At 39.6% G+C, this 576,716-nt stretch overlaps 15 protein-coding genes, 1 non-coding gene and 1 pseudogene across 42 annotated transcripts; 12 read left to right on the forward strand and 5 right to left on the reverse strand.

Annotated features, from left to right (window-relative positions):
- The first annotated feature begins 7,425 nt into the window (after positions 1 to 7,425).
- LOC127637053 (NF-kappa-B inhibitor alpha-like) lies at positions 7,426 to 12,101 on the forward strand. Its single transcript, XM_052117909.1, has 6 exons — positions 7,426 to 8,268; positions 8,398 to 8,515; positions 8,968 to 9,172; positions 9,299 to 9,387; positions 9,537 to 9,770; positions 9,860 to 12,101. Exons 1-6 carry the CDS (start codon positions 7,805 to 7,807, stop codon positions 9,902 to 9,904), a joined length of 1,155 nt encoding a protein of 384 aa, XP_051973869.1. The 5' UTR covers positions 7,426 to 7,804; the 3' UTR covers positions 9,905 to 12,101.
- Positions 12,102 to 14,736: 2,635 nt separating this feature from the next.
- LOC127641113 (stonustoxin subunit beta-like) lies at positions 14,737 to 16,732 on the reverse strand (annotated as a pseudogene).
- A 2,729-nt stretch (positions 16,733 to 19,461) lies between these two features.
- LOC127637075 (tubulin polymerization-promoting protein family member 3-like) lies at positions 19,462 to 23,824 on the forward strand. Of its 2 annotated transcripts, none has more exons than XM_052117974.1 (4): positions 19,462 to 19,634; positions 20,948 to 21,145; positions 22,839 to 22,992; positions 23,108 to 23,824. In XM_052117974.1, the coding sequence occupies exons 2-4, from the start codon at positions 20,949 to 20,951 to the stop codon at positions 23,300 to 23,302; spliced, it is 546 nt and encodes a 181-aa protein (XP_051973934.1). In that variant the 5' UTR covers positions 19,462 to 19,634; position 20,948; the 3' UTR covers positions 23,303 to 23,824. The 2 variants fall into 2 exon arrangements, with proteins under 2 accessions (XP_051973934.1, XP_051973923.1); XM_052117963.1 differs by having other exon boundaries at positions 19,465 to 19,634; positions 20,944 to 21,145; positions 23,108 to 23,819.
- A 336-nt stretch (positions 23,825 to 24,160) lies between these two features.
- Positions 24,161 to 28,539, forward strand: LOC127637070 (complement C1q-like protein 4). Its single transcript, XM_052117932.1, has 4 exons — positions 24,161 to 24,308; positions 24,781 to 24,882; positions 25,314 to 25,454; positions 27,333 to 28,539. Exons 1-4 carry the CDS (start codon positions 24,302 to 24,304, stop codon positions 27,761 to 27,763), a joined length of 681 nt encoding a protein of 226 aa, XP_051973892.1. The 5' UTR covers positions 24,161 to 24,301; the 3' UTR covers positions 27,764 to 28,539.
- An 8,720-nt stretch (positions 28,540 to 37,259) lies between these two features.
- On the forward strand, positions 37,260 to 41,933 carry LOC127637072 (transgelin-3-like). The gene is made up of 5 exons (XM_052117948.1): positions 37,260 to 37,441; positions 39,795 to 39,979; positions 40,109 to 40,280; positions 40,553 to 40,655; positions 41,275 to 41,933. Exons 2-5 carry the CDS (start codon positions 39,800 to 39,802, stop codon positions 41,423 to 41,425), a joined length of 606 nt encoding a protein of 201 aa, XP_051973908.1. The 5' UTR covers positions 37,260 to 37,441; positions 39,795 to 39,799; the 3' UTR covers positions 41,426 to 41,933.
- A 21,680-nt stretch (positions 41,934 to 63,613) lies between these two features.
- LOC127640200 (interleukin-13 receptor subunit alpha-2-like) lies at positions 63,614 to 80,570 on the reverse strand. Of its 3 annotated transcripts, none has more exons than XM_052122660.1 (10): positions 80,102 to 80,570; positions 78,552 to 78,667; positions 73,464 to 73,615; positions 71,086 to 71,239; positions 67,804 to 67,924; positions 66,826 to 67,010; positions 66,517 to 66,668; positions 66,002 to 66,146; positions 65,479 to 65,593; positions 63,614 to 65,380 (listed from the first exon to the last, which is right to left on the reverse strand). In XM_052122660.1, the coding sequence occupies exons 2-10, from the start codon at positions 78,655 to 78,657 to the stop codon at positions 65,281 to 65,283; spliced, it is 1,230 nt and encodes a 409-aa protein (XP_051978620.1). In that variant the 5' UTR covers positions 78,658 to 78,667; positions 80,102 to 80,570; the 3' UTR covers positions 63,614 to 65,280. The 3 variants fall into 3 exon arrangements, with proteins under 3 accessions (XP_051978620.1, XP_051978624.1, XP_051978609.1); XM_052122664.1 differs by lacking the exon at positions 80,102 to 80,570 and adding an exon at positions 79,474 to 79,921 and having other exon boundaries at positions 66,002 to 66,143; XM_052122649.1 differs by lacking the exon at positions 80,102 to 80,570 and adding an exon at positions 79,474 to 79,916.
- A 993-nt stretch (positions 80,571 to 81,563) lies between these two features.
- LOC127639143 (leucine-rich repeat and calponin homology domain-containing protein 2-like) lies at positions 81,564 to 208,721 on the reverse strand. Of its 4 annotated transcripts, XM_052121035.1 has the most exons (24): positions 208,679 to 208,721; positions 208,220 to 208,253; positions 178,231 to 178,293; positions 169,447 to 169,591; positions 163,974 to 164,100; positions 163,773 to 163,878; positions 163,173 to 163,309; positions 159,791 to 159,921; positions 159,273 to 159,360; positions 158,246 to 158,342; positions 154,755 to 154,855; positions 153,554 to 153,618; positions 143,983 to 144,087; positions 131,755 to 131,823; positions 130,261 to 130,320; positions 123,242 to 123,290; positions 122,080 to 122,118; positions 121,819 to 121,947; positions 94,677 to 94,730; positions 94,299 to 94,362; positions 91,414 to 91,526; positions 85,365 to 85,502; positions 84,753 to 84,830; positions 81,564 to 84,577 (listed from the first exon to the last, which is right to left on the reverse strand). In XM_052121035.1, the coding sequence occupies exons 4-24, from the start codon at positions 169,545 to 169,547 to the stop codon at positions 84,458 to 84,460; spliced, it is 1,971 nt and encodes a 656-aa protein (XP_051976995.1). In that variant the 5' UTR covers positions 169,548 to 169,591; positions 178,231 to 178,293; positions 208,220 to 208,253; positions 208,679 to 208,721; the 3' UTR covers positions 81,564 to 84,457. The 4 variants fall into 4 exon arrangements, 3 of the variants coding, with proteins under 3 accessions (XP_051976995.1, XP_051976979.1, XP_051976987.1); XM_052121019.1 differs by lacking the exons at positions 178,231 to 178,293; positions 208,220 to 208,253; positions 208,679 to 208,721 and adding an exon at positions 207,389 to 207,628; XM_052121027.1 differs by lacking the exons at positions 122,080 to 122,118; positions 178,231 to 178,293; positions 208,220 to 208,253; positions 208,679 to 208,721 and adding an exon at positions 207,389 to 207,628.
- Positions 208,722 to 210,484: 1,763 nt separating this feature from the next.
- On the forward strand, positions 210,485 to 213,757 carry LOC127643119 (uncharacterized). The gene is made up of 7 exons (XM_052125696.1): positions 210,485 to 210,511; positions 211,316 to 211,467; positions 211,574 to 211,710; positions 211,812 to 211,905; positions 212,061 to 212,228; positions 212,331 to 212,452; positions 213,472 to 213,757. The coding sequence occupies exons 2-7, from the start codon at positions 211,423 to 211,425 to the stop codon at positions 213,617 to 213,619; spliced, it is 714 nt and encodes a 237-aa protein (XP_051981656.1). The 5' UTR covers positions 210,485 to 210,511; positions 211,316 to 211,422; the 3' UTR covers positions 213,620 to 213,757.
- A 1,753-nt stretch (positions 213,758 to 215,510) lies between these two features.
- Positions 215,511 to 227,192, forward strand: si:dkey-17o15.2 (probable H/ACA ribonucleoprotein complex subunit 1-like protein). Of its 2 annotated transcripts, none has more exons than XM_052117800.1 (9): positions 215,511 to 215,825; positions 216,726 to 216,842; positions 217,281 to 217,378; positions 217,532 to 217,623; positions 219,957 to 220,026; positions 220,130 to 220,182; positions 220,324 to 220,395; positions 220,484 to 220,607; positions 226,382 to 227,192. In XM_052117800.1, the coding sequence occupies exons 1-9, from the start codon at positions 215,738 to 215,740 to the stop codon at positions 226,835 to 226,837; spliced, it is 1,170 nt and encodes a 389-aa protein (XP_051973760.1). In that variant the 5' UTR covers positions 215,511 to 215,737; the 3' UTR covers positions 226,838 to 227,192. The 2 variants fall into 2 exon arrangements, with proteins under 2 accessions (XP_051973760.1, XP_051973769.1); XM_052117809.1 differs by lacking the exon at positions 226,382 to 227,192 and adding an exon at positions 222,699 to 224,293.
- A 703-nt stretch (positions 227,193 to 227,895) lies between these two features.
- zgc:163098 (uncharacterized protein LOC100037380 homolog) lies at positions 227,896 to 251,313 on the forward strand. 2 transcript variants are annotated; one of them, XM_052117769.1, is made up of 24 exons: positions 227,896 to 227,965; positions 228,772 to 228,858; positions 229,562 to 229,673; positions 229,860 to 229,966; positions 230,348 to 230,415; positions 230,535 to 230,629; positions 230,714 to 230,778; positions 232,482 to 232,647; positions 232,723 to 232,928; positions 235,106 to 235,149; positions 235,796 to 235,900; positions 236,028 to 236,094; positions 237,003 to 237,169; positions 239,774 to 239,936; positions 240,070 to 240,149; positions 240,992 to 241,079; positions 241,183 to 241,311; positions 247,178 to 247,373; positions 247,594 to 247,671; positions 248,155 to 248,188; positions 249,382 to 249,529; positions 249,658 to 249,768; positions 250,249 to 250,439; positions 250,825 to 251,313. In XM_052117769.1, the coding sequence occupies exons 1-24, from the start codon at positions 227,957 to 227,959 to the stop codon at positions 250,949 to 250,951; spliced, it is 2,643 nt and encodes an 880-aa protein (XP_051973729.1). In that variant the 5' UTR covers positions 227,896 to 227,956; the 3' UTR covers positions 250,952 to 251,313. The 2 variants fall into 2 exon arrangements, with proteins under 2 accessions (XP_051973729.1, XP_051973737.1); XM_052117777.1 differs by having other exon boundaries at positions 249,385 to 249,529.
- A 172-nt stretch (positions 251,314 to 251,485) lies between these two features.
- On the reverse strand, positions 251,486 to 270,155 carry wdr44 (WD repeat domain 44). Its single transcript, XM_052117790.1, has 20 exons — positions 269,906 to 270,155; positions 269,662 to 269,797; positions 266,144 to 266,177; positions 261,863 to 261,940; positions 260,961 to 261,567; positions 260,597 to 260,730; positions 260,402 to 260,494; positions 260,117 to 260,253; positions 257,696 to 257,779; positions 257,069 to 257,327; positions 256,813 to 256,951; positions 255,864 to 255,928; positions 255,626 to 255,742; positions 255,065 to 255,187; positions 254,790 to 254,981; positions 253,533 to 253,634; positions 253,225 to 253,340; positions 252,908 to 253,035; positions 252,310 to 252,444; positions 251,486 to 252,199 (listed from the first exon to the last, which is right to left on the reverse strand). Exons 2-20 carry the CDS (start codon positions 269,736 to 269,738, stop codon positions 252,111 to 252,113), a joined length of 2,709 nt encoding a protein of 902 aa, XP_051973750.1. The 5' UTR covers positions 269,739 to 269,797; positions 269,906 to 270,155; the 3' UTR covers positions 251,486 to 252,110.
- Positions 270,156 to 276,082: 5,927 nt separating this feature from the next.
- Positions 276,083 to 341,958, forward strand: klhl13 (kelch-like family member 13). 8 transcript variants are annotated; one of them, XM_052121253.1, is made up of 10 exons: positions 276,127 to 276,158; positions 290,215 to 290,294; positions 292,386 to 292,460; positions 319,652 to 319,723; positions 322,268 to 322,412; positions 326,624 to 326,756; positions 328,950 to 329,146; positions 329,252 to 330,047; positions 334,437 to 334,550; positions 339,476 to 341,957. In XM_052121253.1, exons 3-10 carry the CDS (start codon positions 292,453 to 292,455, stop codon positions 339,967 to 339,969), a joined length of 1,959 nt encoding a protein of 652 aa, XP_051977213.1. In that variant the 5' UTR covers positions 276,127 to 276,158; positions 290,215 to 290,294; positions 292,386 to 292,452; the 3' UTR covers positions 339,970 to 341,957. The 8 variants fall into 8 exon arrangements, with proteins under 8 accessions (XP_051977219.1, XP_051977231.1, XP_051977213.1 ...); XM_052121291.1 differs by lacking the exon at positions 319,652 to 319,723 and having other exon boundaries at positions 276,129 to 276,158; XM_052121259.1 differs by lacking the exons at positions 292,386 to 292,460; positions 319,652 to 319,723 and having other exon boundaries at positions 276,083 to 276,158; positions 290,215 to 290,306.
- A 94,134-nt stretch (positions 341,959 to 436,092) lies between these two features.
- LOC127636540 (leucine-rich repeat neuronal protein 4-like) lies at positions 436,093 to 443,583 on the forward strand. The gene is made up of 2 exons (XM_052117136.1): positions 436,093 to 436,256; positions 439,786 to 443,583. The coding sequence occupies exon 2, from the start codon at positions 439,791 to 439,793 to the stop codon at positions 440,526 to 440,528; it is 738 nt and encodes a 245-aa protein (XP_051973096.1). The 5' UTR covers positions 436,093 to 436,256; positions 439,786 to 439,790; the 3' UTR covers positions 440,529 to 443,583.
- A 19,213-nt stretch (positions 443,584 to 462,796) lies between these two features.
- On the forward strand, positions 462,797 to 471,081 carry LOC127636529 (zinc finger protein 37-like). The gene is made up of 2 exons (XM_052117091.1): positions 462,797 to 463,862; positions 466,995 to 471,081. Exons 1-2 carry the CDS (start codon positions 463,157 to 463,159, stop codon positions 467,972 to 467,974), a joined length of 1,686 nt encoding a protein of 561 aa, XP_051973051.1. The 5' UTR covers positions 462,797 to 463,156; the 3' UTR covers positions 467,975 to 471,081.
- Positions 471,082 to 477,210: 6,129 nt separating this feature from the next.
- On the forward strand, positions 477,211 to 547,941 carry LOC127636498 (latent-transforming growth factor beta-binding protein 3-like). Of its 10 annotated transcripts, none has more exons than XM_052117057.1 (31): positions 477,211 to 477,297; positions 477,388 to 477,457; positions 519,844 to 519,992; positions 521,119 to 521,218; positions 521,336 to 521,502; positions 521,605 to 521,710; positions 522,657 to 522,743; positions 526,299 to 526,418; positions 527,074 to 527,229; positions 529,281 to 529,397; positions 529,488 to 529,501; positions 529,614 to 529,683; positions 530,126 to 530,212; positions 530,454 to 530,579; positions 532,954 to 533,079; positions 533,288 to 533,416; positions 533,577 to 533,696; positions 533,992 to 534,114; positions 534,678 to 534,800; positions 535,890 to 536,009; positions 536,158 to 536,286; positions 536,597 to 536,767; positions 536,876 to 536,959; positions 537,051 to 537,179; positions 537,789 to 537,926; positions 540,120 to 540,260; positions 540,575 to 540,733; positions 542,174 to 542,335; positions 546,473 to 546,562; positions 546,676 to 546,807; positions 547,129 to 547,941. In XM_052117057.1, exons 3-31 carry the CDS (start codon positions 519,864 to 519,866, stop codon positions 547,278 to 547,280), a joined length of 3,507 nt encoding a protein of 1,168 aa, XP_051973017.1. In that variant the 5' UTR covers positions 477,211 to 477,297; positions 477,388 to 477,457; positions 519,844 to 519,863; the 3' UTR covers positions 547,281 to 547,941. The 10 variants fall into 10 exon arrangements, with proteins under 10 accessions (XP_051973017.1, XP_051973036.1, XP_051972954.1 ...); XM_052117076.1 differs by having other exon boundaries at positions 521,119 to 521,161; positions 521,452 to 521,502; XM_052116994.1 differs by lacking the exons at positions 477,211 to 477,297; positions 477,388 to 477,457 and adding an exon at positions 477,515 to 478,357.
- Positions 483,442 to 485,705, forward strand: LOC127636530 (uncharacterized). Of its 3 annotated transcripts, none has more exons than XM_052117117.1 (2): positions 483,442 to 483,747; positions 483,889 to 485,705. In XM_052117117.1, exons 1-2 carry the CDS (start codon positions 483,549 to 483,551, stop codon positions 485,280 to 485,282), a joined length of 1,593 nt encoding a protein of 530 aa, XP_051973077.1. In that variant the 5' UTR covers positions 483,442 to 483,548; the 3' UTR covers positions 485,283 to 485,705. The 3 variants fall into 3 exon arrangements, with proteins under 3 accessions (XP_051973077.1, XP_051973085.1, XP_051973067.1); XM_052117125.1 differs by having other exon boundaries at positions 483,442 to 483,669; XM_052117107.1 differs by having other exon boundaries at positions 483,442 to 483,606; positions 483,670 to 485,705.
- Positions 547,942 to 549,601: 1,660 nt separating the features above from the next.
- trnam-cau (transfer RNA methionine (anticodon CAU)) lies at positions 549,602 to 549,674 on the reverse strand. Its single transcript has one exon. It is a non-coding gene; the product is annotated as a tRNA-Met (tRNA).
- Positions 549,675 to 576,716: the final 27,042 nt, after the last annotated feature.

Genomic DNA, 576,716 nt, shown 5'->3' on the forward strand with positions numbered 1-576,716 from the left:
AACCTACATCGGTCGCCCACTGGTTATAACAGCCATTCTGTTTGGTATTGAAGTAAGCACTTACAAGTTTTGAAGTACTAAGTAGCCAAATTACCTTGTCTGTGGACATATTTTGTTGTACTGGTTGCACATGCGCAACTCAGCTGAATTATACTGGCCACGTTATTTGACCCGTCCATCTAAAATAAAGTTATATTTTGTAAATATAACTTGTGTAAATATTTTGCTAACTTCTGTCTCAGTACTTTCTGAATGATGCAAAACCTTGGTTGTTGAGAGTGTATTATCTCCCTTGTAGCTTAACTGCCATGTTGATATAAAACAAGACTGAAGTTACATGATACAAATTGATTTTGTATTTTGTTCTCTAGGTCTGGACAGGCCTGTAGAGTGTTCTTTCAGTCATTTGGACATCTGGTGAACTTTATACTGTGATTTTAGGTGACTTTTAGGTGATTTACCTTTATGTGTGACATGTATGTGATATTTGAGTGTAATATTGTGGAATAAATGTTCTGTTTACAAAAAGGCCTCAATTGTAAAAAAAAAAACACAAAATAATTTGTTTAAAACTTGTAATAGATTTAAGTTAGTTATTCTATCTCTGTAAGTTAAAATGTGCTTACTGTGGTTAGTTCTATGGTAAGGACACTAGTATATTGTATAATGCAAACTGTACAGCTAATATACTGTATTTTAATGTACATCATACAAATAACAACTGTAATTAATTTTACTGTACAGCACATACTGTAAATCATTATACAATATGCTGTAAACTACTGTAGATTTACATTAATTTTACTATGGTATGGAATACAGCCGCTTGCTGGCTATTTCTTGCCAATAAGTTACTGTTGATTTTACATTACCTTTTTTACAGTGTGGTGATTGCAGCATACAAAGAGCGTGTTAATCACAGCGGAATTATTTCTTTAGCTACACATTGAGAGTTCACTGAAGTACTGTGATGGAATCTGTCTGTGCTGTGTGCTAATATTCCTCTCCTCATTATTTAAAGACCAGAGGCTTTTTTTATGCCTTAAACATATTGATTCAAATATGATTTAGAAACAAGCCCTTTAGTGAATTCTACACACTATTCTCTAGTTAGAAGTGAAAGGCATGCACTTATGTAAGTAGACTTTATTTTTCTGGTGTGTGAGAGAATGTTAATTCAGTACAGTAATCTGCAATGCAGGTTCAGAGTTAATACATTACAGAGAGTGTTATTAGGAGACTCTTTATAGTGAGGGTGTGTGTGTGTCTTGAGGAATGACCAGGGAAAAGTGCAGTGGCAGCAGAACTCAGCTGCAGAAACTCAGCACCCCCCTTCTCAACCTCCCATCCTGTCAAACCCCAACCCCACCCCTTGAGAGGGATTCTCTTTAATCTCCATCCTCCCTTTTTAATAATCAGTTAGACTTCAACAAGACAGGACAATACCTGTACCACCCAACCCCTCCATCTCTCTCTCTCTCTCTTCATCTTTTTTCCACACATTTCCCTACAACACACATCCTTGAATGGTATGCAGTCAGGTTAGGAATTAAAGATGTTTGAACACAAATACTTCCACACATTTACACACTGAATACTGATAAATACCCAGATATTATGTGGATTTTCTTTCATATTCAGATGCTCTTTCAACCTGTCATGCTTTTCTCTGAATACCTGAGGCACACAGTGCCATACTGAGATCATTAGGTGGTCTCTGTATAGGCTGCATAAATTAAGTGCAAGGCTAATCTTATTTCTTAATTGCTCTAGACAGAGGCTGCAAAAATACAACATAGTACAGTCCACAGCACAAAGGACTGCACAGAGAACACTGCAAACTAAAAGAGATCACAGTACAGCACAGAGAGGAGACAGCCCAGGGATCACAGGCAGCATGACACAAGCAATGAGCAATTGACAGAGCAGTAGAACAAAGCACATGGGTATCTGAATATGGGTGGGGAGAACAGATATTAAATCAAAGTTAAAAACTTGGGATGAATCTCTCAGAACCAGACAAGAACATGTCCAGGTCATATTTCACCCTAAAATCTAAAGAAAGAAATAAGAATTTTTTGTTTACACAAAGCTTATTATAAAGGCCATTAATATTATAATTATGACAATCAAACATTTCCCCCTTGTGTCATTATTGTAATATAAAAAAAATTAAAAAAACAACAACAACGACAACAACTGATTATTCTAACAGGGGAAATAATTAAGCAGGATGTATTTTTCAGTAAAATATTTATACATTATGGTATTATACTGAAGGCTGCCATAATTTATTTACATTTACATGTATGCATTTGGAAGACGCTTTTATACAAAAGTGGTATACAATATATATATATATTCTTTTCACTATGTGTGCAAAAAAATAGGCTTCATTTCCTTCATGAAAATGTTAATTTCTTATATTCTGATTATGCGGTGAAATGTGTCCTGGACATGTTTTTGTCAGATTTAACCATAATTTGTTTTTTACACTCATACTCTCTCTCCTTAAAGAGATGAATGGCTATGGGAGCGGGTTTCTTATAAGGCGTAAGGAATCATTCCTGCTGAACAAAAAACAGCAATGCAGATATACAATATACACAGAAAGCTATAGAAAGAGATAGATTGTGGGAGAGAGAAGAAATTTATTAAGCTCCTCTCTGTCAACAATCCATTCAAATCCCAATAAGACCACACACTAACCTTCAAAACACCTCTCCTTTATACATCCAATGACTCTTTCCTGCATCACTCCTTTTAGCTGCAGTCACTCTGAATCATCCCTCACTCGATGTACAGTGGAACTCGTGACTTATGATTAAAACATTTTAACGCAGGACAGAAAAAAATATGTCCTTGCCTCAAACTATTTTTTTCAGTTCACTTCTTGATTAGGAACCTACACACATTCTGAGAGCCACATTTAAGTGTATAAGATACTTTCAACAATTGCAAGTATCTTATAGACTTAAATGTAAATGTAAGTGTCTAAAGCAAATTTTATTGATTTAAAGTAAATATAAAAATGTACTTTATTTATATACAAGTGAGCCCACACGCTTGTGAAGCTTCGTCAGTGTGGCTTCAGGACTCTGCTGCTGATTATTCATCCGATGAATGTCCGCTCCCTCACCAACAAAACGGACGAAAAATAAACAAATAAGGACTTTTCAAACTCCGCTGCTCTGTGTTTCATGGAAACCTGGCTGAATGAAGCCATTCCGGACTGCACGTTACATCTGCCGGTCTTTCAGCTGTTCAGAGCAGATAGAGTCGGAATTATCCGGGAAAATGAGAGGCGGTGGAACATGCTTTTACGTCAACGAATGTTGGTGTACAGATGTAACAGCATGGAAGAATATGTGCTATCCTAATTTAGAAGCACACTTCATCAACTGCAAGCCTTTCTACTCACCCTGAGAGTTTTCCAGTTTATTCTGGTGAGTGTTTATATCCCGCCACAAGCATGCCTGAATGCAGCATTGCAATAGCTGCCTAATCACATCACAGACACGGAGCAACAACAGCCGGACTCTCTAATAATTATTCTGGGAGATTTTAATAACGCTAACCTCACCCGTGAACTGCCAAAATACAAACAACACATCACATGCCCCACAAGTATTCAGTCCCCTGACCAATTATCTCATATTACTGAATTACAAATGGTACACTGAAATTGTATTCTGATTTATATTTTATTTTAAATAAAACTAAAACTCAAAATCAATACATGTTGACATTGTATTTTTGTTGGGAAATATTTTTATGAAAAATAAAAAACTGAAATATCTTGCTTGCCAATGTATTCAACCCCCACACTTTAATATTTGGTTGAGCCAACTTTTGCTGCAATAAATGCTTTAAGTATTTTGGTGTACATATGTACCAGCCTTGCACACAGAGATGAAGAGATTTTGGCCCATTCCTCTCGGCAGATTTTCTCCAGGTTGTTCAGGTTGGTTGGGTGATGCTTGTGGACTGCAATTTTCAAATAGTCCCACAGATTCTCAACAGGATTGAGATCAGGACTTTGACTGGGCCACTGTAGGACATTTATCTTTTGTTCTTGAGCCACTCCAATGTTGCTTTGGCCTTGTGCTTGGGATCATTGTCCTGCTGAAAGGTGAATTTCCTCCTAAGCTTCAGTTTTTTTGCAGACTGAAGGACCTCTTGCGGTATTTCCCTATATTTTGGTCCATCCATTCTTCCTGCAATTCTAACAAGATGCCCAGTCCCTGCTGATGAGAAGCATCTCCATGGCATGATGCTTCCACAACCATAGGGATGGTGTGTCTTGAGAAATAAGAAGTGTTATGTTTGCACCACACACAGCGCTTTGAGTTTTGGCCAATAAGCTCTATCATGGTCTCATCTGACAACAAAACCTTCTCCCACATCGCAGCTGGGTCACTCACATGCTTTCTGGCAAACTCCAGAAGTGCTTTTAGATGGTACTTTTTAAGTAACGGCTTCTTTCTTGTCACCCTCCCATACAGGCCAGCGTTATGCAGTGCTCTTGGTATGGTTGCACCATTACTCCACTCCCAGCCACTGAACTCTGTAGCTCCTTCAAAGTGATTGTTGGTGTCTCCTTTTTGTTGGAGAGCTGAGTTTTGAGGGACGGCCTTTTCTTGGCTGTGCATGGATGGTCTGGTGCAGCTTCTACTTCCTGATTATTGATCCAACTGTGCTCACTGGGCTATCCAAACATTTGGATATTATACCCTTTCCCTAATTTATGCATTTGTATTTCTTTATCTCTAACTTCTGTGGAACGCTCTTTTGTCCTTATTTTCCTTCAGATTCACAGCCTGACCAATGATCTTTCAACAATGTGATTGCAACTTTAATGATTCACAGGTGGACGCCAATGGTAAAGTAACTGTGTCCTTGTTAGGGCAATTTCTTTCATTGGTGTTACTTGACAGCATTCACAGCTCAGGGGTTGAATACTTATGCAAGCAAGATATTCCATTTTTTTTAAATATAAAACCAATGTCACTTAACGATTATTGATTTTGAGTTCCAGAGTTAAATATCAACAAAATGAAATTTCATTGCACATTTGTAATTCAGTAATATGAGATAATTTGGTCAGGGGTCTGAATACTTTTGTAAGACACTGTATGTATATACACATACACATACCAATGAATGAACACTTAATACAGATTTTTGTGTAGATTACATGATCAAAGTCATGAACAATGACATCACCTTGACAATTGGTGAGGATTCATTTCTTTGTTTACCAGAGAGAACAAAGATAAGAAAAGAAAATATACACTGCCATCTGGTGTCTGATTAAAATGCCACTCACTTTCTTTGCACAGCTGCATCTATGAAAAAAGCTAGGACTGACTCAGCCCGAAGAGGGAATTTACCTTTCAAAGTAGTAAACGATAAAAGATGTCAGCAATGTTAAATCTAGATATTAAGTGGTAACTCCTCAATCAAACACGCCCAAACAGTAAATCAATCATGCAAAAAATGAAATCAGTGTTGCAGGCGCGTCGTTAGACATGGGCATCCGGGGCTTCAGCCCCGGATGTTTTTTTTATAGCCCCGGATCTCAAAAAATTTAATTTATTGATAATTATTATTATTTTTTAATAATTTTGTATTTATTTAAAAAAATGTACCGGGTCTTTTAATCTATCCTTCGGAATCATGTATTAAAGACGATTAAAATGTGTTCAAGCAGATCAAAGTTACTATGGTTACAGAATGCTTGTATTTAGAGTGCGCACCAGAGGAGAGAGCCTGAAAGAGTCATCGGTTAACTTACAGCTTTAGGGCTTGACTGTCATTGTTGTTTGTGGCTTCTGGTGGTAGCTATTATGGACATTAGACACTTTTTAAAAAGTAAAATAAGGAGTCCTGAACGATACGAGGGAGGCAAGAAGAGTTATCTACTGGCGCCGTTCCCTCATCATTAAGCTCATCGGTGAAGGCTCTTAAGCAAACCCTGGTCTAACTTACTAGCCCTGTAAGTTACTCACTGTGGTATTAATGCAGAACATGTACTGTATATATAAAGTACGTGGGACCTTACTATTTCGCCTATAGCTAATCCATTTTGTGAGCCATAATCCGTTTCTCGTGAGGAATGTAGATGAAGTAGCCTATACATCTGATTTGGCGATTGAAACACGATGTGTTAACGTTATTCAGGGATGTAGTGGAGGCTAAACAGAATTAACAACAACTCATTCATTGTTTCATTCCTATCATTGAACTTCAAGTCAGATGACTATGCTGCGTTCATACCGGAAGCGAATAGCGCGTCAGGCGCGATTGCTTTCTATGTTAAGTCAATGCAAAGACGCATTACGAGCGTAAAAAATTCCTGCGGCGCGAATGAGGTGTAGAGCGCGGCTTTGCATTGACTTAACATTGAAATCACTCGCGCCTGACGCGCTATTCGCGTCCGGTGTGAACGCACAGTCACCGTTAGGTCCACCAAACCTCCTGGAGCAAATGGTGAAACTCCTGAAACCCTCCGGAGGGTCTGGTGGATCCACACCCTTATGCTCCCCCAACAACACACACATCCCGAGGAATGGACGCTCCCCGAAACCGACGCTGGACACATTGCACCTTTCCCCGAAACCCCAGTTCCCTACTCCCAGAGGAATGGAAGCTGGATACAGTGCCCCTCTTCCCTATTATTTATGTTTATAGCTATGTTATTTAAATGTATATAGTTCTCTTTACAAACCTATACAGAGTGCCTGTGTTTACTGTCTGTTGAATGCCCTCTTTACTGGACCTGCACTATCTATAGTTCCTTTTCCAGACTTATACAAGCAGACTGTTGGAGTGATTTATGTGTTTGTGTGTGTGTGTGTGTGTGTGTGTGTGTATAGATAGATAGATAAATAGATATAGATAAATATAGAAAGATAAATATCTATATACACATTATACAGACCCCCCATTTATATTATTATTGCTTATTATTATGTGCCTATGAGTACAAGAAGTAGTTACCAAAAGCGGGCGGGCGGTGGGGACTGGGCTAAGCCCCCAATGTATCAAGATCCTAGCAACGCCCCTGCAGTGTTGTAACAAAAGGCAATGCTGTTTCTGCGCCTCGTTTTGATGACAGCTGATAATGAAAAAAAAAAAAACAGATATCAAATGATTTCAAATTCCCCAAAAGACCTACAGGGTGGAATTACCAAAGAAACAAAGTGCAGGGCACTTCGATGGGACAACAACATATAGCATGCTTTAGAATTGTTCCGGAAATAATTTCCAATAAAAATGACAAAAGGATGAGTTAATAGTTAATAGATATTTGAGCACAACGACCTCAGTAATGGCCATATGGCCACAGGATGTCAGGCACGATCAAGCGCGCATAACGCATGCGCATCTGCCCTTTGGAAACTGTGATCCGAACGCATGCGCAGTGCGTGTGTACTCCATGGTGTCTGGTTACAAGAGTGGCTTTGGGAATTCCCCAGGAAAACACCTACGCAGCCACACGTCCTTTTCTGGGCAAAGTGGACTACATCAAGCCGCTCACAAAGTGAGCAATTTGCACTCGTATAATGCTCCGGACATGGAGGGAATCTGAGGCTTGTGCAGCAGCGCGTGCCGCTGTTGTTTTGGAATTCGTCCAGAAAAAGCTCATCTTCTTCCCCTGAAAACATCAACAGTGTAACACCGAATTCTTCTGGATAGAAGCGAAATCGGTGCACTGTCGTGTCGATAAAAAGTTGTTTGTTAGCAAAGGCAGTTTCTCTCTTTACGGGTGACATCATTACAACGGCTGTTTCAGACATAAATGGAGGGGTCGCAAGATCTTCACGACGAATCTCGGAGACAGAATGCACGGCCTGGACCGAACTCCGCGATGGAGAAACAGGGGGGCATGGACGCTGTCCCGGATGACTGGTGTGACAGCGGGCTGGACTCTTTCAGCGGAGTCGGATTCGGTTTTGAGGGTCCCTTTGCTACTTACGCCGAGGCCGAGCAGATATGGACACCTGCTCCGTCAGGTGAACTCGAAATCAAGACATCTGCAGGCTGTTTTTTAATTGGCGGCGGAGAGAGGCTCGATTCAGCCCTTGGGGACTCGATTAATGACGATGTGGTCGTTGGAAGCCTCTCAGACGGGATCGGTACAATGATCCTGAGCGAGCTTGCAGGTACAGATAGACTGGAAGTGTCAAACTCTGAGGAGGGTCGGCAGCGGAGGGAAGAAGAGCTCTTCAAAACGCGCAACTTTCTGTCAGAGGATGGTGACACGTAAGTCTCTGCAGTTTTTCTGGTCACCTGGACAGGTATTACTTGAATGCATGTACTTTTGTGCCAGTTTCAACTGGAAGGCCATTGGGTTTTCCTGGACTGGCTGTTTAGGCTCTAATTGTTTCTCAGTGTTCTCCATTTGGCGCTGATTCACGAGCAATGGGGCTTTGTTCAGTACCTGCTTGAAGAAATTAAGTTGGACAATAGCTGGACTCCATACCTGGACATTCAAAACGAACTGGGGCAGGTAAATGGCACACACCAAGTCTGTATGTGTTACCTATCCATCCATTCATTTTTTTTTAAAGAGATAGTCCACCTGAAAATGAAAATTCTCTCATAATTTACTCCCATTCATGCCATCCTAGATGTTTATGACTTACTTTCTTCTGCAGAACACAAATATTTTAGAAGAATATCTCTGCTCTGATCAGATTATAAAGTTTCTGAAGACATGGATTTAACCACTGGAGTTGTATGGCATACTTTTATGTTGCATTGATGTGCTTTTTAGAGCTTCAAAATGTTGGTACCCATTCACTTGCATTGTATGGACCTACAGAGCTGAGATATTCTCCTTAAAGTATTTGTTTGTATTCTGTAGAAGAATACACATCTGGGATGGCATGAGGGTGACTAAATTATGAGAGAGTTTTCATTTTTGGTCACTTTAAACGTCATTCTAATTTCTTCGGCCAGACACCGCTACATTTAGCAGTCATTGTAGACCGGAGTGAGTGTGTTCGGGCGCTTTTATGGAGTGGGGCAAGTGCAGAGCTCCAAGAGAGGGGCGGTAACACACCTTTACACCTGGCTGTAAGAGAGCTTCGCACAGCCTGTGTGAGAGAGTTGACCAGCTGCCCACTGACCCCTCTAGTGCACTTGAATGTCACTAATTATGCAGGTACAAACCCAAATATACTCCAAAATAGTTTTGGCTCTCTTTGTTTATATTGTTTATCTCATCATCTTTAGCAGTATTCCTTTCTCTCTTTTCTAATGACTACTACACTCTCCATCTCTCTTTAAGGTGTGAGTGCACTGCACCTGGCCGTGTTGAAGGGCGATTGTGACATCATCAGAATGCTGCTGGAGGCAGGGGCAGATGCCAATCAGCCGGTTAGAGGCGGATACATTACACTAAATATAAAGCCACTTTTTATAACAGAATACAATTTCTCACTTTAGTCATATGATAACTTATTAATAGTTCAGATTTTGTTTTTTTATCTTGGTTAATCAGTAATTCTCTTTGATTTTATTCGTAGGATCTAGGGTCAGGTCGGTCTCCATTGCACTGGGCGGTAGAAGGTCAGAGGTCCGCAGTTGTGGAGTTACTATTGAGTGCTGGTGCAGTGGTGAATCAGCGCTCTTATGCAGGCCACACCCCACTCTATTGTGCCCTCTACAGACCTAACAAAGAGGTGCAGGCCCTACTTAGAGCCAACGGGGCCATATACACACAGGAGGATGAAGAGGATGAGTACAGAGAGAGTGAGGAGGTTAGAGACAAATCAACACATTCACCAACATTCCACCACTGTAAAAAGGTTTTTCTTCTGTGCTCATTGATTCTCTGTACTGTTCACAGGAGGAGTTTGATGATGTCATAATTAATGGACAGCGGGTTCTGTAGCTATATCGGACGCTACTCTGGCTTTAGAGGCTTTCAACTCCAGCTGAAACATTGTGGTGTCGGAGTATATGCGGTGGAGGCTGCTGTGTTTGTGTGTGATCATATGTAATTTGTTTTACGGTACAATATGATTTCAGAATGCAGGTTTGGGTTCAAGCTGATGGAGTTCATAGAGATTTAGTTAAGGTGGATCCAGGTTATATGAGCTTTTATTTAAAAGTGTCTAAAAACAATACAAATGGAGGCAGCTTTTCATTTAGTAAAACCTCTCCTTCCACCGTGTATATGCTACACACGAGTGGCACAACTGTGATTCTCTGATTAGTGGGTAGATTCATTATGATCCACCTGATTATCACAGTGGCTTCATTCTTTATTTTTAAAACAAAATTATTAGCTGATTTTAAATGAGGAAATTAAGTGAAAATGAATGGTTTTTAATAAACTGGCTATTGCTTGTTGTTACTTATGTACCAAAAATTGGATGTTTATTGAGTGCAGTGTAACTGTCTCTATGGTGATGACCCTTCTAACTATTCATTGTGTATATTTACAGGGGGTAGCTTTTTTTTCTTATTATAATTTAGTAGCCATGAGAGGTGGATATGTTGGACGGACTGTAGACCAGACATGGATGAAAGTGTTCTTTTTATGCATAACAAAGCAGATGTCAATGTGTTTAGTGCACTTTCAGAGGGATAGTCACCTTAACAGCAGCACTGAATCCCACAATACACTAAGCCATTTTACAACAACAAATTCAGAACTCGAACGCACAGAAATCGAATCAGACTTAAATTCCAGATCTAGGGTTGTTCATATCTGAGATTTGACCAACAGTGAGATTATCATATTGTTTGAATTGTAATGCATCTAACAAACATTCTAAATAACCAGTGGTCAACCAATATCGCAGAGGCTGGTAAATCGGCCGATATTTGGTATTTTAAATAATCGGCTATTAAATTATTTTTACATTTTCCTGTCTGGCCGATTAGTTTCTTAAGCTGCAACGACACAGAGAATCGCCTGCTTGCACGCTAAGGAGTGTCTGAGACATGTAAATGACCAATCACAGTTTTTGTTGTAACATGCCATCGTGTTACAATAAAAATATGCCGGTGTGTAAACCTGCAGTATAATTAAATGTCATACTGACTGCACTGTATATTCAAGTTTGATTCGATCTTCTTTTGAAATAATCTGATTACTAATGTGCACATACTGTCTGTGTTTGCTTGGGGTTATTGCCTTCTTCCGATTGTATTACAGTTTCTTTATGTGCAAACCATTAATAAAATGGGAAGAATAAACAGAAATCAAGAGAAACTGCTATCTACCGTCCATAGTGCATAATTTTAGTTTTTAACCATTTTTAATTCTTCAAGTTTGAGTAAGCATAATGCTTAATAAAAGTAGTTTTTTTTTTGCCAATTTATTTATATGTAATTTACTTTTATATTAAATCATGTGATATATTGACAATATATCGACCTATTGGACACCATTCTCTTTGGATATCAACATCGACCATTAAAAAACCCATATCGGTCGACTTCTAGAAATTACATTACTGAACAGTTTTTTTTTTTTTTTTGGCTCATTACATAATTTAAAATATTTGAAAGGTATTTTTGCAATTTATATAAAAGTAGTGAATGGTGATCTGTGTGATGGCATGATGGTTTTGGACATTTCCTGTCACCTATTAGAAGGTCTGTTTAAGATTTTCTGTTTTCTTTGGGCAGGAAAGTATATTTTTAGCTGATAATGATTGGTGCCCTCTGTTGGTGATATTGTGTCTCCTGCTTTTTTAAATTGGTACAGATATTCTAAATCAGGGCTCCTGATCTACCTTTAATTGTCCTCTGTGAGTTGACTGTATACTGTTGACAGAATAAGTGTAGTCCTATTTTAAATTACAAGATTAATGAGAATATATTATTAAAGAAGGTCAGGCTTGACCTTGTTCTCTAGGAAACCAGGTCAGCTTAACAGGCAGGGAAAGACAGAAAAAACTGAGATTTGCAGTTGATTTTGGGGGCACCTGGATTTTCCTTTGAAAGCATCTAATCTATGTATAAAGAAAAAGGCTACAAAGTGACAGATGTTTCTCTCCTGTACGTATTTCTCTTTACTTGGTGATGGGTGATGTGATTTATAAACCTCTTAAAACTATTCAAATGGACAATAAACAGACAAGTTTATATAAGAAGATTTGAATCAATTTGTTTTTTCAATGCACTTGTTCAGTATCACTTACAAAATACAGTTGAAGTCATAAGATTACATACAGCTTAGCCAACTACATTTAAACTCAATTTTCACAATTCCTGACATTTAATCTTAGAAAACATTCCTTGTTTTAGAATGTGAAATGTCAGAATAATGGTAGAGAATGATTTATTTTGGCTTTTATTTCTTTCATCATATTCCCAGTGTGTCAGAAGTTTACGATCACTTTGTATTTAGTAGCATTGCCTTTAAATTGTTTAACTGGGGTCAAATGTTTTGAGTAACATTCTACAAGCTTCTCACAATAATCCATCCATCCATCTTCAACCGCTTATCCGAAGTTGGTTTGCAAAAAGTTCTCACAGTAAGTTATTGGAATTTTGTCCCATTCCTCCGGAGAGAACTGGTATAACGGTGTCAGGTCTGAAGACCTCCTTGCTCACACACGCTTTTTCAGTTCTGCCCACAAATGTCCTATCGGATTGAGGTCAGGGCTTTGTGATGGTCACTCCAATACCTTGACTTTGTTGCCCTTAAGCCATTTTGCCACAATTTTGGAGGTATGCTTGGGGTCATTATCCATTTGGAAGACCCATTTGTGACTGAGCTTTAACTTCCTGGCTGATGTCTTGAGATGTTGCTTCAATATATCCATATAATTTTCCTTTCTCATGATGCGATCTATTTTGTGAAGTGCACCACTGCAGCAAAGCACCCCCACAACATGATGCTGCCACCCCCATGCTTAACAGCTGGGATGGTGTTCTTTGTCTTGCAAGCCTCACCCTTTTTCCTCCAAACATAACAATGGTCATTATGGCCAAACAGTTACAAAAATATTTTATAAGACAAGAGGACATTTCTCCAAAAAGTTATATCTGAGTAGCTGAGTCCTCAGTAGCCTTTCAGGTTATGTCGATATAGGACTCGTTTTACTGTGGATATAGATACTTGTGTACCTGTTTCCTCCAGCATTTTTACAAGGTCCTTTGCTGTTGTTCTGGGATTGATTTTCACTTTTCGCACCAAACTACACTCATCTCTATGAGACAGAATATGTCTCTTTCCTGAGTGGTATGATGGCTGCGTTGTCCTGTGGTGTTTATACTTGCATACTATTGTTTGTTCAGATGAATGTGGTACCTTCATGCATTTGTAAACTGCACCCAAGAATGAACCAGTCTTTTGGAAATCCACAATTGCTTTTATGAGGTCTTGACTGATTTCTTTTGATTTTCACATGATGTCAAGCAAAGAGGCACTGAGTTTGAAGGTAGGCTTTAAAAGACATCCACAGGTACACCTCCAATTCAGTACACCTCCTATCAGAGGCTAATTGTCTAAAGGCTTGACATAATTATCTGGAATATTCCAAACTGCTTAAAGGCACAGTTAACTTAGTGTATGTAAATTTCTGACCCACTGGAATTGTGATACAGTCAATTAAAAGTGAAATAATCTGTCTGTACACAATTGTTGGAAAAATTACTTGTGTCATGCACAAAGTAGATGTCCTAAACTACTTGCCAAAACTAGTTTGCTAATATTAAATCTGTGGGTGGTTAAAAAATTTGTTTTAATGACTTTAACCTAAGCGTATATAAACTTCTGACTTCAACTGTACACAGACCCCTCTTGATGCGGATGCATTTTCTGTCTTCTCTGAACACAAAGCTTCAGATAGCAGACTAAATTAAATGTGACTGACTGCAGTTTTTGCACTATACTCTGAGCTTCATTCAAAAGAGACCACACTGAATAGATTAGCCTATGGTGATGTTTAAACCAGTCTGGCCTCTTTTATACACACATGCAGTTCTTATGTGGTAAATTATAAATGAATTGATCTTGTTTGATTAACAAAGTAAGCCACAAGGTATAGTGCACCCAAAACTGAAAATCTTGTCATCATTTACACTTATGTTGTTTCAAACCCATATGACTTTCTTCTGTAGAACACAAAACCAGAACATGTTATGGAGACTGGGACTGACAGCCTCAGTCACACTTTCATTACATGGGAAAAAAGATTCAATGAAAGTGAATAGTGATTGAGGCTGTCATTCTGCCTAATATCTCCTTTTGTGTTCCACAAAGGAAAATAAGTCATATTGGAACTACATGATGGTGAGAAAATGACAGATTTAACATTTTATTCAAGACTTTCCATAAAATTGATCAAATAAAAATGCAGAACAGAGTCTGTAAAGAAAAAAAAATGTTTGAATTATGGGCTTTTTAATGTCTTTTAAGGACATTACAAATTGAGAGGAATAGGAAACCATTGGGGAAAGAGATGAGGAATGCAGTCAGGATAAGATTCAAACCTGTATCTGTTCAATGGTTCTTTATGTGTTGTGGGCACTTGCATTACCCACTCTGCCACAGTTCTAACATGATGAGAATTTTAAGAATAGAATACCAAGATCAGTTCATTTAAGTGACCCCCTCCACTTGCCCCACTGATAAAGTGTGTTCATAAATGCAATATGATTTTTCATTTTTATTAAATACAGATAGACAAAAATATAGATTAAAATACTGCCTAGGTCTGTTGAACCTTCCAGCAGGGTCTGGGTTAAAGGGCAGGTCAGAATTCAGTGGTATGTTCGGTAGTTCTTCTCCAGCATACACAGAGTTACAGATGATCCAACACCAAACCCAGCATAAAGATGTTCTGAGAACTTAGTCTGGAATTTGTGGATGAGCTCCATTGTCTCAGACACAGCATAAAAGGACACAGAACCTCCAGCGTAATCCAGGTAAACACCAATCCGTGAGGCATGAACTGCACCTGGCAGATCTTTTTTTCATCTTATTGTGCCACACAGAGTATCCAGATTCTGAGCACAGGGGGCTCCAGGATTTATCATTGCATCCCAGGAGGCTGTCCAAGTTCTTACCTTTGTGACTGATGCTCTTGTAGGCAACTTCGATGGAAAATTCTCCACTCCACTCTGCCTAATAGTAATGTTGCAATTCACTTAGTGGTTCCTTGCACAGGATCTGGCAAAACCCATCAAACCACTCCAGGTGATTTGGGTAGAGCTGAGTTTTTTTTTACGGATCACCCTGGCGATTCCCCTCTGATTGTCCGATTGAAGGCGGCATGCGTCATTTTGTGCTGTATCTTTATTTTCATAGAGTATTTTCTTCCTTTGTGATCTCTCTAGTTTAACTTGGATCTTCGTAAATACCATATCGCAAGTAGAGCACTTGTTTCATCGTGTTACCTGAACCCTTTTAACGTCTGATAATTTTGTGGGCTTTTTATTGTTTTAGAACGAAGAAGTACTCCTTGCTTGCTGCCTTTTCTAAAAATGTGAAATGTGCGGAACAGTTAGAGAATTTGCACAGGGCCAGGAACCCAAACCATGTAGTTGGAAAAGGGCTATGAAAGGACTAGCTCTTTATAGGCTGTGTTGGGATCAAATGTCAGTTTACAAGAATCTATCAAATAAAAAAAAATAAAAAAGACTCATTAAGGGGGTCTGGGTATTGACGCTGACTACCACCCCAGCCAGGTCTCTTAAGCAAACAAATTGGCCCAGTTGCTAGGCAGGGTAGGGTCACATGGGGTAACTTCTTCGTGGTCGCGATTAGTGGTTCTCGCTCTCAATGGGGCGAATGGTAAGTTGTGTGTGGATCGCTGATAGTAGCATGAGCCTCCACATGCTTTGAGTCTCTGCGGTGTCATGCACAGCAAGCCATGTGATAAGATGCAAAGATTGACAAATTGCAAAGATCTGTCTCAGAAGTGGAAGCAACTGAGACTTTTCCTCAGTATAATACAGTATAAGCAATACATAATTGACCACAGCTTTTTCTGTTGCACACGTGTATTCAACTCAGAATACTATATTCTATTCTAATGTAAAGGAAATTCTTCTTACCATTCAAACAAAAAAAATGAAAATTTGTATGTCTTTTCCTCTGTCTCTCAGTGGTTAAAATCTGTAGTAGGTACTGAGGTTGTTAGTTTTAAAGTTACCTTGGAGATGTTCCCCAGTTCTTTTTTGCAGATGTTTCATGTCAGAGACAGTCTTGGTAATCTCACTGAAGGAAAACTTTATGAGCACTTTGGGTACCATGGGCTCCAGTGCAACAAACAGTGTGGGGAAATTCCACTTAAATAAGACACACACACACAAAAACTGATGTTTGTTGATAATATTTTATCTCATCATTTTCATCACCAGACAATGGTCCAGAATTTAAATATCCAGTCAGGCAAGCCTTTTGATTTCAACTTTCTAAATGATGGAAATTCAGAAAGATAATGATAATCATTAACATAATCCAAATAATGGATAATTATACAACTAATACGTTTAATTAAGGCTACATAAACTCAGTGTAATGACATGGACAGTGGTGGAGGCTACAGAACCAGACCATAGACACACATAGGAAAGACCATTTGTGGTTCTTTCTGAGCCCTTTTTTTCTATATTCATTCATTTGATTTATTATGTAAACTGTATATTGTAATGATTGCTATATATCTTTATATTTCTTTACCTGCAGAAGATGAATGGTGTCCTCTGTGTCAAGTATGTGACGTAGTTCAGCATCTCTCTTCTGAAGCTCCATGATCTCTTGTTCAAGTCTCTCTATGTAACCTTGAGCCTGTAGGTAAATTAAAGATACATTATGTAAAGTATGAGCTAAAGCAATTGTTACGTCCAAAGACGTATTGGGTTTGTTGTTTCTTTTTCTTTTCTTTCTTCCCGTTTCTCTCTCTCTCTCTCTCCCTCTCTGTACCATAAGCAGGAAGTAATGGCTGCCACCTGACTCCAATGATTGGTAAGCTGATGTGATTGGAGGAGGAGGAGGAGAGGAAGCTGTGGGGATTTAAGCAGCATGATTCCATAGACCTGTGTGTGTGTGTGTGTGTGGAGGCTGCATCGTGTGGTTCCAAATCTCAACCCCGAAGTTCTATTGAAATGTTCTTTTTAATTATATTTAGTTGATTGATTCTTTTCAGTGTCATCTTGTTGAACACTCTTGTGGTAATTGGTGCCTACAACAAGAGGTTCTTGTTCTGTTGTAAGTTATTATTTACAAATATGTTTCTGTGTTAAAGTCTTTATTATTAGTATTACTATGTTAAGTCTTTGGGTAAAGGATTGGTAGAGAGGTGGGTGTTTTTTTTTTCTTTCTCTTTATTGTATCTTGTTTTCTCCTGGTTAAGTTAGTCAGGGAGTTAGAGTATTTATTGTATTTTTCCTTTTCTTTTCTTGTGTAGCCTAGTTAGTTTTTCCCCCTTAATAGTTAGAGGGTTTATGTTTGTTATTTTTCCTTTTCCCCCTCTTGAAGCCTTGAAATCCTCCATCACTCATAAGAATAAAACCCCTTATTTGCTTTTGAGTTTGTCTTGGGTTATCCTTGTTAAAGTATTGGGGTTGGGAGCTGAACTTTGCTGCCTCCACACATCACATCATTTATTTCTTTGATTTTATTCTGTTACACGTTCCTTCAACCCTAGACTAAATAGGGACGTAACAGCAATACATTGATAAAGTGGGGATAAAAAAAACATACACACTGTACTTATCGGTTTAAATTAGGATTTGGCTCTACTTTACATTGAAATTAATATTGGAGTCTGGGCTATAACAAACAATTATTGTCAGCTGTTTGGTTACTTTGAACTTGTGACAATGCCAGTTACATCATGTTGATACTTTGATGTACTTTGGAGTATGCCATGTCCTTCCAGGGTTTAGACTGACACAGCAATTCTACAGACTGCTAAACTGTTGCATTTACCTACATATTATCCATAATATTTGGTCAATACCAAGGATGTAACCAAATATACAATACTGATCAATACATCAATATTTTGTAAAATTCCAAAGTTGTTATTACCCTGGCCAATACTGGGATTTAAATTTTGGGTCCAGGTTGGGTTTGGTTTGTAATTTAGGATGTTTTCGAAAAATGAGAATTATAGTGTTGTAATTACACCTATATTACACAAAAGTGAGAAATAATACTCAAACTGGGTAGTGTTTACTCTCAATAACAGTCTTACATCAGAGTTTTTTTTACAGTTTGATAGTGTGACGGATACATTGGGTATGGTACATCTAAGAATGGGGCAAGGAGTGAAGTTTGTCTGGCACTGCGGAAAACTGTGCACACCAAGGTGGTTCAGATAGTCCCAGTAGATCTTAATCCAGGAAGAAGGTGTCTCCACAGGGTATGATCACAGGGTCTCATTGGGTGTCTGCAGAGAGGGGGCTGTTGTAGTCAAGGTAGTCTGATTCTGCCATATTCCAAAAGAAAGAGGTGAGAAAGACAAGTGAATTGAAAAAGCAACTGTGGCAGAAACACAACCAGTATTTATAGATTAGAACAGTAGGGGGGAGGTTGGGGCTCTTTGGTGCTGAAATGTAGTGATCATGTTTTGCTTATTGCAGTATTGCTTATAAAGATCACAGTAGGAGCTTTCTGTATAAGGAGGTCACTCAGCACACAAGTGCAGATTTTTTTTAACATACTGTATATTTATTTGATTTTACATGGCATAAGTATTTATTATCTATTTGTATTTAGAGTTTACTGTAAACATGCAATACCACAGTGACCAAGTATCATACACGTAGACAGTGCCTGAACACACACACACACACACACACACACACATACAATACATGCTGCGTCTGAGGAAGGACGAATGTCAATGTAAAACTGTCCCAATGGTCCCTCCATTAAGTATGGGTCTGAATACTTGTTGATGGAGATAAAGACATAACTGGAAACCTCTGTTATGACCAGTTCAGAGTGGACAGCAAAAAGAAAGAAAGAGGGAGGGAGAAAGAATGATATTTCTTTAATAATTGGTGTTATGAGAACTACCCACAGGGCCTTTACATCTTTAGATATGTGGTTGTGTTGTCAGTTAGAGGTGAGCTGCCATGAGTGTGTGTGTTGGGTGAAGACACTGTCTGAATCCTCCTCTCTATTGCTGCTCGATGCCATTAGAAAGAGATGTACAGTCTCACTAGAGCCATCAGAACAAATAACACTCCAGAACACTCCAGAGCATCACAGTCCTTCACTCTGTAACATCTGAATGCTGCTGTTCAGAGACTGATGGGAAAGGGCGTGGCAGCAGAGAGAGATGAAAACAAAGAAAGAGGGAGAAATGAAGAAGGAAAACAAGGCTGAAAGTCAAGGACAGTCTAGGCAGCAAAGTAAAAGATGGGACAGGGAAAAAGAGGACCGAATGGACACGGAAAATTAAAATAGAGGAGAGAGAGAGAGAGAGAGAGTGATGTCATCATTGTGCTGGGCTGTGCTCTCTCCTCCCCTCTGTCTCGTGACATTGTAGAGACACACAGGAAGGAGCAAAACAGGGTGGACACACATACATACATACATAGGAGAACCAAAGAGGAAGACGGAGAAGCACACACACCCACATTCAGCATCCTTTCGGTGGCAGTTTAGCATCAGTACCAAAGACTGTCCACCCCTCTGTCAGGTAGGCTAGATCTCTCCTACTTTCTCTCTCTATCTCTTAAATACACCCATCCATAAGTATTTATGTTATGTATGTAAGGCCAAGGCAGCAGGGAATATTGCATGAGACATTATTAGCTTATTTTTATGGTAATACATAATACTGCATACATAGGTAATGCATTGCACATTTAAATGCCGTCTTTGAAAACACATTTAGCACAGATATTTGTATTGAATAATGTGTAAACATGGGATATAGGCAGCATGTTTACCAGAGCTTTTTAATTTCATTACATTATTCAAAGACATGCATTAATGAGTATTTGTATTTAATGTAACTGTATTAACTATTCTGTCTATAAAGGCAAATGCAGTGCTCCATTCTGTTGTACATTATGCTTTCAGTGATTAAAAATACCCTAATAGGAGGGAGGAACAGTGTGACAGAGATAGAGGGGGGAAGGGGGCAAGGGAGGGAGGGAAGTGGTAAAGTGGACTTCATTGAATTAAAGCTTTTAGTGTGAGTAATATACATTTGTGTCTGTGTGAGTGTGTGCATTTTGGGAATGTAAAATTTATTGTGATGCTTGCATGTTGGGGTGGACATTTCAGTCCTCCTAATGGAGTCAATTAGTAGATATTTGTAAGCATGGAAGATTATGGAAAAGTGAGGGAGAGTGTAAATGGGTGGAACCATCAGACAGCAAGTAGAACATTACAGCTTTCACTACAAATAACCATCAAACATTATTGCAATCATTTAGCAATATCACACGAGAATAGTGCTGTTGAGATGAATATAGTTAATTACAGCTGTACCGATATTCATTACCAGTTACCACAGCACGCTTGCTTATGTAATATTGCTTTTATCCAACAGTTTTATAAACAAGAAGTTAATATCGAGTAATGAACTGTTACTTTAGCTAATGGAATTAACTGTTATATTAAACAAAACATAAATTCCAGAAGCAACATCCTTATAACCTTTGGTTGGATTTTACAGTATGTGTATTTTCTGTATACTTAGAGTGTACTTACCCAAGAAAAGTAATATTACCAAAGTAATATTATGTAACTACATGTACTTAAAATGGTTAAGTTTAAGGTTGGAGTTAGGTTTAGGGTTAGTACCTATAGTAATTACTGTAGTTGATTTAATTATATAGTACATAAATGTAGAAAAGTACTGTCAATTAAAGTGCTACCAAACTCTTTCTCTCTCTCTCTCTCTCTCTCTCTCTCTCTCTCTCTCTCTCTCTCTCTCTCTCTCTCTCTCTCTCTCTCTCCCATCTTTTATGGATTCCTATTTCTCCCTCTTATGCTAGACAGTATGGCTGAGGGTTCAGGCGAGGTTTCACTAGCAGAGGTTGAGACTGCATTTCGTAAATTTGCAATTCATGGAGACACCAAGGCAACAGGGAAGGAGATGAATGGGAAAAACTTTGTTAAGCTGTGTAAGGACTGCAAGGTCATCGACGGGAAAAATGTAACCAGCACGGATGTGGACATTATCTTCAGCAAAGTCAAGTACGATTATGCTCACTTCGACTGACAGTCACTACCTGAAAATGTAATTGCTCAGAGGTTGCTCTTTCATAACTCAGGAGACATATTGGAGATGTCAGCTATGTTTTATTTAAGTATCAAAATAAAATACACTCAAATGAGACAGTTGTTGACATATGATAATAAAGCAAACAAATTAATGTTCATAGCACAGCTGAGAAAGTTCATATTAAAATCTCTGACTTTGTTATCTTGGCAAATCTGTGCACAGTCTAAGATCTCTTCTGAAAATTCAGTGGAGACACGTGCAATAACTGGGATTTTATTTTTCCTCAGAAGAAGCATCTGATAAACAGGAGACTTAAACCAAAGCTGATATTTGGTCTCCATTTAATCTCATTGCTGTCAAGGAGAAACAATGAGGATATTCAATCTCTAGATCTAATTTGTGATATATATTTTTTCCTGTCGGTAGGCTTCAGTTATTTGTTGAAAGCTGAAGTGTGTAACTTCTTTAGTTAAAATACTTTCATGTATCCCAGCTTAATATGCAGAGACAACAGTAAGTAAACAATTCATAGGTACATTTAAAAAAAAAATTTAAACACCGTGTATTTGTGGCGCCAAAAAGTTCTGCCGTTTGTTAGAGCGACCAGACAGCCTGACACAACAACATTGACTCAACCAATGGCATGAGCTGGGGGCAGGACTGTTTGTTTGATCAACGGCACACTGTAAAAAAAATTTAAATGCTGAACATTAATTGGTTAACAGTAGTTATCTTAACATATACTGTAAAAAGTTATTAATAATATATTTAACAAAACAATACATTATACATTTATATACATTTTTGTAGATTCAAAAGTATATTTTAAAGCATAGCTAACTGTAAGAAATGTATGTTATATTTAACAAGAGAATACATGTACTTTTACGGTAAAATATTGTTAAAATTACAATAAAAAAACAACAATAATCGGGCATTCCCAGAAGTCCCTGTATGACCTATCACATTTTATTATATTTTATGCAAATAGTTTCCTCTTTTAAAAAATAAAAAATAATAAAAAATTATATTGGGGTGTTCTATGTTATATATAATGTAGTTTAGTTAATGTTAGTAATTGCATTATTTTAGTGTCACAACTTTGCACTGTCTCTACATGGGTATTAATTATTGCTCTTTAAAGGAGCACTCTTGATGAACTTAAAGTCATCATGATGTCTTTTGTAGTTACTAAGGTGATTAACAATACATTTTAAAGTGAAAAGCAGACTTTAAAGTTCCAGAAGATTAGTATATAAGATTATAATTTAATAAATGTTAGTTTATAATAAAAAATATAAAGGCATCAAAATTACTGTACATCCCATAAAGTCTGAAACATGGTCACCTTGCATTTTTACCATAAATTTAACAGATTTTTTTTAACAGTGCAAACAGGGAGTCGTATTCAGTAGGCTTTTTGAAAACAATGTTTTTTTTTTTTTTTTTTGGCAATTCTGTTTGGTGTTGATAGTGGCACAGAAATTACACACTTCAGCTTTAACTTTTGTATTAAAGCATTTTCCATCCTGTGCACTGCAATGGATTGTGTGTGTGTGTTTGTGCATGCATGCATCAAAACAGTATACAGTACAGTATATGCATAAATACAGTATGCATGACATGGCCTAAAGGTTTGTGTTTGTGTCTTTTTATGCATTTTAGGGCTAAGACAGCACGTGTGGTCACGTTTGAGCAATTCACTCAAGCCATGTCTGAGTTAGCTCCCAAACGTTTTAAAGGGAAAAGCCAGGAGGAGGCAGTACAGCTTCTCTATGGTCTTATTGCTGGCAAAGAACCCACCAACATTGGTGTCACTGTGAGATTCAGCCAATCATAACAGTCTCTTTTTATAGACAAAGCAATTACTAAATGTTTCTCTCAGTACAATAGCCTATCAGACATGTATAACCCCCCAACCTTTCTGTCAACAGAAAGTTGCTAAAGCCTCAGCTGTGGACAGGCTAACGGACAGCAGTAAGTATACTGGATCTCACAAGGAGCGCTTTGATGCATCAGGAAAAGGAAAAGGCCGTGTGGGGAGGGAAGATATCCCGGATACTAGTGGATACGTCTCAGCATACAAAGGCCAAGACACATATGATAGCAAAGTTAAAGAGGACGAATGAGAGAGAAATGGATAAAAAGAGAAAAGTGCTTTATGCATGACATAATATGTATTTCTGAAGTCTTCCTGATTTCGTTTTAGCAGCTAGCTCTTCTCTAAAAACAAATCTCTTGCAAAATCCTTGCATGAAAACCTGTCTCACAAACTTGTGTTTGCATCAAATTGCACCTTTATCTTCATGTGGTAACAAGCACTTTTGCCTTTGACACATTTGCCTTTCTTAAAATTAATATATCATTACTTTTCTTTATCTAATTAAAGGTTAATATATTTGCTGGCTAGATGAGCTTTATTGTGAAGTCTTTGTGCTTCTTAGCTCTGTTCAACTGAGATCTCTATTACCGGTAGTCTATAAACACTGGAATGGAGTCGACTCAAATAAAGTATATACAAAGAAATGTCTCGTGGGAATACTTGATTTCTATTACAACACACGTTATGTGATGCTTTGCACAATTTTTGACTTTGTTAGGTTTTATTGTGGGCAGAGGTGTGGTGTGTTCCTTTGAATATGTGTTTTGGGGCTTAAATCAATAAGAGGCAAGAGACAGATAGCAATCCTTTACTGGGAAAGGATTGCTTGGAATAGATAACAGTTCTTCCTTAGAGATTCATTTTTGCGGTCAGCTTCATCATGCTACATGTCATGGCTTTGATTGAGCGTTTCATTGTGTTGATGTGTTGAGCTGTATTGTAGTGTAAAGCTCAGTGGGGTATTGTATTTCAGTGTGTCTGAAGTAGGTCACAGTTACAGGACCTGATTTCCACCTTGACTAAGGGGAAAAGAATAATGGCCTTCTTCTTATTCATATTAATGGTGTAAAGCTCCCCTTTACAAACAATTACTCTCTCTCTCTCTCTCTCTCTCTCTCTCTCGCTCTCTCTCTCTCTCACACACACACACACACACACAAATCTCCTCCATAAATAAACACAGAGGAAGGTGGAGTGCTGAGGCTATAAAGCAGAGCACAACACACAGCAGAAACAGCCTTCAGACATGAAAGGTAAGAAAATTCCTTTTCTGAACAAAAAGAGAAGAATCCTATTATTTTTAAAACTTGCCAGTTGATTGCACCTGTTAAACATGCAGTATAGGAAGATTTCTTAGCACATTTCAAAATAAATTAAACTATTTTAACTTAAAGTGTAGGTATTTGTTTTAATCAAGGATATATATATATATATATATATATATATATATATATATATATATATATATATATATATTTTTTTTTTTTTTTTTTTTAAAAGAAATATATAATAAATGTAAAAGAATAAGCTTCTTTAATATTTAGGAGGCAGTAGCACAATATTTAAAATATATTTACATTTTGTTAGTTATTAGCGACAGATTTGTCAACCTTTGATCTCATAACTCTTTGTTCCTGTTCATATCTGTCTTCTCTGAGCAGTTGTACAGGTGGTATAGTTGTTTTATCAGAAATATGACATTGCCATGAATTTAATCATGAAAAGGTGTAGCTGTGCTATTCTGTGTGTTGCCATTGGTGCTGGGGCAGGGACAGATCTACTCCTGGGATGAACCAGGACAAACTCCTGCTCCAGATCTCATCAACCGTAAGAGTTATTACAGGTTTCCTTCTAGTAGCTTCTAAATAAATTACAACTATTGACAAAATATATACAGAATTTTAGAAGTGGGTGGATATTATATTAATTAAAGCTGAAGTGTGTAACTTTTTCAGTCTTAAAATAGGCTACTTAATCAAGACTCTGTACTAAAAAAAAAGTACAGAGTCGACTAGAAATAAGCCATTTATACGTTAAATGTATTAAAAACTGTAAACACAATGTGGCACAATACAAATGTGTCTGTTTGATTTGTGCAGCCCATCCAGCCCAACAAAACATTGGCTTGAGTTGGGGGTGAGGCCATCTGTTTGTTTGATCAGCAAAAGAGAGCAGGGCATTTTCAAAAGGCTGTTTAAAAATATGTATATATTTATTTAGTTAATATGGGACTAATATTACAATTTCTCTCTCACTAGCATGTCTGGCTGACCAGAACTCATGTGGTTGTTGTGTGATGCAAAGACAAAAATGGCAGTTAGAGCAGTACTTAAACTCTAGTCTGAATTCACTGGAGGACCTGCTGACACGAGCACAGACTACACTCACGAACATCAGAGGTACTGTACTCCAAAGCACAATCTCTGACTCACACTGAACAAACTTACTATCTCGGAGCACAGACATCCTCTCAAAGGGCACTAACTCTTGAATCTCAATGGACATTTTAAAGAGTGCTGTGATTGTTTTGAATAGTTTAGTGCTGGGTAAAATAAAACTACCAGAAGCTTTAGTTTAATGTATTTTGGCACTTATTTATCACATGAAGGGCACAAATGGAACTCAAATGTCACTATACAATAGAAATCTGAGGTGTCAGTTATGCTTATAAGTATCTTACAACCCAATTCCGATTAGTTGGACAGTAAGAAAAATATGAAGAAAAACAAAAAGGAATGATTTGTAAATTATATTCAGCCTTTGCTATATTGAAAGCACTACAATTACACATATGATGTTTTACCTAGTGATTTTTTTTTATTTATTGTTTTGAAAATGTACAGTAATTTCAAATCAGTTGACTGCAACATACTCCAAAAACGTTGAGACAGGGGCAATTTAAGACCAATAACAATATGACGTGTTGAAACAGGAGATGTTAAACAGGTGAGGCAATCGTGTCATAGTCCTCTGTACTGTATTAGCAGCCTCCAAAAACAGCCTAGTCCTTTAAGAGAAAGGATGTCAATCAACATGTCAATTTGAAAACAGTTGTTTCAGCAAATAATCCAACACTTTGAGAACAATGTTCCCCAAAGACATATTGGAAGGATTTTGGGCATTTCACTCTCTGCAGTGCACAATATATTTAAAAGATTCAAGGATTCTTGTCAAATCTTGGTGCGTTAAGGGCAAGATGAAAGACACTGCTGAATGCGCATCACTGTCTTAAAAAACGTCATTCATCTGTAATGGATATCATGAACATGGGCTTGGGATAACTTAAGTAAACCTATTTTAGTCAACACCATTCTTCACTGCATCCACAGATACAAGTTAAGACTTTACTATGCAAAGCAGAAGCCCTACATCAACACTGTCCAGAAGCACTGCCGACTTCTCTGGGCTCAGTCTCATCTTAGATGGAAAGTAGAACAGTAGAACTGTGTTTTTTGGTCCGAAGAGTCCACATTTCAAAACATTTTTGAAAAACACAGCTGTCGTGTTATCCGGGCCAAACAGGAAAAGGACCATCCAAGCTGTTATTAGTGTCAGGTCCAAAAGCCTGGTATGGGCCAGGGGTGTGTCAATGCCCATAGCATGGGTAACTCGCACATCTGTGAGAACAGAGTGAATGCAGACAGATATGTAAACATTTTGGAGCAACATATACTACCATCCAGCACCATCTTTTCCAGGGACATTCCTGCATTTTCCAGCAGGACAACTACAAATCACATACTGGCCAGATTTCAAGTGCAGATTTCAAGACCCCGTACAATTGTGCAGCTAAATACCTACATAATGGAGGAATGGGGGAAAATTCCACTCTCTAAACTTAACAAACTTGTGTCATTAGTGCCTAAATGCTTAATAAGCGTTATTAGAACAAATGGTGATATTTCGCATTAGAAAACACCTGGCTGTCTCAACTTTTTTGGAGCGTGTTGCAATCATTTGATTTGAAATAAATTTTAGATACAAATGAAATTCATGGATTAAAATATCATATAATGTGTCGTTGTAGTGCTTTCAATATAGCAAAGGGTGAATATAATTTACAAATCACAAATTTATTAACATTTTTCATAGTGTCACAGCTTTTTCATATTGGGGTTGTATATGAATCTGTTTTTATAGCATACAGTATAGAAAAAGAAACCATGTCATGTTGCCTCTCTTTATAACAACACAGTCACATATTTTGAGGACCAAAACTAGCTGTTGTATAAAGTGTTATATTTTTTAAATGTCTTACATACTCTTTGTTACTCTAGAGAATCGGGTGGCATTTTCTGTGGGTCTAACCAACAAGAGACATTGTGTTGGTCCAGTAAAGACAACGGCAATAAATGTGGTGTATCAGAGCATCTTTATCAACATTGGAGAAGCCTATAACTCTACCACTGGTGTGATTACGGTGCCACGGTCAGGCGTGTATAACCTGGCTTTAACTGTGTTCAGCGATGCAGGCTCACCAGGCTCACCACTGGCGGTCTGCACTAGTATCAGACGAAATGGTGTGGCACTAGCAGCACTTAGGGAGATATATGATCAAGACCAGGAAGATCAGGCCACAGCAGTCATTCTCGTGGAGCTTCGTGTCGGGGACCGTGTTTCTGTCAGTCTCCAACCCGGCTGCTGGCTGTGTGATGATCAGAATCATTATAACACATTTAGTGGATTTTTGCTGTATGCTACTGATTAGGGCACGCACACAGGCTCACACACACACACACACACAAGTTCTTACACATACATACATCTCACAAGACCGTGCTTATGACAAGTTACAAGAAAGTATTGGAGTACAAAATGTAATGCATGGTTTATGTGATACAACATGGTTTGAACACACATATGGTTTTGAATAATACACTGTCTTGTAAGACAATTGGATTTATGAAAACACATCTATCAATACTGAAGATCGGTACACAAAAAAATGTTGTGTGCTGTATAAATATAAAGATCCTGAACTTATATTTTATTCTTTTTTTTTTTACAGAAATGTTAGGTATTTCAACCAGGTAGTTATTCATATTTACCAATATGTTATGAAGATCAAAGCTTAGATTTCTGTATGTGTATACGTGTTGGATAAACGAGTAGAACATTTTGTGGGATTTGTTAGTTGGTGGGGTATTTTTTGGTGAAGAAACATTTCATCTTTAAATTTGTGTCAAACTATATTAATGTACAATTGTATCATCTGTTATCAATAATAATCAACAAATCTCTCTTTTTCTTCTATACAAAATTCCTCTGATTTGTTTCTTTTTCTCTGAGAAAATTCGTTTCTCTGCAAACGAATCTAACTCAAAATCCAAGCGCCACAAAATCCCATTCACGCTATTCATTTCCTTTCTGCAAATTTTCTGCAGAGATTTAAGAAACATTTGAATGGATTATATATTTTAACATTACATAGAAACTGTTGCAGGATTACAGCACTGGGATGAACTACACTACACCACACAAACACACCCATTCAGTCTCACAAATGTATAAATCATTAGTGACCTACTGATAATGATGTAAATACATCCAGAAGTGATCAAATAAACAGGTCTTCTTCACCCACATACAAATGTGCAACCAGGGCCAGATGACCAACTGATGCTCTTGTCCTCCTGTTTTATCAGTTCTGAATCACCACAAACCATATACACAACCAGTTCACTCCAATGGGAGACATGAGAGATTGATTTGTAGTTCTTTGGGATGTGCAAAAACAGGGGTTTCAAATACATATACAGATGCAGACTGTGGTGCTCTCAGCAATGTTTGAAGACAGATGGGGTGGGACAACCCTCTGTGCCTGACATAAACATAATTATCAACTAATTAATAGAACAGATACTTAGGTAATCTTTATATGCTTAAAAAGATAGTTAATCCAAAAATTAAAATGTTGTCATCATTCACTCACCTTCTTGTTCTTCTAAACCTGTAGGATTTTCTCTCTTCCGTGGAACACAAAAGGAGATATTAGGCATAATGTTTAGCCTTTAGCCACTATTCACTGTCATTGTACGGTAAAAAGGTGCAATGAAAGTTAATTGCAACTGATGCTGAAGTTTTTGACCCCATTAACACCTTGTATTAAGATGTGTTTCAGGTGATCTGATGACAAGAGGACAGCACTAAACACAGATGTAAAAGGCATTCAAATTTTTTGTAATCAGATCACAAAAACCACATACGGAGGTAGTCAAAGGCCACATTGCATTTGAGATGTAACAGATGTAAACAGACAGCAGTGAAGCACTACCCAAAGCACCACCCACTTACTAACAAGAGTTTTAGACATTATAAGTCTTTGAAATAACCATACAATTTGAAAATTTGAAGAAGCGCATACACTATCACAATTAAATTCACAGAACGTCTTCAGTGTGCCTGATTTCAACATGCAAAACACACAGATGAGAAACACGCACATGTGAAGCTCAGTAATACACGTAGTATGTAGTAACACACTGACATAGTGATTAATGTAGGTCATCATGAAATCAGAGACCCTTCCCTTTAAGATCTGTTGTCACAGGAGATACATTTGAGCACTCCCTTGTCCACTTGTGATTCAGAAAACCCTATATGTATCTTAATACTAGATGTAAACAGGTCACATGTGTTTGTAAAAACATGAGGATGAGAAATGGTGACAGAATCTCTTTAAAGCCAGTTTGAATATTATACAGAGGAGCAGTCTCAAAAGCATTGTGAGTGCCTCGTTTCTGTGAACTTGAAGGAGGATCTGAAAAAACAAAACACCAACAAAAATAACAAAGCTGGTTGGAGAAAAAGGTTAAAGAAGAGAGAAAAAAAAGTGAGTTTTCAGAAGAAAACATTTTTTGCAAACTAAAAGATTTATTTTTTAGCAGGTGATTTCCCATCATAATATCTCATAAGACCAGCTGAAAGGGTCTCAAACTGTGTTTTTTATTTTTGTTGTTTTGTGCTGTTTTTGTTGTCCGAGAAAAACCTAATTCAGTTACATCTGTCAGGTAATAGGGGCTCATAAGTACATTTTCAGCATGTAATGCAGCAAAAAATGCTTATAGCATCTTTATCTAATAGTACTGGAATATGTTACAATTTTACACATGATTCTGTTGGTTAAATTGCTTATTTTTCATGTTCACTCTTTTGCATTATATTGTAGCTGGCGGGAGTATTGCGTTTAAACATCTTCGTGTTTGCTTTACCTCACCTAGGACTAAGACAGCACCATATGTGACAGCTCAATATGGATGCAAACAAAGACAAAAACACACATTCTGTGCAGTACACAAAGACAGACATATTATCATGTAATATTAAACATATTAAAAAAACAAATTTATGGCTTATGTTGCTCTCTTACATGCGCACACTGTAAAAAGTGAAAAAGTGCAGTTGTTAACTTTTGATATATTTCTGCCAGAGCAAAATTTCTCTTGTTGGTTTTGATTCAATCATATTAAATAATATTTTGACTTGAATAAAACTAGTTAATAGAAAAAAAAACATGATCCAGAGTAGTAGATAACTACAGACCGGTCTCTCTTCTACCTATTCTGGCTAAAACTCTTGAAAGGGTTGTATTTATTCATTTGTCATTTTTCACAGACCTACTCGACAGACATCAATCTGGCTTCAAAAAAGGACAGTCAGTGAAGACTGCCCTGTCATTAGCTGAAACCCGACGACGGGTGAAAGCCTACTTCAAATCATTTGTCCTCATTCACCTTGCAGCAGCGCTATGACTGGGACTCCAACAGGTAAGGTTGAAGTTTAGTAAACAAACAAACAAACAAAATCGGCTAACTTGTAGTAGTACATGCTTGTGTACTTGTTAAATGAATGTTTTTGTGCGCAGAAAGAGCGAACAGTGATTTAAAAATGTGTTTTTACTGGTAAGGCTCAAGAGGTTTACTCCACTCTGCCCTTATCAGAGAGTGAACATTACACAATGGATAAAGAAGCTGTTCTAAAAGCTTATGATCTGGTACAAGAAGCATACCACCAAAAGTTTAGAACTTTGTCCAAAGGGATGAATGAAGCTCAAGTTGAGTTTGTCAGAGAGCTCTTCACCCTGTTCAATCATTGGTGTGTTGTATCTGAGGTACAAGCGTTTGAGGAATTGTGTGATTTAATTGTGCTTAAACAATTCAAAAATGTACTACTTATATAAGTCAGCATAAAGTTAATACCACTGTGGAAGCTTCTGTGCTCACTGATGAGTATGTTTTGACTCATAGGCTTAGTTTTGGTGTGTCTCATAAAAAAAAAAAAAGGAGCTGTCTGGTCTTAAAAACTGATCGTATGACACCTAAGAATACTGATTTGCTTTGTAACTACTGCTGTGGTAAAGGACATTGGAAAAACAACTGTCCTGTGATTTTTCTAAGTCTAAAGGTCCAAGTCTAAATGTAAATATTAAAATACTTCTATGTGCGTTAAGCCTGCTGTGCTTGTGGTGCCCGTAAATATTAGTTCTGTTAAGTCTACCAGTGAAGAACAGTCTAATGCTGTGAATGCTGTTAAAGACTTGGATTATGCTCCATTTATTACAAGTGTCTTTTATTGGAAGTGACGAAAAGTATCCAGTCAAAATGTTTAGCGTTACGGGGGCTTCAGAGTCTTTTGTCTTACAGTCTGTACTGCCATTTTCCTGGGTAAGTGACACTGGGGATCCAGGGAACTGGGAACTGTGTCTTTGTCTGTTCCTTTACACAAAGTAGTGTTATCTTCTGATCTGGTGAATGGGGAAGTCTTGGTTGGCATGCGTCCCTAATTGCCAGTTGAACAGGTTGACGTAATCCTGGGAAACAACTTGGTAGCTACCTGAGTCTCTTTCTGTGACCTGCCCTGACATGATAGCTGAAAAGCAAGCTGATTCTACTCTCACAGAACTGTTTGATTATGTTTTACCTTTTGATCAAATCAGAGATGTTGTTCATGGCTATTTTTTGCAGGATGGAATGTTGATGAGTGTGACGAGGAGGAGGGTGTGAATCATCCTAATCAGCCGGGAAGGGGATAGGGACGAGCCGGAGATGTCAGTTAGAGAGAGACAGATGTACAAAGCTGTGTGTGTGCATCTTTGTTTGTTTTGCAGTTTATTTTATGTTTGAGTTCAGTTTTATGTTGACTGTTCAGCTGGTTCCCACCTCCATGCCCATTTTAAGAACCTCGTTACAAGGAGAATATAGATTCTTTGTGGCAGCAGTTTTGCAGGTGACGCTATTGTGCAAGTGGTGGTTCCAACCAAGTTCTGTTCTTTAGTACTGCAGATTTCCCAGTAGCTTATGAATAGAGTGGTTTCTGGGTTAGAGGGAGCGGCTGATTATTTGAATTATGTCATCGTTGTAAGTGACTCCTGGGAACAGCACTTGAGTCGCATTGCAGCTCTGTTCAGCCTTCTGGAGTAGACTCATTTTACTGTCGACATGGTCAAATGTGAGTTTGCTAAGGCGACAGTGACATAACTTGGAAAGGTGGTTGGTCAGGGGAGTGTGAGACCTTTGCATGCCAAGGTTGATGCTATTGATGATTTTCCCTCTCCGACAATCAAGAAAGAGTTAATGCGTATTTTAGGACTGCTAGGCTACTCTCTTTGTTTTTGTAAGAACTTCTCCACTGTAGTGGCCCCTCTTACTGATTTGCTCAAGGCTAAGGCTGCGTTCAACTAGACACCTGTCTGTCAGCAAGCTTTTGAGGTGGCTAAATCGCTTCTCTCATCTGCCCCTGTGTTGGCGGAACCACAGATTGATAAACCTCTCAAGTTGTGTGTGGATGCCAGCAACGTGGGTGCAGGAGCGGTATTTCTTCAGGCTGATGATGAGGGTGTTGATCTGTCAATACGTCCTGTCAGTTACTTTTAAAAATATATATACTTTAATCAGCTGAACTACCCCGTGGTTTAGAAGGAAGCATTGGCTTTAATTTGGGCCCTTTAACATTTTGAGGTTTATGTTGGATCAGTAGTTGTTCCATTGGTGGTGTACACGGACCACAACTCCCTCACATATTTACATTCATTGAGGTGTTCAAATCAACCCCTCACAAGATGGTGTCTGTTTTTACAGTCCTATGCACTGGGCATTAAATGCTCGGATAACAGGTTGGTTGACACCTTATTTAGAGTCTTTTTGCCCTAAGTCTTTGTAATCGCCCTTGTTGGGTTGCCCTACTGTCTACCCTGCTCCTCTTGTCTTCTTAATTTGCTTCTGTGTGGCCCGTGGTTGCTGAAGGCTGGAGTTGACAGGGTGTACATGTTGGGCTTGACTGTTTTTTTTTAAGGTCTCCTTTGGTTCCCTTCTTTTTATGGGGGAGAGTGTTAAGGCCCTTTGGGCTGTATTGGTTTTCTTTTTGTGTTTCGATTTTGTTTTACAGATTGGCAGTGGCAGAGTTAAGAATTGATGAGTCCAGTGATTAGACCTGACAGGATTCACCTGTGCTGAGGGTTTCCTTGACTTTAAAACTGGCTCTCTGCCAGTCTGCAAGTGCCTATCCCCGATCCAGACCTGTGTTGTTTTGGCCTTATTCATGTTTTGTTATTATTTCATTACCTGAATATATTATTTTTTTAATAAATTATATTCTTTGAGCTTGATATCTAACGTGTAGTCTCCCTCATTGTTGCGGCTTACGAGCCATCCATGACAATATGCTGCGCATCTCCTGGTCCAAGCTCCAGTGATATCAAAACTGGACTACTGTTGGCAGGCCTCCCAGTTAGTCTCCCAGTTAGCGCGATTAAGCCACTGTAGAGGTTCCACAACGCAGTAGCTCACTGGTCTTCCATCAACCAAAGAATTCTCATGTCACCCCCCTCTTGATTTTAATTCCACTGTCTACCTGTAGCTTTGACTCTGGTCTTAAAGGGACCTATTATGCAAAATTCACTTTTACATGGAGTTTGAACATAAATGTGTGTTGGCAGTGTGTGTATACACAACCACCCTATAATGATAAAAATCCACCCATTCCTTTTTTTATCCCCATTAATCATAAGCACGGTTTCAGAACAAGCCGTTAGCAGATTCTTTATAAAGTGACGTCACTTTGTACAGGCCCTGCATACAACTGTTGATGGACACTGCTGGTGGACATGTTTGTTTGTGTGTGTTGTTTCATTATAGCGAATAGTGAACATTGTAACAGTATTTGTGTGTATGTGTGTTGCTCATCCATCGTTGCAAAACTGCTGAAAAATCTCTACAACAAATAAATCAAATAACCATTCAGAAACTTCCTGGTTCATTCTCAAAGTTGTTACTTCTGACGGAGTCTCTCCCTCATCAGTGTCTGACTCCGGTTCAAACATATAGGGCTGAACACTATTTTCGCTGTCAGTCATATTGCTTATTATTATGTCTAGTTATCTGAAGCAGAGATGTCAAAACTCCGCCCTATTCTGGATATGGGGCAGGGAGCACCAGCTCATTTGCATTTAAAGACTCTTATGCAAAAACAGCTCGTTTTTATTCCCACCCAAAATTGGCATTTTCAACATGATATAATAAATGATCTGTAGGGTATTTTGAGCTGATATTTCACAGACACATTCTGGGGGCACCAAAGGTTTAAATGACATCTTGTAAAAAAAGGGGCATAATAGTTGCCCTTTAAGGACAGCCAATGTAACAGCTTTCTCTTCCTTCAATTAACTCCTCCATGTCTATGTCCTCACCCACTCTCAGCGGTCCAATCACAAAGAGGCACAAAGTCCATTTAACGATCGTTCACTTTAACTGTTCCTCTGTGGTGGAATGAGCTTTAGCCTGATCTGCTGAAACCATCTCAACATTCAGAATATTGGTGAAACCACACCTCTTCTGTGAGCATTTAACCAGTCCACACTACTTACACTTACTATTTATTTCAATTATGTTCCTTATTTGTGAGTTGGTTTGGATAGTGTCTGCAAACCACATGAAGCCCATTTGTTAATTACTTGACAAAAATGTTTCTCACAGTTGCAGTTCCTTATTTAAGGGAGGACTATTTCACCTTTGTCCCATCCTCTCAGAAAGTGAGAGAGTGGGGAATCCCATCCCTAGCCCCTAGCTATTTTGTTATCTCATCTTAGTAAAAACACACCCCATGTGTTGCCTCTACAACTGATGAATAACAACAAGAGCGAGAACAGGCTATGCTGAGCCCTGATTTAGTTTTGTGGGTAATACATATGACATACAAAGATTATATATTTTTTTAAATCCAAGTAAAAGTTACTTGATTTCTTACATCAGACATGTGTCTATCAATAATAAAAAAGTGCATAAATACCACAATATATTATACTGTACTATTTTACAAGGAATAACAACTTTCATTTATTGAATGATAGCATAGGTAATATCCAGGACATTGGGAACTAAAGATGTGACAATATATTTGGATGTTTAGATATTTAAACTCACCACGCACCCCACAGAGAGAGAGAACCACATTATAGCGACCACGAGCAGGTTACCCCATATGACTCTACCCTCCCTAGCAACCGGGCCAATTTGGTTGCTTAGGAGACCTGGCTGGAGTCACAGAGCACACCCTGGATTCTAATTTGTGACTCCAGGGGTGGTAGTCAGTGTCTTTACTCGCTGAGCTACCCAGGCCCCCGGCACATAGCCTTTTCTGAGTTTGACAGTGGTTTTTGAAAGACCAGTGCCAAACTCCAGACAAGAATTGTCAATTGACAGTGCATGCAATTCTCCGACCCGTTTCACTGAGGCCAGAGCCAGCAGTAGTGTGGTCTTACTGGAGAGCATGCATAAATCAACAGAGTCCAAAGGCTCGAAGGGGGGCCCTGCAAAGACTTTTAGGGCTAAAGTGGCAGAAAGAAAGGTCTTGAAGGAACAAATTCTGAGTAAATGGTGTTTGTGCACCCGTTGAAGACAGCTTCACGCCAAAACAGGAAGGGCTTTAACATCATAGCCAATATTACAATACTGGCATTATTGTAGAGAGGTTTCAACTATTTAGTGTGAGAAGGCACTACCCAAAATGCGTTAATAAATGCGTGTGTAATCATTTCAAGTGTACTGAGTGTAAGGAAATTGTAAGTTTCATTGCGATGAGGGTCGGATGAAGTGTAGCAGGCAGCACATTTGATGCATATTTTATGTGCATTGCTGTACCTGTTTGCAGCTGTACAATACCATTTCTGATGAGACATGTCTCTCCAATGGCCTGTCGACTACTGAATGTGGCCAGAATGTGGTCTTATAGCTAGTATCCATTTTACTGAAACTGAGCTATTTCACATCAGTCAGAGTCAAGTGCATATCACATTACAGATATCACTTTATTCAAATTCTGTATTATCTCAGTACACGATTGTAATAGAAAAGAAAATATCTCAAACAAAGAAATCTTTGCTGTCATTTTTCGTTACTGTATGTTCCTTCTCTGTGTTGACATGGAAAGTTCTCCACACGCAGCACATCCCAAACCAATATTTCCCTTTTACAGCTAATATTTGAATGCCTTTTCAATTAGTTACATAAAAATAATATAACCTACTATTGGCTTGATAATGATTACTTCTGTGCTTAACCACATACTTTTTTATTCTAAATGTGAATTAAATGTAAATCACAGTTTATAATCAGTCTGTTCAGTTCATTATTTGTCCAGCTGGAGTTGTTAATTCACAAACACCAGTAAAAGAGTATGTTCGCACAGTCAAGAGTGCCAGGCTGGGGTGGGGCGCACATATTAACGCCTATAAGGTTAAACCTTATAAATCACGATATGTTCATGGGAAAATGCTTACGCACATTTCAATTCCCATTTTGTGCGTACACATTCTTTTCTCTGTCAGCTGACATATTTGCATGCATTTACTCTGTAACTTCCTGTTTCATCAAACCTTGTAATCAGTAGCCCACTCCTCGTCAGAAAATGCAAACACATTTTCTCATTCATGCCCCTGTCATTCCTCTCTCCCTCTTTCCTCTGTTCAGGGTGGAGTGAAAGAGAAGGCATGTGAAGAAATTCCTTGCTCTGTCCAGACCGCTTCTTTTTCCTATCCCAAATAAGGCTGTACATTGCAATACAGGAAAACGAGAGAGGAAGGGAGATTCAGAAAACAAGAAAAGAGAGAGAGAGAGAGAGAGAGAGACTCTGAAAAAAGTAATGACCTTTTATGGATGTTGTTACCTCCTCTTTTTTTACTTTATTGCTCTATCCATCACTCCCTTTATCTCATTCTCTGTTGCTTTCTCACTCTGTGCTATTGGTGAAGTCATTTCCACATAAGGGTGGCACTCCCTGAACTCTGTCATAAAGGGGAAGAGACTGTCTTTCTCACATACACACAGTTTGCACACAACCAAGAATACGCACTCCCATACCAAGACTACTGAGCAAGCTTTCTTCGCATAAACTGGTAAGTACATATAAAATGACTTGCGTATTAAGTTAAGATGGTTTAGTAAGAATATATGTAATATGCACAAATACAGAGGGAGTGAGCGTGTACATACTGAATTTGGCTGAAAATAATGGTTAAATTTCACTCTGTGGAAATTTCATAGCTGTACTTATGTCATGCCTCTGCCTGTTTTTACATGTTCGGAGAGTTACAGACTGTGTATGTTTGTGTGTGTGTGTGTGTGTGTGTGTGTGTGTCTGTGCGCGAGCATGTAGGCCTGTAAACTTTATTTGTTGGCAGCATCTAATATGTTGCAAGATTTCAATCTTCTCCTCCCTGCTTTCTCTCTCTCGCTCTCTCTCTCGCTCGCTCTCTCTCTCTCTCTCTCTCTCTCTCTCTATCACACACACTATTTGCCTAAATAAATGACAAAAATTGAGGGCTGTTTTTTTTCCTCCTGTGTGACTCTATTTTCTTCTAATTCAGTTTCAATACAGTATGTGTGTGTATAATGTGAATAGTGACTATCGGAGACTATCAGATCTCATTCAAATGAATGGTTGTGAACTGAAACCAACTACACTAATGGCTTCTGGTTTCCTGTTCTTGAGGACTCAGTGGGCATGGTGGTTAAAGACCACCAAGCAATGCTTAGACGCTTTGACTATTTCATTTGACAACAGCAACCAGTATTGAACGATGTAAAGCAAAACAAAGGATAACGTTAACACTCTCTTACATAATTCGAGACAGGAGAATTATTTTTTTTTACATTTTTTGTGTGTTTTTACATCTGTGTGTGTGTTTATTTGTACATTACCTAACAGGAGGAGTTCTCTTGCTTGCAAGCACAGGAAATGCTTAGCGGATGTAAGCTGATGATATCCACAGTTATATTAATCAAGGCACACACACACAAAACTAAACATGTTTCATTTTTATGTATTGTTTTTTATGTGGTGGGGACTTTCCATCGACCTCTATTGTTCAACAGTGAGCTAATGATATTTCCTGTCCTCTAACACAAACCTTGCATTTTAAGATTTTCATTAAGACGTGATTTAATGTTTTTTAAGTCCTTTTTACATGGGGAATGTTGGCTTGTCTCCACAATGTAGGTGATTTCAGATTTTACTATCCTTTTACTATCCTTTACTAAACTTTCCACATAATGTAGGCAAAACCTGACCCCCACACAAACTTGCACCCTTCCTCCAGGTGGTTACTTGTCATTTTGGATATAACACCAAGAGGATTGATGCTATTCCCTGCACCTCAGTTCCTCATTTTAAAGGACTAATTCCACCTGCGTGTGGTTTTATAAGTTTAAGTGTATCTGTGAGTGAAAGTTTTGTGAATGTCTAGTATCGTAACATAATTTTAACGATTTGCTGAATAATGCCAATGTTCACTGTGAATTCTCAGTGCTCAAAACTGGAGCACAATGAAAAAGGGGTGTATTCTGTGTGTTTTGATACTGCACAAAATGAGTTGAAATTTAAAACAGCACTCAGAAATTCTAAAGATACAAATTCAACTGGCTAGTGAACAAATTTCTTTGGGTGCAAGTCAGGGCAGTGTCCCATTCCTGTGTTTTACTGATTGTTGGAACATTGACAAATCTATCTTAGAGTTAAAATATTAGTGCCATAGAAGTTTTAGTTTGTTTAGGCCTCTTGTTTAAGCTTGTACCATCTTGTCTCTCACACACGACCTCTTTCTCTGATCTGTATTGTGTTTGCATTGGAGTTCTTGAAATGAATACTGAAACAGTTATGAATTCAAATTATGGCCTGATAATTCATGTGAATTTACAGCCCTTTTATGATAAGAACATGGTGACACAAAGCATTTGGACACGCACACACGCACGCACATGCACAAAGCACACTCCGATTGATTCAGGTTGAAACCATTGTTTGTCCAATATTTGCATCAAAGTCTGTCTAGAGATGCAAGTGATTTGCATAACAGTCATCACAGTTAGATATTCCTAACTTAGCTAAATATTGTGCCTAAACTGATTCAGGCTTTTCAACAATAAGGCCAAACTTGTCCAAACAGTCCATGCTAAATAGTAAGGCAGCTTAAAAATAAATAAATACATAAATAAATTAGAAAAAGATGGGTATATTTATCCCTGCTTTTGCTGCCAAAAATAAATAAATACATAAATAAAACCAGCAAACGTTTGGCTGGTTCAAGGTGGCATTAGCTGGTCTCTCAACTAGAAGTCTGACCAATCTGGGCAATCAGTTGACACCAGGCAACTGGCTGGTTTTATCTGTGTTTTATTCTTTTAGCAGGGATTTTGTACAGGAATGCTTCTAAATAAACTTGCTTCTGTTCTGCTTGTATGTTTGCTCAGTCATAATGGCAAATAAAGGTCCATCCTATGGTCTGAGCCGTGAGGTGCAGAGTAAGATTGACAAGAAATATGATCCTGAGCTGGAGGAGCGACTGGTGCAGTGGATCATTGCTCAGTGTGGGGATTCAGTAGGAACACCTCAACCTGGAAAACAAGGCTTCCAGCAGTGGCTTAAGGATGGATGTGTAAGTCATCAGGGTCAATATCTCTGTGAATAAAATCTAATTTAAATTTCTAAATCTAAAATAAATAAAGATATGACATTTTTATGCATATTGAGCTAATTCAGCTAATCTCTCATCCTCTCTTTGTAGATTTTATGTGAGCTGATTAACAGTCTCTATAAGGATTCAAAGCCAGTGAAAAAGATTGCAAGTTCTGGAATGGCTTTTAAACAGATGGAGCAGATCTCACAGTTCCTCGGTGCAGCTGAACGCTACGGAGTCACCAAGTCTGACATGTTCCAAACAGTGGACCTCTGGGAGGGTGAGTGCCCAGTTTCCCATCATTCTTCATATGGCATGTTGAAACCATGTGATTGTAATGCTTTCAGATTTATGGAAGATGATGAACATATCCCACCGTTATTCTATCATTAAATATGGAACCAGAACATGAACAAATAATAAAATGAACATTCAAAAGAGAAAAGAGGATCTACATTTACATAATTTTGTCACTGACGGTCCTCATTTTTAGGTGAACAGTCTTTTAATGAGTGATGGCGGCCCATTAAAACATCTGTATGGTCCGTTTAGGTAAGGACCTTGCTGCTGTGCAGATGACCCTGATGTGTTTGGGGAGTCTGGCTGTTACTAAGAGTGATGATTGTTACCGTGGTGACCCCAGTTGGTTTCACAAGTGAGTATTGTAATTTCCTCTTCCTGTACCCAAAATAAACCATAGCAACCATAGCAACCAGATAACAAAAACAAGCCACTGTACTGAAAGTTTCCAAGTTGTGGTTTATAGTCATAGCAACATGATTACAAACATGGCCAGACATTGTATAATGTGTTCAGCAAGGGATCAGCAAATTCAGATTTGTGTGTTGGGGAGGAGGGGGGGTTGGTGGTTGGCATACAAGGACTTTTTATTATTATTTAGTAATTACAAGGGTATAAAGCTATAAATGTGGTTTATGAGCACATTTCTAGTGTCCCCATAATTCAATTAACTTAAAAAAAAAAAACATACTAAACAATGTTTTATTGAAAATGTAAAAATGCAGAACGTTTTTTGTGAGGGTTAGGTTTAGGGATAGGGTTAGGGGATAGAATCTATAGTTCATACAGTATAAAAATCATTATATTTATGGAGAGTGCTCATAAGGATAGCTGCACCAACATGTTTGTGTGTGTGTGTGTGTGTGTGTGTGTGTGTGTGTGTGTGTGTGTGTGTGTGTGTGTGTGTGTGTGTGTGTGTGTGTGTGTGTGTGATACATGAAAATTGGATTCATATTTTCTCATCTTTACATCAGGAAATCGCAAGAGAACAAGAGGGACTTTTCTGACGAACAGCTGAAAGAGGGTCAAAGTGTAATTGGCCTACAGATGGGCACTAACAAAGGGGCATCGCAGACAGGCATGACTGGTTATGGTCGACCTCGGCAGATCTTAAACAATAAATAAAGGCCTGATGACCTGTGATCTGTCTGTATTGGCCCATCACCAGGGTGGACCAGGCACACAGTCTCATTTAAACCTTCAGCAAAGCCCAGCTGGACAATCAGTGAACAGAATACACACAGCATTTGACCAAGGTTTATAGTAGTTTACAAATCATTTATACATCACATGAAAAATGCAGTGTGATTCCAACCTGAAAAATTGCTCCAGGAACCATCATTTCCCATAAATGGGCTGGCATTGTATTCTTCAACATTCCATTAGAATTTAATCTGCTTTGAGGAAACAGAAATTCATTTCATTATTCTATTACATACGTACATTCCAAAGAAATGGCTTTTTCAGCACTCCATGGAAACAAAATGCCTGTAGAGTAAAATTGTATCCCTGCACAGTCAGGTATTTGTCTTAGTCTTATGTTTCTGTGGATTTCAAGAGCTCAATATGTTTATACATTGTACATGAGTAACTAATAATTGATTTTGCTAATAAATTCAGTTAAATTTAGAAATGTTATTGTGTTCAGTTCTGTTCCAGCATTAATACATTTCACTTCCAATAATGAAGCTGGCAGTTACAGATGCCAGATTACAGTTTCTCTCGCTTTTTTCTCCTTGCTTTTCTCTCTCCCCATTCTTACCACCATAGTTATTTCCCTTTTTCCCATTATCTCTTCTCTCTTTCTCCTTCATATGACAAAAATCATTCCTGAAACAAAGAAAAAATCCACACAAGGAAAAGGGTATTAGAGAGAGACAGATCTTAAAGTGCTAATGTGGTAGGGATGAGCGGATCGATACTAAATTATTGATACTTCTGATACTGATGTGGTATCAAGAATATCGATTCTGAAATAGTTTTTTTAACTAGTGATCTTATTACTTGGATTACATTAATATTAATACATCTCATAAGCTTTGAAGTGGAAAAAAAGAATTCTACTAGCGAATAGCTGCATGGCACCAGAACAATTTTTTCTTCCGCTCATCTTGCCTCGCAGAAATGCTATCAGTCAGACAGCGCTCACCCTTTCAGTCACAGCGCTCATTCAAATAGGGAGCACTGTTTTTTTGAGGTAATGACAGAAAAACAGCATCTGGAGTTATTCACACCAAGTAATGACAAATCTAGACGTGACGTATTATAATGGGCTTGTGTGACCATTTTTACTGGTTTATTTAAATTTATAGTTGTTAAAACATTGATATTGATCTTTAATCCTCTTTAATAAATGATACCTTATGAAAACTAACCATGACTGTAGTAACCATGTCTTTTCTTTTCTTTTCTTTTTGGTAGTAACCAAGGTTTTGACACAATTAAACATGGTTTTACTACAGCATTACAGTAGTATCCATATGTAACTTGGTTTTACTAATTCATGTTTTAAAAAGTAAGCAAAGCAGCAAAATGATCTTCTGTTTAGGCCCATAAATATATAAAAATGTAAGTAATAATAAAGTTACTAATTATCCAAATAATTCGTAAAAATTCTGTTTAATAGAGGTATCGGTATTGGTATCGATATAGGTGATATTGGCCTAAAAGTACTTGGTATCGGATCGAAAAGACAATAAGCAATATTGCCCACCCCTATAATGTGGAAAAACTTTTAAACATGGAGAAAAAGGAAGATGGAGTCTGTGGGTGGAGCCTATTTTTCCTTTGTACTGTAATAATTTTTTTCTCACTTAATCACAACCACAGTATCATAGCAATAATCTGTGTGCAAAATAAATCTACCATTGAACATGACCTGTCAAACAATCCCCCACTGCTTTTCCACTTCACACTCATGGGCTGTGTCTCGTTTCGAAGGCTGCATGCTAGGTAGGATGCGTCCTTTGTAGGCTGCAGTATACCGAGTGTCCTCCTTTAAACAAGCCTCATTTAAATGAGACTGCCTTCTAGAACAAATGGAAACTGAATGTAACATGGTTACTATGACAGCACGCCACTCTTTAACAAGCACTTTAAGTGAGAAGGGAACAAAGTCCCTCTGGAAGGGAATGTATGCGTTAAATTTTAGGAGAGTTATAATGATGTAAAGAGAAAAGAAAATAGATTTTACAGGTGTACTTTTAGTCTAATACTTCATTTTAATTATATATTCATATAATTATACACATTATATACTCTGCACCCATCTACTGAGGTACTTCAACTTGGGAATTAACATTCTTTGTGTATGAACATCATATTTACTGGCAATTTGGCGTACATTTCTGTTGAAGCAAAGAATTGTGGGTTGTGAGAGCCCACTAAGGATACACATCAAGTCAAGTCAAGTCAAGTCAAGTGGTTTTTATTGTTGTTTCAACCATATACAGTTAGTACAGTACACAGCAAAACGAGACAACGTTCCTCCAGGACCATGGTGCTACATAAAAACAACAAAGGACCAACACAGGACCACATGAGACTACACAACAAAATAAAATACCTATATAAAATACCTATATATACCTATATAAAGTGCAAGTGCAAACATGTGCAAAGTACGGGACAGTACAACAAATGTCTGACAATGAACAGGACAATAGACACAGTGCAGCGCCGACCAGTACACAGTAGTGCAAAAAGATGACAGTTTCTAAAAACGTAAACATAACATACTATGAGATAGTGTTCTTTGCACATAGCAGTTATTGAGGTAGCAGACAGTTATAAAGTGACAGTAATTAAAGTGCAACTCAGGACACGTGTGTGTGTGTGTGTGTGTCAAACCAGTCTCTGAGTATTGAGGAGTCTGATGGCTTGGGGGAAGAAGCTGTTACACAGTCTGGCCGTGAGGGCCCGAATGATTCGGTAACTCTTGCCAGACGGCAGGAGGGTAAAGAGTTTGTGTGAGGGGTGTGTGGGGTCATCCACAATGCTGGTTGCTTTGCAGATACAGTGTTTTTTGTAAATGTCTTTGATGGAGGGAAGAGAGACCCCAATGATCTTCTCAGCTGTCCTCACTATCCTCTGCAGGGCTTTGCGGTCCAAAACGGTGCAAGTCCCAAACCAGACAGTGATGCAGCTGCTCAGGATGCTCTCAATAGTCCCTCTATAGAATGTAGTGAGGATGGGGGGTGGGAGATGCACATCATGCATCCTCCGAATTCCCGTGAAAGAAGTTCACATTCGAAGGCTGCATTTGTGTCCTACTCGCTAAACGAGAGAACCTCGATGACGTATGCGGCCGACAAATGCGACCTCCGGAGGTCGCAGCCTTCCAAACGAGAACACATTCTTAAAGAACAACTGCTAACATGGTTGACATTGTAAACAATGAGAATTACAAGATGGCCGTCAAATTTCGTGCCATCTCCGGCTGTCTACAAAACTCCGGTGGGTGTCTTCATGGAAAACACTAACAAAGGTTGCACTCGGTGGACTGTCATTTGTAACAACAAATCTCTGCAATAATAATAAAATCATTCCATTGTCGAATAGTCGCTTGATGTCATTTAACATAACTTGACATCATAGAAAACTATAATGATGATGAGAGGAGCACTGCAGCTTGAGTGTCTGATAGAAACACAGATCACAGCTTGGCGATATATCTTTATTTCATCCTTAATTAAGGTTCAAATAATATGAGAGCGTGACATGTAAATAAGCACAAACTCCAAAACTGTCATTATATATATATTTATATTGGTTTTGGATAGACAAGATTGACAAATGCTTACCAATAATACTCTTATGGCTAAAATGTTTATAGTGTCAATATGACTAACTGTTACTAAAATATGACTAAAATGTCAACAGTTTTCATTGACTTAAACTATATTAAAAAGCCCAGACTTTGTTAACTAAAACTTGACAAAAAAAGAAAAATAGGATAAGGTTGACTAAATATGATAAAAACTAAAAAGGACATTTGACACAGGATTAAGAATAAGACTAAATAAAAAAAAAAGCTGACAAAATTAACACTATTATTCAGTTGCAAGATCATTAGGAGTGTATTAATGCAAAGCCAATGTTTCCGTGTTTTTAACGTCACTTTTTTCATCAGTATTGTACCACCTCCGCCTAATTTTGATCCTGGAAAAACCCTGGAGTCTCTGCCCATCACTTCAACTGAGAAAAATCTGCATGTCAATAAAATTTTGTATAAATGCAATACATATGTTTTATATAGAATAGGACTGAATGCATGCATCAAGTTGCTTACAGTCATTTTGATCCTGAGTACTCTGACTGGATGGGTTTATTAAGCAGGTGCGTGGACAGGGGGGCTACTGGGAACATTGTCCAAGGCCCTGAGATGAGAGGGTCTGTGTTAACTCATTTTGCAAATAATGACAGGTTTTCTTTCATTAAAGCACTTTCACAAGATGCTTTGTGAAATAATCATGATCTTGCAAGAGAATTATCATAATCATTGGGTTTTGCACCAATTTTTCACTCAAACCGTCATGCTGTTATCCTTCCCTGGAGGGGAAAGGGGCATCAGCACAGCCATTGACCAGGAAAATAAAAGGTTTCTGACCCCTGCCATATAGCTTACTTATTGGCCTCAGGCCCAGTGAAACTTATCGACAGCCCTTGGTTTATGTCTGAAAATTATTGTATTGTTAGGGTGGTGCAGGAAAAGTGTTAAGAATTTGCTAGTGCAGAACAACATTACTCTCAGAAGCTCAGGGAATGTCACCACTATGTCTGCAAGCCTACCATAACTCCTCCCACCATAACTGACATCTCTTTGTCCTCCCTTCCTTCCCTCTCTTCATTCTTCCTTCACTCCTCTTTCCTGATCTGTCTGTTTCATATGTCTCTGGTGGCTCGATAACCAGAATTTTACATAACAGGAATCCCAATGGCATCACGGTTTAAAACAACAACAACAACAACAACAAAAACAACAGTTCCATCAAGAACCACAAAAACAAACTACAGCCTTAGAACAGCGACTATTTAGCAGAGATGGGAAACTTCTATTAAAATGAATGGGAGAAATTGGAACACCGTACCAAGGAGCTCTAGCGCACAATGGTCAACGTATGTAGAAATAAGTCCCATCTTACAGGCAAAAGAGCCAATCACCTTTTAGATACAGACATCGTCTGTCAATCATCTCGAGAAGGTGCATGTGTATTAGCTAAACAAGCCAGGAAAATTGCGTTTTCAGCGTAATATGAAGTATAGAAGCACAATTTATGATACCAGAGTTGTCCGCCATTTCACTGCTGATTTGCATTATGTTGATCGTAATCTTTTTTGTTTAGTTTTTTCCCTTTTTCTCCCAATTTGGAATGCCCAATTCCCAATGTGCTTTTAAGTCCTCGTGGATGCATAGTGATTCACCTCAATACGGGTGGCAGAGGACGAATCCTAGCTGCCTCCGCGTCTGAGGACGTCAACCCGTGCATCTTCTCACGTGGCTTGTTGAGCACGTTGCCACAGAGTCATAGCACGTGTGGAGGCTTCAAGCCATCCACCGCGGCATCCACGCTCTACTTACCACACTCCCCACCGAGAACGAACCATTTTATAGTGACCACGAGGAGGTTACCCCATGTGACTACCGTCCCTAGCAACCGGGCCAATTTGGTTGCTTAGGAGACCTGGCTGGAGTCACTCAGCATGCCCTGGGATTCGAACTAGCGAACTCCAGGGTTGATAGCCAGCATCTTTAACAATTAGCTACCCAGGCCCCCATTGATCGTAATCTTGACCAACCATTTTTGAGATTGCAGTGTTCCCCCATTCAAGTAGATAATAGCTGCACTTTAATGACTGGAAATAGCCTCCCGAGAGGGTTCCAAAATGGCTGACAGTTGACAGACTTGCTTGAAAGACTTTGTTAAGAAGAAATATAAAAAGAAAACATGATTATTAATTACTAATTAACCAGACCACAAGAATGTTTGACCATGAAACAAGCATGTAGAAATGATCTGTCCTATCCTGCCCTCTGGTGTCAACCTCAAACTGATGGCATGTTCCATACCACCACTAAACCAGCAAAAGATTTGACTCATTGATATTGATAGGTCCTTGGAGCATTCAGAATGGTTTGTGTTAGGCTATTAAATTAATTATTATAATTAATACAAACAACATTGTATTTGCTTGAATCTGCAAGCACATACATTTGTACAACCTCATATATTCAACAGAGAGTAGAAGTGGTGAAATAACAGGCCTACCCTTTTAGTTGTTCGATCACATGCTGTCAAGTCCATTTGATCTTCAATGTGAAAAAAAAACAATCATAAGAAGATAGATATAGCAAGATATGTATAGATAAATAAGAACCAGTCAAGAAATGCATGCACATTACTAAAACTGATGTTGTTATCAAACAAGTATGGATAAACTCCACCTCAGCAATTACGGTTATGTCTCACAATACACTGTCGAGTTATACTGTATCATGTTCTTGCATGTTTTAATGATGCACCCTAGCGGGTGGATCCTGCCTCCCTCATTATTCTGCATGGATTCCCAAAAAGTCATAAAAATAGGTATGGTCCATTGACACATGCAGCACTGTATGTCCCATAACAAATGGGATTGTATTGACTGAAACACTTATTATTCAGGGGGGGTATTATCTAGGCAGGACCATTTGTACACCTCTGCCTGGATTCTACCTCCCTCAATATTCTGCATGTATGCTCAAAACATCATAAAAATAGGTACAGTGCATTGACCCAAGTAGCACTGTTTGTCCTATAACAAATTAGATTTTCTTGACTTAAACACCAATATTATTCAGGGGGGTATTATCTAGGCAGGACCATTTGTACACCTCTGCCTGGATTCTACCTCTCTTTTTATTCTGCATGGATACTCAAAATGCCATAAAAATAGGTATGTTGCATTATCATAAGAAGCATTATATGTCTCATAACTCATTTGATTGTTTTGACTTAAACACTTACTATTCAGGGGGGTATTATCTAGGCAGGGCCATTTTGACACCTCTGCCTGGATTCTATCTCCCTTATTATTCTGCATGGATGCTCAAAAAGCCATAAAAATAGGTATGTTGCATTATCATAAGAAGCATTATATGTCTCGTAACTATTTTGATTTATTTGACATAGTATTATTGTTCAGGGGTACAAACAGGAAAACAATAAAGTATATTCAGTTAAATTCAATTTCCACCTTATCTGGACTCTAACTCTCTGTTCAGGTAGGGTAATTTTTCTGATCTCAACATAATCAGTGCAATCACCAACCCCTCAGCAACATCAGTGCCATCGCCCACCACCTCAACATCATCAGTGCCATCATCCAACACCACATCATCATCAGTGCCATCACCCACCACCACAGCATTATCAGTGCCATCACCCACCACCACAGCATTATCAGTGCCATCACCCACCACCTCTGACATGGTTGCAATATCTTTCACCACAGCTGCATCTGTGTCATTCTCTACCAACTCTGCAGCATCTGCAACACCTTCAGTTGCAACCATACCATCACCCACCATCTTTGCCAAAAAACGATCACCTATAACCTGAGCAAAATCTGTGTCTTCTCCCTTCAGCTTAACAGCAGTTGTGGTATCAACCACCACAGCAAAAGCAGTACAGCACAACCTCTACAGCAGTACCTCAACAACAGGATTAACAGTTGTAAACCAAAGGAAGTTAGAAATCTTATTTGATCACATATGTTAACTGATAGTGCTTTGAAAAGTTTACTTATAACATCCATCATTACATATATCCAAGTGGCTTGGTCAGGATACATTTCTATGTGTTGCTGTCTAGAAGTGGACCATACAAAATCTTCTTTGCAGACATTAATAAAACTGCTCCAAATAATGAGCTTGAAAGTGAGGTAAATGTTTTAAAAAATGTCAGTGATTTAAATCATAGACAAGTGTTTTCATCATAAATCATAGACTTTAACTGTAAATCCCTCATTGTCTTGCTTAAGGTCACAAATGCATACATGTCTCTTCTTGTAAAGAGATTCAATACACATTCAAAAGAACAAGCATTCCAAATTGACTCATTCGAAATTACAAACATCTGGAATGGAAAAAGATCTAAATGTTATAATACTCTTTTCTGAATTTCAGGTTGATCCCACAATGTACAAATATCTCATTGGCATTGTGAATGACCATCACCACTGGACAGTTTTGGTAAAAAACAAAACATTTAACTTTACATGTAAATAAGACACTTGCACGATTTCGTAGTACAATACAGATATTTAATTATTAATAAGATTGTGTAAACTTTTATAGTGATTTTTCTAAAACCTTGTGATGTACATTGGATTTACTTAATGATGAATCGTAAAGTATCCTTATCTCCTACATTTTTTATTTTCTACACTTAAAAACTTAAAAGATTATGCTGCCATCCCAAAGGAGGGCTTTGTTCCTTGATCCCATGGGAGAAATTTCTACAAATCTGAAAAAGTGTCAGAATCTAACAAGGTACCAGAAGGTGTTCAACTACAAAATGTGCTTTTAATGTTCTAATATTTAGTAAAATCACTACAAAAGTAAAATCAGTTGTGTTTCAGTGTCAAAATAATGATGATTTTTATTTGTTAAGGGCTTTTTTGCGGCACAAGGGATGCAATGTGTCAAGGTGGTCTTGCAGAACGCTGTTTATGCAGCTGTATAACACATAGGTATAACCTAAAGAAGAGTCAGACATGCAAGTGCAGCTCTACAACCCCCTTTACAAATATGAACTAAAGAATCCCCTTCTAAAATAAGAAGTAAATAAGAACAAAATACTATATAAACTTTAGGCAACATAACCTTTAAAGCAACTGCAATAAATTTCAAATTAGGCACTAATGCCATGACTATAGAGTCCTTGTTACATTAACTGTTCTTTTCCTTTCCAAAACTGCCACAGCAGCATTTCTAACTTATTACAAATCAAGCCTCTTGGGTGGCTTGGACAATCGGCCAGCCCTAGTGTAAGTGCGAACATCTGATGATGAGGGTTTGACAGGGCCAAGTGAAGCCTGTGGCGTGGCCTTCGCAGGAGGTGAGTCAGCAGATGAAAGGGACTCTGCAACACTCCCTTCCAGCATAAGAGGCAATTTGGGTACAGTACTGTCCAATGCTTGTGTGGTGGTTGACTCTGCCGTTCTTAGGTGCACTTGGTTTTGTCTATATAGGGATCCACCCACATTCACAAGATAAGAGCGTGGTGCCACTTTCTGAAGGCAGGTGCCGACCCTCCATAGCGCAGGGTTTTCCCCTGGAAGGGGCTTCATGCGGATCCTCTCTCCAATGTTTAGCTCTGGCAGATCACGACCTGACCTATCATAATAGGATTTTGCCAACTGCTTTCGGTGGTGAAGCCGCTCCACAACCCCAGTTACAACACATGGCTCTAGAAGCTTGTTTGTTACTGAAGAGACGTTTTCAGTCTCTGCGACATTAACCTTTGTGCAGGGCTACTGTCCATGTCTTCAGCAGGGGTGTTTCTCCAATGAAGGATTGCTTTCCAAGGGTCAGTTCTGTCATGCATAGCTTTGCGCAGAAGGTTCTTAGCAATCTTGATGGCTGACTCAGCCTTTCCATTTGATTTAGGATGTCTTGGTGAAGAAGTGACATGCTCAAATTCCCAGCTGGAGGCAAAACGCTTAAACAGAGCACCAAACTGAGGGCCATTATCTGTGATCACTCTATCTGGCTGACCATGTCGAGCAAACTGAGCCTTGCAACGCTTAATGACCGTTTCAGCAGATAGATCAGTAAGCAGTTCAATCTCCCAAAAATCTGAGTAATGATCCACAATTAGAAGATAGTCATTTTGCCGGTGACTAAACAAGTCCATGCTGATGATCTGCCATGGTCTACCGGGGATGGCATGAGATAGCATGGTTTCCTTCTGTTGGTTGTGCGCAAATTCCTTGCAAGTCGAGCAATTGCTCACAAAGTCTTTGATTTCTGCTTGCATACTAGGCCAATACAGTGTGTCACGGGCTTGACGATAACATGCGTCACCTCCTATATGGCTTGAATGTATGCGCTTGAGCATCTCTGGACGTAGTGACTTGGGGATAATAACTTTCTGTCCACGGTACAAAATACCGTCTTGCCCACTAATTTCATCTTGATAAGGCCAGAATTCTCGGATGATGCGTGTTGTTTTTTCTTTCTCATCAGGCCAGCCTGCAAGGACAGTGGCCTTAAGCGCCTGTAGTGCATCATCCCTTTCAGTATGCTCCCTGATTGTCTTCAGCCGCTGGTCCGTCACATTCAAGTATTTTGCTTGGTTGATGAGTTGTACATCCTCTTGCTCTTTCTGCAGATGGCATATGGCATGCCGCTGGTAAACTGCTCCCTTGCCTGTACAGTCAGCAGCTGCCCTGCTCAACATGTCACTGATGAAAATTTTAGACCCCGGCTTGTAGACAACCTTGAGACTGTAGTTTTGAAGTGTCATGAGCATGCTCTGAAGTCGCTTGGGTGCACTGAGAAGTGGTTTGCAGAATATAGTGATCAAGGGTTTGTGGTCAGTCTCTGCTGTGACCAACTCTCGGCCGTACAAGTAATGGTGAAATCTTTGGCAAGCGAAGACGATACTGAGACACTCTTTCTCGATTTGAGCGTAATTTTTTTCTGTGGGAGTGCGGGCTCTTGAAGCGAAGGCGACAGGCCGTCCTTCTTGCATAAGACAGCACCCAAGACCACTTTGGCTGGAGTCACTTTGTACTGTGATAGGCTTAGTAACATCATAAAAGCGCAGCACAGGCATCGATGTGGCCATGGATTTGAGCTTGCGAACTGCATCGTCATGTTTGGGTAGCCAGTGCCACGGTGTGTTTTTGTCAAGCAAACGCCGAAGTGGCTCGCAAACAGTCGACAAGTGGGGCATAAACTTGGCTAAATAATTAGCAAAGCCAATGAGACGCTGTACACCTTTGGCATCTGTGGGGTTGGGCATGTTCATGATAGCCCTCACCTTCTCTTGGTCGGGCTTCAAGCCTGTGAATGAAAGGATATGACCATGGAACTTCACTTCGGGGACCTTGAATTGCAATTTTTTTAAGCAAAGTCGTAGCTTGACCTCTCTGCAACGCTCCAACAGGGCCCGAAGCTTAAGATCATGATCACTTTCAGCTTGCTGGTCTGTGTCACCGCAGCCAACGACAAGAATATCGTCAGCGATGGGCTCAATTCCCTTTAAACCTGTTATCAGTTCATGCTGTTTCCGCTGATACACCTCAGGTGCCACTGAAACACCAAATGGGAGCTTTAGCCAACGTTTCCTGCCCCATGGGGTCCAGAATGTGGTCATGAAGCTGCTCTCTTGGTCCAGCTTGTACTGTAAGAATGCATGTTTGGCATCAACCAAGGTGAAGATCCTTGCTTTAGGCAGTTTGTATAGCACATCCTCCAGAGTTGGCATTATATAATGAGAGCGTTTCAGAGCTTTGTTCAGGAACTTTGGGTCCAAACAAATCCTCAGCTTGTCTGTTTTTTTTTACAATCACCATGTTGCTAATCCAATCTGTTGGCTCTGTAACATCTGCAATATGACCCTCTGCCTGATACGCATCCAGTTGGGCTTTGACGGCTGCTTTCATAGCGATTGGAACATTCCGGGGGGCACACTGTACTGGTGTAACACTGGTATCCAGCTCAAAGTGGACCTCACCGGGCAGAGATTCCACAGGCAAGTTGAACACATCACTGTATGTGTCAATTAACTGTTCCTCAGTCAGAGGGTAACACCGTTCATGTTCCATTTTGAGCACGTCATCTGGGATTGTGAACTGCATCAGGCCTAGCTGTTCACAAGTAGATCCTGAGAGAAGTGGACTTTGATTTGTTTGTACTATCTCAAATGACAGTTGGTATCTCTCTCCTTTGACCAAACATTCTGTGTCAAAAACACCCACAGAGTCCAGCGACTTGCCTGAGTACAGCCGTAATTTGATGTTACTGGGGTGGAGTGGTGTGTGCGGTGCCACCTTCACTTTATCCTTGTAGCTCATCACATTGCATGTTGCCCCTGAATCTAACTGACAACGCAATGACTTGCCATGTAATCGCAGGGAAACAAACCATTTCTTCCCTTTCATGTGCACCGTGCTAATGGACTCAACTGTGTAAATATCATCATCACTGTCCCCAACCGGCTCCTCCGTGGAATATTCAATGCAGTGGAGCTTCCCCTCTGTAGTTCTGCTTTTGCTTTTAAGACATACTTTCGCAAAGTGATTGTCAGTTCCACAGAGTCTGCATGTTTTGCCGTATGCTGGACAATGATCCCTGCCTCTTGAATGCACGTTACCACAGTATCGGCATGTCTTGCTTGTGTCTAAGAGTCTTGGTGAATTACTCTGCTTCTGCTGGTTAGGCTTGAAAGGTTTCCTAGCAACAGCGTGAACCGTTTCGGCTGGCGGCATGCACGCGGTATCCATCGCTCTCATATGCATATCGGTCTGTTCAGCTGTGCGACACATCTCAATGGCTGTGAGCAGTGTTAATTTTTTTTCACTTAACAACCTGCGTCTGGTCCCTTCATTTGTAATGCCCAGTACGATTTTGTCACGAATCATTTCATCCTTCAATCCACCATAATCACAAATTGCAGCTTTTTCTCTCAATCTGGTCACATAATTTTCTATGGATTCCCCTTCCTCCTGTTTACAACAGCCGAACACATACCTCTCATAAATGACATTTCTGGCAGGCTTGAAGTATCCGTCCAATGCATCTAGGATGGTTCTCTTTCATCATCTCGTGTTCGAGATCCACCTATGGGAAGGGCATCCGTACCTGACCTCTGCAGAAGCATCCAATTGCACCAAGTCTGGCTAGACAGACAGAAGCGCGTGTCCTATGCTCGGTAAGGTCCCGCCTCTTACCTAAGGGCATATAACAATCTGCACGCTGCTGCTCCTCAGTTGACATTCGCTCTCGCGACCTCTGTTTTGTACTCAGCTCGGTTGAAATTAGAGTTTTTCACTCACCCGCCTACAGGAGGATACATCGCACAGATCAGCCTCCGCCTGACGTGATTAACCTTTTTTCAGCCAACTTAGCTGTTTATTGTTTATTGCAAGTCGCCCAAGCTCGCTCTAAACTACCACCAGGCTGCCCGCTTTTCTCTCTCCTGCTCCACGCAAGGATTTTTCGGAGTTTTCGAACATTTATGGCATTTTCTAAGCCTCACGGCCTCCTCTGGGGCAGCCTATCGCGTGCCTGCCCGGCCGCGTGCGGTGCCCTCATCGCAGCCAAGGATTCCCATCCTTTATGTGTTGTGTGCATGGGTCTCAAACATGCGGAGGAGGCTCTAGAGTTTCCGGAAAACTGTAGCCACTGCCTGGCGCTGCCTAAAAACTCCGCCGGAGGCTCAAGGTCGCCGCTACCCAGTGCACCGACCTCGAACTCTCCGACTCGATGGGGGTAACGGTGATGACGACGCGCCCTGGTTTCCTCCCGGGCGCTGCCTCGCCAGCTGGGCTGATCAACACAACCCGAATTTCCTGAGGAGATTCTCTCAGTGGACCCCTCGCTCGCCAATGAGCCGGCTGGTTCTGGTGACTACGACGATGCGGGCCTTCTTGAAGGTTCGGAGGACGAGGATGCCATCCCGCCTTCTGTGACTCAGGCTAACGCTCCTGCAGCCCTCACCCAGTCTGTCCTCATCGAGGTTTGTGAGCGAGCGCCGCCACTCAATATCGAATGGCCAGCTTTACAAAGTGCCACTGACCAAGAGAGGGACGTGTATGACGGAAACTCCTGGGACCTCCTCCAGGCTCGAGAAAACAACTTCTCCCTGCCCTTCCTGCATGCTAAAGCATATGAGGTACTTTTGGGGGACCCGCTGGACCTAAAACACGGTCTCGCGGGCCTTGAAGTAAAGGACATGACGGCCCTTGGGATGGGTGACCCCCGCCATCGAGCCCTCTGTCGCCAGACACCTTAATCCATCTCAAGGTGGTCTACTTGCCCCCCAAACCTGTTCTCCTAACAAAATGGACCGGTTTTCTGCCTCTATACACCAGGCCTCTTACAAAGCCTCGGCCTTGGCCGCCAGAGCCCTCAATGTCTCCTCTCTTCTGTCTGCATACCAGGCTGAACTCCTGGTCGATATGGGGCAACAATTGGAAAAGGGACCCCCACACCCTCTCTGTGGAAGGAGATTGTTACGGTGAATGACCTTGTTCTCCGTGAATGCCCGCCAGGTCGTCCAGCCTCGCGGGCGCTCTATGGCGCTCTCAGTGGCTGGAGAACGTGCTCTTTGGCTTAACTTGTCGGGCCTCCCTGACAGTGAGAAACGGGCGATTGTGGGTGCTCCTGTAGAGCCTGGCCAGGCTCTATTTGGCCCTGCTGCCGCTTTAATGCAACAGCGCTATGACGACAAGAGGAAGGAGGATCGAGCGCTAAAATTATGCCTCCCGAGGAGAGCGGCACCGCGCCAGGCACCACCACGCGACCACCCAACCCTCCTGCTTCGGGCGCCCTTTCCATTACCCCGTAAGGCAAAGCCTCGAATAAGCCACCTCATCAGCAGGGTAACCCGCCTTCTGCTAAGCCTTGGGGTAGAATGTCTTTCACGCGGCTGCGCCAAGAAACCCCCACTCTACCCCTCCGATTCTAAACGGAAGCGGCCGGCCTGATCCATGGCCTCAGGGGCTTTGAGTCCACGCTCGGGCCACCAGCCCCCGACTCTTGTTCGACCCTCCAAGTTCTCAAGAAAAGGAGGGTTTCACTCGGTGGGGTCAGCCCCCTACCAGTGGGTGCCCACCCTGTGTGTTCGGTTCAGAACCATGTGTGTTCCCCTGTTCAGCCCATATCAGGGAACTTCCATGTGCTGGAAGTGTTTACAGTGAGAAACAGTATGAGAGCAGTGTCACCACACAGCCCCTATTACATCTCTCCCACACACTCAATAAAGGCTTCGGCCCAAGTGTTTCAAAAAAGAAAAAGAACACAAAAAATCACAAAAATCCAGCACAGAGAGAGAACATCTCTCCATCAACCCCTTATGTCGCCTCTATGTTGTCCACTAGATGGCGCCATTGTATTTCAAATGAGCAACTCGGGCATAAACGCAGCAATAAGCGCTTCCCCGCTCAGGTGGGCTCACTTGCGAGCCACACAACAGCTTGGCAGGCTGTGTCGGCTCCCGAGTGGGTGATTCGAACCATAACGAAAGGGTACAGGCTCCAGTTTGCCAGGAGACCTCCACCTTTCGGGCGGCTTATCTTTTCTCACACAGAAAAGAGCTGCACACATTCTGAAAGAAGAAATTTCCTCCCTCCTCGTGAAGGGGCTGATTCAAGTAGTACCCCGAGATCAATGCAATCAGGGGTTTTACTCCCGCTATTTCCTAGTTCCAAAGAAGGACGGCTCTCTCCGCCCTATTATGGATCTCAGAGTGTTAAACAAACATTTGAGGAAATACAATTTCAGAATGTTAACACACGGCACACTCACGCTCAATTCATCAGAACGACTGGTTCACATCAGTCGATCTGAAAGATGCCTTTTCCACATCAATATGTACGCTCAAGACAGGAAATTTCTTCGCTTTGCCTATCAGGGCATATGCTACTAATTCACAGTCCTCCCTTTCGCCTCTCGCTGAGTCCGAGGGTGTTCTGTCTATGTGCGGAAGCGGGCTTAGCCGCTGAGAATAACGGGTCTCAGGATCCTAACATACATAGACGCATTGGTTAATCATAGCCAATTCCAGGGAAGAGGTGGTGCAAGACACTGCCGTGTGCTCACGCACATCACATCACTCGGGTTCAGAGTGAATGTGAGCAAGAGCAATTTCACACCTGCCCAGAGTGTTATATTCCTGGGTCTGGAGCTGAATTCAATCTCAATGCGCTACGCTTTTCACAAGAACGCTGCTGCTTCTAATGAATTGTCTATCACAATTCAAGGAGGGGACGTAATGTGCCATATCGCAAGTGTCTCAGATTACAGGGTCTTATGGCATCAGCTATTCAAGTTTTGCCTTTGGGCCTTCTGATGTATGAGGGCATTCATGAAGTGGGTTTTATCCTCCACTTCAGCCCATTACGCCACCTCTGCCGCTCTGTCACAGTGACGCTGCGTGCACAGCAGCCTTGCGCCACTGGAGGAGTGCAGACATGTACGCGACATGGGACCCCTCTCGGGCTGTTATGTTGCGAAAAGTGGTAACGACAGACGCGCCCTTAACAGGCTGGGGAGCCACTCAGGAGGGCAGGACGGTGAACGGTTCAGTGGCCGAGCTGAACTTCGCTCAGCCCACATAAATTATCTGGAGCTCATGACCGTATGGAAAGCTCTGAATCATTTTCTTCCCCGCCTGCAGGGGCATCATGTGCTCGTTCGCTAGCGACAATACCACTGCAGTGGCACACATCAATCGCCAGGGCGGCATGCGCCGCCCAAGCTTCATGCCCTAGCTCACAGGCTTTTGGTGTGGAGCAGGCGGCACTTCCTGTCGCTACGCGCAACCCATGTTCCAGGTGTCCTGAACAGGGGCTGGACCTTCTGTCGAGGGGGAACCCGCTCTCACGGAGACTGGCTGACTCCACCCCCAGATAGTGGGCATGTTGTGGGAGAAATTCGAAGGCGTAACGTAGATCTCTTCGCCGCGCAAAACTCCCACTGTCTTATGTTCTTCTCGCTAAAGGATCGAGGACGCCACCGGGCGTGGACGCACTTGCCCACCCGTGGCCCAAAGTGCTGCTCTCACGCGCTTCCCCTGTGCCTGTTAATTCCTACCCTGGCCAGGGTGAGAGAGCAGGGCCTGTCCCTAATTTTGATAGCACCCAGGTGGCCCAAGGCACCATGGTTGGCAGAGATAATTCCTCTTCTGCATGCCCAACCGTGGCCCCTCCCTCTTCAGCACAGACCTGCTGTCTCAGGCTGAACGGGAAATATATCACCCACACCGGACAGGGTGGCTCTGTGGGCTTGGCCCGTGAGAGGACAAACTTAAGCTCGATGGGGCTCCCCCACGGGTGGTTGCAACTATACAGAACGCTAGGGCTTCCTCCACAAGGTCCCTATATGACTGTAAGTGGCAAGTGTTTGAAGGGTGGTGTGATGAGCGTGGTTCAACATCATATCAGTGTTCAGTCTCTGATATTTTATGTTTTTTACAAGACCTTATGGATAAAGGCAGGACTTTTTCCACTATTAAGGTCTACCTGGCAGCTATTTCCGCTTGTCATGTTGGGTTTGATGGCTTAACGGCAGGGCAGCACCCCTCATTCAGTAGATTTATGAAGGGTGCCCGCCGCTCTCTCCCAGTTACTAGAAGGACTGTCCCTGAATGGGACCTCTCCATGGTGCTGGAGGCTTTATGTCAGCCACCTTTTGAGCCCCTGGGAGGCGCTTCCCTGAAAATTCTGTCTTTTAAGACAGCGTTGCTCCTGGCCTTAGCATCAGCTAAACGTGTCAGTGACCTACATGCACTCTCTGTTCATTCCTCGTGCACTAAATTCTCTCTTAGTGGAGATAAGGTTTTTCTTAAGCCTAACCCGCCTTTATGCCGAAATGCTTCCCAGCATTCTCGTGTGAGGTAATGGAGCTTTCCGCTTTTCACCCTCCTCCTTTTTCATCTGAAGAGGATCAGAGGCTGAATGGTCTGTGTCCGGTCCGTGTCCCGCGGGCTTACTTGGATAGGACCAGTGCTTTTCGGAAGAGCAATCAGCTCTTTATCTCTTGGGCTCCTCCTCACTCGGGAATCCCATTTCTAAGCAACGCCTCTCACATTGGCTTGTGGAAGCTATAATTTTGGCTTATGAATCTTCAGGAGTGCTGCCTCCAGAAGGCATCAGAGCCCACTCAACGAGGGGCATGGCCGCCTCTTGGGCTCTGTTCAGGGGAGTTTCATTGCAGGACATCTGTTCTGCTGCCAGCTGGGCTTCTCCCCATACTTTTGTATGCTACTACCGACTGGATGTAACCAGGACCCCGGTAGCTCATTCTGTCCTGGGGTGGGTTCTTCATAGCCCTCCCCTGTTGGTTCCTTTTTCTTTATATATGTAATATATTTTATATATATATATATATATATACATATATGAAGTAGGGAAAAAGGGGTAATGGGCCGGTTGGCTGTACACATTCATGTCACCGAGCATGCATTAACATTCCTGCTGGGTGTTGTCTTTACTGGGTGCTGCTGGGCTGATATTTATGTTTGTGCCACTAACATGTTTCTTCAGCTCTGCCAGTACACAGTTCTCACTTGTGTGCTTCAGGGTTGCCATGTGTGTAATTACGGACGTGTCAAGCACCGCCTCCTTGGGGCTTAACCGCTCCCTTTTCTGGCTTGCAGGACCTCACTGTGAGTGTATTGGGCAATCGGGAGCTGTCCATGTCTCCCATAGGTGGATCTCGAACACGAGATGATGAAAGAGAACAATAGGTTACTCACGTAACCTCGGTTCTCTGAAACATCGAGTGGAGAGATCCACTAGCTTGCCCCGCTTGCTGCACGAGAAGCTTAATATTCTTACTGAGGAGCAGCAGCGTGCAGATTGTTATATGCCCTTAGGTAAGGGGCGGACCTTACCGAGCATAGGACACGCGCTTCTGTCTGTCTAGCCAGACTTGGTGCAATTGGATGCTTCTGCAGAGGTCAGGTACGGATGCCCTTCCCATAGGTGGATCTCTCCACTCGATGTTTCAGAGAACCGGGGTTACGTGAGTAACCTATTGTTTCAATGTCTCTCTGTTGCGCGTCTGTGAGATTCAAATTGTGCCGGTAAACATGTCTGCATTCGGATCCCATCACACTTCTCAACGTGGCAGCTTGGACCTCCCTGGTCTTGTCAGCCAGGCCTGTGACCAGCGCATAATCCTCAAACTCTGCTCTGAATAAGTCCCAGTTAGCGCTCCAGTCTCCGTTCATGTTCATCGGTGACGGCGGAGGTATGTTAGCCGCGATGTGGGCTGGTACGCCGCTAGACAGGCGAGGCGCGACCGCAGCATTATCAGCGTCCATAATCGAAGAAATGGTCGAAATCAGCAGTTACAGCGTGAACTCAAGAACGAACGCGCTAGGTATCTCCTGACACCATGTTTATGCAGCTGTATAACACATAGGTATAACCTAAAGAAGAGTCAGACATGCAAGTGCAGCTCTACAACTGTATTGTCAACAGAACAGCGCGAGGACAACAGCCAAAAGCAATCGACTGCCGATCGCATGATTCATTACATACCGTAACAAACGCTGCCTCACCCAAAGCATAAAGATGGCACATCATGTGGTGTCTTTGCTTTGAAAGTAAGTGATGTAAAAAAGCTTTTTATGCTATCCTCCTAAACTGACAATGTCCTCAATTATGATCTTGGAAAACACAATGAAGACAATTGTTTTTCTTAATACAGCAGAGGGAGTGGAAGAATTGAGGAAAGCAATAGCTGTCACTCTTCTACAAAACAGTGGTATGTTTAATGTAATTTATTTGCATAATATTTGATATCACGCTTTGAATTTCCAGTCTGCATAGGTTTGTTTAGAAAACATAACAAGCAAATTTTAATTTAAAATGCATTGTGTACATTGATTGAATTAGATCATTTGTGTTCTCACATTTTTTTTTTCTTAGATGACCTGAACCAGCTGTGCCATGCCTGTGGAGAAGAAAGTGGAGATTATAACTGGGTAAGTAGTTACAAACTGTTCAATGTTTATCTTTAGGTCTCAATCACTCAATTTTTGCTGAGATTATAATTTATTATTAACAGTATTATTGTTATTATTAGGGTTTATTATTATTATTATTATTATTATTATTATTATTATTATTCTTTTCACAGTTTTGGGTGCATTTAAAGCATTTAGCATACTTAAATTAAGAAAGTTGGCACACATATCTAGTTAACACATTGGTGTGTGTGTGTGGGGAGACTAGCGCCACATTTCAGCAACATTATGCCAAGACATTTTAGATGCTAAATTGTGAACAGATTTTTGATATATTGAAAAGGTGTTATGATGGTGAGGCAATATACCTTAATGGCATAAATATGACATAAATGTGGGTATGGTGGGTCATGTCAATAGTGCCTCCTGCTGATGAGACACTTCACATAGACTTTGAAAAAAAAAACAATCCCTCTTGTGTGTATATATATTTTATGTCACTCACAGTGTGTAGTGGGAGAGGCAAATTTCCTGGGCTCTGTTGGTCATGGTTCTCTAAATGGTGAACCTTTCTCTGCTGTACCATGGGTAATGTAGTTGTTTATCAGGAATTCCACTTTAAAACACGCTATGTAAACAATGAAGTTGAACTAATGCAGACAGGTGGCAACTGGAGAAACCATCCACTCCCAGGTCAATATCAAAATGAGTGAAAAAAATACCAATAAATAAATGAATAAACATGATATTACTATGACAAACATAATATAGCATGATATAAACATGATGAAGTTATAAAAACAAGTTGTGAGAGTTTTCGCCGAACTGGAGGAGTCATAATAAACACCATGGTAATGGCATACTAATTCCCTACTCTTATTTCTGCCATAGACAGGCATAGCAGATGTATTAAGCATTGTATATAAAGTATGCAATTGCGGACACAGCCCATGAAACACATGTAACCGTTGTCATGTTGTGAGTCTGGCCAATCGCTAATGAGCCGTGTCGTCATCAGAGCTTGTGCAGCTCCACTGGAGCAACTGCGGCTTTGTCTCGTTTCGAAGGCTGCGTTCTAGGTTGGAAGCATCTTTTGAAGGCTGCAGTATACTGAGCGTCCTCCTTAAAACAAGCCTTGTTTAAACAAGATGGCCTTCGTAGGACAAACGGAAACGTAATGTAACATGGTTGCTATGACAGCACAACACACTTTAACAATCGCTTTGAGTGAGAAGGGAACAAAATCCCTCTGGAAGGGAATGTATACGGTACATTTTAGGAGAGTTATAATGATGTAAAGAGAAAAGAAAATAGATTTTACAGGTGTACTTTTAGTCTAATACTTTATTTTAATTATATATTAATATAATTATACACATTATATACTCTGCACCCATCTACTGAGGTACTTCAACTTGGGAATTAACATTACTTGTGTTTGAACATCATATTTACTGGCAAATTGGCGTAATTTTTTTTTTAGACATTTCCGTTGAAGCAAAGAATTGTGGGTTGAGGATACACCTCATGGATCCTCAAAATTCTTGCGAAAGATGACTGCATTCGAAGTGTCCTACTCGCATTTCTGAAACAAGACATTCTTGATGACGTATGCGGCCGAAAGCTTGTTCGCTGTCCTTTACCGCATATCACAGCGCCGTTTTGTGGTCCATTCTTCTTTCTGCATTCTGCATTTTAGCTTCTCGCAGCCGACCCACCGGCCCGCTCGGTTCTCCCGACGCCCCTGTTCAGCCTCAAAGTGCGTCGGCCCACCAGGAAAATGCCCGGTATGCTAGATTACCAGTCCAGCCCTGAATGACACTGATTATGATTTTTTTTTTGTTGCTTCAAATCTTTGTCATTCACAGCAGCTTAAAGGTGTGCTTAATTTTTTTTGATCACCAGATGGCAGTAATTTGAACTGTATACAGTAGCTTTGAGTAAAGATACATTACATAATTTGTATGTAATATGTATATGACAAATGCAAGAAATGTTAAATCCCAAGTTGAAGTACCTCAGTAGATGGATGCAGAGTATATAATGTAAAATAAAGTATTAGACTAAAAGTACACCTGTAAAATCTATTTTCTTTTCTCTTTACATCATTATAACTCTCCTAAAATTTAAAGCATACATTCCCTTCCAGAGAGACTTTGTTCCCTTCTCACTCAGAGTGCTTTTTAAAGAGTGGCGTGCTGTCATAGTAACCATGTTACATTCTGTTTCCATTTGTTCTAGAAGGCAGTCTCATTTAAATGAGGCTTGTTTGAAGGAGGACACTAGCATGCAGCCTTCGAAACGAGACACAGCCCATGGACTAGAAGAGGAGGTGTGGTAAGGGCAAACTGTTTTGTTAGTAACTTAATTATTTGTCATGAAAAGGCATGGACGAATATCTATCAGCGATAAGCTCAATATTATTTTAGATTCTCTTTACAATATTATGTTATTAAGTGTTGTCAGTACGGCATATAGCCTATACTCAGTTCTGTTTGACAGGTTATATTAAGTGGCTGACTAAAGTTTGCATTTTAACTAGGCCACTGCCAGTATATCGGTGTCTGTATAAGCTTAATGCTTAAATTAATCCATATAATAAATGTTATTTTCTCTCTGGCAGCTTCAAAGTTTGGTGTTTATTTGTATTTTATCACCACAAAACAGCATATATATAACGTATCGAAATCGAACATTGCAAGATACATGAAGAATAGTTTTATTCTTGTCATCTCAAGTAAGTCATATTTTATAACAATATAGACAATGTGTTGAACATAATCCATATAATTCATTTTGGAAATACAAATACTAGCCTACACATTTTTCATTTGTACTTTTTGTTTTGTAAGGTTAAGAGACTAAAAATATCTATCTGTAATTGTATAATTATTATCTTGTCTTTTAGAGACTTTGTTTCATAGATTTATAGCAGTCATCTGCATGTAATAATCATTATGTATGAATCAAATAAAGGCTATATATTTCTCTCTCCCTCTGTGATATATGTGACAGAGTATAAGACATGTTATACTAAAACAAGGTTTTAATCCCAAATCAAACTTAAGAAGAAATAGGACTGTATATGTTCTCAATACTGAATCAAATGAATAAAAAAATTAATAGTCATCATCCATACCAAACAAATTCACTCCCAAATACTCAGCAACCTCTCATATTCTTTAAAAGACTAAAATCCCAGATGCTCAAAATATATAAGTGGGCTACTACTAATATAAAAAGCTTAAGGAAATACAATAATTATTTGTCCTAGAACAGCAAAGAGACTTAACGGTTTCTGTGTGCCATCCTGCTCCATGTAAAGGCTTTGAAAAACACCCTTTAGCTCCAAAATAGTCAAAGCTACCAATGTGGAAGTAAAACTTCAGGTCTGATTATTTATACATATATTTTCTTAATACTCCATCTAGTCTTCTTGTTCTCCGTTATTATTGGCTTCCCACTCACGATTTGCCAATTTCATTTATGCAATGGAAAATAATTTGTCACAGCAGGTAAAGGATTAGTTCACCCAAAAATGAAAATTCGCTCAGTATTCACTTATCCTGATGCCATCCCAGATGTGTATGCCTTTCGTTAGCAGAACACAAATTAGGATTTTTAGAAAACTGTTAAAGCTCTGTAGGTCCTTATAATGTAAGTAAACGGGTGCCATCAGGCTGCTGGCTATTTCATGGTCCAAAAGGCATATTTAGGCAGCATAAATGTAATCCACATTACTCCAGTCAGTAGTTGACGCATCAGTGATGTAAGCGCTATGGCGCGTTCATGTGAGAAGTCACTTGGAAGCACTCTGTCTCTGGCTAAATAGTCTATGAACACATTCTTTAAATTTATTTCTTCATTGTGCTGTGCAGTAAAATAATCTCAAATCATGTAAAGGTCATAAATCCAGTTAGAAAAACAGTAAAAAAAGTTGTAAGTAAAATAAAGGAAATGCAAAATTGGCAAGATCATTGGCATTAGAAAAATAAATAAGTAACTTTAAGTTTCACATACAGTATGTATGTAAACACAACAGGTAGTAGTAAAGTGGTTTGGTAAACATATAGTGATTAATACATTCAGTTGAATACTGTGGTGCATTTAAGTGCCCACCATTGTTTATCTACAACACTATTGGTCTATCAGCATCACTGCATACAGTATGTACTAAAATGTAAACTCTGCAATGTCTTTGAAATCTTACTCCCCTTTGCCTTTGAGTTTTTGCCTTTCAGTGCTATCTACCACAGGTGAATGATAATACAGTGTAGATGGTTACAGTGAGGATCACTGGAAAATGGGACTCAGGATTGTTGGCATGCTCTCGTTGACTTTTTGCTTGTATAATGTGTAGAGAGCATCTTTCTTGCTAGTCTTTTTCATGAAGCTGTAAGAAAATAAATGTTTTAAAACAAATCAATCCATGAAGAATAAACCAATGAAATCTGTATGATCTATTAATATATCAATAAACCATACACTCACATCTTCCTTAATATCCATAATGAAAGACAGAGGACAAGGACTAAAACAATGACGATAACCAGGAGGCCCACCAGAGTGAGACGATCCCATGCAGGTATGTATATCTCTTCTGAAGCTGATAGAAGCAAAATGTTTGATTTGTGAAATTGTTTTAAGAGCAAAAAAGCATTTTTTTTTCTCCTTTGACATTCTTAAAAATTGAATTGGATCTCAGATGTCAGGTACAGTGAGATCATTGTACAATAAGACATTTTGGTTATTATGCCCTTTTTCAAATAAATAAATAATTACATCGGTATGATTTGTTAATTAAGATGTAATCAGAAGAATAATTTTTGTGTATTACTCATAAGAACACATTTGTTCAAGATGCGATGACATTCTTTCAATCATCATAAATACACCTCAATTATTGGTTAAAAAAAAATTCTATGCAAAATACAGATTTTGCATCATTTTCTTAAATTACTGGATTAAGAGTCAGCATAATAAACAGCAAACACAAAGAACTGTTTAGTCTCACCTGTGCACTTTGTTTGGCTCCAGTCGCTCCAGAATCCTGCATCTGCACAATAAATGTTCACCTTTGACCTGACCCGAAAGCAGATTTTCTTACTTTCTACCTCTCTCAGGAAGTCAAAAGACATATTCTCAAGAACTTTCCTCTGCTGAGGGGGAAAGTAAAGGTAAAATGGATGGTTATGCTAGAGTGAATTTCTTTCCGGCTTTTCTAGTTTGATTTGGCACACTAAAACTTGTTCATGTAGACAAGTATCATTTACAAATTACTGGATGTTACAGAGCATTAAAAAGACTGATTGCCTTGTCATATTTTTTTTATGTGAGAATCCAAATTTAAATAAAAAATATTTATTCTGCAGTCATGTTTTCTCACAAACAGCACAAAACGTTGTATCAAGAAGTATAAATATGTAAATGGTATTTATAGAATTTAGTCTATATAAGGTCATGTTTTTTCCTGTTAGATTATTTATAGGTACACTATATAGAATAATGAGAAAATAAGTAGATAGATACCTGGTGATCGGTGCCATCTGCCATCATAGTGCTGCTTTCCACCTCATAATCCAAACAGTGTTCTGGCACCAAGCCACTGGGTGGCGTCCAATCGAACTTCACAAGCCTTTTAATTTCTGAAACTTGGAGAGAGGAGATGACTTCTGGTTTCACTGCACAGACAAAGAAATTTAGAAGAGAGAATGAAGAATAACTTTAGCCATTGCTTCAGATCAGGTGCCCAAGCATTCTGTATATACCCCTGGTTAGCTATGTTTACAGTATCTAGACATAATGCAAGATTTTCTTAGTCTGGGTTAAGATAGTTACCATGGTTTTGGACCTCCAAAGAGAAAAAGGCTGTTCTTAGAATTCCTGCTGGAGAGGATCCATTTACACACACATTAAACTTTGCGAACTCTATGAGAGATTCTCTAGGAAACCTGCATCCTCTCCGAACTTTAGATATCACAATGTATTCTGGACATTCCATTGTCTCATCCATTTCACTGTGCCTGCAAAATGGAGATGCATATACTAATTTAGTCTGTAATAAAGTATTTACTTTGGTCAATTGAAAAAGTGGGATATCAATATAAGAGTTAATAAACAAAGGTTCGGCAGGTGCTCAATTCAAGCCTCATCCTCGAGCCCATCTTTTGTGGACAGCAAGCCACACATTTAACTACATAACTTAAAGATTATATGAGCAGGCGAACTCGTGAAACGTATTTGTATTTTGTGCATTATTCAAAATATTCAAAGATAATTAAGTAGAGTAGAAAAATTATGGGCGACACTAATATTAGCTACAAATCATGAAAATTATTAAAGTATGAAAAAATTTAAGATTCTGTTGTGTTTTGTTGTGATCTGTTACTTAACTGAAGAAGAAAAACTAATCGGAGGAACCGAGGCACTGGCTGATTAGAGTATTAGAGTAAGAATGAAGGAGCAGTCGTATAATACAGTCTAAGAGTAGTTCTGTCCTGACCTGTCGAGCAGTGGAATCTAATCCTGATCAAAATCTGATCGGCTTGTGTTGAACACCAAGCGCATGTTACTCTATTGAACATGTCACTTTATTGTCGTATTTCGCAGAACAGAACAAAACACCTGAATCATCTAAATAAATAAGAACCATTTGCATTTGAACACTGTGATCAATGTTATATAAGGAAGTTGCACTTCAACCTGTCCTCTCTTCCCCCTGAGGCACAGTGCCACAGCTCTTAATGCATCTGTGAGTGTTTGAAATGTTATGCTGGAGTTTGAGATGGAGAGTGGAGCATTCACATGGAGCCTCACCAGTAATAGAGGTGGAGCTGTGAATTTGGAGGCTCAGCAGGTCCTGACTCCCAGGTGCAATCCATGTACTCATTACCATAGAAAACACAGTGAAATTCTCTTATTCTTGATCCTTCCAGACCTGAGACAAAATTACATTGTTCAATGAGTATAATCAAAATAGAAATAAAAAATATATAAAAAGAAATAGATTCCCTAACATCTTTTATTTAGCCATTTGCAGCAAGGGTGTTGCCAGGAAATGACTTTTGGGTGGGCCTCAATAAAAATGGAAGGGCACCTTTTTGGCCAATTTTCCATTTTTACAAAATTTTCCTTCATAACAGAAATGCAGCACATTCAAACTGTTCTTTCACACTTTCAGAAAATCAGAATGTATGCATTTTTAAACTATTTTATTAATATATATTTGAAGTCAAACAATAATCTGTAACATTCTAGGTGGCCCTGGGTCTAATTTGGGTGGATCCAGGCCCACACCGGCCCACCCTTGGCAACACCACTGTTTTGCAGAATGTGGAGCAGAGGGGGGCGGGGCTGGGCTGGGTCGGAATATCGCGCGCCCGGTCCCCAATCGGCCTGATGAGGTGCGCGAGGGATAAAGGCGGCCGGTGACGATGGTTCGAGACTCTCTCTCGAATTTACACGTAATGCTGTATTTCTCTCTCTTTATGTATATATATATATATATATATATATATATATATATATATATATATATATATATATATAAACACATACATATATACACACACACACACACACATGAAATATAGCATATGTAAACTTACTTAATTTGTAAATTCTGCAAATATATATACACCAATCAGCCACAACATTAAAACCACCTGCTTAATATTGTGTAGGTCCCCCTTTTTCCACCACAACAGCGCCAACCCGCATCTCCGAATAGCATTTAGAGATGATATTCTTATACCACAATTGAAAAGAGCTGTTATCTGAGTTACCATAGAAATTGTCAGTTTGAACCAGTCTGGCCATTCTCTGTGGAACTCTTTCATCAACAAGGCATTTCTGTCCACAGAACTGCCACTCACTGTAAGTTTTTGGCACCATTCTGATTCTGAAGACTGTTGTGCATGAAAATCCCAGGAGATCAGCAGTTACAGAAATTATCAAGACACCATTCCATCTTGCACCAACAATCATGCCACAGTCCAAATCACTGAGATCACATTTTTCCCCATTCTGATGGTTGATGTGAACATTAAATGAAGCTCCTGACCCATATCTGAATGACTTTGCACTGCTGCCACACGATTGGCTGAGTAGATAATCACATGGATGATTGTTGGTGCCAGACGGGCCTGGTTGAGTATTTATGTAACTGCTGATCTGGGATTTTCACACACAACAGTCTCTAGAATTTACTCTGAATGGTGCCAAAAACAAAAAACATCCAGTGAGCGGAAGTTCTGTGGATGGAAATGCCTTGTTGATGAGAGAGGTCAACAGATTTGTGGTGAGAAGAATATCATCTCAGAATGCTATTCTGAGATGTGGGTTGGTGCTCTTTTGGTGGCACAAGGGGGACAACACAATATTAGGCAGGTGGTTTTAATGTTGTGGCTGATTGGTGTTTATATAGTGTATGGCAATCCTGCTTAAAAATATGTAATGCATCCTGGTTTCCTCAAAGTCAATACATAAAACAAGCAGTTATTAAAAAAAGTAAGATAACATGTTTTGCAAACCCAACACAGAATTATATAATGAAAAGTAAAGAATTCTATCGGTTTCTTACAAAGCCTTAAGTAGTGTAGCAGCTGTTTCATCCCTCAAAATATGTTCCTTCTACAGAACACAGAACCTTAATATTACGAAACACTTTTGTATAACTGAGGCCAGGAGGAGTTTACTTGTTACATGTTTTTGAAAAGCTCCTTTTACTAATGCCAAGAAAAATGTATGCAATCAAGGGCAGATTACAAGGGCTGGGAAAACGCAGGAATTATTCACCCATGTTAGGTCAGGTCATTTGTAAATATTTATGTTTCAAGATCTGTTGACAAAAAATGTATACAACTGAAAGTACGAAGAATGATTTCACACTTTACTTTGCATCACGCTGATGACTGTTGTGTATTATGATAATTCGATGCCTCATTTACGATTAACGTTGCAACCTTCATTTTTTCTATTTGTTATTTTCTCTCTTATTTCTCTGTCGCTAATAAAAGGATATTCCAGATATTCGTCCAAAATATGAGCACCACACAGAATCAAGTAATCGAGATTTGATATGACACTAATGAACAAGGGTTTAGCTTAAGGGGAAGGTGATTCAAATTAAGATTAGCAACAAAAACGATATTAATACAAGTATTTAAAAAATATAGAATCAGTTTACATCACAGATTTTATAACATTCTGATTGGTACAAACAAGTAAAAGCTACAATAATATGTACAATTAGGGTTTTTTCTATGAAAGAATTCTTAGTCCTAGGTTTATTCACAAGCAACATGAATACACAAAAAAGTGTCAAAAAGTGCTTGTCTAAACATACTACAATAAGGCATAACAATTAAATAATCTTTTTCAAATGAATTATTAAACTTGAGCATATAACGATTATAGAGTCATCAGCGCATATCTATTCTCTGGATAAAGGCGAGCAAATCGAGTAAACACTGTTACTGCACTCCTGACATGGGTCAGACCCAGGAGTCTCTTCTCAGATATGAAATAACCTCATTGCTTGTGATGATATAATACTGTAACAAGATAAAAGAGAAAGGAGGATGACAACATAGAGAACCGTCTTGACAACATAAATAAAGTTTAATGATAAACTTAAACAAAAACACACAATCATAAAACACATACAGGGCAGCTGCCTGTAATTCTCTCTATCTCGAGCTGCCACCTCTGGTCACCTTTATCCCTATCGGGCTTGATCAGGTGTGCAGCATAACGGCCCGGCCCGGCCCCGCCCTCCGCTCTGCCACAAACACATTAATGTATGTAGCTTGAAATAAAAAAACAGTCATGATAATGATTGTTGGTAAATTTGTAAACTCATCCTGAACCACAGAGAAAAACAATCAATTTAATGGGTGAGTATCTTAAATCCACCCCCTCAAACGTGTTGTGCATCTCTGATATGCTCTTGTTTGTCTGCTCACTTTGCTCCATTCACCAAAGGTTTCCTGTCTCATTCCAAATATCTTTGTTTATTAGTTACATTTTTACACAATTATTTTAAAAGTAGCATTTAAGAGGACATCAGAAGAACAGAATATGGATGCAAAGTTTTACCTGGAAGTTCAGGTGTGTACACCCTCTCTGTCTCCTCCCCTTGGACCTCTGTCCCATTGGTGCAGGTGCACTTTAACAGAGTGAGTATTTTCACTTTGACTGGCTTCTCAAGGTCAAACTGGGCAGTATAGTTCAGCTTGACAGTTCGGACACTCTGAACATTACAGAGAGAGAGAGAGAGAGAGAGAGAGAGAGAGAGAGAGAGAGAGAGAGAGAGAGAGAGAGAGAAAGAACAGCCAAACAAACAAAGGTATACTGTCATTATATGAATCTCTGGTAACACTTTACAATAAGATAACATTTGTTAATATTAGTTAACATAATTAGTTAACATGAACAATACTTTTACAGCACTTATTAATTTTGGTTAATGTTAATTTAAACATATAGTAATATATTTAGAAATTCAAAAGCATTTGTTAACATTAGTTAATGCACTACGAACTTACATTAACAATGAGCAATTGTATATTTATTAACTAACATTAACAAATATTAATAAATGCTGTAAAAAATAAACTATTTGTTCATGAAACCAAATGCATTAACTAATGTTAACGAAAGGAACCTTTTGTAATAAGTAGCCTTGTGTGTTGTATGTGTTGTATTTTCAGAGGGGCTCCATTAAAACAAATAAAGATATTCTTTTGGCAATAGTTCCAAGGGCTTAGCAGCCACGGGGGATGTAGGGGACACGTCCCACGCACACTTTAAAAAGGTGATTTCTGTCCCCCGCACTTTTCCAAGCCAAACCCATGTTTTTTATCGGCACTGATGTTATCTAAATGAATAATCCAGAAATGAGGAACAGACAAAAGAGATGTATTTATCAGCATATCATTATTGATTGGCAGCATTACTTGAAATGCACTGCAGAAAAAACTTGAACTTCTTTTAAGCTCACATTGCAAGCAGAGTTTATATCAGTGCATGAGTCTTCAGTAAGTTATGCTTTTTACATTATGTTTGTGAGGTAATAGTTTAATTGGTTGTTTTTGACAATTTAAGTAGATTACTAGATCTGTGTTAAATATATAAAGCTATTTTTCACATCAGCTCCTGTTTTTTTTACCTCTATGTTGGTGTGCAGTCGACATACTAGGACAAAAAATAGATCTGCTGTGTTTATAGAACACTTATGCATTTTAGTGAAGTCAATATATATCTAGAAACTTTTTTATATGAAAACATACAGATGTTATTCAAACTCATAATTATTATAAGACTATTTTTGTTGTCTTTTGATAAAAGTCATGCTCAGCAGCTCACAAACTGTAAGGAAATGATAGATTTGCTTTGTTCTTATAATGCTTAAACTCTCTACTAAAGTCTCTCTGTAGGTCTGTAGACATACACATTTGAAAGTACTAAAATTGTCTTTTGATCATTAAATCAAAAGACAATTTCACACAAGACAGTCATTTGCCACCACCTTATGGCATCACCAGAAATAGTAATTGAATCATTAAATGGATCTGAATGAAATTTGTTGAATGTAGTCAAAACACTTGAGCCACTTGGATACATTTAAATCCTACAATGCACAAGCACAGAGTAAAATAAAATGTGTTTGCCGTTATTGTAATTGATTAAATAATTTATTCAGGACCAGCTTGTACTCAGTCTTTTATTGTCATGTGTGAAACAGAAGCAAGTGCTCCACACGATGCCCTTTATTTTTGCAGCCAATTTTGTTACGTTTCACAATTATTTAGCAATAATTGAAACTTTAAATACTACAAATATTAAAAGTAAATACTTTGCATATTTTAATATACTACTTATATCATGATTATATATTAATATATACTGTAATATATTACAGTACTAATGTATAATACTGCACTGTAAGAGTTGGGTCAGTGCGAGCCACCTACTGACAGCTGTGTTCCCCCCACTTTTAAAATGTCTGCTACTTTTCAGGTTGAATCAAATCTTAAAGAGTTCCATGGAACACCGAGCTCAGTTCATCTGTGGTGTTCCAACCTCAACATTTTGAACAAATGTTTGCTGAACTTCGATTTATAAATAGACACATATGTCGTTACTGAGCTGGCTCTGAAACTAGTGTGGCACTTATTGTTGTCCAAGCTTTTGTAAAATAGATTATATAAGTTCTTGGTTTTGAGTAAAAATAATGATAAAATTGTTCCTCTTTTATATCTATCATGCTTCTGCTGTACTGAGATAATAATGTGGTCTCACTATCAGTTCTGTAAATCCTAAACAATCCCCAGAAATATTTGGGTATATATGAGTGAAGCGTTCAAATATACTAATCAGTAGATAAGCTTGACCTTATATTGTGGTGGCATTAAATGCTGTTGTAGAGAGGAAAATAAAGGATTGCATGTGTATGTTTTGTGGGGGATGCGTACCCTCCACCGTTCCTCATAGGTATCATAGTATCGGAGTTGGTATCGTACTGTGCAGTCTGTAAGGTTCTGTAGGCTGACTGATTGAGTCCAGTGGATAATAAGGTGACCCAGGTGACCAGGATCCGTTATCTCAATATTGGTAGGTGGATCCACTATGAGAAATGGACATAGAACAGTAAGAAAGCTACTTTACAAATGTGGTTATTAAAAACATACTGTATAGGTCTATGAAAGATAAATTACTATTTGGTATTATGCTTGCATCCATAATTAAAATGTTTGGATAATACCGTAAATAACAAATTATGCAGAATTATGCAAGATTGCATCCTTAAAATCAATTTTATTTAGGTCCCAAGGTCAACAAAACCTACCAAAAACAAATGCTCAGATGTAGTTCTAGAATTTCAAGCTGAATGTATTACATAGACATATATTACATCTCATTTTTAAACTAAGTGGGAAAAACTGAACATGAGTCAAACCGTTGAGTGGGCACAGGGACAGCAGTTGTGAAATCCAGGTGAATTCAGTCAAAATTATCAATGATCTGTGATGCACCATAAAAGGTCTAGGTTACGAATGTAACCTCCGTTCCCTGATGGAGGGAACGAGACGTTGTGTCGGAGAAGCGACACTAGGGGTCTCTCTTGAGCACCAAATATACCTCTGATCTATGAAAAAAGGCCAATGAGAAGTTGGCAGCTAGTATTTGCATACCCCCCCCCGGACATACGGGTATAAAGGCGAGGAAATACTAGAGTTCAATGGTCCGGCCACTACAGCGGTTCGGCTCAGCGACGTGGCCGGGAAGACACAACGTCTCGTTCCCTCCATCAGGGAACGGAGGTTACATTCGTAACCTAGACGTTCCACGTCTGTCGCTCTCTTCGACATTGTGTTGGAGAAGCGACACTAGGGGTCCAATTTAAATCATGCCATGCGCTGACCCGTGTACGTGTTCTGCTGACACAGGAGCGGGCAGGTGTTTTACGTGCCAAGACGACCGGCTGTATCAGACTGCACGTACCCTTCCTCAATGCCCCAAAAAAGTCATCGGAGTCCTTCTGGTTACCCTAGACAGGGGAACAAGGAGACGCTTGCCAACCTGGGAACGGGCCAAGCCTGGCTGGGCCTCTTTTCTCTCTATGTTTCTCGCATAGAGCCGGGGCCCTTACATGCATTGAGAGAAGGGGGTCTTACCCAATTTCCTATTATTTCAGGGGGAAAAGACCCTGCAGAGACCACACCAACCCGGCGGAGGGGTAAAGTGGTGAACACATCACATGTGTTTTTAGGCGACATGTGGGAGTGGCGCGGTGGTAGATCCAGCCTCAGCGAGGGGAAGTTGCTATAACACGGCGACCGGAGGGCAGCCAGAACTGCCTAAGGAAAATGCAGGTCCACTTCGTAAAGGGACCGTATCGCAGAGAATACACATAGGGGGAGTCCGAGTAGGAGTCCTCACCCTGTTGAGCACCTATTCCAGTACAGGGTAGATTGAGTACCCGCAGTGGATTGGGTCGGCAAGTTCCTCCGCTGAACTGCGGACACATGAGGGCTAGGGAGGAATCGACCAGGGATTCGATGAGTGGATTTTCAATTTTACCTCAACCGAGGGAAAGGGCCCTATTTGCAAGCGATTCATCCGAGTTTTTACCGAGTTCTACTGGCTCGGACCTGAGAAAACACGGGATGAAACTGACTCAACCCTGAGATTGTAATATCTCGTAAGGTGTTGGGTGTCGCCCAACCCGCTGCTCTACAAATGTCTGCCAGGGAGGTACCCCTGGCCAGTGCCCACGAGGACGCAACACTCCTTGTTGAGCTCGGACCCACAAGGGGGGGGGGGTGCACAGCCTAGGAAACTTGGGCACGTAGCCCGGTTGCGGTCTTAGGATCACATATCTAAGGATCACATATTTAACCTCCGGGCGCCTCTTAGGAACCTAATGATTAAGTCGTGCTTACCCAAGAACTTGTCTGTCTACTGCGTCGTGGTGGGCTGCGATAGCAGCGACATACACCTTTAGGGTGGAAGGGGACAACCCTCCAGCCTCTCTTGCAGGAATAAGAGCACTGACCTAACTGCGCACCTCTGTGGGTCTTCGGCCCGGAAGAACACCGATTTGCGAACAAGCACCAATTTAGGGCGTAGAGATGCCTGGTAGAAGGGGCTCTGGCTTGGTTGATCGTGTCTACGACGGTAGGTGGTAGACCAGCTAGATCTTCCACGCTCCGTTCAGGGGCCAGACGTGGAGGTTCCAAGGGTCTGGGTGCGGATGCCAGAGCTTCTTCCTTAGCCAGGGAGGGGCTGTTGCGAGGAGTACGAGGTCCGAGAACCAGACCCGGGTGGGCCAATAGCGAGCCACTAGTGTGACTTGTTTCTCGTCCTCCCCGGCCTTGCACAGCACCTATGCAAGAAGGCTCACTGGGGGAATGCGTACTTGCGCAGCCCCGTGGGCCAGCTGTGTGCCAGTGCGTCTGCCCTGATGGAAGCCTCTATTTCGGCATACCAGAGTGGGCAGTGGGAGGTCTCTCAGGAGGCAAGCAGATCTATCTGGACCTTGCCGAATCGTTCCCAATCAGCTGGACAAAGTCAGCAACTCTAGGCAATTGATGTGCCAGCGCAGTGGGGCCCCTCTCCAATGGCCCGCAGCTGCATGCCTGTTGCACAAGGCGCCCCAACCCAGTCTGGAGGCGTCGGCTGTGACCAGACACCTGCTGCAAGGGTCCTTATGTCCGTAGAAAGCAGAGCTCTGTGCAGGGTTTTAAGGTTTGGCGGCAGGCGGGGGTGATGATGCTTGTCTCGTGACTCAAGTCTGGGGCCAGTGTTGAAGTGGTCTCATATGCATCAACCCCAGCGGTGCGACTGATGTGGAGGATGTCATATGCCCCAGGAGCTTGGAAAGGTTTTAAAGGGACCGCCGTGCCGGCCTGAAGGCGGCGAGGCATCTCAGCACCGACTGCGTGCGCTGGTTGGCGAGGCGAGCTGACATTGAGACTGAGTCTAACTCCATGCTGGGAAAAGAGATGCTCTGAACCGGGCGAGCTTGTGCTTTTCCCAGTTGACCTGAAGCCCCAGATGCCTGAGCACCTGGTCTCTGTGAGCGCATATGAAAACATGAGGGGACGGAGACATGCCGAAGGGGAAGACTTTGTACTGGAACGCATGGCCGTCGAACGCAAACCGTAGAAAGGGTCGGTGTTGAGGCAGAATTGAGACATGGAGGTACGTGTCCTTCAGGTCTACCGCTGCGAACCAATCTAGCTGCCGAACGCAAGTTGTAAATGTGTTCTTGCGTGAGCATTTTTTGAAAGGGAGTTTGTGCAACGCCTGGTTGAAAACTCATAAGTTCAAGATCGGTCGTAAGCCGCCGCGCTTCCTTGGGTATGATGACGTAAGGGCTGTAGGGACCCCTCTTCATCTCGGTTGGAGGGACAGGCTCTATCGCGTCTTTAAGTAACAGACGATTCCACACGCAGAGATTTGGCGTATTTGCCGTGTACTGCGGTAAAGCGGACCTGGCAAACTGAATTGCGTAACCGAGTCGGATGGTCCTGGCCAGCCAGCATGATGGATTGGGGAGAGAAAGACACGCATCCAAGCTCCGTGCTGGGGGCACTAAGGGGACGATAACTTTTGACGTACCTGGCGGGGCTTCGCAGCGGGGTGGAGCAGGTAGTACAGCATAGGGAGGCGAGGACGCGTCCCAAGGCTCTAGTGCTGAGAAAGGACTCGAAGCACTTACCTTGCTCCGCAAACCCAGCAGGGGGTGGTTTAGTGACTGAGGAGGAGGTCCTGTAGCGGCATCCTCTGGACTCGTCAGGGCCGGCCGGGGAACAGTCGCGGGGGTGAGGGCGGAGTGTCCACGTCCAGCATGCAGGGACTGTTGAGGTGTGGCGGCAGAGTGCAGTGAGAACAGCATCTGCGGGCAAGGTGACCCAGAAAGCGGAAATAGCTCTGTTAGTAAAAAACGTGCAAAAAGATTTTCCGGTCCAGCCTCACGCTCGCGGTACCTGGGAAAGCATAGCGAACCTCTGTGCATCAGGCTCAGACTGGGCGCACAGACCCCAAGGTGGCGGTGCAGACAAGTTATCAACATCAGACGCGGCTGTAACGCTCTCCTATGCAGCGGTGATTATCGTCATCCAATTCCGGGAGCTCAAGGGACCGACAGGCCGGCCGTGAAGCGGGCCGCACTCATCCCGAGCTCAGATGGGAGCAAGCAAGCTTGCCGGGGAGGCGGGTGGTTCGCGGGGATTTACCCGGCGAACACAGCCCGTCATTTTCCCGAAATCGCCTCCATCGCCTGCCGCAATCCCGTAGGACAGAGGCGAGGCGCGGGGGGCGGCTGAAATGGCTTTCTCTCTTGACAAAAGAAAGCCGCGACCGCAATGATGAAACAACTATGTTCTCGCACTGAGAATATAACCCATTGGAGAGAAATCGCTCATCCCGAGCTCGGACGGAAGCCAGCAAGCGTGCCGGGGAGGCGGGTGGTTCGCGGGGATTTACCCACCGAACACAGCCCAGTCATTGTCCCCAAATCGCCTTCATCGCCCGCAGTGCCTGCCCCAATCCCGTGGGAAAGAGGTGAGGCGCGGCTGAAGTGGCTTTCTCTCATGACAAAAGAAAGCCGCGACCGCAATGCTGACATGACTATGTTCTCGCACTGAAAACATTCATAAAAACGCTGCCTGCGTGTAATCGCAGCCCAGGAACGCCAGGCAGCTTTTATGACCGTCAGAGGTGGGGAGAAATCAACCGCATCCAGAAACTACACAGAGGCGGAAACACGTCTTTAAAAAGACGCGTCCTGAAAAGGACGTTCAACGCCGCTGTGTATTGCTCTTTTAAAGAAAAGATTTAAAATGTTTGATTTTGTACTGTAAACTTGTTTGACATTCATCAGCATTTTGCCTGTATCTTCTAGAGCTTTGCTAAATGGCATGATATGGCAAATACTGAATGTTTGTCTTGAATGTTAAATTTTAGATGGCTATCTTTGTATAGAAAGAGTAGAACTCTTGGTTTGTGTTTTTCCCCCTCTTTATCATTTCATTGGAATCAGACAGGAAGCTTACCAGACACTTCACAGGCCATGACTGAAGATGTGCAGACAGGGTGTTGAGTCCACATAAGCAGTGTGAAAGAAGAGATCCATGCAGAAATCTTATTCAGCAGCAACATATTCTTCTGCCTAGAGGGGGAAAAGTCACCACACGGACCCTTAAATAAGTAATCTCTATTCACATGTTGTTTTGCTGCTTTTAAAGATATGGAACTTGTCCATGATTTGCATCACACACTTTTAACCTTTTCACATTTGGTTTTAAAATTGATAGTTATTCTCAAACATTAATTGCTCAAGCAGGGGGTGTGCCCCATTCATTCCCCCAGGCTGGTTTGTCTCTGTTCGAATCCTCACTGTGTATTTGATTAGTTTTTAGTCTAAGATGTTAAAGCATGCTTACATCTGATTTATCTACAGTAAATAACAATAACCGTACACTTAGATACAGTACAATACTAAATATGGTACATATGGAGTAAGCAGATTGTGAATCATATTAAGCAAACAGAGTATAATTTGTATATACATTTAAATACATTATTATAGGTTGTTAGTTAAAAATTTGTTTACTAATGATATTTTGTTAGAACATATGTACAGTATAATTTTCAGCTATTTTCACTGTGACCTTTTTATGTCCCTGATGGTTATAGCATGTTCTCTTAAGTTTTTAAGGTTTATTTTATAATATTAATAAAAATTATATGTACACACACACACACACACACACACACACACACACACACACACACACACACACACACACAGAGAGAGATAGTTCTTATTCACTTCTAAATGTGAAAACTGTTCATCTTATTCTCATTCAGAAGAGAATAAAAACAATCCACATATATCCACATATAATAAACACAAAAAGCTATTTTTTTTTTTTTGTTACAGGGCAAAACAAAAGAGTGAACAAGTATACTCACTGTGCCTATTGTGTAATAGAATGCTCCTGATCTAATCAAGTTGCCTGAAGATGGTCTGAGTGAAGTTGCCTTATGGTTCTCAGATTTTGTATGTTAGGAAGATTGACAGAACACCCTCTAGTGCTGAATTCATTGTGTGCGCCCACGCGAGTTTTTTTTCTTCTTTTTCTTGGACAGCATACAATTCGCACTGCCAGCATTTGAATGGCGTGGCCTAATTTAATCAAATAGATTATATAGGCTACTTGCGGTTTTCTCATTTATGCTATTATTTGTAACAGCATTTCAGGTGAAAATATTATTAAAATAATTATTTGGCATTGTTGCTGCAAGTGCATTCACACAGGGCATTTTTTATTCAATTGCGGTTTATGTAAAAATGTTTTAAAGAATAAAAGCTAGGCCATAATAGTGCATGATTTTTTGTTTTTTGCATTGAATAGAAGATGCTGTTAGTTTTCCTTGTGACTGTAAATCTCTGAAGTTTCAGTGATTCAATGCGTCAAACATAGTTAAGTCTATTCGCAGGAGGAATGTAAATGTTGAAATATGTGCAATGGATATCAGCTCTCTTTGAGCTCACAAAGAACAGTTTTTTTATTTTCTGCTTTACATTCTGCAACAATACCTTTTGTTGAGAAACAGGTCTGTGGTAGTGGGGGCGTTGTTGAGCGCCGGCGTGTGAATAGAGAGCGAGATCGGAGATAAGGATCGTCACCAGGCAATGTTTGTCTCTAACAGCTGTTTGTCATTGCAATGAAAGTGGAGGAGGGTTTAAGAGCGAGCCAGACGCCCTGTGTCTCGTTTTGAAGGCTAGGTGTTAGGTAGGACGCGTCCTTTGAAGGCTGCAGTATGCTGAGCGTCCTCCTTTAAAAAAATAAAAATCCCGTTTAAACGAGACGGCCTTCGTAGGACAAACGGAAAAGGAACGTAACATGGTTGCTATGACAGCACGCCACACTTTAACAAGCGATATGAGTGAGAAGGGAACAAAGTCAATCTGGAAGGAAATGTATGCGTTCAATTTTAGCCTCATGCATCCTCCTTTCACGGGAATTTGGTCGCATTCGGAGAGTCCTACTCGCTTTTCTGAAACGAAACCGCCTCGATCTCGTGTGCGGCCGACAAATGACCTCCGTAGTATGCAGCCTTCCAAACGAGACAGTCAGTGACGTCGGAGAAAGCTACCCCCACGCGCGCACACCCAGGAAGAGTGTATCAGTTTTTGTGTTGTAAAATAAATTACCTTTGAGTTGAATTTCGACATCTCTCGCTTCCTCCTTGCACTCCATTACGAACTTTGTTACAATGGCCTATTAGAAAAAAAATGTAAAACCTGATCAAATGCACATTTTAGTTTACACTGAAATATATTAAATGTAAAAAGACCGCTAAGACTAATGTTTAGCATAGACCAATAAACTCATCTTCAGGCTTGCAATCTCTCCCCACCCCTAATCTAAATTAATTTAACACAGGCAAAATTCACTCAAGATTGTTCAAAAAATTCTGCTAAAAGGTTTTGTCTTCTATAAATAAAAATATTGTTCAAATGTGTCATTAACTTCTCGTTTGTTCATTGATTATAAATGTTGTTTGCCACCACTGGCTCATGAATTATTCTTTAACATTAAACAACACTATTGCAAAACAATGTTAAGTTGACCGTGTCTGTTAACTTTTGGTCATGAGTGCAACTGCAGAACCACAACACTTCCTTTCTGAACAAATGTGTTCACAGATGGAAATCATCCCATTTTCTTTGGAAAAGATACAAATGCTTTCCTCGGAAATTAGGAACTTTCCTAATTCATTAATCATGTAGATAATGGACACTGACAGATGATGAAATCTTCACACGGTGTTAAAGTAATTGCTTATTTGATCATATGAATAGCCTTGTTCCCATTAGTTTGTTTTAAGTGTCTATTAATATTATTTCACTTTGTTGTGAAGATACATCGCGGGCTGATGTTTTGCAGTACCCCAGGCACTGACCCTTGAAGCAATGGTTATGTGATGTGTTGTACTGCGAAGTAGATGGAGATCAAACCAATGCAAAATGACACAGAGACACTAGAAAAGGTTGTTTTATTCCAGTATTCTGACATTTCAAACTTTTTGTTTTCCTTTTAAAGAAACATCCTAATGTGTTTATACAGAGATTATGTACATGAATGATGGTTTGATGCAGGCATGCGATTTCAGTCGTCATAAAAAAAAACACCTATACATACAGTATTATGTGTGCACTGCATAGGAGGTGCCTCCTGTCTATTCATTACATTTTAATCAATGTTTCTTTATACAAACTGAACATTTTCAGATAATATTTCAAAGCATTGCCAGTATGAAGTTTGATGGGAAGATTCAAATAAATATTGTACCACAAGAATGGTTGTGCTTTCACACAACTTCATTAAATTTGACAGAAATTTGGAACGCAGCACACAGTAATAACAGTATGCAGATTGTCATACTGTAATAATCAAGAACTGTTTCCCACAGTGCAATATGATTGTCATGAAACTTCAGTTTCAGTATTTCTGCAACTGGATATGCTGTAGGTTTTAGATCATATGACAATGATTGGCTACAATTTGAATCATTACTGTAGCAGACTTTGTAGTTTTGCATACATTTCAAAATGTAGCATGCAGTATGTAGTCTATACCAGTTGTTCTCAACCAGGGGGGGCTCTGCAAATTTCCAAGGGGCCCCAAGATAACTTAAAATAATTTTTTCATAAATTATATTAGAATAATATAAAAATGAAAGTGCTAAAACTTCTAAAAATCAAGATGTATGTATACAATATATAATGGCATTATATTTCTAACTCTGATTAAAATCAGATTGCTTACAATGATTTTGCATGATCATGCTTAATGGAGGTCCTGTTATTGCAAAGTAGACCAATACTGTAGAGCGTACAACCTTGGAAAACAAATGCATGGAATTGTAAATAGTTTTTTGTAGTTGGGGTACGCTGTAACGCAGTGTTACAACGTGCTCCGTCGGCGCAACTGGGATTTAAACCTGGGAATTAAAAGACTATGCAAAATGCTAGCTAACAGATTGGAGATTACAATTATACCAAGTTTGCCTCATTTTAAATAAACAGTTTACAACTAGCCACACGTTAGTTTGTGCCCCACTCTCCCCTACTTACATCTGGAAAATGTATTCTTTATGTTGCTTGCTCACCTGCAATACATCTATGTCAATACGTATGTCTCGGATGTCAATAAAAGACATTCAGTAGATGTCTTTGAGACGTTTATGATTTCGATTGTTTGTAAATTTGATCTTTTTAAGATGTTTAGCAGATGTCAATTACATTGTGTTATCTGGGCCCTTGAAACTGTTGATTTCATTCAATAAATTACGCATTTTGAACTGGATTCCAATAAAACATAAATGGGGAAGGGGCGACTGCCAATTTGGGGGGGCCTTAGTGTCAAAAAAGTTAAGAACTACTGGTCTATTGTTCAGATGGTTTCCTCAATTTTCATGTCTGTCTCTGTGTGCAATATATAAAACACTTTCTCAAATTCTACTGGCATTGCAAATTGTTTTTATGAAAAAGTAAATACGATTCAACAAATAAATATAAGTAAATGTAAGGTAAATAAATAAATGAATACACAATTTTAAAATTGTGTTCCCCAATTAACACATCTTCACAGTTTACGGTGGTGAACAAAATTTCCTGCATCAAATAATTTACAACTTGAATATTCCAAGCATCAAAGACTCCTTTGACTTGTTTTTCCACAAGATATTTAAAAAAAAAAAAAATCTTTAACTTAAGTGATTGAGTGTTTCAATCATTACAAACTATTGTGTATTAATTACTAATGGACTGTTCCAACTGTATGGAAATAATATTCAGCTTTGCAGGAACATTTAACAGACCTATTCTTAGTGCTGCAATTATGCATACCTGCACATCACACAATAAAAGTGATTTTTTTATGTAAGCACACTGCATTTACACAGGCACAAGGGCAAAAACGTTTCCAATTGATGCAGGGAATGCCTAAAGCAGGCATCGATTGTTCATGAGAATTGAAGTATTAAATAAATCTCCCTGGAAATAACAGAGAAAACAATAATGAAAAAAGATAAAACATTGGAAAACACTGGCAGGCGGGTAAAAGCATACACGTGAGACTTTGTCTTGTACAGGCATGTAACCACATCCATCCAGACTTGTAGACTAAAAGTGAATACTTTATAGTGCAAAGCCCATTGTCACAGCAATGAGTCAACAGTTGTTTCCTTGGGACACACTGTTTACTACAACCAATTTTCCGGATTTCCTCTGTGCTTGTCTGGTTAAGATTTACATGAACATTTTTCTGTTCTATTATTCTTCCTCATGTAGCAAGGGAGTGACAGAATGTGAGGTGATATAGGGTGCAGTTAAACAGCTCTTATTGACTTCATACAGGTGAGGGTTGGTCTGGCATTTAAGTAACACCTTCCCTCTTGTCCATAATCAGACAGACAGCTGTGTACTTTTCTCCAGTCCTCACCAGTAAGGCTCACCGGTCCAAGAGAAGAGACAACAAGAGAGATGAGCAGATAAAAAAGAAGGTTTACCTGCCTCATGGAATAAAAACAGATATTTAGAGTTTATCCATGAAAAGGTGAATTCAGTAATATGGTACTAGTCTACTGCATTTAGCTGGCCCAAATGGTGTCTGTAGCCCACTTTGGTTTTAGTCTGCTTACCCGTTCTCCCTCTGAATTAAATGTGTGGTTTTCAACTAGAGTAGGCTTAATATGTCTAGTCCCTTTCATTGGGAGTTAAAAGAGATAGGGGATGTCGGACTTGTCACTGTAGTTGAGCTAGGGTGAAGAGTCATGATCAAGATCAAAGTTCGGTATTGAGAGGTTATCTGGGGTAGAGGATGTGAGTATGAGGTGGTAAGGCAGGGTAAATGGATGCCAGTGGTCATCCCATGATCAAGCAATGCTACATGGTGGAGAGTTGGTTGGGTTTTGTTGATGGAAGATCCAGCAAAGCCTGTACAGTGACACCAACTTTTACCAGACCTCGCTCCTCCAGGATGTGATGTGGCAAACACAATTTGTCCTATGATACACAAACACATAAGAAAAGTTCATCAAAAAACTATGAGACAGTCGTTCACAGTTGCTCACGTGTTTTGGTTTGTTTTTATCAGGGTAAATTATCATTTTGGGGTAAATTATTCCCTTAATAAAAATAGAAGTAATGTACAGCTGCTGATAATGGAGCTTAATCCTACCTGTGGCACTCCAAGCTTTTTACAAGCATCCAAGAAATTCTCAACATTCCGCCGGCACTTGGCCATGGTCAGCTTTGGCTATAGGAGAGATACAGAGAGACAGAAGACACGCACTCATGTCAATTTGTATCTGACACGTAACCTTCACATCTGGCAGTCCAAACCAGACGTGACTTTTCCAGCAACAAGCAATTTGTCCACACTGAATGCGAAAATGTTGCACTACAAATTCCTGTCCTCAGGGTTTACATGGAGCAGATAGATTTTAATGTTTGTTGCTTTATTGCCTTACACCTGGTTAGGCATATCCATTGTACTTTACAAACACAACCTCAAACAATGTACTGTATTCTACATTTGAACTGTATTGCAGTCTTCAGTGTTCTGCATTTCTGTCTTCAGTATATTTGCACTGCAATCTTCAGTTTTCCATTGCACATGTTGTACAAAGTTGTTTAGGTTCTCAGTATGTCTTAATTCAAATGCTCAATATGGAACAATGAATGGTAAAGTGCTCAGAATTTGGAAACACTGTTCATTAATGGTTTCCAGTAAAGTGGATCAAAGAAAGTCTGAAGCAAGCCAGAAAGAAAGGTGTGAGATGGAACTTACCACTGCAGGGGAGGGCACATGAATGCTGGCCACTGAACGAGGACAGATATGATTGGCCAGATGGCATAAAACAACACCATCCATTAAAGCAACACCCACATCATCTGGCAATAAAACCTTTAACCTGCACTCGAGATTCTGTAAACACACACAACCAATGGTTACTTGATTCAGAGTTCCTACACCTTTTAATACATTTTCATTAATTTTCCATGTCTTTTCCAGGCATTCATGATTACTAGATAAGAATTTGTGAAAGTAATTTGATAGCAATTACACTAACAAAGAGCAACGTATAGCCAATCAAATATTTTACAGTGGTGCATAACTCAAAAAATGTACCGGTATATTCACGATAAAATATTCCAAGCTCTTAAGACATTTTTTTAAATTATTTTTTTAGGGTTGATTTTAAGATTTTATTAATGACATATAAAGCATTACATCATGGGTTGGCATCAGATTATTTAGCAGCTACTTTAAAAAAAAAAATTTCATACTAACACAACATAACATTTTTTAATTAATTATTTGCATTACCCTACCACCACAAAAATTTACTACTGTGGTCACCAACAATTAGATCATCCAAATAAAAAATAAAAAATAAAAAATACAAGATATACATTCAAACAAAATCAGTAAAACACAAACCCAACTAAACTACAAATCCATCATTCCCAAAATGAGGGTGCCCCAGCCGATTTCCATCCCCTGAGGATGATTTTGTTTTTACCAATCATGACTCCGGTTAGGACCCAACTTTTTAAATATCTGTCCCCAATGTCCAGAGTCATCCCATCACCCAGGATACAGAGTCTGGTGCTAAATGAAAGTTCAGTGTTCAACACTTCACTCATAAAGTTCTGAACCCTCAAGCAAAATTCTTGGATCTTTACATCCCCAAAATACATGTATTGTGTCCCCATCTTATTGGCACCGCCAGCAGATGGGTGTCTCTTTAAGACCCAACCTAAACAATCTAGAGGGGGTCCAGTAGAACCTATGCAAAATCTTAAATTGCATCAGACGGACCCTTGTATCTCAAGATGCAGACTTGATGCTTTTTAGGATCCTAGCCCACACTCCCTCCTCCAATACCATATTTAAATCCTTCTTCCAATATCTCTTGAGAGAATTTGAAGCTCACTTCCCAGACTCTGAACGAACAGGGGGTAATACACTGATGCTTCATGACCTTTCCCAAAAGCAGTAATCTCCATTTCCAGAGTATCTGCCACTTTAGGGTACAAAAATACTCCAAACTCCAGCCAACAGGAGGCATAAGCACAAAGAACGATCAGATTCATCCACAACAGTCCCAAAAGCAGTGTTATTCCACAAAACAAACTCCAGCCGCTAGGCAGAACCAGCACAAAAGAAACAAAACAGGCTTCCTATTTCCTCGGATGATCAAGAGTCAAATTCACTCAGAGGCTGTTTAAAAAATAAAAATAAAATAAATAATAATAATAAAAACACCCTGACTTACTCAGTCAGATAACTTAATAAAAGACATCTTTTATGTGAGCATGTAGATATTTTGCAGTCATCTATGGTGTCCATTCTCAATCTGGCCTCAAGTATCAGTGCAAAAGCGATATTCCGTTGATGTAAGAGTTTCTTACGTTCCTTGAACTGATTGCGTTTCACTCTTGTCAAATTCTCAAACACAAGATCACAAGATCTGTAACACAAGATATACAGTCAGAACCATAAATATTGGGACATTGACACAATTCTAATCTTTTTGGCTCTATACACCACCACAATGGATGTGAAATGAAACGAACAAGATGTGCTTTAACTGCAGACTTTCAGCTTTAATTTGAGGGTATTTACATCCAAATCAGGTGAACGGTGTAGGAATTACAAAAGTTTGTATATGTGCCTCCCACTTTTTAAGGGACCAAAAGTAATGGGACAATTGGCTGCTCAGCTGTTCCATGGCCAGGTGTGTGTTATTCCCTCATTATCCCATTTACAAGGAGCAGATAAAAGGTCCAGAGTTCATTTCAGAGTGTGCTATTTGCATTTGGAATCTGTTGCTGTCAACTCTCAATATGAGATCCAAAGAGCTGTCACTATCAGTGAAGCAAGCCATCATTAGGCTGAAAAATCAAAACAAACCCATCAGAGTGATAGCAAAAACATTAGGTGTGGCCAAATCAACTGTTTGGAATATTCTTAAAAAGAAAGAACACACCGGTGAGCTCAGCAACACCAAAAGACCCGGAAGACCACGGAAAACAACTGTGGTGGATGACCAAAGAATTCTTTCCCTGGTGAAGAAAACACCCTTCACAACAGTTGGCCAGATCAAGAACACAGGTAGGTGTATGTGTGTCAAAGTCAACAATCAAGAGAAGACTTCACCAGAGTGAATACAGAGGGTTCACCACAAGATGTAAACCATTGGTGAGCCTCAAAAACAGGAAGGCCAGATTAGAGTTTGCCAAACAACATCTAAAAAAGCCTTCACAGTTCTGGAACAACATCCTATGGACAGATGAGACAAAGATCAACTTGTACCAGAGTGATGGGAAGAGAGGTGTATGGAGAAGGAAAGGAACTGCTCATGATCCAAAGCATACCACCTCATCAGTGAAGCATGGTGGTGGTAGTGTCATGGCGTGGGCATGTATGGCTGCCAATGGAACTGGTTCTCTTGTATTTATTGATGATGTGACTGCTGACAAAAGCAGCAGGATGAATTCTGAAGTGTTTCGGGCAATATTATCTGCTCATATTCAGCCAAATGCTTCAGAACTCATTGGACGGCGCTTCACAGTACAGTTGGACAATGACCCGAAGCATACTGCGAAAGCAACCAAAGAGTTTTTTAAGGGAAAGAAGTGGAATGTTATGCAATGGCCAAGTCAATCACCTGACCTGAATCTGATTGAGCAAGCATTTCACTTGCTGAAGACAAAACTGAAGGGAAAATGCCCCAAGAACAAGCAGGAACTGAAGACAGTTGCAGTAGAGGCCTGGCAGAGCATCACCAGGGATGAAACCCAGCGTCTGGTGATGTCTATGCGTTCCAGACTTCAGGCTGTAATTGACTGCAAAGGATTTGCAACCAAGTATTAAAAAGTGAAAGTTTGATTTATGATTGTTAATCTGTCGCATTACTTTTGGTCCCTTAAAAAGTGGGAGGCACATATACAAACTGTTGTAATTCTTACACCGTTCACCTGATTTGGATGTTAATTAAATTAAAGCTGAAAGTCTGCAGTTAAAGCACATCTTGTTCATTTCATTTCAAATCCATTGTGGTGGTGTATAGAGCCAAAAAGATTAGAATTGTGTCGATGTCCCAATATTTATGGACCTGACAGTATATCGGATGATCTCATTAATTTGGCCAGAATTGAGCAGAACCTTTCTCCCTAAGCAGATCTCCGAGCCGGGACTCTGTGAGCTCGCTCGATTTCCAGTTTATGGTCTGTTATGTCGAGCTCATCCAAGAATTTCACAATATCTCTACCCTCTACATCCTCAGGAATTCCAACAATCCTTATATTGTTCCTTCGATTCCTATTTTCAAGATCGTCCAGTTTTTCCAAAATGAAAACAAAGAGACGCGGGCAGATTAACAGATAATTCCCTTTCTGATGACTCCAGATAATTGATCCATTTCTCATCATCTGCCACTCTTGTGACCAACTCAGAGAATTTTGTTTCCTTCACCATAATCGATCGCCACATTACAGCGAGATCCTCCAAGTCAGCACAACCTTCGTCAGCATCACCGAAATGTTGGACAGTTGACGCTGGATTTCTTCTCCCGTCGTGGCCTCCAAATTGAGTCCCCGATTCGCAGGGCTGCCAGAGGTTTCAGCTTGAGCACGTCTTTTAATGTCTCCAGAGTCTGAGGATTTTGACTTCTTTACTATGTTTACCTCAAAAAGCAAATATGTAACTGGGTGTATTGAATCTCACCTAATTATAACATGAAAATAATAAAAAAAAATAGCAAAGTGCACAGAGCTAGTAGCTCCTACATCTGTTTCTTGCATGGCGTCACTCTTTTTAAGACATTTTAATATTTAATATATTTCATTACCTTTCCAGGCCTGGAAATCACAATTTTGTAAATTACCAGATATTTCCAGGTTTACCATGAACCTTCCAGGAATTTGAAAATTTGCAGTGATTTCTAGGCCTGTAAAAAAATATTTGATTAAAAATAAGGAAAACATTTTAATTCTATGAAAATGTTTCATGTGCTGAAACGTCACCGTAAGACCCCTGTGCACAGTTCATCTATTCTGGTTCATCACAGGTAGCCCTTCAGCACCAAGGACAGCACTGAAGATGTGGAAGCTGTGAATTGGACATGGAATTGAACAAGACTTGATGCATTGCCATAAATGTAACAATATGTTTCTGTTAATGGGATCTGACTAAATGGCTGGCTAACTAGTTGTAATATTGACAGAAATGTTCTGTTTTGATGCTAGGTGTGAGCACATGAATATGTATTATCTCAATTACTGTAAAAAAAATGCAATCCATTGGACAGATGATGAAACAAAAGAGCTCCTCTTCATCTAAATGTTAACAACTGATATTCTAATGGAACTACTACAGTTCAGGTGCAGCTGGTTAAAGGTTATATCCAGAGACTTTTGAGTTTCAACAACATTTTAGTGGTGGTGTGTGAATGATAGCAAAATGCATTAACGTGGAACGTTATTGCTTTTGTAAATAACAGATGTGTTAAATTTACAGAAAAGCGAGTCAGTTCAGCAATTTTAAAGCAATTCAATGGGCTTCATGTGTAAAAATAGCTACACACTTAATTTGAACCCTTAACCCGTATTAATATTAATCTTCATTCTTATCTGAACATTCCTTTCCTCACTTAAAGTAAACTTTTGTTGCAGAAGGGGAGCCCGGGGGCAATTGTAACACTAATAAGCACATACTCAGTCATTTTCTCTCTCTGCCGCAGAAAAAGTAGCATCATTTCCTAAGGATTTTTCAATAATAACTTTTTTATTTGGATGTCTGCTGTGTACAGGTTTTATGTCTTTAAATTTAAACATTTATCCACTTTATCTCTAAGTTTTTGGTTAATAGTTAACATGAATGACAGATGCCTAGCTGTCGCTAATAGCCACCATACAGAATTTTATCATGGATACGCAGTCCGGGGAAACACTAGCTTTGAATTAAAAATGTAATGACTGATTTAAAATTTGTATCTTTATAATAGGTAATTGTGGAGGTGAGGGCTTGGTCCAGCGCTCATCTGGGGAGAGAAAAAGCGGTAAGGACATCCACCTGAGATTAATTGCTATTAATGACCATTTCTATGTTCGCAGTAAGAGGGGAGAGATAAAAGGAGACCCAGTCCACATAGAGAGGAGAGAGATTTGCACACCAGAGACTGTGTTTTTGTATTATAGAATGTTGTGCTGAAAAGCTGACCTGTCTTTCCCTTTTATGCTGCAAAGCAGACTTTTGTTTTGAGTGTGAGTTGTAAAGCCATTCCTGTTATTCACATGGAACATGGAAACCGGGTCCCACTTCCTCTTTATCTGCCCAAGAAATTAACCTTTGTTACAGTAATTAATGTTATTTCATTAAAGTACATAGCTGAAGACTGTCAATTAAGTTGTAATTTGTTTTTTAATGCAACAATTGCCTCCGGTCTCCCCCCACTGTCCGGTTAAAAGGTACCAATTACTGTCTGAAATAAACTAGAACAAGAAAGACACTAGAGTCAACAAGAACAACACTCATGATGACAAGTAGAAACGTGCTGTGTGATTAATACAGAAGACTCAAAAATGAAGCATAACAAGGTGACTGTTTTTACATGTGCACCAAGACACTGTGTTAATGAAGAATTTTGAAAGAATGCTCATTATTACAAACCTCAAGCTAAAATCTTCAAAGACAGATTATATATTAGAGCAATATAACGTGTTTCTGTGTATTATTAATATTTGGCTAACACTAGAAATATGAATCAATCATTTTGCTAATAATTTTGCAATTTGTTAAATAACCCAGAGGTATTAAGGTGGAATGTGACCTGCCGCAGGAGTCCGATCTGCTCCATCTCTTCCCTGAGGTGCTCCATCTTTCTCCTCATGGTGAAGGTTGGGTCTGTGGAGCTGAAGTCTTGTCGACTGCAATGGGAGAGGACTGAGTAACAGATACACAGATTGAGAGCCTGTTCAGACGTGAGCTTTGGACAAAAGTACACAACATTCTGCTTTGTCCATTGGCTTTTTCCACAGTCAAATGAAACATCACCTCAATGTCTGCTTTCCTTTGGTCAATAAAACCATGTGCAATATTCAATCCATCCATTCCTACTTATATCAAAACATACCAAATCAGGATGTATCTTGGATGCTTCTACTTGCTGAGATCGGAAAATGTATGACTTCTTTACATAAATACATGCGAGAAAGTTATTCTACCTTTCCATTTAACCACAGTTTTCACACCTCAATAGGTCATAATGACCTGACCTGACACCTTGAACTATTGCTCAACATTGTGCAGAATTTCTGCACCTAAAAAGGAAGTGCTTTCTGGCACAATCTCAAGAAGGTATAAAGACCTTTGGATGGCAGACTAACATCTCTGTTGTCTAGCTCTTTGCATCTTATTCCAACTTTGAGACCTCATTCTGTACTTAACTTTTTCTCATCTACTTACTTAGTTCATTAGATAAAGACAAGGCTTTTATTGTTAGGTTTGTTCCAAGACTTAGACCTTGGGTATATCCTTAGGTTATATTCACTCAACATTTATAATCAAGCATTTCTTAACTGTATTATCGAATTAATTCAGAATTTACTATTTCACTATTTATTCATTAATTTTCACAAATTAAAGTTGTTATTCCTTCTACAAATCATCTGATTTTTTGAAGTTATTTCCATCTGCTGGATCACTCTGCACCATTATTGCTCCGTTGTATATCTTATTTTCTTATTTTTATGACACGTTATGTAAATATATTTAAATGCATTTGTTTGTATGTATGTATACATGGTTGCATTCTCTTTGCACTGCAAGATTCTGTCACCATGACAAATTCCTTATGTGTGTAAGCAAACTTGGCAATAAAGTTCATTCTGATTCTAATGTCTACTATACTGGATTCTCTATATTCTTCTGATAGTCTTCTAAAGATTTGTGACACACATTCCGTCGAACATTTATTAAAAACATGACTTATGCATTGAAAACACTTTGATACAAAACACACTAACAACATCAGATGTTGACCTAAAATATTTAAACCCCCAACTGTTTTAGCGTCTCTTTTTGTTCAAGCCACACAATCTAATTTCTGGGTGAAGTGACACTGACTCTTCTCTTTTTCTGTCTGTTTGGCAACACTTTGCAGTTTATATAGTAAATGTATTTATCATTGCTCTGAGGACTATAAATAAACAGAAGAAAAATTCGACATTATAGGGACCACAAGGAGGTTAACCCAACATGACTTTACCCATCCTAGCAACCAGGCAAATTGGTTGCTTATGAACTGGCATTAAAGGTAAACTCAGTAACTTTTTCTCCTGTCATCTTGGACTTATGACACCACTAGTGACACCTAGTGGTGTGGATGCAGCATCATTCAAAATCAATTGTTTTCAGTTACAGGTGCCATTGTAGAAATTCACTATTCAAAATCAGTCAGGATTAATTAAACCCAAGAAAGAAAGTGTCTATTAACAAGACTGAGATTAAGCAAGTAGTTTTCAGATGGTCATGTGAATCTAAAATGACAGCCCTCATGAGGATGCCTTTCCCATGTAAAATAAAACAGCTTTTATAAGGTTACTGATATGACTAGAGCCTTCACCTCATGTGAGTAGTCACGATTTTATCCACATGTTTCAAAATTACTACTCATTTCTTTAGGACTAAAACCTTTTTATTAGGGAAAAAATTACTGAGTGCAACTTTAAACCACCTGAAAAAAATAACAGGGAATAGACTGACGATTATGTGTATCAGCAGACAAATGCATGTAAGGCATGTATGTATCACCAGTCAAACTTTAGCATAAAACATATAGAAAAGCATGATTTATTTATATTTCTACTACTGTATTATGCCACTAAGATATTCTGAAGTAAACATCAACACATTTTAAACAATTTATTGACTGTTTTTTAGAAGCACTACCTCTAAAACCTTTGGTGAGAACAAGAAACAGAGCTGAATCTTTTCTAAAAATATGACTGGTTTAAATTATAAAAGGGAAGCATTGGAGAGAATGATAAGCTTGCAAAACAAGCAGTTCTGATACTTCACATTTATTAATTGTATTTTTGTGAGACGGGAAGTACAGGTCTTCCTCATCCTGTCCACTGAATTGCAAAGTTGTAAAAAGAAGATAATAAACAATAGCACTTATTTGTGCAAAACTCTATTGCTATATTTCAAAACCTACAGACTGTTATCTTGAGATAGTTTTCCAAAGAAATGCTCTTGCTGAAATTCCTGTTAAACTAAGGCCAATTATTGCCTATACAATTATTACCTTGTTTATGAAATAACAGAGGTCAAAATTCTGTCTAGAAAAAAAAATGTGTGAGAACACTGCTTATCAGCACATCACATGAAGTATGCTTCTCAGAGTTTCACAGCTTACATCTGATTTCAGACATCATGCTTGCATGTTTCAAGTGCAATCAATAGAAAAGCTAAAATAGATTTGAACAATTCAGCTGATTTTGACCATGCTTCATGCATGAATGCTAGAATTTCTTTTGAGGGGAAAATCCTTATTGTTAACGCAGCCATCTAAATTTCAGTTGACATAAGCATTGGATAGAATTCTTTTTTCACAGGAGCCACAATACATGTAAGAGGCTTAAATGTCAGTGTCTTTGGAAGACTTGTGATGAATAGACATGAAACAGAAGAGGAGAGAAAGATTTACTCTACCTGATCTAGGTTTCAGGCCAAAGACGGTGAGGGTTGTGGTAGAATCATTAGAACACATTCCCTCCTGCAATAAGAAAGACATGATTCTCTGTGAAAACACTGGAAATGTACATTTATAAAACAATCTTTTATAAAGCCTCTTGAAAGCAGGACTACCGTTGACCTGAAATGTACCATCACTGGTGTAGAAGTTCTGTAATAGATTCATGTAATTTTGATGGTCCAGTATTGCATGTGTGAATGTTTCCCTCCTTAAAATGCATTGTGAATGTAGTGTTTTATTGTACTTTTGTACTACTGGGCAGTGAAACAAAAGTATTATACCAAGAGAGACACATGCAGAGGGAGAGTCACAGAGATACTGACATAAGGTCTCACCTCACAATCATTGTCATGGCCACTGGAGTGTCTTCGAGCACTTTGGCACTTGTACTGAAATAGGAAACCGAGAGAGACACAGGGCACACGATTAGATTGTAGCACATTTCAAAAACATCTGTGATCAGGGTTCCCACACAAGCATTCCACTCATTTGTGATTATTGAATAAAGATATTTAAAAATCATTTAATAGTGTTTTTTGAGGTGGATTTTCACTAGTATGTTAGGTTCCAGTCCTTTTCAAATGAACAGATATTAACAATTACACTTTTTAGTTTAAAAATATCTCCAATAATATTTTCTGGTTCCTGTAGCTTATCTGGCAGAGCATGGCACCAGCAATGCCAAGGTCTTGGTTCTTGGGTAAAATCTATATGCACTGTAAGTCACTTTAGATGAAAGCGTCTGCAAAATGCATAACTGCAATAAGACATATATATATATATATACATACATATACACATTGGCAGCCAAAAGTTTGGAATAATGTACAGATGTTGCTGTTTCAGAAGGAAATTGGTACTTTAATTCACCAAAATGGCATTCACGTGATCACAAAGTATAGTCAGGACTAGAGGTCGACCGATTAATCGCCCTATTTTTAGCCTTTTTTAAAATAATCGGCATCGGCCAATATCCAAGTATATCAAGCCGATTATTAGGCAGGCGCATCTGTGGACGGCCTAGTGTTGTTGTGGAACACATGTTTGACGCACGCTGCCCCTAGAGTCATTTTCCAGCAGAGTGATCAGACCTCATCCAGTGCCTAAGGAAGGAGCTAAGTTCCTTGGAGAAAACAGTAAGGATTAAATTTGTATAAGTTATTTATATTTAATTAAAAACTTTTGATATGTTACTGCCAACTTTGAGAAAAATGCGACGTTCGGCTACTTTGGATATTGATAGCGTAGTTGAAGTTGCATTATCACAGCAGAAGGGTTGCTATCATGTCACAATAATTAAGCAAGAATATTAGCAATTACAGACAGTGAATCTGAGACTTGTATTTGTTCTGTTTGTGTATCTTATATTTGAGAGGGTTGTCACTCAATGCAGAGAAATAAGTAATAAAAAAGATACCAACGCACTATAGGCTATTGAAGGACTGGCTTTGGTAAGCTCGGACGTTATCACTTCTGCTGTCAGTACTGGAGAAATTAAGAAAATACATTTATTATTGCTATAAAGAGAAACTTATTTTATCTCGCCAGCCATTTCTATGTATAATAATATGAAACCATTTGTCTGTGATGCAATTTAGCTATTCGCAGTAAGAGAGAGAGAGAGATCTCGCTCACACGGTGCCACAGCGAGCACAACGCGAGCCCTGCTTAATGAGTGACAGAACTAAACATTCAAACATAGTCTGGTTACACTTTAGATCTGTGATATTAGTCTGATTTTATTTTAGATTTCGCCTTCCAAAGATTATAAAAAGAATATTTATACATAAGCCACATTCTGTCTAGCACAACTCCCTTCCCTTCACAGCGGTGCACTGACATTTCTCCCTAAAACTCAAACTTAATGTCAGATTCAGCACGATCGGTGATTGTTGTAAAATATAGTCTAGCTACTGTTGCTAAATTGCGGGACGCGTTTAATAATAAAAAGAGCGCAAGATATACCGTTCCCAAGGCGGCGCGCACTCCGAAACAGACCACAATGAGACAAGCAAAGTATAGGCTACTTTGGGTTTCATGTGCGCGTCTAAACGATGAACTATACACAAAAATATGTCAAAACGACCGGCTTGGAGATTCACTTAAACACAGTTTATGTCTTAAATGGACGTAGTTATGGAAATAGTTGGGAGAAAATATGGTGCATCAGGAGCCTATTAGACTCGGTCTTAAAGGGGAAGCAGTCTAATAAACATGCTGACGATTGAGCCATTACTGCAAATCAAACAAAAAAAAAAGGCAAAGAGAAAATCACTTACAGCTCTTGAATGAATAACTTCTGCATTAATAGGCATTAATCTATCTATGATAAACTATGCAGTGTTATTTTACAATTGATTCCTTTATTACATTTCTTTTTAGACCACACCTGAACAGTAATGTTAGTAGACCATCCTGAAATTAAATCACTGTGCCTATATAACATTTATCTTTGTTATATATATATTATAACAAATAGAACCGTTAAGAATACCGTTAAAGTACCGGATCGATAAGCAGGATCGGTAATAGTAGTAATACCATTAAAACCTTAACGATACCCATCCCTAGTTATGCCTGTGCTTCTCTTGGATGCTCTGAATATTGGATTACGTGTCTGGATTGCCCCTTCATTAAAGCTGCATTTGGATCTCAACCTTCCTGTCTCGGAGCAGTTCATAACACCTGCTTTGTTTATTTAATATATTTGTTACACATTATTTATACAATATGTTTTTACATTAAACATTTCTAATTTAAGTGTACAAGTGCAGATTGGTCAAGTGTTCAATAAATGTATTTGTTGAGAAATGTTGTCTCTCTTAAGTAATTATTTGTGTTACATTTTATCTTTCAAATAAAAGGTTTAAATAAGAGGTTAAAAACAAGCACATATCGGCCAAAATAAATCGGCAGCATTAATCGACCATCGGCCGACCCGGATTTCAAAAGATCGGCATCGGCCTGGAAAAAAAAACAATATCGGTCGACCTCTAGTCAGGACATTACTGATGTAAAAAAATAGGAATAACTTTAATGTAAAGTGCACGTAAACCAAGTCAAGAGGTCTAAAAAAAAAAGAGGCACACTGCCCTAAAGATATATTCACATTGTACAGTATATTTCACAGCATGTACACTTATAGGCTTTCATCATTACTGGGGAGCCGGAGGCCCATCAAGTACACAATCTGCTGTATTATGTTGTTGTAGGGGGGTTTAAAATTATACATTTTATTTATTAATTTTTGCAAAAACAGCACCAAAGCATTCATATCTGGTGATTATAGGAGCATAATTTTCTTTAGTAACCTATATATATATATATAGTAGACTATATACAGTAGATTGTGTACCATTAATTTCACATTATAAAGCACAAGATGGTTTATCAAAGTTACCTTACTCAAAAGCCCACTGTGGCAGAATCATGGTGAAGTATGTTAAAACCTTGTTATTACAATAGGCCTATATCATGGTATTTATATGGAAGGCTACTCCAAAGAACGTGCCCAAAAAACATTTTAAGTACTTTTAAGTGCTTTCATGTAATGTGCTTTGATTCACTTTTTTTTAGAAAGTATCTTTACCTGCAGTAGACAATCATTCACAGGCTGCACATGATCCTCATCACTGTCAAACGATTGAATACAGCTGCAGGTTTTGTTTCAGTGAATGTAAATTGTATTTCACGATGTTCATGTAGTTCATGGTGCTTTAGTACACTTTTGAATAGTTCACTTTCTACCAAATGACACACGTTTGTTGCCCAGCTCTTTGCACATGACAATAAAATGTGTGAAAGAAAAGGATGCAATTTCTTTTTGCTATGCATTCCCAATAGCACGTCTTTAACAAACAACCAAACATAACAGATACAGCGGACTCTTGGGAGTATTATTGAAAAATATCTGTGTATTTAAAAGCTTCAGTTTGATTGGCTGTGAAAATGCAAGTAGGTATAGCTGCAGGCCGGAGATCTCCAAATGGGGGCAGAATCTCCAAAAGAGGGAGGGGTTACTCCAAAAGGGAGGCGGGTTCTTATAAAAGGGGATGGCGCAAACCCCAAAAGGGGCATCACTTCCACTAGCGGTTAAGGTTAGGGAAAGGGTTAGGTAAGGGGCTCCCTATTTCTTTAATGGCGGTTTAGAGCGACCGCCTCCTTTTGGAGCACTGCCTGCAGCTATACCCTTCTCTGAAAATGGGGTGTGACAGTAAAGCGGTCAAAGGCAGTCATTAAGTGTGACACCTTCCCTACGTTTTTTTCCCCAATTTGGCATGTCCAATTCCCAATGCGCTCTAGGTCCTCGTGGTGGCGTAGTGACTCGCCTCAATCCGGGTGGAGGAGGAGGAATCTTAGTTGCCTCCGCATCTGTGACAGTCAGTCCACGCATCTTATCACGTGGCTTGTTGAGCACATTACAGCGGAGACATAGCTTGTGTGGAGGCTCACGCTATTCTCCGCGGCATCAATGCAAAACTCACCATGCGCTGCACCGCGAGCGAGATCCACATTATAGGGACCACAAGGAGGTTAACCCAACATGACTTTACCCATCCTAGCAACCGGGCCAATTGGTTGCTTAGGAACTAGAGTCACTCAGCACTCCCTGGATTCGAACTTGCGACTCCAGGTGTGGTACTCGGTGTGGTAAGTGTGACAGGCACACTGACTAGGAGTGTAAGATCAGCGAAAACAGTTAACGTTTAATTAACAGTTAACAATGTTAACGTTTCCTAATATTTCTAGATTTTGCATAAGTAAAAATATTTCAACTAGTATTCAATATATACATTATACATATATATCAGTGGTCTTCAAGGTCAACAGTGGATCTCCTCACTGACAACCCCCCCAAACTTTAAAAAAAAATCTGTGCTTCAAAAATCTGTATATGTTGATGTTCTAAATCTGCCCACACACAGTTTCTTGCCAAATGCTCTGATTAGGTGCGTCATTAAGTTTCCTACAGAACATCACTGAACAAAACTATTACAACTTCTATCAATCTTTCTCTGATTCCTTCCAAATTCATTTCAAAACTCTCAACACTCCCTCTCTCTCTCTCCCTTTCTCTCTCTCTATACATGACTTATGTTAACCAGGGTGTTCACAACATCTCAACTTGGATGGCTAATCTTTTTTTAAGTGCAACCTTGAGCAAGATCTCACCTTCCACTGAGCCAAAACATTCCTTATAAAGTCTATATTCTAAAATTGCACAGTTTCTGCTTCTGGAAACTGTCCTGGATGACCATCTTTCCTTTTTCCAACCACATTGTTCTAACTTCCCCGTTCTGTTGCCACATCATAAGGAAAACCAGTTAAGCCCTACTTTAAACAGATCCTCTAGATTTCTCAGAACAGATCACTAAAAATCACTCAAAACAAATCTGCCAACATCTAATCCACAAATAATCCAACATTATAAAACATGACATGTGGAATGCAGTGTTTGCGAAAGATGTCTGAAATCCTGGAATTAGTACAATCGCCTGTCATACAGTGTCATTCAGTTCACATTTAATATCTGCGATTCAAAATCGAATTAAATCTAGGAAATAAACAAATCATTTTAAAATTGTTTTGAATTTGATTTTTTTTTATTTGTGTCATACACTGAATATAAGAAATATAAGAAAGAAAGATTTTGTATTTACAGATAACTAATCAAATAACCAAATTTGTGACTACGACTATGTTAACACCATTGTAAGTAAAGTTTTATTTATATAGCACCTTTTAAAACAGTGTTTACAATGTGCTTTACAGATGTTCACATATATAGAATAGATCCACAAAAATAAAAATATAGAAATAAGAGAATAACATAAAAAAAAAAAATCCTCCTATTCTGATCAAGAAGGGCCACTTAGTTTGTTGTTCGCAGTAATTTTTGACCGGACAGTGCATAACATTTTTCTTTTTTTAAAGAAAGTATACGTTGCAAATTTTTTGGGATTATATGTTTTTTTTAGATCTTATTTACATATACATTCTCTCTCATAAACCCCGTTGGTTGTTATCTCCATAAATAAAAGAATCTCTGGTTAAACTCACCGCTGATGGCTTGCACATATAAAGGCTGAGTTCTGCGCAGAGAGCACTCTGGTATTTCAGAGGCAAAAAAAAAAAAAAAAGATGATCTTTAAAAGAAATGTGAAAAGGCCTGCACGTTCCCACTATGGGATTCACAGAATGATGACATCAGATGAACTTTGCATCAGTTTCATGAAAGTCCTGCCTGTGCGAGTGTGCATGCATGTTTGGATGGGTGGTTGAGTAGGTGTGTTGCTGGGTGTGTATGGGAATTCTATTGTGCAAAAACATTCCAATTTCTTTTTTTTTAAATGTCAGCCCCTCATTATTTTCAGTATATAGCACTGCTGGAAAAAGCCATAAATGTAGACATAAACATTACATGTAAATGGTGAGTTGACATGATATTTGAAGCAGTGACAGCTGTGTTTTGCAGTTTGATGTACTGTAATTATCTAAAAATACTTTAAACTACATAATTCTAATACCGGAGTAACAATTTTTTTTACATGCACTTTTTATGACTCATATTAATTGAGCGACTACATGGAATACTTTAGTTTTTAAAAATGATATGGTCACACTCCAGGAGTATTTAAATGAACCGCAAAACAGCTAAAAGATTATAAAAATGGTGAAAAGACTTGTTGTCATAATATAGATACAATTTTAAGTCAAAAGTCAAATTATACAAATGTGTTTTTGTCTAAATAACTAGTCTAAAACCCTCTTAAAGCAGAGTAATTTTTGTGAAATGTACCCCACCCTGAAAATAAATTTTACCATTCATGGCAAAAAAAAGTGAACATAATCAAAACAAACTGGTGCACATTACGGCAAACAATATTACGAAAGCTGATTTTTACCGAACGTTTAAAATATGTTCTTGGGACAAAGGTAATTATTTCATTATAATGATGTGCTTTCGAGCATTTTAAATGTCATAAATATAAACAATATATTAAATACAATATTTGTGCCAAAACAATATTTTTGTACATTACCGTTACCATTTCTTTGTTTAAGGAATTGTTTTTTTTTTTTGTTTCATAATTGTTTTACTTAAAAATTTGGTTGAAAAGCTTATAATACGCTGTTCTAATGCAGGTGTAGATTTAAAGAGAGGTGTAGATCTTGTTTTGGTGATGATGAGGACAAGTTCCCCCATCACCCTCTTATGTTTACATGACACCTTCACCACTGGTTTAGTAGAAGTTTCCAGTGAGACAACTCATATGGTGTGACAATCTGGCCTGCTGTTGGGGCATGTTGTCACAACAGCTCAGTGTGTGTTAAATGACTAGAATCTTTTTTTCTTTCTTTCTGGGCAACAATGGTGAAACTGTTCATAGCATTTTTGTAGCCAAGGCTTCAAGGTATGTGGCTGTGCAGAAATGGACTTAAATAAATATAATAATTATAATGAATGATATTTACAGTATATTGATACCTAATACCTAATACAACCTCTCTCTTTCTCTGAGAAATAAACAAATAAATAAATATACACGTCCCAACACTCCTCCCTTTACCCTCATTTCCACTCAATTGTAATTCAGTACTGTAACAATGCTGTTCTTGTGAATTAATTATGGCCCCAAACTAGGCTTGACCAAGGTTTCACTGTTTTTACACTTCCAGGAAACCTGACTGAAAAATGCACGTTTGTGAAAGGCGGCTGTGTAACTTTGTGTTACTGTATTTCCCTTGACAAACAATAAAGGGAAATTCCATCACAGACAATGGTCTGGTGTGGCCTATGTATTTCTATGCGTATGTATCCTGCATAACATTAAACCCAAAAATAATGAGAAGCCAACTCATGTTTTTTCTGCTTGGGACAACATTCTTTGCTTAAGGTAAAATTCCAGTTCAACAGTCATGGAACTAAAATCCCAAACTGAAATCTGAGTATCTGAAGTGGAATGACTCCAGTAGGATGAGAAAGTGTCACTGCTGTGCCAATATTCAAATGCTGTTACCAGTTCTGAGTGAATCTAAAGTGGAATCTGCAAGGTACAGAACGAAATGAGACCTCACATAATATTCCACAGATATGCTTGCAAACAGGGATGGCAACAACACTGGATTTCTGCTGTCCACTTCAATGTGCAAAACTGAGCCCAAATGTGTGCGTGTACAAGATCACGAGCCAAGAATGAAGGATTTATGCACAAGAGACTGATACTAATCTTTCCATAAAACATCTCCTCCAGAGCACCTAAACCAAAATATGTTTCCCACATCCTGAACGGCTGAGATTTAGATAAGGACAGAAGGAGACTGCAAGGAATCAGTTCACATTATGATTCACTTAAAGATCATAAGTGTACAGTAGTTTCTGAAGCCATATGATAGATTTAAGTGAAGAATAGATTTAATTTTAAATAATTATTAACAAAAATAAACAAATAAATAAAAATCATCCAAATCATGATTAAATAAATAATAAACAAATAACTCTTTAAAAAAATAAAATAAAAAAACTATTTTTGCGTTTCACAGAAAAGTAGAAATCATATGGGTTTCGAACAAAAAATAATTTTAATGTTGCTAGCTGGTTTTACAGGGTTTCCAACAGGAACAAGCTCATTAGATGGTCTGAGCTGGTTTAGGCTTTTGACCAGCTGAACTATCAGCTGGTGGGGACCTGGAAGTGCTTGAAGGCCCTTTTTGACCAGCAAAAAATCAGCTCATATATTCTAAAAACCATCTTGACCACCTGAAGCTGGTATGACTTGTTCATGTTTTCTAGCAGGGATGTCAAGAATGCATGATTGATGTTCAATAATTTTTCATAATATATCAATTAATTTGCTCTTAAATATTAGCTTTTAACTTTATGCATACTGATAAAATGCCTTCAGAAGACTTAAAATACAGTGCACAAGTTATACATACCACTTTTATGGTGCTTTTGATTACTTTTTGAAGCGTTTTGAAGCTTCAGACACAATTAACATTAATTGCATGGAAAAGGGCAACCAGGACATATTTCAGAATTTATTATTTAGTGTTTCACGTAAGAAGTCATTCAGGGTTTGCAATTACATGAGGGCGAGTAAATTAAGAATGTTCATAACCTGCAATTTCATAACATTATTTCTGCAATTGTAATATCTGTGCAAATGTACACCTCAGTATATGCAGTATATGCAACTTCAGATGCAGCTTCTGACTTTGCGGTGTAAAGATGGCATTATACAAAATTATATTAAACTTAATAAAATGAACTTAACTTAAAATTAGCAACAAAACAACAAATAATAAAAATGGGGAGTGACGTGACACCATGCGAGGTTCGGACGTGTGAATGGCGAGCTCTGTGTACTTTGCTAGTTTTAGGAAGACAATGTGTCAAAGAATTCAAAATCTTCAGGCTCTGGAGACATTAAAAGACATTTAATTGCTCAAGCTAACACCTCAGAGCAGCAGGCTACAAGCCATGGAGCCGATTTGTCTGTAGGAGTGAGTGAAATTTGGAAATCATGTTGGATGAACATGTCGGCAATGCTGACAAAGGTCGTTGCTGACTTGGAAGATCTTGCTGTAATATGTCGATCAATCACTGCCATGGAGACAAAATTCACTGAGGTGGTTACAAGAGTGGGGGATGTCGAGAAATGTATTGATTATCTGGAGTCATCGGAGAGGGAATTAGTTGGATTTGGAGCACGTCTGGGAGAAGTTGGAGGACTTGGAGAATCGTAACAGGTGGAATAATGTCCGAATTGTTTGAATTCCTGAGGACAAAGAAGGTCGGGACATTGTGAAATTCCTTCCCGAGTCTGCTCGACATAACAGGCCATAAGCTGGAAATTGAGCGAGCTCAAAGGGTTCCGGCTCGGCAATCCGCTGAGAGGCCCTGATCGATTCTGACCAAATATTTGAGATCATCCGATAAAGATCACATGTTGTGTGAGGCGAGGAGTAAAGGAAGGCTTTCTTAGGAGAACCACAGCATTTTCTAGTTCCCACACTATACGAATTGAATAGGAGAGAAACGTGGTCGATTCAAGGAATGCAAGAAACTCTTACATCAACGGAAAGTCACTTTTGCACTGATGTTGCTGGCCAAACTGAGAATAGATGCAAAGGATGACAGCAAAATATTTACATGCCCACAGCAAGCGATGTCCTTCATAAAGTCAATGACAGAGTAAGTTATTTTGTGTTACTCATGTTGCAGCCAAGTGGACCGACCACTGAACATTCACTTGTTAATGTGGACGTTTTTTATTTTTCTGTTTATTTTGTTTAGGGGGGAAGTTTGGGGTTTGCTTGTTGCACTAATGTTGGAATGTGGCCTTTATAATTGTATTTTTGACACACAAACTATTTTTTCTATAATGGCAAAATGTCAAATGTTAGTATAAGTGGATTGTCTCTCTCTCCGCATGGAATGTGAATGGGTTAGGGCACCCCATAAAAAGAAGGAAGGTTATTTCTCTTCTTAAACGTAACAAATATGATATAGTGTTTCTTCAAGAAATGCATCTTTCCCTGCAGGAAGCTGAACATTTTGGGAAGATATGAGGTGGACATGTTGTCTTTAGTGCTGGCTCAAGTAAGAGCAAGGTAGTCATTACATTGGTAAGTAAGCATCTACAATTAAAATGTCTCAAAATCACCCCGGAGCAACCTGGAGTTAAGTGCCTTGCTCAAGAACACAATGGTGGTGACTGTGGGGATTGAACCAGCAACCTTCTGCTTAACTGTTTAGTGCTTTAGTCCACTACGCCACCAACACTCCGATATTTACGCACCTAACGCTGATGATCAGGGATTTTTTTTAAATCTTGAAGGGATGTTGCAAGCTGATGGCACCCCTCATGATATAATATTGGGAGGAGACTTTAATCTTTTGATGGACTCAGTCCTTGATCATAGTGAAAGCAAAAGTGTGCAAGCCTCCTAGAGCAACAATGATGCTTCAAAGGATGTGTAAAAATCTTACCGATATTTGGAGACATTTGAACCCATCTGGTAGGGACTATAAGTAGTGATTAATTCTAGAATAGATTTTTTTTTATATCTAAGTCCCTCATTTCATCTGTTGTTGATTGCTCAATTGGAAACATCTTAGTCTCAGATCATGCCCTGGAGTGTTTAGAGGTGTTGCCACATACAGAGAAAAACAAATCATATAGTTGGTGTTTTAATGAATCCCTTTTGCAAAATCCTGAATTCCAACAAATGGTAAAGGCTGAAATCAATGTTTATATGGAGACCAACTGGTCCTCAGTATCTTTTGTGGGAGTGGCATAGGAGGCATTTAAGGCGGTTCTTAGGAGTCGAATCATACAGTATGCCTCATTCAACAAACAATTCAAAGCACGAGAACTTGTGGAGTTGGAAGGGAATATTAAATGTGCAGAGGCAGAGCTGAAGCGCCGAAAGTCATCTGATGGCCTTAGAGAACTGACCTGACTGAAATACAGATACTATTTTGTCACAGAAGATGGAGTTTTGGCTATTCAAGACAGTCATGCTTTGAGTCGGGGGATAAAGCAGGGAAGCTTTTGGCTAGATACATAAAGCAGAGAGAGTCTTTTTCTACCTTTCCTTCAGTGAAACTTACCTCGGCCACTGATATTAATAATGCCTTTAAAGAATTCTCTCTTAATCTCTATAGTTCCACATCTTCATCTACTGCTAAAGATATTAGAAACTTTGTAGAACCATTAGAACTTCGTAAACTGAAGACTGAGCAAAACATTTCTCTTCATTCTGAGATACATTTTTTCTGAGATAAATTCTTTACAGGAAAGCTCAGACAGCTTCACCATGCCAAAGAGGATGCTTACAGAGATGGGGATAAAGTCTTGTATAATCAGGCCAGGAACACACTGAATAAGGAAATCAGAGTGGCAAAAATAAATTACTCTGAGAAGCTGAAAAACAAGTTTTCAGCTAATGACCCTGCATCAGTGTGGAGTGGCCTGAAACAACTTAATCATTACAGGACTCCTACCCCCAACCCTGTGGCGGACCAACAACTGGCTGATGACCTGAATGTGATTTACTGTAGATTTGAAAGGCCCAATCTCACACCCCACACCCATTCTGACCTTCACTACACACACAAACATCAACACCTCCTGCAACCCCCCTCCACCCATCTCTTACTAATCTGTACTCAAGATCTGTGAAGATGATGTGTGGCACGTCTTTCGGAAGCAAAAGATGAGGAAGGCTTCAGGCCCAGATGGCGTCTCTCCAGCGTGCCTCCGATCCTGTGCTGACCAACTGGCCCCCATCTTCACTCAGATCTTCAATAGATCACTAGAGCAGTGTGAAGTCCCATGCCGCTTCAAATGCTCAATCATTATACCTGTCCCTAAGAAACCAAAAATCACAGGACTTAATGACTACAGACCTGTCGCCCTGACGTCTGTGGTCATGAAGTCATTTGACAGACTGGTGTTGGCCCACCTGAAGGACATCACTGGACCCTTTCTGGATCCCCTTCAATTTTATCGTGCAAACAGGTCTGTGGGTGATGCAGTCAACATGGGATTGCATCATATCCTGGAACATCTGGACAGACAGGGGACATAAGCAAGGATCCTTTTTGTGGACTTCAGCTCGGCTTTCAACACCATCATCCCAGCTATACTCCAGACTAAGTTAAACCAACTCCCTGTTCCTGTATCTATCTGTCAGTGGATTACCAGCTTTCTGACGGACAGACAGCAAATTCACTTCCAGCACCTGTACAGTCAGCACTGGTGCCCCACAGGGATGTGTGCTCTCCCCACTACTCTTCTCCCTCTACACCAATGATTGCACCACCAAGGACCACTTGGTCAAGCTCCTGAAGTTTGCAGATGACACCACTGTCATCGGCCTCAGCAGAGATGACAATGAGTCTGCAAACAGAAAGGAGGTTGAACGGCTGGCTCGTTGGTGCAGTCATAACAACCTGGAGCTGAACATGCTCAAAACGTTGGAGATGATTGTGGACTTTAGGAGGAACACCCCAACACTGACTCCCCTCACCATTCTAAACAGCACTGTGGCAGCAGTGGAGGGTTCCTGGGCACTACCATATCACAGGACCTGAAGTGGGAGACACACATTGACTCCATTGTGAAAAAGGCCCATCAGAGGTTGTACTTCCTTCACCAGCTGAGGAAGTTCAACCTGCCACAGGCACTATTGATACAGTTCTACTCGGCAGTCATTGAGCCTGTCCTCTGCACTTCAATAACTGTCTGGTTTGGGGCAGCTACGAAATAAGACATTAAAAGACTACAAAAGGACAGTTCGGAGTGCTGAGCGGATTATTGGTTGCCCCCCCCCCCCTTCAAGAACTGTACACTTCCAGAGTGAGGAAAAAGGCTGTAAAAATCACTCTGGACCCCACTCACCCAGCCCACTACCTTTTTGAACTGTTGCCTTCTGGCCGACGCTTCAGAGCTATGAGCACCAGAACCTTCAGTCACAGGAACAGTTTTTTTCCCTCAGGCTTTCCATCTCATGAACAGTTAAAGTCACCCCATTGAGCAATAATTATGTGCAATACACAGTTTAAGTCTATTTATATTATCTAACGTATCATCTTCTGCCATTACATACAAAGGAAAAAAAAAAAAAAAACTTTTTGCACTGTACATAACATACTGTATTTTTGTACTTTATAGAACGGATTTGTTTTAGATTTGCACTACGTATGTGTGTGTATGTATGAAGGTGTGTTTCTGTGTGTATGTACGTATATGTATAATTATATATATTTTATTATCTATGTCTTGCTGCTGTTTTTGTATTGTTTTTTTGTATTGTTGTGCACTGGAAGCTCCTGTCACGTGTAAGCATACTTGGCAATAAAGCTGATTCTGATTCTGATAACCTTGGAGGAGGTGGCGAGGGAATTACTGCCGTGCTTACAGGCAAGTCTCCAGGGCCAGATGGCTTTGCCGCTGAATTTGTTTAGATCTTATGCTACAGACCTGGCTCCACTTTTGTTAGAAGTTTATACAGAATCATTATAGAATGGAAAGCTTCCACCAACCATGACACAAGGACACAGATCCAAGTGAGTGTGTTACAGTCCAATTTCCCTAATCCAGCTAGAAGTAAAAATATTGTCAAAAAGTTTGGTTAACTGACTAAGTACAGTTATGACATCTCTTATACATATAGATCAGGTGGGGTTTATTTGAGAATGCAGCTCTTCTTATTACATTAGGCATCTCATCAATATCATGTGGTCAGTGGTCAGTGGCCAGATCAGACTCTGCCATCAATTGCTGCCATCTCACTTGACGACAAAAAGGCGTTTGATATGGTAGAATGGGATTATCCATTTTTGGAATTTGGAAATATATGGGCTCGTGAATACTTACATTGGATAGATTAAGTTACTTTATAGACACCCGGTGGCGGCGGTAAAAACAATAGGGGCACCCAGCAGGGTTGCCCTCTTTCCCCATTATTGTTCTGTCTTGCCCTGGAACCATTAGCAGCCACAATAAGAAAGGAAGATGATTTTCCATAGGTGGTGTATAAGCTGTATAAGCTTTTGCTTTATACAGATTGTATTTTATTTTTCGTCTCCAACCTCACCAGATCTATGCCATGCCTCCACCAAATTATTAATTCCTTTTCCAAATTCTCGGTATATAGAGTCAGTTGGTCTCAATCTGAACCTTTGGCTCTGACAGTATACTGCCCAGTAACGGCTTTTCATCCAGGTGCCTTCCAGTGGCCCAAGCAGGGTATTAAGTATTCTGACAATTTATTCCCAGCAAATTTGTGTGATTTAGTTAAGTTAATTTTGACCTCTTAATAAAAAGATTTTAAAGCGATGTGGGTAGGTGGGGACATTACCTATGATTGGGATGGTTAATTTTATTAAAATTCAACTACCTGCTATAATCTCTCCCTGTAGATGTCCCCCTCTCTTATTTCAAGCAATTTGATAGCATAGTGAATTCCTTCATTTGGAATGGTAAGCATACCAGATTACATTTCAATAAGTTACATAGGTCGATTGACAAAGATGGGCTAGGCCTTCCCAATAATATTTTTTATTATTATGCATTCGGTCTCAGACATTTGGCTCATTAGTCACTTCCACCTAAGAGAGCCCCTCCTTAGTTTTGTATTGAACAGGAAGTTCTTGCCCCTATTTCGCCATTGCAAAGCCTTTCTATCAAACTAATCAAAGAATTACACCCCATTATCTCGCGTTTGCACTCGGTGTGGACAAAAGTGTCCAGAGTGTTTAATTTGGACATTTATTTAAAGTTGCCTCGAGCATATAGCTGAACCCAAAATGATATATTAATAAGTCCCCTTTCTGCTGGTCAGAGTAAATTGTGGACACGGAGATGGGGAGGGAGGCAGCTTTCGAGGAGTTGTCATATATAAGGCTGGGGATCTGGGATGCGTTTTTCCACCTTTAATGTGACGTATAACGTGAACAATTGAAAAACAAACTGAAATCTTTGAGGGAGAAAAACAAAAACTACAAAAACTCACAATAACCTGGTTGCATAAGTGTGCACACCCTTAAACTAATACTATGTTGAAGCACCTTTTGATTTTATTACAGCAATCAGTCTTTTTGGGTAGGAGTCTATTAGCATGGCACATCTTGATGTGGCGATATTTGCCCACTCTTCTTTGCAAAAGTGCTCCAAATCTGTCAGATTGTGACATCTGTGCACAGCCCTCTTCAGATCACCCCACAGATGTTCAATTGGATTCAGGTCTGGGCTCTGGCTGGGCCATTCCAAAACTTTAATCTTCTTCTGGTGAAGCCATGCTTTTGTGGATTTGGATGTGTGCTTTGGGTCGTTATCGTGCTGAAAGGTGAACTTCCTCTTCATCTTCAGCTTTCTAACGGACACCTGAAGGTTTTGTGCCAAAATTGCCTGGTATTTTGGAACTGTTCATAATTCCCTCCACCCTGACTAAGGTCCCAAATCATGATACTGCCACCACCATGCTTCACTGTGGGTATGGTGTTCTTTGGGTGATGTGCAGTGTTGTTTTTGTGCCAAACATACCTTTTGGAATTTTGACCAAAAAGTTAAACCTTGGTTTCATCAGACCATAACACATTTTCCCACGTGATTTTGGGATACTTGATGTTTGTTTTTGCAAACTTCAGCCGGGCTTGGATGTTTTTCTTTGTAAGAAAAGGCTTCCGTCTTGCCACCCTACCCCATAGCCCATTCATACGGGAGATTTTTGTCACATGTAGCAGTTAGTACTTGCCAGAAGTACTTTCTCTGTTGTGCCATATTTTCTCCACTTGTTCCATGGTCTATCTAATTGTTACATCCCTATGCATGTATGTGTATGCATGCTTGTTTTGTGTTCTCTTCTCTCTTTTTACACACTCTGATTAGGTTGCTGTTATTGGTTATCTGGGCTGCCAATCTCAATTACCCTGATGACATCATCTCCACTCTCCACCAATGGATGGTCCTTCCTTCATTTTAAAAGCTGTTTGAATCCATGTGTCTTTTTCATTTGATGACAGCTTTACTTGTTAGCTGCTGATTTTGTGTATTGTCTCTGGTTCTTTGTGACCTTGTACATTCTTTATGTATACTGACAAAGTCACTCGTTACCCATTCGTGGTTATGTGACTTTTCATCATCATCATAATTATTTATATAACTCTCTGCTCATCAAACCAGAGTGGAAAAGTGGACAGGTAAGAAGTCACGTGACATACACCTTGCACCACGTAGACTGATTTTTGTATTAGACACCTTAGGTTAGGAGCGAGTGCCAGACATTGGCGTTTCCAACGCTGATGACCCGTTTTATTTTCTTTCTTGTGTTTTGTTTGAACTAACAATTTATGGAGTTTAAAGGGCTATAAAAATAAGTTAGAATTGTTTTGTTTTGATTGTTTATTTTCTTTGGCTCCACTTGTGACCTTTTTCCCTCTGGTTTCGTTATTAGTATGTTCTTTGCACAACCTGTAAACACCCTATTCAGTTATCTTTGACTTATCGTTACGTTGATACAACTCGGAATAAATTACCTTTATATTCCGTTTACTTCCCTGTTTGCTTTTTGTCATTTGCCAACCCATCATACACCTTAAATCCATTTTCAATTAAAATGTTACCCCCTCATACCCTTGGACAACCCTAGGGGTCGTAACACTAATGCTTTGGAAATTCTTTTGTACCCTTCTCCTGACTGATATCTTTCAACAATGAGATCCCTCTGATGCTTTGGAAGCTCTCTGTGGACCATGACTTTTGCTCTGAGATGCAACTAAGAACATGTCAGGAAAATCCTACTAGAACAGCTGAACTTTGCTTGTGATTAATCAGTCACTTTAAATGATGGCAGGTGTGTAATGACTTCTATTTAACATGAGTTTGAATGTGATTGGTTAATTCTGAACATAGCCGCATCCCCAGTTATAAGAGGGTGTGCACGCTTATGCAACCAGGTTATTGTAAGGTTTTTCATTTTCATTTTCCCCCACGAAGATTTCAGTTTGTTTTTCAATTGAATTGTTCACATTATAGGTCACATTAAAAGTGGGAAAAGTTCTGACATGATTTATCTTTGGGTTGTGTAAACTTTTTATATCCACTGTATTTTTTTTATATATATATATATATATATTCACACTACTAGTCAAAAGTTTTGAAACAGTTATTCTTTATTATATTTTTTCAAGTGGTTTTTAACCATATACAGTTAGTACAGTACAAAGTGAAACGAGACAACGTTCCTCCAGGACCATGGTGCTACATAAAACAACAGTGCAAACACAGAACCCCATGAGACTAAAAAGACAAAATAACATACCTATATAAAGTGCACGTGCAAAAAGTTCGGGACAGTACAATAAAATGACAAAAAATTAACAGGACAATAGGCACAGTGAGAGACAGTGCAGCGCCGACCAGTACACAGTAGTGCAAAAAGCTGACAGTTTCTAAAAATGCCAAACGTAAACATAACATACTATGAGATAATGTTCTATGGACATAGCAGTTATTGAGGTAGCAGCCAGGTGTAAAGTGACAATAAATAAAGTGCAACTCAGGACACATATGTGTGCGTGTGTGTGTCAGTCCAGTCTCTGAGTATTGAGGAGTCTGATGGCTTGGGGGAAGAAGCTGTTACACAGTCTGGCCGTGAGGGCCCGAATGCTTCGGTACCTCTTGCCAGACGGCAGGAGGGTGTTGAGTTTGTGTGAGGGGTGTGTGGGGTCATACACAATGCTGGTTGCTTTGCGGATGCAACGTTTTGTGTAAATGTCTTTGATGGAGGGAAGAGAGACCCCGATGATCTTCGCAGCTGTCCTCACTATCCTCTGTAGGGCTTTGCAAAACTTAACCGAAATGGTGCAAATCCCAAACCAGGCAGTGATGCAGCTGCTCAGGATGCTCTCAATAGTCCCTCTATAGAATTTAGTGAGGATGGGGGGTGGGAGATGTGCTTTCCTCAGCCTTCGAAGAAAGTAGAGACGCTGCTGGGCTTTCTTGGTAATAGAGCTGGTGTTGAGGGACCAGGTGAGGTTCTCCGCCAGGTGAACACCAAGGAATTTGGTGCTCTTGACGATCTCCACAGAGGAGCCGTTGATGTTCAGTTCACTCTGTGCTCTTCTAAAGTCAACATCCATCTCTTTTTGTCCACATTCAGAGACAGGTTGTTGGCTCTACACCAGTCCATTAGCCGCTGCACCTCCTCTCTGTATGCTGACTCGTCATTCGTGCTGATGAGACCCACCACGGTTGTGTCATCTGCGAACTTGATGATGTGGTTCGAGCTGTGCATTGCTGCACAGTCGTGAGTCAGCAGAGTGAACAGCAGTGGACTGAGCACACAGCCCTGTGGGACCCCAGTGCTCAGTGTGGTGGAGATGCTGTTCCCGATCCGGACTGACTGAGGTCTCCCAGTCAGGAAGTCCAGGATCCAGCTGCAGAGGGAGGTTTCCAGGCCCAGTAGGTTCAGCTTTCCAATCAGGTGCTGAGGAATGATTGTGTTGAATGCTGAGCTGAAGTCTATGAACAGCATTCATACGTATGTGTCCTTTTTATCGAGGTGGGTGAGGGCCAGATGGAGGGTGGTGGCGATGGCAGCGTCTGTTGTACAGTTGGGACGATACGCAAACTGCAGTGGGTCTAGTGAGGGGGCTGCTGGGTCTTAATGTGCCTCACAACAAGCCTCTCGAAGCACTTCATGATGATGGGTGTGAGTGCGACGGGACGGTAGTCGTTGAGGCAGGACTTTGAAGACTTATTTGGAATGGGGACGATGGTGGTGGCCTTGAAGCACGTTGGAACAACGGCGCTGCTCAGAGAGATGTAGAAGATGTCGGTAAGAACATCTCCCAGTTGGTCTGCACATCCTCTGAGCACTCTGCCAGTAATATTGTCTGGTCCAGCAGCCTTCCGTGGGTTGACTCTATGTAGAATTTTCCTCACATCAGCCGTGGTTAGACAGAGCACCTGGTCGTTGGGAGGAGGGGTGGTCTTCCTCGCCACCACGTTGTTCTGTGCTTCAAACCTAGCGTAGAAGTCATTCAGCGTATCTGGAAGGGAGGCATCTTTGTCACAGGCAATTGATGTTGTCCTGTAGTTGGTGATGGCCTGGATGCCCTGCCTGATGCACCGCGTGTCGCCACTGTCCTGGAAGTGACTGTGGATTCTCTGGGCGTGTGTGCGCTTTGCCTCTCTGATGGCCCGGGACAGTTTGGCCCTCGCTGTTCTTAGGGCAGCCATGTCACCCGCTCTGAAGGCGGAGTCTCGGGTTCTCAGCAGCGCACGCACTTCCGCAGTCATCCACGGCTTCTAGTTGGAGTGTTTGGTGATGGTCTTGGTAACAGAGATGTGGTCTGAGTAGCCGAGGTGGGGGTGGGGCTCCGCCCGGTACACGCCTGGAATGTTTGTGTAAACAAGATCAAGCGTGTTCACCCCTCTCGTTGCAAAGTTCACATACTGATGGAATTTAGGGAGCACTGTCTTGAGATTCGCATGTTTGACATCTCCGGCGACAATAAACTGTCCGTCAGGGTGAGTGTAAAACAGTTAAAGGATGGGAAAGGAGGAGGCGAGAACCGGCTTGACGATATAAATCATAGTTTAATGGAAAACTTAAAAGACAACACAAACACACATGACGGACATGTCCGCTAACGATCTCTCTCTCCCGCACAGCCCTCTGCAGTCGACCTTTAAACCTCACGGAGGCATAATTAGCCTAATACGGGACCGGGTGTGTAGGATCACGACCCGGCCCTGCCCTCCGCCCTGCCACAGTGAGCATTCTGCAGTTCACTAATAGCCCCATACAGTTCACTGAGTGCTTCCTTAGCGTTAGCGCTGGGGGGAATGTAAACTCCGGTTATAATAACAGTGGTGAATACCCGTGGTAAATAAAAAGGTCTGCGTCTAATAGTCTCCAGCTCCACCAGCGATGAGCAGTAACTAGAGTCTAGCATAGAATTATTGAACCATTCCGTGTTGATGTAAACACACAAGCCACCACAGCGAGTCTTACCGCACAGAGCTGCATTTCTATGGGCACGAAACAAGGCGATACCGTCTAGCTGAATGGCGGCATCTGGAACTCTGTTGCTGAGCCACGTCTCCGTGAAAACAAAGCTCACGCTGCATAGTCTGCTGGAGTCGGATGTAGTCCAGTTTATTGTCCAGGGAGCAAACATTTGAGAGCAGGATAGACGGGAGAGCCGGACGGCTAGGGTTTGTTTTTAGCCTAGCATGGACCCCCGCTCTCTTGCCGCGCTTTTGCTTCCTCGCACACCACTTACGATGTCCCCTCCCTCGGCATCAGGCAACGCCGAGGACTGGAGGCCTGGTCTCCGCAGCAAGCCGAGTTCGCGTAGCTTCTCCTGAAGATCATCATGCAGCTTGGTTGTTGCATGAATCTTATATTTTAGCAGTGTCTGGCGTTGGAAGACATGAACACCGGTTTCTCCGATGTCCATGTGTCCATGGGCTAAGTGACAAAAATAGCACCATTTTGGATCAGGAGTGGTCGCTGCGTGCTACCACGCCGCAATCTTGGATCATATTTTAGAATAATACAAAACTATGGAATAACATAATCTGAATTACAGGAATTATGTTGTGACTAAAAAAAATCCAAAATAACTCAAAACTGTGTTATATTTTATCACCTTCAAAGTTGTCCCTCTTTGCCAAGAATTGCAGACATTTTCTCAACCAACTTCTTGAGGTATCACCCTGGGATGCTATTTAAACAGTATTAAAAGAGTTCCCATCTATGTTGGACACTTTTTGGCTACTTTTCTTTATTATTTATACCAAGTCATCAATTTAAATATATATATTTTTTTTTATAAAATTTTAGTTTTATAATGAAATGAAATAATATGGTGGCACAATTATATTTTTGGCTACAAAACTAATTTCAAACATTTAATAGTAGTGTAGTGTATAATATATATATATATATATATATATATATATATATATATATATATAATTTTTTTTGTGTGTGTGTATACTTATATGTGACCACAGGGATGGTCGTTGAGTGTCAGGGTGTGGTTGTTGAATGGGGAAAGGGAGGGGTAATAATGGAGGTTAAATGTTGATTCAGTGTATATACGTTTTGTTTTTCTTGTTATATGTACGAATCAATAACAAAATATTAATTAAAACAATAAAAACAATATTTATTTGTTGTAATTTTTGCATATAACCTGGTGACACTGCATACTGTTAGTGGTAAATGTACCACAGTTTAGGAAGCCCTTACATAAAGTAATTAAATCTGAGAGAGAGAGAGAGAGAGAGAGAGAGAGAGAGAGAGAGAGAGAGAGAGAGAGAGAGAGAGAGAGAGAGAGAGAGAGAGAGAGAGATTTTTCAAAACCCTTTTTATTACAATTTACACAACTATTATTACAAACTGCTAAACAACGTCATTAATTTAAGACCAATAAAAAAGATAGAAAACAGCAACTCTTCTTCAACAATTTCACCAAGGACCTTATTTAAACACCATCTTACCTCAAAAGATAAAAAATCATGCATTAATCTATAATAATGATAATCAATCAAAATCCTAGATTTGACTAATTTTACAAAAATTGCTACCAAACTGTTGCAAACATTTTGCTAAATATTTTCTTTTCTTGTGGTATAAATCGCCATTTTTGCCTGACCTAACAAGAAATTCAACAATTGACACCTATGACGAAATTTTTTCACATATTTAAATCCACAAATAAACACTTTCATTGAAAAAAACTCATCAAAAGAATCAAAAAGTTCTCTCAAAATATCAAATAAATGTTTTAACCTCACACAGTGCATAAAAGCATGAAAAATTGTCTCTTTTTCCAAACAAAAAGGGCAGCCTTCAGTCACTTCAGAATTTATCAAGGAGACGAATGCATTTACTACAATAGCTCCATGTAACACTCTCCACTGTAAATCCCCAGTTTTTTTGACTAATGGTGACTTGTACAAGGCTCTCCATTCTGGCTTTTCATCGACAGCAAGATTAAGTATATTTCGGCATGGTGTATCACACTTGTTATCTAAAGATTTCTTATTAAAAGCTTTTACACAAACCTTGTACAATTCTTTTCCAAGTACAACATTTGAACCCACAATCATTATTTCTTTACAATCTAAAAACATGCTGTTGTGTTCTCCCAAAATGGGAGAAATACCCAACTTAGGAAAAGGGTCTTTACAGTCTGGGTTTATTAACCCCTGTGAGTAATGATCCAACAGTTCTGTCTCTTCCTCAGTGAGGGCCGATCTCCACTTTTCCAGTGCTTTTGCTACTATACGGCATGATTTGAGTCCTAAAAGCTCAGCAATCGCGGTCACATTCCTAAAAGCAGGTCCTGCTATTTGATGTAGATGATCAATTTCTGTCAACTTGGCGTTACACAAAATCCTTTCTGGTATGGCAAAAGAAGACTCACGTGATAAGTCCAAACGTGAGCCACAGACCAAAGGTTCTCGAAGTAACCAAAACAGAGAAGCAACATTGCTTTCCTTACTTTTCTTAAACAGAGACCAGACTTTAAATAAATTACGATAAAAAACTGGAGAATTAGACAGTTTTAATGTTTGAGAGTCCAACCAGAATAAAGTTTTGTCCAATCGTAGCCCTTCGATATTCCGGAGGATCGCACAGGCAGCCGCCATCCAAATGGACTCTGAAGAGCACTTTAAAAGTCTCTGTACGTATTGCAGACGAAATGCAGCCGTTCTGCTCTGCAAGTGTATCAAACCAAGTCCTCCATCTTTTGATAGATACAAGACACTTTTTGATACCCAGTGCATTCTGTCCCAGAAGAAATCGATTAACATTGACTGGATTTTCATCAGTACATCCACTGGGGGATCTATACAGGCTAAGCGGTGCAAAAGTGTAGAGGCAACTAGATTGTTTATGATCAAAATTCTACCTTTATAAGAAATTTTAGGGAGTAAAAACCTCCACTTATCCAGTCGCCCTTTGACCTTTTCAACAGTGCCTTCACAATTCTTTTTTACAACATTTTCATTTCCTACAAAGACTCCTAGATATTTAAAACCATCCCTTGTCCAGTTTAGTCCATCAGGAACTCTTGGTTCACCTTTTGGCCATTTTCCAACTAATATGGCTTCACTTTTTCCCCAGTTAACCTTTGCTGAAGAAAGAGATTTAAAATCATCTAAAATCTTCAACATCACATTGACATCATTGGGTTCACTGATTATGACAATGACATCATCAGCGTATGCTGATAAATTAAACGCATTAGCACAATTTGGCATACACAGACCACACACATCAGATCTTAGCTTGTTTAACAGGGGTTCTATGGCTAAGGTGTATAACATGCCTGACAGCGCACAGCCTTGTCTGACACCCCTGTACACACTAAACGGAGAGCATAAGTCACCATTAATCTTGAAAATACTCTCAACGCCACAATACATCATTTTAATCATATCAATAAACTCTGAACTAAAACCAAAGGTTTTTAAAACACTCCATAAATAAATATGCTCGACTCTGTCGAAAGCCTTCTCTTGATCGATTGATATCATACCAAAATCGACGTCAAAGATTTTTCCACAGTCAAAAATGTCTCTGATAAAAGAAACATTATCAAAGATTCTCCTTCCTGGTACGCAATATGACTGATCTGGATGAACAATCGATTCAGTTACTTCTCCCAATCTGATTGCCAAAGCTTTAGACAATATTTTGTAGTCGTTACATAATAAACTTACTGGTCTCCAATTTTTGATGTCGTTTAAATCTCCTTTTTTAGGCAATAAAGTAATAATTGCTCTCCGGCAGCTTCTTGGCAGTTGTCCATTTGCCAGACTCTCATTAAAATCTATTACCAATTCTGGACCCATTTCTACCCAAAAAGATTTATAAAATTCAGTTGTAATGCCATCAATACCTGGTGCTTTTCCATTTTCCATTTTTTTAAGGGCATTTTCGAGCTCAACTAAACTCAAAGTTTTACTAACTTCCTCATTTGCATTTTTAGTTATCTGAGGTAAATTTTCAAAAAAATCCAAATTACCATCTTGCTCTTCGGAAATTTCACTTTTGTACAACTCTTTATAAAAATGTACAGCTCTCTTCCTAATATCTGAGGGATTTGTCAACAAAATCCCTTCTTCAGACTGCAAGGCATGAATGAACTTTTTCTGACCGTTCTTTTTTTCTAGACTGAAAAAGAATTTTGAAGGAGCATCCATTAATTCTGCACTTTGGAAACGGGATCTAATGACAGCACCTTGTGTTGTACAACCTAACATATCAGATAACAAAGTCTTTTTCTTTTTTATGTGCTCTATATAGGTGGCATCTTTAGTGGACTCAGCAAGCTCCTGTAGCTTCATCAACTCTTCTTCTAACACACTCATTGAGCTATTTATGTCTCTTGTGGCGTTGTGAGTATATTGTTGACACAATTGTTTGATTTGTATTTTTACAAAATCCCACCACTGCTGCAATGTTAAGAAGGACGATTTCATAGCTTTAGCATTTGTCCAAAACTCTTTAAAAACTTCTCTAAAAAAAGTATCAGATAATAAATTATTGTTAAAATGCCAATAAGCACTTTTTGATTTGACAAAACTTTTTGCTACAACACATTTTATCAAGCTGTGATCAGAAAAACAAACCGGACTTATTGAACATTCTCTAAACATACTTAATTGATGCTTAAAACCATAGAATCTATCAAGCCTTGCCAGCGATAATTGACTATCATGAGCGTGAGCCCAAGTGTACTGTCTCTGTATACCATGGAAATTCCTCCATATATCAATTATTCTATGAGACTTTTTCATTTGAATTAGCCTCTTTCTAGATTGCATGTTTGGTTCAACATGATTTTGATCTATGACATTTTCAGTACAATTAAAATCCCCTCCTAACATTAAAAAATCATCATTGTTACACTCATTTAAAACATCATCCAAAGTGTTCAAAAATATCATTCTTTCCAAAGCCATAGTTGGAGCGTATACACAGACAAAAACAAAATAACTATTTTCAAATACAGCTTTAATCTTCAGCAACCTTCCTTTAATTTTTTCCTCTGCACTATAGGAATATGGAGTAAATTCTTTAGAAAATAACACCGCAACTCCACCACTCAATGAGGTATGATGGCTTAAAATCACTAATCCATCAAATTCTTTAACCCATTCTACAGCATTTGATACATCAGTATGGGTCTCTTGTACAAACAACACATCAATTTTCTTATATTTCATTAATTCAAATACTTCAGCTCTCTTCTTAAAATCTCTTGCTCCGTTAACATTCAAGGAAGCAAAATTTATTTCCCCCATAAAGGATAAAAAAAGAGAGCAAAAGAAATAAAGCCATAAAAGATGCATAAATTTACCCATTCTGGCTGTTTTCACTGGGCCCGCCTGACTGACTACTTAATTTCGTAATAATTTTCTTAAGACAGTAAACCTCTTGATTAGTGAAACAACTTTCACTTCTAAAAAACTTTACCTTCTCAATGAACTGTGTTATGTCTGGAAAATACTCCTCTAGTTTGACTTTTTTCATATTTTTCGTCATTTTCAAAAATGACTTAATATCCACAACAGTGTACGTTCGGCTAGAGAAACCACTTTGGGGCAGACTAGCAGTGACACTACATTCTGAAATGTCACTTTCGCTCTCAGTGTCAGTCTGGCTCATGTGGATGCCATCTATTCTTTTTGCTTCTTTTTCAGCAGGGCATTCCAACAACTTCCTTTTTTGGGGGATTTTAAAAAAAACATTCTTCATCTCCCAACACAGAATCACCATCTTCTGGATTTACCATAGCCTCGTCTTCACTGTTACTGCCATCATCTGAATCACAAACTGCTTGTTCTATCCTCTTGGAACGTATAACCTCTTCCTCCCCAGCTGCAGCTACACTGACTTTTCCAACAATTTCTGAATTTCCCAAACTCTCAGAAACCTTCTCTACCATTTTTGGAGCAACCGAAGCCCTACTTGGACCCGGCATCTCCTCAGCAACTGTAGCGATTTCCTCCTGCACTTCAATTACACTTTCTGAAGCAACAGTTGATGCAGTTTTATTAACGTTTTCCTCTCTTTTTGGACAACCACGAATAAGGTGTCCATTTTCACCGCAACCAAAGCACCTCATTGTATTAGTTGTAGCACATATCACGTAATTAAATTGTTCATGTCGAAAATTTTGAGTCAGATCAAGTTCCTCAACGTTATCTTTCAGTACCATATAAACATAACGCCTAAAAGACACCACATGTTTCAACAACGATGACTTACTTCCAATTAAAATCATCTTAATGGGAGAGACCAGTTTCCCATACCTCGAGAGCATTCCAACTAGAACTTCGTTCTTGATGAACGGCGGCACATTAGATAACGTTACTCTCTTAGACGGCGTAGAAAGAGGTAGCACTGAGGTAAAAATACCACCAATCTCTACACCACTCTCCACCAACAAATTCGCCAATTTGATCGTCTTAACGAACAAAACAATCGCGTTGTTCATTCGTGACGCCGATAAAACATTCTCATGACCAACTACTGCACTCACCGCTAAACTACACTCCTCTATACTTGCAGTAACATCGATTTTCACACCGTGACGCCTCGTTAGAAACTCCAAACTTTCCGCACCGGGAGCTGCCATTCTCCCAGTACACCGACTGGGAGTCAAACTCGCCCAAAAACCACCTTAAATATTCCCTAAAACCCCAATATAAATACTAAAAATAATTACCAAAGATAGAAAAGGGTACAAAAAGTTTTTCAAACACTCGTACCTTACACCGCCGTCACACACTCTCCATCCACGCACCTCACTCACTCAACGCATGCAGAGAGAGAGAGAGAGAGAGAGAGAGAGAGAGAGATATGTATGGGAAGAAAAAAATATGCAAGCGTGAAAAATATTGAATGCATGTGTGTGGGGGGCTTCACCTTCAGATAGTCTTTCCTCAGGTACTTGTTTCTTCTGCGATCCTCATTCTGGTTGAGTACAGGAGGAACCTCTGGCCATCTTGGTTCCGAATCACTGCTCAAACTTCCATCAAACGAGCAAGAAGAAGGCTGAGGGACAAATCACAATATTACACTGGATGATTGTGTGTTTACTGTGCAAACACTTCTTAATGGTTAAAATGATGCAGGGATAGAGAAATGAATAAGAATGAAGAAAAATTTGATAAAATGAAGAGTGACCTCAGAGAAAGCTGCATCTTCGTCAGTGAGATCAGTCTCCTTCAGAAATAGAGAAAAATAAAATATAAAAGAACAAAATGAGAGTAATAATGGAGTTCAGAGAAAACACAAACAACAAATCAGAAACCAGACAACACACTGAGAAATGGACAAAAGAAGGTGGATGTTTGGTATATGAGGTTTCACTTGGGCTACAGGCAGGTGCGTCCCCAGGTTGACAAAACCCCAGCGACCGTGGCCTGTGCAAGGCCCAAGACCAAAAAGGAGGTGAGATATTTTCTGGGGCTGGTTACTATCGAAGGTTTGTGCCTAGTTACTCTGACATCACCAGCCCACTGACTGAACTTACAAGAATGGGGGCCCCCTATCCGGTCCAATAGACAGAGATGTGCAAACAGGCTTTCCTAAAAATATAGTCTGCGCTTTGTGGGGGGCCAAATTCTCTCTCCCGTTCATTTTGCAGATGGATGCATCGGACAGGGGACTGGGGCAGTGCTCTTGCAGGAGTTGGAGTGGGAGGAGTGACCGGTGTGGTACATTAGTCGTAAGCTCTCACTGAGAGAGACTAAGTACAGCACTGTGGAGGAGTGTCTGGTGATCAAGTGGGTCATCATCAACCTCTGCTACTACCTGGTGGAGCGGGCCTTCACCCTCTTTTCAGATCATGCCCAACTCCAAGGGCTCCACAGCATGAAGGATACCAACGTGCGGATAACCCGTTGGTACTTGGTACTTCAGTTAGCAGGCTGGATGCTGCCCTGGCCTGAATCGGGCGGTGGGGATATGTGGGGATGGGGGCATGGTCATGTGTCTGTCTACAGGAGAGAGAGAAAGAGCGGTAAGGCCTGTCACCTGGGTTGTAATTATCTCTAACACCTGTCTCTTGTTATAGTAAAGGCGGAGGGAGACGTAAAGGCCACCAGCTCACCAGAGAAGAGGAGAGAGGGAGAGAGAGTATGAGCTTAACATTTACTAATGATCTCACTGTGTGTTCCAGAAGAAGAGTATTTTTGTTATCTGATTGAGTGTTAAGACTGCATTAAGTTACCCTGAACCTTAGGCGAAAGGAAATAAAAACCTTGCCTGCACTGCTTCGTTGCCTCATGTCCATTGCTCAAAAGAACTTGTTACAATTATGAACACATTTTTTGTATCTTTGTACCTGTCCACTCAGGGCAGAGGCTGAGCTGCTTCCCTCATCTAGTGATGCACTGTGAAGAAGATCAGAAAATAACATTGAGTCACACAGACCCCCAAAACATACACAATACACACCAACAGTATATATGTGAGGACCTTCAATTGATTTCTTTTGTTTGTTTTTTAATTTACCACTCACAAGCATTGCAAAACTTGCGCACGCACGCATGCTCACACACACACACACACACACACACACACACACACACACACACAAAAAGTTTGTTTTTCGATCACACTGTGAACTTTCCATAGATGTCAATTGTATTTATACTGAGCTAATGTGATAGTCTTTCCAAATTTTTATAAAAGACATTATTTAGTATGCTTACATCTACATTTACAGCTACCACAATGTAAGTGACTTTATTTTTACTACTATATCCCCACAATGAGCCAAAAAGGCTAGACCTAACATAATCCACACTACATCCACACTACACTCAGCAATAGCCAACTTATGATGAGTATGGCCCTTCACAGACATACACACTAAGATTACGGTTGAATCTTGCAACTGCAGTCTCCTTGCCGATTATGATTTGAAACTTAATTACACTTCCTCCCTTGCTTCATGCATGTGCACAACGCTATACACATGCTCTGTCAGAGATTCTTTTATATACTGAGACTAGAGTTGTCAAAAATACTGGTACCCCGGTACTCAAACAAAAAATGATTTACGATACCATCATTTCTGAAGATACCGGGGTACCGAGTACCGGGTCTACCCAGTACCCGTGCAGAGTCGGGAACTTTCGAACGCTCACAACAAGCAAAAGATGATGGCAAGCAAAGTAGCTGCTGCTGCGGAGTCTCAGCTGAATCTTGTTGAAAAGAAATGTGGAAAAAGCCAGGTTTGGAAATTATTTGCATTTGAGGCTGATGAAAAGGGAAACATCATAAATTAGCAAAAACCTATTTGTAAACGCTGCTTTCACAATTTTCTGACGAAAGGAGGAAACACATCAAACTTAATAAAGCACCTGAAAGACAGATTTATTCAAGCAAATAAAGCAGGTGAGTTTAAAAGCATATTATCATTTGCATTAGGGCTGAAACGTTTATTAGACATACTGTATCAACATCGTCAAAAATACAAAATTGATGAGAAAAATGTTCGTTGTCGAATAGCCGTTTGATCTCATTTAACGTAACATGAAACCACATTACATTTACATTTATGCATTTGGCAGACGCTTTTATCCAAAGCGACTTACAGTGCAATTATTACAGGGACAATTCCCCTGGAACAACCTGGAGTTAAGTGCCTTGCTCAAGGGTACAATAGTGGTGGCTGTGGGGTTCGAACCAATGACCTTCTGATTAACAGCCCTGTGCTTTAGCCACTACGCCACCACCACTCCTACATTAAACTGTAACGATATTCAGCAGCGTGTACCGTTGTGGAATAAGCGGAGGCGGAGCTCTTTAAAGGAAACATCCTGGCGTAACATCTTAAATGCAGTAAAATGACTTTATTAAAGTTCAAATAATACAGAAGCAGGTCATGTTAATAACTATAAACTCAGAAACTGGCATTTCTCTGTGTGGTTGGTGCCTCTTCTATGAGTTGCTTGAATGTCCCGATCTAAGGGGGACAGATTGAAACTGCACCCGGCTGAGAGAGACTCTGCCTCGGGGTCGCTCATCCCTCGAGCGCAGATGCTTAATGCAGCTAAATTAGAACGCGATTGCTCGCAACTTATTTAATCATAAGAATATGTGCATTTCTTATCATGAAGACAACTGGCAATATGCAGCTTTATTAATAAGAGACCACTTTGCACATTAATTTGGAAATTGTTTTTTATTAATTCTATTGTATGCTTGTTTATTTAGGCTTTTATTTTTAGTACTTGGTAAAAACTTAAATTAAAAGTTGCAAAAGTTGAAGCAAATCTTATTTAAGTGTTCAAAAATACTTTAAGCATACAGTTTTGTAATAATTAAAAAATAATATATTTAAATTAAAGTGTTGCTCAATGGCATATTTTTGTTCTTAGTTCTGCTGCTAATGTTTTGTAGACTTTGTTAATAAAAGAGTGTTGTTTAGTAACCTGTTTTTGCTTTGGTACCGAAAATGGTATCGAGTACTGTGAAATTTCACTGGTATTGGTACCGACTACTGAAATTTTGGTACCGTGACAACACTAACTGAGACACCAGCCTCTGTGACTCTACCATAGGAGAGAGCATAATGGTCAACTTAGATCACATGATTCTTCGAAGTCAATCACATAATGGCATTCTGGAATTCTTCTCACCCCAATTATACAGAGTGGTTATCTGAGTTACTATAGACTTTTTCACCAGTCTGGCCATTCTCTGTTGATCTCTTTCATCAACAATCATCCGATAAAAGACATTGTGTTAAGCTAGATTGTACAGGCTTGGTCTTAAAGACACACCCACCTGTTGGTTATGCCAGTCGGAGGATGGAGACATGGCCCATATTTTTTGGTGGTGTGTTGAGATCCAGGAATTTTGGTTGAAGGTTCAGAGTTTTGTGTGTGACATGTTGGGCACTCAGGTTTTGTTTTGCCCCCAGAATCTGTGTTTTGGGCGATAGGGTGGTCATCAATGTAGGGAATAGACATATTGAGAATTGTGTTCTGACCAGTGTGATGATTGCCAGGCAGATTATTTTAAGGGGTTGGAGGTAGGGTTCCAGAGGTATACTGGTTTCACGGTATACCACGGTAAGCAAATTAATAGTTTTCATACCATGTACATTTGCTTATCTAAGGTATTGAGAAAAAAGAATCTCACTTGCACGTGTGCATCTCCTTTCCTCCTCGACTGCCTTACAGACTCGTCAACTTGCGCCACACACACACATGAAGTGGAGATAATGTCAGAGAGAAGCAAGTTGAGGGGATCTGTGTGTGAGTGTGAGTTAAAGCAGTTTTTCAACTGGTGGGTCGCAGGTCTATTTAGACTGGTCGTGGACAGCAGGGAAAGAACCCCAACTCCCATTGAAGATATTTATTTCAGCAGCCTCCAAGTGATAGCCTATTTAGGACTGCCGAGGCAGATTTACTGGTAATCTCGCAATCACCTAAAGGCTTCTCATCTGCACTTTCGCATGAGTATAACGGAACCAGCTTGCGATCACAATCTGCTGTTCTCTCTCTGCTTCCCTTGATATTGCGGAGCGCAGACTTTAAAGTGTTTTTTCTAGTTTAAAGTGTTACGAAGGAAGACAAGTCAAACCTCTCAAATAGTAGGCAGCCCTGACATGCCAAACAGCACTGAGGAGGAAAAGAGCAACACTGTGTTATGCGCAAAAAAAAAAATTCATTATCCCATCACCTTTACAAAATTGTTTCAGGATTTTACATGAGTAAAAGTAACTGTTATATTTTGACATATTAAAGTTATAGTTTCACATGAAATAATCTAATGGTAGAATCTATTAGACCTCATTTTATATCAACAGTGACAGTTGTAGTTAAAGTTTCAAGATGTGTTTCAGCTAGTACTTATTTTTTCATAAATACTATAATTTGTTATTATTATTACTATTATTTAAGTCTAGCTACACTGACCTAAACAGGGTAATGAGGAGCCTTTCCTCCTGTGTAATATGTTTGTTCCGTTTGAATTATGTTTGAAATTAGGAAACAATAATAATATAATAAGCCCATAATAATGGGCTCATATAAGTAAATACGCTCTTTAATTTTTGAAAGTGGGGAGAGAAAATTTCATGTAGATTTTGTTGTTGACAACAACAAAAATAATGTCACTTGATGCATGTCCATCGTGCTTGGTCCACCAAAACCATGAACAAAACTATGCAACAAAAGGAAATGAAACCCGGGATACATTAAATACAGGTTAAGTTTTTACTATGGTGTGTCGCCACTTGATTTACAATGTAAAATCTGGGTCCTAAAGCAAAACCAATTGAGAACACCTGAGTTAAAGGTACAGACAGGAGAAGTCTGGCTGCGCTGTCGCACACCTACAGTACTGTATATGTTAATTGTTAATAATCATAGGACAATACTTTAAAAGCTCACACAGCTGATGTTATTTTTCATTTAGTAGTTAATTTAACATGTTATGCTAACATGCTTTAGTTATATAAGATGTTACAGTTACATTATTTTTTTTATCATGTTTACAATTCTGTTAGCTTTCTATTTCTATTTCTATTCTACTTATTTTCAAAAGGGAGACTTTTTTTTTTTACACATACTTTACACAAAAAAATGGTTTCAAGTTTCAATTATAATGAAGCTTTGAAAAACAAACAAACAAACAAACCTTCTGTTTTCACTCCTTTAAGGGTCATTGTAACTGTTAATAATAATTGTATAATTCCGTATACCGTGAAACCGTGGTGGGGAGAGGGGTGGAGGTATAAATCTGTGTGATTATTATATTTTTGGTATGTTTTGCTTTTCATTATTTAATGTAGGAATCAATAAAAAATTTATAAAAAAAGAAGTTCCAATCAACTGGAAATGTTAAGAATCGACCTGGAAGAGGACGCGTGTTGTCTATATTATCTCCAAGCATGGTGAGGAGGATGGTTCGAGTGTCCAAAACGTCTGCAAGGATCACAGGTGGAGAATTGCAAAAATTGTTAGGGTCAGAAAATCTCCAAAACTACAATCAGATGTTACTTACATCACAACAAGTTGTTAGGCAGTTTTTGAAGAAAAAAGCCACTGCTCTAATCCAACAACAAATTCAAGCATCTTCAGTTTGCAGACACTACTGGAACTAAAAAATGGGACTGGGTTCTATGGTCAGATAAAACAATAATAGAGCTTTTTGGCAGCTAACACCAGAGATGGGTTTGGAGCACACAGATAGGTAGACATGTGGAAAAGTACCTCATGACCATGGTTAAATACACTCACCTAAAGGATTATTAGGAACACCTGTTCAATTTCTCATTAATGCAATTATCTAATCAACAAATCACATGGCAGTTGCTTCAATGCATTTAGGGGTGTGGTCCTGGTCAAGACAATCTCCTGAACTCCAAACTGAATGTCAGAATGGGAAAGAAAGGTGATTTAAGCAATTTTGAGCGTGGCATGGTTGTTGGTGCCAGACGGGCCGGTCTGAGTATTTCACAATCTGCTCAGTTACTGGGATTTTCATGCACAATCATTTCTAGGGTTTACAAAGAATGGTGTGAAAAGGGAAAAACATCCAGTATGCGGCAGTCCTGTGGGCGAAAATGCCTTGTTGATGCTAGAGGTCAGAGGAGAATGGGCCGACTGATTCAAGCTGATAGAAGAGCAACTTTGACTGAAATAACCACTCATTACAACTGAGGTATGCAGCAAAGCATTTGTGAAGCCACAACACGCACAACCTTGAAGCGGATGGGCTACAACAGCAGAAGACCCCACCGGGTACCCATCCTCTGATGGCTACTTCCAGCAGGATAATGCACCATGTCACAAAGCTCGAATCATTTCAAATTGGTTTCTTGAACATGACAATGAGTTCACTGTACTAAAATGGCCCCCACAGTCACCAGATCTCAACCCAATAGAGCATCTTTGGGATGTGGTGGAACAGGAGCTTCGTGCCCTGGATGTGCATCCCACAAATCTCCATCAACTGCAAGATGCTATCCTATCAATATGGGCCAACATTTCTAAAGAATGCTTTCAGCACCTTGCTGAATCAATGCCACATAGAATTAAGGCAGTTCTGAATGTGAAAGGGGGTCAAACACAGTATTAGTATGGTGTTCCTAATAATCCTTTAGGTGAGTGTATGGTGGTGGGTGAATAAGGTACTGTACATCTTGTTCGGATACATGGCATCATGGACTCTATTATATACCAACAGATAAAAAATAAAAACCAGACTGCCTCAGCCAGAAAGCTGACAACAAAATCAAGGTTCTGCCATGGCCATCTCATTCTCCTGACCTGAACCCCATAGAAAACCTGTGGAGTGAACTGAAGAGGAGAGTCCACCATGTGGACCTTGGAATGTGAAGGATCTGGAGAGATTCTGTATATAGGAATGGTCTCAGATCCCTTAAAAAGATACTTTGGGTGCCAATAATTGTGCCACACATATATTTGACAAAAATATTAGTTTTTTGAAAAAAACTTATGTTATGTTTGCAATTGTTTGATAGGATATATTTTTGAGAACATGTTGAATGAAAGATCAGAAGGAAAAACAATAAAGACATTTTTCACAGCCTTCTTTGCTCATATTTACTGAGGGTGCCAATATTATTGGCCACCACTGTATGTGACTCCTAACCACACTATTATGCTTGCAGCCCTGTCTCTCAAGAAGAGACCTTCCTGCAATGCAAAGAATGCAGGACTAACATGACAGTTCAGACCACTTTTTAGTTTGTGAGATAAACTTTTCCAGTGAAGTCTGTAAAACTAATAAAAAGCCCATGCAAAAAAGACACTAAATATAATGAGTTCAATCAACAAAATTTCACTACTCACTTGCACATGTTGTGCACAATCAAATAGTTCACCCCAAAATTCTGTCATCATTTACTCACTCTCATGTTGCTACAAACCCAGACTTTCTTTCTTCAGTGGTGCACTAAAGCAAATAATTAAGCAGAACGTTAGTAACTAAAAGCCTCAGTCATCATTCATATTCATTGCATCTTTTATCCATAAAAAGAAAAAATGTCCTTTGGGCTTTTTCCTTACAATAAAAGTGAACTGTGACAGACTGTCAGTCCCTAATGTCTTCCTTTGTGTTTCATTGAAGAAAGTAAGTCATACTGGTTTGGAACAGCATGAGGGTGAGTTTTGGGTTGAACTATCTCTTAAATCTTATTAATGAAAATATTACAAAGCAGAACTATTATTATAGATTTGTTTGAGTGTGTGTGTGTGTGTGTGTGTGTGTGTGTGTGTGACAGAGAGAGAGAGAGAGAGAGAGAGAGAGAGAGAGAGACAGAGGGAGTCAAAGAAAAGGTGTTTATATAAATTTGTATGTGTGTATTCATCATATTACCTTCTGCCAGTCTGAGATGGGGATCTCTGTTTGCTGCTGCTTCCTGAATGACTGAGAAATCTGTAAGATCAGAACAACCATAAAATATTTAATAACATTTCACCTGGCACATCAACTAATTTATTCAACTGTCATTGTATCTGACTCTGCAGGAGACTATATAAGAGACCTGCATCTGCAGTCTTTTAAACAAGCAGGGCAGAGCAAGTTTTATTGTTTAACAAGGACAGATGCTTGAGAACACAACTTCTGGAACAGTTCCATCCTCGCAACAAAGGAATTTTGGGTCATGTTATTGCACCAGTGTACCGTAGTGTTCTGTTAAATGCTCACAACTATATGTAAACAAACAAACTGTGTCTCTCCTGGAAAGGCTCGAGATAGCACTATTTCTATCTTTTCAGTAAGGTTTTATTTGTTAACAGATACCATGAACCAACAATAAACAATATTTTTTGTACAGCATTTACTAATCCCTCAAGTGTAGGCACCCCATTCAGAATGTCCTGAATTCGGCCAAAGTACAGGAAATCCCTAGACAGCTGGCAACCCTATCCAAGGTAGCTACTAAGGTGTTTTGGGTGGATGCTTCCAGCCCCAAGTCAAAAGGGACCACACCCAAGTCTCTAATTTTCTGTCCTAGATAAGGTTCTGGTCCCTACTTCAATGCAAATCTATGGGATATTTTAACACATACATTCATACAGTAAATAGTAAATGATTTAATTGATTTCAGACAGGCTATGTACTGCAACCAGTTCTCAAGAATTGTATTTAATAAAAAACAAAAAAAAAAAAGAGAGAAAAAAAGAAAGTGTTTCATGAGTTAAAATCTAATTGAATTGGTTTCCCTCAAATGGAATGGGGGGTTAGATCATGTAGAAGTACATCCTCAAGGTAACAATTACAGGTTACCACTTTTTACAGTGTATGTCATTCCAGTGTATCGTTATAGATACACCGGATATTGACTATCCAGTTTGAACAACCGGTTCTAATTTCATCACTTGCAATTATGGATTTGAAAAACACTTTTTTTGGCCAGATGAAGCCGCTTCTGGCTTAGAATTTAAATAATTTTCCTAAGAAAGTAATTTACAGTATATTAAATCTGAGCCAAGACATCCAGAAGGAGGCCGTTTCCACACATGCACATAAATAGTCTTCGCCGAAATGAATGTGGGAAACTGTGGCATACTAATGGACAGCGTTCATGTAATATTGTCAAGACATCTACACATGCAATCTCATGCCATGCTTCTCTCAATATAGCAGAAGCTTTAAACATGGATTTAAAATTACAAGGCAACACAGCAAAATGCAACACACACTTGATTTCTATCAAAAAAGTAGCCAAATCTAGGTAAAAAGATATCATCAAAACATGCATTCTTACTAACACCCAACAGGCACATAAACACACATGACCATATAGATTGGACATGTATAGTCCAACTACAAAAAAGACACATAAGGACACACATCTCCTTCTACCTGTGAGCTCTCCCCGCTGCTCTTCTACGGTGTATTAGACTCTCTGCCCTGCAAATTAGGGACCGCCTCCTGAGAGTCATGTTTCATAAGTGTACCATTGAGATCCCAGGATTAGGTGGCAAAGCAGGAAGTGATGGAGAAGGAGATGGAAGGAAAAGACAGGGAGGAATATGGTGATTCAATTGTTAGTGAACGGAGAGGGTCTGATCCTAATATTAAATGGACCTGACACTCCTCTCTCTGTCTCAGAAGCACTGGTGAACAGACTGCATGTATGAGAAGAAAGAGATACAACTGCTACATCTGGTTTTCATCCAGAAACATGAGACAATACTAATGTAATAAATGGAGGTGAGAAAGAGAGGAGACTCATTTTAGGTTTTGGGAAGAGACCCAAGAGAAAAAAAAAAGTAGTGCAGAGGAGAAGAGAAGCTTTATTGGAAGTATACTTCTACATTTATAATATAGAGCCTGAAGAAGCATTGTCACAAATGCATTGTGAGTCTTTCTTAAACAATTTTGGATCAATATGTTTTATTATATTTATAATTCTGGTTATTGAGAAATATGAAATATGCATACATAAAAAAAAATGCTGGACAAAACCTTTGTGATACTGTAAATAAGTGGCAAGCAATGTTCAACATTGCACAAAAGCGCGCATCTGCAGTGCTATTTATACAAATTTCATACAGGCATACTTTTACCAGCACCAATTTCTTATTTACAATGACGTCATGCTAGTGTCCAATTTGTATTATGAGCAGGGATGGAAAGAGTACTGGAAAAATCATACTCAAGTAGAAGTACTGTTACTTCCCAAAAAAAATTTGTGTGAGTACAGTAAAAGTAGCTGTCCTAAAAACTACTCAAAGTAAGAGTAAAAGAGTAGCTCATTTAAAAGTACTCATGAGTAGTGAGTATTGAGTACCAAGTTGCAAAACCTATGCCCCATTATAATGAACACTGTATGCCAAATTTGAAAATGCATCACTTATCTATGATAAACACTACATGAATCTGATTCCAAAAAACAAAAGGGAGACATGATAACAGAAATGAAAAAATGAAAAAGGTATTTTCAATACACTGATCACCATTTTAAATCGTAATGTATGAAACAATTACATTAAAATCAGTTTATGTGTAGGGTCATAATTTCCATAAATTTATTTTTGTGCATAAAACATGTTCAAAAAATGCAAGGAATGCAAAAAGATGCTAAATAAGCAGAATGACTTGGCACGTCATGTCCTGCACAACAGAAGTAGAGCAGGCATGGGAAAAGTTGTTTGGAACAGTGGCTACATCATGCTTAAAAAGGAAAGATTCACCCAAAAGTTTAAATTCTCTCATCATTTACTCACCCTCATGCCATCCCGGATGTGTATGACTTTCTTCTGCAGAACACAAATTAAGATTTTTAGAAGAATATCTCTCTTGCTCTTTTGGTCCATACAATGAATGTGAATCGGTGCTAAAATATTGAAGCTCCACAAATCACATAAATCAGCATAAATGTAGTCTAATCCATCAAGCCTCCAGTGGTTTAATCCATGTCTTCAGAAGTGATATGATAGATGGGAAACAGATCAATATTTAATTCAATTTTTCTATTAATTCTTCTCGGTGCTCAGTCAATCTCCACTTTAAATTTCACTTCTTGTGTTTTTGGTGATTCACATTCATCAAACATATCACCACCTACTGGGCAGAGAGAAGAATTTCTAGCAAACATGGACTTAAATATTGATCTGTTTCTCACCCACACCTGTCATATCATTTCTGAAGTCATGGATTAAACCACTGGAGTTGTATGTATTACTTTTATGCTGCTTTTATGTGCTTTTTGGAGCATCAACATTTTGGCACACATTGAATTACATTAAATGGACCAACAGAGCTGAAATATTCTTGTAAAAATCTCTTAATTTGTGTTCTGAAGAAAGAAAGTCATAGACAGATGGCATGAGGGAGAGTAAATGATAAGAGAATTACAATTTTTGTGTGAATTATTTCTTTAAGTAGCACATGGGGGACCACATTGTCCTTCTTTTGAGATACAATGTTCCACAATGATTTAGTTCTTGTATCTTTTAAGCCCAGAAATAGTTGTCACATTCCCTGTTGTCTTTTGTTTTTGTGCTTTTATGTTGAAGTTCTTGTTTAGTTCCTGTTTCCTGTTATGTTTTTGTTGATTCATTTTATGATTGGTTTTCCCCTGATTGTTTCCCCATGTGTTCCTCGTTCCCTTGTTTGTTCTCTTGTGCATTTAAGCCCTTGTTTCCCCCAGTTTATTTGTCAGTTCTTGCATGTTTTGTTATGCTCTGTGCTAGGTTCCCTGTGTTTTTCTTTATTCTGAGTTTTCTTGTTTATTTTAATAAAGCTACACTTAGATCCTCATTCTTTGCCTGCCTCGTCACAGTTGTGTTCTCATTTTCATGCATGATGAACAATTTTCTGAGGTTTGTGACTGTGACTGGAATGTTCTGCTCTGCAAATGTTGATCTTTATAAAGGCTAAGCATAATTATCAATTATTTTATCATCTCTTCCTGGTAATTTATTATACCAATTAACACACTCTCTCTACATTAATTCTCATATTATTAAAAAAAAAAACAATATGTGTAAAACAAATATTATTATTAAAAATGGCACTGTTCACTATTACATTAATTATTTTAAAAGCTACTCAAGATATTCAGCCAAAATTAGTGAGTGGTTTTCTCATTTCCTTGGTAATGTTTTATTAATAGACTTTATATGACATAGTCTACTAGACAGTGCTCAATTTGGTTACAAAGTCCAACATTTTGATGCAAATACGCTATTTGTCCCACTGTTTAAATTCACTTTAGACATAAACGACTGCATTTACATTATAATTCCGCCAATGCCCGTCTTGTTGAGGCAATAAAGTGTATTTGATCATTTAGCACATTAGTGCTCAAACATTAGCCGCCTCTCAATCAAACAGCACACAGCTGTTTAATTTTTAAACTACTTAAAGTACAATTCTTGGGAAAAAGTAGTTAATTACAGTAACATGAGTATTTTTAATTCGTTACTTTACACCCCTACATTACGAGTGATGTAAACTGTATTTAGTCAGAAACTCGTAATCACAGTAATTCCAACACAGCACAAATGGACCATTAAAAAAATCTATAAAGCACGTAACCAGCCAGGAAAAGTAACATTTACAGTATACGAAAGTGCATATTTTATAATTAGTTTTTCATCATTATTATAAATCACATTTTAGCATTTTTTATGCATAAATTACACATTCTATCAATTTATATGATGTCATGAAATTGCATATATAATAATGATATCAGCTGCCATTGTGGAAAGTATTTGTACAATTTACAAATATTGTTAAGTTTACATTAATTTGTTTACCAGTTGCTAATTTTTTAACCTTTTTTAAGAAAAGTGGCAGTTCAGTGAGCATCCCAAACCTCAAAGTGACTCGGTTGAGTGCAAAGAGAGAAGTCTCACAGTTTCTGTATCACATTCGCATCTGAGCTATGTGTGATAACAGTTAATGTTTCTTTTTTCTTTTTCATCAAAAACTGATTCTTTTTCATTAAGAACAGAAAAGAATATTAAAGGGATATTCTGCCAAAAAAATGAAAATTCTCATTTAAAGAGAAAATTCATAATTTACTCACCCTCATTTCATCCCAGATGTGTATGACTTTCTTCTGCTGAACACAAACAAACATTTTAAGAAGGATATCTCAGCTTTGTTGGTTCATATAATGCAAGTGAATGGTGGCTAGAACTTTGAAAAAAGCATATAAAGCCAGCATAAAAGTAATCAATATGACTCCAGTGGTTAAATCCATGTCTTCAGAAATGATATGATAGGTGTGGGTATGGAAGCACACAAATATTTTGAGGGGCAGTTGCTTAAAAATTAATGACACTTTATAAATGGAGTAGGAAGGCTTAATTTTGTCTTAATAATTATTTTTTATTCATAATTATTTTCCAAAATATGCTAAAGATGAAAATATTAAAGGTGGGATAATTTGCACTATACAGGGGAGAATAAAAAAAGACACCTGGGTTTAGGTTGCATTCACTGGTTCAAAAACGTAATTGTGGATAAGAAATAAATGTGAGATGCATTGTGAACAGAAGAGTGCACAACTGTAAGAAGATTCAAAATCTTTTCCAAATATTGTTTAGTTTTATGGAGTAAAAAAAACATGCATTACTGTTGTTACACTAATTATTGAGGTAATGTATATAATGGATACCAGGGTTGCTGCAGAGTTTTTCAAGACCTGAACCGATAAAATTAATACTGTAACCCCATCCCAAAGCAAACCCACTAAAAACACAATCTAAAAAAGTTTCAAATACTCACACAGGGTTCTTACACCTTTTTCAAATTCAAGCACTTTCAAGCATTTTCAAGGTGAATTTTCAAGCTTTTCCAGCACCTTACAACTGTGGTAAATTATATGTTTACATCCATATACATACTTCATCACATTAAATCTGATGTTATTGTGCTATTAAAAAAAACATGATAGCATTTGTTATAGCATTCTACGGAAGGGTGACAAATTAAAAGGAAAACATGTTTCATGGCTCAAAATGTATCACCTGTCTAAGTAGACTTGGCATACTATATAACCTGGATGAGCCAATATAAAAAATCACTCATATAATCACAAGACAAATAACTTCAGTTTCAATAAATTCTTTCCTTTTCTTTTGCAGCTCTCGAAGGCCATTGGATTTTGAGATATTTTTACATGTTTTTACATGTTTTATTAATCATATTCATATTGAATAAATGGCTTACCGGTTGAGATGGGAATGCTAGATATGATATAACTGTTTAACTTGAAAACACCACCTCCATCGCGTCACGGTATGCAAGAGGAGCATTTGGTTGTGTCTGGAGCATTGTGGGTAAGTATATGTGCAATTGCACTGCTCAATCTCAAGGTGCTTTTTTATGTCACATTAGACACTGTTAGCACGTTTGAGCTTATTTGCTGAAAAATAAATCATGCAACAATGTGAAAACAGGTCTCTAGCGTGCAAGCAAATGTGAGTCGAAATTACTGTGTGTGAATGTAGAAAATTATTTGGTGGCACTAAATGTCTGACACCTGTCATCAAATGAACTTATGAACTTAAACCATCAGAATCAAAACTCCTTATGCATCTAACCTTAAATACAAATTATAAAATATAAATAAAAATTTCCAACATTCTTTTGAATGTCCATGAACTAAAATAATTGATGCCATGAGTGTGTCTTCATTTACTATTATTTTGAATGGCCATGGAAAATGAAGCAATGTGATAACAATTTTACCTGGTCGCAAAAAGTAGTCCCTTTTGCTGTCCCTTTATGCTTTACATTGCTAATGTGTGCTTCTAAATCACTTGCACCTTTATTAGCAACTGACACTTAAGTGCCAGGTTAACATGTCATGCTTTCTGCTTCCCACGGATCTCCACCTGGACGAAAGCATCGTAAACGTTCGTTTGGGCATCGTTTCCAATCAGCTTTAATTTGCTGCTGCCAAGCAACTGTTTGATGCTAAACACAACATTGCTTTGCGCATTCCCGGCGAGATTGACAGGCAGGAATTTGGCCAATAGTTGCTGCAAGCCTCTTATAATCGACCAACTGGTGTGCGAGAAGGCGGGACTTACAAAGAGGGGTTTAAGCTTTGTAAATAAGCGCACACACACACACACACACAATGAAGTATTAGACCTGATGCACATCATAATGCAACTTAAGTTGAATCCCGGACATTTTCGCAAATTTAGAAATACAGAAAGTGAGCAACGAACGTTCCCCATCACTGAAACGAAAGACTTCAGTCTAGCGCGAGCTAACTATGCACTCTCGCATAAACTTCCGTTATAATCACTGAATCTAACTGTCTAATCTGCTAAATTAATCTCTTTTTTACATCGTATCTGCACTTTGTTGTTTATGATGAGAGAATTCATGAGGGTGCAGAATTCAGTCAGTGAGTGCATGCACTGAACAAACTTTTTCACATCCCTCCGCCTCCCGAAAATCGACTATCATTAGCAAATTTGCCAGCAAGCTAAAACTTAATTGGCCTAATCGAAAATTCCCTACATCTTACCTTTCACATGTCTCGAAAGCGCAGACTCTCCCATAGTGAAAAGCTGCACATCATTTTTGCAGACTTTACAGGAGGCTACTCGAGGATTTGGTCCTTGTTTTAACCATCATTTGTATTTTTCGTTCTCAAGACAACACTCATTAAAGCGGCAACCTCCCGGCATGTTGACATCTCCCACTCTGTTCCATCAGAGGGCGCACATCAAAAAAGACTGGCAGATCACACTATAGCCACACACGCAGACTGGTGTGGAGTTGTTTTCGTTTTATGCAAAAGCAATTAGGCTTATTTTATCTAAAAAGTGAACTATTCAGTAAGATAGTGAATTATTATGAAAGCAATGCAATTACAATTTCAAGAGGTTTCAAGCACTTTATCCAAAATCCAAGCACTTTTCAAACACTACATTAAAATTCAAGAATTTTCAAGGATGTCCAGGATCTGTAGGAACCCTATCAGATGTTTTCCACAAATATATCACATTAAAATTGGTTTATGTACCATTTTATAAATAAATACAATATTGAGGTCAACCAATATTGGATTTTGCTGATAAGATGATGTGTTGAAAGAATGGCAATTATTCTACCAATAGTTTTTAAAACCGGTAGTCTACATTATGTTCTTCCATCCTGTTATGTGGAGGGCCAGACAGAAGCTACACAAGTCCAAATTGAATTAAATAAAGATAATGGAAATAAAAGATGCACTCCTACAATACACTACAACGTATTACAATATATGCAATTAAACTTAAAAATTGTCATATTTCCTCAACACTACATCATCATCATCAATAGCTGATCATTAGTGATCACTTGTCATAGATTTCCATTATGTCCTAATGATTATGAACTGCTCTGCAACAGCTGAAAATTATGGGTTACCTATTCTGTAACCCCAGTTCTCTGAAAAATTGAGTGGAGAGATCCTCCTATGGGAAGGGCATACGCCCCTGACCACTGCAGAAGCATCAAATTACACCAAGTCTGGCTTGAACAGACATGAGTGCATGTCCAATGCCACTATAAGGCCCCGCCCTTACCTGAGGACATAAAAGGATTTGTACACGCTACTTTCCTTAGTAAGCATATTCGCTTCTCATGAAGCAAGCGGGGCAAGCTTGGTAGATCTCTCCACTCGATGTTTCAGAGAACTGGGGTTACAAAATAGGTACAGAATTGTTCTCTTTCTTCATCTCCTGTTTGGAGCCCATTAGAACTATATGCCAAATATATCACTTCCACAAGCCAATGGGAAAGGTGTTGTTTTAATATAGGTTTACCCATGTGAGGGGAAGCCCATGAGACAAAGATCTGGTTGATCTTTCTGATATTCTCAGTGCTATGAGAATTACAATGGAGCGCACGAACAGTGCACAAAGCATTCAGCCTCTCATGTTCCAGAGAGGTGAAAGGAGGTGGGTGGAAAGCGCTGAGATCTAACACCTCCCCTGTGAATTTAGGGAAGAACTTATGCATAAAGGCTGGATAAACCTTCTCCATGCCTGGGGAAAATCTTGTACATAAAAAATGAACAGATAAGGCATGTAGATCACTGACATGCCCAGCTGATGCCAGCGCCAGGAGTAAAGCTGTTTCATAAGACAGCAACTTTAAAGGAATATTCTACAAGGGCTCGAAAGGCTGCTGTGACAGAGTCTCCAACACTATAGAGAGGTCCCACTCGTAACTGGCACAGAACGGCGAGCACCATTCCTGTATCTACGAATGACAGGGTGCTGTCAACTGTTGTGTCACTAAATCCAACGTGGCTAGCATAAATGGCTGCCAGGTAAACCTTGATGGTAGAAAAGGATTTGCCCTTGTCCAGAAGGTTTTGTAGAAAGCATAGTATGTCAGTGACTGAACACTGATATGACACCAATTGATGTGTATTACACCTTTTTTAAAACGCTTGCCACTTACAGACATACAAAGACCTCATGGATGAGGCCCTGGCATATTGTATGGTGGCAACGACCCTGGGGGGAAGTTCTAATGTGTTCAGGTCGGACCTCTCACAGGCCAGGCCCATAATGCCACCCTGTCTGTGTGAGGGTGGTATATTTCGCAGTTCGCCTGAGACAAGATGTCTGTGCGTAACGGGAGCGGGCATGGCTGGGTGTAAAGCAAGAATTGTCTCTGCCTGCCACGGAGCTTTTGGCCATCTGTGCGCTATGAGAATTAGTGTCAAGCTCTGCTCCCTTACTCTGGCTAGAGTGGAAAAAATCAAGCTGAGTGGGAAAGGCATAGAGCAGCACATTGGGCCATGGGTGTGCTAGTGCGTCTACACCGAGGGGTGTAAGAGTCCTTGTCCTTTAGCGAGAAGAACGTAGGACAATGGGCATTTCGCACAAGGCAAAGAGATCGACGAAAGCCTGACCGAACCTATCCTATATCAGGTACACTATTTGAGGGTGGAGTTGGAGAGGTGGAGAGGTTTTCCCCTCAATAGGAGATCCACACCCAAGATTAAAACACAGAGAACATGAGTTGCACGTAAGGACAGGAAGTGCTGACTGCTCCATACAAACATTTTGAGGGCTAGGCAGTGAAGCTGAGGGGAGCAAATCCCTCCTTGGCGATTGATGTGCGCTACGGCTGTAGTATTGTCGCAACGTACTAGAACATGATGCCCTTAAAGGCGGGACAGAAAGTGTCTTAGAGCCTTCCAAAGTGTGAGGAGCTCCAGATAATTTATGTGAGCTAAGTGTAGTTCGGTCGGCCACGTCCCATTCACTGTCCTTCCCTCCTGGGTGGCACCCTAGGAGGGAATTTCAACCTAAGCTATTGAAGTTAAAATTCAGGAAAAAAATTGGACTTACGTGGACTGCACCACTGACTCCCGACTCCCACGTCCTCCATTCCCCCGATCACTGATGAACGTTACAGGCACAATCTGGATTGCTGATGCCATAAGGCCCTGTAGTCTGAGGGAAATGCAATACTGCACACTCACTCCCTCTTTTAACTGTGAGATACAATTAATTTGAGATAGAATGCTCTCTTCTGACAGACGAGTGCGCATAGCAGTGGAATTCAGCACCAGTCCCAGAAAAGTTACATTCTGGGACAGAATGAAATTGCTCTTGCTCAAATTAATTCTGAAACCCAGAGAGATGCGAGAGCACTAGGTGTGTGTCTTGCAATACTTTCTCCCTTGAATTGGCTATGATTAACCAATCATCTATATATGTCAGGATTTTCAGCCTTGCTAGGCGTAACGATGCTAATCCTGCTTCCACACACAGACAAAAGGCAGGACCATGAATTTGTAACAAATGGTGTGATATAATTGCCGGCAATACAAATACGTTTTCAGTGTGGGGATTAAAAGCTGATAAAACTAAAAGATATCTTTCAGAACGACTGATATGAACCAATCATTCTGATGTTTTGAACGAGAGAGACATTTGAGAATATACATTTTCAAGATGTTAACATACAAAACTCTGTTTAATAGTCTGAGGTAATTGACTGTAATGATTTCCTTCCACAACGTGGGCGAAGGAGCGCCCTTCTCTAAATGCTTACCCATATCAACAATTACATTATTTTGCTAACGAGCACAATTATGAAAATTGAGACAGAAATCCAAACTAAACCCTATTAATTGAAAGAGTGATATTGTTTTCTCAGTCACTTGCTCCACATCTGTTACGAGAGAGCGCAAGTTATCTGAGATGGCCTTATTGGGTACACATTGAGTATTATTATTATAGTCATTATACTGTATGCTAGGTCTAAAGAAATTTTAGAAATTATGAGGAAAAATTTGATTGAAATACATCAGTCTGGGAAGATATACAAAGCTATTTCAAAGGCTCTGGGACTCCAAAGTTCCACAGTGAAATCCATTGTCTCCAAATGGAGAAAAGTTGGCACAGTAGTGAACCTTCCCAGAAGTGGCTGACCTTCCAAAATTGCTCCAAGAGTACAGCAAAGACTCATCCAGGAAGTCACAAAAAAGCCAAGGACAACATCCATGTAACTGCAGGCCTCACTTGCATCAATAAAGGTCACTATTCATGACTCCACTATCTGAAAGACACTGACCAAAAATGACATCCAAGGAAGAGTGGCGAGATGAAAAACCACTGCTAACCCAGAGGAACATAAAGGCTCGTCTGAATTTTGTCAAAACACACCCTGATGATCCTCAAACCTTTTGGGAGAATTTTCTGTGGACTGACAAGTCGAAAGTGGAAGACAGGGATCCCGTTTCATCTGGCGTAAATCAAACACAGAATTCCACAAAAAGAACATCATACCAATGGTCAAGCATGGTGGTGGTAGTGTGATGGTGTGGGGATGCTTTACTGCTTCAGTGACTAGCAATAATTGAGGGAAACATGAATACTGTGCTCTACCAGAAAATCCTAAAGAGAATGTCCGGTCATCAGTCCGTGAGTTGAAGTTCAAGCTCAACTGGATTATGCAGCAAGACAATGATTCAAAGCATAGGAGTAAGTCCACCTCTGAATGGCTCAAAAGAAGCTAAATTTAAGTTTTGGAGAGGCCTAGTCAAAGTACTTACTTGATTGAGATGCTGTGGCAGAACCTTAAACAGGCAGTTCATACTCAAAAACCCTCCAATGTGGCTGAACTAAAGCAGTTCTGCAAAGAAGAGTGGGCCAAAATTCCACCACAACGTTGTGAAAGACTGATCGGAAGTTATCGGAAGCATTTGGTTGCAGTTGTTGCTGCTAAAGGTGGCATGACTAGCAATTAAGTTTAAGGGGGCAATTCGTTTTTAACATGGGTGATACAGGTTTTGGATAACATTGTTGCTTCAATAAAAATTATATATATATTAAAACTACCTAACATATCACTTCTGAAGACATGGATTTAACCCCGGAGACGTATAGATAACTTTTATTCTGCCTTAATATGCTTTTTGGAAAGTTCTGCCCACCATTCACTTGCATTTAATGGACCAAAAAAGCTGAGATATTCTTTAAAAATCTTTGTTTGTGTTCTGCAGTAGAAAGTCACACACACATCTGGGACAGCATGAGGAATGAGAAATGATGAGAGAATTTTCATTTTGGGAACTATCCCTTTAAAATAGACATTATTCAATGAAAATGGGGTGAGCTTTTCATGCCGATCAAATAGCCACTTCCAATTTACAGCGATGTCTGTGCTCTGTGTATGGGGGATATTATGATTATCATCAAATATGTGTGAAAAGTCAGTTGTTTCTCAGAAATGCTAACTGCAATGTTTCTTTTTAATTTAAAGCACTTTTAAGCACTTTCAACAAAACAAGCCGATTTTCCAGGTATTTCTAAAAGCTATATTCATGCACTTTAAGCACTTCAAGGACCTTGTGTGAAACCTGCTTATAACATGCATTTACACAGTGCAAACAAACATGTGTGGGAACTTTAAGATCAGTTTAACCACAAGGGACAAGAAGGCTGCACAAGTCTATTTCACAGCATCTTAAAGAAAACAACCAACTAAGTTCTGCATCATTACTTCTATAATTAAAGCGAATAAATGTATTAACAAAGGAATCACAATAATGGGACACAATTTATCACATGCAGAAAACCAAATAGGAGGGAGCTAAACAACAAAATTTAAGGTCAATCTGACGTGCCATTTACACAGAAAAAAGAAGCAGAGCTGCCTCTGATTATAAGTTATTTTACCCCTTAATTCTGTTTCTATTGGTGGTTCTGAACAGACAAATGTTTAAAACAGTTTTAATGCAGACACTTGCCACCAAATTTGGCATTGAGCCACTTTAAAGGGTGTTCACCCATTAATGAAAATAATGTTTACTCACCCTCATGTCAGTCCTAACCCGTATGACATTATTTCTTCCGTAGAACACAAATGGACACGTTAGACATATGTTGGAAGTGACGGAACAAAATGAGTGCGAGTATACAGTTCAGTATGATGACAGAATTTTTATTTTGGGATAAACTAGCCCTATAGCTTGCCAATGATTTACGCCTCTACACTGGTCCTGAAAAACTGAAGACAGTGAGCCTTTATCTGCACATACACAATATTTTGGACATGCTTTATGGACTATGATTATGAGTGATTTTGCATGCATATCACCTGTTCTGTTGTTCTTGTTGTAGCAGCTGTACTGCGATCTTCCTCAGATCCAACACTTCCTTCAAGTCATCTTCCTCTTCTTCAGCTAACTGCTCTTTCTCTGAGCTGAAAAAAAGGAGAGAGACGGAGTGAGTGAGATAAAGGAGACAAAAAGAGTAAAAAAGGACAGCATGAATGGTGGTCCAAGCTGTTTTTTTCTGATTAGTACTGGTTTGGTGCTGGTATGACCAAGGGAGGCTTGCTGGTTAAGAAGTCTGGTGGGGACACGAGCACACTAGTATCCAAAACACAAAACAAGCTGGTGACCAGCAATGGTCTTTTCAACAAGGGAGAAAAAGAGACAAATGTAGATTGTTTTTAAATTCTTAACCTAGTGTAATGCAATATTTCATTTTTGAAGGGAATGAAAACAAGGCTGTAAGGGATAGATTTACAGTCTATTTAATCGCATAAAGTTTATGAAGGTTCTGTAGATCAAATCAAAGATCAAAACTTGTTTTATAATTTTTAAAGTACTGAACCTTTTTTTTTTTTTTTTAAAGATTTCTTGCATTGTTTCATCAGCGGAATGATTAAAAACAATTTAAACAACAGTACCACCTACTGAAGAAAAAAAATATATGGAACTACTCCAAGTAAGGTCCATCCTTACACACTCTTATCAAATAGTTGTATAAAATGTTTACAGTAAACAGTTCATCCAGCAGTTCCTAATTTTCTGTCGTGTTAGTGCGCACTTTACACAACTGATCAAAGACTAGATAAACTCAGCAGAAAAAGAAACTTCCTTTTTCAGGACACTGTAAAGATAATTTTGTAAAAATCTAAATAACTTTACAGATCTTTATTGTAAATGGTTTAAACAATGATTTCCATGGTTGTTCAATAAACGACAAACAATTAATGAACATGCACCTGTGGAACGGTCATTAAGACACTAACATCTTACAGACGGTAGGCAAATATGGTCACAGTTATAAAAACTTAGGACACTAAAGAGTCCTTTCTACTGACTCTGAAAAACACCAAAAGAAAGTTGCCCAGGGTCCCTGCTCATCTGTGTGAAAGTGCCTTAAGGATGCTGCATGGAGGCATGAGGACTGCAGATGTGGCCAGGGCAATAGATTGCAATGTCCATACTGTGAGACACCTAATACAGCACTACAAGGTGACAGGAAGGAGAGCTGATCATCCTCACAGTGGCAGACCATGTGTAACAACACCTGCACAGGATTGGTACATCCGAATATCACACCTGCAGGACATGTACAGGATGGCATCAACAACTGCCCTAGTTACACCAGGAACGCACAATTCCTTCATCAGTGCTCAGACTGTCCGCTATAGGCTGAGAGAGGCTGGACTGAGGGCTTGTAGGCCTGTTGTAAGGCAGGTCCTTACCAGACACCACCAGCAACAATGTCGCCTACGAGCACAAACCCACCTACGCTGGACCAGACAGGACTGGCAAAAAGTGCTCTTCACTGATGAGTCGTGGTTTTGTCTCACCAGGCTCGGACTCGCGTTTATCGTCGAAGGAATGAGCGTTACACTGAGGCCTGTACTCTGGAGTGGGATCGATTTGGAGGACATTTATTTTTTTGCTGAGTTTACATAAATTATTAAAGGAGGAAAAAAGCAATGCTTTTGTCATGAAACAACATGATGGTAGGCCTTGAAGTAGTTTTTTGCAGTGATTTGCAAAAACTGAAGAAAAAGAACAATGCAAGATGAAAATGATTGGTAACACTTTACAATAATGTTCTTTTTGTTAACATTAGCTAAAAATGAACAACTGTATTTTAAAAACTAATATAAACATAAATTTACAAATTCTGTAAAAATATATTGTTCATTGTTAGTTCATGATACCTAATGCATTTACTAATGTTAACAAATAGAGCATTATTGTAAAGTATTACAAAAATACTATTATAAAAAAATATGAATTGAAAAATGAATGAAAAATATTTTTTGGGCTACTTCTTTCTACTAACTCACTTTCAGACATATTCTGTGTCTCGCAATTGCATTGGCTGTTGCTCACTGCCACTCTCTCGGTCGTCAGGACAGTGCGCAAGCCTGACAGCTGGTCAACGGATTTTAAAACCCAAAATCTGTTGTAGTGTTTGTGACTAGTTGGAGTCACAAGTTTGCACACTAACATAGCTTTAAGTGTACATGTGCTCCTGGTTGGATAGGATCTAGGGCTTTTTGTAACTGGCTTAAACATCAAAGGGTGGCAAAAAGCCTTGCGGTATGTGCTTGGCTTTAAAAAAACAAATTCTTGCACAATGTTACTTGCCAAATTAAGATGTGAAGTACTGTAAAGGTTAAAAGTGTACAACAAATAGTTCATTATTTAGAAATACTACATGGAATCATAATCAACAGGGCAAGAAATGTCCCTGCAATCTGCATGAAAGCATCCATCTAATTTGATCTGGACAATTACTGGTTTTTATTTGGAACAAAGACATGCCAGTCTTTGCTAGCAGCCCTGCATTGATCGCCTTCAGTCACATGTGTCTGCATGACCAACTGCACATAGGCAGGAATAGGACTAAAATGAGGCCTTCACAGTGATGTGATGCATTGATTTAGCAAAGGAGATACACCTTTATATTTGATTGCTTAGTGAGTGAAAGAATGGGGTAATCTAACTACTTACATCACTATAGTGGATCACAAGGGCTATATGTCAGCAACTATAAGGTTCTGGGGCAAAAGCCCAATTACACAAATGTCTGTTTTCTCTACCAGTAGTTTTGTATATTGATTTCAAACACTTAGTTCAAAACCCTCTTAAATTAGATTAATTCTTGTTCATTCTGTCCTTCAAACTAAAATATTAGCATTCATTAGGAGACTATCACTTTTACCATACACTAACAGCTGTTCCCGCTGTTAAAATCCAGGGCTTCAAAAAAAAAAAAATATTTTTACAGATGAATTTCTATGACCTTTACAGTTGTTGATGATGATTACTGGATAAGGATGTTTTTCACTAAATGCAATTGCTGTGCCCATAATACTTAATAGTGTACATACTGTATGTCTCCAATTATATCCTCAACAGAAAGACACTTGTGGACATTTTTTGTCCTATATCTAGCCTATACATGTATTTTAGAGCAGAGCGGAGTGTAAAATACAATATGTTAAATTCAAAAAATTTATTCACTACAAACATTATTTCCATTAAACTTTTACAAAGAAAAAAATAGTAACAGTAAGAGTATTTTTGAAAAATCGGTTTAAAATGATGTACACTAGATATGTCAGTTATTAGAAAAAGCTGCTTTACTTACAGCGCTGAGCCCACAATCAGGAGAACAGCCATGTTGAGATCATATGACCAGTCGAATATTCCTCGGTTTATCCGAATAATCCCTTGCAATTGGATCCTTACAATCCTATCAATTTAGAACAATTTTGGGATGGGAGTAAAACAGAACAAAAAGTGTATATGGACAGTGAACTAATGTGGAAAAAAGAAGATTTCTGGGGAAGAATTTTCCTAAATAAATAATTATCTTATTGATGTGGCTGGTAAGGACCAACAAATTACACAAATCACATATCATCCATCCTTTGACTCCACCCTTTTTACAATAAGAAATGTAATCTTTCCATTGACTAACCAAAAAGACAAAGACATATCAGGCACCCACAGAGACACACACCTAGACTCACAGAAGCACCACAACACTGCAATTAACGCTTTTAACTCTGAATGCATTAAATGATTCATGTATTTGTATTTGGTAGCACATCTGGGTACTTGGAAAATCTGGGAAACATTTTAGGTAATTTCTTATATGTATAATATGAAATCAAATTATTGTGGCTCACCAGTGTCACAAAAAATAAAACAAGCAAACCACCATCCTTTGGCTCAAAACTTTTTTTATATATATATACGTTTAGGAAACTGGATCTTAATATTAGTGATCTGTCTGGCCACCAACTAATCTTAACGCTGATGCATTGCCAGTACAGATGAATCTACATTTGCATTTAGTGCAAGGGTGAGGTGTGTCTTTATGCTGAGTACTGGAATTTCGACATCTGGATAGCATAACATCACTTCCTCCTTATTGTTTGTGTTCTTCTCTGGAATAACAAGAAAAAAAGAATTCCAGCACATAACACAGATGACATGCCAAAAAACATAATTGCTGTGGAATGACATTTGGCTTTCATTGTCACTGGCACAGCCCTTGCCACATAAGATGTAATCGGTGGGTGTAATAGTCCAGTTGCAAGGAAAAAAAGCTAATTGAAGAGTTAAACCAACAAGCATCTCAAGTTTTAAAATACTCGTGCCCTGCAGACTTCTTCAGCCTTGTCATCCTTTTTAACTCTTGTGTGTCAGACCAATTACAAAGTCTCTATCAGAAAATAAATTACTTGCTGACAGAAATTAACTGCAGAAGATTTAACTAGACTTAAGTTTGTTGTATTCATTACTCCTGTATCTTTCTCTATTGCTGTTCGATTACATGATAGAAAGTCTAAGGCCTTCAAAAGCCGTACAGCAAACCCATCTAATCTGGTGCCTATTACATGCCAAACTAAGATTGGTATGGGGACAAAAACTGTTAAGTTAGCACTTTTAAACATCTGCTCACTTAAAAATAAATCACTTTTAGTCAACGACTTAATAAGCACATACAACCTGGATTTTATGTTTCTAAATGAAACTTGGCTAGAAGACAGCTGTAGTGCAACATTCCTTAATGAAACATCCCCTCCTAACTTTAATTTTTTGAGTGTCTGCAGAGAAGGTAGATGAGGTGGGGGTTTAGCTGCTCTCTTTAAAGATGTCTATCAATGTAAGCAAATATCATTTGGGAATTACCCGTCTTTCGAATATCTGGGTAGTGTGTTAAAAGGTGCTCCACGCATTTTACTTATCATTATTTACAGGCCTCCAAAATACTCTCCAGCCTTCGCTGAGGACTTTACAGAACTGTTATCAACAATTACCTCAGAGTTTGACTGTTTTGCCATTGCTGGAGACTTTAACATTCACATAGATAATGCAGAAACCAATATGACAAAAGAAATCAAAACTGTTTTAAAAACTTTTGATCTGACTCAGCATGTATATGGACCCACACACAATCATGGACACACTCTAGATTTACTTATCAGTAAGGGTCTAAACATTTCATCGATTGTTATTAAGGATGTAGCACTGTCTGATCATTTCTGTATTTTCTTTGATATATTGATCTCTCCTGCCACTGAAGCTAGATCTGTGTCTGTCAAGAAGAGATGCTTAAATGAGAACACTAGTGTACTATTTATGAAGGCTATATCTTTAACACCAAGTATATCTGCTGACTCTGTTGATTTTCTCCTTGATTCTTTTAACTCAAAAGTTAAAAGTGTAATTGATGATATTGCTCCTGTGAAAGTCAGGAAGAAGAGTGGCAGACAAAAAGCACCTTGGAGAAACTCAACAGCAGTGCAAAATATGAAAAGACAATGCAGAAAAGCAGAAGCATGTGGTGGAAGACAAAACTTGTAGTCAATTATAACATCTATAAAGACAGCATCCATGCTTTTAATATGGAACTAGGCAAAGCTAGACAGACTTTCTTCTCGAATATTTTAAACAGCAACTTAAAGGACACACGCACTCTTTTTACGACTGTAGAGAGACTGACAAACCCCCCAAGCCAGATTCCCAGTGAAATGCTCTCAGACAGCAAGTGCAGTGAGTTTGCTTATTTCTTCTCTGAAAAAATCAATAATATCAGAAAGGTGATCAGCACATCCTTGAGTTGTGCTGGGGTCAAACAAATCAAACCACAACCTGAGAAAGTAGTTACTATGTCTGATTTCAAAGAAATTGATGGCAAAATTTTGGAAGAAACCGTACAGCACCTTAAAACATCAACCTGTGCCCTTGATGCACTTCCCACATCTTTTTTCAAAAGTGTGTTCAACTGTTTAGAAGCAGATCTCCTAGAAGTGATAAACTCTTCACTTCTCTCTGGGAGTTTTCCAAACTCCCTGAAAACTGCAGTTGTCAAGCCTTGAAAAAGAGCAATCTGGATAAGACCATATTAAGCAACTATAGACCGATCTCAAATCTTCCTTTCATAGGCAAGATCATTGAAAAAGTTGTCTTCAATCAGCTGAACAAATTCTTGAACTCAAATGGATACTTTGACAATTTTCAATCTGGTTTCCGATCGCATCACAGCACAGAGACAGCGCTCATAAAGATAATAAACAATATTCGCTTAAATACTGATACAATACTGATACTGATACATACTGATACTGATACAAATTATCAGTACTGGTACTACTCGACCTCAGTGCTGCATTTGACACTGTCGATCACAACATACTTCTTGACAGGCTGGAAAACTGGGTGGGGCTTTCTGGGATGGTCCTAAAATGGTTCAGGTCATACTTAGAAGGGAGAGGTTATTATGTGAGTATAGGAGACCATAAGTCTGAGTGGACGTCCATGACATGCAGAGTCCCTCAAGGCTCAATTCTTGTGCCACTCCTGTTCAACCTGTATATGCTCCCAATGAGCCAAATAATGAGAAAGAACCAAATTGCTTACCACAGCTATGCAGACGACACACAGATCTACTTAGCCCTATCACCTAATGATTACAGCCCCATTGACTCCCTGTGCCAATGCATTGATGAATTAAACAGTTGGATGTGCCAAAACTTTCTTCAGTTAAACAAAGACAAAACTGAAGTCATTGTCTTTGGAAACAAAGATGACGTTCTCAAGGTGAATGCATACCTTGACGCTAGGGGTCAAACAACTAAAAATCAAGTCAGGAATCTTGGTGTGTCTCTAGAGTCAGACCTTAGTTTCAGTAGTCATGTCAAAGCAATAACTAAATCAGCATACTATCATCTGAAAAATATTGATAGAATTAGATGCTTTGTTTCCAGTCAAGACCTAGAGAAACTTGTGCATGCTTTCATCACCAGCAGGGTGGATTATTGTAATGGACTCCTCACTGGCCTTCCCAAAAAGACCATAAGACAGTTGCAGCTCATACAGAACGCTGCTGCCAGGATTCTGAGCAGAACCAGGAAATATGAACATATCAGACCAGTCCTCAGGTCTTTACACTGGCTCCCAGTTACATTTAGGATTGATTTTAAAGTATTATTACTGGTATATAAATCACTCAATGGGCTAGGACCTCAATATATTGCAGATATGCTCACTGAATATAAACCCAACAGATCACTCAGATCATTAGGATCACATCAGCTAGAAATACCAAGGGTTCACTCTAAGCAAGGAGAGTCTGCTTTTAGCCGCAGCTGGAACCAGCTTTCAGAAGAGATCAGATGTGCTCCTACAGTAGTCACATTCAAATTCAGACTCAAAACACATCTGTTTAGCTGTGCATTTACTGAATGAGCACTGTGCCACTGTGTGTCCGACTGTTTGTACTGTATTTTATTTTATTTTATTCTAAACTGTTTCAATTATTCTTATTTTTTTTTATTCTTATTTTAATCTCTTCTATGTAAAGCACTTTGAATTACCATTGTGTATGAAATGTGCTATATAAATAAACTTGCCTTGCCTTGCCTTGCCTTACTATAAAATATTATGTCATAGTAAATTATGTAATCAGTGCTTATGGTTTGTTGACCATAGAAGACATGTAGTGATGTTAGTCAGGGAAAATTTGCCACACCTGTTCTAAGCAATTTAACAAAAATGTTTATCACTTTCTCCTTTTGTCACAAATACTGTTTTTGACCACCAACGTTTTAGCGCAGTGGATGGACTTTTCAGATCTTTTCAGGTCTCTTACGCACCTTAAGGGAACATACAACGAACCTCAAACTACCCCGCTTATAATTAATGGTCTGCCCACAAAAAAGCCTCTTTAATAAAAGCCAAAAAAGGAGAATGGATGGTAAGAGCCCCATACAATGCAGGTCAAGATAATCAAACCACAAAATAGATGTATCATACCTCTTTGTCTTTGATTTGTCTGATTGTTTAGTCTATTTTGATATTAACAGAATTATAACAGATGGGGGGTGACAAAGATAATATTAAAATAAAATGGCTAATATTAACAGTTCGTTTTTGTTACAATTCGTTATCTGTCCTCTCAGCACAGAAGGGTAGGAAGTCAAAGGCATATTTCAAAGTTAATTTCAGATATACAAGGATATTGTTGTTCAAAGGCATCCAAAATATGCTTTAAAAGACCTTTACATTTAGAAAGGAAAGATCCTGACGGCTGTCACCGGTGGTTTCAATCAATAAAAAGGAGGAATCATAAAAATTGAATTTTTTATTTTATTTAGTACTGCCCAAAGAAGCTATTTGACATAACACATCCTCACATATATTCCACACGACAAAATAGTAACTGAATTTTTACACATCAAATCAAATCACTTTATTGTCACACTACTGTGTACACAAGTGCAACAGTAGGTGAAAGTCTTGTGTGCAGTTCCGAATAACATAGCAGTACCAATTAAATGATCCTGTTAGGAAGTTTACATTACCCTGGTTTCTAATATGGTGTGTTGCTTTCAAAATACAAAATACAACCCCCACATCTGAACATCTAAGTGCTTGCACTATGTAAAAAGTGCAGTGTAGCTGTCTAAATGTGACATTGTCTGATTTACATCCGTTCTTGCGGGAAATGAACATTACAGAAAAATATTCACATGCTGCACGAAGAAATGGATCGGCCTCTTTTCAGCTCGAAAAACAAAATTTATGTTGCATTTCTACTTGTGCTGAATGACAGGATGACAAAGAGTGTGCGCCAAGCATATGATGTCATTGACATGGTATCCAGATACATTTCAGCAGATTTGCAGAAAGACTAGAATGAAAGTATCGTCAAATCAACATGCAACGCTTCGAAATTGCTTCTCTTCTCTGCAAACGATACCAAAGACAATAGCGAGAAGGAAAATTAGTACATCAAATGTAAGTAGAAAAAAAATCAGTGAGACTACCAGCTAAAACAGGACATAATTACAAGGTTTAGAGAATTGTCAGGACACACCTCTTCAAAAACCCCAGCTTGGTGGACTCCGTGTCAGCGGCCAAAATGCTTCACCAATAGGGTACAAAGTTCTCTTCCCTTTACGGTGCAGAAAGATAGAACTGATTTTGTAAGTAGGAACTGCTTTATCTTTGAGGGATGGAGTTCAAAAAGTCCTTGTCCTTGAATACAATGAGCAGGATTTTATGATTAGAAACTCTGAGTGAGAGCTCCCTGTGAATGGAATTAGATTTATAGGCAGAAACTCAGGCTGAAAATGTGACATCATTCATTGCAATGGAAATACACTAGAAGCCCAAAAGTATATGGACACTCGAACATCACACCCATGTGCTTGTTGAACAATTAATTTCAAAACCAAAAGCATTAGTCCCCCTGTTTGCTGCTTTTACAACATCAACTCTTCTTGGAAAGCTTTCCACGGCTGCTGGGATTTGTTCCCATTCAGACACAAGAGCATAAGTGAGGTCAGACACTGAGTTGTTCAGGCACACATACCCTAAACGAGACAGACTTACCCAGACTCCTCTTTACAGTTCTCTTTGTCTTTGCTTTGGTGTGTTTTTAAAACCCTCTCCAACTCCTGAGGACGAGAGAAGGGAAGCTCTCATCAGTTCAAATCTACTACTGTTGAGTGCCCTGTTGAGTGCCCTGCTGAAAAGACCAGCTTAGACCAGCATTAATTTCCATACTGATCCAAGTTGGTTTGTTCTTTCTGATGAAGCTGGTTGACCATGGGAGGCTTTCTGGTTAGGCTAGTTAAGAAGTCTACCCTATGAATCATGTCTGCAATGTTAACAGTAAAAGACTGTAAAAATGCTACAGTAAAAAAAAATGTATTGGTTAACGTATAGTTACCTTAAAATATACATAATTTTATGGTAAAATGTTGTAAAAAATATTTTTTTACCATACAATTAACATTAAGAATGTAAATTATGTTTAACAAGAGAGTGCATGTACTTTTAACAGTAAATTATTGTTAAAATTACAGTAAAAAAAATAATCGGCATTCTCAGAAATCCCTATGTGACCCATTACATTTCATTATAATTTATGGGAATAGCTATGTGTCTTCTTATTTTTAATCTCAGTTATCTACATTGGGGTGTTCTGTGTTGTATTTGATGTAGTTTAGTTAATGTTTATTGCATTATTTCACATGTGTTATCCTGATGGTGTTTATTATTTGTGTGAGTGACACTGAGCACTGTCTCTACATGTTTATTGGTCATTGCTCCTGGAAGGGCCACTATTGATGAACTTCATGCCAACATGTGCCCATCTGTAATTACTAATGTGATTAACAATACTGTACATTATAAAGTGAAAAGCAGATTTGTACAGTTTCAGAAGGTTAATGTATCAAATTATATAATTTATTAATATAAATGTATGCACCATCAGATATACAGGCATCAAAATTACATCCCGTTAAGCCTGAATTTTTATTTTTTTCACCATATTTTTTACGGTTAAAAAAAAGCTGCTGGTAATTTAACGTACATTTTACTGAATTGTTTTTATAGTGTGGTAGGGACACCAAAATACCAGCATCCAAAATACAGCATATCTTTGTGACCGGGAATGCTGGTCTTTTCAACAGGGTGTGTGTGTGTGTGTGTGTGTGTGTGTGTAGACGTGCACGGTACTAAAGTGTATGACCTATTTATTGGTAGGATAGATAAGGATTGAGGAAGCATGTGCATATGGGTGTACCTTTATACATGACACGTTGGGTGCATTGTGTTGTATATCTCCCTCAGAAAGTGCAGCTTCTTCATCTGGATTTGGCTCAATAAAGTCATATGGGTCCTGATCTGCACATACATTACAAAATACTTAAGATGAGAACACCAAGACAAGATATTTACTAGGGGTCTAATGATTATTTAGAGTAGAACAGTACTTAAATATTGATCTATTTTCACACCAAAGGTGATCGTACCACTTTCAAAGTCATTAATTTAACCACTGGAGTCGTATCGATGAAGTAAACGGTCTGTGATTTTTGGAGCTTCAAAAGTCAGATCACCATTCACTTGCATTTTAGGACCTATTGAGCGAAGATATTTTTCTTTCATTTTTTTTAAATGTGTCTTAGTGAAGAAAGAAAGTTATAAACACCTGGGATATCATGAGAGTGAGTAATTAATGAGAGACTTTTCATTTTTGGGTGAACAATCCCTTTAATATGCAGAGACAATTATAAGTTCTATAAGCCATTAATAGGTTTCAGACGTTTCAACTATAACACATTTATATATTAATTTTCTTAAAAAATTTAAACACTGTGTATCTGTGGAGCTATGAAAATAACTTTTGTTTGTTTTAAGCGACCCATCTCAAGAGAGACAATAACAGTAAAAAAAATGTCTTGGTTAACGTATAATTACCTTAAAATATACGTAATATTATGGTAAAATGTTGTAAAAAAATATTTTTTTACCATATAATTAACATTAAGAATGTAAATTATGTTTAACAAGAGAGTGCATGTACTTTTAACAGTAAATTATTGTTAAAATTACAGTAAAAAAAAAAAAAAAAAACAATCGGGCATTCTCAGAAATCCCTATGTGACCCATTACATTTCATTATATTTTATGGGAACAGTTTGGGGCGGGACTATCTGTTTGTTTGATCAAGGGAGATGGGGGCATTTTGAAAACAATGTATTTTTGCAATTCCATTTGGTGGTGCAGAAATCACATGCTTAATTTCACTTATATTAAATTATCTAAAAAAGACACACCAAACTATGTCTCAGCGAAAGAATTTCTCTGTTATTGTTGTCTCCAGGTAAGCTGTATGCCATGATTGAGATTAACAAGGATTTGTTTGTCCAAAACTGAAAAAATTATGTCATAATTTACTGTTTACCCTCATTTCTTTCCAAACTCGACTTTATTTCTTCTGCGGAACACAAAAGGAGAACTGTACTCACTTTTCCAAACAATCATTAGCACCATGGGGGCTGGGATGCAAAAACACCATTTAAGTATTATTAAAGTGGTCCATATGATTTGTGCGCTTTACTCCAAGTCTTTTGAATTCAATAGCTTTGTTCGAGGAACATACTGAAATTTAAGTCGTAATTCGCTGATATTCAGTATTGGGGGTACCACGTTACAAGTAACACACATTACGTAATCAGATTACTTTTAGTAACGAGTAAAGTAACAACATTTTTTTATTTTAGACCATAATATCGGAGCTTTTGTACACCTCTACTTTCCCTGTATTGCAAGAAATCAGGAGTAAAAGTGTGCAAATTTCAGGGAGGAGATGTAGTGCATGATGGGCATTGTAGTTCTATAGAGTGTGAGGCCAGAGACTATTTAGCAGATATGGGTCACTTCTATTTAAAAGAATGGGAGAAACTGGAATGCCCAACCAAGAAGCTCTAGAACCCAACAGTCAATGGATGTAGAAAGAGAGTTGCACCTTGCAGGTAAAAGAGCCAATCATCTTTTAGATACAGATTAGATACTAAAATTGTGTGTTTTAGCGTAATATGAGGTCAACATTCGGTTGAGTGAAATGCGATTGACTACACACTACATTAAAAAAAATTAAAAATCAGTAAACGCGTTTAGGCAGAGGGATTATAAGACTAATCTTCCACTGGCCACGGCATGATACACAGGGTGAAACACTTGCTGAATTCACTGGCTTATGCAGCCAAACTGCTCTGTGTTACAGCTCCCCGTAACTGGGGGAATGGGATGAGAAACCCTGACGCTGGATCAGTGGCTCCGAGCAACATTCTACAATGATTGTGTATGCAGAGAAAACTTATTCGTTTCTAAAAAGACCAACATTTTTGTTTTATAATAAACAAGTAATTTGATTAATGAAACAAACAGTTTTAAAATTATTTAAAAATGATTCCAATCATTGCACCTTTGAATTTGGAATGGAATTGAAGTATGCGATCAACTAGTAGCATCTGTATGCACCATGGATCAACTCAAAACAAGCGTGCACTTAGATGACTTAAGTGAAAAATATTTGTTTATTCATCAGACTTATTCCTTGAACATGTAAGACTGGTATTCCCCACTGAATTTTATCCTGACTTTTGAAAAACATCTTAAATGGACTGATATTGTTGATGAGCACATCACATGATGACATAGTATATGATGCAGGTTCAATTGTTGGACTTTGCTGCTTTAGGTAAGACAGTGGTTATACTTCATTATTCATATTGGCTGTCATGTTGATTGAAAAACAAATCATGCATATTCATTTTATTGATTCTTTATTATAAATATGATGTGAAGACCTACTTTCTAAATATCTGTTTGTTTACTATGTTGTTTTGACATAAGTGTGGTCCAGTAACTAGCATGACCAGTAATCTTTCTTGTATGCAATGCATGGCTTATTTGTATGGAATGCATAACATAGCAGAAGAGAAAGTGGCTGTGAGAAAAAAGTAACACAAAAATAACAAAAAAGTAACATAACGCTTTGCTTTCCATAAAAATGTACTTTATAATTATTTAACTTTTTAAGGAGTAAAATGCAATATTCTAAGGAATTACTTTTAAAATTAATGTTAACCAACACTGCTAATAATCCTCCCCTTCAGTGAGCTGTTAACCATTATGACTGGATCATTGAGTTAATGAACTGAACTCAGGAACTGGATGAGTCCGATTCACGAACAAATCAGACCAATTTTATGAACTGGTTGTATGAACCATTTTTCAGAGGTTTAAAAGCCTCGGTCCCCATCCATTGTAAGTGCACAGAAATGAGCAACCAGTACAATTCTTAAAAATGGCTCCTTTTCTGTTCCACGGAAGAAAGTCATACATTTTTGGAATGAGTCATGAGGGTTAGTAAATAATGACAGTATATTCTTTTTTGGGTAAATTAATCCTTTTACAAGTCTGGACTTTCTGACTTGTGGGTATTATTGTGGCTTATTAGCAATTATGGGTAATTTCCTTTTGCTTTATTTGGGGAGATCCAATTACTGGCAGTTACTGTCTTGTATAATAAGCGCAAAAAAGTAGTGTTGGCCTCAACATGTTCAAATTAGGTGTCTATATATTGTATCTGAATATAGTTTAAAAATGTCAATATTTCTTGAGGGGAGGTAATAATATAAATTCAAATTCTAAATAATCAGTGATTAGTCAATATTTAAAAAAGTAATCATCTGTGGCAAATACCAAAACTGAACACACACAAACCTTTGTTTGAGTCCAGCTTTGTGAGAAGTATGTGTGCATCAACCCGCGCTGTCTCAGACACTTGAGAGTGGAGACTAACAGTGTCATCGTCTGATGGCTATGAGACCACAATGAGAGGGGGAGAGAGAGAACAAGGATAAGGGAAGGAAAAGCTGTTCTGCTGAACTGTCTTGTGGCGAGACAGTGGTCATTTTTTGCATGCTTGACTTTTCTGAATGTAGTTGTGTTTGTAGCTCCACTATTGCTGGTGTCCTCTCAGCTGGGTCAGGCTGATCTGTTTGCTGTTTTAAAAGGGCTATTGGGACCTTGTCAGCTGGTCAGGCTGGCCAACCAACTAACCCAGCCTAGCACCATCCTGACCATAAAGGGAGACCAGCAAGACCTTATTAAACCAGCTTAGACCAATCAAACCATCTTAGGCTGGTATAGGCTGTTGTTTCAACAGGTATGGTTGTTTTTTGAGCCTCCAGGTTATCGTTGTTTCCTAAGCTCACTGGTTCTTTACTTCCTCTAAATGACAAACTAAGAGTTTGTTTGATAGTTCATTTGTTTAAGGTGTTTAACCAAACACTGTGTCAATAAACTGGCTTTATATGCAGTCTGACAGCAGAGCATTCCTTATTTTTTACCAACTATACCTCCTAGGCTTCGATTTTGACCTGTGTCATCCATGCATCTGAACCAGGTCTATTCTGCTGTTGCTAGGAGTGCGTTGACTACAATGGGGGACAATGTTGATTTTGTCTTTGTTTGTAAATGAAGAGGTGTTCCAGGTCAGGCCCGATAGAAAAAGTACCATTTCACGCTCAGTCTGAGAATTCATAGACACTTTCATTAACAAAAATGCCAGATTAACATGTCTGGCCAAGGTGTTAAATTTTTTATGCACTCAAGTAGGTATCAGTTATTGTTGACAAAGACTTTGAAGTGCAGGATGTGGTGATCTGTGTTGAAAAAAAATGGGGCTTGATGCCCAACTCCCAACTTGTGTGTGTGTGTGTGTGTGTGTGTGTGTGTGTGTGTTTACCTCCGTAGTCGACAGCCTTTTGTCGCCGTTGTCACTGCCAATACCTGAGTCAGGGCCATGGTTTTTACTGGGATAGAAATCTTCCATACTACACAAAACACACACAACATAATTGCTCTGCACACTAAACTGAGTGTTAGTTACATAAGATACAGTCTGACCTGTGTTTCTCATATAGCTCCTGTTTGTGTCATCACCACCAATAATTCTGAAACTTTTATTATTGTTACTATTCTAATGCATTATTTTACTTTAATTTTATTTTACTTTAAACAAATGATTGTGGACAAAAAAAACACACAAAATCTTAAACTTCAAAAGTCCAGTGAATAAATGTGATGAAAAACACGGTAAAAGAAGTTGTAAAGTGTACAGTGACCCACACAATTTGTTTATGCTATTATATGTGAATCACTAATGCAGCATACCTGATCAGTTAAAAACTTAGTAAAAAATGTTTTATGGGATACTGAAAGTGCTGTTATTCATAGTTGATATATTGTAAGGAATCTGTGTACCTATCTGTCAGCTGCTGTGGTAAGCAACGTTTTCCCAGAGAGGGCAGTTCAAGCATGTCTGGTTTTTTATCCAGGCGACATGCCTGAATGTTTAAATACTTGAAGATGTGAATCTTCCCCTTTAAACAGATCTGAAAGCAAAGAGGACAAAGAATTATAAAAACAGTGAAGATGATTTTCAACATAAAAATAAACCCTGCATTTCATATTATAGTGCCTATTAAGTATTTACCCTCGTTTAAATGTTTTACATTTTGTTGTTTTGATTACAACCAATGTGTGTGTTACTGTGTGTGTCTGTGTGTTTTTGCCCAAGAACACAAAGTGTTTGACGTCATTAACAAGTCATATACTTTTTTTTTGTTTTTGCAAAAATCAAAAAACCTCAATCCTCAAAAAACCATTCAAAAGATGTAATAAACTCCCTTTTCAAAGATATATAATAACTTGGTTGGAGTCCACCTGTGATGCAGATTCATCTTGGAACATCGCCCAAGTGGATTTCCAAGGAATAACTACACAAAGACCAAGGGACATTCCAAGCAAATATGAAAAAAGGTTCATGTCAGTCAAAGGAAAAATAAAGGAAGAACTGGCTTTACCCCAAAACTGCGTGTTTGGGCAAGAGGAGTCATAGAAAGAAAAAACAAAGTGGATTCTGAGTTCTCAGCTAGTTTTACAGAACACCTGGATATTTTACGTCATAGTTTTCATCTGCAAAATTAAGAAAAAAAAAACTCTTGCAAATCTCAGTATCTCACAAGTCTGTTGTACTTTCCCAAAAATGTGACAGACTCAACAATGTGGAGGAGATTATGGTTGGACGAGAACAGATCTGAACATTCAGGTCACATTGTTATGGCTCATGATTCAAACGTAATTCAGCAATAATCACATGTAAAAGTGCTGTTGTACTAAACTGCTAATACTACGGACCTGAGAATATGGTTATCTCATGATTCAGCTCAATATGCGATATTATGTTCTCGATTCGATATTATAACACAAATAAAATACACATGATAATTTCTAATCAAAATAAAGTTCTTTAATACACAGTATACTGTAAATGCTCAATGTAAAACAATACAAGTTTTTCCATATACCTTTCTCTATATGGAAAGATCACAAACAAATAAGCCTTCTGACTTCACTGAACAGAACCTCTCCCGAAAAAGTATGTAAAAGCGTTTTTCAACATTATTATAATTACATTTTAACTTTTTAAAAATATAAACTATATAAATATAAAATATAAAACTGTTTGAAATAATGTGTACATTTTATAAGTTATAACATAGATTTTTATATTCATTTGTACAATAAGCGCTTAAAGGTACAGTCACTTTAAAAGTTTAACGTGACTCACACAGCTGTTCCATTTTATTAAAGAGAGAAGTCTCAGGAGACCTGGGTAGCTCAGTGAGTATTGACACAGACTACCACCCCTGGTATCGCAAGTTTGAATCCAGGGTGTGCTGAGTGACTCCAGCCAGATCTCCAACATAATTGTTCCGGTTGCTAGGGAGCTTAGAGTCACATGGGGACACATGAGTCTCTGCGGTGTCAAGATGCGTGGATTGACTATCTCAGAAGCGGAGGCAACTGGGATTTGTCCTCTACCACCCGGATTGAGGTGAGTAACCGCGCCACCACGAGGACATAGTAAGTGTTGGGAATTGGGCCTTCCAAATTGGGGAGAAAAAGGGATAAAATAAAAAAAATTCAAATGTAAAATTTAAAAAATAAAAAGAAGTCTCTCATTTTCTTTATCGCATGTGTGCTGTGTGAATAAAATGTATATTCTATTACATTTTTATCTGACTGTAAAAAACAAAAAGGATAGTAAAATACATTATTCAATGAAAGTGGAGGGCAGGATCTCATTTTTGATGGACACACACATAACACGAAAAAATGCTGTTTTAATCTCAATAATTTTTCAACAAAACAAAGCAATATTCTAGGTATTCCAGTACTTACATTTCTAAAAGCTTATTTCATGTACTTTAAGCACTTAAAGGACCTTCTGTGAACCCTGTAAACATTGTAGAATAAAAGCGCAGTAAAGGTAAAATCAAGCGATAGAGACATTATATTATTTTATGGGTCATTTCAGATATTAGCACATGGACAGAAAACAATGTTGAAAATTTAGAAATATCAAGTTGTGCCTCGATATGGTTCGTAATTTATTTGATTCGCAATATTTATTGAAATTCAATATATCGTTCCATCCCTAATAAAGCATGATTTTAAGTTGGATCTCGTTTGCAGAACTGTTGTATAAAAGCATTAAGTTAATATCGAATGACTTACATTTGAGACAAAATATGGAAAGTTATTTTGTCTACTTCTGCTCCACTAACTAAAATAGTTCTACATAAAAACAAAAAAGATCAATCGTTGCATGTCACCAGTCAACTCACAGACTGAGAGTCTGTCTGGGAGGCTAACAAGTGGAATGATACACAGAGTGAAGAGTCCAAGTGCTGTTATATACTAAATATCAGCACTTTTGAAACTCAGCTTGTCAAATTATATTAAAGGACTAAAACTAACTGTGGCATAACACTGCATATCACACCACAGAACAACGAACCAGCTGTGAAACAAGAATCTTTCCATATTTACAATATTTTTTTGCCATACAACAAGGTCTGGGAGTCTTAATTTCAATCAAATTCAAGCAATATCACCATAGATTGGCACAATGAATTGATTACAGGGAGAGTACACCCTAGCACTTGAATATAGCACACAAGTTATGACACTAATGTATGGACACTAATATGATACTTTTATGGTGCTTTTATATCCTTTTTGAAGTTCAAAGGCTCATGTCCATTTACTGTAATTGCATGAAAACACCAACCAATTTTAAAAATATTTCCTTTTGTGTTCCACAGAAAAAAGAAAATAATTTGGGTTTGGAACGATATGATGGTGAGTGAATGATGACTTTCAGTGAATTTCAGTTTTGGTTAAACTATCGCTTTAAGAGTCTTGCTTAAGGACATAATGTCTCGTGGCTTAGTCCATACAGGGATCAAACCAGTTACTAGCCCTGAGTCTAAATCACTGCACTACTCTACAGCACCCCCTGTAACATGGTTTGCTGATTGCTTCAGAAAACTAGAAAACTTACAAAGATTGAAAGGAAATGTGCATAAGTAGAGAAAAATCCCAAAGAAAAAACAAACAGCAGTCCTCAGTAGGCATAAAGGTGTTCCTGTGAAGGGGTAAATTGTGTTCATTTCTGATTTCTATTCCTATTTTGTGGAAAAAAACTGCATGCATACCTTTATAAAGACTTCAGAACTTTATATTCCATGCATGTGGAATAAAATGTGAAACACATAAGTAACAAATATTGACACACCTGCGCGGGTGGAGACTGCATAGGGTTGTTGTCAAGAACAATGTGTTCTAACTGCTTGAGTTTGCAGTAAGATTGGGGAATCTCTGTAATCTTATTACAAGAGAAATCCAACCTTATCAATGGCAGAACAGACAACTCTGTTAAGGAAAAAGGAAAAAAGAAAGAGGAGGAATGTCAGAATTTCTGAAGTTCATCACTTTACAAGAAGCAATTAGCAGGGTTCCCACACTTTCTGACATCTTTGCATGATTTTGCCAGTAATTTGCTGCCTGTCAATCAAACACCAAATAAGGATTTCACTGTCAAAGAAAACTTTAGAGCTGAGCATAACTAAAACATTTTATTTTCACTGTCGAAATTTTCATGGAATTTTAAGATTTAAAAAATTACCATTTCAACTATTTCAATATTCCTCGACATTTGACTTCGTTTTTCATGACCATGGGAACCCCGAATAAGAAATAGCATTACATGAAGTACATGCACACTGAATCTCGAAAAGTGTTAAATGTGTGAATCCAATGGACCTTTTGAATTTTCATCTGATCGATGTTTGTGTTTGTTGAAGTGTGCGTGTGTGTGTACTATGTTTGTCTGTACCATCTGGTAGAACTTGAAGGCAGTTTCTTCGTATGTTGAGTTCTCGTAATACGAGGAGTTTTCCCATCTGAGTTGGAAGCACCTGGATCTCATTACAGCTAATGTCCTGAATAGAGAAAAGGCAAATATCAACAAACAGCATGGGAATATGAACATAAATAAATATCTCACACAATCACACATGTCTGCAAACACACTGACCAGCTCCATAAGGTCTTTGGCCTTGCCGATTTCCTCAGGAACAGACAGGAGTTTATTGTTGCTCACCACCAGCACTTTCAGAGGAAGATTGAAGAGAGTCTTGGGGAGCACGGACAGTTGATTTCGACTGAAAACATCAAGATTACCTTCAATTCTCAATAAACATTGTTCTCTTTCTTTCTCTCTTTTTCTTTCTATAATGAGGGAAAACACACAAAGACTGAAGTTAATTTAACTTCATAATAACAGGTAGCCTGCTATTAGCGGAGTAGTGCCGCAGCATGGCTGGTCAACGCCAGTGTGCTGGTGTTCCCACCAGGCTTCGTAATTATCAAGACTTCCTTGGTCAACCAGCTTCATCAGGAAGACCATGCTAGTCAACCAGCTTCGAGGGCTATGGCAGTGCCCACCCAAAAGTGTCATCTGCCAACCCAAATCAAAATTATTAAAATTTAAGCATTAGTTTGCAATGGCTTGTTATTTAATTTTCTCCAAATAAATTTGGCAAATTAACTGCTGCACGCAGAAAAGCCTTGATACCCAATCACCTTGTACAATGCAGACTCTTTTTCACTCAAACTAATGCAGACAATTGATTGAGCAATTATGCCCAAAACACTTTATGAAAGCTTTTCTTCTGTTGTTTCTAATACATGGGAATAGTCGAGCAGTTTTCAGTTCATTATTATTATGCATTACAATTAGTGGCGATGTCTTTGCTGGAGTTTTTAATGTTTTGCTATGGTTGTTATCAGTAGCAGATCCTGTTAAAGAGCAGTATTGTTTCTTCCTGCACAGCTCTCATCCACATCAACTACTACTTTTATAAGGTTTCTTAATGACTTAATAAATTAAAGTTAATTTGTAATTAATAATTCATAAATTATTATTTTGTCAGCTTCAAATGTTTTATTCCATCGCAAGACAACTTGCTGGAGCTCATTTTTATTACAAAATGGATAGTTCCATCTTTAAATTCTAATTGAATGAGCCGCATTGTAAAGTGCAAATAAATGCACATCTGTGATGGCACATTCTATATTAATGTTTTAGGTTGAAATGTTGCTTGGCAACTGTAAACAGCCTACAATTAGACTAATGAAAAGTTGTACTGTACTTCATGGAAGTATTCATTTATTCAGATTATTAGTATTAATATATCTAAATATTTAAGGAACATTGATGTCTTATTTCTTATTGCTGTTGCCATCGTTTTATTAAAGCAATAAGCCACTTTTTTGTTGTCTGTTACAGTGATTTTACTTCTTATTTTTACTGCTTAGCCTTAATACACACTTAACCATAGTAAAAATCCCAGTAGCGAATTACTTCACATGATTTATTATTGATTTATCCTACAACTGGTATTTGACACCCTACTCAACGATGAAAGTATTCAGAAAATCGTTCTGTAGGGACAGTTTCCCAGAAATGTAATGTTGTCCAAGACCAATAAGGAATTTAATTGGAGAATCGCTACTGAAATTATAGCTCAACTCAGGACTTTTTACGTACCTAGAAAACTGCTCCAAGTAAAGTTATAGTAAGTAATATAGTTAGTAGGTTCAGATAAGTAGACATTAAAAAAGATACAATGGTGTAAATGTAAACTTTCATGAAGCTGTGTGCTTGTTAACAAAAGCACCCTGTAATATATTAAAGAGAAATTAAAGTATACTACCACCAGGGATAGAAAGAGTACTGAAAAATCATACTCAAGTAGAAGTACTGTTACTTCCCCCCAAAAATAGTGTGAGTACAGTAAAAGTAGCTGTCCTAAAAACTACTCAAAGTAAGAGTAAAAGAGTAGCTCATTTAAAAGTACTCATGAGTAGTGAGTATTGAGTACCAAGTTGCAAAACCTATGCCCCATTATAATGAACACTGTATGCCAAATTTGAAAATGCATCACTTATCTATGATAAACACTACATGAATCTGATTCCAAAAAATAACATGATAATACTAATGAATAACAGAAATGAATAATGAGACATGATAATAGAAATTAAAAGATTAAAATGTTATTTTCAATACACTGATCACCATTTTAAATCGTAATGTATAAAACAATTACATTAAAATCAGTTTATGTGTAGGGTCATAATTTCCATAAATTTATTGTTGTGCATAAAACATGTTCAAACAATGCAAGGAATGCAAAAAGATGCTAAATAAGCAGAATGACTTGGCACGTCATGTCCTGCACAACAGAAGTAGAGCAGGCATGGGAAAAGTTGTTTGGAACAGTGGCTACATCATGCTTAAAAATGAATAATTCACCCAAAAGTTTAAATTCTCTCATCATTTACTCACCCTCATGCCATCCCGGATGTGTATGACTTTCTTCTGCAGAACACAAATTAAGATTTTTAGAAGAATATCTCTCTTGCTCTTTTGGTCCATACAATGAATGTGAATCGGTGCTAAAATATTGAAGCTCCACAAATCACATAAATCAGCATAAAAGTAGTCTAATCCATCAAGCCTCCAGTGGTTTAATCCATGTCTTCAGAAGCGATATGATAGATGGGAAACAGATCAATATTTAATTCAATTTTTACTTTAACTTTATTTTTAATTTTATTTTAAATAATTCTCCTCCCTGCTCAGTCATTCTCCACTTTAAATTTCACTTCTTGTGTTTTTGGTGATTCACATTCATCAAACATATCACCACCTACTGGGCAGAGAGAAGAATTTCTAGCAAACGTGGAATTAAATATTGATCTGTTTCTCACCAACACCTGTCATATCATTTCTGAAGTCATGGATTAAACCACTGGAGTTGTATGTATTACTTTTATGCTGCTTTTATGTGCTTTTTGGAGCATCAACATTTTGGCACACATTCAATTACATTAAATGGACCAACAGAGCTGAAATATTCTTGTAAAAATCTCTTAATTTGTGTTCTGAAGAAAGAAAGTCATAGACAGATGGCATGAGGGAGAGTAAATGATAAGAGAATTACAATTTTTGTGTGAATTATTTCTTTAAGTAGCACATGGGGGACCACATTGTCCTTCTTTTGAGATACAATGTTCCACAATGATTTAGTTCTTGTATCTTTTAAGCCCAGAAATAGTTGTGTTCTTATTTTCATGCATGATGAACAATTTTCTGAAGTTTGTGACTGTGACTGGAATGTTCTGCTCTGCAAATGTTGATCTTTATAAAGGCTAAGCATAATTATCAATTATTTTATCATCTCTTCCTGGTAATTTATTATACCAGTTAACACACTCTCTACATCAAGGGTCGGTATTATTAAAAAACAAACAATATTTAAAAAAAAAATTATTATTATTGAAAATGTCACTGTTTTATTCTATTACATTAATACTTTTAAAGCTACTCAAGATATGCGGCCAAAAGTAGTGAGTGGTTTTCTCATTTCCTTGTTAATGTTCTTTAATTAATAGACTTTATATGACATAGTCTACTAGACATTGCTCAATTTAGTTACATGTACACTTCAAGTCCAACTGTTACGTTCCCGTGTTGTCTGCCCTGTGTTTTCTGTTTCACTCGTCACTGATCATATTGCATGTCACGTTTTGCTTGTTGTCTGCCCCGTGTTTCACTTGTCTGTCTAAAAACTACACTTTCCACAATTCCCTGATCTCATCACTGCCATCATTGCATCATTGTTCTCACCTGTGTCTCGTTTAGTCTTCATTGTGTCTGTGTATTTAAACCCTGTTGTTTTCCTTTTCCCTTGTTGTTCGTTGTATGGTTTCTTGTCGTGCCTTTGGCCTTGTTACTTGCCCTTCGTGTTTGTTCTTGCAGCCGTGTGTTCTTTTTGTGTTAAAGTTAGTTTTTCCCATTGTGGACTTTTCTTTGTGTTTACTCAGTTATTATTTTTTTGTCAATAAAAGCCGCGATTGGATCCGCACCTCCCGCCTGCCTTCTCCTCCTTCCCACACATCCATAACACCAACATTTTGATGCAAATACGCATTTTGTCCCACTGTTTAAGTTCACTTTAGACATAAACGACTGCGTTTACATTAAATGGGCATTGGCAGAATTAAGTGTATTTGATCGTTTAGCGCATTAGCGCTCAAAAATTAGCTGCCTGTCAATCAAACAGCATGCAGCAACAGACGTCAAGAAATAAAAAAAATCTATCTTTTATATTTCATCTAGATCAACCAACCAGTGGTGCTCTTACTATTGCGATTTATGTAATGAACACCCCTGTTCTAGATGTAGAACATAAATATGCACGTAGAATACATATTTACATATTAAGATGTAGAATAGCTAAATATAGAAAACTAAAAAAAAAATTGATCAAGGACATCTCTCTTTTTTCTGATAAACATCTAGATAATTTTATTGCCCAGCCCTTTTGAAAACATTGCATTAATCTCTCACAGCAGCCAAATAATCTCAGTGATAGATAGTTCAATTACAGGCTACATTATAGACACATATAATCTAGTAATCAGAAATATGAAATTTACCACAATATGTTTCTTCAAATTAGAGGCAGAATTAATGCTGATATCTGGCTTGAGCAAGTTAAACTCACATGACACGATCAAGCAATTGGCCTTTTTCACTATGAAAAGCCCTTTCAGGTGCGGCTGAGATGTTCAGCTGTAAACTGTGCTTGAGGTATTCTCACAGTTGGCGCCAGATCTGCAGCTGCTGTCGTGGAAAATAGCGATGAATCTCTCTAAGTTGTAAGAAAACTCTCGGAGGCTTGAGTTCCAGATGCCAGAGTTGTAGTTTATTGAACACCAACAAACATGAGACCAGTCAGCTGTCCGTTCTGACTCATTATCCTAAGTTCTCAGTTATATACCTTTTTGTTATCTTGTTACCCACTATCTCTGACTAACGAGGTCACTGCCTTGTTTCTTTCCCTCGCCCATCTATTAAAAAGAAACATATATCCTTGCCTCTCTATTGAAAAGAAACATATATCTTTGGTAGCCTCTCATATCTTGACCTCATGTTACAGTTCATGGACAGAGTACATCAACTCCTAGAAACATCTGCGTAAACAGCCATGTCCCCATCAAATACTTTTTATCTTTGTCCTACATTTCAGTGCATCCCCACAATGAGGCTGCCTTCTTTGCTCATACACATTATCATTTGACTAATGAAAGAAAACACCAGCTGCAAAGATATCATACATTCAGCTTATTAGAACAAGACACCATTCATACAATAACTGATTAAAAGTATCTTTGCAAAGATACGTGCCAGCACAAAGGAAACACACCAAGGACTCACATCAGAATACTATTAATTAACAGAAACACATTTTGTTTTTGAAGAAATACACCTGTTTTTCAAGGTTATACACCATACTGCCATTTAAGTTTCTTACAAGTGATTTGATTTGAAGGGAGTCACGAGACTCTCCCTAGCCAATCATGTTGATAGACAAAAACCAAATCAGGACAGGGAAGTTTTTCTGAATCAACAGAAAAAGAGATCATGATGGTTTTACCTGATGTTCAGGTAGGTGAGCATCTGTAAGTTGATAATGGCCTCTGGAAGGACTTTTATGCAGTTGTGATAAAGGTTTAATGACTCCAGAGGTGCAAACATACAGACTTCTGGAGGGATTTCACAGAAACGGTTTCTTGACAAGTCTGTCCAGAAAAAATAAAAAATAAAAATAAAAATCATGTTAGTTAAAGGCAACAAAAAAGTTTTCCCACTGAAAGATGCACACAGAGATATAGAAAAATACAATATAATTCACATAAATACCATAACATTTTACACGTATATATACACTAAATGTAATGTATATACAAACAAACTGAAAGTGTGAAGCTCAGGACTGATTTACAGTGAAAAGCATTGATAATGTGTCTACAGTAAGTGATTGATTAGTCAGATCTATTAAGGAGTTAAACACACATGCACAAAAATGTAAGCACACACACACATTTGTTGTTCTATCCTGGTGAGGACTTTCCATTGACTACTCTTTTCTTGTATTTTATACCGAACTAGTGATTTATTTTTTTGTCCTCACCCTACCCTTAAACTTAATCCTTACACACCCTTTCTGCATTATTAGATTTTCATTATGACTATTTAGTATGTTTATTAACCCATTTTTCTTGTGGGGACTATTGGTTGGTCCCAAGAATGTAGGTGATTTCAGGTTTTACTATGCTTGTTGTGGCATTTTTGGTCCCCACAATGTAGGAAAAACCAGACCACATGCACAGACAGGCACAGGAAGAACACAAAAGAGAAAGAAAAAGAGGGAGACATAGATTATTGAGTTGTCAAGTCATTTTCCTTTGTATATCGCCTTTCACAACACACATAGTTTCAAAGCAGCTTTACAGAAGATCAGGCATTATCAGAAGATAAAACTGTAATATCTAGGAGTCATCATGGTGTAATTAGATAAAATACGATTGTGAATTGTGTTTAAAAATAATTAATTAATAACCCCAGTGAGCAAGCCGAAGGCGACTGTGGCAAGGAACACAAAACTCCATTAGATGGTTAAGGCATTACAAATTCGGGATGTAGTGAAAAGACTGCTCTGTCACTACATCCTGTTATGACATTATGTCATAACAGGATGTAGTATAATGTCATAACAGGATGTAGTAACAGAGCAGTCTTTTCACTATATCCAATGGCTATAGCGTTGCACCATTGGCCAGAACAGGATAAGGAGATGTGTGGCCCTTACTTTAATAAAGAGATATGAAAGGGTACACACTTCACTGCATGCCCCAGGTACTGTGTATTTTAGTAACATTACATTTATGCATTTGGCAGACACTTTTATCCAAAGCGACTGACAGTGCACTTATTACAGGGACAATCCCCCCAGAGCAACCTGTTAAGTGCCTTGCTCAAGGACACAATGGTGGTGGCTGTGAGGATCACACCACCAACCTTCTGATTACCAGTTCACCAGTTATGTGCATAAGACCACTACACCACCATCACTCCAACTCCAACTCCAATATTAACATTAAATGGTGTTAAAGTCAAAGTTTGAAAACTAGAAGGAAATGTTCAAGGGAAGAAGACATCAGTTCTTGAAATGGGGCAGCTGAGGCTCAGTTGGTAGAGCAGGTCAGCGACTAATCGGAGGGTTGGTGGTTTGAATCCCGGCCCACACGACTCCACATGCCAAAGTGTCCTTGGGCAAGACACTGAACCCCAAGTTGCTCCCAATGGCAGGCTAGCACCTTGCATGTCAGCTCTGCCGCCATTGGTGTGAATGGGTGTGTGAATGAGTCACAGTGTAAAGCGCTTTGAATTAAGGTTAAAAAGGCGCTATATAAGTGCAGACCATTTAAAAAAACTTGATGATTTAGAACTTCTTGGTTTAACCAGACTGCAATAACCTTGCAAGTTAAAATTGTATTACACAATTACAGTACTACTATTGAATAATAAAAATAAATATAATATTATTATAATATAATATTCAATTTTACTGGTTTCCAAAAAATAATTATGAATAGTGGGCTGAAAATCACAAAGTGGACAATAACATGTACACATTGGGCAGGTACAATGTGCATATGAAGAGGATTTATTTGTTTGTGATAAAGGTCTGAGTTTGGCTATTTTTAAGAGGACTCAAGAGTGAACCCTTAAAGAGCAGCCTAAGACTATTTATTGGCAGTAGAACATGACCAAATTTTTTTAAAAAGGAAACACTTGCTAGTTTTTTGTTTATCATTTTGCAGTTCAAATCCCAATAGAATTGATCAAAGGATTTTTTGGTGAAAAAAAGGTTTAGCGTATCAAAATGTTTATCGATATAGCTGACGGAAACCCAAATTAATGATAAAAAGTGTCAACGTATAATTTTAGAGATTTTTGCATAAATTCAACACTGTCACGTGACAGAACTATGTTTTTAATACACATGTCCCCCAGGAACCTGTGTAGCTCAGCGAGTAAAGACGCTGACTACCACCCCTGGAGTCATGAGTTTGAATCCAGGGTGTGCTAAGTGACCCCAGTCAGGTCTCCTAAGCAACCAATTGGCCTGGTTGCTAGGGAGGGGAGAGCCACATGGGGGTAACCTCCTTGTGGTCACTATAATGTGGTTCACTCTAGGTGGAGGGTGTGGTGAGTTGTGCATGGATGCCGTGGAGAATAGCGTGAAGCCTCCACACACGCTATGTCTCCATGGTAATGCACTCAAAAACCATGTGATAAGATGTGTGGATTGATGGTCTCAGACACAGAGGCAACTAACTGATTAGTGTCTGAGGAAACAGCCTTGCTACCAAATTGGTTGTAATATACAGTAGGTAGAGATTAGGCGTAATCTGTGAATTAAAATTTTTTATATAACATGAAATCAGACAAGACCAACCCTGACTGATATACAAAGAACAAAAACTAAAATACCTGTATGGTCCAGAAATGAGACATGTAACAGGTGTTTTATGAGGATGATATGAAGTAGACTGTTTCAAATATTCATCTTCACCCTGCAGCTGAACAACTCTGATAATAATAGCATAATAGCCAAAGTGATCTTGCTTCTTTTCATATCAAATGGCATTGTCATGTCGAATTAATATTTACGTTTTGAAATATTACCTAATTAAATGTATACTTACATTTTGGATATTGAGCAGCTTGTGATTTCCAGACACGTGTATAACTGTAACTTGGGCTTTATCGCTAAAGACTAATTAATTGATTAATTTGTTTTTTTTTACAGTGGGAATACAACTAGCGCTCTGTCCCTTTACGAGAGCACATGCATGTTAAAAAGACTATGTTGCACAGAGAGAGATGATGATGATGATGATGATGATGAGACATATGCATGGAGAGACATGGATTTTCAGTCCTATAGAAAGAAACTTGATTTCTTGTGTTCCAATGTCTACTAATTTTAACCAACATGCAAAAACAAAACATGTGGGGAATTCATGCACTGTGAACACGGAATGTGCAGGGATTTTATTTACAGAAAACAAAAACACTCGCTTTATAGCTCAAACTTAATGAACATCACAGTCTCAGGGTTTTCCTGGTAGCTCTCTCTCCTGGTCTGCTGGCTATGTGGCTCTTTTATGCCGCTCTCCCTGTGTTCACTGTAATCAGAAACAGGTGTTAGCTCAGGTGCAAACGCCCATACCGTTCTCCCTCTCTCCGGACGGACACTTGACCACGCCCCCGCTGCCACATATACCCACCGCCCGACTCAGGCCGGGGAAACATCCGGACTGCCTACCATTCCCCCCATTTCTGGAAAGAAAATCGCCGGCCACCATCTGCGCTCCCGGTCTGTGGACCACCTTGAACTTACGGGTAATCCACGCGTTGGTGTCTTTCCTGCGGTGGAGTGGGGCGTGATCCGAACAGAGGGTGAAGGCCCGCCTCAACAGGTAGTATCGGATGAAATGAGAGCTTGCGGCTAATGTACAGAACCGGGCGCTCCTCTCCCTCCACCACCTGCGAGAGCACGGCCCCCAGCCCTCTGTCTGTAACACAAAAGGGAGAGAGAAATCGGGTGAATGTAAAAGCGGTCCCCCGCAAAGTGCGGCTTTAACTTGCATGAATGCTGACAATGCTCCGTCAACTGGACCGGGTCTGGAGCTCCCTTTTTAGTGAGATCAGTCAGCGGGCTGGTGATGTCCGAATAATTGGTACGAATCTTCTATAATAGCCAGCCAGCCCCAGAAACTGTCTCACCCTCTTGGGCCTCGGAAAGGTCGCAAACGCCGCCGTCTTATCAATTTGGGGACGCACCAGACCGTGACCCAAGTGGAACCCCAGATACCGTACCTCCACCCGCCAAATCGCGCACTTCTTTGTGTTTGCTGTGAGTCCCGCCCATCGCAGCAATCTCAGAACCGCCCTCAGATGCTGCATATGCCGCTGCCAATCATTACTGATGTCACCTAAATAGGCAGCGGCGTAGGCTGTATGCGGTCTGAGGATCCAGTCCATGAGACGCTGAAACGTAGTCGGGGCCTCAAACAAACCGAATGGAACTGTTACAAATATCGTAATTGTAATCAAACGGTATGGAGAAGGAGTTTTTTTAAGGGAAATTGGTGACAAGGGGATCTGCCAATAACCCTTCGTCAAATCCAATGTTGAATAAAATCGAGCAGTGCCCAACCAATCGAGCAACTCATCAACACGAGGCATTGGGTATGCGTCAAACTTAGACACCGTGTTGACTTTCCTATAATCCACATAGAACCGCACCGACCCGTCGCTCTTAGGCACTAGAACAACAGGGCTGGACCAATTGCTGTGGGATTCCTCTATTACCCCCATATCGAGCATTGCATCTAATTCCCAACGAACAATTTTCTTTTTATGCTCTGGCAACCGGTAGGGGCAGCTACGTATCACAACCCCCGACTCGGTCTCAATGTGGTGTTGAATGAGGTTCGTACGACCCGGTAGAGGGGAGAACACATCCGAAAACTCACGTTGTAACCCGGAGACCTCTGCGAGTTGGTACGGTGAAAGGTGTTCTCTGCAAGTGACTGGGATGAACTGTTTAAATTTTGAAACTACCTCAGGTCCGAGCTCCGCCCTCTCCAGAACTACCGTAGCCAACGTCAGGGGCCGCCTCCCGCCACAATTTAAGGGGGTTTAGGTGATATATTTGACGTGCACCCCCTCTATCGGTTCGTTTGACCTCATAATCGAGATCCCCCACTCGTCGTGTGACCTCAAAGGGTCCTTGTCACTTGGCGAGTAATTTGGAGTTCGATGTGGGGACAAATATGAGTACTTTATCTCCCGGTGCAAATTCCCTTAGCCGAGTGCCCCTGTCATACAGTCGGTGCTGATGCTCTTGGGCTCGGAGCAAATTCTCCTGTGTTAGTTTCCCCAAAGTGTGGTGTTTTGCTCTGAGATCAAGGACGTATTGAATTTCATTCTTAATATTTGAAGGCCCCTCCTACCAGGCTTCGTGCAAGTCAAGTACACTGTGTGGGCGCCGCCCATACAGCAGCTCAAATGGGGAGAAGCCAGTGGAGGCTTGCGGGACCTCTCGCACTGCGAACAACAGGGGGTCGAGCCATTTATCCCAATTTCTAGCACCCTCGTGCACAAACTTACGAATCATATTTTTGAGGGTTTTATTAAATCGCTCTACTAGGCCATAATCCACTAGGTCTAATACAAAGTGATGTCTGCATGCTGTCTGCTCTAATGGCCCGACGAGGTCCATCCCAATTCTCTGGAAGGGGACCTCGATCAGTGGAAGGGGGCACAATGACGCTTTTGGGGTGGCCGTTGGATTTATCAGCTGACATTCGTGGCATGCCGCACACCACCTGTGGACATCGCCGCCAATGCCCGGCCAATAAAAAACGGGCTATTAGATGGTGTAGTGTCTTCCTTTCTCCTAAGTGACCCGCCATGGGATTATAATGAGCCGTCTGGAACACCATTTACCGACGGCTCCGTGGTATCAAAAGCGGAGTTGTATTTTCTTCTGTTTTAGCGTCCTGCTTCACTCTGTACAACTGCTCATTTATAATGGCAAAATAGGGATATGAAAGAGCGATGTCCAGCTGGAGTTGTTGACCATCGATTACTCTCACTTGGTCGAAGGTGTGCTTAAGGGTTTCGTCCCGCGACTGCTCCAAAGGGAAGTCCCTCTCAGGGAGTTCCCTGAGAAGGGGAGGGGCTGTAGCCTCTCCCCTTCTCTCGTCATTCTGACATGGAGCTGTCGAGGATGGCCCGGGCTCCAACTCCTCTGCAAGAGCATCGCACATCTCACTATTTTAGTGCAGGACCCATCCGTGCATATCCCTTTAATACATTTCTAAAATCCGGCCAATCAGTCCCCAAAATCAGCGGATGGGCGAGGCGGGAACTAACCGCGGCCCCACTCTGTTTTTTTCCCCGTAATTTGATCACAAGGGTCACCATAGGATACTTGTGAATATCCCCATGCACACACTTCACCCTCACCAGTTTAGCTGTGCCCAAAGCCTCGGGTTGAACAAAGCGTTGGTGGATGGTGGTTTGATTACAACCTGTATCCACCAACGCTTGGTGAGTACCCCCCTTGACACTTACCGGTATCCAGTACACTCTGGCCCGATCGGGGGCAGCCTGCTGGATATCGGAGACCCGCACCACCGTCCCCAGTTCCATCAAAGGGCACTGATCCCGGAAGATTCCGGGTCTCCGCACCTCCAACACGCTGGCCCAGGCACTACGCCCGTACTTGTGTCGGTGGGCAGCCTCACCTGAGGGGGAGGGCGGCTGAAGATCAGGGTCAGGGAATGTGTCGCCTCCCACGGCCGGGGAACTGGCCTCAGGAATCCTCCTCCCCTGCGCGGGGCATGAACGGGCCCTGGAGACAGAGTAGAGCGAGAGGGTAGAGGGGATGGGGATGAAACAGGGGAAATTACAGGGGGAGGAGAGAGAGAGTAGGAGGGCTCCTCCACCCTCAGGATGGTCCTCCGCAAGCCGGGTGGCTTCCTCCAGCGACACCGGGCGGTGGCACTGGACCCACTCCACTGTTCTTTTTGGAAGACGTTGTATGAACTGCTCCAGTACCACCTGGTTGACCAGTCCCTTGTTGTCGCGGTTCTTCTCTAGCAGCCATCTCCGGCAGGCGTCTCGGAGCCGTTAGGCGAAGGCGAATGGGCGGTCGGATTTCTCCAACTTCAGGCTCCGGAAGAGTCTCCGACCAACCTGTTGTAGGATGGCCTTTTTCAAGTCTGCATAAGCCAGGAGGCTCGTTGCCAGCAGTTGTTGAGCCGCGAGCTGGGCTTCCCCAGACAACAGTGGGATGAGACGGCCAGCGCCCCGCGGCCAGCCCCAAATCTCGGCGGTGTGCTCAAATAAGTCTAGAAACGCTTCTGGATTGTCCGCCACCCCCATCTTCTGTAACGCGGGCGGGGGCAAAGGGGAGCTGGTGTCCGCTCTGGATTGCATGTCCTCTGCTTGAGCCCGTAGGATCTCGAAAAAGCGGCGATCTTGGTCTTGTCGGAGCGCAAGCAGGGTCTGATGGTGGTTCTGATGTAAACCAGCAAGGGACTGGAGGACCTCCGCCAACTGTGAGTACTCTACAGGGCGACTTCCTTCCATCATCCTGGATAATCTCCCGGGTTTTGGCACCAGTGTGAAGGTTCCCCAAGGACAATACCAGTCAACAGGGTCCTTCAACTTAAGTGGTTGGTTGGTTGGCTAACTTTATTGTCCACGTTGTGGAAAATTGTCTCTGGCTTCACCATACAATACATCACAAACAATATATAAATATACATATACATAAAAAATGGCATACAAAACAAGACAGAAGTCATCGATCCCTTGCATTTCATATTTTAACAGCATTGGGCACAAAAGATAACTCATAAACTTTCTTCATTGCACGTGGTTGTCTATAACATCTCACTGATGGAACAGGTGAAACTCACCATGAAGAGGGTGAGACAAATCCCCTACTATCACTAAAGGCTTTTGCTTGACTTTACCTGTATATAGATCATTCAGATGTGTGTCTTGCCGATTATCTTACTGGTTTCATTTACAATCTTGGTCATCTTGACCCTGTTTTTAACACTCAAATTACCATACCACAAGGTCATGTTAAAAGTTAAAATACTTTCAACAAAATTTTTATAGACCATTTCAATTATGTTCTTACTCACACCAAAGTGATTTAACCTCCTGATCAAATACAACCTTTGTTGATCTTTCTTACAGATGCTGTCACTATTCTCTATAAAACTAAGTGGAGCATCTATGTGTGTCTCCAAATACTTAAAATTGCAAACAAATTCAATTGAATTCCCACAAAGTATTACAGGTTCCAACTTCAAAATATTCTACTTATCTCCAGTAATTACCACTTCTTTTGTTTTATCCACATTTACCACAATTGCACTCAGCTGACACCACTCAAAAAGGCTTTTATGTGCTCTTGGTATGTGCGAGTCCTACCTATCTCTCCTACTTGCAAAAGACCCACAAGAAAAAATTTAATTCTTATATTCAAGTTTAGCACTTTTAATTTTCCCCCTAAGTTCTCTATTCTTCTCTCTAACTAATTCCTTATCACCCTTCATAAAGGCCACCCGTTTCTCATTAAGGCATATTTTAAGATCTTTAGTGAGCCACTTATTATTATTTGGGTAAATACGTACTGTTTTGGTTTGAACACAATTGTTCTCACAAACATTTTAATAAGACGCAAAAAATAAATAAAAGTGAGTACGTTTATTTACATAAAACAAAAACACTCGCTCCACAGCTCAAACTTAATGAACACCACAGTCTCAGGGTGTACCTGGTAGCTCTCTTTCCTGGTCTGCTGGCTATGTGGCTCTTTTATGCCGCTCTCCCGTGTTCACTGTAATCAGAAACAGGTGTTAGGCATAATTTAGCTCAGGTGCAAGCGCCCTTACCGCTCTCCCTTGTTATGTTTGGATGAAAAATAGTGAGACTTGCAAGCTGAAGAACACCATCCCAACTATGAAGCATGGGGGTGGCAGCATAATGTTGTGGGGGTCCTTTGCTGCAGGAGGGACTGGTGCACTTCACAAAATAGTAGGGATGCACCAATACCACTTTTTCTCTTCCGATTTGATTCCGATACCGGAAATCTCAGTATCGGTCGATACCGATCCGATACCAGTGTTGTTTTTTGCATATTCAGTTTCGAATATCTTTACATTATTGTGTGAAACTAATTGGGAGAACTCTTTAATATGTAAAGAAACACAAACCTCTTACTACATATTATTTCAGTATAACTGTTTAGCTTATTAAGAACACTTTATTATTAACTAGTACACTGGATAATGTAGCAGCAAAATTAACAGTAATTCCAGTCTTCAAGTCCAGGGCTCCATGCTAACTTTTTTGCCAAGGAGTACATGCGCTCCTAAATCAAAAAATGTAGGAGCACACAAAGAAATTTAGGAGCACAGTGAAAAATGTAATACAGAGTTTTTTAACAAACAATGTATTACATACATATTTATCAAAGGATATCAGTTGTCCAGCTGCTTTTGTATGTTAAATGTCTGTCATACTTAGAGGTCAGCCAGCAATCTCTCATTATGTCAGCAATTTGACCGATCATCTCCACACATCTTACATCATTGTTGTATGTGGGATTAATGTAAACTCAGTTTTTGTGGTGGAGTCTGATAAGTGGCCCAATTTTGATGAAAGGTTATTCATCTTTCACAATGAAGCATGCAATGTTTATCTTTATTTTCAGCTGCCACCTCTTTCTCCTCCTCAGACTGCAGCACTAGCCTCCTCAAGGCAGCTGACACCGAGCCTGATGGTTTCTCCTGTCTCATCCTCTACACTATCTACGCTATCTCTTTTCAGATTAGTGAGCCGTCTCGTTTGGCTAAGCTCACCAAAAAGACTGCCTCTTTTGGCTCCCAAATGGCTCTTTTTTGACTGCTTTCGGGTCCTCGAATCAAATCAATCAAATCAAATCACTTTATTGTCACGTATAGCGAATAACGTAGAGCGAGCAAGGGCAGCCGGTGGTGAGTTGAGCTCCCCTTGTGAGTTGGTGCCCTACGCAAACTGTGTAGTAAGCATGTAGGTAGTGCCAGTACTGATAATAGTACATTGCACTATATCAAAGAAAAATAAATAACATATTATAAATGGATTCTGATATGCGAGCTGGCTCCCAACGTTCACCTACAAGAGCCGTCTCGTTCACAAATGACCATCACTATATCAGATGCGGGTTTCCTGACACGAAGGATGAGTTGCCCACCTGTTTCTGCCCTCTACAATATTTGCAGAACATGACGTTGTTTTCAAACTCTAGCCATGGGAACATTTTGAGCCAATTAGCATTGAATCTATATGTTCTCCCTCCACCGGCTACAGTGGACATTTAAGTGACAGCTGGTGTAACGGTAGCTTCGCTAACGTTGTTCTCAGCATCCATAATGTTAGCCGTCTCAGATAAACCTTGTGAAGAGACTTCTTTAGTTGAACCTTGCGAACCCCCCTCGATAGATTCATCTTTCTCCTCATCTTATTTTCGCTTAAAATAAAATGTGATGTCTGCACGTTAACTTATTGCCTATACCAATACATTTCTCCATTGTTCAACTTTCTCTCTCTGACTGGACTGCGTCATCAAAGAAAACTCTACTGTGGTTGGCACAAGCCGTTTGTGGAATGTGGGTCTTGCAATTTTTAAGCAATTAGCAGCAGTGGGGGTGGGTTACGTTTGTAATCTTTAATCGCACACTGTGCTCGTAAATTATTTTTCCGGTTCACACATATCTATTTTTAGGGGCAAATGCGAGTGAAATACTCGCACTGTAGAGCCCTGAAGTCTTCAGTAGAAAAGTGTTTTATTTTTGCCTTTTTTCCCCAAAATTTTTCAACTTACATCTGAACTTTAAAGGATTCAGATTAAATTTAGTTGTAAGATATCAGTCTACTTTTCATTCACACAGTTATTTTTTGGAACCCATTCAATTTAAATATTGTTATAAATTGTAAACAAATACTAATGCTGACAATAATAATAATAATAATAATAATAATAATAATAAATAGTTATTATTATTATTATTGACTTTTAATTTTAAATTCAACAGTAATATATTTAAGTTGTGCACTTTTTAAACCCTCACGCTTTTATTTTGACATTCCATCCAAACTCTCCAGGAAGTCCTGTATGTGTTTGTAGGCAAGTTTACAATAGTTTAATTCGCTTCTTATTCAAATTCTGGTCAAATGCAACTCTGGTGCCATTATAAATGCATATTATAAGTGAACCGAACTATTGAGCATCTACATCTGAGATGATGTTTGTTAGTAGCGCTCAAATGTTGTGCAACTAAATGTAGTAAAGGCTAAATGTAGCCGCAAGTGTTAGTGTGTGTAAACAGAACAGCGCCATTCACTAAAGCGCTGGCGCTGCCCATACTATATATTTACTTATTACACAGCTTTTTGTGATTCATAGAGCTATTGCACATCTTCAAGTGGAAGTCATATGAACTGCTTTAATGGTGTTTTAATGGTTCTTTTATGTCATTTTTGGAGCTTGACAGTAATGAACATGACTAATAGACCGTATCAGATTTGGATCGGGCTCGTCGGACCAATACCCGATCCATCTAAAATCTTCAGTATCGGAGCCGATACCGATCCAGGAAAATTATGAGGATATATTGAAGCATCATCTCAAGACATCAGCCAGGAAGTTAAAGATCAGTCACAAATGGGTCTTCCAAATAGACAATGACCCCAAGCATGCCTCCAAATTTGTGGCAAAATGGCTTAAGGGCAATAAAGTCAAAGTATTGGAGTAGCCATCACAAAGCCCTGACCTCAATCCGATAGAAAAATTGTGGGCAGAACTGAAAAAGCATGTGTGAGCAACAAGGTCTACAAACATGACTCAGTTACACCACTTCTGTCTGGAGGAATGAGACAAAATTCCAGCAACTTACTGTGAGAAGTAGAGGTCGACCGATTTTTTGGCATTTTTTAACATAATCGGCATCGGCCAATATCCAAGTATATCAAGCCGATTATTAGGCAGGCGCATCTGTGGGCAGCCTAGTGTTGTTGTGGAACACGTGTTCGACGCACGCTGCCCCTAGAGTCATTTTCCAGCAGAGTGAGCAGACCTCATGCATTATTGCTATAAAGAGAAAGTTATTTTATCTCGCCAGCCATTTGTATGTATTGTAATTTCCGGACTATAAGCCGCAACTTTTTTCCCACGCTTTGAACCTTGCGGCTTAAACAACGACGCGGCTAATATATGGATTTTTCCCGCTTTAAATTTTATTTAAAAAAAAAAAAAAAAAAAACATTCTGTGACGTGCTCAGTTTTTTGGCGGCATGAAGCTTTCATTAGACCAATGAAATTGCAGAAGGGGTTAAGGTCAAACAACTTTTTTGTTTACTGTTTAGATTAAATCGAGCGCGCTCAAACTTCCCATCATTCTGATTACGGTAGTCATTTTGTCACCCTCAAGACACAGAGAAATGCATATGATGCAGCTTTCAAGTTGAAGGCGATTGATCTGGCTTTTGGAAAAGGAAATAGAGCTGCTGCACGGGAGACGTTGGAAACAGCAGCGTGATGAATTGACTCAGTGCAAAAAGACAACTAAAGCTGAGGCTGTTCAACTTTGACACCGAAGGAGTCAAAGCTGAACAAATTGTCTGTTATTACAATACAAAACTCTTATTACACTGACAGGGAAAATAAACACAGACACTTTACAATCTATTTACTAAACCTGCCCAGAGTATGACAAATGCCTTGTACACACTGCAGCTAAATTCGGTTGTCAATTCACCTTTTAATGCTTAATCCTGTTCTGTACACACAGTTCGGTAAAATAAGTGACAATCACATTCTACAACTGCATTAACCAATTAAAATTCAGGGTGTGACAACCGCATTTTCAAAAATTCCATGCAGTGTGTATGGAATGGAACTGAACAACTAGTTGTTAATGACGTGATTATTGGTGCATATGAGATGTCTTTGATAATATCTTTGCCCAAAAACAGCAAAAAAAAGGTTAAATTAGTGGCATTCAAGCTTCACAGGCGTGAGATGCTGCAGCATTGCTATGGTTAAACTTGTCAATCAATAGCAGGAGTCAGTCCTGTATTCCGTACACACATGGAACGATGATTTAGGGGATTCACTCCCGTATTTAAATGCGGTTGTTGCTCCCAAAACTTTGTAGTGTGTACGTGACCATACTTGAGTGACTAGTGTTGATATGGCAACACTTGTCAATCGTCACAATACCAGGAGTCAGTCCTGTATTCTGTACACACATGGAATACAGGACACATACAAACTTTGTACTGTGTACGTGGCCATACTTGATTGACTTTCTGACAGGACTTCTTAAGAAGGAGATGACTTCAGTGGTTTCATGTGCACAAGAGGAGGAAGATAGTGACCAATGACTTTCTTGCTAGGCTACTGTTTACTGCTATTTTTTTATTTTTTCTTACAAGCCGTGTGTGGCAGCGGGGGCGTGGTCAAGCGCCCGTCTGGCCGGGAGAGAAAAGCGGTAAGGGCTCTTACACCTGAGCTAATGTCTAACACTGGTGTCTAATTTCAGTAAGCGTGGGGAGAGCGGCATAAAAAGGCAGCAGAGAGCGTGTGAGAGAGAGAGAGAGTGAGTGACAGACAGACACACGTCAGTCTAGTGTTGGCGCATAGAAGAATTGAGCAACTTGAAAAATTGATTGTAAACATTGCTGTGGCCATTAAAAGCCTTACCTGGAACATCAAGTGTCCTGCTTCACGTGTCCTTCTTGGTAAAACTGTCACAGTTTTCAGCACTTGATGTAAGTGCCCTTACCGCTTTTCTCTCCCGGACGGGCGCTTGACCACGCCCCCGTTGCCACACCGTGTTTCGTTAAAGCCTATTTATTTTTGTTACAATCCGTGTTTCGTTAAAGCCTGTGTAAAGTTCATTTGTTTCAATGTACCGGTAGGCACCTGCAGCTTATAGACAGGTGCAGCTTTTTTACGTTCAAAATAATAATTTTTTTAAAATTCAGTGGGTGCGGCTTATATGCAGGTGCGCTCAATAGTCAGGAAATTACGGTATAATAATATGAAACCATTTGTCTGTGATGCAATTTAGCTATTCGCAGTCAGAGAGAGAGAGAGAGAGCCACAGCCAGCCCTACTTAATTAGTGACAGAACTAAACATTCAAACGTAGCCTGGTTTAGATCTGTGATATTAGTCTGATTTTATTTTAGATTTCACCTTCCAAAAATTATAAAAAGAATATTTATACATAAGCCGCATTCTGTCTAGCACAACTTCCTTCCCTTCACAGCGGTGCACTGACATTTCTCACTAAAACTCAAACTTAACGTCAGAATCAGCACGATCGGTGATTGTTGTAAAATGCTACTGTTGCTAAATTGCGGGACGCGTTTAATAATAAAAAGAGCGCAAGAGATACCGTTCCCAAGGCGGCGCGCGCTCCGAAACAGACCGCAACGAGACAAGCAAAGTATAGGCTACTTTGGGTTTCATGTGCGCGTGCGTCTAAACGATCAACTATACACAAAAATATGTCAAAACGACCGGCTTGGAGATTCACTGAAACACAGTTTATGTCTTAAATGGACATAGTTATGGAAATAGTTGGGAGAAAATATGGTGCATCAGGAGCCTATTAGACTCCTTTATATTGGATTACGTGTCTGGATTGCCCCTTCATTAAAGCTGCATTTGGATCTCAACCTTCGTGTCTCGGAGCAGTTCGTAACACCTGCTTCGTTTAATATATTTGTTATACATTATTTATACAATATGTTTTTACATGATACATTTTTAATTTAAGTGTACAAGTGCAGATTGGTCAAGTGTTCAATAAATGTATTTGTTGAGAAATCTTAAGTAATTATTTGTGTTACATATAAATCTTTCAAATAAACAGGTTCAAATAAGGGGTTATTAATACAATTATCATTTAATTATTTTTAAACACTATTAAAAATCGTATTTTATCTAAATTACTCAATGATGATTAATCGACTTTATAGACATTAGTTTTATCGTCTGTTAATGCCTGATTTTCTGTAAAGCTGCTTTGAAACAATGTGTGTTGTGAAAGGTGCTATACAAATAAAATTGACTTGACAAATAAGAGGTTAAAAACAAGCACATATCGGCCAAATATCGGCCAAAATAAATCGGCAGCATTAATCGACCATCGGCCGACCCGGATTGCAAAAGATCGGCATCAGCCTGAAAAAACCGATATCGTTCGACCTCTAGTGAGAAGCTTGTGGAAGGCCACCCAAAACGTTTGACCCCAGTTAAACAATTTAAAGGCAAGGCTACCAAATACTAAAAAAGTGTACATAAACTTCTGACCCACTGGGAATGCGATAAAATAAATAAAAGCGGAAATAAATAATTCTCACTACTATTATTCTGACATCTCACATACTTAAAATAAAGTAGTGATCCTAATGGTCCTAAACAGGGAATATTTTCTATGATTAAATGTCAGGAATTGTGAAAAACTGAGTATAAATGCATTTGGATAAGGTGTATGTAATCTTCTGACTTCAACTGTATTATACTGTATCTATATTTTTTGCTACATGTTTGTTGTTTATGTGCCTAATATGTACTTTTAAAAATATTTACAAAGATACATTGAACAAGTGCTCAAACGATACAGTCTCTTTAAGACCAGCGGTAGGGACTTTGACAGAAGTGTTTAGGTCGAACAGCTTCTTGACAGCATCCGTGCTATTTGTGATTAGAATTAAATGTTTCTTTTGTTGTTTTTGATCAATAACTGACTGTGCAGTACAGAAAGGATTTTAAAAAGAGACACTATTCACTGACAAATGGATTGCGTGGATCTCATCTTTGAATTCACATCACACGGAAAGAGCAAAACCATACTTTTACTCTCAACACATAGTGGAAATATCTTTGCTGAACTTCGCCACAACATTAATCAAACACTGGAGAGTGAATTCTGAAAAATTACCAGCATCGTCAATCATCTATTATCATTACTGATATTTTAACAGCATTGTAGAGGGTTGCGTATAGAATAAAAGAGCGACATTGGGATTTAAAAAAATCGACATCCGGATCATTCAAATGAAGATTGTTGTTCAGTTTTTCCTAGCCCCTTATAGAAGCATCTCTGACTGCACTGAGGAACAGCACTTTGAGTTTGCACTTATTTTGACAACCTGCTTTTTTATTGAAATTCTGGACATGAAATTAATTTACAAACAGTTGTGAATATAAATCTCTATATCTGTATAAATTCTCACTAAATCAGTTTAGTGAGAAAAAGTATTGCGATAAATCAAATATTGATATATTTGACACAGCCCTATAATCAGGATACAAAAAATTTTAACTTGTAGCTGCTGGACAGAATGACCCAGGAGCAGAGGTAACATATTTACCTCTATAACAGAGGTTCCAAAATATTTATTCACAAAGTCAGTAATGTGCCACCAAGCAGAGTAGAGAGTAGTGTGCAATTTAGTATAACAATATGCCAAATAAACAGAGAAACATGAGGGAATATGTAGGAAATTATATCAGGCTGGAACAGGTGTTGCTCGACAAGCTAATCAGTGGCATAATCGGTGCCGCCCTGAGAACAATGAACATTCTCATGGAAACACTGATTATGCCAGCCAAGCACGCCTGCAAAACTGTAATCCATTACAGTTACATAAAAACCCAGTGTAAAGGGATTAATGGAAAGGAGGAGGTGAGAACCGGCTTGACAATATAAATTATATTTAATTAAGAACTTAACCAAAAGACACAAACACACACATATGACGGCCAGCTGCCCGTAAACGCTCTCTCTCTGTCACACCACCTTCAGCAGTCGGCCTTTATCCCTCTCGGAGGCTTGATTAGCCTTATAAGGGACCGGGTGTGTAAAATCACGACCTGGCCCCGCCCTCCGCCCTGTCACACCCAACGTATTCAGATTAGATACATTTGGGAAAAATTGGGATAACTCAACAGGATAAAAAAAACATTTCATTTATAAAATAGAAACAAAAGGTCCCCCTGACATAACATTATATAGACTGCTGCTTGTTTTTAGAGTGGTACAGAAGGCATACTTTTGACCGCCCATGGTGACAAAGATGTTAAAGAGTGTTTGCTTGAGAAATAGTGAATACTGCAGGCTCAGTTTCACCTCTCCCTCCTCATGGAGCGTTTCTTACTGCACTAAGGAAGGGTGCTCAGAGTTTGCACATTAAGTAGACGACCTGCTAATTCTTTATTGAAATGCTGGAACTTGATATGAAAGCACAAATAGTAGAATATAAATACTGATACATGGATCTATAGTATCAATACAATAACGTGAGAAAAAGTATTGCAATTGTGACACCACGTCAGAGTTCGGGTGGGGAAATGAGGAGGCGGGGAGCAGTGACACACTTCAGTTATGGATTTATTCTCGTCACTTTTTGTTTCATTTCATTCAGTCAATAATACACTCAACATAAACATACATTTCTTCAGAACACTCATCAGATCATAAACACAGTAGATCACATGCCAACACCGTACACTCATTCCCTCTCTCAGGTGTTTTGGCCTCTTTTGAGGCCTCACCCCACTATCACTGTAACAATAAACAGCTGGGAGAAATCATATTGTTGAGCCACACCACTCCCTCTCTCCCACAAACAGACACATGACCACACCCCCATTACCACAGTAACATATCAATATTTGATTTTATTGACACAGCCCTAATTTGAACTGTAAATTGTCTGTTATTACAATACAAAACTCTTATTACACTGACAGGGAAAATAAACACAGACACTTTACAATCTATTTACTAAACCTGCCCAGAGTATGACAAATGCCTTGTACACACTGCAGCTAAATTCGGTTGTCAATTCACCTTTTAATGCTTAATCCTGTTCTGTACACACAGTTCGGTAAAATAAGTGACAATCACATTCTACAACTGCATTAACCAATTAAAATTCAGGGTGTGACAACCGCATTTTCAAAAATTCCATGCAGTGTGTATGGAACGGAACTGAACAACTAGTTGTTAATGACGTGATTATTGGTGCATATGAGATGTCTTCTCCTGATAATATCTTTGCCCAAAAACAGCAAAAAAAAAGGTTAAATTGGTGGCATTCAAGCTTCACAGGCGTGAGATGCTGCAGCATTGCTATGGTTAAACTTGTCAATCAATAGCAGGAGTCAGTCCTGTATTCCGTACACACATGGAACGATGATTTAGGGGATTCACTCCCGTATTTAAATGCGGTTGTTGCTCCCAAAACTTTGTATTGTGTACGTGACCATACTTGAGTGACTAGTGTTGATATGGCAACACTTGTCAATCGTCACAATACCAGGAGTCAGTCCTGTATTCTGTACACACATGGAACGATGATTTATAGGATTCACTCCCGCATTTAAAAGTGGTTGTCACTCACAAAACTTTGTACTGTGTACGTGGCCATACTTGATTGACTTTCTGACAGGACTTCTTAGGGCTGCAACAGTGCATGCATACATTAATCTATATTAATCAATTTCTAGCAAGCCAGATTCAAATCACAACAATTCCACAAAATAAAAAGCTATTTTCTGAACCAATTACATGCTCCAATCAAACTCTCTCCAAAACTTGTTCACTGTAGGCCTATGTACCTCATATTCACTATACCTGAGTAGGTGGAGTTCTGTTTCATTCCTACTGACCCCAGAGGCAGTGGAAACACTACTGGATTATTGCAGCACCAGCCAGATAGGTCGATAGAATATACCAACAAAGTCACATAGTGACGTATGCTGAGCCCTGGGGGTTATAAACCACATTCGCTCAGCAATCTGCCTCTTTCGCTTTCTCGCCTGGTTGAGATAGGTTGTTTTGGTTAAGTGATATATTGTACTGTCAAATGCAGCTTACAAGAGCAGTGAAATATCATCCTCACAAGCTTTGTCAGCATGCATCTACGCCACTTCAATGGATTTGAAGTGTTTTGGTGAGTTTCATTCCTTTTCGTCGGGAACACTCTGTGCCTCTCGGTGCTATCCAGTGGCTGGTGTTTTCCGCGCAATAAGTTAACGGTCTCCCGCTGACATTATCATCATCCATTCAGTAGTTCTGAACTTTTTTCTTTGAACTTATGTGACACTCTGTGACCCTCGGTTCAATCCATCGGCCATTTTAGATATATACATTTATCTTTTTCGTGAGATATTTCTTGATATTACCTGTCTGTTCACCTGGAGGAATCATATAATTATTATTTTCTTTTTTATTATTACAATATATTATTATGTCTTGTGCTTCATTACCATCATTCTGCTTGACTTAAACCTTATGGTTCTATCCGAAGGTGTTATTAGCGAGTAACTATGGCTCACAGCCCAATTGCCACTGGTTTCCCCACAGACTTGTAAGCTATGCCCTAATAATCTCTTCCCAGACGACAGCCATGACATCTGCCCATCGTGTTTGGGTGTTCAACATCTGTGAGAGGCTCTCAAGGACCAGTGTCTGCACTGCAGTCTTTTACCTATGTCGGAACGGAGGCTCCGTCTTGCTGAGTTAGACCCCAATTCAACGGTGAAACTCGGGCAGTTGGACGTAGCCCCTTCTTGCACTCAGAAGCGCAGGGCGTCTGAGGCAGCCAGCGCTCCCCTCCCATCTAAGAGGAGGGCCACATCGCGAAGTGATGACCATTTGCGTGTCAAGGAAAATTTATTTTTCTAAGACGGTTTCTGTGCTTTCTTCAGAGATGGCAGGGCTGGAATGCCAGCTTCACTCACTTCAGCCTGTCACATCTGCTACACCTGTGAAGATGACAGGAGGATGAGAATGTTCAGAATCGTGGAACTGGGGAAAAGTCTCTTGATTCCCCTCATTTATCACATCATTCTGACTTGAATGTGCTTTCTACGATCGCTTCGGATTCTTTTTTTTCATGATCATGGGAATGCTGTGGATGTTGCGGCACAACCATCACCTCAGGATGTTTTCACTGGTTTTCCAGTAGCGGAGGGGTCTAGTGGGGGGTCAGTTCAGTCATCTGGACAGGCCTAGCTCTCTTCTGATGATACTTGGCTGTGCTTCGAATGGCAATTGCTCGTCTAGGACTTGATGAATCACCCGTCCAATCTGTCTTTTTCAGGCAGGCCACAGCTGCGTCTTCTTTTGCCATGCCACAATGTAAATATTTTGTGGCTGAATTTTCAAATGCCCTCACAGGTTCTGGTTCGCTTAAATGCCATTCAAAGATTGCTCAGACGTTAGCATCTATGGCTGAAGCAGATTCCATCAGGGTGAGTCATGCTCCAGAAATAGAGCAGTCTGTTGCAGCTTTGGTGGTGTCTCCTGATGAGGCTCTACAAGGGAATATGCGATGTCCCAGTGCGCAATGTGGTCGCACAGATTCATTACTAAAAAAGACATACGAGTCTGTTGCCTACATAACTCGTGCAGAAAGCACAATCTGTCAGTTACTTCTTGCTGCTACCAGTACGCTAGAACCAGCAAATGTTGATCCCTCGGTTTCTACAAACGGCTCATTTGCCCTTGGGTCATGTAACCCACGAGCTGGGTAGTCTTGCAGCCACGCTTCTGGAAGCCCGCCGCCAAGTGTGGCTTGCTCAAGCATGGCTTGCTCAAGCATGGCTACCTGAGGACTGTAAGAAAACCTTGAGTGATCTTCCATTCGTTACCAGACATTTCTTTTGGCCCTAATGTTCCGGAACTGTTGGAAAAGAGTGTCTGAGGCCACTCGTCAACTGATGCAGGTGCAGCGCAACCCTACATTTAGGATGCCAGCAGTTCAGACCCGTTCAGATTGCTATGCCACAACGAAGCAATATTTCCGCCAGCACACTACACCTCAGTCACAGCCCCTTGTTCTCAAGGAACCTCATTCCTGTGGTTGTCAAAGATGCAGTTTGTTCAATGGCCCTCTCTCTGGAAATTCATTCACAGTTACAGAAGGGAGCCATAGAAAAAGTTCATCCCCTCGTTCAGGGAGATGGGTTCTAGTTAACATATTTTCTTGTTCCGAAGAAGGGCGGTGGTTTCCACCCAATTCTCGATTTGAGGCCTCTGAATTAGTTCCTGAAGGTCCTTCCTTTTCGAATGCTGCACACAGCTAACATTCTTCGGTCTGTGGCAGCAGACGATTGGTTTGTAAGTGTCGACCTGAAAGATGTATACTTTCACATCCCAATTGCTGTTCATCACAGAAAGTTTCTGCGTTTCAGTTTCCTGAATCAAGCCTACAAGTTCAAGGTTCTACCTTTCGGTCTCTCCCTTGCTCCTCGTGTCTTCACAAGGTGTGTGAGCACAGCTCTGTCTCCTCTTTGGATGAGAGATATGCGTATTATGCCTTACCTGGACGACTGGCTTCTTTGTGCCCCCACAAAACAGTGGACTGTGCAAGACTCCAGACTACTTCTGAGACATGTGCAGAAGTTGGGTTTTTCTACTTCTACGACTAATAGGGATGTTAACTGCTGCTACAATGGTGATTCCCCTGGGTTTACTCCACCTCAGACCACTTCAATTATGGAACAACAGTTTGCAACTAGATGCAAGTCCTGGCAGGCCGCCGTGTTCTCGTTCGGTCCGACAATACCCCAACAGTGTTCCATCTGAACCACCAGGGCAGCACGAAATCCTGCAGGTCTCTACAGCTTACTCACGAGATCCTGACATGGTGCCAGCCTCGACTAGCTTCACTGAGGGCAGCTCATATTTAAGGAGCATGCAACCAGACAGCGGATGCTCTTTCCAGGGATCAAGTACATCCAGGAGACTTTATCCAAATGTTGTGCAGGAGATCTGGCTACAATTTGGAAGAGCAGAGGTGGATTTTTTGCTTCAGGGATGACCACTCACTGTCATCTATGGTTTACAAGGACAGGGGTGTCCAGCCCCTTGGGCCAGGATGCACTGTCTCACGAATGGCCAAACTGCCTACTATATGCGTTCCCACCTATCCCTCTGTTATGGTAGGTGTTACACAGGATCTCCCTGTGCAAGCACAGAGTGCTACTCGTGGCACCACGATGGGCAGCCAGACCATGGTTTCCTTTGTTGCGGAGACTTCTGTCAGGATATCCATGGAAGCTTCCCCCAAGAAGGACCTCCTCTCCCAGCTGGAGGCTAGCGTCTGGCACCCGGATCCAGCTCGCCTGCAGCTTTGGGTCTGGCCATTGGGTTAAATCCTTCTCTGGAACATTGTAATCAGATTTCTGCATATCATGTTCCAATTGGGGGATCTTCTCTTGGATCTCACAGTCTTGTCTGCAGTTTTCTGTAGGGTGCCTGCTCGGAATCTTCACTTTCCTGTGTGCTTGCATTCCATTGCTCATCCCAGTTTGAGCCCTTGCAAAGCATTGACTTAAAACGGTTAACCTTGAAGACTGCCATTTGTTGGCTATTGCTTCTGTGAAACGAATCAGTGAGTTGCACGCGCAGTCTGTTAGCGAATTGTGCTTGCGTTGGTTGCCGATGACTCCGGGGTGGTCCTACGACCCAATCCTTTTTTTCTTCCAAAAGTCCTTCTTCCTTAGTTCATAAATCAGCGCAATGAACTGGCCTCTTTTCAGACTTCTTCAGGGTCTGATTCAAGCGCTCAACTTTTGTGTCCTGTTCGTGCCTTGAAGTGTTATGTGGACACAACTGCTCAATTTAGACATTCAGACCAGTTATTTGTCTGCTATGGTGGTGTGAAGAAAGGTGCTCCAGTGTCAAAGCAGAGGTCGTCAAAATGGATAGTGGAAACTATTACACTGTATATAACTATTACAGCAAGGCAACAATTGCCCTGGGGGCTAACTTTCGATTCCACTATGGCCATCTCATCTTCATGGGCTGTTTTAGAGGAGGTTTGTTGGTGGACATCTGCACTGCCGCTACCTGGGCTTCTCCATGCACATTTGCCAGGTTTTATAAGGTCAACGTTGCTGCTCATCATGCCATGAGTTCTGCAGTTCTTCAGGAGCGGCCTTAATTTTTCATTAGGTCAGTGGCATTCCTCATGACTATGTTGGTATGTGTCATCCAGTAGTGTTTACACTGCCTCTGGCAGGCATCCGAATTCACAGATCCACAGTTACACGTGTAACTAACATTTCCTGTGTGTATCAAAAAAAGCATGAGACTAACTGAATTCAAATTTTCATTTTATATATCAATGTGGTTTTAGTTTGAAATGAGCTTAGTTAAACACAAGCTAAAGTGCACACTCGATAGAAAGGGAGTATAGTAGTGCCTTTAAGACATCTTTCACGCCTTACAAAAAGCCTAGGCCTACATGTCAGATGAGTGTGTGCTTGTTATTAGAGGCTTGATACTTCTATGACTTTCCTCAGTCTCTGGAGAGTCATGTGTGTGTGTGTGTGTGTGTGTGTGTGTGTGTGTGTGTGTGTGTGTATTTGTGAGCGTGTATTTATCACTTTGTGGGGACCAAATGTCCCCAAAAGGATAGTAAAACCTGAAATTTTTGACCTTGTGGGGACATTTTGTCAGTCCCCATGAGGAAAACAGCTTATAAATCATACTAAATCATGTTTATTGAAAATGTAAAAATGCAGAAAGTTTTCTGTGAGGGTTAGGTTTAGGGGTAGGGTTATGTTTAGGGGATAGAATATAAAGTTTGTACAGTATAAAAACCATTATGTCTATGGAAAGTCCCCATAAAACATGGAAACCAAACGTGTGTGTGTGTGTGTGTGTGTGCGTGTGTGAAGGGCAGAGAGGTCTCCTGCCTACAGCTGAGGTCTGACTGTCTGTCATGAGATCTCAAGTCAAGTGCATGCATAATGTGAGGACATGGAAAGAAACTAAAGCAGCATTAACATCATTTGTTAGAGACACATAATACAATTATGCAGTTGATGCCTTTATCTTAAAATCTAATAACCCTTAAAGTATCCTCTTCAGGGTGAATATAGCCAACAGGTAATCCCTACATGTATGGAAGAGGGATGCTGAAAAAAATCTGAAAGTAGCTGTAATGAACTGTAGTGATCTGCAGCATAAGAACATACCTCTCAAAAATTCTTAATTTCTTTGAACCAATGACTTTCCCAAGACAATTTCAAAACAAGAGTCATTATTTTAGACAAAACTAAAAGCTATTTAAAAAAAAGTGTTAATGTAGATGCTGGAAACAACTATTTTCTCTCATAACTCAAAACTAGGGCTGCCCCTAACCAAAGATTTTCCTAGTCTACTAATAGGCATTAGTTTAAGCCATTAGTCGACTAGTCGCATTATGATATCAATTTAATTGCTAATATACATATATATATATATATATATATATATATATATATATATATATATATATATATATATGTAAATAAATCAAAATATATTGGGGGTTTGAGTTCCAGGGCCGAGAAATTTTATAAGTATCATTGTTTAAATGGTTCTACATTCCAGAGAAATACAAAACCGTAATAATTTAAAATATACTATAAAATGTTTCGGAAAAACCAGCAAGGAGACTATCTGAACAGACGATAATCTCGGGGATATATGATGGTCAGAGTGATTGCCAATAGTTGATGCATTTGGTAGATGGAAAGGTGGTTACTATATATAGTTATTTTGATCACTTCATTATTGACTTCATAATTGCTTTTCGTTTTGTTTGGAGTGTAATTTGAATTTAGACATTTATATGATTTAAGTTTTTTTAAATAAATAAATACAATTTTCAATTCAATATCACTAAAGCAAGAATATTCACCAATCCCTCGGCACAGGGGTTACTGATGTAATTGGATATTGTGATGTATATATACACCACCATTCAAAAGTTTAGGGTCACTTACGCATTCTTTCTTTCTCTTTTTTTTCTCCACATTTTAGAATAAAAGTAAAGTCATCACAACTATGGAATAATAGAAAAGGAAATATGGGAATTATATTGTGACTAGAAAATACAAAATAAATCAAAACTATGTTATATTTTAGCATCTTCAAAGTGGCCACACTGCCTAGATTTTGCAGAAATGTACTCTTGACATTTTTTCAACCAACTTCTTGAGATATCATCATGGGATGCTTTTTAAACAGTATTGAAGGAGTTCACATCTATTTACTGGGCACTTAGTGACTGCTTTTCTTAATTATTCAGTCCACTTTTTTTTTAATTAAAATTTTAGTTTTTTAATTAAATATATTAATATGGTGGCACAATTATATTTTTGTCAACAAAACTCACTTCAAATATTTAAGCATACTACCTCAGATGAAAAGGTTTTTAAGATCATGAGAAACTTTTCAGGCAAGTGATCCCAAAGTTTTGACTGGTAGTGTATATATATATATATATATATATATATATAAGGAGGAAACAATACAAATTTATTCACACACATGATGTATTCTCCCGGACTAAATACCTGACCGGTAGTGAATGCACAAAGAGAATGCAGCCATCTTTCAAAAGGTTGAGCATTACACATTTGAATTACACTTAATTGTTTTCCAGTTTTATTTAAAGTTTTTGGCTAAAATAAATAAAAAATAAAAGATCAAAATTGGAAATCAAGGTGTCTTGCTTTATTGTGTAGACTTCAGCCTAACCCTGCTGAATGAAAATGACCCCATAGTACCACCTAGTGTCCAACCAGCGCTAATACCAGTGTTCGTCATTTTTATGTGGAGTTTTTTTCTAGGACTAACTGATTTTCAAGATATGAATCTTAACACAAATATAGACATAATATTAGTGATGGGGACATAAAATGTTCCTACTGTTGACATTAGCCTATAAAGCGGGAAAGTAAAGAGACAAGCTCATACACTCATCATACTGCCACAGGTATAAATAGCCCTGGCTGGGACTTCCTGTATAAATATCACCACTTCATACTTTGACCACTTCCTCTAAAGAACTATAATATCATGAACCCAAAGGGTTCTGCCAAGAGACAGAGTGGATTCTGTGTCTGTTAAGACACTTCTGTAATTATTAAAATTTTCATGTAAAATTAATATCTGGCTTAAGTATTTTTTGTTTTTAGATTTTTCAGCATATTATTAAAAATGTCTAATTTTGTGTTCAACAGATTTAAGTAAAAATGTAAAATTTTGAATATGGATTTGGTATGACATAACAACAGAATTTTTTAAAGCAGGGATGGACTGGCCATCAGAAGCACCGGGACATTTCCCGGTGGACCGGTCGAGTAGTAGGTCGGTCGGTCGAGTAGAGGGCTGAAGCGAGTGCTGAGATTAAACACATGCCCCATTCTATTTTGTGCAGCACGCACCTGTGCTGCTCCTGTCAACAAGACAAATAAACAAATGTTTAGAACGTTTGCTTTGACATGATCAGTGTAGACAGCATTGTTGAAACCAGTTTAAACAGTCCTGACATTCTAAACAGCAGTGACATTCTTATTATATGAGGTTAGTAATATTAGAAACTATGGTGTTTTTGCAGAAATATTGTAAATATTGTATATATTGTAATGGTGGCAGCTCCCAGGAAACACAATTTAAATCAATAATTAATTAAATTGATCTAAATAAAATGTTTGGTTGCCAGACAGGAGTAAGCCTGTCAAAATACAAAATGATACCACAGATAAGCTCTAAAAGCCACCAATTACATACATATAAAATAACTTTTCCTATAACCTTTTAGCACTCTACACCAACATAACATAAAATAATAAGGAAAGAGAAAGAGGTTTCTAGTTAATTTTCAAGTTATATTTTCACAACAAAAATCTACATATTACATGTACCTTTTTATGTACCTTGACTCAACACTTGAGGAAAAGGGAAAACAAAAACAAACAACAAAAAAATCAATACATATAAATAGTGATATGGCCGTGGATCCGCTCTAATCATGCATTTAGATTCAAGAGTCCAGTTCTCATCGAATAACCATGTTTTAAATAAAATGAAAAGGGAAAATACAAACAATATTAAAGTCAAGAATTTTTCACTCCAAAAGAAACGAAAAGAAAAAAGAATATACTCACACAACTTTGGAAGAGGTGCATGAATGAATGCGTGGACGAAAGGGACGTCGATGTTTGTGTGTGTGTGTGTGTGTGTGTGTGTGTGTGTGTGTGTGTGTGAAGCAAGCCGTACAGCCGAACTGCTACACTTGACAGCTAGGGGAAACAGCTTTGAACGGGAAAATCGTATGCTACGATTTCCAGTGGGGAATGAAGATACCCGGACTGAAACACACTTCAGCTCTTGAGTCCACACCTGCGCTATGCTGGAATTTGACTCTCTTGAGCACAATTCTTCGGAACACTCCCGAAATCACTCCAATAATAAACAGTGTGTGCCCAGCTGATGAGACTGCGTCTTTAAATTCAATTTCTCCACTAAGGTACTATAGTATATTTTCAATATTCTAGTATGTTTTTATATATCAAAATACATATCCAGGCCTTTGTGTGACCCAGGAGAGAGCATGTGAGGTCACTAAAAGTGTTGATGCTGCAGAGAACACAAAGAATGGTATATAACCTTGAAAAACAGGTGTATGATCTAACAAAAACAAAATATGAATGGTGTCTTGTATGATATCTTGCAGCTGGTGTTTTTCTGCCATGATGTTTTTCTTGCTGCCATGATGTTTTTTTCTTGATGAGCTAAAAACCTGTGGAGCTTGCATTTTCTTTCATGATAATGTGAAGGAACAAACAAAGCCGCGAAACAAACAAGGCCGCCTTACTGTAAGGGTTCCCATGAACTATGACATATGTCCAAGGTATGTGAAGTTACCAGCTGATGTATGTTTTCTTTTTAATAGATAGGCGGGGGATTTTCCACCAATATTTAATTAATGAAGGAGATAAAACATATTGGTGGCGAGGGAGAGAGACAAGGGCAATAATCCCATTGGTCAGAGATAGTGGGTAAAAGATAGCAAAAAGGTATATAACTGAGAACTTAGGAGGATAATGTCAGAGCGGACAGCTGGCCGGTCTCATGTTTGTTGGTGTTCAATAAACTACAACTTTGGCATCTGGAACTCAAGACTCCGAGAGTTTTCTTACAACTTAGAGAGATTCATCGCGATATTCCACGACAGTACTCACTTTGCTCTCGATCTCCTTCTTACTTCCCACACCTTTTCCTTTGATGACTCCACCTTATATATACACACACGCACCATTACCTCACATCCGTTTAATTAAGTTCAGATTTTATCAGAGGGGCAGCAACAACAAAAGCTTGTTTGTTTTGTTTTCTCCAGCTCCGCCACAATATTTATAATAAATGTTTCTATTATTATAATTATATTAAATATATCATATTAGGGGAATATAAGTCACTTTTATGGCAGTTTCGTTTTCATTTTAGAAACCATAATTACATCTGGTAAGGAGCATGCTTTTACACGTGAATATCATAATCTTACAAATACCGCAATTAATCTCTGGACACTATGCAATAACTGTGGTATATTTTAATAGGAGCAAGTAAAGGGGAATTTAACTAAAAGGCTTTAAAGCATGGACACCCATACATTAAGGGCGAAGCTATGCGTTTTTCCTCCTCTGAAATAGGGCTGCACAATTAATCGGAATAAAATCGAAACCGCGATATGACCTTGTGCGATTATTAAATTGCAAAGGGCTGCGATTTAATTCAATAAATAAATAGTCTGCTCCATTCAAATTCTACATTAAATTAGCGCATTGTTACAGTGTTTTCAGAGTGGTTCTGTGCTCCATAACTCCCTCTCATGCTTAGAGTAACAGAAGTGCTCCGAGTTCGGTTCCATTTGCTAACGTGCGCTAAACGCTTTATTTACAAAAAACTGATTACTGATTAAATGATTACTGAGCAAACAGCATTAAAGGGTAACTAAACCCCTGCTCAGAGTCTGACACCACCCACTAGCAATATTTGAAAAATGCTCGAAAAGTGGGCAGACCCCAGCGGGGATAGAGGGGACGAACCGAGGGGGGGGCGTGCACCTGAGACCCGTAGAGACAGATTAATTGACAGCTGCTGTCAGACTCTAAAATGGAGAGTGACTGGAGTGATGCAAGCAGCTTTGCCACGGAGCGGTCTTTTGAAGTGGAGGAGGGTGAATTGTCTGTGGACACAGGGCCGGAGCCATATCAATTCGAGCCGCTGGCTCAAACTGCGGTTTTAACTCCCTGTTGAGCATCCGAGTGCGCATTCACCTTCACTCGCGTGCAGGAAAAACAAACGAAACGCTGTTCAGTGATGTTTATCCTTTCAGCAGGATTTTTATTTAGCAAGCTTCACTTGAACATAACATCAGTTAGCTGTTCTCTCAACGTGACGTAAAGCGTAACGTCATCATGTACAAAACCGTATACCTCCAAATAAAACTATACAGGTAGTCAATACCGTAATACAATGTATAAGGGTGCAATACGTTTAACACTCCCGCATCGCGAACGCGCGTTTGTCTACCCCAGAGGATTAACTTTAGCCTAACCATAAATTGTGATTCAAATATATATGATCACTCACCTCAAGACGCCGCTGCGGTGGTGGAGTCCATGCAGGAGGAGCAGCGTTTGGCACTGCGTCGCTTTTCAGCGCGAGCTGTTTGGAGAAGCCCATTTCCACCTCCATTGCGTTGGAGAAGCAATCCCGCGTAAAATGCAGTTTGCACACTCCTCCAGCTCTAGGCGGGAACTCGCGGTCTTCCAGAACAAGGACGTGCAACCCCTGAGCCTAATTTCCAAGTCTGCTGGAAAGCTATACAGTCCAGCAGTGCTGTTGCAACCAGCAACACTACACCTACGTACCATCCTGACCACTGTACTAAATACAGATAATCTACGCTAACTTGAAGCTATCCTAACTGACGCAATACTATGCTACTAACTAACTATGCTTCTAACAATACTACACTAACAAATATGCTAATTAACTATCTAGGCTACACGAAATAATCTAAATAACTATATAAATGCTATGCTAAATAGATGCTAAAATACTCTATCCTGATCGTTTTCAATACTCGCAATTCCAACTCCTGACTCGCTACAGTGGTTTTGACGAAACGAGATGGTTTTTATACTGCCATGGGCGTGGTAGCTCGTACCAAGGGCGTGGTGAGCTGGAACCTGCTTACGTCAGCTGTCACCGGTTACGTCACGAAGTACCGCAAACAGCCAATAGGAAAATTCAACTGCAGTAGCCACCGTTCAACCTGAAGAGGGCAGCACTCAGACGTTTTTACACCATATATTGTAGAATTAAAACACTTTATACACAAATGTCAAAAAAATTACTTGAATCAATGACCAGTACTAATAAAGCCCCATTCTTACAGATCATTAACTAAAAAAAGTTGGTTTAGGGTTTAGTTACCCTTTAACAGTAACACCTGTAGAGTCCTCTTCTGCTGTCATTTGTTTACCTCACGAGAGAGCATGTCGCTCTTAAACAAGTGAAAGCGGAACTAATATTTCCAACATCCAACAAAATGAAAAGGAAGGAACGTACATATAATAAATCTATATCACATAGTTAGTTACTATAATATAATGCATTGCTAAATTTAGTAAAATAAAATAATGAATAAAAATAATTACATTAAATGGTGACAAACTATCCAAAATGTACACTTTAAAATGAATTACACCAATGGGTTATCAGTTCAACTTCAGTTTGACATTACGCCTCATTCTTTAGGACTATCTTATATACAGTAAAGAATAGTTTGTATAGGCCTTCTAGTTTTTAAGCCCTAAAATAAGGAATAAAATATATATTTTAAAATGATATGTTGTGTATACTGAATTATTTAATCAACCAACATTATTTTTGACAGCAAAAACTAGGCAACAACTATGGTTTTAACAACAGGGAAATGTAGTTAACAGTGACATTGAGCAGAAAGCTTGCATATAAATAGAGATGCACCAATTGCAATTTTCTTGGCCGATTTCGATTTCCAATTTTTTGCAAGTGTGACCTGCCGATACCGATTTTTTCCGATTTTCTTTCTAAGAACTATTATTGACCGCATATACAAACAAAATCTACCTTTCTTCAATGCTAAATTTTATTTTCATAATAAAATAAATTATTAAACATTATAATTTCCCCCAAACTGCACTAAGATACAGTATCTTCTCTCACTTAAACAACTCTCAAAATAAAGTGCTCTGTGACTAGAAAGAGGTAGAAATACCAATTAACTGCAAATAAGTTGCTTTATATAACAGATGTCATTTTCCACTATTTTTATAAATGGACCTTTTTCTCTTTATTATTCGTCTAACAAAACAATTCCAAAGATCTGAAAAACTGAAGTGTCCAATACGCTCAACTTACGTTAGATGTCCAAATATCAGTTGTAAAACTGAGCACTGCTTCGGGAACGGCTTGTAACCATATCTGTCAACACTCCCGTTTTTCCCGGGAGTCTCCCGTTTTGTTATTTCTCCCAAAAAAACTCCTGTCATTTGTATGGCCCAAACCACGTTATATGAATAATCACATCAATATATTATTCCAAGGTGGTCCAGTTGCCAGATCTTGAATGAAACGCATCCTACTCACACAATCGACACATCATACAAATTACAAATCATTTGTGTCCTCAACCTGGCAACCTACAACCCATTTGCGCTGTTGATGTCTGCGCAGGCAGTAGACGCGGGATGTTAAATCAAGCATCACTGATAGATGGGAGGAGAAGACTCAGCTGGTGCTCCGGTGAAAAAAAACAGAATATACATGTAAATTTAACAACAGCTGGATGGAAGAATTTAATTTCATATCCCGAAGCCATATCGACAATGCCCACGCCTTTTGCAATGTGTGTCGCACTAATTTTAATATCGGACACGGTGGGAAAAATTACGTTACTCAGCACATTAAATCACAACGGCACAATTTGTATAGTATTTAGCCTGCCTCTGCCATCCAGCACCCCCCTTGCCCTCTCCCGGATTTGTGTACCCAAATGTTGACAGATAACAGGCTGCGTGTGTGACATGACATGAGATTAAACAACTCGGGCAACGCAACGTCGGAAAGTACCTCATACTCTGTATCTGAAGCCTCTGTCCTCAACTATGGAGAACAGCTGGTCATCCAGGGCCATGAATTCCATATTTTTCCTCGTAATTGCTTTGGTATTTTCGTTGCTCATACCAAGGAATGATAGAAGACGCTGCTGACTTGTGACTGGCTCTGAGCTCTGGCTAGCTTTAGCCGCTTTCACTTTTTAGCTTCTTTTTTAAAATGGGCATTTTCAGCTGGGTGATGGTGTTTTAAATGTCTAATTATGTTTGTTGATCCGAAAGTTATTGTGGTGGTTCCCCTACGGCATTACACATTTCGAACTTTAAGTATTCTTCACTCACAGTGAAGATCTCCCACGCCAATGACATGTTTAAGTGGGGCTGTGACCAGGGTTCCCACTCTTTTCAAAGCACATTTTTCCAGGACATTTTATGTGCCACACGGTTGCAATATTTAAACAAAAACAAGAGGTCATTAAAATTGTGGTTATTAGAGAGTTGTTTTAACAAAATTCCATATTCGACAGTTTCATAAAATTTCATCCACAAAATGGTGTCTAATCAAATTTAAATAAAACTATAATCAAATGAAAATACAATTATTTTAATAATTAATACAATTTTTAAAAATTTTATTATTTTTATCAAATTAATTTCTTTTCTACAAAATCCTCACAGCATAATCGGAAACAACACTGAAGATATTTATATAAAATAAAGTGCAGCACAACAGAACATCACAGATGTGAGATATTGCCTTAATACATGTTTATTATTATTATTTAATAACATTAAACATGATCTTTTTTTCCCCATTTCATGTGTTCATTTAAAACAAGCAGTTATTTTGGTGTTTCTGTGCGTTGCTACATGACTAAGTGTGATTATTAAACCCCAAAAAGCTTTGATTTCATTACAATAAACAAATAGTCTGTATGTGCTGCACGCTTCAGAGCGCTCTGCTACAAACACACACACACACACACGCACACACACACAGCACATGTGACGCTCATGATGAGGGGATTTCAGCGTACGAGCAGCCGTTTCACACATTCATTTTGAAGCATGCAGCACATGCAGATTATATATTTATTTAATTAAAAAGCATCCTTAGTGGTTTAATAATCACACCTGGACATATCGAGATTAACATTTCTTAATTTAATCATGCATTCAAAAATTCACTTTTGTCACAAATATGTCATATTCATTGACATTTCACATTTTATAGCTAATGCAACTTTTGAATTCAGCAATCCGTGTTTTCCACATTGCGGAAATCGTAGGGCCCTGCATGTGACGGCAGTGTAAGCACTTTTTATCTGCGTCTGACCGCCGTCGTTATCTAAAGTTTACAACTCAAATGTGTTTGTTGTTAACCCTCAGCAGTGTTGGAAGGAAAACATTCTGCACTATATCAGTATTTGAAAATGTTACAAAAACCTTGTCAGAATCATTATTTTCCAGGACATTTAGGTATTTTTCTAATTTTCCATGACATTTCCATGACTGGAAAACTGCATTGCAAAATTCCAGGTTTTCCAGGATTTCCAGGACGCGTGGGAACCCTGGTGACGTTATTGCCTGCGCCGCTGGCAACAAAACAGACCGGCTTGGAATCGGAAAGACATGAGGCTGACCAAACGATCACCGGTCCGGGCCGAGCATGTGGAAAATCGGCTAATTCCGGTCCCGGGCCGGTCGATCGGTGCATCTCTACATATAACCAGTTTTGACAGCTGCTGATAAAAAGTTAAATGATCAGCATCGATTGATGAGATGAAAAGGAAACTGGAGATCGGTATAGGATGTTAAAACCCTGATTGGAGCATCCCTAATATTCAAGTTGACTGTGTTTCAAAAACTAATGATGATGATTAGTGGGCTGAGATCCTGTCACAAAATGGACAAAAACAGGTAGGTACACAGTGGACGGTAACATTTGGATAGGATGAAGACTGTTTCACTGTTTATATATTTATTTGTTTGTGGTTGAACTGAAAAAAGGTTTCAGTTTGGTTCTTTTTAAGAGGGCTCAAGTGTGAAAATCCCAGTAGACATTTTGCAGTTGAACAAGTGGAAAACATTACCATCGTAATCGCAGTTCAAATATTACTTTTTGTCCAAATCGTGCAGCCCTACTCTGAAAATATGTTCAGTTCTAATTAACTTAAATGAGAAAATAAATACAAATAATCAACAATTAAGAGCCTGAAGAAAAACAAATATCAGTTAGGATGTCCAGAATGTTTGAACACAGCCCTGTAAATAATTAGGTGTTAATTAACTTTTTACAGATTTTATTATTGTTTATATCAGTAAATTCATAGCTGAATCCTAACTCAATGCTTCAGTGTCAAATGTGCATTTGTGATTTCTACATTGGACAGCAAAACGATTGTGGGGGAACTTTTATTTGCCCTAGTCCAGCTCTGTTTAAAAATTAACTATTCCTTTAGCACTCACACAGGCAGGAACTCATATGAAGCCCTGTTTTGAAGGGCTTTGCTTCATTCATTTCTCATTATAGTAAAATATCCTTGTCAACTTTCCCTCATTGGTAGGTGAAACGTTGTACACTTGAGGTTGATGTATCATATATGCACTGGCCTTTACTACAGGGATCTAAAAAGCCAACACCAAATGTGCACAATGGATACATACATAGTTCATGTCCATGCTTAGCCAAAAACAATCCTGTATAAGCTCTTTAATGAAAGACAACTTTGAACATGTATATTAGGTGGTGCAATAAATTCCCACTGATGCTTTACAATGGCACTGACATTAAACAATTATCTATCTACATTTATCTTATTTCCTTTGTGTATCTCTGTGTATAAAAGTCAGTTTGTAATTTACATTTTCATAGAGATTTTTGTATCACATCTGTGTCAGGATATCTTCATTCTGATTCATTTACGCAATACAACTTTTGGAATAGCCTAGATTTTAACATTTAACATAATGTAATAAACATAATAACATAAGTTAAAATTTTTCTAACTTGTGAAACCCAACCCACTCACTTCAGGGCAATCGCTGTTACATGAAGGCATCTAGTTCGGTGTCTCAAATATCTGTACTCAGAAAAGGGTTTTAACTATGCTTTCAGTCCTGATTTCTCCTATGGCCTTAATAGGCCTATACTCACTTAAACCATTACTGTTACTTTAAATCTCACTCTTTGAACATTTACCTTTAATGCATACCTCAGGTCTTTAGTGACCTCACTCCATCCCTGTACCTCATCATTTTTTTTTTTATAACTGCTTAATTACCCAAAAGTGTATAGGGTCATTAAAGACACTTGATGTGTAATAGTGTCACTTTTTTGTGCTTCCACAAATAATATTTATATGATTATTTAATATCTATATAAGTTTACTATCACAGGTTATAAATTTCTTTTTTATTTACAAGTCAAATGACTATCATGCTGATTTTCTGTGACAATGGTGAATTATCCGTGTTCCATATGCGTGTACAAATAACACTGATGTCTCACAGATTGACTTACATTTGCCATTGCTATTTGAAGCAATGTGGAAGTGAACTACAGCAAGTGTAACACATGAACAGTAGGACGTGGCTACTGTCATTAGGGTGTAATACTGAAATAATGTACGTTGTGCATCTATTTAGACTCAAAACGTGCCTGAGAAAATAAATAAGTATAGCTTTTGTATAGCTCAATATGTGTTTGACGGCCAGTTGATTATCATGACATTTCAGTGTGGAAGTAAGGAATCCTGTTCTATATTTTTTTCATCATCCCTTTGATACATGAAAAATAAAACCTCAACATGTATCAGAATATATCCTATTCTATTATTTTCTAATTGTCTTGAACAGGTTTTGAAAATGTGACACTATCTGGGCATTCTGTAGATCAATTTGTGATAGATATACAGTATAGGTCACTCAAGACCCAAGGTATGCAATAATAGTTGTCAAAACGCCTAAGTATTTAAGGGTTAAAGCATGTGTTGCATGCACGTGGTCTTTGAAACTAAGGCCAATGGTGGGGCACTGTACATTTACCCACAATGAATCTCATGTCAAAGCACAATTAAGCCCTATATTGTCAACAAAATATGGAGGGAGAAGGAGAGAGTTTCTTTTTTTCAATCTTTGTCACATTAACGTCAGAGATTTGGAGGCATCTTCATACACTAGTGTCATGTTTGTGGCCAAACACTATCCCCCATAGACAATGCTGAACCTTCAGGAAATAAATGCAAGGACTGCCAAGTGGGTCACTGGAGAACAGACACACACCACACACATGCTTACCATAGTATGTACACAAGCCTGGTCAAACTGTCAAACACACACAAAAACTATCATGTACACAAGCAATCTCTTTCTCTCCTTCCCAAAAATGTGAAAACAGATCGCAAGGATTCTCTTCCCCTTATGCAGAAACACACCATCACAAATCTCCTGTTGAGTCAGCGACACTCTAATTCTTTCTCATAAAGTCACTTCCTTTTTAAGACGGTATTAGGTGCTCAGTCTGGTGCGCATCCAACTATTTCCTCTTTCAACATACAAGTACACATGCATACAAACAAAAGCACACACAAAAGGAGCCCAAAAATATTATCAGGGTGCCATCTGCATGCAAACTACCCTGAAAAAAGTGAACATCCAGTGTTGTCTGCAACAACCATGGGCTTCTTTTCGCCAACAGGCTGTGAGACTTAACACAAGACCAGATATAAACAAACCCTTCATTATGCTAAAATGCTCACTAGGTTTTGAGACCCAGCCAAAGATTCACACTTAGGTGTATTCACTAGTGCAATTCAGTACAGTTGAATGGGAGTGTAGACATAATGCTGTGTGTAAGGTGCACATGAATGGACCGATTTGTGTCCTTCCTCCCACTGTCTGCTACACATCTGCAGCAAGACAACCATTACACACCAAAGACACTTCAGAAAGCAATGCAGCCATTAAATTCCAAGCACTATCTCTAGAAACTTGACTAATCAATTTAAGCTGTAATATCTAGAATAGTGCATATAATTTATACTACCAATGAGATTCAAATTTGTCTGATCCCAGATTACTACCAGGTAAAGAATGTACTCATATTACAGAAATGTCTGATTCCTAATAATGAACATTAGTTAAAAGGAGATCTATCTTATAATATCGGCTGCTGCTAGCACAATGTAGCGTTCTGTGTGATTAGGAGGATAAAGAAAGGCGCGTGATTCTAAGAACGGACGGCAGCATCTTTTGTCTGGCATTACAGGAGAGCGTATCTCCTTTCTGCATGTACGGTCCGTTTAAAAAGGCTTTTCACCATCGCTTTACACACCACCAAAAACTAGAATGATCCCATAATGCTCAACGAAACGGCATCATTGATTAAAATGGGAGCAGTCTAGTTTTGTCTCGTGCTTGCAGTATAGCTGGGGTACAATGTGGGTTATACACGAGTAATGTGTGCCATCGAAACGCGTGTGCGTTTAAAACCAGATTAAAGGTCCAAAGGTTAATGTAAATTTTACTGCAGTTGAAATGCTTTCTGCAGTTTCATTCATGCAGGGATTATGCTCTGACAAAAATGGGATGAGGAACCAAAACAACCAGTGACACAAGCACGTGAGCTGTTACATTAGGGGAAACATTTCTTAAAATGTTCCACTTAAGCCTGCTTGACAAGGCATGCAAGCCATGAGTAACACGAGGGATAAGACAGGATAACGGTTTCCCCTGTACCAGCCCCATGTGCAATTGTAACCAAAATGCACTGAGGATATGCACAAATACACCAACAGCTCTGCACCAAGATGCCGTAAATTTACGTACATATATTTTGTTCTCCTATAAAATTAAGCGGGAGAAGCGGGTCAGTACAGCACGCAAAGTGATTAGCCCATATCTGATGGACCCACCTGCTTGTGTAGTATCGGTCAGATCGTAGTTGAGCCCCGGGTAATCGCGCAATTTTCTGCCACTGATGTTGAACATCCCGGAGCAGAGGGCATCGTCCAGAGCGCGCTCCAAACTACGGGCGGTGTGCAGCGGATGCTGCTGTTGCATCACACCCGGGTTCCAGTGAGTGACATTCAGATAATGCTGGCTCTGAAGAGTCGCCGCAGCACCCATCCCTCCCTGACTCGCCGCCATTTTCGTAAGTGACATTATTCTGACAAAAATAATAGGGGGCTGCCTGACATACGCGCATGCTCAGATGACGCAGACGGGAGGGGATGGGCTACTGGAACGAGGCGGGGTGGTGGGTATAAATATGGAAAAACTAATCAATTCATTTACAGTATAGGCTTATTATCTCGTAACATTTAACTAATGTTAAACAAAAAAAAACATAAGACATTCTCATCTGATGCAAGAAGCAGGAGTAGATTTCATTTCAAGGCGAATTGTAATCCGGTACTGATTATAAAATACTTGACAAAATAAATGCAATCACCGTAATTTATCGTAAAAAAAAAATAAAAAAATGATTTGTGGGTAATCTAATCAGATTACATTTAGGATTACTTTCAGCCTAATTCTATTTTATTGTATGTCATATGCATTTTAGCAGGATAATCATTTTAACATAAAAGTACAAAGAGGAAGAATATGTTTCCCATTTTTATTACTAACAAAAAGAGCCTCACAAAAATACTTTTTTTTTAACTATTAAACATTACATCAATGAAATCAACATTAAAGGGATAGATCACCCAAAAATGAAAATTATCCCATTATTTACTCACCCTCATGATATACCAGGTGTGTATGACTTTCTTCCTTCACCAGAACACATTTGAAGAAAAACAGAAAAATATCTCAGCTCAGTATGTCCTTAAAATGCAAGTGAATGGAGATTTCTTTTTTGAAGCTTCAAAAATCACAGACGATCGTTTAACTTTTTATTTGTAATCTATTTATTGTCTCCTATAACAGTGATAGTGTTACATCTAAATATGGAGTTTACATTTTTTTAGAAGACAACATACTATGGTATAGACAATTATAATCTATAAAAGTAAACATAAGAATCAATCAATAGTCCAATCAATTGAGAGAGAAAAACTGCAGATGCTGGCTATGTTAGCGAGTATGGCTAATAAATCCACCGCTTTAACTGATCTCTAACTTCTTTGTCTGAAGCAAACGCTGTTAAAGCACATTTAATGCTAATTAAATAAAAGGAAACAATCAACTTTATATACCTGAGATCCACCTGCATGCCTGTGCTCAGCCATGATGTTTGATCCGTGTCTCAAGCTAATGACGTAACTTCCAGGGAGGCATCACTGAGCCCGTTGTACACGCCCCTATCCCCTGACACCACCCCCACGTCAAAACAGTGCCATAAAGTGAAACGCACAGAAAAGTGCACAGCAAAATATCCAGTGTAGTTTAGAGTTGTCTTTATGGTGTTAATTTATCCGAGTTACAAAGTGTTGATTTGAATGGCATCAACACTTGCAGAGTAAATCAGTGGTCGGAGTCAGCGTAATTACAGCGAGTTGACATAATTGACACTGGTGATGAGTTGACCCAATTTCCGGTCCTTGCACATTATTTCCTCTTTGATTAATGGCGGACGACCACGAGGAGAGGAGTGCTCAAACAGGTATAATATTTTATAACCACTTAAAAATGTTCATGTTTAGTTTACATTTCTGACCATTCAGAATAATATTAGTACGTTTCTCAACATTGCCTGAGTGCTAACATTATTTTCTTTCAGATAACACGACAGACCACCGATATGATCTCGAGGCCGTTTTGCTAGCACATTGAGGTAAGAGTTGCATATTTTAAGTTAGGCTAGTTAGCAGTTTTAATCTTACATTTTCTTATATTTTAGATTTTAACAGGGTTGTGATTTGTTTAACAAACTGTTTAATGAGTTAAATTAACGCAAATTATGCGGCATCCATATTCCCCTTCTTGGGGCTCACGTTATTTGTACTGCCAAATATCATTGTAATGCATTTTTATCTCCTATATTTTAGTATAACTGTGCATTGTTCCACAAATAATCTCTGACTGTTTAAGTGAGCAGCAGTAACGCGCAAATCTTTATTTATTTTTTACGTGGACCTTGAACGCGCAGCTTCGGATGATCAGGAATTTACAACTAACGTTATATATAGCGATTACTTGTCTGCAAGGTAAATGTCAGCGGAGATAAATTATCGGATAATCAAGCAGGAAATGTTTTGCGGAACTTTCTGCCAGCGTATGACTATGAACTAATGTTTGCTCATCATATGAGACATGTTTTTGACGTGCACGCGTCATATGCAATGTATACAATTAGTAGATACGAATTAATTTGCTGCAATTTCACTTTAATGTGAAATTTCACTTTAATGAGCTTCTTGCAACAGCGGCTCGCTGGAACTACTTTAATATTAACACTTAACAGCGTCATAATCTGCATTTTTCTTGACCAACAGCTTTCATCATGCTGGTTAAAGTTCAGTATCAAGGTGTAAAGAAATTTGTGAAATTGCTCAGCGATTGTACGTTCCAAGATTTTCTCAATGAAGGTAAGTTAAGAAGCTTGTGCTGCTACTTAGAAATGTACTTAGTCATATAGCAATATGCTTGAGGTATGAGCCCACTCAAGTCCACAGGGCCTGTGTATTGTTAACACTTATCAATAAGGTCTAATTTGTTAACATTAAATAACTTTAGTATTAGTTAATAGTAGAACTGTTTGTAATTTTAGTTCATAGTGCATTAATGTTAACAGATACAACTAATGATTTTTATAATGTATTATATGTTAAGATTAACATTAACAAATGCTGTAGAAGTTTTGTTCATTCTTAGTCCATGTTAACAAATTAAACTATTTATATATTTTTGATGCTATTGTTAAAATTACTTTTCAGTTAAGAGCAAATTAGGGTTGACAAGAACTGCAGCTCTTCAAGTCTTTGATGACACCGACACCAATGTGGAAGAGGACATCTTCCATGAATTGATCGAAAGCAGTCCACACTTGTGCCTAACTGTAAGATGTCTGGAAGAAAATATTTCTGCTGGTTTGTCTGAGGTTAAGTCTATAATAACACTTGAGACATACCTTCAAGGACTCCAGTGTAATTATCCTGGGGACAAAATTCATTTGAGTCAGATAAACACATTTACCTTTGGCAGACGCTAATACAACAAGGGATTCATCATGAGGTGGCAATACCATGAGAAGTGTTAATAATGCAAACATTGTCTAAAATAGTCCAGGCTACAGTATTAGCAGGATACAATTAAGTGCTCACTTATGAGTTTTTAGCAGTTTATTGAATATTGTCACAGATTTGTTTGGGTTAATAATGTCTAAAACGGGGAACTGGAGTTTGAATGAATGTCATTTTTCACCCTCTTGTCGTTCCAAACCCGTAAGACCTTCATTCATCTTCAGAACACAAATGAAGACATTTTTGATGAAATCTGAGAGCTTTCTGAACCATCCATAGGCAGCAATGTAATTACCACTTTCAAGGCCCAGAAAAGTAGTAAATACATTGTTAAAATAGTCCATGTGACTCCAATGGTTCAACTTTAATGTTATGAAGTGAAAGTTGCAATGATGTTGCTGCCTATGGATGGTTAAGAGAGCTCTGATTTCATCAAATATCTTAATCTGTCTTTCCAAAGATGAACGGAGGTCTTACGGGTTCGGAAGTAATGAGGGTGAGTAATGACACAATTAAAATTTGCTAAACTAACCCTTCGATTTGTGATGGAAAATTCTTGCTTCAGAAGTAAAGAACATTTAGACAAAGCCCTGTTTGATTTGATGCCTTTAGAGAAAACATTAAAATCATGTTTTGCTTTTCTCTGTCAAGAGTTTTCACCCACAAGATGCTCAACCCCCAGTACATGCACTGATACTCTTTCACACTCCTCAACTGACCGTGAAGAGACAGAGAGAGCAGTGCAAAATCAAACGGCAATGGTCAGCAACAGTTTTAACATAGATGCTGAAAAAGCAAAACGGGTATGTATGCATGTTTTTCCTTATGGTTAACTTGTCCATATAATAATTCTTTCACCATTTTAGTAGTCTTCATGTGTTCACCTGTGTTGTGGGCATGTTTAATCAGATTGTCCACGATGCACTGGAAAAAAAATCTGGTGGTGAGGAAGTGCTTGAAGAATACCAGACATCTAAAACTTTAAAGCACAGCACCAGACGTCAGATTGTTAATATTGTTGTCAGTCACGTGACCGATATTCATGGGTAAGACTTCAATGCACAGATGCAAGAAATACACACAGCTGTGTCAATTGATGTAGAAAACAAGGACAAGTTTACCATTAACCCTTTTTTTTACATTGCAGGAGGATCCCCACCCGCAAACAGCGGGAAACTTATGCCTTGGGCATTATTTCTCTTTTTCCTAGCCTGAGAGACCCGTTTTCAACAAATGGCTATGTAAGAATCTTTTGTATTGATGTACTTGAAATACAATCTAGTTTGACATGAAGTTATAAACTCATTTTTGTGGCATGTAATAGCAGTTTCTATTATCTATCTAACATAATGACTGTTCAGATTTTACAGAAAGTGTTCTGTTGTCTTTTTGACAGGAGCATTTCTACGATCCGGAAAAGGGAACAGGGTTCATCTCCTCCTCTTTCTTCAGAGGTGGGAGACGGCATTCAAGCAAAAGATCATCAACGAAGCCAAGTCTCTTACTTCAACAGCAGAAATTCGGTGTCTTCTCAATGCAGCAGGTGGACAAGGATCTGAAAATGGTTGGCAAGATTTGTGAGGAAGTCATAATTTCATATTTGCTCTGATTTCTTGTTGTTGTTAGCACTAAATCTTTGTGTCTTCCTAAACATCTACTCATTCAGATTGGGACAGTGACATGTCATCTGTCCTGCTGCTGTTGCATCTCCTGCCTCCTCCTCCAGGAAGGAAGAAGACTAAGATCAGTCCAACAGAGGCTGTTGACAGACTTGTGCAGTTTCATAAGGTAAAACTAACAATACTGTTGCAAAGTCATTGTGAACATTTAAATTAAGATTTGGGTTATAAACCCAAAAATGCAGTGGTTTTCATTCATGTTCCTTGGGACTGAACCCTCTGCACATTTTGTCTCTCTGACCTTAGACACTTAAGGATAGTTCACCCAAAAATTTCACCCTCAGGTTGTTCCAAACCTCTATACCTTTCTTTGTACTGCTGAACAAGAAGTTTGTTAACGGGCCACTTTGGGCAGCCATTGACTCTAATAGTATTTTCTACTATAGAAGTCAATGGCTGCCCAAAACAGCCTGTTTACAGACTTCTTCAAAATATCTTTGTGTTCAACAGTACAAAGAAATTTTCCAAACAGGTTTGGAACAACCTGAGGGTGTGTAAATGAAAGAATTTTCATTTTTGGGTGAACAAACCCTTTAGTTTAGTTCATAAAGCTTTTACCTAATGAGGTGAAGATCTGAAACAGGTTTGTTGAATAAGGTAGACATACAACATGCGCAGAGCCGTTGGTCCACAGGACCGGCATTGAAAATCGCTGGCATAATGTTACTGTCTAAATGTACCTTTTTAGAATCTCTAACTGATTGCATGCATTCACTTGCATTCCATTGACCTACAGCTCTTGGATTTCCATGTACAACTCTTTGTTTGTGTTCTAATGAAGTCAGTTACATTGCTTGGTTTGGCTGAGGGTGTATCAGCCCAAAAAAAAAATTCTGGTGGTTGGGGGGGGATTCCTTTTAATGATGTTTTCATTTCACTGTAATGCACAAAGCATGATACCAACTGGTTTTGTCTGGCACATATTGGTTTAAGGTGTGTCTCAGGTGTTTTGTTTTTTTTATTGTTGTTTTATCATAATTTTATTATTTTAATTCTATTTGTTTACTTAATTTGAATGAGCAAGTTACCACTACCAGCACCATGTTTAATGCGTTTATCATTTCACATTGTAATAAGTTTTTTTTTTTTTTTTTTCCCTGTTTAATTGAAGTTTTTTTTTCTTTTCAGTCCTGCACCAGTATTGAAGGCCATCTCAGTGGGAGGGATGGCCACCAGCCATTTCTACTGGGATCAGGAAGGATCAAGGGCAGGATCAACCACTTTTACATCGTTGTGGACAAGCGCCTTATCCCTTGCTCTGGAACCAGTTCCTTGAGTGCCTTTGAACTTTTCAAAGTTCACTATGTCTTCAACTTGTCCTACGAGGAAGCCCTGGTCAACTTCTTTACCTTCCTGCAGACCACAGTTTACAACATAGATGTTGGTCTTTCAAGTGAGTCTCCCAGAGTAAGGGAACTGCGTGCAAAGCTTTTAAATTAAATGTTAAATTGTTAATAATAAAAAAAAAATAAATAAAAAAAGCCAACAGCTTGAAGTTCTACAGGCCTTTTGATCTGCAGTGTTTATATGGGTCAGATGATGGTGAATATATTGTACCTTCTTTTGTGTAATTGTTACATCTGTTTTGAAAATAAATAGAATTTCAAACTGGTACAGCGTGTTGACTTATTTAACTGAATGCACATGTATTTTTAGTCAAATACCGATTACACAACCTTAATCAGGGTTTGTATTAACCCTATATTAGTGTGGAAATAAATCTCTTGGTGATAAGATATTGACACAACTAGTGTAGTTTCAACACTAACTTGGAGTAAATGAGAGGGGGGGGGGGGCACTAATGGTGTTAACAGTGAACACTTAGTGTTGTTTTTACACTAAGCAAGTGTAAAAAAAAATAACACTATTTTAAAGTGTAAGTTTAACTCTATTTAGTGTGGACCTATATAAACCCCGAAAAAGTGTTAGTTTAACACTTTCAAATTTGCTGTGACGTGCAAAGGCAAAACGGTATCACGAGCTCACATGTGATGGAAATGCAGATTAAAAGGAGCATTGCAAAATAATTAGTAGGCATTGCAAAGAAAAAGATGTGTGGCAAAATCATTGCTGCCTAAAAATCTTTTGAAGAGATAAAAAAGGATAAAAGTTCTTTAGTTTCTTTTACAACAGTCGTTGATTTTTGCAATTAATTATATCTTGGTTTTTGCTATATTTTATTTATATTTTGCAATTTATTTTTGTTTGAAAACTTTCTTTTTTTCTCTTGATACTTTATTTTACGTTTGTGATACTTAATTTTTGTTTTAAAAAAATTGTTTGCTCAATACTTTTTTTCTTTTGCAAAACTTTTTTATTTTGCAATACTTTATATTTTTGCAAATATATGTGGCATGGAATTGATTCCATAGGTATCTGGTTTGTGGTTGATGAGGCACACGGAACGAGCAAAGTGTTCTCAGCTCAGAGGTGTCCCCTGGTGAAAGAATTGAGCATTTACCACTAGCAACATGTTTGATCAGAAAGGGATAGTTCCCCCAAAAAATGAAAGTTCTCTCATCATTTACTTACCCTCATGTAATCCCAGATGTGTATAATTTTCTTTCTTCTGCTGTACACAAAGATTGTTCAGCTCTGTAGGTCCATGCAATGGTGAATGGTACCAGTGGGCATATCGCCACCTACTGGGTAGGGAGGAGAATTAATGGTAAAAAAATAAATTAAAAAAAGACACTTAAATAGTCCTGATTCTTACCCACACCAATCATATAGCTTCTGAAGATATGTATTTTTTTTTTTTTAGCACTGGAGTCGTATAGATTACCTTAATGCTTCCTTTATGTGCATTTTGGAGCTTCAAAATCACCATTCACTTGCATGGTGAGGATCCACAGTGTTGAAATATTCTTCTAAAAATCTTCCTCTGAATTCAGCACAAGACAGAAAGTCATACACACCTGGGATCGCATGAGGGTGAATACATTTTGGGGGGGGGATTCATTGGGTGAACAATTCCTTTAATTGCTTTGGCTGCCACAACAATATACAGAAGAGTACATGGCAAGGAAGAAAAAAAATGCAATTGAATAGTTGTTATGGTCGGTGATATCGTTTAATAAGTTATATACAACGGAATATGCATATCAGCTGTGATGAACACAGGAAGACATGCCTTCTTCAGACTTTGTGCTATTTCGGGCTGCTGTCACGCTTGTCGTCAGATTCAAGCGCTGCTGGGTGAGTCACACCAACCAGAACTCACCATTAACTTGATCGACATAAACACTCGTTCTAGGAAAGGGCCTTGAAACAGGATTACTTTTTGAAGTTTCACGGTCTATTTCGACATTGGCATTTCTGTTTTGGGATACGTTTTTAAGTTAGCAACTACGCCTGTGAAACGTTTGCGTGCGTTACTACTCTGGAAGAAGAAATGGTGGAGAATGAAGTGCAGATGGAGAGTACAGAGCAAATGCAGGACCCCAACACTTCCAGCTCGGACAAAATCGACTTGTCGTTGGGTTAGTAATTCCAAGGGTCACGTCACGTCAACTTTACATTTGTTTTCAAGTGATTATGATTTGGATGTGTTTGTAGGAGCCTTAGGTTTCGCTTCCGTGTTTAAGCAGTGGTCAGCTATCCGAAAGATTCAGCAGCTGTCAAACCAACGTGGTCATGCCCACAGATCAAACGTTTACTCTGAGTTTAGCTAAATAATAACACGACTGAAATTATAATGTGATTGAGAATGCTTACTAAAGTGAAAATAATCAAATACATCCTGGATTTACTCTATCGCCTACCATCTGTAGCCACAATAAAAGACTCGCACCTGTTAATGTCATTCAGACGAACACGCTAAAACAGACTTTCTGTTTTTCCAAAAGTGTGCCATTTGAAGAGCCAAGTATCAATAGTTATTTATAGTTTTTTACCGTACGCGCCCATTATTTCAATCCCGTCATTGAAAGTTTGGTAAATGACAGTAAATTATTGTAGTATCTCTTAGGCAGGTTTTAAAAAGTTGACTTGACAATGTTTTTAACTATTCATAATACACTTAGTTTGAGTCCAAACATATCCACAAAGAGCTATTAACTCTATCAACACAGTGAGTCTTGCAAAATAGTGTAAAATCAAAGGGACACAGCCCTGGACCACCAAAAGAGGAGCTTTCATGAATTAATGTCATAAGAGGGGTAACATCTTTATAGTCAGTCAAATCAACACATACTTAAGGGGCTTTGAAATACCAATTGTTTTCCCATTTTGCTCAAACAAGCAATGCAGCTAAATATATTGATTACATTTTCATCTAAATTCCAAACTACTTATTGAGACTGAATGCTGAGAGGAGAGGGGACAACAGAACTGAAGTTAGTGAACTAGAGCTGAATCACACTATTCCTTTCTTTCCACAGATGACATCATAAAGCTGAATAAAAAAGAGCAAAAAGCAAACAGAGCTAAAACTAAACGTGTTGCTAACAGGAACAATGTCTTGAAGAAACTAAATCGAGGGGCGCAGCAGGACCAAGGCAAGCATGTGATATGTGATAATAATGTTATAGAGCTGTAGTGAATGTGTATTTAATGAGTAAAACATATTTGTATTTTTTTTAAGAGAGTATATGAAATTGAAGGGAGTTGCTTTGGACATCCACTCTATCTATCTATCTATCTATCTGTCTATCTATCTGTCTGTCTGTCTGTCGTATCAATCTATCTATCTGTCTGTCTGTCATATCAATCAATCTATCTATCTATCTATCTATCTCTCTTTCTTCTGCCATCCCAGTGTCTTATCTATAATTTAAGACCTGTTTCTGCTGTATACATTTGGATCATGAACATTTGACTACAGCCAATTTTCAAGCTGGTCATATCTGTTTTAATAGAGAAATTTAATAGGGAGACTTAATTGAACAGACTGAGTATAAACACATGTAAGTTTCTTATAGAGGTTTGCACCACAGGGCCTGGCAGGATGAGAGGTTTTTGGAGACAAAGGGGATCAAGGAGGGGCATGGTGTGGAGAGGGGGTGCAATGACTAGAGCTGATGCCAGTGCCACGGTTTGTGCTATTGGAAAGATTCTGTATTTAACATTATAAGCTAATGCATCTTTAGTGACTTTCATTTTAATAGTCTTGTGTCCTGTCCCCAGTATCTTAATACAAACATTTAAAATAAAAATTCTTTCTTTGATTGCTCTCTCTTTGTTATAGACAGGTGGACAGTTTGATCAGACCACATTCACATCAAGGGGGGCATTCAGAGGGCGAGGGAGAGGTAGAGGAAGACGAGGCGGGCTGAGCAGGTTCAACAGTCTTTCCTGTGTTTAAATGGTTTAATCTTAACAAAATCTGACACACATTTTAATAACAGTGCCACACCTTTTAAGCACAAAAAATTTGGATATTAAAGAAGGGACAATTCATGAATATTGGTCTTGTGTTTTGTCCAAACTTATAGGACCAGTAAAATCAAAGAAACTGAGTTGCAATAAATCCAAATTATTTAAAAAATTTAAAAAAATTGGTACAGCTGTGTGGGTGGACACAGTTTCTCTTGATGAGAGCTAGTCTTTTAGTTTTCATTGGAAACCTGTCTTCCAACTAGGGCTGCACAATTAATAAAAAAACGAATCACGATTACGGCTGCCACGATTATGTAATCGTGAAAACTGACGATTACATCATTAAATTTAAGTCTGCTCCTGTTGCATCAATGGTTTCTATTTACAACATGTTTTTGCAGCGGTTGAGTATTCTAACCAATCACTAACATGTCCGTTGAGTAATGAAATGGCAATGGCCAATCAGAGCCGCTTAGATTAGTCCTCCGTCCTATCTGTAATGACAACTGATCCTAATGCGCACGTTTTAAACTGTCTGAATGCCCAGATGCTTGCTTTATGTTCTTGATCTGTTTGCACAGCACACAAAAATTAGTACTGCAGAAACTTCACCTGACATTTGAAAAGAAGCTGTAGAAGAGATATTTTGTAAATATCTGTAAATATTTTGGATTTATTGCATATTGCACCGCTCACTTTGAACGTAGACTTAAATATACTGAAAATGAGCAGCACGACAAAACTAAAACGATCCTGTTCTAATTGAGGCACAGACGCGTTGTAAATAATTGATTTATTATGCTGATTAGACAGCTTTGTTTGTAATGATAGCATTTGTGAGAGTGCAGAACTTTGTGTGGAGTGTCATGAGCTTGCGTCGAAATGCAGATCTCAAACAGTGTAAACCTACAGTGACAGCACTCATTGTAATGGGAGTTTGTCGCATTGCTCGATTTCTGTGTAGTTTATTAAAAATGTAATAACAGTTTTGTTTTGTCATGTTAATAAGTAGGCCAATGTGAATTTGATTTGAACAAAATAGCAATAAAATAATGAAGCTTAACTGTTCTAAGTGTGTTTTGGAAGTGTAGCCAACATAACGAATATGGCATGAATAGCATATGTCAGGAATCGCGTCTGCTCTTATAAGACCCATTTGCCACGCAGCTGGTATTGGTAGATTTAACATTTTCAAGAATCGCACAAACTCAGATCGCAAATGACTGTTTTTAATTTCCAAAGTGCAAATACTGAGGAGAAAAATTATCTAACGATGATCTTACATGAACAAGAGCACCATTGAAGATCTAACAGGATGAAAGGTCCCCTGTCTAGCCACCTAAGTGCTTAATGAACGCAGTAACTTGGTCGATTTAAATCAAATGTTAATAATTTGAATATTGAATATACCATATTATTTACTGTACGTTGACTAATAATTTAAGCAATAGTTCAATTTATACCATAGATATCAATTTACAATAATTTAAATTTGCCTTCCCTTAACAAACATTATTACAATATAAAATACAATACAATATAATGCTTAAAAGATGCTTAAAAGAATGCTTGAAATCTGCTACTCTAAGAACAACAGGTTGCTTACTTTGTGACGTCATGGTAAGAAAACATTTGAATGAACATTAATAATCACGATTACAATGTCAAGAGCAATAATCGAATATTATGCTTTTTGCTATAATCGTGCAGCCCTACTTCCAACCCTTTGGCCAATCACCACTCTTTGGTTTCTGGCATCTATCTGAACCAAAACATCTGTCTGATTGTAAACACTGAAATAAAATGTGAAGCAAAAGAAAGAAGCAACAAAAATATTTTCATATTTTTAGGCTTATATGCTCTATGTAGCTTCTCTCTCATCAAAAATAGAAGCACATGATGATGCACCACTTGGCAGATGCAGCTTATTTTCTCTAAGGAATTCAGACCTTGAAAAGGTGTAGAGATAAACAAAAGCAGAGATGCATGTACAAAATCTTTTTTTGTAAATCAGATGTACAGAAAAAATATTAAATACAGAAATATGAATAAATGCATGTGTTGGGTGAAATATGGTGATCTTTGAACTTCTTATTTGTCAGACTAACTGTAGACTTTATATGTTGATATTAGGCCTAGCACACCTGCAATGTACTGTATATGGGAAATGTCCAAGTATGTGACATATAGTATAATATAGTCATTTTCTTATACGAATAAGACAGTAAACTTAACACAGCACAGTCAAAAGTTACATTTAATGTAATTGTTTTATTGTTGTTGCTGTTTTTTAGGGGTGCTTTGTCATCAAGAGGACAGATTACTCCACAGAGGGGTGGAAGACCATTTGTATTAGACAGAGGGGTGAGAAGGACCATCTTTATTAATAAATATAATACATATAGGACAGGCTTGACCTCCCTAATATTTTTGAATGACAATTCTATGATTTTCTTTGTTTATTCAGTTTTCCGCTTCAAATAGCACTGAGAAGTTAGAAAAATATCAGAAAATAAAAAGGTGAGTTTATTTGTTAAATGACTCATATTGTACAGTATATTCCAAATGAAGCAATCTCAAAGTGAATATTATACTCTTATTCTTTGCCCATTTTTTTCCTCTCTCCGTTTTTCCTTTCTGTCTCACTCACACATACTTTAGTCGAAGAACAGCACAATCTGGCTCAACACTGAGAGTTTCCCTGCCAAATGCTAAATCTGCACCTGTTGATGTGTGAGTGAATGAGCCCAATCACTGATGTTTGATTCAGTTGTTGCAAGTCCCTCCTTGTTTCCCTTGTCCTTCTCTCTCTCTCTCTCAGAAAGAGATCTAATCAGACAAGGAGGGGTGAAGGAGTGTTAAGGGGCAGATCGTCAAGAGGAGCAAGTACTTCTTCACCTAAAGGCATTCCTCTGCGCTTTAACTACAAAGCAACAACTAACCAGGTGAGTTTAGTTTTCAACAAGGCTAGTTTACTTACGAGGATACAGAACCAGAAAACCCAGTAAAGTAGAAGAGTCAGACATTTATTTTATTTATTTGGCCTTATGTGTGCACAGGGCTGTTCACACAGGATGCAATCCTTTGTTCAAAATCAGTGTGACCCAGTGCTACAGAAGAGAAAGGATTGCAGGTGTCTTGATACGCGGTTTCCAAAAGTTGCACTACGGAAGGTTTTTTTGTTAAATAAATTAACAAAATTCTATTATTAAGCAAGTTTATAAAACAAAATCCATGTTCAAAACCCTGTCCTTACCCTGATTCACTATGGTAAGCCTGCAATAATGATTTCTATTTTGAGCTGTCTGGTCAGATTTGGTGCAAAATCACAGACTTACGTCATTCATCCTTGCGTCATGTCCGTGTAACGCAGTTCAATGGAAAGGAGGAGGCGAGAACCGGCTTGGCAATATAAGTTATATTTGAATTCTAAACTTAAACAAAAGACAACAACACACACATGACGGACATGTCCGTAAACTATCTCTCTCTCGTCGCACCACCGTCTGCCATCGGCCTTTATCCCTCTTGGATGCTTAATTAGCTTGATAAGGGACCGGGGTGTATAATCACAACCCGGCCCGCCATCCACCCTGCCACAGTCTGTAAGCACAGAAAAGAGGGGTCAGCTACTGTGTCTCATGTGTGTCTGCTGGGGAAGTTGCAGCTGTTTCAGCAGCATCAGCACAGCAGATTCCACATGGATGTTTAACTGTTTTCATTGCTTTAATGCTTAGATTTGTTTTCTGGTTGAGTTGTTGAAGATTGTATTGGTTGTCATGCTATAATTAATTGAACATTACTCAAGGGATATTGTTTTTACTGATCACAATGTGTTTATTATGCTACTGTACATTTTCCAGGGTAGTTACGGTAACATGTTGTAAGGCTGACATTAAGATGTCATAAAAGTCAAAGAACTCTGCGAGATACAATTCGTAAAAACTCTCACACAAAAGAACATTTTCACCTGAGTCAACATATCCTACTGAGCAAGGACAATAAAACACAAATCTCACATCTCACCTCAGGCCAATTTAGGCCTATTCTCCTAAAACTCACAAACATCTGCCCCCCCTCAACTCCTCCTTCCCCTTCAGCTCAGAATCACTTCAAACTCACCTAAGATCTGCATGCAACAAAATATCATGTCTGATGTATACAAATAATGTGACTAGTAGAGATGCACCAATTGACCGGCCAGGGACCGGAATTAGCCGATTTTCCGCATGCTCGGCCGGACCGGTGACCGGCCGGTCAGCCTCACGTCTTTCCGATTCCAAGCCAGTCCGTTTTGTTGCCAGCGGCGCAGGCAATAATGTCACAGCCGCACGTAAACATGTCATTGGCATGGAAGATCATCACTGTGTGAGTGAAGAATACATTAAGTTTGAAATGTGTAATAATTGTAAGGCCAATAACTTTCGGATCAACAAACCTAATTAGACATTTAAAGCACCATCACCCAGCTGAAAATGCCCATTTTAAAAAAGAAGCTAAAAAGGGAAAGCGGCTAAAGCTAGCCAGAGCTCAGAGACAGCCACAAGTCAGCAGCCTCTCCTATCATTCCTTGGTATGAGCAGCGAAAAGACCAAAGCAATTACGAGGAAAAATATGGAATTCATGGCCCTGGATGACCAGCTGTTCTCCATAGTTGAGGACAGAGGGATCAGAAATCGGATAAATTTCCTCGATACAGAGTAGGAGGTACTTTCCGACGTCGCGTTGCCGGAGTTGTTTAATCTCATGTCATGTCACACACGCAGCCTGTTATCTGTCAACATTTGGGTACACAAATCCGGGAGAGGGGAAGTGGGGTGCTGGATGGCAGAGGCAGGCTAAATACTATACAAATTGTGCCGATGTGATTTAATGTGCTGAGTAACGTAATTTTTCCCACCGTGTCCGATATTAAAATCAGTGTGACACACATTGCAAAAGGCGTGGGCATTGTCAATATGGCTTCGGGATATGAAATTAAATTCTTCCATCCAGCTGTTGCTAAATGTACATGTATATTTAATTTTTTTCACCAGAGCACCAGCTGATTCTTCTCCTCCCCTCTACCAGTGATGCTTGATTTAACATCCCGTGTCTACTGCCTGCGCAGACATCAACAGCGCAAATGGGTTGTAGGTTGCCAGGTTGAGGACACAAATGATTTGTAATTTGTATGATGTGTCGATTGTGTGAGTAGGATGCGTTTCATTCAAGATCTGGCAACTGGACCACCTTGGAATAATGTATTGATGTGATTATTCATATAGTGGTTTGGGCCATACAAATGACAGGAGTTTTTTTGGGAGAAATAACAAAACGGGAGACTGTCGGGAAAAACGGGAGTGTTGACAGATATGGTTACAAGCCGTTCCCGAAGCAGTGCTCAGTTTTACAACTGATATTTGGACATCTATACGTAAGTTGAGCGTATTGGACACTTCAGTTTTTCAGATCTTTGGAATTGTTTTGTTAGACGAGTAATAAAGAGAAAAAGGTCCATTTATAAAAATAGTGGAAAATGACATCTGTTATATAAAGCAACTTATTTGCAGTTAATTGTTATTTCTACCTCTTTCCAGTCACAGAGCACTTTATTTTGAGAGTTGTTTAAGTGAGAGAAGATCCTGTAACTTAGTGCCATTTGGGGGAAATTGTAATGTTTAATAATTTATTTTATTATGAAAATAAAATGTTGCATTGAAGAAAGGTAGATTTTGTTTGTATATGCGGTCAATAATAGTTCTTAGAAAGAAAATCGGAAAAAATCGGTATCGGCAGGTCACACTTGCAAAAAATCGGAAATCGGAATCGGCCAAGAAAATTGCAATTGGTGCATCTCTAGTGACTAGGCATGTTTGAATTTTTTTTAATTTCTCAGTGCGACTGGTATTTTGGTCCCTTTCCCATGTTGATAAAACTAAGGGTAACAAAGTTATAAGGTATTTGCCAAATGCTGTATAATTCTGGAGGTCTGTCCCCATCCCTGCCTGTATGTTAATGAGGTATGTCCCTAGGACTTCCAAAACTAACCACTCCCAAAATTCCCTTTGTTCATGGTTTGGGTACATTATTCATGGTGCTCTGTAGTCAGACGATCCCACACATTAATGTGTGTACTTTTAATAATAGAAATCTGTAATTCGGATCTCCAACATGGTTTACTTTGTGTAGTTTTCTATCAGGTAATGGTAATTGAAATTTGAATTGAAAGGTCTCTCTGCAACCAGATTGCCCCACAAAGACAAAGTGTGTAGCTTTTCTCTACCAGGTAATTGTAATTTGAATTTCTTATGTTTGGTATTATAATATTAATAATATTATTCATTGATGATTTTTTTGTTTGATTTATTATTTTAATTGGATTGTTTGAATGTATTACTATTACCTGGTAAAATAAACTGTTACCATTTAAATCATCCTGAAAGACTGTTTTTAGTATATTTCTTATTAACTACAAATCTATGGTCAGACTTGGCTTAATTAAGCTACTTCAGAAGAACCCAATTAGTTAAGTAAAAGGCTAAACGGCAAACCAAGAACCTATAACAGGATTTAGCTAAGTAGAATTAAATGGGAAAACTAAGAATAGGACCGAGAATCTGTAAAAACAGAACTTAATTGACTGGGGCTAAACAATGAGTCGAGAATCTATGATAGAACTTATAGATAGAATAAGACTAAACGGGTAAAACCGAGAACCTATAAGGACTTAGTCTAAAACTTACTAATATCTGAAACTGATGAGTTTGTAGTTAAAGGACCTGTGTTTGGTCGACACAGGACCCAAATAACATTGAAATAACAAATACGGTCTAGAAGAGAGAATTACTAAAAATAATATGATACAAAACATAAATTAAAAAGCATAGATACATCAACAAGGTTTTTTCATAAATGGAGTCAGATTAAATAAAGAAAACAATAAATGATAAGATTAATAAAACATGGAACTCAAATCAAATAATCAAAAGTATAATTTAATGCGCACGATAAGACAGATCACGCAGGAGACCTTCATCCACGCTATTGGATTCTGTCCTTGGGCCGATAGGTGGACCTTCCTTACAATGTTTACTTATATTCATGACTTCTGGGTATTTTATAACATGAAATAAGGTTCCCCAAGTGTGTGTGTGTGTATGCGCTCATTTTCTCATTTTTTGGACCCCAGTCACAGAAATGCACAAGTTTTATCACTTTCCATTGCACATTGAACAGATTCTGTTTAAAAGCCATTATAGGTATGAGGTATAGTTCTCCATTAATGTATACAGTACTTATCTCAAGGGGTTTAAAATGTACTTATTTCATTGCACAGTAACGTACATATTAATTTGTTAAGTGTGTAACCATCTTTCTATTATAATTTTACTGACAAAGAAATTATTTTATTTAATATCTGATTATAAAAAATATTTTCTTATCGGCGCAACGGCAGGTGCGATTGTAACAGGAGCCAGCTGGTACGTGATAGCTGTGCAGTGTGTAAACCTTACTTACCTGGCTCTAAATCTTTGTGCTAGTTATCTGACACCTGGCTAAGTGATTGTGTAAGCATACGTGTATACTGGCATGGAGCGGGAATAAAGCGCATTCAGAGCTGGAGAGAAATATTTTTCTCTGGAGCGAGAATAAAGTGCGTTCAGCACTGGAGAGAAATCTTTTTCCCCTCCACTTGAAAACCATTTTGGGCATGAACAATGAAGGGTCATAAGGCCTCCTGTGTCCCATACATACACATACACACACACACACACACACACACACACACAAAATAACTGTAATTCTGTCATTCAGCTTCAAATGCTGTTGATATTATCTTTTAATATTCATATCCAAGTGCCCTCGACTGATGAAGTCTTGATGAAATAGTTACATTTTTTTGGTAGAAAAGATCTCTCAGACTCAACTAATTTGGCTGTCTGTGGGCCCCCAATGTCCTCATCCCTGTCCAGTTTTGAAGAGACTATTTTGACAGTTTAGGAATATATACAGTATATATATTTTTACAAAGTACTATTGCTGCCAACGTGGCAAGTTATAAAAAGCTATTTAAAAAAAGATACAGTACATAATTTCCTAGCCATATATAACTACTGACACAATGTAAGCTACATATTATTATCCGGACCTTTGCTGGGAAGGAAATGTAGAGACCGGACCTCTTGGAACTTTAATCGAGTACCCCTTGTCTATATCTTCTTCTCTCATCCATCCAACAGACTTCGACACAACACCGGATCTGCAGGTGAATATCTCTGAGTGATAATCACAGGCAAAGTCCTGGTAACCTCAAACCATGAGATTCATCCCCACAGAAGAGCAGTACTGAAACACAACTGACATAAAATGTTCCTAAGCAAGTTATTTGCAATTTTAGGTCTCAACAACAGATGTCGCTAGAGAGAACCTAAAGTTTCACAATGCAGCTTAAAATTGACACTGCATCTTAAAAACATCCCGTTTCTTAAACAAGATGCTGAAAAAGCAGAGAGACAAGTCGCAACGGTTAAAGAAGTCCATCTAGCACACTTAGAAAAATATATTTTTTTAAAAACAGGTGAACGCAAGAACACATCCTGTTTGAACAGTCCCAAAGACAGTAAGGTAGTAGGGGAGTCATGGTTGATACATTTTTATATAAACTGTCCATCAGCAAAAGGTTTTTCGGAATTTAGAACCTCTGTTTTTACTTTTTAACTGTTTTATTATTTTGCAGACTGGACTATCCCTCAATGAACGTTTCACTGACCTGAGATTCAGAGGGTGGGGCCGGGGGAGAAGCAGAGGAAGAGGAGGCACTGTAGGTGGTGGAAGAGGCAGAGGAGACATTTTAAGGCGTGGAAGTGGCAGAGGAAGAGGAGGAATTGTAGGGGGTGGAAGAGGAAGAGAAAGAGGAGAAACTGTAGGGGGTGGAAGAGGAAGAGGAGGAACTGTAGGGGGTGGAAGAGGAAGAGGAGGAACTGTAGGGGGTGGAAGAGGAAGAGGAGGAACTGTAGGGAGTGGAAGAGGAAGAGAAAGAGGAGAAACTGTGGGGGGTGGAAGAGGAAGAGGAGGAATTGTAGGTGGTGGAAGAGGAAGAGGAGGGATAGGTGTGACAAGAGGAGGAAGAGGCTTCACAAGACGTGGAAGGGGAGGATCAAGAGTAGATGGTCGAACAGTAACTCTCCAGTGAAAAAAGACCCCCACTGATGCCAGGAGCAACCATTCACTTGAATTCATTATTCTGTGCTATTATTATATTTTTCAAAAGAATATTTTGAAGATGTTAGACAATGGGATATGGGGGTATTATTGCAATTTACAAAACAAGAGTTTTCAAATTTTAAGTCAATTGTAAATTACTTGTATGGTTTATGCTGAAGAATACCATAATTTTAGAAAAAGGGAGAATATGTATTTGAACAATACCTCGAAGGTAATAAAGTGTCTCAGTATTCATCTTTTTACACAGTGTAAATACTGTAATCTTTGTTTAACTGTTTTGCATTCTGACACTAGTAGAGTACATAATAAAAAAAAATTATATACACCAAACAATGGAGATTTTGGACTATTTGGCATTTTCTGTCTAGTCTAGTATATTTATGACTATATTAGACATGCAGTTGCAGGTTGGGTGATTGGGTCTGAGATTTATAAGGTTTTTTATTTTGAAGACATGATTACTCTTGAACATTGGCTAAATGAAGTATTAGTTTAAAGGCTTTAAGCTAAATGAACTATTAGAAAAAAAAAGTGTAAGAGAGAAATTGAGAGAATATTTGAAATTTAAATTCTACAATTCTAGAAAAAGTAACTTTCGAACATGGTTTGTTTTAATTATGTTTACCCAAATTTGCTTAGTAACAACAGTAAACTATCACGACCAAGAGGTGACTATTTTATTTTTGGAAGGGTCGTGAATCAAAACATCAAATAATATATTTCCATCAGTAAAGCACCCCTAGAGGGTTACTTACCACATCACATGATGGTTGTGTCAAGACATGACAGATTATTTTACACACATGTAGCTCTAATCGACCGGATTGTTTTATTCTTAAACCAGTGGTCACCAAGGCCATATTTAATCTCAAGTAGTGTAACAGTAGTGAACAAATCAGTGTTCAGGAACGAATCTTTTAAGTGGCGAGTCGTGATGGGAGGAATAACCGCCGCAATCGCAGAAAATTTTGGCGTTTTGAGCTCTGATAGGTGTTTGCCATCTGACGTCATTTTTCCGCTATTTCCATTTCTAGTGAGTTCAAAATGGCGGATTAACAACAAACGAACGGTTTCGTTTTTTCAGCGCATGAACTGTGTAAGTCGCTATGTTGATTGTTTACAAATGTGCAACTGGTTGCTGCTTCGCATAGGCGTTGCTTACACCCTCCTTCATTGTAAATGATGTTGACAGCAGATGGCTGGCTGGAGTTTGCAGGAGGCCATGAGCTCTAGGGATGTTAGCCCATACGCTAACTCACACATACGGAGTCTCCAAACCCAGTTAGCTGCCTACTTAGACACCTTTTGTGGGATTTATTGGCGCCTATTATGCCAAAAATGATGTCAGGGAGGCAGCTCGATAGGAAACACAGTTGCAGACTGAATGATGGGGGGCATTACCATTAACAGCAGATCTATGACTACTGAAAGTTCCTGTTAATACTTATAAAACAACTAGAAGCCACTGGGTGTAGTTTTCCCTTGTCACGAATCATGCACCAATTACAGGGAGATGTTTAGAACATATATGGTCCTCTGTCTTTTTGTTTAGTGAAACGGGGGCAAGAAAACCTGCATCCAGATGTTGTTAATTTTGATCAAAAGATCACTTGGATGAAATGGCCTTTCAACCAGTAAAGTTTTTATTTTTCATATGTATGTATGTATGTATGTATGTATATATGTATGTGTGTGTGTGTGTGTGTGTGTGTGTATATATATATATATATATATATATATATATATATATATATGAAAAATAATATCACATGTTAAGATTTGTGGTCTCCTTTTAAGTTGTTCATTCTTAAATTATTACATTTGATGCCCCAATCCAAAATATAGGGTTACATTCTTGCATGTTTCCCTCTCAGTGGTCCAGGTAACACATTTGTGTTTTAGAGAGTTGACATGGCAGACAAAAAAGGAAAATCTGTGGCGGTGAAGAGGACAATAACAAAGAGAGAGCAAGAGGAAATCAAGAAAAAGGTTGGTTTCTGTCATCAAACTTTCTGTGCCTGTCTAAAGCATCACAAATAGTTTGACATGACAAAATGTAAAACATTTTGTTCAAATGACTTTGCTAATATATATGTTAAGATTCAGATGGTCAGAGTGGTAGTGCTTGGTTATTAAGTACATTCAAATGATAAAACTAGACTGGTGCCTTAAAGATGCACTCCTAAAGAAATGAATTGTCATTTTGAAACTATAAAATCAGTATCAATAAAATGAGATGAAGACTCTAGTTATATCAGTAACCTTATAAAAGCAGTTTTATTCTACATGGGGAAGGGGTGTCCTCGTGGGGGCTGCCATTTTAGAAGCATATGACCAGCTAAATACTACTTGCCTAATCTTGTTAACCGTCTTGTTACTTTGACTCTTGAATTTATCTAATCATGGCTGATTGTGAATAATGAATTTCTACAATGGCACCTGTAACTGAATACTATTGATTTTGAATGATGCTGCATCTACACCACTAGGTGTCACCGGTCCAAGATGACACAAACAAAAAGTTACTGAGTGCACCTTTAAACATATAAGCATTGCATGACATAATTTATTAAAATCTAATTAATTATAAGTCAGATATAGTTGTTTAAGTCAGGCTATTGATTTCAGCAAATTAGTTATCTAACACATCCATTGTTTTTGTGTTAATTTTTCATTATCTCACTGTTTACAGGAGGAGGAGAAAGCTGCTGAAGTTTTTGAAGAATTTTTAGCTTCATTTGACACTAATGACAAGAGTGGTGTGAAGACATTTGTACGAGGTGGCATCGTAAATGCAACTAAAGGTGTGTTGTTGTGCTTTCTGATTGAAATTGGTTAGTTGGTTTAATCAGTTGGTCATCGGTTAGTTTGAATTATGAGCAAAGTCTAAAAACTATAAATCAAAACTGCACTGTTAGTTTAAATGGAAGAAGTCTGGAGCCACTGACCTGTAATGTGTTTTTGCTGTTCTTCATCTCTTTCTTTCTCAGAGGAAGAAGCTGCGGAAGTGAAAAAGAACAAACTCTACAGACCTGTCACTAAATTTACTTCTCCATCGCAGAATGCCTCACCTACCCAGCCTGAACATAAAAAAACTGTAAGTGACCTGTAGTCATATGAGCTCAATATCCTCAGAGTGAAGAAAGGTAAGATTGAGGAAGAAGGAAGTTATCCTAGATTAGAAAATCATCTTTGTGTAACACTGTAAACATTAGATTACACTATACATTTTTTGTTTAGGTTTTGTGTACAGTCGTAGCCAAAAGTTATAAAAATGCTTATTTATCAAATATATATTTTTTGAAGGAGTGTTGAATGACCATTTGTTCCACAAAAAGATTGATTGTAATAGTCTTTGAGAACATGTTCAACACAGTATCAGTAAGGAAAAGATTCTAAATGTTTGTGAACGTTTTGGCATAATGGTCTATAGCAACTGCTTAACGTTTGGATCTTAAATGTTGTTTTTCCTTTGTAGGCTGTTAAAAAGAAAGCAGATGAGAAGAAGAAGAGTAATCTGGAGCTTTTTAAAGAGGAATTAAAACAGTCAGTGTTTCTCTTTGGATTTATTGGATTGTTTTTGTCTTAATCAGCTCAAACAATAAACCAAGGACTCCTACTCTGTACTTGAAGAGTGTTCTGTCTTTATTCAATCTGTCATTCAGAATACAGGAAGAAAGGGAGGAGAGGTACAAAAGGAAGAAAGGTGATTCTGGAGGAGTATACCCTGATGTGGATTTACCTCTGACACGACGATCAAGTAAGTCTGACAAACACACACTACACACAATTAATTTTAAAGACCCACTGGAAGCTAAAATAACTTAATATATTGTGTTTGTAGTATTTGATGATGATCCTGCAGTGCCAAATACAACAAACCTGTACATTGGCTGCATCAACCCCAAGGTGAGAAGTATAGAACTATATCCTGCTGATTGAGTAACTTCACAAAGGGATCCTTAATCTGTATCTAAGGCTAGCACGAAAAGTCACATAGACCCCTTTTACACCTGGAATTAAGATCCATCTTGGGTTATCCGATCACTTGTGGTCAGGTGAGACACATCGCTGTTTACACCTGGTCACACAAATACATCTCCTGTGACCACTTGTGTCCGGATTTCATATCTTCATGTTTCATGAAGATAAACAACAATCATGACCATGTCAGTGGGTTACTTCATGACATTTAAGCACAACAAAGTCAGAAAAGAAAAAGAAAGCTTGGGGTGGGGAAATGGTGTCAAACTCCATTCCTGGAGGGCTGCAGCCCTGTAGAGTTTAGTTCCAGCCTTGCTCAAATACATCCTTGTAATCTTCAAGCACTCCTGAAAACCTTGATTAGCTATTTAAGGTATGTTTAATTAGGGTTGTAGCTAACCTCTGCTGGACTTTGACCCTCCAGGAACTGAGTTTGACACCCCTGTCCCAGATGCATCTGAAATTGAATCTAAGCACAAACACAACATTTAGAACAGAATTGTTACGTTGTGTTAGTGCAGGGTTGGGGAATGGGCCGTATAAGGCCCGCAAGAGCATTTTATGCTCTTTTATGCATTTATGCACATGAGGCCATTTGAGAAATTATTTGAAAAGCAAAAATTATTTAAAAAATATATGATTCCATATTGTGCCCCGGCCTTTCTGTGTGGAGTTTGCATGTTCTCCCCGTGTCTGCGTGGGTCCTCTCCGAGTACTCCGGCTTCCTCCCACCATCCAAAAGACATGCAGGCTAGGTTAATTGGTGTCTCCAAAAAAATTGCCCTAGGTGTGGATGTGGAGGTGAGTGTGAGTGTATGTCTGTCTATGTGTGGCCCTGCGATGGACTGGCGACCTGTCCAGGGTGTCCCCCGCCTTTCGCCCAATGTTAGCTGGGATAGGCTCCAGCCCCCCGCGACCCTGTACACAGGATAAGCGGTTGACGATGGATGGATGGATGGATGGATAGATGATTCCATATTGCAAAACATTGTATAATAGAAATACTTTTTTCTTGCTGTGTGAGCACTTAACGGATTGCGTGTGTTAATTTCAACTCAAGCAATTGTATTGTATGGCCTACAAATAATTTTGTACTCAAATGGCCCTCAAATAGGAATTAGGTTCCCCACCCCTGTTTTAGTGGATTACCTGTATTAACCTGAGCTGCAGTTGTTCGTGCTTCTCATAAGTGGCCGTGCATGTTGAGTTCAGACACACTGAAAAGATGAAGATGTGAAGTTCTGGTGTTTGTGTTTGAATCCACTTTTTAAATTTTTCAGACCGGATGTTTATTTCCTTTTAATCTGCTCGTAACAACACAGTTTAAACTCTTGTTTTAGCACAGCAGTTGATTGACAGGTGAGGGGTGGTGCTTCATTGCTGCCAGGACGCATACAGGACGGATTAGCATTTACTACTCAAATACAATGCGGTCACATGCGTTTTTGACCACATTTGTAAGTGGGTTTTGTGATCTGATCACAAAATATTTTAGACCCCATTGACACCTGTACTAACGCTAACCACATGTGATCGGATCACCAAAAATGCAGCTTAATACCAGGTGGAAACAGAGTCATAGTTTTGCTTTTGTGGACCAAGTTTTAACTTTGTCTATGTCCCATTAGATGACAGAAGAGATGCTTTGTAAGGAGTTTGGGAAATATGGTCCTCTGGCCAGTGTTAAGATCATGTGGCCTCGCACGGAGGAAGAGAGAACAAGAGTCACCAACCGTGGTTTTGTTGCTTTCATGACACGAAAAGATGCGGAGCGTGCCCTGGCTGCACTGGACGGTGAGAAATCCTTGCCATGGCCCTGTGCTCTTTATATGTTGTGGTAAACTGAGTTCTGGTCTCTTTGTTTTTCAGGAAAAACCATCATGGGTTTTGAAATGAAGCTGGGTTGGGGGAAGGCAGTACGTATTCCTCCACAACCTCTTTACACCCCTATTGGGGTGCTAAAGACCACTGCTCCCCCTCCACCCTCTGGACTGCCATTCAACGCCCAACCCAGAGACCGCTTCAGAAACGATTTTACCAAATCAAGGAACCGCTCAGAGGATGACTTTCACAAGGTAAACACAAACACTGTCTTCTGGTGTCTGGGTAGTAGAGTATGGTATGCCAGAGCTGAGACATTGAATGAAGGTTTGCAAGGGACTCTGAGAGCATAAAGCATTACAGAAAGAAGAAATAAAAGTATACCTTTTTTTCAAACTATAATAAAATAGGAGCTGAATGAAAATGAGAGATTGTCTCCAATAAAAACAATGTTTTCTGGTTGATACAAAAGATCAAAGCTTAGAATTCAAATTTAGGATTTAATAGTAATAAATTAGACTTATTTTGACCTAAGTTTTTGACCTACTGTAATAAAAGCTGCCCTGAGTTTAGTATTACTTATCTGTACACATCAGAGATTCATATATAGAGAAATATGATGAGTCAACCTTCAGCTGGGCACTGAAAATGGAAAAGTGTATTTTTTTTGGATAAAATTACATAATCTACTTTAAAACATTCCAATAATTATGTTGTGGAAATTGTGACTAATTTGAGTTAGTTAATTGATTCAACTTGCCTATGTATATTGTACCAAAGAAGGAATCACAAGCAGATTAAATCTGGAAACTCAGTCATCTAGATGTTTACTTTTAGCCTTTGAGGCATCCTGGGTAACAAGAGACACTCCATTCCTACCAACCAGTCTTGCTTCTTAGATTTTAAAATTCTGTACCGGTTTGCTGTTTCTCAGCTCCTTGATACTTTTTGATTTGTAAAACAGAGATGGATGAGTCACCAAATATGTAAAATCCAAACCCTCCAAGGCTTGCAGAGCATTTGCTAAATAATACTGTTTTGGGCAACGGCACATACAACATAACTTGGACATTGCTAGAAACCGAATAGTCAAAGCGCAAAATTGCTTCTGTAGTTTGGAGAAAGTAGTTTTATGTCATTTTCACACTAAGTTCATATGTTTGCCTTGAGTTTTGTATTGGTGTGCCAATACAATCACATATCAATATGTTGCAAATTTCTACTTCTCACATTATTGCATCGATGCTTTAATTCCCTGTATTGATTTTTCTCTTCATCTATTTGTGTATTCATTTCATGACCAACAGTTCAATAATAAAGAAGCAGGTTGTGTAAAAAATGCAAACTCTGAGAGCTGCGATTCTCAGTGAGGTCGGAACCGTTTCTATGAGACAAGAGAAAGTTTAAAACTGAACTTGCATCATTCACTCTCTCTCAAGGAAATGCTGCTTCTTTCTCACAGATTATGCATCATTTCAATCGTGATCCAATTATGATATTATTGTTATGTATTGGGATACGTATCCTGAGGTGGTAAGCAATACCAAGCCCTATTTGATGTTAAACCCAAATTTTACTGTCCCTTGCCAGTATGTTTTTAACATTTTCTCATCAATGTGGGTATCACCAGAAGCTGTTTATCACCACTGCCAGGCAACAAAGCTTGCAATCTAAAAGTTAGACATGGATAACAATGCTTGTCCCACACTTGGTGTGGGAGTTTCGGAAATATGGTCCTCTGGCCAGTGTTAAGATCATGGTCTAGAGCTTCGTCTAATTAAATGAACTAAACGGACTGGTCAGTAGAACTCAATCTGCACCAAAACCTCTAATGTGAAAACAACTTAGAGAAAAGAGCACTTTGACCATAGATTATTTGGCAAGTGTACCTTTGAGTTGACATTTAAAAATGTAGTAGTTGTTAAGGTGAAGTTTGTGATTTTGTCAATTTGAAACTGCTATAAGTAGTCCATTTGTAGGTTGATTTGTTTGAAAAGATTTAAGCGTCCCTACTAGCCCAAAACCGCAACATAAACTCAACCAATGGCCTCCGTTTGGGATGGGCACTATCTGTTTATCTGACTTAAGGAAGTGAAATCTGTCATTATTTTTGCAATTCTGTTTGGTGTTGCAAGAGGCAAAGAAATTATACACTTCACCTTTGAACTGGGAAGAAAATGAGCTCATGACTTCACAGTGTGGGTATCAATGAAGCCAGACAGGTTGGTGGTAAAAGAGTGTCTGAATGTACACAGAATGTCCCTCAGTCAGAGACAGAGGATACGGTGAGCTGACCTCATCTGTTTGCGAAGCATGTGTCAAGACGTTTAGCTGCTGCTAATAATATTAATCATGAATATGCTGCAGTTTGTTTAAATATAAACTCACTGTATTTTTGTATCTTCATCATTTGGTTTGACGTCATGAACAGACTCTGTCCGAGGCCGTAGTGACAGTGGTAATCCCCCCAGAAAGGTACACATTCTCTGTCCATTTATTAAAACACCAATGCCACTGAAACACACACAAACACTCTCACCTGTAGACTTTGACTCCTAAATCACAGTGGTTAGATCATCGGAAAGGTACTGTCTTACATCTGTGATCTTAGATTGCAACCAAGACAATCACTCATACACTTACAGTTACAAATTACATATACATGCTAAGAGAGATAGTAGATCAACTGATCAAAGAGACCCATCCTACCCATCTTTAGCAACACCAGCCTCTTCTTTATTCTGTTAATAAACTAGGGCTCTAAATAATATGCATATTTACACACCCAGTAATTGCTACTGTAAAAACATGATCAATCTTTACAGATTGCAAAAATCACTACACAGTGGCCTTTCTCTATAAATTAAGAATTATCATTATACTAAAACACACTCCCTAAAACGGTCTCGTAGGTTTATGGTAGCATTAGATTGCAGTCTGATTTTTACTCGAGAAAAAAATGTGAAATCCCAGTATCAAACTGACAGATAGTGAAAATGAGAGAGGAAATTATAGGACTGACATGGTAAGACTGTTGACTGTATGGAGTGATAGAGAAAAGTGGGGAGGTGAAAAGAGGGCCCTTGTTCATTCTCTCATCCATCTCTTTTGTGGCTGATAGAAACCTGCTGGGCTTGATACACAGAATGATTGAGTTTGTGGTGAGAGAAGGACCCATGTTTGAGGCCATCATCATGAGCCGGGAAAAAAACAACCCTGAATTCAGGTGTGTGTATTATTCTACTTTTTGTTGTCTTTGGTTATACTAGGATAGCTTGGCCACTTGCATTCTTTTTTGTGTACAGTATATTATATGTAGCCCTTTGTGTATCAAATGTTTGTTTATGTTGCAGGTTTTTGTTTGATAATAAGAGTCACGAGCATGTGTACTACAGATGGAAGCTTTACTCCATACTACAGGTAAATTAGCCATTGTCATGGCTACACACTGCAGGGCTCAACGGTAAGGATTTTTACTTGCCCTGCCAAAATTTTCTAATTTTATATATATATTTTATTTTTTTTAAGACAATTTCCTCCCAAAATATAGTACATTTATAATTAGTATGAAATGATTTATGCCTTATGTAACCCCATATCGGTGCTTTACTGATATAAATTCATCATATTAACTTCAGCTGTCCAAACATTTACACATGTGTTTTTAAGGGAATATTTCTGTGAAGCAAAGGATGGGTTTTTGGTCATGCTGTCAGCTTTTGACCATGTGTAGTGTTTTCACAAGCAGGATAAAAGATTTAGTCACTGAGTTAAAGATTTGATTATTGACTGAATAGAATAAAACATTCCTGAGAGAGGAGACCTTGCTAATATATCGGTTGTGATGTGAAATATACAGTAAGGTGGATATCAGGCCTAATCTATGGATGGATATAAAATGAGGCAACCAACACAAGTCCCAAGACTCCCGAGCATAGAAAGAAAATAATGTACCTGTAGGCTACAAAAAAATATCTTCAGGCTACAACTGAACATCTCTGAAAATAACAATAGCCATTGTGATCATGCTAATATTTTTCATATCAAACACCAATATCATGTCGAATTAATGATTACGTTTTGAAACATTACTTAATTAAATGTATTCTTACATTTTGAATACTGAGCAGCGCGTGATTTCCAGACACATTTATAAACAGGCTTTAACAATGTTATTCAGGTGTCATTCAGCACTTCATCTCTCTCAAACTGGCCCTGGGCCATTGGGAAGTCCTTATTGCTGAGCCCTGCACTGCAAGTTAGAACAGACTGTTAAAACTTTCTCCATCCATTCATATTCACCGTCTTTTTTTTTTTTTTTTTTTCAGGGAGAGAACCCAAATAATTGGAGGACTTCCACTTTCAGAATGTTTAGGAGTGGGTCCCTGTGGAAGCCTCCACTCCTCAACCCGTATCTCCATGGTGATGAAGAAGCAGAAGAAATCTCCTTCCCTACTCAAGAGGAAGAGCAAAAGAAAGGGCACATGAAGACAGAGTAAGCAGATTTTCCTCTCAGATATAAGTAGAGGTTTTAGGTCATAAGGACCAAAGTCAGTGTAGGTGCCATTTTTTTATTTTTCACAAGGCTGCGAGGGCTAGACTAAATGTCCAAAGTCATGTCTAATTATCACAACCCATGTTTTCCTGAAGGTATTAACAGCCTGTTCATCTATCCCTCACAACTTTGTTTTTGTGAAAATTTTAATATTGTGATTACATTGACTAAAGTCTTTTGAGAGGCTTATCTCCTTGGAGGTATGTATATTGTGGGATATGTGAGTTATGGTTGGGAGTATTTTACTTTTGTCATGATAGACCAATATATCGGCCAGGGGTGCATTTTCCTTACAACAGTGTAACTCACTGCTTAACCACCATCGTACGATGCATTGTTGGAGTAATTTAGTAGCTAGTCACAACTGTTTCCCGAACCGTAGGAGCTATGTCACACATCTGTCTTTCAAACCATATTGGTTCAACAATATAGAACTGTCATTTATGACGTTATGCAGTGGGAGGAGTAATAACTTTTGTGACTTTCAAATTATACAGTAATAGCTAATTTACACCAGAAAGCTATTAAATGTGTGAAAGCTACTGAAGACACAAAAATGGTGTGCACTGTGTGATGCTACAAATGCATTGCGCTGCAAAAGTGGGGCTTTCTCTTCATCAGACTTATGGGTTCCCCCAACGCACATGATCACATATGCATGACACTCTTCAAAAATGTATAAGATCACCTCTTATGTGTAAACATAGAGAAATAAGCCAAACTAAAAAGTTACTGTGTTCTAACCATAGGTGGAGACCTGTTGTTCCAACTACACAACTTTATGATGCTTCTTGTTAATTTTCGTTTGGACTACAGTTTAGGGAAACACCAAGTTGTTGAACTATGATGATAACAATGCAACTTACAACCATAGTTCACTAACTATACTTTTGGTATTTTTGTGATTATCGGCATTGACCATAATGGTGTTCCCTTGACTGATTAACAGAAGTGTTAACTTTCCCTAGTGTCAGTTTCAAAATGATAGATTTGTCAATGGATAGTCAACACTTTCTGTTTTCAAAGTTTTTCTTTTCAAGCGTATGCAAATTGGAGTAAATAGTGCCCAAAATAAGTGTTTGCTTCACTAAAGATATTTTGTGTACATCTGATTTGCTGCTGCTGCTGTTGTTGTATTATATTTATCAACATTTATATCAGCCATCCTGCTCTCTATTGGCATCGGCCATTAAGAAACCCATATCAGTTGCCCACAAATTTCTATATACAGGTGCTGGTCATATAATTAGACTATCATAAGTTGATTTATTTCAGTAATTCCATTCAAAAAGTGAAACTTGGATAATGTATACATTCATTCCACACAGACTGATATATTTCAAGTGTTCATTCCTTTTAATTTTGATGATTATAACAGACAACTAATGAAAAACCCTCTAATCTCAGAAAATTTGAATATTGTGAAAAGGTTCAATATTGAAGACACCGGGTGCCACACTCTAATCAGCTAATTAACTCAAAACACCTGCAAAGGCCTTTAAATGGTCTCTCAGTCTAGTTCTGTAGGCTACACAATCTGATTTTCATTATTACACACGATTTAGAAAATGTCCGTTTGCACAAAGAAATGTTCCTGAATGCATCCCACTTTATAAATTGCAATTCAACTTAAAAGCATGCACACATGGACTCCACCTACAGAACGCCCACAAATATCCTAATAGTGAGACGGAATACAATAAATGTGCATGCGCAAATTATTCACTCGTTCATTCATATGGAATGTTCTTGTGCGAGTCACCAAGGTTTTCTAAAAAAAGTGAGTGCAGTCTGCCCATATGCAGCATATTCAACTCATCAGTTATTTATGTTCATTATCAGTAAGTACAATCATTGACTGTGTTTTACTGTAAATCCACATAATTCTTTAATGTCAATGTTCTTGCTAAACCTTTGTTCCAAAAGAGGTTTACATGCTTGTTTACATATTATGAAATATGCATAGTCTAGCTACATTACAATTGTTATTTATAAACTACATGCATATTGGTTTCCCACTGTTCTCTTTTGTTCACTCTTGCCATTGATTATGCTGCATTTTAGTTAAATCATTTGTTTTTATTCATGTCCTCAACATCAGCAGACAAGAGGCTGAAGGATTATTTGAAAAAAAAAAAACATTTAGGTGAGTTTTAAATGAGTCTGTTGCTGAGCTTTTTACATCTGTAAACTGATTTAGCTATGTTTAACTGTCTCTCCTCTGCCTCCTCCTCGCTTCAAATATGTGCTGAACGTATTACATACCATATATTACACCTGCCTGTTACCTCGTATGTCTCAAAATTAATTTATTATGGAAACGTGCAGATAGGGCGAAATAAATAATCTGTTACAGTGGATTTCCAAAATCAATATTTCTATTATACATAATCTATAACACCACATTCTGAGTCATTTCAGAATATTCTTATACAAGTAAACGGGCTCACTCGTTTATTAATAAATTCAGTACGTCACTGATTCAGATTTGCATCATATGTATTGTAAAGTGTTCACATGTTGAATGTGTGTGTTATTTTTCAGACACAGAGAGAGGTTAGAGGCCCTGCTGAGAGGGCTGACTCCCCGCAGAGATGAGATTGGAGATGCAATGCTTTTCTGTTTAGAGAGAGCAGAGGCTGCTGAGGAGGTTGTCTCTTGCATCACTGAATCGCTGTCTATACCACACACACCACTGCAGAAGAAGGTACACACACTTTACAATCATATAGAGATGCAGCTGCAATGACAAATCACAATAAGGGTTGTTTATGTTACAAATTCCATTTGACACACTCTTTTGGCACTTTGTTTAGTCTGGTGTCTTGTGTATGTTGCAGATTGCCAGACTTTACCTGATATCTGACATCCTGTACAACTCTTGCGCCAAAGTTGCCAATGCTTCATATTACCGCAAATTGTGAGTCAGCTATGCAACTCCTATCATCTAGGGTGTTTGATTTATTTTGAAAAATTCTTAACTTACGTTCTTTATGATTCTTTTTGATGAATGTTGTGGTCGCTTTTTCCTCAATGTCTTTTGAAATTGCTCTACACCAGAAATGCATTTTTAGGATTAAAAATTAGGGCTGTCAATCGATTAAAAATTGTAATCGAATTAATTACATGGTGTCCCGATTAATTAATCGTGATTAATCGCATATACAAATATTTGCTGAGAATACAATGTATTGTTTACTACCATATTATTGATCATAAGTCAGTAATTGGGATACAGTTCAAAGCAATCCATTTCGCAAGTGAATTTGTCAGTCAGTTGGAGATTTATTATGAAGGCTTATTTAAGGACCTTCGTCAGACGTCTCGGGTGTGTTGCGTCATAAACATAAAATATTTAAGTCACTGTTTCAAGTTAAATATGGTTTAATACTCAATCTTTAAACACATCTTGAGATCCCTTAGTTTGCATTTGTGCTCCTTCAAGTATTTTGAACGCAAGAACGTAACGCATATTTGTGTTGTTCTGCCTACTGAAGTGTTTTTTTCACTGTATAAACTGCGCGTTGCTCATACAGCTGAAATTTCACTTACTGCCCTCTGGAGTAAACAGGTGGTACTACAAGCTTGCATTTCTCAGGATTCTTCCTTATTATGGTTCGGGGGCAGTGCGATTTAATTGTGTTATTTTTTGTCAAATTAATCCCACTGAATTAACGCGTTAAATTGACAACCCTATTAAAAATAAATGTATTTTTCACATCATCTTTATTGGACTTAGCATTTTGTCCTTCTGTGGAATAGTTTTGAGACAAAGCTGCCTCAGATATTTGGCGACATTAGTGAAGCATATCGGAACATCCAGGCCAGACTCCAGGCAGAGCAGTTTAAGGTAAACACAGCCTGTTTTAACACTTTATGTGTGTTCTGTATTCTTCCCCTGCAGAGAGCTCTGATCTTACTTTCTCTCTAAATATTCTCTTACCTCTCTGCAGCAAAGGATCATGGGATGTTTTCGTGCGTGGGAAGACTGGGCCGTTTATCCAGACTCCTTTCTGATTCAGCTGCAGAATATATTCCTGGGGATCATTAAACCTGGAGAGGAAGTGATTGAAAGGGCAGAGGTGAACAGTGGCCAATAGATTTTGAGCAAAGGTCAGATAAATAGGATAGAAATATAATTAAATTCTGGTCTTAAAGATATAGTTCACCCAAAAATGAAAATTCTCTCATGTACTCACCCTCATGCCATACCATTTATTTCTTCTGCTGAACACAAATTATGATTTTTAGAAGAATATTTCAGCTCTGTAGGTCCATACAATGCAAGTGAATGGTGGCCAGATCTTTGATGCTCCAAAAATCACATAAAGACACCGTAAAAGTAATCCAAACAACTCCAGTGGTTAATGCATAGCTGTGTCCGAAATCGCCCCTTAACCACTAGATGGTTCTCTATTTGGTCATGTCTAGAAGGGATCCCTCCCTTGTCAATCTCGTGAGATTCTTATGCGGCATTAATTTGAAGTTGCACAGCAACGAGGAGTGCTCGTAAAGGATTATTTTAATGAGTAGTCATTCTTGATGACCAATTCAATTTTTTTTTTATAGCATTCAGCTCTACATCTGCTACTGTCGGTCATGAGATATCGTTAGTCACTGGAGAAGTACATCAATCAGTTCTTCTGTTAAGCATCTGACTAGGTGGTCTAGTGGTAACTAATTTAATCGGATTTGGATTTTATCCATCTATATGGAATTTAATATTTTAATAAAACAAAGATTGCATCCTCTGCACCTCTGTGGACATATATCTTGAGTGGGGGTTCATTTGTTTGCATTTTTCTTTGCGATTCGACTGGAAAGGAGTGCAAGCTGCAGAACTCACAAGCAATGAGGAGCGCTCGCTGCCCGTTCTCATTTCCCCAAGTACATCACTGTGGCATATATGTTCCTATCTTCTTATTATAGTGTAATTAACGCATATTATTATTTTTTCTTAAATAAAAAGCAGTTCATGAGCATGCTGTAATTTTAGCTGGATCAAACCTTTCACTCAACTCTCTGACCTTCATCATGACCAAATCACTGTGAAGAAATCAAATTTCTATTAATGTTATTTATTATTATATAGTATTAAAGAAATTATTAAGAGTGAAGACGGGTAACAGGATGGAGAAAACTGGGTCAAAAGGCGAATTTGAACCCAAGTCGACCACATTGAAAAAAACACAGCTACACCATGCTTGCACCGAGCCATAGTGGTGATACTCATTAATGCAATTTATCTTTATTTTCCATTGATATTAATAATGATTTTAAAGAATTCTATCTTTATTGCTATAGTTCCACATCTTCATATACTGATGAAGATATTAGTAACTTTGTGGTACCATTAGAACTTCTAATCTGATGACTGAGCAAAACAATTATCTTAATTCTGAGATAAACTTGAAGGAGCTTGGTGAGGTAATTAAGGCCTTCCCTACAGTCAAGGCTCTGAGGCCAGATGGCTTTGCCACAGAATTTTTTAGATCTTATGCTACAGAATTGGCTCCACTTTTGCTAGAAGTTTATACAGAATCATTGAACAATGGCAAGCTTCCGCCAACCATGACGCAAGCCCAGATCAGTCTGATTCCTAAAAAGGACAAAGATCCAAGTGAGTGTAAGAGTTACCATCCAATTTCCCTGATCCAGCTAGACGTTAAAATATTGTATAAAAAAATTTGGCTAACCGATTAATTTATGACATCTTTTATAAATATAGATCAGGTGGGGTTTATTCGAGGCCTCCGCTCTTCTGATAACATTAGGCGTTTCATCAATATCATGTGGTCAGTGGTGAATGATCAGACTTCGGTCACTGCCATCTCTCTTGATGCTGAAAAGGCTTTTGATATAGTAGAATGGAATTATCTTTTAACATTTTAGAAATGTACGTGTTACTTTATATACACCCATTAGCGGCGGTAAAAACATAAACAAATAGTTAATTTCAGATTTATTTTATTTTGGGTAAGGGCACCTGTCAGGGTTGCTCTCTTTCCCCATTATTGTTCTGTCTTACCCTGGAAACATTAGTAGTCACGATAAGAAAGAAGGATGATTGTCCAGGGGTGATGGCAGGAGGTGTGGTGCATAAGCTTTTGCTTTACGCAGATTATATTTTATTATTCGTCTCCGACCCTACTAAGATCTATGCCGTGCCTCCACAGAATTGTTCATTCATTTTCTAAGTTCTCAGGATACAGAGTTAATTGGTCTAAATCCGAAGCTTTGGCTCTGACAGCGCATTGCCCGGTAACAGCTTTTCAGCTGGGCACCTTCCAGTGGCCCAAACAGGGCATTAAGTATTTTGGTATTTTATTCCCAGCAAATTTGTGTGATTTAGTTAGTTAATTTTGACCATTTAATAAAAAGGTTTTCGAGCGATGTGGCAGGTGGGCTTAATTACATTTATCTGCTTCATTTATTTATTTATTTATTTCTGATTGGGAAGGTTAATGTTATTAAAATGAATCCAGAATTAACTACCTGCTGCAGTCTCTCCCTGTAGATGTCCCCCTCTCTTATTTCAAACAATTTGATAGCATAGCAAAGTCCTTCATTTAAAATGGTAAACATCCCAGATTTCATTTTAGTAAGTTGAATAGGCCAATTAAAGGTGGGCTGGGCCTACCCAAGTTTTAGTTTTATTATTATGCATTCAGACTCAGACATTTGGCACATTGGACGCTTCCACCTGAGAGAGCCCCTCCCTGGTTTTGTAATGATCAGGAAGTTCTTGCCCCTGTTTTGCCATTGCAAAGCCTTTCTATCAAATGAGCTGGAGAGTTTAAGTCACACCCAGTTATCCCGCATTTGTATGTGGTATGGACAAAAGTGTCCTGAGTGTTTAATTCAGACATTTATTTAAATGTTGCTTTGAGCACATGGCTGAACCCAAAGTTACATTTTAATAAGTCCTCTTTCTGCTGGTCAGAGTGGATTGTGCGGGAGATTAATACGCTCAGTGACTTCTATGACTTATAAGTGGAGTGTTGAAATCCTTTGAAAATATGGTTCAACATTTTGGGATACACAGGTCTCAATTCTTTAGGTATTTACAGCTGTGCCAATTGCTTTGTACAATTTTTGGGAGTAGAATACACCCCCCTAAAGCGGCAGATACTTTGGAATTGGTGATTACTGCTTTTGGAAAAGGTCACAAGTCATCAGTTTATTACTTTCTGCAGAATCTGGGGAATGGAGCTTCAACTTCTCAAGAGATTATGGGAGATAGATTTAAACTTGGTATTGGAGGAGGGAGTGTGGGCTAGGATTCAAAAAAACATTAAGTTTACATCTAGAGATGCATGGGTGCACCTTATGCAATTTTACATTGATTCTATTGGACCCCCTCTAGATTGAATAGGCTGTCTGAAGACACATCCACCTGCTGGCGATGCCAATCAGAAGATGGGGCCACAACCCATATTTTTTGGTGGTGTGTTAAGATCCAAGACTTTTGGTTGAGGGTTCAGTTTTATTTGTGATGTATTGAACACTCAAATTTCATTTTACCCCAGACTCTGTATTTTAGGCGATGGGGCGGTCATTAATATAGGGCTATAAAAAGTCAGCTGGAGCGCCCTCATTTCAGGAGTGGTGCATGGAGATGGGCAAGGGGGTGGCATTCGAAGAAATTTAGTTATTTAATAAAAATTTAATATTGGGCAGCTATTTGGTGTTTTTGTAAGGCTCTCGGGGAGGGGAAGTGGACAGAGATGTGTAATTTTAAATGTGTATGGTTTTATATAATATAAATATAAATGTTCTCAAGTTGGACAGCAGGTATATTTGTTGGGGGTCAGAGTGGGGTTGGGAGGGCGAGGAGGAATAGTGGGTCACAGTATTCCTCTGATGGCATCCATTTCTTAGAGTTTGAGGCCTTGGAGCTTATCTGTATGTGCTTTATTCCATGCTCATGAGAGCACTGTGACTCTGGTCCTGCCCTGATAGTAAAACGAAGGGTAATTGGTTGAAGATAGAATGTGCTACAATTGGTCTAATAATGTGGCTGTTATCTAATTGGCTTGAGTAGATGATGGATGGATTCCACCTGTTTGTGGATTGCCTGCAGCTCTCACGCAAGAAATGTTTCAGAAGTCACAAATGAATGCTGGATAGAGTCGTGTTTGTGAGATGAAACGTATATTTGTACATCTTTTTGTTTTATTTGCTAATCTCATTTGTGAACCATTTATTTTTTTGTGGATATCTTTCCATTTGAATGTTAATTAGAAACTATTCTAACCCCATAGTTTACAGCGTCCTTCCTTCCTGCAATGCTTTATTTTCATTAGCTGTAGTGTTTTACTATTTGACACTTCAAAACTTGATTAAAAATAACAATAAAATATAGCGATCCAAAATCATGCAGATACATTGAACAATTTATAATTGATTTATACAGATGAAAATATATTAGAGATATTACATACATTTTAATGTTTTTTTAATTGTGCCATTATTGCTAAGTAATTAATTTTTTCACTGATTCACTGAGATGATATTATTGTTAACTCCGAAGACTGCGCACAGTGGGAATTATTCAAATATTCGGATATCACGTGTTTTTTAGTCTAATAATCAATTCATTTAATTTTATCAATCGAGGATAATTTTAGTACTGTATTGTAGCCCCATAAGGGCGCTATGCACAAGTTATCTCTTCTCAGCATTTAGATGCAGCCCAGTTTGGATGGGAGTGTCAATGCTATTAAATAATACATTTAAAAAAAATTGTGTACGGTTGTTTGAATGGTTTTATTCTTTTTACAAGTTTTTTATTATTATTTTACTCATTATGAAAATATATATTAAACATGATGAACAGAATGAAGATTTATTATTATTATTGTTGTTGTTGTTGTTGTTGTTTTGATTGTTATAATCCTACATGTAAAATTAAAGTACATATACATCAACGTCCGCATTCACTCATTCATTTAATTGACTCCTATAGAAAATAGTGAATGAGTGAACAAGTCAGCAATTTTGGACACCGCTCGTGTCTTCAGAAGCAATATTATAGGTGTGTGTGAAAAAGAAGATAAAATCTCCACTTTCACATTCTTCTTTTGTGTTGACTTGAATAGAGATCTGTTTCTCTCCAACACCTATCAAATTGCTTTAGAAAACATGGATTAAACCACTGGAGTCATATGGATTTATTTTATTCTGCCTTTATGTGCTTTTTGGAGGTATACATTTCCAGCCAACATTCACTTGCATTGTATGAACCTACAGAGCTGAAATGTTCTTTGTTTATGTTCAGCTGAAGAAAGAAAGTCAAACACATCTGGGTTGGCATGAGGGTGAGTAAATAATGAGAGAATCTTCATTTTTAGGTGAATTATCCCTTTAAGCTTTGGCAAATGAAAAAACGTTAACTAGGGATGCACCATTCTAGAGATTTTAGCCTATACTGATAATCAAAAAATATTTTTATGCTTTGCCCAATAACCAGTTTAAAGGCTGATCATATAAATCTCTACTGTATTTCTCTTATAAAAATTAAGCATTCACACTTAAGCTCTAGCAGTTGAACATTAACCTGTAATATAGCATTAAAACATAGTATTTTACAGTAGAAGATGGGTAACTGTTTAGAACTTTTGAAACCTAGCATAGAAAAAGAGTGTACTGTTTGAATTTGAGTGAGCCCTGATATTATCTGCTTCCAAATTCAGCCTAATCGCACAATGCTGATTTTATTTACAGTTAAAAAATATCAGCCTAATCAGACTTATGTGAATGCTAATATTGACCGATAACTATATTGTGCAGCCCTCAGTTACCACCTCCAAGTCACTTCTGCTGTGCTCTTGGCACAGCATATAAATAATATATTATGAAGCTTGAATTATAAAAATATAGCTCAGAATTATGTTGATTTGAGTGTGTTATGGGTATAAGTAGTTTATTTACCTACCTGTTCCCTAGCCTGAATCTCCAGATCTGGATGGGGCACCACTGGATGGTATATCACTAGACAGAAGTGAAATTGATGGTGCACCACTTGATGACCTTGATGGGTCACCCATGACCTGGGACCCATCCTCTATTGATGGTGAACCAGTTGACGACATTGACGGTGTTCCCCTTGGAAACACAGTAGATGATATTGATGGTGTGCCATGTAAGTTGTAGGCTGTTGAGGGCTCTTAAGATGTTGATCTTGTTTATTTTAACAATTAGATGTTTTTATTATAATGTTCCACTGTTTAATTGTATTTCCTTATTATGTTCTGAACACCTTGAAAGTATTGAGCACATACAATATTGTTTTTGCATATCATTGTACACTTTTAAGTTCTATACATTTCCTTTTTTGTGCTTGTTTTGTGTTTCTGATCCAGTGGATGAGGGCTCAGATAAGGCTTTACCCAGTATCGCATTGTCCAAATGGGAGAAGGTGGAGGATTCAGAATCCTCAGGTACAATAACAACACAAAGATGAATGTGTCCTCACTCTCAATATAACAATAAACTTGTGTGAAGAATGTGTCCAGGATTTTGCTACTGTCAGGGTTCAGGCAGTAGACATTGAAATATGATGCAAATCTCCAGATACAGTTGTTAAAGGAAATTTTTGGGTTCGATACAACTTAAGCTCTATAGACAGCATTTGTGGCAAAATGTCAGTTACCTGCAAGTATAACAGAGGCTGCTGAGCAAACACATAATCTGTAACTCATAACCAGAAGTTCTTCAGCCTAAAAAAGTATTGCCACCTCAAAAGTATGAATTAGACAATTTACACAACTTAAATTGAGCTGAAAAAAACAAAACCTGAGGGATGTCAAAATATTTTTTTGTGGTAATCAATAATATGCCACAAATGCGGTTATATCATATTGAATCCAAAGCATTCCTTTAAACTGTTATACCTTGTTAAACTCTTCTTATCATCCTTTCAGCAAAGAATGATTCAGACTCTGAGGTGAATTCAAGGTAAGTCAAACTGCCTCATCAAATTGCACTCTTGCATACTATTTTCTATCATGTCAACTCAATGTCATACACAAAGCATTCTGTTATTGTTATATTTAATCACAACCCCAAAGAACTTGTAATTATTTTGTAGAGCTGCCTGTACTTTCATAGTTATTACTATAGTAACTATTAATAGTACCATGTAATGTGTGTAACATGGACAATGTAAAATAAAGTGTTACTTAAGCAATATCACACAAGCAAGAGTGAGATATGGCCGTACATCAGCATTACTTTGATTGGGCCGCAGGCCGAGTGCCATAGGTAATTACAGCAGCGCTGATGTAGGGCCATATAGCACTAATGCAAATGTGCTTATATACAACAGTTCAATGAACAAGTACATTTTAAACAAATTAGGAAAAACTGAGTACAGTCATAAAAATGCATTTGTTTATGGAACTACTTTCTTACGTGAATCTGAATCTGCCGTTGCTGGTTCAAAACAAATTATGTGTCCAAGCCTCCGTTAGTAATTCAATATGTTCACTTCAGAAATAGTATCACAGCTTGTGCTGTTTCTAACAAGTCATTGGATGAACAAGGGTGTGTGTGTGAGTGTGTGAGTGAGTGAGAGAGATGGAGCGTCTTTTGATCACCTGTTGACACACCCAATCAAAGATTTTTAGCTTTCTGGAGGTCAGTTTTCTCAGTGGAATATAGACGTCCAATCGGGGTATTCCTCTCTATTTCAGGGTAGCTGGTGTGCAAATGTCATTCACTATAGAAACAGCGATGTCCTCTGCCATTTTAAACTATGTATCCAATGTGGAAACTCTCAGAGTGCTGTTCTATGTAAACAGTGACTAACGGATTCAATTTACGTCACCAACTGGCTCATATTACACAAAAAATTATCTTTTGCCACCACCTGCTGGCTAACATATTTCAATAATAATTTAAAAAATAAAGACTGTAACTCCTAACACATATGCACTACGCTTACACTTTAGTTTAGAACAGCACAAACACAAGCGGAGTGATACACACAGTGAAGCGTCTGAGTGCTGATGCTGTCACACCATCAGTGCTCATGGAACGTCTCTTCCAATCAGATTCGAGGACCGGAACTAACTGTGGTATATCAAAATATAAAAAAGAAAAAAAAATATTTGAAGACCTTTGATCTCATTGTTTCCTACCTTCTTAAGTAGTGGCCTAAAGGAAAACAATGGTGACTCCGATATCAGCAGTGATGATGCTGACAGCCCCAGCAGGTACGAGGGGGCAGAGTTTAAGAGTACTCTGAAAAACTTTGAGCTGTCTGAAAGCAAAAGGACGCGCCTCAGAGAACTGGAGGTAATTCACTTAAGCTCAGTATTTCATGGTCTTTCTCGGTCTTGCACTCACAGAAATAAAAAATAAATGTAGCAATCAAGCCAAATGTGTTGACGGGCATTATAAAAGAGTTTTTGTGCATTTTGCAGGTGAAGGTGATGAAGTTTCAGGATGAACTAGAGTCGGGTAAGAGACAGAGGAAGTCCAGTATCACACTCCAACAGCAAGTTCAGCATTACAGAAACAGGCTGCTGCAGAAGGTACACACTCTCATCCCTCGTCCACTTAGCATGAGCCTGACCCCTCTGCCCAACATCAGTGCCTGACCCCACTGATGATCTTATGTCTTAAAATGGAAACAAATCCCTGCAGCCATGTTCCAACATCTATCCTTACCAGATGAGTGGAAGCTGGTACAGCAGCAGCAAAGGGAGAGATTTATGCCCATGCCTTTTAACATTTTGAAATATTCAGCAAGACAAGAGAGCATGAGTGAGGTCAGACACTGATGTTGGGCAATAGGTTCTGACTCACTGTTGGTGGTCCAATTCATCCCATAGTGTAGCATTTCAGAAGGTAGTGGGAATTGGGCATTCCAAATTAGGAGAAAAAATTATGAGACCTATTATGGATACCTGCTGTCCATATAAGCACAGGATACTGGTAACTCTTAATGCGATGATACAACCATAAACACTCTCATTATCTCTTTCTGTTTCTTTCTATCCCTTCCTCTTTAGGAGTTTGACAAGGATGACCAAGAAAAGGGAGACAAATGGTCACAGAAGCAAAAAGAGAGGTCCAAAAAAGAAGAGCGGAGAGACAAAGGGGAGGACAAGAGTAAAACACGGGATAAAGAGAAAAGTAGAAAAAGTGAGGACAGTGAGAGGAGTAAAGGACGGAGTCGAGACAAAGAAGAGAGGAGAGAGAGGTATGCACTTATCCTACTTAAACACTGAGTGCAACCCACTTTTAATTGTGTCTACCAATTAAAATCAGTAATTAACAGTGACCTCACGGTCCACACTGAAAGCTAAAATTCTGCGTAAATCCACACACACTTAGCCAATCAGAACATACTGGATATTTAAAATGCAGTTAGGTGGAGTGGGAGTTTGGACCAATGAGATTTCACTGTAGGTGGGGTTACCCAGCTCAAAGCCGCAGAACTAGAAATCAAGTAACTATTAAAGTATGTTGTTGCGGCTGGTCAGGACAAAAACTCAGATAAACATGGAATAGTCTCATCATGCTGCCATATAAAGTATAGCTGGTTTTCACTACATATCCTTTTTTACTACTTGTCTTTCATGAAGAACAAGATCCCGATCACCACGGAAGTCGAAACGCTCTCAGTCACCATCACCACAGCACAAATCCTGGAGGTCTTTGTCCCGATCACCACATCGCTCCCATAAAAAAGCCAAGAAGAGTAAACACTGAACTCTGACCCTTTAAATCATATGATCTTCTCATAATGCAGCCTGATGGAGCTCAAGGACTGCTCTTGGTGTACACATAATGTGTTTTTATTCCACAGTGCTTTGAGGAAGAACTAGGCAATCCACAGCTGTTCATTTGTTTCCAGAACGGTCCTCATGTGGCTGTTGCAATCACAACCCTGGGCTTGGCTTTTTGGGCTTGAGTTTTCCCCAAGATGAAGTGTGGGTTGTACTTGTACATATCTTATTTTTGTTTTGTAAACTTAATTTTTTTCCTGTTTTGTTTTAAATCCAGTGTTTAAACAATTGCTGCACGATTTGCCCTTCCCCCAAACTTTATAATAAAAACATTGTGAAAGGACAGATGTTTTGGTGGAAATATTATGTAAGCACTTGTATTATAAACAGTCCTCAATATATTTAAAAGGCTTTAAAGCCTTTATAGTGATTGCTGATTAGAATAAAGCAGGAGACAACTGAATCGTTCATTTACACCTGTGAAAAACGTTTAATACATACATTGATTAAAACAACATGGAGAAAACTTTTTATTTCAGGAATCATACACATAAAAAATCAGGTTCAATTATTTTTACAACAAAATAACACTGATGAAGGGTTTTAAATGAAAATAAATTTAGTGCTTAAGTTGGAAATGTCTGGTATTGTGTTTGCCAGAAACAGTGACTTGGGTTAGGGTGTGCAGTGGAAAATGAAATGATTTGTGTGTGGGGGGATGACCACCTCTCTCATATCTTTTTTTTTCTCTAAACGGGCTTGCAGTTTCACTCATCCATTAAAATAGCATCATTGATCCGTGCAATTTAAAGCCCTTTTATGTACAATAACAATAAAGTAATTCCTTTCAAAATTTTATGAAAAAGGAAGGTAAAGGATAGCAATGCTCTCAGCCCATTACTTAACCGACTCCAACTTCCTGGGTCCCTGTTCTCTGTGAATAAGGTGGGGCTTAAAACCTCCACCTCTCAGAGCACTCTCCAGCAGCTGATTGGTCTGTGAATGGGGGCTCAGTTAGATGTAAAGTGACACTGCACTTTGTCTTTTGTCCTCCGTTTTTACTTCTGTCCAAAATCTGGAGATGTTTTTTTTAATCATTGTATTTATATACATTTACTGGGTGTAGTGTTCAGTACTAGCACTCAGTATTTCTTAACGTTGACAAACACTTTAATGGCTCCAGTGAAATCAGCAGAGAGCAAAACTTCAAAGTGGTCTGTTTTCAGCGCCCCTGAGGAAGAGAAAGAAAGGATGAATGGAGTCCTTTTATTCATAACTACTACTATAGACAATGTACTGTTGTGATTTCAAAATGCTGATCATCATGGCAATAGGCAGAACCTGATGGGATGGTCTCTGAATCATCCGTGCTGTCACTCTTACAGTCTGAGTCAGGCTTCTCTACCCCTGGCTCCTGAGGCACAATAAGATCCGGATGGGGAGCAAAAATGGCTGAAGTCACCACAGCATTATGGGCTACAAGGCAGAAAACAAAAGGGATGGGTTATGCTTACCCAAAAATGAAAATTCTTTCATCATTTACTCAAACTTATGTTTCAAACAAAGCAGATGATTTTAGGTGCCATTCACTTTCATTGAGTGTAAAATATGCAATGAAAGTGAATGATTTCAGGAGGCACACATTCTCCCTAACATCTCGTTTTATGTTCAAAGAAATAAGTCATACATATTTGAAACAAGAGAAAATTATAACAGAATTTGTATTTCTCTTTATTGTTTGTACCTTTAGGGTCTTAAAGTTTATTCTTTTTAGGTTCTGAACATAATGGTTGCATTCCAAAATTTCTCAATAATTTGACAGACCGCCAAAACAAATTCCTCAAATCTTTTCTTTTTACAGACCTCTGCGTAACTGCAGCTGCTCTCAGTATATGATCCATTTTTGTTTTCTGATCGCATCATACAGTATATTTATTACCTTTGATCCCTTCCCAGAAATCATTGCGGTCTCGCCGTACAGAGGTGAACTTGCTGAGGTCGTGGTATGTGCTCCATATGTACACATACTTGTCTTCTGAGCCGCTCACAATGAACGAGTAGTCATGGCTACAAGAAAAAGAAATTCTGTGATAAAGGGCAGTTAAAAATAAAGAAAATCACATGAAACATGATCAGAATGGGCCAAGATGAACACTATCATGTCTATGCCAGGAGAATCACTCATATTTTTCAACATGTTTTTTAGATCAGAGATGGAAATAACCGGGCTGTATGTCGGACTGTTGCTCTTCTCACCTGAAGCTGGCTTTGATCTGACTGCTGCCGTTCACGTAGCCTTTATACTTCATGGAAAGAGACAAATCTCTCAGGTCATACAAGCGAATACGAGAGTCATTCGATGTCACCAAGATCTGGAGAGCAAAGGAGATTATAACAATTTATAGATTTCAATCAGCTCTGTGAACTCAAGTTTTATCACCTTGAGATGAAAAATAAGTATATTCAGTTGAATACACAAGTAGAGGTCTAACTTCAGTTATCTGTTCAATTCTAGTCAACTGCTAATTTTCTTATTACCTAAATTTCCTGTTACATGAACCTACCTTGTTCTCTCCAGGCAGCGGCTCGATACCAGTAATTTTGCGGCCCACACGATTCCTGCCTCTTGTGGAGCGAACATGGATTTGGGTATGATACTTAAGACGCTGAGCAGAATATAATAAATGTAGTGATTAGGGTTGTGAACTGGGAACCGGTTCCATTCTTTTAAAAAAATACAGGAAATGTATGATCTTCGTGAATTTCGGTTCCGTTAAAGGTTCTCCAGTGTGCAATTTTCCACCAATGTGGCTGGAACACTGTCCTTAAATACCAGGACAATAATTAGTTTTTCCAGCAGCGTATCCTGCAGCAGCACTGCCCTCTACAGCGTAAAAACACACAGTTCTACCAGTGTATTTGATTCCTGATCGAACGAGTCTTAAGACGGCTCTTTTTACAGCGCAAAACATATGCGCTTCCAGTACGGTCCGATCTCGAAAGAACCATTCTAACGAGTCGATTCTTTTGAATCTACAGCGTGAAACATACAGCGCTTCCATTATACTAGTAATCTTATACTGATGTGATGAAATAAGAACGGTTGAAGTATTACAAGCCTAAAGCACAACAGATAGGCTACAAATCACAGTCTAAACTATCTCTGGAACTGTTACTGTTTATTTAATTATGATTTATGACTTGTGAATTATGACTTATGTCTATTATATCAAGCAGTCCAGTTACTGACTGGTTGTTCATGACACTGTTAATTAAAGATACAAAAGTTTTGTTGTAATAAGTGAAATTTTATACAAAAATTAATGAATTGGTGAAATATGCCATCACGTTTCGTGTTGGTTAATATTTCTTTCTTTAAAATAGAGTAAGGATCTATTATTGGATTGTATTTGTCTCTAATAAGTCAGCAAACACACCTTTTACAAGAACTGTATTACATTTATTTCTGATTTGTTATATCTGCTCTGCAGAAATCTGAAATTATCTAATTATTTGGTAACAGATAGCGGAGGGTAGTAAATGCAATAAGAATTGCATTTCTCATTTCTAAATAATTCTTTTAAAAAAAAAGTACTAAAAGTATTACTGGAACCGTTAAAGGAACCGGCATCATTAAGAGGAATCTGAACCGGAATTTTACAATTCCAACCCTAGTAGTGATTACAGATTTATGATCTGCATTTTCACAGATTGATTTGTACATTTACAGTATATATGGAAATCTTCATGTAAAAAGAAAATAAATTCTTATCCACTGATACAGGGATTTTCCCATCTAAAAGCTCATAATAACAACATACCTCTGTGTCATAAAAAATGCAGCGTCCATCGTAAGTGCCGATAACTGCATATTTTCCATTCTGGCAGAAGTTAGCCGCTGTAATAAGACGTGTCTGTCCATCTACCTCGTTCCACAGTGCCACCTTTTTATCTGGAATATTCCATAACCGCAACTTTCCGTCCAAAGAGCCACTCAAAAAATACCTGTCATCCTGAGAGAATGACAACCATCAAAACACACAAACCTAAACCATTATGTACAAGTTCACTCATGCTCACAAACATGCATACTCACCCTGGGATGAAATGCAATGGCTGTAACAAAGTCTATATGCTGAAAACAGCAGAGACACTCTCTTCTGGAGATGTGCCACAAACGGACCGTTTTATCCATAGATGATGACAGGAGGAAGTAGTTCTGGTCAGAAAAGAAATGTCATCATTACAATAAATAAGTCTAATTACTATTTGTTAAACTGAGAATGTCAAATGTTTTCAACACTATAATTATTTTCCATTACATGACCAAAAATATGTGGGCACCCCCTTCTAATTAATGTTTTTGTCAATTCCAGTCATTCCAGTGAAGACAAATCTTTGTCGTGGTATACAATGACATTTTAGAAAATTGTGTTCTTCCAGCTTTGGGGAGGGTCTTTTTCTGCCACAGCATGATAATGTGGAAGTCTGGTGTGGAAGAACTTGACTGTTCTGCACAAAGCCCAGACTTAATTGGAACACAGGCTACAACCCTGAAAGGGAATAAATCCCTGCAGCCATGTTCGAACATCTAGTAGAAAGCCTTCCCAGAGGAGTGGAAAATGTTACAGCACCACTGAAGGTTGTAACCTCTCACCTTCGACCAAGATAGATCCAGCAGGTCAGCAGTATGACCTTTGTACTTGCAGAATGGAACCTGTCGGAATGGCAAGTTTCTGTCCTCATTGTCCGTGTCTTCCACTGCAGCAACAAACTGAGCAAGATAGACAAAAGGCAGATATTTTAGAGCCCAAAAGAATGATTCATTGGTATGAACTCCAAAATAAAGAGTAGAAAGACAAAACAAACAATGAGAAACCTGACAAATGCCTTACCCCTCCCTCTGTATCTGATTTAGAGGAACATAGACTCTCCTGAGAGGGAGATGGGGATACACGTCCTGAGAGAAAGAAACCAAAAAGAGTCATTTTAAAATGGAAACAAAGTTTTGTTGAGATTGTTTTTTGGCTCATATGGGTATATTTCAGTCAAAATGTTATTTTTGCTTACATAGAGTATGAAAGAAATTCTCTTTTACAGGGGACCTTCTAACTAGGTACATTATGAAAATAGAAATTTTATTTATTACATTTTATACGTTTTTCATAATTTGTCACATTTTAGCAATCAATTCATTTATTATATTGCATAGGTTATATTTTGTTGCATGTTTATTGTTTAATATCATAATTTGTAAAAGTATTTCCATAGATTTGTTGAACATGTGCTAAAAACATCTGTAATATCCCTTTAAGAAAATCAGCAGTTCTGTAAAAACATCTGTAAATGAGAGCATATTGGCTTTATCTCATTCGTGCTACATACGATTAGAATTAAATGTTTATTTTTGATCAACAACTGACTATAAAGAACAGGAGGGGTTTTAAAAGAGACATTCTTCCATGAAAAATGGGATTGCCTTTGGACACACACGGAACAACTTTAAACTCTCAACATGCAGTGAAAGGATCTCCCTGCTGAATACTCCACCACTACACAATCACTGGTAAGTGAAATCTGAACATATACAGCCAGTTGTCCCCTCATTGTAGTAGAGGGTAGTGCATAGAGTAAAAGATTGATCTTTTAAGAATCAATATAGAGATCTTTTAAATGAAGATCACAATACATTGGAAAATCTATTTTTTTACCCGCCCCTTCTGAGCAGACAGCAGATATCTGATGTATTAAAAGTCGGCTTGTTTCATTAATTTAGTGTTAATGTTTATTTCCTAGACAAAGTTGAAGCTTAAACACTCAGCAGTGATCTGTTGTTTAAATTACCTTCTGTATTGTATTTTATTCTCATGTTGTTGAAATAGTCAAAGGCATTTTTTAGGACCCAGATCCGAACAACATTATCCTGCCCTGCTGTAGCCAGCAGCCTCCCACAATGAGAGAATTTCATTGTCCAGACAGCACCCTGAGAGAGAGAGAGAGAGACTAAATAAATATACCCAATATAGATAAATGTAACAAAATCCACATTACCATGGCTGAAAATCACATTAAAGGTCACACACACACACACACTCCTCACCATGTGCTCTCCACTCAGGTCCTGCACCACTTTGATTTGGTCAAAGTCAAAGGGCCCTTTGAAGCTGTGAGCCGCTTTAAACTTAACCGGTCTGGTGTACGGCATTCCCTCATCATCACTGGACGATGGGTCGTCCTGGTCTGTGTGGAAAACCTCGTCCCGAACGCTCTTGACTTTATTCACAGCTTTCTCTCCATATTCCTCTGCCAGGTGCTTCGCCCTCTTAACCGATTTACCCAGAAACTTCTTCAACTGTGTCCTTGGTGAAGGAGGCAGGGAGGGTTGCATTTAGATAAATAGCAGGCCAGTTCATTCGACGTGTTAATTTGGCAACAGATAACAATTTGGCAATTTTTTTATTATGTTATTATGTTATGTCAATTTAATGCTTTACTTGTCTGCCAAAATAATATATTGTCTTTGAATTATCTTCATATTTTTTCAACAAATATTGATATGCTGTTAATCTATTTATTCACAGTTTAATCTCACATCACATAATTAGTTAATCAGTATTTTATCAATTGACAACCGTAAGAAACAGATTTGTCTGAAAATCATACTTATGGACCCCTATACTTATACTTTAAATTATGACTATATTTTAAAGAAACTTCCATTTCTTACGTTCTCTGTTTGAGTTTCCCTCCATCGGTGTCTGTAAGGGCAGGCTGGGACTTATCATCATCATCCGACTGTGCTGCATCATTTCTGCCAAAGAAAGAGAAAGAGTGATATCCCACCCTAAAGCCTCCAGAACTGCTGGCTTTAAGACAGGAGTTTGCTTTAAACCTCTTTCTAAATGAAATCCTGATGTTCAATGGCAAATCATCTACTAACACTGATCCAGGACCGAACCAGCAACCCAAATGTTTTACCACAATGACAGAAACTACAAAACTATTTTCAGCTTAGCATTATGAAGCACCACATGCCAAAATGCCCCACTTGTGTTAGAGTGGTTTAGAATTCAAAGAGAAGAGATTACATTCCTTCTAGTAATTGGGTTTCATTCTGGCTGAAAAAACAAGTGTGGAGAATCGGATAACTGATAGGACTTGATCCTGCAGCCTGAGGGCCCCACAGCATTGGTAAAGCAGAGTGTCATAAGGAAAATTATACCTAATGCAATCTAATAATTTAAAGGAGACCTATTATGCCCCTTTTTTACAAGATGTAATATAAGTCTCAGGTGTCCCCAGAGTCTGTTTGAAGATTCAGCTCAAAATACCCCACGGATAATTTATTATACCATGTTGTAAATGTCTCTTTTTGGGTGGAATCAAAAACACGCTTATTTCATGTGTTTAAAGCACGTGCTTCGGATATTAAAACAACAACAAATCAGAACTAATATGACTGACAGCGTAAATGCCGGAGTTCAGCTAAATATGTATGAACCAGAGCCGGACACTGATGAAGGAGAGACTCTGGCAGAAATCACAACTGTGAGAATGAACCAGGATGTTTCTGAATGGTTAATTGACACTACACAGCTGTGGTGAGTCAGTCTGTCAACCAACATCCCTTATGGTACTGATATGTTGTGCAAATGAGCTGGCCTTTGCAAGTAAACATTCCACTTTTAGGACAACTCTCTTATGTTCACAGTCATTCAAAAAGACAATCACCTTACTGTATTGTGACTAATAAAGGTGCGGTTATGAATTATACAGACAGTAAAAACAACAGAGCTCTGGTGTCTGTGAATACAATTAGAGACAATGGTAACTTTAGTTTTAGCTGGAACATGAACAGTTGAGAATAAAATGTTTTGAAAATCCTGCTTTATATTGACACTCATTCACAAAGCAGTCCGATATGAAAAATTATTTGTACAAACATACATTCATTTTGGTATATTTTGGGGCACATTTCCCTCAAAAACAAAAATTGTCCACTGTGTCTTCAGTGGCTCTGATGCCGGGAGTACATGAAGACTCTTATGTTCACTTTTACAGCCAACAACAGGACACTTATGATGCTTAAGAAGCTGAGACATTATTGTTCTCACTGTATCTGCTCCAGCATGGAAAACAATGGCGGACTATGTGTAGATCACTGAGGGGAGGATCTATGATAACAGGGTGGAGTCCGTCACCAGTCGTGGGCGAGGCCTGCTCTAATTTGACATCACTTTAGAGCAGAAAAAAAAAAAGATTTATTTTGAAGCACTGTTTTTGATTATAGAAATATAAGAAAGAGGAGTGGGTGGACTTAACATTGTAGGGTGGTTGTGTACATACACTGCTGACTCACATTTATGTACATACACCATGTAAAAGTGAATTTTGCATAATAGGTCCCCTTTTAAAATAAAAACTGTAAACGAACAAGAAATGTGACAACATTTATATCAATACATGTGATATTTCATCAGTTAATTAATTATTTTATCAAATTCAGCTGATAACAACAAAACACATGTGTATCTTTAACTGCATATATAAACAGCCAGTTAGTAACTGTACTGCCTGATTGTCTCACAGGTCTGAAGTATATTAAATAAACACAGTAACAGTTCCAGAGACAGTTTAGACTGTGATATGATGTCTCATGTTGTACCTCATACTTGTGAGTAGGGCTGTAACTAACGATTATTTTGATAATCGACTAATCTAATGATTATTAAAACGATTATTCAACTATTCGTTCGATTATTGCAATGACTAATCATTAGCTCTTAACCAATTGTTCAGCTTGTGCCTGAGTTAAAAGGTTGTATTAAACGTGCTTACTAACAATAAAGAGTACAAAATCATCTTTAAAAATATCTCTAAATGACATTCATTGAATTAAAGGAAATACTTTTATCAAGTTTAATTCTGTAATAAATTCACTGAAAAAATCTTATTATCAAGTATTTTTGTCTAGTTTTCCATTTAAAAATATCTAAAAATCCTTAAAACATGATACATTTACTTTAGAAGCAGCATATAAGATATTTAGACTTGCTTTAAGAGAATGTATCTTTAATATACAGTAAGTGTATTTTGTATACAAGTGCCTTAAATTTGCAGTGTATTGTGGGAAATGTAGTTCTCTTACGAGATATACTCCTTAGTTCTCCTCATTATGTGCAGTGTGAGAGGGTTGATTCCAGTGGGTAGTTTCTCTTCTGCCTGGATCAATGGGATCTCCTCACCAGTGTCCAGATTCTTGATCATTACACTCGCAAGAATCTCCTATATAACACACAGATACAGATATCTGACTTTTCCAGATTTTGAGTGCAATCTACGAAGCACAGTTACACAGAAGAAGCATTATCTAGCAATGTTGGTTCAAGCTAATGCAAGATTGCACACTTGCACAGACAAGTAAACACACTACCTCATCAGTAAGTTCTCTGCCTGAGTTAGACCTTGGTCTCTGTGGTCCAGGTGTCTCACTGCTGCTAGGACAAGATGCTTGCTCATCGTTTTCCTACTCGTACATAAAGGAACATACACAATTGTCTGATGTAAATCTTCACTGTTTTCAATCTTCCATTTATATTATCTGATATGATTATATTCTTCTTTGAACCTGTGCAGTGACCACTTTTTCGCCACTAGTTGCACTAGCGAGATCCAAGGAGTGCTGGATTTCTTTTGTGATGCATCGCACTGAGGCATTTGGGCTGACCAATCCACACGGCTCATCTGCTTGCTCTACAGAGACTGATCAATCACAAAGAGCAACAATTGCATTATTCACCAACTGCTTGATGATTCACAACCTCAGAGTAAATTCTGACTAATAACAGGCCTTATAATTATCATGAATTGACAAAAAGTAGAACAATGAAAAGCAGACACCATAAAAATAGTCAAATATGGTACCTATAAAATAAGAATTCTTAATTTTTAAACCTGAGATACAATTGAATAGCTTGCCTCTGAAAATTTACCTTCTAGTCCTGTTGGTCGCATCTCTTCCTGGGACTTTTTACTAGCTGGGAAGTTGGGGCGTGTAGGGGGAGGCGGCCTAGGAGGTGGAGCCCCGCTGGGTGGGGGTGGTCTTGAGGGTGGTTGCTTCTTGGTACTAGCCACAATGTCAGGCTCCAATGTTAGATGTCTGGGAGGTTTGGAAGGGCCAGGGCCATCTGGTTCAGCCATAGGGACTTGTTCTAAAATGTCAGCTGTTTTATGAGTTTCAGCACAGGGCAGGGAGTTGGGTTGTGATGGCTGAACCAGAGTACTTGTTATGTCAGGAGGGGGTGGCATAGCTTGGTCCTGGCCCACTTGGGCGACACCAGCCACATCTGGTGCTCTTTCCTGAATGTCCTGTTGTCTCACATCAGGCAGCTGCTCAGTGTGGCCAGCTTCACGAGGTTTCATGTCAGAATCCTCCAGAGATACTGTTGCGGTCACAGGAACCTGACTTGCAACAACACTGTGGTCTTCTGCAATTGGGCTCTTTTCCTCTACAGATGAGGCTCCAGATCTCTCTTCTTCTCTCAGCAACTGATCTTTCACTCCATTTTTTTGACTCTCTTCTATAATACTGTCAATGATCTAGAAAGAGGGACATTAAAAATTGTGTTATAGCATGCATGCAGAGTGCAAAAGAACAGGCTGGACTTTTGTCATTTTAGTTTGTTTAACCAAAATGATGTGGGGGTGAAAGCTGTTTACTTAACTGGGTACAGTTGTTGTAGTTCCTACATAATCAATTATGACTTATGACCATGCCTATAAAGGTCTCAATTATTGACCAAGAGAGTCTGGCATCCTGCCAACATAAAAGTGGAGAAAGGCTAAAGAATGAAGTAGCAAGAATAAAGCAAAACTGCATCATGGGCACACCCACCTGAAGGGAATCATCATGGCGGGATTCTGGCTGAACCAATATGGCAGTGACTTCCTGTGCCACACTCTCTGCAAGACCCTGCAGCCAAACAAAAGCAACACATGAAAAATTATCCAATGAACAAACCACTAATGTCATATCTTTACAGATACCCGCATATTCCAACAAATTCAATTTAATATAATTTTTACAAATTCAATTTGTATATGTGAAGTGTTTAATAAATGGGGAATCTGCAAATTTGCTGTGAGAGTTTAGCTATTTTATTTGCAGTCATTTCATTAATCATCAATCATATTAAAAGGTATAAATAATAAATAAATGTTTTAAGATACCAATCGAATGACAAAATATTAACGTGACAGTCGTAAAAATAAACATCTGTCTTGGGGTGGCCAGGTGCTGCTGGAAAACGACTTTATGGCTCAACAGCTTGCGACTGCAGTGCTCTTTGAGAGCTTATATTTCTTTCAGTTGACAGACAATAAAAAAATAAGTTGTTGCATTGTTAGAAGTGCAAAATCTACATAACAGCTTTCAGTCTTGTTTTTCAATGTTAAAATAGCCAAATCTATCAGATATTTCTCCCCGTTTTCAGTAATATGAGTGTACGGGGCCTCCTTGCAGACTGTATCTATGGGAACAGAATGCCACAGCACCATAATACTGCTTGCTTACAATAAAAACAGTGAACCCATAGCCAGCCAAGAAAATAACAACACTGAAACAGAGTTTCAGATTTTCCCATGCCACATAGGCCTGCTTGATTGTCTCAGTGGTCTAATGGGTCACTCTCTGTTTAGAAATGGCTAGACCTTTTGTACATTGACCAAAAGAGACAAAAAATTGAACAGACTTACGAATATGATGCGTACAATCAAAATAACTTCTAAAGGCTCTGGCAATGACACAGTTTTGTTCACAGACAGGGCCTGTAAGTCTTCAATATGCTTCACTGGAGCAAGCACTAACAGCAACAGCATCCAGATGCTCCTTCGGAAAGTACTAAATACTTTGCACCTAGCAGCTAATTGGTCCTCATTGTGAGAAGCACAGCATGAGGCAAATAGATGCCACCTCGTAGAGGGAGCTTGAAAATGCAGAATGGTATCAATAATCAAAGTTATTCATAAATAATATTGTATGTTTCTTATGTTAAAAAAATAAATGGTGGTGTAGTGGGCTAAAGCACATAACTGTTAATCAGAAGATCACTGGTTCGAACCCCACGGCCACCACTAATGTGCCCGTTGCTCCGGGGGGATTATCCCTGTAATAAGTGCACTGTAAGTCGCTTTGGATAAAAGCATCTGCCAAATGCGTAAATGTATGTAAATGTAAATAAATATACATTTTTTGCCAAAAATCAAAAGATGGCGCTGCTGCAAATAAGGTCCATTGGCTGAGAGCAATCTCTCTTCTCACTGCGGCTTCAGAGACGTGGTCGCCATACTCTGGGCATGAGCCCGTGATGTAAGAGCATGTCGGCTCCACAATTCAGACAGCCTGGAATGTGCACTGCTTTAATAGAGGGCAGGTAACAATGCAACCACAGAAAGATGTGTCATGCCAGATTCAACATCATCTGAGAGCTCACTCCTCCTGGCGATTCAGATAGGTGACTGCTGTGGTGCAGTGCACTCTGGTCAGAATTAGAATGGCATTCTATTAATTGCTAGTTGCCTTGTTACCACTGTGCAGGCTGGTGGTGGTGGTATAATGGTGTGGGGAATGTTTTATTGGCACACTTTAGGCCCCTTAGTGCCAATTGGGCATCGTTTAAATGCCACAGCCTACCTGAGCATTGTTTCTGACCATGTCCATCCCTTTATGGCCACCATGTACTCATCCTCTGATGGCTACTTCCAGCAGGATAATGCACCATATCACAAAGCTCGAATCATTTCAAATTGGTTTCTTGAACATGACAATGAGTTCACTGTACTAAAATGGCCCCCACAGTCACCAGATCTCAACCCAATAGAGCATCTTTGGGATGTGGTGGAACAGGAGCTTCGTGCCCTGGATGTGCATCCCACAAATCTCCATCAACTGCAAGATGCTATCCTATCAATATGGGCCAACATTTCTAAAGAATGCTTTCAGCACCTTGTTGAATCAATGCCACGTAGAATTAAGGCAGTTCTGAAGGCGAAAGGGGGTCAAACACAGTATTAGTATGGTTTTCCTAATAATCCTTTAGGTGAGTGTATGTGTGTATATATTTATATAAAAATCCCCCCCAAAAAATATATATATATATATACAGTGGGTACGGAAAGTATTCAGACCCCCTTAAATTTTTCACTCTTTGTTATATTGCAGCCATTTGCATGCCTCATTATTGACAGAAAAACACTGAATTGTTGACATTTTTGCACATTTATTAAAAAAGAAAAACTGAAAAATGACATGGTCCTAAGTATTCAGACCCTTTGCTGTGACACTCATATATTTAACTCAGGTGCTGTCCATTTCTTCTGATCATCCTTGAGATGGTTCTACACCTTCAATTGAGTCCAGCTGTGTTTGATTATACTGATTGGACTTGATTAGGAAAGCCACACACCTGTCTATATAAGACCTTACAGCTCACAGTGCATGTCAGAGCAAATGAGAATCATGAGGTCAAAGGAACTGCCTGAACAGCTCAGAGACAGAATTGTGGCAAGGCACAGATCTGGCCAAGGTTACAAAAAAAACGTCTGCTGCCCACAAGGTCCATAAGAGCACAGTGGCCTCCATAATCCTTAAATGGAAGACGTTTGGGATGACCAGAACCCTTCCTAGAGCTGGCCGTCCGGCCAAACTGAGCTATCGGGGGAGAAGAGCCTTGGTGAGAGAGGTAAAGAAGAACCCAAAGATCACTGTGGCTGAGCTCCAGAGATGCAGTCGGGAGATGGGAGAAAGTTGTAGTAAGTCAACCATCACTGCAGCCATCCACCAGTCGGGGCTTTATGGCAGAGTGGCCCGACGGAAGCCTCTCCTCAGTGCAAGACACATGAAATCCCGCATGGAGTTTGCTAAAAAACACCTGAAGGACTCCAAGATGGTGATAAATAAGATTCTCTGGTCTGATGAGACCAAGATAGAACTTTTTGGCCTTAATTCTAAGCGGTATGTGTGGAGAAAACCAGGCACTGCTCATCACCTGTCCAATACAGTCTCAACAGTGAAGCATGGTGGTGGCAGCATCATGCTGTGGGGGTGTTTTTCAGCTGCAGGGACAGGACGACTGGTTGCAATAGAGGGAAAGATGAATGCTGCCAAGTACAGGGATATCCTGGACTGAAAACCTTCTCCAGAGTGCTCTGGACCTCAGACTGGGCCGAAGGTTCACCTTCCAACAAGACAATGACCCTAAGCACACCGCTAAAATAACGAAGGAGTGGCTTCACAACAACTCCGTGACTGTTCTTGAATGGCCCAGCCAGAGCCCTGACTTAAACCCAATTGAGCATCTCTGGAGAGACCTGAAAATGGCTGTCCACCAACGTTTACCATCCAACCTGACAGAACTGGAGAGGATCTGCAAGGAGGAATGGCAGAGGATACCCAAATGCAGATGTGAAAAACTTGTTGCATCTTTCCCAAAAAGACTCATGGCTGTATTAGATCAAAAGGGTGCTTCTACTAAATACTGAACAAAGGGTCTGAATACTTAGGACCATGTGATAGTTCAGTTTTTCTTTTTTAATAAATGTGCAAAAATGTCAACAATTCTGTGTTTTTCTGTCAATACGGGGTGCTGTGTGTACAATAATGAGGAAAAAAATGAACTTAAATGATTTTAGCAAATGGCTGCAATATAACAAAGAGTGAAAAATTTAAGGGGGTGTGAATACTTTCCGTACCCACTGTATTTACCTCAGAAGCAGCATATAAGATATTTACACTTGATTGTAGAGAATAGATCTTGAATATGAGTATAATTGACTTTACAGCACTCGTAACAATAGGATTTTTGCAGTGAATAAAAATGGAATGAAATCAATTAAACTTAATTAGTTAGACAGAAATGTCTTGTTGATGAGAGAGGTCAACAGAGAATGGCCAGACTGGTTCAAACTGACAAAGTCTACAGAAACTCAGATAACCACTCTGTACAATTGTGGTGAGAAGAATATCAGCTCAGAATGCTATTCTGAGATGCAGGTTGCCGCTGTTTTGGCAGAAAAAGGAGGACCTACACAATATTAGGCAGGTGGTTTAATGTTGTGGGGGAGGTTGTCCTGAACAGGTAGATAAAGGTGTATGTAAGTGACAACAGGAAACTCTTACCACAGGTTGGGAAATTTCAAATTCTGCAGGTGACCTAAAGGGAATAAAAACAAAACAAAGAATTGTGGATTGAGAACATAGCTCACCAAGGCTAGGCTTCATATATATATATATATATATATACACATAAGACTCATATCATGAGCTTCATTTTCCCATGTCATACACAGAGGTGCAAAACCTGTGTACAAATTTGAAATTTTAGCGACTATACCCTTCAGCCAGAAAGAGGCATACTATAGACTAATTAGTGAACATCAATGAGGTTCTCTGTGTACAAAAACACGACCAGTGGGCGTGAGGGCTCCTCCCAGCACTGAGTTCACAAAAAAGGTTTGTGCATAATTAAAAGTAGCTAGTGTGGCCTGCCTGATGCAGCATTCATGAACAGACAAGCCCTTCTATTTCATTCATAACACACCCTTTAACCAGCAACTCGAAATTAGCTTTCACTAAAACACTTAGATGTTTGTGCCCATCAGTGCAGCAACCAAACACAAACTTCCAAATCAACCTTCAGCCATCACTGAAGACATTTACATCTCCAAAACCAAAAGATTCCTCTCCACTCTCAAAAGTGCTCTCACACCACCTTTGACCCCTGACATGCCTTAATAACAAGAATATGTAGACTTGATCTTTTGTACTAGATAACAAAAGAGCAACTGATCCTGCAGTCTTCAAAGCTTTAATCACAGTTGATTAACACTCGGAATCTGAGTCATTGTGTTTTTGAGTCATCCAAGTGCTCTTTACTGAAAATAGCCATCATGTTTGTGACTCAAACACTCTAACTATCAAAACTATCCAACTATTTTTATGCACATTTTGAAATTGCACATAAGAAATCCTGAATGGAAAGGCATGATTTGTAAAAAAACAAATAAAATTGTAAGTTCGCTTACAGTTAATGCGCTAGGAGGAGGTGGAGTTTTGCATTAGTTAAAATTATTATAAAATTAGCATTAAGGTGATGGAAACGGTTTATTCGTATTTATACTTTATCAGTCATGATGAGGCAGCTCCCTCATAATGCACTATGGAAGCGCCAACAATTACAATTTTCTTAAGTCGAATTTTTAGAAATGTGCTTAAAAAATGAAAAAAACATTTTGGATGGAACTCAGCAATGATGCTTAATGGTACGCTAAACAAAAAGTTAAAATGTGACAAGACACATTGTAGTGTAGACAATCACACATCATGAGCCAGCAGCGCTTCACTTTCGGATAATCGCACAAGTAAACGTGCCTGCTTTGCTTCAGTCCGTGTGTGCGGATGACAGCCTACATTACGCGTTTCATTTGTTTCTTAATGCTTTCAGAACAACACATGATGTAATAAGGCTTACACATGATGTTTAACAGTGCAAAAACTGCACTGTTAATCCTCGAGATTTCCAACCCAGCATACAAGTACACCCTCCTTAAACCCTGGTCACACTCAAAATTACATTAAACGATTAAAAGAGAAAACATAAACCCACATTGTGTGGTCCAAAAATCTGAGTCTATTCAAAATATAAACTAAAGCTGGAAATAAAGTTTAAGGATTTTGCAGGTGCGATTCACCACAGTTTGGTAAGTATTTGCTCAGCGGTTCATCTCTAGTTTAATAACACATCTGGATCATAAAATTTGGCGAAGAAAAAAGTACCAAACAGACATGTGCAGTTGTAACTTCTGCTAATGCACCTGGATCTGTAGATGGACACACACCACCCATGTTTCACGTGGGTCAACTTTCTACAGAGAGAAGCTGTCCTATTATCTGTATGTTAAATCAGTTGATGACATCACAGATCTTCACGTGTTAGTTGGCAAAATGGCAAGCTGAAAAAACTAGCTGCAAGAGACAAGACCCTGCGTCATTCAAGTCTCCTGTCTGGGAACTTTTTCTTTATGCAGTCAATTACAACTGGGATGGTCAAAAAACCTTTACAAAACAGGCACTGTTATGCAGACATGGCTCGACGCGAGTGCCGTATACTGGTAATATCGATATTTGATTAGCTATTTATGCTGATTTGTGATACAAATCGAACCATGAGAAATTTGAACCGTTACACCCCTAGCAATTAGTAACAAGCCTACCTTTTAGCTGTGACTATTCATAATATGGCACATCCAGAGCCCTTCTATAAAGGTGAGCCTATGATGTTAGCAACAATATGTATAACATGGCGGTCCCATAGACATTTCAAGCGTGCTACACAGGCGAGGAGACCAGTTAATGGATTTCTATGGAGAAGATGCTTCAATGTGATGAATAAAATGCTTTTGTGACAAACAGCTCATTGCTTTATGAACTGACCACCTGTCTGCTAATATTCAACATGTTTTAAACTAAACAGTCCTTTTAGAATTAACTATGTGTGGAGTTTACTAGAATAAAATTGCTGTTTTATAAAAGACCATTCATTTGTATGGTGTCCGCAAACGAGAACTGTCAGTAACATGCTTCATGACCATTACGTGCTCTCCTATGGTTAAAAACACATCGTTAATTCAGTAATAAAAGCTCTCTGGCACAGCCTCGAGTACTTTATTGATTTGATAAACCCATTAACACATAATTAACACAAATGGTGAAGCTGACTACCACCCCTGGAGTCACGAGTTCAAATCCAGTGCATGATGAGTGACTCCAGCAGGTCTCCTAAGCAACCAAATTGGCCCGGTTGCTAGGTAGGGTAGAGTCACATGGGGTAACCTCCTTGTGGTCACGATGAGTGGTTCTCGCTCTCAGTGGGGCTTTTTCTGCATGGATTATAGCATGAGCCTTCAAATGCTACGAATCTTCACGTTGTTTTATTCAAATGCTATTTAAGTATTAATATTAAATGCCAAACGTAAACACAGAACCGTTCCTATGCATGGTGCTGCTGTGTGAAGCTCGCTGAAGAGTTCATAGCAGCACTTTATCGTGAATGATGCACGGCTATTTTCAATCAGCAAGCAGGACCATTACTGTCCGTTTTAGAGGAGAAAGTTGTGACAGTTACAGGGAAATCTCGCAAATCACTAGTATTTGACATTTCTAACATGACCCTATACAATTCTATACCAATTTCAATCAGGGTTCGTAAAAGCGTTTAAACGTTTTAACGGATGTAAAATAATTTGGTTCAAGTAATAACCCAGATACAATAATCAAAAACAACACAACACAGGCACAGCCACATCATCTCAACGCTACGTGTCACAGCAAGATCGTGCCTGTCTCAAATCCAGACAGCACATAGACTCAACTGAGGCGAAACGTGTATAAAATGCCCGACATAATACAGTCTAGGTAGGCAGTTACACAAGTGTTGACACATAGCCTTGAATGCTTGTGTAAAAGTCATATGATAAACATAAACGATATATGGCTGTGCAGAATCAGCTCAACTATAAACAGAAGGGATATAAACAGAAGGGGGGGGGCTGTTGACAGCTGCTGCTTGGACATGTATATCACACTGGCGTAAATGCAGAGAATAGTATGAATATTTTTATTTCGCATGTGAGACTCACGCAAGATATGTAGGAGTGAAGTTGACATCCTCCGCTGCATCGTAAAACTCCTCCGTGTCGCTGGTATCCGACGCCATTGAGCCCGGGCTACATGCAGTGTAGCCGCCACTAGTGTTTCAGCAAAAGAGGCAAACTCCTACCGGTATTAAATGAAGAGGCGAGAAAAGAAGTGTCAAGAATGTAACGGATTTCACATCTGAAGGGTGTCAATGGCATGAGTGCTGGGAGAGGCCGCTCCGCTCACCTGAATATGCACGATAATGCAGCCAGACACGGCCTAGATTACAAGATCTCTCAGACGGCGGAGTGTATAGTTATTTTATAGCAATATCTGTTGGATTTGTTCAATCTGATCAACGGGTAATGCAATGTCAAGGTCCGCACGAAGTCTCCCATGCGGACTGTCAGTGATCGTGGCATATGGGGAAGGTCCCCTACCGGGATATATGATCGAAAACAAACCGCAAGGAGGAAGAGAAACGGTGACAGGTCTTCTCGCGTCCATGGAAATCTCGCAGAAAACTATCGCGTGGTTTAGAAGCATGAACCATTGCACTGCTGATCTTGCGCTCTTCAGTGGTTAGTGTAATATGTGGGTCAATGACATGACGTATTTTTTGTGTCCAAATTCATTATTTTCCTAAAAAGAACTTGAATAAATACTTGTCGTATATCAAATGGATCTACAATATCTCCTTTATAAGAAACCCTTTTCATTTTATTGAAATTCAATAGATTTTTTGAGTTTTGGTGTTTGAAAGACCAAAAATGTCAGGTGGTGCGACCGTCCGAACGTACAAGCAGAGAACAAAACTGAGATATAAATGTTCATTTTCTCAATAAAATTCTTAATCAAATATTTTGGCATGATTTTATGTTAAATTCCTTATAAATGAGGGGAAATAGTGTATCGAACCTATTTCAAAACTATTCTATTACTTAAAAAACTTTTGTCTGAAAAATTGACTTCTACTAATGTCAGGGAGGGTGACCGACATAAAAATGCAATTTTATACAACGTTCCTTTAAGAAAACCATGTGACGGCATTTGACATCACACAGAAGACTCCAGAGGACCCCTTTGATGCAGTAACAAGATTAGTCACCCACCCATAAATATTAGATAATTTTACATTTTTGAGTAATGATGAGGTTGATTCAACTTATCATGTCAGGTGGTATGACCCCTGGAAAACTTTGAAAATGTGTTGTTATTATAAAAATGTGAATTTGATTTAAAAAATGTATGTATAACCTTGAGCACATGGTCAAACATTTGTATAGGCGTCCAAGTTAATGCCTGTTAGATTCTAATTGAGTTTGAAATGTCAGGTGGTGCGACCAATATGTCAGGTGTCGCGACCAGAGTTACAGTTAAACCAACTAAAAAAAGTAATGTTAATTCATGTTTTTGAATATATTAAATACATTTTAATAAATATATAAAGCTTTTAAGTTGTTTAAAGGTGAAATCTACATATGTATATATATTTTTTTATTTTATTATGGTATGTGTGACAATTTAAAGAGCACATTGTCCTTCTTAAAGTCCTTTACTTCAAGAATATAGGACTGTATAATCAACATTGATACTAAAACAATTGCATCTTTAAATTAATCTATTTTAATTTGTTTTTGTAGATGCAAAACATTGAGAATGAAAATATACTTATGCTTTCTCTATGAAGAACGCTTTCTATTTTTTGTCTGTATATAGTTACAATAAGTGAAGGTAGTGAAATATAAAACTATGACATACTCTCTGCAGAAAGAGTTATAAATTCACAAAAACTGCAGAAAATACTGATATGGTCCTTTCAAACCCTTTATAAACAGCTTGAAACACATCAGAATCAGAATCAGAAAAAGCTTTATTGCCAAGTACGTTTTTTACGCATACAAGGAATTTGTTATGGTGTTGTAGGTGCGTTCACACAGTCTCTAAATATATGAACAAGAATAAAAATATAAGCAATATAAATATAAATATAAATATGTCCACGCAGTATCAACTAAAAGTAAGTATAAAATAAAAAGAGCAGAGTAGTGCAGTGGCATGTGGAGTCAGAGGTTGAGTGTGGAGAGTGTCAGGGTGGGTACCGGGCATTGTTGATAAGGCAAGTGGCGGATGGGAAGAAACTGTTCTTGTGGCGTGAGGTTTTTGTCCTGATGGACCTCAGCCTTCTGCCAGAGGGGAGTGATTCAAAGAGATTGTGGCCAGGGTGGGAGAGATCAGCCACAATCTTTCCAGCATGCTTCAGGGTCCTGGAGCGGCGGCAGATTGCAGCCAATCACCTTCTTTGCAGACCGGATGACACGCTGCAGTCTGCCCTTGTCCTTGGCAGTAGTAGCAGTGTACCAGATAGTGATGGAGGAAGTGAGGATGGACTCGATGATGGCTATGTAGAAGTGCACCATCATTGACTTTGGCAGGTTGAATTTCTTCAGCTGCCGCAGGAAGTACATCCTCTGTTGTGCTTTCTTGATGAGGGCGCTGATGTTCAGCTCCCACTTGAGGTCCTGGGTTGATAGTTCACAGGAAGCAGAAAGACTCCACAGTGTCAATTGTGGAGTCGCAGAGGGTGATGGGGGCAGGTGCAGGTGAGGCTGAGTTCTTCCTGAAGTCCACAACCATCTCCACTGTCTTTAGAGCGTTGAGCTCTAGGTTGTTTTGGTTGCACCAGGTCACCAGGTGGTCGACCTCCCACCTGTAGGCAGACTCGTCACCATCAGAGATGAGTCCGATGAGGGAGGTGTCGTCCGCATACTTCAGAAGCTTGACGGACTGGTGACTGGAGGTGCAACTGTTAATGTACAGGGAGAAGAGCAGAGGAGAAAGAAGTCAGCCCTGAGGGGATCCAGTGCTAATGGACTGTGAGTCGAAGACGTGTTTCCCCAGACTCACATGCTGCTTCCTGTCAGACAGGAAGTCAGTGATCCACCTGCAGGTGGAGTCAGGCACACTTAGCTGGGAGAGCTTCTCCTGGAGCAGAGCCGGGATGATGGTGTTAAAGGCAGAGCTGAAATCAACAAACAGAATCCTGGCGTAGGTTCCTGCGGAGTCCAGGTGCTGGAGGATGTAGTGGAGGGCCAAGTTGACTGCATCGTCTACAGACCTGTTGGCTCTGTATGCAAACTGCAGGGGGTCCAGGAGGGGGTCGTGATGACTTTGAGGTGAGAAAGCACAAGGCGTTCAAAGGACTTCATCACCACAGAGGTCAGGGCGACGGGTCTGAAGTCGTTATGTCCTGTGGTCCTTGACTTCTTGGGAACAGGGATGATAGTTGAAGACTTGAAGCAAGCTGGCACGTGACATGTCTCCAGTGAGGTGTTGAAAATCTCTGTGAACACTGGAGACAGCTGATCAGCGCAGTGCTTCAAGCTGGATGGGGAGACATTACCTACAACTGGGTTGTTGTAACCCAGCAAAAAATTATCACTACCCATAAGATGTGTTAGACAATCAACCCATAGAGTTGGGTTGGTTGTACAACCCAACATGTTAGGTTAAAATAACCCACGGTTGGGTTTGTCCATATTTGACCCAGCCATGGGTTGCAAAACAACCCAAATTAGGTTATTTTCAACCCAAAATTTTTTAGTGTATATGTATTATGTATTACCAAGTTTTGTTTTTTGTATTGACATTTTATAAAAGATGTTCTCGTTTTTTAAATGTGTTCCCGGAGATGTTTTAAATTTCTAGATTTATAGAAGCGATGATCAAATGTTATCATAACATGCAGTATTGTTTTGCACTTTCTTGTTAATGAAATTTAATTATATGATTGAGATACAGTATAAATTGGTCAGATAATTCAAATAAAAAAGCCAATTGAAACCTGAATAAAATTCATTGACATATCTTTCTTTTTATTTTGTAAATATCAATCATTAATGATCACAATGTCAGGTGGTGTGACCGGTCATGGTCAGGTGGTGCAACCAGCAAATTTACTTTTAAATGTATCAATTCCCACTGCAATTGCAAAATTAAGTAAGACATATAACTGTGAACCTTTATATAACGTATACAAATAATTTTTACAGTTAAAAACAAAACATAAAAAGTCCTTATGGAAAAATGGGTGTTTGAACACACAGAAAAGCAGCCGTTTATATGATTTGGAATAAAAGGGCAATAAATAAAGAAATAGAAAGGGAATTTACCATGTGATATGCATTTTAAAATATTTTGTTTTCATGTTGAAAATCTTATTTGTGATTGACCCATGTACGGACTGAGGTTGGTTACTCTGGGTTGGTGCGATAACTGAAAGGAGACAATTTGTGATTTATTTAATTTGTGAAGTATATTTTCTTTTGTGTTAAAAACATAGTTAAAACATATTTTTATGAGCTTTGGTAATTATTCATACACATCGCACCTTGGTTTAATGTAATGGAAGCACATTTGATTTAGGTTACTTTTATATGAACAGGTTTCCAGGAAAGGCGGGAGACTGATAACGCATAACTTTATTATTATTTCACAGCTTTCCTAATGTTTAAGTCTAAACCTATAAAATTAATTAGTAAAAAAAAAAAAAAAAAAATGAATTTAAACAGATTTGAGCAGTTTCATGTTTTCCCAAGTGAAAACAGACTATGCAACAATCTGAACTGGCGTGAGCTTCACTTGTGATTTTGATTCAGATTCATGATTCACAAAACGAATCATTCAGAGTGCTTTTTGAATATTTTTGATCGGTTCAAAGAAATCACATTCAAAAGATTTGGCTCAAATGATTCTTTCGCGAATCAGACATCATTATCACCGAAATGCATGCATTTTTGCACATACAGCTTGCTATTTTTTGTGGTGTTCAGTCGCAAAAGTAACGATAGGGTCTGGGAAAATGTATAAGTGTAAACGTATTCATTTTCTCTTCAAAATGAGGTGAAGTAAAAGTAAAAGTCCAAAGAAATATTTATACTCAAGTAAAGTACAAATATTGAAAAACTGTACTTAAGTACAGTATTTGTACTTCGTCGTTACTATACACCTCTGATAGATAGATAGATAGATAGATAGATAGATAGATAGATAGATAGATAGATAGATAGATAGATAGATAGATAGATAGATAGATAGATAGATAGATAGATAGATAGATAGATAGATAAACAGATGGACGGATGGATTGGATGGAGCTGAAAGCTGAAGCTGCATCTCAAACCTTTGCATTTTAAACTAACACTGGACCACCATCAATTCATTATAGCTGTTTTTGTTGTTCTTTCTTTCATCCACTGGAGTGTGCAGTTTGCTTGAGTCAGTAGGTATCATTATAGGATTTAAAAAAAAAAAATCAGGTCAACGTTAATGTAGTAGTGTTCAGTGCTTTGTATGATACAAATATGAAGTAAGTCATGTTAGAGGCCAATGAATTGCTATGTTCTCTGAAAGTGTGAAATAAAAGTCAAACAAACAGAAAAGACTATTGGTAAGACAAAAAGCAAAACTTGTTCAGGTGGAATATTTTAGATCTCAGGAAATTAGATTGTATTGGTATATGGCCATTAATGTTTTGAAATGCTTTGTAAATGTTTAAAGAAATGCTATTATACTATACTGGGCATAAAAATTAATTTGTAAGCATGTACATATTTTTACACAAAGAAATTATAGCAAGACACATTCTAAAATACACAAACTCAAAATGATGGTGAAATACTTTGGAATTAAATCCATTCAATGTTCAGTTTATCATGGTAATAGCACAATGCACAATAAATATGAAATAGTACTTTGTAAAGTTTAAAGTATCACACTTCAGACAAAACTCATTCAACAGAATGAGAGGTCCTGAGAAGGCTCTTATGTCCTTTATGCTCAATGATGATGTCATGCCATACTATGCTCAATACACAATAATATTACATACATCTCACTAAAAAGGTATTTTGTCTGGAGAAACAAGGATATCTCGTACAAAAATAAATCTATCTACAATCATAGTCTTAAGCTAAGCCAATTTTTTTTTTAATGAGGATAAGTAATTTGGCACTTCTTTGGACGGTATTAGAAAACAAAATAGCAAAAAAGACCAACGAGGCACATTTGTTTAATTTATTGTAGCTTTAATTTGTAATATTACCCTTAGCATGAAATATAAATCTATTTATTATTTGTATTTTTTTATTTATTTACATTTTTGTGAGTTGCATATATTTTTATGCATCTTATATACGTAGGCCCTATATTAATAAAAATAAAAGTAATTTTACAAACAGCACTGTCCACTCTAATCACATCCAGACGCTTGTTAAATCAACCAATCGCTGCCATCATCCCTACGCCATGAACCTCTTTTGGGAACGGAAGTGTCGAGAATTGATTGGCATACAAATAGACCATTCGACAACGCGTACGGCGTCCATTCCCTTGAGGCTACAGCCAATGAAAAACAAAAGAGGAGGGGCTTAGTGATGTCCATGAGTAGAGTGAATTTGGTGGTTTAAGAGGAAAACAAGGGTGAATTCCAGTGGTTGTGGTAAGTAAATTTTGCTTTTAAAAGTTAATTTGTTGGGAACAATGCCCAGCAAACGGACATATCAGTGTCATATTCGTAAAGATAATATAATATAATTCAAAACGAAAAGTAGCTTGTTGTGAGCTGAAGCTAAATGTAGCTACAAAATCAGAGCTTCGATTGGGGAGCGTTGCTTCAGGTTTTCTTCCTTTCTTCAAAAGAGAGCTTTACAAGAAAGGACAGAACCTGAAACATGTCTCCGCGACCACAGCTCTGTTCCTGCGGCTACATTGGTGTCACAGCGCGTGTGAATGTCTTCATTTTCGTGTGTGGTCTGTGTTAGTTCCCACGTAAACATGGACCGACATGTAGCCTGAAGAGTCTCCTCCAGAACCTCAAACTCTGTGGCTGAACTAACTATAAGAACTACAAACACAACGCTCGTGACAAACGAAATACTGTTAACAAGCGCTCTGATTTAGTAGTCTTATTTCCATTCTTTCGAGACACCTGTTATCCAACTTTATTATCTGGTTGGCTTGGCTGAACCCCAGCTGTTCTTGAGGTTGGCAGTATTTGGGAACTTTGAGTTTGAGTTCTTCCTATTTTTTTTGTCTTTGCGTTGCTTTCTAAAACTAATTTATATTCGTGCTTTAGATTTATATATATTTTTTAAATCTACAAGAAAGGAAAGATGCCCATTTAGGTGATTCAGAAATCTGTTCAGTGACCAATCTACTGTCTAATTGTAAAAAGAATGAACATGGTATATATAGTAAATCATATGCTGCATTAGTCATATGTACTCAAGTTCATGTATTTTAGTCTTCACATCAGTTTCTGGGAATAACATGTGTGTAATATAGTGAGCAGCATTAACAAATAAGTACATCCTCACCAGTGAACTCTTGTTAGTTGTAATAAACACCCCACAGCTTGGTGGTTAGTGCCCTTTTATTATTTCTAAATTCACTTAATGACATCTGGACACTCAGCGGGCACTGGCTCCAGCTGTCAGAGTGTGACAAAAGTTAAGCTCAATTATTAAGATCCTGATTCGGAGCAGCTGGGGGCTGTAAGTGCCACCATGTGCATAAATGCCATGACAACAGTAACATAACACTGATGGCTAAAAACATGCCCTTCTACTAGGGGCCTCTGACTGAAACCTTATTTTAGCAGACGTACTGTGTTGTGTATTGTCATGGCAGTGTCATTTCTTGCTTTTTTTTTTTAGCTGGAAGGAAGCACATGGTTTGACAAGTCTAAAGGTGTTTTTGTTTTTAACTAAATCCCTACAGTGGAGTATATTGTTATGTCAACAATATATATATATATATACTATATATATATATATATATATATATATATATATATATATATATATACTAACAGAACTATGAATAGTCATTTATGGGTCCTGTGACTGTGGTTCCACCCTGCTTAATAGGAAGTGATTTTCAAACTAGGAACAGCACAAGCAATTTATCATACAATATATTCAATGTATATAAATTACTATATTTAATTGTTCCCCAAGAGGTAAATTTAGTACTGTAGGCACTTGTAGTGATTTCACAATCAAGCCGGAGACTAAAGAGATTTTTAAAAACATTACTTTACGGTGGGGCCCTGAGTAGCTCAGCGAGCATTGACACCATCCCTGGAGTTGCGAGTTCGAATCCAGGGTTTGCTGAGTGACTCCAGCCAGGTCTCCTAAGCAACCAAATTGGTCTGGTTGCTAGGGAGGGTAGTGTCACATGGGGTATCCTCCTCGTGGTCGCAATTAGTGGTTCTCGCTCTCAGTGGGGCGCGTGGTAAATTGTGTGTGGATCGCTGAGAGTAGCATGAGCCTCCACATGCTGTGAGTCTCCGCAGTGTCATGCACAATGAGTCACGTGATAAGCTGTGCAGATTGACAGTCTCAGAAGCGGAGGCAACTAGGATTTGTCCTCCACCACCCAGATTGAGGTGAGTAACCGCACCACCATGAGGACCTACTAAGTAGTGGGAATTGGGCATTCCAAATTGGGAGAAAAGGTGATAAAAACATTTTAGTTTACTATGTTTTTGTGGTAAAGAGCGGCTTCTCATTTTTGAACATGTCATGTTTTTCTCGGATCAGGCTGATATGTGGTGGCCTGTGGTTATGGGATCTGTGGTTTAACAGACATAGCTCAGAAGAAGAAACACAGCTTGGTGACAAACATTCTCGCAGTGCTTTACAAGATGCTTCAGCCAAGATCATTCTTCCCCTTTTAAAAAGTGCTTGACCTGTTAAAGGTTGTTTGCTCAACTTATGGTAGTGCATCAGTCATCTGGAATTGCTTTATCAGGTTCTGAATTGGCAGTTGGGTGTGTATTGGTTGTCATATGGAACCTAAAAAAGGGTCTGATGCCATGTGTAATACATCCCCACACTTCTGATTAATGCCAAATAAGGAAAGTATGACCAATAATCAGAGAAAAAGGGAAACTGCCTAAGTCATCAATTGAGTAAGATTCCTATACCTTTCTTATTATTTCACTTCTTGAACAGATAGATCTTTTCAGTGATGACAAACATTGTTATTGAATGTTTAATGGTTGTTCTTGTGTATGCACCTTAAAAGACAGTAAATGAGAGATGAAACTGCACATTTAAAGGAATATGACAGGTGAGCAGGTCTGTGGATCAACATTAAAGGTAATGATTTCCTCCCATAATTTTAAAAGGATGAATGCTTCAAAATTTAAGACCAAACATTTAGTTCTGAATATCTCCTAATGTTATATGGTTCAGGTAGTTTAGCACAGCTCATCCTTGTTCTTTCATGACCTCTGTCTGTTGCTAAGACACCGTGGTTGCCAAGGCAATGAGGAAAAATTCTGCAAGCCATTGAAGTGTGAATTTTTTTTCCGTGGCGAGGCACAGGTTGCTATGCTTTCAAAAGTGGTCATCCTCATGCCCCTATGCCCTATTGAATAGAAAGGGTTTCGTTGTTACACTGAAAGAGAGTTTCAAGATCACTGGTGATGCAGGAGTTTTCCAAACTACTGAAACCTGAGTTGATGGAAAAAGGGAGATGATGTTTCACAATGCTTTAAATTTTGAAGTGTGTCATTTCTGTGGCAAAAATGCCACAGAAGGAATTCCCAACAAAAGGAATTGCAAAAATAATAATTGTTTTCACACATATTTCCCCATGTCTGCCATTACCAACCAAACCAGGGTATGAAATTAACTTTTTCCCTCCAACAATAGTGGCGGGTAAATACCCATATTGTAGTCTATATACACCGATCAGCCACAACATTAAAACCACCTCCCTAATATTGTGTAGGTTCCCCTCGTGTCGCCAAAACAGCACCAACCCTAATCTCCGAATAGCATTCTGAGATGATATTCTTCTCACCACCATTTTACAGAGTGTTTATCAGAGTTACCATAGATTTGTCAGTTTGAACCAGTCTGGCTATTCGCTGTTGATCTCTCTCATCAACAAGGCATTTCCATCCTCAGAACTGCCCCTCACTAGATTTTTTCTAGTAAGGGGAAACTCTAGCGCTGTTGTAAATTCTAGCGACTGTTGTGCATGAAAATCCCAGGAGATCAGCAATTACAGAAATACTTAAACCAGTCCATCTGGCACCAACAATTATGCAATGCTGCATGATTTACTGCACTGCTGCCACATGATTGGCTGAGTAGATAATCGCATGAATGAGTGTTGGTGCCAGATGGGCTGGTTTGAGTATTTCTGTAACTTCTGATCTTCTGGGATTTTCACACACAACACTGATAAATACATTTGAAATTTTTATAGTTTGTTGATGCCATCCCTAACTGATTTTTGAAACACAGGCAACATTATAAATGATAATATATAGTCATATATTAAAATGTGACACTTTCTCCCGGTATTTACCATTAGGAACATCTTGTGATTGAAGGAAAAACAATGCGAAGACAAATTTATAACATTATGAAATAGGGTTGTGCCAATGGACGATATCATCGTCCATCGTGATGGCTGACCAACATCACGATGTAGAGCCACCATCGTGATGCCACGCCCCCTTTTGCGAGTCTTGCTAGTGTGACTCACTAATCCTAGTCTCTTCTAACCTAAAAACTTTGCAGGGATTGCTCTGTAAATTAAATTGAGAATATAACTAATGCATATATGCTATTTTAAATACTGTAGTATATGCCAGAGACGTGACGTGTTAGTCTGTGAAAATACCGTGTCAGGCAGGCTACACAATATTGATCTTGACATTGTTAGCTTCTTGTCTTTTTTTTACATGTCTTACTTACACTGTACATTTAGATTTAAAATATTTTATGTTGTAGGCTACAAGAAAATAGCCTTTATTAATTAATTATTAGTAGTTGTAGTGTCTCAGAAAATCTTGCTCATTGTCACATATAGGCCTGGGCGAAAAATCGATTCAATGAATTAATTCGAATTTTTTGTTGCGGGCGATTTAAAAAATAAGTAAATCGAGTTTTTGTGTAATGGCGCATTTTTGGCTCCCCGGAGCATCCGTGGCGTTAGTTTCACATAGCAGTATGGCAGCGACAACAACAACATCATAGCACACACGAAACGGCAACAGCATACAGCAAGCGACAACATGGCTACCGGTGAGAGTGGGAAGTTTGTTCCCAAGAAACTTCATCCCAGAAATGGGGGTTACATTTGTCTTGCTTTTGATTAAATAAAAGCAAAATTTGCTTTAAGTTGTCTGCCGTTTGTCGTATTGATTTCCTTAATAAGTAGATGGGAAAATCGGGAAAAAATCGTAAATCGAATTAAAAAAAATAAAATCGGAGATTTTATTTTTAGGCCATATTGCCCAGCCCTAGTCACATAGCTCTTGGCAGTTTAAGATAAACCCAGACCAGCGAACGTCAAATAACTTTTGTCTGGTTAATACTTTTAAAGAAAAATTTCCTTGGCCATAAATCCATAATGTCAAATCAAATGAAAGAAACAAGGTGAATATGAATAACACACATTTATTAAAACATAGAAGAACAAGAAATAAAGAACAAGAAAACGGGAACAACACTCAGACCGAAACTCGGCATTAACATTTCACTTATAATTAGCAGCACAATTAACTTCAGCACAGGCTACAAAATAAATTATGTTATTGAAATATTGTAAAGTGGTCATATGAACTACACAAATGAACGTTTAAAAAATAATAAGCGTTCAATACAAAATCGAATAGCTCCGCAACGGATGGCGAAAAATGCGTAAAAAGTCTACTATCTTTCACCATAGACCATGTTTAAATTTCGATGTTTCTGGCCAGAAATACCAACATATTGACTTTATCTGGTTTTAATAAGCTGCGGATTGGAGTAACTGTGCTGAAGACCCGCTCGGATGGAGTACTGGTAGCAGACAGATATTTCCGTGCTAATCTTGCAATGAACGGAAACCTTTTGTCGTTCGTTTTCAACCAAGTCAGCGGATCCTCTTCCCCATCAATGGCCATTTCCTGCAGGTACATGGTCATTTCTGCCTCGACCTTTTGCTCATCAGTGAGCGTGGCTGTGGCTGCTCTCTTCGCAAGAAGGCTGCCCAAAGATGACTTTTTTTTCTTATGCTGCGTTCACACCGGACGCGAATAGCGCGTCAGGCGCGAGTGATTTCAGTGTTAAGTCAATGCAAAGACGCGTTACGCGCGTAAAAAATTCCTGCTGCGCGAATGAGCGTAGAGCGCGGCGCGGTAGACGCGAATACGCCTCATTTGCGCGAATGGCGCGAATTGAGCGTCTGGCGTTCTGCAGCGAATGGTGCATTTTGTGCATTCATGCGTTTGACGCGAATTCGCGTCTGCCGCCCGAGTTGAAAAATCTGAACTTTGGCGTCAATTGCGCCGCGTTAATCAATCAGGAGCCTAGCTGCCTGCTGTCACTCAGGAGGTAAAGTGGCGTAAACTTTCATTATTATTGTAATGTAAAGACAACCAACATTAGTGTCTTGACAGTGTTGAATAAGGAAAAAACACAGGACAGGTTAATTACTTTTGGAGGCTGGCTCCATTTATCATCAAAACAAAAATAAATAAATAATTTAACCTGATATACTACCATGGAAAACCTGACATATTTAAAAAGTCTCAACTTAATAAATGTGCATGTTGTGGACCTGACATCCTGGAACTGGGGCTGACAACCTGGGAAAAAAATACAAAATATAATAATAATGGACTATTTTTAGATAGTTTAGCTCTTTATAGGTTTGTGGGTGGCTCTTAAAAGAGCCGTTGTGGGGAAGTCATGAGGAGGACTTCAAACGCTACTCCGTCGGCTGCCATGGTACTGCTCCCTCCGCCGAGAAGTGTGCCATGAAGACATCCCTCACCCGGAGTGCCTCTCTGGAGGAGTTGTTGGCCGCAACCCGACCCAGACCTGGCAGTGGTTCCTCTCCAGCATGTCCCGCCCCTGGCTGGTGGACCCAAGTACGGCGACGACGACCCATACGCCGCTGTTCTGCTCTCCAGAGCAAATACAGAGCGGTGACTCTCTCCACGAATGCTTTCGATCAACATCAGCCATCTTGTAAAAAGATGGCCGTCATCGGATTTCAGCCTCCGGCCAGCGTCACGCGCGTAAATTTTGCTTCAAACTTTTGTTTTTTACGGCGTCAATTTCGCTCTTGACGCGCGAATGGATTCAAAGTGGTCAAGCGTATAACTAGACGCGGTAGGCGCGAATTTGACGCGCTATTCGCGTCCGGTGTGAACGTAGCATTAGGTGCAATATATTAAAATAAGATTCTATCAATTGATAAAATCGATAATGGAAATCATCGACAACGAATTTCATTATCGATTAGTTGGATATTTGCAGTAAGCATTGAGAAGCCCCGTCAGTGACGTCACTTCACAGCCCAGTGAAAAATGTGTTGCATAAAACTCATCTGAAAAACAACAGAGACAAGTTGTAGCAGAAAAAACATGACCCATGTTGTCCAGCGCAAGAGCACTTTATAAACTCTTCATAGAATATCATTATAAGCACGTGGACAGGTTGCTACATCAGGTGCGTTTAGACCGTGAATGTGCTGTTTGATGTGCTGAAGAGTTGTTTCTCTCCAGCGCATTTCTTACATTTTACTGCTATTGTCTATGTTTATAAATATAAACATGGTATGAATTCAAAGTCAGCCGCGTATTTCGCAAAACTGTTTGTTCTTACACAAGCGAGTCTCTGATATGCCTCTGATATGCCTCCTACACACTACATGACTTTCAAAGACGTCGGATCGTGGTACCGTTCATATTACACATCTGTCTGTCTTGTCATGGAAGTCGTAGCGTTTTCAAATTACATGTGGAATCAGGGACAGGGGTGAACACCATGCATATTGCCAATGTTCTTAATGATAAGAAATGCAGAGTGAGGTATATTATGATTCACTAAGTCACAAGCTATCACGTTATAATCTAGTTGCAGCAAGCACGTGCATTCGAGGGATGAGCATCCCCGCAACATAGTGTACATCAGCTTAGATTGGGACATTCACGCAACTCCTAGAAGAGGTGCTGACTGCACAGAGAAATGGCAGTTGTGGAGTTTGTAGTTAATTACATGACCTGCTTCTGTATTATTTGAACTTTAATAAAGCTATAACGCATCTGGACTGTGATCTGTGTAATTCTTCCTCTTCTCAGTCAGACACGAGCTGCAGTGCTGCTCTCATGCATCAGCATTAGAGATTAATGTGATTTCATGATACGTTAAATGAGATCAAACGACTATTTGACAACGAAAAATGTTGTCAACATTTTTTTTATTATCGACGTTGTCGATAACGTTGACTAATCATTTCAGCCCTATTACCCCATTATAGGTCCTTATATGTCGATTATATTATTTTATTTCTTACAAACTAAAGCAAATATATTCCAAATCTGATTAAGAGATTTGAAGCTTTTTCAGGATATAAAATAAATCTGGCTAAATGTTCTATTTTGTTTCTTAATTGGGGAGTTAATCTTTATATGCAAACTTTTTATATCATCCATATGATAGGGGTGGCTTAAAACTAATTGGTCATCTCAATTAAGAGCGAACATGTATCATTTTCTGCTGATTCTTTTCCGAAATGGATAGAGACAATTCTCTATTAGACTCTGAACTTGTTTTCAATCTAAACGTTTATTCTGCCAAAACCAAAATTCTGAGAAAACGGATCAGTTCATTGTCACACAGTCCTACTGTACTGAATATGATAAATGTATGGGAGGGGGTATGTAAATATCTAGGGGAAAAATATTATCTATCAATATTTAGCTCAATATGGGGGAACGACAATTTTATTCCAGGCCGTAGAGACCCAGGCTTTCAGCTTTGGGCTAGGAAAAGATTACGGAAAATTAAAGACTTATACAGGGAGGGAATTTTAATGTAATTTGCGGATATAACCCAATTTTAAATAATAAAAAACAAAAAGTTTTTAAATACCTCTGTGGCAGGGCGGAGGGCGGGGCCAGGTCGTGATCCTACACACCCGGTCCCGTATTAGGCTAATTATGCCTCTGTGAGGTTTAAAGGCTGACGGACATGTCCGCTAACGATCTCTCTCTCCCGCATGGCCCTCTGCAGTCAGCCTTTAAACCTCACGGAGGCATAATTAGCCTAATACGGGACCGGGTGTGTAGGATCACGACCCGGCCCCGCCCTCCGCCCTGCCACAACCTCAAACTCAGGAGTTTCTTATATTCTACTCAAGGGCAGAACCTCACGGAACCAGAGCAAACTAAACTGGAAAAATGTATGTCTAGCCAATGTCAGGGTGAAGGTCACATTTCCATTCTGTATAACATGTTAATTTCAGGTTCAATAGAATCAGCTAGGTCTAGCTTAACATTGTAGAAACAAGACTTGGGTTTAGATATAGGTGATGGATGGAAACAAATGTGTTGAGGCCCAAACCCAGGTGGTTAATAGCCATCTGAAAGTATTGCAGTATAATTGGCTGATGGGAAGATACAGTTGAACTCAAAACTCGGAAAAATTAAGTTTACATACACCTTAGCCAAATACATTTAAACTCACAATTCCTGACATTTAATCATAGAAAACATTCCCTGTCATTGGTCAGTTATGATATCGACTTTATTTGAAGAATGTAAAATGTCAGAATAATAGTAGAGAGAATAATTTATTTCAGCTTTTATTTCTTTCATCACATTACCAGAGGGTCAGAAGTTTACATACACTTTGTTAGAATTTGGTAGCATTGCCTTGGTAGCATTGTTTAACTTGGATCAGACGTTTTGGGTAGCCTTCCACAATGTTCTCACAAGAAGTTGCTGGAATTTTGTCCCATTCCTCCAGACAGAACTGGTGTAACTGAGTCAGGTTTGTAGGCCTCCTTACTCGCACATGCTTTTTCAGTTCTTCCCACAAATTTTCTATTGAATTGAGGTCAGGGCTTTGTGATGGCCTCTCCAATACCTTGACTTTGTTGTCCTTAAGCCACTTTGCCACAACTTTGGGGGTATGCTTGGGGTCATTGTCTATTTGAAAGACCCATTTGTGACAGAGCTTTAACTTCCTGGTTGATATCATGAGATGTTGCTTCAATTTATCCAAATCATTTTTGCCATCTATTTTGAGAAGTACACCAGTCCTTCCTGCAGCAAAGCATCCCCACAACATGATGCTGCCACCCCCATGCTTCACGGTTGTGATGGTGTCCTTCGGCTTGCGAACTTCACTCGTTATCCTCCAAATATAATGATGGTCATTGTGGCCAAAAAGTTCAATTTTTGTTTTATCAGACCAGAGGACATTTCTCCAAAAAGATCCAAGTAAGATCTTTGTCTCCATGTGGACTTGCAAACTGCTTTTTTATGGCGGTTTTGGAACAGTGGCTTCCTTGCTGAGAAGCCTTTCAGGTTATGTCAATGTAGGACTCGCTTTACTGTGGATATAGATACTTGTGTACCTGTTTTCTCCAGCATCTTCACAAGGTCCTTTGCTGTTGTTCTGGGATTGATTACATCAATCCCAGAAAACTACTGCAAAAACAAATATGCCAAATACCACAGTCCTTTTTTATTAAAGTGCAAAGAGGTAGGCAGTTCACGTAAGAACAAAGTGCTTCTTATTATTTAACTGTAAAATAAAGGAAGAAATACATATAGCCTTTTCATTCAAAAATGAAACAACTCAAGGTAGGCAGTACATATATAAGAACAAAGTGCTTCTGCTTTTGGTTGGCACCAACTTTCGGCATTCACGGCAGTAGACATCTGTGTGCTGTTCATCCGACGCCATGAACGATGTTCATGCTTGCGCGGATTGCGCACAGGTATTTATATCTGCCCAACCACCAGCACAGAGAGCGAGAAGAGAGTTCAGTGCAGCATCTCATGTTCTTGAAGAGAAACCGGTGACTTGTACTTAAATAGAAAGCGGTCCAATTTGATGTGTATAGCAATTACATTACACTTGTTCTTCACTTGAGGATACATCTGTCGTTTACAGTTGAGGTTGGATTTAGTTCAATTACCGCTGTTTTGCACTGTTGTTTTGCACAATAATTTTCACTTAAAGTGTACATACGTTTACATAAACAGAATAGAGCACTGATCTATATATATAATTATATATTATAGTTATATATAGATCAGTGGAATAGAGGCCCTCTGCCATTCTGTGTTCTGCCTTTTGTTTTAATTAAAATTACTGTTGCGTATTTAAACTTTTTGAAAGATGTTAGCTAAGTTCATTACTTGACTGTTGTTTTGCATATAAAAACTGTTGTTTCTAAAACTTTACATTATTTGGATAATTGTTAATAAAATCTGTAAAATTAGATTTTTAGTAGTTTTTCAATAGGTAAAAAAAAAAAAACGGTATTTGGTTTTCAGCCAAGTGCATCCTGGAGTTTCGGTTTTGGCCCAGAATTTTAATTTCGGTGCATCCCTAGTAATATTCCATTTACTTGTGTCAAATGTAATTCTTCAAAAGGTAAACTAATCCATTGTATGTGGCAATATGAAAACATTTATGCGTTTGACAGACGCTTTTATCCAAAGCGACTTACAGTGCACTTATTACAGGTACCTTGCTCAAGGACACAATTGTGGTGGCAGTGGGGATCGAACCAGCGACCTTCTGATTTCCAGTTATGTGCTTTAGACTACTACGCCACCACCACACCAAAAATGCAAGAATTTTGGAAAGAAGTTAATCAAATGATTTCATTTATGGTTTCTGTTCCTGCCAGCAAACATAAACATCACAAATGACATAGATATGTTAATAAATATGTGTAGCTTTCAGGCTTAAAAAAAACGTGTTGATATTTTTGGGAAAAAATAAGTGGAAAGGCCCACAGTATCTCAATGGATAATGGAGATGTACTCTCGTATTGCAATGGAAAAGATAACTTGTATTCTTAAGGGCAAAGAAGCTAAATTTGTAAAGGTATAGAGCCCCATTCTATCATGTAGAAAAGATAAAAGTGTTAGATCAATGTATATTGTGCATTATTCAGTCATTTTAGAAATGGAGATGTCCATTGTGTGATGTCTAATTTGCTGTAACTTGTACACCTGATCTATGTTTATGTCTATGTAGCCCCCCCCCCCCATTTATTTATTTAGTTAGTATTAAGTTTTGTTTTCTTTCCCTCCTTTCGCTACATATACAGGTGCTGGTCATATAATTAGAATATCATCAAAAAGTTGATTTATTTCAGTAATTCCATTCAAAAAGTGAAACTTGGATATTATATTCATTCATTACACACAGACTGATATATTTCAAATGTTTATTTCATTTAATTGTGATGATTAAATCTGACAACTAATGTAAATCCCAAAAACAGTATCTCCTTTATGTGTGTGTGTGTATATATATATATATATATACCGTAATGCACCGTAAAATATCCAGGCATCAAAATTACATCCAGTGAAGCCTGAAACGTGGTTACTGTATTTTTCACTGTAAATTTCTGGCAACCACTGCTGCCGGTAATTCATGTAACTTTTATGGATTTGTTTTTTTTACTGTGTTGGGGAAAAAAGTTGTTAATTCCATACCCTTATGTGGTTGGCAATATGTACAGTATATTTTGAATAGGCTATTGGCACCAAAGCAATAAACCTGTGAACAAACAGCAAATCAGACATGTGCATCAACACCTTTTTTTCTGAATACAGTCGTTCTTCAAAATACAATCTAGTGTGCTCCTTCAAATGTACGTCTTTGTGTATAACAGCATTTTTTTCATTTGTCACTCAAAGATGTCTTACAGGTCGCCAGCCACAGTAGTGCCACATGAAATACCCGCATTCGGCAGGTGGCGGGTGTGAATATCATACCCTGGACCAAACAGATAGTCCCACCCCAAACTTATAACATTGGTTGAGCCAATGTTGCTATGATTTGGGATGTTCAAATTCAAATTTAACTGGAGAAAACATTTTGCTCCATATCTTTTTATATATAAAAGTTTTTAAGCTTATGGCCATTTTATTTTCAAGATACAGCATACACAGATTTACCAATTTGATTCTAATTTACAAACTCTTGTTTTGATTCATATTTTAGTTAAAATCTTTATTTTGCTTACAAATAAAGAAATTGTCTCACAGTGAACTGTAAATTATATTCACCCTTTTCTTCAACATGGAAGTGTTCCACGACCTGCAGAATGATTCATGATAACAGAAGCCTGTTTTCGCTTTCCCGTCTTTTGTGTTTTCACTTGCATTGGCATTTAAATTGTAACTGGATAATAGATAAATCTTTGGATTTTAATATTCCCTCTCTGCAATTTTCAGATGATCACAATTAATCAGAAAATCTTTATTTTTACTTGAGAAGGTCTGACTTGTTTCCAGTGTCTATATCCTGTGTATATACTCTCCTTTATCCGTATTTGATGAGAATTTTCTTCTGTTGCCCTCAGCTTGACTGGATGACACATTCTTACAGCTGTTTGGTTTTTGATCATTGTATGCTGACCCATTGTATTTCTGAGCTGCTCCAGCTTTTAAAAGAAAGCTATTAAACACTCAAGCTGGACATTCACAGTATCAAAGGGTGAGAAATGGTTCCAGCTTTAGTGGAAATAATTTTTTTATTTGAAACAGGGACAATGCACAAATAAACATTAAACTTGTTAAACAAGAGAATATGTCTTGGGCCAGGTTGTAGCAACAATTGCTAATTTCCACCTGTAGTCCCTGGGACTTAGTAAGTGTGTTCGTACATTCAGGGTCTGCTGGTAATAAAACTGATAGGAATAATGTATTAATTAGTTGGCTGATGATGATTAGGTCTATACTGTGTGATTATTTTTCTCTCTCTTCTCTCACTTAATAATTAGTTGCTGAGAAGGGGGTGGGGCAGGCAACGCCCCAAAATATGAGCAGCTAAATATTTATAGAAATGCCAGATGCTGTTCTGCCTACACAAATACACAGGGACAGAGAGGTTGCAAAGGCTACGAAAGAAATGCAACTAATCTGTTTTATGATACTTGGAGAGAGAGCAAAATAAAAAAAACTCTTCCAATAAACAAGTCTCTGCCTAAGCATTTTGTCAGCCAAAATGTGTTTCAGTGTGTAAGCCCAATCAGTTAATACGCTGAAAATAAAAGTCACCCAAGGGAGTTCACCCAATATTTAACGTTTTGTCATAATTTACTCACCCTCATGTCGTTCCAAACCTGTATGACTTTCTTCCCTTGACCACAAAAGGAGTAGGTTATTCTCAAGAAATCACTGGTCACTCTTTTTCCATGCAATTTCAATGAGCAGGGACTGCAGCTCTCAAGCTTCAAAAAGAAAGCTATAGCACCGTAAAAGGGGTCCTTTTGACTCTGGTGCTATATTCACTGTCTGCATTGAAAAGTAGGCCAGTGGGCTACATTCTTCAAAAGTTTCTCCTCGTGTATTCCATAAATATTAATCATACAGGTCTATAATGGCAATAGGATGACCGAATGTAAATTTTTGGGTGAACTATTCCTTTAAACCGGATTTCTTCCCACTTTTCATGATCCGCATAACTCATGATGTCGATCTATTTCTGCCAATGTTTCAGAGGTGTTCTGGGGTTGTGTGCCTGGGCATGGACCACCCTGTGCATAGAGGAGACACCATGTCCATCGGACTACACGACAGGTACTGTGCAATGTATGTCATCTCCTTTTACACACACACACAAATTCATACCTCAAGTATTTTCAATATGTTCTCCTGGTGTTGAGAGACATGTGTTCTCTTTTACCCTCTCTCTCCTGTCTAGACACTCCTCATAGTTTGCTTTGTGCATCTTGTACATCATGAACGCATGTCACACACACATACATGCCCAGATGTGTTTCTCAGTTTTTGTCCCTCACATACACTCATGCCTTCACCGGAGTTGTAATCACAGACTTTAAAAATATAGCAACTGTTACTCAAACCTTTGCTATTCATTGGATCCCAATCCAGGTTCTCTGTGATGTGAAATAATGGTACTAAACATGCTAATTGATGAACTTTATCTTTGCCCTTCATTTTTATAAATGCTTATTTACATGCACATACATACTGTGCATACAATAGAGGTGTAACTGTTTGGTTTGTGTCACTGTTCTGTGGTCATGGTTTCAGTTTGGTTCAGTAAGTAATCAGATTATCTCTATTAGAGATGCTACAATTATTATATTTATTATATAATTTATTTTTCAAAGAGACCCTTATTTATTTTACGTGCATTATAGGTGATGTAAGCCTTTTTTTGTGGATAAAATGTCCTTACCTGACAGATACATACCGTTCCAAAGTTTGGAATCTCAAAGACATTTTTGTTATTGAAAGAAATGTATGCTTCTGTTTCAAGGTGCATTAAATTGATCAAAATACTTGCAAAACATTAGCTATGTCAAAATGATTACTGTTTCAAATAGCTATTTTAAATTTGTATTACTTGAAAATAAAAATTTTGCCCATGATGGCAAAGTACTTATAAAAAGCTGACACTTAATCATTGAGAAATCATTCTAATGTGCTAGTCTGGTAATAAAGAAACTTTTCTTATTTTTACTAATAAATCCACAAAAAAACAGTTGAAAACTGTTGTGCTTTCTATGACATTTGAACATCACAATATAGTGTCTTTTTTCAGTTGCTGAAGTATTGAACTTGTATTTCCTGCAAGTCACTTTACAAATCTAAGTGAAATTTTGGTTTGAAAAACCCATCAGTTTATTGTTATTTAAAGAGATTAAGGTTATTGTATGCGCTACTGACTTGAAAGAAAAACGTAAATGAGATCTTACCAGAACATACAAAAGAAGTGGCGTTCCAGAACCACGACAACAATAGGACAAGTCCATCAGAGTCTCTCATTTGAGAAACTGACACAGCACAACTTCTATAGCCACTTTCCGCTCATGACAAGTACATGCCAAATACCAGTTTCATCTACAGTGAGGAGAAGACTCTGGGATGCTGCATGGCCTTTTAGGCAGGTTTCAAAAAAAGAAAAAGCCTTATCTGACACTGGCAAATAAGAATAAAAGTGTAGAATGGTCAAGTAAACTTAAAAACTGGATGTTAAATGATTAGAAATTAGTATTGTGGGTGGTTTGATGAGTTTGACGAGTCCAAGCTTGGTGTGTTGAGCTGCTATTTGAGTTGTCATCATAGCATAAGTATGAAAAGTGTCCTACAAACCCATTACATCTTAAGGAAGTGCCATAGAAATCATGGGATGAAATTTCACCTGCAAACCTTAAAATGACTGCTAGAAGATGTCATTGTTGCAGGTGGGGGATTCGTGGATAAACAAAGTTTGAAAAAGACTTTGAAAAAGCATCTTTTTAAATATCGAAATTGTCATTTGTAACATCATGAATGTCTTTACTATAACTCTTGATCAATTTAAAGTATCCTCTGTGAAGAAAGTCATAATTTCTTAAAAATAAATAATAGTGATTCCAAACTTTAAGTGTATCACTGATGGAAATGTCCTTAAGCCAATCATAATATAGCCAGAGCAAGAAATGCTCGCTGTCTATGTATAATTTCAGATTTCTATTTGCTGCTTTGTTTTGTTTAATCTATTGTTAATTTACAGTTTATTTCTTCCCTCTCGCACCAATTCATCAATACAGAGAACTAGTGCAAATACTGCTGAACAAACAAAACTGTTTATTTATTTATTTTCGGTTAATCCCTAACATACACTAATTATATTTGTATGCTCTCTCACTAACTACACAGACATTCTTCCTAACCCGCTGACTACCTCTCACGCACAGATGCCAGAAGCGTGTGCCTCTGCAAGCAGATGATCGTGTGAGTGAGAGATTTGTGTTATCTGCGCTCTACGTCAGGCCTGATTATCTGCCGCCTGTGATGTCTAAATCACAGTAGATTATTGCATGAGCTCTGATCACTATAAACACTAAACACTCATTTAACCAACAACGCTCCATCACAGCTCATAGTGAGCGCAGCAAAAGCATGGCTGGTGAATTGTTCTTTATTATGTTCAAATAGTTGAAAACCGAGGCATAAGTGAATACCACTGCACTGAGCCGACCTGCTGCAAGCTGAAATGCTACATGCACTGCTTTTGTTTTGTGTCTTCATATGCCAGGTTGGCACATAAGCACTGTGCATGTGGGCATGTAGATTTGTGTATGAAATGATGACTCAGACCCTTGAGATCATCTGATTAAAGACTCTGTCAGCTGGTTTGTGGGACAGTATTGACAGGGCTATTTCAGTGTTCTGTTGAAGAAAAAAAATATTTATGATTGATGTTGCAAAGAAACGGTCTCAGTTCTGGCTCTTTTTTGAGACTTATGTAAAGTGGCCCAGAAACTATTTGGTCACTTTAGCCACACTTAAACCAAGTGGCATTAGTTTTAAAGAGCCATAGCTTAAGCACATTTTTCAAGAATAATGCTTATCAAAAGAGAATTTTGTAAGGTTTTAAATGATTAAACAATTGATATACTAGTCACAATTAAAACAAATTTTGTACATGAAACTTAACACCAGTTTCATGTACAACAGTAAAGAGAAGACTCAGGAGTGCCGGCCATATGGGAAGAATTGCAAAAAAAAGCCACTTTTCAAACAGAAAAACAAAACGAAAAGGTTGGAGTGGGCAAAGAAACAGACATTGGACAACAGATAATTGGTAAAGAGTGTTATGGATCTGAACCCCATTGAGATTTGTGGGATCAGCTAGACTGTGAGGTGTGTGAGAAGTGCCCGACAAGACAGCCACATCTAGTAAGTGCTACTGGAAGTATCTTGACAAACTGACAGTTAGAATGCCAAGAATCTGCAAAGCTGTCATTGCTGCACATGGAGGATTTTTTGATGAGAACTCTTTGAAGTAGTTTAAGAAGTTCTGTAGTAAATTTCTTTCAAATTTTAATAGTAATTTTTTCACATTATTAATGTTCTGACTATACATTGTGATCAGTTGAATGCCACTTTGATTAATAAAAGTACCAATTTATTTCCATAAGAGCAAAATCTGTAAATTTATTCAAACTTTTGGCCACTGGTGTATTCACATATATGTATATATATATCTTCTGTAAATTAATGTTCATTTCTCTTTCTTTTTCAAACTTGAGAGCTGACACACTCCTGGAACTCAGCTCTTCCTTTTAAGCTGTTTTGAACCCTTATCCATCTGTTGCACACTTGTTGCCATAGCAACAGTTTCCTGTAGGAGAGTCTGAACAGAAAGTCGCTGATCTCACATTACTTTTGCACTTTCAGCTGTAATTGTAACGCAAGCATTTGAGAAATAATGTAAGCTGCACTTAAATTAGTATGAATATAAGATTATTAGTTCATGTCATGTCAATACTGATGGTATTGATGATTCAGATGAGATTATTAGTGAACTCACTCTTTGTTTCATTCTCTCAACCCATTTATCTGCTGTCATTGCCTTCTGTGACACTGATTTTTCATCCACTCACTCGTTTCTCCCATCCCTCATTTCTTCCTTTCCTTTTTTTCCAATTATTTGTCCTTTCCTGACCTGTCAGCAGTTTTGTTCTACACTCCCTTAAGTGCTTAGTCAAGTAAGTCTGTCTCTGTCTCTCTCTCTCTCTCTCTCTCTCTCTCTCTCTGTGTGGCCCTGCTCCTGAAATGCTTTGAAAATGACAAATGTGGATTAATTGTGGAAGAGCTTAATTTTTTTTTAAGCTCTTCCAAAAATACTTTCCTAGATCACACACATTCACCAAACGGTATAAGATCAAAATTTTCATGACATGCTGATCATCTAGTAGGCTTTTTCTCTTTTATTTTCAACTCTTACATGAAGACAATGCTCGTTTCAGATGTAAGCCTTGTTTTAGAATATTTTCCATACTTTCTGCATCATAATTGCTAAATGTAGAATGATGGTATAAGATTCAACAAAATTTTCATTTGAAAGAAACGTTTGATCTTCTTGTCTAGACTTGTCGACTGTTGTACTCTAAAAGACCAGATGATAAATAGTTGAATAGTTAAAGCTCTTTTGATAGTATAAAAAATAAATACCAAACCAAATTTAACCAAATTTAAAGTCAGCAGTCTGAAAATTCTCATGACCTTAAATTAAACGAGAGACATAATGGAATATTTGAATGTCATCTGAACAATGAAGCAGTATTTAAGTAAGCTGCTTTTAAAAGCAAGTGATTTTTTTTAAATGGGATGGGAAAACTTTTACAGCATCTACAAGATACACCCTTACTGTTACATTCATATACATTTTTATCTAAAACCTTGAATAGAGAAAATGTTATGTTCAGCTACCCATTAACCTTAGTTTTGGCAAGGGTAAATTTGCTCTCTTTTAGGAGATCTAACAATGGATTCAATGGAGTTGTAGTTTTATCTTATTTACTCCTTATTGACCTGCAGTATGTTCTTAGTAATGAACACATTCACAGCCTGAGCCCACACAGTTATTGAAACACTGTTTGGGTGTTTGGCACAGTGATGTAACATATAAAATATTTTTATGGTAACCATTGCTTCTGTGGCATACATTTTTTACATTCATTAATTTCAGCCAAGAGACCCTGCTCTTGTTCCTGGGAAATATATGTATTGTCTACCTGACAAACCAGACAAGATGCAAATACGAACTCAGAATTCAGAAAAGGTTTTTTTCTTTCTAATACAAATACAATGTATTTTGACAGGTATAATATGACTATTACAATTACAGTTGTGTCCTGACTTGGTTGAACCACTGAACCTTTTCACAGTCAAATAGTTTTCTTCCATCAGATGTGTCAAAGCAAACAAGCAACTTTTCTTTTAGATCAGATCATGGAATGATTCTGGGAATATAGTGTAAAGGTCTTTCCTAGTCAATTTACTAGAATTTTTTAATAATTCATCCTTTATTTCGGAGTATATGCAGCTTTCTGCACATGTTCCTATCGGATGTAATAGGTGAGTTGCGTGATGAAGTCATTGTAGGTAATATTTGGCTTCAGGCAGTGCAGGTGAGCTACAAGAGCTGCAGAACAGGAACTGCTTCCTAGAAAATAGTGAAGGTGTGTTCGCATTGATGCCACATTTACCACTTAACGCTCTTGTACAATACAATCATTTGAGCACAGGAATAATGGCAGAAACAGTGAGGTTTACAAAAGCATCTCTCTCTCTCTCAAATGCATACACACCCCTCTGTCCTCACCCACTTAATTAAGTGCTAAATGTGTGGTGAGGGTGAGCTGTGCCTATTCATAGAAATGTATTAATAGAGTGATTAAGGGGTAAGGAGGGCAGAGTGTGTGTAGGATGTAATAGGATGAAGAGCATTTGCTTTCTCATCAAATGATGAGAGGGGGAGAATGATAAGCAGAAACAAAGGCAGTGGAAGGTCTTTAACTACAGTGATATGTCATGTCTGATTGTTCAGGTCATCATTGTATGTATGTTGTTTACTACTATCTGAAATTGTCTACACTTTGCTTCCTCTCTACATGCAACTGCTCAAACACACACATACAATATAGGGCTATGTCATGAGATATTCATAGATATCATGCTCTAAAGTCAGACATGGGCTTGTTTGCACAAATGTCTAAGTAGTCTCTTGTGTGTGGCTGCATTATAGGACATAATTTGCTTTGATAAAAGAATAAGTTGGGATTTTCCCCTATTAATGGACTTGGCTGGTTTTCATGCCAATCAATCACTTTGGTGTCTGTGATGGAGAGAAATAGAAAGTGTGCAAACCACTGCAGTGTATTTAAACGTGTTATTGTGGTTTAATCATCTAAATATAACTCATTAATGCTATGTTTACCCAGAGATCGTCTTTACCAGAATTTGTGTTTGGATATCTTTGTCTTCTTGGATGTACCTGAGCCATACTGACTGATGTCCTTACTTGACTGAAATAAGTTTAATTTATTGACTTTGGGTTCATATGATCCTCTTGGAGCTCATGGAGATCTACATTTAAAGTGGCTACTGCCAGCCAGGGCCCTCCCTCACGCTTTCTCTCATCTGTAATGCACATTCACCCCCTGAGTTCACTGAAGCCCTCTTTTCTTCTCTCAGATACTGCCTGACAACTCCACAAACACACATTTCTCAACCAGATTAGAACAAATTTAAAATTGCTGTGTAATTTCCTGAAATGCAAATCAAGTTTAATTTGTGTCAGTTTCATTCTATTTGTTTTGGTTTTTGTTGAGGTCACATAACCCCAGATAAAATAAAAAAAATATTTTAATATGGACCAAATTAAAGAAAAAGCATAGCAAGAAAGAACAGGACATACCATGCTAAACATCACTGTTGTCTTTGGCTTACCCTCCTTAAAGCGGCAAATCGCTAGCCATTATCTGTAATTTCTTAATGGAGAATCCATAGTAGCCAGAGAGGCACTGAGTTAGAGGTAAAGTAAAGAAAAACATTGAATTTTAATTTGTGAGTGGTTAATTTGTTGTTGTGTCCATTAGCATGCCTCATGCCTACACTGATTACCTACTAATGAAAGCTTCTGTTAACAGATTTCCCTGTCCGGTTTATCACTTTAAACAGTGAAGCATCTGGTCTGAGCAGACAGCTTAGGCACTTAGAGGCTCGGTGACCACATTCACATGCACTTAAGAAAACTGTTTATTCAAGTGTTTTTGCAGAAAGCGGCATTCTGAAATGTCATGTAAACTAAAACTCTGATTTCCTTAAACTGCTTTTTCTTAATGCCTTAAACAGCGTAACACCTTGGTTTCTCTGAGAACGCGGCTTAATGTGGTCATGTAAACACATAAGCGCTGTTCTGATGGGTGTTTGAAGAGTGCGCATGCATGGAACAGACTGGAATAATAAACGTCATAGGACGGAGCCCAACAAGTCAACACAGCGGAAACAATTCCACATTTCTGGGGGTACAGAGGGAAAATCGCATACACTATAAAATATACCCATTTATATGCACCCATGTAAAATATCGACTGTCCCTCGCATTCGGGTACATGCATTGGGAGAATACCGTAATTTTACATAAGAGGGAAACCCCATGACTGCATCGCAATTCCGCTGCAGATCGCGATAGAAGTTAAGGCAACAACTCTGGAATATCTGGAAATAAAGAGTAGCAACTGAGAATAAAATAGCTTTGTGGAGAAATTACATTGCTGTGGAGAAAGCTGACCTAGCTGCATGTATACGGGACTAACTACGTTTACATGGACACCAGAAAGCGGCTTATTCCCGAAAGCAGTTTACTGTGAGAAAATAGCATTCCAGTTTACAAACACTGTATATGTGGCATACTTTTTACTCCTGTATTCATGTGGCTCGGTCAATAAGCAGCTTTCTCCACAGCAATGTAATTTTACCATCGATGCTTTTGTAAATACACACTTTTTACGCATGTGTACATGCGGCTCGGTCAGTAAGCAGCTTTCTCCACAGCAACGTAATTTCTCCATCGACACTTGTGTAAATAACATGTTTGTTATCTAGTCTGTTCCATGCACACGCACTCTTCAAACACTCATCAGAACATCATTTATGTATTTACATGACCACATTAAGCGGTGTTCTCCGAGAGAAACCTAGGTGTGTTAATCTGCTTTCTCTTAATCCCTAAAGTGACGTAAGTAAATCAGAGTTCTAGTTTACATGATGTTTCACAATGTCACTTTCTACAAAATCTTAAGTGCATGTAAACATGGTCAGTGTGTCCTTTTAAAATGTAATTTACTGTATATCTTCTCCATACACTGTTAAAGTAACTTAAGTCTAATACATAATAAGAGGGAAGGTATTGCCTCATTTTTGCTCACAGAACTTAAATAATTTCTGTTTCTAATGTCCCCTAAATCTGCACGGTGCGTTCACTTCAATTGAACGCATTTTACCAGATTTCCATTGTCTACATATTTATTTGTGAACAAAACATTTTCAACCTGTTCTCATATGCTCAAATGTGTGAGCTTAGAAGTTGTGTCACCTGATCAGTGCGATTGGGGCACCAGCAGAATTAACCTGTTGTTGGCCTCGGATGATCTTTCTATCTCAAAACCCAGTTTATAACAGGATCCATAGCAGGCCATATTAACTTTTAAACTGGTTGTCCTGGATGTGTTACTTCTCCTCTGTGTTTTCATAAACATATTTCAGTTTGTATTGCAATGCGAGTGTAAATGTGTGCAAACCCGGTTTTCAAACAGATCATGTTCAGAGAGGCTGCCAACAATGACAAAATACCATCAGTTTGGAAGAATATATGCAGCATCTGTGTCTATAAGCATGTGCACAGATAATGTTGCGGTCTCCAAACTTGTCATTATATTGCTAACCACCTGTCTGTAATTTAATTCCCTGATGAAATGTCATTTTAATCCTCTGTTACTTATGTGTCTTAAATGACAATAAACCACACTTAAGTTTTGGTTTGAATTAATGTTACACTTGTATAGTGCTTTTCTGACACTACACTCACAGTGCTTTATTTAAGGCACTTTTCCTCTACACTTTACGATTCGACTCTCCTCAACTTTGCTTTACTTTTCAGAGCTTGCATTTCCACTGCAGTTTAGTGCCCCTCAATTTGGGTGGGATTATAGGCTGATCGTCATAGTTGCACCACCTCTACTGCCGTGACATCATCTTAAACATGACACAAACTGACCAAAACAATAACACGACTGCTAACTGTTATTTACTAGTTCATTGTGCTGAATAAAGCAGTTGTCGCATGGCGATTTTACACAAGTATAGCAGTTAAATTGGCATGGTTGTTTTAGAAGCAAGCTTCCAGTAGCTGGTCAACTAAATAACGTTAAGCTTTCAAGCAGAGTATAGAGTTAACATAACAAAACATACCATCCTACATCATGGATCAACGCCCAGGACACTCTCCCTCCCATTGCTCGCCTGTTAAGATGGCGTCCATTTGGTCAAACCACTTCCACCTTTCCTTGATGGTTCTGTTGTCACTTTAGTATTTTTTACCATTTTCCTACACTGTTGGTAGGTCCGGTGGTCAGGCCAGCTGACAGTCTTGCCTGGGCCCGGGACAAGATAATCTTAGATGGGCCCCCCCATGCCCAGATCTCTCCTTTTCCCTTGCTCTTCCTCTCCTGTTCCTCTCCTCTGCTCTTCCTCTCCTGTTCCCCTCCTCTGCCCTTCCTCTCCTGTTCCCCTCCTCTGCTCTTCCTCTCCTGTTCCCCTCCTCTGCTCTTCCTCTCCTGTTCCTCTCCTCTGCTCTTCCTCTCCTGTTCCCCTCCTCTGCTCTTCCTCTCCTGTTCCCTTCCTCTCCTCTTCCTCTCTTGTTCTTCTCCTCTCCTGTTCCCCTCCTCTGCTCTTCCTCTCTTGTTCTTCTCCCCTCCTCTGCTCTTCCTCTCCTGTTCTCCTCCTCTGCTCTTCCTCTCCTGTTCCCCTCCTCTGCTCTTCCTCTCTTGTTCTTCTCCCCTCCTCTGCTCTTCCTCTCCTGTTCCCCTCCTCTGCTCTTAATCTCCTGTTCCCCTCCTCTGCTCTTCCTCTCTTGTTCTTCTCCCCTCCTCTGCTCTTCCTCTCCTGTTCTCCTCCTCTGCTCTTCCTCTCTTGTTCTTCTCCCCTCCTCTGCTCTTCCTCTCCTGTTCCCCTCCTCTGCTCTTAATCTCCTGTTCCCCTCCTCTGCTCTTCCTCTCTTGTTCTTCTCCCCTCCTCTGCTCTTCCTCTCCTGTTCTCCTCCTCTGCTCTTCCTCTCTTGTTCTTCTCCCCTCCTCTGCTCTTCCTCTCCTGTTCCCCTCCTCTGCTCTTCCTCTCCTGTTCCCCTCCTCTGCTATTCCTCTCCTGTTCCTCTCCCCTCCTCTGTTCTTCCTCTCTGACGGAGCTACCAAACTCAACTGTTTCTGTCAAAGATAACGCATCACTCTCTCTGTCACCTGACTGCAGCTGGATCTCTCTCCTCTCTGTCTCATCCTCTCTGACGGATCTACCAAACTCAACTGTTTCTGTCAAAGATAACGTGTTGTGTCAGGCTCTTATACTAGAGATGCACCAATTACAATTTTCTAGGCCAATTCTGATTTTAGCCGATTCCGTTGTTCTAACCACTTTACAGCAGACTTCCATTTTTTTATTTTTTATAAAACACCATATACTTTTACCCAAACTGAATAATAAAAACACGTTTAAATGGGTACATTTTCTATAAATGTTTTCATTTTTTTTCTGACATAGCCTACTGCAGTTCTTGTTAAAACATACTAGACATGCAAAATCTGTGCATTTTGGGCACTTTTTGTGTGAAATCATATTTATTTTTTGTCCATCAAAAGTGTGCTTTCACTTTTAATTAAGCATGAGCAGCGCAGCAAAAATAGACTCGGATCTGGCCCATTATCTGTTCACCGATGCCAACAGTGACGCATTTCAGCCGGCTTTTTATTTCTCATCTCCATAAATATATCTAGTAGTAAAGCTAATGCAAGGGCTAGAAATCAATGAATTCTTTGCTAATACTTCCTCGTCATCATGGAGAGCGCAGTTCGCACCGCTTTCTCCCTTCCACAAGCGCGTGCTCTCCGTGGCGTCTGTCGTTGCTATGCAACAATGAACTTGCGCGCCTGTAAAAACGAGCGCGCCGCGTCGCTATTATGAGCTAATATCCAAAATATTTCCATATGTGTCTCTTTCCTCCTTTCTTATCAACAAGTGGATTTACAGCCACCACATCAGCAGCACCGCCGGTCGCAATCTCTCAGCACTTTTATGAAGAGGACGCAACTGCACGCGCTTCGGGCATGCACGCGCATCAAGTACCGGGTTTGAAAACCTGGTACCGTGGCGTGACGTTTAAAACAAAATTAGTACCGACTTGGTACCGGGTCTTTGACAGCACTCATAAACGTTGGCTGCGCTGTTTCTTACCTTGCTCTACGTTGACTTTACTAACGTTAGTTCCAGCTTCTCCGTCACCACCTTTTTTAAAATATTTGTTTAGGACATCTCGAAGGCCTCTATTTTCTTCTTCCCTTCTTCTCTTTTCTTTTCTTTTCTGAGCACCAGACTTGTGACCGGACATTTTGATCGTAACGTTAGCCTACTGAACTTCAAATCAAATGACAACATCAAATTTTGATCAGTGGCCAAACCATTTTTGTTTTGGGGGTGGGCGGGGTTCTTGACCACTATTTCAAGGACAATTAGGAAGAAAACAAATAAAAAGCTTTCATGTAACTTAAATATTAGATATTTTTTCCACAAATATGCCTATTTTATTTATTTTTTAACAATTATTCCATAATTTAATGAGGGCCCAGTTCTGGGCCCCCCCCCCCTACCCTGGGCCCGGGACAACAGACCCGTTTGTCCCCCCCTGTCGGCGGGCCTGCCGGTGGTAGCCGTGTGTGGCCAATAGCTGAGACACTTCCTGAGAGGCTTTTTCGTTTTGCTCATCGCTAACGAGTGGACCGTCTGCACCTCGTTTATTGACCACGGTGTGGTTTTGCGTATAGCCATTTATTTTTTTCACAATTCGAAAGTCGCGTGAACAAACGATACTGTTATCGCTGTTGTTAACTTTAAAACTAGCCGATTAATGTCAAGTGTCGGAAATCCAGTGACGCTGGTAGTGACAATTCTCCCTGACCAATCAGTGATCTGCAAGATTTTGATGTCACATTTTGTATCAACTCAGCTCGCTTGGAACCTCGACCGAGGTGGTACTATCCACAGTAGTGCTGCACGATTAATCATATCACAAGCAATCGCGATGTCAGCCTGTGCGATTATATTATGGCAATTGCTGCAGTTTTATTAAATAAATAATTGGATGTGTGGACGTGACAGCCCATTCTCTCTGAGAACTGTTTTCCCATTTTCTACACTGCTAATAAAAAGATGACCAGTCAGTCTCCGTTTAGGGAGTGGCATTTGTGGTCATGTGAGTTTCCGGTGTTCAGCGTGGAAATCAGGTGAAGATTGATGCCGAGCAGACGGACACTGAACTGGTGGCCAGAAAAATAACACAAACCCAGATCACGGCTTGGTGCTTTGTCTTTATTTCATCAATAATTAAAGTTAATATAATACGGGGAGCGTGGCATGTAAATAAGTACAACTCCAAAACTGCCATTCTCTGTGCGGTCAGAGCTGCTTCAACCAGTCGCGGAAGAGACCCAATCAGAGCGGGAGTCGAGAACGGGAGAGATTTAAATTTCTGCCGGCTGATGCGCACTCTAAAGGTGCGTACACACTGCCAGCGACTTTATCGCTGCAGGTCGCCAGTGGCTGGCGGTGAAGTCGCTAGTGGGTGTTCCCACTACTGGTTGCCTAGTAACGTTTGTAAATGACATTCACGGATGTCATTCCATTGCTGTTGACAGCGAATCTCTTTTCTTGCCACTAAAAACAAACATTTTGGAGGGAAAAGACTAAATATAAATGGAATCAGTACATAAAATGCTTTATATCAAAGATGAATGAGAAACAAGGCGTGCTGTTTGCCAGAGCGGCTGTTTATCTGCGGCGAAAATGCAAATGCCGGTCTGTCTGGGTCCATAAAATCCCCGCGATCTCAGATACACCTTTCCACGCAGGATTTTTCTTAAAAATGTCCTTGTACGTGGGAAGAGACATATCATAGAGCACTGGAAAATTTCTAACAGCAAGAATTAGCCTTTCATCCATCTTTGCGTTACTGCAGGAGCTGAGAGTGAGAGAAGGATCACGTGATTTCTCCCGTCGTCTCTCCTATTGGCTGTCGCTTCCGTTAGTCGCTCCAAAGTTGAACTTTTCTCAACTTTGTCGCGTCGCTGGACACGCCCACATCTAGCGCCAACGGTCGCGACAGCTCGCGTCGCCGGAAGTCGCTGTGCTCGCATTGAAAATGAATGGTATTGAGTCGCTGTCGCGTGCGATGTCGCTGGCAGTGTGTACGCACCTTAACACGGAGACGCTCGTCTCTCACCCCCGCTGTCTGCAGCTCACAACGTCATCATCATGAGATCATCATGATAAGATCAATCTTATGTTTAAAATAACACTAAAATTACAACAACAATAAAACGTGTGCGTGTGTATATGTATATGTGTGTGTGTATATATATATATATACACACACAACAGCAACAGTTTGAGTGATACATCCTGTTACATCCTGCTTAAATGTCCCTGTTTGTTTGGACAATCTTATTTTCGTGAAAATGTGAATGTTCTTATTTATTGTTCTATTTTATTTAGGTGTAATACTGAGAAAATATAAAGTTTGCAGTAATGCAAAGATATTATTTAATTTTGTAAAAATATTTAAATTTGAAAAAACTGTGCATTTATAGTTGTTGATAGTTTGTATGTTTGAGTTGAAAATACACATTTCAGCATTATCAGTAATCTATTTGTGCATTTTCCTTGATAACCAAGCAAGTTGACTCATGATACCATGTGTTTATTATATCGCATTCGCATATCACAATATTAAACTCAATAATCGCAATATGACATTTTTCCCCAAATCGTGCAGCCCTAATCCACAGTGGAGAACCGCCCAAAAAGCGAGCAGAGTCAAGTTTAGTCAATTTGCACCATGCAGTGGAAAAGACCCATTAGTGAACATCCACAACCAGTGTGCAATGATGCAACGACAGAAATGGTGTGCCAGAACTCTCACCACACCAGCTATTGGTGGGGAGGAAAGAGTTGAGTGATAGAGCTAATTTATGGATTATTAGGATTATTATGAATTTGGCCAGGACACTGAGGTTACACCCCTACACTTTTTACAAGAAATGCCCTGGGATTTTTAATGACCACAGAGAGTCAGGACCTCAGTTTAAGGTCTCATCCGGAGGACAGTGGCTTTAATGTCCCCTATACTAAACTGGGGCATCAGGACCCTCACAGACTGCAGAGTGAGCACCCTCTGCAGGCCTCATTAACATATCTTCTAGCTGCAACCTTAGTTTTCCCCAGAAGGTCTCCCATCCAGGTACAGACCAGGCTCAACCCTGCTTAGCTTCAGTGGGCAACCAGTTTAGATTAGAGGTCTGCATCCTGACCCAGGCCTGATGGGACCTGAGAACTGAACGGGTTTCGGTCTGGGATTGGGTCAGTTTTTCAAATAGAACTTTGGGTTGGGTTTGGGTTTGTAATTAATGAAAAAATAAACGGGCTTACCAAACTTGTTAGGGGCTGTTCACACTGAATGTTTTGTTTCCCATTGTTTAAACACATGCTGGAAGAATGTCTTTGACTTCGCAACGTGGCTTGCTTATTCTTCAACATCTCGCGCAGGACCGGCATATTTTAAACACCATGTCAAAACACGGTTTAAACACAGTTGTCAAAGACACTTGAGACACCTGCGCTCCGTTTCATTCTTTGCGCTGCATCTAGATTGTTTTCAGCACAGTTGTCACAAAGATTCAACATTCTAAAAAAGGCTGCATAGAAGGGACTGTTGCATTTTTTCATATCATTCCAGATTTTTCTGCACTTGAAGTTTCAGCGCATAAACTGTAAGGCAATGCTTTATTCCCTTCTGCTCCAGTGTATTAAGGGGCTGCTGTGCCTTGTTAAAAGGATCCAGCCTTATAAAGAATGTAGTTCTCTGTCATTGAGCCACTTACTTGTATTTTTACTTTATCTCTTAAAATGGGTATTATATCAAGTGACCTTACAGTAGCTAAAATCATACAGCTGTTTAAATCGGGTGATACCAGCATATTTACTAACTATAATGCTATATTTTTTTTTACCATGCTTTTCTAAAGTTCTTGAAAAGCTAGTATATTCAAGAATAAAAAAACATATGGATGAGAGCAACATATACTGTATTGCCACAAATATGGATTTCGAAAAAAAATGTCAACTGAAATGGCTCTTTTGCAGCTTGTCCATCAAATCTCCACAGCTTTAGATAACAAAAAAACCTCTCTTGGCATATTTTTAGACTTGTCAAAGGCCTTTGACACTGTCGATCTCAACATCCTTATTACAAAACTGCAAATATATGGCTTTCATGATTTTGCTCTATAACGGCTGGTTGATTTTGTAAAGGACAGAGAACAGTATGTATCTATTAATAAGCATAACTCAAATATAGCTAAGCTGCTTTGCGGAGTCCTTGGAAATTTATTGTTTTTTATTTATATGAATGACCTACCTATAATGTACTTCCTCTTTTATTTGCTGATGACACGTCTTGATTTTTCACATGAAAATTGTATTACACTGATTCAAGAAGTAAATTAAGAGCTATTATCTGTCTCCAAATGGTTTCAGACAAACAAACTTTCTCTTAATTTAAAAAAAAAAATCTAATTGTATGATATTCTGTAATATAGATCAAATGTATTTAAAAGATTAAGCCAAATTATTCGTAGACCATATTGAAATACTGAAGTTCCTTATATCAAATTCATAGGAGTGATAGTAGATGATAAATTAACATGGAAATACTATATTGAACTGATGTGTATTTGAAGTGGAGTCTGTTCATCGATTAATCATTCTTGTATTTTGATTCTTTACTACAGCTTAATTTATCCATATATCATATATTATAATATTGTTTGGGCAGCTACAGTGCATCCGAAAAGTATTCACAGCGCTTCACTTTTTCCACATTTTGTTATGTTACAGCCTTTATCCAAAATTGATTAAATTCATTATTTTCCTCAAAAATCTACAAACAATACCCCATAATGACAACGTGAAAGAAGTTTGTTTGAAATCTTTGCACATTAAAAAAAAAAAAATGAAAAAAAAAAACACATGTACATACACTCACCTAAATGATTATTAGGAACACCTGTTCAATTTCTCATTAATGCAATTATCTAATCAACCAATCACATGGCAGTTGCTTCAATGCATTTAGGGGTGTGGTCCTGGTCAAGACAATCTCCTGAACTCCAAACTGAATGTCAGAAAGGGAATGAAAGGTGATTTAAGCAATTTTGAGCGTGGCATGGTTGTTGGTGCCAGACGGGCCGGTCTGAGTATTTCACAATCTGCTCAGTTACTGGGATTTTCACGCACAACCATTTCTAGGGTTTACAAAGAATGGTGTGAAAAGGAAAAACATCCAGTATGCGGCAGTCCTGTGGGTGAAAATGCCTTGTTGATGCTAGAGGTCAGAGGAGAATGGGCCGACTGATTCAAGCTGATAGAAGAGCAACTTTGCCTGAAATAACCACTCGTTACAACCGAGGTATGCAGCAAAGCATTTGTGAAGCCACAACATGCACAACTTTGAGGCGGATGGGCTACAACAGCAGAAGACCCCACCGGGTACCACTCATCTCCACTACAAATAGGAAAAAGAGGCTACAATTTGCAAGAGCTCACCAAAATTGGACCGTTGAAGACTGGAAAAATGTTGCCTGGTCTGATGAGTCTCGATTTCTGTTGAGACATTCAGATGGTACAGTCAGAATTTGGCGTAAACAGAATGAGAACATGGATCCATCATGCCTTGTTACCACTGTGCATGCTGGTGGTGGTGGTGTAATGGTGTGGGGGATGTTTTCTAGGCACACTTTAGGCCCCTTAGTGCCAACTGGGCATCGTTTAAATGCCACGGCCTACCTGAGCATTGTTTCTGACCATGTCCATCCCTTTATGGCCACCATGTACCCATCCTCTGATGGCTACTTCCAGCAGGATAATGCACCATGTCACAAAGCTCGAATCATTTCAAATTGGTTTCTTAAACATGACAATGAGTTCACTGTACTAAAATGGCCTCCACAGTCACCAGATCTCAACCCAATAGAGCATCTTTGGGATGTGGTGGAACGGGAGCTTCGTGCCCTGGATGTGCATCCCACAAATCTCCATCAACTGCAAGATGCTATCCTATCAATATGGGCCAACATTTCTAAAGAATGCTTTCAGCACCTTGTTGAATCAGTGCCACGTAGAATTAAGGCAGTTCTGAAGGCGAAAGGGGGTCAAACACAGTATTAGTATGGTGTTCCTAATAATCCTTTAGGTGAGTGTATGTATTCACAGCCTTTGCTCAATACTTTGTTGAAGCACTTTTGGCACAAGTTACAGCCTCAAGTCTTTTTGTGTATGATGCTACAAGCTTGGCACACCGATTTTTGGGCAGTTTCTCCCATTCTTCTTTGCAGGACCTCTCAAGCTCCATCAGGTTGGATGGGGAGTGTCGGTGCACAGCCATTTTCAGATCTCTCCAGAGATGTCAATCAGGTTCAAGTCTGTGCTCTGGCTGGGTCTCTCAAGGACATTCACAGAGTTGTCCCGTAGCCACTCCTTTGTTATCTTGGCTGTGTGCTAAGGGTCATTGTCCTGTTGGAAGATGAACCTTCACCCCAGTCTGAGGTACAGAGCGCTCTGGAGCAGGTTTTCATCAAGGATGTCTCTGTACATTGCTGCATTCATCTTTCCCTCGATCCCGACTAGTCTCCCAGTTCCTGTCGCTGAAAAACATCCCCACACCATGATACTGCCACCACCATGCTTCACTGTAGGGATGGTATTGGCCAGGTGATGAGCAGTGCCTGGTTTCCTCCACATGACATGACGCTTTCCATTCAGGCCAAAGAGATCAATATTTTTTTCATCAAACCAGAGAATTTTGTTTCTCATGGTCTGAGAGTCCTTCAGGTGCCTTTTGGCAAACTCCAGGCGGGCTGTCATGTGCCTTTTACTGAGGAGTGGCTTCCGTCTGGCCACTCTACCATACAGGCCTGATTGGTGGAATGCTGCACAGATGGTTGTTCTTCTGGAAGGTTCTCCTCTCTCCACAGAGAAACGCTGGAGCTCTGTCAGAGTGACCATCGGGTTCTTGGTCACCTCCCTGACTAAGGCCCTTCTCACCCGATCGCTCAGTTTGCCCGGGCGGCCAGCTCTAGGAAGAGTCCTGGTGGATCCAAACTTCTTCCATTTACGGATGATGGAGGCCACTGTGCACATTGGGACCTTCAATGCTGCAGACATTTTTCTGTGCCTCGATACAATCCTGTAAACATGCATTGTTAACTGTGGGACCTTATATAGACAGGTGTGTGCCTTTCCAAATCATGGCCAATCAACTGAATTTACCACAGGTGGACTCCAATCAAGTTATAGAAACATCTCAAGGATGATCAGTGGAAACTTGGTATACTTATGTACATGTGATTTTTATTTTTAATTTTATTTTGTTTTATAAATTTGCAAAGAGTTCAAACAAACTTCTTTCACGTTGTCATTATGGGGTATTGTTTGTAGAATTTTGAGGAAAATAATTAATTTAATCAATTTTGGATAAAAGCTGTAACATAACAAAATGTGGAAAAAGTGAAGCGCTGTACTTGCCTCAATAAGATTTTCCAAATCCAAAATACATTTTTGAGAATGATTAGTTTTGCCAGAAGATGCAACTCATCATGTACTCTATTCAGTAAATATAAACTACTATAAATGTTCTATGTGAATATATATACCAGACTTCTGTGTATATGTATAAATATGTAAAACTAATTCATGATTTGCCTAGTGTTTTTCAGAATTTTTTTAAGTTCTCCTCTGACAGTCACTTTTTTATTTCACAAGACACTAAGGACTTACATCTTCCGTTATGTCGGACTTCCCTAAATCAATATTCATTGATATACAGAGGACCTTCTTTTTGGAACAATCTATCCTCATCATTACAATCTGCATATACATTATCTGTATATAAAAAACATCTGAAAAGGACTCTTTAACAACATTTTAACTAATTAACAAAGATTTGTAACATTTTATGCATTTCATTATGTATTTCAATTTCTGAGATTTATTTTGTTTTATTGATACATTTCTACAAATGTATTTCTGCTTAGATCTCAAACTGAAATTCTTATGTAAATGGCACTTCTATCATCTTTGTATTGCAGCTTAGACTTGAAGCTGTGAAGATTCACATTTTTGTTTTTATTTTTTGTTGGTCTTTTGTTTTTGTTTTTTTTTTTATAGGGGAGGTATCTCTATAAGCCATTTTGGCTTCAAACCTCTCCTGCACAATGTTCTAATTATTTTTTTATTTTTATTATTTTTGTCTTTTGTTGTGTTGTGCAAATACAATAAATAAATACAAATGTGTATGTTTACGGTTTCAGTACTGTTACAAATGTTGCCTATATGCTTACATAAAATATAGCCTATTGCAACAGTAAAAATCTGATGGTATCGTTGGAGCCGGGCCACGCGGCCTCGTGAACAGGTCGGGTTCCAGTTTCATTTTAAGGCCCATGCAGACCTCTAGTCTAGATATGATGATTGCTGCTGCTGCTGATGATTAGAAATATTGACTTGCCTTGAAAAGCAATTTGATATCATGTCAGTCCACTCAGTGGCCATCTTTGGAACGCTTCTAGGCAGATATTTCCATGGATAAGTGGCATAAAAGTACAGCTTCTATCTACTTGAAAGGGGAAAGACCAAAATCTCAAACTATCGGTCAAGATTACGATATACAGTAACATATTTCAAAATCAGCAGTAAATTCTGAAAACAATGGCATTTATAAATTGTGCTTCTTTAGCTCAGATCAAGCTTAAAATTATTTTTTTTTCACACTGGTACAGCTGATACGCATACCCACTTTATTGTTGGCTGACCAGCGAAGTCTGTATCTAAAAGGTGATTGGCTCTTACATGTGAGGTGGGACTTCCATTTCTACTCCCATTTGCCTTTCCTGTTTCTTCTATTTATTTTAATACCAGTGGTCTGTTTCTTCTAAATGGTCTCTGTTGATATTTATTTGCTTCAGAGTATCTGTATTGATGAATGGAAAACATAACTGTGATATTAGCACATCTTTTGCTGTAATTCTATATGGCTCTCTACTGTGCAAATGTCTTGGGCACATTAGATGTTTCACAAAAACATTTATTTTAAGACTGCTTTTTTATATCTTCTGCTTTAGTGTGTCAACAGGAATTATGAATTTTAGATTGCAACATTCCATTTGAATAGAAAAAGACCAAGGAGCCCTGGTAACACCAAATAATGATTTGGTTTGTTTTACATTTTGCTTCACTTTGTATGACGTTAAATGACTAATAAAATCTGTTAATGTCATGAATATTTTTTATATCTCAATATTTTTATTATTAAATAACGTTATGCACAAGTTCCTAACGTTGCACAATAGCCTACTGTAACTAAGGGGCAAAGATTGGTCACTCAGCTCTTGCGTGGTGGATAGAACAAAAAAAAACGAGAACGCAAGTGCAGCGCGAGGTCACTTTCAAATATTGTTTCGCAGCCAGAATGTGATTGAGCTAGTGAAAAGGCATCTGTTCTGACATTTGTCAGTATTTTTAACGAAGACGGACGTAATCGCATAAACGAGCGCTTTAGCTTTCTTTCCCTCTGTGTCTCCTCATTGACATGTAGGCCTACTGTCACGGCAGCGGGTGAAGAGCCCCGCGGCGGTGTTAATGCCCTGCTCACGCCGCCTGGCTGGAGAAGTTATGAAAAGACTTGTCTTTGGACATCAGTGGCGAATACTTCACCACATATATATATATAATTATTTTTTCTTTTCTTTTTTTAAGAATAGCACTTTTATTTCCCCACCACCACCGGCCTTGCAGTCCTGTCGTATTTTATGCCAGCTCATTAAACTCGCGCGCTCCTCCTCTCTCTCTTCAGTCAGTCTGCACTATAGCTGAACATCTAGTGCCCCGACCGCGCATGCTCTTCTTCTGTGCACTGACCGGACGCGACGGTGCCTATTTTTTTTTTATACCCTCCCTTTTCCGTTCTGTCCATCATCATCATCCCTCTCTCTTTCTCAGGAGATGATGCTCCATGGTAAAGGCACACCTGCTTTTCATCTCTCGGCTTAGGCATAGTGCCATTTCTCTCGTCTTTCTGCCAGCGTTCGCTGAGGTATTCCAACAGAGCTGCCTCAAACCGCGAAGAGTTGCGTCGGAAGCAGCGCTGCCTCTTTAGCGGCTGATCCTCATCTTTATTCCTTTTCCTCCTCCCTGTTCTCGGTCAGAGCTGTCGGGGATGGAAGCGCGCGCTGGTCGCCTCTTCATGGACTCACTCTCTGCAATTATTACCGCTCACGCTGTCGCTCAAAGGTGCTGACTGGAAAAACATGCCGTTGAAATGGAAAAGCGGTTCGCCCGTGAGCTGGAAATTCCCTGTGCCCGTCCTTAAAACGTCCAGGTCCTCTCCACTGTCTCCTGCATACATGTAAGTAGCTGTATTATTAACGAAGATATTTTTTATTTAGTTTTTGTCATTGGTGGCGCGTGTGTGTTTATTTATTTTTGTCTTTATTCATTCACTAGGATGCTGTTTTAGGGTCGGTCTCTCTGTCGTCTCCCCTCTCTCCCGTTTCTCTGTAACTAATTGTTAACGTTTGCAGAGCTTGTTTGTAGACCTGAAGGCGAACAATGTTTAAGGTAGACCGTGCACCGTCCCATGTGCTGCATAAACTAGCGATATTTTCACGGCCCCCTCGTTTTATTTTCCTCATGCATTCTCTCTGTATCCGCCTCACGGATCTGTATATATGCTGTAGTGCCGGCAGGGGCCGAGATAACCGACTGAAGCAGTCTTTTGTCCTGACGTGTCGTGCGCCCTGGATTTGAGCGCTTGTATTGTGTTGGGTGGGGGCACGGTGGGCTGCTGAAGGATGCAGCACTGATGCTGGATGAGACATGACCGATAGCACTTCCACTCGGCTTATTTCTTATTCCGGCTAGAATTTACCGTGTAAAGGCAGGTTGTTTGGGTTGCATTTTGGACTAGGAAAGCCGCAGTTCCGTTTTTAACGAGCTATTATCTTTGTGTAGCAGAATATAAATTATATAAAATGTAAATAAAAGCTCACTCGAATGCTCTTCATCTGTCCATGGATCATCCAGCATACAATCGAATAAAACATATAAAGGAATATTCCAGGTTCAATACAAGTTTAGCTCAATCGAAAGCATTTGTGGCATAATGTTGATTACCACAAAAATCAATTCCTTTAGAAAAAAAAATCAAAACAAATCTAGGGTACAGTGAGGCACTTGCAATGGATCTGAATGGGGGCAATTTCTGAATGTTAAAATACTCGCGGTTTCATAAGTATAGCCACAAGACATGAACTGTGTTAACTGTTTTTAATCATGTTTAACATGATTTTAGTGTGAAAATCACTTTATAACTTTACACCGAAAAGTATTTTAATCAATATTACAAATTGGTTTCCATGACAATGTAATGTTGACAAACCCTTAACTGCTGAAGTGACTGTATAAATGACAATTTAAACAACTTTACATCTTAAATAATACACAAGTTTTAACAGAAGAATTAATGCAAGTGCATTTATAAAATTATAAGCATCACGTTTAAACACTTCAAAAATTGGCCACATTGACTTCCATTGTAAGTGCCTCACTTTAACCTCAAATATTTTTCATCATTTGTTTTTTTAAGAAAAGGATGAATGAGTCAAAGTAAATTATTGTGTTAGTCATGATCCCACAAATGCTGCTGATTAAGCTTAACTTGTATTGAACCCAGAACATTCCTTTAACTATGTCTAAGTATTAAGTGGAAAAAAAATAGATAATCTGATTTTCTAGCATGATCTAAAAACCCAAAATGATCGGGCCTGGTTAGCTCAGTGAGTAAAGGTGCTGACTACCACCCCTGGAGTTGCAAGTTCGAATCCAGGGCATGCTGAGTGACTCCAGCCAGGTCTCCTAAGCATCCAAATTGGCCCGTTTGCTAGGGAGGGTAGAGTCACATGGGGTAACCTCCTCGTGATCGCTAGAATGTGGTTCGCTCTTGGTGGGGCACGTGGTGAGATGCCGCAGAGAATAGCATGAAGCCTCCACACGCACTATGTCTCTGCAGTAACGTGCTTAAGCCACGTGATAAGATGCACGGATTGACCGTCTCAGATGTGGAGGCAACTGAGATTCGTCCTCCATCACCCGAGGCGAATCACTATGCCACCATGAGGACTACAGCACATTGGGAATTGGGCATTCGAAAAAGGGGAGAAATAATATTTAAACTAAAGTTATCTGCATTTTAGAATCTGCCTGTGATCTAATAATAAAATACTGCTGGTTATGTCACCTTTATTTATTTGAGATCTTAAAAATACAAAATCTCCTCTGGCAAAATTCTGCTGATTGAAATCCTTACAAAGTTTAAAACCGTGACCAACTTCCTCTAAGAGCAGTTTGAGAGTTAACTGTGAAGCAGGGAGTTTAAGGCTCTGTTCTCTCGTACTAATCATCAGTCTCCGTCTGAAAGTGGTTTTGCTAGTACAGTTCTAAGTCATAGGCAGAATCCAAAAAATGCCTTTGTTGGCTTTATTGTCGTGTTACTAGTTTCTTTCTCCCTCTGTCTTTCTTTATGGAGCTCTGGCCAGACCCATAACTCTAAATTTCCATTTGAGGATCAATAAAGGATCTGTCTAGCTATGTGTCTCTATCTTTTCAGATTTTTACAGTTTTGGGTTCCCAACCCTGCTGTAGCCCATCCCAGTAAAACCTTTAAAGTCTATTTGTACTTCTTTGGCTGTGTGTTTTGATTACAGGGTGAGATGTGGTCTTTATATTTCTCAATGGGAGGAGAGATGCCTTTTTTTTTGGTGGTCTATGTTTGGAATTGACTGAAAATATAAAATAACAGTATATTGTAGCCACCAGTTGTTAAAAAGTGTACCCTACATGTGTGATGGCAGCCTTTGTTAAAAACTGAACTAGTGTGAGTTAGGTGTTTGGAGTTGTGTACAGAGAATTGTACCTGGGGTTAATGCAAAAGTGTAGGAAAGCTGTGCAATCTAAATTAATATAGGTGTGTGTGTGTGTGTGTGTGTGTGTGTGTGTGTGTGTGTGTGTGTGTGTGTGTGTGTGTGTGTGTGTGTGTGTGTGTGCGTGTATGCGTGTATTTATCACTTTGTGGGGACCAAATGTCCCCATAAGGATAGTAAAACCCGAAATTTTTGACCTTGTGGGGACATTTTGTTGGTCCCCATGAGGAAAACAGCTTATAAATCATACTAAATTATGTTTTTTGAAAATGTAAAAATGCAGAAAGTTTTCTGTGAGGGTTAGGTTTAGGGGTAGGGTTAGGTTTAGGGGATAGAATATAAAGTTTGTACAGTATAAAAACCATTATGTCTATGGAAAGTCCCCATAAAACATGGAAACACAACTGTGTGTGTGTGTGTGTGTGTGTGTGTGTGTGTGTGTGTGTGTGTGTGTGTACTCCTAAAAGTATTACCTCACCCCTAAATGTATCTGCTACCTGTAAGGATATTTCGCTCTGTAGGGTGAGGGAGTCCTCCCTTAATACTCACTAAGATACACACAGGAAATGCGTGGACCGAGTGAGGTCAAACAAATGCACTTCACAGAACACACACACACACATCTATGGAGATGTTCAAACAACAAAACCTTAAAAATCCATTCTTGAATTAGTGAATTGAAGGATGAACTCCTGTTCTTGGGCTTCAGATTTAGAGTGATGAGGAGTGACAGCCGGAGAGCTTCTGCTGCAGGGGGGAGAGGATGATGCATACACATGTGTTTGTGTTGACACAGGTAGCGATGGTGCACAGTGATGGCAGATGACCTTGGCCTTATTTCATATTGTGCTTTCCCATGCCTGACATTTTTGAGACACTGTCCTCATCTATTTTCTCCAATTTTCTTTGTTTGTGTTATACAGAGCTGAAATTAATTATTTGTTTTGCTGCCAGTCGTTGTCTGTGTTTTAGTCTCCTGTGAAGACAAAAATTACAGCAAGAACATACTTTGTTCACCCTTTACATGTTCACCTTTCACATTGGATTCTTTCCATGCTCCAGCTATTCTGCTCTCTCTTGTGATCTCAGATGAAAGTAATGGGTGTGTTTGACCCCTTCGAGGGCTGTTTTATTAATTTTCTTTTTTTCTTTTTAAACCTTTTTTTCTTTTTTCAGATTTTTGTGCAGCAACTCCCAATCAATATTCAGTATGGAGGAAACAACTAGCTGTTTTCTAGAATGCTTTGCATCCGTCCAGCTATGATGGTTTTAGTCCATCATTGCTTTGGTCTTACGAACGTAAAGGGTTGGCATTTGTGAAGGGATCCTGTGAAATAATATCATCACATTACATGATATATTATGAATTTCAGTGCGCATACAAATTGCAATACAGTAAAAGTATTAATCTTTTATTAAAACTGCAGTAAGACATTTGTTTAAAATCAACCTTTTATTTTCACAACTGTTAAAACATCCTAAATCTACACTCTGTTCAAATGTATGTGCCTATCTAAGTAAATATTTGTATTGTTTAATGTGCCAGTTGCATGTTGTGATGAAATGGTTTACCAATATCTTACAGTTTCAACTACCCCACCTCTAATTTAAAGATCATTTTCTGACAATTTTACTATTTTGAAAATCAAGATTTGCTAACCTAATCAATTTTGCTTGATTTGTTCATGTCCTTTGTTGTGATCTATATTGAATTTAATAATACATGGTTACATTTCCACAGTATATTTATTACAAACAGCCTGTAGCTAGCAATCCTTATCAAGTGACCTCATCAGCCCCCTCTGTGCTACATGGTAACACAGTGTGGCATGTCAGCATATTCTAAAATTAACTTTTTGCCACACCTGCCAATGGCAAGTGAAAAATTACTGACCATAAATATTTATTCCTAATCATAGGTGCGTCCCAGACCGCACACTTCTGCACTATTGGATGTCATTTTGTAGTGTAAGTAGTGCAAGCAGTATGTTTACACTGAAAATGTAAAGTGTACTTTAAGTACCCGAATTATGCACTTTTTCAACTGTCAAATCTAAGTGTGGAATGTTGGACACTTTGTGCACTCAGAGCTTGCGGCTTGCCATCCATATCGGAAGGGGCAGTGTTTCCTGGCTTCTTTGCTGGTCTAACAAAACAGTTGTAAATAATGAAGAATGTAACAGCTATTGAAACATCTGTGAAGTCAGCACCTTACAAATGTTAGTTGAATGCTTAACATCACATCACGCTGTGTGAATATGTATGTTGTTTAAGATAAATGTGTTGAACGGAGGTCCACTAATGCGCTAAAGCTACCGGCAACAGATCACTTCATTTCCGTCAGCTCTTAAAAGACGAACTTCTGTGTAGTAATTATACACATTGGATTATATACAGGTAGACCTAACTTTTTTCTTTCCTTGAATATTTATCATAAATAGCTCAGGTCACACTCACACGCTGTCACACACAGCATCATAAAAGAGAAGAGACGGTCCCTGGTGAAACGGCACCTGCTGTAATAAAAACATGAAGACTGAGATTTTGATCCTCTTTTGTTTTTGTGGCTTAATGCAAGGAGTATTTAACACTTGTTGGAGAAAAAAAAAACTTTATGGATCCCATATTAACCTGGTGGTAATTTTTTAATTGAGGTGAAATTTGTTAGAAGACAAATTAATTATAACAAAAAAAAATTTGTAAATAGGTTGTATGTCTTTGATATGAATCACGCACATCTTTTACATCAGCGAGTCTCAGACAATCTTACATTGTATTTTAAGTAATAAAATCAGGGTCCAAAGTTAAAACAAAACCGCCAGTGGTCACTTTATTTGAAACTGCAAAATTACATGATTTAGGTCAAATTTTAAACGTTCTATATGTAAGATTGACAACAAGCATTTTAAGTGGGTACTGCAGTCCAAATTCAAAATATTGGAGAGTTGTCTGCCTCCGCCCAGACTCTAAGCCCATGCGGGTTGCCAGAATGAAGACTTGCAACAGGATCCGTTTGAAAGGATTTCTGGGCTTTAAGCTGACTCCATCTTCCAAAGGCATCTCCAGTATTTATCCTTGTTTTACTACGCCTCTGGTCATGATGGTTTTTAGATGGATGTCAAGGCTTTTTAGGTTGGGTGGAATATGTTATCTTTGATTTACTTCGTTTGCTGGCTTCTGTGACTGCAGCACGCTGTGTTGTTTGCCTGCAAACGTGTTCAAATCTGGCAACCTGGCAATGTCAAAATACTATTTGTCAGTGGGCAGTGGGCGGGATCACACAGGCCAAAACTTAAACAGAAATTCCAGCCAAAGTCTACTTCAAAGTAGAATATACTGGCTGTAGCATTGTTGTCGGAGAAGACAGGATTTCATCTTTGCATGTTTCCTAATTCTCTAATGACATATTATGGTCATTTTATGATTTAGTACAGTAAAAAAAATTACATATAGCACCTTAACTAATCATAACCTGATGATAATCAGAGGTTTTTCTAATAAGCCTAAAGATCCTTTTTCTCCAGAGAAATTGGCTAATATCTTGTTAAGAGTGACACCTGACCTGTAAATTTGCAGAAGTATTGTATGAAAGGGAAAAACAGCTAAATATTGTCATAGGGACAAAAAATGTTTTTTGTTGGAAATAATGCAAAATACATTTATGTTTGTTATTTATGTATTTAATATTTTTTCAATTTTCCTATAATTGGACATTGAGACAAAGTCAACATTGGACCCTGCATGTAAAGTGGCAGTAAAGTTATTGGCCAAACAGTTTTTACTCCCATTTGGCACTTGGCGAGTGTTCACTTTGGGCCCTACATGTAAGTGTGTGATAAAATGTATGTGATTATATTGAATAAGTCTGTACTGCAGCAATATAACAAGTCAACAATGCGCTTGCCAGTTAGAGATTTAATGTTTCCTTGTCAACGTAAGCTAAACTCACACACCTCTACTGCTGCCTCTGAGCATCATCTGAGAAATAGAAAAGAATTAAACCATGATACACACACACACACACACACACACACACACACACACACACACACACACACACACACCATACATTACCTTATCAAAACCATATACATCATGTAATTATGTATATCATCTAATACATTCCTCCAACATTAACCTGGCGGAAGAGGAAAAGAGGAGGGTGACAGCTGATTTGTCACACTTCCTCTTTCTGTCCTACCATCGCTTTTTTTTTTGTATATACATAAATTCTGTCGTGTATATGAGTTATGGTCTGTCATCTCTTGTCAAGTTGTCTTAATCAAGGCGATGCATTTCCACAACTCTACAATCATCATCATCTAATTTATCAGACTAATTGAAAGGCTTCAAAGACCAATCTAAACTGATGAGTGAATTCATTCTCTTGTGATCTTTCTCTGTCAGTTCTGTTCTTTTTGAGTGTTTCGATTGACATTTGTCACTTTATATTTCTTTATCAGACTGTGTGTCTGTTAGAGGTCTCCACAGGCTTTAAGTTGAAGCCCAAACCCAGCCTGTACCAGAGAACATCTGACCTGACCTGATCCGGCCAGTACTGTTGCCTACTCTTTTTATAATTTTTTTCTCCAAGCTAGTAAATTTGTTGCAATAGGCTGTATTTTATGTAAACCTCATAGAAAACATTCCAAACAAGTAACGATACAGACGGGCTGGTTTGAGTATTTCTGTAACTGCTGATCTCCTGGGATTTTCACACACAACGGTCTCTAGAATTCACTCCTAATAGTGCCAAAAACAAAAAACATCTAGTGAGGGGCAGTTCTGCGGACGGAAATGCCTTGCTGATGAGAGAGGTCAACAGAGAATGGCCAGACTGGTTCAAACTGACATAGTCTACAGTAACTCAAATAACCGCTCTGTACAATTGTGGTGAGAAGAATATTATCTAAGAATGCTATTCTGAGATGTGGGTTGGTGCTGTTTTGGCGGCACGTGGGGGACCTACACAACATTAAGCAGGTGGTTTTAATGTTGTGGCTGATTGGTGTGATATATATATATATATATATATATAATGATTGATAGATATTTTAATTATAATAATATTTTCGTTCATTACAAAACGGACCCGAACCTGGCCTGCAACCCAATGGTTTGTCAGGCCCTGTCAGGCTTAAGTTGGGTACCAGACCTCTTGTATCTGTCTGTGCACTTATAAGATTGCGCCTAAGCTTTTCTCCGTTTCGTGTGTGTGTTTGCATGTATTCTCAAAGTGCACGTGTGTTTAGTGATTTCTATATCTCTCATTGTTTTTGGCAGCCACCAGCACTCGTTTGTGGTGTGGACCACCCACTCTCTGCTTGCTGCATCTCCAACTTATCACCTGACAGGGTAATGCACCAATCAGCTATGTATCATGTGACTGTGACTCTGCCTGCCATTTTAGTCTCCTCCTTTTTTACCATAGAAGCTTCTCATTATCTGCTAGTGACTTCCTGACTAGCCTGTTCCTTCCATCTCAGCTCTGTAGGACTGGAATTGTCCAGGTTCCTTTGTTACGCTTTTTTTTTTTTTTTAAATACTTTGGTCATGATACAGAACATACTATTATTCTGTGTTGTGATAAACAGATTATTGTAACACATTGTCATGTATTTACAGTATGTTCTAATAATGTATTCATTAATATGACTGTAATAAAATCACAACAATAGCATCCTTATCTGTTAACATTATTGACATGCTTAGTCTGGATTCAGATGATGCACCTCAAATCTCAGCTGCAGCCTCCAAGATGACTATTCTCAAACTAGCATCTTAAATGCAGTATCTTATAATTTCAGAGGTAATGCATAACTGGCAGTGCCATGCATCAAAGATAAGTGGTGCCATTGTATCATTTCAATATCGTGACTAGTATCACATTACTATACAGTTGTTGTTGTTTTATCTTTTTTGTTTTTTTGTTCCTTCATTCCTCTGAGTTATGCTACAACAATCAATTATTGATCCCAAAACCCTTTGTGTTATGTAGCTCTTCATCCAAGTGGATTACTTTGTAAACATTTATGAATTATCTTTTTACTTTTTCAAACTAATAGAACTTGATGCTACTTGTCCTTCACTTCAGAACCATGAAATGGATTTGATTGTGCTGACCTAAGAGGTATTTCTCTTGTCCAGGGTTCTCATTCATAATATATCTGGAGTCGTTTTCTAAGGTTTGAGTATATACTAAAAATGAAGATTTATAAAACTGTACATACACCGTGTCCTGCACGATATTCTGTAATCCATCTAAAGTTATCTTTGCACACACAAAATTGAGGCACCATCCTTGTTTTGGCCCACAGTAACCATAAGAGCATGTTCTATCAATTTTTAATTAGTTTATAATTTTATTTGAATATAAACATGACCACATATCAGTAAATTCACTTGTAGAAACAATGGCGTAACAAAAGGAGAGGCTTTTAAAGACTTCAGTCAGGCTCAAAAATAGTCTCTCTCTCTCTCTCTCTCTCTCTCTCTCTCTCTCTCTCTGTGTGTGTGTGTTAAAAATAAAAAGAATGCAAGTTACAGCAGCTGTCTACAACGCTGCTTCACTGTACAGTCACGGCATTAAACACATCTTCATGTTGCGAACCGATAAGTTCTTGAAATACAGAATATTTTACAAGCTGTCAGTAACAACACAAAGTTTGAAATCCAAACTGAGTGCAAACGGAAGGGAATATTGCATGAATGAGGAGAGCTGACCATTTCTTTTACGTTTAAAATATATTGGCTGAATTGCAGCTGCATTGGCTACCACGTTGGGAGGGTCATTGCTCTGGGGTTAGTGGCCAAGTTGTAGAACCCCTTTTTGGGCAATGTTGTGCAGTACTGCAATGCTGAAAGGCTTTGTTGTACTGTACAGTATTCTACCTCCTAACGAACTGAAACATGGAATCATTACCCTGACAATGATTTTTATTAATCTTGATGTTTAGAAGTCCTTTCATAAGTGAGACCCTATCTGTTTGCTAGGTGGTTTTAGATGTAATTGTTGTTGTTTTTAAAGTAGTTGTCATTAATAGCCCCCTATTCTTTGAAGCACAGTTCCATTAAAGAAGAGTGGTAGAAAATATAAATATGTCTGAATAAAGACTGTTTTCTGTGCCTCTGTCATTTGGAATCATGGATAACCCTAATTTGTTCTGTCTTGTTTGCTCTTTTTCCATTAGGCTTGGAAAAAAGGTCCAAATATGGGCAACCTTAATAAGCCTGCCTGATGTTTATTTATTTTTTTATAGATGTGTCCTAAAAAGTCAGGTTTAAAAGAACTTTCTTCATAATCTTCCATCAAATACAACTTTCTTCACATCTGAAACAACTTTCCTTTTTAGCTGATGTCACCAGTCCCTCTTATTTTTCAACTCCTCTCCAACCACTATTATTTCACTCAAAAATATGTCACATTACAGAAATGATATGGTGGCGAATGCTGTTTCATGCTCCAGACAAGGTTTTCTGATAAATACTGATTAGGCTCTTTAAAATGAGTAGCCTCTGTAAAAATGACAAGACTTTGTTAAAAAAAGAAGTTATGATTTCTGAGAATCCTTAAAATGTATTTTACCTTATATCTGTTGTGTTAAACCTCTGTTTGAAAGTGGGGACAATAACATTCAAGATGTTGTGTTTTGAGATCCAAGTCTTGAACATTGTTTTGTTGCAATGTGTTTTCTGTTGTTGGAAAACACTTTTTTTCTTCTCAAGAGCACTGTACTCATGTTTTGAGTGAAGAATCGAACGGAAACACATCACATTAATCGATATTGCAGTGCTTTGTTTATACCCCTTTCAGACATGATCAAGTTTCATTCTGCATTTTAACCCTCTCTCTCTCGCTCTCTCTCTCTCTCTCTCTCTCTCTCTCGCTCTGATGGACAGATCACTGGTGGAGGATGATGACGCTCAGATGATTAAGGTGTCACTGGGATGCAGTGAAATGGGACTGTCCTCCCAATTGCAAGCCTCAAAAACGGGAAACACACGCTTCTTTACCAGCAACACACACAGCTCTGTGGTTCTACAGGTGAGTGTGTGTTTTGTGTGTTTGCGAACATATTTAATGTCATGATCAGCATGTGGGGCATCACCATCTGCCACTACGGCATCCTGCCACAGACGAGTGTTTGTAAGAAACTGTGAAGGTCATCACTGCTGTTACTGGCAGTCTGGCTTCAGCTCACACACATACATATCGTCATCGTTATCGGTGGTGGGCGGAGCCTGATGTTCAAGAGAAAATTCATTAGCACCTATCTGTAGGTCACTTGACATGTGTCAGCGTGTGCTTGTGTGAAACAAAAGTCAGAATTAAATTGGAATTTTCCAAGTGAGTTATTGCAAACAGATCAGTAAGTGTAGGTCAGCAGTAAGCTGTGGTTACTTTGCTAACTTGTGGGAAACTGACATCTGCTTACATTCACTAAAAATCACCTTGGGACCAAACATTTTTTTTAATCTAATGCATTGAAATTAAGGCATTTTTAAGTCTTGAGTGTTCAAATACTTTTTGGTAAATGTTCTTCACTTTTATAGTGCTTTTATAACCTTAGCCGTTTTCAAAACGCTTTACTCTGTGACTCATTCACACACACACTCACACACACCAATGACGGCAGAACTGCCATGCAAGGTGCTAGCCTGCCATTGGGAGCAACTTGGGGTTCAGTGTCTTGCCCAAGGACACTTCAGCATGTGGAGTCATGTGGGCCAGGAATCGAACGGTCAACCCTGCGATTAGTGTCCGACCCCCTCTACCACATGAGTCACAGCCGCCCCAGTTTTTTTTGGGTTGAATAAATGTATTTATTGTCCATTTTTTTGCATCTAGGTGTTGATTTGTTTGGCCTGTAGGAAATGTGTTTGTATGTGTTTGTTTCATGAGTTTTTAGTCATCTGCAGTGCAGAGACATCCTCTCTAGCATGCAAGGATGTTCACTCCCTGTTTACATGGGGGAGAAATAAAGAGGATGTCACGCACACAGACATGCATGATCTCTTGATGTCATTGGCAGTGACAGTTAACATTGCCACAATGAGGTCACACTATTGGTTTCCATCACAATGACATTAACAGCTGGCATCCATCACCTGATTGCGATCAGCATTTGGGATACAAATAGCTACTGCTGCAAGAGGAATACATTTTGTTTGTAAACTTCAATTAGATTTACAAGTAGATTTAATTTGTTTAGTAAATCAAAATATGAATAATGATCACTATCATTTAAACATATTGTGCATGTATCAGTATTGATGACATATGAAAATGTATAGATTAATTCCACAGCACACACTGCTGAGGTTACACAAACATTCTTCACAAAATGATAGCACATTTTACAAAAGTGGGTGTAAAATGTGCTATCATGTAGATACAAGCATACATAGTCTGGCGTTGGGGAGGAAGGCAGAACTGTTACCATGGTAGCTGGTTATCATGTCTGAGATGAAGCGGCTAAATTTCAGTTTAAATCTGTCACATTGCACATGTGTCCTAAAGCGCAGCAGCCCTTGTCCTCTCCAATATCACTAGCTGCTGGAAAGATGATTTGATTCAAGTGATTTAATTCAGAAAATGCACTCATTCATTTGAGTGGGTGTTTATTCTCAGGCACTTTGTGTCCTGAGAGTAACAGAACCTCACACACACTATATACACACACACACACACACACACACACACACACTGGCATGAGAATTTTAGCGGATGATGGGGGTTCAGTGTGTGTGTTCATCAGAGTCAGAAATTAACCAGTACTTGTGGCAAAAGGACACTGAAAGTGACAATGCCCCAGCTATTTAAAAAATGGGTCAAAACATTTCCCTGTTGTGAATTCCGTTTTCTTACCGGTTAACTAATTTAATTATTCTAGTTTAGGGGGTTTAGAATGTGTTTAGAGCATCCGCAGACACTGTAGTGACCTGTATCTGTCTAGATATCTGCATATCTGTTTTGACAGCTCTGACAACACAGACTGTAAAGAAACACTTTCATTAAAGGAATAGTTCATTCGATAATGAAAACTTTCTCAACATTTACTCAACCTCATGCGATCCCAGATGTGTATGACTTTATTCTGCTGAACACAAATTAACATTTTTAGAAGAATATCTGATCTCTGTAGGTCCATACAATGCAGGTGAAGGGGTGCCAACATTTTGAAGCTCAAAAAAGCACAAAGACAGCATAAAATGAATCCATACAACTCAATAATGCAAAACATTAGGTGTGTGTAAGAAGTAGATAAATATTGAAAAATATATTTTTTTTAAATGTTCGCTTCCAGTCAGCTGTGATTTGCATGGTAATGAGGGTGGAGTTCAAACAGCCTCTTGCGTGATGCAAGCACGTTTGCATGTCGATACTGTCAGATCCCTGAGCTGGTCTGAAATCGGCAGGGGAAAAATGTTCACTGCACACCCTCAGGTTTTTGAGTGATTCAATGGGTGTTTTGATGTCCCAGTGAACAGCGACCAGCCATAGCTTCAGTCGCTCAAGATCATTGATAGAAAATCTGTGAAAAGTTATTCTTTCATCTTGCGATGATATCTGCAGATGTAATCTTACATTTTTCAGTAGGTTGAGGCATCCAGGATAAGCGCACGCAAGCACCATCTTGGAAAAAGAAATGTTTACAAATACAAACCAATTCAGCGTCTTTGTAACATTCTTCCTCTGTTGTAAACAACACAGCACTTCCGTGTTTTACGTATTTCACACATCAGATCTGGCGTGAACCTTCCAATGCGCTTGCATCATGCGAGAGGCAGCATGTATTCGACCCTCGTGACCGAGCTGGAGCAAAGTTTCATAGTTAAAGTTTTAAATATTTATCTTTTTCTTACATCCTACATTGCTTCTGAATACGATTATGCTGATTATTTTATGAATTACTTTTATGATCGCAATATGTCCTTTTTGGAACTTCAAGATTTTGGCAGCCATTCACTATATTGTATGGACCTACAGAGCTTTTATATACATTAAAATGACCCTGACATTACAAAGTACAGTGCTGTATAATATTACATAGCTGGCAGATTTAAAATGTAACACCTGTGCAGTGTTTGTGTTATGATATTGTGCACATTATTAAAGATAATGTTTGTATTTGACATTGATTTGATTTTATAGGCACTAGTCATAATTTATAATTTATTTCAATCATTTGATTCAAGAATGTAACATTAGAAAAAGAATGCCCCCAAAGTCTTATACAAGCTGAACATATTTTTATCGCTTATAAAAGTTATAATGTAGTTGTATTTGTATTTATGAACAAGCTGCATAAATTTACAAACAATGTGAGCACAAAAATGTAATGTTTTCTTTGCCTTATTCATGTATGTGTTTATTTATTTTTAATTTTTCATGTTTTCCCAATTCCATAGTGAAAACCAATGTCTGTCAGGGCTAGACATACATCCCATCTGTTGTTCTCTTACATACCTGGTCATGAATCCTCACGTGACTCCTCAACACAAAGCGTTTTTACTGTGAGATCACACATTAGATGCAGCAAATGATAAGGGTCAACGTCTTGTCAAGTGTGTCAACGTCTTTAGTTGTAGATTTTGCATCCTCCGCTGATATAGTAAGGACGGTCATGACAGCCAGTTGGCATTACCACGTTTATCATGCGTAGGACAGTATTTGGACAGATAAAAAGCTTATGTGTAATTTTAGAAAGTGAATCAGTGATTAGATCGTGGCTTAATTCATGTCCCATCACATGTTTGGCCTTTGCCAGTGGTTTGAGTGGAGCAGACAGCAGCTCTGTGTGAGTGAGTGAGTGAGTGAGTGAGTGAGTGAGTGAGTGAGTGAGTGAGTGAGTGAGTGAGTGAGTGAGTGAGTGGACGGTGGCTTTGTCCTGTTAATTATGGCTCATCTCCACTGTGGGAGCCCATCTCTGCTGCAGTCCCCTCACACATCTGACCTCGTGTTCATTAATTAACCCCACAATCTTTTATTCCGAAATGGCGCTCATGGGACGAATGGAAATGATACTGCTCCTTAACATTCACACTCTGTTTTCATGAGCGGTAATAACAGATGCTGTAGTGTTTATTTTCTTCTTTCTTCTCAAGAGCTCTTTATTCATTCTTTTTTTCCCCCCTTCGCGCTGAATTCATTATGCACTACAGAAATGTTTGACAGCTCTTTCATTCTCTCTCCTCTGTGTTTTATTTCTCATTCTCTCTCTATTACTTTCCCTCTCTCTCGCTCACTCTCAGGGTTTTGACCAGTTGAGAATAGAAGGCCTGCTGTGTGATGTCACGTTGGTGGCAGGAGATGGGGATGAGACGTTTCCTGTTCATCGAGCCATGATGGCCTCCTCCAGCGACTACTTTAAAGCCATGTTTACAGGTGAGCGAGAGAACAAGGGAAGGAAGAGAGATTGGATAACAAAGAAATAGATGAGGTAAAGCCAAGTTTCCAGGTGTGGAATGAATAAAAGAAGGAAGAACGATGATGGAAGACAAGATTATGTACTATACTGTACCAAACTGTGTCCTTAAATCTTTTGTATATATTTTATTTGAATTCAGTCTGTTCCTCTTGTAAATATCAGTAGCATGTGCATGTCAGTCTCATTTAGTCACACCAGAGACTTTCCCTCAGAGCTCAGAATGTTCTACGTTTTTCTCTCTCTGTATCCTCTGTTCCTCAGGAAGATAAAACAAAGAGAGAGGTGGAAAAAAGATGAGAAAGCAAGGGATTTGCTTGGGGTTATTTGGAGAAGCCTGTTTAAAGATAATTTGTTTTATGGAAGTCTCATTATTTGAATTCAGCTCTGTTATTCCCTTAATAGTTATGCCATATAGTACTCTATACTAGGGTTGTGCCGATGGACGATATCATCGTCCATCGTGATGGCTGACCAACATCAGTCTTGCAAGTGTGACTCACTAATCCTAGTCTCTTCTATAGTTAACCTAAAAACTTTGCAGGGATTTTTGAAAATTATATGAAATTATATAATCCCCCCCGCCCCGCCCCACCGACGATATCATCGTCCATCATGATGTTTTACTGTCAACATCGTCAACTGCCAATTTAGGGGACATCGCCCAACCCTACTCTATACTATAAAACCCTGGATGAATATATGTATATGCATGCATTCAGACCCCATAATTTTTTTTTCTTCACATTTGGTTGTTGCAGCCTTATGCTTAAATGCTTTAAATTATTATTATTTTGATATGATTTTGAAGGAACGACACCTTCAGATCAAACCTTGCCACTATTCCAGCCACTGTGAGAACTTGGCGGTCCAATACTGTGGATGTTGTTAAACGTTTTTGACAAATTGCTTGCTATGTGTCTCATTTGCAAGTCAAATTGGATAAAAGCATCTGGTAAATGACAATGTAAATGTTATCAGATCAGATAATCTTGTTTCTCACTGTCTGAGAGACCCTTAGTTTTTTTTTTTACAAATTCCAAGTGGGCTTTATTGTGTCTTTCACTGAGGAGATGCTTCCGTCTGGCCACTCTGCCATAAAGCCCAGATCGGTGGAGTGTTGCAGTGATTGTTGTCCTTCTGCAAGTTTCTCCCATCTCCACACATGATCTCTGGAGCTCAACCAGAGTGACTATCGGGTTCTTGGTCACCTCTCTTACCAAGGCCCTTCTCCCCCGAATGCTCAGTTTGGCCAGGTGGCCAGTTCTAGGAAGAGTCCTGGTTGTTCCAAACTTCCATTAAAAAAAATTATGGAGGCCACTGTGCTCTTGGGAACCTTCAGTGCAGCCGAAATTCTTTTGTAGCCTTCCCCAGATCTGTGCCTTGACACAATCCTGTCTTTTAGCTCTGCAGGCAGTTCCTTTGACCTTATGGCTTATATATATAAAATCAGGGAATAAGGTAATGCAAGCTTTCGTGAAAGAGCACAATGTTACAATTATATGGGAGCAATGTGCATAGGGAATTTCTAACAATCTGTAGTTGATAAATGTGCTCTCTCTGTCTGTATTTCAACTAATCCGGTCCATCTTATAATAGATCAGCAATATTTGCCCAAATCAAGCTCTAAAACTTTTAAAGTCCTGCTTGCAGATGTGTGCCATGAGCTGTTCAGCACTGCAAGACTTCTAGAATTGCCATCTATTTTTCTTTCTTTTATCCTTTCTTGTGTTCCATTTATACTTTTGCTCTTTCTCCTTCTCCTTCTCTCTCTCTCTCTCTTTCTGAATAATTGAGCAATCACATCTGAATGAATGAAAGTGGTGTGATTTATTTCAAACGTGGTTCTTGAATAAATTACTCATTATCATGGTAAAGAGAATTGGTGATGGCTTGCAGTAAGACACACTTATCTTCTCTCTCTCTTCCTTTTTTTTTTCTCTTTGGTTCTGTCATTCTCTCCTCTGCATTTGATCTGCCCTTTTGTGATACACTTTGCGAATACTTCCCCTTTCTTCCTCTTTCTCTTCATCTGTCCGTTTTCCTATTTTATATCTATTTGTTGTGATATTTCTTTTCACTGATTTTTGGCTCTTTCGTCTCCTCCCTTCTGTCATCTCTTCCTCGCTTTTTCTTTGACATTTTTTCCGCAGGTGGAATGAAAGAGCAGGATTTGATGTGTATAAAGCTACATGGTGTGAATCGAATTGGGCTAAAGAAGATTATAGACTTCATTTACACCGCCAAACTCTCTCTCAACATGGAAAACCTACAGGACACCCTTGAGGCTGCTAGCTTTCTCCAGATTCTGCCTGTCCTCGACTTCTGCAAAGTCTTTCTCATTTCTGGAGTAAGACACTGATGAGATCAGCATGCTATTTCATAATTGTCTTTTAGACTTTATTGTTTGTATGTACTTTATAGTACCATCACACTGTTTCATCTCCCTTTATAGGTGTCATTGGATAACTGTGTGGAGATGGGGCGAATCGCCAACACCTACAACCTCACTGAGGTGGACAAATATGTCAACAACTTCATCCTCAAGAATTTTCCCTCATTGCTGGGCACCGGCGAGTTTGTCAAACTTCCATTTGATCGTCTAGCATTTGTGCTCACCTCTAACAGTCTAAAACACTGCAGCGAGCTTGACCTGTTTAAATCTGCTTGCCGCTGGTTACGTTTCGAAGAAGGCCGCATGGAATATGCCGCAAAGTTAATGCGCAATATCCGATTTCCACTCATGAGTCCAACAGAACTCATAAACCACGTACAGACTGTCGACTTCATGCGTACAGACAATACCTGTGTTAATCTTTTATTAGAAGCCAGCAACTACCAGATGATGCCATACATGCAGCCAGTGATGCAATCAGAACGAACTGCGATCCGTTCGGACCACACTCATTTAGTGACTCTAGGGGGTGTTTTACGGCAACAGCTAGTTGTAAGTAAAGAGTTAAGACTTTTTGACGAGAAAGCGCATGAATGGAAGGCACTGGCGCCAATGGACGCACCACGCTACCAACACGGAATTGCAGTGATTGGGAACTTTTTGTACGTGGTTGGTGGACAGAGTAACTATGACACGAAAGGTAAAACAGCTGTGGATACTGTATTCAGATATGACCCGAGGTACAACAAGTGGATTCAGGTGGCATGTTTGAATGAGAAGAGAACCTTCTTTCATCTAAGTGCACTCAAAGGACATCTATATGCTGTGGGAGGAAGAAATGCTGCTGGAGAGCTGGGTAAGGAAAACGATATCTATGGGACTCGCAGTTTCAGTTGTTGAAGTGTTGGATGTTTTGTAAAAACAATATTAAAGGAGTAGTTCACCCAAAAATTATTATTAAGTCATTAAAATTCTATCATCATTTAATCAATATGACTCCAGTGGTTAAATCAATGTCTCCAGAAGTGTGTGGGTAAAAAACAGATTCATATTTAAGTACATTTTTACCATAAATTCTCCTCCCTGCTCAGTCATGCTACACTTTCAAATTCTTCTTCTTGTGTTTTTGGTAGGTATGGGTGAATCGATCCTAAAGTATTGATACTTCCGATACTGATGTGGTATCAAGAATGTCGATCCTAAAGTTGTTTTTTTTTAACTAGTGATCTTATTAATTAATATTAATACATCTCATAAGCTTCGAAGTGGAAAAAATATTATATGAAGTAATAGCTGCATGGCACCAGAACAATTTTTTCTTCCGCTCATCGTGACATGCAGAGATGCTAAAATACACTATCAGTCAGACAGCGCTCACCCTTTCAGTCACAGCGCTCATTCAAAGAGGGATTTACTGTAGTGATATTGTATTAACCATGACTGTAGTAACCATGACAGTAGAAACAATGTTTCCTATTTGGCAGTAACCAAAGTTTTGATACAATTAAACATAATACAGCATTACTGTATTGTACATATGGTAAATTGTTTTAGTAATAGTAACCATATAATAATATCTATGGTTAATTTTTAGGTTTTATATGTGGCTTATACTAAATCATTTTTAAAGGGTAAACAAAGCAGCCTAATAATTTTCTTTTTAGGCCTACATATATATATATATATATATATATATATATATATAAGTTACTAAATGTATCCAAATAATTCATAAAAATTCTATTTAATAGAGGTATTGGTATCGATATCAGAGATATTGGCCTTAAAAGTACTTGCTATCGGACAAAAAGAAAATAAGCCTATCCCTAGTTTTTGGTGATTCACAGTCTTCATGCATACCGCCCCCTACTGGACAGGGAGAAGAATTTCAAGCGAAATTGGAATTAAATATTGATCTGTTTCACACCCACACCTATCATATCACTTCAGAGGATATGGATTTAAACACTGGAGTCATATGGATTACTTTTATGCTGCCTTTATTTAAAAAAATGTGGCACCCATTCACTTGTATTGTATAAACCTACAGAGCTTAAATATTCTTCTAAAAATCTTAATTTGTGTTCTGCAGAAGAAAGTCATAAATCATCTTGGATGGTATGAGAGTGAGTAAATGATGAGAAAGAAATAAGAATATTCCTTTAAAGGATTAGTTCACCCAACAATAAAAATTTAGTCATAATTTACTTACTAAATGTGTATAACATGCTTTATTATGTGGAACACAATAAGGTTGTGCGGTATACCGGTAGTAACTAAATATCAAAATGGCAAAACATTTTAAAACTGTACAATATTTTAATCTTGCTGATTTTGGTACTTTCCACAGAATGGTGCTATTAGCAAAATTGTACAGAATTAGAATTTTTTGGGGGGATGAAATAATGGTAATTTTAAATGGCCAAGTGGTAATCATTAAACTGCAAAAGTATGAAATATATATATTGATGCTCATGATGTGGTGTGTTCAGTGTAAGGGTGGCTGTTAACACTCTCCTTCAGTGCAGCTCTTAGATTTCAGCTCCCTAATATTTCAGCATTTCATTTGGAATGGAGAGCTTATTAAAAAACTACCATCAAAAACACACAGGGAAAACTTGGGAAGAACAAAATAAAAGTTGTCTGCCAAAATAAAAGCTTTATTCAACTGGAAGCATGAAATTGAAGATATTAAGATTGAAAAATATGACTACTGTATATCTAAGTAGCGATTTAGTAGTGAAATGGTGATCCCAGGGCTGGTATCACTGACGGCAAAGCCAAAATGTTGGTATCGAAGCATACCTAGGACACAAAAAGACATGTTAGACAGAATGTTTATGACCAGTCACTTTCATTGCATGAGACTGCTAGTCCCTAATATTCTGCCTAACATCTCCTCCTTTTGTGTTCCATAGAAGAAGATAGTCATACAGGTTTGGAACAACAGGAAAGTGGCTAAATGATTACAAAAATTAAATTTTTGGGTGATCTGTCCCTTTAGGGGGAGTTTCTTGCAGTTTAATATTAATACTGCTTCAATTTGGATAAATGATTAAAACTTTGAGCCTATTTTAGAGATGGTGAAAAGATTATGTTTTGCTTGGTCCAAATTATACAAAGATTTGACTTCATCCTAAAGAAGAATTTGTTTATATTTGATGTTTCCACCCCTACATTTTCTCCCTATTCTTTTTTGGGTCAAATTATTGCTATTATTTCAGAGTGGTCGTTTCTGGAGTTTTGAAAGGACTCAGTTCTAATATTAACCCATTAAAGCTTTTTGGACAGGAACTAATGGGGAATCATGACTAAACAATATGAAAAAGTGCATGCTTTTTGTTAAGTCAGTCAAACACTGAATCTAGACTTACACTTTTTTCACTTTTCCTGAAATGGTCATGTAACCATAGCAACTGGAATAATTACAGCCAAAGGTGGTGAAGAACCGTAAGAGATAGTTCTTGCAGGGTGAATGCCCCAATGGAACATTGAGAATTCAAATGCCAGCATAGCGCCAGATAGAAAAAGTGCCAGGAAATGGAAAGACAGACAGACACATAGATGTCCACATGTAATCACATGTGCACACGCAAACTAAAATAACACTTCCATCAAAGTATCCTATGTTCTTGTCAACTAAAATGAACACAACTCAACAGCTTCTTTATCTTTTACACAACAGACTGTACAAGGTCCTGACCAGCCAAGTAAAGCAGCCTGAGGTTACCCACAATAGACAGGAAGGACAAACGCACACACAGGAATCACTCTACAGAGTCTTGAATATGGAGTCACAAACATTTTCTCCCACAGACAGAGAGCAAGTACTTTGACTCACAGCCCTCAAGATACATGTTTAGAAGAATAATTAAGTACTTACCCCTCAGTTGCTCATGTTTTCAAGGTCTTCGTTTCCATAGCGACCACTGTCATTGCGGTTATGTCAAATGTATTGCTTTGAGTTGAATGTATTGTTTTTACCCCATACTATGTTTGAGAGCTCTGCCCACTGTCTAATATTACAGCCCAGTACCTGTGAATGTCAAACTCAATGCAAGCTGTGCTGGAACTCAACATTATGGGAGCTACAAATGCCAAAGTTTTGATTTCTAAAACTGCAGTCCCCAGATAATTGGTGAAGGAGACTCTTATAGAAAACCATTGGTGTTATTTAACTTCCATTTTTTTAATGAAAGATGTTGCATAAATGGAGAATAGCCTGTGCAAGTCTCATGCAATTAATTTTTATGTATACATATAAAAAAAAAGTTTAACAAGTTAATAAATATCTTTTAGGAAATTATAATTTATCCTCTAGACACAAAATACTGTGTGACATTTAAGGTCATTGTTTTTGGACAGACTTTCAATGGCACTGTCTATGTAATCAGAAGTATACAGTTTTTTGTTTTGTTTTTTAAAGCACTGAGTGTAGTATTTTTAGTTCTGTATCAGTCAGTTGGACAGATTCTCCTGAATTGTCAAGGCTATTAGTAGAACATTAGCTGCAGCATGTAGTTAACAATTTATTGTCTATTTATTATTTATTTTCATGTTTTCATTTGCTTTAATGAACAGAAATCTAGACTACTTTTGTCCTTTAAGCCAAAAGTCAGACTCCACATTAAGAACTGTTTTATGACATGATTGGATGGATATTATCTGATATGAAAGAGTGATGTGCAAAAGAAGGTGCATTTGGAGCTCTTCAGTTCTAGAGTGGATCAGTACAGTGTCTGGACAGGAAGTGGATTATGATGTGCCTAAATCACATCTCTTCTTTATCAGGTTTATCTGAGAATGATGAATGCACTATATAGCATTATTCAAATGTGTTTGGACAGATTTGTTTTTTATGTAAGATGAGAATAGATTCAGATTTGTATAGATTAGATGAGATTCATATTATATGAATTCATCTTTTCTTTGGCTAATAATAATAATAGTAATATATGTTATATGGTCTTTATTGGGTTGCTAGTTATCAGCATCTTATCTTTCATCCATTGTGTCTGTGCATGTTCTGTGTGCAAGTGTAAGACTACATTAGTGTGGTCATGTATAATTGAGCACTAAAGCATGACTAATATAGGACAGATCTCATGCTGTCCTGTCCTCCTGGACCTGCATTAACTCATCTGTTAGACTAAATGTCATCTAGTTTCTTGGCATTTATACTTGAGTTTTTTCGTTGTTCTCTCTCTCTCTCTCTCTCCCTCCATCTTTCTCTTTCTCTTTGTAGCAACTGTGGAGTGTTATAACCCCAGGACGAATGAATGGAATTACGTGGCCAAAATGAACGAGCCCCATTACGGACATGCAGGCACAGTTTATGGAGGATTCATGTACATTTCAGGTACTTCTCTCTTACAAGGGTGTTTTTGTGCATATGTTTAATGTTTAAGTCATGATATGATTGGATCAAATCTGATTAGGTGGGAGCCGTTGCCTGGCAGGTTAGTGCAGATGCATAAAGCCGATTTGTTTAGCTTTTTTGTGGAAAAAAACATATGGATGACTTAAAGTTGTCTATCCAGATTAAGCTAGGATAGGTGAACATTGAAAAATGTAACATTGAAAAATTACACACATCACCTTTAGATTTAGTAGCACATTCACAGCCTTATTCACACATGCACATTTTCACACCAGGTAACTGGTAAGGTGTCAATGACTGGAAGAGATATATCTGAAGCAAGAGGATGTGATGTTCTCACCACACACACACACACAGGCATTCCAAAACCTTGTGAGGTACCTTTTTGCCTACTGCCTTCAAACATAGTTGACTTCTGTGGCTGCATCATAACTAAAATGAAACCTTATAAGTGATTTGAAACACTATGTTATCAGCAACTGTGCATCAAGCACACTGGAGACTCGACTTGCAATTCAACTTGCAATTTCAATACAGATGATGCAAGAGGAACTCTAAAGCCAGTGTCACACCTTGTGTGAAGCACCATGCCGTGTTGCATCGTGAGTAATAATAATACGTTTATTTGATATAGTGTCTTTCTAAACTCAAGGCCGCTTTTCAAAGAGCAAGCAAATATATATAAAAAATGAGGGTGATGTGAGATGATTTTTTGGAATAAGTGAGAACCTGAGCTCTAGAATTCTGAATTTATTGCAGTTTATTGATTGTCTTGATGGGTAGACCAGAAAAGAGGGCTTTACAGTAGTCGAGTCATGAAGTGATGAAAGCATGAACAAGTGTCTCTGCATCTTTTGTATTACAAGACACCGGTAGGACAAGACACAGATATCAAACATAAAACATGCTGTTGGCAGTCCAAACAGTGACTATTAAAGATTGAACAAAGTGACGTAGCTGAGTTAGGGTTAGATGTATTAAAAAAAATAATAAAAATGAGCAACTGCGCAAACTGAAAAATTAGAAAGAGCGACATTGATTATTCTATTTCTTTTTATGTTGCCTTGGCTTTATTCTGTGAAACCACAAAAAGACAATCTTGTTTCTGAAAAATTGCTTACACTTAGTTTTTTCTAACCTTGGCTGAAGTCAATAATAAAGCCTTTGTCCCTTTATAATGATTTGAGTAGAATCTGATTGAGCTCTTATTGGCTCAAATTTGAGACATTCCGAAGTCGTAGCTGGGTGCGGGAGGGGCAGTGCGGGTACAATAATAGTTTTGAAATTAAGAATGCTGTATGGTCCGCCAGAGGCTTCCTGTGTGCTAAGTTTAAATATACTTGGCAAACTCACATAATTTGGGGTAAAATAGACAGTTTGTTTTTATTTCAAACTTTTGACTCTGTGATACTGAATATATGAATTATACGTTTTCTAAAATACACTTCTCTCACCTTGTCCACCTTCTTGGATTTCTTTTTACCTCGCATTTATTTGATCGTATTGCAGTGGATTGTGGGATTGCCATCTCTATGGTAAATGTAATGCTATCTTAGAATTCGGCCAAATCAAGATATGTTAGAAGTCAGATGAATACAGTTGATTTTCGTTTGGAACCGCCTCAATGTCGGGAGGGCACCTATGATGCCTTAAAATGTTGTCTGTGAAGGCAGCACAATAGGTTTTGAAACAGAGCTGCAGAAACTGGGTCCTCAATATTGCCCTGCAAAGGCAAAATGCTGTAACTACATATTCTGTCAAAATACAGGTATAATGGGTGCTTTAAACTTCTTCTTTTTTTCAACTATGCTCAGATTTAAAGGAAACCGAGAAACATTTTCATGATCCACATTTAGCTGGACAATCAAAAAAAAATTAATCCATTTTCCTCAGTTTCAGAGCTGCTGCATTTACTACGTTATGGCTTTATAGGGCAGCACAGATAAATGTGTGCATTCTCTTAATCATGCAAACTTAATTTCATTCTCGTCTCAATAGAGGAAAATGTACTCACTCTCACAGGGTGTGAACCTGCAGGATTGTTGCTGTCACATGTTCCCGTCACAGGTTTGCTGCTCAAATCCTGCTTTATGGAGATGAGTCCTACTTTCTCTGAGAATGTCAAACAGAGAGCGAGCGAGAGAGATAGGTTGGATAGGGTGGTAAGAGGAAGAGATGTAGTGATGACATAAATCAGAGGAGTGTTTCTGCGTGATAATGAACATTGAAGTATGTAGGAGGGGTGTGATCACAATAACATGCATACAGAGCTGTGATATGGCTGCTCAAGGCTTTCTGATCCCACACACACATTTACAGGCATATAGAAACCTCACCATACATCAGCATTTACACTTGCACAAGCATGAGACAGATGACTCTCTTTCAACCCTCTGGCAACCTCTAAATAGCATTCTCAACTCCTTAACATGATATGAGTTCTATATATTAGGCAATATGGCTGTAGGCAGGAACATTCTGTGTGGCAAGTCCCTAAATACATTCAGACATCATATGGCGTAAGTATGGCCTAGAATAATGTATGAAAGAACAGCCAAACCTTTTTGATGTTTATACTAGATTAGATTGGAGAGATTGCTTTTTAAAGACAACATTAAATTAAATTTGATCCATTTACTGTAAATAAATATGCCTACTCTCCTACTCTGCATCAGTGCACGTTGTTCTATTTTCAAAAGATCTGACCAATCTAATCCAATCATGTAGAAAAAGGACAAAGGTAAACTAATGCACACATAAATAACGATAAACAATAACACAAGACATGATCTTTGATCTTTGAATGTGTTTGTTTTTGCAATATTAATGTAGAAGTACCATTTACATTTATTGCTTGTTATTGTAAATATCAAATATTTCTTTTCACAGTCTTTAATCAAAATGTTATTATCTCTAAAACCATGTTTTTTCTTTTTCTGTTTACATAATCATGGCCACATGGGCAGAGAGAAAATAACGTGAACCAATAATATTTTATATACATATTATAGCATACTTTACATGATGCTGATGGAGAAAACCAAGTGCCGATTAGGGATGGAATCATAAGGAATTTAACGATTCTGGTTATTTAACAGCTCCATTAACGATTCATTTAGCACTTTTGAGGAAGAAATAACAGACTGGTTCCAAATGATGAGATCATTTCATATTTTAAGAGAACAGATTCTAACAAATTGTGTGTTTACACTTTATAATTAAAATATTTTATTCATCCATCCATTTTATTTTACCACGTAATTACAACAAAACACCTGATGTGTATCTTTATCTACACATCGTCACATCAACAACCGTCCAGCAATTATTCTGATTTAAGTCTCACAAGCCTTAAGTTCACATACAGTAACATTTCTTGGTTAATATCAAATCGGAAAGTGGAAGTGCTGTACGTTTTGCAGATTTGATCCAAAAGAACCAACTCCTAACAGTCATTAGTTCAGGAATTGGGCTACACTGGTTATGCTGTATGTTTTGCACTGCTGATTCAATAGCGGTGTTGCATTGCCGCTAAATGCTAGCGCAGGACACACTGTCAGAGTACTTAAGTTCGGTGTTCCGTCCGCAGCAGCAAAAGAATGCACGTTCTAGAATCGCTAACAGAACTGAAAGTCATGAAAATATTCTGGTTCTGGTAAGTATATAAACAGTGGGACAGGATCTAAATAATAAGAGGCTCTCGGTTCCCAACCTTAGTGCATCCTATAATTTCCAGCTGAATATTCTGAAATCAGTTTTGTTTTGTTTGTTTGGAAATAATGGCAGATGGCATGGAAACATTGTTCTTCACTGGGAAAACATTGATCTTGTCTGTATCACAGTGCAATTTCTTAAGTGGTAATGTCTGCTGTAAATAGTCTTGTCTAAACTACCCTTATTTAAATTATATAAAGTATTTTCTATTCAGACCCCACCCCCATATCTCTCTCAGTTTTGCCTCAAGCGTTGTGTACTTATTCATGCATGTGTGGAAAGTCTTTTGCTGGTGATGTACACACACACATTTACATTTATTCTCACACTTCTCTCTTCCTTTCCTTTTTTCACCCACGCTCTTTCTCCATTACTCAGAAGTATTTTTGGAACTGCTGTTTTTTTGTTTTTACTCTAATGTCTGCCTTCACTCTTGCACCCCCGGTTATATAGGTCACGAATTGGTGTTCTGGGTATTTTGTATTTAAGCTCTGTTCTCCCATTCGTCTGTGTTTATATATGAAATTGTCTTCTATATCTGTTTTTTTTTCCTGTAGTTTTTTTAAAATCGTATTTTCTTCATCATGGTCTGTTAATTGTTGCTTGCTTTTTTCATCCGCTCTCATTTTTCTTGTTTTCCTAATCTTACCTTGTCATCTCTCTTTTCCACTTGCCTCCCTATTTATTTAAACTTTAGCTTATTTGTATTTTGTCTTGCACAAATATGAGGAGGGGGTGGTTCCAGTGTCTCTGGGTGAAGAAAGGGATGGATGGAGAATTAGAAGGCAAAACTAGGAGAGAGGGAGAGGAAGGAAGGTCTAGTTGGCTGATGCCCAGGTGCCTGATGGGAGAGTTCTCTTTATTTTCAGCCCTCCCTGTAGGCATGTCCTGTTTTCTTTTTCCTCTTGTCTTTTTCCTTTGCTTCCCTCTCTAGTCTCAGCCATGGAACCTCAGACTTTGTGTGGGTTGTGGATAGTTGGCTTTGTGTGTGTGTGTTCAGTGAAGTACATATAACCTTAACTCTTTTTCTCAGCAGACCATGAGAGAGTTTGTTTTGTGTATGTGGAAATTATGCATTACTTCTTGTATAGCCATTGCTTCCAGAATCATGTACACGCATGCTTCATAGCTTTCTAAGAAGGTGTGAGCAGAAAACTGAGTGTGAACTCTCCCTCTTGTTTGTTGTGCAGGTGGAATAACCCACGACACCTTCCAGAAAGAGCTCATGTGTTTTGACCCAGATGCAGACAAGTGGACTCAGAAGGCTCCCATGACGACAGTCCGTGGTTTGCACTGCATGTGTACTGTCGGCGACCGCCTCTACGTCATCGGCGGAAACCACTTCCGGGGCACCAGCGACTACGACGATGTGCTGAGCTGCGAGTACTACAGCCCCGCCCTCGACCTGTGGACACCAATCGCAGCCATGTTGCGTGGGCAGAGTGATGTGGGCGTGGCTGTGTTTGAGAATAAGATCTATGTGGTGGGCGGCTACTCGTGGAACAACCGCTGTATGGTGGAGATCGTACAAAAGTACGACCCAGAGAAGGACGAATGGCATAAAGTTTTCGACCTGCCCGAGTCCCTCGGTGGCATCAGGGCCTGCACGCTGACAGTGTTTCCGCCCGAGGACCTCTCGTTTTCTGGCTCACTGAATCGAGAGTCTCCCCTCTCTGCTCCTTGAGAATGGATAGAGGGAGAGGGAGAGAGAGAGAGGAATAAAGTGATAGAATGCTTGATGAACAGATGGATGGATTGACAGACTAAAGCAGCTCCATCCCTGTGTGAACATGCATCCCTGTCTCTCTGGTTCTCTCTCTCTCTCTCTCTCTCTCTCTGTCTGTCCCCACAGGAAAAAGACAATGTTTGCACTTCCCTCTGAAATACGTTTCAATCCGTATGTGGTGAATCTCCTCTCCCTTCCCTTAAATAATTCCACTTCTCTTCCTCATCTCTCTTTTCCCTTCCTCCTGATTGATAATGCTTAAAAATCTTTCTATCCCTCTCTCTTTCATCCCCTTTTCCTTATATGTTTTGTGATGAGAATGAAAAATGGAAATACTCCAAGGGTTGATCTCAATCACATGTTAACACTGCATTTTTGGGGTTTGTTTGGCAGGAATAATCTTGACTTGAAAAACAAAAGACTTTGCAATTAAGCCTTTCTACCGGAGTCTCTTGAGTTTTGCTATGAAGACATTTCCCTGATGCCCCCAATTCTGAGGTCATCTCCCCTTCACAGTTCTCTCCTTCCCATCACTTTCTCTCCATTTTGCCTGCTCATTTTCCCTGTTTCTGTCCACACTCAACTTTTTTTCCTGTTGCCCAATTTTGTACCCTCATTCTTTCTCTCTCTCAGGGGGTTAGTTGACCTTTGACCACAGGATGAGGACAGTTTTAAACTCAGGGGTTGGCCTGCCTCCATCCCGCCCTCTCTAACTGATATTTAATTTAGCTACTTCTGCTGTTGTTATGAACCATTAACAGAATTGTGTTTTCTAAATTTAATAAACAGAATTTTGAAGAAAAAATTGTTGTTTAGATTACTTTTACTGTACATTTTTCATAAATCTACTGTAAAATGTCAGTCCCACAGCCTCTAAAATGTTTTTGTGAGAAATTACAGAAAGCAATTTTGGATGTTTTGGCTTTTGTAAACAACTTTGGCTCCTACAAAGTATTTACCAGGAGATTAAAGGTGCTGCAAGCGATTTTAGCGTTCAGAAGGTTTCAAGTAACTGAGCTATTAACCTAGCCATGCCTCTCTCCCTCAGTCAAAAACTCCAAAGATAATTTTGAGACCAAAACAGAGTAAAAGAGCAGCATTGTTTGTTCCTGTGGCTGTCAAATTCAACAGTGGCACAATATTACCCTCATCTGACAAACAATATTAATCATAGCCTCAATGATTAATGATATGATAGCAAAATTAATGACAGATGGGAAGTGTCGTGGACACATTTTTATTTGCTGTTTACAAAGTCTACAGCTGTCACAGAGACCGGTAAGATATCTCAGGACACTTATTACATTCATATCTTTAAGGGAGTAGAAACATTTTTGCATACTTTTCCATGAAATAATCGCTTTCAGCACCTTTAATGTCTCTAAAAGGGCTTTTTTCTTCACAAAGTATATTTTTAGTGGGCTAACACCTTGTAACAGAGGTATATGTATAAAGAATAGGCCCTAATGAGGTACAAGAGGTTGTGCTGTATCTTGAAAACGCAGTGGAGTGCCTATAAACCCTTTAGCAGTGACTATATTCACAATAAAGTATTGCCTTGAGAGCCTTATTGCTTTTATAAAATGATTACTACATAAATACATGATTACTAAACTTTTTTTTACTGAGCTAAGTCATTCTTGCACCAGAAGATATACTCCTTGTCTTGTAAACCTTAGAAATTAACATTAACATTTATGCATTTGGCAGACGCTTTTATCCAAAGCGACTTAGTGCACTTATTACAGGGACAATCCCCCGGAGCAACCTGGAGTTAATGGTGGTGGCTGGCTCCCCTGCTGACTCTGCCTTACTCTTAAGCTGGTAGAAGAGTGAGTTAACAAAAGCTGTTGATTTTGACTGGTTTAGTGTATCATATAGAACTCTGATATTTGGATATATCTTCTGATGGAGAGAGGGGTTGAGTGGAAGGCTGGATCTAACCGCTAAGAGCAAGTTTCTGGAGTGAAACGGATGCTGCTTCAGAAGTCTTGGATTGATAACAAACATTTGCGTAAAACATAAAAGGAACCGATTTTGAGGAAGAACATGTTTAATTGTTAAATATGAATGATGTAATAAACAATTGCAATATTCAATCATTGTCATGTGAAGGACCTGACAAATTGCAGCATTCATGTGGATTTGTCAAGTACCGTGATGTTGTTGGGATGATATATGAAGCATAAAATAGAGTACAACTTTGACCTTTTATTGCTAGCTGAATAAGATTCTGATTCTGTGAACTCGAAATGGGGTCATCCAAATCAGGTTGTGTGAAGGAGTGATGGCAATTTTTATTAAAAAAAAAAAAATGGCAATTTATTAGTCTAGTTACATAATGTACTTGCATTACTCATGAATGGATGTTACAGTGATGTTTTACCACAGACACAGATTATTAATGTCTGAAAACATGTGACCAGTGTTTGTAGTCTATGCTAATGATGATGTGCTAATGTGTTGATAGGATATTTGTGTGTGAGGGTTTTTTTTTTTTTTTTACAGCTGGTGGTATGATAATAGTCAATCGTTCTTTTCTACTGGGGTAAAATTGATTTGCATTTGCATTTCATATCATAATAAACAGTTCATTAGAATGGATTTAATGACTTGCTTGGTGCCATTAGCAGAATTAACTCTGAATATACAAATATGTATATATATTTAATTAAATGGATCTGAATGTAATAATTATGCATTAAAGTGCACTGTTACATTTTGCAAAGTGCATAGTTGAACAGAATTTGGCTTAAGCTTTTCTCTTTCTCTCTCACATTTTTTCATTCTAACTCTCAGGGTGGTAGAGTGACAGATCAATTATCCTGCATCTTGAATGCCATGCTTGTGTTTTTATGACCTGTGTGTATTTATATCAATCATGTCAGTCCTTTAGTCCTGATAATATACAGTGTGGATGAGTAGCTAAAGTAGTGATGCTACTAACTTAACTCAATTTTTCAGTGGCATTACAGTTACTCACACTATCTAACATGCTCCTCTAAACCTTCCTCTCTCTCTTATATTAAAATCGTTTAAATGAATCGGTTCTTTCGGACAGTTCATGTTGAAACAAACAGCTCACTTTTAATATTTGCCATTAGGAAAACCAGCTCATGTTATTGAGTCCTTTTGTTTTGAAAAGGCTCATGTAAATGCACTAATTCACTTCAGCCCCTGGGTAATTTTTGATCCGCATTGTATAGCAAGTTTTAAATTCCACAGAGTTTTTTTTAGTATGGAAACCAAGCTTTGTGACTTTCTCAAGGCTATCAAAATACATATATATATATATATATATATATATATATATATATATATATATATATATATATATATTTCTGACTTTTTAATACAATTGTTTAAGAGATATAACCATTTAAAACAAATAATAGCCTAATTGCGTGGGTCAGTTATGACCCAAGCATCAACTTTTTTATGTTGATTTTTTTGCACATCTGTGAATTGAACTTTTTCTTATACGTTTAGCGCCATCTATCCCATACTCTCTCACACCTTTTTTTCTTCCACTGGGATTACATCTTGTTTACATCTTACTAGTAATTCTCACATTATCTGTTCATATAAATTAAAATTAAATGTATTCAATAAAATTTCATTTAAATGTGTTAAAAATATTTGTTCACGTGTATCACATTGGTTTAGTGCCAGTGGTTTTCGGTGTAGAATTTTTCCATTTTATTTTTTCTAAAATAAATGGCATAAAATAATAACTTATCTTTTTCAGAAAAAAAAGATATTTTTACATGTATGAACAGTTATAAAGTAATTTACTACTTAATGCTTAAATTCCACTGGGTCAAAATTGACCAGCTAATGCAAAAGGTATATGAATCAAGTGTTGTCTTCTGTTTCCATGCTTTCCCATATGAACAAGCAACTGTACCAGAAGTATCACTTAAAGAGTAAAAAAGCCAGCCAGCAACTTTGAACAACACATTTGTATGCCCCTGTTTTTAATTTGTTTTTTAGGTTACAAACTGGTAATTACAAGGGTATTATGCTATAAATGTGGTTTATAAGGACATTTTTATGCTGTCCCCATAATTCAAATAACTTAAAAAACATACTAAACTATGTTTTTTTGAAAATGTAATTTTTTTTGTGAGGGTTAGGGTTAGGGTTAAAGGATGGAATCTATTGTTCGTACAGTATAAAAACATTATGTCTATTTAGAGTCCTCATATGAATAGCCACATCAGTGTGTGTGTGTGAGAGAGATTGTTTTTATTTTATTCATTACCTGGCATCTTATTTTAATTCTACACTCACCTAAAGGATTATTAGGAACACCTGTTCAGTTTCTCATTAATGCAATTATCTAATCAACCAATCACATGGCAGTTGCTTCAATGCATTTAGGGGTGTGGTCCTGGTCAAGACAATCTCCTGAACTCCAAACTGAATGTCAGAATGGGAAAGAAAGGTGATTTAAGCAATTTTGAGCATGGCATGGTTGTTGGTGCCAGACGGGCCGGTCTGAGTATTTCACAATCTGCTCAATTACTGGGATTTTCACGCACAACCATTTCTAGGGTTTACAAAGAATGGTGTGAAAAGGGAAAAACATCCAGTATGCGGCAGTCCTGTGGGCGAAAATGCCTTGTTGATGCTAGAGGTCAGAGGAGAATGGGCCGACTGATTCAAGCTGATAGTTTGGTTATTTCAGCAACTTTGCCTGAAATAACCACTCGTTACAACCGAGGTATGCAGCAAAGCATTTGTGAAGCCACAACACGCACAACCTTGAGGTGGATGGGCTACAATAGCAGAAGACCCCACCGGGTACCATTCATCTCCACTAAAAATAGGAAAAAGAGGCTACAATTTGCAAGAGCTCACCAAAATTGGACAGTTGAAGACTGGAAAAATGTTGCCTGGTCTGATGAGTCTCGATTTCTGTTGAGATATTCAGATGGTAGAGTCAGAATTTGGCATAAACAGAATGAGAACATGGATCCATCATGCCTTGTTACCACTGTGCATGCTGGTGGTGGTGGTGTAATGGTGTGGGGGATGTTTTCTAGGCACACTTTAGGCCCCTTAGTGCCAATTGGGCATCGATTAAATGCCACGGCCTACCTGAGCATTGTTTCTGACCATGTCCATCCCTTTATGGCCACCATGTACCCATCCTCTGATGGCTACTTCCAGCAGGATAATGCACCATGTCACAAAGCTCGAATCATTTCAAATTGGTTTCTTGAACATGACAATGAGTTCACTTTACTAAAATGGCCCCCACAGTCACCAGATCTCAACCCAATAGAGCATCTTTGTGATGTGGTGGAACGGGAGCTTCGTGCCCTGGATGTGCATCCCACAAATCTCCATCAACTGCAAGATGCTATCCTATCAATATGGGCCAACATATCTAAAGAATGCTTTCAGCACCTTGTTGAATCAATGCCACATAGAATTAAGGCAGTTCTGAAGGCGAAAGGGGGTCAAACACAGTATTAGTATGGTGTTCCTAATAATCCTTTAGGTGAGTGTATATTTATTGTTATTTGTTACTATTTTATTATTATTATTATTTGAGAGAGAGAGACAGAGACATAGAGAATGAGAGAGATGTTGTTTGATAATGGCTTGTATTGTTAAAAATTCTCTTTGACAAAGACACTCTATATTTATATGATCAGTTCATCCAGTCTTGGACATCTGTGTGTGTGTCTGCATGAAACACTGAACAGTAGCAGCAACAGTTTTATGCTTATCCTCATTAAACATATAAATAAGTGAGGTCTGCTTATCCCGTGGAGTGTATTCAAATGTTTTGTGTGTCTTTTACAATTCTATATGCACATATGTGGATATTCTGATAATTTATATTTCTCACACTTTAGTATGGATTTTCCACTGTTTTCTTCAGATTATCCACTCCATTAACATTCACACAGAGATTTTACATATTATGACCCAAATTGAAGTAACATGATCCTTCACTGTCAGAAACAATGTGAAAAATAGGGGTATAACACCTCGTCACTGGGGCAGTACCCTTAAAGTTCCACCCACTGTACCCTTTATTTCTTAATTGGAATGTATTTGTACATGAATATAATATGGGGCTTTTCCACTGCACAGTACAACCTGACTCAACTCGACTCTGCTCGCTTTTTTGGGGTTTTCCACTGTGGATAGTACCAGGTACCTTTTTTAGTACCACCTCGGTCGAGGTTCCAAGCGAGCCAAGCCGATACTATATGTGACGTCAAAATCCTGCAGATCACGATTTCGAATTGTGAAAAAAATAAATGGCTATACGCAAAACCACACCATGGTCAATAAACGAGGTGCAGACGGTCCACTCGTTAGCAATGATCAAAACGAAAAAGACTCTCGGGAAGTGTCTCAGCTATTGGCCACACACGGCTACCACCGGACCTACCAACAGTGTAGCGAAAAGTAAAAAAATTTTAAAAGTGACAACAGAACTGTCAAGGAAATGTGGAAGTGTTTTGACCAAATGGACGCTATCTTAACAGGCGAGCAATGGGAGGGGGAGTGCCCTGGACTTGCGTTGATCCACGATGTAGGATGGTATGTTTTGTTATGTTAACTCTATACTCTGCTTGAAAGCTTCACTTTATTTAGTTGACCAGCTACTGGAAGCTTGCTTCTAAAACAACCATGCCAATTTAACTGTTACACTTGTGTAAAATCGCCATGCGACAACTGCTTTATTCAGCACAATGAGCTAGTAGCTAACAGTTAGCAGTCGTATTATTGTTTTGGTCAGTTTATGTTGTATTTAAGATGATGTGATGGCAGTAGAGGTGGCACAACTATGACGATCAGCTTATAATCCCACCCACGTTGAGGTAGCACTAAACTGCAATGGAAATGCAAGCTCAGAAAAGTAAAGCGAGTACAGTTGAGGCAAGTCGAACCGTAACATGCAGTGGAAAATTGCCATTAGTACCTTAAGGTGTAAAGAAGGTACAGTGGGTGTACCTTTGAAGGTACTGTCCCAGAAACGAGATGTCGTACCCCTCAAAGTAAATTGTTTTGCAAATGTTTTCTGACAGTGTTGGTGATTTAGTTCATCAAAGCAATTTGCATTGTGCTTATTTGTTACTTCATGTTGTGAGTTAAATACTATCTATGTTATAACTATCTTAAGCACTGGACAGCTTCTGTGACATGCTGATGATTACAGAAAATAAAGTTGACTCATCCCATCAACACAGTAAACAATTTTCTCTCTATCCTTCTGTCATTTTCTCACTCTCCATGCATTTCTATCTTTGTGTGACCAGTGGGAAATGGTTTGAGTGCCCCTGCTGTGAGAGTGGGATGTGTGCTCCACTACGCTTGCTATAATGTAACCCAAAGCCTCTAGGCACTCAGGGTCACACTGTCTAATAGAACTGTATATGCATGTACAATATGTGATGAAGCCACACAAGAGTGGCAAAACATCTTAAATCAATGTAAAATGGAATCTATTTTGTTTAACTTGCAGACACAAAAATAGTCACCCATGATTGTGACATTTACACACTCAAATTCTTGAAAACAATAAAACAGTTGAAGTTCACACCACACGATATAAAACTAAGAACAAATGTTTTTACTTTGTGCCATTTTATACAACCATAATTTGTCCATTTCCAATCTTTAGTCGTTTAGATCATTTTGGTATTATCTATAAAAGGGTATTTTAGGCAAACTACTAGTAATATTATTGTAATAATTTATATTTGCACATTCTGAAGGTTTCTTTTTTTTTTTTTTCTTGTAATCAACACCTACATTTTTTTTAATATTATCTTTTATATAACAAAACACTTGGTGAGCAATCGTGGCCATTAAAAAAAGAAAGAATTCGAAAATGAAGTCGTAATACATTTTTGCTACTCTACTGACTAAAGGATAAATAAATATCTGGTATAGACACATATTACTTGAGACAAAATCTCAATATGGCGCTGCAGATGTCAGCCTCAGTGTGGAGCTCTCCAATTATTTTGTTGTTTTTGTTCGTTTGTCCATTTAGTAATTTTTTACAAAAGTATTTCAAGGGACGAACTGCTTAACATTCGGCAGCACACACCAGACATTATTTTCCCGTTTTTTTACTATTCAGACGTTTTGCTGGACATTTTAGTCAGAGGCGCAGCTGTGTTGTTTAAGCGCGCTATGAGACGCAAGAGAGGGAAGCGAGCCGGCGCGCTGGTCAAGCTTCATCAGCACGGATCATCTTCGTTCATCTAGCGAATCTCTGCTCTCTTCCTAACAAAATGTACAAACAAGGCTTTTTAAATTCTGCTGCCTTGTGCTTCAAAGAAACCTGGCCGAGTGAAGCCATTCTGGACAGCGCATTATATTTGCCGGGCTTTCAGCTGTGCAAAGCAGATCGCATTAGCCTACGGAGTTAATGGGGAAAACGAGAGGCTGTGGAACATGCTTTCCAATGAAAGTTGGTGTACATATGTACCAACGCTAAAGAAAATGGACTGCCCTAATTTGGAACAGCTCTTTATCAGCTTTAAGCCTTTCTACTCGCTGTGTGAGTTTTCCTCGTTTATTCTGGTGAGTGTTTATATTCCTCCACAAGCGTGCAGGAACGGAGCACTGCAACATCTGGCTAATCAGATCACAGGCATGGAACATCAATACCCAGACTTACTTATTATTATTCTCTGTGATTTTAACAGAGCCAACCTCACCCGTGAACTGCCAAAATACAGACAGCACTTTACATGCCCCACCAGAAACAGAAATATTCTGGATCACTGTTGAACAACATTAAAGGATGCATATCGCTCTGTCCCTAAAGTAGCTTTGAAACTCTGTGATCACTGTCTGGATCATCTTCTTCCGACCTACAGGCAGAAACTAAAATCAGCTAAACCTGTCATAAAGACTAAAAAGATGGACCAATGAAGCAGAGCTGGAACTACAAGCCTGCTTTGACTGCACTGATTGGAGTGTGTTTGAAGATGCAGACATCCATCTGGACGAGCTCACAGTTACTGTGATATCATACATCAGTTTCTGTGAGGATATGTACATCCCTACTATAACTTATTATCATAGAGTAATGACAAAGCATGGTTTACAGCAAACCTCAGGCAGCTTCGACAGGCCAAAGAGGATGCTTACAGAATTGGGGATAAAATATTGTACAAGCAGTCCAGTAACACACTGAAAAAAGGGATTAGAATGGCTAAAATAAGCTACTCTGAGAAGCTGAAAATCAAGTTATCAGCTAATGACCCTGCATCAGTGTGGAGAGGCCTGAAAGGCATTACTATCTACAAGACACCATCCCCCAACTCTTTAGGGAATCAACAAATGGCTGACAACCTGAATGTGTTTTACTGTAGATTTGAAAAGCCCAGTCTTACACCCCACACTCAATCTTACCTTCACTTCACACCAACATCAACACCTCCTGCGATCCCCTTCCTCCCCCTCAGGCTATTCAACCTCCATTTATGATCAGTGAAAAGGATGTGTGCCGGGGCTTCTGAAAACAAAAGACAAGGAAAGCACAAGGCCCAGATTTTGTTTCACTCACTTGTCTAAAATCCTTTGCTGACCAGCTGGCCCCCATCTTCACACAGAACTTCAACAGATCACAGTAGCAGTGTGAAGTTCCCTGCTGCTTCAAACGCTCCACCATCATCCTTGTCCCAAAAACCAAAAATCACAGGACTTAATGACTACAGACCCATCGCTCTGGCGTCTGTGGTCATGAAGTCATTTGAGAGACTGGTGTTGGCCCACCTGAAGGACATCACTGTACCATTTCTGGATCCCCTTCAATTTGCTTATCAAGCAAACAGGTCTGTGGATGATGTAGTCAACATGGGATTGCATCATATCCTGCAACATCTGGACAGACCAGGGACATATGCAAGGATCCTTTTTGTAGACTTCAGTTCGGCTTTCAACACCATCATCCCAGCAATTCTCTGGACTAAATTAAAAAAAACTCTGTTCCCACCTCTATCTGTCAGTGGACCTCCAGCTTTCTGACAGATAGGCTGCAGTTAGTGAGACTGGGGAAATTGACTTTCAGCACCTGTACGATCAGCACTGGTGCCCCCAAGGGAAGTGTGCTCTCCCACAACTCTTTTCCCTGTACACAAATGACTGGATGCCAAGGACCCGTCTCTCAAGCTCCTGATGTTTGCAGATGACACTACTGTCATCTGCCTTATCGAGGAGGTTGAACAGTTGGCTGTCTGGTGCAGTCAATACAACCTGGAACTGAATATGCTAAAAACAGTGGAGATGATAGCAGACTTTTGGAGGAACACCACAATATTGACCCCACTCACCATTCTGAAGAGCACTGTGGCAGCAGTGGAGTAATTCAGGTTCCTGGGCTCTACCATCTCAATGGACCTAAGTGGGAGACCCACATTGACTCATTGAAAAAGGCCCAGCAGAGGTTGTACTTCCTTCGCCAGTTGAGGTAGTTCAACCAGCTATGGGTGCTGCTGATACAGCTCTACTCAGCAGTTTTTGAGTATGTCCTCTGCACTTCAATAACTGTCTGGTTTGGTTCAGCTATGAAATCAGGCATCAGAAGACTACAAAGGACAGTTCTAACTGCTGAACAGATTATTGGTTGCCCCCTTTCCTCCCTTCAAGAACTGTACACAGAGTGAGGAAAAGGGCTGGCAAAATCACTTTGGACCCCACTCACTCAACCCACTACCCCTTTGAACTGTTGCCTTCTAGCTTGCGCTACAGAGCACTGAGCACCAGAACGTCAGGCACAAGAACAGTTTTTTCCCTCAGCCTATCCATCTCATGAACAGTTAAAACTGCTCGATTGAGCAATAATTCATGTATGTGCAATTCATATCTTAGTCTATTTATATTTATCCAACAACCTCTTCTATTCTGCCATTAAATTCCCTTGCACAATCTGCATATAACAGATTTGTATTTGTACACACACACACACATATACAGTATATATATATATATATATATATATGGGTCAAAGACGAGACGTCACCATTTTGGTGTCCGCATAAAATAAACTGTACAAAAGTGAATTTACATACAAAAAAAAAACCATACTAAATGCAAGTAAAGTGTCTACTCTCATGTTTCAAATAACTTTTGTGAAAATGCAATGACAAAATATGAGTTAAATAATGCTCCAAAGTGTAAAATTGTCATTCAGCGTAATGGTCCGGACTATGATTTTACTAATACATTTTTAAATAAAAGTATAAAATACCATGTTAAAAAAAATATTTGCTTCCTTGGCATGTTCACATAAGTGTTGACTGTATTATAGTAAAAGGACTGTGAGTTATTTTTTTTCATTTAGTATTGAAATAACTAGGGGACTTTTGTCCCGAATATGCAGTTTGTCAGAGGTCATTCAGTGTAACAGGATCAGGAAGCCATTTTGAAATTAAACAAACAACCAATAGTCATCAAGCAGTCTGTGACATCATAAAAGACCCCCCTGAAGGTCGTGTGCTGCTGCAGCAGGGTAAGTTTATTGCTCTTAAATATTTGATAATTTCACCTTTTCATAGTGTGGTAATTTGAGTTACAAAAACGCATGTCATTCAGTGAAATGCCAAAAAACACTTTTATTGTTAGTTTTTTTGAAAAATAAGTAGATGTTGTGAATAATTATGATTAACCGTTCTGGTCAAGTTCACTGTTTGATATAGCTGGCTAGTTGTTAGCCTGCAATATTAGCTTAAGTAGAAGTTTCGTCATTCAGGGTAATGTTTTGTCATTCGGTGTAATGCAAATTGTCTGTTACACCACAGTGTCATCCATTACACTGAATGACAGTGTCACTGTTTAGATAACATTTTTAGCATTTTATTTATATTTCAGATAAATGAGGGATATTTAGCACTAAAAACAATATATTCAACTTTATAAATTTTAATGTTTTAATGCATTTTTGTCTTTTTGTTACTGATTTCTTTTAGATGCCCACAAACAAAGAGAGAGTTACTAGGCACCGGCAGAAAGTTAATGCAGACCCAGTAGCTAGGGCAGCGCTTTTAACAAGGAGACGAGAACGGTATTGAGGAGTGCAATGTCAAAATAATAGGGCTGGGTTAAAAATATAGATTTCTTGATTTTAATTGATTCTCATTTTGAAGAAACAATACTGATTTGTAAATCCCAAGAATCGATCTATCAGCCGATGCTGTTTTCAGTTGATGTTAATCAATATCAAATTGGTTTGAAATCGAATCAAATCGTGAAATTTGTGTCAAAGCCTAGCCCTACAGAATAATAGATTGCTACTGTTTTTAGATAGAAGAACCTGTAAAAATTATGTGGCAACAGTGGGAAAGACAGAAGACTGTAGAAGGGGATAAGCCATTCACCAACATTGTGAAGAAGACAAACAATGGGACCTGGGATGATCTTCTGAAAGTCTTTAATAGTAAGCTTGACTCTCTAGCAAGACACAAGTATAATTGGCTCCACCAGGCAAGTCCACATGGACTTTTCAGAAAACTATGCCTGCAAATTGGCCACTGAAGTGCAGGCATTTCATTTTGGTGGCAACCGAAGACAGGCTACCATTCACACAAGTGTAGCATACACATCTAAGAGTCACCAGTCCTACGTTACAATTTCAAATTCTTTGCGTCATGATGAGCGTGCTATCTGGTCTCACCTCAAACCAGTACTGGAGAATTTGAGGGAAGAAAATCCTTCAATCACCTCACTCAATCCTTCAATCACTGCATGAGTGATGGCCAAGTAACCCAGTACAGAAATCGCAAGAATTTTTACCTGATGAGCACAGTTCCTTTTCTCTTTGGTTTCAAAAAAGTGACATGGAACTTCTCAGAGAAAAGTCATGGCAAAGGGGCACCAGATGGAGTGGGTGGTGCTGCCAAGAGATGTGCTGATGACTTTGTACGAAATGGACGAGACATACAGGACCCAAAAGATCTCTTCAATGCCCTTCAAGACACAGCATCAAGCATCAAATACTTTTGGATTGATGAGACTGAGGTAAACCGATATGACGAAGCTGTTCCAAATGAGTTTAAAAATCCACCAAATTATGGCAGACAAGGCTGGGAAGATCCAGCATCGGGAGTTATCCTGTTTCTGCTCCAGAATCAATGCTACTTGTGAATGTGGACCATCAGAACAGATCGACTTCCAAACCCTCCAAGAGGTCAGTGGAACAAATACAGAAGCCTCTGTGACATTGGAACCTGATGATGACTTATCTGGCAAATTTGTGGTGGTCCTCTATGATGGCAAGCCCTTTGTTGGGCAGGTTTTGAGGACTGAATTATACAGTATTACCACCAATATAATTGTTAATTTTTAGAGTTGTAATAACTTGTAATTTCATACAACTTGTAAGTTAATTTTTACGAATATGATATGCATTGTGGAATAAAAAGTTTATTCGTTTCAGCATCTGCTTCTGTGATTTGCTCAGGAATTTAATGATACAGAATAATATTTTAAAACATTGCAATAATAGAAACAATGACAATATTTTCTCCATTTTTTTCAAAATGTCATTCAGCGTAACAAACCATGGTCATATATATTTATGTAACAGATATATTTATGTAAAAATGAAACAATATACTTATTCTGAGCTGTAATTATTAAAATATGTCAAATAATATGTGCCCCTACTAAATTTTATTAGATTTTAATTGATTTTCACTTCCTTACAAAAACTTATTGCTGACAAATGGGTAAAACCTAATGGTTTAAAGGATACTGGCGAAGTATCAAGGTTTGAAATGACAAATAATTAGTATTTGGGGGCTGCACTGTGATCTTTAAATAGAGTCCTGTAATATGTCATCAGATGATAGTTTTTCTAAAAATGTCTGATAAGATTTTTTTGCATAAAAATATTGTTACACTGAATGACATTTTACTGGGTGTCTTCAGTAAAATCACAGTAAAATGTATGGTAGTAATTATTTTTTGCTCAGAAAAATATAAAGTTAAACAAGACATATTCTAATGTATGTGAAAAAGACTAAATTTAAAGCTCTTTTACATTTTTTTTTTTTTGATGCTTGAAACCCCCTTTTCGTCTTTGACCCATATATTTATTCACTTTTTCTTTTTCTTTTATATTTTTATTATATACCTGTCTTGATGCTGTATTGTTTGTGCACTGGATGCTTCTGCCACCAAGACAAATTCCTTGTATGTGTAAGCATACTTGGCAATAAAGCTAATTCTGATTCTGATATAAAACTCCTGAGACCACCATGTGACTGCTGTGTGCATTTTCCATTTATATACATTACAGATGCTTTTCAATAAAGCTGAATTAATAATTTATATTAAAAATAATGGCCAGCATCATCAAATCACTTTCAACCATATTGAAATAAAATGATACATTATAAAATTCTAATTCTTTGTACTGATTATCATTGTCCCATTTCTGCCAAAAATGTTAAATGGTCCAAACATAATCTGCAGGCTGAAATTGAACTTTTGGTCAGATTGAATGCACTTATCTGCATATAAAGGCATAGGATGCACCCTTGCTCCTATTTAATTAATGACTTAACCTCCAGTGTGCTGTCTGCACTGGTTTCAGAACAGTTAGAAATGCACCTTATTTTCATCCTAACAACGGTCTTATGTGGACACGTAATTTTTTTAATGATTTTTTAAAGACACAAATCAAATGAAACCAGAGATACTACTCTTTACAACCAAACAGGTTTCAATAACATTTTTTTAAAGGAGTTTCTTACCAGAAACTCACAACTCTCCTGCCACTAAATCTAACATCACAACAACAGCATATATGAGTTCTGTTAAACTTATCAACATTTCTGTTACCCACCTATCGAGAAGAAAAAGAGCAACTTATGCATCCATCTTCAAGCCTTTTACCTCTCAGAGTTCTCTCCACCACTGAAAAGCCTCGATGATGTTGACGCTCCTAGTCCTCGACTTATCATAATCCTTCTTTTTTAGATTATACTCTTCTGACCTTTTTCTCTTGGTCTGTTTCACTGCCATTTGTCTTCCTTGGAGTTTAGAAAGTTTGCATCAGCCAGATTTGCCTTTGCTCTTCTCATGAATTTCCTTCTTGTTTATCGTCACCCCCCATCCTGTGCACGCACAAGAACCAAACCCAAATGTTGCTGATTGGCTGGAGTAGTGTTGTGTGGATCAGTCTGTTCTACTTTGTTTTGTCCCATTTACAGAGCCAGGGCTGTGTACAAATACTAGATCTTTTTTCAGTCCACCCACAGAATGGACAGCTAGCAGACTGTGAGCAGAATTTGACAAAAAGTGTATTGGATTAGAATTACTGAGTGCAGGGGGCCTGGGTAGCTCAGCGAGTATTAACGCTGACTGACAATGTGCTGAGTGACTCCAGCCAGGTCTCCTCCCAAATTGGCCCGGTTACTAGGGACGGTAGAGTCACATGGGGTAACCTCCTCATGGTCGCAATTAGTGGTTCTCGCGCTCAATGTGGCGCGTGGTAAATTGTGTGTGGATCACAGGGAGTAGCATGAGTCTCCACTTGCAGAGTCTCCACGGTGTCATGCCCAACAAGCCATGAGATAAGATGCGGAGAATCAGAATTCAGAAGTGGAGGCAACCGAGACTTGTCTTCCTCCAGCCGGATTGAGGTGAGTAACCACGCCACCACGAGCACCTACTAATTAGTGGGCATTCCGTATTGGTAGAAAAGTGGTTAAGACAAATAAATAATACAAAATAAAAAATTAATTACTGAGTGCACCTTTAGATGACACTGTTGAGTCTTGCGAACATTATTCAGCCGGTTTTAATTAATTTAAATTGTGCGTTGCATATAGCGAAGCCAAAATACAACGTCTAAACATGTGGACTTGGGGTCACAGGAGTTTACAAGACAGACGCAATGCAAACTTGCAGTATTTATATATGTAAGTATATTATTGCAGTTAAAGACATGAATGACAAGTATAGAAAGATAACAGTACATTTACTGTATATACAGTATACAGTAGCCCCCAAAAAGTTGTTGGATACATAAAGGGATAGTTGACCAAAACAATTAATGATTTCAACTCAACTCCAACCCCATTTGTTTTCTGCCTTGAATGTAACACAAAAGGAGATGTTAATCAGAATGTCAGTCTCAGTCACCATTCACTTCCATTGTGTGAAAAGATGCAATAAAAGTGAATGGGGACTGAGACTTACATTTTGCCAAACATTTAATTTTGTTTTCTACGAAAGAATAGAAAGTCATATGGGTTTGGAGCAACATGAGGGTGATAAAATTATGTCTGAATTTTCATTTTTGGGTGAACTTTCCCTTTAAGCCACACTTAAAATGTATTAATTTTGTAAAATTGTATTTGATAACAAAATGTCAAACCAAGTGGCATCTGCAAATATATAATGCTAAACATTTCCTCAGGGGTAGCCTTTTTTTTTAGTTCCCCTCAAGTTCACACCAGTGAAGTTCATCATATTAGCTATAGATGTCTTCCACAACCACTAAGTGTCCAAATACATTTAGTCTTAATTTTGAACATCTATTCAAATTCAAAATTATATCTACTTTTTTTTACCACTACATTTTGTGAACGTTTTGCTTGAAAAGTACACTTGTACTATCTTTCTTTAAAATTAATGCAGTTTGGTTTGATATTTTATCTAATACAATGACATTTATACGTTAAGTGTGACTTAAGTGCCCAAATACATTTTGGAGCCACTGTATATACTTTATTCACAGAGGGAAAAATCAGAGCAAGCAAGAAAAAAGTAGAAAGTTCTTCGACACAGAACAGGAGAGTGATAGAATGAGAGAGGAGAGACATTGTTTTGTTGTTATGGATGCCTGTAATTTTATGCTTTGTGTCATATGCTGTCACTGAAGAAGAAAACTGAACTGAAGTGAAAACCGAATTTTTGCCCTGGGTGTGTTGACTACACCAGTGTGATACAAACATGATATGACATGTGGCATGACAGTTTATATCACAGATGACACAATGATCAAATCCGACATATTAATAGTGTGGAGGTGAAGTTGATGTGAGTATATTTTCTCCTGAATGCTGTCTACAAAACATGCCACAAGTTATTGTATGTTACAACTTAATTTTTTTTAGTGGACACACTGGCAGATTCTGAAAAACAGGTGACAGCTGTCCTTCAGGTGATGCTAGGAATACTAGGATGCTAGAAAACTGTATTAATTTACATCCTAAAATACAAACGTGCTTGACCTTCTGATAGTGTGTGATGTACCAAATTGCAGCAGATTTCACGTCAGGCCTGAACTAAACTCCAGGTCTGACAGTATACTGGGAGTAATATCAGATCTGTGCCATGATGGAGAAGCTGGATTCGAGTAGTGTGTGTGGGAGAACTGATTGCAGTGTCTGGCTGACAACAAAACTTCTCCTACTTGCTCCTTTTAGCAGTTGAAGAGTTGTTACATCCACAATAAGAATGGATGTGTATGCAGAATTTTGTAAGCTTTACATGTTCAAAACAATTCACTTAAAGGAAACTTTCATCCAAAAATTGAAAATATCTCATCATTTAAAAGTAATCCATATGACTCCAGCAGTTTAATCAAAGTTTTCTAAAGCTATCTAATCAGTTTTGGGTGAGAACAGACCATAATGTATATAATTTTTCACTGAACATCTTGCCATTGCAGTCTCTCGGCACAAACATGATTTCAAGCTCGATTACAATTCCTTGTTCCTGACGTAGGCGCAGAGTGCTAGATGGTAGATCATTTCATATTTAAAAACGGGATGCAGGGGTAGACTGGTCATTGGGGGAAACAGGCGTTTTCCCCGTGGGCCGCTGGGTAATTTGGGTTGCCCTGCTGCTGCACAAGTATTGGCCTTTCCTACAGGTGATATAGGCGGCAGCCCTGTGTTCCAAATGCCTGCGCGAACTCCATAACAAAGCAAAATTTCAATAAACTTTGCAAAGTAAACCCATTACAATGGATTTTATTTTGAAATATTGTAATAGCTCCTATTTTGAAAATACTTTCAATACGCACACATCTGTATGAGCACAATAACTTTGTACCTTGGGTGGATGCTATGAGCTATGAGCAGTAAAAGTAATTTGCATAATTTATTAATACCACAAAGCATTTCTGGGAGCTGAAGTGCGGCATGCTGAATAATGCTCACGCTTGATAATATGCAGAAAGTAAGTCATGACAAATATTATTTTGTGGCTATTTGTGTCTTTGAGACTTTCTTTGTTTAAACTTTAAAGGATAGCAGAAACGGTGCTTGCCAAAGCACTGGGCTTTTCACTTTTTCTCAAGAATAAGCTGGGGTATGTTTATTTTATTCTATACATATATTTATATTTGATGTGTGTTTATCGGGAGAAATTGTAAATCGGGAGGAGGGGTGGAAAAATGGGAGGAACCCGGTAAAATCAGGAGTGTTGCAGGTATGATCCAGTGTTATAATAGTTTTGGATTTTGCATTTAGTATTTATTTCTATTTTATATTAAATTTGTCATTCCATACAGTTTTTCTTTCACAGTTAGTTTTAGTTTTGTTTTCGTTTTTCTCAGTTTCAGTTTAGTTAGTTTTAGTATTTTTTATGGCTGCCAAAGCTGAACGTTTACTGGTATCATTTAAAAAGTCTAACATCATAACATTTCTTCAGGGCAGACTTGTATTACCTCTATCTAGTTGTATTATCATGTATAATTTGGATTGTAAATGTTGCAAATTTTATAATACAGGGTGAATATGGGCAAAGTGACAAAGGAAATGTAAGATTTATCCTCACTGTATCCATATTAATTTCCTTAAAACATTATAAAGCATTACTAAACTAATCTTTTGAAGTAAACAATTCAAGTAATAGTTCACTCAAGAATGACAATTCTCTCATAATTTACTCACCCTCATGACATCCCAGATGTGTATGACTTTATTTCTTCTGCAGAACACAAATTAAGATTTTGAGAAGGATGTTTCATCTCTGAAGGTCCATACAATGCAAGTGAATGGGTGCCAAAATGTTGAGGCTCCAAAATGCACATAAAGGCAGCATAAAAGTAATCCATACGACACCAGTGGTTAAATCCAAAAGTGATATAATAGGTGTGAGTGAAAAACAGATCAATATTTAAATCCTTTTTTACTGTAAATCTTGACATCAGCAGCCTCCTTGGTGATGATGATTTCAAGCTTGATTAAACTTTCTAGCGCTCTGTAAATTCTACTTGTTTGTTTAATAGATCTTGAAATCACAATCCTTCCTGTAGACTGCAATTGCAAGATGTACAGAGAAAAAGGAGTTACACTTTGGTCTGTTCTCACACAAAACTGATTAGATTACTTCGGAAGATATGGATTAAACCACTTTATGCTGCCTTTATGTGCTTTTTGGGGCTTCAAAGCTTTGGACCCTGTTGACTTGTGTTGTATGGACCTACAGAGCGGATATATTCTTCTAATATCTTTGCTTGTGTTTAGCTAAAGAAAGAGATCAAACACATTTGGAATGGCACGAGGGTCAACAATCTCTTTATCTTTTTGATATTTTAAATGGATGATTTTACTATGGGATGTGTGGCAGAGCTTATTTCATGACCACCGGTGGGAAAAGCAATGGTAAAGAAAATGACAAAAACTTTTGTGGTGTAATGCTTGTAAATGTTACGTTATGATTTATGATGTAAAAGTGTATAAGAAAATTAAAAAATGAATTCCAAATACTACATACAAATATTTTATAGTGAATAATTTTTCCAGTACGGTTTATGAAATATGGGATTTGGTCAAAAGAGGCTCTTCAGAGGTTCCACTTCCCAGTATTAAGCATTTCTTCATTTTTCTATTGACTAAAGGTGGGGTGGAATAATACGATTCAAAACAGTGTTGCAATGAATGCAAACATTAATACAGTAAAATACACTCTATTAGCATAACATAAATATATATATAAATAAATACAAATTTCCAACATTCTTTTGAATGTCCATGTACTAAAATAAAATATTTGATACCATGAATGTACCTTCATTTACTATTAGTTTGAATGGCCGTGGAAAATGAAACAATGTGATAACAATTTTACCTGGTCGCAAAAAGTAGTCCGTTAATTTACCTGATGAACTTTCACCTTTTGCTGACCCTTTATGCTTCACATTGCTAATGTGTGCTTCTAAATCACTTGCACATTTATTAACAACTGACACATAAATGCCAGCATGTCATGAATTCTGCTTCCCACAGATCTCAACCTGGATGATAGCATTGGAATTTTTTGTGCAAATGTTCTGTAAAGTTGCACTTTCATTTAGGCGTTCCAAAGAAGGAAGAGAATTCAATATTCCACGACAGCGCTTAAAGGCAGGTCTATGAAGGTAAATTAGTGCCTAAAAGATCTGCATGAGCAGAGTGAAGTTTGCAAAAGTATAAATGAAGTTGCAGGCGTAAAAGGATCTTTTTAAGTATTTTAATGTTTTGCATTGGTGTATTACATGTGTTGTGAAACTGCATCTGTATTTTTTCATGATGTAAATGTAATCTGTATTCTTTCAACTTTCATTTTTGTGCACTTACACTCAGTAGCGGTTTTAACTACCACACAAACCATGCAATTGTGTGGGCCCCCGCAGATCAGGGGGGCCCCGCCCCAGTAGGAAAGCTCAGATGACATGTTGGTTTGGGTACAAGCGTGAATACACTGTTGTCAGCAGAGTGGTTCACATTAGAGGTCCACCAGGTTTTTAAGTCAGTTTTTCAATTAGGATTTTGAGTTCGGGTTTGTAATTTATGAAAAAATATACAGTCCTTCCAAACTTGTTTCACCCGCACACTCTCACTCACATATGCGCAAACGGATGTGTTAGGGGCCGTTCACACCGAATGTGTTTTTGTTTGCCTCTGCTCCGTTTTTCCATTGTTTTCCTTTGTAAAACACACCCTGGGCGAACATCCATACCTGGTGCACCATGTCTCACTATGTCTTCAGTGTCTCACACAGGACACATTTTTTAGACTCTGTGTCAAGTTAAAAAGAACGTCAGATCTCAAAAACATGTGTCGAGACACCTGCGTTCTGTTTCATTCGTTGTGCTGCAGACTGTTTTTCGCACAGTCAAGTGTCACAAAGATTAAACATTCTGAACAAGTTCAGGTTGCAAAAAGGTGACTGCTACAATGTTTAACTATATTGTTCTGCACCAAACAAAGTTTCAGCACTTGATAAACGGAAACGTTTTTTATTTTATCCTTCTGCTCTAGTGTGCTGATGGGTCTCTGTGCCTTGTTTACTGTTACAATACTAGTAGGAACATGCCCTACAATGCTTACATAAAATACAGCTTTTGCAACATGGTGAACAATACACTGCAGCCTCCAGGTGAAAAATAAGACAGAAATCTATTACTACTGTATACAACAAGTATTCAAAGTTATAAAAATAATACTGTATCATAATTACTAACTGGACAACAATAAAAAATTGTTGGGTTATAATATTAATAAATAACAACTGAATTCCAAAATGTTAGTGATTGAAGTAGTAGGTTTTGCACACCATTCATGAAAAAATATATGCATTTCTTTTTTATCACTATTGTGGAAAACTGGAAAACAGTAATAATGATCATTAACTAGATTTTTATTTCATTAAACATTTTGAATGTACTTGGCTACAGTGGTTGATAGGATGAATTTAAAATTATTATTTAAAATAAATTGTGTTATTTTTTTAAGCAAAATATTTTGAAATTTGTGGCCCGCTTGTGGCCTCAGAAATCGTAAACACGCCCCTGCTTACACTTTAGGCACAATAGTTTCACCTAACTATGGCCGAAAAGATTTACAAAGTTGTGATCAGCAATTTGATACCAAAAAGGAGTGTCAAGAATTGTAAACTTGGTTGACTGTGTATAATCTGTACACAGTCTGTGTGAAAGATGTTTTTTTTTTTTTTTTTTTGCGTTCTCTCAAAAATGGGATCTACGCGAGCTTAAATTTACTGTGTTTTCGCACAAACCTTTGCATGCTATCTGAAACATAAGTGTTTGCACACAAAATGTATCCTGTTTGCTTGCAACTCCTTCCGTGTGTTTATGGGTCTCTCTCTGCGCTTGCGAATCTTTCCGTGTGTTTACGGATATCTCCCCGCACTTGCATGCTTTTCTCTCTACACTTTCGGCATGACTTTTCCTCAGTTAAATTGTGTACGTGATGGGAAGGCGGATCGACCTCCTTCTAGAAACCAATCAAATGTGGTTTTCGTTGACCAGTTTACTCTAATCTGTTTGGCTGAAAAACACAGCAGGCAGACGTCATCATTTGGCTCAGCATCGTTCATGCTGTCAGTGTTGTGTCAAACTGTGTTTCCCTGTCGGGATCTGTAAAAATATTTTGAGTTGATGTTTAAATATCGTTTCACATTGAAAAACGATTAAAATTACCATTGGTTTTGGCATTTACATAGATATTATATCCTATGAACCTATTACACCATTGAACTGATGCTAAATGGCAGGGCCAGTGTTACGATTTCCGTGGCCCTAACCATCTGACCGGGTTAAAGCGCATACAGCAAAATCTCTGAAATTGAAAGTTAACAGTATAGTATATTTTTCTATGTTATAGTGTAATTTTATAAATCAAATATAGAAAAAGTACTTATATAGAATAGCCTGGGCATTATGTGATCCAGGAAAGAGAATATGAGGCCTACGTGCTTATGCTGTGAGAAACACATGGTGTACTCAGCTGTAGCAAACACAATGGTACAATGCATTCCTAAGGTACATTTACATTTTACATTTATGCATTTGGCAGATGATTTTATCCAAAGTGATTTACAGTGCACTTATTACAGGGACAATCCCACCGGAGCAACCTGGAGTTAAGTGCCTTGCTAAAGGACACAATGGTGGTGGCTGTGGGGATCGAACCAGCATCCTTCTGATTAACAGTTATGTGCTTTAGCCCACTACGTCACCGCCACTGAGATACTGAGAAACACAGCCAATTGTTATAGATTATAGAATGCTTGTAGGTCCCCGACCCTCTTGATGGAGGCGAGCGCGATCAGCAGGGCCGACTTCAGGGAGAGGGCCCTGAGTCCAACTGATTCTAGCGGCTCAAAGGGAGGTCTCTGAAGGCCCGTGAGGACCACTGAGAGATCCCAGGAGGGAAACAGGCTTGGCCGGGAGAGATTTAACCTCCGGTCGCCTCTTAGGAACCTGATAATTAACTTGTGCTTACCCAAAGACTTGCCGTCTACTGTGTCTTGGAGCCTCTGGAAAAGTTGTAAAGGGACCGCTGTGCCCGGCCTGAAGGCAGCGAGGCATTCCAGCACTGACTGCGCGCGGTTGTTGGTGAGGCGTGCTGACATTGAGACTGAGACTAACTCCATGCCGAGAAAAGAGATGCTCTGAACCGGGACGAGCTTGCTCTTTTCCCAGTTGACCTGAAGCCCCACACGGCTGAGGTGCCTGAGCACCTGGTCCCTGTGAGCGCATAGTAACTCTCGGGAGTGGGCCAGGATGAGCCAGTCGTCGAGGTAGTTGAGTATACGGATGCCGGCTTCTCGGATTAGGGCAAGGGCTGCCTCTGTGACTTTCGTAAAGACGTGAGGGGACAGGTACATGCCGAAGGACAGGACTTTGTACTGATATGCCTGGCCGTCGAACGCGAAAGGTCGGTGTCGAGGCAGAATTGAGATGTGGAAGTACGCGTCCTTCAGGTCTACCACTGCGAACCAATCTAGATGCTGAACGCAAGTTAAGATGTGTTTTTGCGTGAGCATTTTGAACGGGAGTTTGTGCAAAGCCCGGTTGAAAACTCGCAAGTCCATGATCGGTCGTAAGCCGCGGCCTTTCTTGGGTACGATACAGTAAGGACTGTAGAAACCCTTCTTCATCTCGGTTGGAGGGACAGGTTCTATCGCGTCTTTGTGTAAGAGGGTCACGATTTCCGCACGCGGGGATTTGGCATGTTCGCCGTGTAATGCGGTAAAGCGGATGCCCCCGAAGGAGGGGGGGGGGGCTGGCAAACTGAATTGCGTAACTGAGTCGAATGGTCTTGGCCAGCCAGCGTGACGGGTTGAGAAGTGAAAACCACGCATCCAAACTCCGTGCTAGGGGACGATTAACTTTGACATACCCGGCGGGGCTTCGCAGCGGGGTGGAGCAGGTAATACGGCATCGGGAGGCAAGGGTGCATCCCAAGAAAAGACTTGAAGCACTTACCTTGCTCCGCACACCAGCAGGGGGTGGGTTAATGACTGAGGAGGAGGTCCGGTGGAGGCATCCTCTAGACTCGTCAGAACCGGTCGGCTGAGGAACAGTTGCGGGGCTGTGGGCGGGGGTCCTCGTCCAACGTGCCGGGACAGTTGAGGTGTGGCGGCAGAGTGCCGTGAGAATGGCATTTGTGTACCAGGTAACCCAGAGACAAAGGAAATGGGTCTTTTACTGAGAATGTGGCAAATTAAATGATTTCAACAAAAGATTCTCCTCCCGGCCCTCCACCGGGGAACGGAGTTGTCTGCTTACCAGCTCTGGAGCTAACGTCTTGGTCCCCGGGTTGATCGTCTCAGGAGCGCCTGGGAGCCTTCTGGGTCCTCGAGGGGGTCTGTGAGATGGGGTGAGTGTGCTTCCTGCGGGGTGCTCAACGCACGGGCTGAGAGCTGGGCCCGGTTGTGGCGGAGCAGGTTGTTTCTTAGCCGCAGGAGGACGCCCTCGGCAAGCAGATAGGGCACGGCCCGTGGCTGCAGGTTTGCGGTGGGGCAGGATGTGTGAAATAGCCTCCGTCTGCTTCTTCACCACGGAGAACTGCTGGGCGAAGTCCTCGACGGTGTCGCCGGAGAGGCCGAAATGGGAGACAGGGGCGTTGAGGAAGCGTGGCTTGTCAGTCTCACACATCTCGACCAAGTTCAGCCACAGATGATGTTCCTGAACCACGAGTGTGGCCATCGCCTGCCTGAGTGACTGCGCTGTGGCCCTGAGGGCGAGGTCGGTCGCTGAGCGCAGTTCCTGCAGCACGTCGGGATCAGGACTACCCACGTGCAGCTGTTTAAGTGCCTTGGCCTGGTGGACTTGCAGGAGGGCCATGGGGGAATCGGCGTGTACCCGTGGGCCACTCCGCCGTCGAGGGTAGTGAGAGCGGATGAGCGCATAGCTTTGTGACGAGTAGAGGAGGTGCCTCAAGTCGTCAGCTCATCATGCACCTCCGAGAAAAACGTGATCGGGGTGGGTGCAGCTGTGAGCGGCACGCAGACGTCATCCAGCCACAACGGCTGTGGGTAGGACGGAGGGTTCCAGTCCAGCCCCACACTCGCGGCGGCCCAGGCAAGCATGTCGGACATCTGCGCGTCAGCCTCAGCCTGGGCGTACTGGCCCGAAGGCAGCAGCCCAGGGGAGTCCTCTGCGTCAGACGCTGGCCCGCTCTCCGAAGCAGTGGCTAACTCATCCACCTCAAGCTCTAGAGGATAGGCAGGCTGGCCATGAGGCGAGCCGCTGTTGCCTCGAGCACGGACGGGAGTCAACAAGCGTGCTGGGGGGCGGGTGGTCCAAGGGGGCGCACCCGGCGGAACCGCACCCGCTGCCGTCCCCAGATCACCTCCATCGCCAGCCGCATCGTATTACATATTAGAACTCTGTTAGAGTTTTTATAGTCAAAACGAGTGAAAGAAATCTACTAGTGCTGAAGAAGTAATACAAAGTATTTAGAATACGTGACCTTGAGTAATCTAATGGAATATGTTACAAATTAAATTTTACAGCATGTATTCTATAATCTTGTGACACAAGAAATGTAGTGGAATACATTTCAAAAGTAACCCTCCCAACCCTGCCCTTTTGTCACATTTATTTACTTTTCTAGAAAAACAGTCAATACCTCAAAATATCACAACGTTGTACCTGATTTTGGCAATATTTTTTTTTTAAACGATGATCGTAAAAAAGCTCAGCAAATAACATTTAATTTATTTATTAGAAGTGCACATAAATACCAAATGAGCTTGTGATTGGTATCAATATGCAGCAGCTCTGCTGGGCTGGGCACAGATTATGTTCAACAAGCAACAATCCGTTCCCACTGCACTCTATGTCCCTCAGCCTGCAGCAACCCCTTAACCAATCTGTATCCAGCATATGGGTGTCTGGATTTCAATGTTGACTCTATTGTGTCCAACTCCTCATCTGGAGTACTGCTGTATGTGCCTTCTAGGTCCTTGACGAGGTTCGTGGGATGGGGGGCGTCCGCTTCCTGCAGGTAGCTCTATGCTGAGAGCTGGGCCCTGGTTGAGGCGGAGCTACCTGCTGGTTTCTTGGTGCCGCAGGGGGACACCCTCGGCGAGCAGACGGAGCTCGGCTGGATGAAGACTGTAGCCGAGGTAGGATGTGTTGGATGGCCTCCGACTGTTTCGTCACCGCTGAAAACTGCTGGGTGAACTCCTCAACTGTGTTGCCGAATAGGCCGAGCTGGGAGATTGGGCGATGAGAAAGCATGCTTTGTCAGTTTCTTGCATCTCGACCAGGTTCAGCCACAGATGACGTTCATGAACCACAAAGGTGGCCATCACCTGTCCGAGTGCCTGGGCTGTGACCTTCGTGGCCCAGAGGGCAAAGTAGGTAGCTGAGCACAGTTCCTGCATCACATCAGGATCAGGACTATCAACGTACAGATCTTTTAGTGCCTGTCATGTGAACTTGCAGGATGCCATGGCATGCAGGGCGGAGGCGGCCTGTCCGGAGGCCCTGTAGGCTTTCACTGTCAACGACGACGTCGTCCAATAGGCCTTGGAGGGGAGTTCGGGATTATCCCGCCAAGTGATTGCGCTTTGCGGGCACAGGTGCACCGCAACCACTTTGTCCACCTGGGGGACGACCGTATACCCAAGGACTGCCCTGCCCTTGAGGGTAGTAAGAGCGGATGAGTAAGGAGGTCGGTTCCAGGAAGTAAAAGGTGCCCTCCACGAACTTGTTAGCTTGTCATGCACCTCCGGGAAGAAAGGAACCGGGAGGAGGGGCATGGCTTAGACCCTGACCCGAGGAACCAATCGTCTAGCTGTGAGGGTTGAGGGGAGGATGGAGGTTCCAGCTCACGGTGGCCCAGGCAAGCATATCAGACATCTAAGCATCAGCCTCGAACTGGGTGGGCAGCCCAGCTAAGTCCTCCACGTCAGACGCTGTGATGCTCTCCAATGCAGCAGCAATGTCATCATCCTGCTCCATGGAACCAGTGGAGACATCAGACTGGCCGTGAGGCGAACCGGTCTCACGTCGTGCTGGGGGGCGGGTTTCCTTTGAGAAAGGAAAGCCACGACTTCAACGATACCATTGTCAGGTTCTTGCAATGAGTATATGAACCATCCACAAATGTTGCCTCGGTGTGATCGTGACCTAGACACACAAGGCAGCGCCTATGGCCATCAGAAGCAGAGAGATATCTGCCGCATCCAGGAACAATGCATAGGCGGAAGGGCATCTTGATAAAGATGCGTCTTTAAAAAGACATATGACGCCAATGCGTTAACTCTTTTATTTTTGAAAATAGTACACTTTTAGAGGAGATTTGCTCTTTTAGAAGACAACTGTCATAGCACCCAGGGGTGTGGACTGCACTGGCATGCAGAGGAGGGAGAAAACTGCTGGCAATGTGCCGTAGATCCAACAGGAAAGCTGTCTTTTAGAGGTGAGTGGAACAGAGTGAAATTTCAAGCTCGTTCAACGCACACAACAATTTGACTCCAAAAAAAGAATCTGACTGAACAGATGCACGATCCCTGCCTTTTATACCCGTATGTCCGGGGGCGGGACATGCAACTTCTGTTTGCCAATTTGGCATTGGCCTTATTCATATTCAGAGGTATCCGAGGCTCCCGAAAGAAGACCCTTGTGTCACTACAATCGACACAATGTCGAGTGAGTTACAGAAGGGGAACTCTCACTGATTTTCCTGTTTAATCCTTCAACCCAGTCTGCGTTGCCATGGCTACCATGATCTTAGAAAGATTAGTATCATAATAGAAGCAGAAAAAGCTGCTCTGTTTATTTTCTCTTGCAATTGCTTTTACCACATTTATATAAATAGAAGTGGAGAATGAGGGCAGGTAAGAACTGATGAATGAATGAAAGTCAGATTTTAGGGTAAACATTTCAAAGAGATTAATTTCCATCTAACCTTGGGGGTTGCCTGGATGTTTAGAAGATAACTGAAAAAAAAAATACATGTGTTAATTTTAAACTCATTATCTGCAAATAATGTTTTATATGTTATATTGTAATATTTCTAGGAGCTGGTTGAACCCCTCTCTTATGTGCACAGCATTGTAGAAAATGCTCTGCTATGTTGTGATGAGAAAGCACACTGTAAGTGTGCACTCTGATTGAATTTATACACTTTTTATTTTCATCCCAATTTGGAATGCCCAATTCCCAATGTGCTCTTAAGTCTTCGTGGTGGCATAGTGACTTGCCTCAATCCGGGTGGTGGGCTCCACATCTGAGACATCAATACGCGCATCTTTATCACATGGGTGTCACTCATGTCATATCATGTTGAGTTTATTACCATAGAGAGGAGGCTTCAAGCTATTCTCTACAGCATCCATGCACAACGCACCCCACCAAGAGCGAGAACCATGATTATAGCGAACAAGATGAGGTTACCCCATGTGACTCTACTCTCAAAGCAATGAGCCAAATTGGTTGCTTAGGAGACCTGGCTGGAGTCACTCAGCACACCCTGGATTCGAACTCATGACTCCAGGAGTGGTAGTCAGCATCTTTACTCGCTGAGCTACTGAGGCCCCTGAATTGAATTGACACACTTGCATTTTCTGTGTTGACTGCTTTCCTTTTTTGTCAGTTCATGGATCCCATGACTTCATACATATGGTTTTGCTGACTGGAAATCTAAATGAGACTCAATACTCATCTTTAGTATATAGTCTATCCACCTTATTTTGTAATGCGGAAGTAAGCAGTTGCTGCATTTCCGGCGAATGTGTAACAGAATTTAGTGATATAAGTTTATAAACTATCACAAAACCACAGGATGTACAGCAGAATGATTACCTAGTGTCGGATAATTTTCTAACTTCAGCATTTATAGTAAAAGAGTTAATAAAGCACTCACTTGTTGCTGTGTGTTGTATTGATGAGACAATAATAAAATCTGCTTCTTTCTTTACCGAGATTGTGACGATGCATTGTTTCTTGTCTTCAGATAAACCTCCATTTATTTGTACCTGCATAACCTCCAGTGATGTCTTTCTTTGTTTATTTCCAAAGGCAATGTTTTAACAAGATACCGTGTTGGTGCAAAGGAAATTAAAACAGCATTTGCCCTGCAGGTTTTCTCCTCTCTGCTGGTTGTGTAAAATTTTTGGAGGGATTTCAAATGGTTCTAGGACTTGTCAGCGCCTCATTTCATTCATTCGACCTGTGCAACAGTGTGATAAAACAATGGCAAAATGCAAGATATGGTAAAATTATATTCGTTCAAAACCAATGAGTTTATGAAAATCATAATTAATGAAATAATATGACGATATATTTTGCCAGCCTGTAATAAAAAGCAGCATAATGTAGTATTTTTGTATCGCTAAAATACTGAAGCTGGAAGTGGCTGATACCGGACGTGGTCCACATTCAAGGTTGATAATGGTGGCGCACTAGTTTTGCAGAAAAATAAGGTGGATTTCTTTCTCCTAAAGGGGTTCATGATCCTTTCCACAAAACTGTTACCTTTATGTTGTTTTACTATGTTTATTTAGCCTAACATCCTTTTATTTGTTTGCATTTCTGAACTTTTAATGATATTATGGGTAGGTTAATTGTATCCATAAGGATTTTTTTTCCAGTGATAGATGAGGAATCTAGAGGAATCTGGTGTGCGTTTAGTTGGTTGTCCTCAATTTCCCAGTAGTCTCTTTTCTTCCTTGGGAATAGTTCTTTGATGTGTTTGCAAGTGGGATGTTGATAATTAGCAGTGCTAATATCTCATTAAACTAAGGGCATAATATTAAGCAACATCTGCTTGCTGAATAACTAAGTGACATCTGGTGACCAAACATGGAATTGCATGTTGGTAATAAAAAGGCCAGCAGGAGGCACAAAAATGCAACCATGATTTCAGCATGAAAGCGTCCACCTGTTAAAAAAATGCCCAAGCAGGATAATAGGGAAAATGTACTGATTTAACACTTGAGACCATACAACACAGTAAGTGGTGGCAACGCACTGAGAATTTCTTCCTTTTAATACAGAGATTGTCTTAAATGAAAAGTTTACATAAAAATTACAATTTTGTCATACTTTACTCACCACCCTCATGTCTTTCTTTCTTCAGTGGAATGCAATATAGGCCTAGGTGAATTTTTAAAGAATAGGATATCATATTCCTGTCTTTTTTTCACCAAGATTCCACAGTCAAGGATTATAAAGCACTGCAAACTGTAAATAAGGACATATTGACAGTCTAAGCTTCTAATATCTTCTCTGCAGCATAATCTAGTGGGCAAACAATGCTTTTGTTTTCAGTTATATTGGCAAATAGTACATGATGTGTTATGATAAAAAAGCCAACTTTTTTCCATAATAAGTTCAATAATAAATATATTCAGTTTTAGGTCTTAAATTCTGTGCATATCTTTAGTAAAAAAAAATTGATTTCTATTTCAATATAGTATCCAACCTTATTCGAGGAGGCAAAATACCTCAAATTAGAGTAAAAAGTAAACCATTTGGTGAGAAAACACTCTGACTTATGTACCACTGAAATGTGTATCTCTATTGATATATTTTGTGAGCTCTTGACAACCCCACTTTTAATAATAATTATCTGGTTCCTAGAGGCAATCATACACACTCAAAGCATTGCATTTCCTCAATTGTTATTGTACTTTTGTGTCAAGCTTTGTATAATGCACTGAGACAATGGAGCTTCCATTTGCATACAGTATATTTGAATAAAGGATGACTTTGTTATCCTTTATTGACCACAACAGCAGTGACTATGTTCACATTTGCAAAGAAAGTAAAACCTTATGCATAAAGAATTAGGAAAATATATTTGGCATTTTCTTTTGCATGAATTTGCCTGGAGTCTTACTTATGGCGCTTTTCCACTACACAGTACCAGCTCGACTCGACTCGACTTTGTTTGGTTTTCCACTGTGTAAAAGTTGTACCTGTACCTGCTTTCGGGTACTTTTTTTCGTACCACCTCCGGCGAGGTTCTGAGCGGGCTGAGGCGAGCTGAGGCGATACCAAAATGTGACGCAAAAACAATGCCGACTGCTGATTGGTCAGAAAGAATCGTCACTATTCACTGCGTCATCATTGCGCGCGCCAGACGGAGTATCCAGAATAACCCCGCCATTTTTAAATAGTTTGCACAGATATAGCCTACTAAACTATTATTATGGCAACTCGGAAGAATACGCCGTGGTCAAACGAGGAGGTGCAGACTTTTCTTTGTTTGGTTGCCGAAGAAAGGATCCAGCGAGAGCTTGATGGGGCAACGAGGAACGGAAAAGTTTATCAAGAAATCTCCGAACTGCTGTCCACACATGGCTACAACAGGACTTTCCAGCAATGTAGGGACTACAGACTCTGTAGTGACTACAGAGCTGTAAAGGATCACAACGGCCGCAGTGGTTCAAACCGAAAAAGCTGGAAGTGGTACGAACAGATGGACGGTATCTACGGCCATAGACCGCCGAGCAACGGGAGGGAGGGTGGACTTGACTCGGCCACCAGTTTGTTGGAGTCGCTGATGGAGGATGGTAAGTGTTTTAAGTTTACATTACATTAATTCTGTAGGCGCACTCAGCTCGAGAGTTATGTTTTCTGTAGGCTGGCTTTTGAAAAGCTGAAGCTCACTTATAACAACGAAGACTGTAAACTTGTGTCGCAGATAACAATTGCTGCTACATCTAGCTAGCTGCTAACTATCTGCCATTGCTATTTTCGTATTGTGTTGACTTTTGTATGATCTTTCTATCTAAGATTCATTTTCGACGAGCGAGAATGGTTCAGTGACACCCACTGATGCCACGTCGGCACCAGAACCAGCGGCACCATCGACACCGAGACCTGCAGCAGCGTCGACACCGGCAACCGGTTAGTATAATTGAGAAAAAGTAAACCCTTCTAGCCTGTTGTCTGTGAATCTATACACACTTATTAATATATCATTAATCGTATCAATAACTCATTAATAACGTAAATTTACTTGCATAACAACAGGAAGCATTCCCAGCTATGGGAATACAGGATTCATTAATATACCTGTTCTGTATTTTTATAACTTTCCAGACGTACACAGTGTACACCTATACTGTACACATAGTATTTTAAAGTTGACATTTACTAAAATAGTTGGGCTCAGATGTTAAGTCGTTACATATACTATATAAGTAATAGTAAGTTGTGGGCTTGTCTTTTTTTGTGTAGCAGCTGTAATGATAATACATGTGAACAATTTAAAACACACACAACCTTTGAATGAAACGTGACTTGTCCGTTTTTCTTTATAACTCATTCATTGTAATTATTTTTTGGCCAGGACGGAGGAAACGAAAGAGGGAACAGGAGCATCTGACTGTCCTGAGGGAGATGCAGACATCGGATGTCGAGCAGCTGGAGTTGAACCGGGCACAGCGGGAGCGCCATTTACAGATGGCACTCGATGATGCAGCACATGCCCGAGAACTCGAAGCGGCTTTAAGGAGAGAGGAGATTGCTGCAATGTCGTCCTTCAACCAGGCCTTTCTGGGAACCCTGAGCCAGCTTGTCCAGGCACTGAACCGGCGGGATGCTGTTCCACCGCCCCTGGACTGAAACCCCTTTGTTTATTTTAATTTAATGTTTGCACTACATGTAACATATGTATATAGTTGGATGTGTGAATTTTTATTAATATTATATTTTTTTCTATTTGTATGCGTGTTTAAATAAAACCTTTTTGAAACTTATTACAAACAGTGTCTTTTTTGATGGTTTGCTTTTTTACAAGGGTTTGAACAAGTATTTTCAGATTGTATACTGTGATAACCTTTAATGAAAAACTGCAGAGACAACATATTTAATGATAATGTATTTATTTAGCAATTAAAATAACGCATCAGACCCTCTCGTACATCTCTGCCCTCCTCCTCAACACCCTGTGCCACTGCCACCACAGGCTCTGCTGCTGCAGGTGCATCCCAGTCATTGTCATAGTCCTCTCCATGACTCTCACAAAGGTTATGCAAAGCACAGCAAGTAAGAATCATAGATTTCACAATTGTAACATCACAGTCATTTCTTTTCATGAGGCAACGCCACCTTCCCTTCAGTCTACCAAAAGCGTTTTCAACCACTACCCGTGCTCGACATATTTTCTTGTTGTAGATCTGCTGTTCTACTGTCAGCCGTCCAGTGTCAGTGAATGGCTTTAGGAGCCAGTTCTGCAGGGGATAGGCAGAATCTCCCAGGATGTAGCAGGCAACATTCACCCCACCAATATTCCTGGTGTAAGTTGGAAAGTGGTTGCCACGGCTGGCCAACTCCCACAATGTGGACAGTCTTAAAACACGAGCATCATGCAAGCTGCCAGGCAGTCCTGCAAACACGTTCCAGAACAGTCCTTTTCCATCTACAACACCTTGAAGGACGATGGAGTGCCAGCCTTTACGGTTGAAATAGTCACAGTGGTACTCCTGTGGTGCCAAAATGGGTATGTGTGATCCATCAATAGCACCAACACACTGCGGGAGCCCCCATCTGTTCTCAATGTAGGCAGCCATTTCTTCAAACTTCTCCTGGTCTGGGTAACGGATTTGTTCGGGAACCAACAACGTTTCTGCAGCAGCAGTGAACTCTTGAACACACCGGCAAACAGTTGTTATGCTTACTCCGAAAAGATGGCCGATAGTTCTGTACTCTGAACCGGTCGCAAGCTTCCATAGTGCGATGGCCACTCTCTTTTTTAGAGGAACACACTTGCGGAAGCTTGTGTCTTGTCTCTCCATCACTGGACGCAGTTTGTTGTACAAATATATGAATGTTTCTTCCGACATTCTGAAGTTCTGAACCCACTGCACGTTTGTGAAACCAGGAACAATAACATCCCACCACTCGGTAGCTCGGTTGAAAGCCCAAACAGACGGTCTGCCGCGGCAACTTTGCAAAGCTAAACAGATCTGAAACACATAAACCATGCACATTTTAGTACGTAATACTGGTAGCTATAAAGTTGATTAAATACTTTGCATATAGTATAGTATTTACACATATGCAAACGTTAGCTATGTTAGCATAACTTACCCTCTTGCGTCGGCTTTGAACAACCGGATTCGTCTCGTAGTCTGAACTCTGTAGTAATTCCCAAACTCTCCTGTATTTTTCAGCAGTGTTTCGTTTTGCTGCCCTCAGCCTCTCATGAAACAACGTTTGTCTTCTTGCTGTGAGAAACAGCCACATCCCGAGGATCAAAAACAGCATACACTCGATTTCCTCCATTGTCCTGTGTGTGTGGGTAGCGGATGTGTGTCGCGTATAAGATTACGTCACGGCAGTTTCCTGCGGCGTCGCTATGACGACCGGGTACTATTTGTGGCGGTACTGTCTGCAATGGAAAACGGAGCGAAAAGCGAGTCGAGTCGAGGCGAGCCGAGGCGAGTCGAGCTGGTACTGGTAATGGAAAAGCGTCATTAGTGCTGTGTTGTCAAGAGTACCTGTAGCTCAAGATTAAACTCTCTGTAGCTGACATGAAGACGTTTCACTCTGCCATTCTACTGGCTGCTCTAAGTGAGCTAGCCACTTGTCCTTATATGTATATATTAATTATGTGAATCTTCTACGATGACCACAGTGAAAAAGACAATGTCCTCTGTCACCCTTTTGACATTTTCCTTTTGACATGCCCACGAATGTGAAAATGACATTATGTAAAGTTTATCTATGCAAAGATTACTGTAGAGAGTCATCAACCACCCATTCTATTCTACAGAATATGTGGATATATGGATCAAAATGGCAATTCTTTTGTTGTTTTTGTTTGTTTGTCCTGTGTTTAGTAATCTTTTTCCAATCAGTTTTACCAGGGATGAACTGCTGAACATTTGGCAGCACATACCAGACAATATTTTCCTGGTTCTTGACTATTCTGATGTTTTGCTGGACATTTATTCAGAGGCGCAGCTGTGTTGTTCAAATGCGCTGTGAGACGCAGATGAGGGAAGCAAGCTCAAGCTTCGTCAGCACAGCTTTCGAACAGTGCTGCCGAGTATTCTGCTAGTGAATCTCTGCTCTCTTTCTAATAAAACGGATGAACTACATCTTCTCACCTGTACAAACAAGGACTTTTCCAACTCTGTTGCCTTGTGCTTCACAGAAACCTGGCTGAGTGAAGCCATTCCGGACAGCTCATTACATCTGCCGGGCTTTAAGCTGTTCAAAGCAGATCGCATTGCAGAGTGCGGGGAAAAAGAGAGGCGGTGGAACATCCTTTTACATCAGTGAAAGTTGGTGTACAGATGTAACAATGTTAAAGAAAATGTCCTCTCCTAATTTGGAAGTGCTCTTTATTAACTGTAAGCCTTTCTACTCTTTGCAGGAGAATTACTTGTTTATTCTGGTGAGTGTTTATATTCCTCCATACACGTGCATGAATGCAGCGCTGCTGCAGCTGGCTGATTAAATCACAGAGAAGGAACAACAATACCTGGACTCAGTTATTATGATTCTTGGGTATTTTAATAAAGCAAATTTCACACGTGAACTGCCCAAATACAAACAGCACAATACATGCCCAACCAGAGATAGAAATATACTGGATCTCTGCTACTCAAAAATAAAGCATGCATATCGCTCTGTCCAAAGAGCAGGTTTGAGACTCTGTGATCACTGTCTGGTTCATCTTCTTCAAATTTACAGGCTGAAACTATAATCAGCTAAACCAGTATTAAAGACTAAAGATATGGACCAATGAAGCAGAGCTGGAACTACAAGCCTGTTTTGACTGCAGTGATTGGAGAGTATTTGAGGCTGCAGACACCTATCTGGATGAGCTCACAGATACTGTGACATAATATATCAGTTTCTGTGAGGATATGTACATCCCTACTTGGACTTATTTAACATTCAACAATGACAAAACATGGTTTACAGCAAAACTCAGGCAAAAGAGGATGCTTACAGAAGTGGGGATAAAATCTTGTACAATCAGACCAGGAAGACACTGAATAAGGAATTCAGTGTGGCTAAAAGAAGCTATTCTGAGAAGCTGAATAAACAAGTTTTCAGCTAATGACCTTGCATCAGTATGGAGTGGCCTGAAACAATTTACTAACTACAAGACTCCAACCCCCAACACTGTAAGAAACCAACAACTGGCTGATGACCTGAATGAGTTCTACTGTAGATTTGTAAGGCCCAATCTCACACCCCACACCTGCTCTGAACTTCACACAAATATCAACACCTCCTGCAACCCCTCAACTCAACCTGTACTTAAGATCTGTGAAGAGGAGTTGTGCCGTGTCTTCTGAAAACAAAAGACAAGGAAAGAACCCAGACAGTGTTTCACCAACTTGTCTAAAATCCTGTGCTTACCAGCTGGCCCCGATCTTCACGCTGATCTTCAGTAGATGTCCCATGCTGCTTCAAACGCACAGTCATCATTCCTGTCCCAAAGAAATCCAAAATCACAGGACTTAATGACTACAGACCCAACGCTCTGACGTCTGTGGTCATGAAGTAATTTGAGAGACTGGTGTTGGCCCACCTGAAGGACATAACTGGACCCTTTCTAGATCCCTTCAATTTGCTTGTCGAGCAAACAGGTCTGTGGATGATGCAGTCAACATTGGATTGCATCATATCCTGCAATATCTGGACAGACCAGGGACATATGCAAGGATCCTTTGTGTGAACTTCAGTTCGGCTTTCAACACCATCATCCCAGCTGTTCTCCAGACTAAATTACACCAACTCTCTGTTCCCACGTCTATCTGTCAGTGGATCACCAGCATTCTGACGGACAACCAGAAGCAGCTAGTGAGACAGGGGAAATTCAATTCCAGCACATGTACAATCAGCACTGGTGCCCCCCCAGGGATGTGTGCTGTCCCCACTACTCTTCTCCCTGTATATAAATTACTGCACCACCAAGAACCCCTCTGTCAAGCTCCTGAAGTTTGATGATGACACAACTGTTATCGTCTTCATCAAGATGACAATGAATGTGAATGAATGTTGCATTTATATAGTGCTTTTTCAGACACTACACTCAAAGCGCTTTACACAGTGAAGAGGGGGGACTCTCCTTAACCTCCACCAGTGTGCAGCTTCCACCTGGATGATGCGACGGCAGCCATAGTGCACCAGTACGCTTACCACACATCAGCTATTGGTTGTGAGGAGAGAGTAGAGCCAATTTATGGATGGGGATTATTAGGAGGCCATGATTGAGAAGGGCCAATGGGCCAAGACACTGGGGTTACACCCCTACACTTTTACAAGATGTGGGCCCTGGGATTTTTAATGACCACAGCGAGTCAGGACCTCGGTTTAACATCTCATCCTTTGGATGATGCCTTTTTATAGTATAGTGCCTCCATAACTATACTGGGGCATTAGAACCCACAAAGACTGCAGGGTTAGCTCCCCCTGCTGGCTTCACTAACACCTCTTCCAGCAGCAATCTTAGTTTTTCCCCAGGAGGTCTCCTATCCAGGTACTGGCCAGGCTCATCCCTGCTTAGCTTCAGTGAGCAACCAGTCTTGAGCTACAGGATAATATAGCTGCTGTTTGTACAATGAGTCTGTATACAGAAGGGAGTTTGAACGGCTGGCTGACTGGTGTAGTCAAAACAACCTGGAGCTGAACACGCTCAAAATGGTGGAGATGATTGTGGACTTAAGGAGGAACACACCAACATGGACCCGCTCCACATTCTAAACAGCACAGTGGCAGCAATGGAACCATTCAGGTTCCTGGGCACTACCATCTCACAGGACCTAAAGTGGGAGACCCACATTGACTCCATTGTGAAAAAGGCCCAGCAGGGGTTGTACTTCCTTTGCCAGCTGAGGAAGTTCAACCTGCCACAGGTGCTGCTGATACAGTTCTACTCAGCAGCCATTGAGTCTGTCTTCTGCACTTCAGTAACTGTCTGGCTTGGTGTAGCTATGACATTGGATATCAGAAGAATAAAAAGGACAGTTCAGACTGCTGAGAGGATTATTGGTTGCCCCCTACCATCCCTTCAAGAACTGTACACTTCCAGATTGAGGAAAAGAGCTGTAAAAATCACCATGGACCGCACTCACCCAGCCCTATACATTTTTGGTCGGTGCTACAGAGCACTGAGCACCAGAACCGCCAGGCACAAGAACAGTTTTTTCCCTCAGGCTATCCATCTCATGAACAGTTAAAACTGCCCCATTGTGCAATAATTATGTGCAATACACAACTTAGTCTATTTATATTTAACCAACATACCATACCTCTTCTGCCATTAGATTTCCTTGCTTCTGTATATAACAGATTTGTATTTGCATATTGTACTTATGTGCACTATCACTTAAGAAGTATGTTGTTGGAAGTTTGTCAGAAGATTGCATTGTCTTTCCCCCACTACTTCACATTTTAACTCAAAAATCTTCACATTTGAAATACTGTTATGTCAGCTACTGTCTCTCTGTGCCAACAGTATATGGTTCTTTCTTGGGCATCTTACATACTTGGGCATTTTGTCTATTTATTTTTATTATTAATTATAATTTGCCTCATAGTTTATATTACTATTGTGATTTGTTATACTTTATTGACTACAACAACAGTTCTCATTTGCATAGAAAGTAAAACCTTATGCATAAATAATTAGGGATAATACATTTTGCATGTTTTGCATCACTTACCATTTGGCATTGCATATATTTGGTCTTTTTCATGAATTTGCCTGGAGTTTTACTTGTGTGTGTTGTCAAGAGTACCTGTAGCTCAAGATTAAACTCTCCATAGCTGACATGAAGACTTTTCTCACTGCCATTATACTGGCTGCTCTAAGTGAGCTAGCCACAACCCTGATAAGACAACACATTTTTGTGGACAAGAATATGGAGTGGTTAAAGGCTCAGGAGTACTGCCGAATGTACTATGATGACTTGTCCACCATCAGCAGTGAAGAGGAGTATGCAAGGTTCATGAACACAGAAGAGTATCTCTTTCGTGGCTGGATTGGACTGTACAAGGCAAAAGAGGAAATGTATAGTCGGTGGTCGGATGGTAACCCAGTAACATACACATGGCAGAAAGAGTATCTTATAACAGAAGATATTCAAACTGACCAATGTCTGTTGATGAGCAAGGGTGTAGGGGAGTTTTGGAACTGTAAGGAAAAACATATGTTTTTTTGCTACAAAGTGCCAGATCTGATTCTAGTGGAAGAGAACAAAACCTGGGAGGAAGCTCTGGAGTACTGCAGAGTGAACTACGCTGACCTGGCCAGCTTGACCTCAGAGAGTGATCTGCTTACAGCCAAAAAATTGTTCAATGCATCAACAGTTCATGTCTGGACAGGTCTACGCTTCCTGGATGGCTCATGGTTCTGGGTGAACAGAGAGACTCTGGACGGACAGATATCACTGCCTTCATGTCCTGTCTATCCTGAACGCTGTGGGGCCCGAAACCTTCATGCTGATCTCTGGGAATTTAGAGACTGTGAAGAGAAACTCAATTCCCTGTGCTACTCTGGAGTGAGAATAAATAATTAATAAGTATTCTAAAAACACTTTTCACAAAGTTAATAAGAATATGTAAAGCATAGTTTTTAATAATAAAAAAAATTATATATTTTTTTTGCTGGAGCAAGTACTTATTCTTCTCAAACAAGTACTTGCTCCAAGATCTAGCAGACACTTTATTGCCTAAAAATTGTCTAAAAAGTTCCACTATATTGTTCATTCACATGAATGTTTAAGACACCCCTAATCTAAACCTAGTTTTTTTCTTCTTCTTTTTTGTTAAAGGACCTGTTATGTTGGGTGCAGCATGTTATATCACTGTTCATGTTCTGTAAATAATTCTGAATTTCATTTTCTTTATACAGTACATTACAGAAGAGTCAAATCAACAGTTTATTAACACATTGTCAGACAACAGTGATGTTTAACAGTGGAGGACTTCATCAACCCCAACAGCAATGTAACATTACATTATAACATGTACATTATTTTCCTTATGTTTATACGGTGATATTTAAATGTTGCCAAGAAGCTACAATATGTAAACTGAATGTGTTAGATATATTTAGAGTACCTATTATATATTTTCAAATTATCTTTCATTTGTAGACCAACTATATATGTAAGCGCACTCGCAGCATCAAACATTTACAATGCAAAAAAAAGAAAAAGTTAAAGTTCACAACCATCCATCCATCCATCTTCAACCGCTTATCCGAAGTCGGGTCGCGGGGGCAGCTGCTCCAGCAGGGGGCCCCAAACTTCCCTATCCCGAGCCACATTAACCAGCTCTGACTGGGCGACCCCGAGGCGTTCCCAGGCCAGTGTGGAGATGTAATCTCTCCACCTAGTCCTGGGTCTTCCCGAGGCCTCCTCCCAGCTGGACGTGCCTGAAACACCTCCCTAGGGAGGCGGCCAGGGGCATCCTTACCAGATGCCCAAACCACCTCAACTGACTCCTTTCAACGCAAAGGAGCAGCGGCTCTACTCCGAGCTCCTCACGGATGACTGAGCTCCTCACCCTATCTCTAAGGGAGAAGCCCGCCACCCTTCTGAGGAAGCCCATTTCGGCCGCTTGTACTCGCGACCTAGTTCTTTCGGTCATGACCCAACCTTCATGACCATAGGTGAGGGTAGGAACGAAAATTGATCGGTAGATCGAGAGCTTTGCCTTCGGCTCAGCTCTCTTTTCGTGACAACGGTGCGATAGAGCGAGTGCAATACCGCCCCTGCTGCCCCGATTCTCCGGCCAACCTCCCGCTCCATTGTCCCTCACTCGTGAACAAGACCCCGAGGTACTTGAACTCCTTCACTTGGGGCAAAACCTCATTCCCTACCTGGAGTACGCACTCCATCGGTTTCCTGCTGAGAACCATGGCCTCAGATTTAGAGGTGCTAATCCTCATCCCAGCTGCTTCACACTCGACTGCCAAGCGATCCAGTGAGAGCTGAAGGTCACGGACCGATGATGACATGAAGACAACATCATCTGCAAAAGCAGCGATGAGATCCCCAGCCCACCGAACCAAGCACACCTTCCCCACCCCGACTACGCCTCGATATCCTGTCCATGAATATCACAAACAGGATTGGTGACAAAGCGCAGCCTTGGCGGAGACCAACCCCACATGGAATGAACTCGACTTTGTGCCGAGGACCCGGACACAGCCCTCGCTTTGGACGTACAGGGATTGGATCGCCCTAAGAAGGGACCCCCCACCCCGTACTCCCGCAGCACCTCCCACAGTCTCTCCCGGGGACCCGGTCATACGCCTTCTCCAGATCCACAAAACACATGTAGACCGGATGGGCATACTCCCAGGCCCCCTCCAGGATCCTTGCGAGAGTAAAGATCTGGTCCGTCGTTCCACGACCAGGACTAAAACCGCATTGTTCCTCTTCAATCTGAGGTTCGACAATCGGCCGAACCCTCCTCTCCAGCACCTTGGAGTAAACTTTACCAGGGAGGCTGAGAAGTGTGATACCCCTGTAGTTGGCACACACTCTCTGATCCCCCTTTTGAAGAGGGGAACCACCACCCCGCTCTGCCACTCCTTAGGTACTGTCCCAGATTTCCACGCAATGTTGAAGAGGCGTGTCATCCATGACACCCCTCCACATCCAGAGCTTTCAGCATTTCTGGTCGGATCTCATCAATTCCGGGCTTTGCCACTCGCGGAGTTGTTTGACTACCTCAGTGACCTCCCCCAGGGAAATAGAATCTGATCCCCATCATCCTCCGGCTCTGCCTCTACCATAGAGGGCGTGTTGGGATTTAGGAGTTCTTCAAAGTGTTCCTTCCACCGCCCAATAACCTCCTCGGTTGAGGTCAACAGCGTCCCATCTTTGCTGTATACAGCTTGAATGGTTCCCCGTTTCCCTCCTAAGGTGGCGGACGGTTTTCCAGAAGCACTTTGGTGCGGACCGAAAGTCCTTCTCCATGGCTTCTCCGAACTTTTCCCACACCCACTGCTTTGCCTCCCTCACGGCCGAGGCCGCAGCACTTCGGGCCCTTCGGTACCTTGCAACTGCCTCCGGAGACCTCCGGGACAACAAATCCCGGAAGGCCTCTTTCTTCAGTCGGACGGCTTCCCTGACCACCAGTGTCCACCACGGTGTTCGAGGGTTACCACCCCTTGCGGCACCTAAAACCTTGAGGCCGCAGCTCTCCACCGCGGCTTCGGCAATGGAAGCTTTGAACATTGCCCACTCCGGTTCAATGTCCCCAACCTCCGCAGGGATGCCTAAAAGCTCCGCCGGAGGTGTGAGTTGAAGATCTCACGGACAGGGACCTCCTCCAAACGTTCCCAGTTCACCCGCACTACTCGCTTGGGCTTCCCAGGTCTGTCCAGAGTCTTTCCCCACCCCCTGACCCAACTCACCACCAGATGGTGATCGGTTGACAGCTCTGCCCCTCTCTTTACCCGAGTGTCCAAAACATATGGCCTCAGATCCGACGACACGATTACAAAATCGATCATCGACCTTCGGCCTAGGGTGCTCTGGTACCACGTACACTTATGAGCATCCTTATGTTCGAACATGGTGTTTGTTATAGATAATCCATGACTAGCACAGAAATCTAATAACAAACATCCACAAAGTTCACAACCATTGTAACAAATAACTAAATGCAATACATTTAAACTGAGGCAGTACAATCTATAGGGTGTTGCTTGGATAATATAAATACATACAGTATGGTGCCACATTTACTGTATATGTGGGCCTATTATCCATAGTTACCTTATTTCACCTGTACATTCACTGTTTTGTATTAATAAATACAGTTAGTCATGCATAATAGTTAGCAGTTTTGGTTTGCAGAAAATTGTTTGTTAATTTGTCAAAAACCCTTACTTTAAATTAAAACTAGTCAAATTATCAAACCCTCAAACTGTGTTTCTGTCTGTTATTCTGGTATTAGAGAAAGCTGCAGATAACAGGTTTTCAGGTCAACAGAGAATATCTCAGCTATGTACATAAACTCGGTTCCCTGGAACAATGGGAGCGAGTCATTGCATTTATTAATGCATATGGGGAGTGCCTTCTAACACGGCCTAGTTGAAACCTCTCTACAATATCACTAATATTCAAAAAATGGCTATGGTGTTTGAACCCCGCTGGTTTTGGCGTGAAACTGTCCACTATAAAAACAGGTGCACACTCAACATTTCCTCAGAATTTCTGACTGAGAACAAGGAGCGCATCGCTCGTGCCTCATGAACTCTGAGTCTTGAAGTGCAGCTAGCATTCGCAATGTCTCGTTTCCTTCTTCTCAGAGAACCGAGGTTATGTACGTAACCGAGACATTCCCTTATAACTCAGTACACTTGACATTGCATTTAACGCATATGGGGAACAGAATCCCATCACGCTGCACTACATGGCATCACCTCTCCTTTTTTGAGAAAACCATCCTTCTGCAAAACACATCACTTGAAAGGACACACATGATATACTGCGTCGCTCACCATAGGGAAGCGGTTGCACATAATGTGTGTGCTTTGAAGAGGAAAAGGGCTCTTGAGAATGTGTGAGTATCTTGTGCATTTGCAACGAGTGCTGTATTCTTTTTAGCATTCATTGCATTTTTTATTGCATTAATTTGAGTGCAAGACACAGAAACAACATTTTGAACAATCTTGTGAACAACAATTTTCCTTTCCCGACAAACAGAAATGCAGAGATGGGGAATAGTGTTTCGTGTCTCCAAGCTTTCGCTTGAAATGGCTGTGCCCATCAGGAGCACTTTTTCTGCACGGGAGGGTTTGTTCCGCCAACTCGAGGTGGCCGCTGATATGGCTGCTTCCGTTTGGGCCATGGCTTGCATGGCCTCAACAATGGCAAGTGCCAGCGCTGAGGCAGCAGGTATGGGGCTTTTAGTTGGGCGCTGGCTTGAAACAGAGCGAGGGTGAACAGGCTGTGATGAACTCCATTTGGGCATAAAGTGTCTCATCGCCTGTGACTGCTGCAGAGTTGTGACGTTTCGCTCAGCAAACTTATTCACAGAGCTGCAAGAGAGGCCAGCTGTAGACACTGGGGCATCCAACAGAGTGGCTTTTTCCCTATTACTCATTTTTGTGAGGGTCAGCCATATATGTTGACCCAGAACTGTCAGGTTGCCCATGGTCTTGCTGATGGCCTGCACAGTGAGTTTCGTGGCATGCAATGCTAAGTCTGTAGCGGTGCGGAGCTCTTTGAATGTCTCTGACTCAAAGCTCATCCATTTGCTTGAGGAGCTTGGCTTGAAATACCTGGAGCACTGCCATTGTTTGTAGTGCTTATTCAGCTCTGTCAGTGGTGCATGCACGCTCCTCGCCCTCGCTGGGGGAAGGGGCAGCAGAGACATGACATCATCATTATTATCCCCAGCGCCAGAACCGCTGAACGAGACGAGGCCGCGTGCTCTTTCAGAGGACCTGAGAGTATCGGAAAACATGTGCTTTGTGGAGATTGAGGGGTCTGCGGGGCTTGTGCCGGCACAAGGACCACCTCAAATTCATTCTGCTTGACCTCACGGCCCTGCCGTGCTTCCTTGTATGAATCCTCGGGTAGTACAGAAGAGGCAGGTGGGAGGGCATGTGAGGCTGAATCATCCCTCAGAACTAGGGAGATTTGCGAGCGAAGCATCTTAAGACTCATGCCCTGACAGTAAACGCAGCTCTCATGCTGATCTGACGTTGGGATGTGCCTCTCGTAGAACACTTACGGAACAACATCTTTAAAAAAAATGTGAACTCGTAAGTGAATCTTTTAGCTATATAAATATATAAATAAATATTTATATTTATATCATACAATATACAATACACAATATACAATTTCTTAGTAAGGATACACAACACCTGCTGAATGCGGGCCAGCAGTGTGCCAGTGAGTCTGCCCCGAGGGAGCTTCTATTTGGGCATACCAGAGCGGGCAGTGGGAGGTCTCTCGGGAGGCAAGCAGATCTACCTGGGCCTTGCCGAACCGTTCCCAATCAGCTGGGGGTGAAGCCTCCACTCTCCGCTGGGCAAGCGTTGTTTTGACAGCGCGGCCGCTATCACATTGAGTTTGCCGGGGATGTGAGTGGCACACAGCGACCTGAGCTCCAAAGGAGGAGATGATGGGCGAGTCGTGACATGTAAAGCAGATGCCCACGAAGGGGGCGGAGGCCTGGCAAACTGAGTTGCGTAACCAAGTCGGATGGTCCTGGCCAGCCAGTGTGATGGATTGGGGAGTGAAAGACACTCATCCAAGCTCCGTGCTGGGGGTGCTAAGGGGACGATAACGTTTGGCGTACCCGGCGGGGCGGAGCAGGTAGTACGGCGTCGGGATACGAGGACATGTCCCGAGGCTCTAGTGCTGAGAAAGGACTTGAAGCACTTACCTTGCTATTTCGACCAGGTCCAGTCCATAGGTTGCATTTCTAGACCACAGGGGTGGCCATCGCCCGTTCGAGTGCTGGCGCTTCTGACCTTCTGAACGGGATTTTCCGGTCCAGCCTCACGCTTGCCGTACCCGGGAAAGCATAGAGGACCTCTGTGCATCAGGCTCAGACTGGGCGCGCAGACCCGAAGATGGGGGCGCAGACGAGTCATCAACATCAGATGCCGCTGTAACGCTCTCCGATATCGTCATCCAATTCCGGGAGCTCAAGGGACCGGCAGGCCGGGAGCTCAGATGGGAGCAAGCAAGCTTGCCGGGGAGGCGGGTGGTTCGTGGGGATTTACCCGGCGAACACAGCCCGTCATTTTCCCCAAATCACCTCCATCGTCCACGGCGCCTGCCTCGATCCCGTAGGAAAGAGGTGGGGTGTGTCTGAAGTGGCTTTCTGCCAACTTGTCATTGGCCTTTTTTCATAGATCAGAGGTATATTCGGTGCTCAAGAGAGACCCCTAGTGTCGCTTCTCATACACAACGTCGAAGAGAGCGACAGACAGGGAACTCCTGTTATCGCTATAACATTGCAAAAACTTGATTGAAGTGAAAATCAGCCCTCCTTTCCTATATACATCTTGAGTTTTCAAATCCATTAGAATCTTTTCATCAATGGTAATAGCAGAGTGGAAAGCAATTGAAAATAAAAAGTGAATGATAATGAAAGAATGAAAAAATATTTATTTATTAGGCATGTTAGGCCAGCAGAGAAGGCTTTGTTTTGAGAATTCACCATTGATATCATTTGATCAGGTCAAGTGCCTGTAATTACAGAATCACCCATTTATCTAATAATAATAATAATAATAATAATAATAATATATATATATATATATATATATATATATATATATATATATATATATATATATATATATATATATATCACCATCCCATCATTAATTTTCACTATATGCCAGTTGATGAAAGAAAAAGAGACGAGACACAAGCATGTAGTTAAGTCAAGCTTTACTGCAAGCTTATCTCAATAATAGGGAGCGTGAAAACAGAAAGCGAAAGTAACCATCGCGCTGGAGGTCGAACATTACCAAGTCCAGCTAGATTTTAAATTAGTATTTTTGTTTTATCACATTCTTTCTGGTCATATCAGAAATTCCATCTTTCCTTCATGCCAATAGTGTTTAAAACTGCTTAACACCTTGTAAGATATTTGGTATCCGACATTTAGGATGGAACCGTTAAATTGCCCTCATTCTCACACCATTATATGTAAGGATATTTGGTATGGTAAATTTAGAAAGGGATTTAGGGTCTCTAAATATGTGAGCTATGAACTAAATTAAACTGTCCTTATTGTACATTATTAGGTAATGAAATGTATAACGGAATTAGTCACGTTCGACAACCATTATAAATTAGATAAATGACAAATAACTAGATTATTTGTCTTAATAGATTCTCCACCATTGAAATCATAATACAACGTCTAGTTGTATCCGCTCACAATTTCTACTGTACGGAATTAGCTTTAATAAGGGAATTATGATTAATTCTCTTATTGGAGTAATATTATTCTCATGGCTTATTGAAAATAATATCACACGTATTTAGGTACAGCTTTGAAGCTAAATCTTTTTGAAACAGGGATGATATTATTTATCAAAATATACCACAGTCACGTCATCTTTGAACACTGACAAACTTTATTACTGTTCTTGTTGTGGCAAAAAATAATCAACCAACCATTATCACTGCGTAAGAGACACTCTGACTCAAACAGTCTTTTAAAATTATTTATTCTAGCAAGAAGGACCCGGTCATTACACAGGAGTTGATCTGTGCCGTGAGTGGGACCCAGAGGGGAGGGCTGACTTGTATTTTATACTCTTTTATCCCAAGGTTTCTCAACAAAAGCAGATCCTCCCCCTCTGCATCCCTCAGACACAGAGGCATTCCCTTGCAATGACTATTACTGTTCAATGAGTATCAAAATTTCTACAACAATTCCCCGCTTTTTATCATTCAGATTACTCAATCACAATAATAAACAATAAGACAAATTTTAAGTCATATCATCACACTTACACTCTTCATCTCTGATTTTTGCATGAATGATCACTCTCTTAAACATTTGTGAAATAACATTTGGAAAAATAAAAAGCTTAGGCTGTTTTTTGTGGGGCTTAATTATTAGCAAGCAAGTAAAGACTTTATCTGAAGCCGGGCTAAATGAGTAAACACCGTTACTGCACGTCTGACATAAAATCAGACCCTCAGTCACCTCAGTATAAACAAGGGATAGTGTACAGATTAAGTAGGAAAAACACATCAATTTAACATTTTGGTTATGTCAGCAGGCTATAAAAATACAAAGAATAAAAGTATAACAAAATCCCTCATTTCAAACCCTCTCCTTGTACGCCATCTCGTAACACGGATGACAGCTGCTTATAACCCTCTTTACATATCAAAACATTCTCAGAAAGAAAAGACATACCTCATTTTAACACATTTCACAGTAGCTCTTGCTACTTGTATCATCATATTTGTGTTCGTCATCCTCTGGATATACTGTCATTTTTACCATTTGAACAGACACCCCTGCTTTAACCAGTCTCTGTACTGAGCTGGAAAACACACGTTATGATGCATGGTAAACATAACAATATCAACAGTCTTACCACCGCAATTGGTAACACAGTTTGAATCAGCCAATACCCCCATCCTCCCCAGAGATTCATAAACCAAGTAACCCATCTACTCTCAATATGTTCTGGCTCCTGTACGGCTTTTCTCATGTGTTCAATTACATTCGTGATGTTGTCGCTGTAATCTGGAATATTGAAACAACAAGACATTCCCAACATTTTGCAAACTCCCCCTTTCTCTGCAGTTAACATATCAAGAACCAACCTGTTTTAAATCTCTTAACTGTTTCATTTCATCATTTATCATTGTCAAAGCATTTTCTGTGCTATTAGCTATTGCTAATACTGTCCATGCTAGCCCATTTATCTTATTAATTGTTACCGTTGTACCCACCCCTAAGAACAATGACCACCCCACATTTGCTGCATAGTGCTTTGGTAAAACCCCAGGCAAAAGTTCAACATTTCTTTTTTCCCTTCCCACCCCAGGTGCCCTGTTTGGCAAATACACAGATGTACCCACATTCATCAAAGCTGGATAATAACACCCTGACTATTTATTTGGCATCCGATGAAATGCCCTGTTGCCACACACCCACACTGCTGCAGGTGAAGTTTCATGTGGCTTGCTGAATGGGCATGTGAAGTTGACTTCTTTGTCGTTGATGACGGCTGTGCAGTTGTCCGCTGTTCTGTCCTTCACGTTGATTCTGACCCTGCAGTCAGACCATCCTGCTTTAAACCGTCTCGCATTGTTCTTGAATTCTTTTCAGTTCGTACCTTTTCATGATGATTACTGCTTGTGACCACACGATGGGGTCCACTCTGCACACAGGCCGTGTTATTCTCTGTGGTTGGCCTTGCTCTTCCACTGATAGTGGTACTTGGTGTTCAAACTTGATCTCGGAACAATTCACTCAGAACACTTGACATTCACTCGGAACAATCTCTTCCTGTTGCTGATTCTCCTGTGATGTGCGCGGAACTTTCCTGCAATGGTTGGCATGAACCCACGTAGCTCTCTCTGCGAGTCATTAGTAGCACTTGGAATGGTGCCAGCCACCTTTTCGTCTTCCAGCTCTTTCTCATCAGGTCATGAATCACAACGAAATCGCCAGGCCTGATCTTATGCAGCTTTTCACCTGAACACAAACATTGGACAACAGAGAAGACATTTCTTTGCAATAATTCAACATGTCATTCTCACACAGATCTGTTGATGGCAGCCCTTGTCTACCCCTTTCTATTCCCATGAATGGTGGTCTACCAAAGAGTATTTCAAATGAACTTAAATTTGTTTTGACTCTTTTTCTCATTCTGGTGTACATCAACACAATTGGGAGTGCTTTAACCCATGTGAGCCCAGTTTCCTCACAGCACTTAGCCAATTTGTTCTTGATCGTTTGATTCTCCCTCTCAATAGTGCCTCCACTGGCTGCGTGGTAACTGCAATGTGTTCTCATGTCAATTCCCAAAAACTAACCCACCTGCTTTATTGCTTCATTGACAAAGTGTGTCCCATTGTCCGAGCTGATTTTCCTTGGAATTCCCCATCTCGGAACAATCTCGGTTAAAAGAGCCTTCGCTACTGCTGCCGAGTCTTGTTTTGAGATTGGGAAGGCCTCAACCCATTTGGACCACATGTCAACAACAACTTACAACTTACATTTATATAGCGCTTTTTTCTCAAACTCAAAGTGCTTTACGTAGTATAGGGGGAATCTCCTCAACCACCACCAGTTAACCATCACCAGTCAGTATTTCTGTTTCCCACAATGGGTTAACTCGATGAAATCCATCATCAGATACTCAAAAGGCCCCCCTGGTGGTGGTTGAGATACTATAGGTGTTTTTATCCCTCTTGCCACGTTATGTGTGTTACAAATGACACATCTTTTGCAAAAATGTTCAGCAAAACACAATTCTTTCATTTGCGCAACCATCCCCTCTTTTGATATATGGTCTAACACATGTATCAACTTTCTATAATGAGGAAAGAAGTGTTTGGGTAAACAAAGCATGCCACCACATCTCATCCACACATTCTCCTTAGAGATACAGCCAGCTGCCTTCCATCGGGTTTTCTCCTTGCCTGTGGAAAAAGATTGCATGCTCTGTTAAAGCAACCAGTTCAGCTGCCTGAGCTGAATAATTTGATGGCAGTTTGCCAGATGTCACGACCTCAAATTCAGTGGTTATCGTGTAACCAACCTTTATTCTTTCCTGTTTGTGGATCTTTGGAAGCCGACCCATCCACAAAGAGGATATTGTCACAGTTGTCTAATGGCGTGTCTAATAGATCTGGATGCGGTGTGCACACCTGTTGCAGCGCTGACAGACAACAGTGAGGTCCCTCGCCATCCTCCTCTGTCAGGAGAAGTGTGGCAGGGATTCACAGTTGTGCATCTTTTAACAGTTATGTTTGGCATGTCCAATAAAATTGTGTGGTACCTCAGCCATCGGGCTGTAGATAAATGTGATGTTCTCTGCTCTTGCAAAATCATGGAAACTGCGTGTGGTACCATCAAAGTTAAATCAGAATACCCTACAAATTCCCTGGATGCCAGTACTGCCAGTTCAGCAGCTGCCACAGACCTCAAATAGTGTGGTAGCCCTGCTGCTACTGCATAAAGTTTGGTTGAAAAATATGCCACAGGTCGCAGTCTGTCTCCATGAGTCTGCAAAAGAACAGAAGTCATAAACCCATTTTTCTCATTAACCATCTGAACAAATGGTTTCTTTACATCTGGCAGGCCCAAAGTGGGAGCCAGAGCCATTTGCACTTTCATGTTAGCAAATGCCTCTTCTTCTTCGCTTGTCCAAACAAGCTTGTCACAAGACCTCATCCCTTTCCCTGTCATCAGGGCTCGCAAAGGCTGTTCAAGAATGGCATAATTAGGAACAAATGTACGACAATAAGCACACATTCCTAAAAATGACAATAATTGTTTTTTCGTAATTGGTTTTGGCACATCTTTTATGGAATGTACACGTTTGTCACAGATGGATTTACTGTCTCATCAACCATCTGAACTTCAATCTCAAAATCACATTTTGATATAAATGCTCCTACACATCTGCTGTGTTTCACTCCTGTACTAATATGTTGCTTTTATGCATTCTCTCACAAAGGGGCCCAAATCTGCTCACAGCTGCTCTTTGGCCTTGATCACTGATAAGGGTGCCTCAATGTTCCCTGCTATCAAAATAGAACTGCATTTGTTTTTCTGTCAGGCAAGCTGAGAGCACACACACACATTTTCTGCCCAGTTAAACCACCCCTCCTCAGATTATGGTTCATGTTCAATTACGACATGTGACGTGCAATGCAATTGGTCAATGCATTGGTGTTAAATGACATGTTCGATCTTTTGCCAATTTCAAGATCATTTTTTCCCAATCATAATTTTTCACACACCATTCATAAGCCCACTGCGGTTCAAATTTAGAACAACATATTTGTGGTTCTTCCTCAATGCTAATTCCAAAGGAAGTAAGGGTCAAATTTAATTCACACATTAAATCTCTGGCCATTAGAGGTACCGGACAAGCTGGTGAACACAAAAACGCATGTTTAAATGTTCTCCCCTTCTCCTTTGACTCATCCTCTAAGGGCACTGTGAATTTTTCAGAAATCAAATGGCCCTAGGCCAAAGTGCTCTTTATGCACTGAACCTGTCAATTCTGGGACACATGGCAAGTCACATAGTCGTATCGTAGTATGGCCAGCCCCAAAATCTACCAAAAAGTCTACTAATGTCCCATTATCTAAAGTTTGATATCTAGGCATTTGTAAAAACCCTGAACTTTTGTACATTCTCAAACATTCATCCGAAACATTATCACATAAAACTTCATCAGTCACACTGAAAGATTTGCAAGCTTTGTCTTCATTGCAGAGAGCAGTATGTAATCAGTGTATGTGTGTGTGGGTAAAAAAAATGTTCACTTCCCTGTTCTGTAGCAGCTGCCGATCGCCCTGTCTCCGGCCCCCACCTTCGCTGCTCTCCTATCCTCCTCAGTCTGCCTTTTTCTTCTCCTGACAGTCTCACACAAGCCGCAATTCCACTTCCGCTGGTTTCTGTAGACTTTCTTCTTTCTGTCGGCCCACTTCTGCTGTGGTTTCGATGCGCTGACATTAGACTGCAGTCGCCAGCTGAAGATCTCTCTCTCCCTTCGCCTTGACTTTGTCTTTCTTTGTCAGCAGCTGTTCCTCTGCATGTACAGCATGTGCCAGGGTGGAGGTCAATCGCCCGCTCCATTCAATGTAACTTGCTTTCACTGCTTGTGCGATCTCAGGTCTCAGGAAAAAAAGTTCATTCAGGTCTCCTTCTCTGTCCGAGTCGGGAGAAGCTGCTTGTGGTGCTTGTCTTCTGGGCGGAGAGCAGTCGAGGTCAGGGTTCATTTTCAGGGCTTTCAGCTCTGCCACGGGATAGTGATGATTGTATGCCGGCGGCGCCAGCACAATTGTCATTGCATGTGGGAAAACACAAACATACTTTTCAAAAAAATAAATAAATAAAAATGTTCTGGTGGTGCTGACACACAAACAGATCTTTCACACATTTTATTTTTACATTCCACATTTTCAACCCTACATGCTAATTCTTTCTGCATTTGCTTTTGTTCTCTTCTATCTGCTTCCTTAAGGCAACAGCCCACTGTCTGTTCACATTCTTTACACACATGTTGAACGCAGCCACAACTTTTTTGTGCCCCGCTGCCCTGTTCCACTGATTCTCCTATAGTTTTTTTCCTCATTTGACAGAAAACCGGTGTATCAAATTTGGCAAGCTTGCTTTGAGATTTCCCCATACTGGCTGTTTCTGTTTCTCTGTGGATTTACCGTTCGTCGCACGTCTTATAATCTGTCGGATGTCTCCAAAAGATCTGATTTCTTAACCCAAGATCAGTTAAGGGTTTTTAATTACGGTCTGCCCAAAATCTTTCTCTGGAGGACGTTCCAGCACTCAGTATTTCAGCTAACCTAATCAAACAAATTTGCGAGAACTCAGTCTCTGTTAGAAAACCTCTTGACCTACTCAATTTATGCGAGAACTCAGTCTCTGTTTAGAAAGCTTTTTGACCTGTCGTAGGTCTCAGTTTCTGGTCGAGAACTTCTTGCACTCGGACCACACAAAAAACAGTCTCAGCCACTATGTGTAACATTCACCTTGTCCCGTTTTGCCCTTACCTCTTCTTTGCCCATTTCATCCCGTATTTAACTCCACAGTCCCCTTGTTAGCGTGCACGTTCCCGGTTATTAGTTTCACCTGCACCCGCCCCCTCTGGCTCTCGCGCTCGCTCACATTCATCAGAGTATTAGTTTCACCCGCACTCGTTCTAATCACTAGATTATTAGTCTCACCTGCACTGTTCGTTTTCCCCTATTTATACGCTGCCCTTTCGTCTCACTCTTGTTGGTTATTGTTTAGTTTACCCCTTCGCTTTGCCAGCTCTAGTGTTCCCCTAGCTCCCCCTTGTATTTTCCTCTCGCTTGTTTCGTTTTGATATACTCTGATTCCCCGGCTTCGACCTAACGCTCCCCTCGACTACTCTTCTGTGGATTTGCCCCTTTTATATTCTCCGATTCCCCGGCTTCGACCTCACGCTCCCCTTGACTACTCTTCACTGGATTTGCCCTTTTTTGTACTGTTGCCTGCTTTGATTAATAAAGCAGTTCTACTCCGACATTGTGACTGTCTCAACTTGTGTTCGTTACATAATAACCAACCATACAGAACAGTCACAATGGATCCCCCGGTGGATTTTCACAGCTCACTAGAGCGGATTTTCACGGCACGTTCTGCGCGAGGATCTATGTTTGGGAGGCATGACCGAGCGCTCGCGGCCCAGGGGCAGCAGGTACGTACTATTTCCAATTCATTTCACCCTGTTCCGCCTGTGTCTGTCCCTGAGCCCGTTGATGCTCTCAACGCATCCGCGAGCGCCGTAAGCTTTCCACCCCCGGAGAGGTTTGATGGCGCTTCGGACGCTTGCCAAGGGTTTTTTATGCAGAGCAGCGGTTTTGGAACTTTAAACCGTGCCCTTAACATTATGGACCCAGCGGCCCAACTCTTGGTTTTGTGTCAGGGGAGTCAACCCTTGGAGGCTTATGTGGTTGACTTTTGTGCCCTGGCTAACCAGGTGAACTTTGATGAGGTGGCTCTGAAAGACATTTTTCAGTGTGGACTGAATGAGCCAACCTCATCGTTCATGCCTGGTGGTCGCTGCTCCCTCAACCTGGCTCAATTTATTGACCTTGCCCTACTGTTCGCTGGTTCCTCATTTACTGTGGGGGAAGCAGACACTGAACCAGAGTTCCACGCCATGGCCCCAGTCTCGAAGCCTGCCACGGCCCCAGTCTTGAAGCCTGCCACGGCCCCAGTCTCGAAGCCTGCCACGGCCCGGTCTCGAAGCCTGCCACGGCCCCAGTCTCGAAGCATGCCACGGCCAGTGAGCCAGTGCCCACGCCTACCACGGTCAGCGAGCCAGCGCCTGTAGCCTCGACCGTCCCCATGGCCACGCTCCCTATTGGCCGAAGTAGAAAGAGAAGGAAGAGGGCACCTTCTCCCCAGTCTCGTCTTGTGCTCAAGACCACAGAGGTTCCCTCTGAGTCTTCCATGGCTCTGCCGGCCTCTGCTCCGCCCTCAGAGTCTTCCACGGCTCTGCCGGCCTCTGCTCCGCCCTCAGAGTCTTCCACGGCTCTGCCGGCCTCTGCTCCGCCCTCAGAGTCTTCCACGGCTCTGCCGGCCTCTGCTCCGCCCTCAGAGTCTTCCACGGCTCTGCCGGCCCTGTTTCGCCCTCAGAGTCTTCCACGGCTCTGCCGGCCCCTGTTTCACCCTCAGAGTCTTCCACGGCTCTGTGGGGCTCTGCTCCGCCCTCAGAGTCATCCATGACTCTGCCAGCCTTTGCTCGCCCCACAGAGTCCTCCAGGGCTCCGCCTCTTGGGCCTCCCAGGGCCCTGCCTCTCGAGCCTCCCAGGGCTCTGCCTCTCAAGTCTCTCGAGCCTCCCAGGGCTCTACCCCTCGAGCCTCCCAGGGCCCCGCCTCTCGAGCCTCCCAGGGCTCCTCCTCTCGAGCCTCCCAGGGCTCTGCCTCTCAAGTCTCTCAAGCCTCTCAGGGCTCCGCCTCTCGAGACTCCTAGGGCTCCTCCTCCTCTCGAGCCTCCCAGGGCTCTGCCTCTCAAGCCTCTCGAGCCTCTCAGGGCTCCATCTCTCGAGTCTTTCAGAGCTCCTCCCCCTCTCAAGCCTCTCAGGGCTTCGTCTCTCGAGTCTTTCAGGGCTCCTCCTCCTCTCAAGCCTCTCAGGGCTTCGTCTCTCGAGTCTTTCAGGGCTCCTCCTCCTCTCGAGCCTCTCAGGGCTCTGTCCCTCGAGTCTTTCAGGGCTCCTCCCCCTCTCAAGCCTCTCAGGGCTTCGTCTCTCGAGTCTTTCAGGGCTCCTCCTCCTCTCAAGCATCTCAGGGCTCCGTCTCTCGAGTCTTCCAGGGCTCCTCCTGCTCCCGAGCCTCTCAAGGCTCCATCTCTCGAGCCTTTCATGGCTCCCCCTCTCAAGTCTCTCGAGCCTCCCAGGGCTCCGCCCCTCAAATCACTCGAGCCTTCCAGGGCTCCGCTCCTCAAGTCACTCGAGTCTTCCAGGGCTCCGCCTCCAGAGCCTCTCGAGTCTTCCCCGGCCTTTCTCCCCGAGCCTCCTACGGCTCCACCTCCAGAGCCTCCTACGGCTCCCCCTCCAGAGCCTCCTACGGCTCCACCTCCCGAGCCTCCTACGGCTCTGCTCCCAGAGACTCCAGAGCTTTCTAGGGCTCCGCCTCTCGAGCCTCTCGAGCCTCCTATGGCTCCACCTCCCGAGCCTCCTACGGCTCCCCCTCCAGAGCCTCCTACGGCTCCACCTCCCGAGCCTCCTACGGCTCTGCTCCCAGAGACTCCAGAGCTTTCTAGGGCTCCGCCTCTCGAGCCTCCCGAGCCTCCTACGGCTCCCCCTCCAGAGCCTCCTATGGCTCCACCTCCCGAGCCTCCTACGGCTCTGCTCCCAGAGACTCCAGAGCTTTCTAGGGCTACGCCTCTCGAGCCTCCTACGGCTCCGCCTCTCGGGCCTCCTACGGCTCTGCTCCCAGGGACTCCAGAGCCTTCTAGAGCTCCGCCTCCTGAGCCTCCTACGGCTCTACCCCCAGAGACGACAGAGCCTGCCAGGTCTTCGCCTCAGAAACCTCCCTTGGCTCCACCTCCAGAGCCTTCCAGGTCTTCGCCCCTAAAGCCTCCTTCGGCTCCACCTCCAGAGCCTTCCAGGCCTCCGCCTCTAGAGCCTCCCATGGTGCCACCATCATTGGCTCCACCTCCTGAGCCTTCCAGGCCCCCACCTCTAGAGCCTCCTACGGCACCACCTACCTCTGCCCCGTCTCTTGGGCCCCCTATGGCACCGCCTCCTGAGGCCCCCGAGCCTTCCTCGGCGCCGCCTCCTCAGTCTCTCAGTGCCCCGCCTTCCAGGGCTCCGTCTCCCAAGTCCTCCACGGCCCTGCCTTTCACGGCTCCACCCCCGGAAACCCTTCCTCACATGGTTCTGCCAGCTCCCCCAGTAACCGTTTGTCTGCCCGGACTTCCTGACCCTCTTCCTGTCCTGTGGCCTTTCCCCTGGCCTCCTGACCCTGTCCCGGCCCTGTTGCCTCATCCCTGGCCTCCTGACCCTATTCCTGTCCCGTGGCCACCTCCCAGGTCTCCTAGTCTAGTCCCTGTCCTGTGGTCGCCCTCCAGGCCCCCGGACCCAGTCCCTGCCTACAGTCGCCTTCCAGGCCCCCTGACCCAGTCTCTGCCCTATGGCTGCCCCCCAGATCTCCCGGCCACCCGCCTTTCCGCTATGTTCCCACAGACCTTGCCTTGAACTGCCCATTGACCCCGTGGACTGTTTCATTTCCCTTTGTGCCCTCGTGGACCTTCTTATTGCCCCTCGTTGCCCCCTTGGACTGCCTGTCTGCCCCTTGTTGCCCTCTTGGACTTCCTGCCTACCCTCTGTGCCCCTTGGACTGCCCTCATTTTGTTTTTGGGTTTTTGTGGGTTTTCCGTTCTGGGGTTTTGTTTGTTGGGATTGTCTGGTATCCGATATGTAACATTCACCTTGTCCCGTTTTGCCCTTACCTCTTCTTTGCCCATTTCGTCCCGTATTTAACTCCGCAGTCCCCTTGTTAGCGTGCACGTTCCCGGTTATTAGTTTCACCTGCACCCGCCCCCTCTGGCTCTCGCGCTCACTCACATTCATCAGAGTATTAGTTTCACCCGCACTCGTTCTAATCACTAGATTATTAGTCTCACCTGCACTGTTCGTTTTCCCCTATTTATACGCTGCCCTTTCGTCTCACTCTTGTTGGTTATTGTTTAGTTTACCCTTTCGCTTTGCCAGCTCTAGTGTTCCCCTAGCTCCCCCTTGTCTTTTCCTCTCGCTTGTTTCGTTTTGATATACTCTGATTCCCCGGCTTCGACCTAACGCTCCCCTCGACTACTCTTCTGTGGATTTGCCCCTTTTATATTCTCCGATTCCCCGGCTTCGACCTCACGCTCCCCTTGACTACTCTTCACTGGATTTGCCCTTTTTTGTACTGTTGCCTGCTTTGATTAATAAAGCAGTTCTACTCCGACATTGTGACTGTCTCAACTTGTGTTCGTTACACTATGGTTCACTCACTTTTATACCAAAAGAAAATAATTTAGTCGTCCCTTACCAGAGATATTTGGGTTGCCACGGGTTCGTTTTCATTTGATTCCAGTGGAGTTTCTCCTGGCCCTGATGCGGTCGGCCCCTCTCTCTTAAGCTTACGAGGTAGAGCTGGAACTTCTCAGTCCAGGTGGCCAAACACCGTCCGCACTCTGGTCCAGAAGGCACTTCCAAGGAATCCCACTATTCTGACACCAAATTGTTATGGCAAAAAATTATCAACCAACCATTATCACTGCGTAAGAGACACTCTGACTCAAACAGTCTTTTAAAATTATTTATTCTTGCAAGAAGGACCCGGTCATTACACAGGAGTTGATCTGTGCCGTGAGTGGGACCCAGAGGGGAGGGCTGACTTGTATTTTATACTCTTTTATCCCAAGGTTTCTCAACAAAAGCAGATCCTCCCCCTCTGCATCCCTCAGACACAGAGGCATTCTCTTGCAATGACTATTACTGTTCAATGACTATCAACATTTCTACAACACTGTTCTAAACATAAATCTAATCTAACACATGTGTTACAGAATGTTAAATAAATTATCAGTACAGTGAAAATTAACTTTATGGAGTCTGTTGACAATGCCTTAAGAACCATTTATCCTTCTTTGAATCCACATCGATTTGCTATTGGATTACCCAAAGTATTTAACTAATGCACCAGCACTTTGAGCACAATATTGGAGATGTACTTGTGTGTCTTTATGGTGTTTCCTTGTGTTCTTTGTGTTGCTTGGTACTTGGCGCTTGGTCGAAAGTTCGTTCTGTCGATGTTTTGGACCTCTGTAAGATCTCTGTAAGACCTCTGAAGAGTTATTGTCTGTATGAATGATGATGTTGGCTTTGAAGCGAGGCCTTCTCATTGGTGTGTGAACCGTAGAGAGTGGCGAGCTTTCATCGAGTCCCGGGCTTCCTTGAGCCTCACATGGCATGGACCTGGTAGTCAGCGGAGCGTGAGAGAAGACTGAAGAGAGGAAGTGAGAAGAGAGAAGAGACTGAAGAGACTGAAGAGAGCGTGTTCTTCCTGTTTGGAAACATTTGAACTGAAATTGGCCGCGTCCCCAAAGGTGTACTGCGCCAATCAGAAGTGAATTTTCAGAGTCACATAATCAACTGGGCTGTATTTTCCAACAGTTGATTTATGATCCTTTGTTTCAGATCCTTACAAATCTCCCGCTCAAAAATAGTGCATATTTAAACAAGAACTTTTATATCTTGAGAATGGTACAAAAGACATGATATTAGTTGTCATCAGCTTTCTCTGCATATGCCAGCGAACGCTTACATACTAAACATTAAATTTTGTTCATGAATATTGTATGTGTAGGTAACAAAACATGAAAATCCCTGGTTCATACTGGTTAATTAATTGGTTATACAGCATGGATGAAATATTACACACATTTTAAAGAGGTATATCAGGCTATAATCATTAATTTGTCAGTTATACAAGTTACCACAGTTCAAAGCAATTTTAGAATTACCTAGCAAGACTAGGTCTTGTATAAATCGTGGATTTAAATGCATTCTGTACATTTTAGAGGGCTAAATCGGTAAAGAATTGTGACTTTGTGAAAAGTTTTCCTGGATTAAGAGGAAATGTCTTAGTATTCGAGTCGTGCAAATCTGATGGTCTTTTGGAAACCTTTCAAGGAGAAGTCTGCTTTAACAAGTTGTTTTGCCTGTGATGGAGCATAAGTGGAGCGAGAGAAAAAAATGACGCTCCGATTTTTTTGAATATTTGACAATATTTTACATCTAGCTGGATCAGGGTAATTGGATGATAACTCTAACACTTGCTTGGATCTTTGTCCTTTTTAAGAATCAGACTGATCCGCCTAATTCCCATTAGCCTTTTTTCATAGTTCAGAGGCATATTCAGCACTCAAGAGAGACCCCTATTGTCGCTTCTTCGAAACAACGTCTCGTTCCCTCCATCAGGGAATGGAGGTTACATACGTAACCTAGACGTTTTTTTTATTGTTTCTGGCAAACAATATAAAAGGGAATGTAAATTAGCATTTTTGTACTACGTTTTTAAATTGCAGCATAGAGTTTTTATAGTAGTCATTTATAATGGGGCATAGCTTTCACAACTCAGTACTCTATACTCACTACTCATGAGTACTTTTAAATGAGCTACTTTTACTTGAGTAGTTTTTAGGACAGGTATTTTTACTCTACTCAAACAATTTTTTTAAGAAGTAACAGTACTTTTACTTGAGTATTATTTTTCAGTACTCTTTCCACCCCTGGCCATGTGCATGTCACTGGGTTATCATCAGATCAGCCATTACACCATGTTGCTATTTTAAACAGGCCAATCCAGCCCCGATTGCTATCTCCTACTGTGTTCATGAACTTTACATAATCCTCTTCATTGCTGATGATAGACAAGTCATCATAGAAAGCTTCTCTACATAAATGTGTTGTCTTTTCAGGGCTGTGGCTAGCTCACTAGGAGAAGCCAGAAGAATAACATAATGAAAAGTCTTCATCTTAGCTACATTATGGAGAGTCTGAGTCTTGAGCTACACAGATTCTCCACAGCACTAAAAATCTCCAGGGAAATTCATGCAAAACAAAAAAGAAATGAAGCAATGCAAAATGGTAAGCTTACGAAAATCTATTTCTTCCACTGTTTTCATATGTTTTTTTTAGTTATTTTTGCAAATGTGAACAGTCACTGCTGTTAGTCAATAAGGAAAGAGTCACAATCGTAAAAAACAAAAGTATTAAACATTTTTTATTAATTGTAAAATAATCAGTGAAAAGGCCAAAGTAAAATCCATTCTCAATGTAAAAAGTAGTAACCTGCAATTGTTTTTTTTATTAAGAATAAAAAATATTGGTGTAACCTTATCAGCTCAGTCAGGTTGATCCAGCTACTGTATGTTATATAATATTATTTATTTAATTTAAACCAGTAAATTTTGATGTTACATTAAGCAAATTTTTTAGGCTAACACTTGTTTCAGTGCAAGAAAAGTCTGGGACAGAGTGACTGAAATACTACAATAGAAAGATCCAAGTAGTGGGGGCATATTGCATTTTAATATCTGTATTTTGCAAACTCACAGCCTACTAACAACAACCTACATACAGGAAGTGAGAGACCTCATCAAAATCTTTCAAAGAAAAATGTATCTCTTTTTTTGTCTTAGTCAAGCTCCTTTAGTTGAGTGAAACATATCTTAGTTTTATTAATATTTGCATTGCAATGTCAGTTTGCATTCGTCATCATCTCAGGGAACAGAATAGAGGTGGTGGAATGCTTTCTACAGTTATCTCTGCATAGATGAACTTCACATAATTTCATCTTCACATTGAAGGGCATTTAAGGGTGACAAAGGACCTTTTTCTACATTGATCTTTGTATAACTGATTAATTGGGGCAGTGGTGGCTCAGTGGTTGAGGCTCAGGGTTACTGATCAGAGGGTCGGGGGTTCAAGCCCCGGCACCACAAAGATACCACTGTTGGGCCCTTTGTTACTTAACTCCAGGTTGCTGTGGGGGATTGCTGGGCCTCTTTTCTCTCTATGTTTCTCGCATAGAGCCAAAGTGGCTGGGGCCCTTACACGCATCGTGGGAAGGGGTCTTACCCAGTTTCCTATTCTTTCAGGGGGAAAAGAACCTGCGGAGACCACACCTGCCAGAGAGGGGGAGGTAAGTGGCAAATACATCACATGGCCATTCAGGTCACATGTGGAAACATGGCGCGGTGGTAGATCCAGCCTCAGGGAGGGGGGAGTTGCTACAGCATGGCGACCGGGGGGCAGCTGGAACTGCCCAAGGGAGACACGGGTCCACTCGCAAGGGGACCGTACCACAGAAAATACACTCAGGAGGAGTCCAAGCAGGAGTCCCGACCTGCGGAGCACCTATTCCAGTACAGGGTAGATTGAGTACCCGCAGTGGATTGGGTCAGCGAATTCTTCCGCTGAATTTCGGACCCCCAGGGCTAGGGAGGAATCGTCCAGGGATCCAAATGTACGGCATCTCCTGGTAGAGAAAGCACACAATTTTACCTCAACCGAGGGAAAGGGCGCTAGGTGCAAGCTATCCACCCGGCCAGTCCATCAATGTGTTACCGAGTTCTACTGGCTCGGACCTGAGAAAACACGGGATGATACAGACTGTAAATCTCGCAAAGATATTGGGTGTTGCCCAACCCACTGCTCTACATATGTCTGCCAGGTTGGTCCCCCTGGCCAGTGCCCAGAGGACGTGTGAGTGTGCTCGTACCCGCGCGCGCGGGGGGGGGGGGTCACAGACTGGGTGACAGGCCAATGAAATGGCATCCACTACCCAGTGGGAAAGCCTCTTTTTGGAGACAGCGTTCCCTTTCCGCTGTCCACCAAAGCAGACAAAGAGCTGCTCAGAACATCTAAAGCTCTGCGTGCGGTCCAAGTAGGTACGCAAAGCACGTACCGGACACAGCAACGACAGGGCTGGGTCTGCCTCCTCCCAGGGCAGTGATTGCAGATTCACTACCTGGTCTCTGAAGGGCGTGGTAGGAACCTTGGGCACGTAGCCCGGTCGCGGTCTTAGGATCAAATGTGTGTCTGCCGGACCGAACTCCAGGCAAGTGTCGCTAACAGAGAACGCTTACAGGTCCCCGGCCCTCTTGATGGAGACGAGCGCGATCAGGAGGGCAGTCTTTAGAGAGAGGGCCCTGAGTCCAACTGATTCTAGCGGCTCGAAGGGGGGTCCTGAAGGCCCGTGAGGACCACCGAGAGATCCCAGGAGGGGAACAGACTTGGCCGGGAAGGATTTAACCTCCGAGCGCCTCTTAGGAACCTGATGATTAAGTCGTGCTTACCCAAAGACTTGCCGTCTACTGCGTCGTGGTGGGCTGCGATAGCAGCAACATACACCTTCAAGGTGGAAGGGGACAGCCTCCCCTCTAACCTCTCCTGCAGGAATAGGAGCACTGACCTAACTGCGTCTTCAGCCCAGGAAGAACAACAATTTGCGAACAAGCGCCACTTCAGGGCGTAAAGTTGCCTGGTAGAGGGGGCTCTGGCTTGGGTGATCGTGTCTACGACGGCAGGTGGTAGACCAGCTAGATCTTCCGCGTCCCATCCAGGGGCCAGACATGGAGGTTCCAGAGGTCTGGGTGCGGATGCCAGAGCGTGCCCCATCCCTGAGAAAGAAGGTCCTTCCTCAGGGGAATTCGCCAGGGAGGGGCTGTCACGAAGAGTACATGGTCCGAAAACCAGGCCCGGATGGGCCAGTAAGGAGCCACTAGGGTGACTTGTTCCTCGTCCTCCCTGACCATGCACAGCAGAGGTCTGTCCAGGGTTTGAATGTTTGGTGGCAGACGTGGGTGATTGTTACCCGGTGCTTGCCGTGGCGCCATGCTAGTCTCAGGACTCAAGTTTGAAGCCAGTGCTGAAGCGGTCTCATATGCATCAACCCCCACAGCGCGACCATCCCATATGCTCCAGGAGCCTGGTGGTGGCATAGTGGCTAAAGCACAGGGCTGTTAATCAGAAAGTCACAGGTTCTAACCTCACGGCCACCACCATTGTGTCCTTGAGCAAGGCACTTAACTCCAGGTTGCTCCGGGGGGATTGTCCCTGTAATAATTGCACTGTAAGTTGCTTTGGATAAAAGCGTCTGCCAAATGCATAAATGTAAATGTAAAGGAGCCTCTGGAAAAGTTTTAAAGGGACCGTTGAGCCTGGCCAGAAGGTGGCGAGGCAGTCCAGCACTGACTGCGCATGCTTGTTGGAGAGACGTGCTATCATTGAGACTGAGTCTAACTCCATGCCGAGAAAAGAGATACTCTGAACCGGGGTGAGTTTGCTCTTTTCTAGGCTGACCTGAAGCCCCAAACGGCTGAGGTGCCTGAGCACCTGGTCTCTGTGAGTGCATAGTAACTCTCGGGAGTGGGCCAGTAATCGAGGTAATTGAGTATGCGGATGCTGGCTTCTCGGAGCGGGGCAAGAGCTGCCTCTGCGACTTTCGTGAAGACACGAGGGGACAGAGACATGCCGTACTTTGTACTGATATGCCTGGCCATCAAACATGAACCGTAGGAAGGGTCGGTGTCGAGGCAGAATTGAAACGTGAAAGTACGCGTCCTTCAGGTCTACCTCTGCGAACCAATCTAGATGCCAGACACAAGTTAGAATGTGTTTTTGCGTGAGCATTTTGAACGGGAGTTTGTGTAAAGCCCGGTTGAAAACTCGCAAGTCCAAGATCGGTTGTAAGCCGCTGCCTTTCTTGGGTACGATGAAGTAAGGGCTGTAGAACCGCAGGAGGATGCCCTCGGTGAGCAGACGGTGCATGGCCCCTGGCGGCAGGTTTGCGGCAGGGCGGAATGCTTCTTCACCGCTGAGGACTGCTGGGCGGAGTCGTCAAGTGGCGCCGAATGGACGGAGCTGCTTTGTCTACCTCCCGTATTTTGACCAGGTCCAGTCCATAGATTAAGTTTCCGGACCACAAGGGTGGCCATCGCCTGTTCGAGTGCCGGCACTTCTGACCTTCGTGGCCCGGGGGGTGTGATCGGTCATTGAGTGCAGTTCCTGCAGCATATCAAGAACAGGACTACCCAAGTGCAAGTTTTGAAATGCCTTGGCCTGGTGTTGGTTGCAGGAGGTGCCATGGCATGCATGGCGGAAGCAGTCTGGGACCGCTCCACCGCGAGGGTAGTGAGAGCAGATGAGCGAGGAAGCCGGCGGCTTACTAAACTCGCCATGCACGTCAAGAAAGAAAGCAACCGGGGGGTCGTGGCTGTGAGCGGCACACATGCCCGTCGAACCAATCAACCCGGGAAAGCATAGCAGGCTCAGACTGGGCGAGCAGACTTGAAGGTGGTGGCCCAGACGAGTCATCAGCATCAGACACCGCTGTAACGCTCTCCGATGACATGTCGTCATCCAATTCCGGGAGCTTGGACAGAAGCTCGGACATTAAATTTCCCTTAATGCCGACTGAGTGAGATAAAACATAACATAAAACATAAAACATGCTCAAACAATACTCGATATGTTTCTTCAAATTAGAGGCAGGATTAATGCTGATATCTGGCTTGAGCAAGTTAAACTCACATGACATGATCAAGCAATTGGCCTTTTTCACTACAAAAATCCCTTTCGGGTGCAGCCGTGATGTTCAGGTGTTGAGCTCTGCTTGTGGCATTTTCCACATCCATAACATTTAGCGCCGATCTGCAGTTGCCATTCAAGCTTTTTACATGTGATTTGCTTAGTCACTTGACTCTCCCTAGCCACTAGACTCTCCCTAACTATCATGTTGATAGTTACAAATAAAATCAGGATGGGGAAGTAACAAATACAGACGGTGGGAAAATAACGCATTATAATTCAATTGGTCAATCACTTGTCCGAGCAAAAAAGTTATGTGTCCAGAGAGAAAAAGGACATTTAAGTTAACTGCTCAAGAAACATGTTAAAGTTTATGTTGTATATTTTTCTCAAATTATGACCAATGCCCAACCTAATCGTGTACCTATGCAATCAACTAAATTCTTTGCGACAGAATTTAAACTGCACTGGGTAGGGGAGGAGGCTATTGTCATATGATACTTATTTGATGTTACGTACGATTTTCAAATAAAGAAAAGACTTCTTCGCCATGAATTACAGCAGAGGTGCTCATAGTTCTATAGAAAGAGATCTACTTTTTCATCATGCTATTGCAGCAAGATCTACCATGTAAAATAAAGGCTATAGATTATCACAATACCAAATTAAAATTTGACGATTCTCAATACCAGCTTCTATACCACAACAAATAATAACACTAATAACTAATATGTTAATTGTGGAAGAATGGCTTCAAGTTCTTAAGTAATTATTCAAGACTAGAAAACAGACAGTAATAAAATAAAAATTACAAAACACAATGAATATAAATAGATTCAAATTAATAGAACAGAAAATGTAGTGCTTTTTTAAACAGCTTTAAAAGATTTAAACAGCAGCAGGCTATCAAGTATTCAAGGAAACATTCAGAATGAAATGAAACATAAAACTATTGATCCTCAGATACTGAAAATAGTTACGTTGTCAGAGCCGCTGTTAATAACGTTAACGTTAGATGTGTGAGCATGTGCACGTACAGCAAGGGGCTTACTGACTGGAAGTGAGAGATGCTTTGCCCAGTCAATGGCACAAAACAAATGAATGTTGAGGAGTGCAGAGAAGGGTTTGATCTGGAGGCAGGGTCTGACGTTCACACTCATTCCTGCGGCTCAACATCGCTTGTGTGTAGATTGCATCACTGTATAGTAATAATAGGCCCTTTTCCACCTACAGTCCTGGTACTTTTCCCTAAGCAACTTTCTAGACGAGAACTCTTATGAGGAACTGAACACCCGAGTAGACTTTTCCCCTGTTGCATTGGCATTCACAAAGTTACCACCACAGTGACGTCATCTAGTATCGACCATTTTATTCTGAAGTTATTTACATGCACGTTTCAATAACAACAACAAAATCAACAACACAGACAGAGGATCCCAAACTGGGGTATGCGAGTTGACAATGGGGGTACGTGAATACATTTCTGAGATTTATTGTCATTTTAATTTCATCACAGTCTAAAATAACATTCAAACCCAGTTCATGTTGTGTGCCCTCTAGTGTAGAAACACCAAAATGGTTGTGTCATAAAGGTCAGAAAAATATGCAATGAAATAACCCTATCTTTTGCTGTTAAAAAATTGAATTCCTCATGCGTCGTGCGTCACACAAGTATCTTTTTTCACTAGCCCAGCACACTGCTAGTTGATGTAGCTTAGTGATAGTAAATTAAATTTATACTTCAATGTTTTACCAGACTTACACATGTCAGTCTTCAATGATTTTAGTTTTTCTGTTTGTTTGTTTTTTCACAGTTTAAAATGTAATTTGTATTTAACGTTAGATGCATAGGGAGTTTTGAGTCTGATGGTATAAGTTCATAAGCTTTGATGACAGGTGTCAGACATCCAGTGCGGCCAAATAATTTTCCACATTCACACGGAGTAATCCTCACTCACATTTGCTCACACGCTAGAGGTGTGAGCAAATGTGCAGCACCTCCCACAGTCCCACAGTTCCTATTCACAGTTTTCCTGAGCAACCACTGGGTAGCGCCATGATAATTCTAATAGCCTGTTTTGTATTTCTGGTCTCCAGGTGGCAAGAAACATCTGCCAAAACAAGCGATCCAGAGGAGAACAACAACCAATTAAGTGTTGCTTAATGTAAAAATGAATGTCAGGCTCAACTTGTGCAGTTGTTGTCTGTCTAAACTCAGAATGATTAATGATATCAACATAACAAACCTCAAACCATCTCTTCGTGTCATCTACACACTCAGGAGTGGCACACTGTCTATAAAAAACTGTCTTATGTATTCTCTGAATTCTGTACATTACCTGCTAAACATTAACACCGTTGCAAGTGTAAAGACTGGAGACTGGAAAGATGTCTTTAGTACCGCCAGTGGAAAAGGCCCTATTGTTATAAGCATGTTTTTTTGGCAGAAACCATAGTTTGAATGCAATTAAGCATGGTGTTACTACAGTAACAATGTGGTAATATACCTCAGTATCCATGGTTCCCTATCTATTCAGTTCACTCAGCATTGCAGTGAAATGCTTTGGGGAATTTCTTTTCCATGACCTAGTTGAAGCCTTTCAATCATAATGGCAATCTTATGATTGGCAATGGTGATTGAGCCCCACCGTTTTAGGTGCGCATTTGCCCTATATAAGTGGCTGCTCAATCACAATTTCTTCAAAATTTTCTTCCTTCAAGACCCACATCATTTGCCTTGATTATGACTATCATCTCATCTTGAACAGCCTTCTCTTCGCCATCCACGAGCAACTTCAACCGGACAGTATTTCCCTGCAGACGCATCAGGACATTCTTCGCCTGACTCTCAGCGAAAGATTCACCATCGAGCATCGAGTTTTCACCTCTTTTTACCCATTTCCCACAGCATTCCGGCAGGAGCTGTATCATTTGAGATTAAAAAACAGCACCATCACTATTTAAAAAAGTTTTTTTTATCAAATCTAGACAGGCCAGGATTTCCAGCAGCCATCACTCAAACACCTTATCCTTGATTAATCATGCTAAATTGCTAATCTGGTATGTGAAAATCACTTGCCATTATATCAAACACAGCTGAAAGCTATTTGGTTCATTAAATGAAGCTTAACATTGTCTTTGTGTTTGTTTTGAGTTGCCACATTATGCAATAGACTGGCATGCCTTAAGGTCAACATTAGGTCAAAAATGGCAAAAAAAGAAACAGCTTTCTCTAGAAACTCATCAGTCAATCATTGTTTTGAGGAATGAAGCCTATACAATGCTTGAAATTGCCAAAAAAGTGAAGATGTCATACAAAGATGTCGTACAGTCTTCAAAGACAAAAGACAACTGGCTCTAACAAGGACAGAAAGAGATGTGGAAGGCCAGATGTACAACTAAACAAGAGAATAAGTACATCAAGGTCTCTAGTTTGAGAAATAGACGCCTCACATGTCCTCAGTTGACAGCTTCAATGAATTCTACCTGCTCAACACCAGTTTCATGTACAACAGTAAAGAGAAGACTCAGGGGTGCAGGCCTTATGGGAAGAATTGCAAAGAAAAAGCCACTTTTGAAATAAAAAGGATAGAGTGGTCAAAGAAACACAGACATAGGTCAAAGAAACACAGACATTGGCCAACAGATAATTGGAAAAGATTGTAATGGATCTTAACCCCATTGACCATTTGTGGGATCAGCTAGACTGTAAGGTGCGTGAGAAGTGCCTGACAAGACAGCCACATCTATAGCAAGAGCTACAAGAAGCATGGGATGAAATGTCACCAGAGTATCTGGACAAACTGACAGCTAGAATGCCAAAGAACGGCAAAGCTGTCTTTGCTGCACATGGAGGATTTTTTGATGAGAACTCTTTGAAGTAATTTAGGAAGTTCTGAACCTTCTTTTAAATTGTATACATTATACAATGTATACTATACATTGTGATCAGTTGAATGCAATCCAAGTGATGTAAAACACGTTGCTTGTGTGTACGAATCTTTTTAAAGATGTAGTATCACAAGAGTTCCTGTGAGCGACAAATTACTCCATCAGACCAATATGAGAGCTGCGTTCGCTGCCTGGGCTGCACCCACGCCGCACCCATGAAGAAGCATCTCTCATGGGGACAGACTGCCCTCACTGTGAGGACATGAGTCTCAAGACGCTACGAACTAGGGTCATTCTCATTCTGTTTTAGATCGATTTAGATTCGATTTTAGATCTGAGACACTTGAACCAAGCACTTGCAAAATGGCCATTCAAAATGATGCTAAATCAGAAACAGATCTTATTGCACATCCACTCACAGGATTGGTTTGCATCAATAGATCTAAAGGATGCATACTTTCATATCCGAATTGTACCGCATCACAGGCTGTTCTTGAGATTCACATTCAAGGGAACAGCATATCAATTCAAAGTCCTCCCCTTCAGATTGTCTCTGGTCCTGCATACATTCACGAAATGTGTCGATGCAGCGCTCGCCCCTTTAAAGACGAACAGCATGCGCAATCTGAATAACCTCAACGATTGGCTATTACTGGCCTGATCAGAGGCTCTGCTATGTGAGCACAGGGACCTGATACTTCATCATTTGAACAGCCTATGTCTCAATGTCAACTGGCCAAAAAGCACACTTTCTCCCAGCCAACAAATCTACTTTTTGGGATTTTGACTCGACTTAATGAGCATGTGTCTACACCTCATGCTCACAAGTGAGCACGTTTGGACCATTCATCGGTGTCTGTCTCAGTTCAAGCTCAACACCCTCACAGACACTCGCAGCTTGTTTAGAACTTTCAAAACACTTCTCTGTCCTCCCCCTCCACCACCTGACACATCACTGACAGCAGATGTCTTTGCCACATTTTTTACTAATAAGACTATATTAGTAAATATAAAACTATAACTGCATCAGCAATGCATTCTCAGCACCACACCCTGTCAAACACCCACCTCACGTATGCAGCTCTTCTGTTTCTAGGTTCTCTCCTCTGGCTGACACTGAGGTCTCTAAACTACTCCTCTCCAACCACCCTACCACCTGTTCCCTTGACCCCATTCCTTCCCTCCTTCTCCAGGCCATCTCTCCGTCTATCCTACCTACACTGACACACATGATTAACATATCTCCACTTACAGGCATTTTTCCCACTACATTTAAGCAGGCTCAAGTAACCCAGCTGCTGAAAAAACCTGCACTTAACCCCAAACAAGTAGAACAACACAGACCAGTCACTCTCATCCCATTCATGGCAAAAACACTTGAAAGGGCAGTTTTCAATCAGATCTCAGCCTATCTCTCACAAAACAAGCTGGTGGATTCAGGCTTCAAAGGTGGACACTCCACTGAGATTGCCATGATGTCTGTCACTGTATCACTGAGACAGATGAAAGCTGGCTCCAGATCATCCGTCCTGATTCTTTGTCTTTTCAGCCAATCCTGCTGTTGAACACAACATCACCATGCTGCTGGGTTCAGCTACAGTAACGCCTTCCAAAACGGTCAGAAATCTGGGTAACCATCGATGACCAACTAAATTTTACAGACCACATCTCAAAGACAGCACGATCATGTAGATTTACACTCTACAATATCAGGAAGATAAGACCCTTCCTCTCTGAACATGCAGACACTTGTCATAACTAGACTGGACTACTGTAACGCTTTCATTGCAGGCCTCCCTACATGTGCAATTAGACCCCTGCAAATGATCCAGAATGCAGCATTACGTCTGGTCTTTATTGAACCAAAGAAAGCACATGCTACACCACTCATTGTCTCTCTTCACTGGCTACCTGTTGATGCACGTATTAAATTCAAGGCTCAGATGCTGGCATACAGAACAATCACTGGGTCTGCTCCAGCATACCTAAAATCTTTTCTGCAGAGCTACGTTCCCACCAGAAATCTGCGGTAGTTTAAGGAATGGCACCTTGTTGTACCAACACAAAGCGGCACCAAACTCTTTCCTTGACTTTCGATTTCACCATTTCAACACATCTTTTCCATGAGCACTTAACCAGTCACAAATTCTTGCAAAATTCTTGCACTTTAATCTGTATTGAATACTATTCTGATGCTAGTGAAACTTTGTAATACAGCACTTTTCGTACCACTGTACCTCTAATGTATTAATCTTTTGTAAGTCGCTTTGGATAAAAGCATCTGCCAAATAAGTAAATGTGAATAAATGTAAGATCCTTAGGGGAGCGATGCACTTGAACCCCCCTCGCCCTGCTGCGGTTCCAACATAGGTCTTAAATCTGGTGCTGAGTGCACTCATGAGCCCCCATTTCGAACCATTGGAATCCGCTGAGTTGCATGTGCTCTCTCTAAAGAATGCCCTGCTGTTGGCTCTGGCCACAATCAAACAGGTTGGTGATATACAAGTGCTGTCTGTTGACAATTCTTGTCTGGAATTCGGACCCAGGCTTTCAAAAACCACCATCAAACCCAAAAAAGGCAATGTGCCTAAAGTGCTTTCCATGGCCTTTAGGGCTCAGATTGTTCACCTACAAGCTTTCTCTTCCCCACCATCTATTTCAGATGAGGAGCAGTTATGCCCTGTGTAGGCATTGCACACGTATGTGGAGTGCATACGCAAGTTTAGACTGTCAGATCAGCTCTTCATTTGTTATGGAGGATGCAAAAAGGCATATCAATTTCCAAGCAAGTCTCTCTCACTGGATTGTTGATGCAATTATTAATCACAGGGCATGATATGCCCTTTTGGCATAAAAGTGCATTCAGCTAGAGGCATGGCCTCTTCATGGGCATGGACAAATGGTGTATCCCTACAGGATATATACTTTGCAGCAGGATGGTCTTCGTAGAACATGTTTGTGAGGTTTTATAACCTAGATGTGCCATCCATCTCTTCGCGAGTCCCCTCTGTCTAGAGAGCATACAATTCCAACACCCGGCTAGTGAGCCTGAGGTCCTTATTACGGGCGGGCTAGTTGTCATAATTTTAATACAGCCACCTGTGTAGGCTGCAATCCAATTTACTCCCACTAGAAGACACAAGCACTTAAAACCTCCTTACCTACCTCTGGTTAAGAAGGGGTTACATTATACTGTGTGTATTATATGACTTGTAGACACCCTCAGATTAAGATTAACTTCCCGTCTAGTTTTCACCATGTGGGGTTATTCATTTGTATACACACTTGAAGACATATTATAATAAGTCACCACCCGACGGGCCCGTGTGTTTTTACCCTGGTGCATCTTAGGGTATGACGTTTCGTAGTGCGGCATGATGGGACTCTGTTCCCCAAAGTTTCACTGCAATGTCAAGTGAACTGAATCGATACGGAACGTCTCCGGTTACTCATGTAACCTCTGTACCCTGAGATGAAGGGAATGAGACATTGTAAAACTTGGCTGTACTACTACTTCAGAGTTTCAAGGTATGAGTGATGAGTTCTTGTCCATCATTCAGAAAATTCTGAAGAAATGGCGATTGAGCGGCCACTTAAATAGGGAAAATGCGCGTCTAAAATAGCGAGGCTCAAACACCATTGCCAACGACAAGATTGGTGTTATGATACAAGGGCCTCAACTACATTGTGGAAAAGGAATTCCCCAAAGAGTTTCACTGCAATGTTTATTACCTTCATCTCAGGGAACTGAGGTTACATGAGAAACTGGAGACGTTAATTTTGTGGTTACTGTAAATTTACAACAAAATACCATGATGAAACAATGGTTACTGTAATAAAACCAAGGTTATTTTTTCTAAGGTAAGGTTAAGGTTAGATTTAGGGGCAGGGGTTAATTTAGTGGGGCAGTGGGGCAGTAAATAAACACACTGCAGTGATGCCCGCATATACTGTATGTTAGTTTATAAATATGGGTGTAAATAGTATCTACCATTATTGCATCAGGGTGCAGGAGACATCTGCCTATTTTTAATTGTAAGGAAGATTAAACTCTGAGAGTTTAGAGACTGTGAAGAGATACTTGTATTCCTGTGGACGACCATCTACAGCCCTTTAGTATCCAACAATCCTGTATAAATGTACAAAGCAAAGATATTCCTTGGAAGCTTTGTTGTTGTTTAGGTAGAATTTCTCATTCTCTTTCTTCAAGTCTTGTTGTTTTCTCAACTTGTCTTTCTGTGAATAAAGATTTTGATTATCTGAACTGCGTCTATATGCCATAATCCTGTGAGCTGTGTAACTCTCGAATACCATGCCATACAAATCACTGCTTCTGTTTAGTTTGCAGTTAGCCTTTCTTGACTCATTTTCCCTTAAGATATGGCTCACTCCAATGTATTGATAAGAATAATAGACCATTTCTTCTCATTACAACTCGTGTTTAGTGTGTGATGGATCCTGATGTTCAAATAGAATACCGGCTTTTAGATTTTGTGCACATGCCCACACAATGTAATATTTAATTGGCTCATGTTGTGGTTTTTCTCATCCTCAGTGGAAATCTCAATGCCTATTTCTCTCTGTTTGCTATTGTGACTTATAGAATATCATAAGCCCTCACACCAGATTTCTCCCTTCAAATAACTCACCAGTGGTCAGATCAACAGCAGTCCTTGTTGACTTTAAGCCAATTAAGTACTATTTGTTCCTCCTTAAACAGCTGTGCTGATAGTGAGCCTTAGTTCACATATAACTGCAATTCAAGCTTTTACCTTTTTTATGTTATAAAAAGGTCTGTAATTACTCCTTTTTGCTCTTTTTTTTTAAAATAGTGTAGCGAATCAGCTCTACATTCTTCCACCATTAGGTAGCGAATCAGCTCTATGAAATATTAATAATCAATCATAACTTGTTATAATCGATTATGAATATTTGGATCAGTTAATCGGGTTAACTTGATGTAGCTACATTAACATTACAACCAAATACTCGGTTCATCCTGTGAACACTCAATTTTGGTTATTAATTAACCAATTAATAGAAATGTACATTTCCGGGGCAAGGGAAATGTCTTTCTTACTAAGTATTAAGAGCAAGTAGTCAAAATCTATGATTAGTGACTTTAGATATGAGCTTGAGACACAGACAACTTTACGTGTGACATGAACAAGACTTTATTAACTAGACTAAACATTTAAACTACTCTAACATACATATACATACATGCATACAGTTTACCAAGGGAAAGAGGGCTGAAGCAGAATACAGGAAGGCAAGAAGTTATAGCATTGTTTGAAGTTCAGCAGATCAACAGCCTGAGCAAACCATCATATTAGTTCTGACACGCCCTTTTTAGAAAGGGGTAAGGATACTTAATGTATCAAATAATGAGACTAAGTTTGATACTTGCATGTCCCATTTGAATTAAACTGTCCTGATGCAATTTGTTGAGGTTCCAGTTGATCTTTGATGATGTTGTCTTGATGAGAGAGAACCAGTGAGAGTCAGAGGATCTTGGTGAATGGACAGACAAGGCCGTAGCCTGGCGCACGCTTGGGAGTCCTTGGGGGCCTCTAGTTCAGCATCATCTTCATTAGGACTTCTCCGGATGGCCCAAGAGAGTAAGAGAGCACAAGGCTCAGAGAACCAGAAAGCAAGAGATAAGAGACAAGAGAGTGAAGAGATAAGAGAGAGAAGGAAGTGGGCGCAGTAGTTTTATACCCTTAGAAAACATGTCCCACTTCTCATTGGCTCGACCAATGAGAAGGGTTTGGGTTCCAGGCGGGAATTTGGTTTATTGCTCTTTGTTCTCACATTTCTCATTGCATGTGCAAGAAAGAAAACTAGGAAATATACTTGTAATACTAATATGTTGTTGTTATCGACATATCATGTACACAGTCGTTTCGATCTTCAAAATACCAAGTTATAGAGACCAAATATGCCACACATATGATTTCGGTTAACCATAGTATGCAAAGTCTGAAACATTAACCCATTAGTTTGCAAGAAAACATAGATCAAGCACATTTAAGGGAAAATGTGAGATGGCACATTAGATACATGTCAATATTTATCACATGGATATATAGAATATATATATAGGATTAACAGGGTTCATTTCTCTTTCTCAGTAAGAGAATGAAGTGAGGGTCAGCACTTCTCTGAACATTCCTTTCTCACATGGTACGGGTTCAGAAGGCGAAGTCACGAGGGTCTCTGGAGTGTCTCTCTGGGTCGTAAAAACATCAATAGCGCATTCTACTCCAGACTCGCTGGCGCTCCCCGGTGATTTAGATGGGGAGAAACAGTGTGGGGGTTTTCTTTAGGATCCCTAGCACACAATGTGTGCCCTGTATTTAGAATTAATGAGTTCATGATTCTCCGTTCATACTCTACAATAGTATTTCATTACTGTGCTCATCGTTTTGGTGGAAACAATAAATTATTAGCATGTGCGATTAATAAGTGTTTCTATAGGATTATCCAGAACCATTTTTATGATACTTGTTTAAATTTATGCAATGACAGGGTGTTTTGGATGATTACTAAGGCATTACAAGGATGTTGCTAGGTGTTTGCTAGGACATCATTAATGGCACTTTTACACTGCATGTTACGGCTTGACTCTACTAGCTTTACATTTCTGAGCTTGCTTTTCCACTGCTGTTTAGTGCCGCCTCAACGTGGGTGGGATTATAGGCTGATCATCATAGTTGCGCCGCCTCTACTGCTGTGACAACATCTTAAACGCGGCACAAAATAAACAATAACACGATCGCTAGCTGTCAGCTACTAGCTCATTGTGCTGCATAAAGCAGTTGTTACATGGTACTCCTCCCATTGCTCGCAGGTCTAGATAGCGTCCATTTGGCCGAACAACTTCCACTTTTCCTTGATAGTTCTGTAGTCACTTTAAAAAATTTTTTACTTTTCCCTACACTGTTGGTAGTTCTGGTGCTAGCCATGTCTCAGCTGTGTGGCCAACAGCGGAGATACTTCCTGAAAGACTTTTTCATTTAGTTTGTTGCTAACGAGAGGAACGTCTGCACCTCGTTTATTGACCACAGCGCGGTTTTGCGCACAGCTATTTCTTTTTACAATTCGAAATTTGCATGAACAAATGATACAGCTATCACTGTAGCTAAATTTAAAACGAGCAGGTTGATGTTCCGTGTGGAAAATCCAGTGATGCTGGTAGTGATGATTTTCTCTGACCAATCATTGATCTGCAGGATTTTGACATCACATTTAGTATTGGCACGGCTTGCTTGGAACCTCAACCGAGGTGGTTCTAAAAAAAGTACCAGGTACCAGGTACTATCCACAGTGGAAAACCCCCAAAAAGCGAGCAGAGTAGAGTCAAGTCGAGTTGTACCATGCAATAGAAAGGCCCATATGTGATTGTGAGATGTTGCTTACTGGCCCAAGGCATCCTCAAGTCTCTATGACATCCTGAACCCTAGATATGTGTGGGGAGGCCTTTTCAGTGGAAGTCTATGGGATTCTTTTTTGCTTATATTTCATCTACCAACAGATGTTTATATTCTGAAATAAAACTGTTTTTGAATATAAATGATTATGTATATAATGATTATGTATTTGTTTTAAACATCTAGAATTTGTAAGTATTTTAATTATCATATTTTTTCAGCTGTGGTACCATCATTGATATTATGTATATAGGGCGATGCACCTATAAATAGCACTACCATTGATATTCCAGATGAAATGCTAATTTAAAAAGCTTGTGTTTATTGTGAAAAACAACCCTGTGTCATGGTTCATGTTTATAATCAAAAGGTGCTATAAATCTTTTGTTTGGGTCAAAAAAAAAGTCTTTTTTTGACCCAAACAAAATGGCTATTTTGTTGTTGCTCTAAAACAGTAGGGATATAAAGGAAATGTTGGTTAAGAAAATAAAGTACAAACCAGTTTATAATGACTAAATTGCATGCTCACAAACTTCATGACCAGCAGAAACTAGACTGTCAGCCAGCCCCTTAATAAGGTTTGGTCATGCTTGCAGTTTCATCAGATTAGAATTTCTACACTGAGAAGTTTCAAGAAATTGCCTATTGCTCAACTAGCTGAGCTACAAACAGAGCAATGTGTTACCCAACCACAGTCTTGATTTGAGCAAATATTATGTATGGAAGAGAAAAAAATCCAGCCAGGTTTTCTTTCATGTGGAACAGGAATGTTTCAGAGTGTTATGTGAAATAAAAGAATGAAGTATACTGCAGAATTGAAGAAGCAGTAGACCCGAATGTCACAGGGTCAGAATTTACTAGAATATTAAGAATATTTCAGACCCCTGATGACACACAGTATTGCCCCACTTTATCACCATCAATGACTACTTGTATGACTGTGTAATGGGGACAGGATGTACTTCATAAACAAACAAAATAAATTGTTGTTTAACAGGGTATTTAATAAGCACACCCACACATAAACTGAAACATTTATTCATTCAGAAACTATTTCACTTTGACATATGCATTAGTATTCAACATCACTAATTCTCCAGACATAACAAACCTAAATGCATGGTGTGATAGAAACAAAGTTACACATGTGAAACACAACAACATCTCCCTAACATATACACTTAAATCATGTAGGATCGGATCCCACATTACATCAAGATGGCCAAGAACACCAGAATTTCCTCTAAGCATTAAGATGTTAAAAAAAAAAATTCAGACTGGTGCCAGCAAGTCTGAGTTTGTGCATCTCCCTAATGTTAACTGCCTTGAAAACAAAGGTCAATCTGTTGAAGCAGCACAAACCCCCTCCTCGTTCCTGGTGTTAATCAGATATACTTGACTGGTACAGCTGTACCAGTCCTCATGTTGGCCATGGAAACCATGAGATTCCACATCTATGACACTCCTTTGTCCTTTGATATAGCCAACTTACACTTAAAAATTAGACTGAGGGAGCACAAGATATTTCCTGTGGAACGCCTGACCATCATATGCTAAAACTCACCCAAGACAAAAAGAGCATGATGGCTTGAAGAAAGCAGCCTTTCTTTGAAATGATCCCTTGGTATTATCTTTCTAACATGACAGAAAACTAATGCTCTACTCATAACTTCAAATGTATACATGAACTTTTCACGTTTATACAAGTGTATCTCAGGACATCTCACCTTAATCCAGGAACTTTGACAGAATCGCAAAATGTACTTTACTGTAATTGTATCCTGCACATAATTTGCCAAAGTGCCTAGAACCCTCATTGAATGTTTAACCTGATAATTATGCTTTTCATAATGTGTAATGTATTATTCATGTCAAAAAATAACAAACTAATTGGTAAGAAGTTTTATCATGCATTATAACTGAATTATAACTGTAATTCAATAAGAAAGTATGTCATGTTTTATATGGAAATGCTTGCCTGTTTATGTAGAGAACAGATGTCATGTCTCTTGCACCAATTTCATTCTATAAAATGTTTGATTAGAACATAGAATTTTTCGAGCTTGATTTTTTTAAGCCTTTTTACAAAGGATTGTAAATCAACTTTGAAAAGGAGAGAAAGAGGTGACCATGTGACCCAGCAGAAGACACTTTTGAAGTGCAGCCAACCTCAACAGTACAAAGCCTTCTCACCTCATTTAGAAAAGCTCGTAATGCAAAGTTACGTGGAGCTCTTTTCCCGGCGCTACAACTCACACACATGACAGGGAGTCACTAATCTCACTTGTGGGAGGCCTCGTTTCAAAGCCCTGCCAATCCACGATCGTTACAGAGGTCCAAAACATTGAAGGAACAACCAGAACTTTCTACAAACAGCCAAGTACATCTCCATACTTTTGCTGATAGTGCTGATGTTTCTTTAATATAATTTGAGTAACCCGATTGCAAATCTAGTGTGTACTAAATAAAGTTGTGGTGGCGGGGGGGGTCGAGCATTAGAGTATGAATGGAGAGCAAGATCGGGAGATGAGAACGGTAGGGATTGTCACCAGTCTAACACATGTTTCTTGTTCTAGTGAGGGTGCGGGAGAGGCCATATGGGGGCCTGGGTAGCTCAGCGAATATTGACATTGACTACCACCTCTGGAGTCGCGAGTTCAAATCCAGGGTGTGCTGAGTGACTCCAGTCAGGACTCCTAAGCGACCAAATTGGCCTAATTGCTAGGGAGGTTAGAGTCACATGGGCTAACCACCTTGTGGTCACAATTAGTTGTTCCCACGCTCAATGGGGCGTGTGATAAGTTGTGCGTGGATCGCAGAGAGTTGCATGAGTCTCCACATGTGGTGTCTCCGCGGTGCCATGCACAATGAGCCATGTGATAAGATGTGCTGATTGACTGCCTCAGAAGCATAAGCAACTTAGACTTGTCCTCCGCCAACCGGATTGAGGTGAGTAACCGCACCACCAGGAGGACCTAATAATTTCTCCACTTGGTCATTCCACATTGGGAGAAAAGAAAAAAAAAAGGAAGTCAGATGGCGGAGAAGGGAGAGAGAGACTGACACGCCTGCTTTGTGCGTGTGTCTGTGCATCTTAGTGTTATGCTTAAGTCGAATAAATGTTTGTGGCGGAAAAGCCCAATTTAAGTTGCCGCTGGAAGACTGTTTTTCTTGGCAGGTGTGCAGTGAACTGCTCCAGCCCCACCGCCTTGGCGTAATGCTCCCCATCAGCAAGCACCCACCTCTGCCTGGCATCGCAGAGCAGCTGGGTATGCAAAAACAGGTGGTCAGCCTTACCAAGCGTGAGGGAACGGAAATGCTAGCAGTGTTATTCATGTGTGCGGCCAACCTGTTGGAGGAGAGCCTTCCTCAAGTCCCCGTAGATCAGGCGGTGTTTAGCTGGCAGCTGCTGAGCCACAAGCTGGAATTCCCTGAAGAGCAGCGTTAGCAGATGTAGTGCCAGAGGCGGTTGCAGTCTGCTTAAAGAGCCCAATGAAGGCCTCCAGCTCATCTTGGCGCCCCAACTTGGTCAAAAGGAGAGGGGGTATGGCTGCTGCCCCTGGGGATGTGGCTGAGGACTTGCCTGGGGCTATCGGGATCGCCAACGCCTGTTGATCCTCGGCTTGGGCCTGTAGGAACTCTTGGAAACACTGCTCCTAGGCGAGGAGATCCTGATGTCGTTGCTCTTGAATGCCGGCGAGGGCACAGATGACTTCGCCCAGCGTTGAGGTTTCCATAGTGACACATCTTTCTCTGATTCCCGGGTTTCGGCACCAGAGTAGCAATTGTCATAAAAGGAGAAAGCAGTAGCCAGGTGATCATTCCACGTATCATGTTTATTTATAAAACAAAAACATTCTTCCAGTGGCAACTTAAATAGGGCTTTTTCGCCACACCCACACACACTAATTCAACTTAAGCATAACTCTCAGATACACAGACACACACACACATGCACAAAGGACAGGCGTGTCAGTCTCTCTCTCGCTTCTCCGGTGGCTTCCTTTTAAACTCTCCCGCACCCTCACTAGAACAAGAAACAGATGTTAGACTCATCATAAACTGGTGACAATCCTTACCGTTCTCATTTCCCTAGCTCGCTCTCCATTCACACTCTAATGCTTGACCACCCCCTTCTGTTATAGCTCACTGGCCAACCTGTTTATGTTTGTCTATATGTGTTTGTTAGTTTGATGTTTTAGATTAGCAATCTTAGATTAGTCTTGTTTGTATTCAAAGATAATTTGACAGTGGTATATTTTGCTGAATAGTCTTGTCTCTTTATTTTTAAAAGATCTATACTCTAAAGAGTTAAAAGATGCATCATATCAACACAGCATGGCCAAGTGATAAGACGTACACTTTTAATTCTTTAAATAAGTGAATTAATCATAATTCCCTTATTAGCCTAATTCCTTACATATAAATTGTGATCGGATACAAGGAGCCGTTGTATTACATATTAATGGTGGAGAATTTTATTCAGATTTACAATCTGATCATTTGTCATTTATCCTTCTTATAATGGTGATCTAATGTGGCTAATTCCATTAAACAATTTCCTACATATTAATAGTTGGAGGTAAGCGGGCACTTTAATCCATACAGTGTATATTTATACTAACAAATTTCCCTACAATCATTAATTCACTAAACACAGACACACACATACAGACAGACACACCCTGCTGGCAGGATGTATGACATGCCGGCTTGCTTTTCTTTGCAGCTGCTCCCTTCAGCCACTTTCAATACACCCACTAATCACTACCAGATGTGACCAAGAGAAAGACAGAGGAAGACAAAAAGAGAAGTCAGGGAGCATGTGGAGAGATACAGGAAGCAAAGGAAGGTAGACGTGCTTAATTGTGCTGTAAGAGATAGACACTGAAAATAAAAACATTTAGGTGAGAAAGGGAAGGGTGAAAGATCAGGAAAAAAATATTTATGGATGTGAAATGATTGCAAAGAATTGTAAATTGACAAAAGTACTCCAATTATAGTGCTATGATGTTGAGCAGAAGGATTTAGAGGATACAAAATTTCTCTCTTTCGTCCCTCTGAAATAAATTTCCATGTGATGGATTCTCCATCAAAAACACTTGCTTATCATCAAATAAAGAAGCATTTTTTTATATTTATGAAGACTGGTCAGTGAATAGAGAAAGACAACATTTTCAGTGAAGCAGTGAAACTCTGGCATTCTTGGTTGTAGTAGCCTAACTAAAGGAGAAAAGAAGAGGACAAACTGGCATGAGTACTCCAGAGATTTTGGGAGCTAAACCATCACTGAACAGCATAAACAAGCCTGAAAAGGAATGAAAAATTATGCAGGTCTTTGTTTGTCTTTTCGACAGGATAATCCAGTTCTGCAAACACAACGTTCGGTATTCTCCCAACCAACATTTTGCAAAGCCATCTGTCACAATGGAGCCCAAGGTCCTCACATGTAAGGATGAATTATTCAGCCTCCTTGGGTTACCTCATCAACTTTGGTCTTAGCAAAAGGATGCCACTGGGCTTGTGACTCTTTCTCCAACATTTCTCTGTTCTGCTCTAGGTGACTTCCTCACCATCCTTGAAAAACACAGTGGGCCTTATTCAAGAAAGATGAGCAGGATTCACAAATCCATTGAATGTAAATTGTCACATTAATTCAAAAGGAATCATGATTCCCATACATCAACAGCAGAACTTGGTAACAAAATACTGCTCCACCAGCAGATATTTATGCTATCCTTCAAACTGAGAAGAGGCTGGCATCCTGTGATCAGATCTGTAATGGAAAACAAAAGGGTGTTAGGAGGTTTCTTTTGGTTTCCTAAACCTGCAAATGAAAAAGGAAATATGGACAAATATAAAGATGTCACAACATGTCGTACCACATAACTCCTGTGTGAGTGTGCATATGAGTGTATCTGTGAGTCATCTATCCGGTGTTTCTTAACACTCTTCCTCTGGAGCCGTAAAACTCAGAAAAAAACTGTTCTAACATCAGGCATCCTCTCAAAACACTGTTAAACATACAGTGATAAATTATCACTCATCCTGACCCTTTCCACACACGTTCCTGTATCTGAAAAAAAAGTTTAAATGCCAAGGGTACTGCTTGCTTGAAGGTAGGGTGTGAAACAGATTGCGGTGGCATGATTGGGACTGAATGAGAGCTAATCACTTCTAATAATAATACTTTCTTTTGCCATAGCCCTTTGCGGTGGATCTTATTGTGTTTGGTATAGTACTGTTGTACCTCAATGTGATGCCACAACAAGACCACTGCTTGCAAGCATCATGGTGCCTTTTTCAGAATGCTGACAGTGTTGTGAGACCAATCCAGGCTGGTGTAAATCTGCATACCAAAGGGACCTGGGCATGGAGGTATTGCAATGTGGGCGTGGAAGGCTTTAATGGTGCTTTCTATGTGTGATTTTGGAGCTTGGACATCCACAAGCATGATCCTCTCATCCATCAATCTTGTGTTTCACGAATTAAAAATATAATACTGAGTTAGGAAAAGAAGGCAGAATGATCTGTTTTTATTAAAGTTGTATCATTAATCAGGTGCAAATTATTGTCCAAAGGTCTTGAATGCTACCAAAGCAGCATGTATGTGGCGCTGTCACGTGATACTTGTTACGTTTTCAGCACAAACTTTTTTCTTGTTTCAAAGGGGGATGTGACCTGAAAAACTGAGAACCACTACGTTAACCAGTCCAGATGGTCAAGGGCAGTGTGTAGATCTAGAGATATAAAATCATCATCTGACCTGTTTGGGCAATACACAAACTGAAGTGGGTCAAAGGATAGAGTAGGAAAGGGTAGTTTATATGTGAAAGCTGTTTATATGAGCTCTTTAATAGTTTAAATTGTTGCAAATCATCAATCCAAACAATACTGTAAAGGGATATAAGGGAAAGGAGGAGGCAAGAACTGGCTTGACAATATAAATAATATTTTAATGAAAAACTTAACCAAAAGACACAAACACACACATGACGGTCAGCTGCCTGTAAACGATCTCTCTCTGTCGCACCACCATCCGCAGTCAGCCTTTATCCCTCTCTGAGGCTTAATTAGCCTGATAAGTGCCCTGCCCTCCAACCTGTCACACATACCTTTCATTTTTATTAATTCATTCAAATAGTTAGCCAATATACTCTTCTGAAGTTTATGGTCATCCAGCATGGCCTTTCAGATTTCTTTTGGAGGTTTTGTATAATAAAGCTTTTACAAAATTTTTGTCTGAACAGTCACATAATCACAGGTGTAGATAAAGAAGAAAATATGTGTCACACACTGCTGTAGCTGGCAAATTTTTATTATTATTTATTTATTTTTTGTTCCAACATCTGAAATAAAAAAGTTTTAATCACTTTACAGATTTTTATGTCTTATGTCTATTCTTATTAACAGGTATTTTACTGTGATTTTTTTTACATTTTACAATAAGGTTTCATTTGTGAGCATTAGCTAAAATGAACTAGCACTGAACAATTCTTTTATAGCATTTATTTATCTTGATTAAAGTTCATTTCAACATTTTAAAAGTAGTATAGGTTAACATTAGATAAGGCACTATGACCTAACAAGAACTAACCATGAACATTTGCATTTTCAGAAATGAACATTAACCAAGATTAAAGCTACAATATATGTAAGATTTTTTTGATAGAAATAAACAATGAGAAAAGGCCAATGAGGCAGACAGAATTTGCATGTCCCACCCCCGGACATACGGTTATAAAGGGAGGGAAATGTTTCAATGTTTCATTCAGAAATTTTCTTCGGAGCTGACTGGTTGTGTACGCAGCAAGCTGTGAGTCACAGTCTGTTTCCTCCCATCTCTTAGTGATTGTTGTTGGATCTACGGTGCATATCTGCGGCTTTCTCCTTCTCTGCATGGCAGTGGAGCTTTGCCCCTGGGCGCTTCGACAGCGCAGTAAAAGAGTTTATTCCTCTAAAAGAGTTATTTTCTCTAAAAGAGCAATATACACATCTGGTGTTGAAAGTCCTTTTCAGGACGCGTCTTTATAAAGATGCCCTTCCACCCCTGTGTAGTTCCTGGATGCGGTAGAGTGCTCTCTGCTCCTGACGGCCACAGGCGCTGTCTCGTGTGTCTGGGCAGCGATCACACTTCTCACTGCGAGAACATGACCATGGCAGTGTTGCAGTCACGGGTTTCCTTCCTCAGAAGGAACGCCACTCCAGTTTTTGCATTATCTTGAACGTTGTCTAATAATGTATTATTGTAGTTTACCTTGCTGAATAATTACAGATTAACATTGACATTAACCTGACATTTAGCATAAAGAGTTACGAAGCAAGGTAGCACTGCTTCGTCACTGTTAGCAGGCAAGATGAAGTTAGCTAAAATTACACAGATCAATCATTATGGCACTATATTCCACATGCTTTGCAGTTATGTAAGCTTACCTATCCAATAAGAAGAACGCCAATTCAGGTTCGGTTTTGATCCCTCAAATCAAACGAAGGTCCCTCCAGGAATCAAATGGCCTGCCATTGTTAACTCTAGTTTTCACTCATCCACGGTCACGTTCCCGCTTAGCCAGACAGGATTCAGTCGATACATTTTTTTTTTTGTTTGTTTATGAGTAGGTGTTGTGCTGGGAGCCAGACATTTACTGGATTCCATCTCTAAGATAACGTTAAATAGTGTTGCAGACTGTCTGTTGACACTGTTGAATAGTGGAAGCACTGAGGCAAGGCTCTCTGGAGCGTGCATTAACGTCACATCCTTTGGATTTTCCCAGCAAAAGTAACCTGCTCCCTTCGCATGAAAATCTGTCTACAGGCTTTAATAGGCAACCTGGGAAGTCTGGGAAGGGCTAATTTTTTAAGTTGCGTTACAAGCCGTTCATACATTGGCAAAACATTTTTACATATTGCACCTTTAAACCAAATTTAATAACTAAATTAAAATAGTTAAATAAAACAACATTTTGTCATAATCTCACAATAACAGTAATAATGTGTTATTATGAGATTTATTTGTAAATCACAGGCATATTAAAGAAAATTAAGCTGTGTTCACACTTCCAGCAACACGCAGGGACAAAACGACCTCATATCAATAATTTTCAATGAGAGCTGGTGACTTCTGTCAACAGGAGTAATGGCGACCGCTGGCAACCGGATGTGGGCGTGTCCAGCGACGTGACAAAGTTGAGACATTTTAACTTCCAATCTTTTTTATTTGTAATTAACAAAACAAAACATAACTGTACATTTTATAAATCAAACAGAAAGTAGACCAAAAAAAAAAAAAAAGACAAAAAGACTCAAGTTAAATTCCTCTTCCCAACCCTCCATCCAAACTTCCAAATCAAAATAAAACCAATAACACGCACCCTACATTCCAGGTAGGGGAAATGTAAATAAAATAATAATAAAAAATAAAATAAAAAAAGGAATAAATATTAGTAATAATAAATAAGTTAAAAATAATATTAATAACACATTTCTCTCTCCAATATTAATCTTTCCTCTTATCTATTAGTTGTTGCTAGGATTTAATTATAATGCCTCACAATTAGTATAAGGAGAACAGGGTAAATCTTTAATATAGTCTAAGAAAGTTTTCCAAGTCTCGTGAAAAGATTTGAGGGATCCAGAAAGTGAACATCTTAACTTCTTGAGTCTTATACAGCAAAAAATGTCTTGGATCCACCTATCGTATGTTGGGGGGCAAGGTGTTTCCATTTAAGAAGAATTGTTCGTCTGGCTAAAACTGTAGTAAAAGCAATAACACGGCGAGATGAGGCAGTTAAGTCAGGTCTCAAGGAAATGCCGAAAAGGGCTGTCAATGGGTTGGGATCCAGGTCTATGTTAAGAACATTTTTAAGCATATCAAAAACATTGGACCAAAAGTCTGCTAGCCGGGGGCAGCTCCAAAACATATGAAGTTGATCAGCAGGAGGCTGCTTACAGCAGTTACAGGCATCACTCTTATCTGGAAAAAATTTGGCCAATCAGGCATTAGTAAGATGGGCTCTGTGGAGCACCTTACATTGCAGTAGACCATGCCTGGAACATATTGATGAGGAGTGAACAAGTTTCAAAATGCCACTCCATTGTTCATCAGTAATAACAACTCCTAAGTCCTGCTCCCAAGACACTTTAAGGGAAACAGTAGGGTCAACGTTAAGAGTACTTATTAGGTTATAAATAACTGAAATAAAATGTTTCTGGCCTGCATTTAAGGTGATAACTTGATCAAGGAGGCATTCAGGAGGGCGATTGGGGAAGTGGGGAAACAACTTTTGAACAAAGTGTCTAACCTGAAAAAACTAAACAAATGACTACTGGGCAGATTGTATTTACTAGACAAAAGTGAGAAAGATGTAAAGACTCCATCTACATACAGGTCCTTAAGCATAATAAGGCCATTGACTGCCCAAGTGCGGAATGCAGGGTCAGAGCAAGATGGGGCAAAAAGGTAACTATTTAAAATGGGTGTATAGATAGAAGCTCTATGCAAACCGAAATGTTTCCTGAATTGGACCCAGATTTTAATAGAGCTAGTGACAACTGGATTCGTTGAGATTTTGGTAATGCTAAAGAGCAAATAACAGAATATAAAGTTCCTTTTGATGTTGCAACCTCTATGTGGGCCCAAGAAGGGCAGGTTTCAGCATGGATAGGTCTATTCCAGTAGAGAATCTGGCTGATATTACAAGCCCAGTAATAATGTTGGAAGTTAGGAAGTACCAGGCCTCCTTTAAATTTAGGAAGTTGAAGAATTGATTTTTTGAGACGCACCGGTTTGTTTTCCCATAAAAAGGAATGCAAAGTGCCATCAAATTTAGTAAAAAAAGACGTATTAATGCAAATTGGAATATGCTGAAAAACGGAGCTTCCCCGCTTTGTCACCATGTTCAAAGAACTGTTGTCTACTTTGTCTAAGTTGTCTCACTATTGTATTTGTCATCAAAAGATCATATTCTGCATGTAACTGTAGCCATTTAGTATAACAGGAGGGGGATGGAGAGGCAGCAAGGATCACATCTAATTTATGCAGATCTTCAACAATAGTTAATAGTCTAGACATTTCTACCTACCTCAAATGGGAAACGTAGGAAATAACCTGCTCACAGATGAAAGCCTTAAAGGCCTCCCAAAGAGTAAGACTACTGACATCTGGGGTCTGATTGAGTTCAAAATAAATATGAAGCTGTGAGGCAATAAAATCCTTAAATGTATCATCTGATAATCTAGAAGAGTCAAATCTCCAAAAGGAGGGTGAAAATCTATCGGGGAATAAAGCAATATAAATTGAAACGAGGGCGTGATCAGAAATCACTACTGTGGGAAATGTACATGCATTAATACAGTTTAACAGTTTGCTATCCAACAAGAAAAAGTCAATTCTAGAGAAGGTGTGATGCATGTGTGAAAAGTATGAGAAAGATTTATCTTGAGGATTCTTAAATATCCAGGGGTCAGTGAGTCCCAGCTGGGAGGAATAATTTAATACTACGTTCGCTGATTTAGATAAACCAGACTGTTTAGAGGAAGATCTATCAAGCGAGACATCTTGGACCAAATTGAAGTCACCTCCAATAATTATGTGGTGATCATCCACATTTGGGAGACTTGAAAAAACTTAAAGAACTCATCATTATCCCAATTAAGGGCATATATAGAAACTAAAACAACTGGTACATTATGGAGCTTACCCGTGACCACAACGAAACGGCCATTGGGGTCAGATATGGTATTGGCCAGCTCAAACATGACATTCTTATGAATAATAATAGCAGCCCTATGAGATCTTTGCGAGAATTTAGAATGATACAAGTGGCCCATCCAAGCCCTCTTGATTCGGAGCATGTCAGCAGTTCGCAGGTGTGTTTCTTGCAGAAACATAATATCAGCCTTAAGATGTTGTAAATGCAATAGAACCTTACCAACCTTAATACTGTTCTACATTCCCTTGACATTCCAAGTGATTAGCCGCAGTCCATGGCCTGTCATTGTAGGAATATTAGCCATTCTACGGAATTAGTAAAGTTGTGATATCGATCTGATAGAATACATCACTGGATCCAAAGAAAGGAAAAAGAGTAAAAAGGAAGCACAAAGGAAGATGGAAGAAAGCAGAGAGAGAGAAAGAAAGAAAAAAAAAAAAGAGGACCCCCCATAACTGAATAAACTTGACTGAGCACTCACACTCAACATCTAGTAACACTTCAATCTTACATTGTCTTACTCCCCTAGTTAACAACAGGTGAGCCCCAGAAAAGTAAAAAAATAAAAAGTATACAAATAAAAAAAAGGAAACGTTCTGAAAAAAAAAAAGGATAAAAAGTGACCTTATGTCCACCTTTATACCCTATTCAACACAAATGAGTCAACAGGCTGTCTTATACCTTGATGATTAGTGACTGAGGAGGGCGCTCGTGCAAAAAAGGCGCAAAAAGGACAAATAACCCTTCAATAGAAAAAATATTAAACATAACAAGGAACCATGCAATGCTAAACAAACAAGCCTTTATATCAACTGAACATGCCAACAGTCACTAAATATAAATAAACAATGGCATTACCAAAATAGAGGTCCATCGCGGTAAATGACCAGCTGTCAAGCTTATAACCAAAACGTTCGAGGCATTCCGTGAGCGTTGGAAACAGTATATAAATGCCGGTGTCCATAGGGCATCGCGGCGGATACGATAAAAATAAACCCACCATATTTACGAGCATCTGGCTACTTATCAGATAGTTTGGGTGAATGATACAAAAGCGGAGTTACGCAGATGAGCCAACCCAAATATTTGCCACGTATTCTTCAGCCTCTGTCACCGAGGAAAACGACCTCCTGTCCCCATATTTGGTCCTGATGGAGAGCTTCACAGGGAAAAGCAGGGTTGGCCTAAGTCCCAAGTTGTAGAGGTCCGTCATCACACTCCAATATTTAGATAGTTGTATCATCACTTCAGGTGCGTAGTCTTCATATTTGGTGATCGGGCTACCCTGGAACATGAGCTTGCCTCTTTTAGCTCGAGCCTCGCGAACAACCAACTCTTTCTGCTGACTTGAATTCTGCTGATAGAGCCTGCCGGTGTTGATCTAAAAGCTTAGCAATCGCCGCCATGCTAAGCTTGTTAGTAGCGTCATCAGCGAGGTCTGTTTTAGGGTCTTTCCTGCTTTGCTTAGTCGATTTGGTTTCTTCGGTACAATCAGATTAAAATTTAAATTTGCCAACGCTTGCCAACCTGGGAACGGGCCAAGCCTGGCTGGGCCTCTTTTCTCTCTATGTTTCTTGCATAGAGCAATAGACAGCCGGGGCCCTAACACGCACTGAGGGAAGGGGGTCTTACCCAATTCCCATTCTTCCAGGGGGGGAAAGACCCTGCGGAGACCACCCCTGCCCAACTGGGGAGGTACGGTGGTGAATACATCACATGTGTTTTTAGGCGACACGTGGAAGCGGTGGTAGATCCAGCCTCTGCGAGGGTGGAGTTGCTACACACGGCGACCGGGGGGCAGCCGAAACTTGCCCAAGGAAAACGCGGGTCTGCTCGTAAGGGGACCGTATCGCGGAAAATACACACAGGGGGAGTCTGAGGGCTAGGGAGGAATCGACCAGGGATTCGCGTTGAGTGGAGTCTCCTGGGAAAAAAGATGCACTGTTTTACCTCAAGCGAGGGAAAGGGTGTATATGCAAGCGATTCACCCGGCCAGCCCATCAGCGTGTTACCGAGTTCTACTGGCTCGGACCTGAGAAAACACGGGATGAAACTGACTCAACCCTGAGATTGTAGTGTTGGGTGTCGCCCAACCCGCTGCTGTACAAATGTCTGCCAGGGAGGTACCCATGGCCAGTGCCCACGAGGACGCAACACTCCTTGTCGAGTGAGCTCGGACCCGCAAGGGGGGGGCGGCACGGCCTGGGTGTGATAAGCCAATGAAATGGCATCTACAACCCAGTGGGAAAGCCTCTGTTTGGAGACAGTGTTTCCTTTCTGCTGTCCCCCAAAGCATACAAAGAGCTGCTCAGAGCGTCTAAAGCTCTGCGTGCGGTCCAGGTAGGTACGCAAAGCACGTACCGGACACAGCAACGAAGGGGCTGGGTCTGCCTCCTCCCGGGGCAGCGCTTGCAGGTTCACTACCTGGTCTCTGAAGGGCATGGTAGGAACCTTGGGCACATAGCCCGGTCGCGGTCTTAAGATCACATGAGTGTCTGCTGGACCGAACTCCAGGCAAGTGTTGCTGACAGAGAACGCTTGCACGTCCCCGACCCTCTTGATGGAGGCAAGCGCGATCAGCAGGGTAGTCTTAAAAGAGAGGGCCCTGAGTCCAAATGATTCTAGCGGCTCGAAGGGAGGTCTCTGGAGGCCCGCGAGGACTACCGAGAGGTCCCAGGAGGGGAATAGGCTTGGCCGGGAGGGATTTAACCTCCGGTGCCTCTTAGGAACCTGATGATTAAGTCGTGCTTACCAAGGGACTTGTCGTCTACTGCGTTGTGGTGAGCCGCGATAGCAGTAGACAAGCGCCACTGCGAACAAGCGCCACTTCTGGGAGCAAAGCTGCCTGGTAGAAGGGGCTCTGGCTTGGTTGATCGTGTCTACGACGGTAGGTGGTAGACCAGCTAGATCTTCCGCGTCCCGTCCAGGGACCAGACGTGGAGTTTCCAAAGGTCTGGATGCAGATGCCAGAGCGTGCCCTGCCCCTGAGAAAGAAGGTCCTTCCTCAGGGGGATTCGCCAGGGAGGGGCTGTCACGAGGAGCACGAGGTCCGAGAACCAGGCCCGGTTGGGCCAGTAGGAAGCCACTAATGTGACTTGTTCCTCATCCTCCCTGACCTTGCACAGCACCTGTGCAAGAAGGCTCACTGGGGGAAATGCATACTTGCGTAGCCAGTATGCATTTCCCCCCAAGGGGAGCCTCTGTTCGGCCGTACCAGAGCGGGCAGTGGGAGGTCTCTCGGGAGGCAAGCAGGTCTACCTCGGCTCTGCTGAACCGTTCCCAAATCAGCTGGACCGACTGGGGGTGGAGCCTCCACTCTCCGCTGGGTAAGCTTTGTCATGACAGTGCGTCCGCTACCACATTGAGCTTGCCGGGAATGTGAGTGGCACGCAGCGACCTGAGTTGCTGCTGGCTCCAAAGGAGACGACAGGCGAGTCGTGACATGTGGCGGGAGCGTACGCCACCTTGGCTATTTATGTACGCTACCGCAGTGGTGCTGTCTGACCTGATTAGGACCTGTTTGTCTCGAATTAACGGGAGAAACCACCGCAGGGCAAAGAAGACAGTCAACAACTCTAGACAATTGATATGCCAGCGCAGCAGGGCCCCTCTCCAACAGCCAGCGGCTGCGTGTCCTTTGCACACGGCGCCCCAACCCAATCTGGAGGCATCGGTAGTGAGCAGGACGCGTCAGGACACCTGCTGCAGGGGCACTCCTGCCCGTAGAAAGTAGAGGTCTGTCCAGGGTTTAAGTATTTTTCGGCAGGCAGGGGTGATTGTCACACGGTTGCGTGCCGTGGCGCCATGCTCGTCTCGGGACTCAAGTCTGAAGCCAGTGCTGAATCGGTCTCATATGCATCAACCCCAGCGGCGTGGTCACGGTGGAGGATGCTATATGCCCCAGGAGCCTCTGGAAGTGTTTTAGAGGGACCGTAGTGCCTGGCCTGAATTTGGCGAGGCATTTCAGCACCGACTGCGCACGCTCGTTGGTGAGATGTGCGGACATTGAGACTGAGTCTAACTCCATGCCGAGAAAGGAGATGCTCTGGACCGGGGTGAGCTTGCTCTTTTCTCGGTTGACCTGAAGCCCCAAGCGGCTGAGGTGCCTGAGCACCTGGTCTCTGTGAGCGCATAGTAGTGGGCTAGTATGAGCCAGTCGTCGAGGTAATTGCGGATGTATGCGGATGTATGCGGATGCCGGCTTCTCGGAGCGGGGCAAGAGCTGCCTCTGCGACTTTCGTGAAGACGCGAGGGGACAGAGACATGCCGAAGGGGAGGACTTTGTACTGAAACGCCTAGCCGTCAAACGCGAACCGTAGAAAGGGTCGGTGTCGCGGCAAAATTGAGACGTGGAAGTACGCATCCTTCAGGTCTACCACTGCAAACCAATCTAGGTGCTGGACGCTTGTCAAGATACACTTGTGCGTGAGCATTTTGAACGGGAGTTTGAGCAGCGCTCGATTGAAAACTCGCAGGTCCAAGATTGGTCGTAAGCCACCGCCTTTCTTGGGTACAATGAAGTAAGGGCTGTAGAAACCCTTCTTCATTTCGGTTGGAGGGACAGGCTCTATTGTGTCTTTGAGTAAAAGAGTAGCGATCTCCGCTCGCAGGAATTTGGCATGTTTCATTTCATTTCATTTTATTATTAGAGGATAACCCCTTGAGATGAAACATCTCATTTTCGAGGGGGTCCTCAAGATAACACCAAAAACTTACAACTTACACACACATACATACTAAAGCTCTTCCTCACAACCAATCACCCCAACCTGTCCCACCTCTGTCCAAAGCGTATTCACATAAACAATATATTAGGATATTACAATATTACAGGAGAGAACCATTTTTGACAAAACCACCAAAACAAACAAGTATATAACCTACATATATATACAGATACAAAAATACATACCTATATACACATACATACACACAGGTCAAACACCAGAGAAACATTTACACTGATCACAGGATTGTAAGTAAGTTAAGAGGGCTGATTTAAAGAGTGGAAAGGACGAGATGGACCTTAAAGAACAAGGTAAGCTGTTCCAATCAGAGGGGCTTTGAATTTGAAAGCACGTCTTCCGACTTCTTTATATATATTTGGAACGGCAAAAAGAGATGATCAAGGTGTCTCAGGCCATAAGTTGACCTATATAGGACTAGATGTTGCTTCAAATAAGATGGATAATTAAAAAAGATACATTTATAAATAAACTGAAACCAGTGTAGCTGTCGTCTAGCTCTTGGTGATAAGAGATTCAATTGTTGATACATATGACAATGATGAGTTAGAAATGGACATCTCAACACAAATCGACAAAGACTGTTATAAACAACATTTAGGGATTTAAGGTGTAATTCTGTTGTACTCATATAGACAAAATCAGCATAATCAATAATGGGAAATAAAAGCTGAGTTACAATTCTTAATCTAATCAATTGTGTGAAACAATTAATTGAACGATATAATAATCTTAAATTATAATTTACTTTTTTCACTACAGAGTCAATATGAGGCCAGAAGGATAAGCTGGAGTCGAGCCAGAGGCCCAGATATTTAAATTCCTCAACATTCTCCATAAATGTATCATCTAAGAATTTAATAGTTAGACTATTACCTTGGTTATGACGGGCAGACCTAGTTGAGAATAACATACTGTATGATTTACTTTTATTCAATATAAGTCCATTATCCGAGAACCACTTTTGAATAGTATTAAAGTCAGATTGCAGTGAGGATTGAATCGAATTAATATAATGTTTTGAAGAATAAATAACTGTATCATCAGCATACAAGAGAATCTGACTGTCAGAGCACATTTGTGGGAGGTCATTAATAAAAATAGAAAATAAAAGAGGGCCTAAACAAGAACCTTGTGGAACACCCTTTTCCATTATCAAGAACTGAGAGAAAGCCCCATTAAAATTTACACACTGACGTCTGAAGTGAAAATAAGAATTAAACCATAAAATTGACTGTTCAGAGAGACCAATGTTATATAATTTATCGAGAAGAATATAATGATCAACCAAGTCAAACGCTTTGGTAAGATCTATAAATATTGCTCCAGTGGACATATTATTGTCCAAGGAAGATGTGGTATCATTAACAAATTTTGTGAGAGCAGTAGTGGTGGAGTAATTGGGCCTAAAACCTGATTGGTTTGGAGAAAAATAGAGAACTCATTAATGTATTTAAACAATCTCTTGAATATAATTTTTTCAAATACCTTTACTACATTACTAATAATTGAGATTGGTCTGTAATTGTTAGGATCGAGAGGATCACCACTTTTGTATAAAGGTGTTACTCTAGCACACTTCCACATGATTGGAACTTTGCAAGTAGATATAGATAAATTAAATAGATCACATAATGGATATGCTAGAACATGAGAGGCAATCTTAATAAACTTTATCTCCAGACCATCTATACCAACACCACTGCTAGATTTAATCTCAAGAATTGCCTGCTGTACCTCAGTGGGAAGAATTGTAGTAAATGAAAAGGAGCTGTTTACTACATTACTATTTACGGAGTTGGAGTAACAGAAATCAGGTGGACGTAAATTACAGACAGAAGAAAAGTGCTGATTAAAGGCATCAGCCACAGAAGTTGGATCACTTATAATTGTATTATTAATTCTTAAATTTACAAGGGAATTATTTTTAGATTTATTTAACAGGCAATTAAGTTTTTTCCAGAAGTGTTTTGGATTTGTAAAAGGAGAATTTTCGGCATGTTGGCCATGCACTGCAGTAAAGCAAACTGAATTGCGTAACCGAGTCGGATGGTCCGGGCCAGCCAGCGAGACGGGTTGGAAAGTGAAAGCCACGCATCCAATCTCCGTGCTAGAGGCACCAAAGGGACGGTTATTTTTGACGTACCCGGCGGGGCTTCGCAGCGGGGTGGAGCAGGTGGTACGCCGTCGGGAGGCGCGGACGCGTCCCGAGGCTCTGGTGCTGAGAAAAGACTCAAAGCACTTACCTTGCTCCGGACATCCGGCAGGGGGCAGGTTGGTGACTGAGGAGGAGGTCCTGTAGTGGCGTCCTCTGGACTCGCCAGAACCGGCAGGCCGGGGAACAGTCGTGGGGCTGAAGGCTGGCCTGGGGCCGCGTCCAGCGTGCCGGGACTGTTGAGATCTGAGGGCAGAGTGCCGTGAGAACGGCATTTGCGGGCCAGATGACCCAGAGACAAAGGAAATAGCTCTTTTATTGAGAATTTGGGTACCGCTGCCCCGGTTAAGGGGAGCGGCAAAAGAAACGTTTTTAAAGGAAAATTCTCCTTGCAAGAAGAAGGAGGCGCTGTAATGCGACCTCAATCCAACAGCATGCAGTAGTGTCAGAGGAATACAGGAACGGGTGTGTTTCACGCGAACAGCATGCACAACCATCGGCTCCGAAGAAAATTTCTGAATGAACTCAGTATTTGCCTCACCTTTATACCCGTATGTCCGGGGGCAGGGTATGCAAATACTGACTGCCAACTTCTCATTGGCCTTTTTTCAATGGATCAGAGGCATATTCGGCGCTCAAGAGAGACCTCTAGTGTCCCTTCTCCGACACAACGTGGAGAGAGCGACAGACGGGGAACATGGGGGTTATCACAGACTATGTCTGAAAATAAATAAACAAATATTTTACCATGGTGCTTTTTGTGAGAAATATAACAGAATAGGCAATTATTTGTGATAAAGGAAAAATGGAAAACAATTATGTACAGTATACTGTATATACAAGAAAATGGTTAAATACTCAAAAAGCAAAGAAATTAGTTAAGTATTTATAATTATTACTCATTAAGGAAAAAAAAAAAACTTCCACCACTGTCCCTGCTAAGGTCTGTGCACGTCACTGTGTATGTGTATATATGTATATGTGTGTGTGGGTGTGTGTCATCAAGTGGTTGACCTACATACTGTATATGCAGCTGGAATCTTTGTGATTCAACTCAAACACACATGCGTTCTCTCTTCCAGAATGCATAATAACTGAGAAAAGGTGGAGCGATGAGAGAAAGAGGGACAGAGGGGGATGGGAGAAAAAGGAGTTGATTGTTGAAAAGTTAGAGAGAGTGTTTATGAAAGACAGATTGTCTTAGCAAGGGAAATAGAGCAAAAGAAAGAGAATATCAGAAAATTACTGTTGGATTTTAGGATCGTAGATTAATACTTTCAAAAGTGATACTGTTTCCTGATTAATTCAACAGGTAAGAGTTTTGAGATTCTCTCATTTGGAACTTTAGTAGTACAAGTTAACCACGAGACAGTCAACAACAAATAAGCTCAACACAACAGCTCTTTACTTAAATACCTAATTACCTTGCATTCATTTCCCACATAGGTTTCAAAGTTTTTTTCCTCTCTAAAGACATTTCATATACAGTATGCGATGATGAAAGCCAAACCTTCAAAGAAAATACATAGGAAAATGTGCTTTTGTTCTCCATTCTTTTCTGTTGTGCTCGTAAAAAGATTACGTGAATTGTCATTGAACTTGCCTATGCTTATATCCTGACAGGCTTTGGTTCAACATCATTCTCAATACTGAACATCATCAAATCAGTTTGTTCACTGTTCTAATAATTATTATCTGCAGAGGCAACATGCCCCCTCAGAATTTTGAGCCAAGAGGATATTGAATGGATTATCTGAACTTCCAAAAACTTATTTGTATGGTACCTTTGATAATTAAATTAAATGGTTATTGCATGTACAAACGAATGCCTGTGGCAGAAATCTTTATTCACATGTTTAAATGATGTCATTAAAAATTAAATCAAGTCACATACAGTATGTTCCACTATACGCGATGGCCAGTGGCTGCTTCAGAGATCGCGTTCATGGGGAAGGTCAAGCACCACGTGAAAGTGCAGTGTTATTGTAATAAAAATGAATTCATTGCATCAACTTCAGCGCAGTTAACATTTGCCAGCTATATCTGATCTCTGCGGAACAATCAATTAATATTTCTATAAAATCTATTATAGATAATGTTTTTGTTTGATAGGTTGCTGTTCATTTACTTTGTTGCTGAAATGCATTTTTGTCAGGTTTTGCGGCGTCTTTACACTCTCTTTAGATTTAAAGAAGGCAGCAGCTTATCTTTTTTCAGTGTGAATTGTCTGTTTTTCAGTCATGATCAAATATTTAAGCAATGAAAGGCAGTTTTACATGGTTCCTTGGTATCCACGTGTTCCATATTTTCAACAGGAGAAAGGTAGTGAACTGGTGAACTGATCAAAGCAGCAGCGCTTGTGTTCATGAGATATCAGCCACTTTGTTGCCTTTGACTGCTCATGCACTGTGCAAGATAAAAACATTTAATCTTATCGTGGCTTCTGTTTATCATTGACCACTCAGACACACATGACTTTAATCAGCTGCCATTCAGCTTTTAGTCAGTTCACCCGAACAGTCTGATCGATCACTCCCTATTCCCTATATAGTACATAATGTTTGGGTTTATCATGGCAAACAAAGACAATACACATATTATTAATTGCATAATTATACTGGGCTGGCAAATGTTTTATACATAAAGCTACATTTACTAAGAACCAACCTGTTATCAATATTTTTTTTAATGAAGTATATTTGTTTTGTACTTCATTGAGATGTATTAAGAAGAAGAATTCCACTAAATTATTTAATTTATTAGAAAGCCTTGGAATTATGTAACTTTGATTTACAAAAAGAATGTATCTTTTTTTCTCTCTTTTTCTCTTATTCTTTTTTTTTTCCTCCTTTACCATTATGGTGGTGTCTGTCGTGTATGAATAGTGCATGCAAAAAAGTTATGTAAAACTGCCTGAAGATGTCAGACACACATGCCAACACATAAAATTTTACCAAATATATCAATTTCAGATAGAAAATTATTGACAAACAGCTGCAAATGTAATAGTTCTTTTAAAAAGTGATACTGTTTCCTGTGATTTATAGGTGGAGGGGGTTGGTTGTATTGTTGTTGTGGTGGCTGACCTTAGTGCCCCCTCATACAAATGACACCCCTGATTATCTGCACAAGTATCTCGCTCCTGTGTGCAAATTAATGTGTTCAGAACAAGGAAGGCAAATTTTGCACTCATTGAATGGGAGGATTATCAAAAGTTTAAAAAGGAAATACAGACATTATGCTCTTTTTCAGTTTTAGGCTACAATTATTTTGTGTAAAAAGACAGTTCTACATTAGATTGTCCCTGTTCCCTTATGTGTGTTGATAGTGACAAAGATTTTTAGCAGATCTAAATATTCTTTCTCAGTTTTCATAAACATTAACCCTACTTTGCATGTTTTTATTTTCAAGGTAAAGCTAAATCTATTTGTTAGTTGAGGCTGTAAGGTCATATTTGTTCTTCAGACAGATCTTAAGAAAGAAATTAGGGGCAGACCTTGAAAATGAAAATCTGTTTTGTTTTTACATGTTATTATGTTAGTTACAATATATGTGTTAGGTAAGATAAATAAAGATAACAAGGTTTGGCCCCAGTTCAGTGAATAAATCCCCATGATTATTTAATAATTTAAATAATAACCCCTCCCCCACAAAAAATATAATAATAATACAAAATAAAATCAAGTGTAATACTAACAAGGAGAGTACCTGCACTTTTTTTTCTTCCACTTCAAGCACTGGTACATACATACACCCACTAACTCACAAAGAAAATTCCACGATTTGTTGCGCAATAGTAATTTAGGCGACTGGTTGGTTCGTATCTGGTAAATACAAATAGTTATAAATAGAGAATCTGCACTGCAATATCAAGCAGGTTCTGAAGGTGAAATGGCTGTTTATTTTGTATTTCCCATTACTCAGCCATACATCTGTTTCATAATTTTCTTATTTCCCATCTTGCTACACTGTGGAACTCCTGTTTGGATTGTAAAATAACTTTTGTTGGTATAACCTAATATAGTCAGGTTGAGAGTGAATGCATAATTCAAACTACTGCTTACATTGAAATGCATGCCTTTATTTGAAAAGTGAAATGTGTAGACACTAAACAGAAGTGATAGTCTTATCTGAATTGTGTGCAGCTACTAAATCAAACTGCCTGCTGTAGTAAGTATCATTAAAGTATACAACCTTTGCTGATAAAACCGAGGCCTTGACCTAAAACACTGTAGCAACATGGCAGCAATTTTTTAAATACAGATATACTGTACCAAGTATAGACCTATTTGAGTAAACTGTCCAGATATTTTGAATTACTGTTAATTGTAAAGGCAAAAGTGTATCTATCCCTTGCATGTTAATTTGACATACAAATATTTTTATAGAAGTGTTAAACTTATCAAGCTAAAATGTATTCAGCAAAAACATCTGGCAGCACGTTTACAAGACCGGATCAAATCTAAACATTTTATGTTAAAAACTAAAAACATTCACTTTAATTTTATGTAAACTGTACTATATGATCATATGTCAAGATATGTTGATGAAATTAGTTAAAGACAGTTAAAATGTTCTATTTAATCCAACCAAGGAACAGTATCACTTATACTGTATGAACCTCTTTATTTCTGGTGGGACACAATCAATCAGTTGCCAAGCCCAACGTGGGGGCATGTACAAACTCCCCTTCTCTCATTTACTGCAATATCAAGTTACAAGGAATGAGCTCAAGTAATTATGAATCTATATTTGTGTTATCTATTCGTCCTCTGACTGGTCTGATCTAAACCTCCATTCGTGATGGTGATATGAATAAATGGTCTATGTGTTTTAAACAGGAGTCATGTTGATGTGTGGATGTCCTCTCATCCTTCTTCTCCTCATCATCAATTTGCTTAAAGTCTCCTTTGTGATGACATCATCACCATCTCAGAATGCCACTCAAGCCCATGTCAGTCTCCCTGGAGACACTGAGGATTACAACGTATTTGAGGACATCACCATTGAGCCATCCAGCTCATCCACCACTCAGTCCAAAGGCCCCAAACTCCAATGCCTCTATGACATGTGTGTGGAGCAGTATGAACCCTGCTTGCAGCTTTCATTTACCACTGGGTGCCTTTGCCCTGGGTTGAGTGGATATAATATCCCCCCAAGTGCGCCTTACAATTTGAAGTTTTCTCAAGAGGACGGCAAAGGGGTTGTTGTACACTGGTGTGCTCCAACCTCTGTGGTTACCCATTATGATATCTGGGTACAAGGCATAGATAAACAGATGGACAGGAACATAGAGGTGAAGCAGCAGAAGAGGACAGCAGTACTGGGGGATGTGGCAGCTGGTGTGCATGTGTGTGTAGAGGCAGTAAATACAGCTGGCAGAAGTGGAAAGGAGAGTCAATCCTGTGACACGTTTGAGCCCCATCATCCAGACTCTGGACTAGCGCTGAAGTTGGGGATCATAGGGGGAGTGGTGGGACTTATAATGGTGCTGGTACTGGTTCTATTGCTGCTGAGATACAAAACATGGCAGAAAACTACAGCACGGACAGAGGCAGAGAGAAGAGAGGACAAGGTTCTCTAAAAGAGAGAATAGAGAGTGCAGTGCTTGCGGGATTAAACATGTGGGGCAAATGATATGCACTTTATCTGTGTGTGTCTGTGTGTGGGTGTGTGTGTGTGTGAGCGTGTATTTATCACTTTGTGGGGACCAAATGTCCCCATAAGGATAGTAAAACCCGAAATTTTTGACCTTGTGGGGACATTTTGTCGGTCCCCATGAGGAAAACAGCTTATAAATCATACTAAATTATGTTTTTTGAAAATTTAAAAATGCAGAACTTTTTCTGTGAGGGTTAGGTTTAGGGGTAGGGTTAGGTTTAGGGGATAGAATATAAAGTTTGTACAGTATAAAAACCATTATGTCTATGGAAAGTCCCCATAAAACATGGAAACACAACATATGTGTGCGTGCATGCGTGCGTGCGTGCATGTGTGTGTGTGTGTGTGTGTGTGCACATGTATTCAGAGCGTACAGAATATATGAATGACTGGGGATTGAAAGCCATCTGAACAGGAAGAGGAGTGCAGAGAGTGTGACTGTGTGACTCAGCAATTCTTCTCATTTAGTCATCAGACACCACTCATGAGTCCACTTCCCAAACCACAAAGACACTTTATAAACATCATAAACACACTTTAAACCTTGAAATTATTATCTGTGTGCATTTTATCCTTCAACATTCTTTCTTCATGGAAAATAATGGCATGATCAAGATTTCTCTAGGTTATCTATATTTAGATTTATTTCTGGATTGTTGATCTCCAAGTTTTGTACTTTCTTTCTTTGGTGATAAAGTGTTTGCTTTGAACATCAGTATAAAGTTTTTGTATTTTCTGGGTTTAATTTCCTTATTAAATCAAAACGATATTATTAATATGTGCATTGAAAAAAGTGGTAACATATACCTCAAGGTTCTACTACTACTTGCTCTAACCCATAAAAATCACTTTTGTTGGTGTAACTAAATTTTTCAGGGTTTTTTAGTCAGATTAAATACCATTTTGACTTGAATTGAAGCAGATAATTTAGTTATTTCCACGTGAAGGACAGTTTTAGGTTACCTGACAAAACTTTTCTTGTGTGTGTAGATTTGTAGGGTCATGAAACAAACAGCTAAGTAACTGCAGTTCTCACTGCGCGGATCATGAATAAATGGCGCAACATCAAACGCAAAGTGCAGGCTTGCGAGTTGCGGCTGTTCTGTCAAGAGTGTCATTAAAGGGTTGTGTGTAGTATATATAGTACACAGACTAAAAGGATCAAATCAGAAGATAAACAAACATCTAATTCGGTCTGAAGTTACAGCACTTCCCTTACAAAAATCTAGAGTTCTATCAAACTTTGCAAATTTGCCACTCATTGTTTTCACATGCAAATGGGATTGTGAATGTTTGCCAGAAGTGTGCAGCTCTTCACTGGTAGTGGTGAACCTGCAGCAAACCTTTGGTAACAATGGACAATTTGCTGCAATGCTCATTTGTGATGAATTTGCAGCAAGTTTGAGGCAAATTTTCCATGAACTTTCGATTTTTGTTAGGGTTAACAAACATCCAGTATCCAGGATGATAGGTGTCAGTATAGAGTCCAAAACCACAAGTGGCTTACTACTTAGACCCTTGGAATGAGTAAAAGCCAGCAAAAAAACTAACGCACCTTAAAGATTTGCACTAAAAACAAAAACGATTTCTGGTTTCAAACCTGGAACTATTGTAGAGTTGCTGAGATCACCAGATCACCCTTGAACAAAAAGGCTTTTTGTTTAACCTGAAGTTGCTCTAGGCAGACTGTTCCTATAGTTAACAGACTGTACATGTATTTGCATGAAAGAGCTTAAAAAGATTATTATAATTAAAGTTGAACACATTTGTGTTGAGAGACTGTGTTTTAACTATTAATCTTGAATGACAGCTCCATCTATTGGTATGCTGATGCCAGTTTTACACAGCGTCCAATGATAAGGGACAATGAAAACATTCTAGATCAAAAACTCCAGGCCTGAAATTCAAGTTCTGAAGTTCAGGGGCTGGTTGCACCAGCTATACATAAGTTAAAACTTAGCCTAGTTGTGGCATGAATGGGCACCAAGTCACAATTTATGCACTACTAAATATTTGAGCGTTGCACCATAAAACGTATGTTGGACGTAACTCTAAGTATAAAATACTGTAAAATATAAAGTATAATAGAAGGTCACTGGTTCAATCCCCACAGCCACCACCATTGTGTTCTTGAGCAAGGCACTTAACTCCAGGTTGCTCAGGGGGATTGTCCCTGTAATAAGTGCTCTGTAAGTCGCTTTGGATAAAAGCGTCTGCCAAATGCATAAATGTAAATGTAAAATAAATATTTACGGAAGCCTCCGACCAGGAGTAATGGATGGAATAAAAAAGCAGACTGCTATTTTATGATATTAATGAGCTCGTGTTTTGCATGACATTCTTCAATCCTTTTTACATGCAGTATGATGTTGATATTTACACTTGTTTACATTTACAAGAGAGAAAATTATTTTTACTTTTAAGCAGCTCTTCAGCATGAAACTGATCTAACGGTGCAGTTTTCAGGGCTCGTCGTCTGGTGTTAAGAGTCAAAATATCCTAAATATTTACAATATTTAAATGAATAAATGTCTATTTTTCCAGCCTGATGTATTAGTATTTATTTATCATTCCTTATTTAGTTTAGATACATTTCCTATATATTGTTCCCCTTCTGTCACTCACTCGATGTTGTGTCGATAAAGTGAGACTAGGGGTCGATCTTGAGAGCCCAAAACACCTTCAGATCTTTGAGAAAAGGCCAATGAGACTTGGCGAGTTTAATTTTCCTACCACTCCCCCCGACATATGGGTATAAAAGGGAGGCCAGCGGGCAAGTTCATTCAGATTTCTTCTTCGGAGCCGAGCAGTCTGCGAGAACCGGGTAATTCCGGTAGTTCCGCCGGGTAATTCCCCACTGGCCGCCCACCTCGCAGCATGCTGGCTGGCCTCCGTCCATCTCTGGGATGAGACAGGCAGCTCACCTCAGTGCCAGCCTAATATCTTTATATCTGTATGCCATGACCCTTCTACAAGTCCATCAGGCCAAGGCGCTAAAATATCTGCACAATGGTAGTTCTGATCCCGATGTGCTGCAATAACTGTGCTTGGCAACTGATCTCGCCCTCCGAGCGAATAAGGTCAAACTGCGGGCCATCGGGCAGACAATGTCCACACTCGTGGTCCAGGAGCGCCACCTATGGTTGAACATGGCTGAGATGAGGGAGGCAGACAAGGCATGCTTCCTTAATGCTCCCATCTTCCAGGCCGGCCTCTTCGGCGACACTGTCGAGGACTTCGCCCAGCAGTTCTCCACGGTGAAGCAACAGACAGTGACCATACAACACATATTGCCCCGGCGCGGCTCAAGAGTGCGTACCCCGTCTGTACACCGAGGGCATCCCCCTGCGGCAACCCAGCCGGCTCTGCCCCAGCTCAAGCCTACTACACGCCTGTGGCGTAGACCCCCCGCAGGACAGCAACGCCCCCTCGTCCGTAAATCTCTCTCTCTCGCACTGCCATATTCAGCCTTTATCCCTCTTGAGAGCTAATTAGCTTGAATAGGGGCTGGGTGTGTAGCATCACGACCCGGCACCGCCCTCCACCCTGCCACAGTGAGCAAACGAGGTTTGAACATCAACCGTAACAAGATAAAATTTAAGTTCACAGATGTTTAATTCTTCTGTGTACAAATTTCAAGGCCGCTTATTGGATAAATACAGGTAAACGTCATATTATGTGACTACGTATTACATTATGGAGAGCTTATTACCTACTAGTTAAGTCTCGCCTTAAAACAGTTGGTGCAACCAAATTAAGCAATGACTTAGTTACAAACAAAGTAGTAGTTACTAAACTCTTAGTGTGAACTTTATGTCCTAACTTACGTCAGAACTTACGCAAAGCTGGTGCAACCCTGCCCTAGAGCACAACATACTGGTCCTAACTTTTACCCCCTATACGGCGCCCCTGAACATACTGTATGTTATGTAACAAAACATGTCACAAATAATTATATATTTCCATCTAAAGAAAGCCATTCAACTAAACACAAGACCAGAAAGCCATCTGAACTAAACAGGAACAACAGTGCTATACACATCATTCTGTCATAGAATTACATTTTAAGGTAAGGCATTTAATATGAATGATTTTATTGTTGGCACAAAAAAAAATAAAAGAAATAAAAATATGCATAGGGCACAATTATATATTCTGCTTAAAAGTAATTACCTAAAATGAGTGAGTGGGTTGGCATGCCCAGACTCTTCACAGAACTGTGGAAAATGTAAGATATTATTAAGGATTTTCCAAATATTTCATTTGTTCGAGGACCAGAGATTATTTCAAACAGTGCCTAGCCAGCAAAAATGGCCCCAAATAACCGTTAATATACAAAAACTAGTTCTAATCTTATCTTTCTCTAACTCCCTGCTGAAGCCCTTTTTTGAGTAATTTTACTATCAACACAAGTGAAAAAAAATAAAAAATAATGTATAATAATACACCATAGAAAGCCTGTTGCATAAAACAAGCCCACAGTTGTCTTTAGTAAGACAATCTAATTTGTATTGCATTGTGGAAAATGTAAGACACAAAAAATTGCAGACATTGGATGCTCAATGCAGTTTTGATTAGCTGAAAATATTTGCTTATTAGAGGACCACAGTGCTTCAAAATTGATTGTAATGAACACATATTGTGATATAAACCCAAATAATAAAAAAACACATGACATTTTGTTACCATCGTAGAAGTCAAAGTCTTATACAAAGTCTCAACTCAAGCCCTTTTCAGTGCTCAACTGAAGCCACCACTGGCTCAGCTAACAGTTATTTTCCATGGCAACATAGAGTGTAATCAAAAGTTAGCCTGGGGGTGTGCTGTCTTACATTTTGGTCTTAAATTAGACCATAACTTTTTGTGCAACAATTTTAGAAGATTAGCTAGTAAGACTAATCTAAAAAGGTTTGATGCAACCGGCTCCTGCTCTCTCCATTTAATTTAAGTGCTTTACATTCTTGGCACACTTCGAAATCCACCATATTTTTTGAAAGCTGCAAATATAAAATAGGAAACTCACTAGCTTGCAGCAGAATTGTCATAACAAGCAGGAATAAATAAGGTCCAATGTAATAATTTCCCTGTTTTGATGGTAAATTCCATTCTTTATTACAATGATTACTTGTGGTCTTCTCTACAGAAACCACACAGGTCTCTGGATTTTTGTTAACTCATTGTGTTATTGGCTGAAGATAACTTTCTTTAGATTGTTTTCGTTCAGTCTTTAACTTTTGATACAACATTCTGTTTGTTTTTTGTAAATGTTTGAGTACAAATATTGCAAAGGGGAAAAGGGGGGAGAGAGGCATTGTAAACTCTGTGTACTTTGCAAAAGCAAGGCCAAGGGATATTTTAAAATAAATCAGCTATATGGTTTCTCAGCTTTAATTGACAAATGATAAGGTATGATGTAGAAATGTATATGCATTTGTAATCCGGAGAAAATGTTTCTGATCATTAAAACTGAATTGAAAAAATAGAATCTCCTAAATTAATGTCCCAATTAATATCAACATCCTGTTACAGCAATGCGTTTTCTTAATCTATGTTGTATAAATATTTATCAAACCCCATTTTTCATATTGTAAAAATTGAAGGACGTCACAAGAGCAGGATCTAAGTGCATCAAACTTTTAATGATAGATAAATAAATAAATCAAAATACAAAAACAGGATAAATGTTGGAACAGGGCAAGACAAACATCTACAAACAAGTTATCAACCGGAACATGAACTGGAGAAAAACACAACAACTGACCAAGACAGAGCAGACATCAGGGCATTACACAAGGGTAAATGAGGTAATGGAAGACAGGTGAAAACAATTGGGAATTGTTGGTAGTGATGAGGGCAGTGAATTATGGGGAATGTAGTCTGGGGAATCAAAAGACAGAGGCTAAACACAAGTTAAAACAACAGAGAATCATAACGCATATAATGCTTTTGATAGCAACAGAACAAAAATGCCTGAAGACCAGAGGAGATAATGTAACATGTTCTACATACAGTGTACTGTATACCTGAATTTGATTTGTAAGGATCACTTTATTGATATATTTCCTGTATTAACCTAATTCTGTGCATTTATGTGATTACTTTTGAGCTATATTACATTTAATGTTATTTTTTCCTTCTTTCTCTGTAGCTATCACAGATGTCCATACAACTTGTCTAACTTCAATAAACTGTTCTAAGGAATTCTCACGTTCAGGGTAACACATTTATTGATGCTGCTTTAAAAACACTACAGTTAAGGTTTGGATTAGATGAAGTGTTACAAAAAAAAAATGCATTATACATACTGTATATTGCATTCCTGCACATGCTTCATTATTGTACACCTTCCCCTATAATCAAACAATTTCTTATCTATTCTTATCTTTCATGTATAAAAGTGCACATTTAAAAAGTATGATTGAGAAATATGTACAGGACGTATAGTATAGAGTTTGGGAAATGTATCTAAAACCAGATGTTCTGTAATAGCAGAGTCTAGTTTGAATACTGTTAAAAAGGAAGCTGCCATTTCAAATTGGCTTTCATATCTGTATTAGTCATGTCTTAATACATCCTTCTAAAGCTGCACCTCAAGGAGCAAGAACAGCTCAGCCTGGAAGTGGTAGGCCACATGAACTCAGAAAACAAGATTACAGAGTGCTGATGCAGATAGCGTGTATGCATAGCCAGTCCCTGGTTTTAACATGTCACAGTTCAAAACTGCACCGTTGGCGGAATCCAAACAAGAATTTTCCATTGGGAGCTTCATAAATGGGTTTATATGGGTGTGAACTGGAGCCACACAAAACCAATACCAAACTGCGCTGAAGTGGTTTAAAGCTCACTACTATTGAACATTATAATGGATCATGATTTATCATCAGGGTTCCTCGTGGATGGACGATGGCAGAATTAAGCTACTTGACCATATACTTTTGACATCTCTGGCACCAAAGTTGTGAACTTGGGAATCCTTTTAAGTATTGTATCAGATTATCTCCTGCATTATAGTCAAGTACTAATGCAGATTAATCCAAATCTATTTGGATGTTTCTGTTCAGATTCTGAGCCAGTCTCACAGCCATGCCATATAAAAGTTTTGACATTGCATTGTACACCTCAAAATTTCAACTGCCTTTAATTATATTTTTAAGTTCAGAAGCTATGACAGTGTTTACACTTGTGTTTATCTGTGAACACTTTCTAAGCAACTTCATATGCAGTTATCTTATTTGTCTTATACAATTGCGCCTGAAATTGTATTGTATTGTTTGTAGTGTGCTGTGAGGTAACGTATACCGTCATATGTTGTATTTGATTTTATATTGTATTCTATTGTATTGCACTTTTTAATGTTGGAAAAAATTCCTCTTAATCAGAGCTCATGGATAGCAACAGAGAGCAGCAGCAGTTTACCACTGATTTCAAAATAACGTGAATGACTATAAAAAATAATAAATAATTTTAACATTTCATTAATAGTATACTATTGCATTGATATATTGTTAATATGGTCCTAATATCTGGTTTGCTTGTGTGCTTGCACTTTGAAGTAAATGAAATGTGTCTGAGTATTCTACATGAATATGCCCAGGACTGTATGTGTGTTTGCCTAATTCGACATATATTCTGTGGCATATGTTTTGCCTGAGCAATGTTAGGCTTTATTGGATGACTAATTCCAGGTTCCTGACCATACACAGTACTAAGATCTGCCACCAGATGTCACTGCAACATCAGCACCAACTGAACACTTCACACTACAGTTTGATCATAACGTTTCAGCGAGGGTTAAATTATTCACCTTTTATTTGTCATACCCAGTTGCTCCACAGGTTAAAGAGACTCATTACAAAATTCAGTTTAGGATTTAAACTTGTTGTTGATTCTTAATAGAAGAGATTTCAGTCCAAGATGGATCCTTTGCTTCTGCTCTCCCTGCTCTGAAACAAATTTTTTCCAATGTGATTTCTCTTAAAAACGTTGGGTGGATGTGCATAACTGTCTGTCAGGAAAATCTGATAGAGTAGGTGGTGAAGGAGCCTTTTACCCCACATTTGAGGTAATAGGGGTATATAGTGATATTGTGTAAATAAAGTGGCAATATAGGGTAACATTTGTCAACTTTTGTCAAGGCAAGGACACAGCAATATGAATCATTAGGGTTATTCATGTTCCCCTTGTCATGTGTGTGTTTATTATTTTTACTGTGAGTTTTTGACACTTGAATCACTCAGAAAATCACTTTCACTATTTTTATTTAACATAAACACCAATAGAATATATAAAGCCATCTAAAAGTACATACATGTCAAACAGAGGGCTCCCGACTAACATATAAGTTCTACAGGTGGTGGCACCAGCACCTGATTTGGTATAATAATAATTAATGACAGAATCTAATAAAAAATAGTGACATAATATTTTGTCACTGAAATTCACATAAGACAATATAGCATTGATTTTGACTTGATGCAACGGTAACATCTGTAAAAAAAAAATTATAATCATAATTTTATTTATATATAGGCCTACCTAATTTATATAGGGCTAACTTGAAATATTGATAATTACTTTTTGTTGTGTTGTTTATAATGGTGCGCCGTTAAAAGTGGTTTAAACTCCTTAAATAACCAAGGCAAGAGACACTACGTGTTTCCCAACTCGAATGGGTTTCGCGCCACTTTTCTCACAGTGCTGTTTATAATGATTTGCTCTGTGTGGGTGAGACTGCTCACCTACTGAATTAGAGGACTGCTCTGTTCATTGAGCTGAGTAGTATGATCATACTGCAATACTGGAGGGTGCATTTTCAGGACCGCAGTTCTAGAACCACATTTCTAGGACCCTAGGTTTTTAGTGACAACGCCACCTACTGAATTAGAGGACCAGTGACCGCATTTTCTCTGGCAACATAGAAGATTGACAACAATCAGAGTGTGAGTACCAAATGTGAATATATTTGTATTTGTTTAACATTAAAAACAACTGTGATGCATTGAATTAGACAGCCAAGTTTATGTAGCCGAAGTGACCGAGAGTTGCTAACTAAAATGCACTATTTAAGTCAAACAATCATATTTTAGCTTATAATGCTGTAAAACAAACTGTTAGCATATTTGTTAATGAAACTGTAGTGCGACTGGCAAGCTCTAACTATGTGTGGACTTAATGACTATGATAATAAATTCTAGCCAGCACATTAAACTTAAAAATATGATAAAAGCATGTTGATATGATGTGTCTGTCAGCTACAGTAAATGCTATGTCTTCATTTAGAAAGCTTGTTTAATACTCATTGTTTTACCATTTTAATTAAGTTAAAATAATCTTAATATTTAAACTGTGCTGACTGCCAAATCCAAATTTAGTTTTAAGGTTTTTAGGAAAAAATGATCTTAAACACCTTATTTAACTCTATTTTTAAATAACTAAACCTGGCTCCCGCTATGAATATAGACGTAGAATATGGCATAGCATAAAATATGAAAGAAAACTCTTTTGGTTAAGTAATAGGCTTAGGCCTAATTTATGTCTGTTTATGTTTATGAAATTAATTTAAAATGTTTAATTTGACCAACTGGGCTCTCTCTTTTTCAAGAAGCACATAACAATTCAAGAAGGGAGATCCTTGCCCAAACAGAAAAATGCACCACATGCTGCAAGGACTTCCACTGCCGTTCTGCAGTTCAGCTTTGTTTCACCCAACAAAATTGTAAAGTCAAAACCATTTAGAGAGCCAATTCAACCGTGCAATTCTCCATTCAACCATTTCCACCATGCCAGCTCCAACAACTTCCACCATCCCATCTCCAACAACTTCCACCATCCCAGCTCCAAAAACCTTCACTGTGCCAGCCACCCCAAGTACACAAATGCAAATAGTCCGTTTGAAGCCAGTACTGCATAAAAATGTCCCATATGCCAGCTTTGCATGAACAGAATTAATTAAAAAAGGCACATAGAAAGAAAACACAGGAAAACATAAGGACACTACAGCAAGTTCCCACCTTCAGAGTGAATGCATAGATCCAGAGAATGGAGTTTATACTGTTCACAAATCGTTTCACAGTACCAGTACACCTCTGCACGTTCAAAATAAAGTCTGGGGAAAATCAACACGTTTTCTGTGAATCTGCTGAGTGCCAGGTGAACATGGAGTTGGCATGGAGGAGTGGGTTGAAAGCATATCAATGCGTACACCTTAAATCGTTAACTTACTGCACATCCTATGCCTCCTTTCCTGTACTTAGTGAAGAAACACTTAATGAGATGGTGAACAGCCAGTGGTTTGGCAAGGATAAAAAGAAGGTCTGTCTTGGTCTGCAAAACCTTGCCAACATCAACCATATACCTCTGTCTATAAACTCCATATTTACTATATACTCAAAATCTAGCTTAGTCTTGCCCAATTCTGCATATTCTAGCTTTAATGTCAGTTACACAATACACTTACACAAAAAGTGTACACAATACACTTAAATATCCTATTACCACAAAATAATTGTGGCATATAATGGGAAGCCTTCAGAAGTCCTCTTCCCGGGTGCCTGTCTACCTTGAAAGTGAAGAACAACAGGACACCCTTTTTGCTTATCTGAAGTCAGTAGTACTGCATGAAACACCAAAGCAACTTAACTTCACGGATGAAGTTCAGTTGCAGTTCACCTGTGGTGTCCTATTTCCAGAGGTATGCCTAACAATATAATATATTTGTGCATGTTCCTGCTCCTGCACTTTCAAACCTACTGTATACTATACTGTATGCTGCTTGTGTACAGACCTGTGTATATTTATATTAACCATTTTCTTTTGATAGGCCATCATATATGGCATGGCAGTGCTTCAGAATTTGTCTTTGCAGGAGGCTGAGCAGGCCTTCTTCTCTGGTCCTGATTATCATCACAGGTAAGAGTAGAAAATGTAATTTTTTACACAATGTCCAATGTATCCTTTTTTTAAAGTGTTAACAGTATTTCTGTTAATCCAGCAGTGATTATGTTCTCCAATTACTATTTCAGTGAAGTGGAGGAATTTAATAGAGGGATAGACAAACAATTGAGGAAAGAAGCGCTACATACTTTACAATCTGTGCTTTAAATAGTTAAGGGTCAGGAAAAGTCATGTCAATAACATCTTAGTCCTATTCGGATTTCTTGCATCTCTCTCTCTATACATTTTTTTTTCTCAGTTCAGAGGGGCTTTATTGACATTCGGTAGGTGGCCCTGTCACAAAAAAACAGGGTCCTAGGACTGCGGTCCTGGGACCCCCTAATTCGGTAGGTGGCGCTGTCACACAAAAAACAGGGTCCTAGAAATTCGGTCCTAGAAATGCAGTCCTGAAAATGCAGCCTCCGGTATTGCAGGAACATACTATTGATTGAGCTGGCTGATAATTGATCCGGGTTGTGGCTAGTGCTGTTACGTTCAGTTTTTTCTCATATGAAACAGAAACAGACGGATTGCAAATAATCAACGAGAGTTGGCAAACTCTGTAGTCCGGAGAATAGCATAGGATTTATAGTGGAAGAGTTTTTGGGGTAGACCTGACCTGCTAAGGAGAGACAGACTTCATCCCTCCAGGGAAGGTGCCGCTCTCCTCTCTAGTAATTTGGCTCATAGACTTAATAATGATAGTATCTGAGTAACTGGGGCCCAGGTCAAGAAGCACACAAAAAGATTAATCCGAACATCTGCTAGCTGCCTTGAGACGTCATATTGGTCACATAAACTACAACATATGGAGACTGTATCCCCTAGATATCATATAGAGACTGCGTTTGTCCCCCGAACTACCAAACATCAAACTCTCACAAAATCATTTAGAAAAAATTTGATTAAGGTCAAACTTGAAAAATTAAAGATAAACATCATATAAAGGTAGGGCTACCAAACATTAGATCTCTTACTACCAAATCAATAATTGTAAATGAAATTATTGCAGATCATAGTTTGGAGGCGCTCTGTTTGACTGAAACCTGGCTTAAACCGGATGAATATATTCGTTTAAATGAATCTACTAACTCAGGTTATAGCATACCTGTCAACACTCCCGTTTTTCCCGGGAGTTTCCATATTTCACACCCATCTCCCGCCTCCCTCCCGTTTTGTTATCTGTCCAAGGAAACTCCCGTAATTTGTAAGGCCCAAACCTCGTTATATGAATAATCACATCAATATATAATTCCAAGGTTGTCCAGTTGCCAGATCTTGTATGAAACTCATCCTACTCACACAATCGACACATCATACAAATTTCAACCCATTTGCGACCTCAACCTACAACCCCGTTGTGCTGTTGATATCTGCGCAGGTAGTAGACGCGGGAAGTTGAATCGAGCATCACTGGTAGATGGGAGTTGAAGCGTTAGGTTTTGCTCCGGCGAAAAAATAAATAAATAAAAAAATAATATATATATATATATATACATGCAAATATAACAACAACTGGACGGAAGAATTTAATTTCATATCTCAAAGTAATATCGACAATGCCCAAGCCTTTTGCAAAGTACGTTGCACTGATTTTAATATCGGACACGGTGGGAATAATGACGTTACTCATCACATTAAATCACAATGGCACATTTTGTATGTATTTAGCATGCCTCTGCCATCCAGTTATTGTTATAAACATGAGCCTCGTCTGAAGGGTCGAGGAAGAGGTGTTGCTACAATTTACAGTGAAGTTTTTGGTGTTACTCAGAGGACAGGATATAAATTTAAGTCTTTTGAACTAATAATGCTTAAAATCTCTGTCGTGTTTTACCCTTGCTACAGTGTATAGATCACCCGGGCCTTATTTTTTTTATCACATCTTGTAGTAACTGTAGATAGAGCTTTAATTGTTGGTGACTTCAACATTCACATAATGAAAATGACACATTGGGATTAGCATTTATCTATATTCTCAACTCTCTTGGAGTCAAACAAAATGTAACAGGACCAACTCATCGCAACAATCATACGCTAGATTTAATTCTGTCATATGGAGTTGATGTTGATAATATATAAATTCTGCAGCAGAGCGATGACATCTCAGATCATTACCTCGTCTCTTGTTTGCTGTGATCAGCTAATGTCACTCAATCTACACCATGCTATCCAGGGCCAGCCCAAGCCTTTATGGGGCCCTAAGCAGAATTTGATTTGGTTTTAAATGTAACAGTAGCACACCTATATTTACCCAATCCTGTTGATCCTCTGTTACCAGTTTTGTGTACTTCCTAGAGAACAATTTGCAGCAGAAGCTGTAGACCAGGGGTGCCCAATACGTCTATCGCAAGCTACCAGTCGATCGCAAAGGCAATGCTGGTAGATCGCACAAAATTTAAATGTGCTTTCGTTCAATTTTAATTAAAATGAATAAATATATAATGTCTTTCCTTCTTTTAGTTTCTGTCTGACTTGCATTTGACGAGTACATTTTGACCAGGCGAGATTTTTGTTTATTCAGTTACCATGTAACTAGGTTCAGGCCTTCCAAGGGCTTCTGAGAACAGAGCGCGAAATTGCGAAGTTAGCAGTGTTTGAGACTAGCTACCAGCAGCTACTGCCCGGATTATGCAAAACTGTCTGATTCCATTCAGTGCAAATCATCAGAATAAGGTAAATACCCTGGCTATGTAATCTATTGTGCTGTAGGTGTTTTGGGTTTAGTGTTAAAACTGAATGATATCAACATTGAACATTATTACATATATATATTTTTTTTATTAATTACACGATTAATTCCATGTAGGGATACATGCAGTAGTCCCAACAAGCATTTAAAAAAAATGAAACTGTGATTTTTTTAGTTGGAAGATCTTATTGAGTTGGCCATTTAAAAGTAGAGCATCATGCAAAAAAGTGTGGGCACCCCTGCTGTAGACCGTATCATTTCTTTTTGAATAAGTGAGCAGCTCCACTTACATTTTTTCCCCATTAATCAATTGTCTGTATGTGTAGTGGAAGCTTTGGCCATCAGGTTTTTCAGGGAATGTGAAGTTTTTCTTTATAGGCAGTGGCACCCTGCTTACCAGATCAGTCCTTTCTGAGTCAGACAGGATAGATGACCACATCAGTGGATGCACGTGCTGGGAAGTGCTCCTCGCCTGCAGAGGATGGACCTGATGAAAGATGAAAATAATAATAATAATAATAAAAGCTAGCCATGTTAGATGTCATATCTTCTTCTTCTTCTTCTTAACCTTTGTTTAACTAGGAAAATCACATTGAGGTTAAAACCTCTTTTACAAGTGGGACCTAGTCAAGACAGGGTCAGATAGCAGGATTAAACAGATAACAAGCAACAAGGAACCAAACACAGCATAACAACACAAACATATAGGTATTTCATAATCCCCTACATGGTACTGTTCGCATAAATAACTACATTTGATCATAGGTTTAGTAAGGAGTTAAGTGGTGATAGAATTAGCAAAGCAGCTGCAATTAGCAGTAACCACCTCCTTTATTCTATGTTTAAAATCATTTAGAGAGATGAGGGATTGTAGTTTGAGTTTAGTCTGTACATCATTCCAAGACCAAGGGCCGTAATGGAACAAGCTTAGCTTTCCAGCCTCTGTTCTAATAGCAGGCACTTTGAACTGTAGCCAGTTCTGTGACCTGAGATTATGACAACTTCGATATAATACAAATTTCCTATTTAAATAATTTGGAAGTTTTCCTAAAATGACCTTATAAATTAAAATATACCAGTGTTCAAGCCTTCGCAGATGAAGAGATGACCATCCTACCAAACTATACAATATACAATGATGTGTCCTAAAACTAGAGTTAGTGACATATCTAAGAGCTGAATGATAAAGGTGGTCCAGTTTGGACAAAGTGGACAGAGATTGAATAAGTAGATTGTATCCCCATAATCTATCTGTGACAGAAATAGGCCAGCAACTAGGCGTTTTCGTGAAGCCAAGGAGAAACAGGACTTTAGCCTATACAGAAAACCCAATGTGAATTTTTATTTCTTTGCAAGATAATCAACATGGTATTTAAAATTTTTTGTCCATCCAAATTCCCAGATATTTATAATTATCTACAGACTGGATACAGACTCCATCCCGTGAAGCGATGGAGAGAGGTGGCAACTTTAATCGCCCCGTATTAAAAACCATAACTTTAGTTTTATGTGGGTTTAACAGCAGCTTCAAATCTATTAGCGCATGTTGCAGTGTGTCAAAATCTGCTTGCACATTTGCAAAGGCCAACTCAGCTGTGGGGGCACAGGAGTACAGAACTGTATCATCTGCATACAGATGATACTTACAAAATTTCAAATTATCACAAATATTATTGATATAAATTAGGAAAAGCAAGGGTCCCAAGACTGAACCTTGTGGAACACCCTTCGTAACAAAGACTGGGTTTGACAATTCATTTCCATTTTTAACCATTTGTGAACGATTGGACAAATAGCTATGAAACCATTTGACCGCATTACATCCAATGCCAGATCTCAGCAAGGTGTTAACAAGCAATGGATGGTCCACAGTATCAAATGCCTTTGTGAGGTCTATGAACAAAGAAACATAAACACATTTTTTATCTATAGCCTCTTTGAGGTCATCCATGACTTTTAACGTGGCGGTTATTGTACTATGCCCTGACCGGAACCCAGATTGCATATCATTTAAAATGTTATGCGAGTGCAAGTATAATTTAAGTTGGATGGCAACTAATGACTCCAAAATTTTTAAAAGAACAGAAAGATTGGAGATAGGTCTGAAATTGTTCATATCGTATCGATCGCCAGCTTTGAATAAGGGTGTAATATAAGCTTGCTTCCAGATGGTTGGAACCTGGTTAAAACATAATGTCATGTTAAAGGGTAACTAAACCCCTGCTCAGAGTCTGACTCCACCCACTAGCAATATTTGAAAAATGCTCGAAAAGTGGGCAGACCCCAGCGGGGATAGAGGGGACGAACCGAGGGCGGGGATGAGCGGGGGCGTGCACCTGAGACCCGTAGTGACAGATTAATTGACAGCTGCTGTCAGACTCTTAAATGGAGAGTAACACAAGTAGCTTTGCCACAGAGCGGTCTTTTGAAGTCGAGGACCTTTCTCCCCCACCTTCACCTGAAGTGGAGGAGGGTGAATTGTCTGTGGACACAGGGCCGGAGCCATATCAATTCAAGCCGCTGGCTCAAACTGCGGTTTTAACTCCCTGTTGAGCATCCGAGTGCGCATTCACCTTCACTCGCGTGCAGGAAAAACAAACGAAACGCTGTTCAGTGATGTTTATCCTTTTAGCAGTATTTTTATTTAGCAAGCTTCACTTGAACATAACATCAGTTAGCTGTTCTCTCAACTTAGAAGAATGTGACGTAAAGCGTAACGTCATCATGTACAAAACCATATACCTCCAAATAAAACTATACATGTAGTCAATACCGTAATACAATGTATAAGGGTGCAATACGTTTAACACTCCCGCATCGCGAACGCGCGTTTGTTGGCCCCAGAGGATTAACTTTAGCCTAACCATAAATTGTGATTCAAATATATATGATCACTCACCTCAAGACGCCGCTGAGGTGGTGGAGTCCATGCAGGAGGAGCAGCGTTTGGCACTGCGTCGCTTTTCAGCGCGAGCTGTTTGGAGAAGCCCATTTCCACCTCCATTGCGTTGGATAAGCAATCCCACGTAAAATGCAGTTTGCACACTCCTACAGCTCTAGGCGGGAACTCGCGGTCTTCCAGAACAAGGACGTGCAACCCCTGGCGCCTAATTTCCAAGTCTATATGGAAAGCAATACAGTCCAGCAGTGCTGTTGCAACCAGCAACATTACACCTACGTACCATCCTGACCACTGTACTAAATACAGATAATCTACGCTAACTTGAAGCTATCCTAACTGACGCAATACTATGCTACTAACTAACTATGCTTCTAACAATACTACACTAACAAATATGCTAATTAACTACCTAGGCTACACAAAATAATCTAAATAACTATATAAATGCTATGCTAAATAGATGCTAAAATACTCTATCCTGATCGTTTTCAATACTCGCAATTCCAACTCCTGACTCGCTACAGAGGTTTTGATGAAACGAGATGGTTTTTATACTGCCATGGGCGTGGTGAGCTGGAACCTGCTTACGTCAGCTGTCAACGCTTACGTCACGAAGTACCGCAAACAGCCAATAGGAAAATTCAACTGCAGTAGCCACCGTTCAACCTGAAGAGGGCAGCACTCAGACGTTTTTACACCATATATTTTAGAATTAAAACACTTTGTACACAAATGTCAAAAAAATTACTTGAATCAATGACCAGTATTAATAAAGCCACATTCTTACAGATCATTAATTAAAAAAAGTTGGTTTAGGGTTTAGTTACCCTTTAAAAATATGAGTAATAGGCTCAGCTATGACCGGAGCAGCCACCTTTAACAAAAAGGGATCCAGACCATCAGGTCCAGGTGCCTTTTTAGGGTCTATTGAATTTAGTAATTGCAGAACGTCTTGAACTTGAAATGCTTCAAAGTTAAATGAGAAAGCAGAGGATGAGGATGTACTAGATGGCAAAAAACATTTTGAACGATCAACTGAGATTGATGGAAGCTGCTGATCAAATAAATGACCTGCCTTCTCAAAATGATCATTAAAAGCATTTAATATGTCGTTTTTATCTGTGATAGTTACATTTCCAATATTCAATTGTTGTGGAAAGTCTGAAGCTTTTTTGTTCTGCAATACTTTAGAAGGTAATGTAACTAATGTAACTAATAGAATATTAGAAGGTAATGCATATTAGTCTGTCAAAAACAAAGGCATGGTTTATCCATATAAATATAATGATCTGGGATTGTTGAAAAATCATCATCAGCTGTAGCACTGGATCTTGGGGCAGGTGGTGTTGTTTGTGCCCCACGTCCAAAATATTTCAACAGTGCTCCTATGGAAGTTTCATAAGAGTACATATTTGACAGAATATTTGACAAAATATTTTATTTTCTCAACACAAATTATTATACACAGCAGCAAGCCATCTGTACACCTAAACAACAACTCTTAATCTATAACTAGCTAATTGAGGCATAATGATATTGGAATATAATAGCAAAGACCCCAAAATGGTAGACTAATGTAAATAATGTTAAGTTGTTATCAGTACCACAGAAAAGAAACTTATTTTTATTACAAAAATATATACCCAGGAAAGTTATTTTTACACAGAAGACAAAAACTTTAATCTAAAACTAGCTAAGTAATATGTTGTACTAATAATATATTAAGATGTCAAGGCTATTTACGGATGTTTAATCAAACTTTCCTAAAAAAGAAGATATGCTACATAGGCTATGTTAACTAACTAGCCAGCTAATGTTAGCTCGTAACTTAGCCTAGCTACTTAACATACCTTTATCGTGCTGTTTTTTCTCTTTCTCTGTTTTCTTCTTTTTCCTTTTCTTTGCACCAGAGGATATGTCCTTTTTTGTGACATTGTCAAGTAAAGTGGTTTTTATTGTCGTTTCAACCATATACAGTTAGTACAGTACACAGCAAAACGAGACAACGTTCCTCCAGGACCATGGTGCTACATAAAAACAACAAAGGACCAACACAGGACCACATGAGACTACACAACAAAATAAAATACCTATATAAAATACCTATAAAGTGCACGTGCAAACATGTGCAAAGTACGGGACAGTACAACAAATTACTGACAATGAACAGGACAATAGACACAGGACAATAGACACAGTGCAGCGCCGACCAGTACTCAGTAGTGCAAAAAGATGACAGTTACGTAAACATAACATACTATGAGATAGTGTTCTATGCACATAGCAGTTATTGAGGTAGCAGACAGTTATAAAGTGACAGTAATTAAAGTGCAACTCAGGACACGTGTGTGTGTGTGTCAAACCAGTCTCTGAGTATTGAGGAGTCTGATGGCTTGGGGGAAGAAGCTGTTACACAGTCTGGCCGTGAGGGCCCGAATGCTTCGGTACCTCTTGCCAGACGGCAGGAGGGTAAAGAGTTTGTGTGAGGGGTGTGTGGGGTCGTCCACAATGCTGGTTGTTTTGCGGATACAGTGTTTTTTGTAAATGTCTTTGATGGAGGGAAGAGAGACCCCAATGATCTTCTCAGCTGTCCTCACTATCCTCTGCAGGGCTTTGCGGTCCGAAACGGTGCAAGTCCCAAACCAGGCAGTGATGCAGCTGCTCAGGATGCTCTCAATAGTCCCTCTATAGGATGTAGTGAGGATGGGGGGTGGGAGATGTGCTTTCCTCAGCCTTCGAAGAAAGTAGAGACGCTGCTGGGCTTTCTTGGTGATAGAGCTGGTGTTGAGGGACCAGGTGAGGTTCTCCGCCAGGTGAACACCAAGGAATTTGGTGCTCTTGACGATCTCCACAGAGGAGCCGTCGATGTTCAGCGGAGTGTGTTCACCTTGTGCTCTCCTAAAGTCAACAACCATCTCTTTTGTTTTGTCGACATTCAGGGACAGGTTGTTGGCTCTACACCAGTTCGTCAGCCGCTGCACCTCCTCTCTGTATGCTGACTCGTCGTTCTTGCTGATGAGATCCACCACGGTCGTGTCATCGGCGAACTTGACGATGTGGTTCGAGCTGTGCATTGCTGCACAGTCGTGAATCAGCAGAGTGAACAGCAGTGGACTGAGCACACAGCCCTGGGGGGCCCCAGTGCTCAGTATGGTGGTGGTGGAGATGCTGTTCCCGATCCGGACTGACTGAGGTCTCCCAGTCAGGAAGTCCAGGATCCAGTTGCAGAGGGAGGTGTCCAGGCCCAGCAGGTTCAGCTTTCCAATCAGGTGCTGGGGAATGATTGTGTTGAATGCTGAGCTGACATCTATGAACAGCATTCGAACGCCTTCACGTACGAACGTATGAGTCCTTATTGTCTAGGTGGGTGAGGGCCAGATGGACGGTTGTGGCGATGGCATCATCCGTTGAACGGTTTGGACGATACGCAAACTGTAGTGGGTCTAGTGAGGGGGGCATCTGGGTCTTAATGTGCCTCATGATGAGCCTCTCGAAGCACTTCATGATGATGGGTGTAAGTGTGACGGGACGGTAGTCGTTGAGGCAGGACACTGAAGACTTCTTTGGCATGGGGATGATGGTGGTGACCTTGAAGCACGTTGGAACGACGGCGCTGCTCAGAGAGATGTTGAAGATGTCGGTAAGAACATCTGCTAGCTGGTCTGCACATCCTCTGAGCACTCTGCCAGGAATGTTGTCTGGTCCAGCAGCCTTCCGTGGGTTGACTCTACGTAGAGTTTTCCTCACATCTGCCGTGGTAAGACAGAGCACCTGGTCGTTGGGAGGAGGGGTGTCTTCCTCGCCACCACGTCGTTCTGCACTTCAAACCGAGCGTAGAAGTCGTTCAGCGCATCTGGAAGGGAGGCATCTTTGTCACAGGCAACTGATGTTGTCCTGTAGTTGGTGATGGCCTGGATGCCCTGCCACATGCACCGCGTGTCACCGCTGTCCTGGAAGTGACTGTGGATTCTCTGGGCGTGTGCGCGCTTTGCCTCTCTGATTGCCCGTGACAGTTTGGCCCTAGCTGTTTTTAGGGCTGCCTTATCGCCTGCTCTGAAGGCGGAGTCTCGGGACCTCAGCAGCGTGCGCACCTCCGCAGTCATCCACGGCTTTTGGTTGGAGCGTGTGGTGATGGTCTTGGAGAAAGTGACATCATCAATGCACTTGCTGATGTAGCTGGTCACTGATGCTGTGTATTCCTCCAAGTTGGTAGAATCGCCATATGTTGCAGCGTCCCTGAACATGTGCCAGTCAGTACACTCAAAACAGTCCTGAAGAGCAGAGATGGCTCCTGCTGGCCAGGTTTTCACCTGCTTCTGAAGCGGTTTTGTGTGTCTGACGAGCGGTCTGTATGCTGGAATTAACATAACAGAGATGTGGTCTGAGTAGCCGAGTTGGGGGCGGGGCTCCGCCCGTGCAGCGCCTGGGATGTTTGTGTAAACAAGATCAAGCGCGTTCGCCCCTCTCGTTGCAAAGTCCACATACTGATGGAATTTAGGGAGCACTTTCTTGAGATTCGCATGGTTGAAATCTCCGGCGACAATAAACAGTCCGTCGGGGTGAGCGTTCTGCAGTTCGCTCATAGCCCCATACAGTTCACAGAGCGCTTCCTTAGCGTTAGCACTGGGGGGAATGTAAACTCCGGTTATGTAAACAGTGGTGAATTCCCGTGGTAGATAAAAAGGTCTGCATCTAACAGTCACAAGCTCCAACAGCGTATAGAAATAAGCCCTGCACCATGGTACATTGATCAATCTACAGGAAGCAGCTCGGAAAAAGGAGGGCAATAGAATAATATTTGTAAATATTTCTAAACACAATTCACAATCGTATTTTATCAAACTACACAATGATGATTCAAAGACATTATAGATATTAGGCTACAGTTTTATCTTCAGTTAATGCTTGAGCTTCTGTAAAGCTGCTTTGAAACGATGTGTGTTGTGAAAGGCGATATACAAATAAAAATGACTTGACCGGTGTGACCTCTAAAAAAATTTTTTTCACCAGCTAGTTGGTAGACTAGTCTTTCACTTTAATGAAAATATACAAATGTGTTTTAAATGTTTTTTTAAACGTTTTCTACATTTTCTCTCGGGACACCCCTGAACCCACATTCAGCATCATTCCACAGTCACAAGGGCTTCTATGCCCCATACTTGGGTATCTGAATCTAAAGAAATATTAAAAATATTTCATTTTAATGTACAAATATTCCAACAAATACTGGACTGCTGTCACTATGCTTCAGAACAAACAGATGATCTTATAACATTCATTTTCAATTGATAAACGGTAAAATATTTTTATATTTTGGTAAAAGATCCCGCAGACCCCACTGCTTTGGCCGTCTCTGGACCCCCTGTGCAGTTTTGTAGAGACTATTTTGACTGTTTAGAATTTATTTTTTCTTCTTTTCTTCCGTCAACTTTGAAATAAAAAGGAGAAAGTGCATTGTGTAAATGTATATCGTGATAAATATCGATACAAATTTTGGCCATATCGCCCAGCCCTAACTAACACATATTTTAAGATTATTTCGTATTATTCACCTCAGTAATCAAGTTCTGCTTTGAAAAATCGTCATTTGCACGCGCTGTGTTTACGTGAGGGCATGTCATTAAGCCGCGACCAAATTTTAAACCAATCAAAAGTCAGGATTGACCTCAGCGTTGGTATTGTGGAATGAAGGTTGTGGATCTGGCGCGCAGTGAAGTAACGATTTGTTAATTGCAACAGATTAATAATATTGTTACCTGGATTATTAAATGTGTTTATCTGTAGATTTTTTTTGGTGAATCCTTGCAAGTGAAAGCTTGGATTTGTAGGAAAAATTTGCGGGCTAGTTTGCTAACGCTAGAGTAGCTCGTTTGGGAGGCTGCAATCGCAAATTTAGTTCTGTATTTCTGAGTAATTACAAATTAATTACTGTCGTAATTGGACTTCCCAGCATGCTCGTTTCATGTCGTATAACATCAGTCAGTTACAGCAATAACTAATATATCATACAGTCCGATCATTGGCAATGAACTCCAAACGCAACAACGGTGATAACGGGGCGAGTAGGATCAACCCAGTGTCGGAGCCAACAGCAACAAACAGCTCACAAGCGAGCACTTCCCTCCGTAAACAAACTATAATCAACTCATCAAACAAGGGAGAGAAGGGTGAGTGCATGCAAAACATAACACGGGACAAAAGCATGTCCATCTCCACGCTGAGAAGTCGCCTCGGTCCGACCATCCGGTCCACTCTGTCCGCTGCGGTGGACACCCTGCTGGGCGAGATAGTGGCGGTGCTGTCCGAAACACAGCGGGAACTCTTGACCAAAGAGCAAGAGAACGAGAAACTGAAGGTCCGCCTCGAAGTCTCCGAGAGAGAGCTCAAAACGTTACAAGAATGTCTGTGTAGCGCACAGAAATTAATCGACCAGCTTCAAGGTCCTTTTGGCAACCCACCCATGTCGGGACATCACATCTACACCACAGCTGGACCCTTAAACTCGAGTCGGTTGACTCATCGTAGTGCACCCGAGGCAGATCCACGCTGTTTTGCTGGAGGTGAGCCGGAGTTGAGTGGGGCTCTGGGTGATGCCATACACGGCTTTGACGCCAGAGAGGATTTCAAGAGCTGCCACCTCTCCATTCAGGCGGATGGAACGGTGACGAACAGTTTTTATGACCCTATAGCCGTCCATTCGTCTAACATCTGTCCAGACATGAACCGAGCTGGTAAGATAACACCCAGTTTTGCCTATGTTTGTGTTAAAGATGCTATAACACAGGTACTGCTGCTCTTTTCAATTGTTAATATACAGAACCACATAGGTATTAGACAATGTTGCAATAGAAACAGCTTCAACATAATATGTACAATTTTATGTCCTCATAATCTGATCTACTATTCTTAAAGTAAATAATTCTGTCATCATGAACTCACCCTTATGTAATCTCAAACACATTTGACTATCTTCCATAGATATGATGTGTTGGTCCATACAACGCAAGTGAATGGTGACACAATTTTCAAGTTTAAAAAAGGACAGAAACGCAGCATAAAGGTAATCCATAAAACTCCAGTTTTTTAATCCATGCCTCTTGAAGCGATGCAGTCGGTTTTAGGTGGGAACTGAACAAACCACATTATAACTCCTTTTTAGTCTCTAGGCATGCGATTTCAAACTCGACTTAAACTCATTTACTAGTGCTTAACAGATGTGCAGAGCTCAAACTCATTTACTAGTGCTTAACGGATGCACAGAGCTCAAACTCATTTACTAGTGCTTAACGGATGCACAGAGCTCAAACTCATTTACTAGTGCTTAACAGATGCGCAGAGCTCAAACTCATTTACTAGTGCTTAACAGATGCGCAGAGCTCAAACTCATTTACTAGTGCTTAACAGATGCACAGAGCTCAAACTCATTTACTAGTGCTTAACAGATGCACAGAGCTCAAACTCATTTACTAGTGCTTAACAGATGCACAGAGCTCAAACTCATTTACTAGTGCTTAACAGATGCACAGAGCTCAAACTCATTTACTAGTGCTTAACAGATGCACAGAGCTCAAACTCATTTACTAGTGCTTAACAGATGCACAGAGCTCAAACTCATTTACTAGTGCTTAACAGATGCACAGAGCTCAAACTCATTTACTAGTGCTTAACAGATGCACAGAGCTCAAACTCATTTACTAGTGCTTAACAGATGCACAGAGCTCAAACTCATTTACTAGTGCTTAACAGATGCGTAGAGCTCAAACTCATTTACTAGTGCTTAACAGATGCACAGAGCTCAAACTCATTTACTAGTGCTTAACAGATGCACAGAGCTCAAACTCATTTACTAGTGCTTAACAGATGCACAGAGCTCAAACTCATTTACTAGTGCTTAACAGATGCACAGAGCTCAAACTCATTTACTAGTGCTTAACAGATGCACAGAGCTCAAACTCATTTACTAGTGCTTAACAGATGCACAGAGCTCAAACTCATTTACTAGTGCTTAACAGATGCACAGAGCTCAAACTCATTTACTAGTGCTTAACAGATGCACAGAGCTCAAACTCATTTACTAGTGCTTAACAGATGCACAGAGCTCAAACTCATTTACTAGTGCTTAACAGATGCATAGAGCTCAAACTCATTTACTAGTGTTTAACAGATGCATAGAGCTCAAACTCATTTACTAGTGCTTAACAGATGCATAGAGCTCAAACTCATTTACTAGTGCTTAACAGATGCATAGAGCTCAAACTCATTTACTAGTGCTTAACAGATGCACAGAGCTCAAACTCATTTACTAGTGCTTAACAGATGCGCAGAGCTCAAACTCATTTACTAGTGCTTAACAGATGCACAGAGCTCAAACTCATTTACTAGTGCTTAACAGATGCGCAGAGCTCAAACTCATTTACTAGTGCTTAACAGATGCGCAGAGCTCAAACTCATTTACTAGTGCTTAACAGATGCGCAGAGCTCAAACTCATTTACTAGTGCTTAACAGATGCGCAGAGCTCTAACTCATTTACTAGTGCTTAACAGATGCACAGAGCTCAAACTCATTTACTAGTGCTTAACGCATGCGCAGAGCTCTAACTCATTTACTAGTGCTTAACAGATGCGCAGAGCTCAAACTCATTTACTAGTGCTTAACAGATGCGCAGAGTTCTAACTCATTTACTAGTGCTTAACAGATGCGCAGAGCTCTAACTCATTTACTAGTGCTTAACAGATGCGCAGAGCTCAAACTCATTTACTAGTGCTTAACAGATGCGCAGAGCTCAAACTCATTTACTAGTGCTTAACAGATGTGCAGAGTTCTAACTCATTTACTAGTGCTTAACAGATGCGCAGAGCTCAAACTCATTTACTAGTGCTTAACAGATGCGCAGAGCTCAAACTCATTTACTAGTGCTTAACGCATGCGCAGAGCACTAGATGGTGCTAGGAAGTGTAATCGAGCTTGAAATCATGATCCCCAAGGAAACTGCTTGTTTCACGATTTTTAGTAAAAAAGGAGTTACATTTTGGTCTGTTCTCACCCAAAACTGATTGGATCGCTTCAAGAGGCATGGATTAAACCACTGACATTTTATGGATTACATTTATGTGGCCTTTGTGCTTTTTGGAGTTTGAAAATGGTCACCATTCACTATTGTATGGACAAAAAGACGTTGTATCTCCATTTAAATATCTTTGTTTGTGAGCTGTGGAAGAAAGTCATACGAGTTTGAGGTGACTTAAGGGTGAGTAAATGAAGAGAGAATTATCCTTTTTGGGTGAACTATTCCTTTTAAGTTTGATAAATAACAGTTAATGGACCTAAAAACACATAGTTAAAGGGATAGTTCACCCCAAAATGAAAGTTCTGTCAGCATTTATGCACCATGTCGCTCCAAACTCGTATTACTTTTTTCCCACTGTGGAATATAAAAGGGGATGTAAGGGTTAAAGGAAATAGATTGACTATTGACTTTCATTGCATATTTATTCCATACAATGAAACTGAATGGTGAATGAGGTTATCAGTTTGCCTAAACATATCCTTTTGTGTTTGGTAGAAGAACAGATATGGGTTTTGAACGACATGAGGGTGAGTAAATTATGTCAGAATTGTATTTTTTAATTATCTTTTTAAGGCTCACTGTCTGGCATTTAATATTATAGGCTATTCATTGTGTCACTAAATGCATCTTATTGTTATATGCTTGGAATCTAATTTGCTGTTGAGAAACACAATGAGAAAAAGGTTTACAAATTAGGCTATAGATTTTTCTCTTGGCAAAGTTTGACTTAAATAGACTTGGTACATTTTTGTGGAACTGTCCTACCAGTGTATTAATGTGCAATCCGTTTTACAGGTGAGATTGTGGATGACAGTAGAAGGCTCTCGCACACTAGAGCACAAAACCCCTCTACACACACTAACTTCTCTGTTAAAGAAGAACAGGGTCCTGTCTCTGGGCAGGTGTGTTTGCGGGGAAGAGAGCCACCCACAGCTACTGAGCACACTGCACAGAATGTCTGTGATGTAGCATACAACCATGTGGTCGAGGAAGAAGGAAGCTCCCGTTCACACCATCATCCTTCCAAACCGGCACCACCGCCCCCCTCCAGGCCTCACAGTAGTTCACCTCCTCCGGGGACCTCCGGGCTCAGATCAGCCCACAGAGATGCCCCTGGGTTGAGTATGACCAGAAGGAGCCCTGGGGTGGGCGGCTCATCTCCTGAAGAGCCCACACGGCGCTCCATTTCTGAGCTAATGGGAGAGGCACCTGGAGAACGGCCTCACTTGTGTTTGGAGTGCGGAAAGACTTTCCGTCTGATCTCAAGCCTAAAAAAGCACCTGAGGATCCACACGGGAGAGAAACCATATCCGTGCACGGTGTGCGGGCGACGTTTCCGTGAGTCAGGAGCACTTAAGACTCACCTTCGCATCCACACAGGTGAGAAACCATATTCCTGCTCCGAATGTGGAACGCAGTTTCGGCATCTAGACGGCCTGCGGAAGCACCGGCGCACGCACACCGGTGAAAAACCATATGTGTGCAGCATATGCGGAAAACGTCTCAGCCGGCTGCAGCATCTGAAGCACCACCAGCGCATACACACAGGAGAGCGGCCATGTTGCTGCCCACTCTGCAACAGAGCCTTTAAAGATCCGGCAAGCCTGAGGAAACACCTCCGTGCCCATGATGGGGAGCCTGGAGCAGAGGAAGCTGTGGCCATGGCTGGTCTGGCAGAGGGGGATGGTGGCTCCGTGGATGATGAGGATATGAGGTTTGGTATGTGGGGGGAAGAGGAAGGGAACGAAGGGGAGCCTGTAGTGGACTGTGTGTAGTCGTGGCAACACAAGGAGTTCCAGAAAAGCAAACACCCAAAAGCCTGAACTGAACAAAGAAGATTTCGGTTTTAGACGCATGCCTTAAAACACATCACCTGGCTTAAAGGGATGGTTCAACCAAAAATTAAAATTCACTCAGGATTTACTTACCCTCCTGGCATCCCATATGTGTATAACTTATTTTCTTCTGCAAAACACAAATTAAGGTTTTTAGAAGATTATTTCAGCTATGTAGATCCATAAACTCCAAAGGGGTGCATAAAAGTAATCCATATGACTCCAGTGGTTAAATCCATGTGTTCAGACTTGATTGATAGGTGTTGGTGGGAAACAAATCAATATTTAAGTAATTTTTTGTCATTAATTCTCCTCCCTGTCTAGTAGGGTGTGATATACATGAAGAATGTGAATCACCAAAAACCAAATGAGCAAGTGAAAATAAAGTAGGATTAAAATATTGATCATATCACTTCAGGAGACATGGATTTAACTGGAGTACATTTATGTTGCCCTTATGTGGATTTTGGAGCTTCAAAATTCTGGCACACATTCACTTATAATGTATAGACCTATAGAGAAGAGATGGTTTTCTAAAATTCTTTGTATTCAGTAGAAGAAAGAATTTCATACATATCTGGGATGGCATGAGGGTGAGTAAATGATGAGAGGATTTTCATTTTAGAGTGAACCATCGCTTTAAGACACATGCTGTGTGTTGAGAGGGTAATTTTGTAAAAAAAAAAAAAAAAGACCAAGATGTGGTGTTAAGTGTTTGACATAGGTTATGCCATGTCCTGAACTACACCTTCAGTGGTACTTCTTCCAACATGTTTCATCTAGATACTTTGAAATCTATGTCCTGACAACAAGCTCAGTTTTTGAAAATATGGTTAAAACACTTGTGTAACAACATGTATTTGCTCACGTCAAGTATCATGCAATAGATTTCACATAACAAATTTTTTTCTTCTGTGTATTCACTGTGATTTAGTACAGGGGCTGTAAATACTTCAGTGAGACTAACAGGGTGCTTGTACGACCTGTTACTCACAATTTATGGGTGTTGTTATTGGTGTAATCATTTTAGTGTGCCCTATTGTCATATTTCTGTTAAAGAGCTATGACTGACATAAACACATTAAAGCCTTAACTATAGATTTATTGCACAGACTTGCACACTGATGTGCATAGAAACATTAAGATTTTTTCATGTAATTATGGCTAGCTGGGTTCTTTTCATCTGTTTGTTGGGTGTTTATAGGTTGTAAAATATCAATTCAGTTTAGTCAGGTTATTTGTTCAGTTTATCAGTATATTTGGGAATGTTTGGATGTAGTTTACAGTACAGGGTTAAGACCACATCACAGGGTGCTGATCCAAAGAGTGAAGAATGTGACTGCCAGCACCTTTGACAAGTCATCTGAGTTCAGCTGACTATTGATATCTGTAAAATACATGATTTACATAATCAGTTAAACAGTATATTGATATGCAGCATTGTTTCTCTTTTAGATGAAGGTTTAACGAGCAAGCACACAAAGTAAGCTTCACAAAAGTGGTGCTCTCTACTGAATGAAGGGAAAGAATGTTACTGGTCCTCAAGTGCTTCTTTGGTTTGTTTTCATCAAAGATGGAGAAGCCATTTCTGTTGTGGCCATTGCACCAATCTATAATGTGGTTTGTGAATAATGTTTTTCCTTTTTTTTTCTTTTTACCCACAGAAAGATACTTTTTAAAAAAAAATCCAAATACCTTTTTGTACATTGAAGTTGTATATTCTGTACATTGAACTGCAATAGATTTAGTCTTAAACATTGCAAGCCAGAAGCTAGTAACTTCTGTGTGGAAATGATCCATAACAAGTGTTTTAATACCTCTGTTTAAATGTTTCATTTGTGTGCCAACATGTGATGTTGTAGAGGTTTTGTTGCAGTTTGAAGGGTGTGGTCCAACTCTAGTAAAGTTCATCAAAATCTGATTGTTGTTGCACCCCATGAAATCTTAAGTGTGGAAAAAAAAAAAAAAAAAGAGTTCTAAATTAACTTGGTCATGTAGTTGTCACAAAACAAGCATATATTGGTTACATCCAATAACATTCTTCCAGCATCTGTCCAACAACCCAACTCCATCTTTTGTTTTTGGATCTCTGCTGTATATTAACTAACTTTAAGTACAGCGGGGTAACTTTAAAGATCGAGTCGAGTCTCCTGGGGGAAAAAAAAACTTTTGAAGGATTAGATGAGAACTCGTAAGATTAGTGCTAGTTTTAGACCAATATTTTACCAGTCATTAAAATAGTGGAGTAATACCATTGCCAAATGAGAGTATGATTCAAAGTAATTACTTGTAATATTAAGTTTCACTAAGATATGACAAATAAATTTAATACAGGTCAGCTTTGATATGAGAATTCTTTTAATGTAGAAATGCATCTCTACTTGAAAATCCTTAAATATGTTAGGTTATGTATTTCCAATTATTACTTTTACAAGACGAAGAGCACAGACAAGTCCTTACCACACTGGTCATAATAATATCCATAATCTTCATGTTCATTTATATACATTGCATATTCAAAATGATGTATAGTAGACTTAATAATCGCTTACAATTTAAAGTATTTATAATGATTGGTTATTGAATCTGCATTCAAAATGTTCTTGCAAGATTATTCCTCCAGCAGTGTTGTTGGCAATGCAATTGTTTGGTTTCAATGGGGATTTAGCCATGTACACCAGGGTGATGACTACCAGTGTGAACAATTAAGGTCATGAATATGTTGAAAAGTAAAGGACATTGTTTTAGATGGTGTGTATGCTTGTAAGAGCACTGGACTGAGATAAAATTAGAAATTTCTATTTTTTCTCTCTGTCTGTAATGTTGTTCTTGCAAATGGTCTTTTTAGTGTGAATATTCTTTCCTTTTGCATGTGTTTACTCCGAGGTTGTGCTAGGGTGAGACTGACTGATTCATACATTTATGTTGGATACAAAAACAGGAACATTTTAGAGAACTTCTTTTCAAAAGAACAATATTATTTATCATTAGTGCATTATGTATCGTTCACCCAAAAATGAAAATTGTGCCATCATTTACTCACTTTATTTTCTTCCAAATCCCACATGACTTACTTCTGTGGATCACAAAAGATGTTCGGCAGAATGTTCTCAGTCACCATTCACTTTTATTGTGTGTGGGAAAAACAGTGCTATGAAAGTGAATAGTGACTGAGGCTGTCAGACCAAAAAGTAAATCATACAGGTTTGGCATGGCATGAGGAAATCATGTCAAGGGGTCATGACATGACAGTGGGTACACACTGTCTCTGGCACTCTCTGAAATTCTCAGTTTCTGGCCCTTTAAGACTTCAATGTAAACGCACACTGTTCTGATTGGTTAACTTCGTGCAGCCCCTCAAATACAGCTATATTTGAAACTCAGAAGAAAATAACAAGCTTCATATTATAATTCATAAAACTACATTTCAGGTTTAACCGAAGGTACACCCAACACATTTCATCTGAATGTATCAAAATGTTCCCTCAAGCACAGCAACTATCAAACAGTCATGACATTTGAATCTTTTGTGAATCAAACGAATTACTCACAGATATTGTAGTGTTTAACTGCCATATCTTTCAGTTCCTTTGCAAAGCTTGAATCATATTGTGACTGGTTCACAAGTAAACCTCGCTGTTATGAGATGTGATGCAGTGAGATCCAGCAGATGGAAAATTACTTCAATAAATCAGATGATTTATAGAATGAATGACAAATTTTATTTGTACAGAAATTAGTAAAATTTATAAAATATGAATTAATGAGAATAAATGAAGTTATAAAGAAAAGTTCCCCGTCTGTCGCTCACTTCAACGTTGTGTCGAAGAAGCGACACTAGGGGTCTCTCTTGAGCGTCGAATATACCTCTGATCTATGAGAAAAGGCCAATGAGAAGTTGGCAGACAGTATTTGTATGTCCCGCCCACCGGATATAGAGGTATAAAGGCGGGGAAATGAATCTGTTTCATTCTGAAATTTTCTTCGGAGCTGATGGTCGTGTATGCAGTGAGCTGCGTGTCACACACCTGTTCCTCTACCTCTGTGCGATACTGCTGTTGAATCTACGGCGCACTTCAGCGGCTTTCTCCTCTGCACGGCAGTGCAGTTTGCCCCTGGGCCCTTCGACAGCTCAAAACTGAAAGAGTGTTTTGATAAAGTGATTTTCTCTAAAAGAGTATTTTCCTCTAAAAGAGCAATACACAGTGGCGTTGAACGTCCTTTTCAGGATGCGGCTTTATAAAGATGCCTTTCTGCCCCAGTGTAGTTCCTGTGTAGGGCTCCTCAGAAAAATCTTGAATGAAACCAACGCATTTCCCTGCCTTTATACCCGTGTGTCCTGGGGCGGGACCTGCAAATTCTGTCTGCCAACTTCTCATTGGCCTTTATTCATAGATCAGAGGTATATTCGGCGCTCAAGAGAGACCCCTAGTGTCGCTTCTTCGACACAACGTCTCGTTCCCTCCATCAGGGAACGGAGGTTACATCCGTAACCTAGACGTTTGGTTCTTTAATGTTAAGTAGATATAGCTTAAGGATATTTCCAAGGAATAAGTCCTGGAATTAATCTAACAATACTATGTCTTGTCTAGTGAAAATGAACTGAAAGTAATTAAATGAAAGAAGTCAAAGTTAAAGATGAGGCCTCAAAGTTGGAGATCAGATGCGAGGTAGAGAGTTGAAAAAATTAAGTTAATGTATTTATACCCTCTAGAGACTGCCAAGAAGATTCCTTATTTTGTACGGCATGTTCTGCCCGGTTTGGAATTAACTCAAGGTTTTCAGGACATATTGTTATGACCCATTGAAGTGCGAAGTCTGCAGTTAAATGGCCTTGAGAACCGGGATCATGATGTGTGTCTTATCATGTACGTATGTGCAAGACTCCCGTCTGCACATTGCTTGAATAATTATACCTAAGTTAGCCAAGCTCTCTGAATTCAGCTCTGAAACCTCATCAGGTCAAAAGGGCAACAAGTTCATATACTTTGTCCAAAACAGCGCTCCAGTTTCTCACAGGAATGTTGGGCACAGAAAGCACAAACAATTTAACAAACGATTTACAATGATAGAGAACGAACATGAAGTAATCTTCTAACACACACATATTGAACATATAAGGCTTGTGTCTGGTAACATGTATACAACACAGGAATACAAGGATGGACATTCAAGGAATACACGGAGTCTTAATACAATGATAATGCCATATAAGCTGGTTTCATGAATGTGAAGTATACGATTATATTCTAATTCAAAGGTTGTGGATACATGAATATGCTTGTATAATATCAAGCAAAAGTAGGAATGTCTCTAGTCACTTGCATCAAGATGAAAACATGCAATCCATGCTGAAATGATCTGAATATGCAGATGTAATACAATCCATGCTTCAACAGGCTAAGGCAGAGATGCTGGTCTTCACAGGAACATCTCACATCTTCCGTGTTTGTTAACACACAGATTGGCATGTGTTTCTCCAAGTCTGTGGCAGCAGCAGGATGAGATGCGTTTTTAAAAGTTTTGCTTGTACCGTTGTGGTCTACCAAATGGTTGAGTAGTACCTTAAAGGGTTAAAACATGCTGCACATCACCAGAAATGCATCAGAAGAATCAAAGACGTCCATCTAGTGCATACTTACAAAAGACTAACAATTAAATAAAGCACAGATGGGTGCAAAAATGGTCCAGAATGCTTTCAAAACAGCAAGACAGCACAGCTGAATTAAATATTATGGAGGTCTCTTTTTTTAGAGTTATAACTTTTGACTTTTGCTAGATGCTAGATGCATGATAACAGTCAAAGTCATTCACCTATTGTAGAAAAACATTTAAATCCAGATAGGTGCATGAAGTTTCCTGTGTACAAGTCCCTTTTTCTGCAGATGAATCTCCCATGACCGGCCCTCTATCCTTTTCAACTGTGAAATGTGACTTTGAGTACCAGTTGGAGGGGCCAAGGGTGCGATGATGAAAAATTTACAATGATGTCTCACTAAAGAGCCAGTCATTTAAAGATGTATTTGGTCCTTGTGCTGTCACAAGTTCCACAAATTCCAAACGGCCACTTCTGGAACCTTGTCTAAATAAATGCTATTTTTCTATCAAGGAGGAAGTTTTCCGTTCTGAAACTTACACTATGTTTTTATAGTAAAAAAAACTCTTATATGTGAAATTATCAAGGAAAATTTGATTCCTCATGTCATGACCCCTTTAAATATTTTATGGAAAATGTTATGGTAAAAAAAGCAAACACAACATTAGATATTTATTCAGGGAGGCACATACTATGGATCTCAATAATTGACAGACAAACCTCAATAATAAAGCAAGAAATTTAAATAAAAGAAACCTTACACGAACCACAAACATTTATTCATGCTGCAATGCATGCTGGGAGCAGGCAAATCAGCAACATTGTTCAAAATTTCAACTGAAGTATACAAAGTGACACACTGACAACTTCATATGTTAAGTTGACTTGAAAGTTGTAAATTGTATCAACTCAAAAAAGCACTCATATAATATTATTAAAAAAAATCGTGTTCAATGGACTAAAAAAGCTCAGATAAATTGAAAAACTCAAACATTACAGTAGAATGAAAATCCTGAAAATTATCCACATAACTCAAAACACTTAGGTAATTGAGGTAATATGTTCATATTTTTGTTTATTGTAATCGCTAAACAATTTATTTGGGTTTAAACAACATTAGGGATAACAGCGCTGAATCGGTTTACTGTAACTGACTGTTGTCTGCTTCACTTTAGTCATTTCCCCACAGTTCCTTTAACCATTAAGAAATTCCACTGCAAAATGTCGCTGTGCTTTTTTGTCTCAGATGATGAGACATCGGTCAGCTAAAGTCTGACCAACATTTAGCTGATGTTTGGCCAGAACTCTCTTCCCTTCTTGATTCCAAACTGACTCATATACCACTTAGTCATGATTACAGTCTCTGTAACGTAAGTCAAGACCACGCAGCTCTTTGAGCCCACACCCTGACTCCAGACCACAGTCCCTGCTCTTCACGCTGTGGTGAGCAGGTTTAATGTCATATTGAGGAGTCATGTCTGTGGTATGATGATTGTGGCACTATGAACTAGATCATCTGCCCTCTATTCCCATTTTTTACCAATCATCTTAAAAGCTCCTTTGACGTCACTTGATGAGGGTCTTGAAGTTTGTCATACTTGCATGTACTGTAAATTTGGTTTTGTGTGTTTTTAACTGTGTCTGGTTTTTTTTCTCTAAAGATAAACAGTAAACTTTTAACCCTACAGGCAAATTACATGAACACTGGCTTCTGTGGCAGTTCGCCTGACTGAAATTTGAATAAATTACATCAGATTGTTCAGCGAAAACTGTTTATAACATTTATGCATTTGGCAGACACTTTTATCCAAAATCTCTGCATTGAAGGTATGCATTTTTTTTTTTTAATCAATTTGTGTGTTCACTGGGAATCAAACCCATTACATTGGCATTGCTAGCACCATGCTCTACCAGTTGAGCTACAGAAACAATAGAAAATTCACTTCTTTCTGTGTGTGTGTGTTAGCAAAAAAGAAGGTTGGCACAGAGCTTTTTTTTTGTGGTCATGTAATAGCTTTCTGGTGCAACTGTGTATGAGTGTATTTTAGCATAGAAATTCATGTGTTTGAGAAACTGTGTATATCGTGGGTCTTGGTGCTGCAGGCCTTTATGTACAAAAATAAGTAAGATCAGCCTGTGAACGCTCTCCAATGTGTGTGTGTGTGTGTGTGTGTGTGAGGAACTTTCTCATGCAGTCATTTCCTTAGCAACTGAAAGCAAACATTCTCACTTTTCTTTGAGGAAGTGACTCAACTCACTTTCTCTTACTATGCCTTTCCATCATTCCTTCCTCAGTTTTTCTTCCCACTGGCTGATCCAACTATTTAATTCTCCCTCTTTACCCTCTTGTTTACACACATTAAATCACATTCTCTGTGGATTTCATTATTTGAGTAAAATTTTAACGTTATCTCAATTAAAACGTTGAAATATGGCATATTATCTTGAAGATTCTTGTTCTGAAAATGTATTTACTCACAGCTAACAGCCATAACCAAAATATTAATATAATTTTTTATTCTGGAAATAATTTATCCCTATTTTCAATTATTGTATGGTTACCAGATTGCACCAAAATACCATAGTTATTGTGAAATTAAAATAAGTTATATGGCATTTCATGCAAATAGCTGAGAAATAACTCGTAAATAATTTTTTTATGTCATTGGTAGCTAATACCAAGTTATCACAATTTTATTGTCGCTACAATCACTTTACTGATCTGCAGTGCACAAACTATGATAACTATGGTATTATTAGTAAGGGTTCTAACAAAATCACTGGGGCAGTACCATTGCACAGTGATGATATCAGTAGTAATACCATGTCATGATTATTATTACCATGGTACTCCAAGGTGCTTCAAATGAATATGGTGAATATACTCCTATATGCTACATATCCAAAAACATTGTACGCTTTTTTGTGACATTACACAATTTGGAGCTCTCCTGTGGTATGTTGCATCAGAGGTGGACTGGGAAGAGAAATCGGCCCTGGATTTGATATAGAAACCCCACCCAAAATTTGTTGAGTGGGGGGCCCCTATGTCAGTCTGCTCCTGCATGCCCCCTCTTCCTCCTGTTTCAGCATTTAAAGGATGTGAAGGCACTGGAAATCTCTCAATGTGGCTCGAGTAAAAGTTGTGGCGCACTGCACAGCTGCTGTCATTGCCACTGCAGTTTCTTGTGTTTACTGACCGTGACCTCAGCGGAAGATCACACATAGCTGCCGTCATCGAGTGCTAGATAGGTAAGAAATAAGGGAAATAGGGCAACGAGGAACAGCACAGTCAACAAAACCATGTCAGGGCTTTTCACACATGAAATTGTAACCCCTGGTTATACCAAACCCAGGGTAAACAGAATCCTGGGTTATCCTGTTTCACACTGTTCTGACTTTACTTTGTATTAATAATTAATCCTGGGTGTTCCCAAAGGTGATGATTTGTACTCAATCTTGTTTTGATTATTGGGGGAGGGGCTTGCATCGCCCCTGCATTCTACGCCCCTGCCTGTTCCGATGTTTCACACTGTAAATTCGTAAACCCTGGGCTAATGTTCTAATTTGCATATTTGCGGTGTCGCTAACAATGGTTGGACTAATGCTGCTCGCAACGGGTACACAACCTGTCAATGGAGCTGCTCTTCTCCTCTGTGAAATTTCGGCAAGCAAATAATCTGTTTGTCTTTCGTCTTCTGAAATATGCCGTTATCGCGTTTGCTAACAGTGTTCGACACTTTTCTTTATTCCCCAGACGGAGAACGTAAACAGCGCGTGAAAGTTTCAGCTACGGTACGAAGCGTAGCCTACGAATATTATATGAGGTAAGTACTGAGACTTTATATGACTGATTGTCTGTTGCTAAACAACTTTCTGAAACAAGGTGCCAAAGCAGGGTTTAGAATGAAGATAACACGGGGCTAAATGCAAAAAGCCATTTTGAGCCCCTCTCCTGTACTGCTCTGGACCTGAGCCAGTTCGGCTGCCCGTGGATTGGCTCTTCCTTTGCCTCTCCTCCTTCCAAACTTCCCAAACTGCGATGCACACACATACGAGCCAGTCAGGCATCGACTAAAACGAAGGAGAACGAGGTTTTAAGGAATGAGTTGAAAAGGTGCTTTCACGTTATTCGACTGAAAACTATCAGGTACAACTTGTAAAACGGCTTTTGAAAATGCCCCAAATTGGGGTACGGATCATTTGTCTTTTTTATACATCGAAACGGAAGTAATTTATACATTTTGTACTTAAAGGGGGACAGGGGGCATCAGGGAAACTTTCTGCGTGAGGACTTTCCTAGCCAGGGCTGCCTGGCAAAAGCGAGGCAGTTTTGCATAACTTTTCCACGCGAGGCTCCAGCGAAACGTCTTTTGCGGTCGAGTCTGGAGAGACTGCCTGACCGATCCAGGCTTTAATTGGATATACTTTGGGTGGTAGCGTGAATGCCCTGTGTTGTCCTACGTTGGCATTGAAGTATGCCAGCATGCCCTCGCTGATTCTTTCGCATTTGCTCCTCACCTGGCTTGCTCTCCAGCGGCTGGCTCTGTGCGCCGAGCGCGCGTCCACTCGCGAGCGCTTCAAAGTGGTCATCGCGCCGCTCATCTGCAAACGGACGTGCCTGAAGGGCCAGTGTCAAGACACCTGCGAGCAGGGCAACAACACGACTCTCATCGGGGAAAACGGCCAGTCCGCGGACACTCTGACCGGGCCTGGCTTTAGAGTCGGTAAGCAAAATCAAGCATGTATTTGGACAGTTATTGCCACTGTAATACTGATACGAACTCTTTGTAAAGTTAACTTTTTACAACCTACCTTTCTTGCAGTTAAGAATTGATTGATTTTCAGTTATTCTCACAGAAGAATGGCCTTAATTTACAAACTTGACAAAAAAAAAAAATAAAGAAAATAATAATAATTTTATATATATATATATATATATATATATATATATATATATATATATATATATATATATATATATATATATATAACGGCACGTGAGTCTGCGCGTGGAAACGCAATAATAACCCACCCTTCCTCCCTCCCTCTTTCTCACTGGCTCTTCCTAATGTTTTCTGCATATTGTCTGGTTGGCAGGATAGCTCTTACTCTGAGCTGTATCAGATTGGATGTGGTAAGACATTGTGCCAGAAAGTCTACGCAGCAAAATCCACACACACACACACACACACACACACACACACACACACACACACACACACACACACACACACACACACACACACACACACACTATATATTGGCATATTCTTCTTCATGCATAAAGGGCCTACTGTACATTCTCTTTGTCCAAGAGCTGTAAACACACACTCACAGTCAACACCAAAAAATCTTAAATTATGTGTGTTTGTGAGGGAAACCCCCCTACTAAATGGCCTTATGCACCAGTATGTTATTTCAAGTAAAGAATGCCTGGAGCTGATATGGTTAGAGTATCTATACATGTATGTGTCAGTTTAAATCAGTCTAGCGATGAAAGTAATCATTATAGTAGTTATATTGTTTTCCCTCTCAGCAGGTTAATTTGGTGGGTGTTGTCTTTCTGTTTTTCTTTTTCTCTATCTCTCTCACTCTTGTCCTCCCTTACTCTCTAATTTTGTCTGCTACTCTCGTGTGCTTTTAAATGAATGTGAGTCAAGTCCAAAAATAAATGAATGTGGTAAAAATAACGGAGGATGCAGATTCATTGGTGAGTGAAAGCTACATTTATGGAAGTCCAACGAAGATAGAGACATGCACATATCATGTGGTTAGAGGTGTGAGTCAAGTCAAGTAATTTTTATTTGTATAGTGCTTTTCACAACACACATAATTTCAAAGCAGCTTTACAGGAAATCATGCATTAACAAAAAAAGAAAAAAGAAACCGTAATATCTGTCTTACAGTGATCATTGTGTAGTTTGATTAAATATGATTGTAAAATGTGTATAGAAATTAAATAATTAATTAATAATTGTATTTATAACCCCAGTGAGCAAGCTGAAGGTGACTCTGGCAAGGAACACAAAACTCCATAAGATGTTGGTTACTGGAGAAAAATAACCTTGGGAGAAACCAGACTCACTGTGGGGGTCAGTTCCCCTCTGGCTAACATCATGAATAAAATACCAGTATTAGTTATTTGTGTGCAGTGCAAGTCATGGTTTAAAATGTGTCAATGAAGCGTTAAGGTCCAGTGTTTTAAAAATAATAATAACTTTATGAAACGTAAGTTTAATGACTAATATCTTTGAAGTCCATCCTGGATTAACTGCAGAAATTCACATAGATGCATTGGTCTTTGTTTGTTGGCTGATGAAGGCTTTTATTGGTAATTAAATGGTAGTCTATGTATTCCATTTCAAGTGTATAGTCCATCAATAGACAAAGGAGATGCAGGCAGAGATCAGTGAGGTGCATTACAGTTCAACATGCAGGTCATTTCAATGGGGTCCATCCTAAATCCAAGGATCAGGGAGTGGCATATGAAGTAGCCAATGTCTTATAGTTGGAGTTGGCATCAGTTCATCCTCTTAAGTAAAAAAACTGAAGTGATGTCTGCCTAGCACCAGCTGTAGTTTGTCATCATCTCTCAGCAACACGTAGCAGTGGAATCCCACATCAAGCAGGACCGGAGCTGGATCTGGTAGGTTCTGGTAACCTCTGGATATGAATCATGGAAACAAATAGAATATTATTAGCATAGATGCTATCCAATTTTATGCAGATTTATAGATCATGATGTACGTTTCTGGTTCCGGCAGACCTAACTAAAGCAGCCTAATTGTGAGTTGATGGATAAATTAGGTGTATGCCTGGCTAAATAGATAAGTCTTTAGTCTAGACTTAAACTGAGTGAGTGTGTCTGTATCCCGAATAGTGTTAGGGAGACTATTCATAGTTTAGGAGCCAAATAGGAAAAGGATCTAATGCCTTTTGTGGATTTTGACATTTTTTGAATTATTAACCAGCCAAAATGTTGTGATCATAATGAACTTGATGGAATATAGCATGTCAGAAGGTCACTTAAGTACTGCGGAGCTAGACCATTCAAAGCTTTGGATGTAGTCAACAAAATCTTAAAATAAATACGAAATTTAAATGGTAGCCAAAGTAACAACGCTAAGATTGGGCTAATATGATCATATTTCTTGGTTGTAGTCAACACTCTGGCTGCTGCATTTTGAACCAATTGAAGTTTATTTATTGAACTTGCTGGATATCCTCCCAGTAATGCATTACAATAATCTAGTCTTGAGGTCATGAACACATTTTTCGACATCAGCAACAGAGAGCATATGTTGTAATTTTGCAATATTTCTGAGGTGGAAGAATGCTGTTTTACAAACATTGGATTTTTTTTAATATAAATAGATATACAAATATAACACCTACATTCTTTGCAGAAGAAGATGCCGTAACAGTACATCCACTGAGAATCAAATTATATTTTAGCAGCTTATCACCTCGGTCTATTGATGGACTACACTCTTGAAATGGAATACATAGACTATCAATTGCCAACAAAACCCTTCATCAGTCAATTAACAAGGACAATTGCATCTATGTGAACTTCTGCAGTTAATATAGGATGGACTTCAAAGACATTAGTCATTAATCTTACAGTTCATACTAAATATATGTTTAAACACTGACCCTTAACAGTTTTGTCTGAATTTCGTAGAAGTAAATTTCTGGCCATCCAATCTTTTATTTTATTGATACACTCTGCTAATATGGAGAATTGTGAATTTTCATTGGGTTTAGGAAAAATATAAAGTTGGGTATCGTCGGCATAACAGTGGAACTTATTCCATGATTCCTAATAATATCTCCCTGGGGAAGCATGTATAAGGAGAAAAGCAGAGGTCCTAAAATTGATCCCTGTGGCATACTTAACTTTTGTTTGACTTAACAATTCCTCTTTACACATACAACGTTGTAGCGGTCTGATAAATAAGACCTAAACCATGCTAATGCAAGTCCACTAATGCCAACATAATTATCCAACCTATTCAACAGTATGTCACGAGCTATCATGTTGAATGCAGCACTAAGATCTAAAAGCACTAGAAGAGAAATGCAGCCATGATCAGATGATAAGAGCAAGTAATTTGCAACTCTGATAAGTGCAGTCTCTGTACTGTGATGAAGCCTAAATTATTAATATACTACATTTCTCTATAGTAATGAACACAATTGGGAGGACACTACCTTTTCTAGTATTTTCAACATAAACAGGAGATTTGAAATCGTCTGTAATTATCCAATTTTCTAGGATCAAGCTGTGGCTTCTTAATAAGTGGTTGTAACCCGGATACACACACACACAAGATGAGACAGTCACAATGTAAGTCAAAAAACTGCTTTTATTGACCACAATAAAAGCAGGCAAAAGTACAAACGGGCAAATCCAGTGAAGAGTCGTCAAAGGGGAGCGTGAGGTCAAAAGCCGGGGTATCAAGATAACAATAACAAGTGGGACAGATCTAATGAGGGAGGTGAACGATAGCGGGGAAAACAGTTAACAACTAGGGTGAGGAACAAGACGAGACTAGCGGGAACGAAGACAGGGGGACGAGAGGAATGGGGAGTTGGCAAGCTAAGACGAAGAATAGTGGGGAGGTCAAAACTAGACGAGACTAGCAGGGGCAAAGATACGGGGAACTAAATACAATAACCAACCGGAAACAAACGGAAGGATAGTGTATTTATAGGGGCGAGAACAGGTGTAAACAATGACAGGTGATAGGGACGAGTGCAGGTGTATCTAATGTGTGGGGATGAGAAGCGCGTGAGTGCAAGTGGTCATAATGTTCAGGCTGATTTGAGGCGAGTGCGCTAGAGGGAGGAGATAGTTTACGAGTGTGAGCTCGTAATAGCAAAACCGGGCGTGGAAGCCCGAGGGAGGAAACAGAGCGTACGAGCTCAAGGGGGCGGAGCGAGGAAGCGGGAAGCGAGCACGCTCGCGGAGTGCATGTGTGCGTGCTCGGGGACACGGAGATGGGGCAGAGGAGCGGGGTTCGTGACAGTACTCCCCCCTCTGAATAGGACGGCTCCTGACAGCCGCGCTTGGCTGCGAGGAGCGCGAGGGGACAGAACGAGCGTGTGAGCTCGAGGGGACAGAACGAGCGCGTGAGCTCGTGGGGACAGAACGAGCATGTGAGCTCGAGGGGACAGAACGAGCGTGTGAGCTCGCGGGGTGCAGAACGAGCGTGTGAGCTCGCGGGGTGCAGAACGAGCGCAAAAAGGGAAATGAAACAGTCCATGGGGTCAATGGGCAGTTCAAGGCAAGGTCAGGGGGAACATAGTGGACAGGCGGGTGGTCGGGAGATCTAGGGGGCAGCCATAGGGCAGAGACTGGGTCAGGAGGTCTGGAAGGCGACTGGAGGACAGGGACGGGGTCCGGGGGTCTGGAAGGTGACCACCGGACAGGAATAGGGTCCGGAGGCCACAGGACAGGTAGAGGGTCAGGAAGTCCGGGCTGAGCCGTGAAAGGCGGAGCCATCAGAGGTGGCACCGTAGGTGGCTCTGGAGGTGGGGTCCTGGAAGGCTCCGGAGGTGGAGCCGACGGAGGCTTTAGGGGCGAAGGCCTGGAAGGCTCTGGAAGTGGAGCCGAAGGAGGCTTTAGGGGCGAAGGCCTGGAAGGCTCTGGAGGTGGAGCCGAAGGAGGCTTTAGGGGCGAAGGCCTGGAAGGCTCTGGAGGTGGAGCCGAAGGAGGCTTTAGGGGCTGAAGGCCTGGAAGGCTCTGGAGGTGGAGCCAAGGGGGCTTTAGGGGCTGAAGGCCTGGAAGGCTCAGGAAGTGGAGCCCATGGAAGTGGCGCCGTAGGAGGCTCCAGAGGTGAAGCCCTGGAAGGCTCTGGAGGCAGAGCCGAGGGAGGTGACGCCGTGGGAGGTGGCGCCGTAGAAGGCTCCATGAGTGAAGCCCTGGTAGGCTCTGGAGGCAGAGCCGAGGGAGGTGACGCCGTGGGAGGTGGCGCCGTAGAAGGCTCCAGGAGTGAAGCCCTGGTAGGCTCTGGAGGCAGAGCCGGGGGAGGTGACGCCGTGGGAGGTGGCGCCGTAGAAGGCTCCAGGAGTGAAGCCCTGGTAGGCTCTGGAGGCAGAGCCGGGGGAGGTGACGCCGTGGGAGGTGGCGCCGTAGAAGGCTCCAGGAGTGAAGCCCTGGTAGGCTCTGGAGGCAGAACCGGGGGAGGTGGCGCCGTAGGAGGCTCCAGATGTGAAGCCCTGGAAGGCTCTGGAGGCAGAGACGAGGGAGGTGACGCCGTGGGAGGTGGCGCCGTAGAAGGCTCCATGAGTGAAGCCCTGGTAGGCTCTGGAGGCAGAGCCGAGGGAGGTGACGCCGTGGGAGGTGGCGCCGTAGAAGGCTCCAGGAGTGAAGCCCTGGTAGGCTCTGGAGGCAGAGCCGGGGGAGGTGACGCCGTGGGAGGTGGCGCCGTAGAAGGCTCCAGGAGTGAAGCCCTGGTAGGCTCTGGAGGCAGAACCGGGGGAGGTGGCGCCGTAGGAGGCTCCAGAGGTGAAGCCCTGGAAGGCTCTGGAGGCAGAGACGAGGGAGGTGACGCCGTGGGAGGTGGCGCCGTAGAAGGCTCCAGGAGTGAAGCCCCGGTAGGCTCTGGAGGCAGAACCGGGGGAGGTGGCGCCGTAGGAGGCTCCAGAGGTGAAGCCCTGGAAGGCTCTGGAGGCAGAGCCGAGGGAGGTGACGCCGTGGGAGGTGGCGCCGTGGGAGGCTTGGGAGGCAGAGCCGCAGGAGGCTCGGGAGGCGAATCTCTAGAAGGCTCTGGAGTCTTAGGGAGCAGAGCCATGGGAGGCTCGGGAGGTGGAGCCGTGGAAGGCTCGAGAGGCGGAGCCCTAGGAAGCTCTGGAGTCTTTGGGAGCAGAGCCATGAGAGGCTCGGGAGGTGGAGCCGTAGGAGGCTCTGGAGGGGGAGCCGTAGGAGGCTCGGGAGGCAGAGCCATAGGAGCCTCTAGTGGCCGAGCCCTGGAAGGCTCGAGAGGCTTGAGGGGGGGAGCCATGAAAGACTCGAGAGGGGGAGCCCTGAGAGGCTTGAGAGGAGGAGGAGCCCTGAAAGACTCGAGAGGGGGAGCCCTGAGAGGCTTGAGAGGGGAAGGAGCCCTGAGAGACTCGAGAGGCGAAGCCGTGAGAGGCTTGAGGGGAGGAGCCATGAAAGACTCGAAGGGCGGAGCCCTGAGAGGCGGAGGAGCCCTGAGAGACTCGAGAGGCGAAGCCGTGAGAGGCTTGAGGGGTGGAGCCATGAAATACTCGAGAGGCGAAGCCGTGAGAGGCTTGAGGGGTGGAGCCATGAAAGACTCGAGAGGCGAAGCCGTGAGAGGCTTGAGGGGTGGAGACATGAAAGACTCGAGAGGCGAAGCCGTGAGAGGCTTGAGGGGTGGAGCCATGAAAGACTCGAGGGATGGAGCCCTGAGAGACTCGAGAGGCGAAGCTGTGAGAGGCTTGAGGGGTGGAGCCATGAAAGACTCGAGGGATGGAGCCCTGAGAGACTCGGGAGGCGAAGCCGTGAGAGGCTTGAGGGGTGGAGCCATGAAAGACTCGAGGGATGGAGCCCTGAAAGACTCGAGAGGCGAAGCTGTGAGAGGCTTGGAAGGAGGGGGAGCCCTGAGGGACTTGAGGGGTAGAGCTCTGGGAGGCTCGTGAGGAGGAGACCTAGGAGGCTCGTGAGGAGGGGCCCTCGGAGGCTCGAGAGGAGGAGCCCTGGGAGGCTCGAGAGGCGGAGCCCGGGAGGGTTCTGAGGGGCGAGCAGAGGCCGGCAGAGTCGTGGAAGACTCTGAGGGCGGAGCAGAGCCCGGCAGAGCCGTGGAAGACTCTGGGGGCGGAGCAGAACCCGGCAGAGCCGTGGAAGACTCTGGGGGGCGGAGCAGAACCCGGCAGAGCCGTGGAAGACTCTGGGGGTGGAGCAGAACCCGGCAGAGCCGTGGAAGACTCTGGGGGAACCTCTGCGGTCATGAGCACAAGACGAGACTGGGGAGAAGGGGCCCTCTTCCTTCTCTGACGTCTTCGGCCAACAGGGGATGTGGCCATGGGGACGGTCGAGGCTACAGGCGCTGGCTCTGGGGCGGTCGAGGCTACAGGCGCTGGCTCGCTGACCGTGGCAGACATGGGCGCTGGCTCGTTGGCCGTGGCGGGCATGGGCGCCGGCTCGTTGGCCGTGGCGGGCATGGGCGCTGGCTCGTTGGCCGTTGCGGGCATGGGCGCTGGCTCGTTGGCCGTGGCGGGCATGGGCGCTGGCTCGTTGGCCGTGGCGGGCATGGGCGCTGGCTCTCTGGCCGTGGCAGGCATGGGCGTTGACTCGCTGGCCGTGCCAGGCTTCGAGGCTGGGGCCGTGACAGGCCTCGGGATTGGGGCCGTGTCAGGCTTCGGGACTAGGGCCGTGGTAGGCTTCGAGACGGGGGCCGTGGTGTAGAGCGCTGGTTCAGTATCTGCCTCCCCCACAGTAAACGAGGAACCAACGCACAGCAGGGCGAGGTCAATAAACTGAGCCAGGTTGAGAGAGCATCGACCACCAGGCATGTATGATGAGGCTAGCTCATTCAGTCCATCTTGAAAAATGTCTTTCAGAACCACCTCATCAAAATTCACCTGGTTGGCCAGGGCACAAAAATCAGTGACATAAGCCTCCAAGGTTTGGCTCCCCTGACGCAAAACCATGAGTTGGGCCGCTGGGTCCATGATGTCGAGGGCGGGGTTAAGAGTGACACAACCGCTGCCTCGCATAAATAACCCTAGGTTAGCGCCCGAAGAGTGCACGGTGCTCAGAAATGCACTGGATGCATAAACGGGCTCGGGGGCAGACACAGGTGAAACAGGGTGACATAAATCAGACATTGTGCATACCTGCTGCCCCCGGGCCGTGAGCGCGTGGTCCTCTCTCCACACTTTAGCTCCTCACGCCGAATGTGACGTGCTTCTCCGCTCGAGTGAGTTGCGCGAATCCTTAGCGAGGGGCATTGTGACTGTCAACGGTGAGGTTGGTTATTCTGTAACCCGGATACACACACACAAGATGAGACAGTCACAATGTAAGTCAAAAAACTGCTTTTATTGACAACAATAAAAGCAGGCAAAAGTACAAACGGGCAAATCCAGTGAAGAGTCGTCAAAGGGGAGCGTGAGGTCAAAAGCCGGGGTATCAAGATAACAATAACAAGTGGGACAGATCTAATGAGGGAGGTGAACGATAGCGGGGAAAACAGTTAACAACTAGGGCGAGGAACAAGACGAGACTAGCGGGAACGAAGACAGGGGGACGAGAGGAATGGGGAGTTGGCAAGCTAAGACGAAGAATAGTGGGGAGGTCAAAACTAGACGAGACTAGCAGGGGCAAAGATACGGGGAACTAAATACAATAACCAACCGGAAACAAACGGAAGGATAGTGTATTTATAGGGGCGAGAACAGGTGTAAACAATGACAGGTGATAGGGACGAGTGCAGCTGTATCTAATGTGTGGGGACGAGAAGCGCGTGAGTGCAAGTGGTCATAATGTTCAGGCTGATTTGAGGCGAGTGCGCTAGAGGGAGGAGATAGTTTACGAGCGTGAGCTCATAATAGCAAAACCGGGCGTGGAAGCCCGAGGGAGGAAACAGAGCGTACGAGCTCAAGGGGCGGAGCGAGGAAGCGGGAAGCGGGAAGCGAGCACGCTCGCGGAGTGCATGTGTGCGTGCTCGTGGACGCGGAGATGGGGCAGAGGAGCGGGGTTCGTGACAGTGGTTTGATAACTGCCATTTTAAAGTTTCTTGGGACATGTCCTAAGGATAACGAGGAGTTAATAATATTAAGAAGAGGTCCTGAAATTACAGGAGATACCTCTTTTAAGAGTTTAGTTGGTATTGGAACTAACAAACATGTTGTGGCTTTTGATGTTTCGAATAGTTTTGTTAGCTCTTCATGAGCTATGACAGTGAAGGATTGACGTTACTTGTGAGCAAAGTTATGAGATACTGTTTTCTGAGGTACTGTGACAGATGATTGCATAGTTCCAATTTTATTTCTGATTATTTAAATTTTGTCAGTAAAGAAATTCATGAAGTCATTACTATTGTGCTGCGGTTCATTTGATGCTTTATTCCTAACCAATTTAGCCACAGTACTGAATAAACATCTAGGATTGTTGTGGTTATTTTCTATGAGTTTGCTAAAATATGCTGACCTGGCAGCTTTTAGTGCCTGTCTGCAGCTACAGACACTATCCTTCTATGCACTGCGAAATACCTCTAATTTTGTATTCTTCCACTTGCGCTCCATTTTCCGAGCTGCTTTCTGTAGAGCATGAGTATGATCATTGTACCATGGTGCAGGGCTTTTTTCTCGAATTTTCTTTAATCGAAGGGGGGTGAAACTATCAAGCGTGCTAGAAAAGTCTGTAATTATATTTTCTGTTTTTTCATCAAGTTCTTCTAGACTTTTTGGCTCACTGAGTATGAGACAATTCTGGAAGATTATTAGTGAAGCGATCTTCAGTGGTCAAAAGAATAGTTCTACCTGAATGATAGCATGGTGTAGATTGAGTGACATTAGCTGATCGCAACAAACAAGAGACGAGGTAATGATCTGAGATGTCACCGCTCTGCGGTATAATTTCTAGATTATCAACATCAAATCCATATGATAGAATTAAATCTAGCGTATCATTATGGTGATGAGTTGGTTCTGTCATATTTTGTCTGACTCCAAGAGAGTTGAGAATATCGATAAATGCTAATCCCAATGTGTCATTTTCATTATGTGAATGTTAAAGTCACCAACAATTAAAGCGCTATCTACAGTAACTACTAGATAATAGAATAGAACCTTTTCAAATTCACCAAGGAAACCAGAATAAGGCTTGGGTGATCTACACTCACCTAAAGGATTATTAGGAACACCTGTTCAATTTCTCATTAATGCAATTATCTAATCAACCAATCACATGGCAGTTGCTTCAGTGCATTTAGGGGTGTGGTCCTGGTCAAGACAATCTCCTGAACTCCAAACTGAATGTCAGAATGGGAAAGAAATGTGATTTAAGCAATTTTGAGCGTGGCATGGTTGTTGGTGCCAGACGGGCCGGTCTGAGTATTTCACAATCTGCTCAGTTACTGGGATTTTCACGCACAACCATTTCTAGGATTTACAAAGAATGGTGTGAAAAGGGAAAAACATCCAGTATGTGGCAGTCCTGTGGGCGAAAATGCCTTGTTGATGGTAGAGGTCAGAGGAGAATGGGCCGACTGATTCAAGCTGATAGAAGAGCAACTTTGCCTGAAATAACCACTCGTTACAACCGAGGTATGCAGCAAAGCATTTGTGAAGCCACAACACGCACAACCTTGAGGCGGATGGGCTACAACAGCAGAAGACCCCACCGGGTACCACTCATCTCCACTACAAATAGGAAAAAGAGGCTACAATTTGCAAGAGCTCACCAAAATTGGACAGTTGAAGACTAGAAAAATGTTGCCTGGTCTGATGAGTCTCGATTTCTGTTGAGACATTCAGAATTTGGCGTAAACAGAATGAGAACATGGATCCATCATGCCTTGTTACCACTGTGCAGGCTGGTGGTGGTGGTGTAATGGTGTGGGGGATGTTTTCTTGGCACACTTTAGGCCTCTTAGTGCCAATTGGGCATCGTTTAAATGCCACGGCCTACCTGAGCATTGTTTCTGACCATGTCCATCCCTTTATGGCCACCATGTACCATCCTCTGATGGCTACTTCCAGCAGGATAATGCAAAGCTCGAATCATTTCAAATTGGTTTCTTGAACATGACAATGAGTTCACTGTACTGAAATGGCCCCCACAGTCACCAGATCTCAACCCAATAGAGCATCTTTGGGATGTGGTGGAACGGGAGCTTCGTGCCCTGGATGTGCATCCCACAAATCTCCATCAACTGCAAGATGCTATCCTATCAATATGGGCCAACATTTCTAAAGAATGCTTTCAGCACCTTGTTGAATCAAAGCCACATAGAATTAAGGCAGTTCTGAAGGCGAAAGGGGGTCAAACACAGTATTAGTATGGTGTTCCTAATAATCCTTTAGGTGAGTGTATATACTGTAGCATGGGCAAGTGTCACATTAAGAATTATTAGTTCAAAAGACTTAAATGTATATCCTGTCCTCTGAGTAACACCAAAAACTTCACTGTAAATTGTAGCAACACCTCCTCCTTAAAACAATAACCTGAGTTTGTAGATTCATTTAAACTGATATATTTATCATATATTCATATATATGCATTAAGCCAGGTTTCATTTAAACAGAGCACATCTACGTATGCTATTATTACATACTCTGATGTGTAATAATCTAATTAATGTTTTGGTAGAAAGAGATCTAATGTTTAGTAGCCCTAGCTTTATATGATGTTAATCTTAATTTTTCAAGTTTGACCTTAATCAAATTTTTTGTAAATTATTTTGTGAGAGTTTTGTGTTTGGTAGTTCGGGGGACAAACGCAGTCTCTATATGATATCTAGGGGATACAGTCTACAGTCAATCCATGTTGTAGTTTATGTGACCTATATGACGTCTCAAGGCAGCTAGCAGATGTTCGATTAATCATTTTGCCTGCTTCCTGACTTGGGCCCCTGTTAGTCAAATACTATCATTATTAAGACTATGAGCCAAATTACTAGAGGAGAGCGGCACCTTCCCTGGAGGGATGAAATCTCTCTCTTTAGCTGGTCAGGTCTACCCCAAAAACTCTTCCACTTGTCTATAAATCCTATGCTATTCTCCAGACACTACTCAGACATCCAGCCTTTCAATGACACTAATCTACTATAAAGCTTGTCACCACAACTAGTAGTGTGGGGGCCCAAGCATATTACAGTGTTTGATATCATTTTTGCAAGTTCACACCCCTCGTTAACATTATCTCTAGTGATCTCCGGCTGGCGAAGCTGGACATCATTAGTGCCAACATGAATAACAATTTTAGAAAATCTATGTTTAGCATTAGAAAGCACTTGTAAATTTGATCTGATGTCAGACACCCAAGCTCCCCGAAATGCATTTAACAATGTTGGCTGGAGTCTCTATTTCCACGTTCCTTACAGTAGAATCACCACTAGCGTTCGGATGCGTGTCTCTAGCTCATAAACCTTCTCCTTCAGCCTTACTAATTCCTTACATTTATCACATGTGAATCCCTCACTGCTGACGGAAGAAGCTATTGAAAACACGTGGCATGTTATGCAGGAAGCAATAACATGAGCAGATGCCATGACTTACCGCAACAGTTTTTTGTTATTGTGGTTGTTCTTGAGTGGCGAGTGTTTGAGATTGATCTGGTTCCTAATCAGCAGATGTCTGAGACTGATGCAAAAATCCATGTAAAACACAGTGGAGAAAACTAATGCACACAGTCGAGATGTGAAAAAAGCGGAAAAAAGAAAAAGAAAGAACAAAAAATCGAAGAGAAACTGGTGCGCGTTGTATAATACACAGATGAAACAGTAGAAAAGCAGAAAAACCTGAAGCACGTAGTAAAATGGCATAGGATAAAACGATGAATGCATAATAATAAGCAATGTTAAACAGGCTAGCAAGCTACAAACACTCAGGAACAGGAAGTGCATGTTTTGATGTGGGATGGGGACTTTCTAAATAACAATGTCATCATAACTGACACATATTCCCTGAATTAAAGGATTTTCAATTAACATCTTTATTTAATTATCTATTTATTTGACATATTTTGATTACTCCTGGTTATAGTTGCCTGTCATGGTTGAAGTGTTGAATCAATAGCAACAAGTTATGGTGTGTTGAATAGTTTTTAACAGGAAGTTCTACAGTAGGGGTGGGTAACATCTGGCCTCAGGGCCGTATAAGGCCCGCAAGACCATTTTACCCAACCTGCGAGGCCATTCAAGAAATAATTTGAAAAGCAAAAAAAAATAAAATTGCTTTATTCCATTAACAGTAAAAAAAGTACAATAAAAATAAAGATTACAAACATATAATATTGTTTTATAAAAATACTTTTTAAACTTTATTTAGGGGTGCATGAGCACACAATAGAATGCGTACATAAATTTCAACCCACAATCAGAAATTGCAAGCAATTGTATGGCCTGCAGATAAATTAGTAAACACTCAAATGGCACTAAATAGGAAAAAGTTTCCCCACCACTGTTCTACAGGGTTAGATATGAGCAGATTTCTCAGCAGCACTACAAGAAGGCCTTATGGATGGATCCAAACCAAGAATAGATAACAGTTCCCTTGAATCAAATGAAAACTTCCCAATATAGCATCACACATAACACTGTGAAATATATCAACCTTATGTAGTTGTTGGTTTGCCTCTCAGTGTTAGAAATTTGACTGAGGCATAAGCTTTGACAGTGTGTAAATCAGTGTAAATTTTCTATTTCAGTTGTTCTCGACTGGTGAATTGGGACCCCAAAATGGGTTGCAGGCCTGTTCTAAAGGGAAGTAAAGGAAAAACAATGCAAAAATTAACCATATAATCATGTGTTGATAGGATATATTATAAAATATAGGGTTATCAGCATTTAAAAGGGCTTGGGTCCCATCAAACCCCAAGGTATCTTGGTGCAAATTCACTTGGTAGAAACTATTCAGATTAGGCATATGCCAACATGGACAAGTTACTTTACATCCGCTCATCCTTAAAAACTATGAAAAAGTTCAAAGAAAATATGAGCCAAACCAGCTTAAATATGGGTTCTCTTGCAACAAGGTTAAACTATGTGTTTTGTGCAGTGAATTATTGGCTGCCATGAGCATAAAAAAAACATTGAAATTCAAGAGACAATTACAAATTAAAAAACTAAATTAGTTTTTCAAAAGTTATTCATGGTAATATTAGTAAATGACCATTGATACATGTAAACATATAGTATTAATACATTTCAATGTTTGATATTAAAGGAATAGTTCACCCAAAAATGAAAATTCTCTCATGCCATCCTAGATGTGTTATTTCAGCTCTGTTGGTCCATGCAGTGGAAATGAATGGCGGCCAGAACTTTGAAGCTCCAAAAATCACATAAAGAAAACATAGAATTAATCCATAAAACTCCAGTGGTTTAATCCATGTGTTCATACATAATATGATAGGTGTGGGTGAAAAACTGATCAAACAGATCAGTCCTTTTTTACTGTATATCTTCACCTGTCCCGAAGTGGTGATATGCACAATGAATGTGAATCACCAAGAAACAAAAGAAGAAGAATGTGGAAGTGAAAGTGAAGATTTAAAGTAGAAAAAGACCACCCACTCTTATTATATTGCTTTCGAAGATATGGATTTAACCACTGGAGTTTTGGAGTATGGATTACTTATGCTGAATTTATATACTTATGGGAGCTGGTCACCATTGACTTGCATTGTATAGACAGAGCAGAGATTTTCTTCTAAAAATCTCAATTTTGCAGAAGAATGCAAATCTCACTGAGTTTTGTAAATGTTTTAAGCCTTTAATAACTCAGAACTATCCTTTGTGCAGAAAGAGAGAAGAAGAAATAGGCTCTTTCTATGACGTGGATACCCGCCCCACACTGTGTCTTTTTGTCTTTTTCTTTCTCACACTCAGAGTCTGAGCATGAGTCTGTGTATATGTCTGACTCTCTGTCAACAGGGTTATGAGAATAGATATGGATTTTTTTTTTAACTTATAATATTATCTTTTATAATTAATGCTACCCAGAGTTTAAATGTAAAAATGTTTTTTATCAGACCGTAATCTGAATACCTTATGGGCTGTATTTTTGTGAGTGCGCAAAGCGCAGCACTACTCACAATGAACGTGCACAAAGTTTGTTAGAGTGTTAATTCTAATCGCAATTTTCATGCCAGCGCAAAGAGCACATGGGTGTGTGTGGGAGTGTTTGTGCTATTGTGGGTGTATGCGTGCAAACTGTGGGTGTATTGTATGGTAATGAAGTGCTGCAAAGTGCAATTTGCTATTTTCCTGAGAAATAGGTTGTTGCGAAAAGACATTTGAAAACCACTTCTTAATTCAGAGCAAAGTTTAAACGAAGTTCCTGCATTTGCAGTTTGGAGATTCCACCAGCAGGTGGGAATAAATGTCATGTCCAAACTCTGAAAATATAATGTGACATAATTTTCAATTCTTCCAATTCATTGCATACAGTCCACTACCAATTTCTTATGAATGTGCTGTCCTTGTATAACTGGTGCTTGAGGGTATGGACTATATAATAGGACACAGACGGTGGAATAATAACTGGAGAAAGAAAACATCCGAATTAAATTACACTTAATCCAGCCCATTTGCACGTTGCTCATACTATTTTGCCGAACCTACTTGTGCCTAGACTTAGTGCATGCTTGCATGAAAATACCAAAATGTCAAGGCCATGGCCATGCCCACTGACTTTATGCATATGACTTATGGCATAGCACTGTGCTTAATTCTAGCGCTCTTAAAATAGGGCTGAAACATTGTGCTTGTGAGAGTATTGCTCTCCCCATAAGGTCTTTCATTTGCTTGGATATCTGAAGCTGCTAGCTGATCCTTGAAAAATCTTTAGAGTCAAGAGTGGATCTTTGTTGTGTTGGGTAGAATTTAGTAATCCAGTTACACTCAAGCTGTATTAAAACTGTATAATCATAATAATCATAGTGATAAAACTTTAATACAATTATTGATTTTGGAATGAAGCAATGGAAGTATTTTACCTCTGGCCCCTAAGCCCTCATTCAATTGTGAAGATGACAAATACTGTATACAAGTCTTCATTTTGACTTGGACTTTGTGGTTTGAGTCATATAATGCAATGAAAGACAGCCTTAAAGATTAGGGCCTTCAGAAACCTTTGCATGTTGACTCTGATAGTCTCTACACTTCCTTTTTATATGAAAGGAATATACCAAGTTAAGCAAAATGTTGGTATAATGTTAAATACTACAAAAATAAGCAAAAATCAATGTTACATTGAGGCACTTATAATGGAAGTAAATGGGCACAATTCTTGGAGGTTTAAAGTCAGAAATGTGAAGCTTTTAATTTTATAAAAGCACTTGCATTACTTCTGTTAAAACCTTTGTGTTATTTGAACATTGAAGGATTGGACACATTTACTTCCATTGAGTGCTCCACTGTAACCCATATATGCTTTTGTTTTTAAAAGAAAAGGAGGGTTGAATTTAATTAATTTGAATTAAAATGTATTTTTGGTATCAACATTATGGGAACTTTGTTGAGTTCTGTGAAAGCTTTGCTTCTTATTTTCTTCATGTGACCCACTCTCTCTTTCTGTCAATGCCAGGATCTGGGTTATGTGGTAAGAAGTGTGTAAACCCCAAAGCATCGTCCACTTCTGCACTGTGCCACAGAGTGCCCAGAATGATGCCAGTCCACCACAGCATTGCTACCCAATACCTATTTCTGTCCTCATTCACATATACACTGCCTCTCTTTCACATATTTTCTCTTGTTTTGGTGACTTATATTCATTGCTTTATCACAGGTTTTCTTTATAACACAGTTCTACTCTGTCGTCTCTTGTTATTCTAGTTTAACATTCAGTGTAGGCCTATGCTGTGATTGAGGTCAAGCACAAAAAGTAAAAGCTAAGAGGAATCAAAGCAATTCATATTATGTAACTAGATATGTAGAATCTTCTGAATTAATCAGGATTTATTTCTCTCTTTCACTCACACGGCTCTTCATGGAAAATCCAGGAAACCACAAAAGAGCAGTCTAGAGTGGAAAATGTGTCAGAAATCCATTCGAACATTCCAGAAGCATGCCAATCCTTGTGTCTTTGTGAGTGTGTGAGTCAGTGGTCATCCAAGCACGACTTGCTGTGGTTATTAGTTGCTGTGTCATTAGCCTGGATTTTATTCTCAAGATTATTTTTGAGCACACACACTCTCACTCTCTTTGTTATAGTCTGTGTTTTCATTTACTTGAGTCACAAAATAAGTTTGAGGTTAAACCACACACATAGTTTTTTATTTGGTAACACTTTACTACAAGGTTCAATTTAGGAAATGCAATAGGAAGTATCATGAACGATAACAATGAACAATATATTTTTTAGAGCCCGACCGATATGTGATTTTTTAGAATGATAACGATTTTAGAGGGGGGAAATTCACAGATTACCGATATGGTGGCTGATATAGTAAAAAAAACAAATTCTTGTTTTGGTGACTGAAAACAGACCTTTTCTACATGGATTGTGCACAGATTTTGCACCGATATGACTATTAAAAGGTACTTTCTTAAATAGATATTTTTATCAAAGAATATTTGACATAATTATTATACATTGTCAACATTGGAAAAAGTGCAATATTTGTCTCTGAAATGTAGTGGAGTGGAAGTATGAAGTAATAGAAAATACCATAGTAATACTCAAGAAAAAGTACAAGTACCTCTAAATTGTACTAAAGTACAGTTTTCTTGCTTATCAAAACATCATCAGCAATATTTCACTGTTAATGTTTAAAAAAGACTCACAAACAATAATTCATGGTTCACTGCTGCCGAGTCAAGAAATAAACAGAAATTTCGGTGGAAAATCAGTCTTTTAAATATTACATTTTGTAAATGCAACAACTGGAATTGTTCGGTTCAAGTACCAAACTGCGAATCCTGAACAAAAAAGTTTGGTAAATACATGTTTACACATTAACTTCCACTCAGCTGAAAGTAGCTATGATCATCAATCTATGAAAGAAGCTAAGTGGTTAGCTAGTTAGCAATAAGCTCATATGGAGAGTAAAAGATGGACTTTATTTACTTTCCAGCATTGCATCTCACCAACTAGATTACAACATAGCATGAAATCAACACTCAACATACAAAATATAATATAATTAAAATATTATTTATATTGAAAAGGGAAAATTATGGAGTCATTGTTTATAAACTTTCCAGTATGTATTTTACAAACTAGTTAGCACCGATATCGACATATCTGTGAAAGGCTAATATCGGCCAACTGATAAATCGGTTGGGCACTAATATTTTTACAGCATTTAAAACAAAATGTTGGCTAATGTTAATTTAAGAAAATACAATTGTTAATTGTTAGTTCATGTTATATCATGAAGCATACATTGTATTAATGTTGTAATGAGTGTGTGGAAATCAGGAGAAGGCAGACGGGGAATTCGGATCTAAACGCGGTGTTATTAACAACAACAAATAAACAAACACAGGAACAAATGAAATGTCCATGATGGGAAAAGTAAACTCAAACACAAACTAACGCACTGGTGAACACAGGTTGACAAACATCCACGAAGGGCAGGGTTACCTAGAACAAACACGAATAAGGATAGCACACACTGGCAAAAGCACGAACATGAAACGATAACGATTGACAAAGGAAGGAGGAAACAGCGGGGTTTAAATAAACAGACACGATGATGACAAAATAACAATCAGGTGTGGACAATAACGCAGTGCTGGCAGTGAGGGTCGGGAATGATGGTAAATGTAGTTTAACAAGGACAGTGAAACACGGGGCAGACAACAAGGAAAACGTGACATGGAATGTGATCAGTGACGAGTGAAACAGAAAACACGGGGCAGACAACACGGGAACATAACATAATCCCCCCTCAAAAGGACCGGATTCCAGACGGTCCTAAGAAACAGAAAAGAAAAAATAGCAAAAATAAACAAATGTTCAAGGAAGGAGGGGCTAGAAAAGGGGAAAAACAGACAGACAAAATGGGGCACAAGGGACACTGAGACAGTCCACGGAGGCCGAGGCGGCAGGCAGGCAGTCTATGGGGGTGTGAGACGGGGCCAGGGTCAGGTGGCCTGGGGGGCGTCCACTGGGTAGGGACAGGTTTAGGAGACCAGGGAGGTGGCCACAAGGCAAAGACCGCTTTAGGAGGTCTGGGAGGTGGCCACAGGACAGGGATAGGTTTAGGTGGCCTAGGTGGCTGCCACAGGGCAAGGGCCGGTTCAGGGGGCCTGGGAGGAGGAGTGGCCACTGGGGAAGCTGGCGGAGCCAAGGAGGACTTCTGAGGCGGAGCAGTCGTGGCCTTGGGTGGCGGCTCTGAAGGAGGCATAGGCAAGGCCACAGGAGACCCTGGGGGCGGAGCAGAGACAGGCAGAGCCGTGGGAGACACTGAGGGTAGAGCAAAAGCTGGCTGAGCTGTGGCAGACTGAAGGAGGCTCTGGAGGTGGAGCCGAGGGAGGTTCAGGAGGCGGAACTGAAGGAGGCGAGGGCGAAGAAGGCTCTGAAGGCGGTGCAGGGGGAGGCTTCGGAGGCGGAGTCGTGGTTGGCGGAATCATAAACGGTTCTGTAAGCCGGGCCGAGGGAGGATCCGGGGGCGGAGCCGTGGTTGACGGTGCCGTGGGAGGCTCGGAAGGCGGAGCTGTGGGAGGCCTTGGAGGCGGAGCTGAGGGAGGCTCTGGAGGTGGAGCTGAGGGAGGTTCTGGAGGCGGAGCAGAGGGAGGCTCAGGAGGCTCAGGAGGCGGAGCCGAGGAAGGCTCGGGAGGCTCAGGAGGTTGAGCAGAGGGAGGCGGAGCTGCAGGAGGCTCGGGATGCTCGGGAGGCGAAGCCCTAGGAGGCCCGGGAGACGGAGCCGTAGGAGGCCCGGGAGGCGGAGCCGTAGGAGGCTCGGGAGGCGATGCCCTGAGAGGCTCAGGAGGTGGAGCCGTAGGAGGCTCAGGGGCGGAGCCCTGGGCGGCTCGAGAGGCGGAGCCCTGAGTGGCTTGAGAGGCTCGAGGGGCGGAGCCCTGAGTGGCTCGAGAGGTGGAGCCTTGGGTGGCTTGTGAGACTTGAGAGGCGGAGCCCTGGGAGGCTCGAGAGACTTGAGAGGCGGAGCCCTAGAAGGCTTGGGAGGCGGAGACCTGGAAGACTTGAGAGGCGGAGCCCTGGGGGGCTCGGGAGGAGGATCCCTGGAAGACTTGAGAGGCGGGGCCCTGGGAGCGCTGGCTCAGTGACGGTCGAGGCCACGGGCGCTGGCTCAGGGACGGTCGAGGCCACGGGCGCTGGCTCAGGGACGGTGGAGGCCACGGGCGCTGGCTCAGGGATGGTCGAGGCCACGGGCGCTGGCTCAGGGACGGTCGAGGCTACAGGCGCTGGCTCAGGGACGGTCGAGGCTACAGGCACTGGCTCACTGACATCTGTGGCTACAGGCACTGGCTCACTGACGTTTGAGGCTATCGGCACTGGCTCACTGACGTCTGAGGCTACAGGCATTGGCTGGTTGACCGTGGTATGAGCGAGCTTGGGTTCGCTGGACGCTGAGGGCAGAGACACGGGGGGTTCTGGGGAGCTGCGGTAGACGGAGGCTGGAGAGCAGAGACCCTTCCCTTTCTCCTCTTCCTCCGGGCGGATGAGGCTGACAACGCTGGAACGCTGTTCGTGGTTGGCGTGGCCTCAGGCTCGCTGGCCGTGGCTGGAGTGGGCTCAGGCTTGCTGACCGTGGCTGGCGTGGGCTCAGGCTCGCTGACCGGGGCTGGCGTGGGCTCAGGCTCGCTGACCGTGGCTGGCGTGGGCTCTGGCTCGCAGACCGGGGCAGACGTGGGCCGGGAGGAGGAAGCCCGTCTTCTCTTCCTCTTCCGGGCAGATGAAGAGGAACGCGCTGGCTCGTGGGGGGTGACTGGCGTGGGGATGGGCTCGCTGACAGGTGGGGCTGGTGCGACAGGAAGCGCCATGGACGACTGGGGAGTCACCACTGTGGGAGGAGAGGTGGGATCCTCCTCAGCGACGCCCACGGTGTACGGCGAGCCACAGACCAGTAAGGTAGCCTCCAGGAAGTCGCGGAGAGTCCAACCGTGCGTCGCCAGCGGCAAACACTCCCTGAGCGAACTGTGTAGGGTGTCCCTGAAGAAGACCACCTGGGTTGAGTCCGGGAAGTCAGAGATCTTTGCCAGCGCGAGGAAGTCGCTGATGTGGTCTTCCACAGGGCGGTCCTCTTGTTTGAGGCTGAGCAGCCGGAAGTTGGCGTGTTGCACCGCTAGATCACATTGTGGGTCAATCGTTCTGTAATGAGTGTGTGGAAATCAGGAGAAGGCAGACGGGGAATTCGGATCTAAATGTGGTTTTATTAACAAAAACAAATAAACAAACACATGAACAAATGAAAAGTCCACGATGGGAAAAGTAAACTCAAACACAAACTAAGGCAAAGTCCACGATGGGAAAAGTAAACTCAAACACAAACTAACGCACGGGTGAACACAGGTTGACAAACATCCACGAAGGGCAGGGTTACCTAGAACAAACACGAATAAGGATAGCACACCCTGGCAAAAGCACGAACATGAAACGATAACGATTGACAAAGGAAGGAGGAAACAGCAGGGTTTAAATAAACAGACACGATGATGACAAAATAACAATCAGGTGTGGACAATAACGCAGTGCTTGCAGTGAGGGTCGGGAATGATGGGAAATGTAGTTTAACAAGGACAGTGAAACACAGGGCAGACAACAAGGAAAACATGACATGGAACGTGATCAGTGACGAGTGAAACAGAAAACACGGGGCAGACAACACGGGAACGTAACAAATGTATACAACTTTTAGTTTTAATAATGTTTTAGTAAATTATTAAATTAACATTAACCAAGAGTTTATATGAACTAATTATTACAGTAACAAATACAAACTTATTCTATGTTTTCCTCTTCCTCTGTTGATTTTTCTCTTTCTGTCCCTCTCCATCCTTTTTTGTTATCTGACCCTTGTGTTTGTTTGTGGATCAGAGATACTTCTAATGATTCCACCCATGAGGAGCTTCCGTGCACTTCAGCTGATTTTTCAGTTCACCAGACAGAAGAGAGGAGTGAGGATACAGTCAAAAAAATTTTCCTGCTATTCAAAGACTTTGAAACACCAATTAGAGGTTGTTTTGGAAAGTGATAAGGGAACACTGTGAATAAGTGTGTGTCTATGTCTGAGAGAGAGGTGGCAGCTGCAAGGCTTTTTTAAAGGGCAATATTGAAACTTAGGCCCTTAAACAAGCATTCTAGTTTACTCAGAGTAAACTGAGTGCTTTTCACTGTGAGAATGAGGCCAGTTATTTAAAGCAGAGTAGAGGAATGTGTATTTGTGTGTATATTTGTTATTGGCCGTCTACTCTTAAGTCATTCAGAGCTGAAAACTTCTAAAGGCTAATGTTATTCAATTGAATGTTTTTTAAGTTATAGTATAACGTTTCCTACATCCCCACTATTGTCCTGTTGTGATTTTTAGACCCTACAGTACTGCGTCCTCAAGACAGCACAAGAGAAAGAGCCAGATGTTGAAATATAATTCAATTAAATACTAATTCATAAAACAGCAAGAGGCAGTGAGGTTTATAGTAATTGCATGACCCAGCACATTATTTTTGTGCCCTTGTATATATTTAATCTGCCACTGCAGTGACCTTCAAGGGCCTGGGACAACATTTCTGGTTTTCTCCTTCATTAGTGCTCATTTAAACAGAGACTCCAAAACATCAATATTTTTTGCAGTAAGTTTAAACCTTGAAGATTCATTTAAACACTGAAACAGGCATTATAGTAAAGCATCAAGACTATTTGGATCATTCTGGACTTCATAGAATCACACAAATAAATAAGTGTAGAAAGGAATTTCCAATTCATCGCCATGGTTACACCGTTCAATATATCAAAAATCTGTTCACAATTTAGCATCTTCAATGTCTATGGGGGATGTTAACAGTAAATAAAACTTAATATTATCCATTTATTTACATTAAAATAGTACGTAATTACATTATAAGGGGTATTTAATTAACATTTGAGTCTGGCTATAAATTCCTTCTTAAGATCTGGCTGAAGCACAAACATCACACCCTAACAAATAGGTTTTGATTAACATTACTTTGAAAATAAAAACATACAATGTAGGGTTATTGTTTATGAAATCTGAGGAAAAATATTTAGACCTGCTTAAGTCTGTCTTTGACCATATCAACTCATATAAGAGAACAATGGCAACCTAATATAGAACTCTCTTTTTCACCAAAAAATGAAGCCTAAAACTGAAAAAATTGCATAATGTCTGGTTTTTTATTTTTTTATTATTATTATTATCCACCCATTCAATTAGGATAATAAAATTGCACTTTAAGTGCTTGGGCCCTAATAATAATGATAATAATAATAATCCTTAGAAGAACAATAGGTTCTCTGTACTTTCAGTGCTTGGCCCTAATAATAATCCTTAGAAGAACAATAAGGTCTCCGTACTTTCAGTGCTTGGCCCTAATAATAATCCTTAGAAGAACAATAAGGTCTCCGTACTTTCAGTGCTTGGGCCCTAATCAGTCATTTCATCAGAGACTTGGTGTATATTATTAGGAGTTAGTTTTTGTAGTGTCTGGCTGATTTTGCCTACACTTGGGATAAAGTTTTCCTCAATATTCCATTCTAAATGCCCCCTTCTCTTCCTCCCTTGACATAAATATACAAATACCTGTCAACTGCTGATGATGACATCACAGTCACAGTCCATTGCCAGCATTCCATTCATCTATGCTGCCTGAATTCTCACATCTGCTTGGCATTCAGAACTTGGAACCTCAGCTGTTGCCAAGGTTACGACAAGTTCAAGCCCCCAATGCGACAATAGGACAAGGCTTGCTTAAGAAGCTTGCAAGATGCCATGTCATAGCAAGAATTTAAACAATTACATGAAAGAGAGGGGTTGCCCCTGAGCTTGTTTGATGTATTGTTTGCTGTGTTTGTTTGTAAAAATATTCTGAAAAATATCTTTAGCATTGGTCAGACTCTGGACAAAAGTGGAGACACTTTGAAATGTGTTTTTCAGAGTGTAAAGAAACGGAAATAGTGTTTTGGAGCACTGTTTATGACTTTGTATTTATGTGTTTGGAACACAACATTTAAACAGTTAAATGTTTTGACTTGTAATGCATTTGATCACAGTTTTTGCTAGATACCAAAATTATTTAGGAAAATACCACTGTATGCACACTATACATGTTATTATGTTATTGTTGTGTTAAGTGCGGTATTTATACATATGTGGGTGTGTAAGTATGTATAAGTATGCTCATCCGTAAACATGCTCTTTCAGTTTACACCCACCTTTTCTTTGCTACATTTCTCAATTGAGCATTTTCAAAAAGCTGAGGTTGTTTTTAATGTTGGGCTCTTTATACTCTAGGGGTGTAATGATACACTAAGCTCATGATTCGGTACGGTTCACGATACAATGTTCACCGTTCACAGTTCGATACTTTAAATATTTTGAAAAAAGAATACTGAAATAAAAACAATGCATTTATTTCCTGAAACGTCAACAATTTTCAGCAAACAATATGCTTTCTTATTTGTACATTTTGCAATCAAATCTGCAGTAATGGGAATATTAGGGAATGACAGCTTGGCCCTAATATAAATGCCAGACATAAATTATGTAAAAATAATCTTCAAACAGTTTCTTTTGGATAAATTAACACTGTGGTAGTTTGGAGGGCGGGGCCGGGTCGTGATGCTACACACCCGTCCCCTAATCAGGCTAATTAGCCCTCGAGAGGGATAAAGGCAGACCGAAGATGGCAGTGCGAAAGATAGAGATTTATGGACAGCTGTCCGACACCTTTGTTTGTTTGTCTTTTTGTTTAAGTTGCTTATTAAAATATTATTTATATTGTTAAACCGGTTCATGCCTCCTCCTTTCCATTAATCCCTTTACACATGGGGGGTTACGTCATGCCAGGTTTTGCCATCATGCCAGAGTTTGTCGTTGTGGTGATGTTGCACATGTATTATCATATTGGACATATTGGAAGATCTGTACTTTATAGTTCTTTTACAGTATTCACATACCGTTCTTGTTTTATCTGTAATCTTTTGGTCGAGCAGTCGTGTAACAGGAAAACAGAAATGTTGCCATGTATCTGACTTAAAAGAAGATGGGGCATCCTCTATTTCCATATCAGTTTCAGCCACACTCATTATTTAACACCTTTCTGGCGTAGTGGGCTAAAGCGCTGATCTGGTAATCAGAAGGTTCCCTGTTCGATTCCCACAGCCATCACCATTGCGTCCTTGAGCAAGGCACTCCATTCCAGGTTGCTCTGGGGGGATTGTCCCTGTAATAGGTGCACTGTAAGTCACTTCGGATAAAAGCATTTTCCAAATGCATTAATGTAAATGTAAAAATGTAAATGCAAAACATTTTTGAAAAAATTTCCAGTCTCCACGACACATATCGTCATTTTATGAACCACGATACATTGCGATACACAATATATTGTTACACCCCTATTATAGTTTTCACAGTTGATATTGGGAATATATTGCTTGGAAAATTGTGGTCAGATTGATGAATTAAGTTTCTAAATGGATTGCTGTGGACTGTAGTCCGATGACACAATAATGTGTAAAGCCACTTTTTGAATTGTCTTGTCAATGCTTTACTTGTGTACCACAATAATATAATGCATTTTAATTATTATAATTGTAATATACAGTATATTATATTTATAAGTATTTATGATTATTTAATCATTATATATTGAATTGTATTAGTTAATTAAAGGTCTTTCTCTGCAAATATTTATATATGCGATTAATTGCAATTAATTTAATTAATTAATCTGCACATCATGTAATTATTTGATAAAAAATGTATTGATGGAAACCCTAATTACTATCATATCAATGTATTAGATCCCCAAATCAGGGGCGTCAATTGCGTATAGCAGGGTATGGCATCTGCAATACCTTGGCTGCCTGGTCAATGCAAAGGTATATATTTTAATTACAGGATTAAGAGAGTTTAAAATGATTTTGTATCACGGTTACATGATAAAGTATGTGCATGCTCTAGAGCGCGTTCCTATCTCATGCTGAGCTGTGCACATTTAATTTGCTTTAAGATGCCCCTCTTGACGTGATATTAATGTAAATACAGCCATTATGTATTACGTGATGCAGACAGGACAAAAATCGAACAATACCGTGAGAGGGTCCGAACAGTACCTCTGGAAGTTGCCTAGCAGCAAAGGTTTCTGCAAGGGAAGACTCTAGACCAACACTGAAAAGGTGGAATATAAGCTGCATCTTGAGTTGTTAACACTCAGCCTAGTAGGCTCGGGCATGCCCGGGAGATTACATTTCCTGTGGTGTGTTTGCAGATAGGGATTCCAGGATCTCGTACGATACTTGATCAGCTCCCCGATCTTCTAAGAAAAATTGACCTTCTGGGTTTGAAACTCGAGATGAGGCATGAAGGTGGGAAAACAAGGAGAAATAGTGAAAATTATGACTCCAGTAGTCTTGAGAAATGCTATGATCCATAGGTGGGTTATATAATTTGATGAGGAAAAAAAGAGGTTCTGATTGGTTAACGCTGCAAGGTGTTCCAGGGTGACCTATCAGCCTGCGCCACAGAGTTTCCTAGCTGAACTTAATTTGTCATAAATATGACTCCCCTGCTCTTACTCAAACCAGCACTGCAAAACACATGCCCACCCCATGCTCTACCAAGTTTTTCAGCTTCCTGTGAAGAAATATGTGTTTCTTAAAAGAACGCTAAATCAAGATTTTTGTGCTTAAGAAAATATATAACCTTCCTTCTTTTTATAGGGTGCCCCAGCCCATTAACATTACACGTGGAAAGAAACATTTTACCTATCTTAATGTGTGACGTATTGACATGCAAAGATAAATTATGAACACAAGGCTAAATTATATAGACCACTATCAAACATTGATAGAACCATAAAATCCTTAATAACCCACATAACAGAAAAAAGATGCGCTTCAACCTTGCACATAACAGTCTCATCTGATTTCCGACGGTCCATGCACTCTAAGTCCAGTGTTTTTTTATTGTGTGCGTGTTTTTTATTATGTAAACTATACAGTTGAACTGCACATAAATGTTTTCAATGCAATATGCCCAAGTAAATAACAACATCGAACCCACAAAATGTCAATAAAGGAAAAGAGTAACTTCTTATACTCTTTGAATCTCTCCCATTTCGCTTGTGCAGCACTGGCAAAGTCCGGAAAAACCATCATGTTGTAATCCTCCCAGCACAACTCACCTTTATTCCTCGCTGCACATAAAACAGTCTCTGTCTGCCGACCACAGGAATCTTGCCAGAATGGATTGGGGTATGTCACCCGCACTGGGAATCCGACCAAGAGCTCTGTGCACGCAATCTATTTCCAGATGACGGTCCGCTGTGTCGAACAAATTTGGAATAAGCCTATCCAAGAACTTGACCATATCTTGACCTTCCTTTCCCTCGGGGAATCTAACGAAACGAACATTATTACGTCTGCTTCAATTTTCCATATCCTCTAATTTTTCCCACACCTGATCCATATCAGTTTTGGTAGCTGGCAGGTTAGTCCACAGCTCTTTTCCAGCTGCTTCAAGAAATTCGATTAGCTTTTCAGCCTTGTCAATTTCTGCAAGTCCCTCCTTGTCGGTCGAGATTTTCATTTGTGCTACATAAATGTTTGCAATATCTTGACCTACATCCTAAGGTGCTATCATTCCTAAACGGACTCCCGCCATCTTGCTCTTGAGAGGCATCAGATGAACTGTTTAATATCATTTGAAAAGAAAAAAATAAACGATTAAATTAGAAAACTGAAAAATAGAAATATTTTCACAAGGGGGTGGGTTGTCATAAAAAATGGCACTCCATGTCAAAAAATTTTGCCGACTAGACCAATGCAAATATTGATGTCAAGTGTCATGAGCAACGATGGACATAAACAGTTTACGAGGTCAGAAGACGCCAACTACTGTATTATGGCAAAAGGCAAGAGTAAGCGAAAAAGAGTAAAACCATACATAATTAGGCTTGTTAGTACTCACGATAAAAGGTATTAGCAATGGTTTTTGGATCACTGTGTGACTTTTTCCCTCAATTATTTAAATCTGCTTATTTTGGTTTTGGGCCCATCATTAACTCTGTCCCAAATTACCACAGCAGTGGTGCAGTGGATCTATTGCACATATCTAAGGGTGTTTAAGCTTATCAGAAACGTAATAACCCTGCGGTTGAAACATACATGACTACTGTTGACTGGAGCTAAAATAGTTCATTTGTGTGAGAAGGCGGGTGGATGTAAATGAGGGCATGCTAAACTGGTGAGATAGTCTAAATAAATCAAAGCACTTTATTGTCACTCGACCATATACACAAGTGCAACAGTGGGTGAAAGTCTTGTGTGCAGTTCCGAGCAACATAGCATGACAGTGACGAGACATATACCAATTTCACAACGGTCTTAGTGTGGACAGACCATGGGAGTTCCTCAGTGATGTGGACACCGAGGAACTTGAAGCTGCTAACTCTCTACACCGGTGCTCCATTAATGGTGATGGGGCCCTCTGATGGGTGTCCTCTATCTTTCCTCCTGAAGTCCACTACAAGCTCCTCAAACTGACGTTGAGGGAGAGGTTATGCTCCTGACACCAGCGTGTCAGAGTGTGCACCTCCTCTCTGTAGGCTGTTTCATCATTGTCAGTGATCAGACCTACCACCGTCGTATCGTCAGCAAACTTAATGATGGCATTGGAGCTATGTGTTGCCACAGAGTCATGTGTGTACAGGGAATACAGGTGCGGGGCTCCAGTGTTGAGGGTCAGTGATGAGGAGATGTTGCTGCCCATTCTAACCAACTGACGTCTGCCTGACAAGAAGTCCAGGATCCAGCTGTACAGCGAGCTGTTTAAGACAAGAGCCCAGATTTTCATATCAAGCTTGGAGGTGCACTATGGTGTTGAATGCTGAGCTGTAGTCTACAAACAGCATTCTCACATATGTGTTCCTTTTTTCCAGGTGGGAGAGAGCAGTGTGTTGATGCAATGGCATCATCAGTGGAGCGGTTGTTGCAGTAGTCAAACTGCAATGGTTCCACTGAGCTGAGCAGCACAGAGCAGATGTAATATCTGCCACATACTTCTAGTGTCGGTGGTGTTGAACTGTCCTTCAATTTTGTGCCTGTACTGGCGTTTGGCTGCTCTGATAGTTTTACGAAGGGCATAACTGGCTTGTTTATGCTCCTCCGCGTTCCCGGAATTAAAAGCGGAGGTCCTCGCATTAAGTGCTGCGCGAATTGTTTTGGTCGGAACAAAGTCCTCTACGCACTTTCTGATGAAACACATTATGCTATCAGTGTAAACCTCGATGTCCTCATCAGAGGCGGACCAGAACATCTCCCAGTCCCCGTGAACAGTCTTAGCGTAGAGTCTGATTGGTTCGACCAGCACTGGATCATTCTGAGGGTGGGTGCTTCCTGTTTCAGTTTCTGCCTGTAAGTGGGCGTAAGCAGAACGGTAGAGTGGTCTAATTTGCCAAATAGTGGGCGGGGGAGGGATTTGTAGGAGAATAGCAATGGTCCAAAATCTGGTCCCCTCCTGTGTTGAAGCTGATATGTTGGTGGTATTTTGGTGCGATTGTTTTAATGTTTCGTTAAAGTCCTTGGTCACAATGAACGCGGCCTCAGGGTGTGTGGTTTCCTGCTCACTTATACTCCCATACAGTTCCTTGTGGGGGGGATGTACACAGCTGTGATAATGACCTCTGTGAATTCCCTCGGTAGCCAGAATGGTCGACACAGAAGCATGAGAAATTCCAGATCAGGACAGCAGAAAGACTTGATAAAATGTACGTTCCTCTGATCACAGCATGATTTGTTGATCATAAAACATACACCACCACCTCTGCTTTTACCTGAGTGGTCTTTCGCTCTGTCCGCTTGGTGCACGGAGAACCCCATGGGTTCGAAGGCTGAGTCTGTAATCTCCGCAGACATCCAAGTTTCTGTTAGGCAGATAATGCAGCAGTCCCTCGTCTCTCATTGGAAAGAGATCCGTGCTCTCAACTTGCAGAGCTTGTTGTCCAGAGATTGAAAGTTTGCAAATAGAATACTGGGTAGCAGGGGTCGATTTGTGCAACATATTACTCTGATGAGAACACCGGCTCTTTCCCCCTTTTCATTATGCGTTTCCGCAGCCGGGCTGCCCAGACAAAGGGCTCCTCTGGCGTGTTTGTAAACAGCGTGTTGGCATTGAGGATTTTGAAGTCCGCTTTTTAACATCCAGACAACATCCAAGACAAAAAAACAAAATACTGTTAACAAAACAAACAAAAAACTGCAGCGTTGTGTCGGAGCTCGCAACGCAGCAGCCATACTCGGCGCCATCTTGAGTCCAAAAAAAGTGGATCAGGGCACTGTTCCTTTGGGTTATTTTAAAGTGCTTTCACTTTATTCCTTCTTGAATTTCTTGTCTGTCATTCTCATGTCACTGTATCGGCTGAGATATGAACAAGATGTCTAATTTATAGATAATTAATCTATAAAAACATCAGTGGTTTGTGGTTATGTCATGTGCCTGTGTGCCCAGGGAGTGCATATAATCTATGTGTGTACTGTATGTGTTTGAGCTTGCTGGCCTTTGAGCCAGGGTATCTGAGGAATGTGCAAGTTTCTTTGATTCTACACCACTGTACCAATGTGCTGTACTCTATTTCTCACACACATACTTAATGGCTCAGTTCCTGTGCAGCCACTGCTGCATTTTGGGAAAGCAGCTCACACTCTTTTGGCATCTAAAACACATGTGTGAATGTTTTAAACAGGCTAATTTTTTCCCCCACCATCTTTCATTTACTAATTTCTGCCATTTTTCTCTCTCATTCTTTCCAAACTTCTGAAAAGATTATACCAGTTGTTTCCTTTGTTTTGGGAAATACTTTTATTGTCTATAGACTGCTGTATGAAAAGTATTTAAAAGTTTTGTGTATTGAAGTCCTGGAGTCTTGATGAGAGACTTTGTACATACATTCATTCATACCTCTCTGCTTGCAAAAGGTACATTTTGGGGGGGTTAGAAACATTTAGTTGAGCACAAGATATGATAGATACATGAGGAACAAAGAGGTAGAGAGCAGACTGGTGAGGGCTTGTAGTAACAATTTTGGAGGTTTGTTTTTTGGTGCTTGTCTTTAACTTTATTAACAATGGCTTTGAAACGATTAAATGTTGCTTTGTCTAGCAAAACTGGAATGGAGTATTAGAATAAAGCATATTGCGAAAAGAATGTTACAGTCAAATAAATTATATTCTAATGAATAATAAATAAGTTGGTAGAAAAGGTAGATTACCGATTAATTGACTGATATATTTTTTAAATCGATTTATTTAATGTAAAAAATAATAAAATACTTTCCTTACTATGACGGGTACAAACAGAGGCTAAAAGAGTCCAAAATGAATTAAATCTTTGATGCAGTTTAGTGTTAAACCAAAATTCCAGTAATAAACAGATACATTTAAGATTTGGTGCATAAAGTGGGACTTTTAACTATAAACAAGCCCAAAACACATTGGGGACTCTTTTTTTTTTATAATGATGTAGACTTGATCTGAAGTATGGCTTACACTGACACCTTGTGACTTGGATGCTGTATCATTTAAACAGTAGTTTTCAGTTACCAATGCCATTGTAGTTATTCACTATGAACAGTAAAACAGAATTAATTTAATCCATGAGTGAAAGTGTCCAATAACAGGGCAGTTACTGAGATTAAGCAAGTAGTATTCAGCTGGTCAAGTGATGCTAACATGGCTGCTTCATTGAGGGCACCCCTGCTTCATGTAAATTAAAAGAGCTTTTGTAAGTTTACTGATATGTCTGGAGTCTTAATCTCACATGGGTGGTCATGATTTTATAGATATGTTTCAATTTTCTATTAATTTCTTTATAAGTAAAATTAATAAATGAGGATGAAAATGAGTGCAATTTCAAGCTTTTTAAAGCCTATACAGAATATTCACCCAAATATATTGTATATTTCACCAGATGATGTTTAATGGGGAACAAGGTTTATTATTATTCACAAGTGTAAAGTTGGAGATGCAATAACTGTGCTGGCGGCACACATTTCCATATACTCACATATTTCCATGCAAGCCCTTGCTTCAGTTAAGATCACTTGATTAACAAATCTAAATAAGAAAATAAGCACTGAAGTGAGGATACAAAAAATTATAAATACTGTCAATGATAAAAGATTTAGACACAGAAAATCAACACAAGGTGTCAGTGGGTACTGAAGGATCCTCCAGCATCAGACACAGAAAAACAGAGGATTAAACAAAGATCTGCTTAGAATAGATTTTTGCTGATAACCGATAATTACAAAAAGTTTCTAGTGGCATTGATTAAACGGTAAAATAGTTGAATCAGCCTACCTCTATAATTATTAAGGTGATCTAATGTAGGTTGCGAGGCAAGGTGCGAAAGTGCGAGCACAAGGCGATCATCTGTGTTCCGCGACAGGTGAATAACGTATAACGTGAGAGTTAGAGCAACCGGTGTAGTTTCTAGTGCCCCCCTATGGAGTTGGTGCCCTACTCAGACTGCATAATATGCATATAGGGAGTGGTGGTACTGCTATGGTGTCTTAAAATGCTGCCTCCGGAGGCCTCTGCTCACTAGGTTTTGGAACAGATCCTTAATGATTTAAGTTTCAACTTTGTCTCAGATGTTCTTCCTAAAAAATGACACGTATGAGACAAAGCTTAGCACACTTTGAAACATTGTTTATATCTCTTCTGAAACTTGAGAGGAGACTTAAGTATGGTAACTGGGGTCAGAAAAACCAAAGTGAAAGTCTTGATTTTCTCTCTATATTGAATCTTGTTGCCATCTTGGAAGAACAATTAACATATTAAAGTGATTTAATTTATAGTTGTGTCTTCCCTATGGGATGCATTATTAAATGAACATTACCTAGCATTTGGCAGAGCGTAAAAGGCCTGTTGTAATCTGATATAGCCCTGCTGACATAACATTGAGTATTTTGACAATCACCTTGTGCTTGAAATACAATCTTTCATCAGTACAATAGTGATCTGACAATCAGAACATGGCAAACGTTTCAGTAATTTAATAAACTCCCATTCAAGCATATTTAAGGGTATTTTCCAAGTATTCTAGTACTTTAATTTCTGAAAATCAAGCACTACAACGACCTTGTGTGAACCCTGCTATAGTTAAGCTGATTTATCCCACCACCGTGGCAGTTTTATGGATTCAGCTGCCTTTTTACTCTGGTGTGAGAAAGCTGGTATGGAACTCACAGCTTCTTAAACACAGTGATTTTCAGATGGGCAGTAGATTAGACGAGCACAGCAGACACACCCCCATTAACCCGCCAAAATTATTATCACACAGTCTGTCCTGTTATGTATACCCCTCCCATCTATCCACACATATTGGGTCTGTTAAATCCATTAACATTCTCTTTGGCTCAGACAAAGAGTAAGAAAGAATTTCAGATTCTTCTGATATCATAAGCACATAACTTTTTGAGTCCTTACCTTTTTGAGATTAAAGTAAATATTTTATAGACAGTTAGAGAAGCTAGTCTAAGCTGATTTAGGGAAGTTTAATGAACTAGATTTTGAGGTACGAGAGAAAAAGATATGATATAATAATATGAAAGTACCATATGCCGACAGAACTAAACCCCACTGGGAAAGTCACATGTATGTGTGCGAATAAGTCTAAAGCTGTATTTTTGAAACCTCTGTCTGTCTGGATTGCTGCAATTAACTCAGCAAGCACAGACACACTTAGGTATTCCCACACATGCAGACAGGTTCACACAAACAGTCACGCACACAAAACCCTACTGCACAGAGTTATGAATACATATGGACATTTCCCCTTTCAGTTTTCTCTTTCTCCTAAGGCTATTTGTTGTTTGTACTAGACACTTTGGTTATTTCTTTATTTCTGTCATATATGTTTATCTTGATTGAAGTGTTTATTTCTTTCTCTCACAAACATGATCATAAAACTTGCCTGTGTCGTGTCCTCCTATTTCTATGCAGTTGATAGCGTAGATAGAATACATGAGAAGACAAACTTTATCAGTTAATAACATCCGCTAACGAGATGAGACGTGACACTAGAATGGACACTATGGTTGACTGCAAAATATCTACATGCTCACATAAAGGATGGCTTTTATAAAGTTGACGGGCTAAGTCATGGAGTATTTTATAAAAATTTTGCACTGCCTCTGAGCGAGTTTGGCCCTTAATCAAACGAGGAACTGGGATGCCTGTTTTGTTTCTCTTTGTGCTGCTTCTGCCTAGCGGCTGGAGTTTGTTTTGTGGAATAACACTGCTTTGGGACTGTTCTGGATGAATCTGTTCATTCTTTGTGCTTATGCCTCCTGTTGGCTGGAGTTTGTTTTTGTGGAGTATTTTTAAGGGACATTATAATGATTTCATTATCTGCGGCACTCATAACAACCGGCTCACTGAACACTTATTTGTCTGTCTGAGGAAACTGAATGGCTTAATATCAGCTGGAATTTGTTTTGTGGCGTAACACACCTTCAAAACAGTTCTGTGAATTAATCAAATCTGTTAATCAATTGGCTGGGGTCTGTCGTAGTCTGTTTTAAGTACTTACTATTATGTAATTTTGCCTAAATTTGTATAAAAACACCAGACTTGAGCAATCTGATGGCAAAGTTAACGCGGGGGCTCTCGTAGGTGTATATTGGACTGTTTGAGTTTAGAGGGATGGACGCCGGTTTGCGCTGTCATGCGCGGGGTTAATGCACACCCTTTTCTTTTTTTCTGTTTGTTTTGTTCGGGAGGAAGTTCGGGGTTTGATTGTTGCACTAATGGGGAATGTGGTCTGGATAATATTGTTTTTGACACACAATTAATTTGTTTTATTATATCAACATGTCAAATGTTAATATGAGTAGGTTATCTCTCTCCACATGGAATTGGGAACCCCATAAAAAGAAGGAAGGTTAGTTCTTTTCTAAAACGTAAGAAATATGATATTGTGTTTCTTTGAGAAACGCATCTTTCTCCGCAGGAGGCTGAAAAATTTGGGAAGATATGGGGTGGACATGTTTTCTTTAGTGCTGGCACAAGTAAGAGTAGGGGAGTCATTATACTGATAAATAAACATCTACCATTCAAATTTCTGAAACAGATTAAAGATAAAATAGGAGTCATTATTGTTTTAGTAGACATTCAGGGGCAAAGGTTGATTTTGGCTAATATATATATAAACCTAACGCTGATAAGCAATGGCACCCCTCATGATATAATATTGGGAGGAGACTTTAATATTTTGATGGACTCGATCATAGTGAAGCAAAGTGTGTAAGCCAACTAGAGCGACATTGACGCTTCACATGATGTATAAAAATCTTGGTCTTGCAGATATCTGGTGACTTCTGAACCCATCTGGTAGGGACTATACATTTATTTCATCAGTCTATAAGATTTATTCTAGAATAGATTTTTTTATATATATCTAAGTCCCTCATTTCATCTGTTGATTGCTCAATTGGAAATAACTTAGTCTCAGATCATACCCTGGTGAGTATAGAGGTGTTGCCACATACGGTAATGTATCCCTTTTGCAAAATCCTGATTTCCAACAAATGTTAAAGACTGAAATCAATGTTTATATGGAGACCAACTTGTCCTCAGTATCCTCTGTGGATATGGCTTGGGAGGCACTTAAGGCTGTTCTTAGGGGTCGGATCATACAGTATACCTCATTCACCAAACAATCCAAAGCACAAGAACTTGTGGAGTTGGAAGGGAATATTAAAAGTGCAGAGGCAGGGCTGAAGCACCAAATGTCGTCTGATGGCCTCAGATAATTTTTTGAGAAGTTTGAAATACAGATATAATACTATTTTGTTGTGGAAAGTGGAGTTTTGGTTATTCAGGGCATGACAGTCATACTTTTAGTCAGGTGACAAAGCAGGAAAGCTTTTGGCTAGATATATAATGCAGAGAGAGTTTTTTCTACCACTCCCTCAGTGAAATCTGCTGGTGTGAAATATTTACCTTGACCATTGATATTAATATGCCTTTAAAGAATTCTATCTTGATCTTTATAGTTCCACGTCTTTGTCTACTGTTGAAGATATTTTGAAAATTTGTGGAACCATTAGAACTCCCTAATCTGACGATGGAGCAAAACAATTCTCTTGATTCTGAGATAACCTTGGAGGAGTTTGACGAGGTAATTAAGGCCCTCCCTACTGGTAAGGCTCCGGTGCCAGATGGCTTTGCCGGTGAATTTTTTATATCTTTTGCTACAGAACTTGCTCCACTTTTTTTAGAAGTTAATACAGAATCATTAAAGAATGGAAAGCTTCCGCCAACTATGACACAAGCCTGGATCAGTCTGATTCTTAAAAAGGACAAAGATCCAAGCGAATGTAAGAGTTACCATCCAATTTCCCTGATCCAGCTAGATGTAAACATTTTGGCAAAAATTTTGGCTAACCGATTAAGTAAAGTTATGACATCTCTTATACATATAGATAAGGTGGTGTTTATTAGGGCCCACAGTTATTCTGACAACATTAGGCGTATCATTAATATCATGTGGTCAGTGGCGAATGATCCGACTCTGGTCGCTGCCATCTCACTTGACGCCGAAAAGGCGTTTGATATGGTAGAATGGGATTATCTTTTTAAGATTTTGGAAATATACGGGCTCAGAAATACTTTTATTGAATGGATTAAGTTACTTTATAGACACACTGTAGCAGCGGTACAAACAAATGGATTAATTTCAGATTATTATACTCTGGATAGGGGCACCCTGCAGGGTTTCCCTCTTTCCCCATTAGTGTTCTGAATGCCCTGGAAACTTTATCAGCCGCGACAAGAAATTAGGATGATTTTCCAGGGGTGACGGCAGGAGGTGTGGTGCATAAGCTTTTACTTTATGGAGATTATATTTTATTATTCCTCTCTGACCCCACTAGATCTATGCCTTGCCTCCACAGAATTATCAATTACTTTTCTAAAATATCGGGAGACAGAGTTAATCGGTCTAAATCCGAAGCTTTGTCTCTGACAGCGTACTGACCAGTAACGGCTTTCCAGCCGGGTGCCTTTCAATGGCCAAACAGGGTATTTGGGCATTTTATTCCCAGCAAATTTATGTGATTTAGTCAGGTTTTCGAGTGATGTGGGCAGGTGCAATTCATTACATTTATCGATGATTGGAAAGGTTATTGTTATTAAAATGAATTGTATTCCAAAGTAATTATATTGAAAAGGAAGTTCTTGCCCCTATCACGATCATCATATATATATAGGTTACGTATGTAACCTCCGTTCCCTGATGGAGGGAACGAGACGTTGTGTTGGAGAAGCGACACTAGGGGTCTCTCTTGGGTGCCGAAATATGCCTCTGACTTATGAAAAAAGGCCAATGAGAAGTTGGCAGACAGTATTTGCATACCCCGCTCCCTGACATACGGGTATTTCGGCGGGCAAATACGGGAGTTCATTCAGGATTTTTCTGAGGAGCCGGAAATAGTCCGGCCACAACAGTGACTCGGCTCAGCGACGTGGCGAGGAGGACACATCGTCTCTACATACGTAACCTAGACGTTCCCCTTCTGTCGCTCTCTCGACGTTGTGTCGGAGAAGCGACACTAGGGGTCCCACTTAAATCATGCCATGCGCCAAGCCGTGTACGTGAACTGCTGTTACAGAAGCGGGCAGGTGTTCTTACGTGCAAATGCGACCAGCTGTATCAGGCTGCACGTACCCTTCCCTAATGCCCCATTAAAGTCATCAGAATCCTTCTGGTTACCCTGGTGAGGGGAACAAGGTGATGCTTGCCAACCTGGGAACGGGCCAAGCCTGGCTGGGTCTCTTTTCTCTCTATGTTTCTCATATAGGGCAATCACGGCCGGGGCCCTTACATGCATTAAGGGAAGGGGGTCTTACCCAGTTTCCTATTCTTTCAGGGGGAGAAGACCCTGCGGAGACCACACCTACCCTGCAGGGGAGGTAAAGGTGGCGAATACATCACATGGCCGCTTTGGTCCTATGTGGGAAAGTTGACACGGTGGTGGAGCCAACCTCGTAGAGGGGGGAGTTGCTACAGCACGGCAACCGAGGCAGCTGGAACTGCCTAAGGGAGACACGGCGGTCCACTCGTGAGGGGACAGTACCGCAGAGATTACACATAGGTGGAGTCCGCGTAGGAGGCCTTTAACCTGTGGAGCACCTATTCCAGTACAGGGTAGATTAAGTACCCGTAGTCGATTGGGTCGGCGAGTTCCTCTGCTAAACTGCGGGCCCATGAGGGCTAGGGAGGAATCAACCAGGGATCTGAGAGGTGGGATCTCCTGGGAAAGAAGGCGCACTATTTTACCTCGGCTGAGGGAAAGGGCGCTAGGTGCAAGCGATTCACTCAGCCAGTTTGTCAGCATGTTACCGAGTTCTACGGGCTCGGACCTGAGAAAACACGAGACGATACCGACTCAACCCGGAGATTGTAGAATCTCGCAAAGGTATTTGGTGTTGCCCACACTGCTGCTCTACAGATGTCTGCTATGGAGGTGTCCTTGGCCAGTGCCCACGAGGACGCAACACTTCTGGTTGAGTGCGCTCGAACCTGCAAGGGGAGGCATGGCCTGGGTGTGATAAGCCAATGAAATGGCATCGACAACCCAGTGGGCGAGCCTCTGTTTGGAGACAGCGTTCCCTTTCTGCTGTCTCCCGAAGCAGACAAAGCTCAGAACGTCTAGAGCTCTGCGTGCGGTCCAACTAGATATGCAAAGCACGTACCGGACACAGCAACGTAAGGGCTGGGTCTGCCTCCAGGTTCATTACCTGATCTCTGAAGGGGGTGGTAGGAACCTTGGGCATGTAGCCCGGTCGCGGTCTTAGAATCACAAATGTGTCTACTGGACCAAACTCCTGGCAAGTGTCGCTGACAGAGAACGCTTGCAGGTCCCCGACCCTCTTGATGGAGGCGAGCGTGATCAGCAGGGCCGTTTTGAGAGAGAGGGCCAGCTGAGTCTAGCGGCTCAAAGAGGGGTCTCTGGAACCCCGCGAGGACCACTGAGAGATCCCAGGAGGGGAACAAGCTTGGCCGGGAGGGATTTAGCCTCCGGGTGCCTTTTAGGAACCTGACGATTACCCAGAGACTTGCCGTCTACTTTATCGTGGTGAGCCGCGATGGTGGCGAAATACACCTTGAGGGTGGAGGGGGACAGCCTCCCCTCGAGCCTTTCCTGTCGGAACAAAAGCACTGACCTAACTGCGCACCTCTGTGGGTCTTCAGCTCGGGAAGAACACCAATTTGCGAACAAGCGCCACTTTAGGGCGTAAAGATGCCTGGTAGAAGGGGCTCTGGCTTGGATGATTGTGTCTACGATGGTCGGTGGTAGACCGGCTAGCTCTTCCGTGTCCCGTCCAAGGGCCAGACGTGGAGGTTCCAGAATGCGGATGCCAGAGCATGCCCCGTCCCTGAGAAAGAAGGTCCTTCCTCAGGGTAATTCGCCAGGGAGGGGCTGTCGCGAGAAGCTAGTCCGAGTGGGCCAATAGGGGGCCACTAAGGTGACTTGCTCCTCGTCCTCCCTGACCTTGCACAGCACCTGTGCAAGAAGGCTCACTGGGGGGAATGCGTACTTGTGCAGCCCCGTGGGCCAGCTGTGTGCCAATGCGTCTGCCCCGAGGGGAGCCTATGTTCGGGTGTACCAGAGAGGGCAGTGGGAGGTTTCTTTTAAGGCAAACAGGTCTACCTGGGGCTTGCCAAACCGTTCCCAAATCAGCTGAACCGACTGGGGGTGAGCCTCCACTCTCCACTGGGCAAGCATTGTCATGACAGCACGTCCGCTATCACATTGAGGTTGCTGGGGATGTGAATGGCATGCAGCAATCTGATTCGTTGCTGGCTCCAAAGGAGGAGACGACGGGTGAGTCGTGACAAGTGGTGGGAGCGTACTCTCCTTGGCGATTTATGTACGCCACCACTGCGGTGCTGTCTGACCTGACCAGGACGTGTTTGTCTTGAACTAAGGGGAGAAACCTCCTCAGGAGTCTGCACTGTCGAAGTGCCCAGGGGCAACAATGCACAGCCGTGCAAGGAAGGAGAAAGCCGCTGTTATGCGCCGTCGAATCCAACAGCATGCAGAGCGTCAGAGGAATAAACAGGAACTGGTGTGTGACTCGCAGCAGACTGCATGCACGACCATCGGCTCCGAAGAAATTTTCTGAATGAACTCCCGTATTTGCCCGCCTAAATACCTGTATGTCCGGGGGTGGGGTATGCAAATACTGTCTGCCAACTTCTCATTGGCCTTTTTTCATAAGTCAGAGGCATATTTCGGCGCTCAAGAGAGACCCCTAGTGTCGCTTCTCCGGCACAACGTCGAGAGAGCGACAGAAGGGGAAATATATATATATATATATATATATATATATATATATATATATATATATATATATATATATATATGTTGTTTTTTCTTTGTTTTAATTTATGAATCAATAAAAAAATGATAACACAAACTGTCAATACTTATCAGTCAAACACATATCCTAACGGTCATTCCTTATCAGCACAAACACACATCTGGTCACCAACAGTCACTCCTTATCTAACACACACATCTGGTCAACCACACTCCTAAGTCCCACCTCTCCCTTATTTTATCAATCAATCTTTTATCTCATCCATCAATCAAATTTTGACATATGGTGAATTATATTGAATACTCCAGTCTGTTTTTCATTCTCAGTCCATTCCTGCTCAGGACCTTAATCAGTTTGTGTGTGTGGGTGGATGGGAGTCATAAGCACACAGACAAACTCAGGAAAGCTGTAATTGTTTCCTTGTGTCCACTTTATCAAGCTACAATAGATGGCCAGCCACAGTCTGCTACTGCCAGGTTTATTATACAAACAGACACAAACACAATAAGCTCATACACCAAATTGTATGTTGTCTTAACTGTAAATCCATAACTTTGGCAACTGTTAAATTCTTTGCATTAAATAGTTCGTCTCTTATTTACTGTAAATCATCAGCTGTGTTTTTGAAATGTAACTTTTCATTTGCTTCCTTTTTCCTTTTTCTTCAGCAGTCACCAAAAATACTGATGAATAAATTAAAGAGTAGATATTCATACAGTAGAACAGAACAGAATAATAAACAGACACTGGATTTTCCCCATCTGAAACATGTGAGCTGTTATTAAATACTTTTGCTTGTGCCAGTGTTCCAGAATAACCTGGTTAGGCCTGGCCTGATACTTCAGCCCACATAGGAGAGCTCTAACCAGACCCTAGCCTTTAAACACACCCTAGTATAAAGTAGATAGTCCATGTTTAAACCACTTTTGTTATCTTGAAAATCAAATGTACTCAAATCAAATGCAGTTTATCTTGTGTAATCTCTTTCTGTTTGCAGTGGTGTGTCCTCTCACCTGTATGAATGGAGGAGTGTGTAGTACTCGTTCACACTGTCTCTGCCCACCAGACTTCACTGGACGCTTCTGCCAATACCCTGTTCGAACTCAATCTTCTCGAGGCAACAAGCAGCCCGTCTACACCCTGCAGGTAATGATCTTCTTCAGCTCACTTACTGGCCCTATTTTCCCTGGTATTAGCATCCATCTTGGGTGATCTGATTACAAGTGTTCAGGCGAGACAGATAGCTGTTTACACCTGGTAATAACCTTTGCCATCTGTGGCCACTTGTGGTCCAACATTGTTTGCACGGAAAATCAACATTCTACTCCCAAATGTACATGGACCCTGAAATCGACCTTGAATTACTGACAAGGACTACTCCTGATCAGTCATTTTTGCTTCAATTCAAACAGGTTCACCTCTCCATGTAGTGGTGCTGATAGCGCATTGCATGAGCAACCTCTGAGACACGGGTTCTCTACCCATGAAAAACAGGAAGTAATCTTATTCACATTAGTAATCTTGTATGTTTCAGAAGTTGTATTTTTGCTCTAAAATTCTATTTTTAATCCATTGACGGTTATGTTTAGGGTTGGGAGTTAGGTTAATATAATATAAATTCCTGATTTTTTTTTTATTTACAACTAAAAAAACAACTTGTTTTGGGGCCTGTGGACATTTCTTCTGAACAGCACTCTCAGCTTAAGCCACTGGGACAGTTGTTTGAATATCAATGAGCACTGACCGAATTCAGGAGCAGGGCTGACAATAAGGGGGCACAGTTGAACCTTTTGTCCCAGACCTGGGCTTGAAGGGGTCCCGCCTAAACTGGAGGGGCCCACAGAAAGGCTGTTCCATATTGTTGAGATCGGAATATATACACAGTGTGCAATAGCAAAAGCGACAGACCTTTGTACTACAAAAGCCTTTGTACTTCAAAAGTGATGTGATCACATGATTTCTGAATACTTCTGAATGTGGTTTGAGTCATCTAATCAAAAAACATTTTGGACACCATTTACATCTGTCTTTAGTACTGTCAACTTGTGATCTGATCACCAGAGATGGATGTTAATAACAAGCATAAATGTGGTCACTGCTACATTGGCTCGTTTATAAAATGCACCCAACGACAATTGACAGACAGATGGGGGAGATAAATAGAAAGAATATTAAAATATTTGATGCAGTGGAAATGTCTCCTGTCCCTTGAGGGGTTTGTGTAGACACTGACCTTTGTTTAGATTAATACATGACTGGTTAATCTCTACAGGGGATTCCTGAGTCCCAGGGACTGTCTGAGCAGGGAGGCACAGGTGGGCTACAGCAACTAGCACAGACTCGCTCTATATTGACTCTGCCTTTATCACAAGGTGCTGGGCACCACTCCTCTGAATATATTTTCTATTAGTTTACATTCATACTTAATGCTGTTTTACATATAATTATAAACATTAAAAAAATACCTCTCTTAAAATCCATCTTTCCAGTGCAGTTCAATGTCCGTGTTTTTCATGCGCCAGACACTTCAGTTGTAATTCATCCTTTCGACCAATCCGAGAACAAGCCTCACAATACCAAGACTGTGACCCGCTTTTCTCCACAGACACATAAGCCCAAGGGGAGGTGCTTCCAGGAAACCACACCCAAACAGACTGTGAGTGGCCATATTAGATGGGATGATACTGATAAACTGTTTTTTTCTGTTAAATTAATTTCCAAGATTAAAAACACACTTTTTTTCTCTCTCTTTATGTAGTGTAGTAGTAACCCTCTCCCTGGTCTAACCAATCAGGAAGACTGCTGTGGCAGTGTGGGTAATTCCTGGGGCCAAAACAAATGTTACAAATGCCCTTTACTACCTTGTAAGTAATTAATGAATACAAACACTTTAGTGAAAGGTTAGTTCTATTTAGATTCTTTCTTTCTTTCTTTCTTTCTTTCTTTCTTTCTTTCTTTCTTTCTTTCTTTCCCCATTTAAAATCACCCTGTCAAAGCTTGACTGGTGGGAATGTGTCATTGCTGTCCTGGAGATAAATTACAATATATGCCTTTTATCAGTGTGAGTGGATGTGTGTTAGTACGAGTCTCTGCAAGTATCTTAGCAACATCACCATATTTTCCTATGCTACACCCTTTTCAGTAAAAGGAGACAAAAGTGAAGGTTGGAAAAAACGGATGAAAAGAAATGTTAGCTTTGGCAAAAGCCTCTCTGGAAAGTCACTATGTCTCTGGTCTCACATGTTCTTATACAGAAGAGAAAATATCAAGCTTAAGAGAAAAGTTCCCACTGAGTTCCCACATCTTTTGCCCGTGTGCACACACAGGTTCATGTGGCTATCCTTATGAGGACTCTCCATAGACATAATGATTTTTAAACTGTTCAAACAATAGATTCTATGCCTTATCCCTAAACCTAACCCTCACAAAAAACTTTCTGCATTTTTACATTTTCAAAAAAACATTGTTTAGTATTTTGTGATTTGAATTATGGGGACACTAGAAATGTCCTCATAAACCACATTTATAGCATAATACCCTTGTAATTACCAGTTTGTAACCTAAAAAGATTTCCTTGTAAACCACCCAAACCCACCCACACACACACACACACAAATAAAAGAACCACATCAAACACTCAGCAGCATACAACACCACCAGTTTCTTTCTAATTCCAACGTCTGCCTCACTCTCATTTTTTCACTTTTCCTTTCATGTGATGCTTCATAGTTATGGTCTGGCTTAATGAAGCTAGTAGAGATTCTCTGATAGGTCAAATGGATAATAAATGTATGGGTTTCTCTCATTCAGATGCTGGAAAACACCAGATTATAGTAGAGGACTTAGGCTCCACATGCCCTCAGGGATACAAGAGACTCAACAGCACTCACTGCCAAGGTAATGACTGTCCATATGTGACTGCTGGAAATTGTGTATTGCATTGGTTTTACAAATTTTAGATTTGTTGGTTGCTAATTAATTAACATTTTCATAAGCATTGAATCAATACACAGACACCTGCCAAAAAAATGTCTTTACACACACACACTTGATTTACAAATTTTGGTGAAATTGGTGTGTGAAATATCACAGCCAGTCTCATGCAGTCTTTCTTGCTGTTAAAGAATAGATAAAAAAAGATGATTTGTCTGATCATTAAGGTTGATGTTTTATTGTCTATATACAGTATTGTCAGGTTCGTGGTTATTTACAGCTATTTACATTCTCTAAAGTGCCACACTGAAAAAAGTGGTATCCTGCAATTATTACCTCAATTTATACTTGATTTAAACCATAAAAATGACTCTACTTTTGTTGGTGTAATCCTTTTTGTGTGATAAATGTAGTCAGATTGAATATTTTTGTATTATTATTACTAAATAAAACCAGTTAATTTAGATGTTACAGGATGAAGCACACATTTTAGTTTACCTATTACATAATTGTAATGGCAATAGAAAGACGATATGTTCTTATTAAACAGATTGTTTAATAAGACATATGTGAGTAATATAAACATGCAGTTTAAAATGTTATAAATATGCCTATATAAATAATTAAAATATGGTTAAAAAAGGAGATAACAGATAACAGAGTGTGCAGATAGGGATTCTCTCTTTCTCTCTCTCTCTCTCTTCATCCTCCTCTTCTTCCTTTATCCCATGGCTGGTTCAAATAATCTTTTTAAAAGGCAGTAACAAATTGCATGATGCATAATTGCTGTAAGGCTACAAGTACACGGTGCCTTGAACTCTAGTCAGATGATCTATTAATATTTAGACAGGTCAATGAATAGTTCAATACTGATGCCTGTCAATTGAATCCTGTTCTGTGTGCTTTTGTTCAGTTTCCAGCCAAAACACTTGAGGCTGTGTGAGAACCCCTCATTACATGCATTTATTGCGTCACTTTCATTATTCTCTATGATTGTGCATCAATACATCTTAAATAAAGTCATCATTATTTCTTTAATTAAATTCTGTAATATTTAATAAATTTCGACTCCTCCACAAGGTTACAAACAACTTCCATTATTTTCATGTTGAGAAGACAAACACCTGACATACTGGGCAAAGTGATCAGCACCAATTTGGACTGGACAGCTCCTGTAATGAAGCACTTAATTTCAACTTCATAACAAGTGAACTACGTGCTGGTTTGGGAAACAGGCGCTACTCCATCGTAAAATTATGAGAGACATTAAGGCGTTAAGTTAAGATGATTGTTAAAGCTTATGTTGCAACATTAAGCCTAGACAAAGAATGCTTCTGTAGGAAATATTCAGTGATTTTTCTTTTTATTATGAGTTTTATTAAGTTACATCGACTCCCATTTGGGTCTTGCCACACATTAACATGTTAGAAAGACATTTGCAGATAGAACCTGTTCACAATAGACTTTTATTTGAATGCTTGCTTAAATCAGTGACCTAGACATAGTTTTGTCACAGAATATGAGCTTGAGCATGTTGTAAAAAGCATTTCACCCTAGAAATGGGCCAAACAGTCCTGCTATCCAGGACAAGAGAAAGCTACTAAAGTCAAAGACTTGGTTTTCTGCCAGTCAGGAGATAGGTTGGATTGCAGTGGTAGATAGTCTTGGATGCTTTCAGTTTCAGAGTAGTGATATTAAGGAAGATCAGATATCAGATTATTTAAGTGAAAAGCTCCTTAAATGCTTTCATGACCCTCTTGTCCTTCTAAAGATAAACATTCAGGGAGAAGCTATTTGGGAAAGAATGCAATGAAATAAATGGTCCATATAGTGAAATGACTAAAAACACCTCTCAAGTTTTAGTGCAGGCTGATGCTTAAAACCTTTAAAAGTTTGATATAGATACCTTCTTCAGTTAATATATGTACACTACCATTCAATAGTGTAGGGTCACTTACTCATTCTTTTTTTCGCATTTTAGAATAATAGGAAAGTCATCACAACTATAGAAAAAGAGAAATGGAAATATGGAAATTATGTTGTGACTAAAAAAATCTAAAATAAATAAATTACTATGTTATATTTTAGCATCTTCAAAGTAGTGACCCTTTGCCTAGAATTTACAGACATGTACTCTTGGCATTTTCTCAAACAACTTATTGAGGAATCACCCTAGGATGCTTTTTAAACAGTATTGAAGGAGTTCCCATCTATATGCTGGGCACTTAGTGGCTGCTTTTTCTTAATTATTCGGTCCAAGTCATCAATTTCATAAATACAATTTTAGTTTTGTAATTAAATAAATTAATATGGTGGCACAATTATATTTTTGTCTACAAAACTGATTTTAAACATTTAAGCATACGCCTTCAGATCAAAAGGTTTTTAAGATCATGAGAAACTTTTCAGGCAACTGACCCCAAGCAAGAATGGCTAAATAACATAATCCGACCTTTGAATCAAGACCACAAACAGCAACACTGTTGCTTGGCTATGGAACAACCATATTCTGTAGAACTCGAGGTAGGTCTATGAGCAGTCCATGCCTCGAGAAGCAGAAAACTATTAAAATTAAATTGCACAAGATGAAGAATTTTCGAGAACAGCAGTTTTATCAGTTGAATCAGCATTGTAGAAAAGGATAATCCTCTGGATAAACAAACATCATACTAGTTTAAGGTGGTACTGACTGAAACATGCATTCGCTTTAATGTTACAACTGCTGGAAAAACTCTAATACCTGTTGAGTAAGAGAAGAGAACTTTGCATAGTAATTAATCTGCTCCAGTGTAATCAGATAAACAGAGATTTTAGGTGGCAGCTGACATTTTATATAGATCAGCAACATCACATACCAGCCGTGGTGTAGGTGTTATTTCATACAACCAGCAAGTATTGGATGATAATAGCCTTCACCCTTTCCCAGACTGAACCCATTACCTCTGACCTTCCTTTATAAAGGTATTAGATGACTAATAATTTTAACTTTAACCTGAATAATGTATAAACATAATTTAGAGCTTTCCTGAAAGAGAACACAGAAATAAGTGTTTACAGTAGCTGACAGCTTAGGAAACTAACTGTTTCTTGAGGGATAGCAAAAGTTACAGAAATAAAGTTATTTTCATTTTTAGTAATTCAGCTTCAATACATATTTGGATGATGAGAAAACTACAAGCACCATACCTGACTGCAGTAGAATTATTTAACATGTTAGCTAGAAAATCAGTAGAGAACTGAGTCCTTTCTCTTTTACATGAGGTTTCTCAATTGACATTTGGAGTAACACAAGACCCTAACTGAATTTGAGGAGAGTCTTAAGGAGAGTTTTTTGGCCACTCTAGGAGGTGTTAGGCCATATGCCACCTAACATTTTGCCCATAAACCTAATATGAATATATATTAAGAAATCTATTGGTTTGTATACAGCTCAGAATGACTCAGATGTCTCAGAATTTGTATATACTAAATATTTATTTGGTCTGTCCCTGTTTGTTTCTTTGTCTGTTGATGTCTTAGACATAAATGAATGTATGATGCAGGGATTGTGTCAGAATGGAGAATGTTTAAACACACAGGGAAGTTTCCGTTGTACCTGCAAGCCTGGATATGTTTTGACAGACAGGACACGCTGCATAGGTGAGGCATAAATGTGTGCAAGCTCACATACATTCTACATACAAACACAGTGTGTATATATACACTACCGGTCAAAATTTCTGAAACACACTCATTCTTAATGATATTTTTTTCTTCACATTTTAGAATAATAGTAAAGTCATCAAAACTATGGAATAACATAAATGGAACTATAGGAATTATGTTGTGACTAAAAATCCAAAATGAATCAAAACTGTGTTATATTTTAGCATCTTCAAAATAGTCACCCTTTGCCTAGATGTACTCTTGACATTTTCTCAAACAAATTCTTGAGGAATCACCCTGGGATGCTTTTTAAAGAGTATTGAAGGAGTTGGGCATCTATGTTGGGCACTTACTGGCTGCACTTATAAGTCATCAATGTCAAAAACTTTTTTGTTATTATTCAATTTTAGTTTTATAATTAAATAAATTAATATGGTGGCACAATTATATTTTTGTCTACAAAACTAATTTCGAACATTTCAGCATATGCCTTCATATAAAATATTTTTAAGATCATGAGAATCATTTCAGTCAAGTGTTTAAAAATGTTTGACCGGTAGTGTGTGTGTGTGTGTGTATATATGTATATATATATATATATATACACTGTACAACAAACATTCATGCAGGTTTGTAACTTTTTTCTTAGCATCAACTGTTGAGCAGGGTCTCTGTTTTCGTATGGTTACGGAAACTGGGATATGTGAGCTTGCTCTTCCAACACATCTTTCCCAGGAGATATGCTGCTGCACTGTGGGTAAAGCATGGGGCAGCAACTGTGAGAGGTGTCCGCCGGATGGCACAGGTGAGTGTGTTCGTCCCCGTTTGGTTGAAGTATTCTCTAGATCAGGGTTGTCAAACAAAATTTCAGCCCAGGCCAGATCAGCATTATGTGTTCCCCTTAAAGGACCGGTTTAAAATACAGCACCAGCACCTGAAATGGTAGCACTTACATGCAATTGTATGCCAAATCAATAATATTACATATTTTGTGCATTGCAATTCACATTTAACATTAAGCATTGATTTTGAGTCTGGGATGCATATGTAAAGGATCATATCAGTTAATATTGTCAGCGAGATGTTCTGTTCACCTGCCATCCCACTTTCTGAAATGATCTTGCAGGCCACATAAATTAGATGGCTGACCGGATTTGCCCCCGGGCCTTGAGTTTGACACCTGTGCTCTAGATTGTGAACAACTATAAATGTGTGTATAACTTTAAAAAAGAACTTAGACCAGGGTTCCTCAATAGTGGCCCGCAGGCCACATCTGACCCATGAGAGACATATGTTTGGCCCGCGCTAAAGGCCTGTTCACACCAAATCCATGACGATTATGTGAGACAAACTTCCAACGAAAGGTCTATACACAGAGTGCTTAAAACTAAAAATGAAAAACAATTTCTCCCCTGTACAGTAGGAGATGCTGTTGTTGTTCTACAAACATTTATACCAGTCTCATGCTCGCACCTTCTGCTGTAAGAGATTAATATATTGAACGGCGTTTAAGCATTAATTTACCTAATTTTGGCATAACTGTTTCATTATGTTCTGTCCATGGTGTTGATGCATTCTGAGGAATATATAATCTGTGTCTTTATTTGAGTGAGATGAGGAAAGAGCGCTTTTGCATAAATATACATCTTATAAAGCACTTTGAGAGGTTTCTTTATAGGTGCTATATAAAATAAATTGTATTATTATTATTATTATTCTGCAATGGACTGGCGACCTGTCCAGGGTGTCCCCCGCCTTTCGCCCAATGTTAGCTGGGATAGGCTCCAGCCCCCCGCGACCCTGTACACAGGATACACATGGAATATTGCACATTAAGAATAACATTGTACAGAAAAAAATGACACATAGCCTAATATTAAAAATTATTTATAAGATAACATTGGCTCACTGTCTTTTCTTTGCTATATTATCCTTAAGAACAATAACAATATTAATGCGATTAGGTCTAATAATTGAATCTGCAATTAGGGAAAGTGCAAGTTTGCGAGTGCGAGTGGATCCCGTTTGGAGATGAGCAGGAACAGTTGACTAGCATGGAGGACAAGGAGATCCAAATTATTCATTAAAGGTTTTTTTATTCAGCAGGCAAAATTGTGTCATTTTGTGTAACTGTAAACAAATAAAACAGGCTACTAATACTGACAAAAATAACTAATAACAAATATGAATATTTATGTGTGACTTTTTAAATAATTAATAAAAACAACAACAACAATAATAATTATTATTATTATAACAATAATAATAATAATAATAATAGCAGCAGCACAAAAAATGTGTCATCGATGGCCGTGGCCCTTTTTTCTCCCCCTTTTCTCCCCAATTTGGCATGCCCAATTCCCAATTCCTAGTGGGGGCGTAGTGACTCGCCTCAATCTTGTTGGCGGAGGACGAATCTCAGTTGCCTCCATGTCTGGAGACCGTCAATCCACGCATCTTATCACCTGGCTTGTTGAGTGCATTACCGTGGAGACCCAGTGTGTGTGGAGGCTTCACGCTATTCTACATGTCATCCACGCACAACTGACCACGGGCCGCATCGAGAGTGAGAACCACGTTATAGCGACCATGAGTCGGTTAACCAAACATGACTCTACCCATCCTAGCAAACGGGCCATTTGGTTGCTTAGGAAGCCTAGAGTCACTCAACACTCCCTGGATTGCGACTCCAGGTGTGCCTTTGTATTGTTAACAGAATTTGGCCCTTGGTGAAAACTACTTGAGGAACCCTGACTTAGAATCTTGGACACACAAAAATCAAGCAAATTAATACTGTATTTACCTCTTTCTCTGATGGCCTAATGTTTTTCTTCCTCTTACTCTGTGTCTCTGTAGCTTCCTTCAATAAGATCTGTCCTGCAGGGAAAGGGATGTCTTTATGGACCTATCATGGAACGCTGTCCATTCAGCCCTTCCAGACAAGTATTGAACACAATTTCAAACTTGACACTGGTACAATAATTGGATTTTCTTTTTATATTACAGTTGTTTTTAATTCCAAAACAAAATTATTGATTGTATCTCTCTGTGTTTGTGTTTCAGAGGGCAAGCCTCCGGTAAGATTAATAATTAAAAAAAATAAACTACCACAGAGAAATCAAGTTATAATCACTATACATTTGGGTCTTTCCACATTTTACTGAATTGATTTGACCATTATGTCAACAGGAAGTCCCTATTCAGACAACCACACCCATGCAGCCTTCACCAGTCAGCACACACGGTCCTCGTGTCCCAGGTAGACTCATTTTACAATTCTCCCATCTGTCCCATCTTTACAATTCTCACGCATCTCTTTTTAATTTCCAATTTCAAGAGTTCACTGGTTCATACAGTCCTGGACCAAATTAAGGTAAATTGATTTGCCATGCTTCTGGTTGAACTCAGAGTTCGTTATATTTTAGTGTTATAAAATATACAGTAAAGGTGGAGATGGAGGGATGCCGAGGGAAACAATGTGAGGGAAGCAGCTGCTTATACTTTATGTCCTTGTGATTTGATTGGCAGGACTAGATGAACAAGCTCCTCTGAAACTTAAGTTTGGAACTTTATTGGAAAATTTCCTGTATCTTTGTTTACAGTATCTGCTTTTCTGTTTCTCCTTTGTTTTCATTCACCTACAATTTCTTTGAGGATTTATGTAACTTTTTTCAAGTTTATTTCTGCCTCTGCCTCCTCAGTCATTGAGGCCAAGCCGACGACTCCTCCCATTTTCCGGGTCCCCCCAGAAACTGACTCACTGGAGGTGGCACAGACACAGGTCTCACGTGAGTTCCATTGCAACTCTCATTTAGGTGTCAGATAATTGTAAAATGTTTGTCTGCAGCAAATTTATCTTGGTAATTCACTGAGAAAATGTGTGTGCCACTCTGAGAGTTGTCTAGCATGTGTGCATTCAAATCATTTTGTGTTTGATGTATTTTATCTCATTCATCAGTGTGTTTTTGGTGTGTGTGTGTGTGTCTGTGTGCGTATATGTATATGTGTGTCTGCGTTTGCGCTGAACAGCTATGGATGACTGCAAGCTGAACAGGAATATATGTGGTCATGGAGAGTGTGTGAACACACAGAATGGTTTTGTGTGCCACTGTAACGCCGGATATCGACCACATGCACAGAGAAAGAGTTGTGTGGGTGAGTATACACATACTCTTCAACCCATTAAATCATAGAGTGATGTATCCTAAATTAAAAACCCATATCTGCAGGGCATAAAAAACATGTATAAATATAGCTGCAAGCAGCGAATACTGGGCCAAGCATATCAGTGGTAAAAACATTTATTAAATAAGGATGCACTGATCAGGATTTTTACAGCCGATACAATCACCGATCTTCTTGTCACTTGAACGGCCGATACCAATCCCGATAATTTCACCTTTTATCAAGATCTCTGTCATAGCTGACTATATGTAAGCTTTCTGCACACTAATTGAATCGTCCTCTTTCCAGTAATATCACTTGCTTGATTTTGCTGACAAAAAAGTTTAAAAGTTTAAAAGTCTTATTAAAAAAGCATTTTAATTACACTTTAAACACGTATAGGCTAACAAAATATTCTCTATATTAGATAGACAGCCCTATAAAAATGAAGCTTAGTATCAAGCTGAAGACAAACTGATAACCCATAGGTGCAATTAAACTTGGTTATTGATTCATTGTCATTATTTTATATAATTATTATTATTTGTTATTTTATTTTTGCATTATATTTAATACATTATATTATGGTATCTTTATGTTAAACTATATTTATAAATAGTTTCCCTGCCTTTTAATTTAGTTGGATGACTGTATTAACAGTTAATTTTTCACTTGTTGCTGCTTGAATTTTTATGAGGGGAACATGCACTCTCATGAGGCCAAGAGATGAAAGGAAAGCGGAGAAAGAGCATATGTTTCTAGACTCTACAGGTGCTACTATAGTTAATGCCGTTTTATCAGGAGATATTTAATAAAGATGTTTGATTACACCACATCTTATCACTCGCGTTATTACCAAGATTCCTATGCTTGTAGGAGACTGAAAAGTTGCCGCCATGAATGATAAGGACCGTTGCACAACTGCCGCTGTTTTCCCTTTGCCTTGTCGTGTGTGAAACTCCACATTAACAGTACAGTACACAAACTTTTCATATTCGACATACTTCTCCCACTGCATCGTTTTTAACAGCTGAATAAATTTTGTTCTTACAACACTATGCCGGTATTCCCCAATAAAGCCATGACAGTGTTGCTGAAGTCTTAAAGGAGTCTCTCGTCTTTTGCGACATGAGCAATCGGTTTATGCGATCGGCCAAATTACGATCACTGACAGAATCATAAGATGTGAATATCATCCGATACCGTTTGGTGGCCAATCGATCGGAGTATCCCGAAGATTAAACAAATAAAATTAGGGATGCTCCGATCAAAAGCTCCTTTAAGACTATGATTTTAGAGTTATGATTTTAAGGAGAGTGGAGAAAAAAGGCATTTGTTTTATTATTTATAGTGTTAAACAAATGCTTATAACGTTTGACCAATAGGTGGTGCTGTCACCAAATTGATATGGTATTGTAAGGGCTTGGTCACAATGACATATATGAAGTTTCATGCAAAATTTCAATAAAATCAGACTTACATTCTAAGAGTTTTAAAAATTTGATTTTCAATTAAATAAAAAATGGTGGACAGGAAGTATGGCCAATGATAGCACATTTGGTATCAACTAACTCACTATGGCTCAAAATGACCAACATACTATATGCCTGACATAGGAAAATTGGGTATCATTCAATACTTTATGCTCTAAGGAATCTAAAGAGATAATTGTAGGCTAAATTATTCATAAGTTATAAGCAAAAATAAAACAAAATCATATATCCTGCCCACTAGGTGGCACTGTGCCAAAACGTGGCAGGTACACTCAGGTCATGCTTGTGATGAGATCTACCGAGTTTCATGTTATATGCTAAAGCATTGTGTGCAATTAAATTAGTTGAAGCGTTATTCGAGAACAGTTATGTCTATCATAACAAATCTAATAATTTTTTGTTATGAGAGTTTCTAGATGTTATTGCTGAATTTTGAGAGAATCAGACATACTGTCTGAAAACTCAAAATGCTGAAAAATGGATTGGGTGGAGCTGAACAAATATTTCCTTATGTGACTTAACCCAAGGATACGAGGGAAAAATTATTTTGTTTCTAAGACTTACGGTTCAAAAGTTAAAGGCCAAAACATAAGTAAGAGAGTGAGTGACCCCAAATTTGTTTCAGTTACATTTGAGAGTATTCTCTATTAGTATGCCAAAATGAATAACCTTTCTATGTTCAGTTCTATGAGCTGCCATAAACTTTCGATGGAAGAATAGCCTAATAATAATAATACTAACAGATACAATAGGGGCTTCGCACCATTGGTGCTTGGCCCCTAAATATGAAAAATCTACACATAAACATTGTACTTACCCAAACACTGAAAGATAGAATCCAAGATTGCATTTCTGTCTCACTGTTTGTGTAGATGAGAATGAATGTGACTCTGAGCCATGTGGAAGGGGCACCTGCATTAACATTGTGGGTTCCTACCGATGCAACTGTCACTCTGGCTATAAACTCGCAGTGCCTCATGGGAAACGCAGATGCATTGGTGAGTGATCATATGAGTTAATATTAATTCAGCCATTCAAAGGCTATTTATGACAGCTACCAGTCATAAAGGACATGAGGACCAGTCAGAGCCACTTGTGTTACTGTGTTTACCTCGTAACATCCAGACACATACCCAGTTAGAGGCAAATGCTTCATGTTAACTTCAAACAATACCTGCTACAACTTGTTTGCATGATTTTTTTCAGATATAAATGAATGCTCTAAACCAGATATCTGTGGAGTTGGAGGGCAGTGCACTAATTTGCATGGTTCCTATAAGTGTGATTGTCTGCCAGGCTTCAGGAGCAAATCCCGTAGACAGCCGATCTGTGAAGGTGAGGACACCTGCCTACACATGCACACAAATAAATTGTAATGTTATGTACAGTTTACTGTCAATGATATATATTCCCCTTCTGTGTTTTTTTTTTTTTTTAGAAAGTTTTTTTTTTTTTTCAGATTGTAAAAATCTGAAAGTTGTCTCTCTCTTTGCAGACATTAATGAATGTTTGGACCCAAATACCTGTCCTAATGAAAAGTGTGAGAATACAGTTGGATCCTATGAGTGTATACCCTGCCAACCTGGACATCAAGCACAGGGAGGAGTGTGTTACGGTCAGAACACACACACAGACACAAATTGTGCACACACATGTAACCACTCCCAAACATACAGAAGAGCCCACGTTCATAGACAAATTTAGAAAACAGCTTTTATTAAGCTACTGATATGACGGGAGTCAACGTCTAATGTAATTGGTCATGACTTTAAACAGATTTTTCTTGAGTGCTGTACATTTTTTGAGTAAAACAGTTTTTTATTTTTTTATTTTAGTTAAATGTGATAGTAGGGTAGTCTTACAAGGAATGTCTAAGTCTGTGTGTGACTCTTTCTTTACCTTCCTATCAGATATCAATGAATGTCAGAAGCGTGGTGTCTGTCTGACCGGTCGCTGTGAGAATTTGCCAGGATCGTATCGGTGTCTATGTAATGAGGGCTTCCTGCCTGAGGCTGACAGCAAAAGCTGCAGAGGTCAGTGGTACACAAGCAACAAAACAAAAACCAAAAATATGGTGCAAAATGGAAACCTAATTCTGCCATTCATTGATTTAATTTGTATTATATTATTTTCTGCACAACTTCATTAAAAAATACTCACCAACATATGTAACAGATTTGAGCATATGTGCATGTGTGTGCTTGCATGTACAGTGGGGTTTTTCCTATTTAAATTGTTGTTAGTATTTGGTAGTATCTTGCTTTAAAGACAGCATTGACTCAACAAGCTGGTGCAGATTTAAGAATGTTCCAAAGAGCATCCTGTGTGCTTTAAAGTTAGCATGGAGATCTGACCTTTTGTGCAAAGGAGTTCACATTGTCAGTGTCACAAATATGCCACAAATTTGAATTAGTGATCTTGAAAAAGTGCAGAAAATGAAATATGTCTTATTCAATTTACATCATAACATTGTTTTTGTAATTTTACAAAATCCTAAAACATTTCCATGTTTAAATTAGATTTTAAATCCCTGATAATCAATGTGGACTTTTAAACCCCCTGTATGTATGTAAACAATATATTTGTTTTGTCACAGATATTAATGAGTGTCAGGATAATCGTCTTTGTGCTAATGGTCACTGCATTAACACAGAGGGATCATTCCGGTGCCAGTGTTACTCTGGTTACCAACCTACACAAGAGGGAAGCCACTGTGAAGGTCAGCTGTTAACAACTAATACAACACACCAAGTAATTATTTTTTACAGATAATACTACACATTTAAAGGGTTAGTTTACCCAAAAATGAAAATTATCTCGTAATTTATTCACCCTCATGTCATCCCAGATGTGCATGACTTTCTTTCTTCTGCAGAACACAATTTAAGATATTTTGAAGAATATTTCAGCTCTGTAGGTCCTCACAATGCAAGTGAATGGGTGCCAGAATTTTGAAACTCCAAAATCCATATAAAGGGAGCATAAAAGTAATCCATACAACTCCAGTGGTTAAATCCATGTATTCAGACACGATATGATAGGTGTGGGTGAGAAACAGATCAATATTTGTCATTTTGTTTTGTCATAAATTCTCCTTCTTGCCAATTAGGTGGTGATATGCATGAAGGATGTGAATCACCAAAAACAGATAGAGGAGAAAATGAAAGTAAAGTGGAAATTGACTGAGCAGGGAGAATTTATAGTAAAAAAATGACTTCAATATTGATCTGTTTCTCACCCACACCTATCATATCACTTCTGAATATATGGATTTAACGTCTGGAGTCATCTGGAGCCCTTATATGGATTTTGGAGCTTCAAAATCTTGGCACCCATTCACTTGCATTCTATGAACCTAAAGAGCCGAGAAATTCTTCTAAAAATCTTCGATGGTGTTCAGCAGAAGAAATAAAGTCATACACATCTGGGATGGTATGTTTATGAGGGTGAGGGAATTTAAATTTTTGGGTGAACTAACCCTTTAAGCAACAAGGTACATGAAGTCCTGGTATAATGTGAATGTAGCCTGTAACCAATTTACTGTAGCTTTGACTTAATTCACAATATATGGCATTGAGTGCCTTATTGCTTGTATTAAACGCTTACTACATAATGACATCCTAATGACATTCTTTTGTTAGAAGATATAGTTCTTGACATGTTATCTAAGATTATTAGTTGGCCTGTATGGGTGCTATGCTGGAAAATGCACAGTAGCTAGGAAAACAGGTGCTTTGTCATAGCTGTCACTATATTGTGTATTTTAGCACAACAGTGATGAGCAAGATATTGCTTTTGATGTATTCAGATATCAATGAGTGTGAGCGAGCCTCCAATTGCCAACGAGGACGCTGTATTAACACAATGGGTTCCTACCGCTGTGAGTGCCAGAAAGGATATATGCTGGTCAGTGGACGCCGGTGCCAAGGTATTTACATACATTAACATTTATACCTTGTACAGACACACACACACACACACACACATAGATGGAGATTTCTTGCTTTTACTGTACATCACTGAATTGGCCACACCAGTATTTGTCCTCTTGTTCACCCTTTCTCATTTTCTCTCAGACATAGATGAGTGCTCTGTGGACAGGAGTCTATGTCAGCCTCATGGTGTATGTGAAAACAGACAGGGTGGATATGTGTGTGTGTGCAACGATGGTTTCATACTTTCTGAAGACAAACACAACTGTGAGGGTAAGAGTTTTTTTTTTTTTTTCACTCAAAGGGATAAACGGAATGTTAGAATGACACAGAATGTCAATTTCAGTGCATCGTTTTTCCATACAATGAAAGTGAATCACCATTCTGAGGCTAACGTTTCCATTTGACTTCCATGGGGAGAGAAAGTTATATGGGTTTGGAGTAACATGAGGGTGAGTGAAAGGTGTTTTTTGGGTGAACGATCCCTTTATAGCAAGTACTGAATATAGTTAAAGTGTCTGTTTTTGCGGGAAGAAATTGCTTGAAAGTATTTTTTTAAACAAAAGTGTGTTTTTCCCCACAGTGGTTGAGTTGGATCTGAACGATAAGAAGGAATGCTATCTAAATCTGGATGACACTGTGTTCTGTGACAGTGTCCTGGCAACCAATGTTACCAAGCAGGAATGTTGCTGTTCTATCGGTGTGGGATGGGGTGATCACTGTGAGATCTTCCCCTGTCCTGTCTACCACTCAGGTTAGATCAAGAGAGAGATGAATGGATGAATGGATTTATGGATGGACCAGTTCATCAATAGATGAGTAGATTTACAGTTGTTGGACTGATGGTGTCTGTTGTTTCTAGCGGAGTATCACTCTCTTTGTCCAGTCGGCAGAGGATTTTACCATGAGGAAGGAAAGATAGAATATGGATTAGCAGTTCACAGAGGTACATGTGCACACATATGTGTAATTCACCCATACAGTGCATACAAACACTCACAAGATGAACGAATGAGTCTTTGTCTTTCTCTTTATAGACATTGATGAGTGTGTCCTGTTTTCTAATGAGATCTGTAAGGAGGGACGCTGTATGAACACACAGCCTGGCTTTGAATGCTACTGTCAACAGGGATTCTACTATGACAGTAATCTACTGGAATGTATCGGTAAATTCATGAATACAATTACAAACACTTTCTTGTCCATAAACACACTTCCAAGGAAATACACATAATTTCATGCCTTTCCATAACAGAACTGTCCATATCAAAGCTCTTCATTAGAATCTCCAGTGTATTTCTAAGTACCTGAGAGTGAAAGTTAACTGTTTCAACATTTGGTACACACAAATAACTCATTTGATCCTCATCTGCTTTGGAACAAAAGGAACAATTTATGTTTACGATACTATGAGTATTCCTTGTTATTTTTTCTTGATAAATCAATAAATACTTTTAAATAAATACATTTTCATTCAATGTTAATCTTGCATTGTGTTTTATAATTGAGACTCTAATTTGCTTGTGAAAAGCACAAAAAAGTGGTTGTTTGTGTGCTTATTATATTATTTTAGAAAGCAAAAACAAACCAAAAAAAAGTAGAACTAGAACACCACACATACAGCAATTTGGAAACTCACTCTGAAACACACAAACATATTAATAAACCGTAAATCTTTCACATTTAGCCAACTTCAACACACTGAAAATTCTTAAACACCATTTTCTCTTTCTTTCTTTCTTTCTCTCACTCTCTCTTTCCCTCTCTATCTGTAGATGTAGATGAATGTCATGATGAGTCCCTGTGTACAAATGGACATTGTGTAAACACTCAAGGCTCATTCTACTGCACTTGCAATCCAACCTGGGTTCCTGATGCAGCTAAAAAAAAGTGTGTCTTTCCCACAGTCACGGGTATGTGTATTTAAATGGGTATGTTAAACTAGTAGTTCAGCTTACTTGTTAAAAACTGTTTGCCCAGTGTGAGGCTTCAAATTCATGACCTTCAGATATTGAGACTGATGCGCTGCCTACTGCACCAAATCCAGCGCTGGTAGGTCGAGGAAGAGATACAAGAAATCAACCACAATCTGTCATAGAGATGTGGGTTCGAATCCAGCTCTGAAGTATAAACCTTTATATGATATCAGTTGAAAAATGGTTATGTGATTTTAATCTGGTGACGTTTTGTGCCTGACGGTACACACTGAAGAATTATTTGCACTGTTCTTATTGTTTGTGTCACTATTTAAACGATTTTTACAAATAATGATACATGGACTGGTCTAAATGGTGTAACAATTATTCTGATGTGTCATTGATATTGGATTTTTATTATTTTTTTTTATCAGTACTACTCAATTGATGTATGATATCAATGGTGTAACAATTCTTTTGATATATCTTTTTTATATATTTTTTATCTGTACTCTAATATAATATAATATAAATTACAGCAGTAAACAATATTCTCACTATACAATTGGGTATTTTTTTGATAATCAATCAAATTATAAATATTATATAAATTCTAATAAAAATAATGTATAAAATATTATTATTATTATATAAGTACTGTAAGCATAGTGCAAATTTACGTAATCTTTTTAACAATAATAATGTGAGTGCAAAGGTATATAATAACAATATACTAATAACTAGTTATAGTGCAAATATATCTTAATAATATTAATAATGTGAGGACAAACACTTAAACGCATACTAACCTGTAAGAGACAAAAAAACGTTTTATAGATTGTATATATTTACATCAAATGCATAAAATCCTAATATATCACCTACTATAACCACCATTAAAAAGCTTGCTTTACAACTATGAGTATATTGTAAATATTAAGGGCAAATTTATTATTTAAAAATAATAATAACGTGAACACAAATACTTACAAACCTGTTTATTTGAATTAAAATGTGTTATAGATTATATATGTAGATTCAAAATAAGAATATTAAAATATACAACTCTTATTATTACAGTAAGTAATAGCAATAATGTGAGGACAAAGTTATAAAATAAAAACAACAATAATAATTTACAGTTTTGGTCAATTCCTCAAAGAATTCAAGTTGTGGTAAGGGCCGTGATCGGTCAATTCCTCATTGCAACCAGGTAATTACACGCACCTAATTTGGTTAATTCTTGAATCCAGACGTAGCTAGAAGTGTCTGCATTCACATTCTTGCGTGGAGTTTCTTTCGGGCTTTCTCAAGTTGACCGACAGGTGATGTCTGTATCTAAAAGGTGACTGGCTCTTTACCTGTGAGGAGGAACTTCCTTTTCTACATCTGCTGGACATTACAATTTCCCCCATTCATTTTAATAGATGTTTCCAATCTCTGCTAAGTGGTCTCTGCATTAGCTGAACCAGCCTGAAATGTAACGTTTTATGCATGATTTGAGCTAAAGAAGCACAATTTATGATACTGTTGTTGTCTGATTTTACTACTGATTTGAAATGTGTACTTTGATGGTAATCTTGACCAACCATTTTGGACATTTCGGTCTTTCCGCAGTCAAGTAGACAGGAGCTGTACTTATATGCCGCTTTTATACTTTTACTTTGAAAATAGCTGCCCAGCCTGCCTGAGAACGTTCTAGAGATGGCAGCGGAGTACACTGATTCGCCTTGAAAGGGACTTAAGACTAATTTTTATACATCTTTTTATTTAATTTTTAAAATGAATAATTTATAATGAATAATGAATATTTTTACAATTAATCAATTAAAAAAACAGTTTGAATCATGCACAGCAATTTATATTTTTTTGGTTTCATTTAAAAAGATTTACTGAATAATGGTATTTATCACTATGTTTTAAATTAAGTTACTGTATATAAAATATGATTATTATTAGAGTAAATTTCAGTTCAGTTTATCCTGGGTTTAACTTAAAATGTATTATGGAAAATCACCATTTTAGAATCAAATGTCTAAATATTTAGTTGCATTATTTATATATTTAGTTAAACTATCCTTCATCAGGTGTCATCAGTTTTGTCTTTGATTAATGCTGGCATCATGATATGATTCCATATCCGTACTCGTCATATTGCTCTGTTTTGAGCATGTGTGTGTTTTGTTGTAGGTGTGAATGAGTGTCAGGACCCTGCTAATTGTAAAAATGGCCAATGTGTAAACACCCAAGATTCCTATTATTGCATCTGTACTCCTCCCTGGATTCTGGCAACCGACCGTAATGGCTGCGTTACACGTGAGGAACAGGCGGGTGAGTAGGGCTTTAAAGGTTATCACCGTCACAACAGATGGGATGCCTTGGAGGAAGGTTTCTTACAATGGTACAGAATAGTGTAAAGATGGTTCTGTAAATGTACCGTATTTCATGTCATGGTGATGAAGTAGGTTTCATTCAGCATGTCTATTCGGAACTACCTTAAATAATGATAAACTATTAAATAAGGATAAACATTTATTGAAGTTCTCACCCAAGACTGTGTGCTTCTGATGCCTCTCTCCTTGTCTTCCTCACTCCTTTTTTCTCTTTCTCTCTATACATCTCCTTCTCTCTGTATATCTCTTTAGTAACGGGTGTGTCTGTGATGCACCTTTCAGATGTAAATGAGTGTGAGGATCCCTCCTACTGTAGGAACGGGAGATGTGTCAACACTCTTGGCTCCTTCCACTGCATTTGCAAGCAGCCTCTCACCTTCAGTGCAGCCCTCAAGCAATGTGTCTATGATGGTGGGTATCACAAGTCATATGTTCTGTTGCCTGTGATTGGTGAATACATTTTGTTCCAAATGATTTGCAAATAGTTTTTCTTTAGTCTCATATAGCCTTCATTAGGGCTGGTATCGTTCAAAAATGTTCGATACTGATACCGATACCTTGACTTTGATACCGGTTCCTAAACACTACTTTTTGATACTATGGTTGATTAGCCCCAGCACCACCTAGATGCCGCCGACAAACACCGGTATTACCGTTGGTTGGACGCTAGGTGGTACTATGGGGTAATTTTCATTAAGCAGTGTTAGGGTTAAGCTTACACAATAAAGCAAGACACCTTGATTTCAAACTTTTAACTTTATTTTTTATTTATTTGAACTAAAAGTTCATATAAATATGTGCATTTAAAATGTGTTGTTAAAATTTTTGAAAGATGGTTTTTACAACAGTTGTGAACATCTCTCTGGCAAAGAAGCTTCATCTGTGCATTCTCTACCCGTCGGGTATTTCGTTATGCAAGAAAATGTATCATGTGTGTGAATACATTTCTGTCATCTGTACTTAATAATATAATAAAATTGTTTCTTCAAACTCGTGTCTTTGTGTCTACGGGCAAATTATTTGTAATATTAATTTGATAATAATAATTGTCTAATAATAATAATAATAATAATAATTAAATAGTTTAATGGGAAACGAGCCAAATATCATCATGACATCGTCAAAGGCATCAGCTATTGGCGATCACACTGACCATCATTGATCCCGAGATCATCGTCAGTTTGCTCAACCCTAATGTGCATTTCTCTCTATAAATCAACAAAATGTTCAGACAGACTCTTGCTGGTTTTTCTGACACATTCAGAATCATTACAGCTTTTCCCGGTATCACTGTGGCTCGCTTTGTGCGTGCGCTTGTAAAACTTATATTTTAAAGGCTCATTATTATGGATTAGTATTTCTCTGTAATGTAGAACTGTATTAGCAATGGTAGTGATGACATTCTTTCTCAGTCCTGGAACTCAAACCATTTTCTGATACTAGTGTTTTTCCTTGATGCCTAAACACAGCCAATCACCAGCACTTTTAGATTTGGGCACATCTAGCATGTTACATGCTTATCACTGACGTTGACTAGATTAACCCCTTAGGTATCGAAATTTGGTGCCGAACGACAAGACATTTTTCAATACTCGATTGTTTAGAGGCAATTCGGTCAGTGCCTAAAATGTATCAAACTCGATACCTAACCCTAGCCTTCATATGGCTTTGCAATCCAAAAGTTGTTGCTCTTCTTTCAGCCTTGCTTCACCACATGGAGCATGGATCTGTTGGATTTATTAAAGATGTTATTTTTTGCAGTGTTAGCCTTGGATTTTCTTTCTTTTGTAAACACTCCATCTGTTGTTTTTTTTTACACTTCTATTTCCATCACTCATCTCTTTCTCTCAGATCGCACTGCAGCACATAAAGACATATGTTTCCAAGAGGTTGATGAGGATCTTATGTGTACTATGCCTCGGAACGAGTTAACAGTGACCTACTCTGAATGCTGCTGTCACTACGGTCGGGGCTGGGGCCCAGAGTGCCGTACCTGTCCGAATAGAAATTCAGGTAATGAACAAAACTTCTCTACTCCTGCAGGACCAGCCTGCATACATTTAAATGTAGCATTCCCACAGATGAATTGGCAGACTTTACCATAAAATTAACTGCAATTTTCCATTTAGAGGTCATGTGTGAACATGGCCCATTAGAAAATACAGGTAAATCAGCTCTGTCAATATATATGGCAAACAAGCACTCAAATTTGTCCAACTTTCCAACAAACGCGAGTCTCTGTTTTCCAACCAGGTGCGCACCAAAAAGTGCTTTGCCCACTGCTTTTGGTGCAGCAACAACAAAGGGCGCCAGCCTCCTTAAATCCACATTTGTTTAATAATGTTTATATCTGTCATGCATCTCCTAAAATGGGAGAGTGTGTGTAATGATGAAGGATCTGGTGAATCGTGGTTAGTCAACCCAAGTTCAGCACCTTTATAATAGTAATCAAAAATCATCTAAAGACAAGACTAGGATCAGGATCAAAAGCAAAAACAAGAACTCACCAAACAACACAAAATACATCAAACAAAATTAGACAAAGACGGGGAGAACTATATGCACAGGACCTAATGAGGGAACAAGACAAGCTGGGAAACAACAGGGTGGGGACCAGGGACAAAACAAGAACCCAGAGACTGCAGTTGAAGTCAGAAGTTTACATACACTTAGGCTGAAGTCATTAAAACTAATATTTTAACCACTCCGTAGATTTCATATTAGCGAACTATAGTTTTATATATATATATATATATATATATATATATATATATATATATATATCTATATATATATATATATATATATCATTTGGCAAGTCATTTAGGACATCTACTTCGCACGTGACACAAGTAATTTAAAAATATACAAAATAATTGTTTACAGACAGATTGTTTCACTTTTATTTGGCTACCTCACAATTGCAGTGGGTCAGAAGTTTACATACACAAAGTTAACTGTGCCTTTAAGCAGCTTGGGAAATTCCAGAAAATGAGGTCAAGCATTTGGGCAATTTGCCAATTAGCTTCTGATATCTATATCCACAGTAAAACGGCGTCATATAGCGGCATAACCTGAAAGGTTACTCAGCAAGGAAGAAGCCACTGCTCCAAAACCGCCATAAAAAAGCCAAACTAGAGTTTGCAATCACAAAGCCCTGACCTCAGTCCGATAGAAAATTTGTGGGCAGAACTGAAAAGGCATGTGTGAGCATGGAGGCCTATACAAACCACTTCTGTCTGGAGGAATGGGCCAAAATTCCAGCAACTTATTGTGAGAAGCTTGTGAAAGGCTACCCAAAATATTTGACCCCAGTTAAACAATTTAAAGGCAATGCTAACAAATACTATCAAAGTGTATGTAAACTTCTGACCCAATGGGAATGTGATGAAAGAAATAAAAGCTGAAATAAATCATATGCATTACTATTATTCTAATGTTTCTCATTCTTAAAACAGCGATACTAACTGACCTAAGACATGAAATGTTTTCTATGATTAAATGTAAAAAATTGTGAAACATTTTGGTAAAATGTATTTGGCAAATTTTTATATGTAAGCTTCTGAATTAAAATATATATTTTTTTAAAAAGAAGTCCAACTTACGTGGAAATTCCAACATATGTGTTATAGCGTGTGCTTTGCCATCAGTCACATTCATGTTGTTCCAAACCTGTATGATTTTCTTTACTTTGTGGAACACAAAAGGAGATTTTTTTAATAATGAAAGTGAAATCAGTACATTAATGCAGTGACTGCAGTCAGATCTAGACATGTGAAGCAGGGGTGGAGGTGGGTTTCAAAGAAAAACTCTTGGAGCCCACTGGGGCAGTGGTGGCTCAGTGGTTGAGGCTCAGGGTTACTGACCAGGAGGCCAGGGTTCAAGCCCCAGCACCACCTAGATGCCACTGTTGGGCCCTTGAGCAAGGCACTTAACTCCAGGTTGCTCCGTGGTAATTGTCCCTGTAATAAGTGCACTGTAAGTTGCTTTGGATAAAAGCGTCTGCCAAATGCATAAATGTAAATGTAGATTGGCTACTTGATTATATATCAAAAGACAAATCAGGGGCTGTGCATACCGCTCATTAGATTTTCTCTTCTGAGCCAAACGGTCGATGGTTCAAGCAGAGGTAAGCGATTTCCAACCCTCACCTATGCTGGATCTTTACAGCACATTTATTACATTTTTCTGTTATTCCTGGTGGCGGTCGATATCTCTTGCCCTCTGATGGCCACGATCGCTCTTTCATGCCTGGGCATCGCCCGCGCCGAGACATCTTTTGTTGATGCGTCATGCCCTCTTTGCGAGTGCATGACCAAGGCAACGTTGCGGTCGCAGTTCGCTTTCTTAAGAAAGCCACCCCAGCGGCTCCCTGCCTCGGTCCTTCTACCTACGGGTTTGAGTCCAGCGCAGCAAGCACTGGGGGCAATTTGGGGACAACAATGGAACTACCTCTGCCGGATAAATCCTCGCAGACCTTCCATTCCCCGGCACGCTCATTTGCTACGGTTAGGCGCTGATATTTCAACTATTTCAGAGGCTCCTGGGGCATATGGCTTCCTTGGTGGTGAGGTGGCTGTCCCCCTCCACCTTGAAGGTGTACGTTTTTGCCATAGCTGCACACCACGACACAGTGGAGGGCAAGTCTTTAGGGAAGCATGACCTGATTATCAGGTTCCTGAGAGGCGCTAGGATGTTGAATCCCTCTAGACCATGCCTCGTTCTCTCATGAGACATCTCCATAGTCCTTCAAGTTCTGCGTGGGGCTCCCTTTGAGCGCTTAGAGTCAGTAGAGCTTAAGGCACTCTCCTTGAAGACTGCCCTTCTAATGGCGCTCACCTCCATCAAGAGGGTAGGGGACCTGAAGGCGTTTTCTGTCAGCAAAACGTCCCTGGGTGTTCGGTCCAGGCTACTCTCACATGATCCTGAGACACAGACCGAGCTATGTGCCCAAGGTTCCCACGACCCCTTTCAAGGACAAAGTGGTGAACCTGGAAGCGCTGCCCCAAGAGGAGGCAGACCCAGCCTTAGCGTTGCTGTGTCCGATGCACGCTTTACGCATCTATTTGGATCGCACGCAGGGCTTTAGAATCTCTGAGCAGCTCTTTGTCTGCTTTGGTGGACAGCAGCACTGTCTCCAAACAGAGGATTGCCCACTGGATCATCGACATCTTAGCTGACGCCTACCAGACTAAGCGCATGGCACTCACTGCAGGGTTATGAGCTCATTCCACCAGGAGTGTGGCGGTCTCCTGGGCTCTGACCAGTGGCACCTCTCTAGCTGACATTTGCAGAGCAGTGGTCTGGGCTACACCCAACAACTTTGCAAGATTCTACAATCTCCGGGTTGAGCCGGTCTCGTCCCGTCTCTTAGCAGGAACAAACGGGTAAGTCCAGATCGACCGGCCAAGTATAACGCTTTTTGCACCTTTCACCTCCCTTGAGCTGAAGATGTGCGTTGTTGATTCCCAGCAGTGTTCACAGATGTGTTCCCTTGTTGATTTCCTTCTAGCCTTGCGGCAGATGAGTTTGCGTAGAAACTCACTGCCAGCCCAGTACTTGTGCTAACTACGCCCTGTATTGGGACAGGTGCTCCGCATGCACTGGTTCCCCATAGGCAACCCCTTGCGACGTATATTCCACTGTGACGTATATTCCACTTGCGACGTATATTCCACTGACAAAAACACTGTGTGGACATATGTGGAAAAAGATGCATTTTCAAACTGTATTTAAAAATGTATTAGTGTGGACATGGCTTAAGTATACATTATAACTACGGTATTAATTAATTATAGTCAGGATCAGGATGAGACGTTAAACCATGGTCCTGACTCTCTGTGGTCATTAAAAATCTCAGGGCAATTCTTGTAAAGATTAGGGGTATAACCCCAGTGTCCTGGCCAAATTCCTAACAAAATGGGATTAGATTTCTCAGAGGTTCCCTGAGATAACAATAATAATAAAATAGGTGGCAGTTTAACTATAACTTTTACCATGGCTACTGAGGTATTTATCAAGATTGATATTGATTTTATATTGGTTGGATCTGGCTGTCAAAATAATTTTCATATTTAAAATGACTAAAACATGCAGAATAAAGTAATGTAACGTAATTTTCCTTTTGTGTGTGTGTGTGTGTGTGTGTAGTACTTTTTAACAGGTTGTGTGAGATGCATTTGGAAAGTGAGTCTGATGGAGAGGGGGAATTCTTGGCAGCTTTCTCCAACTACAATCCAGGTGATCTTGAAACAGCCAATAGTGACAGTGTTATTCACCTTGAGCTAAGCAGAAAGTCATTTCAGTAACAAAACAGAATGAATGTTCCATTACTCTTTCTGTCACCTGTTCAGATGGAGATAGTTCAGAAGAAGACTCAGATGAGTGTAGCTGTGCTAATGGTCGGTGTGTGCGATCCTATCTGGGTACAATGTGTGAATGCAATCCTGGATTTGTACTAGACCATTCACGAACACGCTGTACAGGTGGGTATGAGTGCAGATAGTTTAACAAATTCAATTCAACTCCTACTTTAAAGCATTAAACTAGCTGGGAAAAGTTCATTACACTTTATTGACCACTCTGAATTTACTTGTTTATGAAGAGAATCAAAAGTATTAATAAAATCAAGTAGAAATGATTGAATTGAAGTTAAATAGATAAACAGAAAGATGTTATACATACAATGTATGATACATTTTTTGTTATATTTTAACAAGATGAAAACATGTTTACATTGCATACACACACTTTGCTCTTTTTAAAAGTCATAATAATGAAGTTGGCTTCTCTCTTTCTTTTTCTAGATATTGATGAGTGTTCAGGGCGAAGCCCAGGGCAGAGTCCCTGCAAGAATGCACGCTGTATTAACACCTTTGGCTCATTTCGATGTCACTGTAAACTTGGATTTGTAGCGGCACGCCGACCTCATGTGTGCATACGTGCTAGGGCCCAATAACGACACAGCATCTCATCAAATCAATTCTCGGACACTTCTATGAACAAACACAGTCTCTTACACCCTCACTCTCATGTGCATACATAAAAAGTGATATGCCGCCACTGATACACTTCATCAAATCTAGTGTAACTGCATTTATGAACAATTTCATGTGTTCACTCTGTCATTCCCTAGTATGTTATGTTGGGAATCTAAGTTTATCACCATTAACTTCATAAATAGAAATATCTTGTTTTGCTGTTATTATACATTTTATGCTTGTCTCTTCTTCCAATAATCTGGTTGCACTCATTTGAAAATTATTTGTCATTGGAAGAGTAATTGCCATTGGATGAAATGTGTATTTTTTTTTAATGTTGCTGCTCTACATGTCTTGGGCGACTTTAACATTGCTCACCATTTTATTTTTTTATAATTTGTTTTCTCATCTGCTCCATTTATTATTTTTTGGGGTTTGCACCCAAAGCTCTTTTTCATTTGTTTGTTTGATATAAATGATTAGATTTTTTAAATATTCCTTTGTTTGTATTATTGCTTTTATTTGTCTTTTGTTCACCAGTGTTTTGTTCTATTAATTTCTTTAACATTAAGAAAGATGCTATTTACCAAAGAAATGAAGATAAAATAATAAACGAGAAAGGAAGTCAAACCATCAGCATTCAATGCTATATGACTGATTCTGTCTCTATTTGTTCTTACTTTTGTTCTTTCTCCCTCCTCAAATTAGTGTTGGGTTATTAACAATTAGGACTGAGAAAAAATGGCTGATTTTCAAAGTACTAATAATGAAACGTTTGCACATGCTTTGACAACAGAATGTCTCGGTAACCTCAGTTCCCTGAGAGGAAGGTTTCTGGGTCCTTACAATGTAAGAGACACCAATCAGTGAACACCTTCCATTTTAGTGCATAGAGGCATCTCGTGGACGTGCTCTGGCCAGTAAAATGGTGTCCATGACTGAATGCGTAAGTTCTGGTGCATGCAGTGGGCCCTGTTCAAGGGGCCACACATGCAGGTTCCACATCTGGGGATGCAAGATTGTGCCTTGCCCCTGAGAGAGGAGATCCCTCCTTAGTGGTATTTCCCAAGGTGAACTGCACAGCATCTCCATCATCAATCACTGACTCTGCGTGGGCGTGGCCTAGACAGTAAATGTAGCTCTCACATACTGATCTGACAGCAGGATGTGTCTCTCACACAAGGAACAATTATGGAACGACATCTTTATAAAGACGCGAACATATAAGTGACTCTTTTAGATATATAAATTAATATAGTTTTATTTTTATATCACACAATATACAATTCTTCGTAATGATACACAAACCCTGCCGAAGCGCTTATTTGGAAAATAAGGAAAATGTATCGATGGAACTGTTTAAAATTTAAAAATACAACGCAACGCGTGAGCTCATCTTGCCATTTTTCTTACATGATACATTTAAAAACTTTCCAAATGAGAACGTGTTTTTCTGTGGTGTTCTACTTCCCTCTAGTGGCAAAAAAAATAAAATAATTGTTTCTACCACTAGGGGAAGTACAACATCACAAATTCAACATTAGAATAGCTGTTGCTAAAACACGAACACATTCACATTCATAAATCTTTCATATTTAAAAAATATCTGAGATTCCCAAGCTGGCATGGCATTGTCATTTCCAGTTGGTCTCCCTTCTCTCTATATGTCTGTAGATGTTGATGAAAACCATTAATATAATGGTACTGTTTGAACACATAAAGCTCAATTTTAATATAACTACAGCCTACTTTTTGACAAAAATTGCGTCTTGTATACGAGAGTTGTATACGTTTAGAACCCGCAAATGAAAACATTTTTGCCCCGTGTGAGAAATGAGAAATCACCAACATTAAAATGCTTGATTTGCAACTGTAAGTATATTGTAAATATAAGTGCAAATATAAAAATTATAATAACGTGACCACAAATGCTTACAACCCAGTTTATTTATTTATTTTACACTTTTTGCCGAGAGTCAATAACACTCATTTTACAAGTTATATATTTACAGCAATGCAATTTTTTAACATAAAGCCCAAATAATATATTATTTACATGAATAGGTAATATTTAGGTAATACGCGCGCCTCATTGGTCAATTCTTCGAAGAATCCAAGTAGCGGTACGGGCCGTGATTGGTCAATTCCAGCAACCAGATCGTGACAAGCGTCTGATTGGTTCATTCTTCGAATATTCTTGGTAACGATGCGTGCCGTAATTGGACCATTTCTGGATATCGCTACAAGAAATGCGTCTTCGTCACTTGTATACGTTTAGAACCCGCAAAAGAAAAAAATTTGCCCCGTGTGAGGCTCGAACTCACGACCTTCAGATTATGAGACTGACGCGCTGCCTACTGCGCCAACGAGGCTATAGAAACGGTAGTAGAAGGGCACGTTATCTACAGTCATGTGATAATTCATTCACGTTTCTTCGCACATTAAGGATATAGTGTTCTTAGATTTCCATTCACACTTCTAATTTAAGTTAAGTAGATTTTGCTTCTTGCTCCTGCAATCTGTCAGTCAAGCCCGTTTCTGTTAATGGATTCCACAAACGACCAAACCACGCAGTCGACACGGCTTTTGTCTCCATAATTAGTTTTACGTGAAATAAAAGTTTAAACTACAAGTTTTTAGCAGTTAAACTGCTTTTGCTGTTCGTTCGTTTTGCAGCCCATTCCATCTCGTTTCAGAGGGTTATTTTCACTCCCCCGTCCCCTCCAACCTCTGATGCTATCTGTCTCTTCACCTGCTACATTAGAAGCAGCCAAATATCTGGTGCGGCTAGATGAGTGCAGCGCCGTCTGGTGCGACCTGTACACATCATTATAAATATTTGACCAAAACACTTGTTCGGATTATATAATTCAGAAGTTTGTTTTGATCCTTAGTTCTGACTACTATCCGATCTATATCTATTTCTGTTAAATATGAAGAGAAAAAAAAATAGAAAAAGTTCTTTCAATTATTATTTTTTATGTATATTACCGGTTCGCAGCAAACACAGAACGTTCCACTAACGTTGGGGGGGGGGGTCTAATTTCTATATCTTATGGCTCCTACACACTACACGTCTTTCAAAGACGTCGGATCGTGGTACCGTTCATATTACACAACTGTCTGTCTTGTCACTGAAGTCGTAGCGTCTTCAAATTACACGACGAATCGGCGATAGGTGTGAACACATTACAAGACATTTCACTATTGACGAATCCCAGACGATTCTACCTGGTCTCCAAATTACGTTTCACAACTGAGTACACGCGAGAAGTCATACAAATGTATGATTGTATGTTACGCATTTCAGAATATGATGTGTAGGCCCTATGTTTGTAATCTCCTCAAGGCATCATATGTTTTATTTGGTTACAATATGAAAAAGTACCTCCTACTGTAAAATCTAACTATTTGATTATGTGACTGTCCAAGAGAATTGACATTTTCTCTCCAACTCTTCTCTTTCTCCATCTGGTTGTGGTACAGTTCAGATGAAATATAAAATCTGGTGCTCCTGCCAATGTTCCACTCATTTATCCTCCATTAGGATAAATGAGTGGAACATTTATTTCTGCAGAATAAGAAAGTCATACAGAACTTAGATGGCATGAGGGTGAGTAAATGAGAGAATTTTTATTTTGGGGTAAACTATTCCTTTAAGCTCGAAGTATACTTCCGTCAGACGTGAATGCTAGGCGTATGTGTATAGGACGCATTATGCAAATTTTGTCATCAGCAGCAGTGAACGAGAACTGAATGTGTGCTGCTTGATTTTTTATAAATGTGTGTACTCTGAATGTGCATAATGCAAAAGTGCCTGGAATTATTTGCAATAATTAGCGGGTCCACAAGGTGGCAACAGTCACAGTTGAGCCATTGCTGTCACAAAGAAACATTCAAAGAAGATGCAATCGCCGCTAAACATCATTATAAAAAGGTAGAAACGAAAACAGTAGATGTGCACATCAAGAAACCATGTGTGAAGCGGTAGGGAGATACCTGTATTTATATAACTCGAGTCTAAAGGAATATAAAGACATCTCTATGGCTCTTAACTCCTGAAGAGAAATAGTCTGTATCTCATAGCAGATGTATTGCGTATGTGGCAATCAGCTATGTCTGTGCAAACAGTCAAATTGAGTATTCTTTGAAAGATGAGTGTTAGACGGAACACAGGCGGCAAGCGTTCACATCAGAACCGAAGTATACGGGCCTGGGTAGCTCCAGTAAAGACGCTGACTACCACACCTGGAGTTGCAGGTTTGAATCTAGGGCGTGCTGAATGACTCCAGCCAGGCTTCCTAAGCATTGGGAATTGGGCATTCCCCCCAAAAAACAAGTATTTGGGCTTTGATTGGAGTTACGGTTTTGTTATTGGATAATTTCCTGTATTCAATTATTTCAGTCACGACAACTCAGAAAGATTTAGCATGTGAATATGGGTATCATGACATATTCATTGGATATTAGTCTTGGCGGACTAGATCTGCTACTCTGCTTTTGCAGAGCAAGTACAGAGACTTGCTACTGCTAGAAAACACAGACATACGGAGTTAAGCATGAGAACATCCTGCTGCTGCTCCACAATTAGAGAAATTGCAAGACATGCTGCTTCGAGCATGTATGATATGCTCCTGCACAAATAGACAATAAAAACAATCCTTGGGGGAAGCTGCACAAAACTCACAACACAAGCACAAAACACAACCCCCAGCCAAGCAGATCTATCGCCAAGACTTGTGCACTGCTGTTCCGAAGAGATATGTGCACCAAGTTTCACCAAACTCTTGCAGCACACTGCAGTGACAACAGCTTGACTCCAAAACTGAACAATTTAAATGTTACTCAGTGACGGAAGTTGACTGGTCCTTTGACATTTATTTGGGTAGCCATTCAGCTCACACCATGTGACCGAGCCAATTGGCTAACAGATAGCAGGCTCAAGAACTTATCAGCTTGTGCTACATAAGAGTTTCATGGCTGTACGTTGGTCATTCATGGCTGACTGTTAAAAGTGATTTTTTTACAATGGCATCCCACTGGTAACAGAAAACTACTGCATTTGAATGTATGCAATTGTGGCCCTAGGTGTCAGTGTAGGTCCAAGTCGAAAAAATTTCAAGCAGCGTGTTGCAAAAAATTTAAAGGTGATGGAAATGTTGTTTTTCAATGGATTTTATTGTTATGACAAATGTTTATTTTGAAAAAGAATGATATTTTTTATACCAGTGCACCACAAGCACTGCAAATGATGTGGTTACTTTAGCAATTGCATTTTTCATCTCACATTTGCTTTTTAGGATACTATTGGTTGGGTTTGGGGTAGAGTAGGTTTTGTTCATTTACAATTCAATAGAGGAACCTCATCTGTTTTGAAGAACATTTAACTTGCATTTAGCGCCACACTCTATACTGCCACAATACATGCATGGAACCACGTAATATCATTTTGTACACATTTTGCAATAGTAATTTAATTGTCTTTTACCAAAATGTACAATGAAATTTTTTTCTCTCACTTGAGCTGTTTGAGTCTGGTCAAATGTAAGAAAATAATAAAAACATGCATATTACTGTTACGGTGAGCAGGACAGCAGACGAGGATCTAAATGTAGGGTAGCTTTATTGGACACCTAAAATAGACAAAACAAAGGAAATACCCTCAATGGGGAAACACAACAAAAACATACAAAGATAAACTGGTAGGGTAAACATCAACGAACACGGAAACAAGCATCCAAACACATCAACGATCAACAAGGGAATGGAGAACAAACAGGGTTTATATACACTGGAGACATGATGAAGACAAACTACAATCAGGTGAGCACAATGACACAGGGCTGGCAGTGATGAGGGCCGAGGATCATGGGAAGTGTAGTTTCTGACAAAGACAAGTGAGACCCAGGGCAGACAACAAGGGAATCGTGACAATTACAAGTACATCATTATTAAAAAACAAACACATAGTTGCATTACCCCTTTAATTCTCAGGAATGTTGCTATGTTAATTTTTTTAATATTTCAATTATCATAGTGAATTAGCCATTTATATACATCTCTAAACAATTTTTTTCTCATAATGTTACACATGAAATTATTAATTCAGAATTGAACATTTAACAATAACATACTGAATATCTTCTCAGTGCTAAATCAATTAAACTAAACCCTTTATAAACATAATGAGAGCTAACAGGATACATAAAGCTAGGATGGTACCCATAGTAATGGCAGAATAGAAAGTCTTACAGGGGTAAGGATGGGCACAAGTAGCCTACTGGAGTACTCGGGTGTGGCAGCAATGATCGATCATGAAAATTATAATCTATAACAAATACCTGATAACTAATCACACACGTGTCAAAAAGGGAGCTCATTTTTAGATTGATTTACGTTTTGATTTTGAGGGGTACATTGATTGTCAATGACATCTCATAGCAACCAAACTGATGACGCTGCAACGCTATTAAGATAATCAAAAGAGTGTATTAGAGAGTGTATAAGCGTGCTTTGAACATCGGTCTCTGCAAAACGTTTGCTAAACACGTTTCTACTATCATTTAATGTAAGACTTGTTAATGGATATTATTCAATAAAAGTGAATGTTTGTCACTGACCGTAAACCTTCTTACCACTGCGGTCAAGTGGGCCGCGCGTTGAAAATACACGGTCAAGCCAGCCGCACATCTTTTTTTAGTATGCGCGTCTAATCGTGTCCTTACGGTATGGGTGCTGAAAGAGGTCAAACTTGATTTTTTGACTCTATTTTCTGCTATTTTCCATCTTATTAGGACACAAATATTTTTTTTTTTTTTTTTTTTACTATTTTAATGTTTGTATGCCTAAATATGATTAACATTAATTATTACATAATTTATTCATGTTCATATTCATTTTAATTATCATACATCCTTAATATTTTTACATTTTTATTTTTAATGTTTATATATATATATATATATATATATATATATATATATATATATATATATATATATATATATATATATATATATATATTAGTATACATTAATTATTATAATATATTTATTAATGCTAATGAAATCTGTAATATTGATGTTAATTATCATACATTTATTTTACATTTGTATTGTTGATTTTAATGTTTGTGTATATATAAAGTATACATTTAATTATTATACATCATGTATAAATGTTTATTTATTTATTTAATTTTTTCATGTTAATGTAAATTATTAATATGATACAACAGGCTTTTGAAACACAGATGATATTTAAAACACAAGCACACACACACACACACACACAATTTATATATACAAGTATGTTATATTACTGTATAGTTTTGGAGGAAAGGCAAACTCACCTCACACATCAAAGTGCATTCTATCACTTACACCATGTCCCATGTTCAAGCACTCATAAAAAGTGTTCCTTCAAAGGTTTGCTCATTCTTTCAATATATTCCTGTTCAGAGTGACTCTGACTATTACTGTAATTATTTTCAAGTCATTTTACTGTATAGTTTTGGAGGAAAGTAAAGGCAAACTCACCCCAATCATCAAAGTGCATTCTTGCACTTGACACCATGTCCCATTTTCAAACACTCATAAAAAGTGTTCCTTCATAGGTTTGCTCATTCTTTCAATATATTCCTGTTCAGAGTGACTCTTAATATTACTGTAATTATTTTCAAGTTATTTTACTGTATAGTTTTGGAGGAAAGTAAAGGCAAACTCACCCCAATCATCAAAGTGCATTGTAGCACTTACACCATGTCCCATGTTCAAACACTCATAAAAAGTGTTCCTTCATAGGTTTGCTCATTCTTTCAATATATTCCTGTTCAGAGTGACTCTGACTATTACTGTAATTATTTTCAAGTCATTTTACTGTATAGTTTTGGAGAAAAGTAAAGGCAAACTCACCCCAATCATCAAAGTGCATTCTTGCACTTGACACCATGTCCCATGTTCAAACACTCATACAAAGTGTTCCTTCATAGGTTTGCCCATTCTTACATTTGATTAATGTTCAGAGTGACTCTGACTATTACTGTAATTATTTTCAAGTCATTTTACTGTATAGTTTTGGAGGAAAGTAAAGGCAAACTCACCCCAATCATCAAAGTGCATTGTAGCACTTACACCATGTCCCATGTTCAAGCACTCATAAAAAGTGTTCCTTCAAAGGTTTGCTCATTCTTTCAATATATTCCTGTTCAGAGTGACTCTGACTATTACTGTAATTATTTTCAAGTCATTTTACTGTATAGTTTTGGAGGAAAGTAAAGGCAAACTCACCCCAATCATCAAAGTGCATTCTTGCACTTGACACCATGTCCCATTTTCAAACACTCATAAAAAGTGTTCCTTCATAGGTTTGCTCATTCTTTCAATATATTCCTGTTCAGAGTGACTCTTAATATTACTGTAATTATTTTCAAGTTATTTTACTGTATAGTTTTGGAGGAAAGTAAAGGCAAACTCACCCCAATCATCAAAGTGCATTGTAGCACTTACACCATGTCCCATGTTCAAACACTCATAAAAAGTGTTCCTTCATAGGTTTGCTCATTCTTTCAATATATTCCTGTTCAGAGTGACTCTGACTATTACTGTAATTATTTTCAAGTCATTTTACTGTATAGTTTTGGAGAAAAGTAAAGGCAAACTCACCCCAATCATCAAAGTGCATTCTTGCACTTGACACCATGTCCCATGTTCAAACACTCATACAAAGTGTTCCTTCATAGGTTTGCCCATTCTTACATTTGATTAATGTTCAGAGTGACTCTGACTATTACTGTAATTATTTTCAAGTCATTTTACTGTATAGTTTTGGAGGAAAGTAAAGGCAAACTCACCCCAATCATCAAAGTGCATTGTAGCACTTACACCATGTCCCATGTTCAAACACTCATAAAAAGTGTTCCTTCATAGGTTTGCTCATTCTTTCAATATATTCCTGTTCAGAGTGACTCCTAATATTACTGTAATTACTTTCAAGTCATTTTACTGTATAGTTTTGGAGGAAAGTAAAGGCAAACTCACCCCAATCATCAAAGTGCATTGTAGCACTTGACACCATGACCCATGTTCAAACACTCATAAAAAGTGTTCCTTCATAGGTTTGCTCATTCTTTCAATATATTCCTGTTCAGAGTGACTCTGACTATTACTGTAATTATTTTCAAGTCATTTTACTGTATAGTTTTGGAGGAAAGTAAAGGCAAACTCACCCCAATCATCAAAGTGCATTGTAGCACTTACACCATGTCCCATGTTCAAACACTCATATAAAGTGTTCCTTCATAGGTTTGCTCATTCTTTCAATATATTCCTGTTCAGAGTGACTCTGACTATTACTGTAATTATTTTCAGGTAATTTTACTGTGTAGTTTTGGAGAAAAGAAAAGACCAATTCACCCCAATCATCAAAGTGCATTGTAGCACTTACACCATGTCCCATGTTCAAACACTCATAAAAAGTGTTCCTTCATAGGTTTGCTCATTCTTTCAATGGATTCCTGTTCAGAGTGACCCTGACTATTACTGTATCAATTTTCATTTAATTGTGCCATTGTTAAACACTAAATTATTTTCATTTTTGAAGTCATTGTTGTGCAAACATACCATGCTTATTTTGTATTCATAATTAACTTACAGTATTTAATATACAGTAGTGGACAAATTTACATGGAAATACAGAATATACACAATGTCTTCTTGCATTTTACGTATTATTGTCATTTTAATTTAGTGAAAACCTTGTTTTTAACTATAAGAAATGATTATGTTCATCATCCGTTTGAGAAGTAATTTCTTTTGGTTAATGGTTACAACCTCACCTTTAGTTTCTTATGTCTACGTTTTATATCCTTATGTCTATGTTTCTTTTGTTGTTGGTGTTTTTCTTTGTTTCTGATGATTAAGTCTGCAAAACTGTTTTTTTTATGTTTACCTTAATCTGCAGTCTATTGAATCTGCTCAACTGGAATTTGTCATTTCCCTCCTCCTTGACAGAATCATTACAAACATATGGCATTGAGATGAACTTTAAAATGATCTTTCTAAATGAAAATCCATATACAGCAAGTGTCACATCATAGAGATAAGGAGAAAGAGTTGATAACACAAAGAAAAATTATACTTATGCAGTGTCATGTCCTTGTCCTTGAATATGATCACATTTTTATTAATTATTTGCTTTTCTTATTTCAGAAAACAACTATGTCCATCTTGCAACACCACTTTCGGCATGCTGTTGTACTCATGTACAACCCATCAGACTGCAAGTGTCTACTGTGGCTTTGGCACCTGCGTGGCATTGACTGGCTGCTGCACACTAATGCACACACCTAAAATAATCTTCTCATATTAGGTTTTTGTTTTATTACTTAAAATTACATTTTTGCATTTGTATCTATTGTGAAATGTCATAACACAGGATACATAATACCTATCACACCATATTTCTGTAATTCTGTTTATAAAACTCTTGTTTAAATTTCATTAGGTTGTAGCCTACTGCAGTCTTCTGATAACCATTCGATACTGTGCTTGTTAGGTGTCATTGAGTATTAAAGGTGCCTATAAATAAAATGTATGATTATTAAGTTGGCTTGTGAGAGCCAACTTACTGAAATCCTACTTAAACTTCTTAAGTTGGCTTGTGAGAGCCAACTTACTGAAATCCTATTTAAACTTATTATTATTAGTGGTGCTTGCCAAAGGCAGAGCATCACTATTGTTCTCTTGCATACTTATTAGTGGTGCTTGCCAAAGGCAAGGCATCACTATTGTTATTCGCCATACTTATTAGTGGTGCTTGCCAAAGGCAAGGCATCACTATTGTTATTCGCCATACTTATTAGTGGTGCTTGCCAAAGGCAAGGCATCACTATTGTTATTCACCATACTTATTATTAGTGGTGCTTGCAAAGCATCACTTGTAATCTCACATATTTATTATTTTTATTTTTATTAGTGGTGCTTGCAAAGCATCACTTGTAATCTCACATACTTATTATTTTTATTTTTATTAGTGGTGCTTGCAAAGCATCACTATTGTAATCTCACATACTTATTATTAAGTTGGCTTGTGAGAGCCAACTTACTGAAATCCTATTTAAAATTATTATTAAGTTGGCTTGTGAAAGCCAACTTACTGAAATTCTATTTAAACTTATTATTATTATTATTATTATTATTATTATTATTAAGTTGGTTTGTGAGAGCCAACTTACTGAAATCCTACTTAAACTTATTATTATTAAGTTGGCTTGTGAGAGCCAACTTACTGAAATCCTACTTAAACTTATTAGTGGTGCTTGTAAAGCATCACTATTGTAATCTCACATACTTATTAAGTTGGCTTGTGAGAGCCAACTTACTGATATTGTACTTAAACTTATTAAGCTGGCTTGTGAAAGCCAACTTACTGAAATCCTATTTAAACTTATTATTATTATTAGTGGTGCTTGCCAAAGGCAAGGCATCACTATTGTTATTCGCCATACTTATTATTAGTGGTGCTTGCAAAGCATCACTATTGTAATCTCACATACTTATTTTTCTTATTATTATTAGTGGTGCTTGCAAAGCATCACTATTGTAATCTCACATACTTATTAGTGGTGCTTGCAAAGCATCACTATTGTTATTCGCCATACTTATTATTAGTGGTGCTTGCAAAGCATCACTATTGTAATCTCACATACTTATTTTTCTTATTATTATTAGTGGTGCTTGCAAAGCATCACTATTGTAATCTCACATACTTATTTTTCTTCTTATTATTATTTAGTGGTGCTTGCAAAGCATCACTATTGTAATCTCACATACTTATTTTTAGTGGTGCTTTCCAAAGGCAAGGCATCACTATTGTTATTCGCCATACTTATTATTAGTGGTGCTTGCCAAAGGCAAGGCATCACTATTGTTATTCGCCATACTTATTAGTGGTGCTTGCCAAAGGCAAGGCATCACTATTGTTATTCGCCATACTTATTATTATTATTATAATAATAATAATTATTCTTCCACACAAAAGTTCGGCGCGTAACTTGTCCCGCAGCTTTTGTCACACACCCCTGAGTGAGGCGTCAAATTATGCGGCCTATTGAGGAGAGGTATGGAATGACTTTTATAAGCGATCGGGGTACGGTATTTTCCCCAGGGGCAAAAAGCGGCGAAAAAATCCCATAGACTTAACATTGCGACAAACTTTGACGAGTCACAGCTCCGGCGAGAATTTCGCAGAAACGTGTGATTTGCCACATTTGAAGAGGCTGGCAGGCTCTGTAAGAGCATACCTCAATATGGGGTAAAAGTTGCACCCCTGGGGGCAGGAGCTGCCCAAAGTTGCCCCATTGACTTACAATGGTGTAGGACGGCCCATGAAATGACATTGCATAGGGATATTGTATTGAACATAGCTCTGGATCACAGTGTCATAGAGACAAGGGGGTGGGCTCATTTTACTCAGACAACCAATCAGTCTCTCGGGATCATTGTGAAGCTATCAAGCCACGCCCTAGCAACAATTTAAAGCACCTTAGCAACAAGTCCTATAGACTTCTAATGAAAGACATCAAAGGGATATCTCCGGATAGAAGTGTCATAGAAACACAAGGGTGGTCTCGTTTGACTCGGGACAACAAACAACCAATCATGAATCACCTCAACACTTCCTAGCCCCTCCCTAGCAACCATTGTCGAGCACCTTAGCAACCAAAATCCATAGAGGGATATCATCCATTCTGAATGTAACAGAGGCATGGGAGTTGGTTTATATCATTCATACTGACAAGCAGCCTTTGGAGTTTCATGATTGGCAGCTGCCAAGCCACTCCCTAGCAACTAAACAGAGTACCCTACCAACCGAGTAACAAAACACATATCTCTGCACCAGAAAATCAGAGAGACTTCTGGGTTGATTTATTTCAATCAGGATGGCAAGGAGACTTGATAAGTATCACTATGGTAACTACCTAGCAACCAGATGGGGTTACCCTAGCAACCAACTAACAAATCACATATCTCTGCATTACAAAAACGTACAGACTTCTGGGTTGGTTTATTTCAATCAGGATGGCAAAGATACTTGATTAGAATCACTATGGTAACTGCCTAGCAACAAGGAGGGGTTACCCTAGCAACCAAGAAACAAATCACATATCTCTGGATCAGAACATCGTACAGACTTCCGGGTTGACTGATTTTACTCAGGATAGCAAGAACACTTGATAAATATCACTATGGTAACTGCCTAGCAACCAGATGGGGGTACCCTATCAACCGAGTAAAAAAACACATATCTCAGCAGTTACAAAATGCTATTTGACGAGTTTTGCCACGGCAAGCACCACTCACATTTTCTTAAGGAAATGTACATTCTAGTTTGTTTTTACTACCTAAATAAAAGATAAGGAGTGACATCCAGATCCTTATTTATTTTTTTTATTACAAAACGGAGATCAATATTTTTTTTGTATAAACGTTATTGTATAAACGTAATTCTGAAAATTATTTTATATTTCATCAATAAATACGCTGTAAGAATGCACTTTTTGGGTTGATTGTGCCTTTACTTTCCTCCAAAACTACACAGTAAAATTACCTGAAAATAATTACAGTAATAGTCAGCGTCACTCTGAACAGGAATATATTGAAAGAATGAGCAAACCTATGAAGGAACACTTTTTATGAGTGCTTGAACATGGGACGTGGTGTAAGTGCTAGAATGCAGTTTCATGATTGGGGTGTTTGCCTTTACTTTTCTCCAAAACTACACAGTAAAATGACTTGACAATAATTACAGTAATATTAAGAGTCACTCTGAACAGGAATATATTGAAAGAATGAGCAAACCTATGAAGGAACACTTTTTATGAGTGTTTGAACATGGGACATGGTGTAAGTGCAAGAATGCACTTTGATGATTGGGGTGAGTTTGCCTTTCCTTTCCTCCAAAACTATACAGTAAAATAACTTGAAAATAATTACAGTAATATTAAGAGTCACTCTGAACAGGAATATATTGAAAGAATGAGCAAACCTATGAAGGAACACTTTTTATGAGTGTTTGAAAATGGGTCATGGTGTCAAGTGCAAGAATGCACTTTGATGATTGGGGTGAGTTTGCCTTTACTTTTCTCCAAAACTACACAGTAAAATTACCTGAAAATAATTACAGTAATAGTCAGCGTCAATCTGAACAGGAATATATTGAAAGAATGAGCAAACCTATGAAGGAACACTTTTTTATGAGTGCTTGAACATGGGACGTGGTGTAAGTGCTAGAATGCAGTTTCATGATTGGGGTGTTTGCCTTTACTTTTCTCCAAAACTACACAGTAAAATGACTTGACAATAATTACAGTAATATTAAGAGTCACTCTGAACAGGAATATATTGAAAGAATGAGCAAACCTATGAAGGAACACTTTTTATGAGTGTTTGAACATGGGACATGGTGTCAAGTGCTAGAATGCACTTTGATGATTGGGGTGAGTCTGCCTTTACTTTCCTCCAAAACTACACAGTAAAATTACCTGAAAATAATTACAGTAATAGTCAGAGTCACTCTGAACAGGAATATATTGAAAGAATGAGCAAACCTATGAAGGAACACTTTTTATGAGTGTTTGAACATGGGACATGGTGTCAAGTGCAAGAATGCACTTTGATGATTGGGGTGAGTTTGCCTTTACTTTCCTACAAAACTATACAGTAAAATGACTTGAAAGTAATTACAGTAATATTAGGAGTCACTCTGAACATGGATATATTGAAAGAATGAGCAAACCTATGAAGGAACACTTTTTATGAGTGTTTGAACATGGGACATGGTGTCAAGTGCAAGAATGCACTTTGATGATTGGGGTGAGTTTGCCTTTACTTTCCTCCAAAACTATACAGTAAAATGACTTGAAAGTAATTACAGTAATAGTCAGGAGTCACTCTGAACAGGAATATATTGAAAGAATGAGCAAACCTATGAAGGAACACTTTTTATGAGTGTTTGAACATGGGACATGGTGTCAAGTGCTAGAATGCACTTTGATGATTGGGGTGAGTTTGCCTTTACTTTCCTCCAAAACTATACAGTAAAATGACTTGAAAGTAATTACAGTAATATTAGGAGTCACTCTGAACAGGAATATATTGAAAGAATGAGCAAACCTATGAAGGAACACTTTTTATGAGTGTTTGAAAATGGGATCATGGTGTCAAGTGCAAGAATGCACTTTGATGATTGGGGTGAGTTTGCCTTTACTTTCCTCCAAAACTATACAGTAAAATGACTTGAAAATAATTACAGTAATAGTCAGAGTCACTCTGAACAGGAATATATTGAAAGAATGAGCAAACCTATGAAGGAACACTTTTTATGAGTGTTTGAACATGGGATCATGGTGTCAAGTGCTAGAATGCACTTTGATGATTGGGGTGAGTTTGCCTTTACTTTCCTCCAAAACTATACAGTAAAATGACTTGAAAGTAATTACAGTAATATTAGGAGTCACTCTGAACAGGAATATATTGAAAGAATGAGCAAACCTATGAAGGAACACTTTTTATGAGTGTTTGAACATGGGTCATGGTGTCAAGTGCTACAATGCACTTTGATGATTGGGGTGAGTTTGCCTTTACTTTCCTCCAAAACTATACAGTAAAATGACTTGAAAGTAATTACAGTAATATTAGGAGTCACTCTGAACAGGAATATATTGAAAGAATGAGCAAACCTATGAAGGAACACTTTTTATGAGTGTTTGAACATGGGACATGGTGTAAGTGCAAGAATGCACTTTGATGATTGGGGTGAGTTTGCCTTTACTTTCCTCCAAAACTATACAGTAAAATGACTTGAAAGTAATTACAGTAATATTAGGAGTCACTCTGAACAGGAATATATTGAAAGAATGAGCAAACCTATGAAGGAACACTTTTTATGAGTGTTTGAAAATGGGACATGGTGTCAAGTGCAAGAATGCACTTTGATGATTGGGGTGAGTTTGCCTTTACTTTCCTCCAAAACTATACAGTAAAATGACTTGAAAATAATTACGGTAATAGTCAGAGTCACTCTGAACAGCAATATATTGAAAGAATGAGCAAACCTATGAAGGAACACTTTTTATGAGTGTTTGAACATGGGACATGGTGTAAAGTGCTAGAATGCACTTTGATGATTGGGGTGAGTTTGCCTTTACTTTCCTCCAAAACTATACTGTAAAATGACTTGAAAGTAATTACAGTAATATTAGGAGTCACTCTGAACAGGAATATATTGAAAGAATGAGCAAACCTATGAAGGAACACTTTTTATGAGTGTTTGAACATGGGTCATGGTGTCAAGTGCTACAATGCACTTTGATGATTGGGGTGAGTTTGCCTTTACTTGTCTCCAAAACTATACAGTAAAATGACTTGAAAGTAATTACAGTAATAGTTAGAGTCACTCTGAACAGGAATATATTGAAAGAATGAGCAAACCTATGAAGGAACACTTTTTATGAGTGTTTGAACATGGGACATGGTGTCAAGTGCAAGAATGCACTTTGATGATTGGGGTGAGTTTGCCTTTACTTTCCTCCAAAACTATACTGTAAAATGACTTGAAAGTAATTACAGTAATATTAGGAGTCACTCTGAACATGAATATATTGAAAGAATGAGCAAACCTATGAAGGAACACTTTTTATGAGTGTTTGAACATGGGACATGGTGTAAGTGCAAGAATGCACTTTGATGATTGGGGTGAGTTTGCCTTTACTTTCCTCCAAAACTATACAGTAAAATGACTTGAAAATAATTACAGTAATAGTCAGAGTCACTCTGAACAGGAATATATTGAAAGAATGAGCAAACCTTTGAAGGAACACTTTTTATGAGTGCTTGAACATGGGACATGGTGTAAGTGATAGAATGCACTTTGATGTGTGAGGTGAGTTTGCCTTTCCTCCAAAACTATACAGTAATATAACATTCTTGTATATATAAATTGTGTGTGTGTGTGTGTGTGTGTGTGCTTGTGTTTTAAATATCATTTGTGTTTCAAAAGCCTGTTGTATCATATTAATCATTTACATTAACATGAAAAAATTAAATAAATAAATAAACATTTATACATGATGTATAATAATTAAATGTATACTTTATATATACACAAACATTAAAATCAACAATACAAATGTAAAATAAATGTATGATAATTAACATCAATATTACAGATTTCATTAGCATTAATAAATATATTATAATAATTAATGTATACTAATATATATATATATATATATATATATATATATATATATATATATATATATAAACATTAAAAATAAAAATGTAAAAATATTAAGGATGTATGATAATTAAAATGAATATGAACATGAATAAATTATGTAATAATTAATGTTAATCATATTTAGGCATACAAACATTAAAATAGTAAAAAAAAAAAAAATTATTTGTGTCCTAATAAGATGGAAAATAGCAGAAAATAGAGTCAAAAAATCAAGTTTGACCTCTTTCAGCACCCATACCGTAAGGACACGATTAGACGCGCATACTAAAAAAAAGATGTGCGGCTGGCTTGACCGTGTATTTTCAACACGCGGCCCACTTGACCGCAGTCTTCTTACCCTCCCTGTGTGATGTAAAACACATCTTTATTTCGACTAAATAGGAGTTGAAGATTTCCTCAACAATTTCCAATTTAGAAGTCCGACATAATGTGTCATTCCGTTGCAATTTCCCCAGCTGAAAGGTTGAAATTCAAACTCACCGAGTTGCGTGGAACACTTACGTAGCATTAGGGCTTTCCCCACAGGAGCGAACGCACACGCTCGCACACACACACACGCACACTCTACTATGAAACGCCAGGCGCGTGCGGCAGTGGACTGAACTCATACGGCAGGCGAGTGTTTCAAACATCTAGACAGAGCGCAACTAAATGGAACAGAATGCAGCGACTTCAAAGCTGAAATTCAGCTTAACACGCACATTAAAAACGTGATAACGCGCATTTGAAAAAACGATAGTTATGACGTATCCTGTAAATCCAACCGCGATTTGAAAATAGACAGTTCAGACAGTCCCTTAACAAATTGCTGCGCGCTTACTAAGACTACTACGGTAACCTGAAAGATGAACAGAAAGACGCGCGTTGTGCACATTGTTTAATTGAGTTGGGCAGCACATTTTCAAATAATGAAAATATGATGCATTATATTTTGATTATGCAATCTTTTGTACATGAACAAATTATTTTATAACAGCCTATAATAATGAATAGACAATACACTGGAACAGCAAGATTTAATCCAGCAGCCACAGACGTGACATGTTATTATATTTACAGTTATGTACATGACATTGCCCCTCAGGTACTCAACGAATACTCGAATAATTAGTGCGAGTACTCGAGTAGACAAAATGACCAAAATGCCCATCCCTACTCAGGGCTCATGGGTACCTATAACCATGTTTGCCTTCAGGGTTCTTTGTGGTAGATTTGGTTTGACATTTGCCTGTATAAGGCGATGTGACTGCTTTGACAACTTGTGAATCTCTCTGAAATCCTGAAAGATGTGAAAAAAATTAATAAATACTGTATTGTAGTTAAGACTATTGTTAGGACTTTTACCAGTTAATCGTTTACCAGCTGTAATTTGTGATCTATAATCTGTAAGGTGATTGTTACTCCAGCTGTGTTTCTACTGACTTTCTACTTACTGCTGCTGTCTCAGCTGTTCAACTTGTATAGCAACTGGAGTTGATGATCTTGATACCAAAGGTGATAAAGATATATGTTTCTTCAGCATGTTTGATACACCTTTATTCACAGGTGCTGTACCTGCTAATGTTGTCATTTCTGTTTGCGTTGCATCTGAGCATTCTGTTGATTGATTTATGGAAAACTTCATTCTAATCTGAGATCTTTCAAATTTAGAAAAACAAAACAAAAGTTAAGAATGTTCATTAGTCCATAATCAATGACAGACAAAAAGTTTAGAACAACCTCCTTGCAAACTATAAAACTATTTAATGAAGTAACCTAAAAATGTGCTTCATGTGGTAACAGCTGACTTAACTGGTTTTTATTTAATCAGACTTAATTTACCCAACTAATTAGGATACACCGATGAAAGTAATTTTTATAGGATAGATCTAAGTAGAAATTGATCATTGTGGTAAAATGTTACCAATTTTTCAGTGTATGAAAACCCTACAACAATTTTTTACTGTGTTTTTCCCATGAAATTATATTGATTTTAATCTCAGTAGACAGTGACATTCATTTTGTGTGGTTCAGGGTTAAAGGACTACAAAGTTTTGCACCTGATCATCCAAGATGCCAACAGTCCAGTCACAATAATCACACCTGCATTAATATGATACAAAAATGGACCATTTAGCACAAAAAGGATATATATATATTTTTTATCCCCTTTTCTCTCAGTTTGGAATGCCCAATTCCCACTACTTTGTAGGTCCTTGCGGTGGTGCGGTTACTCACCTCAATCCGGGTGGCAGAGGACAAGACCGTTTTAAGGACTAATACAGTTAATCCACCCATTTTATCATGTGGCTCGCTGTGCATGACACCGCAGAGACTCACAGCGTGTGGAGACTCATGCTACTCTCCGCGATCCACGCACAATTTACCATGCGCCCCTTTAAGAGCAAGAACCCCTAATCATGACCATGAGGAGGATACCCCATGTGACTCAACCCTACCTAGCAACCGGGGCAATTTGTTTGCTTAGGAGACCTGGCTGGAGTCACTCAGCACACCCTGGATTTGAACTCATGACACCAGGGGTGGTAGTCAGCATCAATACTTGCTGAACTACACAGGCCCCCCAAAGGTAAGGATCTTTTATACATTTATTATAAAGTATGATACATTCTGAGGTAACTAGATTATAGATAAGGTTCTCACCTTAGAGATCATATTGATTTCATGGCTTATTTACAAGATTTTTATGTTATGGTGCACATTTACAAAACTAATATACATTTATATTATATAAAATTAATATACATTTGGTATTTGCCAGGTGGCTCGCACTTGAGTTGCATGTTAAATAGAAGCATTAAAACTTCCCATCCTTATTCAACTGCAATATGTGTGTTCATTTCATTGCTGGTCTGTATATCCTTATTTTCCCAAGTCCATCATATTTGTATTTAGATGGCACATTTTAGCCAGGTGATTAAATCTAGAGTGACTCACTGTAATTGCAGGGCTAGTTCGAGTGGAAACACCTGGGGTTTGGTTGGCATCAGTGGTGACACAGGAAGATTAGAGAAAAAGACAGATTTCCTGGTAAGATTTAAGGCACAAACATGCTCTACGCAAGTACATGAACGCAGACGCACCTTGCTACTCCAGCTCGATTTCACGCGTCGTTGCCACAAGAGGCGCTACAGTGGATTTTCTTCTTTCAATCAACTACTGTCACGGTGGACTCGGGCAGAAATTTGAGTTAAATCTTTTCTAAATATATAAATATATATACTTTTTGTCCGCGGTCCATTCAAATGAACTTGTTTTTTCTCCGTGTCTCTCCCCAGTCCTCAACTATCGATCATCTAACACATACGGGCTGCTTCCGAAAACACAGGCAGCTGATTTTCTGCCTAATCAGTTAATGGCTTAACTGAGTGAGAGCTGTTTTGAGTGAATGGAACTCTTAAGGAAACTGGTCTCCGAACAGTTTTAAAAGCATGTATATAGCCTCCGAAGGCAGCAATGTCCTGGTTTTGGACGCAGCACCAGTTTCGTGGTCACGCCTACAAAATCTATTGCCCTCTTGTGGTCTGAGGTTTGTAACCGCCAGAGCAAAGCAAGAGCGCACATAATGTATGTACAATGGGACCACACATTGAACATGCTCTGTCCAAGTGTTCGCGTCTGCATTTGCTTACTTGCATGAAGAATGTTTTGGCCTTTAAAGGTCTGCGATGGGAGAAATGTGTCATCCATTGTTCCCTGCAGGCTCCTCAGCCTTACAGGATCCATTTGGTTAGGATTAGGGTTGGGGCAGGTTTAGGGCATCTGCTGCCTCTCAGGAACAAACCTTTGTACATACTGTAGGTGAACTCAGTAATTGTTTTGTTTATGTCGTCTTGGATTTGCACTGACACCTAGGGACGTATATGGAGCGTCATTCACGAGGAGATTAGTTTCATAGTTTCTGAATCCATTCAACAATGTATGTACAGTATCCTAACATGGCAGCCCCCATGAGGGGACAATTGCAATACAGAAAACAGCTTTTATAAGGTTACTGAAAAGACAGGAACCTTCATTTTATGAGAGTGCTCATGATTTTATGCATATGTTTCAAAATTACAATTCAATTATTTAGGAGTAAAACTTTTTTATTGGGGGGAAAAATTACTATGTGCACCTTTAAAGACTGAAAATAAAATATTGGAATCAAACACCACATGTTGTTAGTTTATTTCTTTTTTGTATCCTTTCATTCAACAGCTTCTGCATCTCACTTTGTCATTGGACCTGTATCTTTTTTTATTTTATCCCTGAGCATAGCATGTGATTAGATGTGGCCTGCTGTGAGTCATTCTCCAACTCAGAAATACATTCTCTTTGTCTCCACCATGCAGTATGACTCACTGTCCTTCATAATGTATATAGAAAATGGCCTCAGTTTGACAATCTGTTTGTCTACCTACCCAGATTAACTGTACCTGTAACTCTCCTGGTCATAATAGATGTTTACTGTCATTCAGAGTGACATTGGTTATTAATAAATTATCCTCCATTGTGTCATAACCCGCCAGATTTTGAGGTTTTATTGGACGCTGTAAGGATCCAATCTGCAGCTGATTACCAGCAACAGCAGTTATGCTACCGACATACTCAGAGATACTAAGACAGTATGAATGTGTTTGATGATATTAATCTCAATACAGTACAAACTGTAGGGTGTGATTTATTCAATCAGAGCATGTACACGTGTGAACAACATTATCATAATCTATGGTCCAATTAAACTTCAAACCAGGAATAAAAAAGACAAACCAGAAACAAAAAAGATGAACATTGTTCAATTTATTCTGTCAATGTATTTAAACCTAATGATGCAAAGAATGTGTGAATGTTTAAAGATTATGAGCCTAACTCATCTTTATATGTTTAAAGATTATGAGCCTAACTCATCTTTATAGATTTTTAATTGGTATACAATATATATAGGCTCTCTGAATTTTAAAAGAAAATCTAGACATTTTATTTGACATATGAACTTTATGCATTGAAAAAACAAACAACGGATTCTCTGAATGTTTGTTAGTTTTATGTACTATTCTAATTCCATTCTAATAAGTGTTATTTCTAATGTTTCACTCAGGAACAGTTGCATCATTAAATGACAATCCTTCTGGAAGTCTGTCTTACATTATTTTCAGGATCTCATCATATAATGTACATTTATCTTGTGTCAGTAATGCAACTGGATCTGCCTTTGAATCATTATGTAGTGAAATAAACTGCACAAAATAACATACAATCCCATATACTGGTTGCATAGCAACAAGAATCATCTCATGTTCTAGGTTTGGCTTGTTCTTATTCCGCTTGCAGAGAGAGAGCAATGTGGGGGCAGATAAAGTAATATTTTAACATACAGAAAGATATAACGTTGTTATGTAATCTACATGGTCTCTTGCTTGAGCATTGGGTGGTTGTGCAGTCTTGTATTTGTTCAATAATGCATTATTAATATTATTATTATTCATAATAATGTGACAGCGTGCACCTCATCCCCCTCACAAGGTAATGCTTGGCCCTCTAATGCCCTTAGCCCTGTTAAGTCTTAATTAGCATAATTAGTGAGGCACTTATGAATAGGTTAGCAAGTCCCTTAATACCAAACCCAGAGGTGCCTAAAATATATAGGACATACACATATTCAACTCATTTCAAGTCTCTTGATTCAAGCATTTTTGACACACATACAAGTCCAAAGTTGAAATATTTAACATGGTTTTCACCCTCTCAATTACATATGAAATATAGTCTTCGGGACAAGTGATGTTTGGTGAGGTTATATTCTAGAACACATGAATGATTGTTTTACCCCATTGAAAGAACAAAACTCACATCACACTTTCATTCAGCATCTCTGTTGACCTGATTCTTGTCTATCTAAAGCTCAGCCTCAAACTTGGTCTGTTTCTCATTTTCTGTCTTTTTAATGAGGTCAGATATTTTGTTTATATCAAATTCACAGCTTATGTATCTTGCAGTGCATCTCTCCAGGCTCATTGTATTAAAGATAATAGAGCATCAATGTCACTCTACCCATATACTACAAAAATTAGAATGGGAGTGCTCTGTGCTTGTGTGTTGGAGGAGGATGGCTATTTTTGGTTTTTGACTGGTTAAAAGAATTCTTAGCTAAAGCTATAGGGTAGAATATATTTGGGATATCTGGGTTGTTTCAGGTAACTGTATCTAAACTGGTACTGATAAACTGTGTATAGGGAATAACACCACCCAGTCCACACAATGTATGTTAATTTTCTTATCACTTCATCTTCTCATATATTCATTATCCTTTATTATTCTGGTATTATTCTGGTTTATTTACCAATTTGAGATTTCCCAGAAAGAGTGAGGATATTTAGTAAACATGCTGGTGATTGATACAACAATCGAAAAATTGTGTAGCAAAGCATACACATACACATGCACACACACATAAAACCCCCTATTTATTTGTCTTCCCTTGCCATCTCTCTAACTAAATGTTTTATAGACTGTAACCAAAAACTGGAATAAATTCCCTTTCAGTTGTTACAAGAAATTTTATTTTAAATGTTGCTAATTGCATATTGTAGATATAGCCTTTCGTGCCTTGCTGAACACTTTTTGGCAACTATATAGAATTACATATAAATGCACGTTTAATCCAGATGTTACTTACCCGCTTGTACTATTTCTATGTGGAGGACACATCTTCTAACAAGATTTTCCCCATTTCCTCCTTTGCGATTAAAATCAAATTCAACCCAAAAACTGAATTGCTTATTTTAGTGAGCCAAGTCGCTTATTGTGAGCATGTTTTTTTTTAGACCAAAACGCTTGTTTCTCTTGCGAGATCTGGCAACACTGCAACTGGTATTTCACCCACCCTCATGGCAGAGTGCTGTCATTTTAAAAACTACATTATTAACCATTATTTTATTTTGTTCTACCCAATCAGCATTTGGAAATGTACCATCAGAATGCCAGAGCTGGAAAGAAAAATATTTTTTGTCAGAACAATACATAAAAAAAAAATACATTTATTTTTCCAATACTTGATTCCTACCTATCATAGCATATCACTCAGTATCTCCAATCGGAGACACCAAAATACCCATTACTCCCTACAATTAACTATCCCACCCACTAAGATCATTTTGAGCATAAAAGGTTGACACATTTAAAAACTACAGTGCCATCAAGTGGGATTAGCCTTCTGCAAATGCTTTGTTCAGTTGTTTTGTTTAATTTGGTTTGCTTTTGGGTAAATTATGAGCAATCACGGCTAAACTGTTTTTAGAGTTAAAGAAGCATGGTTTCTTTACCGATTACCTTAAATCTCATCACAGTGGCAGTTCTAGCTTGTATGGCGCCCTAATAAACAAATTTGTTAGTGGGGGATGGGAAGATGTAAGATGCAGCACTGGGCAGCTGCCCATGATGCCAATGCCTAAATCCGCCACTGTCTCATCACCTAAATTGCATTGCAGTCTCTCTTCTTCTTCTTCTTCTTCTTCTTCTTCTTCTTTCCCAATCCCATTTTCATCCTGCCTCTATCCATCCTACATTTGCTTCATGCCCTATTTTTATAGCTACAGTTTCGTTGATCCAAACTAGAGCAGTGAGGTGACTTTCAAAAACTTGTTTCTGGAAAATAGGAAGAAAGTTGAGAGAGAGGGAGAGATCAGAAATAGTTTGCTTGTCCCAGTGAGATGACTGTAGAAGGCTGTGAGAGGAATATAAATATATTTTAGTAGGTCGAAGAGAGAAAGAGAGAGAGAATGGAAGAGATAGAGAGAAAATAACAAGGGAGAATGGCAAAGAGAGGAGCATGGACACAGATTGTCAAACATGGTATTTTATATTTGTGTTCAGTTGTATGAATTCTTTTGGATACAAATGTGACCAGTAAATCCAGGTGCAAATTCAGTCAATGGTATCAAGAAACAATATCTATTATAATCAACACTGTCTTCAGTGAGACCAGTCAGGTCTCCTAAGCAACCAAATTGGCCCAGTGGCTAGGGAGGGTATAGTCACATAGGGTAATCTCCTCGTGGCCGCAATAATCTGGTTCACGCTCGGTGGGGTGCGTAGTGAGTTGTGCATGGATGCCGCGGAGAATAGCGTGAAGCCTCCACACACGCTAGGTCTTCGCGGTAATGCGCTCAACAAGCCATGTAATAAGATGAGTGCATTGATGGTCTCAGACGCTGAGGCAACTGAGATTCATCCTCCACCACCCGGTTTGAGTCACTACGCCACCACGAGGACTTACAGCCAATTGGGCATTTCAAATTGGGGGAAAAAAAAAAACTGTCTTCAACATGGTCTACACAGCAACAGTGCTGTGTTGTTCACACACCTCCATCTAGAGACAACAGATTTGTAAACGCAGCACTGGACAAATGCAATAAGCCTGAGGCAACTATTATGGCTTCTGCACACAACACACACACAAATATAGATTGAGAGGCATGCTCTAATAATAGTGTACACTGAGGCAGTTGTATTTAAAACATATTCAATCTCATATTAACAGGCCCAGATGGAATCTGCACACTTAATTTATATTTGTGCATTTTCTGCACTGATTTTTTTGGATAAAATCTGCAGACCTCTGTGGAATGTTTTTAAAATTTGTTCAACAGAGCTGAGAGTACTGCACATACACAGTAACAGCTGAAAGCATTGTCAAATTAACCATAATCAGAATTAAATGTGTTTGTTTTATTAAACAAATCTGCAGGGGTAATATAAGTGAATAATGAGTGTTCCAATTCTGCAGAAATCTGCTGAGCTCTCTGCAGATTGTGTGTGGGACTGCCTATTTCTACTCTCTTCTGTCTCTCTATCCATTCTGTCTATCCATCTCTTCAATTATACACCCACTGCCACATGGAAAATGGACAGATAGAAGGACCTGGTGAGGAGAAATACAGATAGACGTAGATAAGACGGACAGACATAAAACTGAGAAAGAAAGAGAGATTGAATGTGCTGTAGTGAGCAGAAAGCACTTTTATGTTAGCAAAGCTTCAGCCAGTCTATCCCTGCTACAGCAGGCCCCAATACACAGATACACACTGCTGCTCACTCAGCTCTTTTCCTTTGTCTTTCAAACTATTGTGTCCTCTTCCAAAAGAGGGGTACCAGGTAGGGATGGTGACCACTGTAGGTGGTAGGCGTGGAGGTTTATATAGAGAGATACGACGAGGTGGAGAGACGGACGTTTTGTACTGCATATAAAAGGAAATTCAATCTGAGTGAGGAAGAATGCTGATCTGTAATATGTTATGTGAATGGGAATCAGATTTCATCCTCTGTTTTTTCATCACACCAAAAAAGGAAAATTGTTATTAAATAGATATTCTTGGAGCAAGACATGTCATCACAAACTGAACTACTTGTTGCCCATTCCAGACAACTTTCAAAACGGAGTACTCACAAGATAATGACTAACAGCTAAAATAATCTCTAGCCTAGTTGATCGGCTTTTGATGTGCGAATGCCTTGCACCCACAGTGCGAGTCTCGTCACACTTTAAAAGTGTTTAGTCTCCCATTCAGCTGATGAAAACATGCTGCATGATCATGCGGAAGATGTAGATTGGAAAGCAGGTGCGAAAAACTTCATATAAATAAAATAGCCTGCTTCTCTCACTGTTGCTTGCATGCTAGTGATTACCCAGCTCTGAGTGATTTTGAAAAATGTGTGATGAAATATAGGAAATATTCCACACAATTTTGTGATCGGTAATCAAATAAACAAATTTGTGGCATTAACTGTGTTGTCTTATTTTGTACAAAATGACAGATTTCATTAAAGTGCTTTCACAAGATGCTCTTTGAAAATTCACATGCTGGTTCCAGGGACAAGTCCCACCAAATAATCAGATATGGCCGATAATTTATATCCTTTTGTTGCTGTTCTGCTGCAGTCCTTTATGCATCATTGTCTAATTGTCATTAAGTTGTTGCAGGAATAACATTATGGTTTTAAATAAAGTAAAATTTTAAATGTGTTCAGTAGTTTAACACCACTTGTCAATGTCATATGTGATATCCAATCAAATCGATGAAGGCAGGACTCAAGTTTCTCTTTTTAGTTTTATTCTATTTTTTGTATTATTATCTCTGTCTTGTCGGTGTATTGTTTTGTGCTCTGGAAGCTTCTGTCATCAAGACAAATTCCTTGTATGTGTAAGCATACTTGGCAATAAAGCTCATTCTGATTCTGATTCAGAGAAGCTAAGCAGGAATCTTGTGGATTATCCCAGCGACACACATCAGCAAGCAGTTCAAGTTCAGAGTGTCATGTGAGATGTAAGTATCTAACAAAAAAATATTTGACCACTGTTTTACAACTGAAATTTTGTACAGACATGTAATTTCAAGGGTGCAAACTATTCGCCATTTGGCTAAATTTGCTGTTTTGCATTGAAAATAAGTCATGTACAGTATGTGATTTGTATGTCATTCATAACTTTCAATGTGAAAACATTAACAGAGCAGTTTTCAGCGAATCAGGCTTAAGACAAAGAGTGAATGTGTGTGTTATGAATGAACTAAATGAATGTGAATCTGTAGATTTTTTAGAAAATTTAATTTACCTTGTCTAAGAAACACAAAGTAGAGCATTATCACCCATAGAACATGGTAAGACTTGTGTCTTGTGGATTCAATTGAGTTTGTAGGTTGTGGCAAGGACAGTGTCGTATATTTTTAATGCAAATATTATTAGGTAATAATTGGCACAATCATTGACCAGGAAAATAAAAATGGCACTCCATGTCAAAAAGGTTTCTGACCCCTAGACTATTGTTCAGTGAAATCCATCAGGACCAGTCTGGACCTGCTTGCATGTGGTTTAGCAGAGACAGTTAAGCAGAGATGGTCCACTGTTAATAAAATGAATGGGAGAAATTGGAATGGCCAACGGATGTAGAAAAAGAAGTTCTGCCTTATCCTTAGTCCTAGCAAATCACCTTTTAGAGACAGACATCACCTGCCAATCAACTCGAGAACGCGTAAGAGCAAAAGCTGAACCAGCATAAAAAATAAAGTGGTAACACGTTACAATTAGGTTCCAATGGTTAACATAAGTTAACAACATTAGTTAACATTATTTAACAACAAAGAGCATTTTTTAATCTTAGTTAATGTTCCTTTTAACATATACTAATACATTTTTTAAATCAATAGTTTAAATTTGTTTAACATTAGTTAATGCACTATGAACTAACAATGACCAATTGTATTTTTATTAAATAACATTAACAAAGTTAATGTTAAAATGTTGTGATACCATTGTTGTCCGATTGTACTGCTGATTTTAAATATGCTCTTTGATCATAATCTTGATCAACAGTTTTGGAGATTCTTTCCCCATCCAAGTAGAAGATAGTAGTGGTACTTTTATGGCATTTGTTTGCATTGAAAATATCCGCCAAAGATGGCTGCTGACTGAACTGACATGCTTTCAAAGGGGCTTTGACCATAGCTAGTGGGGTGAAAGGTGAGAATAATTCTAGGGGCCCATAGGTCCAGGTGGCCCTCACAACACTTCATGAATTGTATTTTTTGATATAGCAAGGGGTCCTTGGTAATATACAGTCAGTAGGCCCAGAATTCCTCACTACGTTACCCTGTTCTGATGCACTGTTTATTTTCTGGCTTTGATAGGCCATGAAACCAGTAAGTGTATACCTATAGTATGAGTAAGTGATGAAAAAGCATAGAATGAATTACACGTAAAAGCAGCCTAATGACACTCTTACTGACTGGCTTTCTACATCTGGTTTACTTCATGGTGGCAAATATCCATTCACAGTCTTCCTCGGTGCTCATTGGCGCAATTGATGTATTATAACACACATAGGCTTTGCAAACACAGGAATGAGGACGGCAAAAAATAATTCAATTCATGTGCACCAAACGTGGGCGTGAAACGCGTTTAAAATACTAATATGACATGTCTCACTCTCGCCTGCTGTCTTTCGTATGTAGGCGCTCGAGCTGTATGCTCGCGCTGTAGTAGCACACCCCCACCCCCCAGTCATTCATATGTCGATCAGGCGGACTAAAGAAATACAAGGGGGACTGACGTTGTGGGACAAGAGACACCGAGGACGT

This window comes from Xyrauchen texanus, chromosome 4 (genome assembly GCF_025860055.1).
Source record: "Xyrauchen texanus isolate HMW12.3.18 chromosome 4, RBS_HiC_50CHRs, whole genome shotgun sequence".
NCBI lineage: Eukaryota > Metazoa > Chordata > Actinopteri > Cypriniformes > Catostomidae > Xyrauchen > Xyrauchen texanus.

Coding starts and splice junctions, on each gene's coding strand:
- LOC127637053 (XM_052117909.1), top strand. CDS start 7,805: ATGGAGGGGTCGCAAGATCTTCACGACGAATCTCGGAGACAGAATGCA. Junction 9,173..9,298: donor GAATGTCACTAATTATGCAG/GTACAAACCCAA, acceptor TCTCTCTTTAAG/GTGTGAGTGCACTGCACCTG. Junction 9,388..9,536: donor GGGCAGATGCCAATCAGCCG/GTTAGAGGCGGA, acceptor TTTTATTCGTAG/GATCTAGGGTCAGGTCGGTC.
- LOC127637075 (XM_052117974.1), top strand. CDS start 20,949: ATGGCTGAGGGTTCAGGCGAGGTTTCACTAGCAGAGGTTGAGACTGCA. Junction 21,146..22,838: donor ATTATCTTCAGCAAAGTCAA/GTACGATTATGC, acceptor TATGCATTTTAG/GGCTAAGACAGCACGTGTGG. Junction 22,993..23,107: donor CCACCAACATTGGTGTCACT/GTGAGATTCAGC, acceptor TTCTGTCAACAG/AAAGTTGCTAAAGCCTCAGC.
- LOC127637070 (XM_052117932.1), top strand. Junction 24,883..25,313: donor TGCTCCAGATCTCATCAACC/GTAAGAGTTATT, acceptor CTCTCTCACTAG/CATGTCTGGCTGACCAGAAC. Junction 25,455..27,332: donor TACACTCACGAACATCAGAG/GTACTGTACTCC, acceptor TTGTTACTCTAG/AGAATCGGGTGGCATTTTCT.
- LOC127637072 (XM_052117948.1), top strand. CDS start 39,800: ATGGCAAATAAAGGTCCATCCTATGGTCTGAGCCGTGAGGTGCAGAGT. Junction 40,281..40,552: donor AACAGTGGACCTCTGGGAGG/GTGAGTGCCCAG, acceptor TGGTCCGTTTAG/GTAAGGACCTTGCTGCTGTG. Junction 40,656..41,274: donor GACCCCAGTTGGTTTCACAA/GTGAGTATTGTA, acceptor TCTTTACATCAG/GAAATCGCAAGAGAACAAGA.
- LOC127640200 (XM_052122660.1), bottom strand. CDS start 78,657: ATGTTGCTGCTGAATAAGATTTCTGCATGGATCTCTTCTTTCACACTG. Junction 71,240..73,463: donor CCTATGAGGAACGGTGGAGG/GTACGCATCCCC, acceptor TGTAATGTTCAG/AGTGTCCGAACTGTCAAGCT. Junction 65,594..66,001: donor GAGCCAAACAAAGTGCACAG/GTGAGACTAAAC, acceptor TGCTTCTATCAG/CTTCAGAAGAGATATACATA.
- LOC127639143 (XM_052121019.1), bottom strand. CDS start 207,623: ATGGCGGCGAGTCAGGGAGGGATGGGTGCTGCGGCGACTCTTCAGAGC. Junction 131,824..143,982: donor CAACAAGAACAACAGAACAG/GTGATATGCATG, acceptor CATGACTCTCAG/GAGGCGGTCCCTAATTTGCA. Junction 94,731..121,818: donor TGAGGAAAGACTATCTGAAG/GTGAAGCCCCCC, acceptor TTCCTATTTCAG/TACAAGTGCCAAAGTGCTCG.
- LOC127643119 (XM_052125696.1), top strand. CDS start 211,423: ATGGTCAGCAACAGTTTTAACATAGATGCTGAAAAAGCAAAACGG. Junction 211,468..211,573: donor ATGCTGAAAAAGCAAAACGG/GTATGTATGCAT, acceptor ATGTTTAATCAG/ATTGTCCACGATGCACTGGA. Junction 212,453..213,471: donor GACTTGTGCAGTTTCATAAG/GTAAAACTAACA, acceptor TTTTCTTTTCAG/TCCTGCACCAGTATTGAAGG.
- si:dkey-17o15.2 (XM_052117800.1), top strand. CDS start 215,738: ATGGTGGAGAATGAAGTGCAGATGGAGAGTACAGAGCAAATGCAGGAC. Junction 220,396..220,483: donor AAATCTGCACCTGTTGATGT/GTGAGTGAATGA, acceptor TCTCTCTCTCAG/AAAGAGATCTAATCAGACAA. Junction 220,608..226,381: donor ACAAAGCAACAACTAACCAG/GTGAGTTTAGTT, acceptor ATTATTTTGCAG/ACTGGACTATCCCTCAATGA.
- zgc:163098 (XM_052117769.1), top strand. Junction 230,416..230,534: donor TTTAAAGAGGAATTAAAACA/GTCAGTGTTTCT, acceptor TCTGTCATTCAG/AATACAGGAAGAAAGGGAGG. Junction 230,630..230,713: donor ACCTCTGACACGACGATCAA/GTAAGTCTGACA, acceptor TTGTGTTTGTAG/TATTTGATGATGATCCTGCA.
- wdr44 (XM_052117790.1), bottom strand. CDS start 269,738: ATGGCGTCGGATACCAGCGACACGGAGGAGTTTTACGATGCAGCGGAG. Junction 257,328..257,695: donor GGGAAACTCAAACAGAGAAC/GTAAGAAATGGA, acceptor TCCTTCACCAAG/GACACAGTTGAAGAAGTTTC. Junction 252,200..252,309: donor TTCAGAGACCATCCCATCAG/GTTCTGCCTATT, acceptor TCTCTTCCTCAG/GGGCGCTGAAAACAGACCAC.
- klhl13 (XM_052121297.1), top strand. CDS start 311,699: ATGCCGTTGAAATGGAAAAGCGGTTCGCCCGTGAGCTGGAAATTCCCT. Junction 311,797..319,651: donor CCACTGTCTCCTGCATACAT/GTAAGTAGCTGT, acceptor TGTTTTTGGCAG/CCACCAGCACTCGTTTGTGG. Junction 322,413..326,623: donor ACAGCTCTGTGGTTCTACAG/GTGAGTGTGTGT, acceptor GCTCACTCTCAG/GGTTTTGACCAGTTGAGAAT.
- LOC127636540 (XM_052117136.1), top strand. CDS start 439,791: ATGTTGATGTGTGGATGTCCTCTCATCCTTCTTCTCCTCATCATCAAT.
- LOC127636529 (XM_052117091.1), top strand. CDS start 463,157: ATGAACTCCAAACGCAACAACGGTGATAACGGGGCGAGTAGGATCAAC. Junction 463,863..466,994: donor TCCAGACATGAACCGAGCTG/GTAAGATAACAC, acceptor TCCGTTTTACAG/GTGAGATTGTGGATGACAGT.
- LOC127636498 (XM_052116994.1), top strand. CDS start 478,117: ATGCCCTCGCTGATTCTTTCGCATTTGCTCCTCACCTGGCTTGCTCTC. Junction 478,358..519,843: donor CGGGCCTGGCTTTAGAGTCG/GTAAGCAAAATC, acceptor TTCTGTTTGCAG/TGGTGTGTCCTCTCACCTGT. Junction 533,697..533,991: donor ACAGGGAGGAGTGTGTTACG/GTCAGAACACAC, acceptor CCTTCCTATCAG/ATATCAATGAATGTCAGAAG.
- LOC127636530 (XM_052117107.1), top strand. CDS start 483,549: ATGAGTGAAGCCCTGGTAGGCTCTGGAGGCAGAGCCGAGGGAGGTGAC. Junction 483,607..483,669: donor GGGAGGTGACGCCGTGGGAG/GTGGCGCCGTAG, acceptor GAGCCGGGGGAG/GTGACGCCGTGGGAGGTGGC.